Source organism: Pongo pygmaeus, chromosome 4 (assembly GCF_028885625.2).
Source record: "Pongo pygmaeus isolate AG05252 chromosome 4, NHGRI_mPonPyg2-v2.0_pri, whole genome shotgun sequence".
Classification (NCBI taxonomy): domain Eukaryota; kingdom Metazoa; phylum Chordata; class Mammalia; order Primates; family Hominidae; genus Pongo; species Pongo pygmaeus.
The window spans coordinates 163,516,260-164,041,836 of NC_072377.2; the positions used below are offsets into that span (position 1 = coordinate 163,516,260).

A 525,577-nucleotide genomic window follows, 5' to 3' on the forward strand; every position below is an offset into this window, starting at 1 on the left:
GATGTACAAGACGTTTTTGGCCCCATCTCAGAGGGAGAGTCCTGAAAATATTTCTGGAACAATTGTCAGAAGTAGTGTGAAACAATGGGATATTATGTGTGTTGGCGATTTTTATTCTGCATGAGTGATTAAACAGTTGTATAAGCTCTATGTTTGTTAGCTTGTCCAAAATTTTAGCATGTATAAAATGAAACTAGATTCAAGTGAGAATTTCCAAACATATGGAAAAAATATTTTTCTTAGTATGACTATTGATATAATTTCATTATGTATATATTCTGACACAAGTGAACAGCCTGAAGAAACCAATAGGGGATACCTGTTTAAATGACTTTAGGATGAATCAAAATGGGAAAAGATGAGAGAATTTTAAATGCATTTGAAACACAGGTTATTTTGGAGAAACATCAGGTTATTTAATTTTGAAAAGGTAGGGAATCCTCTTAGTTTGAAGGGCTGCATCACAAGTTTGGGTACCCTTTCTATTGAGAGAGGAAGTGAGAAATTTGATTGAGTGGCTTCATTGTGACAGACACATTTGTAAAAGGTAGGTCTAGCCCATCAGTTTTGTACCATATTACCCTTCCTCCCTTACAAATGGTTAGAACAGGGGTAGATTCAGGACTTAGGGGGAGGTAGGCCAAAGACTAGATGATGACGCATTCAGTTTTTTCTCTTGAAAATCTGAACTAAGAGACCCATCACCTGGAATCAGACAATGGCAGGCGTCTTAATGAAAGGTTACATTGAGATGAGAATGAGGTGGCCTTTTTCAGCCAATTGTGAGTTGAGAGAGTAGCAGAGAAAGGCAATCTGCCCTGACAAGTGGGAACTTTGATCAGTGGCACAGAGAAAAGAATATAAGAGGTGTGTTCCCAGAAAGAGAAAGATGGTAAGCGTAGATGTCTCGAGGACGGATGGTTTTCCATTTCCTGTCCACGTAAGGCTCTAAAATGGATCATTCCCTGATTCAGAGCTAGCTATATGGATCTCTCTTACACAGATGCCAACTGCCAAAACACCTCTGCTGGTGGTAGAAAGTTCTAGCACCATCAAACTCAAGACTAGAAAAAATAACCAACCATTTCACTTTCTCAAGTTATACAAATGTAACATTTAAATTTTGCATTACAGATATAGAAATTTTACAAAACTTGTTGTTTACTTGGTTGGTTTTTTACAAAAATCTCTCACACCTTTGGGTGACACTGGGGTGTAGCAAAACCAGTGTAAGAAACATGTTTGCTGGGGAAAACATAGTGACTGTGCTTGGCATAAAGCTGTGTTTAATAATTTGGTATTGAATGGAATTTACAGCATTATGCAAGATAGGTGAGACCAGGGTGGGTTTGCAAATAAAACTGCTAAAAGCTACATTCCAAGTCTACCATAGATGGTTGATTTCAATTCTTTTTATCCAGCTGTGTTGCAGTAAGTGAAATTGGAAGTGTTAATAGTGAATTAAATGAAATAGATACTGTACATGTGCATTGTGGGAACCATAAACTCCATAACCTTACCAGAAGATTCTAGAGGAGGAGAAAAAGATCCCCATGGTGTGCTAGTGGATAATTTGAAAGAAACTACCTTACTTTCAAGTCCCACTCTGATTAATAGAGGCTCTGATGACAAAAGATCAAGCTGCCACTTTAGGAGGTCAAGATTCTAGTTTCAAATTGCAATTAAAATGGATTTCTGCATCCATTGCCAACCCCTCCCACCCTCCATCCAGCACTTCCTTTCCCACCCCAGTCCCTGGATTTCTCATTTATGGTGTGGCTTTCCCAAACACTGAGCTGAGAAGAGAGTCTTTTTGCAAATTAACACACATATTAATGATGAATACTATTGACTGACACTATGTGCTGGGCACCTTGCTTTCATATAACTTGTCTCCTTAAGGGTTATGTGTGATAGACATTTTTCTGATCTCTCTTTTACAGGTGCAGACAGCTATGCTCTCAGAGGTCAGGTTACTTGCCCAAAGTTACACAGCTCTTAGTGACAGAGCTGGGATTTCCCCACTGATCTGACTGCACAGCCTGTGTTATAAACAACTAAAGCCTTCAAATTACAGAGTTGTATGCTTAATTCTTGAAAAGGCCCAGTCCCAGGGTTATTTCACATCTTAGATACGTTTTCATAAATGACCAGGAACCTAGACCAGAAAGCTATAGATTCTCTAGTTAAGAAAATACTAGTTGCCAGTTTAAACAGTATGATTTTTCATATGCCCACTAGCATAAAGTGATCTTGACATTTTTTTCTATATGGAAATAAAAATCACCACCTGTTGTATTATCAATGGCAACACATTGAGTTGACATATAATAAATGTTTTCTAAATTTTAACTACAAAGGTCATTTAACTTCACATAAATTAATATACATATATTTAAAACTCATATTCTGAGATGTCTTTCTTCACTCGTATTTCAAGGAACCTAGGGCAGGCCTACCTCCTGCATAATTCTATATAGAAACAATGCTCACAAATAAGAATTTTCCTAAACAAATGCAAAATTCTTTGGATTTACCTGCTTTGTGTTAGGCATCAGGAGAGATTGTTGATCTACTTTGTGTTAGGAATTGGGAGAGATAATTGAGAGATCGACAAATTGAGGCTAAAAGATCAATAAATTGGGGCTATTTTTGCAGACCCGTTTTCCTGGAAAATGAAAGTTCTCACATTCTGGCTTGCAGTTCATTTTTTAACTTTATACAATATAGTTTCAATATAATATCAGATTAAATTTTATCTATAAAACATGTTAAGATATTCCCTGAGGTAATAAGGTCAGGGGCAGTGGTATAGTAGGGAAAATTCCTAACTTGCTATTGGACATGGGCCTTAGAAGGTGAGGTCTGTTGTTGTTTAGTCCCCTGGCTATTCCCCAGTGAGATACAAGGTCTTGTATACCATGTCTTGACCTTCTGAATTGAATATTGTTAGTTTTGCTGCTGTGCTAATATAGAAATGAGGGTGACAATTATGCAAATAAATATTTGCTTAATATAATAAATTGTTCTATTTTGGCTCCTTTAGCTGTGCTGTCTGATTTTTTTTTTAAATAAGCTGACATTAGAAATAAAAGAAATGTAATAATTACCATGGGAAATATAGTTTAAAGATGGGAAAGGAGCTAAAATAGCAGTTGTAGAAAAGGGATTCAAAATCATTTGATGTTACCAACTGTACAATTAATGGGGCTCCAAGGAGAGGAAGGAGTGAGTGAGTTCCCAGAGCTATTAAGATTCCATCAGCCTCTCTCTTGCTTTTAGCAGTCCTGTTGTATACCTTTGACAGTTGGCATGGATTCAAATGCAGAGGGTGCTTTGCTTGGAAATTCTCTCACCCATGCAAAGAAGGATGGGGACAAATTAATGTGATTCATAGAAATGGAAGCCACAACATACCACCAAGCAAGTATCCATAACTAACTCATCCCTATAATTCCTCATATATGCTTAACCCCCTTGATCTCTTCTCTCCCCACATCTTCTTCCCCTTCAGTTTCTTGTCTTTTTTTTTTCTTTTTTAAAGAAAAAACTTCATCTGATCTAGCAGAGAATGATAAACCTCCAAAGCAGGCATTTTTTGTTTTAATGACAAATGTTATCCTAGGGCAGCAAGGGAGGCCTGGATGTACACACACAGAGAGTTATCTAGTTATAACTGTGACAATGGCTGGTAAGGGGAGAGCTTGGGAAAACTCTTCCATCAATGGCTGGGTGCATTTTCTCTTCTGTGGAGAATCTGAGTCAGCATGAGGGATCCTCTCATTGCCCACTACGAAGGCTTGGGGGGGGGATTAGTTAAGATTGTAGACCTTGCCCTTATCAGAGTGGTCAGAATACAAGTAACATTAGCCCCTTCTTTGTCTTTGTCCCAAAGAAGGCAATAGGAAACCCTTTGTGATTTCCGGGCTTGATTGAGTTTAAGATGCTTCTCTGAATTGACGGTACACTCCAGGTGGAGCTACCTCATTCTCTAGGCAGTCTTGTGTCCAGGTGGAATTTGGGCAGTGAGGGGTGGGGGTGGGAAGGGAGATTTAAGGTTCTGGCTAAGGCTATTGGAAAGAAAAATGTTTGCTATTTGTTTTCGTTTAACTGGCCCATCATTCTCCTAAATAGCTTTAGGGAGAGAGCAAAAAAAGAATAGGGTTTGTTTGTCTAACTTTAAGATATTAAAATAGTGTGATAGAATGGGCCATTAAAAATGATTCTAGAGAGCACCACAAATGCTAACATAGAAACACATGCATAATATATCGTAGAGGAAATAAAAACAGGTCATGAACTAATATGTATGATATCACTTTCTTTTTTAAAAAAAAAATTATGTGTGTATTTGGGGGAAAAAAAGTGTCCAGGAAAAAATAAACAAATGTTAATAGAGGCTGCCTTGGAAGGAGGATTTGGACAACTTTGCATTTTTTCTCTTTGCTTATCTATATTTCCCCCTTTTTTCCTACAATGTTCAAGCTTCATTTCCATAAATTTTTATTTTAAATGAAAAGTTTCAAAAGTAAGATACCAAGGAAGGGAAGAAAATAAAAACGGGGGTTCGAAAGTCAGATCTAGCTGAGGCCCTAGCTGTGGGAATGTAATAATTTAACATGCATGGCCGTGCTTTGTAAAAGCACACACCTCCTGTGGATATGGAGTTGTGTTTACTAGTATTTACCTCCTTCCGTTTTGGGAGAGCTGAGCCTTTCCTTAAGAATTATCTGTGGCTGACGGGGTGGTGGCTGTGTACTCCCCCACAGGAACACCCGCCGTCCTCCATAGCCCCCACAGAGCCCCACCAGCTTCCAGCTGGCCTCACTGTGGTGGTGGCGGTGGCATGTATGTATGTGTGAAGGAAAGGCACTCCTGGACATTAGTCAGAGGAAAATGAGACATATGTAGAAACAGCTCCTAGATAGAATTGTGGCAAAAGGGGTTCAAACAGCTTGGAATTAAAACCCTAGCCTCCCGTATACTATGTATGAGACAAGCCACATGCCTGGACTAATCGCAGCTTCCTCATTCAGGAAAGACAATAATCCTGATGGCTCACTTGCTGGGCTATCATGACATAGCAGAGAATGAGTGTGTAGCATTCGGCAGGCAGCCTGGCATGAACCAAGTGCCCAATGCATGTCAGCTGCTGCTCATCCATCCAACAGTCCTTGCAGATGACATTCAGTGCTGATCAGTAGTTACTGTTACAAACTATTTGGTAATGGGAAAAATAGTTATCGCATGACCCATTAATAACTGGATGGTAGGAGGAAGTAGCACCCAATGTACTACATTCTTTTGATACCAACTTTCTCATCTTGGTGTTCGCAATGCAACAGGCTTGGTCCTCCAAATGGTTTCAGGGCTTTATTATATTGTGCCCAAGAGGATTTTCTTTGCCTAACTCAAGAAACAGGGCAAAAGATCAGAAAGAGAATGGCCATTGCAATGGTGAATAAATAAGGCTGTAATCTGACCACTCTTCCCACACAGTGCTGCAAGCCTTGTGACTCATTTTACAGCTTTGCCCTGACTGGTAGATCAGGGGCCCTGTCATTTCTTGGACATTCACTGGGTATAGTGCAACAGCATGGAGGATGACAAGTGGTCCCCTCTAATGCCTGCAGACCTGTTTGAATCCTGGATCCTCTATCCCTTAGTGATCTCCTGTGCAAGCACCTTTACCTATCTCACTCAACTGTTTTAAGAATGGGAAATGATGTATTTAAAGAGTCTAGCATAATATCTACATAGAATAGGCACTTAACATATTTTTATTATTACTCCTCTTACTACCAAACTGAATTGAAAACAAAAGGGATGATAATCCGTTTCTATCCTGTGCGGGACAAACAGCCCCTAGTGTTAGGCTCTGTTCTGAACACCATGATAACAAGGATCTAATACACTGGAGGTGTGTACTGGAAAAGATCAAGGAGATGAGAACAGCCAGTGCTGGGTGATGTCATGTTTGGCTGACACAAGGATGCTTACTTGGACATTGACAAGAGAAGATACCTTTTTGCAAAGAATAGTAATAAAAGTAACAACAATTAATATTAATTACTGGTCATTATATGCCAGACCCTGTTCTAATTTCATTGCATGTGATAAATTTGTTAATCCTCACAACAATTATTTAAGGCATATTGTCCCCATTTTAGAGATGAGAAACTGGGTCATAGGAAGGTTAACTAACTGACATATTTGGGAAATGGGATTTGAAGCTGGGGCATCCAGCTTCTGTGTCCGTGCTCTGCCCCACTGTGTCATACCCACCTCCCTTATCTAATGAGGCTGCCCTGAGGAAGGGAAATTAAACATGCTCCATTACTGAAGGAGGGCAAAATAGGTTCTATAGAAGAAACTTCAAGGAGAGAGATCTCTATATAAGAAAGGTTATCAGTGGTGATTCAAAGATTGGCTACCATTGGAGTTAGCAAGTCTTCTTTACTAGAACTGTTTAAGTAGTTGTTGGCCATCTGGGCTGGAAAAGTTTTGAGAGGATTCTAGTATCTGGAAAATGGTTACAGTAAAGAAACTCTAAGTCTCCTTGCAACTTTAAGATTCTCCTGTGCCTAGCCTAAACAGACTGGCATTTTAAATAAGAATTTGAATGAATAACTGAATTCAATGAATCCATGAACATATCAGATCAGAGATTCACCTGATATGTGCAGAGCAATGATGATCTTTTCTTCCAGAAGCCTACAATGCTTAGTGACTTTAGATATGTCCATCAACAGAAAAGGTTATCCTTATATTGTAATTTTATATTTGACTATTTTCTTTGGTATAATTGGATGTAAAAATCTTTGCCCACAAGAGATAATGCCTACCTACTATAATGTAGAACACATATTAGAAGCCCTGATAAATGATGATGTCCATAGAAATATGATTCAGTTCCAGGTTAATATCCCAGATGCTGCCAAGGTGTCCCAGGTCAGAGATCTGAGATCTGTCCTGAACCAGTCATTCATTTATTTACCAAGCACTGATTTTATTTAACTTAACCCTTACTATGTTCCAACTCTTGCACCAAGAAGAATGAGGAAGACCCTATTATCAAGGGAGGGCATTTGCCACGCAAGGTAATAGATACATGGGGTAGAGAAAGCATGGGTGATGCCTCAGGGACCAGATAAACTAAGCCTTGTGGGGCAGGGAAGGCTCGAGAAGAACTCTAAGCTGAAGAAACTGGATATTCAAGGACCTAGAGGCAGGTACAGGGCCAGGCACAGAAGAGGAACTTGATAAATAGTTTATTCACTGAATACAAAGGACCTGTGGGCTGCATCACATAGACCAGTGGTTCTCAAAATATGGTCCCCAGACCAACAGCTTCAGCATCATCTGGGAACTCATTAGAAACGCAAATTCTGAGGCCCAACCCCAGATCTGACTTAGATGAGGCCCAGCACTCTGTATTTTAACAAGTCCTCCAAGGGATTCTGATGCATGTTCAAGTTCTTTGCCCCACCCCTAAACCAGGCACTCAAGTCGAATTAAGCCAAATAAACCTTCCCCCAAAATACACACAGATACACATACACCCCAAATGACATGCTTAGTTCATAGTGGTAGAGTATCATTTCTTAGAAAAGGGAAAGCTCTTCTGCAGGTAGATTATGTACAGCATTCTCTCAGTTTCAGAAGGGCAGATGGTCCAAGGGGTTAGAATCTAGAATAACACATAAGAGGCTGGTAACCTGCTAGCCCTGGCAGGCAGCCCATACACCCTCTCTGTTGATGGGAACAACATCAAGAATTCCCTTTTGTTCTTGTAGGGGTGAATGGAAATCTGCCACTGATTTCCCTGGGACATTCCAAAGTGGGGATGCAGGTCTGCTTACTGGGTCTCCAAGGACAGCCCTGAGATTGGGGCTGTGCGTCTCTAAACAAACCAAGGAAATAGAAAGTGAAAACAAACATGGACATTTATTTTCCTAACTTGCCAATTGCAAACAGAATTTTGTTTAATAAACCATGAAATGATTCACAGAGGTCTGTGTATTATTCTGAAGTACAGCTGGCTAATGTAAAAGAATCTTTTTTTTCTTAGTCTTTCAGGCCATATATACAATTCCCAGGCATGCCAATTTGTATTTATTTATTGGTAAGGCCTGAATCTGCTTTCTGAGTAGGTGATTGGGAATCTCATTGTTGATTGGGCATTGTAAACAAGAACCTGCAGCAGGGAATGAGCCTATATTAATCTCAGACACATCCTCTCAGCTCCACGGCCCCCACTCCAGCCCAGGTCTTAATCCACACCAATAGGTAACTTCAATCATCTCCAAAATAGTCTTCCCAGATAATGCCACTAGTTCTTTCCAGTTTTACTTCTATGTTCAGCTAGAGTGAATTTTTTAATGCATATCTGATTATGTCAACCACTTGTTTACAAGAATACCTTCAAAAAGCTCCCAGTGTAATTACAATATATGCTTCTTACTATGGCCTCTGTCTGGCATGTGGCCCTTTCTACCTCTCATCTGTCTTTCACAGTGTGGCTCATTTCACTCCAGTCATACCCTTCCTCCTGGTTTTCAATTCATGGAAATTGCTTTCTTCTTCTCTGCCTCAGGGCCTTTGTACTGGCTGTTGACTCTGCTGTAAGTGCTCTCACTTTTCCTCTTCAGCTATGTTAGACGCATGCTTGTGGTCTTTCCTATCTGAGTTAACACTTCCTCAGGGAGCTCTTTACCTCAACTCCACAAGACCCCAAAGACTGGCTCAAGTTCTTCTGTTATATACTTGCAACATTTCTTGGATGACTTCCACATAAGCATTATCAAAATTGTAAGAAAATAATTGTTAACTTGCCTGTATAATATCTTCTTTCCTGGTAGAATGCAAGTTTCTTAAGAGCAAGGACAATGACTGTTCTGTTCACTACTACATTCCCAGCACCTGGTCCAGTATGTAGCATAGAGTGCGTTTCCATCAATATCCTCTGAATGACCCAATGAATAAATCAAGTCTTTATAAGGATTTGGGATTTCTAGAGCAGTTTAAAGGAAGTGAGAGAGACATGTTAGATCTGGGGTGAAGACCATTTCAAGGATAGGAAATCATTTTGGAAAAAGTCAAATTCAGAAAAATTTTTAGGTAGGGGACTTTAAAACAGAAGCCACAGAATAAAAACTTGTCATTTATGGGTTTTCATACATAAGGCTCTACTGTCGCTACAGCCCATGAGTCATTTTCCAAGTAGAAGGGAAAAGCAGATAACCCTAGCACTGTAACACGGAATGCTTCTTTTTACTTCCAGTTGGATGCGTTGTTAACTGTACTACAGGGCTATAGTAACCCACACAGCATGGTACCGGTACAAAAACAGGCACATAGATTAATGGAACAGAATAGAGAGCCCAGAAATAAGGCAGCACACCTACAAACATCTAATCTTTGACAAAGCTGATGAATGCAAGCAATGGAGAAAGGACTCCCTGTTCAATAAATGATGCTAGGATAACTGGCTAGCCATATGCAGAATATTGAAACAGGACCCCTTCCCTATACCATCTAAAAAAATCAACTCAAGATGGATTAAAGACCTTAATGTAAAACGCAAATCTATAAAAACCCAGGGAGACATCCTAGGCAATACCATCCTGGACATAGGAAAGGGCAAAGATTTTATGACAAGGACACCAAAAGCACTCACAATGAAAGCAAAAATTGACAAGTGGGATCTAATTAAAGAGCTTCTACATAGCAAAAGAAACTATCAGAGTAAACAGACAACCTACAGAATGGGAGAAAACATTTGCAAACTATGTATCTGCCAACAGTCTAATATCCAGAACTACAAGGAACTTAAATTCACAAAAGAAAAAAAAGCTATTAAAAAGTGGGCATAGGATTTGAACAGACACTTTTCAAAAGAAGATATAGATGCAGCCAACAATCTTATGAAAAAAATCTCTATCACTTGATCATTAGAGAAATGCAAATCAAAACAACAATGGGACCATCTCACATCAGCCAGAATGGCTATTAATAAAAAGTCAAAAAGTAACAGATGGGGAGAGATGATGGAGAAAAGGGAACGCTTATGCACTGTTGATGGGGGTGTAAATTAGTTCAACCATTGTGGAAAGCAAGGTGGTGATTCCTCAAACAGTTGAAAACAGAACTAACATTCAAACCAGCAATTCCATTACTGGGAATATACCTAAAGGAATATAAATCATTCTATCTTAAAGACGTATGTGAGTGTTCATTGCAACACTATTTACAATAGCAAAAACGTGGAATCAACCTAAATGCCCATCAATGGTAGATTAGACAAAGAAAATGTGGCACGTATACACCATGGAATACTAAACAGCCATAAAAATAACAAGATCATGTCCTTTGCAGAAACATGGATGGAGCTGGAGGCCATTATCCTAAGCAAACTAATGCAGGAACAGAAAACCAAATACTGCATGTTCTCACTTATAAGCGCGTAAGCTGAACAATGAGACACATAGAGGGAAACAATAGACACTGGGGCCTACCTGAGGGTGGAGGGTGGTAAGAAGATGAACAGAAAAAATAACTATTGGGTACTAGGTTTAGTAACTGGGCAATGAAATAATCTGTACAACAAACTCCTGTGACATGAGTTTACCTATGTAACGAACCTGCACATGTACCCCTAAAACTAAAATAAAAGTTAAAATAAAACCTCTTTATGGTTTATTAAATTAATTTGTTTTCAGAGTTCAGAAGCAAGAGCAATTTCCTCTTGCCATTAGCATCTAAAGGCCTTGATTCCCATAACATTGGCTTTCTAGAAATTTTCCCCATAGACAAACCCAAAAATGGAGGCTCTAAGGACCTGGGCAGCTGGATTTGGGGTTAAGGAGTAGGCAATTAATACAATCTATAGAGTGGTTTCTCTTGAGCCTTTCTGAGTGTTTTATCGGGAAGGGTCAGCTGTCTTAGCTATTATTGCAGAGTTGTGCTGACCAGGAGAAATATATAAAGGAAGTCTTCTACTTTCAAAGAAAGTTAGTGTCTTGAGCTAAACAAAGTGTCAAAACCACATCTTCTCTCAACACACATGCATACACGTGTGCGCGCACACACAGTACATTGGACCTTGTGTTGCCTGGGACACCAAGACAGCTTCTATCCCACATTCACTGCTCACAACATGCCACCATCACACGGTTAGATCTCGGCTTGACTTGCAGATATTCTGAATCCCCTAAGGGATGCCAGGAAGACCTCTTTTTTTTTCCCTCTCCTCTCAAATATTTGCTACTAATGCCTTGGCTGTCTGAAACTACAATCATATCAAATGAAGTATAAACTAGCCTGCATATGTTCCTAGCAGAGAGCCTAGTATGTAGTGGTCACTCAGTAAATGGTAGAAAGAGCACTAGGGCAGTGGTTTTCAAACTTGGCTGTACTTTAGAATCAATGGGGAAGCTTTTCTAGAATACAGATGTCTGGATCCCTTCTGAGATTCTGATTTAATTGTTCTGTAGTGGGGCCTATACATCAGCATTTTTAGAGTTTCACCCCAGGTGAACCTTCAAGCAGACAGCACTAGGAGCCATTGTCATTCAGACATGAAGTGGAGTGGTTGAACACATCGTTTCCTACAGCTGACTTGAAGGGCACACTTTGCTCAGGATTGGGCCCATAGCCTCCATAGTTTAAAGGAGGAAAGAGTTCCTCTAATGACCAAGGCCCTAGAGAAAACTAAGACCTCTTACTGGGTATAAATCAAGACTTCTGCCCTTTCCCACTACCCTGTCCATGGCTTCCCTGTTTATGACCCAAGGAGAATGAAAATGGTAAAATTATATAAATTATAAAGAGCTCTTTTGTCAAGGTAAATGGCTAAAATTACCCTTAGCAGTTTTAACTTTGAAAAACAGATATAATAGCATCCGTGAAGGGGAAAATCTTCTTTTCTGTTAACTTTTATTCACCTTCATTTAATTTTTAAATATGTAGTAAACATGATTGTAGGGCTTCTCATTAACTGGGGTATCTTACAGTCATAATTTTTGATACACAACATTACTTACCAATTAGCCTGTCTTGTTCGTTTAAATTTCGTTGCTCATATTTTAATGGGAGCTAATGATGCCTTTGTTGACTTATTTAATGTTATGTAAATGTGGCTATAAACTGTGAAGGGTTTAAGCAGAAGCACTATTTTTGCTTAGTCTTCAGATTTTGGAGTGTGTAGAATCCCCAGGAAACACACATATCAACACAATGTGTGTAAGCTACTGACGAGACAAAATAACAATAATTTCTAAAACAAGCAGTGAAGGATATTTAGAATATGAAGTTTTTATTTTCCTCTGGGTTAATTGTTTATTTGGGTTTCAAAGGAGTTTCAAAGTTAGCTTCACAGAAGTTGTTTTTCGTTTTCTACTCCCATAATTACCCAGCAATAGGCCAGCCTAAGACCATCTTCTAAGCTTGGCTAGGGACAGCTGGGCTTAGCAGTGGCTCTCCTGTTGGGTTTCATGATCCTTGTTCTTAACAGGGTTCTATTCTCCTTCATGGCTGACAGATGTATAATTGAATGAATGAATGAATGAAAACTTTATAATTTCAGTGGGTACATAGATGTTCCTTCTGAGACACTGGCTTCTCAATAATGTCACCTCTGCTCCTCCAACGACCTTGTCCACTTCCCCAGCTCAGCCACTCACTCCCTTGCCATACCTTGGACCTCATAATCGGCAAAAATCAAACACCATTTTATTTCAGTTTTGTGCACCTCCCTTTCTGCTTATCTCCTGATATTCCAACTTCCCCAAGTGCCCCAACTTCAATCATCTTCACCTCCACCAGGAACTCCAATCCATTGATCCTAAATTAAACTTTTCTCTGTCCCTTAACAACTTAAATCACATCTTTCCTCCCTACCTCACTTCATTTCTTTGGTAAATTATAATAATCACTTAATGATGTATATCCTTGAATCCCTTGCTGCAGTTATCAGGTAAAACCACAAGCTTAGTTAAATCCAATTTTCTTTCTCCTTTATACTCGCACCATTCAACTGAACGTTGGTGGAGAAAATGGTCTCCCATGCTGAATGGACTGACTTTGGAATTATGACCACAAATGTCACATGGCTCTTGGTGCTTCCGGGCAAACACACTAAACTTCTAGACTATTCTGCTCTCTGTAGCCACTTGTGATAGGTTTGAACTGTGTACCCCACCAAAATCCATATGTTGAAGTCCTTAACCCCAATACCTCAGAATATGACCTTATTTGGGAATAGGGTCCTCGCAGTTGTAATTAATTAAATTAAGGTCAGTAGGGTGAGCCTTAATCTATGATAGCTGTGTCCTTATAAAAAAGGGGAAATTCAGACACAAAGACACACACACCGAAAACACCATGTGAAGATGAAGACAGATAGAGGTGATGCTTCTACAAGCCAAGGAGCACCAAAGGTTGCCAGCAAGCCACCAGCAACTGGGGGAGAGGTCTGGAAAAGATTCTTCCTCACAGCTCCCAGAAGGAACCAGTACTGCCAACCTCTTGATATCAGACTTCTAGATTCCAAAACTGTGAGACAATAAATTACAGTTAAGCCACCCAGTTTGTGGTATTTTGCTGTGCAAACAAATATATTACTCTATCATACCTTCTCTAGTTCCAACCCTCAACATCCCTTCTCCAGCTTCACTCTCAGCTGTTGACCCTGCTTCTTCATCCTTCACTGAGAAAAATAGAAACAAGCAGAAGCCCCTAGCCCTACCTCAACCCAGCTACACAGGCGCATGGACTAACTGCCCTCCTTTCTACTGAAAGCCTATCAGGACCATGAGATGCCATCCTCACTCCCTCCTCAGATAACCCCAGCTATTCTATCCTCTTCCTCTTTATCAGTCTCCCCCTCTCTACTGGATTATTCTGATGGAAATACGAACATTCTGTTATTTCTCCCATTTTCTTATAAGGAAAGACATTTTTCCAGAAAATGTTGAATCTTCACTTAACTTGCCCACCAATACAGTCTCATTTTCTTGCTCCTCTTCGCATCAAGGCTCCTTGAAGAATTACTTTTTTCCTTTTTTTTGAAATGGAGTCTTGCTCTGCCACCCAGGCTGGAGTGCAGTGGCATGATCTTGGCTCACTGCAATCTCTGCCTCCTGGGCTCATGCCATTCACCTGCTTCAGCCTCCCAAGTAGCTGGGACTACAGGTGCCTGCCACCACGCCCAGCTAATTTTTTGTTGTTGTTGTTGTTTTTGTACTTTTAGTAGAGATGGGGTTTCACCGTGTTAGCCAGGATGGTCTTTTATCTCCTGACCTCGTGATCTGCCCACCTTGGCCTCCCAAAGTGCTGGGATTACAGGTGTGAGCCACCACACCCAGCCGAAGAGTTACTTCTCTTCACTGTCCTTAATTCCTTTCTTTTCCCTCTCACAAACCTACCCCAGTCAAGCTATCTCCCTTACAAGCCCACAGACATTTCTTTTTCTGGGTCACCAGTGACTTCCATGCTAAATCCAAAGGTCAATTCTTAGTACTCATCTTCCTTGACTTATTGGCAGTATCTGACACAGTTGATCAAACCGTTTATCCTAAAAACAATCTCTTCACTCAGCTTCTAGGAAACAGGAGACACCAACACCAGTGTTCCTTCTCAGTCTCTTTTGCTGATTCTTCTACTTCTCCCTGATTTCTCTCTGATGGGTTCCCCAGGGCTCAGTCTTTGTTTTCATCCTGTCTCCAATCAGGCTTAGTCTCTTATATCCCTGGTACAGTGCACAGTGCTCTCTTCCCAGCATCAGACACCAACATGAGGCTGCTTACCTGACATCTCCATTTGAATGTCTGATATTATAAACTCAATACATCTAAAATTAAATTGTTGATCCTCCTCTTTAAATCACTTCTACCTGTGGCTTTCTCCGTCTTAGATGATTGCAATGATACCCTCTCCTTTGCTCAGGCCAAAAACCTGGGAGTCATCCTTGACGTTACTCTTTCTCTCATCTCCCATTGTCCAATCTATCAAGAAATGCTGTTGGCTTCACCTTCACAGCAGATCCAGAATCTAACCATTTATCACCACTTCCGTGCCTAGTACTCTAGTTTGAACTTGCTGTCATCTCTTGCCTGAATTACTGCAACAGCCTATGTCTATTCTTAACACAGAAGCCAAAGTGATCCTTTTAAAATATGTCGGGTCATATCACTTCGTTCAGAACCCAGCAACAGTTCTTCATTTCATGCAGAGAAGAAATCAAAGCTCTTTCAGTGGCCTGCAAGGCTTTCCTGACCTGGCCCTCCCTTTGCTTTGCCTCTCTGACTTCCCCTGCACACCCCTGCTCGTTCTTCTCCAGCCACATTCTTCTCCACAGTGGTTCCTTACCATGTCTGCACACTCCCACCTCAGGACCTTTGTACTAACTGTTCCCTCTACTGGGAAGCCCTTCTCCAAGGATCTTCATAGCAAATTCCTTTACTGTCTTCAAGTCTTTGCTCAGATTTTCTCTTGCCATTGAAACCTATGCCAACCCCCGGTTGAATATTGCAACGCGTTCCCACAACACTCCTGATCATCCTTAGTGTTCACTTCCTCGCCTGTTTTCCACACTATTAACTTCTTTTACAAGATGGATTTGTCTGCTAGGATGAACATAATGAAATACCAGACCAGGGAGCTTAAATAACAGAAATGTGTTTTCTTGCTGTGCTGGAGGCTGGAAGTCTAAGATGAAGGCTTCTTCCGAAGTTTCTCTTTCCTGGAGTGCAGATGGCTGCCTTCTCGCTGTATCTTCTCATGCTCTTTTTTTCTGCACTCTTGCCCCTGGTGTCCTGTGTCCAGATTTCCTCTTATAAGGGCATCAGTCAGATTGGATTAAAGCCTACCCCAATGTATCTCCAAATACAGTCACATTCTACATTACTGGGGTTAGGGTCTTTATATATGAATAGGGTGGGAGGGGGCCACAATTCAGTCCTTAACACTAGATCTCTTATTACATTAATTATACTGTCTCAACCATCTAGTCCAAAACTCCCACAGAAAAGTAAGCTCATGACCACAAGAATGTCATCTGTCTTCTTCTTTGCTGAGGCCTCTGTGTAAGGAGTAGTATCTGATATAAGGTAAGCTCTTAATAAATATATATTGAATAAATGAATGGATAGTTGCAAGACCAGGTTATTGGGAGGAACAATAAAGAGAGGCTATGTGGGTCACTAGGATTTAGAAAATCCAGGCTATAATTCTAGCTACAACACCTTGAACAAGTAGCTTATTCTTGTGGAGTATCACCTTCCCCATCTGGAAGAATGAGTGTTCTTGCTGACCCATCACACTAGAATAGGTGGTTTTAAGGTTCAAATGTAATAATGTACATGCATGAGCTTTAGAGTCCTGGATTCTCATTCAAATAACAGAAATAACAGAATCATTGTGTTCACCTTGCAGCAAATAATAGCAATAATAATGACTGCTGTCCTCTATAATATTAAGTCCTCACTGCATGGCAAGCACTGTATTAAGTGCTTGACATTCACTACTTAATTTAATCCTCATAGACATTTGTGAGGAATTTACTACCTTCTCCGTTTTTCTAACCAAGAGAACTGGATAGTAGCCATTGAACATTAAAAATATTTCTGCCACATATTATAGAGCAAATATATTTGACCTTTAACACTCAAAGAAACATGTGTTTGTAGGTGTGTGTGTATGTATATATAGGTTAGTAACAGAAGTCTATCCTTTAGATGATTAACTAGTAAAAATAAAAGATCTATAGGATGGTGCTGTTTCTCATGATATTGTAGTCTGTGAGGTATTGTAGTGTCCAGGGCATTTCAGAAATGGCAAAATCTCCTTTACTTTTTTAAGCTTTAAGGAAGGCAGTCACTAAACCCAGTGAACTTAGAAGCAGAGCATTCTTCTCTGCCCTTGATAAATAATAACCTACTGGTTTTCCTAAGTATATATTTCTTATTTCTAAATGCTCCATTCTTTTTTGTTTTTCTAGCATTGTAGCAATTGCTAAAGCTCTACCAAGGGGGATTATTGCTAAGCCTTGTCAGTGCAAGAACCAGAGTAATTTGTGTACAGTACAGTTAAAATTACACCATTACACTTGAAGCTAACATTATCCTAATGAGTTGAAATGGAGGGAAGGAGCTTGCTTAGAAAAGAATGTAAGTGACTTAGCACTGGTTTCTCACTTCCAGTGATAACGTTCTTCAGAACTGTGTTTTGAACACATTATTATAGATTTAAATATTTTAATATTCATTTATTCTAATTTCCCTCTTGATAGGTACCATCTCTGTGCTCGCATTTCATCAACTCTGACTAGTGACACCACTCTATTTAATATCTTCCTTGGCCAAATTTCTTGTGAAGGTGAGAACTAGATTTTAGCTGCTTATGGAGGTTTCAACAACTCCTTTCTGGTTCAGCATTTAAAGCTCAGATTCTAATCTAAAATCCTTTAACAAGGAATTATTCAACCTAGGGCTTATATATAAGTGTATTGGGATAAAATCTATTGGAGATATTGTCAATATTTGCCCTAAATTACAGCCTAGCTCCATTTTCAGTAGTGTTTTGCAATTGAAATACAGATCTTTTATTCTTCTCAAGTGTGTCAATTTGAAGTATATTCCAGGCAGTCAGTAACTTCTCTACGCTGGAGAAGCCAGCCCAGACAGGGGAAATATAACCACCTATGCTGGATACTTTGAGTGCCATTAGAGAGATTGGTTTGCTTCAAAATACCTGCTCAGTGGCCACCATGATTCTTGAATTCCCATCATCGCTGCCATTCATCTGGAATCAAGTTGCCTCTGGTGTGTCCCTGTGCAATGCTGACATTATCTGGGAAGAATAACTCACATCCCTTAGATATATTAGCAGGTATCCGTTGTGGAGGAAATGGGACACAGGAAAAGCAAGTTTTGATGAAGAAAGAAATGTAAGAAAATCCCAAGCCCAGATGGCTTTGGGAGAAGGATAGGATCATGTAGATAGTCCCAAAGGGGCAGAGGTACTGGTTAAAAACACTAGGTTCCTGGGCATGAAGCATTACTGGTGGACACTGGTGGGAGAGAAAGGGAGGAGAGAGAAATTGGTGCCCAATTTTGATTGTGCCATAATTTTACAAACGGGAAGCCTTCCTTACACACCCCTCTTACTCAAAAGCTTATTCCTTCATCCCAGATCTTCACTTGACTGCCTTTTTCTCAACATGTGGGTCTTAGCTCAAATATCAGCCTTTCAGATAGTCCTTCCCACACCATCCAATCTAAAATAGCAGGCCCATGTGTTTCTATCAGTTCAGGCTGCCACAACAAAATGTCACAGACTGGATAGCTTAAACAACAGAAAAGTGTTTTCTCACAGATCAGGAGACTGAAAGCCTGAGATCAGGGTTCTGGTGGGAACCCTCTCTTTTCCTTCTTTGCAAATGGCCATGGCAGTATCTTCAAATGATGGAGAGAGAAAGCAAGCTCTGTCTTTTCTTGTAAGGTCACTAGTCCCATGGTAAGGGCCCCACCCTCATGACCTCATCTAAATCTCATTACCTCCCAAAGGCCCCACCTCCAAATGCCATCACATTGTGGGTTAGGGCTTCAACATGTGAATTTGGGGAGTACACAATTCAGTTCATAGCATCATGTTTTATTGCACTCTACTCAGCTTCAGTTTCTTCATAGAACTTACTTTAACCGGAGAGAATCTTGTTTTGTTGATTTGTCTGACTTCTCCAATCAGAATATAAGCTACATGAGAACTTAAGTTAAATCTATCTTCTTCACTGCTATAAGACTCCTTGAACAACACCCAACAGAGAAGGCACTTTATAAATGTATGTAGGATGAATACACAAATGCTAACTATTTTCAGTCCCTCTTGTGCAATTAAGTTGGAGATTGTAGAAGCTGATACCAGAATTGTTCTACTTTACACTGTGGTCTGTGGACAGCCTGTCACAAGTCCCTACTTAACTCAATATTGTTTATCCATGCATTTATTCACTCAAAATCTGTTAAACTTCTACTGTATGCCAGGCAATGTGCTAGACTTACAGGTTTAGGTAAGAATAAAAGACACACAGAGAATTCTCAGGCAGAAGAAACTGTGCTCTAGAAATAGCACAACAAAATGCTATGGTAGCACAAAGGAGAAGGCAGATGGCTGTCTCCAGGTGAGTTATGCAAGTGTGCATTCCAGGCAGAGGGAACAGTATGTGCAAAGGCCTTCAAAGTTGAGGTCATGTTCAGAGACTTCCCAGCAACTTTGTATAAAAAGATGACCCATGCATGGGAAAAAGGAGATAGGGAAGAGAAGGTGGTGAGGCTCAAATAGACAGTGGGTCAAATATTGAAGGCCTAATGTGTTTTGTTAACACATTAACAAAACACTCACCTTTGTTCCCTTGGGCAATAGGGAGCCACTGAAAGTTTGATAGGAAAGAAACATAGTCTGCTTTGCCCAGTTTGTTAAGACATCAGTCCTTCTGATTCTGAGAGTATAGGTTTTCTCTGCAAATTCTCACATGCCTCCCATTTCTGGTGGTACATCTCCCATGTGTTGCCTGTGTTTCTGGGAGCCTTTGGAATGAGAATGCTTTGATAGCTTCACCCATGCTATCTCTACTGACTAAAAATAACAGCATCCAATTCAAGAATACATTTGAGGCTATGGCATGCCAACAAAATGAAAATTTGTGCTAAAAAGACAGGCAGCAATAGTTAGAAGAGACATCCTGGATGGTTTTCATGATTTATGATGCTCTTCACCTTTCAATTCAGAGGTGGGTTTGAGAACATATGGGGACTATGGCCACGCCACACCACACAAATGTACACATGTGCATCAGTGACCCTTTATTCTCTGAATCCCAGGTCTAGCACCAGAAAGCCATGTGACTGTGGACAAGTCCTTTGAGAATCGTTTTTCTCATTTCTACAGTGAGTAGTAAAAATTTGTGTCATAAGATGGGGGTAATAAGAGTTAAATGTGCCAATGATTGTTGAGCACTTAATGCAGAACCTGCATAAGACAAGTGTTCAATATATAATGACTAGTTGTCATTGTGTTATTGTGGCTGTTTTGGTCACAATGACAATTATACATTCCTCTCTCTTTTTTAGCCCCCCAAACTCACTTATCTTTTATCATCTTTAAAATGTGGATGATGATACTTCTAAATTTCCTTTGAATATTAAAGAACATTTATGTAGCACTATTCTTGATCGACAGTAGGTGTTCACTAAATGTAGTTTCTTCTTTGTCCCTGTGGATCTTTTAGGGACATTAATATATATCAAAAACACCTGTACCTTCCTAAAGAGCTGGAGAAGCCAACAAAAATAAGAAAATAGTAAAGGTCAAGCTTTGTTAATGATAGATTCCAAGAAACATCTATTTCTTGGTCTCTGTCTTCCTCTTTTATCTTGAAGCCACAAATTGTCATACTAATAATGAGGCTGTTTATTACTTAACAAAATTTCAATAAGAATAATAGAAAATTATACTTCACTTAATTCACTTTTAGTTCTGTTTTGACATGTTTTCATGGATCTTTGCATTAAAGTACTATGGTCTTATAGCTAGAAAATGAACCAGCCAGTGACCAGAATGATCTCCTTGAATTCCTTTGTGATCTTAGGTATATCTATCATTTCTTCCCTTACTCAGCCCCTCCTTGCTCCCCAGCAAGGTCTAAAACTTATGGGCAGGTTATAGAAGTAGCAGAAATATTGAGTATAAAAATTCCTCTGAAAAATTATTCTATGCAACCATATGTTGGACAAGAACTCAAATAGCATCAGATCACTACTCACATTTGGAAAATGGGTTTGTCATTGTGCCTCTGTCAGAGATGCAGGGGTGTGAGAAGGGAGGCAGAAAAATTAGACTTATGAGGGAGAGGAAAGGAGAGGCAGCTTTTGAGATCAATGAGCCTCATAACCAAGGGAGAACTCATGATCACTAAACCTTACTCATTTATTTTCCCTATTCCAATATCAGATGGCCTTCCCAAGTCCTTCTAACTTGATTGATACATGAGCCAGAAACTTGAATCCAGCATGCCCTACCTCCAGTCATAGGATGCTACTCTTGCTTTTCATGGAAGATGTGAATCCAGCTCTATGACCCCCTAAAGTTATAAGTAAAATCAAATGTGTGCATGCCCATGGGTACTTTCCTGGGGTGCAAGTCAATCTTTTACTTCATATTCTTTGAGAAGTATATGACTCCAAGAAAATAGTTTTTTCTAGAATGGGAAGTATGCTTCCATTTCCAGCTAGAATGTTTTGAACCCTATACCACTATGTTGAGATGCCATTTTTACTTATTTAGATTTTGCTTTTTGTTTAATTAAAGATTGGAATAAGATGACCCTTTAAAACAGTCCCATATCTATTATATTACAAAAAATGTATAGCATTTGCTAAGTATGATTTAAATGTTTAAATTTTGTTGTAAAAAAAAAGTATATGACTCCAAAATATCAAGAACTCTAATTTCCTACATATTTCCATTGAGAGATCTTTCACTCACACAGTTTTAACCATTATCCTTAGATTCATTCTGATATTTACAAGATGTCTCTATCTGCACCTCAAACTCAATGAAGCATCTTCTCCATACTACATCAAGTGTTCCTTATCCCATATAGTATCATCTCAGTTCAGGTTCCACATTTGTCCATCCTTTCTCCACCATCTCCCTCATTGCAACATCTGGCCAACCACAAAGTCCTAGCAATTCTTTCTCAGAAAATTTCCCTGAGGTCTTTTTCTCTCTGCCCTAAAAACCATTTCCCCAGTGCAGGCCTTTAGGACTTCTCGCCCTACTGCTTCTACTTCTGCCTTAAATATGTCCCCCTTGCTGCAGCCAGAGTTTACCATCCAAAACACAGCCTGCTCAAATCACTACCGAGTGCACACAGTTTCCCACAGCTTCTTGGAAAAGGCATATTTCCCAGATAGGCAAATAAGACCATCTGTGGTCCAGCCACCCTGATAACCTCTTCAGTCCCATTCTAACCCTGTCTCCCTAGTTACGTATCAAACCCCAGTCAAACTGCACAACTCGCAGTGACCCTTACATACCTCACTGCTTTGTGCCTTTGGAAATCCTGTTCTTTATCCTTAGAATGCTTGACACGCTATTCTTCCTTCTATAGCCGGAGCCTTCATATCTTCCCAAGGGCTTCCCCTGACTCCTCCCCTACCACCTTCCTCACTCACACTCTGCCCAGATGAACCATGCACCTCTGTCTGTGCTACCAGAGCCCTACTGTGTATTACTATTACCGAGACCAAACCTAGTACTATATAAGGTTACCTGTTGGCTTCTTATGAGACTGTAAGCTCTTAAAGGATCTCAACCACCTTGCAGTCCAGTGCTGATCACATGGTCTGCTCCTCAACTGATATTAACAGTGCCTATTGAACTGAAGACAGTTAAAGAAGATAACTATACTTGTAAGCAATCCTTGTGTTTCTATATTTGGCAGTGCAAAAAAGCAACTAAAAATATTGCTGTCTTATAACTTTATTTTACTCACACTTAAAATGACCTGCAAGTTGCTTTTCTTTTTTCCTGTTTCCTAATTCCTGTATTAATATTTTATATATCTATTTTTTAAAAACTCTTTGAGAACAGCAATCACACACATATCTAAGAATCAACGTGATTCCATGACATTGCTGGAGTCACAGTTTGGTCCATATACTTTACACTCTCCAAAGGAATCTGCTTCCATGATTGATGACGGTCTTCCAGAAATGATGTTCCAGGTTCATCTTTACATGCCAAATTCTGGAGCCAAAGCAGAATTGGAAATTGGTAGGTGGAGAGTTCCAGTCACTCAGTGAGATGTACTGTGTGAGATGGCCAAGACTTTAGTCGCACTAGATCAAAGACCCACCATAGCAAGTTCCTCAGTAATGTATGAGCTTTTAGAGAGATCAGAAGCCCCGAGATAAAAATAGTTTTATCAGGAGGACCATTTCACAAGAGCCCGTAGCTCTCATCATATGCTCAAAAGGGTCTCTGATACCCCAAAGCTTATGAAGTATTTAGGGAAGCTCTGGATTCCTTTTCACATGATATCATTCTTGTTTGAGTATGAATCCTGGGTGGTGGTGGTGGTAAGTGGGTGGAGGAGTTTCTTCAGAAAACAAGTTGTAGCAATCTGTTCTTCATTGACCAACTTACGTATGGCTCATAAGTGAGTAATCAACATAATCTAAATCATCTAAAATAAAATTTTCTTTTGGGCTCAAGAAAATGGTTGTTAGGTTGAAACCAATCAGTAGGAAATGACTTGTGTTTGTTAGTGTTTGAGAGGAGAGACCAGACTCATTGCGCATTAGCATTCCAATTAGTGCCAACATAAACCTCCAGACCTCCAAGTTACAGAGTGTGTTATTGTTTTCATATGAGGGAATCTGGGACCACTTGTTAGTCCTTTTTTCATTGCTCACTTGAAAAATGGAGCTCCATGTGTCCACAGACTCTGGTGACAAAAGTAACAAAACAATCCTTCTGGGGATTGAGCACTCAAGAAAGGATATTCTTTCTCAAATTGGTATAGTCCCAGCTATTGTTTTTATATGATCATGGAGTTGGAAGAGAGTGAATGGCACAAACATTTATTTGACAGTCTTGTAAGCTAAAAAGGCTTACTCATGGAATTCAGCTCACACAGCAGGGGGCCCTTCCTGCTGTGAAGAAATCTCCTCTAGGAAGGACACAGTAGTTTAGGCCTTTTTGGCATCTTTCTAAGAGTGCCGTAAGATATTATTTTCTAGTATACTGTCTCTTATATGACACCAATTTTTCAGGGTCTCAGAACATGTTATTTCTGTAGGCAGAATCTTTGGATTTCTGGGCTTTAAGAAGAGAAGTGGTAATATAATCTCTTTTTTATATTTAAATTAATGCCAGTGACTCTTTAAACCTTACTGTACTGCCTGAAGTGCCAGATCCCTGGAGAAAAAGGCAAAAGTTTGAAACGTTTGTTTGCTGTCGCCTTCCTTTGCTAGTGAGTGTCATGTTGGATTCAGGCTGTTAAGTTCAATAAACAAGAGTTTGAACCCCAGCCCTTCCATTTACTAACTGTACGCCATGCAGATTACTTAATCTCCTAAATCTTAGCTTCATAATTTGTAAACTCAACTAATTACTATATTGCTTCATAGGATTGTGAAGAGGAATTAAATTTAAAAAGACATATTGAATGGCATTGGTCAAAATGGTAGGGTAAAGGCTTCCAAGACTTTTTCCTTCACAAAAGTAATGGAAAAATGGGCAAAACTTGTCAGGGTCAATTTTTTAGAAAGGTAGAAATTAAGCAAAGGCTTACAGGAATCCAAAGAGCTCTTAAAAAAAAAAAAAAAAAAAAAAAAAGACTGCATCTCAGTAAGAACAATGAGCTTTGTGGCACTTTAGGTTGCCCTACTCCCATATCCCACCCATCTACCCAGCTCTGTGGTAGCCTTGAAAACTAACAGCCCACAATGGGCTGGCAGTCACTGAAGGAAGAATAATAGGGTTGTAGCTCTTTCAAAGCCTCATTCCCAGAGAATTATTATTATTTGCTCTATCTGGTGATTCTATGGAAGATCCCACTTGGAAGTCTGTCTTTGTTTAACCTGATTGGGTGCTTGGCCATGCGAAAAGTCTTTTACCTGGGGGGCATTTGTCAAAAACAAATAGAGGCAACTGATTAACATCATGACTGCCTGAAGAGTTGAATAAAGCTGGGGTAAACAATAGGCTAACTGAAAAGCTTAAAAGGAAGATCTAGATAATGAGATGTCCATAAGAGCTTTCAAAAGATCTGACATATTCCTGGGAATCTGAAAGCCTATATGCATGCATAGGGCTTTGTATGTGTTCAGGAAAGATCTAAGAAGACTCTAATTTCTAATCTCAGACTGACCTTGAGGTTCTGTGCAAGTAGAAAGTGAAAACTAAGGCAGAGTTGTCAACTGCTTGCTGAGTGCTGAAGGCATGCTGAACACATACAGAGTTACCTTTCTCTATTTAAGAAAATCTAATTGTTAGCTTATCACCATGCTACCTGAGCAGAGACTTCAGTGTTCATGTACAATAAAGAATAGAGACTTCACAGAATTAGTTCAGAAAATTCATTTAAATAAACAATAATAAACACTAAGCAGGTGAAAGAATATGATTTCCAGAGTTGTTACATTGTATTACTTAAAATGTTTACTTTTCAACCAAAAACTATGAGACATGCAAAGAAATCAGAGTATGGTCCATTCATAGGAAAAAGGGAATCAATATATATAAACTATCTCTTAAAAAAAAGCCCAGATATTACACTTATTAGACAAGAACTTTTTTTTCTTTTTTTTTTTTGCGATAGGGTCTTGCTCTGTCACCCAGGTTGGAATGCAGTGGCATGATGATAGCTCACTTCAACCTCACCTCCTGGGCTCAAGTGATCCTCCCACCTTAGCCCCCCAAGTAGCTGGGACCACAGATGCATGCCACCATGCTGAGCTAATTTTTAAACTATTTACAGAGATGGGATCTTGTCACGTTGCCCAGGCTGGTCTCAAACTCCCAGGCTCAAGCAATCCTATTACCACCTCAGCCTCCTGAAATGCTGAGATTACAGTCATGAGTCAGCATGCCCAACCTTAGACAGATATTAAATCAGCTATTTCAAATACATTTAAGAAAGAAAGCCACATCTAAATAACTAAAGAAAAGTATGAAAACAATGTCTTACCAAATAGCATCAGTAAAGAAAAATTATAGTAAAAACACAATATAAATTCTAGAGTTGAAAAACACAATAATCAAAATGAAAATTTTACTAAAGGGCTCAACCACTGATTTGAGCAGGTGAAAGAAAGAATTGGGAAATTTGAACACGGATCAACTCAGATTATCTAGTCTGAAGAACAGAAAGAAAAAATAATAAGAAAAAATAAGTAAAGTGTCAGAAGCCTGAGGGATACCATCTAGTATACCAGCAAATACATACTGGGAATCCCAGAAAGAGAGGAAGCAGAAGAAATATTTAAAGAAATAATGGTCAAAATCTTCTCAATTTGGATGACAAATATTAATGTATACATCCAAGTGGCTCAGCAGACTCCTGCAGGATAAATTCAAAGAGATCCACACCAAGACCAAGACACCATAATCAAACTGTAGAAAGCCCAAGACAATGAGAGAATCTTAAAAGCAGCAAGATAGATATGACTTGTCATGTACAAAGAATTCTAGGTAAGATTAATAATAGCTTTCTTGTCAGAAACTTTGGATGTCAGAAGACAGTGGGATGATGTATTCAAAGTACTGAAAGAAAAGAAATGTCAACTAAGAATTATATATCCAGCAAAACTTCTTTCAAAATTGAAGGAGAAATAAAGATATTCCAAGATAAACAAAATCTAGTACAATTCATCACTAGCAGACACACTTTACAAGGGCAGTCCTTCAGGCTAAAATAAAAGAACATTAGACAGTAACCTTTATCCACATGAAGAAATAAAGTTCACTGGTAAAGATAATTACATAAGTAAATATAAAAGAAAATATATTTTTGTAACTCCCTTTTTTCTTCTATATGACTTAACAACTCTATCAAGCATAGCTAAAAATTTATATTTACAGATACATAATATACAAACATAAAATTTATATAACAGTAAATGCATAAAGGAGTAGTGTAACAGCTATATAGAAGCAAAGTTTTTATATAACATTGAAATAAGTTGCTATTAAAACTAGACTGTTATCAGTTAAGTTATTAACTGTAAATCCCAGGGCAACTACTAAGAAAATAACTTTAAAAAAAGTAAACAGCAAAGGAATTTAAAAGATGAATAAGAAAATATCTTTTTAACACAAAAATGGCAATAACTGAGGAATGGAATAACCAAAAAAGGCATATAGAAAGCAAACAGCAAAATTTCAGACATAAATCTTTTCAAAAAATATTTTGAATGTATATTAGTTTATAGCTAAAATGTAAATACGCTTTAATCAGGAGTAAATGAGGAGGATAGCTATTAAATAAGTTCAGCAACATTGCAATGATACAAGATTAATACACAAAAATCAACTGTATTTCTATTCACTGACAACAGTGAATAGAAAACAATTTTATTTACAGTAGCATAAAAAATAAAATACTTAGGCATACATTTAATGTAAGAGAAACAAGTCTTGTATGCTGAAAACTATTAAACATTGTTAAAAGAAGTTAAAGATCTAAATAGATGGAAATATATGTTCACGTTTTGGAAAAGTGACTATTTTTAAGATAGCAATAGCACATAAATTGATCAGTTCAGTACAATCATTAAAATCTCAGCTACTTTGCAAAAATTGACAAGCTGATCTAAAATTCATGTGGAAATGCAAATAATCCAGAATAGTCAAAACTATCCAGAAAAAGAACAAATTTGGAGGATTCACATTTCCCAATTTCAAAACTTACTACAAATCAACAGTTACTGAGATCACGTGGTACCAGTTTAAGGACAGACATGTAGAACAGTGGAATGAAACTTCAAATACAGAAATTAATCCTCACATCCATGGTCAATTGATTTTTGACATGGATAACAAAACAATTTAATGGGGAAATAATAGAATAGTCTTTTCAATAAATGGATGTGTCCTGAGATATAATCATTCATATACAAAATAATAAATATGGATTCGTACCTTACACTATATTCAAAAATTACTCATAACAGATCATAGACCTAAAAGTAAGCATTAAAAGTACAAAACTCTCAGAAGAAAACAAAGGTATAAATCTTTTTGACCACAGATTAGGCAATGGTGCCTCATATATGACACTTAAAACGCAAGTAACAAAACAATAGCTAAATTGGACTTTGTCAAAATTTAAAACTTTTGTACAGATGCTTCTTAAAATGAGATTATATCCTGATAAGACTGTCATAAGTTGAATATATCTTAAATCAAAAATGCCTTTAATGCTTCAATAAACTCACTGTAAAATTGAAAAATTGTAAGTTGAACCATCGTATGTTCAGATTCTCCTTAACTTACAATGGGATTACATCTTGATAAATCTACTGTAAAGTAAAAAAATTATAATCAAACCATCATAAGTCAGAGATTATCTGTACTTCAAAGGAAACTATCAAGAATTTTAAGACGACTCACAGAACTGGAGAAAATATTTGCAAATCCTGTATCTGATAATTGCCTACTATTCATAATATTTAAAAAGCTTTTGCAACTCAACAATAAAAAGACTAAAATTAGGCAAAGAATCTGCATAGACATTTCTCCAAAGAATATATACAAATCAGCCAGGTGCAGTGGCTCATGCCTGTAGTCCCAGCATTTTGGGAGCCTGAGACAGGCAGATCTCTTGAGCTCAAGAGTTCAAGACCAGCCTGGGCAAGGTGGCAAAACCCCATCTCTACAAAAAATACAAAAATTAGCACTGGGTGTGGTGGCGCATTTCTGTAGTCATAGCTATTCGGGAGGCTGAAGTGGGAGGATCGCTTGAACCTGGAAAGTCAAGGTTGCAGTGAGCTATGATTGCACCACTGCACCCCAGCCCAGGCAACACGGTGAGATCCTGTCTCCAACAACAGAAAAGAATATATACAAATTGCCAATAAGCACATAAAAAGATATTCAATATCATTAGCCATTGGGGAAATGCAAATCGAAGCCAAAAACTGTGATCAAAACCAAACCACAGTAAAATAACAAAAATGAGATACCGCCTTGATCCCACTAGGATGACTATGATCAAAAAGACAATAGCAAGTGTTATTGAGGATACAGAGAAATTGGAACTGTCACACATTGATGGTGGGAATGTTAAATGGTGCAGAGTTGGAAAACAATTTGGCAGTTCTCAAAAAAACATAGAATTACTGCATGACATAGCAATTTCACTCCTAGATTTATACCCAAGAGAATTGAAAACATGTCCACACAAAAACTGGTACACTAATGTTCATAGCAGCATTATTTATAATAGTCAAAAATGGAAATAATGCAAAAAACCATCAACTGATGAGTAGATTAGCAAAATTTGGCATATCCACACGATGGAATATTCAGTCATAAAAAGAAACAAAATACTTATACATGGATGAATCTTTAATTTTACTTATGCCAAGTAAAATAATTCAGACATAAAAGGCTGCATATTGTACCATTTCATTTATATAAAATGTTCAGAATAGTCAAGTTCATAGACAGAAAGTACATTAGTAGTTGCCAGGGGTAAAGAGAGAGGAAGATACGAGGGTCTGCTAATAGATGTGTGTGTATGTGTAATTACACATAAAATTATATATAACATACATATAATTACATAACGTAATATATGTACACAAATATGTTATATATTTATAGGGAAATTTATAATTTTAGATATTTATATTTAGAAAAAATACATTTGAGACAAATGTTCTAAATTTCTATCCTAATAAGCTAGAGTAAAGATCAAATTAAATCCAATGTATATAGAAGGAAGTAAATATTAATGATAAAACCAGAAATCAATGAAATAGTAAACAAGTACTATAGAAAATTTCAAAAAGCCAAAAGTTGGTTGCTTGAAAAGATTACTGAAATTTATAAAACCCTAGAAAGACTGATCACAAAATAACACAAATTACCAAAACCACAAATGAAAGAGGAGACATCACTACAGGTTATATAGGCATTAAAATAATAATTTGAAAAATTATCGTATACCAATAAATTTGATGATTTAGATTAAATGGACAACTTCTTAGAAATACACAAATAATGAAAAAAGACACCAGAGGAAACAGGCAATTGGAATATCCCGATGTCTTTAAAAGATATTGAATTCATGTCTCTCAACCAAAAGCAAAGTAACAACAAAAAACACATGTTGGTCCAGAGCATTTACCTGGTGTATTCTAGCAAGTCGCAAATCTTACACAAAATTTTTGGGAAAATAGAGACAGAAGGATTTTATTTATTTTTGGGAAAATACAGAATAAAGGAATATTTTCAACCTTATTTTGTAAGGCTAGCATAACCCTGATATTAAAGCCTTACAAAAGTATTATAAGGAAAGAAAATTAAAGGTTATGTCATAAATACGGACAGAAAAATAACACATCAGCAAATAGAGTCCAACAATATATAAAATGAGGAATATATCATAATAAAGCAGGGTTTATTACAGGAATGGAAGGTTGATTTAACATTTGAAAAACAATCTGTATAGTTAGCCACAATTACAGAAATAAAGGAGAAGAAACCATAATGATTTCAATAAATGTATAAAAAGCATTTGATTTGAATTTAGCAATTTAGTCAGACTCTCCTCACCTAAGGGTATATTCTTCTGGAGAGTCTTCAGTCTTCATTCTTTTTAGGGTATCTGGAATAAGGGATTTCATTATGGCTTAGAGACTGTCACATAGTAAGCATGGTGTTCTACATGACCACAGATCCACTTCCTCCAAAATAAGTCAATTACTTTAGTTCTTAGTCTGTGCACTCAACAAATACACGTGGGGATAAATTCTATGAAGAAAATAAAAGAGTCCGGAGGAGCCAAGATGGCCGAATAGGAACAGCTCCGGTCTACAGCTCCCAGCGCGAGCGACGCAGAAGACGGGTGATTTCTGCATTTCCATCTGAGGTACCGTGCTCATCTCACTAGGGAGTGCCAGACAGTGGGCGCAGGTCAGTGGGTGAGCGCACCATGCGCCAGCCGAAGCAGGGGCGAGGCATTGCCTCACTCGGGAAGCGCAAGGGGTCAGGGAGTTCCCCTTCCAGAGGTGACAGACGGCACCTGGAAAATCGGGCCACTCCCACCCGAATACTGTGCTTTTCCGACGGGCTTAGGAAACGGTGCCCCAGGAGAGTATAGCCCACACCTGGCTCAGAGGGTCCTACGCCCACGGAGTCTCGCTGATTGCTAGCACAGCAGTCTGAGATCAAGCAGCAAGTCGGCAGCGAGGCTAGGGGAGGGGCGCCCGCCATTGCCCAGGCTCGCTTAGGTAAACAAAGCAGCCTGGAAGCTTGAACTGGGTGGAGCCCACCACAGCTCAAGGTGGCCTGCCTGCCTCTGTAGGCTCCACCTCTGGGGGCAGGGCACAGACAAACAAAAAGACAGCAGTAACCTCTGCAGACTTAAATGTCCCTGTCTGACAGCTGTGAGGAGAGCAGTGGTTCTCCCAGCACGCAGCTGGAGATCTGAGAACGGGCTGACTGCCTCCTCAAGTGGGTCCCTGACCCCTGACCCCCGAGCAGCCTAACTGGGAGGCACCCCCCAGCAGGGGCAGACTGACACCTCACACGGCCGGCCAGGTACTCCAACAGACCTGCAGCTGAGGGTTCTGTCTGTTAGAAGGAAAACTAACAGAAAGGACATCCACACCAAAAACCCATCTGTACATCACCATCATCAAAGACCAAAAGTAGATAAAACCACAAAGATGGGGAAAAAACAGAGCAGAAAAACTGGAAACTCTAAAAACCAGAGTACCTCTCCTCCTCCAAAGGAACGCAGTTCCTCACCAGCAACGGAACAAAGCTGGACGGAGAATGACTTTGACGAGCTGAGAGAAGAAGGCTTCAGGCGATCAAATTACTCCGAGCTACGGGAGGATATTCAATCCAAAGGCAAAGAAGTTGAAAACTTTGAAAAAAATTTAGAAGAATGTATAACTAGAATAACCAATACAGAGAAGTGCTTAAAGGAGCTGATGGAGCTGAAAACCAAGGCTCGAGAACTACGTGAAGAATGCAGAAGCCTCAGGAGCCGATGCGATCAAATGGAAGAAAGGGTATCAGCCCTGGAAGATGAAATGAATGAAATGAAGCGAGAAGGGAAGTTTAGAGAAAAAAGAATAAAAAGAAACGAGCAAAGCCTCCAAGAAATGTGGGACTATGTGAAAAGACCAAATCTACGTCTGATTGGTGTACCTGAAAGTGACAGGGAGAATGGAAACAAGTTGGAAAACACTCTGCAGGATATTATCCAGGAGAACTTCCCCAATCTAGCAAGGCAGGCCAACATTCAGATTCAGGAAATACAGAGAACGCCACAAAGATACTCTTCAAGAAGAGCAACTCCAAGACACATAATTGTCAGATTCACCAAAGTTGAAATGAAGGAAAAAATGTTAAGGGCAGCCAGAGAGAAAGGACGGGTTACCATCAAAGGGAAGCCCATCAGACTAACAGCGGATCTCTCGGCAGAAACCCTACAAGCCAGAAGAGAGTGGGGGCCAATATTCAACATTCTTAAAGAGAAGAATTTTCAACCCAGAATTTCATATCCTGCCAAACTAAGCTTCATAAGTGAAGGAGAAATAAAATACTTTACAGACAAGCAAATGCTGAGAGATTTTGTCACCACCAGGCCTGCCCTAAAAGAGCTCTTGAAGGAAGCGCTAAACATGGAAAGGCACAACCGGTACCAGCCACTGCAAAATCATACCGAAATGTAAAGACCATTGAGACTAGGAAGAGACTGCATCAACTAACGAGCAAAACATCGAGCTAACATCATAATGACAGGATCAAATTCACACATAACAATATTAACTTTAAATGTAAATGGACTAAATGGTCCAATTAAAAGACACAGACTGGCAAATTGGATAAAGACTCAAGACCCATCAGTGTGCTGTATTCAGGAAACCCATCTCACGTGCAGAGACACACATAGGCTCAAAATAAAAGGATGGAGGAAGATCTACCAAGCAAATGGAAAACAAAAAAAGGCAGGGGTTGCAATCCTAGTCTCTGATAAAACAGACTTTAAACCAACAAAGATCAAAAGAGACAAAGAAGGCCATTACATAATGGTAAAGGGATTAATTCAACAAGAAGAGCTAACTATCCTAAATATATATGCACCCAATACAGGAGCACCCAGATTCATAAAGCAAGTCCTGAGTGACCTACAAAGAGACTTAGACTCCCACACATTAATAATGGGAGACTTTAACACCCCACTGTCAACATTAGACAGATCAACGAGACAGAAAGTCAGCAAGGATACCCAGGAATTGAACTCAGCTCTTCACCAAGCAGACCTAATAGACATCTACAGAACTCTCCACCCCAAATCAACAGAATATACATTTTTTTCAGCACCACACCACACCTATTCCAAAATTGACCATATCCTTGGAAGTAAAGCTCTCCTCAATAAATGTAAAAGAACAGAAATTGTAACAAACTGTCTCTCAGATCACAGTGCAATCAAGCTAGAACTCAGGATTAAGAATCTCACTCAAAACCGCTCAACTACGTGGAAACTGAACAACCTGCTCCTGAATGACTACTGGGTACATAACGAAATGAAGGCAGAAATAAAGATGTTCTTTGAAACCAACGAGAACCAAGACACAACATACCAGAATCTCTGGGATGCATTCAAAGCAGTGTGTAGAGGGAAATTTATAGCACTAAATGCCCACAAGAGAAAGCAGGAAAGATCCAAAATTGACACCCTAACATCACAATTAAAAGAACTAGAAAAGCAAGAGCAAACACATTCAAAAGCTAGCAGAAGGCAAGAAATAACTAAAATCAGAGCAGAACTGAAGGAAATAGAGACACAAAAAACCCTTCAAAAAATCAATGAATCCAGGAGCTGGTTTTTTGAAAGGATCAACAAAATTGATAGACCACTAGCAAGATTAATAAAGAAAAAAAGAGAGAAGAATCAAATAGATGCAATAAAAAATGATAAAGGGGATATCACCACCGATCCCACAGAAATACAAACTACCATCAGAGAATATTACAAACACCTCTATGCAAATAAACTAGAAAATCTAGAAGAAATGGATAAATTCCTCAACACATACACCCTCCCAAGACTAAACCAAGAAGAAGTTCAATCTCTGAATAGACCAATAACAGGAGCTGAAATTGTGGCAATAATCAATAGCTTACCAACCAAAAAAAGTCCAGGACCAGATGGGTTCACAGCCGAATTCTACCAGAGGTACAAGGAGGAACTGGTATCATTCCTTCTGAAACTATTCCAATCAATAGAAAAAGAGGGAATCCTCCCTAACTCATTTTATGAGGCCAGCATCATCCTGATACCAAAGCCTGGCAGAGACACAACAAAAAAAGAGAATTTTAGACCAATATCCTTGATGAACATTGATGCAAAAATCCTCAATAAAATACTGGCAAACAGAATCCAGCAGCACATCAAAAAGCTTATCCACCATGATCAAGTGGGCTTCATCCCTGGGATGCAAGGCTGGTTCAATATACGCAAATCAATAAATGTAATCCAGCATATAAACAGAACCAAAGACAGAAACCACATGATTATCTCAATAGATGCAGAAAAGGCCTTTGACAAAATTCAACAACCCTTCATGCTAAAAACTCTCAATAAATTAGGAATTGATGGGACGTATCTCAAAATAATAAGAGCTATTTATGACAAACCCACAGCCAATATCATACTGAATGGGCAAAAACTGAAAGCATTCCCTTTGAAAACTGGCACAAGACAGGGATGCCCTCTCTCGCCACTTCTATTCAACATAGTGTTGGAAGTTCTGGCCAGGGCAATTAGGCAGGAGAAGGAAATCAAGGGTATTCAATTAGGAAAAGAGGAAGTCAAATTGTCCCTGTTTGCAGATGACATGATAGTATATCTAGAAAACCCCATTGTCTCAGCCCAAAATCTCCTTAAGCTGATAAGCAACTTCAGCAAAGTCTCAGGATACAAAATCAATGTGCAAAAATCACAAGCATTCTTATACATCAATAACAGACAAACAGAGAGCCAAATCATGAGTGAACTCCCATTCACAATTGCTTCAAAGAGAATAAAATACCTAGGAATCCAACTTACAAGGGATGTGAAAGACCTCTTCAAGGAGAACTACAAACCACTGCTCAAGGAAATAAAAGAGGATACAAACAAATGGAAGAACATTCCATGCTCATGGGTAGGAAGAATCAATATCATGAAAATGGCCATCCTTCCCAAGGTAATTTACAGATTCAATGCCATCCCCATCAAGCTACCAATGACTTTCTTCACAGAATTGGAAAAAACTACTTTAAAGTTCATATGGAACCAAAAAAGAGCCCGCATCGCCAAGTCAATCCTAAGCCAAAAGAACAAAGCTGGAGGCATCACGCTACCTGACTTCAAACTATACTACAAGGCTACAGTAACCAAAACAGCATGGTACTGGTACCAAAACAGAGATATAGATCAATGGAACAGAACAGAGCCGTCAGAAATAATGCCACATATCTACAACCATCTGATCTTTGACAAACCTGAGAAAAACAAGAAATGGGGAAAGGATTCCCTATTCAATAAATGGTGCTGGGAAAACTGGCTAGCCATATGTAGAAAGCTGAAACTGGATCCCTTCCTTACACCTTATACAAAAATCAATTCAAGATGGATTAAAGACTTAAATGTTAGACCTAAAACCATAAAAACCCTAGAAGAAAACCTAGGCAATACCATTCAGGACATAGGCATGGGCAAGGACTTCATGTCTAAAACACCAAAAGCAATGGCAACAAAAGCCAAAATTGACAAATGGGATCTAATTAAACTAAAGAGCTTCTGCACAGCAAAGGAAACTACCATCAGAGTGAACAGGCAACCTACAAAATGGGAGAAAATTTTCGCAACCTACTCATCTGACAAAGGGCTAATATCCAGAATCTACAATGAACTCCAACAAATTTACAAGAAAAAAACAAACAACCCCATCAAAAAGTGGGCGAAGGACATGAACAGACACTTCTCAAAAGAAGACATTTATGCAGCCAAAAGACACATGAAAAAATGCTCACCATCACTGGCCATCAGAGAAATGCAAATCAAAACCACAATGAGATACCATCTCACACCAGTTAGAATGGCGATCATTAAAAAGTCAGGAAACAACAGGTGCTGGAGAGGATGTGGAGAAATAGGAACACTTTTACACTGTTGGTGGGACTGTAAACTAGTTCAACCATTGTGGAAGTCAGTGTGGCGATTCCTCAGGGATCTAGAACTAGAAATTCCATTCGACCCAGCCATCCCATTACTGGGTATATACCCAAAGGACTATAAATCATGCTGCTATAAAGACACATGCACACGTATGTTTATTGCGGCATTATTCACAATAGCAAAGACTTGGAACCAACCCAAATGTCCAACAATGATAGACTGGATTAAGAAAATGTGGCACATCTACACCATGGAATACTATGCAGCCATAAGAAATGATGAGTTCATGTCCTTTGTAGGGACATGGATGAAATTGGAAATCATCATTCTCAGTAAACTATCGCAAGAACAAAAAACCAAACACCGCATATTCTCACTCATAGGTGGGAATTGAACAATGAGAACACATGGACACAGGAAGGGGAACATCACACTTCAGGGACTGTTGTGGGTTGGGGGGAGGGGGGAGGGATAACATTGGGAGATATACCTAATGCTAGATGACGAGTTGGTGGGTGCAGTGCACCAACATGGCACATGTATACATATGTAACTTACTGCACATTGGGCACATGTACCATAAAACCTAAAGTATAATAATAATAATAATAATAATTACAATAAAAGAAAAAAAAAATAAAAATAAAAATAAAAAAAAAATAAAAGAGTGACGAGAGGAGTTAATAACAGGAGAAAGTTATTTTGAGAGCAATAGGAATTCACTGAAGACTTTATTATGCAGAATGTTATGATGTGATTTGTATTTTTAAATGTTTACTATGACCACTGGTGGAGAATAAATTGAAGGTGGTGTCAGGGTGGGTGGGTAAGCATACAATGTAGCAGCAGGAAGACCACTTTGGAGGCTTTTTTGGTTGTCCAAGCAAGAGGTGATGGTGACTTGAATTAGAATTGTGCCAGTGAAATACAAAAAGGGTGGGCTGATCCAATATTTAGTTTCTAAGAAACAATAGATACTGGTGATAAATTGGAGTGGATCAGAAAATAAATGGAGAAATCAACAATGACTTTGGTTTCAGCTTGAGCATTTCAGAGACTCATAATGCCATTTGCTGTGATTGGGATGATTGAGGAGCCAATTGGCAGGGGGAGGGGGCCATGCATTTTAATTTCTTAGGACCTGTTACTTTTTTTTTTTAATTTAAAACTTCTGTTTGCTAAAAGACACATTAAAAGAAAATTAATGGACAAGCCATAGACTGGAGGTAATATTTATGAAACATTTGTCTGACAGAGGACTTGAATCCAAAATATACAAAGAACTCCTACAACTCAATAACAAACAAAACAAACTATTGTAATTTTAAATAGGCAAAAAGTCTTAATCTGTAATAATTCTCTGCTTCACTGATTCAAATAGTTTCAATTAGTTTCAATTTAGTGGAGTAAATAGCTTTTTTTTAAAAATTTTTTTTATTGTTATACTTTAAGTTCTAGGGTACATGTGCACAACGTGCAGGTTTGTTTCATATGTATACATGTGCCTTGTTGGTGTGCTGCACCCATTAACTCATCATTTACATTAGGTATATTTCCTAATGCTATCCCTCCCCTCTCCCCATGACAGGCCCCAGTGTGTGATGTTCCCCTTCCTGTGTAGGACATGTTACTTTTTAAATGTCTATGAGATATCCAAGTGGACGTACTAAACAGGTAGTTTTTACAAATGTCTAAAATCAGAGACAGAATTTTTGTAGTCACCATAACTTAGATGGTACTTAAACAATTTAAAATGGATGTGATCACTATGGAGGAGATTGATAGAGGACAAAAGAAAACCCTGGACCAAAGGACGCTAACATTTAGAGTATCAAGTAGAGGAAGCCAGTGAAGTTGAAAGAAAACTAGGAAAATACAGAGAAATAGAAGTTAAGAGGCATATTCAAAAAAAGGCCTAGTCAACTAAGATAAATACTTACTTCTAAGAAGTTTTCCTCTTCATGATCCACAATTTCACAAGATTGCAAAATATAATGGTATTTAGCAAATCATGAGTGTGAGGAACCTAATACATATTGAGTGACTACTCTGTGCTTTGCATCAATCATTCCTATAGTAATTCCATAGGAAGTGGTTTGAGAATGAGAAACAGACTCCAAGGAGCTATGTAATTTGCTTAGGATCCTACTCTGCTAAGTTTCAGAGAATTCCAACCAAATCCTATCAAGCTAATCCTTTTCTTTAAGACAAAGCATACTGCCCTTCTAAATTGTATTTTACAATGCACTACTGTCAATTCATTGGTCAATTGTTTCTAGAGAAAGGAATACAGGGATAGCTTTTAATGTACAAAATAGTTCATTATTTTAATTACAAATTAATGCATACTAGTCACAGAGAAATGCAAATTACAATCACATTGTAATACCACTACACATTAACTAGAAGAGCTAAAATGAAAACAATAGAGAAGATCAAGTGTTGATAGAGATATAGAGCAACTGGAACTCTCTTAGGCTGATGGTAGAAAGGTACATTGTTATAACCACTTAAGAGAACTATTTCCAGTGTATATTATAGCTGAATGTCCACATGGTTTATGGCACAGCAATTCCATTCCTACCTATATAACCAACAAATATGAGTACATATATTCACAAAGAAGGGTTCTATAATATTTATAACTACAGTATAACATAATATATTGGATATAATAAACACAATGTTACATAAAAGAAGCTAGGCCCCAAAAATATATACTATATGACATCATTTATTAAATATATTAAAAACAAGCAAAAGCATTCTATACTTTCAGAAATCATAGTAGTGACAGCTCTTGGAAGAATTCGTGTCTGGAAGGAGGAAAAAGAGAAATTCTGGGGTACTGATAATTCTGTTTCTTGACCTGGTGCTGGTTACATAGATTTGATTAATTTCTGAAAATGCATCATGCTGTACACATGTGATATGTGTGCTTTTCTGTATATATGTTATGTATACATATTTCATTCAAAATCTTTAAATATAAAAAAGGCAAAGAAAATATGTAATCCCCCTAAGCTGTTAACTCAAATTTATTATGGTCAATATATTACACTATGCTCTTTTATTCAATATTTATATATATTTGAATACACATATTTTTTCTACAGAAATTGTATTGCACTATAGTCTCCACTTAATCTGATTCTTTCTTAGCAATATGAAATCTTCCCATGTCTATGACTATGACTATCTTCCCATGTCTGTATACAATGCTCTATTACTTATCATTGGAACAATTCAATCTTGTGAATATAATTTACTTAACTAAACCCCTATTGTTGGGCATGAAGGTTGGCTCTAATTTGACCTTTTCTGTGAATTGTTATAATATGAATCATAGTACTCATCTCTACTTTTTTTAAACCTAGGAGTGGAATTGCTGGTCAGGAAAAATGCAATTGTAAGCTTTTAAAAATCATCCTCCAAAAATAAAATTGTACCAAAACTGTACTCCCATCAAATTTGATGGAAGGACCCATTACCCTTGCCAAGATTGGGGATTATGATTCTTGTTCATATTTTCCATTTGACTGGGACAAATACATTATATATTTATTTTGTGTTTTTTATTACTGCAAGAGTTAAACATTGTTTTCATATGTGCATCAGCCATTTATAGTTCTTCTTTTGTGAATTTGATGTTCATATGCTTTATATACATTTAGAATATCAACTCTTTGTCCATTTTATATTTCAGCTATGATTTCCCAGTTTGTTGTTTGCTTGTTGGTTTCTTCATACCATTTTGAGGATACAGTCAAATCTATCACAATTTTCCTGTAAATCATTTATTTAACTATATTTTCTTAAGTGTTTTTTTTTTCATTTAAAATGTTGTCTAGAATTTAACTTGGTATGTAAAGTAAGATTCTTTTTATTTTTCGTTAACCATTTTTCTTCATTTGTGGAATAATACCTTCTAAGATGAGTGTACTATAAAAAGCATTTGCTTTTTTCAAGGATCAAGGAACAGAAGTTTTAATACAAGATTTTAGCAAATCCTAAAATTCAAAGAAGTGGTATGAAGATTTAATATTTTATTCAACATACTTGAAACAAAATTTTGCTTATCAGCATTCTAAGTTGCTTATACAATTCTTAGTCCCTTTAAAGTTTTTATCTGTTTAGAATGTTAACTCTTTGTCTTCCAAGATATGCATCAAACTGTTTCAGCTGATCTCTGTTTTCCTGTTTGAGGAATAGTAAATGATTGACAACATTGGTTGGATCTGAGTGTAGCTAAATTTGAACATGCCAAAAGCAAATATAAGAAGTCCTGTTTTTCATTTCCTTCACAAGTGGAATATCAGCCATGTGCCAAGTATGGTGCTGGATGTTGGGAATACAGTGCTAAAGAAGGTGTGTTTCATCCTGCCCTCCCTGAGTTTGCACTTAGATAGGCATACTGATATAATGATTGAGTTTTATTTGTAGCTATTGTTATTATGTGAGATCAGGTATATGATGTCCGTATATATACACATATATCTATGAAGTACTTAGAACAAAGTATACAAACTGAATTTATAATGAATTACTTTGTAACATAATTAATATGTTGCCCATCAAACATTCATTGGACTTAGGAATATGTTTGTTTGAGTGTAGCCTTAAAAGTGGTTATTACATGCAAAGCTTTTTAATTTGTGGCTTATGAACTGTGGTCACCAGCCCTCTCCTCTTATCGATCAACATAACCACTGTTCTAGGCTTGGCTTCTTTATTGTTAGGTTGGTAATGGAGAAGAGGAAGAGGAGGAAGAGGAAAAGGGGAGACCTCATACTGGATGAGCATAAAAGAAGTTTTATTAACTGCTGTAGATGAAAAGTTCATCATGGTCAAACTCATATACTCAAATAATGCCAGGAACCTATCTCTGTAGTTTTTAATCCCTGTTTTCTTTGCTCTTAGCTTTTCTTTCAGAGAAAACCTTACTACATGGTAGCAAAGGTGGCTACCAGCTGCTCCAGGATTGTAGCTTTCTAGTTTAGCCATCTTGCCAGGAAGTAACAGCACCTCTCTCCTGCTTGCTCTGGGAAATGCCCAGTAGTTTCCCCATCCATCTCCCCGAACTAATCACAATGGCTAGAGAAAAGGGGAATGTTACCCATGGGCAGGTCTGTGTCACATGTCCTTGACAAGGACTGAGAGTGGAAGTGATGATGTTTCTGTTGTCAGTTTCTGTTCCCAGAATGAGGAAGATGTGTGCAAGCAAAACAGATACCCTAGAAAATTCTGAATAGCTGACTTGCGCAATCTTGCTCCCCTGTCTCCCAACAAAAGAATGCTGCCTATGGTCAAAAATAAGAGCTCTCCTATAAAGGAATTTTAGAAAGGGACTTATTTTTAAGTGCTTCTTTTTAAAGAGGAGAGTCATGCCTTCTACTTCCTCCTTAGCTACTAACATTGGAAAACTTGTAACACAGTTTTCTTGCATTCATTTTGTTTTGCCATCTGCCATTGACTGTCACATTTCACAAGTTAAGAAACATGTTATTTCTTTGTTTATTTTGTCAGTCTTTGGTAGTCTCTGGAGAGAAATTATATATCTGTGTTTCAGTGGAATAGATTTAATCTGTTTGTTTTATCTCCAGACTCACCTAACTCCTTGTCTTTCAGTCAAAGGTTTTCTTTTTTCTCACTTGGTGAACAGGTAAATTTATCTCAGATTCTGGAAAATACAGATTTCTAAGCATATCATGGTGAGGGCTGGAAAATACAGATTCCTAAATATACCATCTTGAGGACTTTCCCATGTAGAAAGAAGTTGGCTTAAAACTTTGTCTCTTGCTCCAATATTTTTTGGAAATTGCTGTCAATACAATTATTCAACAACTCTAAAGGAGCCAAGACTTTACACTTTAGACTTTTCAATCATTCCCATTATCCCTTTTCTGCGGCTCCCTTTGTTAACTCTCCCATACATCAAACATACACAGTCTTATAAATTATGTCATATATGTATATGTTGTACATCTGAGCTTGAGATTTGAGGCAAATCCTTAAAATGTTTGCCTTCCCTAGTAATTTGCCTAATGTTATGGGTTGCCTTCTGCTCAATAATGGGGATTGATTGGGGTATCCTGGTTATATTACAAAAGAGAAAAGCAGTTGACCAACTGGAAGCTTTACTAGATGTGTCAGTGATGTGTTTTCCCTGAAAACATTTGATTCCTATCATTTAAAGTCTAAGAAATATTTAGTTGCTGTTCATTAGGCTTAAGTTATTCTTATCTTCAAGTTGTCTAATTATTTATTTGCAGGTTATACCCTATGTATTGGACATCCTTCTCAGCCAACTACATATAAACATATTATATGGGTATATATTATGTTTAATATATAGCACATCATTAGAGAAATTAGCACATATATTTCTTATCACTAATAATTAAATGCAGTAGCACTTTTCACTAGCTGTCTTCAAATTATCTGGCTTCTTTCCCCTTTTTTCTTGTCTTCCAAAGCATCATTCTCCAAGCACATTCCATGGAGCACTAGTTCTGGAGGATGCTAATGAGTGTCACCAAAAAGAAGTTGGGGTTTCTCATTCAGTTATATTTGGAAAAGACTGGATGACACACATTAAGCCTTTATTATGTCAAGCACACATTGTTATCCTCCAGACAGGTGACTCTGTTTCTCACACCAATGCGAGAGTAGTGAGGCAGGTCTGACAATCTCCTGAGACTAATAATCCACCAAATACAAATGGGAAGGTGCATTTTTGAAGCTACATAACCAATGTCAACGTTCCCTTGATTTAATGTTTACATTCTTATCTCTCCTTCTTCTGGAAGGGCTAGGAGCTGCCCCTTCAGGATTCACCAAAGGACATCATGCAGGCTAGCAGTGGAGCAAACATTGAGTCCCCTGATTCATAACCTCATAGCTTCTTACCACGAAATTGCCTGTTTGGCTCCTATTAAATTTTCCTGGAATTCATCTAAAAGTACAAAATGATGAGGGCATACTCTAATGGGAAAGAATTTATGGGATCTTTAAACCTCACTACCTATACAATTAGATCTAACACTAAATTGGAGCACTCTGGAGAAATCCAATTCTTCTTTGTTTCACTTGTAAGTCATGGTCAAATGGAGTAACAAAATCATTTATGATGTCTGCCACAAATATGTGGTTATTAATCTCGTATTATGGTAAGAGGTGCTTAGAATATTGGATAGGTGCTCATATGCTCTGAGTTAAGACAGGTGTTGGAAAAAAGACAAAAATATATGAGACATGATTCCTGTCCTCAGGGGAAGATAAGACTAACACAAAAGATTGCTTGATACATAAGATAGTATATTGTTAACAACAAAACTGAATACGGAGTAGGCTGTTGACATTCAAAAGGGACAAGTTCAGAGACCACTTGATCCCCCAGTATGTACAATTTTATTACCAAATGCATGGGATGAAAACAACACCAACACTGAGTTGAAATGTGAATGCTGATGAGAAGGTTCAGCTCATTCATCAGGTAAAATACTCATTCACAGGAGCCCTGCTGATCTCCAGCTCAAAGTTTCTGCCTTGGTCAAATGGCCAGTACTTCTGAGTTAGACATTTTGGAAAACTAGCAAGTGGTTAAACCAGAATGTAAAATACATGAATGCTGTTGAAACGGGAAAAGTTCCCTTGTCCCACTTGCAGGGCATGTGATGACAGTGTGGCTCGCTTCTTCAGTGCCCCGCTCCTGGAACCTCTAGGGGAGCATAGAGATGGCCAGGCTGTAGGGCTCCAATCCCACAGCAGTGTCTAGGGGTGAATGTTTACAGCTCCTGAAGCCCCAGTGGGCGTGTGTTACAGGGTGCTCTTTTGGTTTGCGGTCTATAGGCGACTTGTGTTAGTCAGCTCCATTAGACCCTCTATCTTGTCGCAAGAACATAGGGCTTTCTATATCCTGGGTTCTTGCCTTGGTGTTCTGGAAGAATCGGATCACGTGTGGGCTTGGAGAATGAGTGCAAGGTTTTATTGAGTGGAAGTAGCTCTCAGCCAATGGCAGAGCCAGAAGGGAGATGGTCTTCCCCTGAAGTTGGACCGCTCGCCAGCCCCGGCTTTCCCCTGATGGCCTTGGCCAAACTCCGCTTTGTCCCACCTGTCAATGACCTGCCGGTGTGACAGTGCCTGTTGGTGTGCTCTTCTGCCAGCGTGCCCCTCTGGACTACCAAGCACTTGTGTCTTCTTCCACCTATGTGTTTGTTCCTCACGATGTCCAGCCACTTGTGTGTTTGCCTGCTAGGGTGTCGGGTTTTTACAGGCACAGGGTGGGGGTGTGGCAGGCCAGGGTGGTCTTGGGAAATGCAATATTTGGGCAGGAAATGCCTGTCCTCACGTAGGTCCATTGGGGTGGAACCCTAGCCAGGGACCATGCCCTTTTCTGCCTAGCACTTCCCTTCCCTGCTTCTGTATTATCTGAAGGGACCACACTCTTCCCTTCCCAGCCACTTCCATATCACCAGCAGTCCACTGCAATCATAGCAATGTGTATCTTATGTACAAAAAATATTTTGAATAGCTCAGAATGGGAGATGGTCATTTGAGGGCAGAAGTATCTGGCTTAAATCATGAAGAATTGAAGTCAAAATGGACAATGAAATATTAGTAGAATTAAGAAATCAGAAGAAAGGTATTCCAGAATAGGATTGAAAGAAAATGGGGCAGGTCTGAGCTCTACCTTAGGCTACAGGCAGTACTTAGGAATACACTTATAGTATTACAGTTAATCCATGTCCTCTTAAGCTGGAGCCCCTCCTCTGACCTCAGGCCAATTGTATATAGTCTTCTCCCCCATGACAGCTAATCTCCGTATCTTTGTGTCCCATTCATATTCTTCCCCTGGGTACAACGCCACCATATTGTGCAGACTGCATACTGCACAAGTATGTCCTATCTAAGGGAAGACAGTTCCCATAATAGATGTCATAGATTGGTTAAATTATGACAACTTTTCTGCAGGTGGCAGTAAAGCATCCACTCCAAACCAAATCAATGTGTTATAGTCATTTTCTGATCTATGGAAATAAAGTGTCTTGAAAGAAGAGGTGTAATTTTCCAATTTGCACATGGTTACCATAAGGGCAACTGGTAGTCTTCATTATGTTCTTGAATAGTAAGAATGGACATGTTAGGGAGGGAAAAGTAGCCTAGACTCTCCAGGCTTGTCAAAGAATATGAAGAAAAGGGAGAATAGCCCTTTGCTTTTATGGATGAGTTAAGACTATTTCCTAATTTTGTGTTTTTAGCAAAAGGGTTAAGAAGGTCAAGCAGCCTGTGTAATCATCTGTGCATAAATTTGTTTTTATATCATAGATAAATATCATGTATTATCTGATCCACTAACATTTTATGTTGTATAAATTGTATCCAAATGTGCATCTTTTTCTTTTAAATTTAGTACAACTTTGGAATTCTTCTATTCTTTGCTTAGATGGTATGAAACTTCATAGTGAGACTGGCTTCTAAAGCTCAGCCTCATTTTCTTGCTTGCACACCTTTAAATGAACTGTTACTGGTTACCTTTACCTTATGCTAGTCAACTGTGTTCAGCATGGTACACAGACGCATTACATGTCCACTGAGCAGGGTCTAGGTCAGTTTTTGAAAAGATTTACTCAATGACCAATCTGACCAGTTATCAAGTCACTAAAAACTGCCAGTCAAATACCTTAGCCCAGGTTTACAAGAGCCACAGGCGTTTGGCAAAGCCAGCCAAAGGTCAATGTAGTCTATGTTGTCCTGTTCTTTGGGGCCTCTGAATTTTCAGAAGAAAACTCCTTTTCCATTCTAAATTAAAGGCAGTGTGTATGTTGTTAGTCTAGGTTTTATAAATATTAGGGTGGTATTCTCTTCCAAAACTTCTTTTGTGTGTAGTTTACTGAGTTTCCAACATCTCTTAGTTTGATAATTTGTCAAGGTAGCTTGATTAAATGTGTATTTTGTGGAGTATCCAAACTTCAAAAGTCTCAACTATTCATGTAAAAAATGATACATATGCCTTTTTTTTTTTTTTACAGGTGTTATTTATTTATTTATTTATTTATTTTTATATGTATATTTTTTTTCTTTTATTATTATTATTATTATTATTATTATACTTTAGGTTTTATGGTACATGTGCCCAATGTGCAGGTAAGTTACATATGTAGACATGTGCCATGCTGGTGCGCTGCACCCACCAACTCGTCATCTAGCATTAGGTATATCTCCCAATGCTATCCCTCCCCCCTCCCCCCAACCCACAACAGTCCCCGAAGTGTGATGTTCCCCTTCCTGTGTCCATGTGTTCTCATTGTTCAATTCCCACCTATGAGTGAGAATATGCGGTGTTTATGTGCAGATCTATGCTAATTTGCATCTATTTTTAAAATTTTCATGGCCTTGATTTCCAAATGGTGAGTGTATATGCATGCCAATTTCACCCATCTAGGACTTTCCCTAATTGTTGAAACTAAAACTTTGAAAAAACAAATCCTCAAAGGCTGTGGAAATCATCTCATGCAATATGAATTCTGTAAACTTTATAATTTGACAAATTGGTTATTCCAAATTGCTCACTTAGCAAATTAGGTTTTTTTTTTCCCATGAAGAACTTCCCAGAGATTTTTCCAGCCTCTGTGTCTCTATCCCAGAACACACATCCTAGTGCCTTCATATGAAAACAAGGCCCTTACTGGTAAGAGCACTGTGATGTGAGATTGGAGGTGACAGCCACAACATGGGTCACTTGGTGTTTACTCTGTGGCTCACCACTCATGTGCCCAACGTCCTTGACACAATTCTAGTTTCTTTCCTGTGCTTTCCTTACGTCCCTTCTAGTATCAGCTACTTCCCAGGTGTTTCTCAGTTCTTGACAGTTTGAGGGATCCCTGCAGCGAGTTGCAGCTCCTCTAATTCACTTCATAATGAAACAGCTTGTTGGGGTGCTTTGTGTCCATTACAATCCTTTATTGCCGGGTGTGTAAGGGCTGAGTTTTCTTTTGACTTTCTTTGTCTACATTGGAGTTTGCAACTGTAACAAAGTAACAAAGGAGTCCCAGCAAGCTTGTCTCAACACGAGCTAAAGAATTAATATGCAATAAAGCCTCTGACGTCTGGTGGTACTGGAGTCATGCTCACTAATCTAGGATTCTGGCTATTTCAGAGTCACCATAACTATTACCAATGGATTATCACTCTTCCAAGGCAGAGGCAACATGTAATTTCTGGTAAAATTAGATTAAATAATTGCACCTTTTATAGTCCAGAACATGCTTCAAGAGTTTATGAGGCTTCAAAGTCCTTTTTGCCTCCATCAATTTTGAGTTTACCACAGATGTACAGAAATTGTCAAGAGAGAGTTTTTACTAGTAGGATATTGAGTGATAGAGATATGCAATATGCAATTTTTCTAAAGGTATCTGATTCTTTAAAATCACTGGTCCATTTTGTTTGAGGGAAGGGCAATGATTAAGATAGAAATGGAGTGAAAAGACAGAATTTCTGATTTTTCACAAGAGTATAAACATGATTACAGTTTCAAGGCCTTTGCTTTGCCTTATTGGGTCACGTTCATAAAGGTAGTTATTTTACCTGATAAATTTGGAGGTACTCCTATCTTCTGAAAGTAAAAAAAAAAAAAAAAAAACCAATGCAGTCAACTTTCTGGAAGAAGAGTACATGTTTAAGGAAATACCTGAGATACTCTGGAAGAAGCCCACACTGGGCAGCTCTTAAAAGTTAGATCTTAGCTGACTTGACTCTTTCTAGAAACTGTACTTTCTCAACCATTGACAGAAACCCGGAGACCCTTTCCCCACTCTTTGGGTGCAACTCCAGCAAAGCTCACTTCACTGTGCCTGGGTCTCTCAACGCGCATTCTAGGCTGTGCTGTTGTCAGAAACGGCTCACAGGAAGTGGGGGGCGTGATTAGCTTTAAATGAAGTTCTAAGCCACTGGTACATGAAATGAAACTATTTTTTTTCCTCTCTCTCTCTCTCTTCTTCCCCTTCTTTAACCTGAGCTGCTGATGTAAGTGGCTCTAATTTACTTTCCCCGAGAAAACAAAGCAAAATAAAACGGGGAAAGGCAAAGAAGATTCGTTTGCAAAGTGTAGTGCTTCTGCTCCTGATAAAAGGGAGCCATTTGCTGCTTTCATGGTGTCAGTATTAATTTCCAAGCAGTCAAAGCCACCGCTAATTTATTTACAGAACAATCTTCTTGCCCAGGAGCTGGGCTGGTGAGGCAGTGGTTTCCAGCCTCCAGCTTTGTTTGTTGACAGGCTGATTTCCCACAAGGCCGTTTCCACCTGTGTTTCTGTTGTTTTTAGTGCGTGTCTCCCTTTCTTCTCCCCCGCCACCGCCTCCCCAATGGCTGTTGAAGGCCCTTCTCATCTCCGGTCTCTCTCATCCACTTCCTCCCTCCTGCCCCAAGGACTCCTGGCAGGCCTTTGCAGTCAGGCTGCACTTAAGAGTCTCTGCCGGTAAAGTCCCAGGGGGCACTGCATTTCTTTCTTTCTTTTTTTCCCCCCTTTTTTTGTTTCAAGGACAAGATTCAAAAGAGCCTGCTCCACACAGGTTGTAAGGTGCACCTTCAGATGTGCCTTCAAATAGGGGCTGAGCAATTTGAATATTTGTGCTCCTGGAAATCAGTCTGTAAAATCGTCCCCGAATGCCCATTAAATTCTGCAAAATTGCTCAGCTTTGAGGGCTTCATGGTGGGGTCCAATTTGGGGCCCTGGCACCTCACTGCCAAAGCACTCATCCCCAAAGACACTTATAATGGAAATGACGGAGTGGCTGATTTGGCCCTAGTTCCTTGCATATCAAAGGCAGGAGGGCGGGGGGGAAGCATCCGTAGAGCAGTCGGAATGCACCCCGCGTGCCAGGTAATATATTGAGATGTTTAAAGCACACTGCTCGGCATGCACATGTGCCTGTCTCTCTGCTATTTTATACATTATCTGCAGGGCGGCAAGTACAAGGATAAGGCATGCTTTGAAGTCAGTGGCAGTGCCACTCGGGCATGGAGTGGGAAATAGGCATTATACAGCCTTTTTTCATATTACATATTTGCTATCTCCATAAGGAATACTTTGAGACCAGAAAAGAGATCACTGCAGCTATATAACCCACACCAAATCTTGCCACATTGGACCTATGATGTATTTACTGATTTTAAAAATACCAGAGGTATAATCTTGCCCAGAAGATGTGCCTTGACCCTAACTCCTCAGCCTCTTCATAGTATGTACAAATTGTTTTTCTGCATGCTTTTTAACAAATGTTGTCTGTCTGGATTCAGAGATTTTTATTAGTGTGTTTGTGTTTAAAAGTGCTGGGTTAAAAATACCCCCTCATCTCCAAAGGAAAGTGAAGGGGGAAAAAAAAGCACAGAGCTTTGTCCACTTGGAATTGGAGGGTAATCTGGAAAATTTTAAAGAACCACAAGCCTGGCAAAGAGAATTTTGTTCTTTTCAGTGGTTGAAAAGAAGAGTAAAAAGGGTAAGACATGGCCTGTGGTTTCCATCCGTCAGTAATGATACAATTAAACTGAAATAAGTTAACTTGGTTAATAGAATCTGCTTTACCTCTCTTCCTGTCCACAGACTCCTACATCTTCTCTCTTCTCCCAGTCTCTGACATTTGTTTGCTACCAAGGATGTGGGACTCCCGGAGTCTAAAGGTTCAACCATTCTTTAGTTCTTGTTCCTGATCTCCCTGTGACCAAAAACTCCTATTTATTTTGAAAGCAGAAACAATGTTATTTCATTGCCTGCATGCGTAACTCCAAGATGCCTGAAATAATTCTGCTCAAACTTCCTACCAACTCACCTTTGGGCTGAGACAAAACAGGGAAAGTTTGGGCCCCAAAGGACAATTTTTCAGAGAAGTTGGGAGCAGGTAGAGGCAAAGCCGAGTGATGAAACTCATCTGACAATTGTCATCTGCCCTCTTTGCATCTCTGGCCTCATTCTTCCCTGTCTCTTGGGGATGCCTTACTTTCCTTTCTTCTCTGTAATGTTAGCAGTCCCCCATTCCTTTCCCCTAGCCTGCTTGTCTTCTGGGATGAAGAAAAGGCTTTAAACCTGTAAATTGTATACATTTTCTCCAAAATCAGCTTGAAACTCAGTCTGAATTGGATGGAGAGGATTCGCTTATGGAAGGAGCAGCTGTGTACCCACGCACTGATAGAGACATCCCTGCTCTCAGAAGTGTTATGATTATGTGGGCTAAAAAGCTCAGATGTCTGAAGACTAGAGTTTCTTGTGTATGTTTATATGAAGACTGTTCCCCTACAGAACCATGAGGATGTGGAATGAGGCTGTTTTTCATTCCCCACCCAGTGGCTAATGCAGCTCAGAGACTGTATTTGGGAGCTGAGCCTGCATGTAGTGAATCATCAGGAGCCCTGCGGAAATGAACAAAGCAGGTGCAGTTTTAAGACTACATTCTCAGAGGTGCAAGAAGCTGAGCTTTCCCTTTCTCTAAGCTCAGTTTTGGTTTCAAGACTGATCCCCACTGATGAGGCAGAAACCTAATCTCTGTCAAAATGAGTTGTTTTTCCAATTCCTTTTCCCCAAGGGTGAGCTTTAATTCCAGCAATCCACATGGTTCCCAGACCTTTGGAAGATCAGCTCTCTGATCCTCCAGACAACCTTTCCTGAGCCGGATGTGGCCTGGCGATCCTTAGTTGCAATCCATGCTGGCTACTGCTGAGAGATTTCTGATTTCATCTTATCCCTCCAGAGCTGGCAATTGACTTGTCTGCTTCTGTACCACCTGAGGGCAGGAGTGCTATTCTGTGACCAGGTTTCTCCCTTAGATATGGATCTCCTGGCTGTCTGTATGCATGATCTTCCCTCATTCCCTGCTGGCCTTGGGGTACTCCGAGGCTCTGCCCCAGAAAGCAGAGAACAGAGCCCTTCTCTGGGACCCTTGGTATTCCTGCCTCACCACCTCTTCTCCACTCTTTCCTCCTCGAGTCCAGAAGATCTGACTTCCATAGGAAGCCCAACTCTTCCTAAGCCTCCTTGTTCTCATCCTGATTCCTTTCCCAAACATTTTGTTATTGCCCACAATCCTCTCTGTTCCCCTAAGGACACACAAGCCTGAAAGGAACTCCTTTTTTCTCAACTTTGCATCCTCTTGCAGCCGTTTTTAAAATATGTGACATGAACCACTGTGGGAAATGTTTTGCAGAAAAGAAAATCTGGAAGAAAAAGCATGTACAGATACCATTGAACCAACTATCCATGCTTTTTTGGATTAGTTGCAAAATCCCAGCTTACTTAACTTTTCTTTTGCCTAGAGACTGTTTAAATAACTTTTCTAAAATAGCCAGTGAGAACAGTGTACATAGTTAATGCTGGCAATTAGTATTTTTTTTACTAAGCAATTCCTTTTAACAGTCTTTTAGATCATGTACACGGGCAGTTATGGTCTGTGAATTAGCACTGTGATTAAAAACACGAGCTTTGGAATCAGACCCAGTTCTGCTCTCACCTAACAGCTCAGTGGCCTTAGACAAATTAAAGAACTTTTCTAAGCTTCCGGGCCCTCATGTGTGAACGGCTTTAGTGTTGTTAGAAAGTGTAGATGAACTAATGTGTGCAAAACACCTAGCACCTAGTAAATATTGTGTTTCCTTTACTTGTCTCTTTGACTTTAGCATTCAGCTTGTATTTCCATGAACTGCCACTAGCACATGTTTCTTCTTATAAGAAGTCTGTAACCTTACTGCTCTGAAAATGAAGTAGAATGGACTGAAGTGACAGTTGACAGCCAAAATTAAAAGATGGCAGAGAGAGAAATTCTTCCAGTCATCTCACTGGGGAAGCAGTACAATTGAGAGGAGAAACAGTAGATACATTTTTTCTTTAAGTTAATTATTATTATTATTATTATTATTATTATTATTATTATTATTTTTGAGATGCAGTCTCGCTCTGTCACCAGGCTGGAGTGCAGTGGTGTGATCTCAGCTCACTGTAACCTCCGCCTCCCAGGTACAAGCAATTCTCTTGCCTCAGCCTCCTGAGTAGCTGGGACTACAGGCACGCACCACCACACCAAGCTAATTTTTGTATTTTTAGTAGAGAAGGGGTTTCACAATGTTGGCCAGGATGGTCTCGATCTCTTGACCTCCTGACCTGCCCGCCTTGGCCTCCCAAAGTGCTGGGATTACAGGCATGAGCCACCATGCCCTACCTTTTAAGTTAAGTTTTCTTTAACTTATATATTTTTAAAATTTAAGACAGTTCCCAGTATAGCATATTAATATGTGTAGGAAGATAAATAAAATAAAGTTTGGAATTATGAGAATTGACATTGAAGAGGGGATGTTATTTGGTCAAATTTTGTGGTTGAACTTCAGACTTTCTCCTGAGCTCCCTAGAGGCCAAAGTAAAAAGGAAAACACAATGTATAGTTTGCATTATTGAAAGGGAGTGGCACATCAAAGAAGGTCAGAATGATATCAGGGAAATGAGAACTTCTTCCTCTTCTTCTTGACCTTATTATTATGTTGTCAATCTGTGGACTGGAGAGACTAAAAGAAATCAGATAGCAAGTGGCATAGAAGACAGACTAGAGAATTAAGTTTCTCTCTCTAAATGAACAAAGACTCGCTCAGAAAAAACTCTCCCTAGATCTTTTAAAAGGAAAAGAAAAGAAAAGGAAGTTGCCAGCTTGACAGAGCCTCAGAATATCCCCTGAAAGCTCTGGAAGCCCTATCTGGCATCGTGACCTCCATAGCAGCCCTTGCCACTGCCTTTGCATTAGAGGTGCAGCCTCTGGGAAAACCCTGCCAATCACCTTGCTGTACCAGCCAGTCCTGGGAAATTAAATTATAGCTCTTGATTCACTGGGCAAAGGGCAAGTGGTAAGTCTCAGTTCCTCTGTGTAACATAATAATCACAGTCCCTGCTCTTCTCTACTCCTAGAGTAGGTCCTCACACATAGGATCCAGAAGCTTAGAGAAGTCCTTTAATTTGCATAAGGCCACTGAGCCATCAGATGGGAGCAGAAGTGTGTCTGATTCCAAAGCTCATGGTTTTTGTTTGTTTGTTTGTTTGTTGAGACAGGATCTCACTCCATCACCAAGGCTGGAGGGCAGTGGCGTGATCTTGGTTCACTGCAACCTCCATCTCCCAAGTTCAAGTGATTCTCTTGCCTCAGCCTCCCATGAAACTGAGATTACAGGCATTCACCACCACGCCTGTCTAATTTTTTTGTGTGTGTGTTTTTAGTAGAGATGGGGTCTTACAATATTGGCCAGGCTGGTCTTGAACTCCTGGCCTCAAGTGATCCACTCATCTCGGCCTCTCAGAGTGCTGGGATTACAGGCGTGAGCCACGGTGCCCAGCCCAAAGCTCATGTTTTTAATCACAGTGCTAAATTACAGACTATAACTGGCCATGTAAATGATCTAAAAGACTGTTAAAAGGAACTGTTTAGTATGAAAGTACTAATCATCAGCATCACTATTCCCCCCCAAATACTTCCTAAATGTCTGTGTCATACCAGGCACTGTACTATGCATTGAGGATATAACTGTGAACAGTACAGACATTGTTTCTGCCTTTATCAGTACCTGAATTCTAGTGGGAAGTACAAGTAAACAAGTAAACAGAAAAATAAAATTATCAGAGCTAGAGATAAGTACTGGAAGAAAGAAACACAGGGCTTAGGGTAGAGAATATGTGGATCAGGAAAGGATTCCTGTTTGGGAGATTCAGGGATTGTTCATTTGAGAAACTGACATGTGAGCCAAGTCCTGACAGAGAAATTACCAGACATACAAAGAAAAAGAATAGACCCTTCCAGACGAGGAAAGAGCATGTGCAAAGGTCCTGAAGTGGGAAAGAGCAGGGCATACAGAGGGGACATGAGCAGGTGGGAGAGGGGTATAAGATGTGCTTGGAGAGATAAGCAGGGCTCTCATCATGTAAGGCTTTGAGGCTATGAGAAGCGGCAGGGGCTTCATTCTAAGTGTTATGGGAAGCTATTGAAGGAGATGGAGCATTACATAATCTTATTCGTGATTTAGGAAGACCACGCTTACTGGTAATGGAAAACAGAACAAGAAGAGATGCAAAGAGGCAGTTAGCAAATGCATCACCGTTTGTGTTTGCTGAGATGGAGGTATTTCCCAGCTTCCAAATTCCTCCAGGACATCTCATTTCATCAGATGGGCAGAATGCTAAAAAGAAGGAGCCTAGGTTTGACTGTTTTCTGGTTATTTTCTCCTAATTCCTCCAGAAAATTCCATACATATATTACTAGGTGAATCATTAAGTTGACTTCACAAATGAGGAATTACATGAGCTTTCTTAAAATGACATTTGCTAATATTTCTTTGCTATTATTGTAGGTGTACCACTCAATGAGAAAAGGACATTTGCCTTTTTATTCCACTTCTCAACTTTAAAAATTGCCTTTACAGATCTTTATTTTCACTGACCCAGAAACTAGAGAAGTACAGGGAGAGAGAAACAGTCAACTCTTGTGCTGGGAATGGGGATGCTGAGGCTTGTGCAAGCTCTGCTCTTGCTGCGTGATGATAGGCAAGATGCTTCCCCTCCCTGAGTCTGCCTTTTCATCCTGTAAGTGAGGGCATTCGAAAAATAATCTCTAAACTTATACCTTTATCTTCTAAGAGTCTATAAGTCTTTAGTGTTGGGTTAGAGCAACACAGAAGAGGTGGATCATTAGCTGCTGATTTTTCTGAGTGACAGCCTCGTAGGAAATAGCATTGTGATCCTTTTACTATGTTTCATGGTTCCTTTACCTGTAAACGTATTTTTCAGTTTAACGTGGAAAACTCCATTTGGAAGCAGGCAGTTTTCATCCCTTTCCTCTCTACCCCCAGATGGACCAAGCTAAGGTGTCAGAGGGTGATGGCACAGGCCACAGTCACTGCTTGGGTTGCTGCATGGCCTGGCTTTCTGAGGCCAAGCATGTGCTGGCTCTCCCCAACACCACATTAGAGTACAGATATCTCTTCAATATACTGATTTCCTTTCTTTTGAGTATTTGCCCAGTAGGCGGATTGCTGGGATCATATGGGAGCTCAATTTTTAGATTTTTGAAGAACCTCCAAACTGTTCTCCATAGTGATTGAACTAATTTACATTCCCACCATTCTGTGTGGATTGCTGGTTTCTCCGTTCTGCTGGATACCTCGTGGATAATGTGATCAATGGCATGGATTCTCTTGCTGTTCCCACTGCCCACAAATCAAGCTCTTAATAGCCCAATAAAATCATGAGATTCAGGCTAAAAAAGTGATTGCATTGCTCAGATGCTAATGACACACATATATCTGAAACAACTGATTAAAGACTGTGGAAAGGAGGTCCCGGCACAACATGTGGGGTGGTTAATTTACAAAGGTGAGGAGCATTCCAGATAACAGAATGTCAGGCACCTTTACTTCCAAGGAGGTGTATTTAAAATAGGCTGATTTTTCTTATATATTTTCCCATGAATGATTGGGACACCAATGCGGTGAGTAAAAGCAAGATGGCTGAGTGGTTCTCCCATCAGGGTCCTTCTGTCTGCCAGGCTGTAGCCAACAAACGTTCCAACTTGGCAGGTCAAATGTCTCCAATACATTTCTAGAATGTGTTGTGCAGTTGATAATAAATAAATGCTAAGATATGTGATTACATAATGATAGCCACATTCATTGACCTGTCTATCAAAGGAGCCATATTTGAGTTTGAGTTCCCTTCCCCTGGGCCCGTGGAGTGAAGATGGAGGGTTAGCTTGTCGTCTTTAACATTCCTAGCAACCCTGGGCTAAGTGCACTGGGGTGGAAGGCAGTCCCTTTTGCTTAGTAATCCATTAGCTAATGGATGTGAGCCCGTCAATTTTCTATTTATTCCTTAAACCATTAAGGTTTACCTGCTGTGTGTGAGACTACACTTGACAAAAAAGAGTGATAGTTGAAATAAAATAAATATCAAGCCTTACGAGGTCTGATGAGTATTGCTTACACCATAGCAGGCTTCATGGAAAGGTAAAGGTGAACCAACTCTTACAAGTTGACACATGGCATTCTGGGCAAGAGGAGGCAAACAACTCTGCTGTGTTTCAGTCCAGAGGCATTCACCAGTGGAGGGGTGTTGTTTGAGAACTGTCATCCAAGTGCCCTCGATATTTGTCAACAATGCCTTCCTGAGTCTCTTGGAAGCTGGCAGTTTTACTCTCTAGATAAAACTCAAACTCCTGACTGGCCTACACAAGGCTCTGCATAGTCTGGGCCTTGCTGCATGTCTAGCTTTATCTTTCACCTCTCTTTCCCTTGCTCCACCCACACGATCTTTTTCAGGTCCTTTGCGTATGATATTCAATCTCCCATTAGTGTTTTTCTTGCCTAACTCATCCTTCAGATCTCAGCTTGAACTCCATTTTCTTCGAGAAAAACATCCTTGATCGCCCAAGCAGGGTCAGTCTCTAACTCGATGCTCTCTTGGTTTCCTGTCCTCCAAACTAGCCCTCAAAACACCTTAATATACTGTATTGAGTTACATAAATATCTGATCAATGTTTGGCTCTTTCACTAGGTGGAAAGTTCCTTGAGGGCAAAAACCACCTCTGGCTTTGCTTGCCATGGTTTTCCCAGCACTTGCCATAATACCTGTTGAGTGAAGAAAGAATCAATCCAATCTTGAGAGAGCTTCATGTTGAGAACAAATGTAGAGGGACAATGAGGGGTCCTGAGAACTAAACCTTGGCATTTCTTGGGTTTTGTTCCTTATAGGTGAGGTTTATTGTGTCGTATTTCCATGATTATTTACAATAATTTTTATTTTGCCTGATATAGACAGCCTTATCAACAATGAAAACATATAAGATAGGTATACTGGAAATAACACTCCTAGTACTCCTGCGCCTCAAAACTCAGGCAAAAAGTATTTTATGTCTCCTGGATTACTTGGTTATTTAGAGTTACTTAGTTACTCCAAGTTACTCAGAGATGGTTCCACTTGCTGATCTTATTCAGATATAATTAATTAGAGCACATATAGGTTTCCCAATGAGTTGTAACTATCCCAGGTCAAGATGCGCTTTACGCAAATTATAATCAGTGTTTTGAGGCACTATTGAACGTGAAAACCAAACATCTTCATAATATCCCCAGTACAACCTGTGCTTACAAAAATTATAGAATCCTTGAAGGGAAATCAAAGGACATCTATTCAGTATTACTATGTGCAAGAAACAGTTCTAGGTGCTCAGATATGGCAATAAATAAGAATGCTTGCAAATAAGCAAATATGCACATGAGATAATTCCAGAGAGGGAAAAGGGCTATGAAGAATATAGAAAATGGTGATGTTAGAGAAGGTGACATGAAAGGGGTTGTTTTAATTGGGTGTTCAGAGTCAATTATGTTCAGATGGTCCAAATTCTGTCTGAGAGCAAGAATCAGTATGTCAGCTATTACCACAATAATGCTGCTAGACCAAAGCCATATTGAGCAAGCCACATGGCTTCCATTCACAGTATATCCATTTTCATTCCATTGGTCCAAGCAAGTCACGTGGCTAGCCCGACATCAGTGGAGTGGGGAACTACATGCTTCACCCTAATTCCGCTTCCTTGAAGTGGGTCCTTACACAATTGTTTTCCACAGGTCTTGGCTCTGCCCTCTGGGGACCCGTTCTTTTTTATTTTACCCTTAAGTGAAATAAAATTTTAATTTAGGTACCTCAGGCTTCTACGTGATCTTTCTAGGATCCCCTTTGTCCATTTGGAAGAATCGACTAGGTTCCACTTCAGTCCTTTCGGAGGTCTTAACAAAGGGTGTGATGGCCACACTTTTTATTTGGAATATGCTCCTAGGCTATATCTGAAAGGCCATGTCCTTGTTTTGGTCTTTGCCCTCAGGCTGTATTTTCTTTGAGGATATTTCACTGGATGAAAATTCTGGAGATGAGAAACAGTATCATTTTCCAGTGTAGTATGTCCCAGATTTTCTGAGTTCTCTGTGTACTCTCTCAAGTGTATTTGTAAACTAGACAGCTCTTTTCTGAGCTCATCTCTTTCATGTAGTACCTTATCAAGTGTGGCTACCTACAGCCAGTTCAGGCTTTTAGTATTCCATTTCTAAGTTCAACAGGTACATGTCTTCCTTTCCAGATGATCACAGGTACTACTTTTACTAAATGTTTCACTGTTGCACGACACAGGTCACAATTTTTCTAAACTACTAAACTACTATTGTTGTTTCCTCAACACCCACCACTGAGTTTGAAAACATCTTTTCAGGTTTTTCTTAACAACCATGCCTACTTCTAGGTTTCTATTTCAGTCTCAGTCAGCTATTGCCACAATCATGGCATTCAACAAGTCACCTCGAAGCTCAAGAATTAACAGCAAGTGTTAATTCTCAAGCTTGCAAATTTGCAGGGCAGTAGGTCTGAGGAACGGCTGATATTGCAGTCATGGCTGGGTGATTGCTCCCAGTTGAGGGGCAGCAGAGCTTAGCTCCAGGATGTCACTGTGCTCATACCTGTTTTATGTGTGGACATTTCAGAACTCAGGTTGGAGTTCCAACAGCTTCCATGGGGAAGCCCTTCTTGTGGCCAATCTCTGGAGTGTAAGAACCAGGACAGACTTCACAGTCACATCTAAGACCTTTGTCAATATCTTACCACCTATTCCCCCAGGCTATAGCAAGTGCATGGCCAATCCCAGCCATCAGTAGGATGAAATGTCCAATATCTTGCCAGTTTCTCTCACAGGACTCTTCCCAATGTGTAATTACATGTGAACTTACTAATTTGCTTTTGGTTTTATACTGGGTTGTTGTCTACATCCAGTGGCTCTCACACCAGCTTCTAGGTCAGCAACTGGCAGATAGTAACCACCTAACTAGCTGGGTAAGTAAGTTATTTCATGAGATTTCTCATTCTGAATGAAAATGGTGACTCCCAGCAGTCCAACTTGTAAATGAATTCATCATATCTAAATTACACCTAATCTCATTTCTCTGAAACCTGTTACATTTATACTTTTTAACTCTGGAAGGGGCTTAGTAGGATCTTACTACTAAGTGATGTTGGTGCATAGGAAATATTTCTTTTTTTCTCCTTCCCTGTGCCCCTACATCACCCACCTGTCATCTTTATCCTCTTCCCCAACAGCAGTGCTAAGCCTTTGCCCTGCGGATTTATTGCCTAGAATCTGCTTCCTTCAGCACATGACAATATTCTGACTGATTATTTTATCTTATTTTTTGTCTGGAGTTCCCTGATACCTTCCCTGGTACTATATAATATAGAAATATAATAAAAATAAATGATTTGAAGGAGAACTGTTGTTTTGCTTGTGCTTATGACAACCATCAGCCACAGACCATCTTTTGGATCCATATGGAAACTACTGGGCAAGTCTCCCATATTAAAGGAGGAGTCTAATCTAATCTTCAGGGTGGCATTGTGAATGCTAGTGATACTATACAGCTAGCTTTCAAGAAGAATTTGCAAGAGTTTTATTTTTTTTTAAATCAAGGAGTCCATCATAATGAGTGCAGTATCAAGAAATAAGAGACAACCTAATGTCTATTGGTTTGAGATCAGTTAAATGTGTTATGACACACACACACACAACTTGGAATTGTGGAACCGAATAACAATATCTGATATTGACAGAGTGGCTAATATGTCCTGGACACTGAATCACTCCATATGTGACTTATTTAACATCATCTTCTTAGACACCTTTTAACATAAATACTTATTGTCACTTAATAAGATGAGTAACTGAGGGTTATAGAATTTGAGTGTTTTAAGTCATTTCCATAGATACGAATTATTGAAGCAATGCATTCCGTAGACATACTAACTACTGTGTTTACAGGCATTAAATAAATGGCCTTCAAGTTCCATTGGGGATCCTTTGTTCTTATATAGGGTTGGTGAGCAATTCTATTTCAGCAGGAGATAATTGCTCCCATATCACATGGCTACTGTGAGAAATTAATAAACGTGTTTCTATAGCTAATAGTATATCAGCTCATCTAAAAGTAGGCCCGCAGCTGGGTGTGGTGGCTCATGCCTGTAATCCCAGCACTTTGGGAAGCTGAAGTAGGAAGATCACTTGAGCCCAGGAGTTTGGGACTAGCCTGGCAATATAGTGAGACTCCATCTCCACAAAAATTTTTTAAAAATTACCCAGATGTGGTGGTGCATGCCTGCAATCCCAGCTACTTGGGGAGCTAAGGTGGGAGGATTGATTGAGCCTGAGAGGTTGAGGCTGAAGTGAGACATGATTGTATCATTGCCACTTCAGCCTGAGAGACAGAGTAAGACCCTGTCTCAAAAAATAAAATAAACTAACATGAATAATAATACATAAAAGTAAGCCCTCAACAAGGGATGCCAATTGCCGTTAGTATTGATTTCCTACTTATTTTTACTCTCTTCTTCTGGGCTCCTTAAGTTTGATGAAGTAAATTGGCATTGTACTGGACACAAAAATGTTCTATAATATTCTGTGCTTGTGAAGAATAGGCTCATCGTTGCTCTTTTCAGTTGGGCACTTTGAGCTGTAGTGGTTTGTAGGGCGTGTGATTGGGGGGTAGGAATGTTTTCTTTGGATTCTAAAGAAGCACATTGGGAGCCCCAAACTTTCCTCTGATTATGGCTGTCTAAAGTGTTGAAGAGAAGATGACTATGTCTCTAAAATTCCATGCAATAGATTTATGGGTCAGGTAGGCATGGGGAGAAACGGAAGGAGAGGGGCATTGGAAGAACTAGGATGCTGGCTCTTCTTTAAGAGCTACCAGTGAGCATAGTACTCTTCAGCACTGATGCAGAGACAAAGGTGGAGGAAGTCATGATTGAAAGCAGAAAAAGAAGAAATGAGAGAAGGAAGAAGGAGATGAACTGAGGAGAAGAATTCCCCAGGGGAGAATAGATGGTACCAACCCTCTAGCCTTCTTTCTGTTCTTCCACTGTGCCATGACCTGTCGTCTCTATCTGGAATATTTTTCCTCTTCACTCCCAACTGCTGACTTGCCTCACCTTCTCCAGGTCTTCTCTCAAACATAACCAAATCAATTTATTTGCTATATGTGCTCATGGTTCCCTATGCTTGCCTCTCAAATTAGAACAGATCCGGGATTATTAGTATTATTTATTTTTAGAGACAGGATCTCATTCTGTTGCCCAGGCTGGAGTGCAGTGGCATGATCATAGCTCACTGCAGCCTCAAACTCCTGGGCTCAAGTGATCCTCCCGCCTCTGCCTCCTGAGTATCAACAAGGGAATGTTTATGGACTTTCCCTCCCACAGCCTGCCAAAAGGAATCACAGTTAACCAGCACCATATCTCCCTTTTTTCCCCTGCTCTGCTAAGAAGGAAAGATGTTCTTGCTGGAAAAGAGGCTTGCTAATGTTGGAGCATAGACAGCGATCCCCCAAAGTATGGTGCTTTGGCATGCTGAGCAGGATTTTTAAAACTTGGAAGGCCTTAGAAGTTGCCTCAGAAGCCAAAACTTACTAACCTTATCTATTTGTTCCCCTCCCACCCCGCATCCCCTACAAGCACAGGGAAAGATTTTCTCTAGAATTTTCTTATCTGACTAAGGAAACTTCTTTCTGAAAGAATTGCAATTGTCTTAAGACCCACCTCCTTAGGAATCTCATCAAATAACCAGGAAAGATTAACAACCGAGAAGAGAAGAGGCTAAAAGTCATCACCATGCTCAGGCAGACCTTTATCTCCTCTTCTGAGAGCAGCTCAGAGAGATTACCTGGAAGACCTTATCTGCACAGTAAGACAACCTTTGTTCACAATGCAGTTTTGCCCCTCACCTTCCTGTAAATTGCAGTTTTATAAGACAGTCAGTTACAAGATAATGTCTGCCTCCCCAGTCTATTCATTTTCCCTAAAAAATATGTACTATCCTTGTAAGATTACCTATAGTCCTTCGTTTCCCTCTCCCCTATGAAGAGGGTATTTAAGCTATAGCCATCTGGCCCTTCTTTGAGTCTCATATTTGCAGGGCTCCAGGGTCCTTGTGTAAGTAAATAAGTTTGTATGCCTTTTTCTCCTATTTATCTGTTTATGGTGAGTCATTTCAATGAACCCTCAGAGAGGGTGGAAGAGAAGCCTTCTCTCTGCCCCTACAGTATAAAATAAAACAATAAGAGAGATGGATGAAGAGGGAGAAGGCAGAAAGCAAAATCATGGAAACTTAGAATACGGCAGGGGGTTTTTGGTCAGATGGATTGGAAAAAGTAGTACCTGAATAAGATGAGAAGTGAGGGAAAAGATAATAGAAGAAAGATCGCTTTACTAGATATTGCTGTGGGCTTTATATTTAGCTTATTTTAATAGCTTTTGATGGGTCTAAATAAGGAATTTGGTTCCCCTTTAATTAATTTTGGCTGTTGAGCTAGGCTCGACTTTATGCAGAGATAGAACCACATGCTCACTCAGATATATTAGGGTTACAGAGCATTTTATCACAGTATGTAATTATATGTTTGTGTGATTGTTTGAGTCATGTCTCTGTCCTCCTTAGGCAGTAAACAATGAAGGAAATAGGTCTATTTAAGACATAAATCATATTCCCAGCCCTTAGCACAGCACTTGACACAAAGATGTTCAGTAAGGAGATATTGTGTAAATAAATGCTTCAGAGAAGGCCATGGGTAATGCCTGTTTCTCATTCATTTCTCCTTGCTTTCCTGGCAGAATCCCATCCATATCAATGTTATTGAATGAATCGCCCTCAATGGGTCTCCTTCCTTTGTGTTGACATTTCATCAGCGTCTTTGTGGAGTACTAAATTTTCCTTATAAGATAATTCCCAGTGCAGGATATTTCCTACAGAAGGCCAACCATCAGGCCTGTGGTTAACGCCAGGGCCCAGAATGTTTGTTCTTAATATAGAATGTGAAAATTCTACAATCAGTGGGAAAAATGTATGCTAAGTAGATAAAAATCAGTCACACTGTAGCATAACTCTCCAGAGAGAAGAGATAAACTGCTTGATGCTTAAGTTAAAAAAAAAAAAAAAAACAAAAGTAACAAAGTGTTTCCAGCTCCGGAAACTGAATTTCATTCCTAATGTAAATACAGAAGCCTCTGGAGAAGAGGATCATATTTGGAAGAGGGAAGGAAAGCAAAGGCAATTCGAGGAAGGGACTTCTTTATTGCGCTCCAGAGCAAGGAAACAGCGCAAACAGAGACATCAACCATTTCTTTACCAGCAGTCACAAAACTGAGCTTTATCTTGACTTTTTCATCTCCCTCAATCTCGACATTGAATCAGTCACCAAATCCTGATGGTTCTATTGCCTAAATATTTTTTAATCCTCTCTATTTTCCTCCTTTTTCTTCTCCTAGTCCAAGCTGTTCATTCCTTGCTTGGATGACTGCAATGGCCTCCTAATGTCCTCTATTTTCCCTCTGTCTCCCTCCAATTTGTTCTTTTTGTAGCAACCAAGATGGTACTTCTAAAATATAACTTGAGATTGCTTGTTTACAACATGGAAGACTCTTCACTCTTCATCATTACAATAAACATATATTGTAATATGAATAATGAGAAAGTATAAATGAAGAAGAGAAGATAGCAGACATAGACAACTCTTTTGAGATTTGCTACTAACAGGAGCAGAAGGACTGTGGCTAGCTTACAAGCAAAGTGAGGTTAAATCTTTTTTTCCTCAATGAGATCACATTTGTAAGCTGGTCTGAATGTAACATTGAGGAAAGAGAATGTGATAGTGCTGGAGAGGGAGGAGATAATCTCAGGAGCAAAATTCTTGATGATATGATGATTTTGGAGCATGCTAGGGCAGGTGTGGCTTTGAGCATGGTGTGTTGGAAAGGGTCTACTTCACTGAAAGTGTACTTAGAAATGGATTCATTCATAAGGGTCTTTCTGCAAGGCAAACAGAGTTGTTGTTGTTGTTGTTTTTAAAAGCTGACCTACACTTGTGCATTGAATACGGCTACTGCAGAAGACGGGATTTTTTTTCACAAGCACATGATTCCAATTTTCCATATTCCTATTTGGATTTATGGTAATAATGTTTTTTTCTCATAAAGTCAGCTGCCAGGGCATTGACCAGTGCCTTCCATTACCTACTTTCCCTTATATGTTTGGAGAACTCTTATCCTATAGAACACCACTGGAGTATCCTCTTCTTTGCAGTCTTCCTTGATCTCCACGGAGAGAACATATCATTATGACTTTCAAATCAGGCTGTGTGAACATCACCATTCGTAACTTATCTTTTGGTCAGAAGTCTCAAACTGACACTCTAGGGGATTCTGGACTTTGTTTGGCCAAGACAGTGTTTTTAAAACACTGTTTTTAGATAAGTTGCCAACATTTTAAAAATGAAAATTTTATGCCAAATTTTTAAATAATCTAGTAACATATCTGGCATTCTTGAGAAATGAAAGATGGGCAACACTGGGTTCACATTCTCACATGGGAGCAATTGCCTGGAGCAAGTGGGATTCTCACTTTGGACAGAGCATGCACTTGCCAGTGTCCCCAGCCCTCCCACTCCCTGTCTGGTTGTTTTTATCCCTAGTTTACCCCTCATTTTTTTGTTTTTTGTTTTTTGTTTTTGATTATTTTTTTTTGAGATGGAGTCTCGCTCTGTCGCCCAGGCTGGAATGCAGTGGCGCCATCTCGGCTCACTGCAAGTTCCGCCTCCCAGTTCACGCCATTCTCCTGCCTCAGCCTCCCCAGTAGCTGGGACTACAGGCGCCCACCACCATGCGCAGCTAATTATTTTTGTATTTTTAGTAGAGACGAGGTTTCACCATGTTAGCCAAGATGGTCCCGATCTCCTGACCTCATGATCCGCCCTCCTTGGCCTCCCTAAGTGCTGGGATTACAGGCGTGAGCCACCATGGGTGGCCCACCCCCTGATTTTTTAACCAGCATAGCCCCTGTGAACAAATATGGGGCTGTGAGCTTATGAGCCTCGCCACAGGCCCTACAGGCAGGAACTATGGCCCATTTGTTTAGTGTACCTGGCAGCTAGTACAGTACCAGGCACGTGGTAGGTGCTCAGGACATGTTCTGAATTGAACTCCCAAGCCCCACAGTCTCATTGTACACATCTGCACACTCCACTCACATAGTTTTTCTGTTCCTAAATGTACCTTATGTGCTCCAAAGCTCAGTATTTTTACACCTCCCTCCTTTCCTCTGCCTAAGGTGCCAGGCCCACCTGGTTAGCTCCTGCTGAGCTTTTATACCTCAGCTCAAATGTTACTTTCTCTGGAGCCTTTCCCAGCACTTCAGGTTAAATCAGATCCTGCTGCAATGTACTTTCAGAGCATTCGAGACATTTTCTTCATTACCATGATTAGTTTGTTACAGGCACTTGAGTGGTTGCTTAACATTCATTTGCCCCACTCAAGTATGAGCTGCAAGTGGGTATAACGTCACCATGGCCCACCGATGTATCCACCATGTCTCGCCTAGTACCAGAGGAATAGGAAATGCACAAAGTTTACAGGCATGAATGAATAAATGAACGATTGAGTGAATGAGCACTTTCAAGAGGTAGCCCTTAAAGATCATAGAGGCCAGCGTGTCAGAGGTTTCGGACGTCAGCTGTGCTCTGTGGAGCATTGTGGCACACCTGTCTCAGCCTGGCCAACCATTCTAGCATAATTTGAATATAATTGTGTCTTTTCTGAGATGGTGTGCATCCTGAGGAAAGGGGCCTCTTGTTCAATCTTTATCTTCTGCATCTAATACAGGAAACTATATCAAACACAGAATTCAAAAGAAACATATATTGAATGGCCACACTTTTCAGCAAGAGTTCTGTTTCTTTAAAAAGGATGGCGGCTTCTCTAAGTTATATATCACACTCTTTCATTACTCAAATCGGGCTATATTCCAAAGCCGAAACAGTGCCCACCACATGTGACTGTGTTGCAGCCATCCTATCACCTCTGGCCATCAAGTTTCTGTTGGTCTACAGCCTATTTGCTGAGTTTTTGAGGCATTTTACAAGTATCATTAACCTCATCATATTCAATAACTGTAAAAGTAGGAAAATCATTGAGTGTGCATTTAGAAAGACTCATGATTTTGATGGAATTTAAAGTGAAACAATTTTACATGAGTAGGTACCCATCTGGTATTTGTGGCATGTTTCACTCCTGTCCAACAGGAAAAGTATCTTATTCATGTGGGGTTAAAGAATATTGATCACAGAAGGCAAAGTTCACAAATGCCTCCTCATCAATGAGCCAGGGCACATAATTAGTTGACCAGAAGGCTCGCTGGGATTAATTAGCAGCTGTGTGTGAAAAGCTTGGTTCAGACTTGTAGCACGAAGGATAGGGGTTCTAGAATGGCCACTTCCTGGATTCACAATTCAATCACGCAGGAGGATCTCAGGGCTTGGCTGCTGAAGTTGTTGGGGGCTCTTGGCTCCTCTGTGGACCCGTGTGGGCATGTGCACGTCCAGCTACCGCCGGCAGAGGGCAGCAGTACGCTGCGCGTGTTCAATTTGCATCCCAGATTAGCAAATCCCCAAGGACCTACATAAGAAAGAGGGTGTCCCAGCACTACCCTAATTCCTTTTCACTGGGTATCAAGACTGATCTGAGTCATTGCAAACACAGACCTTTTACATTATGTTGGACTTTGGCTCATCTGAAATAGAGAAATGAATACACAACTAGGAGCTGCCATCACAGACAGGAAGTAACTTTAATTAAATATTGTGAAAGTTGAAAAGTTTTTACAGCTTGAATTTTTGCAAAAAAAAAAAAATTATAACAATCTCTACAGTAGTTAGGTTCTCTAACAATTGAACTGTACAGTGTGTGTCTATTCAAAAAGTTTTGATAAGAAGGTGAAAGGTTAGTAGATTTAGAGATGACTTCATTTAAGCTGCATCCTAGTACAATGTGAGGCCAGGGCAATGTTATGCAATCCAGTCATCCAGAAGCTGTATTTTTCCCCCAACACTGAAATCTTAATTTAATTCTTCATTTCATTTTCTTCTTAAAGCCATATTCTGTATTTAAGGGGAACATCTTTTATTTGTAAAACTTTTGTGGAGAAGAAAGAGGATCAGAGGGCCAGAATGTCTTTTCATCTAATCAATAGAAATAGAAGCAACAAAACACAAATTATACACATTTTAAAGGCTCTTTGGACTTTCAAGAAGAGTTGTAACCACTGCACATGGCTGACAGATGGGTAGTGTCTGTTGTCAAGGTCTAAGCCAGACACCTTCCTGGCTGACCGTTCATTCCTTCAGAAACAGTTAAGGGGCTCACCAGACAAAATATGGCTTTAACTTGTGTACATCTTCAGGCCGGCGCTTACCACGCAAATTCAGATAACCTTTCTGAGTACCGAGAAGCAATGCGTCCACCTTGCTTACATTTTCCAGTTTTTTTATTATTATTAGTCATCATTATTATTTCTCACCATGAAAAACAGCTTTCCTCCCTCCCTTACCCTCCCACAACTCCCCTCCCCCACCCACCCCAACCCATAAAAATCGCACTCTTGACAGTCTAGTGAAAACCATTGCAAAATCCATATGGGGGCATGCACAGTTGCAGCATTGTTGTAAATGATTTCTTGCTCTACTAGAAAAAGTTACATTGTCTTAAGGTAACAAAACAGTTCTTTTGTGCTTTTCGATTTCTTTGTTTTTTTTTTTTTCTTTTTTTCTTTTTCTTTTTCTTTTTTCTTAGAATGTTAGTGATGACTGACAGTTCTGGTGCACAGTTACAATGTACAAGTGAAATGAATATGATTTGCATTGTTAAGGCATCCAATCTGCTGGTTTATATTTATGTGAAAGACAGAGGAAATATACAAGCAGACTTAAGAAAGAAAGTATGTTCATTGATTTCTATGAAGTTTCTCCCTAGAATTTAATGCACAAAATGCGTCACTCCAAAGGGAGAGATTCCATGCATATTAATAGAGTAAAACAGCATTAGGGTTGTTTTGTAAGCTTCCAAAGCAAAGGATACATTTTTTTTTTAATCTACTGAACTAAATACTACAAGAATAATATGCTACTATTTTTTTTTTTTTGCCATATATTGGAAAAAAAACTTCTTAACTTACAAATAATACAAAAATAGACAATGACTTTTGGGTGGAAATTAAAAAAACTGAAGCATGGTTTATAACAATACTAAAAATGACTATAAATGAAATGTTTAAAAATCACATTGAAACAGCTAATACAAGTGTAGGTGACCAAACAAATACGCACTTTCCACATAGCAAACATACACAATAAAATAAATTGGGGGTGGAAGGAAGAGGAAGAAGGGAAAAGCAATGTACAAATTCGAAAGATAAATACATTATTTATATGGATATTTTACAAAATCCCCTTTAAAACAAAAAGCCTTTTAATTAACTTTGCAAGTATGTGCAAGCTAAAGGTAGTGAGCTTTTTTTCTTTGCAAAATATGCAGTAAAATCTTTTTGTGATATTGAAAAAATGTCTTAAGACATTAAAATGTATAAATAGAACAACAACTTTGGCAAAAAAATCACAAAAAAAATCTACAGTATTTATAACTACATACAAAAACACAAGAGCAAAGAAAAAAATATCAGGCAAATGCATCCTCAGAGCTTTGCTGCATCTTTGCTATTAATTCTTATTTTTAAGAACACTTCCCAGATAACGAGAGCAAAAATTCCCATAGAACAGAAAACTATGTTTTGGAGGTCTCAACCTTCTTTTCCTTTCCCCACCCCCGGTTCCCTTTAACTCTTAATTCCAAAGCACTTAACCTGTTGTTTTAATCTATTATGTTACAAATGGTAAGGGTCGACTGATAGAGGCAGTATCTTGAATGGGAAAATCGAAAATACCTGCCACATTGCTTTTATCAACTTTTGGAAGATAGGTATGAAGTCGGCATTTAGGACGAGTAAACTTTAAACTTGCAAATGGGGGAGCGTACGTGAGGTTTTGGCTTGTTAACTGGAGGGCAGAGTGTGGAATCTGTGCCTGGACCCTGTTCCACGAAGTCTCAAAGGAGATTCTCACACAGTATGTGTGCCACCAAGCTCTCGAGAGGCCATCGGCTTCAGAAGAAACTGACTTAAGTAAAAGGAGAGAATGAGATCAGATTTAAATATGCAGTTTTAACAATCTGTCTAGAGGCACTGGATTTTCGAGTACAGGGAAAAATGTGATCACTTACATCGCGTTTTAACTTTCCAGGCTGCATTTATTTACACAGTTACTTAAGACAACAATACAAAAGAGATAAATAAGCTTGCACTGCTAAGGGGTGGCATGTTAAGTTAGATATTGAAAATGCACTGTCTGAGCTAACTACCATTTGATATGCTTTAAGGCGCAAAAGCCGACCCTTAGTTTTTCTAAAAAATCTAACTGGCATTCCTATTCTGTCCCATACAAGCTTTTTTTTTTCTTTTTTTCCTTTTTTTTTTTTACTTTTTTGTAAATATCACCACTTCATTCTTCCTTTACACAGCTTTAAAAACATCATAAATTAAAACATGGAGTCTTATTTATAGTGTCCCTTGTATAGAGCTTTACGGTTTATAAAAGACAAATGATTGCAGAATTAAGCTTAAAAAGAAAAAGAAAAAGTGGATTTGCTTTTGTCAATACAGAATAAATATATCCCACAAATACTTGGGAGGTACAACTTTTACCAACACCCTGCACTTGCAGATCCCTCTTCCAATTTCAGTATTTGCAAGGTCGGTGATTTTGTTTGTTTAAAAATCTGCAGTTATTGTGATTCCTCTTAAAAAGGCCTGAGTTAAAAGTTCCACTCTGGGACTTGTATCAGATTACTCTCTGTAGCAGAATCCAACCTCTTCATTAATACAATTCTTCAAGGCAATTCTTTCACATAGGAGGAACAATCATGCCAGATATCGCTATGAAAGAGAAGACAGAAGTCAATGGTTTTTTTGCATTCAAACTTCTCACTGAGAAAAATAATAAAGATTAAAAAAAAAAACAAACACCCACACACAACTATGTTGTTTGACTATTAGCCACAAATTTGCTCTCATCTTCTCTGGAATGAGTTTTTGTTATAAAATATACATGTGCTTTATTAAAAATTATAATAAATCAGCATGGGTATGTGTCTTTAACAGAACAAAATATCCTAAACATCCCTCCAAATCTGATTTCAATTTTAAGGCATAACTGGAAAGTTGCATAGTTTGAATACCACTGGGAAAGTTGCAGCTTCGAACCTTGCAAAATAGTGAGAATTTTCACTTTGTCACTCTTTTTTCCCTCCTCTTCAAATCCAAAATATAAAGAAGTGGTCCATCCGAAGTGCAAGCAATTTCTAAAAAAACGTGGCTCTCCCTATCCTCTGTATTAGCACAAAAACTGAGCCACAGAGCAGAAATCTTGAGTGCCTTTGCTTAGGTCCTTAAGCTGGGAGAAGGAAATGCCAGCTACAAAAGGCCTTGTTCACTGGGAACATAAAGTTGGGAGAAAGCATAGCTGGGAGGAGAAGACAGGTTTGCATGAAACTGCAGAATGTCTTCCATATCACGGCTTCACTCAACGTTTCAGGAATGATCTGACCATATTTCCTAGAAAACTGTAGCCTGGGGAAGCTAGAGTGAGATCCTGGGAAAAAAGAAGACTGTTTGAGGTAACCAAAAATTGTTGAAAGCGTTCAAAGCTAGGAGGTCGCAGATAGTGGTATTTAGAGAACACAGAATCAGATAGGCCTGAGTCCCACCTCTGGCTTTTCTGCTGTGAAGCTCAGCTTCTGTAGCTAGAATCACAGCAACACTTAGGGTTATTGGAGAGGTGAATAAAATGACATAGGCAAAGTGCTTAGCCTGGGTTCAGCTCCTACTGAGGACCTGATAGAGGTTAGCTGCTGGGATTTTTAACCCATCACTTCTGCTACTAAACTAGCTGTGTGACCTTATGTTAATCGCTTAACTTCTCTGAGTTGTATTTGCTCTTATGTCAAATAGGCACCATCCCATGTGGCACACTTTGTATGATTGCTGGGAAGAATAAAAGGACAACTAAGAAAATTAAAACAGGGTGGAACCTTTGAAACATGTCAAGGTGAGAGAGATGCTGACATTACAAGCAAGGGGCAGCTGTCTTTGGCTCCCAATGACGGTTGAGTGTCTTGTCAGGCAGAGAGAGTCATTGCTTTCTTTTTATGGCAAATCCAAATGTAAATTAATGTTCTTGTCAGTGATGACTGCGTCTAGGAAGTGGCCCTCTTCGTTTACTATTCTGGAAGAATGTGCCTTTAAAAAAAAAAGCGAACCCCAGTACCACAAATCCTGCGAGTGGACACAGGGAGGCCACCCTGGGCTCTTAGCCCCAAGACCTCCACGTTCCTCCGGCTTCCCCACCCCCACCCCTGGCATTTTAGATTCAATTAAAACGAAACCCAAAAAGTATTTTGCCAAACACTTTTTCCGTTAATTTTTAAACCCATCTGTATTCACAAGGAAATTCAATCCACATGTGTCTGATTCATTTACACGTAAATCATCCAAATGTTGTTTTGCAAGAGCCTTTTTGCAGCCCAAAAGCTCCTGGAGTCCTTTCCATAAGCCCTCATAAGCCTTTTTTTCTTAGAAAAAGGAAGTTGTCTTTTGCCAAATGCAGACCAACTTAAACCCCCAAAGACTTGGGATCAGTTGGAAATGCAGTCCCCCTAAGATTCAAGTGAGCCCTAGGTTTGACTGAAACCAGGAGCTCAGTATTTCAGTCCAAGCCTTAACTGGAGAATTCGAGATGCTATCACTCCAAAGGCAAGGAGGCGCAGGGGGGTCTTTGCTGTGTGACAGCCCAGCATGGCTCTGCCTCCCCAAGGATCTTTTCATCCGGGCTGGAGGTGGGTCCAGGCACCTTTATTAAAGGCGGCGGGAGTTTTAAGCCTGTGGCAAAAGGTGCAAGTCTACTTTTGCTTTCCACCAAAATCTATTCTGTGTGCCTGGCATTAAAGAGCAGTTCCCTATAGTATAGTCACACAACTCAGGCAGTATCAATATGATTCAAAGCAAAGGAAAAAGCTAATTTGTTGGTGGGTGCAGCCAACATTTATTAGCTGGGCTGTGAAAACATCCCATTTGAATGGCCAGAATTAAAAAAAAAATCTAAGGCTTTTGGTACCCAAATAGTGTGTTAGATCAACTAGATTAAGCCTCCACTTAGGGCCACATTAAAAGTTCTAAAGCAAAGCTAATTGATGTGCCAGTTCATAGCTAACAGCGCTTTTTATTTTGGACCATTGGGGCTGCAAACTCCAGCATCCCAAGTGCCCAGGCTGCGAACAGGAGTGAGCGAATCCCCTGGGTGGGTAAGTGAGGATGGAGGTGATGATGCCAAGGGCATGCCTGGGCAGTGACTCAGCTCCCACCAAGTGCCACTGGGCAGGAATGCCTGCTCACAGCCACTGATCTTCTGAAATATTTCAAGAGAAGCTGGAGATGTAGATTTTGTTTTTTTAAAAAAGTGAAATAGCCAAGTTTATACATGATAGCACAAAATTGAAATTAAAAGCAAATATATGGATCTAGGGGGTGGGTTTGGCCCACTCCTTTCCTACCTCACCTTCATCAGCCCACAGACTTCTCTGAGAGTCTCGTGGGAGCTATGGAACCTCTCTTCAAAAGAGGTGATGTCTTGGCACACAGTGCTGAGTATCCTTATGGGGAATCTTCATGTACCCCACTTGGACAAGACAGCATGCCATAGCATTTCTGGAACATTCTAAGGCCCATGTTGCCTACACCCAGAATTTTGCATGTAACATCAAAGCATTACTGTTCTCCAAATCCCAATCATGACTTCCTAAACTCCAAGGGCAGAACCCTTGCTGTTGAGTAAATTATGGGAAAAGATCCCTGCCTGTGGCCTCTGAGCCTAGATACCTCCAAAGAGGCCCTTTTAATAGAGAAACTCCACTGTACAACTGCCTGAAGATCTTGAGTTTTAGGAGTTGTTTTTCTTATATCTGTGCTGCAATCTGAAGATTATGTGGGTGAGAGGGATGGGTGTCTGGAGCTTGGAATGTTCCAGAAATGCCGTTGGCATGCTAACTTGCCCAAGTGGAGTGCATAAAGATTCCCATGAGGACACCACACTCAGCACCATGTGCCAAGACATCACAAGACTGTGGTGGCTCTGCCATTTTCCCCAGCAGCTGGATGATCATGTTCTCTGACAGAAGCTCAGAAAACTATTGCTTTGAGAGGCAATGCATTTTTCATTACCGTTTCCACATTTTTGATAAAAACAAAGACAAAACAAAGTTCTGCAGAGCTGGAAGGGTTTGGAGTGAGAGGGTGGAATGTGGTCGTCCCCAAACCACCACATGTGTGAGAATTATGAGCTAATCACTCGGGAGGCTGAGGCAGGAGAATGGCATGAACCTGGGAGGCGGAGCTTGCAGTGAGCCAAGATCGTGCCACTGCACTCCAGCCTGGGCTAGAGAGGGAGACTCCTTCTCAAAAAAAAATAAATAAAAAAGAATTATGAGCTAATCAGGAATAGGGGGGTAAGTGAGTGGGTAAATCTTGCACTGACTGAATATGTGCATGGAAAAAATGACAATTCCATAGGATTTGGTCCTGGGCTGCATGATATCTAGGGTTGAGAAGAGCCAGCCTGAGCTTCAGCAAGGTGGAAAAGAAAAAAACATCAGTATATGGATACCATTTTTGTGAAATTACTCTGGCCTTTTTGTTTTTAATTTTTTCATGCATAGACTGTCCAGGACATGGCTAAGGTCTGGAATCACTACATCAGCTGGGGTTCCAATGGCATGTAACAGCCTTCTTGGGGATGCCTCTGTCTTGAATAAATGAAGTCCTCAGAGGCCTAAATTGCGTGAAACCCAAGCTCTAAGCAGCATAAGCTTCAGGAGAAGGGAGAGGACATCTCCATGGACAAAGACTGAGCATAGTTGGTGAATCAAGTCTTTGGCTCTGGAAAACAGACACACTTAGGTAGTCTGGGACCAGGATTTATCAATTACTTCACCTGCATAAGAGTAGAAAGCAGTATCTTTGCGTTTTTCTCCTTAAATCCAGAATACAGTTGCATTTTCCAAAGTTTTTCATATGACGTTGTGTTCTTAACACGCAGAAAAGGACTCTGTAGGCAAACAAGTTTGCCAAACTAAATGAAATAGTCATTTTTATTTAACTGCAGGATGCCCCAGAGACTTTAATTGTGGATCTCCAAGATAGTGATCCAGGGAGCACCACATTCTAAATTTTTTTGACTACCATATTTTTATTTTTTAACAGGACATTTTGTGAGGCTCCAGAAGTTGAGACTAGAGTTGCTTTTTCAAAAAAAAAAAAAAAACCCTCAGATATATGGTAACTTTTTCAAACGTTTTATCTACCTGGGAGAGAAAGCCAGCTGGAATCATGATAGAATCTGTGACTCCTACTGGTCACCGCATGTTATCCAGGACATGTCTGCCTCTGCTTCTTGGCTAAGGTTGTCCTCATTCTTTCTGCTGAAAGCGCCCCTTGCCCCCATCTCCCTGGGCCTGAATCCCACTTGTTCCTCCTTGAGCCTGTTCTGAATTCTCCTTCATCTTTCCTTCCTCTGTACTTCCACAGCTGGGTGCCCAGCCTCTCCCAGACAGATCTTCCTTATTTACTTGGGTGTCATGTCTCCCCTAATACAGGGAAAGATTTTGAGGGCAGGATTTTGTAGCCCTCATGGGCCTAATCTAGTGACTTGAATATAGAAACGTAATATAGCATAGGGGCTTAACATAGTCCAGTCAGTCTGTCTGGGCTTAAAGCCCAGGCTTCCTTGTTTGCTAGTTGTGTAAATGGCGACAAGCCAACTTAGCTTCAGTCTCAGTTTCCTCATCTGTATAACAGGGCCAATAGACAAGCTACCTTAAGGGTGGTTGGGAGCCAGGCTGGGAATAAGCCCTCTTAGTCAGTGGCTGTGTTCACCATTATCACCACCATGTGACATGGCCGTGCTTGGTTCTTGGGGAATAAACATGTGTATAGTAACCAGAGGAGACTAAGGGAGTGCTGCTGGGGAAGAGGTCTTTTAGGAGTCGGCTTTAAAAAACAGAACCATGTACAGTTAACAGAGTGGTAGTTGGAAGTAAATAGGCCTTGAAAACACTTAAATGGCCTAAATGTGGCACCTCTAAATTTGTTTACATGGACAATTTGCTTAACCAAGTCTTTGTAGTCACTTAACCTGTCTTAATGATCACAATTCTGAACTCGGTGGGTCCCAGTGAAATAGGTGCTACTGTAACATTGAAAAGGAAAAAGGTGGAATAGAACACTTCAGGGATCCTTACACCAATTCCATAACCTGCCTACATCCATTTTTTTTTTTAATGGTAGAAATAGTTTGGAAAGTTAAAGATGAAGTAATTCTCTGAATGTCACCTTTCTCAGGGAAAACTTCTGTGGCTCGAGCAAGAGTGCCCTGAAAAACTGGTGCCCACCTAAGGCTGGGTACTCTTTGCCCTGCTGGAGATTGTGTGCAGAGGGTAAAGAGGCAAGTCCCAGAGTGTGGGCCCCACCTGCCAGCACAGCACCTGGGGGTGCAGTGGGCAGAAAGAAGAGCTTAAAGTGAGATGTTTACATTAATTTGACTTTAATTTCTCCATTCATATGTCCATCACTGACATCTCAAAAGTAGGGATATTTGGTATATGACAGTACGAGCAAAACAAAACCATTTTCTCTCTTTCTGTCTTTCTTTTTGAAATAGTCTTGCTCTGGAGTGCAGTGGCACATTCTCGGCTCACTGCAACCTGTCTCCCAAGTTCAAGTTATTCTCCTCCCTCGGTCACCCTAGTAGCTGGAACTACAGGTCGCACCACCAGGCCTGGCTAATTTTTGTATTTTTAGTAGAGACAAGGTTTCGCCATGTTGGCCAGGCTGGTCTCAAAGACCTGACCTCAGGTGATCCGCCTGCCTCGGCCTCCCAAAGTTCTGAGACTACAGGTGTGAGCCACCGCACCCAGTCCATTCTTTTTATAGTTGTTGTTTCATCATGTTCAATAGTCAGGGCATGGGATAGGGGAAAATCCAAAAAAGTCTCCTTGACATTTGTTCAATCAGAAAGAAAGGGCAGTGTCGTCCACAAAAGTGAATCCAGCACAAGGGGTGTCCCTGAGTCAGACCTCAAACCTCCCACACTGTGGCCCTGTGTTAGGAAAGGTGACAGAGAGGCACAGACTCAGCGGTTATTCAGAGAAATGGGGACAGTCTCTGTACTTTTGGGATCTGTAATTGGGTAAGAATTGAGTTAGAAAATCCCTGGGAGGACAAATGCACAAACTTTGTATATATCCCCATCCTGAAGCCATTTCATCATTACTTAAACACGCACATACCCTTATCCAGATCCTGGCTTTCAGGTGATAACCAGATCTCCTGAAACCCAGGAAGTCATAAGATCTGGGCCCAGCCCCTGTTTGCAACCACTTCTTCCTCCTTCCTAGGACCACAGGGCATGAGAAGACATCGGGCCTCCTGGGAGCTGCCCACTTCTGTCACTGTTGGCCTGTGATAGAGCCACTGACCTTCCAATAGCGGGGGCCTTTTCTTCTCCAGTGCTTCCCCTCAACTGCTGATTATAAACCCCATCATATCTTGTTTCTGATGTCAAATCTATGTTTAGCAAGGGCTGAGATTGGCAGCTCAAGAATGGTAAATTTCTGCTTTCCATATGTATGATCATTATTTAAACCTATTATAAGTTATGTTCGCTCAAGCATTATATCCCTAGTTTGCCAGCTGGAGGTGTACTGAGGGTGACAAAGCATTATTTTTAGCTGAAAGAGAATGAGATTTGCAGGAATGGGTGGCTCTACTTTGTGGAGGTGGGCATTTTCTATCATGAGTAATATTGCCTGAAATGTAGTTGCACAGGCACACTTTTTTTTTTCTTTCCTCTAAGAAGATGGATTTGCCACTGTATGTTAGAGTGCGGAAGAGCGGCGTGCTCTGTGGGGCGCTGAGTCTGGCTGTGCTGGGCAGATTTGCAAGCAGGGTTCTGAGGAGTATTTTGAAGAGTCCTTCTGGAGGCAGAAAGACAATGTGATCGGGTGCTCAGCCTCTGGGGTCACATGGCTTGGATTCCAGTTTAGCTGTCCTATTTACTAGCCATGTGACCTGGATCATATTGACCCTCAAGTTTCCCATCTGTACAATGGGACTAGTGCTGACATCATATGGTCTTCAGGAGAATCACTATATGCTCATCACAATGTAAAGCATCCAGCACACAGTATGTGTAGACAAGTATAAATATGCATGTACTTCTACATAAGAAACAGGGCTGAGACATCCCAGACATGTGCACCGCCTTCCTCACCCCTCCCTGACTTCCTGGCTGACCTCCATCAGTGAGGTGCCAGCCACCAAGGGAAGACACTGTGGAAACCTTTGTATGGCTGGGCTTAAGGGCACAGACTCTGATGGCACTTACATTCATCTCCACCGTTTAACCGACTATGTCTGTGGTCAGGTATTTACCCTCTTTAAGTTTCCATTTTATCATTTGCACAATGAAGACCATAATGGCCCTCATACTTTAGGAAGATGTGAGGATTAAATGGTATAAAATCTGCTCCATGCATAGGACAGCTCCAGGTACACTGTTCCGTGCTCCATAAATGGTGGTTGACTAGTTTATTAATCTTATCTCCCTACCAGCTGCCTTAGGAACCCTGGCTATGTCTCTTTTAGCACCTCTGAGTAATATTTAGGAGATGAATGTTTGAGTCTGAGTTTGAAGTCAGCTTCTGCCATGTACCAGCTATTAAAAGTCAGGCAGTTTCATAACCTCTCTAACCTTTAGTTTTCTCATCTGTCATGTAGGAGATATGAATACCTACCACACAATCCTGCTGGGGGCAATGAATGAGGTTGTGCAGGTCTCAACACATGACACACAACACAGTGCTGAGCTCATAAGAAAAATGTAAGAAATGGTGTGCTCAGTTTTAAAAGGTGGGTAACATTTTATTCTGAATGGAAAGGTCATTTCAACTCTTAGCAACTATTTTATTTTCCACATGCAATGGTGGGAAAGCGACTGAACAATTTTAGTATGAATCAGAATACTCTAGTGGTGTTCTGGGGTTTCTTAATCCCAGAAGGAAGTCTTTGGCCTTTGGTCTATGATGATCTAACTTTAGGGCTCTGATCAAGTTATGGCTCACCCCCTCCCTGTTATCAGCCCCACACACGTTCACTCTGACACAGGCAACAGGAAGGGAAGGTTGAGTGACCTACTTCAGGAGAAGGCCAGTCCTGGGAGAGACCCTGCACTGGAGAACTTGCTAGAGTCCACAAAAGACTGATCTGATAATGGCGACCACAGGGAGTGAAAGAGGAGAAAAGAGAAATGATGCTGTTAGTCAGTAGAAACAGTATTCTCAAGCAAATCCCGGGCCTGAGCAGAATTGCTGAAGTTGGAGAGAGGACTTCTTGAGCACCTCCAGCAGAAGAGAGATGAGTATGGCCAAGGGCCAAGGGCCACGGCTGAGGAGAGCAAATACAAAGGAACAGAAGAGATAAGGGCAGAGAGAATCAGGCAGGGCCCAAGGCTGATCCCCTCAGCAATGGCGATGCATCTGCTTCAGGCCCTGGGAGGGTGAAGTCAGGGCACTGAATCTGGATTGGCAGGTGGGGCCTGGGGCTTACCTTGCAGGCTGTTCCCGTTGGTGCTGGTGCAGGTGGGAGGTGGGGAGGTCTGGGGTCTGACGACTGGTGCGAAAGCACTCTTCTGTTTCACGGCTGAGACCATGTTGGCTGGTGAGAAGGAGAAGATGCCCGAGGAGCTGCTGCAGTTGGAGGGGAGGCTTGTGGAGGAGGCCATGGTGGGGCTGGATGGCACTACTGAGAGGGGCAATGAGAAAGAAGAAATCAGTGCCTCTCATGGCATCCTGAAGCAAAGAAGCTCAGATCCACCCCTCACCCAGCCACTTTGCTCTGCCCTGCTCAGATGATGCTTCCAGCACAAACCTTCCCTGAATTCGCAGGCTGTCATCCACTTTCACTATACAGAACTTAGCATGTGCTACCTTTCATTACTGGGGATCTTTTATGTGTTTATTGTGGGGCCACTGTGTGCCAGGCAGAGTGCTAGGCACTGGGGTCATCAGCAGCAATTTCCATTAAGGGAAAATGACCCCTGGTCATCAGCCCAAGGCACTAACCAATCCAAATGCACTGAGTGCCTTTATGGGGCAGAACACAGAGCCACCATCCTCAGAGTATTCCAGGCCAGGAAACAAAAGTGCAACACCCTCTTATGAGGGAGAGAGTAGCACAAAACAGTGACAAAGGTGAACATAGCCATCTCAGTGGAGGCAGGGATGGGAAATCAGAGAAGACTTCATAGAAGAGGTATCAGGGGATGCATCCCAGGTAGAGCCTAAACTAAAGTTCTAGGAGAGGGGCTGGGGTAGGGGGAACCAGGAAGAAGCCAGCTTGAGAGGATGGCCACCAGACTGCCACATGCAGCATTTGTGAAAAATGCAGAACTCTACAAGTTCCAAATTCTTTATATCTGCCATGGGATATACTTGAATGTTTGGGAATTAATAAGCAGTAGGATCAGAGCCTTACATAAATGCTCACACTTTGGTAGTGGTGGGGATGCAGATAACCGATAATGGGAAAACTCTGGCAACTCAGAGAAAACCTAGCAGCTTGGGGATATGAAAGAACTCGGTAGATGTACATTCTCTACCTACCATGATCCTCTTGGCCTGGCCTCTCATCTTTTGTTCCAGGCTAATAATCTCTCGGTTATTTTAGGAGACAGAGTTTTCACATACACTAAGTCAAGACTAATATTTTCATACACTCGCTTTCTATTTCCTCCATTTCCTGCAGGAAAGTGTGTATCCTAGATATTTCTTCTATTTTATTATTTTTTCACACAACTTAATAAAACATCAGATATTGTTTTATCATTCACAAGAATCTTCACGTCTTTTTCATCTTGTCATGGGCAATGCAACCTTAAGTCGGGGCCTATCACATATTTTTTTTTTACAACCGAGGAAGTGAAGCAAGCTGGGACTCAGAAAGTAGTGTAGCAGCTAGCCCAACGGCCATAGCTAGAATGCACTGAAGCAAGGAATCACGCCCAAATTTGGAGCTCTTTCTGCTAAGCTACCCTGCAAAGGAAACAGATCTCCAGGGGGAAAAGCCTCGTTCCCATGAGCCCACCAGAGTCCAAGGAGCTGTTTGGGTGGCCTTATCCTTTGGAAAGTGGGAATCCAATTGGTCATAGGCAACAATTGCCATCAGGGGAAAATGGCCCCTTCTAATCAGTCCGAGGCACTACCTAATCCACACTCACTGAGTGCTTTTTGGGGCAGAATGCAGAGCCACCATCCTCAGAGTTTTCACAAACATTTTCTAAACTGTACTTTTTCTTTTAATGAGGCCAGCATTTTTATACATCTCTTAGGATTTGTAAATGTGAAAATATGCTCAATAATAACACCCATTTAAATTGCAAAACTCCTGCACTGGAGGTTTGATTTTTAAATATTCGTAGACTTGAAATCCTGCTGGTTCACTGAGGAAGGCAATTAATCTCATTGGCAAATGCGATCATTATGTGTATTTAGAGGTGGGGAGTTGTGGGGCGGGGGGCCAGTTAACAGAGGTAGGGGTAAAATATAGTCAAGCAGCTCCATTTGTTATAACATTATTAGTTATCAGCCACCACACCAGAAAGTGTGTTCACCAGTGGAATGTCTTATTTTTTTATTCCATCGGAATTTTTTAACATGAGTGCTTTATGAATAATTAAATATTACAGAGGCAAAAATTCAAATCAACTGGGCTTTGTGTTTATTGTTTTATTTGCATTTGTGCAGATAAAACCGTCCCATCTGAGAGCCTATTTGAGAATTTAATACTATATTTGTGAGCACTGAGAAAATCAATTAATGGAAATTAAATGTTCAAAGTTTCACAGTCTGACAGATGCATTCTCAGGCTGAAGCGGCTGAGCGTCTGCACAGGCTTGGGGAGGAGAGCATTCCAAGCCCCTAAATTGAATTGCTACCATACAGCAATTAGTTTATTGATTTAATTAAGAATGCCAACTTTTAATTTTCAGGTCATGATCGAAACATTTTCTGATTCAATAAATGGGAGAACACTGAAATTACAGATTTCTATGAGAAACAATCTTTTGATAAATCAAAATCTAATGTGAAACTGATCCTAAACATTGACTTGTGAGTAGACAGACAAAATATATGCAGATTATTTGGGGAGTTATAAATGTTCAACAAACTGCAGATTCCAAACTAAGTAGAAACGTGTAATTTTGTGGACCTTGAGCAGAAAAATTCACCCAGAAAGTAAAAGTCTGTAAGTACATTTTCAGAAATAACTTCTCTTACATGGCAAGAATGATCTTTCCTCTTTCAAAGAACTAGAACAATCCATACTTTCACTATGAGAGAGGGCATCATTTGTAGTATTTTTAGCCAAGACTCCTTAAGAAATCATGAATATTCTTTTATTTAATGGCACATCTATCTATCCTTCTACAAATATCTAAGAGTTTGGCCACATTTTACACATCAGAAGAGTCACTCGCAACGTCCAAGATGAACTTCAAAGTCAGAGCGAGATCAAGAGATTGTGAGGACATGGGTTATGACATTTTATAGATAAGGAGGCCGGTTCTCTGAGGTTCTTTAGAAGCAATATAAATGTGCCAAAATTTTTTTGTAGGCAAACTTCTTTAAGGCAGAGACAAGGCACCAAAGAACATTTTTTGTATGTGTATGTGGTTTTCTTTTTCTTTTTTTTTAATCTTGCCAGATTTCTGGAAAAAAGTGTGTTTTGATTTGTTGTTGTTTTAAATATACACCAAACACAAACAAAGGGGAAAAATCCAAGCATTAAAAAATAAAGGAGTCATATGTGTGTTCACTAGTGGAATGTCTGTTTTTTATTCCATCGGAATTTTTCAACATGAGTGCTCTATGAATAATTATGAAGGGAGAGAAGTTAAGTTTTAGACTATCGTTACTATGTTATACCACCACCACCACGTTATTATCTTTGCATCACTATGATTATTAGATTTACTAAATGTTCCTCCATGTGTCCGCCATCAGGACAAGCTCACTGTATGCGTTATCTTCTCTATGTCTCACAACACTGGATGGGGTGGGTGCTAGTTGCTTCCCAATTTTACAGATGAGAAAATTGAGGCTTGGAGAGGAAATGAACTTGCTTCCTTTTATGTCTAAAATAATCAGATGAAACAAGACAAAACTAGTAGATGTTTTGGGATTAAGTAGATGACAAATATGGTGTCCTCACTGTTTATGGGGTTTTTTTGTTTGCTTTTTTTTTTTCTTTGAGACGGAGTCTTGCTCTGTCACCCAGGCACTGGAGTGCAGTGGCACAATCATGGCTCACTGTAACCTTGAACTCCTGGGCTCAAGCAAACCTCCTGCCTCAGTTTCCTGAGTAGCTGGTGGTAACTGGTAGAAGTGGGAGTTAGTAACTGGGAGAAGCGGGAGTCAACCCATCTTCATCTAACTCCGAGCATGGGTTCCTGAAGCGACCTCGTACAGCTGCTTTGGACGGTAGCAACATTCTGACTGTTACGGAGACTTTGTAGGAAGGAAGGTGAGCACTGGAGAGCAGAGATTCCTGCTGGAGATGACGGTGCCTTTAGCACCATCACCCAGGGGAGTGCCTTGCAGGAGGGAAAGATGGGGGCCCTCAGACCGAGAAGCCCTGCCCACTGGGCCACATGGCACGATGCCAAGTTCTTCTAGCGAAACGTGCAGGAACGCAGGACACACATCTCTACTTACTGGCATAGGGGGAGTTGGCAGCTGAGCCGTTGAGGAAGGTGGGGGAGCCGCCCAAATTGGACATGGCGGCAGAGCCATATCCGTTCATGCTCGTGGTGACGGAGTTATAGTTGGTCTGCTGGGGAGTGGTGCTCGGCACGTACCCGTGTGGTGATACGCTGCTTGAGTTGCGGGTGAAACCTGAGGGGTGGGGGCAAAACCGGAGGTGAGGGTGGCATTCAGATGGTGGCAATCCTGGAAGACTCGGGGAAAGGAAGGTCTCTGTTTCTGGCCCCGCCGCCGCAACCCAGAGGGAAGGGATTGGGTGATTCATGTGCGTGGGTTGGTGGTGCTAGCTCTGTGATTAAAATGGGAAGTGAGCAAAAGACACGTTTCTTAGGAGATCATAAATACTTAGCAGGGCCGTGAGAAATGGCAATACTGGGCCTATAAATTAACATTTTAGAGCAGAAATAAATCCCGATCTAAGAGATGTACCTTGGAGTTAACAGGTTCCTATTCCCTGAGCAAGAATGATGTGCTTTGGGCCCTCAAAACTTTAATTCCATCCCTCTTTGCGATCTGTCATTCATGGTTTATGGTGAAAAGTCAAATGTAGAGAGATAGCTAAATGCATGCATCCTTTCTAGCCCTTTATATTAGATTACCAGAATGATAGCTAGGACCAACATTGTACAATAATATCTTATACACACAAACTAAGAATCTCCCTTTTGGGATGAAAATAATTTTTTAATGTAAAAATTGTTCATGACCAATAAATGAGGAGATGGGGTGCTTAAGGTTGGGGAGGGAGAGGGAAAAGGGGAGGGAAGAGAAAAGCAAGCTTCTGACCCTGATTGGTGGCTTGTGATGCCTCGGAGACATTCACGGCCAGTTGTCCACTGAACGAATTCACGCCCATCATCCCTGCGTGGACCGAGGTGTTAGCAAGGGCAGGGAGTTGGTTGTGGTTGCGGGGAACACTGTATAGGGCCTCGGCAATGTCGGCCGCTCTCTTCAGAATGATTTCCTGAAAAGTCAAAGGAATATCCCCTTTAGCTGCCCCCAATCATATTCCCAATAATACCATTTTTTCAGTGCCAGGTACCGTGCTCAGGGTTTTCAATGGTCAGCTGCATTAACTTCTGTGACCCTCATGACAAACCTGTTAAATTAGTCTCACCATCATCATGCCCGTATCCCAAATGGGGAAACTGAGGCTCAGAAAGTAAAAAACCTCACCTAAGGACGCTCACCTACGTAAGAACAGAGCTGAGATTCATAAGCCCATTTGTCTGACTTTGAAAGTCCATTATCTTAACTATGCCTTCATACTACCCTACAGTCCATACAGGACAGCACCATGGGGTTCTCCATCCTTCCCAATAACATGTAGGAAGTCTAAGGTTACCCAGGGGGAAAGGAAGAGAGGCTGCAATTCATCTCCCCTGTTGATGTTAAGGGAAGGCTGTAGATGACTACCTGCATTCCTGAGTATTAATGGTACTGTGTCCCCCAGACATTGACTCAGGTTACATGAAAAAGGAGTGAATGGTTTGTTAGACTCAGTTTCCTAAGCTATGTGAATCTTATACATGCAGTTCTATGAAACAGAAGCAGACAATACTATTCAGGCCTTATTATACTTTTTGGAGAAAAAATTAAACCCTCTTTCTCTTCCTAAATTTGCTTGAAAACCTGAGAGAAATAAAATAAAGCACCAGTAACTCTCCTCTTCAATTACAAAGTATGTTCCCACTAAAGATTAGTTTTAAATGGAGTACCTTTTCCAATACAGAAAATGATTCAGTGGAAAGGGCAATAAAAGGTTTACAAAAGAGAGTATTGAATCATCTTGCAACATGTTATATCTGAATTACTTATACTCTTAACTCATGCACATGGCTTTTATATTGTTTGTGCTTTCTCATTACGATGGGGAATCTGAGATCTTTAATTGCATGTGGCAGTCCACACAGGCTAGAAACCCACAGCGCTCACCTGGTTGTTGTGTGGCATCCCATACAGTGCTTCTACCAGATCTGCAGCCCTTTTGAGTATTACTTCCTGTCAAGAGAAAAGCAGATAACAATCCTTTGAGTGAAGGCAGGTTGTCGTTATCTTTTGACATGATCACGTTCCAGTCCCTCTGGCCATACTTTGCCAAGGCACTGCTATAAAGGCCGTAGCTTGAGGAACCCCAGAAGGGCGTTAAATCACCAATTTATCCCTGTTCACATACACACTTAATTGAGTCAAAAGGTGAGCATCATTGGTACTGCAAGATAAAATACATCACTCAATAGTCTGCCATAGGCATGATAAAGCACTCATATGTTTATTGCTGAATACAATTCCTAGGTCATTTACTAGATTACTACAATCGATGTCATTCAGTGCGTGGTATGAATCCCTAAGATGTGTTTATTTTGCACTTAATTGCTTATTCCAGGAACCATGACCTTATCAGACAGGTCATTTTCGAGGAATTTCCAATCAATCTTCAGCTACTAGAAGCATGTAGTATTAAACTTCTTTTGTTTATCTCTCTTGGATGGCAGAGCCATAATATAAGAGGGTGATGTAGGAAACCCACATACTGAGGCAATGCACTGTTTGTCAAAAACTCTTATGAAAGGACTCCACTGTCTCAGAAGCCCCTTCTGCACCAATTTTCATTACTGGCAGTATCTATTTCTTTTATAGCAATTATTTGCTATTTCAGTATCATTTGTGATTTCCCCCATTTGCTCATTCATCCTCATCCTAGATAGATGCTTGGCTACTCATTCCAGTTGAAGAAAAAATATCTCCCTCTTTTTACTTAGGTGGACTTCCGTATTTAGCCTGCATGCTTGGTTCTAATAATAGGGAGTACTCTACAAAGTGAGTGTGGTGCTAATATTTTTGGTTCTAACTAAAAGAAATCACTCTTTTCATTTTTCCCTAATTTTCTTCAGATTCATTTCCACTAGAATGTGAAAAGAAAAGCAAAGTTAAGCTTGATGCATGTAAAAGGTAGGGGCTTGTCAGAGAACCAAACGTAAGGGTGTGGTAGGATCATCAGAGGTGATTTGCATGAAGATATGTTTACCATTTTTGGCTGTAGGTAAAGTTTCAAACAGAAGTGTAACTTTAAATATTTTACACAATAGATTTCTACATGGAGAAGCAGTGCTGTTCAATTTTCACAGACTGCAGTCACTGATCAGAAAATAGGGAGATAATCGCATTCATTTTGCTGTCACCATAGCCTCTTCAAAAATCCTTGAACAACTCTTGAAATGACAAGCTTTTAGATACATATTAGCATTTTTCAATTTTAAATTCTCTATAATATAAGATAAAGTAGTTGTCATACTACAGTAACTACTTATGACATATCTAATGTCCTAAATTCAAAAATAAGATAGTGGAGTTTTCAGTTCTCAATAAACATTTATGCTTGCCTTAAGCTGATAGACCCCCTTTATAAAACAGTTTAGTTATTTTTCGTGTAGGGAGTAAAGAACATTATATAATCAAAGGGGTTTGAACCAATACATCTGAAATCATTTCTTTATTTTTTAATGTAAGCTACAAGCTAATTTACCACTTTTTGTTTGCCGTAGTGTCTGACCACAGCAGTTAATAATTTACTATTGTACGGGCACACTAAACCCTATCCCCAGATCAAATTCAGCCTGTGTTGCCTTCACTAAAACCTCTTGGCTTTATCTGGCTCTTAGGAAAGATGAAAACAAAAAACAGGATCAAGTGAGTTTATTTACTAAGATTAGACTTCTCTAGGCCTATGTTCATTTATTTCTCCAAATAAATATTTATGCCAGTGTTGGGGCTTGGCAGGGAAGGTATTTTCCTTTCTTTCCATTTTAGGGGGGAGAAAAGCAAGTCTTCTGTTTGTCAAAAGCATGATGAGGCACAGAAAGAAACTGTACTTGTGAACTTCACTCTTGTAACACTATAATTGAGGACTTAGAGCAGTGTACCTTATTTTAATTAATTTCACAGAAGCAGAGAGGAGGGAAGTTCAAAATTAAACTCCAAGATCTTTGAAGTTTTCATAAGCCTGAAAACATACCATCTATCAGTATATATGATATATCCTTGGTGATAGAGTTTTTCAATGACATAATCTACTTTTTTTTTCTCCTTATATCGATATCCAGAGCTCTCATCCCCATTTAATTGTTTGAGAATAAAACACGTGGAACTTGTTTCCTAAAGGAGCATCCTTCTTTGATCCATGATGCTGCCTTCTTTGATCCACCATGCTGGGGCATGTTTTCCCATTGAGTACACTGCCATAGGTAGGTCATCAGCACAGCATCACTTCAGGCCAGCAGTCTTGGATTTGAGGAGTGTGAACCTGGATTTCTTGTCCTGAAAGGGACATGCTTAAATAATATCTTACCCATTAAAAAATATCCTTCACTGTAGAATCAACTTGTAAGGATTTAAGAAAGACTTGGTTCAGCTTTGCCCATGTGATTCGGCTTCTATTAGTTATTTCTGAAAATGGGAAGGAGAAAGGAAATTTCTGGGTCCTCTATGAGTTAGTGCAATGGACCTGCAAGGTGCTTGGATTTCAGTGACCAGAAAATTGCTCTCACCTCCATGTCATTATGCTCCCAGTGAACTAGCCCCCAAGCGTGTTTGTGTTGGGGATCTAATATATTGCCTTTCAATCAGAGCTGAGAGCCACTGAACACACAGACAGAACATGACGAGCAGGTCAGGAAAGCAATAAAGATTTTACAGAGCTGTCCAAGGTGCTAAATTTACTCAATAATGGGTTTGGCACCATAGTGTTAACCTCTCATTTACTACCAGTTTGAGGGACTAAATTGAAGTAGCTGACTTCATTTACCTTGAAATGTATATTTTATGACATTATGTAAGTAGATTGAAAGGGCACTGCAGTTTTAACAATTTAAAGGCTAAAGCATGTTTAAGATGAAACTTGAATATTTATTGTATATTGCACTTAAAGTATATAGAATGTTAAAATGTATTGATTAAATTTGTAAAAGGCATTATAAAAATGACAGGTAGTATAAAAGATGTATGCCTTTTAAAATCAAATTGATAGTGTATGCCATCTCTTCTGTGGTCACAAGTGTAATTTTTTTGCAGTTTTATATGGTAATTTGAAAAATCTGTAATTTCACATTAGGAAATGATTGAGCCTTGGATGTTAAAAAAAGAAATTTCCCATAAGGGGAAGAGCTGGATGTTTCATATAATCTTTTGTCTCTAAAATTGTTCTTAAATTCTTATTTTTTGTGGCATTAGGCAGGAGCACAGTCTAAGGATCTTTCATTTTAATATGCAATTTTAATATTTCTGAAAAGAAAGAGCACTTGACTAGTACTAATATCTAATGTTTCAAGGCATTTATTTGTCAGGGGAGATTTTCTCTTCTTTTCCTAATGTTTAAAACGTCTCCCTGCTTGCAATTTCAAACATAAGAGTGGATATTAGACAATTCCAAGATAATTAATCCTATCCTTGGATTTTTTTTTTTAAAAAAAATCCCTTTTGGGAATTAAAAAGACAAATACTAGCATCCTAAATATTGAAAAGCCCCAGAGTCTCCTTGGAGGTAATGTTTGTTCTCCAATCTATATCCTGAGTCAGACAATTTTTCTGTTCATGGCCTTGGATTTATTCTCTCTTAAAGATACAAAAAAGCTTTACTCCTTAAAAACAACAATTACTTTTCACTGATTGATTTCATCTCACTGAGATGAAATATCAAAACGTGGCTTCACCTGTCTTGCTATGACCATAGGTTGATGGTTATGTGGGGGTCTATGGAGAAAAATGTTGGATACATTATTCTTACTCTATTTAGAGTCTACAGAAATGTTAGGGAGACCGAAGGAGGAATGGGGTTCCAAGAAACAGTTCACATGTAGCTGGCATGGGTTTTACTTATATTTTGGAAGCTTTATAATAAAAATGCTGAATGGGTTACAAATATAAAGGGAAGATTCAGCTTTACTTTCTGCTTTGCAACCCAAACAATTAGCAAATATTGTTTGAGCTTCTTGTTGCCCTTGTCTGTCATCATATGTGGATCTTATTCTCCAGCAACTTTCAGGGCACATTATCTTCCCAGCACCGACCTACAAAGTTTGATGAGAGTCACAAAAGATTGTTGCCATCATTTGGTCCTACCAACTTTATCCAGTCATTTCTCCCTATGTATTTGAAGAACTGCTCTCTATGCTTGTCCTCCCCAGACTAGAAGTAAAACATTTGGCTCCTTTCTATCTCCATACCTTCACTCCTTTTGCCTTCCCCTTTTTTTGGAGGGAATGCTGGCTTCAATCTGTGCCCATTGACAATGCCTCTCTCCATCCTCTGAAGCCTCGTACTGAAGGGGATCGTGATGGTATGGTAATAAAGGAGATTGCTCTCATTTATTGAAAGTGGAACAAGATTCATAGAAAGCCTCTTAAGGTATTCTTTCTATTACCATCTGGCAGATGAGGAAACTGACACTCAGAGAGGTCAGCTAACTTTCCCAAAGTTTCCACCGCTGACTAGTGGCTGAGCATGGATTCAACCCCAGGCCTGTTAGACATCAGAGCCTGGCTCTTGAAAATCACACTGTTCTGTCAGAAATAATTCCACCTTCACTGATACCTCAGCTCCTAATATCTCTATTTCCTCTGAAAAAGAGTGCTGACCATCTGTGTCACCCAGCATAGCACAGAAGTACATACTGAGAGGTCATTCTGCTCTGATCTGAAGTGTGTTAGTCTTCATTCATTCTCCATAGCTAGACTGCAGACTTTTTGAGGCCAGTGATAGGTTCTTAATCTCCTTATCTAAGCTTCTACCATAATGTTTAGCAAACCACAAGTCTTGAGAAATTCATGTTGATGTGTTATTCTAAGATACAGTTACTGATTTTTAAAAGTACACACTTAATTTGTACGATGAAATGACAAAGTCATATTTGGCATGGTTTATAAAAGTAGAAGACTTAAATTTGGTGTTCCATTTAGCTACAGACTCTTAAATCCAATATATAAATTCCCAAAGGTCAAGTTTTGATCACTGTGAGTTTTTTTATGTCACTTTTTTATGAATTTGCTCTTTCATTCCTGCTGGCTTGGACTTACATTTTAATTTCATGATTAATACAATGAATCATGTCTAGTACAGACATTATCTCAAGTTATAGGCTGCTAGCAACATGAGGTTGGTCTTTATGGTCCTCAGCCTTTTATTAGCTGTACTCTTAGGCCCTTGGAAGTAGTTAGGTATTTGCACATTCATAGAAAGACACATTGGGAACCAGGCGTATCATGACAAATATGCAGACATAGTTAACTCATCTTCTATTTTATGAGTTAAAAATCTTAGGATTATTCACCATCTGTGGGAGTCTTCTCTTTAGCCTTTGACCTGAAATCTATAGCTAATAAGCTCAAGTTCACTGGCCACATCTAGCCTCCTGGAGTGAAGGGAAAGGTTGTCTAACTGGCCAATACTAGGCCCATTTATAAACCCAGTTCAATGTTTTGGGCAGCTCAACCCCAGATAAGCAGGGAAGATAGTCTGAACTTTCTTTTGTTCATAGCACGTGTAGGTCAGCTCATAAAGCTGATAGATACCCATACACGAACACAACATTAATTTTCATGTTTCAGCATTAGATTTTGAGACTCTGGGAACTCCGCCCATAAAATTAAAGCCCAGGGATGCTTCAGTAATTTGAGAGGATAATCTGTGCCTGGCTTTATGCTTACCCAAATAGGAAATGTTTTCAGGAATGTAGATGGAAACAGGAAAAAAAAAAAAAAACTACAAGCATCAATAATCAAAGTCGAGTTGGGTGATTTCTGAGAAAGAAGCACAATACTTCTCTGTCACTGCACATTTCCCTGATACCCATTTATCACCAATCTGCTTTGCTTTATCAGGATTCAAAATGTAGTGGCCAAATATCAGCAACATACAATGAAGTGAAATGAGAATATCACTCTTGATGTAGAGATGATAAGCACCTATCAATGAAATCAGCATTGATTTCACTGCCTTCCTTCATATAGGGTTTACTGCAGGACCCAGATTTTGATGTGTGCATTCAGCTCCTAGACTTTAAGTCCTGGATCTTTCCCCACTGACTTCTGAAAGCCTGGGTGACATTACTGATTGGAAAGGCCGAATGCTGAGAAATTGGAAGTTTCTTGCAGCCCATTTCCTGCAGAGCTGGATGTACAATGCAATAAATACTAGTTGTCCTGAGATGTATTTCTTTGGAGGGTAGTTTTATATCCCAACTTCCTTTGTGTTTATTCAGCCAAATGGAAAATTCCACAATGGTAGACTTTGCATTCTAAAAAATCAGTATAATGAGGGCAGTGAGGGAAGGAGTAAAACAAACCAAAATAACACTTGGGCACCGTTTAGTTTCCCATCCTCTGAGACATTCCTCAAATTTTTCATTTTTCTTGTAATATAAACTTCTTGAAATAGAGCTTAGTGCAGATCATTAGAAGCCTTTAGTGTCACACTTTAAACACTCTTTACTTAGAAGCCCTATGACTGAGAAGAGTCACTTACATTTAGCATGGATATAATTAAACATGTTTCTGTTGAAAGGGGCATTCTCATTATAGCTAAGGACCACTTTAGAGTAAATTGAAATGGAAAGGAGGAACATAAATGAGGTATAGGTAGCAAGTAGTTATTTCCAGAGAGGCATAAAATGCCAAATGTATAACAATTATATTTTACAACCCCACATTCTAAAGACTTCATAGTATTTTAGTATATAAGAAGATTCAGCTGAAGCTTCGACTGCCCTACAGAACATTTTGGCACATACTTTTTGCCCAGAGTCTTTTTAAAAAATGAAATTCAAACCACAGTAAAAATCTCTAGACATTTCCAGAACAAAGGAATTAAATATTTTGAAAGAGTCTACTGCTATTAATACCAAAGGCCAAGGCACCAAAAGCATTCTAGTCTAGAGAAAATGCGGCAGGAGGACCTCTTCTGAACCTCCTCTAATTTTAAAGTTGATTTTGTGTTCAGATTAGATGACAACCCTCTTACTTCTCAAACATATTATTATGAACCAGCGTGCGGCGTGGTTGGAGGTAAACCAGAAAGCCTTGCCTTTGTTAAAAACATGGTGTAGGAGACTCTGAATCATATGAAATTAAACTAGGTTGTAAGCTAACACAGCTATATCAACGTAAGACATACTAACTTACGTGATTGACTTTTACAGTGGAAAGAAAAAGGCTGTTTTCAAGCAACTGTTATTGCCTCAATGGAAAAAAAAAAAAATCAATGAAAGTGAAATGAACAAGAGATTTTGTCTGAGTTGCAGTTAATACCACTGAAGAGCTATGGATATTAAAAGGTCAACAAATAAATTAGCCAGAGTGTTATGAAATGAATGATTTGGCTCATAATTTTATTGAGTGAAAATTGTTCGCTGCCTATTAGACCAGGTAATTTTTATCTGGTGCCTCAATTACTGTCCCGTAAGCAATAATATAGTTGTAAGAGCTGTTGGTTCGATCGCGTGACCTCTGAGAAGCTGGCTAGGACAGCTGACTTTACTATGATGGATAACTAAGCTTGGGCTCCATGAGGTGCCAAGCTTCCCTTTCCTGCAAGGGGATCTCATAAAAGAAACATTACAGCTTGATTCATTTTACCAAAATGTTCGACTTTTCAAGTGTCAGCAGTTAAGTATAAATTGTGAAACCAGGTATTTCTGAGAAGAGTTATGACAATGGTTTCTCCCCCCCCTTTTTTTTTATTTGGTCTCCTGGCATTTTCTTCTAAATGGTGTCATGGTAATTGGTGAATGGGAGCCTGGGGTGCTTCCCGCCACAAATACAGTGAAAAATGGTGTCTGCACCCTTGTTGACTATGACCTGCTTGGAGGTACAGAGCTGAACTTGGTAACCTCTGGCGGGATCTTCTTATTCCAATTCACTGTACTGGTTTAAGACCAACGCTGTGGGTTAGGTCCTGCTGAGTGCCTTGGAAATCGACTTTCTGATCAGGATAAAAGTCTCTGCTTAAAGAGAAAGCTCTGGACAGAGATGCCTTTTTCAGCGGTAGGTTGTGAAGTCAGCACATGAAACAAAAACGGCCTAGAGTCAAAATTACCCTTGAAAATCTTTTAAGTCACCTTTAAGTCACCAAGGCCTGGGCCTTTAGAAAACACAAAAAGCCAAAAATTAACTACTTCTGTTTCTCTTTGTCTTTTGGCTGTGGCTTCTTTCCCTCAGCCAAGGCTGAATAAATACCGAGCTTAAAAGTAGAAGGACTGCTCAGTAAACAAAGAGATGTATTTGTCATGTACACATACATGGATGTGTTTGTATGTTTGGTGTGTGTGTATACAAATGCACGTGCATATTTATCTTTTTGGACGTATACTATAGGGAAACTTGAGTGATACGTTCCCATACTATACTTTATAGATACATAAGGGAGGCAAAAATATAATTTGCTTTTGCTTCTTAAACTGTTGAGCATGAACATCATTGGTTATTATATGTATCTCCAGACAAACAATATCTGTAAATGATAATTCTCAAGGCTTTACAGATGGTCCTGAGTATAACCGCAATTAAAATCCACTGTTTCAAGACTGTTGGGGCTTGGTACTTATTACTCTAATGCTCCACTGAAGTGTTACTCAGGGCTGAAAATAGTGAGCAAGACTTAAGACCTCCAAGCATCTCTGTTCCTAAGGGCTTCAGTCTTTAAGGGGAGGATGTTGGGTGGCTGGAGGTAGAAACGAGTTCGCCCCTTGGTTCTCCTGTCACCTACCCTTGAACTAATGAGTAATTATGTTCAACGCCCCTGTATGCAGGGTGTGATATGAAGTAAGTTACACTTAATCCTCCTCATCAAGAACTCAGTGCTAAAAAGGAACTTGAAAGAGTTCCAGCACTGAGCTATTGGATAACGGTTACTGCAAGTCCCTCCCACAATGACTCTGCAGCTAAAGAGGGAAAGCATGGTACCCAGGGTTTGTCTGCATTTACATGTGAATTCTTCCTGCCACTTCCACCTAGCTCAGCCCTTTGTGAACTAACCTCAGGCCTAGGCCACCACTTGCCTCCTTCCCTAACCAGGCTGGAAGGGTTTTAAGACTGATTTTGTAAATTGGCTTTTTTTCTTAAAATTTCTTAATTCTGGGAGGCACTGCTTAGGGGATATAGGCTCTGGATCTGGAGACCAATAGACTTGGCTCAAATCCATGTTCTGCGATGTATTAGCAGTGTAAACACATGCCTCTGTGTCCTCATCTTTAAAACAGAGTTAATACCAACACCTGGTTTAGTAGATTATATTTAGTTATGCTTATCAGGCAATAACCAGCAATATTATTAATAATCCCCATTTATTTTCCAAGGAACTCTGGCAAAATATACGCATTCTTACAGTCAATGTGTATTGCGTGCCTTGAGTGCTATGTTTGAGATGTAATCCTATTTTCAAAACTCTATAAAAGACTCTAAATGGACTACTGGTTAGGAAGTATGGGAAGTTAGGAAACCTCCACTTACTAGCTGCATAAGCTTGAGAAGGTTACTTGTCCTGCATAAACCTCAGTTTCCTCATCTCTAAAATGGGAAGGAAACAATAATGACAAGCAGAAGAATTTGCCACAAAATAAGTCAGCTAAAGATAAATAACTTAAAGAGGTGAGAATTACAACTTTCATGGGGGCCATCGGCCTTTTTAGTGAAGCTACAACTTCTTTCCCCAGATAAATTACATGTGCAGGCATTTGTGTGTGCTTATTCATAATGCACACATGCACGCACACACACACAGGAATTCTAAATGCAATTTCATGGGTACACAGATCCAGGCTAAACTCCCTGGATAAAAGAAATTTAAGTAGTAGTGGATACCACGCCCCTAAACTGAGCATATTATCAAATGGGGAAATGGAATCTGCCTGTAAGTTTTCCGGTAGATACAGGAGAGGGTGGGGGAAATGGACAGCATTCCATAGCTTGTGTTTTTGACAAGAGAATGCAGAGACAAAATGTTTCCTGGAATCAAACTCAGGCATGTTTTTTCTAAGAGCTGAATATACTATAAGATTTGCCATTTGTTTCTGTGTTTTTGTCTGAAGAGAGTCACTTTCATTTCAGGATAAAATGTTAATCGAGTTTCCTCAAATTAAAAAAGTAAATACACGAGAAAGAGAAAGAGAGATAGCGAGAAGCGGGAGAGAGGCTAGTGTCAGTGTGGAAGATGAAGACGTTAAGTTTTTCTTTATCCTTTGCTGAAACCCTTAGTCATCTCCCTTTCTGCTAGGAGGCAATGTGGTTATGCAAAGATTTCTTATTTGTATTTTCACTGATGCAACTGCAGGTTTTGAATTACTGATAGTCTTTGCATAAAGACTAAAACAATAAAAGCATAATTAGAATACATTGTATACGGCCAACTCCAGTTTTATTTTGCCCCAGCTCTGTATTTATGATAAATCACTAAACACGAACGCTCTTTAGGGAGGGTGATTTTAGGTCTCGTCTCTCCGCTGAGCAAAAACAGTGCCTGTGACTAGAGTCTGAATTTCAATTTTGCAAGTGTACAGTTGAAGTGAATAATATTTGGCACAATGCAGTGCACAACTGAGCCACTAAATGGCTGATTTACTAAATTATTATTAGATGAGCCCTTGCTGTTCCAAATGAAAGTGCAGTCACTGTCTTCCTTCATGGTGTGTTCAAATTGTTCTGTGTTTAAATATTCAGCATGAGGCTAATGTGAACTGATGAACTGAGACTATAAACATTCACTTTCAATACAGATAGAGCGACAGAGATGCAACATATCATGTGGCCCGCAGAGGTGAAAATGATTTATATTTAAGGATGTTGCTGCCTGCTTCCATTACTTTAAGGTACTCTTAATTAGCCTGGTGTTTGAAATGACTAATTCACATGTACGGGGAGAGCCGCTTCATAGAGACTGAGATTTTCGAATGCCAATGAAGGAGAAACTACCATGAGGATTTGCTACCTCTCTATTTCCAAGGAAGCCTTGAGTTCCTTCACGGCAGGCTGGCCACACAGCACCACCAGAGTAGCATGTCTGCCAGAGATACTATGGCGCTTGACATTCAATGTGCTTTTAGAGACCCACCAAAAGGGTCCACAACTCCTCCTTCCCACCATCCACCCCACTGGTGTTCACTTCTCTTATAATCCCAACCTACTGCACAGCCAGCCACACTGGTACTTCAATCCCCTTGTCACTGACTTCTTTAGTGACACCTGCTGGAATGAACAACAACTTTTTGCTCCTTGGACAAAGAGAATCCTCCTCTGTCTTCCCCTTTGAGGGTGGTTGTAGGCAAGCACTTAAAATACTGTGATCACTTACAGTAGATTAGAATTTTTTATTGGTGCTGTGTTGCCATAACAACATGAAGACAGCAGATGACTTAAGCTAAGCTTGCAAAGCAAAAGGCTGCTCATCTGGCAGTTAAAATGAATACAGTTCATTTCACAAGTTTCCCATATGGACTCTTAGTGTATGGTAATGAGGAGACCATATGGTGAGAGAAAATGCACTGAGAACAATCGGGTTCCACTGGCTGAGTGGGAAGTTGGGAAAGAAAACCCGGGTGAGAGATTCTGGTGTGCTCTCTGGGTTCAAGGTTTGGCGGAGGTTTGTTTGGGATGGTTGTTTTCCATAGGGGTTTCGCGTTTCTTAATCCGTTCCTTAATATGTCGGCTGTGTGAAATGACAAACATCTTGCAAATTTTGCAATATCATTCATCACAAACTGTCAGCAGTGTTTGCAAATCTGACTTGCAAGATCTTTTAAATGTGTTGTTCTTAAAAGGCAACAGTACTAAGTTTTTAGACAAAGTGCAGGAAAATTTAAGCACTTCTGACAAGCAGAAACATTAACAGTAATCATTTTAAAAACACTCGCATCTTTTGCCTGCATGTTTAGCTGTAAATAATGCTCGAATGTATAAAAGCTTTAAAGTAACAATGTAATAAATACTTTTTTATGTTTCATAAAGGATAAAAAATGCTTTGAGCCATGTCTACGTGTTATCTATACATACAAATGTATAGAGATGGATAGCTCCCATTCTCCTTACTACTAACCAGATTGGGGACCTAAGAGGACAGCTTGAAAAAGGCTCTGAAGTCAATTCTGTGCTATACATGCTTCATAAAAGATGAATATAAATGCATTAAAAGATGAATATAAATGCATTAAAAGATGAATATAAATGCATTAGTTAGACACGGTGAGCTAAATTAGAAGGTCAGGCAGGGCTGGGAGGGCTGAAAAAATCACACAACCAATGAGTGTAATTACTCTTTTTTAAGTCTATTAAGTGGTGTTGTTCTATAAAGGCTCAGGGGTATAGGACGTGAAGAACAAGATAAAGTAATGTGTATTTATTACTCCCACTGGATCGATTTACCAGATATTTTCAGCTCCATAAAGCAAAATACACAAATGCAGCCTTTGTTACTTTTCCCAAACTGCTTTATTTTCTCTAAAAGAGGGGCTGGCTCTTGGAGAAAAGACACATTGGCCCTGAGACGGTCCCCAGGCTAAGCCTTCTCCATAGGGAAATGAGAGAATGCTGGTAAAAATCTACATAAGGATGGGGGCCAGATGTCTGCAGAGGAGACACCTCAAGGCAGGAGAAGTAGGAACTCAACATAGTGAAGACAGTGAGGTTACCGACACTGAGGGCCTGAGTGCGAATCGTAGTTTTCCCACTTGCTAGCTGTGATGTCATAGCAAGTCACTCAGACCTCTGGGGACTCTAACTTCTCATCTGTAAAATGGGGAACACCCACGGTGCAGGGATTAGTGGCTCCCATTTACTGGAGTCTCACTAGATGCCACGGATGCCTCTTGGCATAAATTATCTCATTAACACCTGACAACAATGCTGTGAGGCAGCTGCTTTACAGAGGAGAAACCTGAAGCATGGGAGGTTGAATCATGTGCACCAAGTAGGGGATCGCGTTTCCAAAACGCACATCTTTCTGACTTGAGAGCCCACTCTCTTGGCCTCTATGCTCTTTGAAAACCTTAATAATGCAGTGCTGGGCTCACAGTAGGCACGAAGTAAACATTCCTTGCTTCCTAGGATTCACAGCTGACACGCCTGATGCCAGCTAAGCTCAGGGCACACTCTCACTGCCTTGGGGCTAAGGCTCACTGACCACTCCCGAAGGCAACTAAAACTGCAAGGGGGCGGAGACATTTCTGACCTTGAACACAGAGAGTGCTCCTTGCTCAATGTCTGGATTGCATCACTGCGGCCTTCAGCATCTCAGAATTTCTGATCGATCATGTTCCCCATCCCTTCCACCTCTAAATTATAAGAAAGGTCAACCTTGACCCCAAAGTTGCTCATATGTTCCTCCCCTTCCTGCCAGGATCCAGAGAGAAAGGCGAAAACTGTATGAAACAGAACAGAATGCTGTGATTTAAAAACCTTAGCCTGCCCTTTTCTCCCTGTGTATATGAAAAAGGAAACCAAAAAACATCTGGGGTTAGCATAATCACAGTATTTTAAATTTGTGTGTACAGCAACTATCACGATGGTGACTTTCAGGAACAAAATAATTTACAGAGCAGGATTCCGCTTGCTCCCGTTTTCCTATTTGGTAAATGGTAAAGATGTCTGCTGCCCCAGCCTCTCTTGCAGGAAGGACTCCAATAAAACAAAGCAGGTCCAAGTTTTTTTGAAAAAGCACATGCCTGTATACAAAGGCATATTATTATGGAAAGCTGTCTGCTTGGTCTTTGGAGCAGTTTCATTTGACAGAATATGTGGGTGGTTGTATGAATCTAGCTTTGTCTATTCACAAACACATGGGTTTAATAAAGAGGAGTTTGTTTTTTAAGGTGTGTGGTCCATAGCTCACGGAAATACTCCTGTTTGACAAACAGTGACCATGATCCTAAGAAAGGCGCAGCCCATTTTTATCCCCCTAACAATGGACAGCAGGAGTATAAATCTCCCAAGTCCACGGGAATACCTTGTGCTGGCTCCATCCGCCACTTCCTGACCCTGCCCTTGAACTCTCGCTCCACTTTAACATTCAAAGCCAGGAGGACAGCCACTCGGCTCTGAGTCACACTGAGAGCTTCCTGGGGTGGGCTCCGGCCAGGCCTTGCACGATCAAGTGGCTAGATGCAAGCCGTGGAGTGTTTCCTTAACACACAAATCCATTGTGTCCTTGATTACTCTGTCCAAACTCAGGAAAAAAGGGTTGGGAATTTTACCATCAGGGACAAAGTGACACGTGCCTATGCTATTTGTTCAACATTTCTGAACATAACATGCAACCATAAAAGTGTTTTCAAAAGTAAGTACACAAAACTCAACCCTAGATTCCCATTTCTCTCCTTTCTTTTCTAATAAGAAAAAGGACTGTCTGGTTTCCGTAGACCTCAACCATTAAACCAGATTTGTCTTCTATTTTTCTTTGAGACAGGGTCTTCTGGCTCTGTCACCCAGGCTGTAGTGCAATGGTGGGTATACCTCACTGCAGCCTTGACCTCCTAGGCTTAAGCAGTCCTTCCACCTCAGCCTCCCAAGTAGCTGGGACTACATGCACACACCACCATGCCTGGCTAACTTTTTTTTTAGTTTGTAGAGATAGGGTCTTGTGATGGTGCCCAGGCTAGTATCGAATTCCTGGCCTTAAGCAATTCTCCCACCTCTGCTTCCCAAATTGCTGGGATTACCAGCATGAGCCACTGCTCGATAAGTATTTTTAAAGTGGCAACTATGGGCCAGATGCTATGCCAAGGGCACCCATGAGATGACCTCTCTTTATCCTTACATGATCCCCTATGAGTTAGCATGATTAATTATCCCCGTTTTATTGAAGAAACTGAGGCACAGAGGAGAAATCACATGTTCAACTGCTCACCAGTATTAGGATTTCCTGCTCTGCAGAGATTGGGTGGGAGAGCTCTCAGAAGCAAGGGTCCCAGTCTCACTCAAATGACAAATCATCATAGCTACCTTTCGTTGGCTGCTAAATAAGTCATTGTAATAAAACTCGAAAAGGTACAACCTAGCACCATCCCCATTTACCAGATGAGGACATTGAGGCACAGAGAGGTAAACAATTTTGACCTGGGTTGCATAGCTAGCAAGTGGCCAATGTCTGAATTCCACCTTGTTCAACCTGACTCTCCTCAATACCTCCAGTGGACTCTAGAGATCAAACGGTAAAGCAAGTGCTAAATATAAAGTGAATACAGTGCCCAAATGTTCCTCACTGGGAACAATGGGAAGAATCTGGCATTGTACCCCTGCCTTTGTTCTAGCACGAAGACAGCTAAGGCACCTACCATTAGTCAGACCCACATCATTTATATCATCATGCTATAAAATTACCAGTTGTCCCATAGGAAATGCACGGGACCATGTTCTTGCTAGACAGAGGAACCTAATGGTAAATCTCTCCACAGACCATCTACGCCATGGGTGGAGACTGCTGTTTATTATTATAGTTAGATTATTTAATCTACTAAATAATATTAAATAACCTGTAGATGATTTAATTGCTTACCAAGAATAAATTGGGGTGGAAAAGGAAAGGGAAGGACAGCACTTCAGTGGAAGTGAGGTTGTTCTTGGAAATTGAAGGTTGAAACTGAAGGCCTCATCTCTGAAAACTGAAGGTGTTTTTCCCCCAAAGTCAAGATGCAGGACACAGACCCTTGCTCATCACAGTCCTTCCTCTCTGGAGCAGTTAGCACCCCTCCTCCCCAGGCGCCTCACAGCTGTGTAGTGGCCTGAGGGGTGGATTTCTCCCAGACAGGGCCAGTTCTGACAGGTGGCCCTCCCTACAAGGGCATCCAGCACACAGGTAGGATTTGATGACGAACTGATCCCCTAAGGAGGTTCGCTGAGCTAAGAAGGATGGCAACTTCATTTTCACAAGTGTTTTACAAGGATACATAAAGCTAGAAATGGCGTATCTCTAGACTTACTGTGGCAAGAAAGAGTCCTTGAAACTACTAATTCAATTTAATGTTAATAGTTTTCACTTGTGTAGTAAATGAAGCTTTTTGCTGTCAGTAAACAGTGAATGCAAGCTCAACGAATTCTGTACTTTGAACTTCCTTCACATTTAACTGCCCTCTCCTCTGAGTCCTCACAGAACGTTGGTTGCACTTTTCTTTAATGTGCTACTATTATTTTTGGTTATGATTAGTTGTGTTTGGGACTCTCTCCCACATAAAGCCCAAGTTCCTCAGGTACAGGGATGGGGATATCCCAAACATTCACAACAGGTATGCAATAGTCAATAAAGGTCAGTTTTCTTCTTTCTGTACTGGTAATTAATGATGTATTGGTGACATATATGACTCTGTCTTGAATTTTTGTTTAATTTCTCTCATATTTGTGCCTATTTTCCCAACCAGGTAGAATGCCTTAGGAGAAGAGAGGTTGTCTTTGCCCAATCTCAAGATCTACCAATACATTTTGAGCTCTAACTATTCTGCTCTTGCCAGGACTAAGTACGGATCCTTGTAGACAGAAATTTGGTGCTGTTTTTTCTTTTGAGAATTGGTAAGATGTAGCGATTAAGTAGCCCAGACTCTAGGGCCATGCTGCATAGGTTCAAATCTTGGTTTAGCAATTTACATGCTATGTGACCTTGGGCAAATTATTATTTAATCTCTCTTTGCTTACTTTCTCTTCTAAAATAGGAATGGTAATAGTACCAACTTCAGAGCATTGTTGAGAGGATAAAATGGCATAACAGATATAAAAGTAAGCACAGTGTTGCCTGGCACATAAGTGCTTGCTACTTTTATTATTGCTTACCTTATAGCACCAAACACACAAAACACAAAAATATGAGTTGTTTACCTATGAACTAATTTTTGTCAGCAGCAGAGTTTTCTGCAAATCACTCAAGTCCAAATTTTCAGAAATTACAAAAAGGCAGTATCCTCACCTTTGGCAAACGCTCAGGGTCACCAGGGTGCCGAGGAATGACCTTCTGTAACCTCTGGAAACCATAATCGATGGTGGGTTCATTGAGCGCTGCAATAAAGAAGTCACACAATTAGTACATTTTCAAGAAATAAAGGAGAACATGGCTTGCAACACTAATGGTGTGGAAATAACTAGGAAGTCCAAAGTTTAATTGATACTTTTGAATTGGATCACAAGATGATTGTGTGAATGATCTCTTTGCTGAACTTTCCACCATCTGCTTTATGCCACGGTGGGGAGTGACCTGCCCAAAAGAACATTAGGAGTAGGTCTTGAACAGTGTTCCTTTGGCCAAATTCTGCACTCCTTACATGATCATAAATAGAAAGTAAAATGGTATTTGGCCTGAGGTTTTTAGTATCCACTTTAATTCAGTTGCTCAGGTAAAAACACTCAAGGGCTTGCCTGGTGGTATCTATACATTGTAAACAGCAGGAGAATTAAAAGTATCTGCTTAACTGCAAAATCCCTAGCGGACCTCAGCTGATACAATATCTCAGCACAATTAAGCATGCAAGAGGCTGGTGAGAGCAGAGGAGAGTGAGTAGAAGTGAATCTTCGAGGTATGCAAAACCAGTGCCACCCTTGAGAGAGTCTGCAAAGGGATGGGTATTGAAAATGCCCTGATTCAAAACCCTTACATCTGAAATGATAGATCCTTTCACCAACATTGATATTATTTGGGACCAGCGTCTGTGAAGTACTAGCTTAGAGCAGCTGAGTCTCCAAGAATAATCCTTGAAAACACCAAAGAACAGCAAACCTGGAATAACATTTGGAGACAATGGACCTTGCTGTGTGCACATTGACTACACACCCTTCAAAGCATCCTTAAATCAGCTTAGAGCAGCCGAGTCTCCAAGAATAATCCTTGAAAAGACCAAAAGAAGAGCAAACCTGGAATAACATTTGGAGACAATGGACCTTGCTGTGTGCACATTGACTACACACTCTTCAAAGCATCCTTAAATTAAACACAATATTAAGTGGACTCTGGTCTATCATTTTCAAAATTTCTCCCTGGTATGTGAAATATCTTCAGGCTGTCTCATGTGAAACAGCGGAAATGGAAAACATGGCAGCTCCAGCTCCTATCCATAGCCTCCACATCCCTATATTCTCTAAGTAAGGGGTAGGTGGGTTTTTTTTTTATTTCTTTTCTTTTTTAGTGTAATCAAAGTGTTCAACTATGTATTTTCTCACATGCTGAATAAAAAAGACAGTATGTGTAGTTCTGACATTTAGCTATATATTAAAAAACAAGTTGCCACACGCTTTACTTAAAATGCATCTCCATTAACCTAAATTTTAAAAGTAAGATTCATACTAGTACTAACTTTAAAAAACTGTATTAAATTCAAATAGGTCCCAAGGCTAATGGAAGCAATTTGTATACCAACCCAAACTGACTGGCCCACTTTTCAAAATACAGGTATGATAATCTTGTGGTTTTAAAAGGACATTTAAATTGAAAGACTGTGAATTTAGTACATAATTATACCAATAGAACCCTTTAACTTGTCAACTTGTAAATCTAAAAGGCTATCAATCATTTCTAAAGAGGAAATAAACCTTAAAATTCCTTGACTGACAGTGCTTACTTTTTATGTAAGGAAAAAAAAGGCTGCATAAAGTGGCCAGAAATCCATTTACAAAAGTACATTGTTTTACATAGGTGAGTAAAAAGCCAATAATTGCACCTCCAAAAGACACATAAATCAGAGTAAGTACTTTTTCTTCACTTGTATATTTTAAGTTAGAGTGAACTTTAGGTAACTTTTTATTAGAAAGATTTTTTCTCCAAATGCAATGCTTATTGAAGTCATTAATAGAATGGCATTTTCATTTAAGATAATGTAATCATTTTTGCAAATATGAGATTTAGTCAACCCTCCCCCCATTTCCAAACAGTAAACTTTCAACCTGTCTCTTGTGGAAATTAACTAAAATTACACCCAGGTGTACCAAATCTTTCTATCTATACTAGTATATGAGTTAAGGCACAATATTTATTATTCCTTCCATTTTATGAATTACTTTCTAAACCCTTGAGAAGAATTCTTTTTTCAAATTAGACTTGTAGAGAAAATGCCATAGAATTCTTTAGGCGGGGAAGCTGTAACTCATAAAATCCACAGTATTTAATCAAGAAATGCATGAGAGAGACAGGAATGAGCACCAAGGTTTAAGTTATTTATAATATCCACCCCCACCCATAATGCTAATTGCCAACAAAAATGTTTAACCATAAATAGTAGCTTTAGACAATTAAATGCATCATTTTAATATCGGAAAACATAATTCAGCATCCTGAAAATTCTAATTCTTGGTTTTACTTTTCAGTCTAAGATACCAATAAAATTTGAATTGTTGCCCCACTTCTTCAATCATTAGCATAATGAATTCCTATTGTGTCTAGAAATTCATGGTTGTTAATTGAATGACTGTCTGATGTATGGCGGGGAGAGAGATGTTTTTCCGGCTATATGGCCAGCTCACAGAGGAATGACCGACAATATCAGCAATTAAAAGAACCAATTCAAATATCATATGGAACTAATAGCAAAAGAGCTGAGGAGAAGCCATTCTGCTGTCACAGAGTAATTGAATTAGACATATTAAACTCATTATTCAAAGAAAAATAAGGATTTACTCCATGGACATGTACTATGAGAGAGGAAATATTTAAATAGTAAGGCAAGGGCTTTTAACTTATGTCCCATGCCTTTATGATTTGCTGTCTGTTCATAGTTTTAAACAAGTTAACCTGCCCTCAATACAGGTATTGAATATTACAATGGAATTGTCCAGTGCTGCAGACAAAGCTAACATTAAAGATGCTAGACAAAGCTCACTGTCCTGAATCCAAAGGAACCTGATGATTTATCTGATTGCATTGACTAGAGAAAAAAATTAAACCAATTACTGAGTGTGGGGGAGCCATCTGACAAAGATTGTTATTTTAACTGCCCCCACAAAAAAATATATTAAATATCTGGGAAGTGGGGGATGGTTAATTTAAGGCACCCGCATGGAATAGAATATGATGCCATCCTCAAAAGCAATGTCATAGGAAAAATATTTACTGATATATTGCTTGGTTGAAGAGTAGGTTACAGGATCATGTGTACAATATAGTTACTTTTTTTAAACAAACATATATAGAATAAAGAAAATTTGTCTGTGTATCAACTGCCAAATAGTAGTTGTTTCTAAGTAGTGGGTCTTAAAGTGCTTTTCTTCCTGTTCTTTTTGCTGTGAATTTTCTAAATTTTCCACAATGAACATATATTACTTATATAATCAGAGAAAAAGGTTAAGAGCAAGAGATTGTTGCTGAGATGGAATTTGACCTGCTTGTATAAAGTAATGACATACGAAACTGTGCTTTAAGAGGGGTCTGTATACCCTTTAATAACCTTGCATAGGTTATTACAGACCATAAGAAAAATAAGTAGTATGCTTTTGGCCAGTTGTATAAATATGTGACTATTCATAAACTCTCTGAAAATCAACAGAGAGGGTAACAGGGAGGAATCATAAAGAATGGTATATTTATTTCATCAGTGGGGGTAGTCATACCTTAGGGACATACATCTACTCTGCAAGAATGTAATATAAAGTTAATCCTTCAACAAAGTGACCTCATTGTACTCAAGTGCAGGGCTCAGGAAGCACCAGAAGAAATGGGACTAACCAATTTTTTTTACCCTCAAACTTGGGACAATTCCGAGAATCTGGTAGAGCAAGAAAAAAAAAAACTTAATTGGACACAATTAACCACAAATAAAGAAGCATGAGCATCTTAGATTGAAAAAAGAAAAACAGATGAAGCTGTAAACTGCAAGAGGAATGGAATGATGAGAACAGCTTGTGTGGCCCTGCTTCCAAATACCCAGTCCGCACACTCTGAAAAGGGTCTGAGGGGATGTCACCCTAAACCAGTTAGGTTTAGAAGAATCCATTATCCCAAATAGAAAAGCCTCAATGTTTATACCATGAGAATAAAATGGGGCCAATGTATGCATTTTAAAAATTCCAAAAGACATTAAATTATGCATTTATTCAGTAATCATTTGTAGTGCTTACCATATGCTCAAGGAGAGGGGGTGGCATTCGTAGGAATGAACTGTTTAGTGTCACAACACCATAAACCCTTAAAAACAAACTTTCTGAAAGGTACACATAATCCAACCCCCAAAGACATATGAAACCCTCTACTTGCAGAGCTGGGCTGCAGCTCAGCATCTCAGCATCTCACAGCCAGGTCCTCCTCATAGTCACCACCTCTGCTCCTCTTTCTGACAAAGTCTAGGGTCATAATACACGTAATGGGGATATATTAATTAAAAGAACAATCAGGCTATTGAGGGGCCACAGCAATTGAATTCAAGCTGTCTTCCACTGACCCCTTCAAGCTCATTTACTGGTAGAAAGATATTTACTGAACCCGCATAGTAGGACTTTGTGGAGTTGTGTACAGCTTATGGAGGGGTACATCTGAAACGTTCCTGCAAATGCATAAAAAGCAAGACCAAATGCTCCCAAACAGGAGAGCAAGCTTGCAGGGCAAATGTCTCAGCTGAGATTTGAGAAGGATCCCCTCACCCACAGCTATGATGTGATACTGGGGAATGGATATTGGTGGGATATATCTGTTGTATGTACCAGGATGCCATTTGAACTGTATCAACATTACTACTTTTGAAAAAAAAGTTTATGAAATGGTTAAAAAAATCAAACCGTTTTATTCTGGCTTTATGTTGGGACTGCTTACAGAGGGCTTTGGGTTCCTTCCGGATCTCATCATCTCAGACTCCCCTAAAGGAAACCAGCAACTTTCTATTCCAACCCATCTCTCAGCCTTTCTCTTTATGGGCTTCAACCCAGGTGGTGGTCAAGACAGACAGACAGACAGTCTAAATGTGCATGCAGCATGAAATGCTACATGCAAAGAAAATCAAGACAACACAACTAGTTTTTATGTACTCATATTAATCACAAGCTTCTAAAATTCAATTGAAAACTCTTAATAATGAGTGAATTCTAACCAAATATATATGTGGCCTTTTCATGCCTATAGTCTCTTATTCTTTTTTAAAGAAATCCACTTCACAAACACATCAAATAAAGGAAATTCTCTGTAAGGGGGTTTATTTGCAAATTAAAATCATATAGTCAAGCCAGATGCATTTTCATTTATGAAAATTGATTTTTCTCTTTTTGGAGTTTCCTTTTGAAGAAGTCACTCCTCTATCCCCTTTAACTTCTTGAATACTTATTCCTTGAAACAATGGAAATGAGAGGCTGCAGAGTTCTGTTCAGAAACACCAGGGGAAAAGTGCTTTGGGTGCCATTCCAACATTGGCTCACAGAGTTCCCTGCTTTTATAGCTCAGCGACTCACTGCTGTGCTTTCACATATTTCTGGGGTTTTAATTTCCTTTTTTTAATGGTTGTGTGACATGATGTCATTTTGACTGGAAATAAAAAGAAATGCAGATATTAGGAAGGCAATATTAATATTCTATTGCCATTTAATGTCCAAACAAATATCTAGACTCTATGCCAAGTAATAAATAAAACCTCATAGCAAAGGCAATGATAAAACTAGCACCTGGGTCTCCAAGCTTCCCTGGTGACTACTCTGTATTTGAACTAAAGGAGTAACAGCAGAGCATTTCCCTCCAAGGCAGATCCATTCTGGGCATGAGAGTTATTACATATGTGTTAGGCAGAGCCTTTTTGTTCCATAATGGCCCCATTTTTCCCTCAGTCACTAAATTAACAACCAGAGGTAAACAATAAAACAGCAAGTTATCTTCACGAATCTATCTTTAAGACTGAGTTTAAAATACATAAACCGAAAAATCAACCAGAAACCTAAACAAGGCCAGAAATATTGTTCACGAAGAAATGTGTTGCATTTCCAGCCATTTGGATATTTCATTACCTGCCTAGATGTTTGATGCACAAACGGCACACCAGGTCACCTCTTCCGTGGGAGCGATACACTTCCTAAGAAACCTAACACCAAATTCCTTGCAAGTGGAGCTCCTGCTTTCCCGTGAAATGCTTTTACAGCCTGGTGCCCCTGCCTCGAAGAGAGTGAGGCTCAGGAGGGCTTCAGGGGAGGACTCCTGGAACCATAGAAAGCTGTAACTTTCTGCAACAAGAAGGGTGTCAAGACGAAGCCAACATAGGCAGAATTAACCAATAAAGAAGCCAGAGGAAAATTTCCAAACTAACTTTGAACACGCCCTGATGTCTCTCTTTTTTTTTTTTTTTTTTTTTTTTTTTTTTTTTTTTTTTGAGACGGAGTCTCGCTCCGTCGCCCAGGCTGGAGTGCAGTGGCACGATCTCGGCTCGCTGCAAACTCCACCTCCCGGGTTCATGCCATTCTTCTGCCTCAGCCTCCTGAGTAGCTGGGACTACAGGCACCCACCACCACGCCCGGCTAATTTTTTTGTATTTTTAATAGAGACGGGATTTCACCGTGTTAGCCAGGATGGTCTCGATCTCCTGACCTCGTGATCCGCCCACCTCAGCCTCCCAAAGTGCTGGGATTACAAGCGTGAGCCACCGCGCCCGGCCACCCTGATGTCTTATTTGTAGTCTTCAGGTCTCTTGATGTGTGACAACACCTTTGAGATTCAAAAATCAAGCAAAGGAAGCAATGCCTCTCTCTACCACAGGCACAATAAGAGGTATTAGGTGCCTTGAGTGGCTACGTCCTTTTTACAAAGAGTGCAGCCAGGGCAACATACAAAGCAAAGGCTGAAGACAGAAGGTCAACTGAAAAGCAAAGAGCCTAGGAGGATGAAACAAAGCAGGGGCACTCGGAGGAAGACTGATGAGGGAAGATCCTCAGGACTGTAGCTTGGAATGCAAAGAACTTGCCTATGTTTGGAAATTAACAATTCTTGGAGAAGTAAAAGCAATCAAGAGGAACAAAGAATTAAGAGACTTGCTTTTGTTTTTCAAAATGAAATCACCTTACTGTTTTTCTAAATCTAAAAGTAATGTTAACATAATTATTATATAAAAAAAAGTTTAAAGGCGGGAAACCCATAATATCCCCATTCATGTAGAAGCATGATTGATATTTTAGTATGTATGCTTTCAAACATTTTCACAGTACTATTTTATAAAAATATACATTATATACAGGCTTATACCTATCTCTTTTTGATGTTTGTAGCTTATCGTATTATACAGATAGACATAATTTATGTAACAAATCCTCTACTAACTGGAATGTAGGGTTTTTTCCCCAAAATTTTCACTGACTTAAGAAGCATTTATAATGAGCACTTCTCAGGATAAAAGAATATGCACATTTCAAGTCTTTCAGTATACATATTTCCTAACTATCCTTCATAAAATTTATGCCAATTTACATTTTGACAGGTTACTTTCAAAGGCATCTGCAAAAGAAAACTAATTTTTAAGATTTTGCATCTTGAACTCAATTATTCTCTAAGTTATAAGGACCTCTGAAGATTGCAGGTGTTAACAGTCACAATGATTCCTTGTAGAGGTGCCATTTTAAACATACCCTGAGGTCATATAAGACTCTTTTTCCAGTAATAACAAAGTGCTTTCTAGAAATTATCTCCTTGGTTCCTACAATATGCCCTTGACGTAAATGTTAAAAATTACTCCTAATTCAAAGGTGGGAAACTGAGGCACAGAAAGAGTTGGTTGCATAAATTAGCACAGAAGCCTCATAGTTTATATTTTTGCAGTCCTTTATTATTCCAAGATGACTATTTTATGTTAATATTGATGAACCTCAATTTGCAGCATGTTAACAAGTCCTGATACCAAATCAATTAAACTGCTGTTTTTTGTTTTTGTTTTTACCAAATATCTGTGAAACAAAATCCCAGCACTAACAGGAATCTCTGTGCCTAGGCTCCTGACATTTTACACATGAACAAGCCATTTGGTGGCCTGATTTTTATTATGTAAGGCTCACCATGTCAACTAACACAAACCTTTCGGGAAGGCCACCCTAGTATTTTAAATTTGCCCCCAAATGCTCAAGAAACTGTTTTCTGTCACATCAAGTTCTTATTGGTCTAAGCCTACAAGGAGCTTTCAAATGCTGATTTGACTTTAGAGAGAAAGAGACACAAATGCTGTCTCTGAGATACATTAAACCAATTTATACTACAACCGGTTGGCATTTTCTAGACGTGTGGTGAGAAGTTACTGGCAGAAGTGGAGCATCTCTTCATGAACAGACCCCTTTCTTGCCCTGGAGGGCTATACTCTGTCTAAAATGGGAAGTAGGTGAATCTCCAATAATTAGGAAAAACTGTATTGCTCTCTAAGTGTACTACAGTTGATGAGAAAACCTGCCCCTGTTACTGTGTATGATGTGCTCTGAACAGTATGGCCTTCCAGGAGCCTTAATTTAGATTCCCAAATTTGATCCAACTTTAAAATTAAATCCCTCGAGCAAACAGAAGTTGAATGTACACAATTTTTTTTTTTTGGCCTTTCAATCTTTTCCATTTTGGGTGTTTTTTTAATTTGGATCATTTATGATTAGGTTTCAAAGCCAAATTTGCTCCTTTAAATGAGAAGAGAAGAATAATTTCCACTGTGTAATGGATGATGGTGTTTAAATATTGCAGACCAACATATTCCATCTTTCTTAACATTTAAGGATACGTCCATAATTCTCTTCCCTACTGGCGTAGTTTCTGATATAACAAGAGTAATATTACTTCTATAATTGTTCTTCAGATTTCTTCCCAGAGAGTTTTGACATTAGCTGTTATCAAGGGGGTAAAATCACCCAGCCTGTCTGATAAACATGTTTTCTTATATCTCCACCCCAGCAAGTGCTGTGACACTATACTTTCATCATCCCGTGTGTGTTCAGAATGAGCTTAGAACAGCAATTGCTGGGAATAGGCAGGCGATAAACCGCATTGATTTAACACATCTTGTTTTCAATCATGCTTGGATTTTCTGAGCACGCATTTTTCCTGTACTCTGGCTTGTAGCTTTTATCTGACGAGCTGATCCCTTTTCACTGGAAAATGAAAAGGTCGCACAATAAGACACGGTTTACTGGAACTTGAACACGCACCAGGGAAAGTATTTTAGATAAATACTGTCAGACATAGTGGAGCTGAATTTCAACAACACAATTGCTAAACAACAATACTTATTACTCTCCTAGAACAAGCCTACCAGCGACTTATGGCTCTCAGCAGGGGACAGCACCGAGTCAGGCTCCAAGGCGAAGAAACCCTTCCCTGAGCCTTGTGCTAACCAAACGCGGAGTTCTGGGCTGAAGTCCTACTTGTGATTGTTAATATCATGGTTTTATGAGACAACTCAGAAAATGACTCCCACTGTTCACAGAGTCGTTTCCTCCAAACCAGTGGACAGGTTTCAGAAGAGTTGTAATGAAGTCATAACAGAGCTCTGCAGACGGTCAGACTGGAAAGGAAAAAACAAATCCCAAGAATGGTGATAAAAAAGTGACTCCAAATCATCCACTAATTCTACTAATAAGACAGGAAAGTACTTGTAACTGGAAGATATTAGAAGATTAAGCGATTATTTGGTAACATTTTAATGGAATTACAGAGAACTTATAACAAGTATGCCATGCAGCGAGCTACAATGGCCTTGCAGATAAGCCTGGAAGTTTTTATCAGCCAAAGCTCCAACTTAAATAGCATCTTGATTTAAAAATAAATGAAGTCAGCTTTCTTCAGTATTGACCTAACCTAAGTGATTATTTTTGCTGAGCATCTTGATCCTAAGAAGTCTCCTCCCCCTGACTATTATACTCTAGAACACTTTTCTTTTAACACATTTTGCTTATACATTTATTGTCTACTTCAGAGCTCCTCAAACTTTCTCTGTTCACAGTACCCTGAGTATGTCAGCAATCCCTTCAAAGCATCCCTAAGCCAAAAGCAATGCCCAACAATTCTGTTTATTAACTACTTAGATGCGAACAGCTTAAACTTTATGTTCTAGTAACTTAGTAGGACATACATATTTGACAAAAACTATATAAAGAAATGGACAGAAAAATATAACATTTTATTTCATTTTAAAATAATCACAATTTACTAGTGAAACGTGTGTTCCTGGTGGGCACCAGACAACTTTGCACACCTCAGAATCAGACTAAACACAGCCACCCTCATTTTTGATTCCATATTGGTTTTCACGTGGCACTTTTTTTTTTTTTAACCACAGTAAATGCTGAAAACCAGCTTTGCAAAGATATGACGCCATCAAAAGGATGCACTGTAAGGCTGGGCACAGTGGCTCACACCTGTAATCCTAGCACATTGGGAGGCTGAGGCAGAAGGATAGCTGCAGCCCAGGAGTTTGAAACCAGCCTGGTCAATATAGTAAGACCTCGTCTCTACAAAGGATTAAAAAATTAGCCAAGCATGGTGGTATATGACTGTGGTTCCAGCTACTCGGGAGGCTGAAGTGGGAGAACAGCTTGAGCTGGGGAGTTTGAAGCCACACTGAGCCATGATTTCACTACTGCACTCCAGCCTGGGTGACAGAGCAAGACCCTGCCTTTAAAAAAAAAAAAAAAAAAAAAAAAGGCAGTATAATGTAATATTGAGTTTTGAACTACCTTAAACTGGTAGTTTATACAGTATCTGATGTACTTGAAGTATCAGTGTTTCTCTCAAGTTTAAAATATCTCATAGCATCCCATTAAGTTTGTAGGGACACCTTGGTCGATAAGTTTAGAAAACATGGATTCACTCAGAAGCATAATATTAATTAAATGCTAAGTGCCACAGTGAATTATATTCATTCATGTGTATCTTGTCTTCTTTTAATAATTACAACAGCAGCAACAGCAGCTCACACTTCCTAAGGATTTACTGTGTGCCAAGCACTTTATATGGATTAACCTATCCTTCACAACAACCCTACAAGGAGGTCCTATCATTATTCCCATTAGACACAGAAGAAAACAGAGGCTTGGAGAGTTAAGACTTTGCCTAAATCCACTGAGCTAATGAAAGTAGGGGCTGGGATTCAAACCCAGGCAGTCTGCCTCGAGAGCCCCACTCTGAACCTGTTCATTAGAGCAGCAAGTTAGGCCAACCAAGGGCTCTTCAGAGCAGATCTCTAATAATTTTGGCTTCCAGGATTTTTGTGATACTGTTTTTGCTCTTCATGTATCCTTCTATCTACAATCTGTTTTAGTCCTTTCCTTTGTCTCAATTTATATTCCATGAAAACTCTCCAGAACCCATTTGACTTCCATTTTCCTAATAACACACTCTTCTTCCCTTTGTCCCAACCATCTTGGAGTAAGACTCAGCTAGATTGCAGCCAGGCTACATAATTGACCAGATATATGTTCCTTTTGGAAAAGTCACTTACATTCTTTAAGTCTTCCTCAACTGTAAAGTGAAGATTTAATGTGCTATTACTTGTACAGTGATTAGTACATAAATAATAGGCAGTTGTTATTACTATTAATAGAATATAGGCCATGTGCTAGAAACAGGGGCAGGTGCAATGAATACAGGACTAATTAGACATATTTACATATTCCCCACTCTCAAGGAACTCCAGAGTCTAGAGGGGCAGAAAGACACAAACAGAATTCTGAAACAGTGTGGCAAATACAACAGCAGGAAGATGCGGAGTTCTAGAACAGTGGGTGTGTTACACTTGTCCCTGGGACTCAACCTTCCCCCTCTCCTTTACGCTAACTTGGAATTACAGTTCAAAGAATTCTACCACCTCTGGTTCTCAAATATTACCCCGAAAATGAGCTCCATCTGGAGTAGGACACAACCATTTTAAAACAATGTAAGTTCTGTGAACAAAGGAGAAGAAAATAGGTAGGAGACACCTAATTAAGACGGGATTCGCTTCCAGACTTGGGGTGTTTTATACTGTTTAATTAATTAAATTGCAGGCTTGCTGTATACAAGGCCCCATGCTTAAGAAGATGAAAAAGATGTACAACACGCAAGTCCAGTGCCCTGTGAGTCCCCAGCTGGAAATGATTCCATTTGAAAAACTCTTCTAGGTACTGTGCCATACCCTTGAGAAGAACATGGTCCAGTGGGGAGACAGACCTGTAATTTGCTACCCAAAAATATACAAAACTGTAGCATTATTACTGTACACTGCACAAAAGGAGGAAAAAGTTAATTCTCTGTAGTAGAGTCAGAGAAATACTTAGCTCAAATATCTGAGTTGGGTATGGAAATATAAATAGGATTTTTCTACGGAAAAGGACAGGAAAAGCATTCCAGGCAATAGGAACAGAAAGAGCAAAGGCAAAGAGTTATACAAAAGATGTGTTCAAGTAGGGTTGGATGTTCCAGTCTGGGGAGAGTACAGCTTAACATGTTGAGAGTGAGGTGTTAAATGTTAACCCTAAGTAACAGTACTGGCCTTGGTGCCTTGCTAAGAGCAGGTAGACAGCAAGGAGTCATTTAAGATTTTCCAGATCGTAGGAGCAACATGATGTGATCAACATTTTAAAGAGCCATAGAAGTAAAATGAAGCCTGGCTCTTAAAGGCAGCATTATTGTAATAATCCAAATGGAAAAGAAAAGACCAACTAATGATGGGGTGGTCATGGAGGAAAAAGTAGATTTCAGAGATATTTTAGAATAAAATCTACATGAATTCAGTAATATGCCAGATGTAAGGGGATACAAAGAATGGGGGATGGCTGACATTTCTAATTTATCTGACTGAGTGGAAACAGTGGCCATTTAGCAGAAAGAAAACGATATACAGAAGGAAAAAAAATCATGAGTTCAATTTCAGACATGCTGGAATTTAGGTGCCAGAAGAACATCTAGGTAAAAATATTTAGTAGACAGTCGAGAATAAAGAACAGAAGCTCAGACTGGGCATGGTGGCTCATGCCTGCAATCCCAGCCCTTTGGGAGGCTAAGGCGGGTGGATCACTTGAGGCCAGGAGTTCAAGACCAGCCTGGCTAACATGGTGAAACCCCGTCTCTACTAAAAATACAAAAATCAGCCAGGTGTGGTAGTGCATACTTGTAGTCCCAGCTACTTGGGAGGGTGAGGCAGGAGAATTGCTTGAATCTGGGAGGTGGAGGTTGCAGTGAGCACTCCAGCCTGGGCGACAAAGTGAGACACTGTTTTTTAAAAAAAAAAAAAAAAAACAAAAAACAGAAGCTCAAGAAAAAGATCAGTGATGGAGTTAATTCTATCAGGAACACCAATATACAGGTAATAGCAAAAACCACATGTGAAAAGAGAACCCAGGACAGACACTACGGGGAACACAAGCAGGTAAGGAATGGTTAGAGAGAGACTGAGAGACAAAACAGGACAAATGCAGGTCAAAAAGGTAGAAAGAATACCAGGAGAGAATAGTATCACTGAAACGAGGAACTCAAAATATAAGGTGTTATCAACACCATCTAGTGCAGTCAAGTAATCAACCAGGAGAGGTCTGAGGAGAGGTTGTAAATGTAAGCAAATTTGTAAATTAGTATATTAGGAAGTTGTAAATGTTATACTAAGATCATTAGCATAAATGGCACACACAGTTTCAGACAACTTGTGGATGCTTTAACCCTAAAGTTCTGGTTTTCTTCAGTCTCACTCTATAACTCCCAGTAAAAAGATATGAACCTAAATGAGTAAGTGAGTTTAGCAAACTTGTTTGCCCAATTGTAGTTTAGCTTATCATAAGAGCCATACAAGAAAGTGTGGAGGACACTCAGTGCCAGATCAGTCCCCAGTCCTAAAGAAAACTGTAGAACTTCAGGTGCCTCAAGACAAAAGCTGTGACATTCACCGGAAACAACTATGATGATAAACCTTGAGTTGACTTTTAGATTTGGTTAATTCCTGTTAGTATATTTGGAGGAGTGAAGGGGATTTCCATGGTTCTTGATGTTTTCTGCTCACACTCTTAATGCCTGTCTTTTAAGAAGTGGATGGAACTAAGTTAATGACTTAAGGTACCCAATGAAGTTCTACTTCTTCTAGTCTACCCTAGATTTGGACTTGTGATCTGTCTCCTCGCCACAAAATATTGACAAAATACAGTGTATAATAACTAGAATTTAATCTTCCCCTTTGGATGTTGGTGGTCTTAATATTGGTCCCCAGCATCTTACAATCAATAGATGTTTAGTTAAGCATTTCACTTGTTTTGGAGTAACAGTTTTTGTGTGGGCAATGGGTATGTGGCCACTTCCGCAATAACCCCAGGTCTCCTGACAGAGTGAACATTACAATCATATATTTGTTGCTATTAGCTCGTGAGATGGTGGAAACCAATTTTGAAAAGCAAGTAATAAAGCACCACATAAAAAATAATGGTGTAATTACTTCTTGGTCAGGTAATACCTACTGTGACGATAAAAACCAAAGGGAACACCAAGCATCATAAGTGAGTTTGCTGTAAATTTGACACTGGTTCTGACCTTCAGCAAGGAAAAGGTTTGAACCCACCCACCTAAGCCAGGTACACAGAAGACTCTTTGTGTCATGTATCTTTACCAAGTCTCCGTGTAAAAGCATTTTAGTGAATTTATCTCATTAGTGCCTACATCAATTCTCAAGAGCTGAAGAGACTGGACCAGTCGCTACATTACTGACCCAAAGGCTTTCATAATCTCATTTGAATTTAGGCCCCAAAGAAAGGGGTCTGGTAACTGCATTAGAAAGAAATTGCCACGTGGATATAATTTGTTGTCTAAATGTAGAGGATAAAGAGGGAGGGTGGGGGTTCTAATTGGAATATGGACCACACTGTCCAGGAGAAAGTGAAAATAATGTTGGCTGTTGCTGTTGATCTATAAGCAAACACCCTGGTAATCCACTAACCTAAGCGGAAGAAACCAATCAGCCTCCACCTTCAGGCTCTGATTCTTTCTTTCGCGTGCCATCCCAAGTGCTAGAGAGGCTTTCCTAATTCCCATGGAATAATGTGGGTGAGTGTAGGGAGTGAAAGAGAGGCTTAGCCAAAGTTATGCCCTGAACTTTTAAGGATAGGATAGCACAGTCCATGTTTCAGGACATCATGATTAAGTTTTTATTACTACTGCTTTGGGGAAGACTCATGGTTAATATTTCTGTTTAGCTTGTCTGAGAGCTGCAAATGGTTCTCCTAAGGTACATGCATCATTAGAAGACTTCATGACAGGATGCTGTTAGAGCATAGCATTTGTCATAGCACAAGATGAAGCAAAAGTAGGTTAGCTTTTACTAATAAAAGTAACAATTGGTTAAATTCTTAATAACAGCAACTTTAATGGAGATAATGAGAACTCTTATACCCAGAAGGTTGGTTAGAAATTGGTACAAGCTTTCTGGAGGGCAAACTGGCTATTTTGGGTGGGAGGATGAAAGAATTTTAAGCTTAGAGACTGGATCTGTATTAAGTTCAGAGGCATCCCCAAAAGTAGGCCCAGTGGCCACATAAACTATTTTTCCAAGTGGGCAAAGGCCTTTAGAAATGCCATCTAGTGTTACCAGAAGCCCTTGTTCTTGCTAAGATTCCTCCGGACCTCTTTTTCCTTCTAACTGGAATTAAGAGACTGAAGTTCCCCAAACTGCATTTCTCTCTATATTGATGGGTAGAATGGACCTGCTTAAAACCAACAAGGAAAAAAAAAGTGACCTTCCTTCTATACTCTCTCTATAATCTTCCTGCTCCTATTGAAGCCTGGTGAATTTAGAGGAAATAAAAATACATATTTAGCTCCATCTGCAGAATTCACTTTGCCTGAGACCAATATGTGAGATATTGTTGCTGGCTTTTTCAGAGGGCTGGGACATATCTACAGGAGCAGAGATCGGCTTGATAAACTGCTGACCTATTCTCAAATGGAAAATTTTTGTGATTATATTGGGACAATAGGCATTGTGACCCTTTAAGGACAAAATCAAATATACTGGATTGCATTTTTCAAAAGCTACCAAAACAACTTTTAGATACAAATACATTCTTCTAAGTCTCCCTTCTAACTAGATTTAACAGTGTGATCTTGATGTGGTCAGGTAGAGAGGGGCAAAGGCACATCTACTCAATCAACTTCAGAACCTTATTACTGCAAAAATCTTCCTTCAGCAAATACAACCAGGCTTGGAAAGCCTAAGTTACCAGTGTAAGATCAACAGCTAGTCAACAGCAATCAACAGCTGAATCACAACTAAAACTCAAATGTTGGAGCCAAACCAACCCCAGGTCCTCTGCATCATTCCTCCATGTAAGCCTGACTTAAAATAAATAGGATCACTTGTTGAAAAGTGGTTCTGAGCATTTCACTTTTGCGAACTTATTTTTTTCCTTTGGACACCCCAAAAGGTAGGTATTCCTATTTCACAGATGAGAAAACTGTGGCTGCTAGTCTTGGGTGAAGGATTGGTAGGCAAAGAAATGGAATGTGATCGAATTGCACCTATGGAAAAAGACAACATCAAATCTGTCATTCAGATGACATCTTCGTATACATGATCTATCTCCTATTACTGCTGGCCATTTCAAAGCCAAATGGACCTGCCATTTTGTAAAACAAACACCAACTAAACGGAAGACAATAAATGTTCCCAGGACCCTGAAAGTACCATGGACGATGTCTACAAAGCATCCACATGTTTTAAAGCCATTGCCAAGCTGTCCTTTAAAGGCTGTTTTGCAAAAACCTCCAAGACTAAAAACAACGTGCTATGACTTTACCTACATTCTTGTAATGGAAATGAGATAAGAATAGTAGTTCATAGTAATTGATGCACAATGACCATGTGCCAGCGACTGTGCTAAGCACTATCTTACAAATCATCAACTCTATGCTGTCTCTGTGAAGTCTGTACTGTTATCATCACCATTTTACAAGAGAAAGACCCTTAGGACGACAGAGGGGTGACGGATCTTGCCCAAGTCGCACAGCAGTAAGAGCTGAACCAGGGCAGGCTGTCACTATTGTTCACTGGCTTCTCTGTGATGGACTGCCCCTGTGGAAGCATTTAGCTAATACACTGGAAGCAATGGTGTTATCTTTCCCTTCAGGACAACACAGGAGAAAACAAATAGTAAAAGCTGCCTACAGTAAAAATATCTGTCTTAGACTTGAAAAATATAAATGTATATCCACATATGCTACATAAAGACTTGACTTGGTTAAGACATACGTTTTAAAAGGGAAAGTTGCAGAATGGATCACACTTAAATACAAAACCGGTTTCTGTGAGGTGTGTGGTGGTGATGTCACCCACAAAAAAGATGGGAAATGACACACACTTCTCCATGACCATCGTCCAGCTTGTTTAATCTCAACTGGCAAGTTTCCCCTCATCAAGTAAGTTGAAAATTGTTATGGAATCCAGAGGTAGGTCCGGATAACACGGGTGGAATTCTGGTATGCCTTCTTTATTAACTGCTCATACCCCAGAAATGAGAATAAAGCTGCTCTTCCTGGGGAGTCTTTTAACTGAAAAACTAATCTTAATTGAATGCACGTATCAGTTAACTATCTTCGGATTCACAAACCATTAATGCCCCATTTTCACAGAGTGTCTTCTTTCTGGCTTGTCTGAAGGCTGGCATTCTCAGGGTTGTGCTTAGAGGAATGTGAAATTCAGCAGGAATATGGAAGGGACAGGAGAGAAAAGAAGAGAGCATATTAAGTGCTCATCTTCACAACCAAATGAGCGTTCTGGGGCTGAGCAGCAAGAGCGTCAAATAATGCTGCCCTTGCAAAATTGACGTCCTCCCATCACTGCTCCGAGTCAGTGGCAAAGGAATCACAAATAATGCCATTCTGCCCTCTGAATACCAGTTAAGCAGGCTTCAAATGTGCCTACTGAGGGAAGATGAGGCTTGCAAATAGAGCCTGGCAGATGTAAAAGGATGGTATAATGATCAAAGGAGGGGGGAAGAAAACTAATTGCAGATTTCTGTCTTTAAATATTTGGCCTGTTTGAAAGTTCCACTTTGTCTCTCCAGAGCAGAAAAACCTAAGCAGGAGTTTGAGGTGTGTCCCCAAAGCAATCTTGTCAAGTTGTGGCCCACAGCATGGCAATTCCCTGTGGAAGAGGGCCTAGATTGACTGCCCTTCTATGCCAGGAGAAGCAAGCTCCTTGAGGAAGCACATACTTCTTCCTGAGTATGTGGCCTCTTAAAGTCACAAGGGTGCAAGAGTATGTATCTCTGCTAATAAAGACATCATTTACAATTGGACTTTGTGAAAGATAGAAGCATATTTAAGTTATTTCTGAATTTGGAACTACTTGGGTCCTATCAAAAAGAATTTTCTAATTGTCATTAAAATACTGGAAACCATGAAGAAGATCCACCTCCCAAAATATGCAATGCCATCTCTTTAGATTCCCTGCTTTTGCTTTGGAAATAAACCCAGAATCTAATAGTCTTCCCCTTGGCCAAAATTCTAAAACCAACAGTGACTATAATCCTGTAAACACAGAAAGAGATTCCTAACTCACTATATTCCTGGCCTTAAAACTTTGGTGTGGAAGGCACCACCAAATCAGGTCACTTGAGTCTAGGATCAACCACGCTACAGTGAAGTCAACACTTGGTAGAAAACTGTGAAAGTAGGCTCTAGTATACCTCCTAGCAATGCCATTAGTTGTGACATAAGTCAATAAGCTCCTATAGAGTTTAGGATTTGGGGAAAACAGGTAATACTTTTATATTACATGAGGGAGGTGAATATACACTGAATAATAGCAGTGATGAGTTTCTTTTACATGGCAAGAATATTTTCTCGGCTGTGGGATTTAGCATATCAACAAGGGAGGCTGGGCATGCCTTTTCTCAGAGTTTCATTAGCCTGCTAGAATATTTAGAGGTCTGGGCAAGGTAAACTAACTCTCCCATGTTTGTGCTGAAGTAGTAGTACAGGTCCCATTCTGAGTATTGAATTATCTTTTCTCATGATGACATCAACATTGAAACTACAGAGAGCCTCTTTTGTAGTCAACAATATGGGACACTGGATTTTTATGTCCCTTTGGACAATGAGATTGTGGTTAGCATAACACTGGTAAATCTAACATTAATGCTCTGTCAAAAATTGTTTTATGAAGGCTAGAAAGAGGTTGGAGAGAAAGGAGGTGCACCCAGTAATAGATACAAAAACATTGAAAGAGAAACTGAAATCAATTCTGTAAACAGCAGAAGTCAAAGCATCGTAGTTGTCATTAAGCACCTACCATTATAATATTCAAACAATAAGATATTTCCTGAAATATCAGATCAATTCTTAAAGGAGAGCTGTTCCCAATGGGGTTTACTTGTGGTCCTCTGTCCGACATCCATTATACAGGGTCCCTGTCTTTAGTAGCGTGGGTTCAAACAAATGGTAAGAGAGGAAATAGATTCCATTCTCTCTGTTTACTTTATTACTATTGATTTATGAATTCCCTCCGATCTATTTCCTAACTGGGCAGATAATATACATTTAGTACCAAAGGTAATTATCCAAAATGAATCTAGTTTGCAACTGGGTGATAAAAAAGAGAGAGGACACTGATAGATTAAATACTTATCATTAAAAAGTATGGCTGATTGTATTAATATAGATACGAGAGCTTTAATATTCTCGCTTTATGGCTAGATATAATTTCCTAGACTAATCGTGAGTTCCTGTGTATACTCGGGCATATTTTATTTCTACTCTATATTTTATAGCATCATTTTATAGTGCAAATAATAAAAGCATTATATGAAAAAATTATTTCAAAAGTTTTTTTAAAAATCTACCACTTGCAAAAAAAAAATCATTTAGGGCATTTAAAAAAATTCTTCATAAACGGATAGAACATTTAGTTACCACAAATCACTATGGTTTTTAAAGCATCAAAGTTAGAGAAAAGAGCAAAGATTGTATCATTGTACAAGTATAAATAAAACAACTTAAATTTCTAGCAATAGTGAATGGATAAATAAATATTGTAAATCCACACTGTGGGGAGATGATGCAGCCTTTTAACGTTATGTTTATGAAGAAATTTTAATGTGTGGGAAAATGCTTATTAGGCTATGTGAAAAAAACAGGATATAAAACTGTGTGTGTGTAAACACATATACAGTATAACCATAAATGTGAAGAAAATGTTCATATATATTTGTTATGTATAGAAAAATATGAAAGAAATATACAAAAATCTTTTTAGTGGTTACCTCTGGGTGATGGGTATTGGATGATTTTAACTCCTTAAATTTCTATCCTGTTTTTCTCTAAATTTTCTAAATTAGTACATATTATTTTTATATTTAAGCAAGTATTAGAGACATGGGCAAAAGAACAGCTTAGAATGAATGGAAGGTAGGACACATGTTTCATTTGCCCCTGGCTCATAATGACCTGAGGGCCATCACATGCCAGGGACTCCTTTACTGATGCCTCTTTGGAACCTCCCCACTTACAGGCAGAGTAAACTGTCTGCAGAATCCTACCAGATATGTCCAAGCGTCATACACTCAGGGATCATCACACTTTTAAAAGACATACGTAGTTATAGAAATATCAAAGTACTGAGGAAAGAGTACAGTGGAGCAGTTAAAAGGATGAATTCTGGAGTCAGACGGTCTGGCTAGGTTCCTCCACTTGAGTAACTCTGGCAAATGGCTTAATCTATGTTTCAGTTTCCTTGCCTGTTCAATCAGGACAGTCAAGTGCCTTCCCTATAGAGATGTTCGGGGATTCAATGGGCTAAATATTTGTAAAACACTTAGAAGACTGTGTTATACAATAAGTACTTATCCATTAAATGATACATTTTTAAAATTCTGATAATATTGATCAGAATCAACTTACAAATAAAGAAATGGACATGGCCAAAATATTTATAAAACATTTGAGCGTTTGTAAGTTGCTGAGGCAAGGGTACAATTTCAGTTGAGCTTAAGTCGAGACTCAGGATTGTAGTGGTTTTAGACGGTTTTTTTGTACTGCCAAAGATCTGTCCATCCATACATTTTTATCCAGAATGATGTTGATGATGCTAAGGTTCAAGGGAATAATTACTATGTGCAGTACTATTTGTAGTGTTTTGTTCCCCACTCTATATTTAGATTCTAACAGGAGATGTGAAACTAAATAGATATTCAATAAATGTTTACTGAATGAAAACACAAATGAATGACTTCACCACAGCTGCATCAAGTTGTCTAAATATGAGTATATTTCCACAAAGGAGCCATTGTTAAATGAACTTTCCCTCTATTGAGAACTAGGATTGAAGTATCAAATTTCTTAGAATCTAAAACTTTTTACTATTATAACTTAGAAACAATTAGATGGCAAGACTAAAAGGGGAAAAAGTATTTATTCCAAAAAAAAAAAAAAGCACAGCTTAGGACTTGAATATCTTCAAGGATCCATTTCTTAGGAAATCTATAAAGATGCAGAAAGCTTTAGAAGTGGAGATACCAAGACAGCAATGGCAGCGCCAATAAACAGAAATAGACGGTTCATCTTGCTAGTTCTGTGGTTTTCTCCTACCCAGTAGGGCGTGACAAGAGAATGTTAAAGTAACTGAAATCAAGAACAATACTGGAAATAAGAACAGTCTACAATGGCAAATTTTTACTGTAATACATTTCATTACTGAGTGAGAGAGGAAAACAACTGTTTTTAGATACTGTCCATTGTTTTCTATACATTTCGAATCTCCTCTTCACACATGTAACTTTCAAACTGACAGTGGTAACTTTCAGCATTTTGTGGAGATCTTGGCTCCAATGCAGCAAATAAGAAGTGAAATGTCCCACGGTTGTAAAATCTTGATAAGTTATTCGTGTCACATTTTTCAAATGTGGAACTGCTCACACCACACAGATAATTATAGATGACCAGATTGTAACTGTTTTATTGCTTCTTTTTCCCCATAAATTTTAATTTTGGAAAGTTAAGTGAAAAATGTGGTTTCAATTTCCTACAAATTGCACACAATTTGGTTTTAACAAGAAAATAGAAAGAAAGGGTATGTTCTTTAAAGTGAATTATGAACTAGAGTTTGTTTTCGCTCGCTCAACACCGCAAAAATAATAAAGCACAAAATTTAGAAAAGATGCCTTACAAAATGGAAATCATGAACTATAGTAAGAAAGCAGAAAGTAATTTTTTTTAATCTAAACATGATTTAAGCAATCTAACAGGATAATACAATTGAGCTAGTCTTTCTCCCTCTGGTGAAGCAAGCTAAAGTTAAAAAAAAAAAAAAAAAAAAAAGAGAGAAAGAAAGAAGGAAAGGAAACAGGACTAGAAGTCGACAATCTTAATACATGTATAACAGGAAATCTGTTAATAAGAAAAGGCTGTGTGTATCTCCATCTTACGCTCTCCACAACTGTCAGCAACAACAAAAGAACTATTAAAAGCAATCAATTTTGAAACCCTTTAAACATATACCTAGAAACACGACAAAACACAAGAATTTATAAAGGAACTTTTAGTGGAAAGAAATTCTAGCCCTCTGATGGGTTCTGGCTATAATCTTAGAGTTAGACCAACATGCTTTCTTGATTCAAGGTAGTGGTCTGCTACAACTAGCATAACTAAAGGCAGGAACCCCATGAAGTGTCTCGACCACACCAAAACCACCAGCTGGAAAGCAAATAAGGAAATCAATCAACCAGATATTTTTTTCTCCTTTCTGCCAAAAACTTTGAGTGAATGCACTTTTCTTCATTAAATTGACCACTGCTTTCACCTTTTTAGCAATGTACACTGTTAGGCAAAATAAATTATTCATTATTCAGGTAAAAACTATTTCATCAAAGTTGTTGACGTTCATTGATCAAATTCTCCATGGCCTGTGTTACTAAATAGCACCACCATAGCTTTCTCAAATTTCTACTTCCAAAAATGTTTACTTTCAGACATATTATGACGACCACAAAGCTTACCTGCATGAGTATCCTATAAACAATTTGTTGTAGACCAAATGTTAACATGAGTCCCTGGTAAAATATTGTAACCCTAAATTTTCTTTTCTGGCCAAAATATAGTACTTGCTAATTTTTTTTCTAACTAGGGTTTAAAGTTGCAAGTCTAGAGTGCTTCTGACTGTTAGAACATGAGGCTGGCTTATGAAGGTCCAGTTATAAGCTGGGACTTGGCAAACTTGAAGTATTACTCATTGACTAATACTTCTATTAGTCAAAACTGTAAACTTCTGGTCAACGACATATTTTACATATTACTGCATGAAGCTCTAGCAGAAGTTCACCATCCTAAATAGCCTTTGAAGGCTTCATAATTAACAATAGATGATTTACTCTCTTGAAATATAAAAGCTGACTTTTCCCACCCAAAAGTCAATAAATCTTTGGTGTTGGTGAAAGGCCATTCCCTACCTGTAGCAATCAAGTTATGCAACCCTCAGGCAATGACTTTTCACTGAGCTCAGACCTGACTGACCACAGCATTCACACACATCTCAGTCCCCAGTGCTCAACTGACAGTGCAGCCTGATCGCCACAATGTTGCAATAGAAGGAAAGGATTTCCTAGCAAAATGCTCCAAATCTTCAATAATCTAAGAATCCACACGAGGCCATCTTGAGAAGGAAGCAAGTGATATGGTTTACTCTTAAATCCAGGCTGGAGTATTCTTCATTCATTCATTTATTTATTCTTTCAATAACTTTTCCAGAAGAGCCTCCTCAACCTATGCCACTCACCAGCCTTGATTCCAAATCTGTGATACCAGATTGGATTTTTTTCTAGTTAGAAAAAGTATTAGCAAATACTACATTTTGGCCAGATCAAAAACACCATCCTGACCTGAAAAAGACCCCCCCCCTTAATATTTGACTCATTGTAATAAGCACCTTATTTTGCTCTAAACACAAGTGTTTAGATGACAATGGATGAATATTGGAAACTCTACTCAATTCAATGCAAACAATTATAATTGCAAGGAATTTTTCTTACTCAAAATTGAATTCAAGCGAGTGCTCAGGCTTTTCCATAGCATGATAAAGAAAATGAAAATACCCTAAGTAACCTCAAATCTCTCATGAGAGGTCGGGGAGATAAGGAATTAAGAGGACAGAGTGGGACAATGCCAACAATGAGTTTGGGAAATCATTTGTATAAGGTCCTAGACTATTGTAGAACCTATTATGGCTGAGAAGTAAAATTAAAAGGGGATAGATGATGATGGTGTAGAGTTTTTCTTATAATTTCTTATAAACTAATTTTTTTTCCACATATAAAGACTGCCCATTGCCCATTTTTAAGAAGATGGAGCTCAGTAATTAGGAAAAAAGTAGAAAACACACATTTAAAGTAATCTTTCCTACCCTGAGCCCCCTGGACATATCCCCTCCCCACTTCTCTAGTTCCCTGGATTCCCAGGTTGGGCTGTCTTCTCCCTAGCCATTTACCCAGATTTCTACCAGAGCATTTTGTCACTTTGATTTGCATCATATGCCAGCACAGCCTGCCTCCTGTTCATCCTTGCTCTGCACCTGTCTCCTATTTTATCTTAGCTCTTTGTACCACACTTTACACATAGTTGACATTCAATAAAAGGCAGAGAATGAAATTCAAGAGACCAACAGACTTCTACTTTAGGAAGTTCATTTTATTTTCAAGATCCTAAATCTTTATTGGGATTAACTAGCTGAAGGCCTAAAAGTGGAAAGAAAGACAGGGATTGGGAAGGCATTTTGAGATATTTGATGGACTTGGAAACTCCCACAGAATTTTAAAAAAGAAAACAAAGACTGAGGACTGCAAGGGCCTTGGTACAATGCCCTTGGAAGGAGAGGGGCTTCGTGGAAAATGGTTGCCATGACAGGATTTGGGGAGAACTTCTATGTTTGAGGGAGTTTTGGTCAGGGCCTATCCGTGGAAGCAAAAACTAGTGCCCAAATACTCAAAACATAGTTTGGTGAAAGGTCACCTATGATTCTGAATGAAATAGTGTAGATAAAGACATCTGGAAGTTTTCCTATTGAAAAAAGGCAAGTGTGAAATCAGATATTTTTGTTTTTAAGGCTCTCTTTCTAAAATTTCCTAACTTGGCCAAAATGTCAGTGGTACTTTAGCAGCTTAAAGAGCTCAGCAGCAAACCTTAGTAAGTTCTGTAGTTGGCCCTGGCTGCTAACTTGCTGAATGTGTTGGGCTCTTGAGGTGAGTTCTACTGGCGTCTTTGTTGAACCCCCCAGATTCCAGGCTCTCATTCTGGCAGGCTCTTTCCCTCTGGCCAAATCTCAACCACAGATCAACTTTCCCAGCCTCTGGAGATGAAGCGTTTGGGCTGCCTTCTGACCAAGTGTGAGATTTTTTTTTTTTTTTTCCTGTTTATGAGATAGTCTATAGTGCGTTTCCCAGGGTAATCAGTCATCTTGACCCGTAATCACAGGAAGAGGCAGACAAAACTGGGAGAGTCTAGATCAATGGATTTATTTTGTAAAATCACTGAACTCTGTTGGGACAAATTTGATTTTTTCTTTTGCCCCGTTTATTTTTTTAAATTGAGTAACTTACTCATTCTTCAAAAATTACTTAGAATATTTTACTTGAATCCATTCCTGATTAAAAATAACCTCTTGAAGTATAAATGTAATGGTTTTCGAATTCCTTTTTTATTCCTTCATCAATCCACTTATCTGACAACCATTACAGGACTTTAACTCTCTGCCAGTCATTGTGCTTGTGGTGCCTAACATGCAAACTCTATCCTTGCAGCTGCCTTTTTTTTTTAATTCCTCAGTAAACATTTAATAAAGAAATAGATGAATGAATGAAAGAACGAATAAATGAATTAACTAAATAATGAAGAGGGCAAATTCAAACTGGAGAGACAAGCAGAGCAGTGTGAAATTTATGCATGTGCCATGGTTTGTGTGTGCCTATAGATTTAGGACATTCTACCACAGATTTAAAATGTGGACACATGGGCACTAATTCCTGTAGCCTTGAAGTTGAGGCACTGAACATAAAAGACAAAGTTAGTGGAGCCTAACATGACTTCTGACCCTCATGCTGAAAAAAAAAGAAAGTGGGCTCATTCCAAATACCCCATCACCCTTCACAGGCTGAGCCAGGAGCTTTGGACCCAGATGTCAGTGTGGTGGTACAGATGGCAAGACCACACATCTACTTACAAAATTTGAGAGGAGAAAAGGGCTTCAGTGGCATCCAGGGCTTCAAAAGGCATGCTACCTGCATACATCCTAAAGGGAAGGTGGGCTGTCTGCTGGGTAACCCATAATGATCAGTACAATACCACCCTAACTGTCTCCCTTGTAGGCTTACCCCTGCACTCTCCTTCCTGCAAATGTTTATAGCCTCCCTTCTACTGCATCAAGTCAGACTTTAACTGTCTCTCATTACAAGAGTCACTGAGGAAAGTATGGAACAAATTGAAACTTGAGGAAATCAGACTTGTTAGACTATAATTTCTATGAGGGCAGGGATTATGCACATCTTTGCACGTTATGCACATTATGTACATGGTATCTCCAGTAACTAACATACTGAGGATGATTAATAAATATTTGTTGAATGAATAAATGGGGCACAGTGCAACATTTCCATTACCTTTGTGCCTAAATACTGAAGATCATGTTACACGCACAAGAGCCTGGACTCTGAAGCCAGTCTGCCTGTGTAAAAGTCCTGCCTTTGCCACTTTCTAGTTGCATAACCTTGAGCAAATGCTGAACACCTCTTTGACTCAGTTTCTTCGTTTGTAATATGGCGATAATAATAGTACCTGTCTTGTAGTGTTGTTTTTAAGATTAGATGTCTAAAAATATGTTGAATGCTTAAAACAGTGTGTGGTAGAGTAAGTGCTTTGTGAGTGTTAGCAGCAGTAGCTGTTTGTTATTTATTAATAAGAATCGGGGGCTTTGTTCATTCAGCAAGCACTTTTTGAGCATCTTCTAGACCAGGCATAGTACAAGGCACTGGAAATACACTTGTAAACCAAGTGGAAGTAAATTCTGAGATAATCACAGATTGAGAACTATTTAAAGTCTTTAATAATAACTACCAGTTTTTTGAGTTCTTCATGTGCACCATTTATAATGTGCCAAGTACTTTACTCGTATTGTTTCAATTGTCACAAAAAACTAGTGAAGAAGATATGCTTATTTATTTTCTCCATTATTGAGGTAAGAAAATAGAGGTTTAAATGATAATGTAATCTCTCTATGGCCAGAGGGCAAGGTCTTGACTCTTGATCCATTCATTTACTCAACATCTACTGGGTACTGCTGAATACAAAGTTCTGGGCTGATGAGAGAGGACTTAATACACGTAAGAAAATCACAGTGACAGTCACAAGTTTGTATTTCAATAATCAGCCTGTCTCAAATTAAAAGAAGCACACAACAGAGAAGGATTACAGTAGATTCGCTAGGATATGACATTTATCTTCCTGAATTTGAGACTACACTATGAAACAGAATGGCCAACCGTTGATTTTTGAAAATCTGTTCACCCACAAGGGAAAAACTAGTATTTTAGGACAATTCAAACATACCTGCCCTTTATAAAACATCAATGACTTTTTTAAAAAAAACATATGAGCTATTAGAAAAGTAATCTTAATGTTCTTTTTAATTCAGGCACTAAGAAGCTAAGTAATCATTGTTGCAATTAATTGCTTTCATGTTGCTTGCCACTTTCTTTTCATTATGAGAAATTAAAAGACAGAAGCAAATTACGCAATATATATTTATTCAAACTGAGATGACATCATTTATTGTATTTGTACTTCCCAAACATGGCATGGTTATTCTTTTAAAACTAAAATTCCTCTAGCTCCAAACTGATTTAGCATACTCCCTGCAGTGATACACTTGATAATCATGACTCAAAAATGTGGAGCTAGAAAAGGCTGAGATAATATGTTGTCACTCCCATATTTATCACCACATTTCCTGAATCATCCAGCTTCATAATGATGATTTCTTTTCATTCTTTGCGCTGTTTGGCAACTACATGTTTTGTGAATACCTAAAACACTTATAAATATTCTCTTCCCTTGGAACCAATAAATCTTGAAAATTAAAAGACAAAGTTAAAATGACTTGTGCACTTCACCAACGTCTCCACTAAACGTACCATACATCTCACAATTTCAATATTCACAGTTTAAGACTCAGTGATGACTTTCAATCTTACTATGTGGATAAAGAAGGAGGGGTGTGCTTTGCAGTTTATTGAAAGCTATTTTGGGAGTTAGTCTTGATAGTCAGATGTCTTATTCTTTCTGCTTCTCCATCCTTCCCCCTCTATTCACCTTTATTGACACCAGGCATAAGCCTCTTGTTCCATGGACCTATTTTTTTTCTTTTAGAATCAGAAAGGGAGAGACAGATATTACAGAAACAACAATTTCAAGGATCTGCTACAATGACATGAATCAATGCTTATTGAAATTTCAGGAAGCTTGATCTGCTGAGAACATAGTCAGCTGGTACAGCTCATATTTCTAGATAATGATCACAGAGTGGCTAGGGGATGGGATGGGGATGGGATAGGGAGGGTGAATCTTCTGGGCAAATGATAGCATAGTGTGAGCACTGGGGAAAGTCCACAGATGCTTGGAAATAAAAACAAGTGTACCCTGGGTGATGCTGTGAGGGCTTACAGTGCTATCCATTTGTATACTGTACAAATTCTAAGGTACACATGGCTGTCTAAAGAAGTCCTTAGCTCCCCTCATTGCACTGTACCAGATCATCCTCCCTATTTCTTTCTTAACACTTTTGCCAACCTCATTATTATCTTCTCTGCCTCCTTGTGTATTGCCTTCCTTCTCTCACTGGAATACAGGTGTCTTGGGGGCAAGAACCTCACCTTTCTGAGTCACAGAACATAGAAAATGCCTGGAACATAATAGCTATTCAAAATGTTTTAATTAAATTGGAATTTGAATATTATTGCACCCTCCCCTCCAAAAAAACAATAACGTTAGAGCAAAATATTCATGTTTCCTCAATACTACTTGTAAGATCATCTTAAAGTCTGAAAAGAACTGAGAATTCTTCGGGAATGAAATACAGTCTGCCATTTTAAGGCCTCACTGTGATGATAGTACATCGCCAAGTAGATTTGTCCTTTAAGACTTTAAAAATTATAGGTGAATTAATAAATTCACGGTTATCACAAATCAGAAATTCATGACTCGTGAACTTGAATTTCAAAGTTTCAGGCCAAATTTATTTAAAGATTTTGCTCAGGAACCATCATAGTCCTGCTGAGTCCAAAAATTGTCTTAAAATGTAAAGCAATGACCCATTAAAGCAAAAGCCAACATTTTCCATGGCCCAACGTGGCATAAATGTATTGTTTTCAATTTAGTGACTTAACAAGAAATACAACAGCCAAGACGGGAATTCCTTCCAAACATGAGAACCCATTATATAAGATGAAGATCTGTTCGGCCCCTAAATGAACCACACAACATAGGAATTGTCATTAGCTACTATAAGGCAATGAAGAACTTATAAAACCAGAGCCAATGTGTTATTAAGACCAGGCATGGTGGCTTTAAGGCAATATAGATTTCTGAGCTATTTATTTATTTATTATTATTATTGCAGGTCCCACTCTCCCAGCCACAACTATTCCAACTCTGCAGGACCCATGTAACAAGGCGATAGTATCTAAGAAATAATGAGCGAAGGAATGCTGTTCTTTCTTTCAGAGCAATCTCAGGTGCGATCTTATACCGTAAAGGACTGGATCAATACTCCCAGCAGCAAGCCGCTCGATACCCCCTGAATTATTGCTTCATTTTTCTTCTTATTATAGATGAGTTGTGTTATTATTTTCCTCAAATCGATATTTTACAACCTTTTTTATCCGTTTCTCCATAAATTTTGTGATTACTTTAAACTGGGAATTCCGGTACACTAAATAAGATGCAGTATCTGAAAGGGACAGAATGTACTGACATGTTTTTTGTTTTTGTTTTTGTTTTACTCTTTTAGACACAATGCCTTGTTTAAAGCACGTCATAATCAATAGCCAAAGAAAAGTTTAACATAACCCTGTGCTTGCAAAATAAAAGTGCAAGTCCTTTAAAATAGCAACAGCCCAAACAGCACAAAGCTGAAAAACACAAAAGGAGGCAGGATTGATCAGCACTTTGCATCTGAAATTTCATTCCTAATGCTTTTTCTCCCCTCAGTTAAAGGGCCAATGCAATTCCCTTAAATTGTTTCTCACAAAGGAGATAACTCTATGCACCTTGGAGAGATTTAATTGGCTTCTATAGCTGTCTCCTGCTAAGTGTTTAAAACATCAGCAAATCAAATCATGGAAACTCATATCCTGTTCTGCTGTCGGTTTGCTCCAAGCTTGATTATTTAGATGTTAACATTAGCAGCGCCTACACTCAACGAAAGAGATCAGGAATATACTCTCTCCCCGAGTTCCGGGATGACTTGAGTTAATTCTATGCTTCCTATGAAATAATGTGTGTTATTTGGCAGAGAATGCTCAGTGGTAACTAAATAATCATTACAGTGCAGCCAGTGGTAATTACATGGTAATTCACATTAACTTCATAATAAGCACTGTATTTTTCACTATATCCATCTGAGAATGAGGCAGAATCATAGTCTTTCATTTCTTTTTAATGCCACCCAAAATAAAAATAAAGTAAAATCATTTTAAGGGCAGGAGGACAAGGAATATAATCCTGGTAAGTGAAGCTAGAGATTTCATTAAAAAAATACTTAAATCCATTAAGTCTAATTAGACATGACATCCCAGGATGCACAAACAGTAGTTCTAATAAACTCATTAAAAATTTTTGGTGATTTCTTTAGAAAATGGGAGAATATTGTATTATAGGCTGTTTTATTACATTAAGGTTTTATAATTTTATATGAGCTCTTCTCTTTTTATGTAAAAGCCTGTGGAACTTTATAAGAATAGTTCTACTTAAATCAATGAGTCTTAAACAACAATGTGTTTCTTGTAACATGTACTTAATAATGCAATAAACTATTCTAAGTAGTATAGAATAAAATGGGGCATACTTTATTCTGGTTGGCTGAAAGATAGCAGGATATAGGGGCTCAATTCCTTATAGCATTGCAGTGCACAATTTATACCCCAATCCCCATTTACATACATATTATTTAATTTGGGCAATTATGAAGTCCTGAAAGCACTTTTCTGTTACCACCTGGATCCTTAGAAGGATTCACACCATAAGTGCATCATATATAAATGTATAAAGCAGCCTTCTGAGAAGAAAGCAGTGGGAACAGCTTTAATTGAATACTTATATTAGAGATTAAATTAGGTCTGTTCTTAAATGAGCTACCCTTAATTAGCTGCAGTTGGAAAAGGGGAATAGATATATTTTACTTTTTACTCTACTCATTACCTGTAGCATCAATGGACAACTGGCCCTTTTTGGCTTTTCACCAATAATTGAGTGCCTTTTTAGGAAGGCCTGAAAACAAAATCTTTTCTCTGAATCCTAACACAAGCCCCAAATAAGGTTTAGAACAGAAATCCCTTATATAATACAATGTTGATTTTTTTTTTTTGGGGGGGGGGGGATGGAGTCTTGCTCTGTTGCCCAGGCTGGAGTGCAGTGGCGCAATCTCGGCTCACTGCAAGCTCCGCCTCGTGGGTTCACACCATTCTCCTGCCTCAGCCTCCCAAGTAGCTGGGACTACAGGCGCCCGCCACTGCGCCCGGCTACTTTTTTGTATTTTTAGTAGAGACAGGGTTTCACTGTGTTAGCCAGGATGGTCTCAATCTCCTGACCTTGTGATCCACCCACCTCAGCCTCCCAAAGTGCTGGGATTACAACCGTGAGCCACCGCACACGGCTAATTTTTTTATGAATTGGGATATGCCACGGAAAATTTGAATGATACCCTCCTCACCTCTAACTGCAGTATAATCCTAACAACACTTTCTGGACTCATTCATCGCAAGCCAGTCAATCTGTCTGTCGGGTATCAAACAAACAGTAACTTTACTGGGCCAGGCACACAGCACAGATCTCTTCTCAGGCAAGTTTTAATCTTATCCCTGATGACCATCATCTTGCAAGTATTTCTCTCTCATTGGCCCTTGATGATTTGCCTCTAAACCCACTAAGCAGAAGATCACCGAATAAAGGCTTTTACATCTTATCTCCTCAAGGACCACCAGGGGACTGAGGCACAAAGGAGGGTCCACAGACGTTTTGTGGCCAAGAGGGAATTTCACCAAAAGTCTCCACTGGGCATTAGATTACAAGAGTGCAGCAGGGGACAGTATATTTGGGGGGACCCCACTAAGTCCCTCCCCAAATGGACCCAGGGAATATGATCACCAGTTCCAATGAGGTCTTCCAACAATGTGCTGGTGTCTGACATGCCCTGCTCTTACACTGGGCTCCCACAAGAAGATGAGATAAACGACATGCCCTTAAATTGCGTAACTCCACTTCACCCATGGTGAAAATGGCACTTGGCTTTTCTGTGGGGCTTTGATTTACGCAGAGGTCAAGAAAACCCCCTTCTTTTTTGTCAACAGACAGAAAAGCATGTAAACAAATCAGAATAATGGTGTCCATGACACCCTTTTTGTAAACATATCACATATTGGAAGGTCCAAGGAATTAAGCATTAAGCATCTATACCACCTCACCCTTTCCTTGAGAGTTTACTGAAAGATTCATGAAATTAGAGAATTAAAGAGAGTTTATCAAATGACCATGGTGATGTTTGTTGATTGATTTTCATATACATTCAAAAATTTTATGTTTTTATATATTTGCATACTTGGGAATCTATTCACAAAGTAATTAGTAAATCCATTTATCTGTGATCTGCTCTGGTTTTGTAAGCAAATTCATCCTGTGTTGGTTTGGGAAAGACCCTTCCCTCATCTGAGCCTCAGCTGACTCCTCTACAAAATGTTAGGATTGGTCCAGGCTATCTCTGAGGACCTTTCCATCTCTAAAACTCAAAATTACAGGCAACTGTTCTCTTGGATGCTCTTTTGATAAGATCCACTAATCAGGCACTTACCATATGCCATGCACTGTACTAAGCTTTTTATATGCATGACCTTATCAAATCCTCATAGCAGTCCATTTTGCAGATGAGAAAATGGAGTCTCAGAGTGGTTAAGAAACTAGCAAGAATTTGGGCCAGGATTCAAACTGGGATCTGTCATGATTCTAGAGATCTATAGTCATACAGTTTCTTTATAACTAGGTGAGCCTAAGGAGAAGATACGTAGTGTGGAGACAAGCTCTTGGCTGATAGGTGGAAGAAATGGAATCTGGTGTAAATATCTACCACTAACTGAGGGACTTTAGCCAAGTCTTTAAAACTCTGTAAGCCTTGTTTTCACCATCTATAAAGACATCAACAACTTGGACAACTAGATTATCTTGAAGACTCACATCCCATATATTTAAGGTCACATTTGTCAGTCATTCCTTCACACATTTTTTAATGCATTGATTTGACTAATATTTATTGCGTCTCACTCCGTGCTGGGCACTGTGAATACACTGGTTGAGAAAGACAAGGACACAGTCTTCAGGAAGCTTATATTCTAGTGAGAGACACAGGCTACACACAAGGAAGCAAAGAAATAATTCAGATTGTATCAGCTGGTGATAGTGCTGTCAATAAAATAAAAGAACTACATGTACTCAAAGTGTCAATCCTGGGAAGGCAGCTTGAGGTTCTAGAAGCCCCCAGTCTAACTAGTGAATTATGTTCATAGAAAACTAAAAAGTGGAGTAAAACTGGGATAAGTCCATTTGGTAGGTATAAAAATCTAAGATATTGAAAGGTATAATCAACTAGTTAGAGGAATACAGATCTGATATCAGACCCATCACTAGATGGCTTAAATGACCATAAGTGAACCACTTCTTTCTACACCTCATTTTTACACCTGAAAATGGGGCTAAAAATACCTGTCTTTCCTCATAAAGAACAAAAAGGAATTGATGAATGAGAAAGGTTTTGTCAACTATAAAAATGCATTTAAGTAAATTTACTTTTTTCTACAAACATTAAGATGAAGAAGAGACACATAGTGTCAGTAGTCAGGCCTGTACTTTGACCCCTGATATAGAACATTCCAGTAAGTCACAACAATTTTTTTGCTCTGATGCTAGTAATTTTATTAAGGAAAATTTCTAAACCTTTAGATAACCCTCCTGTGTCTTCTGAGCTAACCAGTGCAAATGTTTCATTTTTCTAGTCTTAAAAAAGTAGAGAATTATGAGAATTACAAGCTTGCTGAAAACAGATTATTCAGAGACACTCCTTCATCTAAACCTCCCTACAAGCGCAAAGAGTCATCCTGGCCTCATTGACTATTTAAAAAATCAATTAAAACTAAAAGGAAATGATGAACGTGTGTAGAATGACTGGGAAGGCCATATTTTGTGCAGATATTTAAATGTGAATATATTTTTGGCATTAAACAAAGATCTAAATTAACTCCATATTGACTGGGAGTTGGTGCTTCCTGCAGCTAACCACCGAGGCTGATCCCAGGTGGCTATGCCTAGCAAGTCAGGCCTTCCACCTGTGATGTAAAGAAGTTAACCACAGTTGATGTTAACAGGAAAAAGATGAACAATTACATGTGCCAGGTTGAACAGCAGTGGGTATGAGGGGAAGTCTGCTCTTCTGTTGTTGTTTCTGCTCATGATTTAGGGAGTGCCAGTTTCTGTCTACCTCTCACCATTGAGAGATACTGCAGAAAAACTCAGGCCTGATATTAATGGGATGGTTTCCACCTGCACTTTCAGTACCTTGAATAATATGAGGTCCACATAAAAGGGTAAGCCTACTTTATTCAAGTCAAAAATATCTGACTTGTGGTATAGATAATTCAACTCATACCAAGGATTGCACAGGGCGGAGGACCCAGCAACGGGAAATAAATATCAGCGTGCTGAACTATATATGCGCAGATCCCCTGCCCTCCAAAAAAAGTTCTCTCATTAAATATTTGAGTATTTTTAAAGCAAGACGCTTTCTCAATTATGTTACTTTACATTGGTAGGGGCATGAAATAATCATAATCAATGGTGGTTTATTAATGCTTACAGAGGTGCAGAAGTCAGTTAAGACAAAAAGGATTAGAAAGTTAATATAAATATAGTAGCTTTTTAAGGAGCTCAACCTCTTATCACTACAAATATTCCTCAAAACAAGCCTTTTAAATATCGGTTTTTAAAATATTGCTAATGGTTACTTACGGCTTAGAAAAAAAACTTCCAGTGAAAGCACTATGCATAGATTTAAAAAGAGGTGTATCACAAACAACTTAGAAGAGACTATAATGGGAGAAAAATGGCTCTGGCTTTGATTTTTTTCAAAAAACTGATAGAAAAAATGACTAGAAAAAGTTTGATTAATGGTGGAAACCCAAAATGCAGAAGTTGTATTTGTAAATGTTGTAAATTATGTATGTGATATTAGATATGTACAAGTAACAAAATTTATATGTGAAATATTGTAAGTAGACATTTGATAATGTATTGGTATCTATAAATATGTATATGGTTAACTTGCCCTGGAAGCCCAAAACTTCACTAGAAAAAAGGGAGAACACCATATATTTAGAATTACACTATATTCTGGCATAGCTGATGTTAAAAATTCTTAAAAAAAGACAAGATATGGCTGTCCAATGACAAAGGAATGATGAAGCAAATTATGGTGCAGCCATCAGATGGACTATTATACACCCACCAAAATGCGTTCAGGGAGAATTTGAACTAAAAGAGGAAATATGTAGTGTATAATATAAACAACAAAGCAGGATGCAAAACTATATAAACCTATTGTGACTCGCTGATAAAAATATAGAAGTATTTTTTAGTACCTTCTTTGAATACCCTTGAACACTTCCAAATAGTTTATTGGCTTTGAAAACCAAATCATGTTATATCATACTAAAAAGATTAGAGGTTCAAAACTTTGCAGTGTTGCATTACATTGGCAAGAATACATATACAGCTCAGTTCCTACCTTTATTGTTAATAGCTTTCTAATCCCTTACCAGAATTTATAATTTAGAAATGGCAACACATCTTAAAGATTAAAGCCATGTGATAAATAGTTCATGTCCCTTAATAAGCAAATCTCATACCTTAGATTGTGAGAGCTTATCTGTCTCTTCCTTCTATATGGTTTCTATATTAGAAGTAAGTACTCAAAAACATTAACAGTGATTATCCCTGAGGGATGGAATAACGGATAATCATTATTTCATACTTTTTTGTAGTTTAAAAATCTTCCATATAAGTATGGATTATGTTCACAATTATATAATTTGGTTAAAATATTTAAGGCTCCAGTTCCTGTCAGAACTCACGTGTCCTAGAAATACCTGCCACTCTCCCATCACCAACAACCTCATTTCAGGGAATCAGGTAGTTCCATAAATTGACAAGGTAAAGTAGCATGCCAGGAGGCTTACTCAGTGCAGGCTCTGGTACCCTTCACCAGGGTCCAAGTAAGTCCTGGCTCCTCCACTTACTAAATAACCCAGGAAGTCACTTCACCTGAGTTTTTTGGTGTTAAAAATAGGCTAATAATAGAGCTTGTCTTACACAGATTCTCAGGGGTGGCGCCGGGGGGTGGGGGTGGCGATTGCTTTACATTTAGTAATTGTAGAGAACAAGAAGACTGAGAGAAAAAGAGAGAGTTAGTGTGAAAAAAGGTGTGGAATAGGAGAGAACAACAGGAGAAAAGTCAACAAATGTTAAAAGCCCACTGAAGTGGAAAACCAGAAGAGAGGGGAGAGAAAGGAGGAGCTCAAAGCTCTAGCAAGAAATGCTGCTGGCCTACGGAGGATCAGAGAGGGACCTACATTTACCCATTTTTTGTTACAATTTTGGATTTGATTACATTTTAGATATCGTTAGGGTTTTAGATGAGTTCCATTTTAACTAACTTATAAAAAGCACAGCACGTGGTGCGTCCCGGGAAGCAGGGGAGCATGATTATGGAATTCATTTACCTTGGAGGTTGTTCAGCTTGAAAACAGAAGCAGTGCCACACTATATAGCTAAATGCTTTTGGGAGCCGCTCCCAAGCTCTCAGGACACTGGGTCCTTGGAGCAACACACACCCACTCAGTTGGTGATGGCTGATAAATTTCAGATACTGGCCCCAAATAATCCTGGTGTAGGACTTACTGACCCTGTGCTGTGGGTTTTTCAGAAAGAAAAAGAGAGGAGAAACCAAATTCCAGGGGGCTATGCTTTAACATGAAGATAATGATATATCTCAGTATAAGGTTCTGCTGGGGCATAAGATGATTATCAATGACGAAAAATTGTTTTAAATTCATAACTCCCTGATATTTATGTATTTTCAAATGAAAAAAGATAATATGATGTAAGATATAACTATTACGGTAATAAGTCAGATATATGCATAGGAAAAATACTGCAAAATATATATCATTAAACAATATTAATAGCTCACATTTATTGAGTGTTTATGTTATAAGAAACTGGTAGGAATGTAAGCAATTTCAATATTATTTTAATTATGTTTTATTGGTGCTTCCTAAATGATCTGAAATCAATATGCATAACTTTGCAATAAAGAATGAAAAACAAAAGTGAATGCCCTAGCGGGACCCACGTCTCTTCGTTAACTTTAACAATGAACAGACTGGCATCCACATCACTGCAAACACAGATAAGTAAAACGAATAATCCTCCATCAAACATTTGGAATACATCTTAGGAAAAGAGGAAAAGAAATTTAGAGTTCCGCTTCCTCCTCCTATTCCACAATATTTGAGAAAATTTCAAGATATACAGTCAAAAGCTGAAGGGTTAATTTATCATGATGCTCGGTTTAAAAAAAAAATAAAAACTTGAACACTACCAAATAGTTTATTGGCTTTGAAAACCAAATCATGTTATATCATACTAAAAAGATTAGAGGTTCAAAACTTTACAGTGTTGCATTACATTGGCAAGAATACATATACAGCACAATTCCTACCTTTATTGTTAATAGCTTTCTAATCCCTTACCAGAAATTTATAGTTTAGAAATGGCAAGACATCTTAAGATTAAAGCCATGTGACAAATAGTTCATGTTCCTTAATAACCAAATCTCATGCCTTAGATTGGGCCAGCTTATCTGCCTCTTCCTACTGTACGGTTTCATTGGTAGGAAATACTTTATATCCCTATTACATGAATGATGAATGGGACCGTTGGTTATGGTCTGTTATTTGCTTGGCTGTAGTCAATATGTTTTCTTTGGACAGGGATTTCTGTGATTTATCTCTCTCCTGGCCTTATCACTTATTAACTCTGGGTAGACAGGAAAAAGCCAAGGTTGTATATAAGGCCTCGTGGCCATTCAGACCTCTAATGTCAGTGAAAATATCCCTTTTAATGATCCTGTTACACTAGCTACTCAAGTCCTGATTACACTCCACTCCAAATAGGAAACAAAGGTCACATTTCTTGGAAAGTATATACGTAAAATATGCAAAATAATATGCTTCCTTCAGATCAGCTTTATTCTTTGCAGAAATGGCTCTCATTTTATAGCTGTCACGGAAGTACAATGGTTACTTTCAGTGACTTTTGTTGTTGTTGTTGTTCTCATTATGACACCAACAGTATTTAACTGTACAAATGCCAGCAGATCCAGAATCACTGATCACATCAGCGTACATCTGATCAGGGAAAAATCATATTTTGTGAACAAAAAAAAAAGGAGAGGCTTGGGACCTACCCTTTGTATCACAAAAGCAAAAAGAATACACACTCCCTCTGCCTTGAATTCTTTTCTTTGTGTGTAAATGGTTCACTTGGAGTAATATTTAAGACATGTGGACAGGAGCAGCCTGTGAATTTTTCTTTCTTGTTGGGTCTATTCCAATTAGGACATGGCTAAGGCAGAGCTGCTAGTCAAGTATTCATTACCCAGGCCTCTTTCGGCTGAATCCTAAGTGAAAACAATCTGACAAAAAAGAAAACACATTCTTGCCTTCCTTTCTCCAATTCTTTCTGAGTTTGCTTAGGCTTGTCTTTATAACAATTAACATATGTATAGAATATTACGCTATGCAAAATATTTTCATGGCCATTTTTTCCATTGATACTCACAAGATCCTTGGGATGCACAGAAAAGTGATGGCCCTACCATCTCTTAAGTTGAGGGAGACAAAAATCTAGCAGCTTTAACCCCTCTGTCTCCCTCATCCCCACATCTAACCCATCAAGTCCTTTCCATTTTTCCTGTTAAATTCCTCGATTCCTCTCACTCCATTCCGTCTCCACTGATTAGCACCCAAATCAAAGTCACCAAATCTCTTTCCCAGACTACTGCAATGACCTCCCAAGAGGCCTTCCAAGATACATTCTGGTCTTCTATGCTTCTTGAAGCCAGAGTTAGTTTGTTCCCAAAATGTAAACCTGGTCACGTCCACCTGTTGTTTCAGACACTTCAAAACTGTCCATTGTTCTTAAGATAACAACCAAACTCCTCCCCATGGCTTATAAAGTTTTGCATACCCTTGTCCCTGCCTACTTCTCGCAGCCTTCTGTCTCACTGAAGGCTCCTCCTCCCTCTTGATTTTCCAGCCTCACTGCAATACAGCTGTCCAAGGTACCGTGTTTCCTCCTACCTAGGGCCTTCTCATTTGCTCCCTCTGCTGGAAGGCTCATTCCCTAACCCCATGCTACCCCCACCCTTCACTGGTTGTTGGGTTAGCTCTTTGTCATCCTTCAAACTTCAGCTCGTGCAATTTTTCCTGTAGAGAAATATCTCTAACTGACTGGTCAGGGCTCCTTTATTATGTGCTGATCAAAAGAACTGTTTCTTTCTGGACACGTACCAGGTTTGAAATAGTAAACTTATGAACACCCATTTTCCCTCTTAGTCTTTAGAATAAAGAAAACAGGGATTGTGTCTGGTTTTGCTTAACACTGTTTTAGGACTTGGCCTAGAACTGGTTTAGAACATTGCCTAGAATAGGACAGGCAATCCACAAACATTTGTGAGGTGAACGAATGAAGTAACAAAAGGAAGTGGTAAAATCAGAACAGAACACAGGTATTTTTATTCCTATTCTAATGCCTAGAAAGAAACAATGTCTTTACTCATAATCAAAGCTGACACATATATAACATCAAACTCTAATGACAAATTCTTTGGATTTTCAAAAATATATATACCCACTATCTGCTTTTCTCACTTACTTTTGGGGAGCACTCATACAGGACCAGGTACTCTCAGGATTGCATTACATACATTAACCCTTTTACTCCTTAGAAGAAGGTACTATTAAAATAGCCCCATTTTACAGATAAGAAAATGAAATTCATAATATAAGCCAAGTCTCATTTTTTCATTTAAAGAAACTATGTTCTATGCATGTAAAACTTCAAGTAGAAAGGGACAGATTCTTAATTAACAGCTCTTATTTACATTCCATGTTATCCAGAGGAAAAAATCAATGAAGACCCATTGATTCTGGGCAATATGTCAATTATTAGCACCTATTGCAAGTAAAATGCTGAGCCAAATCGCTTCAACATAGTGTATAAAATAAGATTGAGGAAGAGTTTCTTTTTCTTCATGAAGCTTGTGGACTTTTTATGATTTGTCTACCTATGAACAGAACAAGAGAGCTAAGGACAAAAGGAAGTGAATGATGAATGGGATGGTTTTAGCACATGGGACAAAAGAGATTCAAGGACAGAGACTCTCCCAGCCAATCAAGATGAGTTACAGGGAGCACCAAAGTCAGTCTAACTGACTCATTTCACAATGAAGAGACTGGAGTCCGGAGCACGTAAGCAACTTGTCTCATAGCTAGTGAGTAGCAAGGCTGGCATACGATGCAAGCCTCATTGCTATCAGCCCAGGGCTCTGTCCACTATACCACAGTGATCAGAGAACACTTCAGAGAGGTAAGAGTTTGAACTGGATCCTTCAGGTGAATCACCATGTCCAAAGTAGCTAAAGTGAGCTGGAGGCACAGCAAGGAAACTGGTTTGACTGAAGCATCATAAGCCCTAGCCCGAGAGCACAGTGAGCCAAACATCGGGACTTGGGCTACATCTTACATACAGTGCGCAAAGAGGGAAGGTTTCTCTGCAGGGTAATGACATGAAAGTGGCTTTTCAGAAGCGTGCTGTGACAAATAATTCATGTAAGAAAAGGCTAAAGTGCAGGAGATCCATTAGGTGCAAACTCTCCACTTCCTCCCTAAAACCGATGACTTTGTTCAAGCCCAAGGTGGCAGCCTTCATTTTGTGGAGGAGGTTTCCAAGAATGAGAAACAAAGCTTTCTGGTGAAAACTCTTGAAGCTGGAGTTGAAGCTGATTATAACCTAAATACTTTTGAAGAGAGTTGGTGACAGGCAGTACTCCTGTTGCTAGGACCTCCAGAGGAGGAGCTGAGATGGAAATAAGAGAACAAGCATGTGTTGTTCCCTAAAAAAGTTGACACCAGAGAACTTTACAAATCAGGAGTATCTGATTAAAATATTAGCTGTGTGATGCATTCCTGCGAAAATATTTGTTTTAAGCAAATTATTACATTTACACTTATGCATTTCTTTTTCTTGCTACTTTATTTACACTTTGCTCCTTTTATTTGGGGTTGACAGGTGTTACTTGCTTCTTTAAACTGATGCCTATAGTTGTGATACTAAAAATCCCAAAAGACGTTTCTTAGATTTCTAGGAAGATGGTGAGGATCATAAACAATCCATGGAAAATAGTTATTCCTGGTAGGGACTCAGAAACAAAGGAATGTATCATAATGGCCACCATTTATTAATGGAAACTACTAGTATCTAGCCTCATGCTAAATACAGTTCCATGATCCTAAAATTTTACATATGTTTCCCTGATCCTAAAAACAACCCCAGCAAGGTATTATCATTATTTCCTTATAAAGATAAGGTGACTGTGGTTTAGAGGCATCATATGATGTCCCAAGGATAACCTCTCTAGTAAATGGTAGATCTGAGAATTCAATCTATATCCATCATCTTGAACCTAAGCAGTCAATCAGTATGCAAGGTACTATCCCCTTAGGAGGGAGGGAGGAACGGATGAGGGGAGTAAAGAAAAGAGAGAGGAAGGCGAAAGGGAGATAGGAGAGATGGGAGAGCAAGAAGAAAATAAGAGGGATAGGGAGAAAAAACGGAAAACTTAAAAGTCATAGTAAAAGCTGTCAAGTTCCACAGAGCATATGCAGACAAAATAGCCCCTCCTATGTGCAAAGCAATGTGTTATGCACTGGCAAAGGATGTGGAGTTATTTTGGGCACAAGGTACAAACAGGAAGTATTTCCACGAAGAATTCTCATTTCGAAGTTAGTTCACAGGCTAATACACAGGAATGTGGGTTAGTCCTTCCACAGGAACAGGAAATTGGGTGAAAAATGTTTGGAATTGGAAAAGTTAGTGGTAGAAAAGATCTGATAAGTGACCTAACCAGACAGCTGAGTTGTTAGATGATCATTCATCAGGGTTTTCACCAACTTTTGGGGGGTCAAGTTGTGTACAGCTTTCAGGGTACCCCTAGGCTGCTCAAACCTGGTCCTGGTGTCCCATTCTTTCAGTCATATATTCCCTGAGAATATATGAAAATTCTTACAGAAAATATAACTAGAATGAAGGCAAACATGCATTTGGAATTGGATGCTTCTTATCAGGAAAACCAACTACAAAAACTTTGAGGAAGCAGCTAAAGGTGCCTAAGAGTCTTTTATTAGCTTCCAAGGCTACTTAGGGCTTAGCAGGAGAGATCACGATTCTAAAAGATCCAAGTCACTTAAAGATGTAACACCTGCAAGAAAACAAGCTGTGAGAATAATAAAGGTATTAGGGAGAGCCCTTACATGGCAGTGAGGTTATAGTGGATTTAATTCCCACTGGACTGACCAGAAATGATAATAGGGCTTTGAAATCAATCCTGTGATTAGACAGTGTTTTTGTTTCCTTCTCTTAGAAAATATTTATTGAAAATTAAAGTCAGCCTTGCCCTACATTTACATAACAATAACTGGACACAATAAAGTAAGATCTAGAAAGTGCTATTGAGCTTTTCTGCTTCTAATCCAGTCAGGATTCACTTTCCAGAGTCTGTGACTCTGATTGGACAAACACAAGGGCATGGCGCATTAGCAGCTATGGATTCCTCATGCGTCTCTTGTCTGAAGAACCAATGAGGGAGAGATGTATGCTTGCTTACCATCCTTACAAGGGGAGCCAGCTTGCAGGCAATCTGTGCTTGGTCAGATTCTTCCCTCCCCAAAAGGTCTGCCTTTATTAGTATAGATTAAGCTATGCTGTTCCTGCCTTTTTTCTTCTTTTTAATGCTATGGACTTTTAGAGACATTTACATCTACAAATGCCAACTCTCTCTTGCATACTTTAAAAACAGCAATAAGGCCTTAGTTTGGGGTGTTACTTTTCAGCTCAATAATATTTTTCAAGGGAAAAATTCCAAGTGATATTTCACTAACAAATAAGAGGGTTAGCTCACCCAATCCAGGAAACCAAGCCTCACATCTTGAAATACTATAGATGTTAAAGAAAATGAAGTGTGAACTTCTGTGGGTGGACAAAGGAGGGGTGCTGTACATTTGCAATGATCTGAGCAGTTGTTTGGATACAAAGAACAGAGAGGTTTTATGAGCCATCTCTATACCCTTACTATTAAGTGGTGACAGCAGAGGTAAACTGAGTAAATCACAGAGGCCAGTAGCCCCAGCCATGAACAAGCAACGCATGGTAGAGGCATTTAATGCTAATGATCAAAAGGTCCATGTGTAGGTCACCAATGAACACAGATTCCCTTTCGTCAGAAATGATGTGATGTCACAATAACTGTTAACAGCCAAGTAACTATACCAGAGGGGAAATCATTGTGCCAATTTCTTCAGATTTTTATTTTTCCAATATGGGGAGAGGTTAGAACTCTCTCCTAGAATACTCAAAAAAAAAAAAAAAAAAAAAAAAAAAACAAGGCTTCTTGTCTGGTGCCCACAGTTTGAGGCCAGATTACCAGAAGCATTTTTTTATACCTTAAATTTCCCACAGATGTACACATGTGCATATGCGCCAACTTATTGCTCTTACCCTTAACTACTTTTCTAGACTTGAAAATCCAACACTTTTTTCTTAATTCCAGTGTGATATAGATTTTCTAAGATGTGATTTCTTAAACTGATGGCAATTTTTTTTTTAGTGTTTAAAAAAACTCCAAATAATGATGGATCCCTAGCTCTTTTCTTTTGAGAACTTAAGTCATTTAATGAGGGTGATTTTTTTTTCTAACTTTTATGGCCAGGTGGCTCTAGGGGATATTTTGTTGAAGACTGATTAAAAATAATTTCTTCTAAATGAGACCTGACCACAAAATGGAACCATTAATGGGCAGGGACGTTGTCACCAAAGCGGAAACCATGCCTGATTGCCTCCTGTACCTCCCACCACACAAGCATTTTCTTCTTTTTCTTCTCCTTTTCTTGTTCTTAATAGCTGAGTAAATAAGCAGCCAGCGAGGGCTAATGTTTTCGGCCAAAAACAGAGTCCAAACTTCTCAGAGAAAACATTTGGCCTCTGTGGTTTTGAAATATGTTCCAGAACACCGAGTTCAGTGGGGAACATTGTGAAAAACTCCCATCCATTGGAATGATGCTGGGGAATGTTACAGTATCAGAAGTTTCAATTGGTCCTTTTCCTGCAGCCCCATAAGGAGACTTGTAAAACACACACACACACACACATACACACACACACACACACACACACTGCTATGTGGAAGTTCTCATGGGAAAAATGAATGGCAAGAAATCCTAGCTTTAAAAGAAACAGCTAATCTGCTAGTTTGATTGTTCTTCAAAACTTACGCTGAATCAATGAGCCTAATTAAAAACACTTGGCCTACTTCTATAAAGCATCATAGCTTTCCCTATGCTTCGTTTGTATACACCACAAAACTCCAGATAGACTATTATTTTTTCAAGTGCTCACTAACAAAGTGCTGACTTTGTTGGGATGGCTGAGCTAATTTCTTGAACTCAGTGTGAAACCTTAGCTAAACAAAATTGTGCTAATTTTCCTTAATTTGTAAAAGTGATTGGAGTGCAAACAAAATTTTCCTCTTGGGTCAATCCTATAATTTTCAATTAACTAAAACTAATCGTCAGGCAGGCACCAAACCTGCATTTTGTTTAAAGGGCTGGGAGGCATTTCCAAGGGTCAGGATGCATTAATTGTTTTTACAATTTCAAGAGAGAGACAGACAGAGAGAAACTGGGTGACTAAGAAGTATGTTTGGTTTTACTCCTAATATTGAAATACAAGGGAAAGATGCTCTGAAGTAAAATGTCACAGAAAAATAAAATTCGTCCACTTAATTGTATGGTTATAATTACAATTTGTTAACTGTTATCCCTTCACTGCTCTGTTATCTCTTTGTGTGAAAGCAACTTCCGCTCTGTACTTAGTCTGGCCTTGTGGTCTTTTACTGAATGGAAAAGGAAACCTGGGACCAGTTCGTGGAGACAGCTACCACTATCCAAGGGTGACTGACACTAAGCAGAGGGCTCAGAACCGCACTCCACCTGTGGTTCTTTGACCAGCAGCATCAGCCTCACCTGAGGGCTCTTAAGAAACAGAGGATCTCAGGTTCTACCTAGACCTACTGTAACAGAATGTGAATTGTAAAAGATCCGTGGGTGTTCGGTTTGCACTTCACAATCTAGGGATCTCTTAGCGTACACGTTGGGCACTCAGCCTTTATACTTGATGTCATTCCACAGAGATGCTGCCTGGTTCTGTCTGATGGGAGGGAATTCATATTCACTCTGAAACCCTAGCTTCTTGCCGCAAGGCAGATCCATGTGCCAAGGCTGTTTTGGGAGGACAAAAATGCAGCATACTTGGAAAGAAGGCACCAACCCAGAATTAAATATGAAAATTACCAACTGTATGTAATACAAGTGCCGTGAACAGGCTAGAGGAAAGACGTACTGTTCATGAAAGCACAAACCTACTCCATAAAGCAAACAAGCCCTAAGAAGGTGGCTTAACATCCAGAAACTCAGGATTAGCTACACCTCTTTCCCCTTCTCTTATTTTTCATGTGGCGTCTTTAGGTATCCAACCAGTTATTTCAACAGAGCCTGCCATTCAACATGGACACCTAGATGAATTCTTAATACAATAATAAAAGCACCATGTTTGGTCATACATATGGTAAAATGAAGAAACAAAACAGGCTTTAACTAGATTTTAAAATAAAATACATGCTTTTATACAGACAAGATAAGGGGAAAGACCCCACAAGACCAAGGCAGTTCTGTGCTCACCATGTGCAGTGGTTCTTACCTGTGTAAATGAATCTGCCTGGTGTTCCTTTGCAGAACTGCTTAGATTTGTAGGACAGTGTGACTTCCACAACACCAGGGATGTGCCGAGGAGGGGTCTGCACACGGATGGCGTGAGGAGTGATCAACTGGAGGAGACATTTGGGGGGAAAAATTGTCATTGCAATATTTAAAACTTCACAGTCTTCCTAACAGCTCTCCATAAACAAAGCTTTAAAACACATAATTAACCTGTCTATGTTTAAATCCAATCTTGATGAAACCTGCATGAAAGACACCGACAACAATATTTACAAATGCTCTGAGTACAGCCATAACAACATTATCTGGGTTTTCCTACATGGCAGGCCCTCAGCTTCCTGGTTTGAACAGGGAACCTGGCCTAATGAAATGATTTATCTACTACAGGATATCCTTTGGAAAATCTCTGAAGCAGACACCCAAATCAGAGCCGAGCTTTGCCATGCCTCTCCAGAAGTTGATGGGCCTGGTGTTTGAACTGAGCCCGTCAACATGTGGAAAACACAGAGGTAGGGAAACAGCAGGCCAAGGCACTGTGATTAGCTGCAGAGTGCACGTATGAAGTACCCCTGAAGACCATTTGGTGTATTAACTACCAGAGGCACAATCAAAGAGCTTTACAGGGGAAAGCAAAGAATCTGCCTCCCTGGAATAGCTTATGGATCTGGCAGAACTAAGGACTCTCCATAAAAGGGAAAGGGAAGGCTGGGGAGGCTGCGGAATGATCACTGATCCATTATGCAATGCCACGTGCACAATGAGAAAGTTCATTTCTGAACTCTGTTGGCAATCAGATTACACCATGAAGCAGAATTTATTTTGTATTACTCTTATCTTTGTTTACATAACTAAAATGTTATTAATGGCCATAAAACTGGCATTATCTGGTTCTTTGAAAAATCCAGCCCTGGTATTTGACTGGTTGACCTCTGATGGTGCTGGATTCTACATGTTCTCTTTCTATGGGATTCTGCAATTGTCTACTCTTTGACTCCTTTCAGATGCAGTTAGCTCAATATTTGTGGTATTGAGTCCACTGCATACAGTGGATAATTTATACAGTACACATGAGTTTAAACTAACATGCTTGTGCTGTTCTCATGGGGATAACTTAGAAAGGGCTCTTATTTCAATGTGCAAACCAGGCCCAGTTCGAGTGTTTTGCCCAGAGAATCACAGATAACACCATGAGAGGCTGGATGCAGCCAATGGGTCCCTGACTGGATAAACTGTTCTAACACCAAGTCCTAGGGAAAATAATTTGAGAAAGTTGTTATTGCTAAAGCCCACAAGTAATTTATATCAAATGTTCCTTCTTGAAACAAAGAAAAAGTCATATCTGCATAAAAACCATTTTAACTTAGCAATTACAAATGCCTTATCCTCGTCCATAGAATATATGGAACCTTGGCTTATTTGCTGAAGATGCACAAAAGATATTTCAGTAAGACCATGCTTATGTGGAACCCATGAAGACCGAGTTCATCTCCATGGCTTAGTGTTTTCAAAGGCTAAGGTTTTACCCAGCAAAACACACACAGAAAAGTTTCTTAAAATTTTATTCTACACAGGAACAGAAAACCAAATACCACATGTTCTCACTTATAAGTAGGAGCTAAGCAGGGCGTACTCATGGACATAAACATGGCAACTATAGACACTATAGACACTAGGGACTCCTAGAGTGGGGAGGGAAGGAAAGGAACAAAGATTGAAAAATTATCTGTACACTGCTCACTACCTGGTTGACAGGATCATTCGTATCCCAAACCTCAACATCAATATACCCATGTTGCAAACCTGCACTTGTACCCCCAAATCTAAAATAAAAGTTAAAATTATAAAAAAAGTTCTATTCATATTGTTAATTCTTCCAAAATGCATTGTATGCTTTTAAAATAAGCAAAGTGTGTATAATTTAACTTACCCTTGGTAAATCAAGATCATCATTTAGAATACCCTGTATTATATCTTGCTGTAATATAAAAAAGCCCTAAATGACTATTGAGGTATGAAGAGCTATTTATCCCTGTACTAAATGGCTCCAGGTTTCTAAGATTTTGAAATTATTTCTCTTTTATTCCGCTTCTTTGTCTTTTTTTTTTTTTTGCTGTTGTTCTTAGCACCTTCTAATTTGCTCTTGTAATCTGTAAGCATGGAAATCAGGAAATCGAGTTTAATAATGTAGAGAGAATAAGAAGAAACAGGCTCTGAAGGGCAGTGAAAGATGATCTTCCCCAAATCAAGAGCATGTTAATTGTTGAGACACTGTTACTGCAATGTTGGGAACTAAAACTTGTGGAGTACCCAGGAGGTATCTACCACATTGCTGGATATTTTACATACAAACACTAATTTGGTCAGAACAATGACTGTATTTTTACCCTTTCTTTTCAGGTGAGAAAACAGAATCTTATTAAGTTGCTTGCATAAGCAACTTTACCCTTGTCATAGCAAGTTAGAGCAAAAGGCAACACTGATGCAGTTCAAAAAAGTCACGGGACAAACACTTCCTTTGTAATCATAGAGAAAAAATTGTTCATATAGAAACTTTTTAAAGGTAGTAACAAACTCAGTTTTTTTCTGATCCAAAGACTTTGTGTGTGTGTTTTCTGTACCCATGCTGTCTCCATTTTTCATTTATTGCCTGGAGCTTTGCCATGCTTTTGGTGGTGAAGGATGTTCCATGTTGTTATATTTCAAATAGAAGGTATGCTTCTAATTTTAACACGTACTTGGGATATAGAGTACCATTAACTCACAATAATACTGATAAGAACTTTCAGCCAGTTAGAAAACACTTCACCTGCTCTCCTTGTTCTCAGGGGAAATAAATTTTAAAAGATGGAAAGATATTAGTAAATAGATGGATGAAGATTCTTTTTAAGTATAGGGACTTAATATGTATGAGTTTCTATACCGAGGAACAAAATTCATGGGCTTTATAAATTGATTAGATATGACTGCAATAAAACTACAGACTGAGAGTGAGGCTTTAGCATAAAGCATTAGGCTCAGGAAATGCAAACAAATTTTCATTTACAATTTCATTTTCAATTTTAATTAATTGCCCTAAGTAAAGCAGAGATTCCTTCTAAACAACAATCCTTCACAGATGAGGTAGAATCTGAATCATAATTAGAGAATACATTTGTTGATGTTTTCCTAGCTGTGAATATTAGTCTGGGAAGAATCTCTAGCATTGACACATGATACTGATGCTTATGGAGGAAAAACATTTTAGCTAACTTTGATCAATTTGAAAGCACAGGCTTATTTACTAATCACTCAAAGAACTGTAGAATTTATTGCTGGAAGGAATGTTAGTGATAGTTTAAAGCTAATCTTCTTATTTTGACAGCTAAGGACACAAAAATCTAGAAATGTCTGGTGGTTCTGAAAATTGACCCAACATCCTAAAGGAGGGACAGGGTCTAGATCTAGGGTGTAGAACTCCGGACCCACAAATCACAAAATAAATTTCACACATTGTTCCAGCCTGGTTGAACCCAAGGCAGCCACTCAAAGCAACAGAAGGAGGGAGGGCTAGTCTAAATTTTTCAAACTTTCATCATTGGAATATCACTTTGTTAGTTTTGTCATATCTATATACCACCTATACAATTACATACTTAATAATTTAAAAAGTGATTATCTTTTTATTTAAAAAACTTATTTTAAAAGAAAACTTTATGTCACCACCATAATTGGAAAACTGACATCAACTGCAAAATAAGAGGGTATTATAGATATTAATCTTGAAGTTAATATAAATTATAGCTAGATATTGTTGACAACCTGAAGGAATTTATTGAAAAGGGTGATTAGCTAGTGTTAAATGTTAAAGACTTTTTTGCCCTGAGACTTTATCCCTTTAATAAAAATCATAATTATGGAATAAAACAAGGATTAAAAGAGAAACAAAAGGAGTGATTAAAAGAGAAACCAAAAGGAGACTAACTTTCTCACAGTGTGATTCAGTTCTATTTCATGTCCGTGTCAAATCTAAAAATGTCTCCTGTACTACCAAGGGGCCTATGCCCCATTACTTTGGTAAATACTGTTCTAAGTGATTAGAGAACAGATTCATTCTTTGACTTAACTTCCTTAAATTACAAGCCAAACAATTTGGGCTAGAAATAAATATTCTTCTGAAACTCTGTAGCATCTGACACTACTCTTTCCCTTCCTTGGAACTCCCCATTTTCTTATGTGACAATAATCATAAGACGTAAGACTTGCAAAGTGTCTGATGGTTTACCAAAGCACTTTCATGTTCACTAATTTTTTAAAATCATGTTTGTGGTTTATGTATTTCAGATGAGAAAAGTTGATGGTCAGGCAAGTTAATATTATTTGAAACACTTGGATGAAAACCAATCTCTTATACCTGTAAAGAAGTATTTTCCAGAGATCTTCTCTTATTCATTGATTCCTGATTATTTTGGTTTTCTTCATTTGCTCCACTTTTCTGTCAACTTGTTAATTGTAGAAATATCACAAGTTTTGTCTTCTTTTTTTTCTCTATTTGCCTAGCACTTCTTGATTTCACTCATTAGCTCAATCACCTCAGCTAAACTGATTTCCAAATCTACACCTGTAGACTTGATCTCTTTGGCCAAGCATCAAACTTTTATTAGCAACAGAGTAACAGAATCTCCCCAAATAAGTGTTCTTGCCATCTCAATCTCAACATGACCCAAGCTAAATTTATCGTCTTACTACCTCCAAATATATTTCTTGTTCCTATGTCTCCTGTCTCAGTTAAAGGAATGTTAGCCTTTGAATTACCCAAAACAGAAAATTGAGGTTATCATTATTTCTTTTTCTTCCTTTATTTTTCTTAAGTCATATTGATTCTGCCCCAAACTGGGCCCCACTGGCTCTTCTCTGCTTCTTCTCTTTCTCCTGTTCAGGCTGTCACTGTTTCTTACACTATTACAACAGTAGGAAAAATTGCCTTCTAAATGGTCTCCCTCTACTTCTACTTTTTCCACCATAATTATCTTCTTCAAATACAATCTCATCATATTATGCCCTGCCTCAAACCAAACCCTCAGCTGCCCCCTTTGCCTATTACATAGTTCAAACTCCTTGACAGAATAATATTTAGGGTTCGCCAAGGCCTGACAGGCCAGCTTCCCTTCCTAGGCACACTTCCCACTTTGCTTTACCACATATTGGAGTAAAGGGCATGTGGATACATGAAAACACCATCCTGTTGCCCAACAGTTTTGGTTTCTCCATGCCATTCTTTCCTAAACATTCTTCTACTGACATTCTACTTATTATTGAAGACCCCAATCATATGCTCCCTCTTCCAGTAAATTTTACCTGATCCTAAGGGTGAAAGTTGCCTGCATTTTTGAGGAATTTATACTATTATGATATTGATACTATAATACTTAGCAGCCTATTTTGCTTTGTGCCATAAATACTGTCCTATATATCTTTCTCTCATTAGATATTTCCTGAGATCAGGAACACAGTCTAATTCACATTTGCAACCTCTAAAGTAGTCAACTTGGCCTGGTGTGGTGGCTCACATCTGTAATCTCAACACTTTGGGAGGCCGAGGCATGAGGATCACTTGAGCCCAGGAATTTGAGAGCAGCCTGAGAAACAAAGTAAGACCCTGCCTCTACAAAAAAAAAATTTTAATTAGCCAGGCATGGCAGCATGCACCTGTAGTCCCAGCTACTTGGGAGGCTGAAGTGGGAGGATTGCTTGAGCCCAGGAAGTCGAGGTTGCAGTGAGTTGTGATTGTGCCACTGCTGTCCAGCCTGGGCAACAGAGCAAGACTGTCTCAGAAAAAATAATAAAATAAAATAAAAAACAAATTAAGTAGTTAATGACTTACATACAGAATATTTTCAAAATATTTCTGGAATAAATATTTACATAAATTAGGCCAGAATTCTACTAAATCATTGACTCCACTGGGTATCATAATCATTATCCATGAGTCCAGGTGAGTCTACTGTTCTTAACCTGATAATACTCAACTCTCGTTTTCTACCTAAGTTACTTTTAATATTAGTTATCTGACTAGCTCAGCACTCAGATCTCAATATGAGCATGAGACCACTGCTTGTATATCATGTAAGTGGTAAAAAAGAAAAGGATGTCTGAATGTCTGTAACTCCAGTGAGAAATGATAAGATGAAATGGAAAAAAAAAGGTTTAAAAATTAATATTTAAAAAGTATGCCACAAAAGATCTTTGCTAAATGGTAAGAGTGTTTATTTCTGGACTGATAACATTTGATGTGATTTGTCTTCTCTGTCTGCCTCTTCCTCCTATGTGTATGTATTTCCGTGTGTGTAAATTCCCCAAACTTGTACTGGATCATGTAAATAATTATGGAATAAACCTATTTGTACATATAAAGCCATTATTTTTATTATGAGAAAAATGTTATTTAAAAAGTAGAATAACATCAGTTTGGGGCAATATGTATTACTTGTGATTATATAAGAATTAGATGTGTATTTGCACAGAAGAAAGGAAAAACATCAAAATGTTAATGGAAGTTACCTCTAGATGGTAGAGGTATGGGTAATTTTACTTCCTTCTGTATGCCCCTCTGAATTCTCCAACTGCTCAACAATAAAAATGCATTAATACTATATTCATAAGAAATAATGTTTCCATGTGGCATTAAGATGAAACATTCATAATCTCTGCAGGCCTCCAGGTGAGGCTGTCAGCATGCCAGGGACCTGCCGGCAGCAACACTTCTGCTCCTTCTAAGCTGCCTGTGTGAGTATTTTCTCTTCTCCAGACTCAGACCACAGAACCTGAAGAATCCTGTGGGGGTTAGCCAGGTGAGATATGCGCACTGTGGCCTCTGGGTACAAAGTAAAGCTGCTGTGGCCATGACAGAGATGGAGCCAGACATGAAGGTGGTTGAATGGGGCCTCTCCTTGACAGAAGAGCTGAAATCAGGAGAGAGAATGCATGGTAGATCATGCAGCTGTGCACGTAGAACTCCAAAGAGGCAGCTTGCAAAGTCTGGAAGCCCAGAAGACAGGCAGAGAAGAGGACAATCTTCTACATGGGTTTTAGACAGCCTCCCATCATATCAAAAGTATGGCCCACATGGTAGGTAAATGAGAGTACCTAGTGTTTAAAAACATGAGTGGAAGCATGTTGTAGAATTCTGCAGCTTTTATTATCTGTATTGTTCTAGTTCTCACTAAACTGATGATGGTAATGACCTTGATAATGACTTCAACTATAATGACCTTTTGTTGTCTTTTTCCCATGTGTCAAGCGCTATGTTAAACTCTTTCCGTGATTTACATCCTGTAGTATTATGGGGTAGGTATGATTATTAGCTGGTTCATAGATGAGAAAAATAAGTTTCAGGAAAGTTAAGAAATATGATCAAGAAACCAACTGGAAGTGGCCAGTCGGCCTGACTAATGACCATCATTAAACAACCATGACTATCTGTTCATATGACTGTTCATTGTTTTTCCATAATTCCTGGTACATGTACTTTGCATCTGACCTCTGCCTTTGAAAGCATGGATTGTATCCGCAGCTTTTCCCATACCTTGAAATGAACTGGTAACATAGTGGCCACTCAAAACAACTTTCCTCACTGGTGAAAGGCAAGCTGAGAATGATTCCCCAGGAAAACAAAAAAGCAATTCCAAGATAAGCCTTTATCCATGTTTTCCAACCAATAGGAGTAGGTAAAATAAATGCAATTTGAAGTTCCAAGCCACAAAGCCAAAAAATAACTGGGGTTACTAGAAAGCACACCAGCGATTGCTCATTACTAGGTTTAGGACGTAATATTTTAACCTTAATCACCTTCAACACTTAAAAGTAAAGAAAAAAAGTCCAAAACAAGCAAAGACTCAAAGAGAAGGGATAAAAGGAAGGAAATGTTTCTTCTCTGGAAAAATAATGAGCATTTGTGGCTAGAAAAAGCTTAAGTGGGCACTGGCGAGGTGGTTTTTAGATGTTACCATTGAAGGGTCTGCGTTCTAAGGCATGCTAGCCCATTCACTCATTGACACCCTCTGTGCCTCAGTTTACTAATCTTATACTGCACCAGCTCCTATCTGCTCTGTGGAGGTGCTGATAATAATATTATATATGCTTTATGTTTGGGTAGAGCTTCTCTGGGGACCCTAAAGCACTTTCCAGATTAATTTTTTAATTTATATATTAATAATTCTCACAGCATTCTCCCTTCTCCTCAGTTAGGATAATAATATCCATCTCTTTTGAGACAGGCAGGGGGTACTGAGTGATAGACATGAAGCAGACACTTAAATAAGAAAACTGTAACATAAAAGCATAATTAAAGCTCTAGAACCAAATCAAACTACGAATTTTTAAAGAGATACCAAGGTGTTAGGGACCAAACAGGCAAACTTGTTTTCCCTCCACCACTCTGAAACATGCATCTTTTTGGAGTTAGACACGGCATTTAAAATATATTATTTTCAGGAGTTCCTAAAGGAAGCTGAAATATGAAAAGTATATATTCTTGGCAACTGTGCTGGCTGAACCTCCATATTATATCTCTATTTCACTGAAGTGGCTACCACATAAATCAGGGGATGCCAGCTCTTCTTCTGAGTTCCTTGGTGTGTTTTGGTTTGTTCCCTAATCAGAGTTCTCTGGGTTTCATAACACAGATTCTTTCATTCCCAAGAATTGCCTGTCTCAAAAGCAGTGTATGATTTCTCAGGGAACGTGAGAAAAAGCCAGAGGAGGCATTTACTGTTTCACAAACATTCTGGTTTCCTTTTGTCCTTTCAAGAAAATAGCTTTAAACCGATGTTTACCAAAATATGCTGAGACACATGAATCCTTAAAGATAAACTTTATGTATGAATGTCAAAGGAGACTTTTGAAATTAAAGTCTCAGGAATTGAGTTAAATGGGGGACTTAAAATCTAGCTTTTGAATAGTCAGTCATGTTACTTAACACTGAAATTTCTCTCAACATAGATATCAACATAGACCCAGATGGATGGTAGAGAGATGTAGATGTGCTTTCCTATTCATTGTCCATATCCCCCTAAGTAGAATATCAGCTCCATAAGGATATGACCTCGGCCTTCTTTGTTTTTGCAGTTCCCAGTGTTTAACAAGGCCCTGGAACTAGTAGGCATTCAATAAATACTTGTTGAACATTGAATGAATAAATATCGTGATGCCATTAGCCACCATTAATAATTAAGATAAAGATTCACTAAAGTTTCTTATGAATCTACAAAAAGAAAATAATCAACACCACTCCATTCAGAATTCTTTTTACTAAAAAATTCCCAAACAACAACAACAAAAAAACTTTTTACTTTGCCACCACAAACTTCCTGGTATCCTCATCAAGCATTCACAGAAATATACTGCCCAGTTCTTCTGACCAGGAATCTAACCAGGTCCCGAAATCAATGCAGTTAATTGTACAAAACAAAATGGCAACAAGATCATCTTTCAAAATAACAGATTTGGGAGAAAAAAGACTGAAGTAAATACATTATGCTTCCACTACCTCTGGTTTTGTGGGTTATTTATTTATTTATTTTGTAATTTATTTTTTAAATAAACTTTCTCCAGCTCTCTTCCCAGGATGTAGATCTTATGCCAGTTGGGCCCCATTAAAGACTGGATCCCATCCTGACCATCTGGGAGCTGGAAAAGCAAGGGTGAGTTCCTGAGGCCCAGGGTATTCCAGAAGGAGAGCATCAGACACCAGCAACGCCAGCCCCTGTGGTTTGAGGCTGCACAATGAGCTCTTTCTCAAGGCTTGTTTTTCTAAATTCAGTCAAGAAGGAACATCATTCTTTACTCAGACCTGGCTCAGTGTCCTATGTTCCTTGCTTGTTTGTTTGAAAATTAAAATATAAAAGGAAAAGGAAATCAGAATGCATTTATGGAAGGGGATGAATGCTTGTTATCAACATTGGCAATTCACAAGGCAGAATCTTTGCCTATGGAATTAGTAAAGAAAAATGTAAAAGCCAAAAGACTGATAAAGTAGTCAGGGAATAAATTCACCTTTCACCAAAAGACTTGTAGAGTCTCTCCAAGCTTGAAAACAAACAAAAAAGATGTCAAAGCTTTACGATACAGAGACTCACTCTAACATTTTTTGTGGTATTGGTCATATCTAGATATAGTATACATTGATACTAGTACATACAACCAGTAATTCCTCACTTAACATGTTCATTCAGGAACTCAGAGATGTAATAAAAGTAAACACTACAAAAAACTGAAGCCAAACCCCTTTTAATAATGTGGCTGTACAACTGCTTCTGCTGAAAGTCTTTCAAGGTTGCATTATATATATCCTGCTGTTTTAAATAGAATATACTAAATATAATTGCCTGCTCTTTTTTGATGACTCAGGGCCACCGTCATTAATGAGCTGCACAGTAATATAGTTCTGTGTCTGCTTTTTAGGCTTTCCATTTCTTCCCTAGACAACAGGCCATCAGCTGTCACTGAGCCTGTATCCAATAGCCTGCCTCCACACATGATCTGCCTCTAGTTTGGGCCTCCTAATTTGCTGTGACCTAGGAAAACAGATAACATAGTTTGTTAAGAAGTATTGTTCTCATTAACCGAAAGCTTTTTATTTTATTTATTTTTTTGGCTTGCTTCTGGTTTCATGCTGAATTTTAGAGAGTTGAGATTATTATAACACATCTCTGGATAAATGAATTTTATTACATTCATATTAGATAGTTAAGAGATGGCTATGGAGTCAGGTGGACTTTGATTCAAATCCAAGCCTTGTCAATAATCAGCTGTGGGACCTTTGGAAAGTCACTCAACCTCTGTGACCTTCAGTTTCCTTATTGGGGAAAGGGGGAGAGAGTAGGATGGGACTTGTTATCTGATAGTTTATTACAAGGACTAATTGACACAATTCCTGTAACAAGTGTAGGAAAAGGCATCACTTGTATCAATCAATCAGTCAACACGTGTTACTTCTATTACTACTCAATCTTCACCATCACCAATAGATTTACATTAAGACATTTATGTGCATACTTATTACACAACAATTATATCTAAATATAAACTACCTACCCATACATGCATTAGCAAAACCTGGACCACAATCTGTCTAGTACTGACACTTTCAAGCATTGTCAACTACAACAGTTGCTATTAGGGAGCATTTGTTTGAATGAATGAATGAATGAATGAATGAAAGGGGAAATAGTGTCATTCAACAAATTTTCACTAATGCCTCAAATGTGCAAAGCTCTGTGCTGGGCATCACAGAAAATTAAGCTGAATTTATCCTGGATCCTGTCTTCAAGGAAGAGGGAATGCCCTTAAATCAGGATAATTAAAGATGGAAAGGTATAAGGAACACAGTATGGTAGAAATAAGGCAACATAAGAATTTAGACAGAAGAGAAAATATTCTATACCTGGAGTCATATGGGAAGATTCCAGAGAAAAAAGTAGTATTTTACAGGATCTTAAAGGGCAGAGGGATATGGTCACAGAAAGGAGGGAAAAGGATCCCATGGGGAGCAATGGCACCAGCAAGACAGGGAGAAAAGTTACTGCAGGTACAAGGAGCAGCTAACGAGTCAATGGAATAGAACATAAATTAAAATGAATGTTGGTTGAGGATGTTGAAAAGAAAGGTTGGAGTCAAGGTGGTGTGCTTGAATCCCAAACTAAGAAGTTGTGGCTTTAGAAAAGAGAAAGCCAGTAAAAGTTGTATAAGGTAGAAGGCTTTATTTAGTTCAGGGTATCAGGGAGCCATCCTAGCCATCAGCGATCAGCAAGAAAGGAATACAGCACTATCTAGATATCCATAAATATTCATTTTCTTCATAAAAGTCACATGACTGCAGTCAGGTGTGAATTCTGTCATTGATTCATATGAAAATTAGAAATTCATCACACTTCTGTGGTTCCTATTTTCAAGTTACAGACACATGTACCTCCTGAACACACTGTAAATAATGAGCTGAAAGTGTCATCTTAAAGTGCTTTTTAACTATTTCATAATTATCAACATAGAAAATAGATTTCAAGTGCCTCAGTCATCAAAAATAAAAATATAGACTAAGGCATCTTAGGAATAAAGTGAGCATGGCTGTCACTATGTAAAGGCCATTAGACCATTTTTATCTTTTTTTTTTTAATATGCTGGCTCATTTAGAAATGATTTCTCATAAAATTACTTGGGCTTGAAAGTTGTTCTTCAAAGTCATATTCAAAGTTTAATGCAACTAATCCAGACTGCTTTTAAATTTGTTAACAAAGTTTATAATTTTGCACAAAGCAACTTCTATATAATAGATGGTCAATAAGCACAGGCTAAATATAAGACATGAAACATATTTAGAAAAAAATAGGCAACTATGAGTTATTTTAAATCCACACACTTAATCAACTTTGAATTAAATTTATACATGTAAGCCTCAATATATGTAAAATAAATGGACACAACTATTTACATTGTATTACATTTCCATCATGACATCTTGAAAGAGGTAATATTTGACATAATGTCTTTCTCCATGTTAATTTTCTTTTTTATTTTAGTGGAGCTGTATCTCACATAAAAGGTGGTACAGATAAGTCTTCAGAGTGCTAGGGCAATTATGTATAAAATTTAGGAAGGTTTGGTAAATTTCTGGAAGTATGTTAAAAGCCCATGGAAATTTCATGAGAAAATCTGGTATAACCAAAAGCTGAATGGGGGTGAAGCTGGATGTCAAGAGAACTGGGCTCTGAGCCCAGCATTAAGTAGATAATATGCTCCCAGGACAAGCCACCCTACCACTGTGAAGTCTCTTTTTCCTCACAAAATAAGAAACTATACTTGACTGAAAAAAGGTTTCTCAAGGCCCTTAAAATGTGGTGACTCTACATGTGGTTCAGTAAGAGTCAAGGCCGGGCAAAAAGGCCTGGGAAACTTCCGGTGGAATACATGTATGCATCTTAGTCATCCACTCTTGAATATCATAGAGAAGCCAATCCTCTTGTTTATTGACAATCATTCCTCTGAGCTATGTGTACAAAGGAGAACAGAAAGTAGAGATAGATAGGAAGAAAGAAAGAAATCAAGGACTGCATTTACCACTTGGTTTTCCAATTTTTTGACTTGAGTGGCAAAATTGCTTCTCAGCCCCTAAACCACCATTTGCCCAACTATATTCACCCACAGGTCTCCCCCAGAGGTTTCTTTTGACTTCATTCCGTATGTCTGGGAATGTAGCTGAAGAAAGCATGCATCTGGATAAAGACAACGAGGAGAACCTGTGTGAGACTAATTGCTTTATACACGTGGAAACTTTGGCTTCTCCCATCTGAGCTAAGTGGTACTGGAAATCTTTAAATATAGCTGCCCTAGAAAATCATATAGCATCTAATGCCAAGTGTGTACTGACTAAAACCAGATGCAAAATATGAGGGAAATTTTGTTCAAAGCCTTGCAGCATTGAAGAATAATGGCTCTAAACATTCCTGGTCTAATCTGAATGATATTCTGCAAATATTTCAGATGGTTTTCTCACATCCATCCCAGTCCATCCACTTTGTGATTGAATTTCATGACTTGGCTCCATTAACATGAAATCAAAATGCACTTCAGCCATCATCAATATATCTCCCTGTAAGGTGATCCTTGAGGGAAAAAAAAAAGTTCTGCCTTCACAAAAGTTTGGGACATGCTGAATACTGCATGTAAGTATTTGCAGTACATGCTAGTACCCCAAACGTTGTGCAAAGCCCTAGAAGAAAGACCAGTAGAATTTGTTTGACTCAACATTTCCCAAACTTACCAGGAAAAATCTCCCTCTCTCATCTCCCAGTGGGTATCTATTAATATCCTGAAGAACTAGTCTTCCATAGCATTATCTAGAAGATGAATTAGGCCAACACTCTGGCGTAAGTCTCAGATTTATATCAGATACCGGAATCTGAAGCATAGAGAGTAAAAATATTGACTAAAGACCTATCAATAGGGAGATCCAGTTTTGTGGCCAATTAAATTGTTTTGATGAAGTTCAAAGAATCCTTTTGCAAATAAACATCACATCTGTGTATTGCAAGTGTGCTCTGAAAGAAAAGAACAATAGTGGAAGAAAAGAAGCAATTTCCACCTGCCACCACTGTCCCCTTCTGACTGTGGGAGGATTCTCAGGGGAATAAACTCTAAAAGGAATCACTAGGCTGGGTGCGGTCGCTCATGCCTGTGATCCCAGCACTTCAGGAGGCCGAGTTGGGTGGATCACGATGTCAGGAGTTTGAGACCAGCCTGGTCAACATGGCAAAACCCCGTCTCTACTAAAAATGCAAAGATTAGGCGGGTGTGGTGGCACACGCCTGTAGTCCCAGCTACTTGGGAGGCTGAGGCAGGAGAATCGCTTGAACCTGGGAAGTGGAGGTTGCAGTGGGCTGAGACCATGCCACTGCACTCCAGCCTGAGCAACAGAGCAAGATTCCGTCTCAAAAAAAAAAAAAAAAAAAAAAAAAGGAATTGCTAGAATTGTAGCACTGATTTCAAAGAGGATATAGACTAAGCCCTTCATTTTCAGATGAGAAACTGAGGTCCGGCGACCAACAATGACTAAATCTATATCCTCTGATTGGGCAATGGAAGGACAATCAATACCCAAGTCTCTCAATTGGTTCCTTATCCACTGCTACCCCATGCAATCTCAACCCTTGCCTGGAGTATTATTCTCTGCTCCCCACCAAACCCACCATTGTACTTTTTTTTAATTGACAGCTTAAATACTTTAAGTTGTATAAATTCTGTGATAAAATAAAAGGGTCATGAGAGCCTAACGGACCTAGCACAGAGCTACATCCATACATAAGAGGAACTTGGTCATTCAAACAATCTACTTCTGATTACACCACTCTCTCTGCCTTCCAGAACTTAGTGTGAATTGTAAACTACCAATTTAATACTAGATTATATAAATATATTATGTAACTCTCTAATTTGCTTCATGGAAGCAAGTTGTCTTTCCAAATAAAACATCAGATCCCACAAAGCCCAACTTTAATTACCCATGGTACCTATCCCAGTGCTAGACACCCAGCAGGCAAGCCAATCAGTGCTCACTGTTTAGAAATTGGAGGAATTCAGAGGAGATATTAAAATAACAATTAGTTCTGCAAACCAGAAGCAGGAGCCCCTCCCTGCTCCAAATCACATGTTGGTAGAAAAGCAAAACAACCAAGTGCGGCTCTGGTTAAGAAAAGAATCTCACCCCACATTAAACATTATCACACATCAACCCTGCTAGTTTTCCTAGATTTGTATATAAAATACTAAAACAATTTTTTAAAAGACTTTTAGAGTAGGACAGGGTAAGGAGCACCAGAATAAGAGTAAAATAATTTACTTTCTAAAAAGAGGGAGAGGAAAAACACAAGAAACAATAAAGAAAGAGGAAGGGGGCAAATCAAATTCACAAGAAAGCCATGTGAACTTGGGAGCTCGCAGAAGGCAGAGCTGAGTTAGAAGCAATAAAGTGCCCCTTTCTTCTTCCCACCCCTCAGGGGGCGATCCATGAGCTAAACTGAACTACTCATTTGCAGAAGATTGGGTTGGTAGGGAAAGAGCATAGATTAGAGTCAGTTAAGCCAGTCTGATTTTCTCTGGCTCTTTAAAAAATTCTTTAGCTAAAAAAAGACTCTAAATAATGGCATTAGTTGCTAATCTAAAATGTTATCTACTTGTCCTAGCCCACCAGCCTGCTTCCTGGGTGTGTTGGGTATAGAGTAAGGAAATGCAGAAGTGATAAAAGTCTACTTAAAATTAGAAGGCCTGGATCTTAGAGATGGCATAAACCTCAAGATCATGTGGTCTGGGGCAAAGACTTTGGATGGACAGGGATCCAGCTCTAGAGATGAGGCTAAACAGGTGAACTGTCTTGCCCTAGCACAGGCATGTATCCTTTACTTCATAAAGATAAATTCTACCTAGAATCCAGTGGCGCCGATCACAAACATATACAACTGGAAGATGAAGGGAAGCCCTCTTACCTCTCTGAGTCTGTACATGCCAATTCTACGTGACCTTGGAAGGTAACAGCAACTGTTAAGGCACCCCCAGCACAAGACATCATGGCAATGTGAGCCTATCACCCTGATCTGATAACACCCTATGATAAAAATGGTGGCATAGGCTAAATTATGGAAGGTTAAGGTAAGCCCTGGGGTTGGACTATTTGGGTTCAAGTCCCATCTCTCTACCACTTGGTAACTGAACCACTTATTTAACTTCCCCAAGCTTCAATTTCCTCGTCAGTAAAATGAGAACAACATCATACACAGTGGTGAGAATCCCACAAGGGCGCTACCAAACATTTGGTAGGAACTAAGTGCTCAGTGAATGAATGTTAGCTAATATTAGTCACACTCTGCATTTCCTGTAGCTTTTTCTTAGATGTCTTCTGATCCAATTCTGATTCTGTACAATGCAAGCCTTGACAAATGGCCTCAAACTTGGTTAATATTTTTCTGCTTCTACAAAAATAAAAGGTACTCATGTAATTTTATTCGATTAAAGACAACCATCATCACTACTACAATTACTATTACTACTTTCTACTACTATACCACCTGGCTTATAAAACCTCTCCGTTTTTTTTCTTTCTTTCCTCTTTCTGTCATTCTTCCCTCTCTCAAGATTGCATGTGCTCTCTTATTAACTAGGACTTTTCCTTCCATTATAAAAAACATACAGTATAGTTCAAATCCAATCTCTAGTCCTATCTGGCTGTGTAACCTTGGGCAAGCTTTTTAACCTCTCTGAAACTCAGTTTACTCATATGTAAAATTAGAATAACAGGAGTATTGCATACAAGGCTATTGTTAGGCTTAAAGTAATACCCATAAATTGCCTACATATGATGAACCCTTAGCAAGTCTGAGCTATTTCTCCATTCTCACCATTATACAATGGATTTCTTTATTTGGGGCAGTATCAAATTCTTTCCCTGCATGAAAAGGCAGAGAAAATTGTGTGTGCCAAGTAGTCTGTACAAAAACCTAAATACAGAAATAGTTTAGAATATTACAAAAAAAGGTTCACTTCTACAAGGCTCATTCTTCTGAACATCAGGACAATCATAATGATAACAGCCCAATTTAAAGTCCTACATCCAGGTACCCAACTGCTAATGCAGTTGGATTTGCTTGTTTTAAAAGAAGATCTGCACAAATATTTTGGGAAACAGTTTGCACCAGGACACGGTCATAGTTGATTTATGACATAGTTGGTCATAGTTGATTTATGACATAGCTACAACCAAGAGCAGTCCGAAAGCAGGGGCTGGACAATGAAGGAGGATGCATCCTCCACCCTCAGCTCCTGGCTGGAACCCACTCCTGGGACAGAGTGAAGAGGGGCTCCTGGCACACACAAGGCAGTGGCACTGGAGGGACAGAGGAGGGAGGAGGACAAAGGTATTGCATTAATGGGTTTTCCTTCCCATGACTTTCATCAATTTTGTTATATAGAAACAGATCCTTTAAAGCAATTGGATAAATCCAAGTTACTTGCTAACCTCCCTTTGCTGTTCCCAAAACAGGTCAAGAAAGTAGGAAAGTGAGAAAAAATGGAGGGACCTTGATTAAGCGTAAGGCAGAGGTGCAAATGAATGATTTCCTGATGTGTCCTTATTCCATATTCAATGGAGTCCACTTGGGTTAAGAAGGCACAAGGTTTTACAGGAAGCTTCAGACTAACCCACCTCCTTCTCACAGGGTCAGTAATTTTTAATGCCAATTTTGAGCTCCACTTTGACTGCAATGACATGAAGCAAGGAGTCCATATTATATTCACTCTTCCCATCTCTCAACTTCCGAGATAAGCAACAGAAAGAAAGATGGAAAAGGTGGAAGACACAGCCCACAAGACCTGGGACAGGCTGTCCTCGTGAGGACTGCTGTCTCCAGCAGGATGAAGACAGCAGGCTGGCAGCAAAACATGCCATGAATTTGATGCTTCTAATTTACAACCCAGTAGTTTCAACAAAAAATAGAGTACAGTTGGCAAGGGGAAGTTACTCCACCTTTCATACCTGGAATGTTCCAACTTGCCTAACAATTAGTTGGGTGGGCTGGGAAGCTCATCTCTGATTTGGCTTTATGAGAACTCTGCTTCTATGACCAAATGCATACCGCTTGTTTGCTGAGTAGAAAATACCAAGGCAGCAGCAGCACGAGCTAGCAAGGGGCTTGCCTGAGTGGGTTACTGGCGGTAAGCAGTATACACAGAAGGCTTACAAAGAACAGCCTCTGTCTGGAAAGACAAACATACCCAAGTATCACAGTCTTAACTTTCTGCTCATCTGTATGGCCCCTCTAGAGAGAAAACAACACAAAGAAAATATCTAGATGGGCTAAACCAGTGTCATAGGAGCACAGCTAGAAATGGAAATCTTTGTGTGGCCATGTACAAATCACTTACATTCTATAGGCTTTGGGAAGCTGCTGACTGGCTATATAACTATTTGTCTCGAAGCTTCAGTATCCTTATCAAGAAAAGAAATATGCTACGAGTATCTACCTCGTAGTGTAGAAAGAAGGGTGAGATGATCTATCTCAAGGTCTAGCACATTGCCTAGCATATGGTAAGTCTCAGTAAGTTAGGATGACTACATGCTTACAAAACAAATGGGATGAATGAACCCTATGGTACCTTGTAGGCCTAACATTGTTTTTATTCTAAACTTTGGTGAAGTGAAAGAGAGGGTGCTCAGAGCATGCTGGCTAAGAAACTGGGGCTCAGAACTGAGAACACAATGGCAGATTTGCCATGGCATCTATATAACAGGATGCATGTTTTGTAATCTTGAACTGATGCTGATGGTTGCCAGAAAAGTCAACTGGTAGGTTAAAAAACAATCACATTGCTTGGACAGCACTGCACAATTAGAACATAGTCATTTTCAAGGGGTTGCAGTCACACACTGAGATGCTTGAGAGCTGTAAATTCCTAGAGCTAGAAAAAGCCCTTGGTGGTTATAGGGTCTCCCAGCAAATCACTCTCTCTGATGAATAGTCATCGAATAAGTCAAGAACCACCTACACCTGGATTATGCTGCCATTAAATGATGTTCCTTGAAGATCAGGCTACAGTAGACTCTTTCTACAAAATAGCCACAGATTACACCCTTGCTAAAACCTGAATGGGCTTTTTCTATACATCTTGTGACTTTGCATCTCCTCTTCAATTCCCAGCATACAATAGGACCTCCACACCATGGCAAGCCCAAGAAGACAAACTGCAAAACAGAAGCTCTCCCATTGCTTATGGGCCAAAGAATGGAAGTCATTCCAGTAGTAACTGTTGCCTCTTGGTAAACCCAAACCAACTCTTCTAGTTTCCCCAAATTCTGTAGACTGAAGCTGGCCCACCCAGAGCGGCACCACTAAAGTCTACACATTCTATTAGAAATTCAAGTATAGACAGTATCTTCAACTAGATCAAGCTATTAGATATTAATGTTCAGACAACACCTACCTCACTCCAGACCAGCATGGTACCGAATATGACCTGTAACCCATCAAAGAAATTGTCCCCTATGATGATCACAGTCGCGCCTCCCGTCGTCCATCCTTCACTCGGGCTGATGGCTTTGATACAGGGAGTAGCTGCTTTTCAACACACATGAAAAAGAGAAGGAGTCTGCTGTTAGAACCAAACTTTAATGATGAAGACTTGAGAAAAAGGAAAAAAAAAATCTTTTATCTTTTCACTAACAGAAAGTCCCTCAAGATCTCAGCATTTCCTAGCCACATTAGGACCTGAAACTTCAGGGTGCAACTTCAGTTTTTAAAAGCATTCTTTTCATTGTTTCTATTAAGATACATATATTTTACCCAAATCTTTATCAAACCTGAAACTTTATGAAATAAAACACAAAGCAAATTTTAATTTGTGAAATGCTAAGGATTTTTTTTCTTATTAAATATGGGTGACTTTCTGGAATATATTGGAAACCTTACAGAATTGCTTCATAGTTAAATATATCTCCTGAAAAGAAAACACGTTTTTTTAGATAAACATTACCATCCAATAGGAAGCTAAGAAAGAGAGGAGACTGGAGCGGGAAATGATTCTTGCTCCATGCCTTCTGTCTGAAACACTAACATTGCAACATGTCTCATTAAAAATCATTAAGATTTTTTTTTTCAAATAAATGTCATAGATCCCATTTTACAGATGTGAAGAATGCAGGTCACTCGGGGTGAATTATGTAACCTAACAGCTGAGTCAGGGCTCAACCACAGAGTTTTCCATGACCTTTGCTTTGCTGTCTTTCCCAGGCATAAAACCCTAGAATTGACTTTTTCAAAATTTCATATTTCTTTTCTTTCCATTATAAATGGCCCTTGGAGATGGGAAATAATTTGCAAATACCGTGATTCCAAATAGACTGGAGGTGGTTTGTTTAACGAGCATGGCATACTTTCAACAGAACTGCTGGGCATAAATGTAATTGTTGGATTGTTCTTAAAATCTCTCAGAGGGCACCTTCGTGCCACTGAGGATTTTTAACTCTACAGTGTCATGCTTCTGGTCTCATGATTATTTTTATGAACAACAAGAAAGCAAAATCCTAAAAGGAGATATTATTCAAGGAGAGAAAATGGGACCCTCATCTTTAATAAAAAGTTTATTAAGTATCCGAGACTGACTTTCCGAGCATTGAAGCCAATGAGAGCACTAGTTAATTTTAACGGGAAAAAACTGGCAAAAAAATATTTGGACTTTGTCAAATTTGGCAAAATGTCATGCTTTAACTTTTGCAAGAAGGAAAGAAAATATTAAGTCCAGCCCGGTGGGACCATTGCTCACGTGCCACCACACAAACAAATAAAATGGGTTTGATTTTGATTCAAATTAATCTTAAAAATTTGCACAGAGAATTTGGAAATATCCAAACTAAACATTTCATGTTGGCTGAACTCATAGCAATGCATTTACAACTAAAATTGGGCAGTTCAGATAACTTTTCTCTCCTCTACTTTCTCCCAAAAAGAAAATAATTAATCAAGAAGATGTAAATAATTCGTGACTTGACATTTCTTGTCTGATTTTTTAACATACATAGAGGTTGTGATCAGTGTTCCACAACCATAGGGCTTTTTCTGAAACAAAAGTGACCTTTAAAAGTAAAAAATGTTTAAATGCATGATTAAGTACTCCCAAACCAGTGGTAGAATATGATGTATGATTTGAAGCAAGTTATAAGAGAAATAAACTATATTTAACAACTACATAAAGTTCTAAAAATATATGCAGTTTGGAAACATTTTGTTAATGTCCCCAAATATCAATTCTTAATTTATAAGTCAGTCTACTTAGTTGCTAGAATGGAGTACAAAAGGTGTTATGATATCCCTAGTACTTCTGAGAAAAACAGGATATTGGTTTAACTGAATTGGTCTTGAGAGTGCTGACTGAGTCAAACTATGGAATCCAATGGGGTCATTAATTGCTGACCCTGAGATTACCCACACAGATCACAAAATGGTCTTGGTGTTTATTATCAGTTTTAGCTTTGGAATTTCTGTTTTTATTTTTTTAATCACACACACGTATTTCTTTAACTAAATATGATCTCCTACAGGCTTTCTCATCATTGCCCAAAGGGAGGTGAAAGTGGGTGTTTCTGTGTCTTTGAGAAACCCTCCTACAGGAAAGGCCTTAAAATAGCATGGCCAAGACCTGCTGGTTTTGAACTTGACCCCTTCCCTGTTTTTTCCACTTGTTATACGTAGGATACAGAAATCACGTGGGTGTACATGCATGTGTGTGTATGTGCTTTCAAACACTTGCCAAGGAAAGTTGCAATGTTTTCAAATACTGTGAGCAATTTTCCAGAAACAAAGCTATATGTCAATGCCTCAGAGGCAAGAAAGAGCATCAAGCTTCCAGAGATAACCAGGTGAGGAAACAATATTTGACACCATCGTCTTAGTTTTAGAGAAATAAAGCCTTAAGGGAAGTACCCCAGGAAGAATGACACAATCCTCAGTCCATCCTACCTCTACACTCAGCACCATCCACCACCCCTGCTTTGAGACTATATGCCATTCTTAGAGCAGGTAAGTCATTCAGACTTTTCTAAGTTTAGACCTCTAAGGGTTCCAAAGCTCCTCCTATACATCTGTTATAACACATTAGTCTTGAGGGGAAGCTCTGTGGCACCTCCCCACTGGCAAATTTGAAAAATATGTAAAGGAATCATGAGCTATCCCAGGGAGAGAGGATGAGGAGGGGAAGCTAGTAGCATTTAGTAATTGGAGGTCAAACCGGGTGTAGTGGCTCGCACCTGTAAACCCAGCACTTTGGGAGGCCAAGGTGAGAGGATCTCTTGTGGCCAAGAGTTCAAGACTGGCCCAGTCAACACAGTAAGACTCTGGCTCTATGAAAGGTTTTTTAAAAACTGGCCAGGTGCAAGCCTGTCATACTAGCTACTGGGGAGGCTGAGGCAGAAGGATTGCTTGAGCCCAGGAGTTCAAGGCTGCAGTGAGCTATGACTGCACCACTGTACTCCAGACAGAACGAGACTCTGGCTCTTAAAATTAATTAATTAATTAATTAATTAATTAAAGAATTCTAAGTATCCAACAACGCATGAATGCATGGAATAGTCCCCATAAATGAAGAACCCTAAAATGTCAATAATGCAACGTAGAAAACCCTGTGACCAGCAAAAGAGAATCAGGCCCAAGAGCTACTGTTAAGAATTCACAGACCCATGTAGACCAAGGCAAGACATACAAATGAATACAGCAGCTCAGGCTCTCAGAACAAGCATGAGATGAATGGCCACTGATTCTCAACATCTGTAATGCAACGGGAAGGTGCTGGTGAATTGCACGTGCCCCAGGGAAAGGTGGCAGCACTGCTCAGCTTCAGCCTTTGGTGACCCCATAAAAATGCAGGCCTAGCATCGTCTGGGTTTCTGGTGATCTCTCCAAAGAAGCCAGGAAGCCACATTTTTATATCAAATTTTTCAATCTTTAAATGTTGGAAACGAATTCAGTATTTTTTTAATGCATAGGCCAAACAAAATGTTTGTGGGCTGGCTTTAACTCACAGGCTGCTATTTTACATTTTAACCCTACTCACGACACACCTGCCAGGCTAAAAGCAGACCTGGAAATACTTGCAATTGTGGCTAAAACTATAGGTACCCAAATGTTCATTGCGGTATTGACAGCAAAAAATTCAGATGTCTAGGTGCCCCCAGTAGGGAGTGGTTAAAGAAATTATGGTATATTCATACTATAGAATAGTAGGAATGTCATTAAAATACACAAAACAATTCTATAAACTGATACGGAAAGATTTCAAAATAGGTTAGCAAGTGAAAAAAACAATTTGCAAACTAAAGAACAGTGTAATTAAGTTTATTTTTAAATGATGTATATGAACCTGTATAGGCACTAGTATGTGTATGCATGCAGTTATATGTGAACAGGTATGATGGACAAAGGCCTGGAAGGAAGGATATGCATAACTGTCCCCAGCGGGTCCTTATAAAAAGGACTAGACTGGGGTTGACAGAAAAGGAGGACTATTAACATTTATTCCCTATATATCTGTATGATTTAAATTTTTTCAATGTGTACAAATAAGGTACTATGTAACAATAATAAAAAAATTAAGTAGCAGCAGAACATTTAATTCTATGAGATCGAACAGTTGTACTTTTTAGAGCAAAATTACATTTTAAAAAAGCAAAATAAAACAAACAAAACAGCTGCGCTGACCCTGAGCCTCCCCTTCTCTCCTCGTTTTGGATATGTTTTCTCTGAGAAAGCTCAGACAACATCCAAAGCAGCCAAGGACTTGTTTCTTACTTTGGGATACCCAGAGAGAAACAGAGGGAAGACAGGGAAAAATCACTTTTAATAGTCACAGTGGATGGATTCAGTGGAATTTGACTGTAAAAAGATTTATGAAAGAGTTCAATTCAGCACAGGGATGTGATAATCAATACAAGTCTATCTCCAAGAAAATATTATGGAATGTGGGGGCTGTATTTGAATACAAAACCACTTTTACCAGGAAAATTTTTATTTAATTAATACAAGATTCTTTCTTCCTCTCCAATGAATTTTCACACTCATAAGTATCTGCAAGGCCAGTGACCCAATTTCTGGTTTTAAATCTCATTAAAATAAAAGTTTAGGGTTGGGGGGCGGGGTTTGCCTCTTTTTTTAAATCCCTTCCCCCACCCCTCACCAGCCACGAAAGTAGAGGAGATTTTCCTCCCTTCAAACTATGACAATAACATGATTACCCTACCACAGTTTAGCATAATGGCTCTGAAATGCTCATGGCACATTGCAGAGTTAAAGTGGAAATTATTAGGTAGCTCTTCTTTGTTATAATAATGATCACTCCACAAATAAAAGCTCTTCTCCCAAAGGTACTGCAAGGCACAAAATGCTAATTCTGAAGATTATGTGTGTGCTTTTATTAAATATTACTATGCCCTGCCCGTTTGAGGGCTTCTCTGCTCTGATTGTTTTATGAGTACCATGTTAATGTCATTCCCATCTTGCTAGCAGCAGGCACACATTTTAGCGTTTGTATGAGAGTTGATCAAAGGCCACGTGCTGGGGGAATTGCTGAGAAAACACGGACAAGCGATAAAAATCTAACAGATTAATTGGTTTAAATTTCATTTCAGGGTGTTGAACTTTGGCTCAGGACTCTAATACTACACCGTGAGTCAGGGCCTAATTACCAGATTTCCAATTTGCTTCTTGAACAATGGTCATGGTGAGAAGGAAAAGAGAGGGAAGAATAAAAAAAAAAGAAAGAAAGAAATCGTTCAGCTCCAGTACGTATTTAACAACTAATGTTCTGTGTGCAGACAATTGCACCAGGGGACATTTGCTATCACCTACTCTATCTCCCGAGCATTTATATTTCCTTCGAACAGCCACAGAAGGCAGAAGAAATCACAGATGCCCTCAGTAGTTTAAAATTTTCTGATTTACAGAATAAGTGTTACATGATTCAAGTGCCTGCACACTCACACTGGGAGCATCAGTCTCTTTATTAGCAAGGTGAATTTATAAGCTGGAATCGCACTTCAGCCTCCAATAGAAATGATCTATTTCATTGATAGAAAGCAAGGGCCAGGAGAGCCATGTTTACCTCGGGGTTTATGGGTGGCCTTGGGAATAAGGGTTAATTGAGCTCAGAGGTGCCTGCCCATTGAGGTGAATTAGTGGTGTGTGCAGCTATCAGCAGGGCCCTAGGGCTGCTCTTATTTTTCCTTCTGAAATCTCTCTGTGCTGTGATCAATACCTCACTTGTTTGGGGTAGCCATATAGATGACCCAGGTTCAGCATTTATCATATCTTATCCCCAAAATGAGGCTTTTGTGACAATCAATATGACATTATGAAAGCCTAATTAGATATATTGTTTGGCTTTTTTCTCCATTCCTGTATCTAAATACACTGGAGAAACAACACTCTGTGAGTTGATAAAATGTACAAATTTAGAAATTTTCTAATCTAAATCTAAATCTCAATCTCAAGGTGATATAAGGTTCTTTTCCATTCCAATTACATATGGCGTAGGAAAACACGCACACTCTCCTTTTCCAGAATTCTATTAACCAGAACTCTCTATTAGTGAGCATTTCTACAAAGCAGACCACTGATGCTTACAATGGAGGTGAAAATGCTGGCACTAGCCTTTACTGGCTTCTGAGTAAAGACAGAATTATGAAATTATGTTAAGTTGATTTTAACATTTGGAGTATGACTGTATTTGAAAATGGGCAAGAGCTCCAGTTGTTCAAATTCCACATCGAGCACTTAGTGCAACCTCGAAACAGTCTCTTACCTTCTTTAAGTTGTAGTTTCCATATGGGCACTCATCTCACAGAGTTCCAGCAAAATACACAGAAAACGCCTACTTGTGTTTTGTTGTTTTACTATGCACCACGTAGTACGCTAGTTGCTGCTATAATAATTATCATCAGCTCCCCATTAACCAGTTTATTTATGAGAATACCCTATACTCTCATCAGTTCAGATTATGTAGTTTATTGTAAGACTTTCCTAAGAACTCCCAGTTCAGCTGCTTGCTAACATATCCAGCTAAATGTACTGAGTAGGTGGAACTGGCAACAGTCCCTCCAAAGTAGAATGTTTTTTTAAGGATCTCATTTGCCTGGAATGAATATTAATGGGAAACTTTTCAGAAATGAGGAATTGACTTTAATGTTATTGTCCCAAATTTTTGAGACTTGGCAGAAAACATAAAACCCATGAGCTCAGCTCATTTCTACGGGATACTTGTGACCTCGTAAAACTCATGCTTTTCTCCCTTTTATCTCCTTAATTTTGGTGATGTTGTACTTGGGAGAAACGGAGAGACTATTGAGGGCAAAAAATATTCCACTTGGACTCAGCGCACAGATATCTCTTCCTCCTGCTCAATCTGAATGCTTGTTTTTGCTGGTGTTTTTTTTTTTTTTTTTTTTTCAGTGAATGATGACCTTCCTGCTCACAGCTCCTTAGCACTACAACCTGCCTTCTTTGATCCTGAAACTAGCAGCTACTGGACAGGCAAGAGGACAAACAGAAGGTTTTCCTACAGCTGGAAGACTGGACCTCTGTATTTTCACCATGCACAGGAGGCAAATCTATTCTTTGTTTATCCATTCTCTAACTGGATGCTTTAGAAACCAGAAGCAGTTAGAATGCCTGACCTGAACTCTGGTACCAGAGTATACAAACTTCACTTTCAGAATGCTAACTCCAAATAAACAAATAAACTCAGCCAATAAACAAACAAACAAATTTGACAGTTTCCTCATGCAAGGTGTAGCAGCCTTTATAACACTTATGCTGTTGCTTTAATTTGTGTTACTAGGGATTTGTTTCTGCCTTACTTTCTTTTCTTCAGTAATTGCATTATGCAGTTAAGCATTTTATTGTTTATTAGGGTTTTTATTTCATTTTGTTATTTGTCTGCATTTATTGCTCTGTCCACTAGCACATCCAGATAATACTTGGCAAGGATTCATGTATTATATATAAAAAAGAATCGTGTGTGTGTCTGTGTGTGTGTGTGTGTGATGTTTGTCACTTTAAGGAGAAATGTAACCCATGATACAGAGATTTCTCCATACTAGATGCAATTAAACCTATTAAATATTAAATGAGGAGATTGAGAATTTCAAGTGTTTTTCATCCTTTATTCCAAAGTGACTTCATTTGGCAAGAATGCCCTTTGCTTTGACAGCATTAATGGCTCTCACAGAAAAGAAGAAAAGGAAAAATTCACAGGCACTATTTGGAAATGTAGCTCCAATGTCCATCTACATTAAGGCAGTGTTAGCTTAGTGGTGAATATCTAGATGTACCTAAACTTAGCAAAATAGTGTCTAAGTTCCAATTTATGCCATTTGCTAATTATAGACTAAGCCCAAATTATATTCTTTTCCTATGTTGCAGCTTTCTTATTTTATTCTGAATTAGCAAAATTTCTCAACAATCAATGGACATAGCACCTGAGCAAGGGAAGGACAAAAATGCTGGTGCAACAACTGTAATCCAAAACATTCCAGGACAAGCGCTTTTGGATTCCTGAGTTTGTGTGTCAGAGATCCGGAACTGTGTGCAGGTTCATTACACGGGGTTATTTGACAATTTAGCAGTAAGAAATCTTGACATTTTGATGTACCTGTAACTTCTAAATTGCACATGAAAGACTTGTTGAAGGCTTTTTGATTTAATGACACACAACATAGCATTGTTTCATAATATGCAAAAATTGTTTGTTAACTACACTGCAGCTCAGAATTTTATAACTCAAGGTGTGACTACACTGTTTTCCACCTCACGTTTGATCTACCAAATCCAAAATTAAAATGTAGAAAATATTAATCCTAGAGCAGCCAAAGGCAAATATTGTCATCAGTTCTTTGGGTTTCTTTCCCGCCTCTTATTCTATGACTGTCAGTCACTCCGTTGCGAAGCAATGGGGAAAAATTGTCACGGAGGGTAAGAGAATTTTCAAAATGAATTATTCATGGATCCAATTGTGATATTTGTTGCAACAATAGTACATTCACGTGCCTCTGATTATACAATAAGTAAATAACTCTCTTCTTCCTGACAAGGAGAACTTTCATGCACAAAATTATTTTTAGTCCAATTCTCCTTATTGTCCTGTTGTAAGAAAAGTTTGGGAAATGAAAGCCAAGGGGAAAAAAGGAAATGAAAATAACCTTCCAAAAATGGACACCCAATATTGTGAAAAGGGGAAACAATTTTCAGGTTAAAAAAATATGCAACTGCTTCTTCAAGGACTATTTAAGTCTTTATTCACAAGCAGTCTTCCTGGGCCTGGAAAATCATAAAGTCAAATATGAGCAAGTCTAGTGGAAAATCTGTGACGCTAATCTTGGCTGGAGTCATATTTTTAACAGGCCTTGAATGTGTGTGCCGGATTATCCAGATGGCCATACAGGAATCGGCCTGATAGGATTAAACCTTTATGCTGAACTCTGCTCCATCTGTTCGCCAAGGTTTGCCTTTCCTTATCTGAATATGAATTTTTAGCCTCCTTATGTCTGGAGGCAGGACCAAATTCAGCAATAAAAACATAGATGCATGCAGATAATTTAGCATTTCATTAGTTACTCTCAGTTCATATTACCTTGGTCTTTTTCTAGGAAATGTTTTTGCTATGAATTTTGCTAAGAAGAAATTTTAAAACATGTAGAATCTGCATTTTTGTTAGAGGGTTTTGTCTTTCTCTTCCTATTGAATTCTAGGAATCATTCAATTCACTACTATAATAGGGGTTTACATTGATGTTTGCCCACAAAGATAAAAAAGACATGGTATCCTCTTAGCAGAATTTGACTGTAAGATTAGATGATGTATAATTCCAATTGGATGAATGATCCAAGCAGAAGATATTCATGTGTGTTTTCTTCTTTTTTTCTATTACAAGAGGATCAGTATTAGTCATCACTTAACAAAATTAGCTACAACACTGTTTCTATCATTTTCATTAAGATTTCTATGTTTTTAAGGAGGCATGTGTTTTTTTTGCTGGGGCAGGGATATGGACGTGGGAGCAGAAGCTATAATTCGAGCTTCAACTGGAGTGCAAAAAGCAGACATTTGTTTTGTCCTCCATGCATATATCCCTAGAAGCAGTGAAGTCACTTATTGATCAACTGGAAAAGTTGGCTTATGGCAGGCAGGTTTCAGGAAAAAGGCCAGTGGGTTGCCAATAAGCCAGAGCTTGGTAGATGGCTCTGGGTTTCAACTCTATGACAAAGACAAAGGGAGGGCTCTGACTACCGGGCATGGTGGAGGGCCAGTGACAAGTTTCCCAGGCAAACAAGGTGTGAACAAAAGAAAAATTGCATGAGAGAGGGATCTTTTAGAATCCTACTTGTAGGCTGGTTTATAGCAACATGATCATTAGGTGTGCTCAGTGTGTTCACGATGGAAATCTCAAGAGATGGCAGCCTGTGTGCCCTTGGCCCTAAGAAGAGAGGCTCCCTCCAGCAGTCTAGCAGGATTCCATAGGCTTCCTTCTCACAGTACCCTCACTCACCCTGGCTCTTGGCTCTATGCTGTCGTGAATGTGGGAGTCAAGCAGCTCATCAAATAATGTAGGCTTTTCCACTCACAAGTACAGTTATTATACTTAAGTATTACCCTTAACTGAACATTTAGGGGACAGAGAACAGTCAGACTTCCCATTTAAGCTTAAGATGACTTACGCTTATTGCTATGAATGTGCACATAAACATTTTGTAAAACACATGTCTTAGGCTCCTGAAATTGACAAGAATTCTAGCCAGGTAGTGGTTCCCTCTTTGGAAGTAGATGCCCCTAGGCGATGAAGCCTACTATAAGTCATCTCTTGTAAGATGGGCAAGTTCACACACACAACCCTAATGTCTGTCTTCCACATTCTATCCTAAATGAAGACAGCTGACTGCATGTTTGATCCCATTACTCAATCTGCTTTTGCTTTGCCCATTACAGTAGCCGCTAGATACGTGCAGCTATTTACATTTAATTTTCAATTAATAAATATGAAATACAAATTATTTCCTCAGTCACACCAGCCACATTTCAAGCAGTCAATAGTTATAGTGGCTAGTAGCTATCATATTGGACAGCACAGAGACAGGACACTTCCATCATCACAGGAAGTTCAATTGGATACCACTGATCTCAAGATCAAGTTTTCATAACTCAGCCTATAACTGATAAAGACTAATCAGAGCTACAACATAGGTGGTGCCCTCCATAGACTAGGAACTGTGCTAGGAACAACAATTAATCTCTATTCCCTCCAACGAGGATCACAAAATCAAATGCTCACAGGGCTAGGCAGGAAGGTAAGTCAATGAAATGGGATGAGGCGATGCAATGGGATTGGTGGGGATTGTGGCTAAATGTAGAGTATGTGCTTCATCCAAAAGGAAGATGATTTCTGAGTTTTCCCTACCCGTTGCCATTTGAGAATGTGGATCCAGCACTACCAGCTCTTCTGATTATAGAAGACATTTGTAAATCCAGGTTTTCATATAATCTCTCTATCTTTAATGGCTAGCAACTAATACATAATTTCTTAAGGTGCCATGCAACCCAAACATAAATATGGCTGAAGGCGGGATTCAGTTCATGATCTACCACTGTGCAACTTATATAAATCCTCAGAGGGCTCAGAGTCATCTTTTACTGATTATTAATTTCTGCAATCATAGAACTAATACTGTCACTGACTTACCAAACAATAAACATAATCATGGCCAATTTTGCTCCTGATCTTTACGTCTTCTCCCAAAACACATGGAAGTCCCCCAGTTGGCCTTTCTTTGCTATGTAGAAGATTTTCTATATGCAGTTTGGGAGAAGAGCTCCCTGTTCCTGAAGGATTTTTAATGTCATCATGCAAGACAGCATAGATAGTGACTTTTTAAGAAAACCATGTTTTGAATGTGAGCAGCATTTTGAAACCAACTTTGCCCAACCTTTAATAATGCACAAGTCCTGCTTTGTGCTTTTTGGAATAGTTCTGCTTATATTTCTCTCCACAACCGAGGCTGCCATTGCTAACATATTTCAGTGAACTTTCATTATTCAGAGCCTTATCATTTTGAGCCAGTTTCCTCTCCTCCCTGACACATTCAGTGACACTGCAATCCAGCATTTGTTTCAGCACAGATGTTTCCGTGGTGATGATCTGTGATGTCATAAGCACAGGAATATGTATCATTGACTTTGCCCACATAAGCCATGCAAAGAAGAGTGGGAAGTCCACTTTCATCTCAACTCCATGATGTACTGACTCAACTTCCTCAAAAATTACTCTTTGAGGTCTGGGCTGTTCTGTCTGGACATCAAAGAACAAATACACTTGCCTGTTTGTGATTCATTTCTACTACATAATTATTAGTTATATGCAAAGTCCAGTCTACCTATCAAAACCCAGAATAACCTTCCTCAAATACCAGCTTTCAAAACTTAGCCAGTGGGATCAAGTCCACCCTCATGAGTCTGGCCCATTCTCCCTTTCCAGCCTCATTTTCAGCCTCAGCAGCAGTTAAGAGCACCAGCTCTGGATTCAGGGGGCCTCAGCTAGCCCACATTTCAGCTTCACCATTTACCAGCTTGGGCAAATTACTTCACTTTTTGAAAGCCTCAGTTTCTACCACTTTAATTGAGGATAATAATTATAAGACAGCCCACCTCATAGGATTGTTGTAAGGTTTGAATGAGTTAATCTATGTGAAGAGTTCAGTACAGAGTGGGCAAAAATTGTGAGATGATGATGAAGAGGAGGAGGAAGAAGAGAAGTTGCTGTAGGAGGAGAAGGAAAATAGGGAAGAAGAAAAGAAAGATGGTAATGACCAGCTTCCCAAATCCGCTGTCTCCAAACATCCTTTGCATGTTCCCAGCATATATTTTTATAAAAGATATACCACTTACTTCCATCACCCAGTTACTTGCCAAAAAGATCCATCTTTTGCATGAAGGTGTCTCTTTCTATCCCAGTCTACAAAACACTAACCTTTTAGCGAACTCTTCCTATCTTTCCCGTTTATTATTTACTGCACTTTTTCTTGAACTCATCTTGATATATGCATGTGTTTATATATATATAGCTGGGCATGTATATACATAGGCAAATCACCCCAACTAGTGAATGCATCCCTTGCAGACAGGGACCTCATTCATTTACAAACTAGGTAGACAGTACTCTGCACTCAACCCATACCTGACAATTAACTAGCACTGTTAAGTTTTTAAAGGGCTTTACCATACATTATCTTAATTATTCTTAATATCAACCTTGAGCAGTAGGCAAGCAGACCATATTCCTCATTCCACTTTACAAATGACATAGCTGAATCTCAGGGATTCAACTGGACTTGAGACTTTGAGAATCCATGTTGATTGATATAGTCAAATACTTAAAACACCCAAACTATGCTTCAACTTTGGTGTTTATCTGAAATTTCTGTTCAGTTTGGCTAAAATATTCACTTCAATCATACAAATACAGCCAAAGTCCCATAAAATCTTAAGTTGTGCAATTTCTTATCCCCAAGATAGAGGGTGGATATTTATTAACTTTACAGAATATTACTACTCTATTTCCAAGTAAAGTTATTTTCCCCCTAAGACTTAGACCCGCATATGAATTACAGTAAAATCTCTCTCCACCTTCTTCTATTTCCAAGTTCAGAAAATGGCATCCTAATATAATAGCACAGGTGCCAATTTAAATACAGGAACATTGAAAATACTGCCAAACTTCCAGGCTTAGAAGCTTTTCTATTGTTACATGTTGGGCTGCTAAACACACACTGAGTCTGAACATCTAACACAAACGACAGCAACACTATGAGAAACATTTTTAAAGTATTAGGCAGTTCCTTTTAACTTTCATTTTTAATCTGGACATTTTCCATTCCAATGGTCTTCACTATAGAATGTTGCACATATCATGAAAATAATAACAATTTACTGACTAACAAATAGACTATTCTAAAATAGTACCTTAATAACACTTTCCCCCAACTTTCTTTTTCTTTTAAACAGCAAAGATTGGATTCCACAGGCCTTTAGCTAACCAAATCAAGGAGAGTTTCTAGGATTCTGCCAAAGTTGAAAGGTAGAGGAATATGAGGTTTGACTTTATAGATTTGTTGCACATAATAGTTACTGGAAAAGCACAGCTGGTTTGATGATTCCGCCAGAAGATTTTGGCAAAGAAAGACCAAAGATATATTTTTCTTCCTCTCTCAAGAAATGATCCAATACATTGGAACTGGCTGGGATATATCCCCCTCACCCACCAGCCCACGGATAATACACCCAACAGCATTTGCCTCAGGCCCAGCACATAGTAGGTGCTCAGTATCTGTTGGCTTCTTCAGCTAAGTTCAAAAGAGAAATAGATAAAAAATAATGAAGAATTAAAGATCTCAATTTGTACCAACTATGTTCATTTTAATTATCATTCTTCTAAATAGCAGCCCAAGTACATTTCTCTCTGTTCATATTCAACATATGCACTATCTTGAAATTTTTATTACTTTGCCCCAAGGTCGATGAAAGAAACTGAAGGGTTGAGAAGAGGTCTCAAATCTGACACTGTCTGTGTCCCTGTTCCCTGGGTCCCCTGCTGCATTTCTCCCCAGAACTGTGGATGAAAAATGTGGGTTTGAACAACTGGTGTCCTGCTGATTGCAACTGTCAATTAAATAAGCCAGCAACACAGGAGCATATGTTCGCATATAAAATATTGATTAATTTCACAGATTGGGATAAAAATATATTAGTACTTGGGTTCTGCTTTCATGCTTAGTGTTCAGATATGCACTCAGTCCATTCAGATCTATTTCTGCACCCTGTGGGCTCAAGAGTGTTACTTTTGTGTTTCGCTTTTCTTTTCTTTCTCTGGTTACCCATGTTAGTGCTGCTGTTATAACTGACCAGCAGCAGACGTTTAAGCAGGATTTTAATTACTAGGTCATTTCCCAGCCGACTTGCCCATGGCAGGCCGGCAGAAAAGCCACAGTCCTGCAATCCATCCCTCAGATTTTCTCTGTGTCCCTCCAGGTAAATCTCTTTTTTTTGAAGATGCTAAAATCATGCTGATGGCAACATAGTCATCTGATAAGAATGATGACCACCTAATTTCTACAAAGTATCATTTCTGTCCACTGAGTATTTCAAGTTGCAGGGCTGGCACAGGGAGTTTGAGATGGGGTGCCTGATAGTGTGACGTGATACCAGGACTTTTTATCTTAACCCAGAAAAGCACCTTCCCATATATCACTGCACATGCCAACTAACTTACCCTTGGGATTTAGCATAGATCTGGCTTTTCAATTTGCCTTTGAGTAATGTCGTCAATTTGTTTCAATTGAAGCAGGTATTATATTACGTGCTCAAATAGCAGGAGAATTTCTCTCCACGTCTGAAGTCCAATGTGGAGGGGAGATTAGCACTGACTAAACGATAAGAGAAAACAGTGGTGAGGACCTCTGTGTCAGCTACTTGGAGATCCAAAAGCTGCAGATAAAAACCTAACTTTGGCCACGACCAAATCCTTAAAGGATGGCCTCAGTTTCCCAAATGTGTTAAGTAAAACTAATAATACTAGTGCCCTCCCATGGCTGTTAAGAGCATTAAAAGAGATCATACAAAGTGTTCAGCACTGAACTTGATGCAGAGAAAGTACTTAACAACCGCTATCATAACAGAAAGGCCATGATCACCCAAAACACTGCTCTAAATGCTACCATTTTATGGACAATGAGTTCTGTTAGCTCATGATTGAGAAACTGCAACGGAACCACATCTCAAAGTCAAAGAGTAAACAACCTATGGAAATTTTCCAAGTTTAGTTTCTCAAAAATGGATCTCAGACCTAACCTACCTTCCCTATTTGCCCTCCCTACAGCTTCTAATGTTTTATCCCCACGTGGAATTTTGAATATGCTTTCCCCTCTCCTGTTCATTCTCATTTAAAATTTTAAAAGTTTCCCTGATTCTTCAGACTTGGCTGAGTCCCCCAGTTTTAAGCTCTCTTAGGAGTCTGTATTTGTACCTTATAGCACTTAACCATCATTGCAGTTTAAATCACTCCGTGTGCCATTATTTGTCTAATATCGGCACATAAATACTTACACTCACGTGACAGTCTACGTCATAACGTTAACAACTGTCCCTGCCTTATCACCTCTGTAGCCCTATTGTCTGATATAATTGGCAGTCAGTCAATAAACACGTGTTAGTGTTAAATAGATGAATGATGGAATAAGCAAATGAACTAAAGAGGAATCACTGGTGTTATTAAGATGTTAAGGAACTAAACAGAGTAGCTGAAAAGTTAAGAATTCTTCCAAAAGTTATGAACAATTGCCACTACACCCACGATGGGCTTCTTAGGTTGATAACTGGTGGCTACCTGGAGTCCCATTTCCTGGGTCGACCCAGCCCCCATTTCAGCAGCAGGCACTCCATTCTCTTGGGGGTTAAAATTAGCACCAGTAAGCTCCCCCTTTAGTGGGCTCTAATCATGCAAGGACCCAGGTGGATCTTGCTGACAGATGTTAAGGTTAGAAGGAAGGGTAGCAGCCAGATGAGAAAACAGAGCCACCCCCTTCCGGAGGTACCAGGACTTCCTGCCTTTAGGCCCGGTGGTTCCTGCCTGCCTGCCCCTCCCCCATGCATCAGTTTCAACACAGTTGCTGCTCTTTCTGTCACTTGAACTCAAATTCTATCTCAGAAATTGATGGGCGATCCTGCCCTTGACAACACAATGTCAGCCTTGCTCAGTGTCCAGCTGGTTCCGTATATATTATCATAATGCGCTGCCTGGGTGGACCCTGGCTGATTTTCTCTCTTGATGCAAGTCCTCTTTCCAAACTAATTTCTGCTCTCTGACATGCAGACCCTACTTGTTTAAAAATAAAAAAACCGCAGCTTGGGAGTTTTATTTTTTTAAATCCTGTTAGGATATTTAAGTCTATTCTAATGGTAAACTGAGCCTAAAGGACTTTCTTTTAAAAATGATTTGACTCAAAAAAAGAATGTTTCCCAGGGTCCTACACTGTTTCCTGGTGACTTGAAAGAATTATTACTTCCCCCAACCCTTACAGCCCTCTCTAACAGCATTTCCCAAACTTCAGTCCTGATTTTCCTCTATCCCTGTACCACTTACACTATTATTTACTTAATAATATTTAGCTGATATGTTTGTTTAGATCAACTTTTTCTTTAACTTTAGTCTTGCCCTAAGCAATAATAGCTGTGAGATCATGATTTTGAAGTTGGAGTTATTGTTTTGTTTATGCATTAACATAAACACACAACCATTAAAAATGTTTTAATGTTTTTCCTCCATTTTCTAAAATTATCTCACCTACTGCATGGGAAATAGTGGTCTGAAAGCTCACTGCAAACCATCAAGCCACTTGTACACAACACCCTCCCAGCTGAAGAAATCCAGGGAGAAGAATGCAGGGTGAGAGCTACCTAAGGCACAATGGCTATGTATGCCACATTTCTATGGCTTTTCCAGGCCCCCTAGAACCAACTGTTAACCTCCTGCAGAGATGGCCAAGGTGGAGGGAAATTGGGTCCGTTCACCTGGGCATTTTGGTAGCCACTTTTCCAAGGCTGCAGGTGTGTAGCCCCTCAAGAGATAGAAGAACCTCTCACAGAATTAGCTGGGTTCAAAAAACAAATCATCAGAGCTTGAAGGGCTCTTCCAAGACCCACCTTAATTGATGAGGAAACAGAGGCCCAGAGAAATCAAAGTACATACTCAAAGTCATGTAGTAAGGTAGTGGCAGAGCTTGGTTTTAATTTATTTCTGCATCTATAACTGAAAATGGTCAAACAAAAATATTTCAAAATCAACCCCTGGCCACTGCTTCTAAATATCTCATCTTAAGAAGGGTTTATGAACACACATCAAAGCTTTCACTTGCCCATAAACATCATTTGAAGCCTCTGAAATTCTCAAGTGAGGGAAGCTCCTGTGACAGACAAGTATAGAGACAGCTTGGTTTGAAACAATCAATTAGGCAAATCAATGCAATTGGAATTATGATGCTTTTATAACCAAATATAAGACAAAAAAATTAGGCTTAAAAAAGTTCTGACCAGGCTGGCTCATACCTGTAATGCCAGCACTTTGGGAGACCAAGGGGATGTAATTGCTTAAGCCCGGGCATTCAAGACCAGCCTGGGCAACATAGTGACCCGTGTCTCTACAAAATCAAAATAATTAGCCTGATGTGGTGGAGTGCACCTGTAATCCCATCTACTTGGGAAGCTAAGGTGAGAGGATAGCTTGAGTGCAGGAGTTTGAGGCTAAAGTGAGCTATGATTGCACCACTGTACTTCATAGCCTGGGCAACAGGGCAAGACCCTGTCTCATAAAAAAAAAAAAAGTTTTTAAATAAAGTCCTGTCATTTCTGGCCAAAATATAAGTAGAAAGCAATAATCTTTCCCCCCCAAATCTCCCCTACAACACACAACACACCACACTTTGTGCTTATTAAAATAACTAAGGCGTGACTCACTCATTTATTAGCTCAACCAACCAAATACCAGAAATTTCCCACAGTTTACAGGTTTGTCAAGAAATTCATATAAGAAACTAGCCTCCCTATATCCAAATCGGTTTCCCATGTTATTTCTAGCATGAGGTTTACAAACTCTTCAGTATCCTAACGGTTGCTTAACTCATCATCTCATCATTTTCTCATGGACTCCTTCCTCCACACCTTGTACACGTGCCAGAGAGCCCATATGGTCAACAAATGATTTCTAAGGAGATGAGTTAGAACATGCTTGCAAATAAATAAAATATTACCAGCATCCTTATTATCTTGCCAGCCCCATAGAAAATATACTAGTCATCGAATAAAATCAGCATTTTTAAAAATTTGACTAGCAGAATGTGTCCCAGCCATGGAAAAAATTTCCTTCAGGTTTCTGAAGGAAAATAAACTATAAAGTAAATACACATGATGTGCCCCATTTTTTTAAAAAAAGATATGTTCTGGGCTAACTTTTGAAAAGTCTATTTAAGATACCAGCACAATTGCCTTGCTTGTGTTAAGAAAGAAATAAGAACAATAGGATAGGAGATGGAAGGAATTTCTCATACTGTAATGTACCAGAGCAGTAGATGAGAGTGCAGACTTCAGCATCAAGCTTCCTGGGTTTGAACCCTGGGTCTACTACTTAACTGCTGTGTGATTTTAGGCTAGTTATTGACCCCTCTCTTTAGCCTTGGTTTTCTCCTCTTTACAACAGGGTACCTATAGTACTCTGTGCCTGTCATAGTAGGGCTCAGGGAATGTTTATTGTTATTATTCTTAGCACTGTTATTAGGCAGACCTAAGGTCAAATTCCAGGTCCAATTCTAATTAGTTCTGCAGCTTTGAGTAAGTTACTGACTCTTTCTAAACTGCAGATTTCTCATCTGTAAAATGGGGATAATAATTATTATATATCATGAGATTTGTTGGAAGACTTGATGAGATGATAAGTAAAATAGTTACCATGGTGCTGGCATATATAGTAAATGATCCATAAATGCTAATAGTTTAAAAAAACAACAGTAGTGGTAGTAAATAATAATAGAATAATAAATATTATTACCTGGCCTGGTTACTGTCAAGCATGGCAAAAAAGTCTGAGCACTATTTCTCCTTTGTTATCAGTGCTATTGGTGGTGCCATGGTCAAATGAGCAGAACATAGATCACCTGCTCATGAACTCTTCAATCTGTCTGATGCTGAGATCCTGCTGGCTACCATATCCCCAGTGTTAGGATTTCTGGTGTTACCAGCTTTATGAATTACTCAGGAAATACACTGGAAATCAGTCTTCACTAACATCCTTATGCATTATCTTGACCACTTACCACATCCTTTCTATTTCAAGGAAAGATAAAAGGCATCTTCTCAACTGCTCAAAGTAAAAGCCCTGATTTGATACCTGAAAATCTGGGGTCTCAGTGCTCTGTTTTATGACACAGCTGGATATTCTTAGCCCTAATGTTCTGCTCTTGCACCTGTCTTCTTTTTTCAAGTAGGAAAATCAATTGGTAAGTTGTAACATGCCACCCTCAGTCACAAAAGATGACACCAATATTTTTCTACTTAGCCTGGGCCCTTCACCAAGATGATCTTGTCTTAGTGGGCTTGGCTGGGATTCTGCACCAAAACTAGCCACAGAAGGGCTGTTGGCTGTGTGGGAAGCTATGCATCATCCATCATCTGCCCTTGAATGTACATGTCCATCAGGAAGCTGGATTTATTTTACAGACATTCTTCTCAGCATCCTGGGAATCCCAGAAAGACTGGAGGCAAGGCTAGGCCAATATGAAATGTACAGGCATTGGGGTGGACCCCAAATCCTCTGGCATGTTTATCCAGCGACCAGGAAGCTATGCAAACCCTGAAATGCACATAGACAAGTACAAAGAGTGCTGAATGGGTTTTGACAGAAACAAGCTATGTTTAAGCTTGAGCAGATTATATCTACTCTCTGGGTCTCTGTAAAATGAGGAAGAGTGAAAGAAATGACATTCCATCCTTCACTGACTTCACTTAGTGTGAGCTGTGGCTCAGGCATTGCCCCTGGTGGGAGGGGAGAGAGAAATTTGGGAGGGTATATTTTTCTCTGTTGTTTTAGTTTATTTTCACTCACTAAGTTTTGGTGGGTTAATATACATTTTAATGGGTCATATAATGCAGCAGTCCTCTACTCTAAAGACCATGAAAAGGTGAGGGTCTCCACAAATTTAAAAAGATGTCAAAAGGTACACTCTTTCTAAGCCACTTATGAAAAACTAAATCAATAATACAAAGCCATCTGAAAAAAAAAGAGGAGAAAGGACTCTTAAACTGTTTGACTTTCTATAAAGAACACATGCACTATTGATACAATAAGGAGTAATTAGGGGGACAGCTCCAAAGCACAGCCAACTCCCTGGTGAGTTTCCAAAGTCCAGCAGCGAAGAGCAAAGTTATAAGCAGGTCTAAGCAACCTTGCCCTGGGCTTTCATGGGATCTGAGGAGCCCATGTAATTGAAACTGAGTTCATCAAAGCCCTGCTTGACCTCCTCCCCACTTCGCAATTGCCACCGAGACTATGGCCTGACCAGCCCACTTTGGCCTGCATGATGTAGCCCTCACAGCCACCCTAGTCTCATCTCCTGCCACTCCTCCCTTGCCTGGGAGCAACAGGAGCCCTCTCAGTCTCCTTTTGTTCCTGGAATTCACCTAAGCAAAATAACCCTTGCACACAGTTTCCTATACCTGGCAATTTTTTTTTTGTCCCCTTTGCCTAGTGCTATGGTTTGAATAGATGAATGGTTCAATGTCCCTACCAAAATTCATGTTGAAATGTAATTCCAGTTTCAACAGTATTCAGAGGTAGGACCTTTAAGAAGTGATTAGGTCATGGGGGCTCTACCTTCCTTAACAGACTAATTCCATTATTGTGGGAGTGGGTTAGTTATAAAAGTGAGCTCTCTTCACCCACACTTGCTTGCCTTTCCACCTTTCCACAATAGGATGATGCAGCCTGGAAGCCCTCACCAGTGCTGGCATCATGCCCTTGGACTTCCCAGCCTCCAGAACCATAAGACATAAACTCCTTTTCCTCAAAAATTACCCAGTCTGTTAAAGCAACAGAAAACAGACTAAGACACCTAGTAAAAACCTACTCATCTCTTTGGTTTTGGCATAAATGAGATTTCCTCAAACAAGGCTTCCCTGACACTTCATTACTCTCCTCCACTTTTGTGGTCCCCCTTTGATGCACCACTCTAATTTTGCTTAGTACCTCTCCTCTCTATTTACATTGTCATACACTTTGCTTAGTACCTCTCCTCTCTATTCACATCATATATTCTGTGAATACAAAGACTGAGTCTGCATTATCCTACTACACCTAGCTTAATGTCTGGCATGTAGTGCATGCTTAGTATGAATGAACGATTTCAAGTCCACCTTATTGACACCTTATCCCTTGGCTGGAGATCCAGAGAAAGGGTTCTATTAGAAAATGCCAGTGGATTTCTCTGTTCCCAGGAAGCCCTATTTTCTCCAAAGTCACCTCCTGCAGAAAGTCATGTGCCAATAGCTTCAGTTCAGAGCACCATAAAATAGTGCATGCTAAAAGGAAGCCTAGAGAGGACCCCACCTGGCTCTCACCTGACATACAAAACTGAGGCCCACAGAAGCAAAGTGACCTTCCCAGGGCCACTTCAGCCAGAGAGCCTGATCCTCCTTCTGTCCTCTTGTTAGGACCATATTATACAGAAGGGAAAAGAGACAGGATCAATTTGGGGTAGTCTCTCCAAGCTCAAACCATCTTTCTCCACATTTCCGTAAAAACATGAAAACAAACAAACAAAAAAATCAAACAAACGAAAAACACATTTAAATGCAGCTGGTCACAGGAAGTCAATGGTGCTGGACACCCAGGGGCAAGTGACAGAAGAAAAAACTGCCTCTGTCTGGATCAAAAGGATTATAGAAGGTCATATGCTAAAGATCAAGAACACCACCATATTGTCAGGGACAGTTGTAATGTGACACTACAACCAAAAGGTCAGAATTCACTGGTGGTGGTGAACACCTGACTCTATTTCTCCAAAGTATAATTACAGCCAGGAGATGGGCCCAGTGAGTCTATCATCAGTATTTATTCTTCAAAATATTTTGAGTGTGACCAAACTCCACTATTGTTTTTATTTATCTTGAGATCTTGGCACATTTATGTTTTATGTTGCAGTCTTTATTATAACTTTGAAGGGAAATTTAATTGATTTGTATCTGATGCCCACAAAAGCTAAATTTCAATCATTTTCCATTTTTAAAAAGTGAGTATGTTTTAAAGAATCTATCTTCAATCTAAAAAACTAAGTAGGACCCCAGGTCAGAGCTCATGAACACTAACATGTTTATATTCTAAAAACTCTTGACTAATAGTTCCATTGATTTTTTTTTTCCAAATAAATATGAAGGATGTACATATTCAAAACAATAAAAAAAGAAACTAGATCTAAAGAATACCCTATTGGGGACTTAATCCTACTCCTGGAAAGGGCTCCTACTGGTAGGTGAGCTCTAGAACGTGCTCACATTTCTCTAGTCACCATGGAGGAGGCAAGTCCTCCAAAAGCCCAAAAAGGGGAGAAGGGAAAGAAAAAGAAAAGAGGAAAGGAGAAAAACACATGCACACCAAAATAAAAAAATACATATATCCCCTTTAAAAAATGAGCATTTAAACTGCTTGTCAGACGGTTTCCTGACAAAGCCACTAGAGTGTATTCACAGGCATTTGCATAAATGCTGCCGGTGAGTTCACCATAGCTGCAAGCGCTAATGGTACATAAAGTAATTTAGTCACTTCTCCCGGCATTCTATGTCAGAATGATGAGCACGGGCACTTTGCCTTGTTGCATATTAGATCATTAGATAATAAAGTGTTAGCGCATGCAAGCTGACAGGGGCTCTGCACCACAGCGTTGTGAGGGCACCGCATTTTGCCACAGGGGGAAGAAACAGAGAAACTGATGCCACAGTTGGCCTTGAATTCAAGTAAACACAACCTGGAACAGGGGAACAACAATGCCAATAGCAACACTCCTCAGGCCCCTCAATGATTCCCCAGAACACAGTCTTCATGAAGTTGCCCAAATGACTGGAAGACAAGGCAAGTACACAGGGTAGCGCTGAACATAGCCTTGCGGCAGCCACTCAGCTCCTTTCATCCCGAGCTCATGCTTTTTCAAAAATTGGAACTGAGAGAGCAGTTACATTTTGAGGCTGCCTCTCTCCACAACTGTACATCTTCCATAAAGCTATTGCTTAAAGAAGAAACCTCACTAGGCTAAATGGTCCCATAAATATCCAGCCAAAGAAAATCTTGGTATTTATGAATGAAGAGAAAGTACGGGGGAAGACCATTTTCCACGATCTATAGCATGCCAAGATTCACTATCTTTGGACCATGCAAGAGTCTATAAAATAAATTTGCCTTTGTCAACTCTCATACTTGAATTACAGGGTCATTTATCAGAGCACAGGGGTTTGCAAGTCCATGGGTCACATAAGAAAGCCCATGCATGAATGTAAAGCACGATCTCTGTCTCTACTTATACGCAGAAAGGTGAGCCACAAAAGGAAACTTCCTTCAACGGTCTGACAAGCAGGATATAAATAGAGATTTGCAGAATAGCCCAAAATAATTCAGGCTACCTGTAAATTAGATGGTAAAAAGTCCAGAATGGGGGAGAACGTAGGTTCCCACAGGTCACAAGAGGAGAACATGCTTTGCGGTCTCACCATGCGGTAGCTGTTTGAAGGCGGTGGGGGATGGGAGCGGAGAGACAGAGGGATGAGGCGAGAGACAGAGGGATGGGAGCAGAGAGAGAGAGGGATGTGTGATTCTCGAAGTCTTTTAAACAGAGCATTTTGAAATAGGACTTTTCAACAGCAAAATAAAGTATTACCCTCACATCAACATGAATTAGCATCTAGGTCCACTCCCACACATTACCAGTGAAAGAGTTCAATAGTCATCCTTTGCTGAGTAGATATTTATGTGTCAGCCTGAAGTGTCTAAACGAGTGGGTGGTTTTGTGTGGTTGGTTGACTCACTCTGCAGAGAAGCAGATTTCTGTGTTATTGTCATTACTAAGAATTTGAACATGTCTACCCTTTCTTTCCACTGGAGAGAAATGAAATAAGGCTTAGGTGAAGGCAAAGCCCCTTGCTGAAGGAAATAGGACATACCTATGTCCCCAAGGATGGCCAACCACTTACACAAAGAGAAATGTCACCATTTTTTGAATAATATCTTATAGGAATATGGCCATCTGTGGACTCATAAACTGAAGCAGGTGAATAAAATGCTGACTTTAAAACTTAGAATAATATGATATCCCAACTGAAATATTAATACTCTTAGAAGAGGGAATATCTGAGCTGGGAGGAAGCTTAGAGCTGTGTTGATCCAGAGGTCTCAAACTGTTGGCCTGTGGCTGCATTCTTCCTAAGTGGTTTTTTTTCCCCCTCTTCTCCCTTCAGTGTCCAAAAATTTTGTAATTAGTTACCAACAATTAAAAATTCATTGTTGCCAAACTGGAACATCTGGCCCCACTTGGGCTCTCATTCCTCTTAGCAACAACTGGCTGGGGCCGAGGGGCATCAGAGCGTGTACTTGCCTGTCTTCTCAGCCTCCACCCAGCCCACTTCCCTATGTACATTACCGGCCCCCACCCAAAGCACAGATTTTTTTTTTTTTAACTCTCCTACAGATCATCACCTTCATTTTAACAAGGAGGAAATCAAGGATCCCAAAAGCTAAAGCGACTTGTCCAAGGTCAAATAGAGGCCAGAGTGAAACTAAGGATTGAATTTGGGGTTCCTGGTACCTATTTCAAGACCCAGTCCTTTATCATGATGCAAAATAATGTTACTGATCCTCATTGCCTAGAGGGATCCTTTAGAGCAGGCTATATTCTATGTTTGCTTTGGGTTTTTGTTGGAGGGATGATTTGCGTGGTGTCAGGAGCTTTCTCACTGGCTTCCCAAGAGCAGAAATAGGATCTGGGTGTGGCCTAAGCATATTTTGAAAGTGTGAACCCAGATTTCAAACTGACAGTCAAGTCTGTCACCAGACTGGGCAGTACCTATTGCAACTAACCACCCACAGTCAAAAACATAACTTCACTCCCTAAGCAGCACTCTCCAAATCATGCCCACTGAGTATTTCCCTAATTTTTTCCTCCTCCTTTCACCTAAACACTTCTAGTCACACAATGCCTTAAGTGACTCCAAGGGTATTATAAAGACAACATTACTGTAAAGTGAGGATCAGAATAATTTTAAGTACAGAAATGGAACCAGGAATGTAATCATGAGCAGGTGTTTGAAATGGCCTCCTGCAAAATGTAATATCCATCCATCTCAGCACTAATGAAACCATAAAGAAGCAGCTTTTGAAAGATGATGGTTTACTTTAAAAAGACTGTATAACTGGATGTGGTGAAGAATCCCTTCTAAGAGCATTACATCTGGCTAATTAATAAAAAGTACAGTTTGTGTGTTCCATAAGCACAGGGGAAAAAGCCAGGCAAAAATGATGAGAGTGGTGTGTTTATTAAATTGGAATGCTGGCAGAGAAGGGAGTTTTCTATCTTGTGAATTATGGTCAACTCCTGGCCCATGGAAAAAAACAGGCAATCAGGTGATAATTTGTGTGGTAGTGTTCTGAAAAGAATCTTGCTGACCCTAGGAAACTGGAAAGGGAAGTGAGGGACATGGGTGGAGAGTTTGAGGCAATTGAAGAAAGTCTAATACGGTGACTGGTATCCAGCAGAGCCTCAGTCACTCATTCTTGGATGGATGGATGGATGGATGGATGGATAGATGGATGGATGCATAGATAGAAGAATGGATGGATGGATGAGTGGAGAGGGAGAGGATACATTACACACACATGCAGCACTGAAAAATTCAGGCGTGCCCCTAACCCAACCCATGGTTCTTCTGAGTGGCATTCACTTTTCTTGATGCAAATGTTTATCTGGTTTCCTTAAGTCCTCTCAAAGACACCACTGATTAGCCATAATTCTCAAGACAAATGAGATTTCTCCCTACCAAAGTCTACTTACAGACAGCAAGTTCTACCACATGGTGAAGAGGTGAGAGTTAGGTACAGGGCACAGGAGGGACATTTGGTCTGGGCTTCATATTCAGAAAGCAACTCCAACCTCGACATTGAACCTGATCTCCAAATGAAGTTCAACAGGTAGTCACTGAGATACACCAGGAGGATGGTAAAGAGGATGGGTTCATTATAAAACCTCAATGGTCAATTACAAACATGTCAAATATATCACAATTTTAGTGATACCAAATTGTGTGGCCTTTCCTTATTTTTCCCTTGGATTGGCCTTTCCTTATTTTGTAATCCAGTGGGAGCTTAGAATAAAGCAATGGTCCAGGCCTCCTTCTTTCTCTCAACCGGAAAGGAGGCAATATCAGCCATTTCCAGAGTAGAGAGTGGTCCCACAAGAAAGGTGGGTCTCAGAGATATTTTCCTGTCTTTAAATATTTGGCATCATATGTTGAAGAGAAAAAACCCTAGAGGACCAATCTTATTCAAAAAGATTTTTGAAATTTGAAACAGAATAGAACACGTGGTAGAGTGGAAGAAAGAAACCAAATATATTCACAGTTAAAGCAGCAATGCCAACCAATGAAAATGATTCGCCTACCATGTTCCAGATAAGAGGGCGTACCTTCCGAGGGGTCAAGCCTCCGAGCCCTCCGCCCATGCTTGGAATTATTATGGACAAACATGTTATCAGAGACTGCCAGGACATGGCCATCCACATTGACTGTCGTAGACACCACGACCTGGAGACATAAGAAAGAAATGAATGAACATTTTAATATAAAAGTGTGGTGGGTAATAAACTCAAGTTAAATAAATAACAGCTGGGAGCTGAAGAAAATTGCATAGCTATTTCACATAATAACTGGTGCTTATGCTGTACAAGTCTAACAAGAGGAGCTATTGATGAGTGGGTCTTTGGCATGGAACGCTTTTGATGCAGTTTTAAGTAAAATTGCACAGTTTATAGTTATACAGCAGAAGGTACACTGTTAACCATAATTTTAACAAGAGGATCTTTATTAGCATATTTTTTTTACACAAGGGTGGTTGTGTTTCACCTAAATTACCCTTCAGTTTAGACACTGAAGCAGATATCACAGTTGATCATGCAAATAAAAATCTTTTGAATCTTTAAAATATTTCTCCCCACTGTGTCAGGGTTAAGAGGATAGAGAAATGAAAAAGATTTCAGTAAGAGCTGGGATGCATTTTTCTCTCCTGGGTGTCTTTTTGAGATTTCTTGTACTTTTTTCTTTCCACATTAGTTTGGTTCATCAGACCAGAGTCCCCCTCACTACTATCACCATCACCCCACCCCCAAAAATTCCTGCTAATTAAGGGTCTTAGATCTGTTTCAAATTAAAAAAAAAAAAAATGGTGGGACTGGCCCAAGGCATAATTTAGGCACTGAAACCATCTCATAAAGTGACCGTGAACCCAGTTTGCCAGAAGAGACACAGGCAAAGATGTTGTCTCAGAGAACTTTGACTAAAACAATGAGAAGAAATGACCTACACTTCTCCTTATATTAAATGGGGAAAGGGATTAAAACTGAAACCCACAGAGATATGTTTATTCATGCGACCTCTTACAACCAAATATAATAATTGTCTGTAATTGCAGCTTCAGCTCCCACCTCATGCTTTGACACGGGAAACAGCAATCAGCCCGCTCCCGTTTAATCCATCTATTATGTTGACTAATTAACTTTGCTCGACAGTTTATTTCTTCCTCCATTATCAGCCCCTGTCAGCCACAAGCACCCTGCAGCATAGGGGAAACCTCAGGCTCTTTGATTGATCACCGATAGATTGACATGCAGATTAATTTAATTAGAATCACCTCACTTGAGAAATGAAAGACAATGGCAAGAGGGCTAATAGATCTGCTCTCATAATGAGGCGAGCCTCCAGAGCGAAGGCTGAGGATTTCTGATTTATTTTGCTCAATTCCCCAGTTGCTTGGAAAGACTCTCGCTTTAATTGTTCTTGGTTTTGAGAGGCATTAGCCTCTGAAGAGGTGAACCACTTTACAAGGGTTGGCACAGACGGAGGCCTCAGTTTCTGAGGAAGCCTTTTCTCCGAGTTGGCTGAAGGGGGCATCGACTTCTGAAGAGTCTTGTGCAACACTGTTTCATCAGCTAAGTTGGGCAGAGGGGAAAACGCCGGGCTCTGGCCTATGCCTGTGAATTGTCAGCTTAGATGCCAGTCCCCACCAGTCTTTCCATACTTAAAAGTTCCACTGTCCTCCTTGTTGACCTAAGTGCATCCTGGCAAAATACGATGAATTTCCTTTCCCAGAGCCTCAAAGATGCCCACGAATTGCAGGCTATGAACACATCACCCATGCTAGTAGCATAAGGTTGATTTTGTTTTCTAAATCTACTTTATTAAAATGCATAGGAAACAGTTGAGAGTTCAATCAGGGAATCAGAGTATTCTCCTTACCCACTGTGAAACCCCAAATTCCATCTACAACAAATCATTTGGGGGATGACATGTAAGTTTGATGCAGAAGTTTGCAGAGTGGTTCTTCTTTATTCATGATTGACCAACCAGATCTGACACAGCCTTATGTGTAAACACAGCTTGTATGTTTACAGGTTAATTCAAAAGAAAGAAGAAGAGAAGAAAACGTTCTACTATTTTGCCTTGAAAAACTATCATATGCAGTGGCAAAGTCAATATTATTTAAGGCAACAGAAATTCACTTTTCTTTTTAAAGAGATGACTTCTTAGGACTTACAATTACATAACAGAGCTGGGTCTTTCAAAGAAATTTTGATTTACTATGAGACCACAATTGAGCGGTCACTGGAGTCGTTAGCTGAAGAAACTATAAAAGGAATCCCAAACCGTATCTGTTTTCAGTGTCAGGAAATACAGAAAGTGGTTATTCTAGATGTCTGTCTTAGCAGGAAAAAAAAAAAAAACAATGACAATTCACCATGCACCTGTAAGACACAAGCTCTACAAACTTAAGGCTTAAAATATTCAGTATCTTTCAAAGACACTGTCATCTAATCCTACATTGAACAAAAATGTCAAAAACGGTTAAGGAAAAAAAAACTATACCCCATATGTTTTTCTTTTCTTGGCAAGAGAAGAACCACCAGGTCCACATGTGTGATAGAATCATTTGGCTGAAATGCCAATCAAAATTGGAAAAAAGATAATACAGAGAATCTTCATACTTTTAATTTCTAGAAAATGAGCAGCTAATATGTTCCTCAAAAACTCACAGCACTACTTCCCTACCACAAAACAATTTCTCCCATTTCAATTTGGAAATATTCAGGATATATTTAAATAAAACATATGCTAAAATTAATCCACAGAGCGACTTGTAAATTAAAAAAAAAAGGGGTACTGACTGAAGTGTCCTTTAAAAATAGGCCCATGGTAGGAGGGAAAAGGGCCTTTATAGTTTACACATGATTAATGAGGTGCTGATACATTCACACAGGCAAGGGGACAGACAGGCCTGCCAAATCTTCAACCTTCCTAAATTTTGTCAATAAAACACAGCCTAAATTTGAGACAGACAAACATTTAAAATGATTTTACCTTTGGACACAACCACCCTTTCCTTCTTTCTCCCCTTCTCCACTCCCCTGCCCAGAGAAACAGATGATGAGAATATGAAGGAAAAGATATGTTTAGAATTTCATGATATCTGTTATAATTACACCTTTACTTTCTAGAACTGCACTGTCCAATACAGAAGCCAAATGCCTGGCTATTTAAATTTAAACTAAATGACATTTTAGATTCCCTTTCTGAGCCTCAATAGCCACACTGAGAGTTTCATAGCCATAGGCGACTATTGCCTACTGCATTGGACATGGTGAACAGGGAATTTTTTAATCATTGCAGAATGTTCTATAGGATGACACTGCTCTAGAATGGTTTTGAAATAAATTGTGCACTTGATTCTTGAAGATGCCCAAGTTTTATCTCCTGAAATAAATATCAGCCTATGTAAACAGGTTTAGATTTATACATATATACTTTATCACTATATTTTTGGAATGAAATTTCTATTAGGGGGCTTTGCTTCTTAATGTGGCAATCTAGAGATATGCTGATTAACACTCAGCATGTTCCAAGGTACTTTTCATCTGGGCCTTCCTTTCCAGTTGAGAGTGTTCGTTGTAAGAGAACGAGAAGGGCGAAAAGAAGTTTCTATCTACCCATGGACTTTGGATATTTTACACTGATGTTTTCAATTTCTTGGCTCATATCAGTGGTTCAGAATCTCCTCTGTTATATCCTTTTCTGGATAGATATCCCTAAAAGGTATTATTCCTATGCCCCTCTATCTAGAATTTGAAAGAACTAGACACAAAATTTCATCCTTGGCTCTCAAGCTTTCCTGGTTGATGTGACTTTGGCCAAGTTAACTTCTCTGAGTCCCAGTGTCCCTGACTCTCAATGGGAATAATCACCATACTTAACTCATAAGGTAACTGTGAGGCTTAAATTAATTAAAGTGGCCAGCATGGTTCCTGGTTCACATGGAGCACTCAATAAACATTAGTAGCAGTAATAGAGTAGTAGTTGTCACTTTGTGGGTGATGTTAAACAAGAAGTTCAAAAGAATGTGTCGGGTTGATAACCTGAAGCATCTTAATGACCATAAACAAGACCCAGAATACACTGTAATTTTAAATAAAAGGATACAGAAAGTGTTTCTTCTATGTCCACTGCTCAATACAAACGTACAATTTTAAAGACCTTTGTGCTAGTAACACATTATTATACATTTAGGACTTGCATGAATTGCGGTTTTCATTGATTTATATAATGTCGCTTTCTAGACCCTATCTGTATCTTAGCCTGTTACAGTTGAGGCTTTATTATAACTAAATGAAACCTTACTATTCTGAAAATAGTCTGTAAATGAGATGTCTCATCGGTTCAGTCTAGTTTTCCCAATATTTCCCATCAATGAGGGTTTCTCAGGAGTTTTGTTATTGGTGAGTACTTCCTCACCATCACTTCTCGGGCAGCCCCTCTTCCCTTCATGTCAGGCAGGAGACCTTGTATGTCCTAACTCTATTATCTAAGATTCATGAAGCATAACCTCTGTCTTATGAGCAGATTTTCAAAAAGACACAAGCAGCTAAATTCAATCATGAGTGGAAGATCACATTAACAAAAGTAGCAGTTTGTGGGGAAGAAGGGGTTATGACAAAAGCAACCAAACGTTGAAATTTGTATCTTTAAGCATTTCTCCAACAAACACAGAATCAGGGCAAAGATTAGACCATAAATATATTTTTGAAATTTAAATTTAGAATATTGTGACAATTAAGTACTTCCTTCCAAAAAATAAACACTTCCTCACGTTAATTTTGAATGATTATTTAAAAATTCCAAATCTTGGTTTTCAATGCTGATACATGGTAACTCAGTAAAAGGAAATTAGTGTTAAAGTTAGTCTGTTCTATGCTTCCTAACCTCTGTTTTTTGCTTGTTGTACTTTTGCATTAATTTAGGGCCCCTAATCACAAGGCTTTAAAAATATTAACTTGAAGTACACTAAATGAAAAGCACTGGGCAGCATTTCATGGAATAATACACAGCAATAAAAAGGAACAAATATTGATATCCCAGGGAATTATGTTGAGGGTAAAAAGCCAGTAACCAGGGGACACATACTGCATGTTAAGGGCTGAATTGTTCCTCCCCCAGAAATTCACACATTGAAGGCCTGATCTCCAGTACCTTAGAATGTGACTATATTTTCAGATAGGGCTTTGATTACTTTAAAATGAGGCCATTAGAGAGGTCCCTAATCCAATCCTTACAGGAGGAAATTTGGACACACAGAGAAGGTGAGTATGATTACTAAAAAAGGACAAGACGAGGGATCCTTGTGGTGATAAAAATTCCCTATATATAGACTGTGGTGTTAGACAAAGCTAGACACATGATACAATTTTAAGAACTAAAAATACACCCACACAAGCAAGTACTAGTAAAACAAGGGAAACCTGAATAAGATGGTAGATTACATGAATGTCCATATTCTGGTTGTCATATTGTAAAATAACTTTGCAAAATGTTACTGAGGAAGACTGGGTAATGGGTACATGGGATCTTTCTGTATTACTTCTATAACTGCATGTAAATCTAAAATTATGTGAATAAAAATCTCAACTAAATAAAAGGCGTTGGCAACCAAGATGTCCTTCAATGGACGAATAGATAAACAAACTGGTAATTCATATAATAGAATATCATTTTGCAATTTAAGAAAATGAGCTATCAAGCCACAGACAGTCATAGAGGGGTCTTAAATGCATATTACTAAATAAGAAAAAGTGAATCTCAAGAGTCTATATACTGTATGATTCCAACTATATGACATTCTGGAAAAGGCAAAACTATGAAGACAGTGAAAAGATCAGTGGTTGCCAGGAGTCTGGGAGAAGAGAGGAAGGAATGGGTGAAGGATAGGGGATTTTTACAGCAGTGAAACCATTCTGTATAATACTGTAATGATGCATATGTCCATGCTTTTGTCCAAAACTACGTAGAATGTACACACAAACAGTGAACTCTAGTGTAAACTTTAAATTGATTGATGTTGATTTTTGAGACAGGGTCCTGCTCTGTCACCCAGACTGGAGTGCAGTGGTGTGATCTCAGCTTACTGCAACCTCTGCCTCCGGGACTCAACTGGTTCTCCCACCTCAGCTCCTGAGTAGCTGGAACTAGAGGCACGCACCACCACACTCAGCCTTTTTTTTTTTTTTTTGTATTTTTGTATTTTTTTGTGAAAACAGGGTTTCACCATGTTGCCCAGACTGGTCTCAAACTCCTGGGCTCATGTGATCTACCCATGTCAGTCTCCCAAAGTGCTGGGATTATAGGCATGAGCCACCACACCCGGCCCACAAAACTATGGATTTTAATACTATATTAATATTGGCACATCAATTGTAACAAATGTATCACACTAATGCAAGATGTTAATAATAGGGGAAACTGGGGGTTAGGGGATGGGGATGCGGTTGAGAGGGTATTATATTTCTGTAAACCTAAAACTGCTCTATAAAATAAACTGTCTATATTTTTTAAAAGGTATTGATCACACTTCTACCCTCAAACCCCTATAGTCTACATTCTACATTCCACCTGTCAGCTGAACTACTCTGCAGACTTGTCAAACGTTAGAGTCACAAGAGACCCCAGAGATCAGCTAATCTAGTGGCTCCTAACTAAGAGTTTTTGACTGTAATAATGGGTGACATTATTGCACAGAGGGAATCATAAAAGCATCCACAGTAAGACTGCATACTGAAATACTCAGTTAACTTTCCCTTGTCTGGGACCCTATCAACTCCATATGGAAACTCTAGTTATCTCATCTACATAAGAAGCTCTCAACTAGCAGTTTTACATGGCTTTAAAGAACTCTAAAGAGAACATGATTCTTAATAAATGCAATTTGATTGAAAAATATGTCATCATAGGAGGTTCATAGGAGAAAATGATAAAAGGAGTCCTCAATATAAGTTATGACAGTCCAGATTTGTCCAACACCTCCTTTTACAGCTTGGAAAACTAATGCCTAGGAGTTTAAAAAAACAACTTCAAGATCATAGGACAAATTAAGAGAGGCAAGCCTGAAGGAAAACCTGTAGACTCACAGTGCAGTTCTCACCCACCACCAGTTCTGGCCTTTCATTTTTTTTTTCTGAGATGGAGTCTCGCTCTGTCACCAGGCCGGACTGCAGGGCGTAATCTTGGCTCACTGCAACCTCTGCCTCCCAGATTCAAGCAATTCTCCTGCCTCAGCCTCCTGACTAGCTGGGACTAGAGGGGCGCACCACCACGCCCAGCTAATTTTTATATTTTTAGTAGAGACGGTGTTTCACCATGTTGGCTAGGATGGTCTCGATCTCTTGACCTCTTGATCCGTCCATCTCGGCCTCCCAAAAGTGCTGGGATTACAGGTGTGAGCCAACACACTTGGCCTCTGGCCTTTCAATACACAGTCCTGGCTTACATCCTCTCTCTGGACTCTCCTCATACTTCCAGTACAAATCTATGGTGCCTGTGTGACTGACTACAGTTTAAGTATTATTTACATAAAAATAGTTTGCAGCAGTTAGGTCTTCATTAACTTTGTCCTTTAAAATATCCTTGGCTGATACGAATGCGATATTTTCAGAAATGTTCCTGATTGCTAGCTTCTATCTGGTTGAAAGATTCCAAATAACTCATTAAAAATTATGGAGGACGCGTGAACCTACAGGATGTCATGGAGCGGAACTGCTGGAGTAAAGGAGTGGTTAATGGAATTACATTCACACTTTAAGGCTTGAGGCAAAACTAGCTCTTAACAGGAAGACAAGAACAGACACTTATAAGTCCTCAGATACATGTGCTAAACTAATCTAGACCTTTGGAAACTAGAATTAGCTTCCGTCTCCTGAACAGTGACACATGATAAACATGAAAAGCTCACAAGTCATCTGAACCTCATTCCTCCCTCTGTGGATCAGGATACTTTTGACTACTCTTGAGGGTGTCATTGGTGTTTAACTGGTGCTCTCTGTGTGTGTGTGTCCTCATTGGCCATTTTAGGTAGGAATGAGACAAACAGGATTGTCATGTGTGCTCTCTAACAATGGAGCTATGGCATACGGACATGGAAATCAGGAGCAAGAAAATGGCATATTGGTCAATGGCTCAGATTCCAGAGTCAGATGATCCTGAATTTGATCCCCAGTCCCATCACTTACTTGCTTGTAATCTTAGATGAGTCACTTAGTCATAGGAATAAGTGGTGAGCCCATTATGTGCCTACCATGTGCCAAACATTATTCTATGCACTGAAGAAGCAACAATGAACAAAACCAATAAAGCATTTACCAAGCAGGAGTTTAGTTCTTACTGGGGACAGAAAGGGAGTCAGACAATAAGTAAGCAATACAAGCAAATTTCAGATTGTGATAAGTTCTAAGAAAAAATAAAATATCTTCCACCTAGATGATTCCTAGGTAGGAGATATTTTTAATTGGGTGATTAGGAAAGGCTTCTTTAAGGAAGTGACAAAAAAAAGGAAATTTTATTTTTTGTATTTTTAGAAGAAATGGGGTTGCACCATGTTGGCCAGGCTGGTCTCAAACTCCTGGCCTCAAGTGATCCATCTGCCTCATACTCCCAAAGTGCTGGACTTACAGGTATGAGCCACCGTGCCCAGCCTGAAATCTGAATAAAAAATATCCAGCCATTCAATGTGTTAGAAGAGTTTTACAGGGAGACAGAGTAGAAAGTGCAAAGATCCTGAGGCAGGAATGAGTTTGGTGTATGTGGGGAAGAAAAATGAAGGAAGGCCAATGTGCTTGACAGGACCAAAGCAAACAAGAGAAAAAGTGGTAGAAAAATAAGTAAGATTATACATGTATAACACTTAGTACACTGTCTGACATATAACTAGAGCTCTACAAGTTACAACTTAAAAAGTGGAAGAATATAAGGATACCTTCTGCTGGTAAATCCCAATAACTATAGGCATCTTCAGAGCCAGCATCCATTGGCAATCACTGATCAAACCAAACACTTTTACATTCATCCTTTAATGTATTTTACATTGCCTTTAAAGGCAGCTGTGCTTAATGTGGAAATACATGTTCTTTAAGTGCAGAGCGACCACTCATCAAATGCTGTTCATAAAGATTCCTTCTCAGTGATGCACACTTTCTGCCAAGGCTCAGCATAAGGCTCATGCCAAGATACATATTTGCTCAATAAGCCATAATGGTTTAATATATCAGGTTGAAAATCCACCATTTGTATTTACCATGTTATGTGAATTAATCCTGTATTCTGAAACTATATTAGAGCTGCTTTCAGTATAATTAATCAGCATGGAGCCTCTTGAAATTATTCTGTATGAAGAGAATGATCACAGCTCGGGCCCCTAGCATTCTGTTGGTAGAGAATTTAATTGCAAGATGTGCTATTTGTCAAAACAATATAACAATATAAGTACATCCAAGACAGGGGGTGGGAGTTGGTGGAGGAGAAATAAAGAAGGACATATTCTTATCCCTTTTATGTAAGTGTATTTAAAGCAGATGGAAACTGCAGAGGTCAGGCATGTATTTTAAGAATCCTCTAATCATTCCCTATAACATATGGATCCAGAGATACCATGGCTTGTTAAACAAACAGCAAAGATTCTCCAAAATTTCTAGAATTTATTTGAAAAGGCAGGGAGTTGCCTTTTAATGTCATAACTCATGTCATCATTTTAAAAAGCAAAACACATTTTTGGTGGGAATTTGGGATGAATAACCCAGTGGTTTCTCCTCTTCTTTACTATCCAAATGACTAAGACGTGAAGCATGATTGTTTGCCTCCTTAGATAAACATGAGGTAAACGTGAGTTTTGTGTTTGCTATTCCCTTTGCTCAGAACCCTCTCTGGCTCTTCCCAGGATGGTTTATCCTTATTCTTGATCTCTGAACTTGAGTGTCCTCACCTCAGAATGCTTTCCTGGTCACCTACTTTAAGAGAGGTTTTCCCCCTTCTCTACTAAAAAAAAAATATATAAAAATTAGCCAGGGGTGCTGGTGCGTGCCTGTAGTCCCAGCTACTCGGAAGGCTGAGGCAGGAGAATCGCTTGAACCCAGAGGTTGCAGTGAGCCAAGATGGCACCACCACACTCCAGCCTGGCAACAGAGCCAGACTCCATCTCAAAAAAAAAAAAAAAAGAGAGAGGTTTTCATCTCCCCCCCCCACACTGTTTTTCTCTCTCATAATATCCTGTTTAATTTTCTTTATAGCAGCAGTTACAATTTCTAATATTTGTAATTGTTAATTTGTACACATCTTCACTGCGGCAGCTAATGGCAATTATTCCGCATACATCCATTTTCTTGTCTTCATGGGCTGCATAGCTAGACCATGCAAGCCTCCCCATGGTTGTATATGACCATGTGACTGACTTCTAGCCAATGGAAGTGAGCAAATTTGTAAGCCAAGGCTTTTAAAAAGCACATGGCACCCTTCATGTGTCCTTCTCCCATCAGAGGACTGGATAAAGAGAGCAGGGTTCTGTAGAATAGGGGAGGCATAAAATAAAAGGAGTCCAGGTCCCCAGATAACCTCAAGGACAATACCTGCTCGTCAACCAGGAACACCTGCCTTGTACCATTATGTGAGCAAGAAATAACCTTCTGCTGCAGGTGAGCCATTCAATATTATATGGTCTATTTGTTACAAGAGCTAGTATCATCCCAAGAAGAATATAAGTTTCATTAGGGCAAAGACCTTATCTTTCTTGTTCATCATGATAGACTCACCACTTGGCACTTCAATAAATATTACTGAATGCATGCATGCATGCATGTATGCATAACTATGCCTTCTATCTACATTCATATATAGTTATAGATCTAATATTTACATGTGAATATAGATTTATAGCCAATGGAAAAACTTTATTGAAGAGATAAGATGAATATGGAAATTTATACTTTACTTCAGTCTCCAGGTATTATGGTATCTATTGCAATGACAGCTTGAACCCGATTCTTGTTCTTCCCTTACCACCCTCATTCTGCCAGTCCCCAAAAGGAAAGCTATTAATAAAAATTTAAATCTTAAGGTTGAATTGTCTGGCTCCTGTCAGTTAAAAACCAGACCGAGGCATGGTTTTAACATAGTCCTTTGACATTAGCATCTTTTTAGTGTCAAGATGAAGAAATAGGCTTGTTTAGTCATAAGTGAATTTCTCCCTGTGTCGTGAGCTATTTCCATCCCCAGCTTGCTCCCTTCTCTTTCCTCCAGCCTTCCTCATACCCACCAGTCCTTAAACAAAGCCTGTATCCACTGTCATATTTAAGCAAATTTCTTACCCTAACCACAGCCTAGGGATTTCAAAAGAAAGCATCCATTGTAAATTAAAAAAAAAAAAAAAAAAAGATTGTGCCAGATTTTCTACAAGGTTTATTCCATACTGCCTTAAAGTATGAACACAGCCCAGCTCTGCAGAAAGTGATTAATTCTTGAAAACACTAAGGTCACACTAATTGACACGACCTGTGTAATTAAGCAATCTCTGTTTACACAGCAGAAGCCCAGCCGCTGTGAAGCTGAGTTTGCTTGACAGAATGTCTTTCCATGTCAAGAGATCAACAACCTTTCTTATGTCCTCCTCAGTCACCTACGCAGGCCCCTGATTGCTGTTCAGAGGAGACACACTCCGGCGTTGCTATATGAAGATCAGGCTGGCCGGCAAGCATACAAAGTGAGATGGAGGAAAGCAACAGCAGTGACCACTGCACAGACCCTGCTTAGTAGGCAAGAGAGGGTGTCTTCAGTCAGATGTGCCAGGACTCAGGTTTTCAATATAACTGGTAAAAGCCACATTGACGTGTAAGGAAGAGACCAGAGTTTTTTTGTGCCAGAAAGACACTGTTTCACTCACCCTCAGAGGCAACAGAGACATAAAAATATTTGAAACCAGCCTCCCAGTTAGTGTGCTATGAGAAAAATGCCAAAAAGTATAGGTCTTATTCATAAGCAATCTTCAACCAATATCATTATGACACACACCTCTGTAGCCAGGACAGCTACAGCAAAGACTAATCCTCCCTGTCTTGGTTTGGTCCTAAGACTTGGGAAATTTAGTAGGATTTCTTAGCAGACTACTCTGAGATGTCTTCGGGGAGCTTTATTCATGCCCCATCTAGGTGAGGCACTCTCTTGCCTTGGAGAACTGACCAAACCCTTTACAGGTTAAGTGAAGCTCAGGTTGCCTGCTAAATAATAGCTTGTTTTTCTAAAGTCTCTGCAAGTAAAAATTGATCAACACTGTAGCTGTACTCTGGAAAAATGTTCATGTTTCCTCACTTCCACACAACTCTACCCTATGCATGATGAACTTTGCTTGTGTGTCAATGTTCTTCATGCAGATGGCACGTTTAGGCTCTACTAGGACAAGTATCTCTTTTGAAGACCTCTCTCAGGCTTTCCTGAGATTCCAGTACATATTTGTTGGGGGTCATTAGGGCTCTCAGATGTTACGAGATCTCCTTATAGCCTCACTAAATATCTGCTCACAGACTACGGACAATTTTTTTTTTTTGTTCCAAAACATCAGAAAATATCTGAGTCAGACTGCTTGGATTATACCACTGCCTCACCATTTAGTAGATGTGTGACTTTGGGTAAATTGCTTAACTGTTCTAAAATGTTTTCTCATTTTAAAAATGGGAATAATCCACATTTCCATATTATTAATATGGGTATTTTGAAGATAAACATGATAACTCATGTAAAATACTTTGTACAATGTCTCTCACTAAAGAAGCACCAAATAAATGTTAGCTTTATCATCATCATCGCTACCAATGTCCATAGAAGCACATAAAGGTAAACACATGGACACACGCATTTATACACGTGAACATGGAACATGCTGAATATAGACACAGCTATCTTCCCAGCATTTAATGCAGTCAGGAATGAACCAAGACAGAGAACCTAAGAAGCTTGGGGTGGAGGCAAAACAAACAAACAGAAAAACACCTGAGGATGACAGTGAGTTCAGTTTGGGGCTGACTGAGTTGAAGTTCCTGGAAATATCCAGCAGACATCTGGACAGTTAGATCTAAACCTGGGTGTCAGGTCTCAGAGATTCTGATACCAGAGTCCTCAATGCGTAAATAGCGGTTAAGATGCTGTGACTGGAGAAGATACTGGAGAGAGCCTATAAAATGGGAAAAGATCTGGACTTCAGAAGGAGACGTGGAGAAAACCAGTATTTACAGAAGACAAACAAACAGCATCCCTTGTAGTGAGTTCAGAATGAGTGACTGTTGTTATATAATTCAAGAAAAAAAAAATGGATTCAAAAAGGGTGTAATGGCTGCCAGCATGAAATAATACAGAGAGAGGTAGGAGTAAATAGTCATGAAAGAGAAAAAGACTGAAGAAGAACAAATAAAAGGTTGGGTTAGAGAGATTTGAGGTTTTGCTTTAACTCTTGAGGCAATTCATCCATCCTCTAATTACACAAATGTCCATGCACCTGCATGCATGAAACCCCATGTTGATTGTGTGAAAATAATAAAGAAATGTATTAATGTATAGGGATACAAAATAAAATGTGTCAGTGTTCATTCCGCCATGGGTTCCTCCATCCTCTTCTAGGCAGCAAAGAGTGGGTGATGGGAACAAAGCAGGTTAAACCTGAGACCCGATAAGGAATTTGTCATTGTTAATAAAGAAAGACACGGCTCATCCTTAACTCAAAAACTGACTCTATGGTAGCCAAGGTAGCTGCCCCTATTGATCTATTTTGGGACCCATTTGAGAATCACAGGCTAGAGCATTGTCAGTGTCAGAGTTCAGATAAATCATATTTATTTGAAAGACAGTATGGACTTTGTGCTGGGCAGCTCTCACGCTTAATCAAAGTGTGCAATTTTTGGGACAGTGGCACTGTCACCAGTAAGAGCTTGTCAGCGGTTATCAGATATAGGACTAAATCAGTAGTTCTCAGTCAGGGGCCATTTTGCCTCTCCTCTCTCCACCAGGGGACATTTGATAATGTCTGCAGACATTTTTGGGTGTCATGATTGGGAGGCAGATGTTCTCTACTAGCATCTGGAGGGTAGGGGCCAGTGACACTGCTAAACATCCTACAATGCACGGGGGCACCCCCCATGATTGCCCCCAAAAAGGATTATCCAGTCTAAAATGTTAACTGTGCCCAGGTTGAGAAACCCTAGGCCGAACTCATGATCCATCTTCAGTTTATCACATGGATTTTCTCCAAAGGCTTGCATCTGTATTTTATCACTTACAAATTAGCTATACATGCAAAATATTGCTTTCTTTCATATGTAGTGATATAAGCAGAATTGTCCATTTTACTCCATTTTACAGTTGAGGAAACTGAAGCTCCAAAGGATTATAAGACTTTCCAGATATCTATGTTGTGCCTCCTCATCTCAGTAGCCTTTCTACTAAACAAAGAATAACTATTTTGTTTGCAAAATAGAAGATTTGTAGATGTTCTCAAAAATAATAGACTAAATTGGTTTCTTATCTTGTATAAGAGGTATATTTCTATAATTCAACCTTTTCAGACATTTTACTAGTAGGTTCCACAAAGAAAAGAGAGCCCCTGGAAGTTCTACATGGATGCGACGCTCTTTTAGGTTCCCAGTGTCATCAAAGTCCATCCCAAACTCTGCTGCCCTAAGAGGTACAGCAGAGTTAATCCTGGTATACATTAGGCATTAGACATGTTTATTAGACATACATTGTTTCACACCCAGCTATACTTTGCTCCTAACTCAAGCTTTGGTCAAAAGAAATATAAGGCTCATGTCAACACCAAAGCAAGCTACAAAACAGTTTATTCCAAAATTCAGCCTCATGTTGCAAGACCCTAAGCAACACGCACTTAGTAGCACCACATGTGTGGTTTTGCCAGCTTAATTGCAAAGCTGACTCAAACATAACACAAAAAATCCTCTATGGGAATGAGAACACCAAGTTTGAAGTCAGAAGATGACCAGAGGAAACATTTTGCAAGAAACTAGAAACCTCCCCATTCCTGGCCAGGCGCAGTGGCTCACGCCTGTAATTCCAGCACTTTGGGAGGCCGAGACAAGCAGATCACAAGGTCAGGAGATCAAAACCATCCTGGCTAACACAGTGAAACCCCGTCTCTACTAAAAATACAAAAAAATTAGCCGGGCATGGTGGCGGGCGCCTGTAGTCCCAGCTACTCCGGAGACTGAGGCAGGAGAATGGCATGAACCCGGGAGGGAGAGCTTGCAGTGAGCCGAGATCATGCCACTGCACTCCAGCCTGGGCAACAGAGCAAGACTCTATCTGAAAAAAAAAAAAAAAAGAAAAAAAAAGAAAGAAAATAAAAAAAGAAACCTCCCCATTCCTGTGTGTCAAGACAAAAGGTGGTGAGGCCAAGACGATTTTAGAGAAATACCTCAGAATCTCAGGAGAGATTACTTTTTTCTACCACATTTGTTCTTTAATGAGACTAATAAGTCTCACCTCCTTAAAAGAAATCATCTTGGAGACTAAGAGATATTGACATCTCCAATCAATGCTCAAGATCATCTTTCCTTTTTCCCATCAGAGAATGAAGGTGCAGCTAAAATTTTTCAAGATTCTCTCAGAGATCATACATTTCAATCTACACTTAAAGCTGACTAAATATACTTAAGAGCATACTTTAAACACCATGCTGTTTCCTTGATGGACCATATGAGCATACATAAAGGGATCGTTGCTCTGACAGGGAAACTAACATTGACCATGCAAATAACTTAGCCATGCCATTAGGTGGAGAGCAGCACAAGGGTCTAAAACTTTGCAACTCAAAGTGTGGGCTGTGGCCTATCATACAGGAGCTTGTTAGGAATGCAGAATTCCAGTCCCACCCCAGACCTCTATTAGCATTTTAATAAGATCCTCAGGGGATTTTCAGCACTTTTAAGTAAGAGAAGCACCACATCTAGACTCAACAACCTTTCCTAAAATCCAAGTACCATTTTGTGTCTTAGAAGTAAATGAATTTGTTTGTGAGTCCTCTTCCTTTAGTAAATGTATAATTAAGGACATTTCTGAAACAGAATTGTTATCCATATCATTTTACAGATGTTATGCTTCTTAACAGGGCCATTTATAATAGGCAGCTACCACTAACAATTTCCAAAATTGGAAGAGGTGAGCAGAGAGAAGCAAAGGAAAAGAAAGCCATTACTGTAAAGCAGAGCAGTTTTACCAGTTGTACTCTTTACTGTTTTTTGTTTGTTTGTTTGTTTTTGTTTTGTTTTGGTGGGGGGTATAGGATCTTACTCCGTTATCCAGGCTGGAGTGCAGTGGCATGATCTCAGCTGCAACCTCCAACTCCTGGGTTCAAGTGATCTTCCTACCTCAGCCTCCCGAGTAGCTGGGACAACAGGCAAATTCACCACATCCAGCTAATTTTTATATTATTCTGTAGGGTTGAAGTTTTACCATGTTGGCCAGGCTGGTCTTGAACTCTTAACCTCAAACAATCTGCCTACCTCAGCCTCCCAAAGTGCTGGGATTACAGGCATGAGCCACTGCGCTCTGCCTCTTTACTCTTATTTACTGGTTTTCTACATACAAAATTTTAGACAAAGGATTCATCATTTCTATGTACTTTACTTAATCTGTGGGGGTTTAGGCAAGTGAGTCCATTCAGGCAGCCAAAACTAGAGTCAAAGAACACCATTGTCTCCACCAGTGAGCACAGGTGGTACAGTTCCCACTCTTCTCTAATCTAAACAACTGCTAGATTGCAGATACCTGGGGGACCAAGGGCCGCAGCTGCTCTTCACCTCTGGGAAAACAACTAAGTATCTTCTGCCTAAGACTTTTTTATCCTCTCCTGATATTCATGCCATTATTGAGATTCAAGAAAGATAAGTCAGACCCACCTGGAATCTCCGCATGTCACGTGGGTTTCCCGCATTCTTTAGGCAATTTTGGTTACATTTGAGGAAAAATTTCAAGAAGAACCTGTGAAGAAACAAATCATCATGGTTAGCATTTCGGTTTCTGACACAGGAGGGAAAAAAGAGGTAAGTCACTCCTGGGTTGTGCATTCGATTCTCTTTACGCGTTTTCTGAAATATTCAGCGTGGTGTTAGAGCCAATATCTCATCTGTGGCCTTAGCCTTTGTTTTGTATCCACGCTGGACCTTCCTTATGACACAAACACTCTTGGCACTGCCAACAGCTCTCACAGAAGAATTAAGCCCCAAGGAAGTATTTTCACTCATACAGAGGGACGGCTTTCATCATAATTTAAGATAGGTTCCAATTGGATATAATTGTCTGAGAATTACTCATGGTCCCCAACAACAATATGCAATTTAAGCCCTATAAACTCACAGATGATGAACTGGCAAATACATGCTGGATGAATACAAGGATTTGGTAAACACTTTTTATCTTAGCCTCTCAAGTAAAATGTTTTAATTAGTAGTACCCATAAGAAATAAGTAAAATTCACAAACTAAACTCCTTTGACTTCTCAAATACCTCCTGAATGTTTTTCTTAAACTGTCTGCTATAGACAAGAGCTAGCTGTGATTGAATAAAGATTTTCCTGCCTCACTGCCAACTTGGTTTCCGAATTGGTTCTATAGTGAGATTCATGGGTTTTACTTGCTAAGGTGACCAAAGGTCCCAATTTGCCAAGAAAAATCCCAGTTTATACCAGCTGTACTGGTGTATGTATTAATAGTACCTACTTTAACTCTCAAAAATGTCTTGGTATGGGTAATAAATTATATGGTCACCCTGTAACTTTCTGAGTTATTTCTTATGTAACCATCACAGTTGTTAATGTCTATCATGGAAAAGCAGTAGCTACTAAAAGTGTCATATTCGGGCATTCATGTCGACCACCTGTAATTAAACCCTTTACCTTCCCAGGTTTGGGAAAAGAAGTATTTCCAAAGATACCTAAGTTTTGCAGTCTCTTTTACTATTAGGCCTAGATGTGATGTGCCTGTGGATTTCAGGCCCAAATGTTTCCTAAAAATATCAAAATGCTTTAAAATTCTGGTCAACTGAATTCTTGTTGTAATTCAATTCTCTTCCCCTTTCTTCCACTTCAAGTCCATACTGGAGTCAAATCCCCACCTCAACACAAATAGATCATGAAGAACTATCACCCTATGATGCCTCAGTCTGAATTTGGCTCTGACTGCAATGTCTGTCAATCATGTAACACTGTGATTCTCTATAACAACAGCACTGCACGAAGACATAGAGAGTTCAGCCAGTTTCTGAATATGAAACTGAGAGAAGTCCCAGATGAATCCCTCTCCTCCTTGGTCTCTTAGAATCTGCCAAGATGGGAGTATGTTGTGGAAATCATTCTTTAGAGACAAACAATGGCCTTTTCAATCAAAAGAGTAACATTTAAAAATGCAAACATCGTCCTAAAATGACTTTTTAACACCACACAACATTTGACTGCCCATCAATGAAAGCAGGCCTCTAAATAATCACTTGCTGCTACTTCCAGATTCTCTCCACAGAAGCCAAAGTTGATCAACCTTTCGTCCAAGACAAATGGCTTACAGAACACCACTGAAGCCCAGCTGTGTGAAACAAAATCCAATTTTGAGCTCCCCTTTCCCAGTACCAAGACCCACACTGTCCTTGCACAGGACAATCAGCCAGTCACTGACTCTTGCCCACTTTCAATATGATAGATTTGGTAAAGGAAGGGGGTTTAAGGGAGTGGCCCAAATCCTAAGTGTCTTTGCACTGTCTTGTTGGTCTGAGCTCCCAGAAGGCAAGTGCTGGGTAGCCCTGCTGATCACACATGGCTTTCAGAAACCATTTGATACAGTGGAGCTGATAGTTGTGATCCTCAAATCTTGCTAGGGTTCAATCCTATATCCGTTGACACTGAAGACGTGAAAACCGGCTGCTGCTTTCAAGAACAGTCAGTTAGAAGGGCATATTTCAAAGCTACTTCAAGCCCCAGGAGAGGGCTGATTATCACTAAACTGACAATAAGAGTGGGTGTGATATGGTGAAAGGCCACAGCCATTAGAAACACCCAGAATAATGAGATTCATATCCTGACTCTGACAGGTACTACCTGTGTGACTTTGGATAAGGAGCTGAACTTCTCTGCACCACACTGTCCTCATCTATAAACTGGTATAATAAAAGGCCTTACTGTACAGGGAAACTGTGAAAATTGAGATAAGGCAGAGTAACAGATACATGGTAGGTATGCTGATGGTGGCAGTCATAAGAATGGCTTCTGTGTATTGGGTGCTTACCTTGTGCTCAGTTCAATGCTAAGAACAAATCTGTTTTCTCATACAATCCTCCTAAGTAACCTCTGCTATTAATCCCATTTTATAAATGAGGAAACTGAGATTCAGAGAAGTGAAATAACTTGTCCAAAGCTAGGAAGTGTGAATCTAGAATTCAAATTCAGACAGTGTAGCTCCAGAGACTGTACTCTTAACCACCATGATGTAGTAGTTTTAGTAATGACAGAAGTAGTGCAGTAATGATGTTAATACTAATTGTACTATTGATAGCAATTGTACTGTAACAGCAATTTTGCTAATAAGAGTAAATAAGACTAATCGAACTACTAAGAATAATTATTAGTATCATGATTTCCACAACAGCAACATGAACATTATGGAGGTAGACGTCATTGCCATTCTCCCTTAAGAGGGCCCCGTTTGCTTCCCCAGGGTTGGTAATATTTGCCGCCTGTGTGTGTTTAAGCCATTTGAGCCCAGACCCGACGGCCAGATTCAGGTTGTGCTAGAAGGAGCTGTCAGCACACCCTCTGGCTTCTTCAAGTCAGACAACTGCTAGCCACCATGAGGGGGTCCATCTGGTGCCAAAATGAATTTTGAAAGACAGGCAAACAGGACACCAGCTATGCCAGGGAGAAACAGAATCAAGGGAGCAGGGGATCTTCTGCCTCAAAGATGAGCTGGGGCAGGGTGCCTGTCAGCAGCCCATCGTTAGCACAAAAGCTATGCCGGGCACACACCAGATCCCTGTTACCCTAAGCTGGCCTGTCACTTGGCATGCTGGCAGAGTCCCCCGCCTGCCCCCTCAACAGTGGATCACTTGCTGAAATTGAAAGCTTGACCATCTGTCGTGGGGAAGACACAGCCGTCAACTGGTGCCTGAGGCCTCACACAAGCCCTTATGTGGCAAAGACGCTCTGAAGGGCCAGTTCTTTTGGGGAAAGCCAGCCCTACCCCAGAGGGAGCCTCAGAAATTCTTTCAAAGTTTTCACCTAAGTAAAAGCCAAGTGCCTGACCCTTTCGGATTACACTTCCTTAAAGGAACTGAGAGGAGTTAGAAGGAGGAGTTAAAAATATCCCCACTGAGAGACAGACATGGCACACGAATTTGGGGGATGACTTATCAAGCTAAGTTTATAAGGCCTTTGTAAACCGGGGGACACGTGCATGTCTGCTGGCCTACGGAGAAGATCTCAGATTCCGAGGGGGCTTTTAACAAAGCAGAAGTTATTGTAACTCAAAACCTCACTTTTGTCTAATGAATTGCTGCATTTTGTGAGGCGGGTGTGTTTGATAAAGTGTTGTCAGGAGAAAAATTGTGGCAGCCTTACCCCAACTGTGGGAAACTGACCCACAGCAGGACAAAGCCCCTATTGACCCTGTAGAGTTCCAAGGAGTTCCATAAACTCCAGGAAACAGCCTGACCAGGATCAAACTCCTTTTTAACTCAAGTCTTTTTTTTTTTTTTTTTTTTTTTGAGAGGGGAGGGAAGGAGGTAACGAGAAACTCGACATCTTTCTGTTAACTTTCAGTACAAATAATATCATCTTGTGTTCTTGTAATGCATTAATTATTCAGAGCACTTATATTCCCAATATCTCACTAAATCCTCCTGGAATTTCTATAAATTAGGTGCACCAGGAATTATCAAAGCCATTTGAAAGGCAAGAAAACAAAAAAAAACAAAATTAAGGGATTTATCTACAGTCAACAACCAATCTCATAAATTGACCAAAAGGACTAGTCATGGTATGTGTTTTCCATGAACTCTAGGATTTTATAAGTGATCTTAACCATCACTTAGTCTAACCTCCTCATTTTGCCTATGAGAAAAATGAGGTATCAGAAGACATGACAATATTCACATAGTTAATAATGAATATCAGAGCTGGAACAATAATCCACATGTCCTGATGTCTAGTTATATGATTTTCCCAACATAATATTAGCTTCTCAAGCCAATCCTGTAAGAGCTGAATGCCTGCACTCTTAAACTGTTTAGTCTACTACCTCAAACGGGAAAGTGACAGTCATAAAACCAAAAGTGACATCCTATTAAAAGTTGTATTTGGGTTCATCAATCAGGCCAGTGTAGGACATTAGCCCATCACGGAACTAACTGAACCCAACACAAACATTTGTAGAACAAAACTGCTTATTCAATGACATACCTGTATCACCTTTTACCAACCAACAGATATTAGTATCTAGCTTGAGTAGCTTCCATGTGACCAGCACAGTACACAAGACCAAAAGTCACCTCTGGACTCCCCCAAAAGGAAAATTAATTCAATTAGTCAGCAGGATCTGACTTACCTAAATGAGGATATAAAATTTTTAAAAAATCATCCCTGCATGCATAGTGCCTGGCAGAAGACCTAGAACCCAGTGGGTTTTCAGTAAATACTTGCTCAACTAAATGGAGTCTAGGGTCTCCAAGGGATAGAAATGAGGGCGTTTTTACAGTAAAGACAGCAGTAGAGCATGCTGGGCAAGAGCTTGCATTGGAGCTAAGACAAGCCTGGGTGAATTTCAACAATTCCCTGAACCTCAGTGGCCTCATTAAAACATAAGAATAATAGTACCTCTCTCCTAGGATCACTGTGCAGCTTTCACCATAATTTTAGCTTTACTTCTTAATTAATTGGGTGACTTCAGATAAGTTATTTAACCTCTCTGTGCCTCAATTTTCTCATCTGTAAAATGGGAGGAACATCAGAACCTACTTTAAAGAGTTAAGAGAATTAAATGAGTTAACATACGTGGAGTGTTGAAATAGTACCTGCCATAAAGGAAGTGATAATTCTTTTCTTCATCATTTATCCCTGGCAACTGCTCACTGCCTAGCACTCAGAGATGTTGAGATTTTCAGATACAAAAAGTATTCTTCACTCTTTAAATGTTAAGGTCAAGAAAAGAAGCAAAGACTTATGTACCCAATGAGAACTATAGGTTTCATTGAATGACCTACAAAAAGAAAAAAAAAAAAAAAAAGAAGAAATAACCACCAAAGAAAGATAATAATGACTACAGCAGCTTTACCCAAAGGCTAAGACACATAAAGGAAAGGGGTAGTGTCTTAAATCGTGGAGAACTCCAGTTAGTCAGAACTGAAGGGCACACACAGTAAAACTGCCCATTAGGCAACAGCTTGTACATCATTAATTATTATGCAAAGCATTGCAGTCGATCTGGGCAGAGCAGGTTGAGTTTTTACCTCCCCCAATCCAAATTCTGAAAAATCACGTTTGGATTTTTTCAGCTGCTCTCATAATGTCCATGCTGGACAGGAAAAGCATCAAGGCACACCTAAACTGAGACGTAAAACCTCCATTTGCAATCTTAAGGCTCCTCGAAAGTTCCTCTTGACTTATGCCTGCAGATGGTTATGTGGCAGATCATCCTTTCCGAAGATATTCAGGACACGGAGACTTGCTCTGGCCCAATGCAGGAAACAACTGTAGGGTCCCTTCTGTGTGAAGTTCAAGCTGCTCCCACCCCACACACACTGGTGGGTAAACAGCAAAATGCCTCATGATTAAAAGGAACTCTTTGGAAAAGTTGTTTCCATAGATGGCACCATCACCTTTGCTTTGAAAAAGAAATGCAGAACCTCCTGCCTCCATGACCAAGCCTACTGCCCAGGAATAGCCAAGGAAGTCTTTCTAAGAGTCTAAGGATTCTCTCCTAAACTGAAAATATTGAACCAAAAAGCACCTATCCCTACCCAGCCCACCTGAGCTGCCAGGGGCTTTATCCAAAATGTCGTCACTACCTCCTGGTAGCCTTCAAAGACACAGAGCTCTGTGAAGAGGTAAACAAGAGTCTTATGGCCCTGAAAAACGGATCTTCCTTGCAACAGGGCAGGCCAAAACAGTGAGGAGAAAACTCTATTTTCAATGTCAAAGAAAGCATTTTGGTTCCTAGCACACAGAAGTAGTTGTAGAGTACAGTTCATCCATGTGAAAATCTGATACCCATAAGGCTGCCAAAACCCCAGGATGCCACAAGGGCAGGCTGAGGAGGCCGAACCCATGTAAGGGTAAAGTTTGCTCACTGCCGGGCTGACTTCCTCTCCTTTTCTGACATTAACATGCATTCCTGAGACCCTCTTTGACTTAAGCACCAATCATTCTGTTTGAGAGGTGGGGTGGGCAGAAAGGGGAGGAATAAGATCCTGTAGGGAATTATGCACAGATGAAGCAAATTCTCTCCTCTCTCCCCACAGTGGAGGGTGGAATGGTACCGAGTTGTGGCACTATCTTGGGGATCCCAGGGGGAGAGCATGTGGCTGCCCCTATTCTTGGCCACTGACTTCAAGAAGTTTACCTTTTCCGCTGGCCAAGGTCCTTTAGATCTTGGGCATTTCTGGAAAGTGTTCTCAGCCTGAAGGGATGAACATGATCAACCTGAAAAGCATTCATTACCTCAGAGCTCAGAGTATGCCCTTGAGGGAAGGGCATCATTAGTGGCAAGAATTTAAAAAAACAAAATGGTGTTGTCATAGCACAGCAGCCAATGAAAGAATTTAAAAATAGTTTTAAGGAAAAGGACCCACTCCACATAGGTCTCTTCATACTAGAAGTCAAATCTGAAAGGCAGGAAAAAGGCTTGAGACAGTGAATAGGTAGAGGACAGGACAACTAACCAGTGGCCAATGGGGAAAGAAAAAATTACAATTTCTTAGAAATGACACAGAGAAGGGAGGTTAGAGCAAGGGGGCTGTAGCTTAACACTGACTTCTGGCTATCTGGCCCAACTTACTCCCCTAGCAAGGTCTGACTGGAAATTTAAGAAAGAAAGAATTCTAAGTTCATGTATGGTAGAGAAGATGTTTATCCTCAGGGATGCTCTTTTACACAGATTACTCAAATGCCAAGTGTCTCTTGCCAAAACATATTAAGGTACAAACTCTGGCCCTGGGCGAACACTTGAAGTCATCCTAATGATTTGAAATGTGGCAGGAATGAGGCAGATCACAAAACCAAGTGTCCGTCTGTCCTTCTTGGAACTGGGGACAGACTGAGGACACATTGGTTTTAAACTGTTTCCATTACAAGGAACCCAATTTCTACTGGGAATCATGGCCACAGAGTTCCTGCAGACCTAGGGACAGGTTTTGAGCAAAGGTATCAGGTCTTGCACTTCTGGGTTACTGGTGCAAATCTTTCCCCAGGCTGTAAAGGATGCACAGGCAGGTGGCAACTTTGCTTCAGTAACAGCGACCCACCCCACAAAGCCAAGCATAAAAAATGAGGCAGGAGGAGCCTCAGCTCCTCAACTTAGCAGTTACTACAGCAAACACAAGCACTACACCATGTGTAAGGCCCTGTCCTGAGTACTTTGTATGTATTAATCTATTTACTCTGTACAACAGTCCTTTGAAATTCTACTTTTCTTCTCATTTTACAGATAATGCTACCGAGAGGTAAGGTAATTTGCCCAAGGTTTCCCATCTAGTAACAAGTGGAGCTGAGATTTGAATGTAGGCAGTTTGACTCCAAAGCCCACATCCATTAAACTATATTCTTTACATGTTATATATATATATCGTGGGATCATTGACCATATCTGGTTATATTCTTATTATCATCACCAGATTCATTCAAAATTACAACTGAAACCAGCATAATCATTTCACTAGAAATGCCAACACTTTCACCAGATTATAGCCAATTATAAATTTTAATATCTTTTGAGTTTGCTCCCAACCACTCTCACCCTATTTGTGATCCCTCAAATGCATTTTAACCATAATGAAAGACCAGTGGGTGATCTGGTAACAGAACCAACCCAAATATGGAGAACAGTGGCCAAAACAAAACCAATGTAATCTGGGTCTCTTGGGAAGAGTCAGTGAACATCATCATAAGGATTAAGTTATACTATATGTAGTTATGATTGTCACGAGTCACTACTTTTGTATGTCTTTCATGCAGACAGAAAGCCAGGGGTTGAAAATGAAAGGCTGTTAATATCTCCTTGTTCATTACATATGTGTTTAGCATTTTAAAGCAGATTAATTTAGAATCTCATGTTAGAATTTCACTTTTCCCTTCTAAGGACTCAGAGGGTTTCGATATTAACTTCCCCTGTGGAGGTGACAGATGTCAGAGAGAGATCAAGAAGTTCAAGTCCACAGTAACTGAGGCATACAGTTCTGCCTGGATGCTCAACTTATGATTCTTTTCAAGACTTCAAAAAGTACAAATGTTCGTTGTCACACATTCATTCACTTACTCAACCAACAGACCATTCCAAAGAGTCCAATATGTAGTGATTCTTCTCATTTAATACCAATTTTACTAAGAGCACCATGACTTTGGTTCAAGTTTTTCTCCAAAAGAAAAATAAAAAAGAAGACGACTCTTTACATTCAAATTCCCAGGAAAACTTTTGACTCTTAGGATGATAGAGTATTCGAGTAATTGCCAAGGAAGATTGAATACTTTTAAAATATTAATCAGTTGTGGGTATTCTGGCAGGGGCTAGATCAGTGAATATTTCAAAGTCCCTAACAATGCCAATAATGTGCTCTCCTACTCTTCACTTTTCAGCATTCTTTGCTAAGTCACACCGAGATACATCCTGTGCCCTGAACATGAAATCTCCTTCCTGCCTTCACCATAGGCTGCCTCCCTGGATCTGAAATGCCTCCCTCACTCCCACACCATCTCAGCTTCCCATCATCCCACTTATCCCTCCAGGTGCAGTATAAATGTACTGAGCTCATGAAACCTTCCCAGATACCCGGAGCTAGAATTAATCCCTGCCACCTACACTCTGTTACAGCACTTGTCACACTTGGTCTTCACTGCAAGGCCTGCAGTTACTTGTATAATGGTCTGCCCCTCCATGACACCACGGACTTCTGATAGTGCCTTTCTATTCCCGACAGCTCCTTGCACAGCTGTACATGCAAAACACTGAATACACAGCTGACTTAAACTAGCTGCAAATATTAATGGCAGTTAGCTTTGAATTATAGCACAAAGATTATTTCTTTCTTCTATATTTTCTGAATTTTCTATGAATAGGCACTACTTTAATGAAATAAACAACTGCGTTGTAAAACTTGAAGTGAATATCTTTCAGCACAGAACCTAGGGATGTTGGCCCCATTCTACAAGGAACAAATTAGGAACTAAAGATTACAAGTGGCTTTCTCAAAGTCTCTATGCTCTAAGATTTACCATTTAACTCAAATGTGAACAGTTAAGAGCTATCCATCTCACACTCTGTAAAATGTACATCATTTATTAATTTCATATTGCATAATTCATACATGAGTATCAACTGGGAAGGCTCCACACCATTGGTGTCCTCAACTTCCTACTTAATATTTTAAACTTTGCTGTTGAGAAATTTTTATCTCCAAGTTAAACCTGCCATTGTTTTCCCATCATTCAAGTGTAACCCAAAGGAGTAAAAAGCCATGTAACTAAAGCCTGTTTAGTTCCTTCTCCAAAATTCTACAGACCATTCTGTTGGCTTCTGTTGAAACCCTTAGTTAAAACTCTTAATGATTTACTATTTCTTCATTCAGCCTATTTTCTTAGGTTATCTATTTATTCATTCAGTCTGTCCTTATTCAATAAGTATTTACTAAGCACCTACTTTGCACCAAACAGAAGGCATACAACAGACAACCCAGTCCCTTCCCTTGTGAAAGTTCACCGAAGTATAGTTCTCAGGCTGTCTTCATCAGAATTACCTGGGAAACTTGCCCTGGCAGAGAGAAAGTAGGAACTGTATGCAAAATTCTGTGCATACTCTTTCCTGTGGCATGAGTCCACTTGGACCAGAGGGGCATTTGAAGAATTTTGATGCACACTAAAGCTTTAGAATTGATAGCTAGTTGATTCTTAAAATTAATAATACCAATACTATGTGATAAGTGAAATGATGGAGCTATATACCAGAAATTGTGAACTGCCTGGGCATCTCATCATGTGCAATTGAAATTCAGCATAAAAACTTAAGTAGGGCCAGGCACGGTGACTCACACCTGTAATCTCAGCACTTTGTGAAGCCAAGGCGCATGGATTGCTTGAGGTCAAGAGTTTGAGACCAGCCTGACCAACACGGTGAAACCCCGTCTCCACTAAAAATTTAAAAATTAGCCAGGTGTGGTGGTGGGTGCCTGAAATCCCAGCTATTCTGGAGGCTGAGGCAAGAGAATCACTTGAACCTGGGAGGCAGAAGTTGCAGTGAGCTGAGATGGTGCCAGCCTGGGTGACAGAGCAAGACTCCATCTCAAAAAAACAAGTCAAAACACTGCTGAGTAGAAATAAAAATAAAATTTCCCCACCCATCCTCTCTTATCTCAGCACAAGCTGCAGGGAAAGAAAAAGGTTCCTAGCCAGACATGATGGCTCATGCCCATAATCCCAGCAATTTGGGAGGCAGGCGGATCACCTGAGGTCAGGAGTTTGAGACCAGCCTGGCCAACATAGTGAAACCTCGTCTCTACTAAAAATACAAAAATTAGCCAGGCGTGGTGGTGCACACCTGTAATTTCAGCTACTCAGGAGACTGAGGCAGGAGAATCACTTGAACCTAGGTGGAGGAAGTTGCAATGAGCTGAGACTGGGTGACAGAGTGAGACTGTCAAGAAAGGGAAGAAGGAAAGGGAAGGGAAGAGGAATGGGAGGGGGAGGGGGAGGGGGAGGGGGAGGGGGAGGGGGAAGGGAGGGGGAGGGGAGGGGGAAGGGAAGAGAAGAAGGAAAGAGAAGAAGGGAAGGGGAGAAGGGAAGGGGAGAAGGGAAGGGGAGAAGGAAAGGAGAGGAAAGAGGAGGGAGGAGAAGGGAAGGGGAGGAAAGAGGAGGGGGGAGAAGGGAAGGGGAGGAAAGAGGAGGGGGGAGAAGGGAAGGGGAGGAAAGAGGAGAGGCGAGAAAGGAGGGGGGGAGGGGAGAGGGGAGGGGAGAAGGGAAGGGAAGGAAAGGGAAGGGAGAAGGGAAGGGAAGGAAAGGGAAGGGAAGAAAGGAAGGGAAGGAAAGGGAGGCGAAGGGGAGGGGAGGAAGGGAAGGGAAGCGGGGAGGAGAAGTAAAGGGAAGGGAAGGGTGGAAGGGAAGGGTAGAAGGGAAGGGAAGAAGGGAAGGAAAGAGAAAGGAAGGGAAGGGAAGAAGGGAAGGGAAGAAAATGGAAGGGAAGGGAAGAAGAGAAGGGAAGAGAAAGGAAAGGAAGGAAAGGGAAGGAGGGAAGGGAAGGGAATAGAAAGGAAGGGATGGGAAGGGAAGGGAAGGGAAGAAGGGAAAGGGAGAAGAGGGGAGGTGAAGGGTGTGGAGGGGTGGGGAGGGGAGGCGGGGGGGAGGAGGGGAGGAGAGGGGAAGGGAAGGGGAAGGAGGGGAAGGGTGGGGAGGGGAAGGGTGGAGAGGGGAGGGGAGGGAAAGGGTGGGGAGGAGAGGGGAGGGGAGGGAAAGGGAGGAGAGGGGAGGGGAGGGAAAGGGTGGGGAGGGGAGGAAAAGTGTGGGGAGGGGAAGGGGTTCCTGTTTGCATTAGAAAGCTGATATTTGGAAACTTTGTGCTTCAAGGAAAATAAATAAACTCACTTTTCAACCAAAAAAAAAAAAGGTACATATAGACAAAAGGGATCAGTTGAAAAAGCTATTCCCCAAGGTGGCGGGGGCGATGGGGGGGACACAGAATTTTGCTAAGGATGAAAAGTATTTTGAAACTATTTTAAATAATCATTACCCTTTTAATATTCACTGCATCTGTCTGTTCACTTTTCCCATCATACCCTCCCTTGTCCCAATCTTAGCATCTTCATGTGTTGCCTGCCGTCCCCCGGCCTCACACATCATTGGGGATAATGAATTTAATTTGAGCAATGGATTTCATTGAAAAAAAATCTCTGCATCCCAACATGCCACACAAGCTGAGCTCAGATAAAAACAAGTGACTCCTTAATTTGGATTTAAAGCTCAGGACCAGTCTACAAATAAAAATGACCAGTGAGCATCATGCCCACAGAGCACTGACAATAATCTCCTGTGCTCCAAATTATTCTAGTCTATATTATAGACGATCCAATAAGCCTGTGTGTTCTAGTCCATAAAAATATAAGAAGAAATTTATCATTTTGAAATCATAATGCAAAATAGAGTCTGACACTTTATTAAGCACTATTTCTCATGATATCATAAGGATGCTGATGGAAAATGAAACTAAAGTAGTATCAGAGACGAAGAATGACAGCATTTAGACTTTCTGAGGGTGCTTTGTAGCTCACAGGTCACTCGCTTGCCCTCCCCACGTGTCACTTTTGAACAGCTTCAGTTTAAACCTGAAACACTGGAAACATAATTCTGAAAAAAGCTTCCATTTTATCACAAAATTGGTGGATCATTTACTAAAAAATGCTGGAATGGGATAAGAAATGATCTAATCCAGATATTCTTAACCTGTAGTTAGTGGGTGGTCTACATGGCATCCATGATCACCCCAACATTGTATGCAAACTTTTGTACACTTGTTTTCCTGTGGAATGGGTCCAGAGGCTTCAGACGATGGAAGGAGTCCGAATTGACTGCCAGAATCCTTTTTATTCTGTTTTGATAATAGACTGCTATTCTCTTTTTAGAGAACATCTTCGCCCTCACTCAAGAGTCTTTACATTTCAGCAGCATAAACTCATTCCACACTTGGACCAAAGGGGAACTTGTGATCTAGGCCTGGCCAGTCAGAGTATCATAATCCCCAACTATATAACTGCTTTAGAGACGGGCGTGTGACCCAAGTCAAGCCAATCAGGCTCTATCTGAGCTAGTCTAAGGACTTTTGTTTGGGTGGCTGTGAAAAAAGAGATAGAATTCCCATTTATGAGAGTTGAACCCAAAAAGATGTGCAGCTGGGGTTGCTGGAAAATTCAATACATTTGGGATGAATCTACAATAGAGTATAATCCATTCATATTCCACCTTGTAGAGATCACTGGAAAAGTGAGCTTTCATAGGTGGGGAGGAGAGGAGGTAGGAAGAGCTTACATCATACAATGCCCTCTAAGAAAGATAAGGAGAAGTGGAGAGGGAGATGTGCTTAGAGGGTGGCAGGAGACAAGACAGTCTCAAAAATGTAAGAGAGAGAATATTCCATAGAGTGCTGGTAACTTTTAGGCTCCAGAACTTCAATATTCTTGAGTCTATCACATGCACACACGCACACACACTCACATACACATACATTTATGTATATATTTTTTATTTCTCATACAGAATTGCTATTAACTTTCAAAATGATAGAAGCTTTTGTATTCAGAGTTTCAAACTCAGACCCTACAGAGCCCAGGAAGGTCAATCAATGAGTGAACTAGGCTGCATGTAAAACCACGTAGAGTACTGGGAATTATCAGAACTCAAGAGTCAATGTCTTGTCTTCAGGGACAGCTTGACTCTTCTCCAGCCGACTGACTCCACAGGGCAATATGGGTACAGTGTTGTCAGACCCTCCTATTTGAAGAGAAGCTGGAAATACATATTGTTAAGTGTGAAATTTGCCAATCTTCCAAACCACAGAAGGGCCAGACAAAACAAATCTGGTAGAGGGATGCAGTTTGCATCTCCTGCCCTAAACTGTAATAACCAAAGTGGCAGCAAGTCATTTGTCTGCAAGACTAGGGCAGGGTCACTTTGTGCCCATTTTAAAATAAAAACAATAACAAAACAAGGACCCCTGTGGCTACACTAAATGGGACTCCTCTCATTAAAAAACAAACATAGTTCTTGCTTTTGAAGCAATGGCATGTTTTGTTTGTTTTGTTATTTTTAAGGATCACGTCACTTGAAATTCAGATATAGTCAAGCTTGATTTTCTCCCAGACCTTTGGCAGCTGACAGGTTGGGTGAAGGGAGAAGTTGGGAAAAGCATCTGGTCCCAGAAGCAAAAGTGAAGGCAGTGCATATTTACCAGCATGAGGCTGTCCACAGACAGTGAATAGAGACACAGGGAAAACCTCCAATACCCACCTGTTCACAGCTGGATTTCCCAGGGCACTTAATTTAATCAGAAACAGTAAGTTTTAGTAGCATTTTACAACCAATTAACCATGCAGGAAACAAAATAACTGACTCGGTGCCTTCCTCCCTGCTTCTAAAGAGCCTGTGGCCTCAAAAGTCAGCAATTTGGAACTCTCTGTATGAAAGAAGACGCCATCAAACCCAGCACAAACAAGTTTTTTCCCTTCCTACATTTAATGGGAGGACCCTTGAATCTGGCCAGGCCTTGTTGGCATGGGAATCACTCCCATCTTCACATAAAGAGCTCCCATTTTGGTCAGCACGTGCCAGGCACTGGGCATTTACACATTCATTCCAATGAATTTTTACCACCACCCCTTAATGTTAGGGCCTACTATATTCCCATCTACAGATGAATGTACTGAGGCGAGGGGAATTAGTAAAAGAACCCAACGTCACATATAAATGAAAGAACCAGGATCTGGGCCCAGAATATATTGTTCATAACAGAGAGCAAAATCTTAGCGTGGAACTCACTGATTTCCCCCGCACCGAGTTAAAAGTAAAACCACATGATAAGAGCCAGCTTCTGGTATTAATGGGGATAAACTTCCTTGTATCAAAAACAGGTATTCAAACTTATGCTAAATTCTATAGGCAATAATTTTCCACTAAATCAATAACTAAAACACCAAAAGCAATGGCAACAAAAGCCAAAATTGACAAATGGGATCTAATTAAACTCAAGAGCTTCTGCACAGCAAAAGAAACTACCATCAGAGTGAACAGGCAACCTACAAAATGGGAGAAAATTTTCGCAACCTACTCATCTGACAAAGGGCTAATATCCAGAATCTACAATGAACTCCAACAAATTTACAAGAAAAAAACAAACAACCCCATCAAAAAGTGGGCGAAGGACATGAACAGACACTTCTCAAAAGAAGACATTTATGCAGCCAAAAAACACATGAAAAAATGCTCACCATCACTGGCCATCAGAGAAATGCAAATCAAAACCACAATGAGATACCATCTCACACCAGTTAGAATGGCAATCATTAAAAAGTCAGGAAACAACAGGTGCTGGAGAGGATGTGGAGAAATAGGAACACTTTTACACTGTTGGTGGGACTATAAACTAGTTCAACCCTTGTGGAAGTCAGTGTGGTGATTCCTCAGGGATCTAGAACTAGAAATTCCATTTGACCCAGCCATCCCATTACTGGGTATATACCCAAAGGACTATAAATCATGCTGCTATAAAGACACATGCACACGTATGTTTATTGCGGCATTATTCACAATAGCAAAGACTTGGAACCAACCCAAATGTCCAACAATGATAGACTGGATTAAGAAAATGTGGCACATATACACCATGGAATACTATGCAGCCATAAAAAATGATGAGTTCACGTCCTTTGTAGGGACATGGATGAAATTGGAAATCATCATTCTCAGTAAACTATCGCAAGAACAAAAAACCAAACACCGCATATTCTCACTCATAGGTGGGAATTGAACAATGAGAACACATGGACACAGGAAGGGGAACATCACACTCTGGGGACTGTTGTGGGGTGGGGGGAGGGGGGAGGGATAGCATTGGGAGATATACCTAATGCTAGATGACGAGTTGGTGGGTGCAGCGCACCAGCATGGCACATGTATACATATGTAACTTACCTGCACATTGCGCACATGTACCATAAAACCTAAAGTATAATAATAATAATAATAATAATAATAATAAAAGAAAAAAAAAAAAGAAAAAAAAAAACAGGCTACACCTTTTAAACTGTGCATCATTTTAAAAAATCACTTCTAACTTTTCTTTAATTGATCCTCACAAAAAGTCTTGAAGTATATGACAGGGAGTGGATAAAGTCACTTCCATTTGACAGATGAGTCTACTGAAGCTTCAAGAAGTCAGGTGGCATGGCCAGGGTCACCCAGCTGATTAGTGGCAGCCTCTAGTTCCCATTCGTGAGCACCCCAGCCATGGGGGCTACTTTTCACATCCACAGAATGTCAAGCTCTTCCCCACCCCGGGTCCTGGAGGGATCTGGCCCTAGTTCTCTCCCATCCTTCAGGTCTCTGAGATGTCATCTCCCCAGGAATGTCTTCCTGTATCCTACCTCAGTGGTCCCCCTCTCATTCCCCATCACCGTCATACCCAGATCCTATTACAGTGCTTGGCATCTGGCAGTCAAATATTTGCTAAGTGAATAAGTAAGTAAATGAACACCTGACGAATTCTCAACTTTCTGAATTTTCTAACTCATAATAGTGACTATGCATCGGACTTTCTCCCCAGCACCTCTGGTCATCTGCAGCGTAACACATGAAAACAAATCCCGCCCCAGCAATACTCAAGGACCCACCTGCTGAAATGAGACCATGGTGGGACACCCCCTGCCCTGCTCCAAACACACACACTTGTTCTTCAATGTCTTTCTCAGTTGACTCCAGGCTAGATTCTTAATTATGGCAGGAAGAGCCACACAAAGTGGAGGATATAAATAAAAATGGTCATAGAACAATAGTTTATTAAAACAAAGTAGAGAGTCTTCAAAGTTAAGAAGAGAAGAAGCTACAGGCAGGTACAGCAGGCTACAAGAGAGATCCTTAATTCTTCTCTGAGTTTTCATCCCTCTCTCTGGGGTTCTTCTGCTGATGGCTACCAGATGTCAGAGAGGGGCCTCTGAGAGAAACCTGACACAATCCCGTGTGGTGAGAGAGCACTGGGTCTGCTTGAACCTAGTATGTGTTCCCTCTCAGTAAGTCTACTTCCAAAACCATTCCCTGAACCCTGATAGTGTTTTGAGTGTTATTTTTGATATGGAAGGCTCTTCTCTTACAAAGATAATGATGATAAATTGTTCTCAAAGTGAACAGCCTGGGAAAATATGGGATTTTATGTATGTTTCCTTGAATTATGGAAGCAAGTTTGCCTGCACACTCTTGTAGTGTGGTGATTCTTAGCCACGATGACTCAGAATACCAATTTCCTTTTGATGATGGTTGATTCTTTTAGAGGGCAAGACTGCTCCAAAGTAGCCTAACTGAATACCAAGTGCTAGGCTTTAGAAAAATAATAATGAGGTAAGCATAGCTAATGTTTATACTACATTTAGTACATTTTTTTGGTCCTCACAGCAACCGTACGCTCCCCCATCCACTCACCCTGCCTCCATTCCTGTCCCAGGGCACCAGGTAAGAAACCAGCTGAATCACAGGGAGATTAAGTAACTTGCCTGCCAACAGATAGCTCATGGCAGGTATAGACAAGATTTGAATGCAGAGTCTCACTAGACAGCTTGTGCTCATAAGAACTGCAACTGGGCTAAGAACCTGGGTTCCCTTTACCACTGTAAGGTACAGCAGTATGCCCGCACTGGCAGCTACCATATTTCCCTCAGTCCTTAGATACTGCACGGTAAAATCTGGCAACATGCCTATTTTTAAAAAATAGGAAAAAACAAAACAAAACAAAACAAACCTTTCTTCTGCCCTTGAAGCAATCACTTCCTTCCTTTGTGATCTGGAACAAAACTATCTTTGCCATCTTCTGCCTCCTACTCTCTGCCACAGAGATTATGTTGATGTGAAGACCAACAGTGTTGGTTAGATCTAACACTGTTAGATCCTTCTGCATTCCCTCAGCACCCCTTCTGCTTGGCCAACTCAGTAGTTTTGCAAATGCTATGGCTCTCTCCTGGCAAACTTTCTCTTCACCTCTCCCATACCTTCTCACCTGAACAACACATAATCCTATCCATCAAATATCACATGCACTGGGACACTCCCCTGGATGTCTCCCAAAATCTCCCCAAAGTCTCTCCTCTGTGCTTCTGCTACAATTATTATGTTGCAAAATATCAAGTTTCATATCTCTGTTGCCCCTAAAAACAAGTTCCTACCCATTCACAATGACATAAATGTTTGTAAGATTGAAGTCCCGAAGACCAAATTTCACTCACATCCCAAGTATAATCTTTTTGATGCTGTTAATCATTGGACTAGAATCCTGCACTGGGCTATTTATACTCTTTGAATTGCTCACATTTCTTCCCTCAGGAACTAAGCAAAAAAAAAAAAGTAAGTGTAAGTGCTTTCGTGCCTCAAGTAAGACAGTCCTTTCACCAAGAGTTTCTTGGTGGTGTTGGGTAGCAGTTTTCCATACTAAAAATGGAGAGAGGGGAAAAAATCCATTTAACTTTGATTTCTTGCTTTTTGGTTGGAAAGCTTTATAAGTTGCTTCTTGGTCTCACCTAGTAGAAGGGTCACTGCCTCAGCTGGGATTGTGACAAGGCTTTCCAGAATTAGAGTACTTTATTATCACATTAGTACTGGAAAAAGTCACATAATTAACAGAATTTATCCTCATTTGCTCTGTAAAAGCACTAATATTCAATCTCTCTGCCTCTGTTTAATTACTTTCCTTAACACAACTTTTTTTTTCCAAGTTGACCCTTCGTGGGCTCATCTGCAGAAATGTGTTAAAACTTTTTCTCCCTCTCCTCCATTTAAGTGGCTAGACTTTATTCATTTGAATAAGCATAAAAGGTGCACTATAAGGTCTGTCATAGTTCACACAATGCCTTTGAATTAGCAGCCGTGATGGTATCATGCTTTTGCTGGAGATCCTCTGTTCAGAGTAAGTGATGACAGCCACCAGAATTACTGTTAATTGTAATATGACACTGGCATTTCACCGGCTGCATCTAGTGGTAAACTTGCATTAGTTCAGGTTCCTAAGAAATTTAGAAGCTGAGACATGGCAATTCTTCAAAGAGAACAGCAGACCCGCCTGACACATGCTGCCTTCTCAGGTACTGCTTCTTCATACCTGCTTGCTCAAAAGAACGGGAAACACACACACACGCACACACACACTTCAAAATAAAGCCACCTCTGGATAACAATGTCATCATTAGATAACAAATCTGGAAGGCACTGGCTTGCTCTGAAGACTGCATTCTCCTCCTTTTAAGTAGCAAAGTATAAAGTAAAGAAACCAAGGCTTAAGGGACAAACATTTAGTAGAAGCTGAATAATCCCATCCATCAAATATCACATGCACTGGGACACTCCCCTGGCTGTCCCCCAAAATCTCCCCAAACTCTCTCCTCTGTGCTTCTGCTACAATTATTATGTTGCAAAATATCAAGTTTCATATCTCTGTTGCCCCTAAAAACAAGCTCCCCTTTTTCTGAAACATACATTTTTAAAACATGCCTCTATATTTCACATCAAAGCAGCCTGCTCCAGAAGATGGGGGCTCAGAGGAAAGGAAGAGGGGCTTGGCTTGAACAGATCTTTTGGTGTGGAAGTAGTTGGTTCACTTTTCAGGGAAGGTAAAGCCCTCCTAATGAGGTCAGGGGTGGGGTTCAGTGAGTGACAGGGAGACAGTGAACAAAATGGGCAGCTGTCTTGGCTCCTTGGACAGTGAGCTTTAGGAGTAAAGGACTCAGGCAGTCTGCTTCTGCCCGACATCCATGGGTGGTCTAAAAGACTTTCACCGCAATCATTGCCACCCAACAACGTGTTTATCTACCAAAAGAAAAATCAGCCCCTCTCCATTTTCCATACAAGAGACGCATCTCAATGTTAATGTGAAGAAAGGGCCAGTAAGAGTTCTTATCTGCCCTCCATTTGAGTCAAGTGATATGCATTTATATTGGTCTTTAACTCAAATTAGAATCACTTTGTGGACTTCATATATAATATGGCCCATGTTCACTGGAAAATCAGAGCTCTCTCTGACCTCCAAGCTTTAGCTCAACCATTCCTTTTGCCTGTAATGCCTTTCTCTCCCTTCTAAAGACCCCCTATCCTTCCAGGTCTGGTTAAGATTCTCCCTCTCCCTGTAAGACTTCCCAGATTTTCCCATTCGGAGTTGATATCGCTTCTCCATACAACTGAGGTGTCCAAAGTCTGTGAGTGTCTTTCTTACAATCCTGAGGTCATTTTATACTTTGGGTATCTGCATGAATCTGATGGCTTCATTTGGCTGTGAACACCTAGAAGGGGTCAAGGGGGTTGAGGCTTTGCTGAACCTCACTGACTACACTTGGGACTATTTCTGGCTGAAACTAATTCACCTGTACCTCCAAAGCTGCCCCTCACTTAACCTGTAGTCAAACACTTCATCATTTTGGCCCCGGAAGTTGGCCACTTCCCAACTTCAAGCCTCTATGCATACTGTTCCCTCTGTCTGGAAAGCTGTCTGTCTACTGCAAGGTAATCGAGCCCACTCCTCAAGCCAACTCCAAATCCACCTTGATCACACTGGCCAGAACAGCATTATCTAAATTCCCAAGGCTTTTGTTGATATCTCATTGGTCACTTAGTACCTTGTACTTTGCCTATCTGCATTTACATTTCATATCTGGCCAACCAGACTATAACCATCTATGTGAAAGGAACATATTTTATACAATCCTGTTTCCTCCACAATGTTTACTAAAATCTTGTTTGTATATCACCATTTGGTGAATAAATGAACATTAGTCTAATATTTCACTTTGGGATCTCCAGAAAAATAAGACAAGTGTTGATGGATACACTTCCACAGTACTGCCAATAAACTTCTAGTTCCACACCTACTAATGATGCTATCAACATGATTACAATTATTCTTATTTTTAAAGTTACCATTATTTGAGTGCTTACTATGTGCAAGGTCATTTGCTAAGCACTTTACTAACATCATCTTATTGAATGCTCACAACAACCCTAAGATAGTAATTACTAAGGTAGACACTATCAATAGTCCATCTGCCTGAGGTCACAAATCGAGTACTTGCAGGACCCTGGATTCAAATCCAGGTATGACTAAGGCCATATCTGTGTTCTTGTTCACGACACTATTTGTAGCCACCTGATCATGATTTGGAAGGTATTCACATATGTGTGAAGAACGCCTACTCACCCTGGCTTCTGACATAGGAATGCAGATCTGGGGTATAAGTGACCCCACTCAGAGTGCAGAGACAAGCTACCACCATGTGGACAGGAGCCACCTCTCACGATTTCCACTGAGAAAGGACTTGGCTGCCATCTTGGCATGGTTCTTTTCAGTGCCACTGAGCCCTTCTCACTTTCAGAAAGACAAGAAAACCCTCACTGCCTGCTTTTCTGAGCCAACGTGGTCAGCTTGAATTTTAAGAATTGTTGCTTAAGGTTTTGTAAGACAAACAAGTGACATTTTCTGATGGCTCAGACCCTTTTGCTCCTTCTCCCCTTCAGTCCGAGCCCATGGCACATCCTGTGTCTCTGTTGCATGTGTGTCTCGGTGCATAAATCCCTTTTGCCTCAGAACTCTGATATCGCCATCATGACATCCACCTCCAGCACCCTGCACAAGGGTGAGCATGGGCCTCTAACCATCAGCTGTTTCACCATGTCAGTATCACAGGGAGCAGGACACTCATTCCAGAGCTGGGTAGATTAACCTCCAAGATGACACTCAGTTTTAGCTTTAGCCTCCCTAAATCCTCAACAAAAGCTTTAACAGCCAGAACTGATTTAGGACCTTAACTGTAAATCTCCTCTCTTCTCATGCACTCACTAAAGGGTGATGAGTAAAATCAACTGGGACCTTTTCTGGTCACTTGTCCCCTGTGTCCCCTGGAGGATTCAAGGTGATGGCTAAGAACTCTCATTATCAAGAATCTTACTCAAAGGCAGGCTAAAAAAAATAAAGGAACTGGAAGGTGAAGAGAAACATTATTAATGCCGTCTATCAAATGGGGATTTGTGAAAATATCTGAAGAAAAATCATTCATTTATAGAAATGAAGCCAACCTAGTAGAATGTTAAAAACAGCAGTAACCGAATGTACACTCAATTTTTAGAGACTTGCTGATCAGCAATGGAGCCCTGCCAGGAAAACACATCTCCTTTTCACTCAAGCGAGGATCTGCAGGGGCATTTTCAAAAGTAAATAAATGTCCACAAAGAACAAAAAAAGATCAGTAGAGAATTGAGTCTCTCAAGAACATCCCTGACAAAATAAACCCCATGTTTATGTATACTCCCTCCATTGGCCTGAGCCAGAAATGTTCCCTGCAACTTGAAACCAATGGCACAGGAGTTGAGAGAAATGTCCGGAATTAGCTTAGTCAAATGCTGCCTTCAATTAATGCTCCTCTGCTGCTTAACAAGATCCCAGGGCCAAAGCAGTTTAGTTTGACTTTAGCAATTCCCACTTGTTTTGGCGATGATGCGTCACCTTGCCTTTTCTCTGGTTATGTGGCATCTTACATAGAGACACCTCTTTAAAATTCCAAGTGGCATATTTTGAAATAGTGTCTAGATTTTTTTTCTTATAAAGGTTGATTTATTGTAAAAAAAAAATGTTTAAAATCCAAAATTCATAGATAAATAAAAGCCACCTGTATCCCATTTTGTCTCAATCTCTTCAAGTACATACAAATTTAATAACCATATACAGATACTATATCCTTTTTTATGTTATTTCATATCTTCAAAATACTGTTTTACTCCATAACATTCCATCATATACAGTAGACATTCAAATGATCTCCTAATGTTTGATTACTTTCAAACTTTTTTGCTATGATAAATAATCCCTTGGTGAACATCCTTGTATGTAAAATTTTATCTGAATATCCAAGGATTGCCTTAAAGTAATTAACTAGGACAAGAATTTCTGAGTCAAAGGTGGCAGATTGCTGGAGATGGAGGGTAAAATCATTTCATCTGAAAAAAAATGTTGGCATAGGTCAAGGTAACTTGAGATTCAGCCAAAGTAGGCTGGGAAAACTTCAAAAAGTGGCCCAATGGTGTAAATGGTTTTGATAAGTTGGGTTCCAGGGACATCCAATGTTTATTTAAAAAAACAACAACACACCAAACAAACAAAAACTGCAGTGAAGCAAGCAGCACATATTGCATATCCATGATCCAACCTGTCTTCACCTGCCATTCTAGAATGCATTGAAACCCATGACAGTGTAGTCACCATCTTGGACTAGAAGTAACTACAAATGAAGGCTGTCTCAGAGAAGCCCCCTACGTGCCACTATGCTTGTCCCACTGTGCCTGCTACAGGGCTGAGAAAAGGACTCAACTACAGCAAAGCAAGTTAATATTGGATACAGTCAGGTTTTCTACTTGGCCCATGCTACCACCAAGATACCATGTCCAAGAGTAGGGTGAGAGAAAGCTCATTTTTTAAGCGATCTCTGCTTAAAGTCTGAATGAAGTTATATCCTCCCTGAGAAGCTGCATCCTTTGCAAAGTGGACACCATATTGTGAACTTAGGCTTTAAGGAAAATTCAAAACAAGTGACCTACAATATGATTATCATTTTCTTAAAATTATACCTGGAAATTGTTCAACAAGAACATCTGCTCAGGAACAGCAGTCCTTCATTAGACTCACATTCTTGAATGATTGAATTCTACAGACCCTGACTCTGATTTTGAAGACTTTTTGTTTTCCTAAGAGGTCAGCCTCAAATACAACCGCTATTGACTCAAATTATATGTGATCTCTTCTCACTGTCACATGGCATAAAGTCCACCATTTACAATTTGGCACCAAAAACCCAGTCAGCTAAATCTCTTGCCCCCTATCCCATATCCTTTACGTTCCTTTATGCTAAAGGTTTGGAACCTTCATGCTTATGGTTTGGAACTCTAACTCACTTGATGTTTCCTAAAATCTCTGAGCTCTCTTAAGCCTCCCCCCATATAAGTCCTCACCCCTGCCCCCTCCTGGTCTAAAAAATCTCCTATATTTCAAGAATGATCACAACTCCTACCTCTCCTTCTAGGAAGCCTTCCCAAGTTCCTCCAGGCAAGCATAGAACATCCCACCTCAGTTTTCCATGGCACATTCCTCCAGAACCACATCTGTCACATTGCTCCATGACTGCCACTTACCAATCTCCCCGCAACGAGAGAGTAAGATCCTTGAAGATAACAACCAGGTATGTTCATCTCTGCATCCTCAGAACCTGAGATAGAGCTTATAAATATCTGCTTGATTCTGAAACAACAAATGATAAAATGCTACCTACGATTAAGAAATACTTGAGAATCCAAAATAAAGTAACAAAGACCAAGAGCCTGAAGACACTCTAGCTCTAAACCATGTGTGTGTGTGCAGAGTATCATGCCTTATTATAAAAAAAAAATATGCTGGAATGTTTGCAAAACTAAATTGTATTAATAAAAAACATCTGCAGCTTTATACTGTGTGACCATAATCTTGATTTTTTTCATAAAATGCAGAATATCATTTATAACAATAAATACAAGCTATGTAGTCTCTTTAGTATAACTCAAACCTTTTCTTTGGTGTGCTCTAAACATATTTTACGTGAATGATGCCAAAGTCTCATGAAAATATACGGAAACCGGAAGCTCAATGGCAGCAGATGCAGAGACTTCTCACAGAGTTACTGAGGGGGTAAATAGAATCTAACTCAGGACCCAGGTGTGGTGGCTCATGCCTGTAATTCCAGCATTTTGGGAGACTGAGGCAGATGGATCACCTGAGGTCAGGAGTTTGAGACCAGCCTGGCCAACATGGCGGAACCCCATCTCTACTAAAAATACAAAAAATTAGCTGGTTGTGGTGGTACACACAGCTACTAGGGAGGCTGAAGCAGGAGAATCACTTGAACCCGGGAGGCGGAGGTTGCAGTGAGCCGAGATCACGCCACTGCACTCCAGCCTGGGTGAAAGAGCAAGACTCTGTCTCAAAAAAAAAAAAAAAAAAATCTAACTCAGGGGTCACCTTAGATATGAAGAGAGTACTGGTTTTTAAACTAACCAAGATCTGGCACTGGATTTATTTAAAATCTCAAATAGTCTTGTCTTTCTTACCTTTCAGCCAAGCCAAAGGGGCAAGGGAAACTGCTGTAAAAATGAGGTGCTCACAGACTACAAGAACGAGGAAGAAAAATTGGAGTTGTCTAGAGTAGCTTTTCACCCAAAGAAGGGATCCATTCCCCAGTGTCCCTGACAAATGGTTGCCCCAGTAGTTCTATGCCTGTTCTGGTTGCTGGAGTGGAGAAGATAGGAGAGCACTCTCCCTCCAATGACTGACTTTCTAGTGGGGGAAAAAAGACAAAAAACAAGTGAAAGACTCACAAGTTAAAAAAGATAATGTCAGTTACTGATTCCAGCTATTAGAAAAGAATGGATGGCAGATGGAAAGAGATGGTTGCTAGAAAGGGGAGAAGAGAAGATCTTGGAAATTATGATATACTGGCTGAGACTTGAAGGGCAAGAAGGAGCCCAGCCATGCCAAAACCCAGAAAAGCATTCCAGTTAGTGCAAAGGCCAGTGTGGCTACAGCGCAGTGAGCGAGGAGAGAGGTGATGCGACGGCAGTTCCAGTAGAGGCAGGATCATTCCATCTCTAACAGAGAGCAACCCGTCACTGGGAGGTGGTCCTTCCCATATGAGCTGGACAGCTCTGCCAGGAGGTGCCCTCTTCCTGAGAACTGAATTCTTCCCTCCTATCATTTACCTTCAGAAACTTCCGTTTTGAGCTCAGGTTCAGATAGCATTACATCTCCTTCTTCCCTGAGACAACCTAAAAATAATTTAAATCAGAGAAACTGGCCACCTTCTCTTCCCAGGACTCTTTTCCAGGATAAACCTACTTTAGTCATCCACCCCTTCAAGATAGGATTCACAAACCCTTCCCATCCTGTTCACTCTTTTCCAAATACTCTCTAATTAGCCAACACCCCTACTCAATTACGCCAGAACTGAGAGAGCCTCCAAAATGTTAGAGGCAGCACAGCAGGTTGGTTATGACATGAACTTGGTTAAAAAACGTTCCAGTCTGGGCCCTACCACTTATCAGTTGTGTGACCATAACCAAGACACTTAACCTTTCTAAGCCTCTGCCTCCTTATCTGTAAAATGAGAACTATAATATCTACCTTGAAGGATTATTGTGAGAAATAAGTAAGAATATATATAAAGTTCCAAGGGCTATGGATGGCATATAGTAAATGCTCAGTAAGGTTAAGCTAGTACTAATTTGATGATGATGATAATGATGATAATGGGATCACAATCATTTCCCATCTTGAGCTAAAATCTGTATTTGTTCAAATTCAAGTTTAAGATATATTTGTTGTGCTGTGTTGTGTTGTGTTTGCTGTAGTAGGGTAGGGGAATAGCAGCCATTTACATTTCTACTGAAACTTTTCCCCCAGATTTTTTGCATATAATACAATCACTCTAATCTGATCACAGTAACAGAGAAAGATCAATAAAGAACTAAACCATAAAATTGGATACATCTAGGCTCCAATTACTGCAGGAATATAACCATGTCCATATCACAGAGATAATGCTGCAAATACTTAAACAATGTCTGCAGATTACCTTCCTGGAGGCAAAAGAAAGGTCTTATTCACCCTCGTTGGAGCAAATACGTTAGTCCTCAATAAATACTAGTAAGAGTGGAGAAAGGAGGAAGTGAGTTAGAGGTTGCTCTAGGCTAATGGTATCACATTTGATGATCAAACTCACACAATGTTAGATCTCAAAGGGACCCAAATGAAACACATTATAGGCATGGAAATGGAAGCTCAGAAAGGTGAAGGCACTTGCCCAAGGCCACAAAGCTAACTCGGGTCAAAGCTGGGTCTCTTAATCTCTTCCCAGAGGCCATCCTAGGCAAACCAGTTGCAGACCTGAGTCCCTCTGGACAGGGCCTCTTGATCTCCTTCAAAGCCTTCTTGCAGAAATGTCCTCTGAGACAGGAGAGAGTCAGGTTTCCCCATTTCCATGGTTTGTAACCCTAACTCATCTGAACTCAGAGATCCTTAGGGAGTAGGAAGTCAAGGCTGGCATCTCCAAAGCTGCATAAATCTCTCACCTAAGGAACATCATCATTTTTCTCTTGTCACAACCCTTCCAGCCTAATATTTGACAGCTCTGATCGGGTACTGTCCAAACATTTATTAAAACATTTTAAATGATGAATATATCCAATTATTACTATTAATGTAGCTAATACTGACTAATGAGGGGGAAATGCAGGAGCCGGTGTCCCGCAATTCATTACCCCTGCCTTGTCAACAATTCAAAGCCCGAAACCTAATCATCCATACAGGGCCCTGTTATATTTCACACGTCACTTTTAATAAGTCACTCAGTGCCTATAAATTAATGTAACATGTCGGCGTTTATGAGTGCGGCTTTGTCGCCGTTAACAAATGATGTTCTGGCCCAGTCTACAACAGCTAGGCAGTGACGAATGATGGAAGATGATTTCTTTCCAAACTATAAACTATACACTGGGGACTCCAGTAATATATATATATATATAGCCACATAGTGCATACGTCTAAGCACATACAGACATACCACACAAACTAACAAAGAATGCCAACATACACAGAGGCACAAACATGGAATAAATATGATGCACAATTTTTCACAAAGAGCTGTGCAATATCCCCTGTACTTTCTTCTCTAAAAGGTTAAACATGCAGCACTAGGAACCATGACAGTCTCATAAACGTGGTCAATGTCAATTTCAAATTTGTTGTAAGCTCTGGTCTATTGTACCTGGCCAGGTTTCAGGATAGCCTGACATCCCAGCTAATAATGGTGTCAGTGAAAGGGGAGGGTTCACATTACGCCGAGAATACCAGTAATTAGAGGAAGGACCTGAGTTTTTATGACAAAATTGGTGGTTGTTGGGTGTTGGGTTGGAAGAGGTTACTTATTTGCTTCTAAACAGACCTGAATAATTTATATCTTCTTCTAAGCCATGATTTCATATTTCAAAAAATCATTAGTATGTAATTTGGGTGTAACTCTACCTCCATATTTTCATCTAACTCAAGGTTCAAGATGGGATATAGTGTTTCTTTAACTGGCGACCCTTTTTTTGTTTCTTTGCCCCTGTCAGAGGCAGCTCTGGAACTACAGAGATACTTTGGGTCTTTGCACACCTGGATTGAACACCATACACAGTGACAAAACTCTACGGGCAAAGAAGGCCTGAGATTTCCTTGGAAATCAATCTGCATACAAGGTCACAGCTCTGTGGGCTGAGTTCTTGGTGCAGACAATTCTCCTCACCTGCCTTAGTTTGGGGGAAAAAAAACACCTCTCCATTTACTGGAGTGTACCAAGACTTCCATATGGTTAGATATTTTATTATTAATATTTTCTTTCTCCCTGTAATCCTATTTTATCTTCAGAGCTAATTATTACAATGGACATAAAAATGATCAACATTTGAAAAACTAGGTACTTGAAAAGTTTGAAGTGGATTCTCCAGGGTTACTATTATGGCTCCTCTTTGATGAGCATTCAACCATTTCAGACTCTGCCTTCACTTGTTTTTTCTACTTGCCTACAAAACTCAGAAGATAGCATTACCATGTGACTATACAAATCCTACAAAAGCTTAAATTGTTTTTTCTCTAAAGACTGTATATCTACATCTGGAAATTCTTTATGTAGTTCTGACATAAGGATTTCGCTCAAATATCAGGGACAGGATTCAAATCAGAGTTCCCCAAGAAACAAACAACATAAAAAATGGCTCGTATTCATTTTTTTTGCCATATTCTTCATTCTGTCATTGAATTATCATTAAGAAATAATAGCCTTAAGATTTAAATGTCTAGACAAAGATTCCTGTTTTATAAATCCAGAGTTTATAGAGTTTAATTTTGTGTGTATATGGCTGAGAGTTTAATTCTTTCAACCTATGTGTTAGAAATGTTAGAGAGCTAAACATGCTGCTTAAAAAAAAAATCACTCAAAAATTTAAAGGAAATTAAGACGAGAGTTCCAAACATGTTTTTATTACATGTTTATTAGGAAAGTACTTGCATTGCACTTTGTCTGGCGGGGAACATACTGCCCAGTTCAGTTTTTTGGGTTTGTTTGTTTTTTTTTTGGGAACTGTGAATGTCTAGTTCAAGGACTAACACCCTTCACGTCCCCTAATATATTAGAGAGCAATTCACAGTAGAGAAAGGGCACTGCTTTTTTGTTATGTGAAAACTGAGCAACGTCTGATGCTCAAGAAAATGGCTTCAAAGTACGGTCCGGAGTCACACGTCACACAGTCACACATGGTGTGCAACAGTACAGACTAGCAGACCAATAAGTCAAGTGATTACATGGTGCCCCTGTCTCTGGGTGTTTGCACAATTTTCATGCAGTGAAGATGCTGAAAATGCTGCACAGTGGTCAAGAGCCATGGCAATGTTTTGTTGGGGACAGAAGGGTGGGAATGGCATAAGCAAAACTTGAAATGATTTCAACATGGTTGATGTTGAAAGCATTAACTTTTAACCTACTCTTGAAAAGATTCAAAATGACTTCATAGAATCAACTAACAGCAATCGAAGGAGGTTTCATGTTCTCTTGACAAAGCGGGACCAGGAAGGAAAAGAAAGATGATATGTACTTTTCCTTTGGAATCATGAAATGTGGCATTCAACTTTTTCTCCGTCCAGGACTGGTGTTTTCTGCAGTGTGTCAGAGGAAAAAGGCACTTGGTTTGCGGTGTGTACATGTGTGTGTATGTGTGTAAAAGTAAGGCAAAAATGGAAGACACCAGAACTCTGGCCGCTGTAGGGAAGAAAATGCAGAATGCTGTCTGCTCTGGTTGCTCTATAAAGATATCAACCCAGGAGGAGACAGCTGAAAAGTGCTTTTCCCAGCAGAGAGGGCTTCACAAGGCGCAGTGAGATCCCACTGGGAATAGGAACAATTTGCATAACAATGTGCTGTTGCTTATCCGGGAGGACCCAAAGGATCTGGATACCCTGAGAGAATACGCCGCATTTTTCAGTCCAGCCCACTAGAGAGAAAGGCACTGCCATTCAGTTTGTGGGGTCACAGGAGGGAAGACCGCCCCCCACCTTTTACCATCATTTCATTGCATGAAATCATTGAGACCCTCCTATTTCCTCTTCTCCAAACATTCTGTTTTGCTATATTAGTAGTGTTCTCTTTTTTTCCCCTAATTGGCCCAGGTCCTAATAAACACACACACACACACACACACACACACACACACACACACGTTTTGTTGTTTGTTGTTTGTTTTGTTTTGAGCTTTTGGGACCCACCCAAATCCAAGGTCTCCCTATCCCCTTTTCACTTCACTCTGCCTTTTCATCCAGGCCAGTGACTTGGAATCATGCATGACATATTCACTACTTGATCTTGTGAACACTGGAAAGACTGTCTTTATTCTTTCATGAAGATAATTGGAGAGTCTATTCTCTGTGCTCTAGGGGATACCTATTTTGTTTGCCTTTCTTTTGAATGAGAAAGAGGCATGTCTGAGGGTGATATTTATTCCTGCTGTTTTGTTTTGGGGACCAGGTAGGGAGGCTGTTGAAGAAAGCCAAGAAAACCCAGAGAAGGCAAAACTCTAATTCCACAATATGCCAAATACTCATAAAGAGCAAGATTTCATGCTCCAAAGCTGCCACTGTGTATCAACAAGCAGTACACTTCATGCCAAAACAAAGTTTTTTTGCCAAAGCACATTGGCAAGGACTAGATTTAGAAAGCCCGCAACAGAAGTGTGCATGCCCTCCACTTCAACCAAAGGCAAAATAGCATTTGGCCATGTTATTAAAAATACACTGTTCACAACTGAGGTGATGTGAACATTCTGCTCCCCTCCTCCAGAAAGGACTGGGCATTTCTGGAGTTCCACCATTACTAGATGTCATAATTTAGGACAAGAAAATAAAGTTAGTAATAGGAAGCAATAAAATTTCATTTAGCATCTACTATAGACTATGGATGACATTAAGCATTTTCAAATATCATCACCATCTTAAGAATAAGAAATCTGACCAGGTGCAGTGGCTCAAGCTTGTATTACCAGCACTTTAGGAGGTCAAGGCAGGAAGATCCCTGGAGCTCAAGAGTTCGAGAGCAGCCTAGGCAACATGGCAAAACCCCATCTCTACAAAAAATTAGCTGGGCACAGTGGTACTCACCCATAGTCCCAGCTATTTGGGAGGCTAAGGTAAGAGAATCACCTGAGCCCAAGAGGTCAAGGCTTCAGTGAGCCATGATTGCACCACTGTACTCCAGCCTGGGCAATAGAGTGAGACCCTGTCTCAAAAAAAAAAGAAAGAAAAAAGAACGAGAAATCTGAGGCTTGCCCACTAGCCCACAGCCACATAGCAAGGTCTGGAACCTGAAGCAACATCTGGTTGACCTAATGCCCTGGCTCTTTGTACTTGTTTATATTTAACATAGAGTGGACAGGGCATCAGAGGACTCTGCAAGATCATGAGGAGAACATTTGAAGAAATATTTAGTCTGATAGAGAGAAGACTTGATGAAACCAGATAGCTGTTTCCAAATATTTGAACTATTTACTCTTTGTACGAAGCAGCAAACCTACAATTAAAAAGTCTATAGGACAGACTGGGACCAAAGCGTGAAAATTCAGTCAAGAAGGAACACTGTAATACGACAGAGGGAAAAAAATACTCTCTAATAGTGAAGGGGTTGCCTTACAAGATGAATTTCCTATCACAGCACACATTCTAGAAAAGACCAGGCACTACTTGGAAGAAATATCAGATAAGTGAGGTGCTCATCTAGCTGCTACTACTTTCCCTTCAAGCCTTAGGGTCTAAGACCAGCATAAACTTGGAGAGGTTCAACTTCTGACGTGCAGATTGCTGCAGAAGACAAATTAAGACATTAAAACCAAATGCCAGACAGTTAGAAAAAACAAAGTTCTGCATGAGAACAAATCTGCATGACCATCCCCTCCTGACTTAAAAAATAATGATTAAATAATGTTCTAGACACATTTGGGCTCCCTTGGAAAAAAAACACCATACGATTGCATTAATACAACCGTTGCTATTAGGAATATTTACCTAATAATAATAATATGTAGAACAATCAACATAGGGAGGAAACAGCCAGAGAGTCATTCTTGCAGATGGTCCCATGTCTAGGGAGGCAGAAATAAGAAATGTTTAACAAGCAGTCTTCTTTAAGTTATGACAAATGATGCTCTGACTTTATAAAACCCCCTGGCCAAGGATCTGAAGTCCATCCCCACATGTGGAAACAGGAATGATAGAACCATAAAATGTTACAATGGAGAACCTCTAATTCAGTCATGTCTTTCCACAGATGGGGAGATAGAAGCTCAGATAGCTTAGTGGATTTGCTCAATGACACACAGTTCATTCATTGCAGAGTTGGGGCCACAACCTTCCTCAGACCTAGCCTTATGATCCAGGATCTCTTTCTACAGCAATGCACCAAATTCATTTTTCTAGAATTGAACTAAAAACAAAACAAAACAAAAACCCAGACAGCACCAGCTTGGAACAGTCAGGTCCAATGGGATCAAAGCCTAAAAGAAGGCAGGTAGGTACCACAGCAGGTGCAGAGCACTTGGTGGAATTGTAGCCATGGCTTTTCTAAATATATGGAAAGTCAGTGGAAAGAATTTTACAAAAAATACTTCACAACCTAATTCTGTTGCCAAAACAGACAGTAATAAGTAGTCAGGAGAGATGCAGTCATCCCAACCCCATGATGGTCTTAAGGGTCTTAAGCTTCCCTCTGCCTTTAGACAGGACTTTCCTATCTACCCAAGTAGAAAAGTTTTGGTCTTTTCTTTTCTTTTTTTTTTTTGAGATGGAGCCTCACTCTGTCACCCAGGCTGGAGTCTAGCGGCATGATCTCAGCTCACTGCAACCTCCGCCTCCTGGGTTCCATCGATTCTCTTGTCTCAGCCTCCCAAGTAGCTGGAACTACAGGTATGCACCACTATGCCCAGCTAATTTGTGTATTTTTAGTAGAGACAGGGTTTTATCATGTTGTCCAGGCTGGTCTTGAACTCCTGACCCCTCGAACTGATCCGCCAGCTTTGGCATCCTGAAGTGCTGGGATTACAGGCGTGAGCCACTGCACCCGGCCCTGTTTTTGGTCTTCTGATTTTGGTGATAGAATGGAAGGAAATGAGAATGCAAGACATTCATATCTGAATTTTAATTTTAAAACCTGCTTAGCACACAATTCACTCTTGTCAAGTGAACTGTCAAAAGCTGCTAAGAACTACATAATTTATTCCTGGGCCACCACCCAGTGTACAAACATAGGCATTTACGCTGTGGGATACACTGGTAGATGAAACAATGATCTTATTTCATCTTCAATCATGCTTCGCTTTTCTTTTCTGTGTGTACATTGTTTTAGGAACTATTAGTTAATCAGAGCCCTGCTACATACCATTAATTCAGTTCAATACAATGGGTATGTGCTAAGCTCTTACAATATGCCAAGCGCTGTCCCTGGGTGTAGACCAGAAATCTCCCAGAGCACATTCCCTTTGAATAACAAAACAAGCTAATATTTTGGCTTTGTCCAGGGCTCTTCAGTCAAGAATGATACTAATTTTTTTTTTTTTTTTTTTTTTTTTTTTTTTTTTTTTTACTGCTAATCAACATTACAAGATCCACTATGGCTTAAAACAACCTGAAAACCTTCATTCATTAATGATAGTCAATTTCCCCCTCGACTCTGACTTACTGTAGTGGAAATGGGACTCCTGTGCCATTAGAAATGATTTTCGTCAATACAAGTAAACCTTCAATTAGAAAAGCCGACTGACCAGAACCCCATTTAGTTAGTGGAGATTTTACTGTCTAAAGACAAAGATAAGTGAATTGCCCAGAAGTGCACATCTTTACCCCCACTAGCATCTTAGATTCCACATCCTCTTTTTACCCATCACTCAACCCTTTCATTCCCTTTGACTCTATAGAATACACAGCTCTCTAGAGTGATTTGCCACATTTTGGCATTGCCACAGTGTTCCCTGAACTTCAATCACTCATAACAGCACCTTCGGAGTTTTTGCCATTTTTACCTATAATAATATTCACTTAATATTTTATGTATACTGACTCATTTCCTTTTATCCCTAATAAACTTATTTTTGAATGACACTTTCCGTTCCTACTATGAATGAAAACCCATACTCCTTGTCTGAGATAAAAGACAGCAACATAATTAAAAGTGAATGTAAACAAAATTTTAAAAATTTACTAAATTTTGGCTAGATACTGTTGCCTACCACAGGGTATTCACTGAAAAGCGAGATGAAGCAAATGTGAGGGAGGTGTTAAAGACAGATTCCCACCAAACAAGGACTTTGGCCTAATCAGAAAAACTAACAGAAATTTTAAATAAGATGATTTCCTTATCACCTAATTCAGTGCTATTTAAAGTCACCTACAGGTACCACTTAAAAGCATCCAGCAGTATGTAGGTATACAGTGAGAAGTACCACCACCAGCAGTATGCAGGTCAACAGTGAGAAGCCATGAGTTGGCTAATATAGGTATGGGAAAGCTCACATCACACACACAAGGGAACGCAACCTGTATGATGGAAAGAAGGCTAGAGAGAAAATATTGATCAGCCTAAAGAGAGAAGATAGAGGATTGTTTGTTAGTGACGTATAGAGTTGGAAGTTCCTAGGCCAGAGGAAACTTCATGAGTTTCCACTGGTAGAGGAGAAAACTAGAATATATCAGCAGATTATGAGCTGCCATGAATTTTTCTATTTTTCCTCTTTAAACATGGATACTGATAATGAAATACCAGAAAAGTATACTCTGTGGTGAATCTGGCTTTTGATATTTATTAACATTAAATGGACTTTTGAAACTAAATAACACCAAAAAAAAAGAGAGGAGATACAACTATAGTATGTTCCTATAGCATGTTCCTACCCTCAAATAAGTATCAAGAGTATAATCTGTGTGGAAGAAAGATCAAGTTGGCAGAAAAGCGAAAGGAGAATTAGGAAAGCAAAATAAATAGGTGCAGAGAAACTGTCGCACAAGTGAATTGAGACCCAGTATTTAATTAGGGACAGCAAGCTTGCAAGGCTCTTGGTAAATGTCTACCGAAACCAACCACGTGTTGGTTAACACTGAGACATACAAATTGATCAATAGTACAAAACAAAAGGGCTCAGGTATGCATGTAAAGTCATACATCATTTCAATAAATTATGCTGTGTGTAGACAGGTTTTTTTTAGAACGATCATTCTGAGATCAAGAGCTAAATCATCTCAGCCACATCTTGATTTCTGCAAAACTCAGCAGGAATTATGAGGCTTAACAGCATTCTGACAATTAGCATATTATAAATACAAAAATGATATATTAAAGGGAGAGGAGGCAAAAAAGGCCAGCGTTTTACACCTACAGTAATATAATTCCACTACTTAATGCAAAGTAACAGGCCTCAGAGTGTTTGGGATCCTCTTGTATGGTGTTATCTTCTCTATCAGTAAATGAGACTATGTGAACAGTACAACCTATAAATAATTCAAGGCCTGAGATGGCAATTATAGAACCATGCACAACTAGCATGAATATTTTATGAAGGCTAAAACAGCTCTCAGAATGAATCATGGAGAGATGAACACACACAAGCGCACACACACACACAAGCGCACACACACACACACACCAGGCACAGTTTTGGCCAAATTGTATTTCCAAGACAAGGCCTCTCTTTGATCTCTAGAACACCTTTATTTTATGGAAACAGTGCTGATAGTTACATATTTTTCTTTTCTTGAATTTATTTCCTAAAATCCAAACAGAGGAATGAAGGTATGAATTTGTCAATAGGGTAGAGGAGCTTGAAACCGAGGAAGAAGGACAAACCATTTTTAACCTGAACTTCTGCAGATAATTCCAAGTGATTTCTTTTAACCTTTCCAAATGGACTCTACAAAAAGTACCAAGTTCCAATGTATCAAAATTGAAACTGAAACCAGTGTTGCTTCTTCATGACTCAAGCAAGAGCACTTCCTATCCAAAAACTTCCCTTATATACATAAACTTTTATTTCTAATTACTCCTTGAGGAATACCTGTAATCCCTGCTTTCACTACATTCATAAGACAAAACAAATATTACCGAGCCATAACCCTGAGCAAACAAGCTACTATATTTAAAAATAGCAGCCCAGATGTCATACTGTATTAGGAAATGAGCAATGCCTAAGTCCTGAACTGTTTCTGTAACCAAAGGATGTGCCCAGCTGAAAAAATTGAAATCATATGAATTCACGTCTTGATTTCCCTGTGCAATGTACTTGCGCTATTTGAATAAGAGTTAATATTCATTTGAATTTTACAGAGATTAGCATTCATCATTTTTACCTGCCTCCTATTTACATATACCCAGACGATACCCATGTGGTTACACAAAACACCATTGTTTTCCTAAAGTCAATTTTAGCATAATTCACTTTCTTAATTACAACCTAAAACTGTAAAGACTTTTCCCAGTCCCTCCACAAAAGAATCTTAAATTTATGACCATTTTGGTATGAATATGTGTGCTTTTCACTTCATTACAACAACAAGAATGGAACTTTAGGACTCTAGGATCTTAGTACAGGAAGGAACCTTAGATATCTTCTGATCCAACCATTTCATTTTGTGGATGAGAAAAGTTTAGAGGCCAAAAAACTGTTCCATGGCATATTCGGTATCACATGACTAGTTGAAACACTGCGGCCAATAATATAAAATATAATCATATTAGCAGGCATAAAAATCAGTAACAACTTCAAGTATTTACAGTGAGCTTGCAATAAGGCAGGCACTGCACTTTGCAGGCACTGTCTCCTTTAGCCTCCCAATACCTCTAATAGGTAGTATTATGATTGTCTCCATTTAAGGATATGACAACTGAGGCTTAGAGAGATTCACGTATCTCCTACCCTCAATCCCACGACCCCTTTTCCCTCTAGTGTACTCCTCAGGAAGTTACATCAGAATTCTCTATTTGAGTCTTGGCTAGAAGACACTTTTATTACATGGACCCGTTATTACTGGAGACTTCCTAGATGGGAGACACACTGATGTTTTTGGTCTCACTGTGCCTGCTGCTTTATGAGACCTCCGAGGGCATAGAGAGAAAAGGAAGCTCCTACAACCTGTACTGCAAGAACTTCAGGAAAAACAATATCTTTCCATAAAAAGTTTCACGTTGCCCTATTATTCAGTTTAAGAAGTTCAGAGCCACTGTTCCATGGGCCTGCCTTTTGTGTTCGATTTGGAGGCATGAAAATACCTTTAGAATTTGTAAATCTCAAGGCAACCAAGTGAAACGCCACCTACCGCAGCAGCTGGAGGGCAGGCCAGTGTTATGCTTTGATAGCCCCCTTTCAATTGTATTAATACAAAGGAAATTAAAAAATAGCATGATTCTCTCCCTTTCTTCTGCTCATGCCCCGCTTTGGATTTTCATAATAGGAGGGTAACATTTAGAGGTCTTTTTTACATTCGTGCACTAGCCTGGTACAAATAGAAGTACGCTGTTTGCTGTTTTCTTTTAGGTGCTCCAAAATATGCATGGCTTTAGACCACAAAGTCAGAGAAATACCCTGTTTTATTGTAAAAGTGTAAAGAACTGAGCAAGTGAACTGGCTTTTGGTATGTATTTTCTTGAGGCCTCTACCTCCACCAACTCCTTTTCCTATTGCACCCAGATTCACTTCAGAACTTCATCCCACAGTTCCAAGCCCAACTCTGAGAAGGTGCTGAGAAGAGGAAATCCAATAAATGAATAAAAGCCACTCTCTGGACTCTTGCCCCTATTCTTTTTTTATCCTCTAGGGAGCTACAGTGTCACTTACTAGGTGCATGCCCCTGAATGGGTTAATCTTTTCTTTTCTTTATTTCGACAGCCATGTTTACCTTTTGAAAAGGCGAGCAGAGGCACAGTGTGGCACTGGAGTGCTAACCGCTAACACATGGGCTATGCTACATCTCGGCAAAAATTTCTCTCATACTTGTACCAGCGTCCCAGCCAAGATCAACACCATGAGTTTGATTTTCTTCATCATGAATTGACAGCTTATTTATCTCCATGGAAGAACTTTCTAAGCCCTTTAGGCACCCAGGCAACTTAGAAGGCATTCAGCTGACTGTTCAAAAATATTATTGCTTCATCAAAAATAGAGACTAAATTATTTCATTCCTGTTAGGCTGTTCTCTTTCTAGAGAGACATTTTAGTGACCCTGAGTTATGATAATAGTTTATAACCAAATACTACAAACACACACACACACCCTTTCCAATTGGTATTATATTTTGAAAACCTTTTTAGACCTAATGTTATGCTGACAGTACTAAGTTTTGTGAGGATGCACAATTTCCATGGCTTCCCTTTCCAATAATGCTTGGGAAGCCTCATTAGAATAATTAGGAATGAAGTCATTTCTGGTCGCCATATATTGCTCTGGAAATAATAGCTTCCAGTGCCTGCAAAACCAGCAAGGAATAGAATGCATATGCCAACTCCTGAGTCACAATGGAAAGTAACATAACTCCATGTTGCTGTATGGAACCTAAACCAACTGCAACTCTGTCAGGTGCTCACATCCAAAGAAAACTTGTCACTGCTCATGGGAGAAGTTTAAATCAATTCGCAAGCAGAAGACAACCCACAAAACACTAATTGAGTATGCAAATGCAGAGTCCAAAAAGTATTTTCCCTAGTAATAAATCACCTATGACTTTGCAACAAACAGCAATGAGAATATTGACCTGCTTTGGAGTGAGGACAGATCTGTATATATAACTATCAGCAGGAAAAAAATGTATATGAGCATGAGAAAGTGGCATGGGAAGAGAGGGAGGAAAGAGAAAGCTTTACTGGTTAGATTGGAGGGACTTGTGACCACAGAGCCTCCCAAATCAAAGCTAGTGCCCATTTCTCTAAAAGTATCTCTTCAATTAAGGCCCTGGTTTCTGGTGTTATGACTTCCACATAACAGTAACAACAAGAGGAAATATTTACTGAATCCTTATTGTGGGCCAGGTGCCCTGCTAAATGCTGTGTCTCATTTAATCTCATTATCTCATTTAACCCCCACAACAACACTATGATGTGGGTATATACTGGTACTGCCTTCATTTTTCAACAAGGAAACTGACACTCAGATGAGTAATTTGAGTAATTTCCCAAAGATCACACATTTCTACTTTTAGCCAGCCTTTTTTTTTTTTTCCTGAGACAGAGTCTTGATCTGTCACCCAGGCTGGAGTGCAGTGGAATGATCTCAGCTCACTGCAACCTCCACCTCCCGGGTTCAGGTGAGTCTCTTTCCTCAGCCTCCCGAGTAGCTGGGATTACAGGGATGTGCCACGATGACCAGCTAATTTTTTTATTTTTAGTAGAGATGGAGTTTCACCATGTTGGCCAGGGTGGTTTCAAACTCCTGACCTCAAGTGTTCCGCCTGCCTTAGCTTCCCAAAGTGCTTGCTGGGAGTACAAGAGTGAGCCACCACGCCTGGCCTAGCCAGCCTAAATTTGTTTGCATAGTCCTAAAGCCCAATAAACAGAAAAAGAGAATAGATTCTCTTCATTCCAAATTTGCAACCAAAACTTCGAGATTTTTTTTCTCCTTTGGTCTAGTCTACATCCCTATTATTCACTCTGCTGATTCCTGCCATCCACTCTTCCTTATTATCATCCTCTATGCCCCATCTGTTGTCTGAATGTTTTGTTTGTAAATGTCTGGCATAGGATGGTTGGTTCGGTACAGTATGTAACTGGGCACAAGTATGTGATCAATGATCACAATGGTGAACATAGAAACTGGAGGCATCTTATGTGTCTTCAATGTGGCAACATATGGTTCTACCATACATAGTGTTTGCAGGCATGTATGCTCAAGGAAGAGAGTACATGCGTCAAGATGGGTTTGGCAAAGAGGCTATCCTGAGAAAGAGGAAAGTTCAAGTGGAAACACTCTTGGGTGTTTCTACCTGAAAGATAATGAATGTGAGAAACGAAAGGCACAGAGCAAATATTACAGAACCTCACAGGAAGAAGTTATATAGAAAAGAGCATTGTGTGGAAGGCAATGCTTAGAAGAATAAAATCATGTTGAAAAGTTGTAGGCATTGATGGACATTTGGGATGGTTCCAAGTCTTTGCTATTGTGAATAGTGCCGCAATAAACATATGTGTGCATGTCAGCACACCAACATGGCACATGTATACATATGTAAGAAACCTGCACATTGTGCACATGTACCCTAGAACTTAAAGTATAATAATAATAATAATAATAAAAAGAAAAGTTGTAGGCAATTTGAGTTTATTAGTGAGGAGAAAAGAAACAGACAGGAGGGCACCCCAGCCCTGGAGTAGCCCCGATTTTGAATCTGTGTGGTGAATATTAATCACTCCTATGGTTGAAATACTTGAGAGCAGAGATTGGGCAACACGCCTTTCTGTGTCTGTCTCTCTCTCTCCTGAACCAGGCTTTCTGGAACATCAGGGCAGGAAGGGTGTTTAGAGATCGCCCGGTACAATCACCTCATTTTACACACACAGAGATGGAAGTGCAGATGGGTTAAAGGACTGGCCCCAAATCACACAACAAATTAATGGCAAGAAGCCCAGCCAGCACAAGAAACCAGGCTATTGACTTTTTGCCTTGTGCACTTCACAAACTGCCCCACAGCCTCTTTTGGGAGGCTCTTGATAAACACTCACAAAGCGCTGTCAAACTCTGGGTGCTCTGAGAAAGGGAGGAAGAGAAGATCCCACAAGTTTCCCACACTCAGCCCCCAGTCTCATGCAGATACTCCATCACGCTTCCTCCACCATCCATGACTTGCTCACAAGGGTTATAAACTCGATAACCTGAGAAACTGCAGCTTTAGAAACATGGATAAGGATACCATGAGAGAGCTCAACATTAATGACTTTTAAATAAGGGTCAGTTGGAAATGTGGAGGAAAGAAAATTTTGAAAAATTTATTCTCAATCTGGCCATAAAGATTATTAGGTAAGATGCACACTGTCTTATATACACGCTGGTACATTCCCACACTCCTCTGCCCAGCACGGCACTAAACATATGTACATATTTGTTCGATAGAATCCTTCAAAGTCCTCTCCCTTAGAGTCATTTGCAGATATTTCTCAAACATGATGCAGATCAAAATGCAATATACAAAGTCAGGTAATGTCCCTAGCATCAAATTAAAATAGCTAACCGGCCAACAGATGGCAGCTGAAGCAAATTGCTTGCCGATTTAAATAAGAACGGTGTTCGGTTCAGTTGTGCACATTTTTCTAGACAGAAGTTGACTGCTAAATGAAATCAACTTCAGAGCCCAGTTGTTTGTAGTGTGAAGGGGAAATTACAAAAAACAAAAATGCCTTCTTTGTTCCTGGAACCCGGGGTGATTCACAAGCACGGACATCCCCTGGTCTTCTGATTTTAAATCACTAAGGTGGAAATGTCATTCACCCAGGAGGTTATTGATTAAAATAAAGAGCAGGAATGTTTTCTGCATGAACCTCACTTCTGCTGGCAATGTTACATCACTTAGAGACTGCAAAGAAGAGGAAGAGGGGGACAAAAAAACAGTAAAGAGAGGAAGGTTCAGAACAGTCACAGACTGGGAATAAATAACACAAAGAAATTCTCAGGCCTGAGGACAGAAGCAGAGGTTGGCATTATTTTACATTAGAAACACTTCGTATTCAAAACGGTAATTGATAGCAGAGAAGTGTTGGGGGAAAGAGCCACTCGCGTTCAGGCAGGCTGCCCTGCCAATCAAACTCAACCTTTCTTTGAATGAATAAAAGCTTCATTGCCCTGTTATGCTGATACAGTCAGACGGGACTAAAGTAGCCTGTTTGTCAAGTTCATGTGAACTGCCCCAAGCTACTTAGATTCTGACGCTTAAATAATCCCCTCAAAATCACCCGTGATTTTGGATACAGTTCTCTTTTTTAGCAACGCAGTGTAAATTTTACCCTGGAGTTGCCTGCCCCTGGCTACAGATGGGCAAAAGGGGGCCATACCTCGTCCTCTGTGTTAGTACAAGGAGGGCATTTGGCTGTCTTTTGTTTACGATTTGCTGCGGTGCTGAAGTGCTCTGCACACAGGTCTGTATGTGCTGCGGGCCATCTGAAGCCTGCAGACATTCACCAGATTCTATATTCCCAGCTCTACAGGAAGTCAGCATAGAGAAGTCTCCACATCACCTCTCTTGTCATCAGGGATTTGGGCTAAATAGCACCAAACCTTGCTAGCAACCAAGTGATCAATGAAAACTGAAGAGCCTGGGGGATGTTTGCTTCCTTGGTCCCAATCCTTGTCTGCTTCCAGCAGCAAATCAGTGATTTGGGCTCAGGGAGGACTGGAAGGTTACACTGCACCCCAACCAGCAATGCAGGGATTCTCAGGAGTGACTTCAGGCCCTGGGGGCAGGAGGGGCTCAGAAGAGCTGAAAATGAATCTGTCCCCCACCTCCCTTCACGGGGCTATGTGTCTTTGACTTCCTTAGTTGCTTCTGCTTAAAAATACATGTGACAAAACTGCTTTGTATTTGCAAAGAAGGAGTTGTGGGTAACAATGAACATGCAATTGGGCTGGAAATAGATTTATCAGGCTTCAAGGATTATTGTTTGCTGAGAGATGGTACACACATTACTATTTCACAGTTCAGCTATGACATTATTAACCTACTGTGCAAGGATTTTATTGCCAGGTTGGTCCATTTATCAAAAATAAGAGAAACTCAAAACCCCATAAGGAAGTTAACATTTCAAGCAGGCTTGGCTTTCACTTAACACCATTAATCTATCTATTTACACAAGAGCAAGAAATGTTCATTTAGTAACGTCTCTCCATTTGGTATAAAAGCTGCAAGTCAGTACTGGATGCAAGCATGTGAATGTCATGCTTATTGTCACAGGAAAAATTAGCGTTTTCTCCTTAAAATGAGTTGGTGTCCCCAGAGCCTGCCACATATTCTGGGCTGCAATGTGCTAGATGCCAGGTACTCAACCAGCAAAGGGATAATCCAAGTCCTGGAACATTTACAGACCCAAGCTGGAAAGAGAGGTGTTGGAGAGAGGTGTTGGAGAAAGGTATGGAGAAATTAGGAGACTTTCCTAATTATTTTGTGACAATACAAGATAAAATTATGCAAAGTTTCTCGAAGGAAAAATAACTGTATCCAACCTTATCACAACAATGAGTCCTTAAAATAAAAAAGGATAGGAAAGTAATGGCCAACAACTCAGTAATTCCAAGATGCAAGTGATTTGGGACTAGAAAGATAGTAGTCTTTTAACATATCTTCTCCAATAGGAGGTTTCGATAGCATAGGGATATTCATGGAGCAATACACATTGCTGTGTTACACACCATTGAGCACCTCGCACTGCAGGTGCACCCCAAGATGGTGCAGAGCCCCGCTGTTCATGTGTGAATCTGCATGACTGTGTCAGGAATTTATTTATCTGTGGGTAAAGACACAGGCCTTGAAAGAAAGAAAAAGGGGGCGAATCATTCCATTTCTATTTGTCAAACTCTCTTGTGTTTCTTCCTTCATTCCTTTTGTTTTACTATTTCTTTATGGAAGAGGAGACAATCCCCAAGCCCATAAAATGTCTGCAGCCATTTTGATCCTATCAGTCTTTTTTCTTCAAAATATGTATGTAACATTAATAAAAAAAAAGTGAAGGGAGGCTGTCACCACAAAGAAGTACATTCATTTTTGAAATGTATGTATCTGTGTCTGTGTGTATATACATGTATGCATAGATACAAATGTATGTGTATATACACACATAATACATATAAAACATGAATGTCCCTTTTTCTGGTGACAGCTTTTCTTCACTTTACAGCAACATATATATATATATGCACATATCAGTATAAAGAAATGCATACCCAGGTGATGCAGAGAGATAATAACACATTCAGCATACCCCACCATGCACTCCCTACTAAAAGGCACTGTGCTCGCTTGAGTGCTAAGTGCTCCAGAGATGGTAGCCTTGCATCAGCACCAGGAACTATGCTGAGGATATTACAAACATTACCGTCTCCAAGTCTCACAATCCTATGAGAGTAGTTAGCCCCATTTTACAAGTAGGGAAGTTGAGGCTTTGGCAGGTTACGCAGCTTACTCAATTCACAGCTGATAAGCCACTGAGCCTGGGTTCCACCAAATGCCAAAGCCTGTGTGTCTCCTTCCCTACTGTTCATAGCATTGTGCTCTGGCACTGTGTGAAGAACCAAGGAAGATACGAAGATAAAGAAGCGGTCCCTGCCCTGGAGGAGCTCACAGTCTAGTATAAGAGCCATATATACTACTAACAAGGCAGAAACTAACAAACCTCCCAGCACAGCAAAAAGTTAGGAAGCACATAGCAAACTCAGCACCGCCTTGGGAACTGAGATGTCTTCAGGGAAGCTGTGCACTCCAACACACACAGCATCTTTTCTCTAGTATGAACCTGTTACAGCAGGTACACAAACACCCTGCACCCCGTAAAGTTTCTGGCACAATACTATTATTTGCTAACATTTTTCTATCCTGACAGCTTAAGTCACTGTTGTCATATTTTCAGAGACTTATTTTGGTTCAAAGAACAGAATAGCTGCTGTGACACTAAATCAAGTGTCATCCATTTCAATTTGATCAGAATCATCTTAGCAAAATACAGTAAGTGAGGCATAGTGGAATAAATGAGGTGTTGAAAGTCAGAGAGATCTCAGTTTATTCCTGACTCTAACAAGTACTTGATTATACTCTCTTTTGTAGATGAGAAATATGAATCTAGGGAGTTCTATGAACACTTTAATACACCTCTCAAATTCTTTTAATCTCAATTTTCTCATCTGTAAAATGAGAATAATACATTCAATAAGCATCTATTTAGCACTAATTACTTGCCAAGCACCATGCTCACTGCTGAAGATACAAAAATGAAAAAAGGTAAGCAAGGTAGCCCTCAGGACAGGGGAAAGTTGAACAGACAGCTGGAATGCTGTGTGAGAGTGCTTTTAGGTGGAACACGGGGCACAACGGGAGGGTGCAAGAGACACATCCAACTCAGTCTTCGAGGGGGATGTCAGAAAAATCATCATGACAGAGTTTAATCCTGAGTGCAATTCTGAAACAGCAGAAAGAACAATACTGATCATCATTATTAGACTACTATTAAATTAATTGCTTACTCTATGATAGAAAATATCTATGTCTCTTTGTCCATTTGTACTTATTGACAGGAAAAGTAGGTAGTATTATCCATAATTTAAAATGAGGAATTGAGACACAGAGAAATTAAAATTCACCCAAAGTCACCCAGCTACTGAGAGGGAGATCCAGGATTCAAATGCAGGTGGCCTAACTCTACACTCGTATGCCGAACTTCGGTGCTATTCGTCTCACAAATAGAGAGAAGGAGTGCTCCAGGCAGCAGATGCAGCATGTGCAAAAGCACACCTGCCTGAGGTTAAAGGCCCACTCCTGCAACTGCAGGGAGCTCAGTGTGGTAGGAGGCCAGGTCTATGACTGTTTGGGGATGCAGAGGAAGGAGACATAAGCCCAGGCTGACCACTAAAGACACAGGCAATTTGCTCATGCATCTAAAGTTCATCCAGATGACAATGGAAAGACATGGAAAGGTTTCAGCCAGAAGATGATGTTTTAGAAGCAGCCCTCTGGCTGTCACGTGGAAGACAAATTAAAATGGAGCCACATAAAAGGAAAGGGGAACAGTGAGAAGACAGTCACAGTTGTCAGAGTGGAAAATAAAGAGGACACAAGAGAAAGAGAAGTGGACTCAGGCAAGACATGTTAAGTTAGTAATGCGGTCAGGAGTTGATGACAGACTAAATAAGGGTGACACCCTTGCTTTGGGCTGATGGAGCTGCCTGGGTTGTGGTACTATTGGTTCAGTGATATTCAGAGGATCAGCTAATCATGCACACATTGCAGGGGTATTACAAAGAGCAGAAGCAGCCCACACAATCATCATCATATCATCAGAGTTTATTGAGCACCTGCTATGGGCCAGGCACTCCACTACCACTTTGTCCACCTCTGCTCATCAAATCCTCAACAATGACTCTTCAGGAAAGATACTGGCTCCATTACAGTTGTGGAAACAAGGTCCACAATGTCTGGGCAAGTCATTTAAATGTCACCTTACCAAGTGTCAGAATTAGGACTCAAACCTAGGTCTGCCAAGCACCGAAGGCTATGTCAACCATTATTTGAAAGGTGTATTATTCTCTGCCATGATGTTCTCTGTTGTTTGCAGGTTTCTCTTCCTAGCACAGAAAAATGTCAGAAAATATGTGATCAAATGTAGCAGGTCTGTTCTGCAAAGTACCTGTTGAAATTGCTTCTCTGCCTCTGCCCTCCCTACAACTTCCCCCAAGTCTCACTCCAAGTACAGTTTGAAGGAGGTTGTTCTAAGGCAGGAGGAGGAAAGGAGCCTGGCTTTGCTGGCAGCGCTCGGTGTGAATGGGAAGGTGTGCCACTCCCTTTGCCCAACTCTTCTGTCCTAATCCTTAGAGGAACCCTTCAATGCCTACCTTCCAGATTAACTACAAGGATACAGCTATTGTCTATGCAGCCTGTTAAAAGCAAAGTCATAATTCAAGGCACGCCTGTCATCAAAATGTTGCATTGGAAAAGCTGTGTGGACCAGTGGCTAAACCACAAGTTTTACAAACCCAACAGACGTTCCTTGCATTGGCAAATCAAAAGCTGGTCTGAAGCCAAATGCTCAGTGTCTTCCAGCAATCCTCATCAATAACTGACACATTCCATGCTATTTCTGAAGTATAACATTCCAAGTTAGATAGATAGGCATTTGCTCTGCACTGGTGTTTTCGAGTCCAAAGGATTCACAAATGCATTCTTTAGATTAAAGCATTTCTGTACAGATTTGGGGGTAAAAGAGGGTTTTCACCACATGGAACTCCAATCCCAAACCCTCTGTCTATCTTAAACCAATATAAAGTAAGTCATGTTTATGTTTCTCTTTCAAAGATTTACTTCTAGCCAGACATTTACGTAAGGTAATGCTGCCTACATACTAGGAGATTAACAACATGTAGAGCCACTTTGAGAAAATGCATACTTATTTTAAATTCAAAACACAGATAGTATGATTATTTTCTTTACAAAAGGAGACAGGCTGGGCACGGTGGCTCATGCCTGTAATCCCAACACTTAGGGAGGCCGAGGCAGGCAGACCACCTAAGGTAAGGAGTTTGAGACCAGCTTGGCCAACATGGTCTCTACTACCAATAGAAAAACTAACTGGGTGTGGCAGCGGGCACCTGTAATCCCAGCTACTCAGGAAGCTGAGGCAGAAGAATTGCTTGAACCCAGGAGGCGGAGGTTGCAATGAGCCGAGATCATGCCATTGCACTCCAGCCTGGGCAACAAGAGCGAAACTCCGTCTCAAAAAAAAAAAAGAGAGACTTTATATTAACAGAAGAGGACACCACAGATGTAGAAACCTAGATTTTTCAAAGGCCCCAATTTCAAGTATTCAGTCTTTTTTGGGCACACCAATTGGCAAAAACAAATTGGTACTTAACATTTCTTTTCAATGACTCAGCAAATGAATGGCTTCTGTTCTGTTGTCATAACTTTCTTAGACATATAAGACCATATGTCTCTATTTTCATTTGAAAAATATGGCCAATAAAACCTAACAGGTACAGAGACATCTCCTGAATTATAACAGCCAAGCTGAAGATACATCTTTTCCTTGTCAATAACTTAGAAATTCTTTGATCCTAAAAATAAACCACAAAGTTTACCATCAACCACCCTAGATTTTAAAAATAGGCTTCAATGTATATGTCGTTTCTTCAGAAACAGTCATTGTAAAAAACAACTGTAATGTTGTCGCAAAATTCCTGGGCCTAGAATTAGTGAGCTTCACGCTAAGGCTCATCTCTGAAATATCCTGTTTCTCAGAAGCAGTTTTAACTATATTTCATATTTAATAAATATTAATAATACATATTATTAAATAAAATGTATACATTTTGCCAGACAATTCTTAAGAAAAGCATATGGGCAAGGTACCATTTTGAATGACAACCTTCACGGTCAGGTTCCACCTGCATCCTCAACAAGCTTTTCTGTGATTGGAAGCGTCTTTTATACTCCTCTACTTATTTTCACTTTAACCCAGTATTCTAGAACTGATTTCTACTCCATTTTCTATTGCCCAGTAAGATTCACTTCAGTGGGAGACTGGGTTATGAAAAAATATATTTAAAGCATTCATGTTTATGATTCAAAGGGGGGGGGGAGCCTAACCTTGAGCTCTGAAAAGTTTGCCAACACATTTCGAGGGTTTAAGGTGAAGAATGATTTCTGTTTTGCCTCAATATGAATTGCAAAATTCAAATGATTAACCTCACCATGGGGCTCTCTGTTTCCAGGGGAAACAGGAGAAAGGACTGTTTCTCTGCTTAAACCTCTAAATCAGTCTGCTTGGAGTAAAGCTGGCAAGTGAGGGCTCAGTAGAAGTCACATCCTTTTGTCATCAAAACCTTACAAATTATTTATTTGATTAGGAAAGAGACCCCACAAAAGGCAACATATATTGACAGTTACCACCACTAAGTTCTTTTTCCGTTTTTCCTAGTTGGTGAAGAAATGAAAGAGGCTCTTAAAATTCACTCCTCATTTTTTATTCGTGTGTGTGTGTGTGTGCGCGCACGCGCGCGCGCGCGTGTGTGTGTGTGTTTATTGTGTGTATATTGTGGAATCAATGTCTGACTTAAAAATCAAAATATCAGAAAGAATATTGACTATGGCTAGCATGTATTAAAAATCAAAATATCGGAAAGAATATTGACTATGGCTAGCATGTATTATGGCTAATAAAATGTAACTGGGCCAAATTGTTCTCAGAGGAAGTTGTGTACATTCCTAAGAGGCAAGAATGTGAACCTAGTATAGAGTCATAAAAGTAATAAATCTACATAGCTACAGAAAGCTTTCACACCCAATGTGCTAAATTTGTTCAGTGAGTTGTCAAGAAAACTTTTTCTATGACTATATCTTTTCAATTTAAAATAAATACCTCCACCAGATCCCAACAAAAATTGACAAATTATATTAAAGACCATGGAACTGGTACTGATACATTTTGAATAGAGGAGAAGTCTGCAGTGGGAAAAACAATAACCAAAAAGGTTTAATTTGTGTCTCGATATGAATTTACTCCTTCAAATCCCCACTACTGCCCTATCATCCCTCCCATAATGCAATTCTCCTCCGGCCTCTGCCACTCCAGGAACACTCACCACTACCTCCATCTATGAACCTAGGGTTCTCTTCCTCCTCTTCCTCTTCATCTTCCCACCAGATTTTCCTCCTGCTCTCCTCCCTGTCATAGATGCGTCCTCTCCCAATCAACACAAGCAGAATTTTCTTCCCTTTACTTCTTCCACCAATATGTTGAATAATTCTCTTCCTTTCCTGCTCCCATCCCATCCATGTATTTAGGCATGAAGTTCCCACTGATTGCTTTAGGGTTTTTTCCCCACGCATGTTCCCCACTGAGAAACACCTGCTTGTAACACTACCAAAACTACCCTGATTTCCTACAACTTCAAACTCCACCATTTAGAAAGTGGCCAGGATGCTATAATGCTAATTTAAACACCTAATACTGTATGCCTGGCCCATGGTAAGCATTCAACAAGTACTTGTGGAATAAACCCCATCTAAATCAACAGATGGGGATGGCAAGTGGTGAGGATGGGGGGACAGTACTTGCAAGTAGGATACGGCAAGAAGGACCCTGGAAAATTCTGCTGAGGACAGTATTTAGCCAGCTTTTCAGTTGGAGCAGCTAAAGGATCCATTTTGTCATTCTACTTAGGTTTCTTGAGGTTAAAATTTTAAAAATAAATTTGTACAAGTCCTAGCAATTCCTCTACTGCTTAATGTTATATACAGGAAAAATTAAGGAAAAAACCCTCAAAGATGATTGCAAAGCTGAGCAGAAGGCTTGAGAATAAGTACATCTAAGGTATTTATGATGCTGAGCTAAGAGAATGGGATTCTAGCCTCTGTTAATCCCTAATTCATTAGTGAAACTGGACAACTAAAGGTTTCTAGAATCTAGAGCAGAAAAGCTTCACAAATTATTTGCTCAGATGTTCCATTTTACAGATTAGACCCAGAGGGATTAAGGCAATATGTGTGAAGTCATGGAATGAGCTACCAGCAGAGTCAAAGCCAACATCCAGGTCTTCTCTACTCCTCTTCTGCAGTTGGTCCTCCGTATCTATGTGTTTCACATCCACAGATTCAACCAACCACAAATCAAAGATATTCAAACAATAAACAATGATACAAAAATAAAACAAATGTTTAAAAATACAGTATGGCAACAATTCACATAGCATTTACATTGATTTGGGTATTATAAGTAATGTAGAGATTATTTAAAGTATACGGGAGAATATGCCCAGGTTATATGCAAATATTATGACATTTTACATAAAGGATTTGAGCATCTGCAGATTTTGGTATCCAAGGGGGCATGCTGGATCCAATCCCCCACAGATACGGAAGGACAACTATAATAATATCCTCCTGTCTAATCCCCTAGGTTGTTGTGAGAATGCATAAAATGAAAATATATATGCTAAATATAAAAAATTTTTGCAAAGCTAAAACTGTCACACAGGGATATTTTAAGAGTTTTTCCCTAAATGTTACACTTCTTTAATTTTTTAAAAATGTTTAATTCCTGCTGTTTGGCCACAAGGCCTTTATTCAATGTGGTAATTATGCTTTCCTACAAGGAATGTCAAAGATGATCTGTATTTGCTTATTTATTTAACAGCCCTTATCCTCATATATTTAATTCCAAAACAAATAGCCACCAGCCACTTCTACATGCCTCTCAGAACCATGCAAACTTCTCAACGAGCTCCATTAATCTTTTAATTTTCTTTTCTAAAGACATAGACCTTTTTCCTGTCTGAACCATGGGACTCCTATAGCATTATCTTACATACCTCAGTCATTTCTTTCTCATTGTTACAAATGGAGACAAGAACTGAGAGCAGCATTAGAGTAATTTCCTCCAGGTTACTGTATATTCAATACTTCTATTTATACTTTTCATTTTGTCTGCTGCCTTTGTTTTTGGTCCTTCCCCGAAGCCCCCGCCACCCTGCTGCTAAGCCTGGTATCAAATATACAAGAGTTTTATATACTGAAGCTGAGATGATGCCATTTTCCCTTTACTTGGGAATGGATCACTTTTGAAAGTGTAGGTTTTCTATTTAACATTTTAAAATAAAACAAAAATCAGCTTTGATGGCATTAGTTCTACCCTCCTTTTAGCCAAGTCCTCATGAAATGCTTTACTGCATCCTGGGCTAGTGTCTACCTTATTATGGGCACCATTTGTTTTCTTCCCCTTGCCTGAAACATCAAAGATAAATAAAACAACTTGACTGTTGAGCATAAGACAGATTTTCTGTCCACTCAGGAAGTTAATCCACAAGTGAAACTGGTATGTTACTCTCTTTTCCACAAAAGAATCACAGGTTATCCTGAAGTGAGGAGGTATTGAAGTTCACGATTTCCCACTGCACATAATTTAGTTTTGTGTGTGTTTGTTTGTTTTAGTTTGAGCACAACAATGCTTTCTGATTTGGGAGGCTGGCATTTTTAAAACCCTATGTCTCTCTTGCCACTGCCTTCTTTTGGCTTCAAGACATCATTTCTGTATGTAGCCAATTTCTGCAGTTAGAAAACTAAGTGCAGTGGTCTCTGAGCAATGAAAATTGATTTCAATGGGAACTGTGTCCCTGTAACTGCAGGAAGGAGCTCATCCTTCTCTTACGGTAACAAAATCCTCTTCCCTTTTTATTGATATATATGTGTATTTTTCCCCTAATGCTCACTTCCCTGCAAGCAAAAAATAAATCTCTCCAGCAGCTCTCCCCTGTTATTTCCTTTGGATTCGAAGTAGACCCAGTGTTAAAGTCTGGCCATTTCCAGAGCCATCACTTTCCCAGGTCTCAACTTTGGGCTAATCTTCATTTCTCTGATATTTTTCCTTCTTAGAGCCAGCTAGTGTATATGCATATATATATATATATATGGGTGTTTGTATGTGTGTGTGTGTCTATGTGTATATATGTGTGTAAATTGTAAATTACATAGGTATATTTATGCATATGTATGTGTGTGCTGTAGACACACACAATAATTAGCCATTTCTTGGCTCAGTAAATTCTCCTTGGCAAGGTTTTGAATGTTCAACTCTCTCTTACTCTATAGTTTTCCAATTCCTATGAACTAGAAATTTCTTTTGGTATTTCAGTTTTTATTCTTCTGGTCTCACTGACAAACAAATGATGCAAAGCTCAATATTGTCTTTATGTTTAAAAAATATTTATTTATTTATTTATTTATTTATTTATTTTTGCCAATGAGTTACCATTCACCCAAGAGCTCCCCTTGTTCTGTATGCAGAGTCAACATAGCCTTTATGGATTTCATCCACAATTGCTGTGATTGTGTACCATACCAGGGAATATTATCTTCCAGAGATATTTCCCTTCATTTTATTCCTATATGTACACACACACACACACACACACACACACACATTTATAGTCCTTCCTAAGTTTAATATTCTATTCAACAGGATTTCACTCTTCCACCTATATACAGATTAAGCATCCCTAACCCAAAAATCTGAGGCCGGGCACTGTGGCTCATGCCTGTAATCCCAGCACTTTAGGAGGCCAAGGCAGGCTGATCACTTGAGATCAGGAGTTTGAGACCAGCCTGACCAACATGGTGAAACCCCATCTCTACTGAAAATACAAAAAGTAGCCGGTCGTGGTGGTGCACGCCTGTAACCCCAGCTACTCGGGAAGCTGAGGGAGGAGAACTGTTGAACCCGGGAGGCGGAGGCTTCAGGGAGCCAAGATTGCACCACTGCATTCCAGCCTGGGTGACAAAAAAAACCAAAAATCTAAAATCCAAAATGCTCCAAAATATGAGCTTTTTAAGTGCCGACATGACACAAGTGGAAAATTCCACTCCTGGCCTCATGTGATGGGTTGCAGTCAAAACTTTGTTTCATGCACAAAATTATTTAATATATTGTATAAAATTACCTTTAGGTTATATGTTTAAGACAAATATACATAAAATATATTTTGAACTTAGACATGGGTAAAATCCCCAAGATATCTTTGATGCATAAACAAGCTCTTAAAATTCTCCATCCTGAGCAGACCTCATGATATGACTTTTCCTGATAAGACATTTTTCAAAAAAAGAAAGAAGTGGTGCACTCAATTTCTATTCTTATTTTTTATTATTTTTAATTTCAAGCCATAATGATTTTGCTCACTCAACACCTACTCCAAGCGCCCCTTTTACTTTGATTTTTTTTCTAACCCTTACTTTATACATAAGGTTATTCCTTTGGCTTTATTTCTGCTAGCCTGACACGTTTCTTCTTTGCTGATCTTTTCTAAACAGTTTATGTCCCACAATATTTATCCTTCTCCCTCACACGCCATTCATTTCCATTACTCCTCTCTGATTTGGCTATACCCATCATTTTTGAAATAGAGAATGCCTGAACTTCTTTGAAAATCCACATGTCAAAATGTAATAAAAATGTTTTCATTGTTACATTGTTTTAAGAGAAATGAATGGCTTGCTCAACCACCAGTTCCAAATTTATATTCAATTTTGGGAATATATATTATTAAGCCTTTTTTCTCTTCCCCTGGTTATAAAATACTCAACTTGACTCTGTAGTCTTGCATGGCTGGGATTAGGAGTTAAGGCATTCCTTATAAATCAGTGTAATCTTCACAACAGGACATTGCTGTATTGAGAATTCCTCTCTGTATTGTGCATTTTCAATTATGTTACATGTTTCTACTTAGTAAGCCAGCTTAATTCTACGCTATGTCACAATATTAGAACATGTCCAGGTTAGAAAAAGGGGCAATCTTACTTCTCTTGTAAGTTGTTTAGCCTTTGGCACTTATAAATCCCCCCAAAACACAGGGGAAATCCCTTTTCCTTGCTTTTAATATGTCTTTAGATTTATTACATGAAGAATCTGCTCACTTAATCTTTTGCTGAGACCAAGGCTCGTCAGTCTTCTAATAAAGGTTCCACGAAGAAAAAGGAAGAAAACAAAATCACAAAATAGGTGTTTAAGGGATGCTTCAAACTTAAAACACATTTCCAAGTATATTCTCCACAAGACAGACAAGAAGAGGCAGGAGACTTTAAATTACTCTGCATAAATCCAGCCCCGTTTATCTTGGGCTTTCTTTCTAGACAGTCCAGTCAGGGCAAGCAAGCAGGGAAGAGGCTGAAGGGCTCTTCGGGGACCAAATTACCGTTTCAAAATGGTTCTTGTGTTCCAGGTGTAGGACAATGTTATCTGAGAAATCTTACAAAGATTTGGTGTTCTTTAAAGAGCTCTGTTAAAACATTTAAAATGATCAAAGATTACATCATTAAAAAAGGAGGGAAGTGAGGTTGAGAAGCTTTATTTAAAATATGTTTTAAGCAGTTCTGGCCCAAATACTAAAACTCCTGCAAATGAATGAAGGAAAAAAAGGGTCACTAAAATTAAAAATTAACATACCCTTTAAAATGCCACTTCCAAGTTCCCAGCAAACATGGCAGAGTCCACAGAGTACTGATTGCATCATGAAATAATCATTAAATTTCTCTATTCATTTCTGATACCAAAATTTAATACTGGGACAATATTATTCTTTGAATCAAATCTATTTTGGATCTTTTTTCAAGCTTGAGTTAGGGAAGAGGCCATTGAATTTTTTTTCTTTGGTTCTTAAAAATCCTCTCTATGCACAAACATAAGAAAATAAAAAATAGAAGGCAGATAAATAAAAAGTAAAATCTTTTAATGCCTAAATATGTCTTTATCTTTTTCAGGTTTATTTTTCTCCCCCTTTTTTACTCATACTCCTGAAACTACCCTGGGTTAAGTTCCATCAAGAGGCAGATTATCTTCCATGATGCTAAAAAGGTCCCAATTACTTGCAGCATGTAGTGACCCATCCTTCAAAACTCAAACCAGATATCACCTCCTTGTGGTTTTACAGGCAAGATAAGTTGCTCTTTCAACATCACAGAGAAGAGCAGGAAGTGTGGCAGAAGAAATATAGGAACTTGGCCATTTACTGTGTCACCTGGACAGGTCATCCAACGTCCCTGTGTTTCCATTTCCTTATCTGTAAAATGGGACTCATGCTTGTCCTGCTGATTTCAATGGGCTTTTACAACAATCAGATGGGCCAGTGCACAGAAAAGCTTTCTAAAGTATCAATTCGCCCACATCTCTAAGCCAACAGTCCCTTATCTGGTTTCCTTTAAGAAGCCAGGTATGTTTCAGAATGCAGAACCCTTTAGATTTCAGAAAGTTAATGTTACATATACTATATATACTGTATATTATGTAACAACCCATCAGTGAAATATATAAATATGAACATTAAATAGGATAAAGATTATAATGAATGCCAAAATCAATTTCAGTCTATAAGAATCTTGTCCAAATTTATTTACCATTGTCCAAATTTATTTACCAGTTGAGGAGAACAGATGATCATTTTCCCTTTTAGGACTATGAACATCAATAATAAGTCAGATGCCAGGTAGGAAATCTTGGACATCAACACTATTCCTTGAGCATTCATCATAAGCAGAGTACTCAGTACGGCACTTTGAAAAAGAATAAAAACGCAGTAAAAAAATAATATTTAGCCAGGTTCAACAGCAGATGGATTGCTTGAGCCTAGGAATTTGAGGCCAGCCTGGCAACATAGCGAGGCCCTGTCTCAAAATAAAATTGTAACAATAATATTTGTTTGGCTATTTTATAATAATAATGGTGATGAAAATAAAGTTAATACTAACATCAGTGGACATTTACAGAGTACTTACTGTACATCCTAAGCATTCTACATGTATTATCTCATTTAGTGGTGGCAATAATTGATTCCAAATACTATGCATAATCTACAGACAAGAGGCTGGGCCAGAAAGAAGGAAAGTCATCTGCCCTGCCCAGGTCAGTGACTAAAGACAATGCTATCATTCTCCTAAGGCACCATCAATAAACAAGATACTTCCCGAGAGAAGAATGGTAAGCAATTCAGATCAGGAGGAGTGACCTGGCCAAAGGAGATTCTGAAGCCTGGTAGCCTGAACTACCTAACCAGTGATCCCTTGAGGCACAAGTGGAAACTGCTCCCAGCCTGTAAACATATCTGAAGCTTGTTTTCCAACCAGCTGCTGAAATGCAACTCAACTTCCAAGTTCTAAAAATAAAACTCCTGAGATCAGCCAAATCATACTTTTGGAACTATTGACATATACAAACATTTCTTCTCCTGAAATGCATTCTTGATTCAGCACAAAGAGAGAGGCAAAGAAGAGGAGTGGTTAAAAGATGGAAAGGAAAGGAATTCCAAATTACTGTACACAACAGATAACAAGGAAGAGAAATAAAGGCAAAGGCAGGTTGAACAAGGAAAGGTTCTTTAGTTACAAAGACAATAAAAGAAAGAAATAATAATATGGATTGTTAACCCTTCACAGAAGGCAAGTTTCAAATCACTTTCAATCAAAATAAAATATTCCTTAATCACTTGAGGATAAAGAGCTTTCAAGGACTATGGTACCATTCAGTGTGGAGACCGGATCACAGAATTTCCATTTAATTATCCACTGTTGAATACGATTTGCTATATTGATGGGAAGTTGAGTTTTTTTTCCTCAACTATTACCGATTAAATTGTAATCTCCAGAGGGCACAAGCTTTGCCCATTTTTTTCTTGTATCTCCTTTATACACGTTTCTGAAAGATTAAACACTCAATAAATGGTTCATTCAATAATAGGAATCACTACCATTTCTGAAGACCTGTAATGTACTACATGCTGATTGTTTTTCATAATTCTCTAATTTAATCTTGTTTTAGGGGAATATTATTACCCACAACTTCCTGATGAAAAAAATCAAAGCTTAAGTAACTTGCTCAAGACCACACAGCTAAGTGGCAAAGGCTGGGACTCAAATTGTATGATTTCAAAGTTCTTATTTCGCTGATGTTGTACATATGTGTTGTGCATATTTACACACATAGGATAAAGTCACATGGGTGGTTGCTTTATTCTCCAGGATCTCACCATCTTCTTTCATTACTCCATTAAAATTGTCTCATAGACCAAATGACTCCAATAGCTCTTTAAAACCTTTTGTAAAATAAATACCCAAAGAATTTCCACTTTTGATATTTCATTTTTCTCCTTGGAAGATCAGAAAAAAAAACTGGTTGCCCTTACCCCTGCCCACCCACCTATCCTATCCCAGTGGCACAAACAGAGTTTCAGAGATGTGCCCAGTTCTTATAGCTAAATAGTAATGGAGGTAGAATTTGGGTCCCTTGATTTCAACCCAAGACACACTGAACACAGAGGCATTTTGAGCAGCCAGTTCATATTTGTTAAGGATCTGTTAGACCCTTAGTATTACTGCAGGACAACTAAAATCATTCTTGCTTTCATTCTATTATAAAGACACATATGCACATGTATGTTCATGCAGCACTATTCGCAATAGCAAAGACACGGATTCAACCCAAATGCCCATCAATGATAGACTGGATAAAGAAAATGTGGTACACACACCATGGAATACTATGCAGCTATAAAAAGAAAGAGATCATGTCCTTTGCAGGGACATGGATGAAGCTGGAGGCCATTATCCTTAGCAAACTAACGCAAAACAGAAAACCAAATACTGCATGTTCTCACTTATAAGTAGAAGCTAAATGATGAGAACACATGGACACATAGAGGGAAACAACACACACTAGGGCCTTCTAGAGGGTGGAGGGTTGGAGGAGGGAGAGGATGAGGAAGAATAACTAATGGGTATTAGGCTTAATACCTGGATGATGAAATAATCTGTATGACAAACCCCCATGACACACGTTTACCTATATAACAAACCTGCACATCCTGCACATGTGGCCCTGAATTTAAACGTTAAAAACAAAAAAATCCTTGCTCTCATCTAGTTGAAAGGGACAGCTAATATGCATATGCGACTAAGAAATGAACTGTGCAAGTTGAGGATGCTAATTAACCACAAGCAACAGAATTTCATAGAAGCCACCATCCAATGGCAAAAAGAGCCACAAGACTCAGCTTCAAGTTCAAGTTGTGCCACTGCCCCCACAGCTGTTTTGGTGAAGTCACTTTCTCTTCCTCTTACAAGATGATTAGTTTGGAAATGGAGAATTATGTCTTGACTCCAACAGTGAAGAGTGGTGTGAGCTTTGACAGTGGAAAATGGGGATATTAATAGTACCTCCACTGGACTGCTGTGAGGAGGAAACGAGACAATGCACAAAAGGTGCTGGGCAAGGCATCTAGAGGGCTCAACAAACGCTGGCCATCACTATTTGCCATTGAAAGGTCATTGCTGATTCCAAAACTGTGTAGAAAGGAATCTTTTGTTGGAGTTTTGTTCCCCAGAAGACCCTAATCTCTTGCTATTTAAGAACCATGACTTTTAAGTTTACCCTTTGTCTTTAAAATATTTTTTTAAATATCAAAAGCAGCACTGTTATTATAGTGTATATACTTAGCTACTGAGGACCAGAGACATCTATCTTGGGTCTGAATAGCCCCTGGTCTTTTTTGATATCTCCAGGTGCTCTCCTTTTACCAATATTTGCATTGGCAACTGTTCCACATCATTACTAATCATTTGACATCAGACTGAAGAATTTCTGACACTGGCAGAAAAGTTCTTGTCCCTCACTATCCTTTCTCAGAAATTATTCATTGTAGTCAAATGTGCCCAAATCCCTGAAGCATATGTAATAAACCACCAACCAGAATCGGAAGTTCTTTCCACCTTCAAGCATTTGCCCTAACCTTAGAATGGGATCTTTCTTTTTATTTTTGCAAAGCAACTTTTATTTTTCCAAACTACCCAGTACCAGAGGTTTTTCTAACTGGGACATTTGTTAGCCTAAGAAATATAGAAAACAATTGTTGAGTATAAATTCACATCACATTTTCATTTCCCTCACTTCTGCTATTTTCAAAATCTCAGACTTTCCACTGGTAGTACTGCACTCAGTGTGGCTATCATCCACGCACTAAGCAGGGGATTATCTTTTTTGTCTCTCAGGAACCTTGCTTTTTTATTGCAGATGCAACTCTAATAGGCAGGAGTTGCAACACAATCCAACAGTGAAGATTTAGGAAGGATCCACGTTACAGGGCAGTGAAAGACTGCCTGAGGTGGTGGTCCTACCAGCCCTGCAAAAAGAAATGTGGAAATGAAGCTTAAAACAGCCCTCCCTCCCCACGGTGACAACACAACCTGCTTACAAAGAGCAGTGATAACAAGGTTTCAGCCCAAGATGCCCCAGTCATTCCTCTAATGAATGCAGAGGAACTATCAGCAGCCGAAGATTTTAGACACACAATATACTGTTCCCAATATTGTTGAATACAAGATGCGTAAGCTATTCAATAATGTATCTGAATAATTGCGTGAAAATGAAAATTACATATTAAACTATTCCAACAGGTGCCATTTTAAAATAAAACAGTTTCTGCCTCGCATATGCCTAGAAAATATTGCAATTACTTGTGAGTTAAAGCACGTACACTAGTACAAAAATATGCCACCACTGGTACTGAAAACAGGCCATGGCTAAAACCATCCTAGATGTCTAATGATTTAGCATAAAACATATATGATAGTGTAAGAGATAATCCTACTATGTTTACATCTTGCTTGTGTAAGTCTGTCAGTGGGCAATCACGAAGCAGAAAGACATTCCTGAATGGTGGGAATCACATGAAGCAGTAATCTCATCTGGAATTTAATAGTCCTTTTTGTGTGTGTGGTTTTGATCATTTTCCTTTTATGAGTGCTGTATGCACAGACTCTTGATTGTTTCTGCAATGGAAAAAGAAGAGGATGTTCCTCTGAATCCCAGTGATCTGCTTTGGCCAAAATCAGACACCAAAGCTGTTAATAGGAAGAACACTTGCAATGTAGGAAATCCTATAATGTAACGACCAATGCAATTGGTTAGAAACTCTTAATACACTCCCAAGTTGACAGAAGATGGCAGCCCCCACTGAAAACTACACAGCCAAGCCTCTTCATCCATTCTATTTAGACCAAAGGAAAATAAAGAGATATTGAATGGAATATTCTAAAAGTTCGGGGTGGTCAGAGCCATGTGTTTTAGGATGGCCGTTTCCAAGAGAAAGGTGCGGTTTTGTGGGCAAGCTTTTTAACCCTCTTCTCTTCCTCCCACCCTCTACATCACACAATTAAGAACCGTGGGTGGGAGAAGATGGATTGCTCATTGCCCTCCCACTCTGTGGCCCTCTTTTGGATGGCATCATCGAACCCAGATGACAAGCTGGGAGGCAAGAGGCTTCCAGCAGCAGCATCTGGCCCTCTGGCAGATGGTCAGGCCCTCAGGTTCCCGGCTTGGGCTCCCTCCAGATGTGTCTCATGCTTGTCCTGTGTGTGAGCTTCCTCCTACCGCTGCAGGAAATTTTTCACACGAAGACATTTTGAACCACAAGAATTGGCACGTTCTTATCTAAGAAGATGTTCTTGTGTTTTTCCCTCTGGGGTTATATTTTACAAAGATGCCTGGATCCAAGAGGCATATGTGAATGTATTTTCAAGGCCATCTCCCTGGAGACCTGGGGTGCTGGGTGGTGGGAGAGGGGAGTGGAGGGTGCAAAACAAATTATACTGTGTCTCCATTCCTCTATCACTTTTTACTACTTTTTCCTTCCTAATGAAATCAAATTTTGATTAACACTAAAGGTAGCTCAGAAGAGGGAAAAATGATAAAAGAACTGTCATCTGAGATGGAGGAGGGCTCTTTCTCTCTAGGCAGTTCTGATTTGGTAATGACATGGGCATGAGGCCCGGAAATTGATAGCATTTGTACAACTCTTGTTTTTTTCAACAAGGCAACTACCACCTGTTTCCCACTGACCCCTAACTACTTCCTTGACTTGCTCCCTAGTCACTGCCTCAGCAGGGAGGATCCCCTGAAGCAGAGAACTAAGGCAGCTATTCCCAAATTTTGATGCTAGTAACAATGATCATAAAAATATTAACTGCAACAGCAACTGCCATTTATTGGGCACCAGGTGTTACACTAGGTACCTTACAAGCCTCAGTTAATGTAATCCTTACCCCATTCCAAATAAGTCTACCCATTCTACAGAGGAGGAAAGTAAAGTGGAAATAAGTTAAGTAAGGTCCCGTAGATAGTATTAATAATTAGACTTGAACCATGGTCTCTCTGATCCCAAAGCCTAAGAGATCTCTTCATTAGTCAGTTGGAGAACAGCAAATCCTAGAATCTTTATCTAGAAAAAACCTTAGAGATTATCCAAAGCAACCTTACATATTACTCAAGAATGTCCCTCAGATTCTGTTTATGCTCTTCTTTTGATAATGAACTCACTACCCTCAAAGCAGTCTACTCCTGGACTATTGAACCAGAAGTATCTTCATTAGCCAGAGTCAAAATCATCTTCCTTGTTAACTTCTACCACATGGATGTTATTCTTGCTCTTTGGAATAACATAGAATAATTCTTTCTCTCTCTCATACATCTTATCAGACATTTGAACCTACTTTATGGTCTCCATTGGGTTGACTGTAGGATAAATACCATTAGTTCTCTGTAATTGTCCTCATGTTCACCTAGCACCGCTAAAGCTTGCTGTCTGAAAAATTGCCTTAATTATTTATTTAATTTTCTTATTATTTGTCTGCCTCCTCTGGGCTTGAAGTCCATGACAGCAGGGATAGTATTTGTCTTGCTCTTGGCTACATCCTCAGCTGCCACTCAATGGGCAGTCAACAATAAATGAATGAATATATCTGTGCCTTCTGGTTCATTCATTCCCTCATTCAATCATTTTTTTCATTCCTTCATTCAACATCCAACACTATGTGAGCACTATTTTGCAACAGCAAAAGTATTTGGCGATAAGTTCAGTTAGTCAACAAGCATTTTCCATAATAATAATTACAGCTAACATTTATTAAGAGCTTACCAAGAAATATTTGGGGTATATGCTAGGCATATGTTAGTTATATGAAGTAGGTATTCTTTTAACCCCCTTTTTAGAGATATGAAAAGGGAGGTATAGAGAATGCAGTAACTTCCCCCGGTTTACACAGAGAGTGAGTAGTGAAGAGAAGACTCAAAACCAAGTTTTCGGCCTGGTGTGGTGGCTCACGCCTGTAATACCAGCACTTTGGGAAGCCAAGGCAGGTGGATCACTTGAGGCCAGGAGTTCAAGACCAGCCTGACCAACATGGTGCAACCCTGTCTCTACTAAAAATACAAAAATTAGCTGGGTGTGGTGGCATGCACCTGTAGTCCCAGCTACTCAGGAGGCTGAGGCAGGAGAATCACTTGAACCAGGGAGGCGGAGGTTGCAGTGAGCCGAGATTGCACCACTGCACTCCAGCCTGGGTATGACAGAGCAAGACTCCATCTCAAAAAAACAAACAAACAAACGAACAAAAAAACATACACACACAAGTTTTCTGATGCTCCTAACTTGACAGTATACTGCTTCCCATCTACTGAGAGTAAGGAGTGCTTGTTTATGTATTTTTTTACAGCTGTCGAGAAGGAGAGGAAATTCTTAGGAAGCTAATAAGAATGTCTCCCATGAGGCTGTAGAGACACAACCACACAATGCAATCAAAACTCCACCCTCAAAGTAATTACCTATCAATTACTGAGCAAGAGCATTGATGAAACTCCATGCCCAAGTCACAAGCTGACTTGATTCATGGCTTAATCAAAGTAGGGTGAGGCCCAAAAGCCTGCTTCTTTTTTTTTTTTTTTTTTTTTTCTTCTAGAAACAGGATCTTGCTCTGTGTCCCAGGCTGCAATGCAGTTGCAGTGGTGCAATCATAGCTCACTGCAGCCTTGAACTCATAGATCAAGCAATCTTCCTGCCTCAGCCTCCCAAGTAGCTAGGACTACAGGCATGCACCACCACACCTGAATAATTTTATTATTATTATTATCATTATTATTATTATTATTAGAGACAAGGTCTCTCTATGTTGCCCAAGCTGGTCCAAACTCCTTGTCTCAAGGGATCCTCCCATATCAGCCTCTCAAAGTGCTGAGATTATAGGTGTGAGCCACAGAGCCCAGCCCAAAAGCCTTCTCATATGGGGACAACAGATTTCAGCATGGTGGCCAAGGACACAAAGCTGTGGATAGAAAAGAGCAGGCAAGGGTTCTAACTGGGGGTATCCAATCCAACCCCAGAGACAGGAAAGGTTCTTTGACAGGTGCGGATAGAGACTTTGCTGGGTAGAGCTAAAGGACGGCTCTGGGGAAAGAGGAGAAGGGAAAGCTGGAAAGTTAAGAACAACATCTAGCAGGCACAAAAGATTTTCCTTAAAGTAGATCTTGTAAACTAAAATAACTAGGACCTTCAGTTCACGAAACTTTGGAGGACAAATTAGCACTGCTATTAGGTTGAGACTCCAGTATAAAGGGGGAAAAATTCTGCAAGGTTTTGGCTGTCAGTGAAGGGAGAGCTCTTCAGCGAAGAAGCCTGTCGCATTGGATTGTGATTATAATCCACAAAGCTCCCCTTCCCCAGGTCAGCTCATTTATAAATAAGAAGATTACTCACTGCCTACATGCATAAACAGCTTTCTACATCATCCTTGGGGTATTTTCCATAAATGTTTTCTGCATGCCCCTTTTTGTCTTTTTCTCTTCAAATGCTCACCATGTCTGGGTCAGGAAGTTTCCCTTATCAGCCACCTTCAATTAATAGCTCCAAATCAGGTCAGCAATGGCCTCTCTCTCTGGCTTCTCCTAAGGGAAGTCCCTTGATTAGGGGTTACAGAAGGCACCAGCAGTGGGGTGACCTCATGCTCTGTCCTCCTGTCAAGAGCCTGGCAGACAATGGGCAGGTCTTTAGGCTGTTAACTTCTGTTTGGAAGGTAGATTTCTTTATCTGCTGTGTTCTTTTTCACTTAAAAAAAAACGCAGTCTGCTAATCCAGCCATTGGTGGTGGCTGATTAATTTTCAAAATGAGTTCAGTTTTAGCCACTTCTACAAATAGACACTTTATTGAGTTGAAGAGTCAAGAAGGGATTGCTATTTAATTGTATTTGATCCAAAGACAATCAGTGGCTTTACTATCTCACCTCTCTGTATTCTCTAATTATGAGCAATATTCCTTCTCCTTGTGTTGACAGAGCACTTCACAATTTTCCACACTCTTCTGCTCATATTCCTGAGGTAGTCCTCCCCCACCCCGTGAGGTAAAACAGGCAGGTAGTATCATGTCCACTTGATACAAGGAGAAGTAGAGGCTCAGAGTAAAAGACCCAGTATTCTAGGGGGTGGAGGGTACAAAACACTTGATCCAGGGAGAAGTAGAGGCTCAGGGTAAAAGACAAGAAGCAGTGGGGAGCTGCAAAACCCAAACCCAAGGCCCTGACTCCAATTCACATTACTTCCTGTGGTGCCACACCACCAAAGGAAGGGGAAAGAATGGTTGAGTGGCGCCTCAGAGCTCACAGAGCCAATCTGAGTTCAAATTCTGCCTGTGCCTCCTGGAGCTTCAGTTTCCACATCTATAAAACAGAAAAGAAATAGTACCTACTCACAGTGCCTGCTTGAGAGGGGGACCTGAAGACCCAATGAGGTGATGCACCTGGAGCTTAGGACAGAGCCCAGCACACAACAAGTTCCCAGCCACGTGAGCTGCCACCTTCGCCTCTGCCTCAGGACTAAATGCCATTCATTACAGTCTACTTGTTTTCTCCTGTTGCAAGCCCAAAACTTCAAAGCACAATTCACAAACTCTAAGCCCATGGCCTTTGTTTTATTTGGGATACAGAGCCTTTCTGGTTTTATTGTCAGCATTTACTAACTGGGAGCATTCACTGAAACATCAAGATATCCCACATTTTGTGAAAATAAAACATCCAGCAATACTGGGTCCACATTCCTGCATAGCAGCTATTAGTTGGGAACCGAAATTAGAAAGGAACTGAATTTGACTTTTTTCGAAAGGTAATATCCATTTATGGGCCCATTTCTAAAGGCCCACTGAGTCTACATTTACCCCTCTCTCCCTACAGAACCACCTTCCTCTTATGGTAAAGCTGGGACCTGGTATATTGGTGACTTCCCCTTTATACAAGGCACATGCTCGCCAGTTTGCCCCAGTCCCCACCACTCCCTAATGCATTTCTCAAATCTCGCCTCCTGGGTTCATTTATATTACTGCCTGCTCAGGTGGCATTTCAATTTGTTATTCTCCAGCATTAAGACAACAACGTGCCCTAGTACAGGAAGTGTGTTGTAACATCTTCTAGAACCAGCTGAATGACTTTAAAGAAGGCACTTGCTGGCACTGTGAATTCTCATATTATTCACATCTCATTGCATTCTGTTTATCACCCCAGCTTCTCACAGGCAAATCTGCACCCAGGGAAGAAATACATTCAGCACATTTTGCTAGCAGAAAACTTTAACTGAAATCAAACTGGAACAAGCTCAAGCGAAATGAGGATTATAGAGTTAGGCTAAGAGTGATAGCTTTAACTTTCTGCAAAAACCTCCCCATTTGCACCTATTCACATAAACATTGCTGCCGTGTAACTCCCAACCATCCTCAAAATGTATTTTGTTACTTGGTAATCAAATTTGCTTATGCCATAAAATGCCCTAGCTCCTATGTGAATGTATTTTTTTTAAGCCGGAATTGAGGAATATTGACCATTATTGGGAAATTAAAGGGCCTTGCACTCTCCTGATCATGAGATGAGTTTATTAAAGAGGCAGTTTGTTCTCGAGTCCGGACAGTGGCGTTTTGGCATTGCGATAGCACTGGGTGAGGATTCAGTCATTTCTCAGCTTTCCTTGGCAGAGTCTTTTATCATTTACAGTATTTACTTCAGGGAAATCTTGGCATGTGTCATATTTATCTTACTGAAAAATGGGCCCATAAATGCATATTACCTTTCGAACAAAGCCAAATGTTTTGGTACTAATTTGGTTCATGAAGTATGTAATTCAGTTCCTTTGCACAGGGGCAACATTCGTCTTCTGCTTTTATTAAACTACCATAAACCATTTTTTCTTGCTCATTATTGAAATATGCGTCACCGAAGCTGGGGCAAAGGAGATTTAATGACTCAAGTTCTAAAGGCAACCCAGTGACACCACTCTGTTCTGCTGCTTGCCACCAGAAAAAAATTAGAAAATAGGGGACCTGTAAGGAAAGCCTTGCCCTGGCCCCACTTAGTGGGTAGCAGGAGGGATACAAGGGAATGGAGGAGGGAGCAAAATAAAGCAGTCATTTGTATGAGATTATTTCCATGAAACACATGCCTTCGTTAACAGGAGTTATTTATAAATAGCTGCTCATTTATTTTTCATTTCACTCACGTATGCTTTTAGTCTCTTTGAGGTCAGCAGCAGAGAAATGTTGCCACCAATATACCCAGGTCCCAGCTTTACCATGAGGGGAAGGTGGTTCGATAGGGAGAGAGGGATAAAGGTAGACTCAATATATCACACACCTCCCCTCAAAGCTTCTCTCTTTGCCAGTGTGAGTGTTGTCTTGTGTTCATTCTCTACCAGAATGTTGTAAGTGAGAGTTTCACTTTCCCACCTGTAACAGATCACTTGCTTGGAAGTAGGCTGCCTGTCTTTCCTTACCCTGGCAATGCAGGGAAAAAAAAAAAAAAAAAAAAAAAAAAGCAAAGAGACTCCAGGTAAAATGAATGAGACATTTCAGAACCAATCATACATACAAAAAAGCATCCTTTTTCCAGGCAAACCATTCTATACAAAAACAACTCAAAATTCAGTTTAACAAGATGTACCAACAAAAAGCTGCTGTCACTTACCCGAACATGCTCAGTGTTTATTATGTGTGGAGAAGGAACAGGCAGGTACAGGGGAGGAGGAGGAATAGCTTACGCACGTCTCATACTCACCATGAAGCAGAGGCTGTGCTCTGCACTTGGTCTTACTGAATTTTGACACCACCTCTGTGAGGCAGGTACTATTATTATTCCCATTTTACACATGATGATAATGGAAAAAGATGACAGAGACATCGAGTAACTTGCCCAACCTCACACAGCCAGGAAGGAGTAGAGTCTGGGTTTATACTACAGAACAGCTTGCTCTTTGGTTCTACTTCATTTAGCTCTTGATTGAATCCTATCTTGAAAGGTTTACTAGGGCACTGTGAAAAATTCACAGAAATAGAGGAGACACAGTCCCTGCTCTCATATATCCTTTAGTGTTGACCAGGGAGATAAGATGTGCACATATGATGCTGACTAATTTTAAATAGAAGTTGAGTTCACTTTTCTCCCACATAACTCTGTAACCTCCTTACGATGAGGGGTTCATTTATTCAGAAAATATTGATGAGCACCTATGTGCCCAGATAGTCTGGGACTGGGGGACATCCTGGGGTTGGAACTCAGTTCTAAAGCCCCCAGGCAAATCAGGGCAGTTGGTCAGACTAAAAGTAATTATGGCTAGATACTGGGAGTATGATAGTTTCCGAAACAGACATCATCTCTGCCTTCACGCAGCAGTCACTCTAACGAGGACCCAGACAGAAAACAGTGGAGCGAAGATGACAAGGAGGGAAGTATCGTGCACAGCAATGCCACGTACTCACAGGGTGCTATGAGTATGGTGCTCTTAGCTCTAAAAAGCCACCAAAACAAATAAAGTCAGAAACAAAGTTTTTTCAAATAATTGAAAACCTACATTTATGAATGAGGTGGAAAAATGATAAGGCCAAAATTACACCCATGGCTTGCAAATATGAGAAAATAGGTATGTATCTTAGCATATTGCTAAATACCCAATTAACATCTAGGGTAATTCTTTAACACGTTAACTCATCACTGAGATGCCCCATATAAAACCACGTTAAGTTTAAAAAGCAAAACTTTCAGTTTGGGTTGTTAATATGTTACCAAAACCTTCCTATTCTCATGGGTGTCCTGGTCCCATGAAATGAATTCCTGAGTTATCAGTTTTATTTGCTATTTTAAATGAATAAGAACAGAATCAGTTCTCCTCTTTCACTACTATCACTACCCAAAACATGAATCTTTGAAGCAATTATTACATTACAGTAGCAATTAATGTCAACAGTATAAAAAAATAACAAATGCTCAAAGGTGTAACCAACCAAAACCAGCACAATCATTCCCCGCATTAGTGTTCTCTTTTGTTCTCAGCGCATTTATCAAGTATGCAGTAGCTTCTAGAAATCACTTCAATGAAAACTGCTCCCGACACCACTACAATGAGTTAAGTAATCGAGAAATTAGAAGCTGTGTTGACTTTTCAAAAGTGTAACTAATAGCTGTAGAAAAAGGAGTCCAAAAAAAATTAACCAAATGAGATGCTAATCTTCTCCCCAACACCCCACCACCGAGTTTTGGCAGACAAAAATTACTGAGCTGGAGTTTGGCAACTGATGAGCAAGGCATAAATCCTGAAAAGCCTTGTCAGTAGAAAGAAACTTTGTGGCTCCTCTCACTATATCCTCATCTTTACTTAAAATACACATTACCTGCTGTGCTTAACAATTATTTCCCAAACTGTTGGAGAGGGTGTACACACCCATACATGCATCTTTTATCTTTGTGCACAAAGTAAATATCTTTGTATACCTTGTCCACATCATCTCTATGTATGTCTACATAGATTTGCACATATCTTTGTTCACAAAAGGTATTGCCACAAATAAATTATCTTAACATGATATCTTGGCTGAGGGGTGTCAATAAGTTGTTGTAATTTTTGTTTGTGCTAACAAATCCCTAGGTAAACCCTCATCTCTTTCCTTTCCCATCTTAGCAAGCTCCTTTGCAAGCAAGGCTCCCATTAACTCCAATCAAGCTTTTTTTCCAGGCCCCTTAAATTAACCACTCTAGGTTTTAGAATAAGGAAACAGCCTCATCACAATGCATCATGCATTCCCATCAGGTGTGTGTTGTTAATTCCACCCTGACAATTCCCAACTTCATTTTAAATATGGCCAAGAGGCCTCAAGAAATGCAGATTTATAATGGAGGAGATGCGTTTGCACCTCCAAACACAAATTATGTTAATTGGGTGTTCCAACCGGAGCCAGGAAGAGGTGGCGTGATTATTCTCTGGAAACCTCAGTGATTGGCAGCCAACTCATACTGAGAACCAGAACGGGTTGGCTCTTTGGAGCCATGCAGAGCACATGCCTTCCTCCCCTTAAATAAAGGCTGCTCCACACTCTACCTGTCCAGCCAGGCTGTGGTCAAGCTGCTCCGCTTGCCATGCATCAATGCCACTTTGTTCAGACCGACTGGCTCTCAACAGTGCCCCTCCTGCCGTCTGTATTATTTAAAGGAGATTTATGGTTGGGTGTCTTGTGTTGTGAAACACGAGCTGTGACCCCCGGGCTGGGAAGCCAGCAGGGGAAAACATTAATATTATGGCACATGGGAAAATGAAACTCATGGGCAGCAGAGGAAAAAAAAAAAAAGAAAAGAAAAAAGAAAGAAAGAACAGAAACGTGAGATGTGAAATGCACAGAGGTGTTACAAACTGCACCGAGTGTTTGCATTCCTTCTCTGGTGGAACTGCAATGTACACTCAGGTTAGGATGGTGGTGCCGGTGGTTTTTGTTGGTTTATTTGAATTTTGGTGGGGGTTTTTTGGAGAGGGGCACTGTTTGGTTGGTTTGGTTTGGTTTGGTTTAGAAGACACAGAAACAAATGCCAAACCATAAGGGCTTATGTTTAAAAATAACCCACGTTAACCAGAGGACCAAGAACCCTGGTCGCATATTAAAGAGGACCAGATAATTTTGTCACCATTAGGATCATTTGAAGTTATACATACTTAATTAAGGGGAATCAAAACTCATGCTGCCAGGCATGACTGATCATTGGTTGGCTCAGGAAGAATTCACCCCTCTTCTAACACAACACTCTCCAAGACAGGGGCACTGGCCATGATGAGAGTTCTTACAGTTACAGATCAGGTCAAGAAGGAGGGGAGTCCGGGCGCAGTGGCTGACACCTGTAATCCCAGCACTTTGGGAGGCCGAGGTGGGAGGATCACGAGGTCAGGAGATCGAGACCATCCTGGCCAACATGGTGAAACCCTGTCTACTAAACATACAAAAATTAGCTGGACGTGGTGGCACAGGCCTTTAATCCCAGCTATTCAGGAGGCTGAGGCAGGAGAATCACTCAAACCAGGGAGGCAGAGGTTGAACCAGGGAAGTGGAGGTTACAGTGAGCCGAGATCGCAATGCACTCCAGCCTGGTGACAGAGCGAGACTCTGTCTCAAAAAAAAAAAAAAAAAAAAAAAATGCAGGGGAAAGAATAGAGCTGGAACTAGAAGAGCAGATTTTAGCATTTTTAATACAATCAGATGTATTATTTCCTAATTTCCCAACTGCATACATTTGAAATGAAGAGACATTGTCATCCTCATTGAGCTATGGAATTTGTCTGACATTTTTGTTACTGACTCCAATGCTAGCCAAAAATGATTTATTTGTCCTCTGGTCCTCAGTGTCCCCAATCTGTAAAATGGAAACTCACTGTTCCTATCAGAAACAGGGTGACCACCCACCAAGCTGTGGTTCTTCCAAGGATGAAAAAGATGATACCAGAATCAAATTATTAAAATGCCCTTCTCACAAAAGCATAACTTTCTGTTAATATTTCTCTTAGAGAAAGGCACATTTAATTTCCATTAATGGTACTTAGAAATTTGTGGAAGTAAACCAGCATACGGATATGCTGAGGAAGGTGGGTCACCATTAAATCCTAAACACACCTCTATCTTTGAAAATGTTTCAGAGAACTGTGAGATTCAATTACTTTGGTGAAATTAGATCCTACACTAAAGAACCAGTATGTTGAATCTCTGTAGCAAGGATGATTTTTTTAAAACTACATATTTTATGTAGATGTGATTTTCTTTGCTCAATAAAAAATTAATTGATGTATGCCCTCAGACTAATCTCAGAAATACCTACTAATTTTTTCCCCAATCTTTAAGTATTTCTCAGAACAAATAGATTTTATGGTTTATGGAAAAACCTGGAGATTGTGAGCCCTGTCTTCTCCAGATGCACACAATAATTGGTGCAGGATCTTGGAAATTATTAGGACACCCCTAAAACAAAGGCTGGCTGAAGCCTGTTGCAGTGATTCAATAGGAAATTATAAAATCCAATTTGTGGCCCCAAAGGGAAACACTGCTGTCCTGGAGTAGTCCACAAAACTCTATTTCCAATTAGCACCTGCTGATTCAGTGTTTCCCATTCACAAGAAAAATAAATCCCCTGTATTTTAAAGCAGTGTGTGTATGCCTTGCAGGGGAGAAAGGCAGTCAGGGGAGAGTACCGAGAGCCCAGCAGAGAGAATTTCCTTCCCCATGTACCATAGTCTCCTTTCTATCTCTTCAGTCATGGAACGCACATTCTGAAATTGCAGCAGCTACTAGAAAACTTCCCTCAACGAGTCGCCTATCTGAACAGGGAACCTCTGCAAATCTTCCTTTCATGAAATCGCTGAATGCTAAAACTAAATGTAACACCTATTTTGTACAAAATGCTTAGACCTTCTTCAATGTACTCTTTCAACATTCAAGGCTTGCTCATTTACCTCTGTGAGCTTTATGCCTAACTCAGTACCACTAAAGCTGTCAGCTCTCAGAGGTCAGAGACATGACCGTTTACTTCTGTCTCTAACCAGCCTGGCAGTCCACTAGCTACAAAGAGACAATTAACCAAAAATATTTCACGAGGATAGAGGGGTTTTTTTTAGTTTCGTTTTGTTTTTAATTATCTATCATCCTCAGGGTGGAGAGGGGAAGAAATGAAGACCCATTTTTTTTTCCATCTCATCTAAAACCAAGCTATAATCCATTACCACTGCAAACTGAGACAACAGGGCATTTTCTGCTATGACATCATACAGTAGGAACAAATCATAACATAATCATCATCATCTCTTAAAAGCCTTACTCACCCCATTTCACCTTGCCCTGGAATGGGATTCCTTGAGTAGGAGAGTATACCCACCACTCCTGTTATGAACCTTGGCTGGAATCACTGTGAGCTGAGAATCTCAGCACCCACTCCACATGCCCTACTTGGCAGCTAAAATGTAACCATTAAGCAACACTAACATTAGATTAGATGATGCTGTCATCCCATTGTTATCCAATTTATTCTTCTCTGACATGGTATGAAGTGGTTCTGCATCAATAATGGTTCATAAATACAGCCATACCTGATCTCTATCACCATTTCCATGTGCTTTCACAGACAAGAAACTGCTCTCTCTTCCATTTCTCCAAGTTCATTTCTTTAGTGGGTGAGTAATGACAGTTTCACCTCCAGAGTCTAACTATAAAGAACATTCACAGAATGACCTAGATATTTGGTTGAAAAGCACCTGCTGTTGACTCAGGGCTCATCTAAGTAGTGTGGGCTGCACATGTCTTAGGAGAGTAAGGGCCCTTCCTCATGGATCCTCCCGGTGGACACAAAGATTCCCATTTCTGCACAAACATTGCAAATTTCACATAGCCATTAGTTTCACCTACGGATCCCAGGGACTTACCCACCAAAGTTCAATTTCCAGAATGTAGTGGATGCTTAGAATTCCTATAATCCAGAGCTTCGCCCAATTTAAAATGGAGTGATATGCATAGGTGCAGTCTTGAACTACTTTCTAATTACTTCTTGTGCAAGCCTCTTACTTCCTAAGAGTACTGTATCTTGGAGAGCACTTAACATACAGTGTACCCATCCCTTCTAAATTTGCTGGATCATAAAAATCACCTGAGAATATTTAAGAATACAGATTCTCAAGCCTCACCCCAAGCCTACTGAACTAGAATCCCTTGGTAGAAGGGCCTGGAGATGTGTATTTTAACTACTCTCAGGTGATTCTGACGAACAGAGGAATTTGGAAAACAGATAGGTCTCAGGGGATCTTCACAACAGCCCCATGAAGAAGATAGGGCAAATGTTAGCTCCACTTTGCAGATATAATAAATGGGGCTCAGAGAGGTTAGTTCCCTCCACTATGCCTAATTCCACCTCATTAGCTCTGTGCCATGTTTTATACATCACTTGTATTCCTGTCCTTCCTACTCTCTATCAGCCTCAAGAAAAAAAAAAAAAATGTAGCACATGAAAAAGGTTCTAGTAGTTATTCTTGCAGGTAGTATAGATGCTGACCGCAAAGGCAATTCCTGAGATATCGTCCTCAACATTTCCAGAGGATGCCTGTATATCCAGGACCACCTTCTATTCCTGGCATCACTTTTGGTGCACATTCTGATAGAATCAACATCCGTTCAAGAGGGCCTTTTTCTGCTGAGGAATTCATCACCAGAAATACTGCACATGAGGATATAATATACAAAATATCTGTACAATACAGCTTCTTAAGCAATTATCCTGTACCGCTGGGTCACATTATGCAACTTAATATTTCCCATAACAAAAATAGAGTTCTGGGATTTTTAAAATGCGTATGTTGTTAAGTTTTACTTTAATCATTTGTGGCATTCTTTTATATTTTACTATTGCATGTCAAAGTAATCAGTGACAATTAAATTTTTTAAAACTTGCATTGAAAATTAACTCACATCAGAAATAGGATTAAGACCAGGGCTTCATGGTTCTAAAGCTGAACTAAGTGGAGGAAAAGACATTCCACAGGGGGACATTTCGCTTCACTTAACACACGTCAGTGGGCTTGAATGATTTCTGAGAATTTTCCATCAGTGTTTTCAGAAATAGCCTTTGGTGGTCTGTTTTCTTGATCCTACTGATTCCAGCAGAAATGGCTGTACCCCAAAAAGGAGAAAGCTAGGTACTGCATGCTCCCACTGAGATTTGGGGAGAGGTTGTGTAAACAACTGAAGCATTAACTGGACTCCATACCAGTTGTGTGATTTACGTATTGCTTGGAAGGAGGGAGGGCAGTGGAAAGGGCCCTCGGTATGGGTTTGGCAAGGCAGGGAGCAGGCCCTCCGTCTCTGCCTCTCGGACACCTACCAAGGAAACAGTGCCTATTCAGAATTCGAGTTCATGGAGGCTTTTCAATCAATAACATATGGCCACAAGAGTGCGAGTATTATACCAACAGACTGAAATAAATATGCTCCACAAATAAAATATCTGTACGTAAAACAACAAAGCCTTAAGTTTAACTGCAGAAAATGAAAAACAAGTCTACTTGAAACCAAGTTAAATGGGCAACCAGTTATTCAGTGTGAGTTTTTGGAGATGAATGAGCTGGCAGATGCTTTCTTCAGATCATTAAGACCAGATATCAATAATTTCTGAGAAGTAGAGGCAAAAGTCATCAGAAACAACTTGATGTGGTGGGGGCCACACCCTGTCTTTCTCCACTCAGCCTGGTGTAGGGAGGGCTGGGACACAACAGCTGTTTAAAAAGCCAAGTGGCTCCTACCACACCAGCTTGTTAACCTTCATCTTACATGCATTTTTTTTCCTCCCAGATTCATGATCTCAGATTAGGTAGGTGGTGGGGGCAGTGCTAAATATACCTTCCTGTTACCCGAGACCTGGATCAGGGAAGGTGCTTATTAATATCATGGAGATATGATTTTTAATGATCTCTGAAAACAGCCTATATGGGTGTGAATAATGGCACTGTCTCATTGCATGCGTGGTTTGTGCTTTTGTCTCAGACAGGTTCATTTTTCACTGGAGGGGAAAGGTTCATGCCGCACGAGGGGGTAACCAGTTGATGTTACAAGGCTGACTATTAGGCCCCTTGCTGTTCCACATGTCACAGGGAAGGACTCCAGCCGGCAACCTTAATGCCTACTTCAGCATCTTGAAGAAATTAATGAACACAGCTTCTATGGCAAAACATTTCAATCAACCCTTACCAGCTGTGCCTACATTTAAGAAAAAGAAAAGGAGGGGGGGAAATGCCCAGGTTTATCAAAAAAGTTTCTTCGAAAGATCAACCACGGTTTTGGCTGTGTGTGGGGCGGTAGGAGGCGGGGAAAGGAAAGGCAGAAGGAATAAAGGTAGAAGGATGCCAGTACCGAGTGCCAAAAGACGTGCTCTGGCCCCTGTGTTTGTTGAACAAATTAAGCACGTTCTGGTTTTTCACCTGCTGAAGTAGCAGCAGTGCATATGGCCTAGAAGTTAAAAATCAGGAAATATGCATACATTACCATACTTAATGGACGACCCTCTCCATTTAATATGCAAATTTCCTGAAATATTACTGAATGCCGTCTGTTCTAAATGAATAAATTTGAATTGCAATTAGAATAATCCTTTATAATTAATGAAAACTGTCAATTTTAGTTCATAAGTAATTTGATTAACAGGATGATGGGACACTTATCAAGTTCACTGGACTGCTAGGCTATGAGAAAACTGACAGTGAAAATGGGGCGGGCCAGGCACTCAGGCTCCACCGGAGTATTATCCTAAATTATTGATAACACAAGCTAATGAACTTCAGAAAGTGAACTCTGGGGGCCTCATTTAAAGGGACAGCCTTGGAGGGCGATGGGCAGCCACCGGGATGATGATCTTTCCAAAAGCGTTCTTTGCTGGTACTTTTGGCTTGTAGGAAAATAAACGTTTAGAAATGCCAGGGCAAAGGAAAACATTGTCTCAAAACACAAATTTACCATTTCCAGCTGTTGCTGGAACAAAAGGAAACAATAGTCAGAGGATAAATGTAAGAAGAAACAATGCAAAAACATGTGGAAAGAAGTTGCTGGTAATGCATCACAGAAGTAGGACATGGCCACAGCAGCAGGGCCATCTCCACTTCCCTTCTTTGTCTCTCCCTTCAGACAGATCATGAACAAGAACTTTTAACTGGCATTAATTGGACATTTATGTAAAGCAATCAGGGGTGGGGGGAATTCCATGGAGACACACAAGCAACTCTTAGTTATGGCACAAACAGTAAGGAGATCTGTGGTCCTTAAAGAAACAGATGCCTGTTGCCTTTTCACGGAGGAAGACGAGGCAGAGAAGGGGGTTAGTGCTACAGGAGAATTTTGGCACTCTGGGTCGTTGTGGTTAATGAAGATGAAGACAGAGTAAGTAAAAACAAGAAAAGAAGTTATAAAATAAGTTTGCTTTATCTTTTCTAGAAAAAGATGACAAAACTCCATGCAACAATGCCAGGCATATCAAGAGGGGTCCACATTTAAGGCTTTCACACTTTCTGGCAGGTGAGAAAGTTTGTTAAGAACCTTCACATGTGGGAGTCTCTGAAGAGCAAAGGTCTGGTTTTCCTGATTCACAATGTCCTGACAGACCTTGCCTTTTCATGCCTTCAACACCTGTAGCTCCTGACAAGTGACCTCCTGACTGACAAAGCAGGGGGTCCAAATTTGGCTGATGTTGGCTGAGTAGACTGCAGTCAGGTCATAGTTCTTTACTTCTTCTTAATCCTCCTGTACCTACTGAGAAGTGCCTTTATGCCAAGGATGGAAATTATCTGTCCAAAGACTTCTTGTCCTTGAAACCTTAGTGAGGATTCATGTGGCATGATAAAGGACAAGTGACCCTGTCATGGATATCTCAAGATCATTAAGTAATGATCTTTCAAGATTAATATTAGTCATAAGAATGCAGCATTACAGAGGCACACAATGGGCACTTCTAGGAAAATGGCAGAGTCTTAGCAATCTTTCCATCTCTACGGGCGACCTATATACTACTTATCTCCTTGGATTTGATAGAACGAAATAAAACCATCATGTAAAAATAGCACATACAATTTACTAAAATATTATTCTATATGCCAAACATTGTACAAAGTTCTTTAAGTCATGAAATACTTAAGGTGGCCTTGGAAGTATATATTAGATCCATTTGGTAGGTGAATAAACTAAGGCTCAGAAAGATTAAGTACTTAGTCCAAGCAATCACATCCAGGAAGTGGCAGAGATGGGATTTGAACCCAGGTCTGTCTATCCCTGAAGCCAAAGCTGTTAACCTAATATGTACTCTGGGCTGACTTCCATGTTATAACTGTGTGCTTCAATGCTGGCCAAATTTAATCATACTATAGTTTCCCTCACTTTTCAATTACATTTTTTATTTCCTTGCTCTGGACCACCATGACTGCTAGATTGTCTGCGTGCATTTTCCAAGCCAGCTCAGCGGGTATACATTTGGAGCCATTGTCTCTCCTTCCATGCAATAAGCAGGTCATAAACATTGTCTTTCCTTCTGCAGTGTGTGCCGCAAGCAAGACTTCAGCATCCTCTGCCTCCCACAACGTGTCTCTTGAAAACCATTTATTTAGAGCTCAGTTTTCGAAATATACCAAGGACAGGGTAAGGCTCTTTCCTGGCACTCTTCACTAGTGTCCTGCCTTGCCACTGTCCTAACTAGCCAACTTCAGCCCTGGGAGATCTATAATAAAAACTGTTAGCTCTTTGACACTCAATAAAAGAAACAAACAAGAAACCAATGATGTTCTTGGTTATTAAGCTCCCTATTATACCTAAATAAAATCAAGCAGCTGGTGGCCCTATGTCTCTACAAAATTAATATTGAAAGCTCTCTTTGAACCATTTAGATCCTTCATACATACTCTCCAAGCCTCCAGTTCCCTCATTCTTTCCAGCAATACAAGCAATTCTTGTCCTCCTTACTCCTTTCATTTGCTTATAACACTCAGAGGATTTCTTTGTTTTTCCCTATAACCTACCCCCATCTGTAAACCTCCAAAGTAATAACAACACAGACCTACCTGGATACCAGCTCCACTGAATGGAGCAGGAGGTCTTTAGAGACCATCCGGCTTGATGTTTCTCAAGGGTCATGTGCAAACCACTGATTTTAGGTATACACACTTGTTAGTGGTTATGTATTTATCTTCATGTGTGTTAGGAAAGAAAAACCGTAAGTGGCACATCAAACTTTTAATTTTAGAGAGCATTGCTTAGCTCAAACCCTAAGTGAATATTTAGCTAAGAAATAGTGAATAGACTTCTTCTATTATAAAGACAAATATGGAGTAAATATTCCAGGTGGTACTCATCTATAGCAAAAGTCACAGTGAGTCTGTGAATGATGGGACATGCAGAAAAACTATCTAGCCCAAACTCCCTCTTTTTCCTCAAGGGATGCGCTGAAGGTCAGGGAAGTTAAATAAGTTTCCTGAGGCCATGCAGCAAAGAAGAAAGGCTGGAGCTAGAACTCAGATATCCTATGAGGTCGTCTTTCCTGTCACAGGGACCCAGGCCTTCATCGTGGGTCCCTTTGGGAAGAAAGGGGGATGGGGACTCCAGCAACACTGCCCAGAACACTGAGGCCATTGAAGATAGAAGAGACAGAGAAAGCAAGTGGCAGGGCTCCCTAGGCCTCCCTCTCCTTCAGCCAGGGCAGCTTTACTTGGGAGAGGTTTTATTTGCAGGCTTTCTCTATTTCATTTGAAGGAAGAATTTTATGGAGATTTTGTTTAAAGAATTCCACTGATATTAGCAATGATTAAAAAGCCGTCAAACTACTGGAAACTCTTTCAGTCTTCTTGTATTTTGCAGCCTTGCTTATGGTGAAGCACGTTGGTCTCCATCAGCATCATATAGCTTCTCCCAAAACATGGCTTAAGGGCCATTTATACTAGCATCTCCTGGGTTGGGGAGGACGGTTCTGTTAAAACGCAGAATTCTCAGGCCCACCCAACTTTATAGAAACAGACTCTTGATGTCAACTCCAATGAGTTGCACTTTTAACTAGTTTCTTAGGTGATTTCTCTGTGAGCTAAGGCTTGAGAACCGATACTGGGGAAGAATGGATTACCATTAGTGTTACGAGACAGAGACAGAGAATTAGTAAGAGATAAAGAGATTGAGACTAAGACAGAAAGACTGAGAAACTGAGATTTAATAATTTACTGATCCCTCAGTGGAATACTGTGTGTATAGTTAAGCCACTTTATGATAAGGTTATCTGAGTGCTCATGTAACTAAACCCCCCTCTCACCCATCTCTCTCTACTCCCCACACTTACCCTTACTTTACATTGGTTCATCTCTGGAGAGAATGGACTTAACAATGAAGTTATTATTTATTTACCAAATACTCAGAGCAGCATCCTGTGTGCTGGGCAAGGCATACCAAAATTAGGGCAAGTTACTGTCCAATAGGAAGTTCCGTTCTGGTACAAAGTCAGCCCATGCATTCAGAAATGCATGCTTGCTTTCTTGAAATTTAAGTTAAGGGAGCGCTTGTATATGGAAATTAGCTGCTGACAGAGTTTGAATGGGCTTTCAACTAAGGCATTCATTATCCATGAAGCCAACCCTCCCAATATTCCATGGCCTAGAGTTCTTTGCAAATGGCTGTTAAAAATCACATTTGGTGAAAGAACAGAATTTTCTCCTTGGTAATTCAGCTCTGAACTCACTCCATCTGTTCAGCACTTGTTGGGCCTGCGAGGATGTGCAGACACTCTCCAGTGCTGACATGGGTGGCCACCTCCCAAAGAGCAAGAAACAAACCTGCTTTCATCAGCTGCTGGCGTGTATGAGAGTCGTAGGATGAAATTAAGATTTTTTTTTTTGAAATGGCAGTTTTGAATAATAACAACCTTGTAGGGGGAACATGGTACTCATGTTGCTTGGGTAACATGTGGTCTAAGTAGCCAGTGGAGAAAATCCCTGGAGAGGGTTATCTCATAGATAACACCAATCGTATCTGAGAGGCCAGTGAGAACAATCTTGATGCCTGCGATATTTTGATCTGTAACATGGGATGTCACCAAATAATGTGCTGGAAAACAACAGAGAAACAAAAAGACACCAAATGAAAAAGCAAATCTCCCTTCAACTTTGAGAATGAGAAGTTACAAATCATCAATGTCTAGCAAAGATGTATTGCAACAACGGTGCTCATTTTTTTGAATAAATAAACACCAGGGAACTAGCCTGGGAAACCTGAAACAGAGCTACATCTTCTCTCAACTAAAGGCTTATTAACAGCATATGTGGGGACAAAGGATAGGAATATTCTGATGGCAAAGTTGCATTCACTGATCAAACTCCTAGCAAATGCCAAGCACCATATGCATCCATTATCTCATTTAATCCTCTCAAAAAACACGACGGTACGTATTATTATCCCAATTTACAGATAGCAATCTGAAATGTATCAAGATTAAGCAACTTTCCAACTGAACAGGGCTTTAAAGACAGGACTCTAATTTCTAAGCTGTGTTTTTCTGCTATATGCATTGCACATAGCCCCACAAAAGGACAGAAAGAAAAATCTAGAGGAAAAAAATCAGATATCTGAAAACTGTCTATAAATTCTCCATAATAAAAATAACAATAGCCAAGATATCCTAGCACCTCTTTAGGTATATGTGTACATAACTTGCAACATATATATATGAGAAATTGCAAATCATCAATATTTAGAAAGATGTATTCCAAAAAAGGTGCTCATTATATATATATGTGTGTGTGTGTGTGTGTGTATACACATATACTTAACGTAATCTTCTTAACAATCCCATCAGGTGTTATGATTGAGGTGAGGACACTGAAGCTGAGTTAGGGACATGCTCAGGTTTACACAGCAACTAAATAACCAAACTGAGATCCAAACCCAGATTTGTCTAGTCCCCAATCCCCTGGACTTCCTACCATATTGTTCTACCTTTTCCATCCCTTTCAACTGGACGTGAAGGTGAACCAGAATCTGAAACTTCAGCTCTAAAGAGGCTGAAAAGAATATGTCGTTCCCCGCCCTCCAACACCTCTGCTTTCTACTGGACACATGGCAGGCCTTGGTGGTCAGTGTCCACAGTAAAAGTTGGTGACTTGAAAGGCATGTGCAGCAGGCAATGCCAAGGGAACTTTTCTTTCTTTCTTTCTTTTTTTTTTTTTTAAGAAACATGGTCTTGCTCTGTTACCCAGCCTGGTGTGCAGTGGTGCAATCATAGCTCACTGCAGCCTGCAACTCCTGGGCTCAAATGATCCTCCCCTCATTATAGGCATGAGCCACTGCATCTAGCTCCATTGTTTTAACAGGAACTCTTGTGAATCAATCACACCTCATAGATATGCTTGCCCCTTTTCCTTTTAGTGCAGGCTCTGGCACCAGCGTGACTCCCTGAAACCCACCTGGAGGAAGGGATGATGGCACTGGAGAGGACATCATGAATATGGAGGTCCTTGTGTTTTAATTTGCCTAAAAATCTGCATGTTGTTAAAACAAATGTAGAAATTAGCCATATGGGCACCTAGCTTGGGTACATATCTTCATCTGTCACCACATTTGGGGGTGGAAATAGTACAGGATCATTTGCAGTGCTTAGACTTGTAGAGAGGAAGAAAAGTCCACTTGGAAGCAAGCTAATACTGCACACGTTTATGCATTTGACCTCACAATATGGTAACTAATGATGGTTCTGCAAACAGACTTAGGAAAATAGATGAATGATTACAGAGGGAAGAACCCAGCAAGGGTGATGAGCTTCGTTTCACCTATGTTAGCCCTTAATCCTTAACAGGACAGCCAGCACAAATTCTATACAGCTTGCCTAAACAGATGAAATCTACACCTTATTCTGAATTCAAATCTTAGACCCAGTGCATATAATACACTGCCTTAATAGCTTTCCAAACTCTCATTTGGCCTCAGTTATACAACCAGCTGACACTGAAAATAATTAATGCCCTTTAGGACTCGCATCTGCTCCTATGGTTCCAAGTCAAGGTTTTTAATTGGGCTATTTTGGCATTTGGAGACAATGGCAAGGTGAAATAACCTTTCTTTAATATTTTTGAGGTCAGCAGATAGTCCTGCCAAAGGTCATCCTTCAGGTTCACAAATGAGTCATTTGTATCACCTAATGCAATCTGTGACTCACAAATTGCACTGGGATGTGTTAGCGTGCATTAATTAGTCCATGTGATGAATACTGAATTCATCATTACTAGCCGGAGCTTGTAGAGATGTACCAATACTTGTTTTGGCGGTTTGTGGTTGCTTATTTTTACTTTGCACTCCACTTCCAACCCTGGTCTGAGATCTTCAACACCCCAAGCCCAATAATTGGCACAGCAGAGTTAACCCTCTCCCTTATGACATGACCAGAACCTGGGGAAAGATTCCCTGGCAAAAACATATTGCAAAGCAGGAAGCAACCACAGTTGCTCTATCTTTGGTTTCTTGAACCTGTAAAACTCAGCATCAAAAGATGATTCCCTTTTGCCTCATGATCCATAGCATTCCTAACCTTCTAAAAGAGAGAGAGAGAGACAGAGAGAGACCGGGACAGAGAGCGAAAACTCCTGTTTCAAACACCTTGCTCAGAGCAGTGCTCTTAGTTGTGCTGGGTTCTCTCAGCTGCTTGGCAGCTACTGCCTATAATGAAGGCATTATTAATTTCAGTTTCAGGGGATAGAAAATCAGGATGTGGACACTGTATGGCTATACCATCTGTGCCGTTGACATATATTGATTCACACCTTCTTCCCATCTGTCCTTGACATTGTGCAGTAACAGAGGTCAGAGTCTTCTCTTTCCTAGAATTCTCCCCAAAAGCAACTTTCTACCCAGTATCCTCTCAGTGATTTGATTTGGTTGCTATTGTGCACTTCTAAGGAAGCTGGTGGCAGAGTGTCTGCATCTGTCATCCCCCAGGTAAGTCCCTTTGACCCAGCATAACAATAACCGACCACATCAAAAGGGTGTAGGAAAACAATAGTTCTTCCACTTTGCTAGAAGAGTCAGCAAGGGGCAGACATTTAAAATAGATCTTCCATTTCTCCAGAATTTTGTGGATAACAAAGAGAATTAATGCATCATTCTAGAAATTAGCACATTCATTTTATACAGAAAGGTACAGTAGCCAATTAAATTATACACAGCAGATCTAAGGGTTGGAAAAGTAGATTTACGGAAAGAAGCTGAAAAACAGCAGGTGGGTATGTCTGGCTCTACATTAAGGACACTAAGAGAAAAATTAAGTCTCCAGTTACTGGGACATATGTGTGTGTTATGTTTAATATGCATTTTTTGAAAAAAGAACTAACTGTTCAGGTTATTGTCACTTCAGAACTGAGAAAGCCTGAGCCAGATTTCAAAGGGATTTTATTTCATGGACTATCATTTATTTTATTTTACTCTTTTTTCTAACCACTCTCTGTCCAGGTGGAATGAGACACACAAATAACTGAATTCACAATGGACTTTTTGAGAATTCAAGTGGCCACTTGTATCTGCAAAGTAAGAAGTAAGTGGCTAATTGCAGCCCAAGTGAATGGCTGAGCCTACAATTAGCCAATTAGGTGGTCTATTAGCAGGAGGGGCGATTTGAATGCAGAAAGCCCCTCCATGAAGCCCGAAGGCCTTGGGGCTTTCCAGCAAAACCCAGGAAGAGTGTTAGCCTCTTCATCAAAGCAAAGCTAGACTGCTCAGAATCAGAGAACTGTCAGTTTATTCCTAAAGCTCTAAAATTCTCCAGGTCCAGGTGATAAGTAACAGCCTTCCAATGGGGGTAAAATTTTTTTAAAGATTTTAGCAGCTGCCTGAAAAGCTTCCTTTTCAAAGTATATGCCCAACCTTACTTTATCCATAAAAATCATCTCCTCCTCTCTCCTTCTCTTAAAATTACAGATTAAAACTTCTCTGGCATTCTCATCCCATATTTAATGATGAAAATGAATCCATCTTTCAGTTATTCCTTAGAGAAAATATTGCCACTTTCAAAATATTTTAAGAAATTTTCTCTTATTATGGAGGGTGGGTCTCAGATCGCTCCATCAATTTTATATCAAAACAGGAAATTTAGTTTTGTTGAAGCCATGTAGCTCTGCTGAGCTTCTGCAATGCCGGGCAAAGAATGAAAGTGCTGGGTGGCGGGAGGTGGGATTTGAAAAAAGCCACATTATACCAAAGGGATATACTATTAGCTTCCTTAAGTCTGCTCTAGAGGAAATAGCTTAAATCAAGAAACTGGACAAGTCACGCCTCTTCTGGGTCTCAAATTGTACCCATGTGTAAAACCAGGGCCCAGCCCATTTCACTGTAAGGTCCCTTTCAGATCCAAGTCTCAATGATTCTGAATCAGCAAATCTCAAATTTCGTGAACTAGTGATGGACCAGTCAAAAGGAAGATTCAAAAGCAATTACCTCTGAGCTCAAAAGCCAAACCTGGGCATTGTTTACTGCCTCTTTCTTTTAGCCTTTTTTGGCTACAGCAACATTTTAATGATCTTACTTGAAACTACATTCACACAGAGTTGTACTGTTTTGATTACTAGTTTTAAGCCCTTGAGACCTTCTCCGCAGCTCAGACGTGTTATTCACAAAACATTGTCCCTTGTGAGAATGACAAGACAAAGTTTTTAGTCATCTAACTTTTTATCCCCTAGCACTCCACTCCTGGGTTCACCCTGGGGCTCAGGCAGCCCATCTACATCAGCTCTGCCCCATGATGGGTAAACAAACAATTTGCCGAGAAGGCAAATTACTTGGTGGGCTGTTGGTCCATTTCACCTGCAGTCTTTCTGCCTTTTCACCGTGAAAGCTCACTACCTTCCTCATGCCAGATGCTGCAGAGTGGAAGGAGGTTTTCCATGCAATTCCCTCATGTCTCTGTAACATGCAAGACTTTCAGTGTGTTGCAAAAGCCACATTGTAAGGTCCTAGCAGAACACAAATCCCTGGATGCCACTGGACAAAGAAAATCTCCTTCATTTGTTCAACATAGACCATAGATGCAGAGGGCAAATCCCTCTCTGCCTACACAAGCCACAGCTGAGTGAGGCAGCATCATAGGTCTGTTTCCTACACCTTTCTCCATGTGGCATTCAGAACGATCTTTTAAAAATGATAAACTGGGCCGGGTGCGGTGGTTCACGCCTATAATCCCAGCAGTTTGGGAGGCCAAGGCGGGCGGATCACGAGGTCAGGAGATCGAGACCATCCTGGCCAACATGGTGAAACCCCGTCTCTACTAAAAATACGAAAAAAATTAGCCGGGCCTGGTGGCGGGCACCTGTAGTCCCAGCTACTGGGGAGGCTGAGGCAGGAGAATGGCGTGAACCCGGGAGGCAGAGCTTGCAGTGAGCCGAGATCGTGCCACTGCACTCCAGCCTGGGCAACAGAGCGAGACACTGTCTCAAAAAAAAAAAGATAAACTGAATCATGTGCCCATCCTTCCTTGCTGTAGTTTAGCCTCCCCTCTAAATGGTTTTTGCTGCTTTTAGAAGGAAATCCAATCTCTAGCATGGCCCCACTCCTGACTGCTCCTCTACAGCCATCTCTTGCCACTTGTGTGCAGCTTTCTTTCTGTTCCTCAAATAAACTAAACTCATCCCAATCTCAGGGCCTTTGCACATGCTGTTCCCACTGCCTGAAATAGTTCTCCTCACACCCAAAATCAATGCATTCACCAGCTGGGTCACCTTTCTGGAAAGGGAATCTCTCACTGCCCAATCTAAAGTAATCCCTTATCGGTGGCCATGAATCACCTCTTTATGAAATCAACCTGCTTTGTTTTCCTCACAGCACATATCACTTTTATCTTATTGTCTAGCTCCCTGCTAGGATGCAAGAGCTATCAGAATAGGGGCCTTGTCTGCCTGTTCACCTCTTTATTGCCAGGAATAAAGCAAACACACAGTGAATATACAATAAATATTTGTTAAGTAAATGAATGGTGCATAACTGGATAGATAAATGGAAGATTTCCTGGCCTTCCTTGTGGCCATGTGACTAATTCTGACCAATGGATGCGTGGAGAAGTGATAAGTGTAACTTCCCCAAGGATCTCCAAAGGGAAAGGACTCCCTCCTCTTCTCTCCTTCCTCCTTCCACTGGCCACGATGTGCAGGTAAAGGCTGAAGCTCCAGCAACTATCTCCGATGGTTAGGTGACCGTGGGAATTGTAGCCATGCACAACAGAAGAACAAAATAGAAACCAGGGCCCCAACATCACAGAGCCACACCCCACACTGCACCATCTCCAGATTTCCTAAACAGGAAAACAAACAAATAAGCAAGCTTATGTTACTTAAGCTACTGTTATTTGGTAGGCGTGTGGTGGGTGGAGATGAGCAGGAATTAATTACAACTTAACTTAATTCTAATTAATATATCAACTGTTTTTAAACTGAGAAGATCGTGCTCTTGGAAGAGAATCAGTGTGCAAATACATAGGAACAGAAACAGTCCACAGTATTATTCCCACTACCCATGTGTCCAGGAACAAAGTTTGGTGGGCTCTAAAAAGAAAACGAATCAAAATGGTACAAGAGGAATTTCTTTCAATAGCTTCAAAGTTGGAGGTTTACTGCAAGGCAAAATTGTAAAAGCAAATAGTGCCTGCTTAACACATTTTATTTATACTTCCACCATTGAAATGTGCCTTTAATATAAGGGTTATATTTCTAACCCCCCAAAAAATCCTTTCCATAACTATTTTTCTATAAAAATAATAAAGCCTAACTATTCATATCTATGTGTATTTCAACAAGTATACCAAGCACCCTAGCTCATTTCTATTTAGGTCTACTTATAAGCAAATGATAGTGCATTTGTTATATCTTAATAAATGCATCCCCTGTGATGTCAAAATTTAATATTAACTTTTGCATATTGATTCTGAAGGTAACAATAAGAAACAATGACATCAACATACACATTAGGATTATTAGACATCAAAATGTTCCAATCCAGTATATTATTAGAAATAACTATCTTATTGGCTGGGCACGGTGGATCACGCCTGTAATCCCAGCACTTTGGGAGGCCAAAGTGGGTGGATCATGAGGTCAGGAGTTCAAGACCAGCCTGGCCAATATGGTGAAACCCTGTCTCTACTAAAAATACAAAAATTAGCCAGGCATGGTGGTGCACGCCTGTAATCCCAGCTACTTCGGAGGCTGAGGCAGAAGAATCGCTTGAACCCGGGAGGCAGAGGTGGCAGTGAGCCAAGATTGAGCCACTGCACTCCAGCCTGGGTGACAGAGAGAGAGAGACTACGTCTCAAAAAAAAAAGAAGAAAGAAAGAACTGAACTATCTTATTTAAATTATTGGTCCATAGCAATGAAAACGCCCAGGATTTATTGTACAAATAATAGCCCTCTTAATAAGTTGTCTATACAGACTTTAGTAATGTATTAATTGCAACTCAATCAATACAACCACAAATAAAGGATGTTATTTACAAAGTAACGAGCCAGTGGAAAAGCAAGCCTTCCTTGTTGATGCAATGAATGCCAAGAAATAAAAGTAATCCAGGCCTCTTGACCCTACCTGCCTTCACCCATAACTCAAGGCAAATTTAAGGTGGCTTCACCCCATCTATGCAATGTGGATCAGTAACTGAGGTGAGAAGATGCATAAAAAGATTTGCAGCTCTATTACTGTGGACAAATTACTTCTTTGATGTTCATTTCCCTCAACTATAATTAGGGATAACACTAGTTCTTATCTGTAGAAATATCGTGAGTGTTGAATGTGATAACTTTGCAGAATGGTGAATAGTAAGCACTCACTACATGCCAGTTACCATCATAATCATCATTGATGTTGTCATCATTTTTCTCCGTGCTCTTTCCTTAACTAGATCTTCTATCACGAACGCAAGAGGTGTCCTGAGTTTTGTTTCAGTTCATGAACCACTGCTTTGTTTGTTCTTCTTCTTGTGTCCTGGAGCCCCAAACAGTGCCTGAAATTCAGTGCTTTCCTCATATCTATGAGCAGAGCTTGGGCTGACAGGTAATGCTATATACACCAACAAGTACACAGCTTATCATTTTCCAAGTTAGCATCATTATTCATTCTAATAATACAGGAATTAAAATGGCTTCAAAAAAGAAAGGCCTTTTCACATCAATGCCAGCAGGCACAGCCCATATTATGCTAAATGCCATTCTGGGTACTTCCCAGAAAATATTGGCAGCCAAGTTCCCAGAGGCAGTCTGCACCCAATAGATAAGATGAGGCAAAGAAAACTGTACTGGAAGAGATCAATGACCTTGCTGGCTTGTGTTTGGCTATCAATTATCTCGGCTATCACTTACTATGTTCCAGGCACTGTTCTGAACACTTTGCACAGATTCTCTCATTTAATCTTTGTAACAAATCATATGAAGAAGCCATCATTAGTATACCCTCTTTACAGTTGAGGGAGCTCAGGCTCAGGGTGTTTAAATAGATTGCCTAAAATCAAACACAGCTAGAAATCTGCAGATCTAGGCTTCACACCCAGGCAGCCTGCCTAAAACCTATTTCTCACAACACCACTCTATAATGTTCTAAAAAGTTGGTTTAACCATTTAAACATTTATGGATCCTACTATCTCCAGCCAGAGGCCTCTGAGGACAACTTGGAGAGAAACCATATGATGGTTAATTATGATCTCAGGGTGTCAGATACATAAGGGTTCAAATCCTTCCCAGGCCTGCCTCTACTAGCTTGATCTCTCTTTGACTCATTTTTCTCATCTGTGAAATGGGGATGACAATGGGACCTGCTCCATAGGCTTGCAAAGATCAAATGATATGTTAGAGTAAAATGCTTAGCACAGTGCCAGGGCACATAGTAAGTGCCCAATAAATAAATATGTTAATTCATTGTTCTCCCCTTTCTCAGAAATATATTATTAAAAAAACAAAAATAGGAGCCCTGTTACTTATCACATTTAGCTTTAAAAAGCACCTCTCTGCCCACATCTGGATGATAAAATGTGATTCTTATGAAAAAAAATAATTTTTCGGCACCATGCTCCCTATCTGCAATTACATCAAAATCACATTAATTGAGCTATAACACTGTCAGGCTCAGCAGCTGGAAAGCACATCCATACATTCTAAAGAGAAGGCCATTAATTCAGCTCTCTACAGCGCAGCAATGAAATTGGGATGTCCGTTCTTCAGTGTGATTTACTGTCTTTCAAGCCGCTTAAGTGGGAACCTCTACAAAAAGATTTAAGTTAAGTGACTCTTGTGCTGCTCTGAAGCTCATTTATTATTGAATTAAGTTTTCATTTCGTTTAAAGGGAATAAAGAAATATAGTTTTATTTGAAACAAGGTAAAACATTTTAAAGAAATCAGCTATTATGATCCAGGAAGCCAGTTTATATATCTGCAAATGATCTCACTCTGCTTATGCTCTGCTGAAAAGCCAGATTTAAACTCATAAATATTGCTAATATGCATATAATTTGAGATTTTTGCATGACAGCTCACCCTTACTTTTCATATTTTATCATTCCTCTCTTTAAAAATTTTTAAATCTTTTTTAAAAATCAAGACAGTTAGACAACGGGCTAGAGAAGAAACCAGGCAGAAATAAACATCCATTTTCGAAAAGTCTAGATTTTCTTTATGACATGAAGGGAAAAGTAGGAGGGAGAGACAGAGGCAGAGAGATACATGTTATAGGTTATCAGTGTGTGGCAGAAAAATCAAGGTATGGCAGACATATAATATTAAAAGATTTAGAGCGTCCTGGTCCACGGATGAATCGCGTGTGGCAAGCAAACAGAGTAATTCTCTACTAGTAGAGTATGTACAACTTCAGTGCCTGAATTATCAGCCTTTGTATCAGGCATCAGGTGACAAAGCTTCTTTAGAATTAGTGACTCTGTCTGTCCACAGTACAGATAAAAGAAATGGTATATTTCAACATAATGTTTCCTCTTCTAAGCCTCATGCAAAACAGCCAAGAGTAATATTCCCTATACGAAGAAGTCCCTAAAGAACTAAGCACTTCTGAACAAACTATATTTTTTAAAAATCTGCTAGGACCCCTATAATGGTGTCATTTACACTCCAGTCACATGTGTCTACAGCACAAGACCCTTCATAATTAGGTATATACACTATACCAGCTCACTGCCTAATTAGCAAATTATGTTGAAAATAGCATCCTGCTAATTAACGGTTATTATGGCATTTCTGAAGCTGAGGCTTTAATTATCACCAACCTAATGCTTGTGTACAGAGAAAAAAAAGCCCCTCCCCTTTTTAAATGATCAATAAGTGCAAAAGATTATTATAAGGCACATCTGCTGACAGCTGATTAATTTGTTTGACGCAAGGTTGCTGCATGTTTCAGATTATTTTATGGGAGTTGCAGGAAAAAGGTACATAATTTGGTTTCATTAGCAACCTCTGCGATTTATCACTAGAAAATGCACCCCCTACACCTTTTTTGTTGTTTGTTCAATTCCCTTTGTGTTTTTGCCTGCACCAGCATCAAAGTCAAGAGCAGGAAGTTTTAATTAAGTGACACTAATGAGGTCGTTGAAAATGATACTTCAGCAATTCAGCATGCTGTTAAATGTGTTTATTCTATAATGTCATCAAAGGTGATTGTTTTCCCTCGTAATAGATAAAATTCATTACCATAAGCATTGTACTTTTGAGTGTTAGAAATACAAAATGCAAGTTAGTCAGGTGTATCTGTTACTTTTTTTTTTTCCTTTGGCTGCCAATTCAAATTACTGGACCTAAAACAAAACTTGAGCAAAAAAGGCTCGAGCTGTTTTCTAGTTTTTTTTTTTTTTTTTTTGGTTGTTAAGTCTCCCATGTTTAGTAATTAACAGACCCCGCTAGAGAGGAACAGAACAAAAATGAGCATGCAAATGACTAATCAAGGAAAGCTGGAATCAACAAGATATGGATAAAAAGATGCTCCTCTGAGCCTGGCCATTGTGCGGCAGGTTCTGCGCCTCTGATCACACAGAGCTGCCCACCTTCCCATGCCCTGGAGGTAAAGCTATGTAGTCCTACCCTGGTAGCACAGGCTGTGCCACTACACAATTCAGCATTTGACTTGAACAAGAATGGGATACTTTGGATACTTTTTTCTTTAAAATGGTTCCAGTCTCCCAAACACAAGTATGGTTGTATGATGCATTTTAGGAATTTATTTATCACATTGTGAATTTCCACACTGCCTTCTTCATAAGAATTCAAAATGCTTGTTCACATTTCTAAGGCATCTACTGGCGGTCAAGTATTAAAATGCCTCCATTTTACAGATAAGGTAAACTGAGCAAAGTAATTTATCCCAGGTCAGAGGCAAAGCAAGTATAAGCCCTGTTCCAATCTCACCAAGTCATACCACCTCTGCAATTCAAAATGGTCTCCTTTAATTTTCTCAGGTTACCCAAAACAAAAAAACACATTTTCATATATATGCACAAACTAAAAAGCTCTGCAGTGTTTCTATGGCAGCCTGTTTCTTTGCAAAAGGGGGGCCAATGTTAGACATTTACGTTTTTAATTTTTCATTTTTATAACCAATGATTTGATGAGCATCTCTGATTTTCTCATGATGGAAATGACGGTGCTGTGCACAGCAAACTCTTCATCAAAGCAGCAGGTCCAGTCTCATATGTCACCTGCTTTAGCCAACAGTAATTATTTCCCACTAAGCTGCCCATTTCTAGTTTACTTTTTTTTTTAATGCCAAAGAAAAGCCATCTGACCCATCACATTTTATAACTTAAAGTGGTCACTATTTTTCCTATAGCGATGTTGCTGATTCAGAGTAAGCTCAACGTACTCCACACTTATTTACTAACTACCCAGCCACAGGTCAGGAAAAAACAAATGTTCAGGGGATTTTGTCAATACACTTAACTACTGTGAATGAAAAATGAAAATTGTTTTCCTTCCTCATGGTATTCATGTTTTGGGCTGGTTTGATCCTAGAGCAAGGGGTTGAATTAGATGACCTCGTGGAGTTTTTTGGAACACTCTCAAAGACTGTCTCCATCAAAATTGTTAGTCAATTCCCTGAAACATCTCAGGAAATGCAAACATCAGTATCATGGAGCAAATCAAACTTGGACTTAATTTGTCATTTTTAAACTAGTTAGCTGCAGAGGAACCTCAAAGTGCTCTAATACTATATAAACAGTCACTTTCTTTTTATTGGAGGGTTCAGCATAGGAAAGACATTAGAAATGGCTCAGAAGTTCTAAGAAGGTGGTAAACGTTCCAAATCCCTATCTAATGTGCCTTAATGCCAGATGAGAATATACAGAGAGAGGCTTAGGGACAGCTAATACTCTAGGAGGCTGTGAAATGTTGATACATCCTCCTAGAAATAGGAGATACTCATCTACAAATTAATGGAAGGATGTTTCTAGAAGAACCAGATGCCTTTACCAATTTTCATTTATTGTCTGGAATTTAAACTTCTGCTTCTCTTCACAGTTTTTTTTTGTTTGCCACCTTACCTTTAGCAACCAGCCATATGCTTTTTAATAAAATGGCAAAGATGTCAAGTAATGATAGCACTCAGCACCAGTATGGATACAGCGGATGAGCACTCTCACCCGTGGGAGGGGAGGGGAGGGAGCACACACTGGCACAGCCTCTCTGGGAAGCACTTTGGTATTGCATCAAGAATTTGAAAGCATTCATATCCTTTGAGCCTGTAATTGCATTTCTAGGAATCTATCTTAAGGAAATCAGGGATGCTTATCAAAGCATTATTTGTAAAAATGAAAAATTAAAAACTTAAATGTCTAACAATGGCAGATTGCTTAGATAAACGATGATATATCCACATGATACAATATTACACAGTCATTAAAAAACATGTGTTCTCGGAATGCATATTAATAAAAATAGCAAAAAAGGAGAGGGCTAAAGACATAACATCAGGTATAACACATATGTCCTCGTATTCATAAATTTCAATGCATCTATTTATGTAAGCATTAAAATAAAAGAGTAGAAAACATACCAAAGTGTGAACAGTGGTTATTGAGGGAAGATAAAGTGAAAGGCAATTTTAATGTTTATCTTTATACTTTGTAAAAAGTATTCATTTTAAATATGAAAATTATAAAATAATTCAATAATATGTCTTTTTTAGAATATACCCAGATGTTATTAGAACTTTTACATTATGGTATAATTTATATCATTACATAATTTATAATATAATCAGTCCAAACATAATTCCTCTATGAACTTCATAACTATTTAGCCACATTCAAGCCCAGAGATTACTGAAATGCTGGAACTGCTATTATGAGATTCTCAGTAGGGCACTCCCAGAACACTCCTTTAAAAGTATCTCTGTACATCAAACCCATAATAGTTACCTCAGTTTGTAGAAAGTTTCCCGTAGATTCACATGAGACAAGAGTGTAACATTTGGAGCCCCAGATCATTTCTTAGCATGGTCCAAAGTAGATAGTTTCCTTGAATGATTTATTTACTCACTTTAAAGAGTGATAGACACCCTGGTCTCTGATCCCTCAGAACTTCTGAAGCCACTTTTCCTTTCACTGGGCTTAGGATAATTGTAGCCAAGGCTCAGTTCGTTTACTCTTTTGTTTTTTTAATTTTTTTCTTCCTAATAAGTGAGAAACTGTCAATACATACATACAGGGTATCACTTAAATTTTGAAACCTAAAAATTCAAAGCAAACTGGAAAAATATTTTGACCTGTAAACTTTTCCCAGAGACTGTTTTCCAAAAAAAAAAAGTTTGATATTGCTTTTTGCTAAAGGAAGCGGGGATAGTTCAGCCTAACCACTATAGGCAACCATCATTCTTACTAAGGATAACATAATTACAACTAAAATGAAGACACCGAAAGAGTTGCACAAAACAAGCCACCTTGTCAGCTGGAGATGAGGGGATCAATAAATTGTTTGCTTAACATTTTCCCAATCAAATTCTTAATACAACAGGATTTATGTGGGCTTTGGAGACGGTCAGAAAAATAATATAGATTTTTCCCTACTGGAGAGTAAATAAAATTCAACTACTCATTAAAGGGTTCACTGATTGTTTGAATCTTTTCAAAGCTATGAGTAGGAAGAAAGACAGCTGAGAACAGAGAGACCAGGACTTGCATCTTTGTCCTGTTGCTCAGTAGTTCTGCCACTTCAGGCAAGTGACTTAACCTCTCTGAGCCAATGGTCACTCACCTTATTTCTCAAAGGGTGTGTAAAAGCTAAGTAACCTAACACAGAGCTGGAGAAATAGTAGGCGTTCAATATAGGTTTCTTTTTCACTTTAAAGTAAGCATACAAAAACAAATAAATTAGATCTGCTCACACCCCAAAACAAAAGAACCCAAATGAATAAATTGAAAGCACAGACCTTTCAGTAAACACAGCACCTCCTCTGCTTTGCTCTTCCACAAAGGACAGTCTGTGTTGATGTCACAATGCTTTAATTACTCTTTTTTGTATTTTGCTCTTTTATTGAATTACACAAAAACAAAACTTGCCCTCATTCAGTATCTATCATATTATTGAAAATAGAATCTCAAAACCATGATATGGAGCCACAGGTAGATTTCACCATGCCCATTACACACAGGCAAATGAGAATGGTGTGTGTGTGTTGGGTGTAGGAGTGTGTACGTGGTATGATTACCAGGTTAAAGGGATGACACAGACTCTCCTGAATGACTTATGGGAGCCAAATCTCACTTTCGAACCATGTGTCATTTATATGCATATTAGTTCCTTCCTTCTTTCATTCATTCAACAACCTCTGCAATGCCAGTGTGGTATAGTGCACTTCATACACATACACACACACACATACACACTGGTACAAGAGCAATCCCACCATCGCCATGCTGGATTGTCTCCTTAAAGTTATGTGGAAGACTGCATGCCATACCACTCTGTAGAGATATGAGGGGAGGTCATTTGAAAGAGAGAGAAATAGAAGCTTCCAGAGTGAAAGATCTTGGGACTGACTTTTTCTTCCTCTTTCTCCATCTCTCAAGTTCAAAGGTTTTTCATAGTTCAAATAAGCCATTCAAAATTCAACTCTCAGACAGACCTTGCAATGGGCAGTGTTGAATATTTGGAAAGAGTACAGACTCTGGCACTGTAGAACTTATAATCAGTCCAAACATTTTTCCTCTGTTAACTTCATAACTATTTGAGTTAGAATTCCCACAAGTTATTTAGTCAAATAACTTCAATGTCCTTAGTAGGTTGTTATGAAGATCAAAGGAGACAACATATGTAAAATGTTTAGCACAGTGCCTGGCACATAGTATTCACTAAATGTCCTTGCCAGAAGAAGCAGTAAGTAAAAATTATTGCCTGACCCTGAGCTAAACGTTTTATGTACATGATTGCACTCATTGCAAGTCTACAAGGCAGACATTATCATTATCCCCATTTTACACAAAAGGAAACAGACTCATTGAGATTAATTTGCCCAAGATTCAACAAAAATGTGTTAGAGCCAGGGTGCAACCCAGGCAGGCTGGCTCCAGAGCCTAAGATGTAACTGACTACACTACATTTTTTAATCTATTAGATTGAAATACATTTAAGAAAAATTGGCACTAGTGTTTATTCTTGTGAAATGGTGGACCCAGTTTTTGTTTGGCCTCAATGGAGGTGCTCGGGAAGGCAAGTGTCCTTCATCCAGCTCCCTGCCCTTCATCCTATTCCCCTGCCCAAGAGAAGATGAGAACAAGGGGTTTGCCAGAGGCATCTTGGAGGCAGCAGCCAGTCAGAGGCTGTGTTCCGAGGGCACAGTTAAGGTGAACTCAGAGAGCACAGCCCAGAGGCACCAAGGAGCTGAGGACACATTCCGGAGACGCAAATGTGCTGCTGCAGCACAGCCACCCTGCTTGCCCAGCAAGCCTCTGGGGAGCCATGGGCACAGGTGCTGCTGTCCCACTCCCAGATTAGCATAAGTGAACTGGGACAGGCCAGCTGGTAGAACACCCTATATCCACTGCTGCAGACTCACTGCATGTGCACGTGCGCACACACAGATACATACAAATGATTAGAAAACATATGCAGAAGAAAAACTAGACCCATCTCCCAAAAAAGGCATTTATCAAAAGGATAGCACATACAAAAAGACAAACTAACATGATTATTTTCTTCCCTTTAGTGACTCTATTTAAAATGATCACAATTCCCATCGCTATAATGAGCCACTTCTTGGCTGGAGCACATTTATGCAACTCTCACCCAAAAAAGTGCAAAATGTATCTGAAGTAGGGACCGTGTATTCATTTAAACAAATTCATGACAAACACCTACTCTATGCCGGGTATATGCCAGAAAAAGCCAATATATACGATTCCAAAAATCTGCCAAGAACCCAGAGGTTTTTCAAATAAGTAGATGATTCATATTCCATTTTTATTCAGCTATCTTTGCACTGGGTGGTCATTTTCTGAGACAGATCCCTCTGCTCCTTAATAGTCCAAGGTAGACTGGTTGAATTATGTGATGCTACTGGGTTAGAAAATATTTTTTTAAAAAGGAGAGGCTTGGTTTCCCATCCTCTCTCCAACACAACCAATGAAATGATAAATAAATACCTGTGCATGTTCCCTAGGTGTCTGACAACACAAAATGCCTTGCTACTTCCATTTTTGCTTTTTGCCAAGACCAGCAAAGGGGAGGTGACATGGGATAACACATGAAAATGGTCTTTGATTAGCTACCTTGTGAACCATATTTCCTGCCTCAGTTTCCCATCTCAGCTGATCATGAATGGATGACCCACATATATATAGCACAGAGCACAGGAGAACAGACACTGCAGGCAAAGGGTCTCAGTTCAAATTCAGCTGCCACCTGCCACCTCTGTGACTTCAGGTTCAGGTTTGTTACTTTGTATCCTAGAGACTTGGTTTCCTCCTTCCTATGTAAAGGTAATAATAGTACCTAAAGTTTAAAGACTAAATGACATACACATACAAAGTGCTTAGCACATTGCCTGGTACATATAAGTGCACCATACTAACATCAGCATGTGGATGGCACATGGTAGGCTTTGTAGGCAATACCCAGATAAATCAGTGACCCTTCCCACATTTGTGAGCTCACAATCCACAACAAGTATGAGAATCTATTGCAAGTCACTCCTATTTCACAGTCACGCAGTTTTCCAGCACATTTCCACTCCAGCATCTGTCTACAGCTATGCACTGGCTTCCTCCTCTGGATGGGAAACTCCTTGAGGGCAAGAATTTTGCCCTGTAACCTTAATCTTGTTGATCTTCCACTTCCCCCAGTATGAGCCATAGTATCATGAACAGAGTAGGCAGGAGATAAATGTTTGCTGGATGGGTAAATGAATAAAATGGAGAATAGGAAGTACCAACAAAGCAAGCCCTGCAAAAGTACTGTGGCAAGTCATAGGAAGGAAGGATTGTTTTTATCTGCTTATACCAAAGTGGAGGTTAGGGGAGATCAAAGACAGGGTCGTGGAGGAGGGCAACCGAAAGCTTGGCTTGGAGAATAGGCTGTACTTAGTGCGACTGACTGGGGAGGGTCATTTCAGTCTCTCCATGGCCTAAATTCATGTTTCCTCTGCCCTCAATAGTACAATGAAGTACAGGTGCATGAATATCAGAAGACTGGGTGGGGGTACTTTTCCTTGCATTCAAACTCATTTTTTTCTGAAGTGTCCAGAGTCCTTATCACAGGGACTTCACATCAGCTCCGTCTTTCAAAGAGATTTTTATTTTCCACCCAACCTGGTTTAGCATCATTGAGAAGGTCTTCCATATAAAAGATTAATAAATAATATAGTTAGGAAGCCTCGGATTCATTCTGGGCCCTACAGTACCCCTGAAAGAAATAGGCAAATTGGACAGAAATCAAAGAAGGGAAGCCACGAGGATTAAAGAGAACAGCAGCAGGAGCTACTTATAAGGGTTCCCGCAGCACCAGCCGGGAATAAGCAAAGCTCAGGGATGACAAAAAGAACCGAGGATCAAATACTCTCCCTGAGCAAGGGTGTAGGCACACCGATGAAGGGAAAGAATTGCTCAGGGTCACGCAAAGGGGTAGAGCAGAGCAGAATGGGATGTAATTACAGAAAGGAAAACTTGGGCTGAATATCAGGGCAACCTTCTTAAGAGCGGGCTCTATTCCAGTGCGGAATGGCTTCCCAAGGGAGGCGGTGGAAGCCCCATCGCTTGAGGTGCATAAAGCCACTGGACAAAGAGCTGAGAAAGAGAGTGTGAGGAATAATCTGCCTGGGCAGGGGGTGGGACAGGTGACCTCACGGGGCCGCATGGCTCCACACTTCAATGACACGTCAAGATGTATTTCATCAGGCACCCACTGGCCAGAGCCTGAAGCATTGTTCCCCACACCCACCCCTTGGCCATTGTGCTTTCTCAATAAACCACTCAAGCAATATTCCCATTCACTTCAAGAGCTCCTCCACGGCTCCTGGCTGCCAGTCAGAGCCATGAGAATAATGTCTCGCCGTGGACCTGGCATGTTCACACTGTAAGGCAAAATGTACCTTTCTTTGAAGGAGGAATTTTCACTCCGGCTCAAGTGCCTTGGTCTTTGCTCCTGGAATCTTGATATTTTTGTTTTGGTTTTGTTCTTGTTTTGTTTGAGGCCCTTTTCAATTCAAAAGAAACTCATTATCCTTACTGCGGGATCCTGAATAACCAACATAAAATTGTGATACTTTAACATAGCCTCTGAATTAATCAATCACCTCCTTTTTGCTCCCAGGGGAGAGTCCAGCATTTCTGACATGAACCCTAGTGCCTTCCAGGCCCTGACCCGGGACAGCCTGTGCAGCTTCACCTTTCACCCCCCTCCTCCCCTCCTCTGCTCCAGCATTATAAGCTATTTAGGATTTTCCAAACAAGCTATGTTCCCTTCTCCTCTGGGAATTGTCCCAGCTGTTCCCTCTGTCCCAAACACTCTCATGCTCTTCCCATCTTTATTACTGTCTTAGTTGGCTGGGGCTGCCATAACAAAATACCATAGACTGTGTGGCTGATAAACAAAGGAAATGTATTTCTCACAGTTCTGAAGGCTGAGAAGTCCAAGATGAGGGTGCTGCAGATTCAATATCTGCTGAGGGCTCTCTTCCCAGTCTGCAGAGGGCTGCCTTCTTGCTGCAACCTCACATGGCACAAAGAACGAGAGAGAAAGCGCTTGTCTCTTTTCCTCTTCTTATGAAGACGGTAATGTTATCATGGCAGGGGAGGGCTATACCTTCCTAACTTTCTTTAAACCTAATTACCTCCCAAAAACCTTACCTCCTAATAATATCACATCAGGGACTGAAGCTTTGAAATATGAATATTGGAAAGACACAAACATTCAGTCTATAACATTCCAAAGATCAAAGCTCTTCTTTTTTTAGGACCTAACCTTAAATGTTAGCTTAGGGCCCCTCCAAGAGGCATCTATGACATCCTGGATTTAAGTATGGAATCACTGAACATAACATGTGCTTACTGGTCTAACTTCCCCACCAGTTTCCAGGAGAGCAAGAGCTGTGTCCATATTATTTTCTGCTGTAATTTCAAGACCTGGCACGCATGTTGTGCTTTTATGCATCTAAATAAATCAAGAGGAGCAGCACATTAAACAGAGCCCGTGGGCACTTGGTGCTACTCATTGGCCTCACATGTACCTCAGGGCTTATTATGTGTGGGACAAGGGCTGAGTCTTCTGAAAAACACAAAGATAAACTAGAAACTAACCCTCAAGGACTTATGGCCTAGACAGAGAAAAGATGCACATAGAAATAACCTGTGCTCCAAAGTACAAAGCTGAAAGTGCCAGAAGACATGGACACATGCTATGGAAATTCAGAGGCAAGATGGGTACTTCCAGCTGGCTTAGAGGGAGTTGGAAAGCCTCCTAGAAGAGGCTGGTAGTCAGCGTGAAGATGATGACCAGAAAATGGGTATACCAGATTGGCAGACCAGAATAAGCAAGGGCAAGAAAACTGAACATCTCCAGCACACCTGGCTCAGAACTGGATTTAATTGAAATTTAGTTAAAAGGGAAGCTATTTGGTATCTTGAATGTCAAGTTTGGGCTTTATTATGCACACAGGGGAATGACATAATCAGACTTTGCTCTGTGGTATGATTTGGTGGAATGTGGACATCTGCACTACAATTGTAGGAAAACCTTTAGTCTGCCACTTTTTAAGCACTCAATCAGTGAATATCAGTAGTCATGGAGGATTAACCGTGTCTGCTTTCCGGGCAGGGGTGGGGGAGGCTGTGAGGTAGCTCCTACCTCAGAAATCATCTAAGAAACTGTCATCATGGAAATCTGTCCTTCTTGGACCCACAGAGCCCAGGATCCCATAGAGGCACACAACTACCAAGCTAACAAACACCATGGATTATGGAGTCTGAATATTCCAATTTGGAATTCTGAAACAGTTCTCAAGGAATACACTTATACCCTCTTACCACTCTCCTCATTAAAGGCTTCACCCAGGGGCTTTCCTGCTCTCTTTCCAACTGCAGCACCCAGTACCTATGTACCTGGCAGGTAGCTGTAGTGCCTTGCCTCACCCTGGTGCGTTCTGGGAGAGTTTTCTTGTTCTCACTTCAATTTAGCAGAATCACCAGCTGCAGCCTTTGCTAGTAAGAGAACCACAAAGCAACTAGCCAAGCAGCTGGGTGTGATGGATCCTGCAAACTGCTTCAGCTGGAAGAGGACTGAACAACTTGGAGATTGTTTGCAGGACGGTTTCTCAGTCCACACACCTGCTGAAACCAAAGGGCAGGATTTGCCCAAGAATTGGAGGTCCCACATCAGATGGCGATGAGTCCAGGGAGTAGTAATAACTGTGACAACCTCTACTACTGTGTCCAGAACTGTGGTATCCTAGGCCACTTAAATACATCCTCTTTTCTAATGTTCTGAAGGTGAAGTGATTCGTCTGATGGGAAGGATCAGTAAACAAAAGCTTAGAGAGGTAAAATAACTTCCCCAAGGCCAGACAGCCAGCAAGTGGTGAAGCTGGGATTTGAACCTAGGTTTGTCTGACTCTAGAGCCCAGGATCTTAAGCATTTTGCTATGCTATTTGGCTGCTGTAGTTCTTGGAACGTTCTTGGAACATTCTCAGGGAGACATCAAAGACAGGAAGTTCATACAAGCCACCTTATCCAGCCTTTTACAAGGAGAGAAGATAAAACAGGCTCTTTCCACACAATTAGCCTTCTGACTGCACCCCCTCCACCCCACCGCCCCCACGCGGGTCAAATGGAGGATGGACTCCAATGGAAAGTGAATCCCCACCAGAGGACACTTCCCGGTGGACTATCTCTGGAATAAAACCACTCCAGATGAAAGGATGGCCTGTGTATGAATTGAAACCAATTATGATTATAATCATTATCTGTGTAACATTTGGGTAGGAGACAGCTCCTGACAGCTTTTTGTGAGAAGTTATGTCTGTCTGACTGAGCAGACTTTAATTGAAAATGTCAACCACCTTGAAGATCATTAGGGCATAGCTCTTAGCCTCAAGAAAAGACAAAACTGAAAACAATCATCTGTTGCTGACTACCACCAGCTGTATTGGGGTGGACAGAAAATAAAAAAGATGAACATATGGCACCTGGGGCTTTTCTGTAAGCCATTCACGCACCTCAAGTTTGCTGTGAGTGAAAAAGACACTCATTCCAGACACACACATTTGAGGAAGAATGATAACGTGAGGGGTTAGACCCAAACAATGCAGACTGGAGAGGTTGAATCAGGAACATGTACAAATACAGCAAACCTCTCAAGCATAAATTCTTGTAGCAAGAACCCAGCTTTTCCGAGGCAAAGGAACCAATACAACGGAACCATCTATAGTCAGAGCCTAATAACACTGCAAGTTTTGAAGGAAGATATTCATTCATCCTGTCTCTGTCCTGCTCCTAAACACACTCTATAGGGGCACACGCACACACACTTGTGCACACATTTATCATCAGGATTTCCACTGAATTATCCAAACTTAACTACTTCTTCCAAGGATCCAAAGATCCTTGATCCTAGATTTTAAGATCTAGATGCTAGAGCCCAAGATCTTAACCATTTTGTTATGCTATTTGGTTGCTATATATCTTGGAACAAAGCCTTGGTATAGTGGGGTGTGATAGCACCTGCAAACTGCTTCACCTGTGTGCAGGATGCTTTCTCAGTCCACGCCCCTGCTGAAATCAAAGGGCAGGATTTGCCCAAGGATTAGGGGTCCCACATCAGATGGTGATAAGTCCAAGGAGTAATAATAACTGCAACAACCTCTACTACTGTATCCAGAACTGTGGTATCCTAGGCCACTTAAATACATCCTCTTTTCTAATGCTCTGAAGGTGAAAAGATTCGTCGGATGGGAAGGATCAGTAAACAAAAGCCTTGATATAGTTGTGAATAGTTTCCCAGCTGATATGTCTTTAGTATTTTTCTGTGGAAACAAAAGGCATATGACTATTAGAGAAAGATGCATTTTATAAATATGCAATGTTCTTTTCACTACAAACACTGAAAACGAGAAAGAAAAGAGTGGGTAAAAATTCAGATATTAATACATATATCATATAGGGGATTTCTCTGAGAAACTGTGCTATATAAAACAAAATATATACACAGTACTTATTTTAAATACTTTTATCTCATTGTGAAGCAGTGTCCTAAGATATCATCACATTTAGCATTGTGTCCCTGTATATATGAAACCCCTATCTGGTAATATACAAAGAACATCAAATATAATATCATTAATTTTCAAGGGCCCTAGCTCTAAAATCAGACCACCTGCATTCAATCCTAGTTCTATCACTGACTCATCATGTAACCTTGGGCAAGTTACTTCAGCTATTTTAGCTTTAGAAAGTTTATTTATAAGTTGGGAATAATAATAGTAGCTGGAACCCCATAGGAAAAAAACATTTAGCACAGTGTTTGACATGTGGTAAGCCCTCAACAAATGAGAGTTCTTATTAATATTGTATGTTGTTTTGCTTCACTGGACATTAGAATTGGATAAGTGGGACTGGATTACTAGTTATCATGAATTCCAAATAGAGACTTTAATTTCATATACAAGGAAATAGGGATCCAGTGAAGGTTTTTGAAGGAGGAATAGGTCTACTAAAGTGGTCTTTAAGAAAGTTCCAGCCCGTGGGGTTTAATACACTGTAAGGAGAAATGCTGGAATAGAGTGGTCATCTAGAAAGGCTCTACAATGACCCAGGGCTGGCGCCATACATCTCCAGAAGAGAATAGTAGAAATGGCAAAAGCAAGGCAAGTGTTGTTGCAAGAATGTGGTCAAAGGAGGAGGAGGGGGAAGAAGGGAGGGGAGAGGAGAGAAAGAGAAAAGATAGTAGAAGAGGGAGGGGGAAGGAGGGAAGGAGGAAGAGAGGAAGGGAGGAAGGGAGGAAAGGTGGAAGGGAGGGAAAGAAAGAGAAAAGACCGTTGCAGGTGACTAGAAAGACTGATCATGAGTCACAAATGAATTCAGGGCAGTCATCTGACAAATTGAATTTTCTGTCTTTCAGGAGGTCACATTAATGCAAACAGTGGCCAGAATGACACATAGGCTAGTCATCATTCTAACTAGACAGTCTTTAGGGAATCTTTAGGGCTGACTTCCAGAGTCTAAAAGTGTACTGATAACCATTCATTCGCTTCATTTAGCAAGTGTTTATTGGATACACACACACACACACACACACACACACACACACACATATTCTGGAGGCACTGTGCTAGGCTCTGAGGACACAATAGAGAAAAAAGCAGTGCTCTTTTGGATCTTAAAATCTAGCAAGGTGAAAGGCTATATAATAATTACAGAAAGAAGTAATTAATTCCAGTTGTGATATATATTATATGTGGCATCCATAACTGGATCCAAATCTCCCCAGAAAAGCTTCTAAACAGAACAGGTCTCTCATGACATATGCATACAAGACCTCTGACATAACTTCCAGAATCAATCTGGGTTCTAGAATCAGGGAGGCAAGCTGAGCAGATTTTACCTAAGAGCGTGGCAGTGCCTCTTCTAAGCAGAAGTCTGAATTCCTGGGAAAACTGTGAACCATCTCTGAAGTCTCAACTGAAATGGGAAACAGAATAGTGGGGAGGGCAGGGGGCGGCAGGGACCCTGGAATGGGAAAGAAGGCATTGAAATATTCTATGCAGCACAACTGCTCCATGTTTGGGTCAATCAAGTGACTTATAATCATTTCTCTCATAATCTATAGAAAATAGGATTATGCAAAATCAGCAGTGGGAAATACCAGACCCTCTTGTGCAGGGAAAGCTTTATCATCACACTCATTTCCACTGAGCCCAGACTGCGCCTTCCTAGACTTCCCATCAAAGCACCCCAAGCAGCCACAAGCAATTGATTTGTGTAAGCAGGAGAGACAAAACTTATTTGAAATTCATCAGTTATTCTTTATTTTTTTATTATTATACTTTAAGTTCTGGGATACATGTGCAGAACATGCAGGTTTGTTACATAGGTATACGTGTGCCATGGTGGTTTGCTGCACCCATCAACCTGTCATCTACATTAGTTTCTTCTAGTGCTATCCCTCCCCTTGCCCTCCACCCCCCTACAGGCCCCAGCATGTGATGTTCCCCTCCCTGTGCCCATATATTCTCATTGTTCAACTCCCAAGTATGAATGAGAACATGCAGTGTTTGCTTTTCTGTTCCTGTGTTAGTTTGCTGAGAATGATGGTTTCCAGCTTTATCCATGTCCCTGCAAAGGACATGAACTCATTCTTTTATATGGCCACATAGTATTCCATGGTGTATATGTGCCACATTTTCTTTATCCAGTCTATCATTGATGGGCATTTGGACTGGTTCCAAGTCTTTGCTATTGTGAATAGTGCTTCAATAAACATACGTGTGCATGTGTCTTTATAGTAGAATGATTTATGATCCTTTGGGTATATACCCAGTAACGGGATTGCTGGGTCAAATTATATTTCTGGTTCTAGATCCTTGAGGAATCACCACACTATCTTCCACAATGGTTGAACTAATTTACACTCCCACCAACAGTGTAAAAGTGTTCCTATTTCTCCACACCCTCTCCACCATCTGTTGTTTCCTGACTTTTGAATGATCACCATTCTAACTGGCGTGAGATGGGATCTCGTTGTGGTTTTGATTTGCATTTCTCTAATGACCAGTGATGATGAGCTTTTATTCATGTTTGCTGGCCACATAAAAGTCTTCTTTAGAAAAATGACTGTTCATTTCCTTCACCCACTTTTTGATGGGGTTGTTGGTTTTTTTCTCTTGTAAATTTGTTTAAGTTCCGTGTAGATTCTGGATATTAGCCCTTTGTCAGATGGACAGATTGCAAAAATTTTCTCCCATTCTGTAGGTTGCCTGTTCACTCTGATAATAGTTTATTTTGCTGTGCAGAAGCTCTTTAGTTGAATTAGATCCCATTTGTCAATGCTGGCTTTTGTTGCAATTGCTTTTAGTATTTTAGTCATGAAGTCTTTGCCCATGCCTATGTCCTAAATGGTATTGCCTAGGTTTTCTTCTAGGGTTTTTATGGTTTTAGGTTTTATGTTTAAATCTTTAATCCACCTTGAGTTAATTTTTGTATAAGGTGTAAGGAAGGGGTCCAGTTTCAGTTTTCTGCATACGGCTGGACAGTTTTCCCAACACCATTTATTAAATAGGGAACTCTTTCCCTATTACTTGTTTTTGTCAGGTTTGTCAAAGATCAGATGGTTGTAGATGTGTGGTATTATTTCTGAGGCCTCTGTTCTGTTCCAATGGTCTGTATATCTGTTTTGGTACCAGTACCATGAAATTCTGAGTTGAAAATTCTTTAAGAATGTTGAGTATTGGCCCCACTCTCTTCTGGCTTGTAGGGTTTCTGCAGAGAGATCTGCTGTTAGTCTGATGGGCTTCCCTTTGTGGGTAACCCAACCTTTCTCTCTGGCTGTCCTTAACATTTTTTCCTTCATTTCAACCTTGGTGAATCTGACAATTATGTGTCTTGGGGGCTGCTCTTCTCAAGGAGTATCTTTGTGGTGTTCTCTGTATTTCCTGAATTTGAATGTTGGCCTGCCTTGCTAGGTCGGGTAAGTTCTCCTGGATGATATTCTGAAGTGTTTTCTAACTTGGTTCCATCCTCCCCGTCACTTTCAGGTACACCAATCAGACACAGATTTGGTTTTTTCACATAGTCCCATATTTCTTGGAGGCTTTGTTCATTCCGTTTCATTCTTTTTTCTCTAATCTTGTCTTCATGCTTTATTTCATTAAGTTGATCTTCAATCTCTGATATCCTTTCTTCCACTTGATCAATTCGGCTATCGATACTTCTGTATGTTTCGGGAAGTTCTCGTGCTGTGTTTTTCAGCTCCATCAGGTCATTTATGTTCTTCTCTAAACCGGTTATTCTAGTTAGCAATCCCTCTAACCTTTTATCAAGGTTCTTAGCTTCCTTGCATTGGGTTAGAACATGCTCCTTTAGCTCAAAGGAGTTTGTTATTACCCACCTTCTGAAGCCTACTTCTGTCAATTCGCCAAACTAATTCTCCGTCCAGTTTTGTTCCCTTGCTGGCGAGCAGTTGTGATCCTTTGGAGGAGAAGAGGCATTCTGGTTTTTGGCATTTTCAGCCTTTTTCACTGGTTTTTCCTCATCTTCATGGATTTATATACCTTTGGTCTTTGCTATTGGTGACCTTCAGATGGAGTTTTGCTTGGTCGTCCTTCTTTTTGATGTTGACACTATTGCTTTCTGTTTGTTAGTTTTCATTCTAACAGTCAGGCCCCTCTTCTGCAGGTCTGCTGGAGTTTGCTGGGGGTCCACTCCAGACCCTGTTTGCCTAGGTATCACCAGGGAAGCTGCAGAACAGCCAAGACTGCTGCCTGTTCCTTCCTCTGCAAGCTTCATCCCAGAGGGGCACCCACCAAATGCCAGCCAGAGCTCTCCTGTATGAGGTGTCTGTCGACCACTGCTGGGAGGTGTCTCTCCATCAGGAGGCATGGGGGTCAGGGACCCACTTGAGGAGTCAGTCTGTCCCTTATTAAAGCTCCAACACTGTGCTGGGAGATCCGTTGCTCTCTTCAGAGCCAGCAGGCAGGAGCGTTTAAGTCTGCTGAAGCTGCACCCACAGCTGCCCCTTCACCAAGGTGCTCTGTCCCAGGGAGATGGGAGTTTTATCTATAAGCCCCTGACTGGGGCTGCTGCCTTTCTTTCAGAGATGCCCTGCCCAGAGAGGAGGAATCTAGAAAGGCAGTCTGGCTACAGCGGCTTTGTGGCACTGCAGTGAGCTCCCCCTAGTTGGAATTTCCCAGCGGCTTTGTTTACACTGTGAAGGGAAAAACATCTACTCAAGCCTCCCTAATGGCAAACGCCCCTCCCCCTCACCAACTTCAAGCATCCCGGGTCGACTTCAGACTGCTGTGCTGGCAGCAAGAATTTCAGGCCGGTGGATCTTAGCTTGCTGGGCTCCATAGGGGTGGGATCCACTGAGCAAAACCACTTGGCTCCCTGGCTTCAGCCTCCTTTCCAGGGGAGTGAGCGGTTCTGTCTCACTGGCATTCCAGGCGCCACCAGGGTATGGAAAAAAAAAACTCCTGCAGCTAGCTCATTGTCTGCCCAAAGGGCTGCCCAGTTTTGTGCTTGAAACCCAGGGCCGTTGTGGTGTTGGCAACCGAGGGAATCTCCTGGTCTGTGGGTTGCGAAGAGCATGGGAAAAGCATAGTATCTGGGCCAGATAGCACCATCCCTCACAGCAGGGTCCCTCACGGCTTCCCTTGGCTAGGGGAGGGAGTTTCCTGACTGCTTGTGCTTTCCAGGTGAGGCAGCGCCCCATCCTGCTTCTGCTCGCCCTCCCTGGGATGCACCCACTGTCTAACCAATCCCAATGAGATGAACTGGGTATCTCAGTTGGAAATGCAGAAATCACCTGCCTTCTGCGTTGGTCTCACTGGGAGCTGCAGACAGGAGCTGTTCCTATTTGGCCATCTTGCCTGGGAACTTCCTTAAGTTTTTCTCTAATCTATGCCATGACAATCTATAATTCTAGATTCAGGAGGTACACAGAGGGATAGCAGCCAACAGAAATCATAAAGGAGAAGTAATCATGTCCGAGCAAAGCTAAATACGAAAGTAAAGAGTTGGGATGAAAATCATTTACCTCCTGTGTAGAAACGGAGGTTGAAGGAGAACAGTAGAAATGTGGAGCTCCCTTTTAAAAGTTCCCTCCCTAAATTGCTGAAGCATCCTTACTCCATTAACAACCAGCTTTTGCTTTTAAAGAACTAGCTCTCTTGGTATTCACCTCCAGCACTGCAACAGAAAAAAATTTCAGCATATACTGAAGAACTTGTAATGATCTTTTAAGACATGAATCCCCCATTCCTAGAGAGTGAGTGTGCTTCCTGAGAACTATTCTGGAAGCAGAATTGACAGACTGTCACAGGAACAGAGAGATTCCAGTTTTTCCTGCATCGGGGTGGAGAGTACGGGTGGGTGTGTCAAAACATCACTACATTCTCCCAGGTTGGAGTCCTCATTCCGTTCTTTGCTGGGGGAGATCTGGGTTCTTCTGACACACATGCTTGTCCCTGTGATGTAGGGGAGGCCCGAGGGCAGGCCAATGGCAGTTGCTGCCCAGCCAAAGAAGAGGAAGCTAGTTTACTACAGGATATAAATAGAGTGACAGAGCCCCTCGCAGACGGATGTACACTGGAATGCTTTAAAAAAAAATCTTTGTAACAGGGGCATTATTCAAGTGTACTGTATAAGGGCCAAAACTGCTTAAAATGGCTTTCAAAAACATAAGTCTGAGATTGCTTCTTGGGTGTGTTATTTTTATCTATTCCACTGGGATTAAGCATGGCCTAGAATCCCAGCTTGAAAGGGGAGAGCCAAATTTGCACTACTTGCTATCTCTCCGTATCATCAGGACTCATCACCAGAAATCTGGACGTGGACACCACTGACACAAAGGAAGCACAATTAAAGCCTGAGAGGAGGCCAGTCTGCACTCTCCCAGAGCCAAATGAACCCTCCCTTGCTTCCTCCAGTCTCCAGCCCTGCTCAGCGACTCTGCCTTTGACTGACATGTGGCATTCTTGTCTTCATGGACAGAGAAGCCGAGCTCTCGACGGTTATCGACATTAGAAAATGTCATGTCTGAATATGCTTCAGCCGGACCTTCCTCCCCCACTTCATTCCCTGCCTCCTGCCCCTCAGTTTATTTTAATTATACAATGAAAACTCTCGAGTATGGAATGGCTGCCTGCTGTATCACACAAGCCCTTAATTGTACTCTGGAGTTGGATCGTGGCATTTTATCACCCTGCAATGGTAAAAGGCACATTTGCAACAGGAGTAGGTCATGGAATATTTTCTGGAAATGCCAATGGATTTCAAGGCCCTTCCTTTTTTATACTAGACATTTGTGATTTTTGTCTGTGCATATAGGAGAATAGTAATTTATATCCCCTCTTATACCTTTTCCTGTTCTCCTTACAATTCTATATAATTCCCCAACTTATTCTTTACATTGATGAATATTAATGACTTGATCCATAATCACTTGTCTCTTATCAATCCACAAAAGCATTTGAGCAGATTTAATTTTTGAATTATCATAGTTTCCACACCTTGATGGCATACCCATTTATCATTCTTCTAGTTCCTTTAAAACGTTTTCATTATGGGCAAGGTGCAGTGGCTCACATCTGTAATCCCAAGCACTTTGGGAGGTAAAGATGGGAGGATTGCTTGAGGCCAGGAGTTGGAGACCAGCCTGGGCAACATAGTGAGACCCCCATCTCTACAAAAACAACTTTTTAAACTTCTTAAAATTAAAAACTGAAAAGAAAATATTTTCATCAGGAAAAAGAACAGATCACAATAGACAAACTATGTTCAGGCTTTTTCCAAAAGAGGCCACTTCAACAAGTAAGATAATTTCCTAGAAGATAAAAAGGTGACCCACACCCAATCTAGACACGGCTGGCCAATGTGGTACTTCGGTTTAGATGTCTATATCTGCCCCTTTCAACAAATACAGGCTTTACCATTGTATCTATTCAATAAATGTTCACAAAGTAAATCTTCTCAGTCATGAACTTCAAATGTGCGCTACACCATACACACCCTACCCATATTTATCCAAGAATTCCCCTGATCTAGTTGTCTCATGTTAGATATTCACTCCCTAATTCACACTAGGATAACAAATTCTCTCCTGGTAACCACCACTCCCTAGCTCAATCCAAACTTCCAGGAAGAACTGTGTTCACACCGTTTATAAGTCATGCTCCCACAGCAGTATTTGTCACTTGACAGATTCACATTGTATCACTTTTAAGCAATTCCCAGTGGTGTACAGTGGTGCCTGTTCACAGATGTTTCTCTAATATTGCTAAGTAACATCAAAAGTTTCAGGCTGGCTTCCACAGAGGCAGTGGGCTAAGGAGACATGGATTACCCATGCTCTTCTATTTCCTGGCCCAAAGGTCTCTAATTAACACTGATGAAATTGGCTTCTCTTGGCACTCCTGCCTACTTCCCTTAGATGTTATTCACTTCAGGACTTGGGCAGAAACAAGGTTTTATGTAACAACATCATTCATTAATCCTGAGTGAATGTACCCAAGAAAAGGTACTCAAGGTAGGCTAAAGTCCCAGAATCAGTAGCCGATGAAGAATAGTAACCTGTTCTTCACACTGCCATTTATTTCCCAGCGAAACTTCAGTCCAGGCAGAGGTTCCACTATAACATTCCAAAGCTTTCCACTGACTACTGCTGGAGTCCAGCACACACAGGACCAGAAAGAAGGGGATTTGTGTGAGAAGTGCCCCGCCCAGTGTCTAGCACAGAAGAGGGCCTTAATAAAACAAAGTCTGAGATCTAATAAAGAAATACAAGAAGTCCTATGGGTAAAATTGGCCCCATTCTGAGGACCACACAGAAAGCCAAAGAAGTATTTCCTCAGTGGCCTGGGAGACAACCTTCTTTATCTGTGACATTTTACTCTGAGAAAGGAAAAGGCTATAAATGAGTGGCGGGAACCATCTGAAATCTCATCATGACTGAATACCACCGGCATGTGGAAAGTGTATTTGGTGGAGTTTGTCCAAAAGTCATCCTTCCCTGTTCACTCTAACCCATAGTCACTTCTACCTCAAATCTCTATTTCAAGGTAGGAAACTTCCAGGCAGGTGAGGTATTCAAATGGAAAATGCAAGCCCAAGCTGCTTAGCTCTGGCCAATTGTTGCCATGTGGGATGGCTGGCAGCCCATGTTGGTAGACCTTCTGACTTTTCAAGAAAAGATGGAAAGTCAGATTTCTATATAAATCTCCCAATTTTTAAATATTAACTCCAACTTAGAACGAAAAAAGTCCAAGCCCAATAAAATGCATCTGACTCTGGGTTGGTCTGAACACATGGTTTGCCACTTTGCAATCCCTGAACTCTCTAATTCATGTGGCACTAAATCATACACTACTTTTGCATTATTTCACTTTTCACTTTGCAAGCTGTGACTTCCAAATTGACTATAAACACTTTTGACCCTGACACACTTTTGGCTGGGTGGGCCTGTGATGCCATGCGTTTACTAAACAGTGGCTCTATTATATATTGCCATGTTGAACAATGGCTACAGGCAGATGTAGCATTTCCCAAATGAGAGAAGGCAATGGCAAAAGAGGGAACTTGGCGTCAACTTGAGTGAATGCCCCTCCTTCTCTACTCCATTCTTTTTTTCCTGGCAGGTGCACGTTCACAATGGTGATTTCTCATTTAATTGCTAAGTATTTCCACAGCACAGTAAAATCCATCATGAAGCAGACACGGAGTATGCTAATTCCCCAATCTCTGATAATGCACAGATTCAATGGGGTCTTCTTCCCGCCAATGTGCATTGGTAAATGCCATTAATAGTAATGGCAGTCAAATGCAAAATATGACTAAGTAGGCCCCAGTGCATGAAATATATTCTCAACCACAAGGACAAGCTGCCACACAGCTCACTGCCTTGTACTAAATTAGGGGCTGGTGATTCTCTGATTGGGACCAAGATGGTGATAATGACAAATAAAAAGAAAAAAAGCCAGTCCTCTTCTCTGCTTATTCACTACGAAGAGTATCCCTGACTTACAGGTCAGAGACAATGAGGAGCTTTCAGGCTTGGAAACAGAGACAGGGCACAGAAAGATGCAAACTCGCTGTCTTGCAGGGAATTAGTGAAACACAGCTAAGCCAGTTCAACACTGTGCCCTTTAGTCATCCCACCCACTAAAAGACACTGTTAAAAACCCGCCAGCTTTTATTAGCAGAAACAAATGAAGTCGACTACCGAGCACTCAGGAGTTTTTCATCCTGAAAGTCCAGGATGGCTTTGGCATAATAAAGGTCATATCTCCTAACCACGGTAATGTTCACACAGCAACCTGAGCTCCAGGCAGGGCCAGGCCGGCCTCTCAGTATTCCCCCTGTAGAAGGTGTTGCCGATTAAACTATCACATTTCAAAGAGCTCCTTACAGTAAATAGGAAAGAAAGGAAAAAAGAGATCCAGGGCCTTTTGTTAGTCAAAAAGCTAGGGAAAGGCGATAATTAACCCATTTTTGTAGAGAAATCATTTGGACAAAAGTCAAGGGATTTACCACCCTGTCAATTGTTAAGTCTAGATAAGGACATTATATTCCACGGCACAAAGGGTGACTGAGATGGTGAATGGAAAGTAGGCCACTACTACTACTTTACCTCGCATCTGAAAAAGGACTTTTTTTTTTTGTCCTCCTGGTACAGCGATGGACTAAAGAATCTTCTCCCCCTTGCACTAAAAACATAACTTCAGAGCCTGGTTTTTGCATTTTGTTAAATATTCAAAGGTATTGTGCAATTAGCATGTCATTAATGAATAATTAATTACAGCTAAAGCAGCCTTCAGAATTTTGCAGCTAAATTATTTAAACAGCAAATATAACAATACAATGCAATGCTCTCATTTGGTGTTTTGTTATTGCATTATTTGAAGGGAACAGCAATATTACTTTTCATTAGTTGCAAGAATTACGTGCAACAAAAGCTGTTTTCATTTTTTTTCTTACCTAAAAGTTGCTTCGTGTGCCCTAAAAGGGAAAATTAATTCAATTCAGATTAGATTTCCTAAGAATTAATTAGCTGCAAATATCTGAAAACTGTGGCTAGGGACATAAGGCTTAGGTATCGGAACTTAAAAGAAAAAAGTAAGCCTATTTAAACCTGTCCTTTAAAACAACTTCTGCACTAAAGTACCTTTTTTTTAGATGTTTGGTTACCACTTTTGAAAGAGGAAACTTGTTTAAAAATCCTTTTTTTTTTTTTAAGCAAGTGAGTATTACGAAGCTCCCCCTAGCAAACAGTCAAGAGTTAAATAGAAAGTAATTTGTTGCTACTTGCAGACATACATCACTAGTAAGACATGAGTTTATATTTATAAGCTGCACATCTGGGATCAGTTGACTTATCCATCTGCTAACTACACCAGTAAACAGTATGTCTGGGACCGTCAAACCCTTGCATCCATCACAAATTCCTGCTTTAATTGTGTGTTTACGTGGCAAACCTCTGCTTAAGTATATTTGAAGACTGTTTTAAGCAGTTGTAATTGCTCCTTTCTTCTTCATATTAACTTTAACACATTTTATTTACCATTATGACAGGCCGTGCTTTTGCAAGCCTCATAGATAGATAAATGCCAGAGATCATCATGCTGCCCAGGAAAAGGCAGCAGAGGGACAGAAACCGGAGCTGTAACCTGTCCAGTCCAGAGAGTTTGGGCCTCTTTCACAAAATCCAACGCCTTGAGTCACAAGTACAAATCTCAGTAAGACCAGTTTAATCCTCCACTGTCTTGAACTCAGAAAGTTGACAATCATACACTTTCTTTTTGAGAAGGGGGCAGACGAGAGGGAAGGGAAGATTTGGGGGAAGAGGCAAATCACAGTTTGGAAAGATAAAATGGTGCCAGGAGTTTTCCATCTTTTTCCTTAATTAATCTGCTGTGTAGGAGAGGTGCATGAAAGCTTGAGAGATTTGTAAGGGTAGAGATTTTTCAAGCCAGTGGCAGAGGGTTGGAAGTTCTCGGGAGCCCCAGAATCAAAGAGGAGTATAGCCTGTGACTTGACTTAATTTTTAACCCTTGGTTTTATAATTGAGTTTCATAAGCAAGCTGAAAACACAGGCTCAGAAATGAATGAATTCATAAGAAATAAAAGGCCACCTTCCATAATTAGGGGAAAAATATGCACCGTTCTCTGCACAAAAGCGGGGATTTTACTGTATTTTTCCCAATCTGCCTTTTACATTTATATGAATAGCAAGATGTCAGATTTCACATAATGTTGTTAAACCTTTTCTCAGGTTTAGGGAACTGAAAGTCGTATGTGCCTGTGTAATATTGTGCTGATGCAAATAGTTAAACTTTTCTACACGATTAACCATCATTTTCTCAGAGTATTCTGTTCACAGCTTTCTTCCAGTTTCCTGATACATGTTGAGATCTATGCCCGTGCAGCTGATAGGGGTGGTGTGGAGGTTGTAAACTGAAGACCCACCGCAAAGCTAAAGAGTCACTCTGACGCAATCTAGTCAAATGACAGTATGGCAGTAGGCCGTTTACCCAGGCCAAGGAAGCTGTGGCTTGTCAAAGACATTAAAATCCAAATGTGCCAGCAACGGTGCCAAATGTACTCTAGGCCTTGCAAACACATAATCCAGACAAACTGAATTAAATTGCAACCAGTTTATAATTAATTTGCTTTTGAAAGTTGTGCCATGAGAATAAATGTGCCAACAATTATTTGCAATGAATTGTTCTTAGGGTGTCCCCAACTTAATAATGCCCCTGTAAGCAAGAGAGGGTTTGGTATTGGTTACTTGTATTGGCATTGGCTTCTAACCTAATGAGGGGGTAAGGAGAATTTAGAGACGGATTCCAGGAACCTTAACCTTTCTGTCAACCTAATGGAGTCTGCTACCAATGCGGTCAGTAGTGTGGCCCTGTGGCCTCCCCAACCTCAGATGCCAGCCTCACGCTGCCCAAGTTGCTAAGATTAGAAACATATTTATCTCGCTGAGGCACTGTCTTTCTGGACACCATTTTGTAAGCACAAATATTCATGGGAAAGGTAAAAACAGTAAGAGACTAAGGCACTAATGCTTCAAGTGAATTCATTTCTCATACCATTCTTCTCTAGGACTTACGGAGTCAAGCAAAGTGTGAGCCCTGAGTACATACAAACAAAAAACTAAAATAATGTAAAAAGAAGAAATAATCCTGAAACTTAACATGGAGTGTTATGTGCCAAGCATTTTTTTTCCCCACCAATCCTCAGGGGAAAAAATTACAGAGAAGTAATTGGGCTGGGCGCAGTGGCTCACGCCTGTAATCCCAGCACTTTGGGAGGCCGAGGCGGGCGGATCACGAGGTCAGGAGTTCAAGACCAGCCTGGCCAACATGGTGAAACCCCACCTCTATTAAAAATACAAAAATCAGCCGGGCGTGGTGGTGGGCACCTGTAATCCCAGCTACTTGGGAGTCTGAGGCAAGAGAATCGCTTGAATCCGGGAGGCAGAGGTTGTAGTGAGCCGAGACTGCACCACTGCACTCCAGAATGGGCAACAAGAGCAAAACTCCGTCTTAAAAAAAAGAGAGAGAGAAGTAATTGCAGAGTAGATGTATATTAGAGGACTCAGGACTTAGAGCTAAAAAACAGCAGAGGCAGGATTCAAACTGAGGGCTAACTCAGCAGCCTGGGACCTCCACCTTCTGCTTTTCATATCAACAACAGCCATATCTCACTGCTCCTCTCTTTCCAGAGCACAGTGGCCAGAGTGAGACCTGGAATGTGACTGACTTTTAGACCAGAGCTGGACATCAAAATGAATTCCATCCCATTCTTAATTGTAACTTTGGAAGACTGCTCGAGAGCATTTGCAGCTCTTCTTTAAAATCCAGGCAGAATGCTATGAGTTCGTCTCAATATAGTAGTTCCCTTACAGGGACGCAACATTTCTGATCTAAAATTATCTTTAATCGACTGATGTTTTACACTAGCCTTGGTATCAAATTACTGCTGGCTGTTTCCAAAACTCAGATCAACCCTCAAAGAGTAGAAGTGTGCTACCATTGAGGGGAGTCACAAAAAGATGCTGCAGGTTCAGCCAGCAGCTGAAAGGAAGAGGAGCAAAGAGATGCTTAGCAATGGCTTACCAAAGGAGGAGTACCTGCAGGCCATTGCTTTGTTTATGCAACAAATACTTATTTCTTACGGTTGTTACTTATTCGTTACAAGCTCCTGCTTGAATATGCCAGATACTGCATTAATTAAATAAATACAAATGTGCGTGTGTGTGTGTGTCTTTCAGATTTAGAAATTTGCCCAAGGTCACAAAGCTAATAAATGGCAAAGGCAAGATTTGAACCCATGTCAAACTCCAGCAACACACTCCAGTCCACAGTCTTGTAGTACCAAGGAGGCTTCTACTTTGGAGTGACACGGTATGTCACAGGCTTTTCAGATCAAGTTCTATGCTGCAGTTTCCTTTCACTGAGATGCAGCCTAATGGTCTCTGAATGTTTTTCACCAGGAGGAGAGTGAGAGCTGATAGTAAGTTTCTCTGAAAGGACATTTGTAACCATTAAAAGAAAGAGAACTCAAAAAGAAGTTCAAGAGGCTTTTCAAAACTGGACTTTTAACTGGAAGCTTAATTGCAGGATGTACCTTAGAATGCACGCACACATAGACACACACGCACACACACACACACGCACACACACACACGCACGCACACTTTCAGATATTCCTTCTAAAATAGCTCTTGACAATTTGTTTCAAATCATGAAATCATGACCTTAAGGTCTTCCAAGTTATCTTCAACCATCCAAACAATTAATTCTTTGAGAAAGACATACTTACTAAAAGAAAAAAGAAGTTGAAAATATTATAGAAAGGTTCCAATGGAATTAATCAGAAGAGAAGATTCTAGATGTTAAGCATGTACTGCCACTACCACTATACCTCTTCCACCAACACTTCTTTTTTTTTTTTTTTTTTTTTTGAGACAGAGTCTCGCTCTGTCACCCAGGTTGGAGTGCAGTGGCACGATCTCGGCTTACTGCAAGCTCCACGTCCCGGGTTCACACCATTCTCCTGCCTCAGCCTCCGGAGTAGCTGGGACTACAGGCACCTGCCACCACACCCAGCTAATTTTCTGTATTTTCAGTAGAGACCAGGTTTCACCGTGTTAGTGTTAGCCAGGATGGTCTCAATCTCCTGACCCTGTGATCCACCTGTCTAGGCCTCCCAAAGTGCTGGGATTATAGGCGTGAGCCACACTTCTAATGAAAAATGCTAGCAGCTCCCAATTACTAAGTACCCTGTGCCAAGCTCTCTGCTGAGTGCTTTCTATACATTATACTGTTCACTCTTCACAAGCGCCCTGTGAGATAGACATTATTATCCCCATTTTACAGATGAGAAAACTGAGGCTTCATAAATTTAAACACTACTTGAACAGCCAATAAAATGATAGATATTTACCAAACTTTTCTGTAAGGTATTATTAATACACTGCTAAGCACTGTCACGGATGCAAGAAAATACTGGAATTTAAATGACAAAGATCAAATCACATAAGAAATGAAAATTGATGAGGCAGGTCTAAGCAGGAAGTCCCAAGAGGGCAGGAACCAAATCTGTTTTGTTGCAAATTAGGTCTGGCATAATATCTGGCCTATAGGAGATGCTGAATCAACAGTTGTAGATAAATGTAGAAAACAACACGTAGCAAGTGAGTATATTAGAACTCTCTGAACATTTTAGCTCCAGAGCACTTGGTTAATCAAGGTTCAAGAAAAAAATGGTCCCAACTCTGCCACTACCATTTCAAAGCTCCTTGACCCAGGGTGTTTCAGGTAAGCCATAGTTCCATGGCATGTGCCTCTTCTTTTTATTTGGGTCTGGCACCAGAGGCTGAATCAGAAAATCTCCATTTCCCTTTGTCCCTATTCTGCCATGGACGCTTCCTCTGCCAAACATTTCATGGTTCCTTTATGGCCGCATGATATTTTTCAAGGGAAATGATTGGCAAACAGCCAATACCCCTAATGCAGAAAAGATGCCAACATCACTCCCAGGTTTAAATGCCTTCAAGGAGACCCTCAAATGAAGTAGTCCTTACAACCAATCTGATTTTTTTCACTCCTTTTTTGTGGGAATATCTTTTACACGAGGCTTAGAGGGAAAAAGGAAAAAATAATAAGAAGAAAACGTAAAGAAAAAGAAAACCTGCCTGAAATGAAAAATTCCAATCTTGCCTTTGTAAAAATCCTTCAAGCCCAGTCAGCTGCCCCTCCCCCTTGATCCAAGCCTCTGTGCTTCCCGGCAAAGAGGTTAGAAAGCTGTTGAAAAACATTCTCCTGCTGAATTGAGACTGACATCTGACAGAGCTCGGTGGTGTCCTAACTTGAGTGAATTTAAATGACAAGCTTGGCTTTATAAGTAAGGGATCCTCTTTTACAATAGAACAGCATGATTGCTTCATGGCAGAGGGGGAAAAGAGGGAGAATCAAAGTTTTCTTCAAGTCCCCAGTGGTGCCATTGACCTGTCAGAAGGTTGTGACCCACTCCTGTTAATCCATGCAAATCAGATGCCTCCAATTTGCGGTGCTGATTGGAGTACCACACCTTTAAATTCAGGAAGCGGCCTTAGAGTGAGGTTCCGATCACAGAGTTCAGTTCACCTCTCATTTTTTTCTTCTTCAAAAACATGATGACAGCTGACTTCCTTCCCGCCCTGCCCTTACTCAGTCAGGGAAGACTGTCTGATGGTTTCCTGATTAGCATCAAGGCAAAAGCAGCATGTTTTTCATAGGCTATCGCTATTACCTAAATTATAGGCCTGTTGCTCTCAGCATTTTCCCCCCACAGACAGGTTAATATACACATCCCACTGGTATTATTGCTTTGCTAAGTCACCCAGTCATTTTTATAACATAGAGGGGTGAAGGCCTGGAATTCCCTGGAAGAGGCTTCAGATCCAGATGAGAGACTCTTACACAACCAGAAACTCCATTTTCTAACCATCCCATTCAAAACTTAACAACACTTCCCATGTTCAATGCCATGTGCCATGCATATTTTAAACCGTGGGTAATTTCAAGCAGAAACATTCAGAAAAAGAAAATGAAAAGGCTGGTATTTTGGATATCAACAACATGTGATTGCCCACATGATTCACACATTACTCAAGTTGTCCCCAAGTCATCTTGAACTGGCTACTTAAACAATGTAAGTGACCAGAATTTTTGTGCATCATATCAAGGTAATTCAAAATTCTAGTGACAGGAGGGATTATTTAAAGGACTTCAGTGAATTTGCATTTTCCGAAGCTTGGAAAATAACTTTCTTAAAGAACCCCTGAACCATTAACATATCTGAGGAATAAATAATTGTAATAACCATTTGCCCATATTTTAGAAAATATACTATTCCTAACACCAAAACAAGATGCCAAACATAAAATAAATCGAAATAAACTAAAACAAAAATATAAAGAAAAACTCTAGCTCTACTTAAGAATTTTTTTTTTTTTTTTTTTTTTTTTTTTGAGACGGAGTCTCACTCTGTCACCCTAGCTGGAGTGCAGTAGCTAGATCTCAGCTCACTGAAACTTCTGTCTCCAGGGTTCAAGAGATTCTTCTGCCTCAGCCTCCCGAGTAGCTGGGATTGCAGGAGTGTGCCACCACACCTGGCAGGTTTTTGTATTTTTAGTACAGACGGGGTTTCACCATGTTGACCAAGCTGGTCTGAATCTCCTGACCTCAGGCAATCTGTCTGCCTCGGCCTCCCAAAGTGCTGGGATTACAGGCCTGAGCCACCAGGCCTGGTCAAGAATTTTAAAGACATAAATAATATATAATTCTTTCAAAATAGGAAGACTTTTAAAACATAAGAATATACATGTGTATATATATACATATATATGTATATATATATATATACTTTCAAGACAGAAAGACTCAATATAGTAGAGATGTCAACTTCCCCAGTCTTTAATACATTACTCAACTTACTAAAGACATTATTTTAACCAAAAATATGATTCATTCATTCATATACAAGAATAAATAAGCAATAATAGTCATGAAAATGGGAGATGATTATGTAATTAAAACACATTATACAGCCATAGCAATTAAAATCACGCAGTAAAAGAATCAAACTAGATCAACCAATCAATGGAACAGAACAGAAAGCCATGTGCCTATATATCCTTAGTTAGGGTGGCTATTCAAAATAGCAGAATTGACACCTACATTGTCCCTGGAGCTCCAGTCTGGAAGACACAATACCACACTCACTCCTTTAAATGCACAAGAGAAGCCCCTTTAAATTGATAGAGAAGGGTCTGAACTGAGGGGGAAGGAAAGGATGGGACACTTAGAGCAGCAGATATTTACCAATCAGCATGGAAGCATTTTAAGATTTTAATAAGGGCTATAGTCATATTGTAAGTATCAGTGGAATATCTACCCTATATTTACTGATAATAAATGAGGCAGGCATTCTAAATCATTAAGAGAAAGTGAGCTTATTTAAAAATTGCCACTTAAATAAATGTTATTCAGAAAAAAATTGCTGTATCTAATTTATTTCTAAAAATAAATTATAGAAACATTAAAGACGTTACATGTAAAAAGTGAAATCAACAAAGAACTGAAAGAAAATATAGGTGAAGATTTACCTGACCCTAGAGTAGAGAAGACATTGTTAAGCACAAAGCAAAAGAAAGACTCTAAAAATGGAAATGATTAATAGACTTAAGTACATTAAAATTGTACATCCCTGTAGAAAAAATTTAAATTGAAGGGCAAACTGGAGGAAAATGTTTGAAAAATGTTTTAAAAAAATAGGTTCTCTAATGGTTTTTAAATATATCCACAAATTCTTCAAGAGGTGGAACTTAGTTTCCCTCTCCTGAATGTGGGCTAGAGTTAGTGACTTGCTCTTAACAAATAGAAGAAGACAAAAGTGCAATGTGCGACTTCCAAGACTAGGTCAAAAAGGCCTGTCAGTTTCCTGTTTGCTCTCTGTAGGCTCACTCAGTGTGGGAGAAGCTGGCTGCCATGTCATCAGGATACCCAATCAGCCCTGGAAAGGCCATGTATCAAGAAACTGAGGCCTCAGGCCAATAGCCCTGTGAACGAGCTACCTTGGAAACAGATCTCCCACCCCAGTCGAGCCTTCAGATTGCTACATCTGACCTGAAATTCTTGTGAGACAATAAATGTTTATTTTTTGAAACCTAAATAAAAGCCCATAAGGGAAAAAAATAAGGGAGAAAATGAACAGGTAATTCACCAAAATATGCAAATAAATGGCCAAAAACACAAAGAAAAATATTCGAGCTCAGTATTCAACCTCAGCAATAATCACAAAATATAAATACTATATTTCGGTTTACCAAGTTGGTACAAGTTTTTAAATGAGGTCCTTTGAGGATGCCAGTGAACTGCACTGTCTTAACACATAGTGAAAGTGTAAATAGTATAACCTTTTTGGAGGGCAATTTAGCCACATATACCAGAAGGCTTAAAAATAATCATCTCCTTCAATTCAAAGATTACACTTTGAGGAATTAAGCCTAAAGGAAAAAAAAAAATCATATTCAACCCAAAGATACACAAGGTGGCTCATTGCTGATTTTAACAATTGCAAAAAATTGAAAACTGACTACAGACTCTACAACAGAGTAAATAACTTATAGCCATAGGATGTAACGCCGTGCAACTGTGTTTAAAAAATTATGAGATACACTAAAATATTCACAATAAAAGAAAAAAGCAAGTCACAAAACAGTATAATCCAGTTTTGTAAATACACAGTTCTGATATATACAGAGAAAATATTCTGAAAAAAATACAGATGTTAAAAAGATGATTTTTCCAAATTTTTGGATAAAAGATAATTTTTTCTTTCCAGTCTGTATTCTTTTAAATTCTCTATAGAGAACGTAAGTTACTCTTTTAATTTATTTTCTAAAAAATAAAAATCATTTTAGGAACAAGAGATAAATTATATGCTTACCACCTACCACTCAGTAAAACTCCCACCAGTGGAGGTCGTTTCTATTTTCTCAATAATTATTTCTTTATCTAAGCTTCTGAGGGAAAGAGAGCGAATTTTTTTAGGAAGAGAGAAAAATGAAATTTTGAAATCCTAGAAAGTCTTATTCCAGATGAAACAGGGAAAGCTTGATACTTTTTGTATAAACCTGAGTGGTTAGTGGCACAAATGCAACAACCCCATTTGTTTACACCTTGCATCTGTGCCGACGCACAGGCAGATCAACCATCTTTCCATACAAATGCTGAAGGTTACCAGTTGTCACAGATTTGGACTGCTATCAATGGCAGCACAGGACTGTGTTTAAGTGATCTGATAAAGCTGGTGGCAGCTTGAGGGGCGGTATGCTTCCAAAATATGTAAACAACATTGCCAACAACTAGCCCATCCCATAAATGTAGCCCCCTTCTCAGATGTTTTGAAAATAAAATAGGCATCTCTTGCTTACCTTCCTGTAGGCCCCAAACAAAACAAACAATCACATTAAACTCAGAGCTTCCAATTCAAAAGCCTTGGAAACCAAGCCAATAACATATTGAAGTGAAGCTGCCAAGAGGCTGGGGACCGAGGCAAGCAGAGGACCATATACCCCATCTACAAGGCAACAACACCACACTGGTCAAACTAAATGCTTCCCCAAGCTCAATATGATCACAGCTGCCAGTTTGCAACCTTTGACTCTGCACATTCCCTAGGAAGAGTTTCTAGAATCATGAAGTTTCTCAGTGCTATAAACCAGAGTGTCATTATAGAAAGCTTTGTTTTATCAGAGTACAACTTCTTACGTTCTATTCACTTTCCTCAGTTAACTAGCATTGCTTTCTGTACTGGGCTTATAAGAGAAAGAAAGTAAATACTTTTTAAAGCCCACAAAGCCCATATAGGTATTTACAGTTTAGGGTGAAGAACAGTAAATTAGAAGTCTGAGAGCAAGGTATAAATCTCGCCTGTGGGACTAAAAAGGTATAGGACTTCGAGCCATCTCTGCAGCCTCCCTTTCCACTTCTTTAAGGATGGGGTTTTATCAGATCATGGGTAAGTTTCATACTGACTCAAAAGGCCCACAATTCTAAAATTTAGGAAAACAACTCAGTGACACCCCAGAGTGAGTTCACATCTAGCCCAACCTCCTATACCTCTTATAACACTGCCCTATAGCCAGACCACTATTTGCCAAAAAAGATGATGAAATCCTTTTCCACCAGCAAAGCTGAAAAAGCATAACAGATCACTCCATTCCCCTGGCATTCTGGTCAGTCAAGGTTTTACTACAATCATGTATCTCCTTAACTTCTTCGGTGGCTTATAGCTTATATTTTCACTTACAGACTGTGGAGGTCCAGGAGTTAATGATATTCACTAAAGAATACTATCCTCAAAGGTCTGTTCCACCACTAGACAATTATGGTATCCCACCAGATCTGAATTTCTAAAGAAAGTTTCTCTACACACTAGAGTCTTAAAAATGTTCAGAGGTTTACCACAAAAAACAAACATTTTCCAACAGATTTACAATGATACTTTGCTATTAACTTTTATGGAATGACAGTATAGGTTCTTTGAAGGTTTCATCTCCTACATCAGATGACAGAAAGAACATCTTCAGAACTGACCCCTACGACATGCCACAACTCAAGCTTAGAGAATACTCCGAAGTCCATGACAAAGGCTTCTCTCTCCAACTGAAAAAACAACTTTCTTACCTCTTCTACCAATTATAGGCCTCTGCCTACACACAAAACATATCACAAAGCATGCAATGTAGAATCACAAATAGAACGACCCCAGGGATCCTGTGCTTTTAAAGGTGCTACTAGGGAAGCTGGCGGTCACCTGATCCCTATTGTAACTTGGGTAGGAAAAAAACAAAGATATTAAATAGAAACATTTAAACATGACATAAAAAGGCACCCACCCAGCTATTAATGAATGGCAGTATATAATGGAATATCTAACGAAAGAGTGTTGGAACATTTTCTCTGCACAACTTCTAGTGTAAATTCTTGTTGGGGTTTATTGCTTTCTTTCCTTCCTCCCACATTTATTGATTTCATTCTTGGAATCAGACATAGTACTTGGAAACAAAAATAGGGAAACAATAATATCCTGCATCCTGCCCTCAAGGAGCTCGTTGCTGGGGATGCGGGGAGTTACATGGTGAACTGTTACCAGGCAGTGTGAAAAATGCTATGATGGAGAGAGAGTGCACACTTGTACCCTAAGTTGGTGGGTCCAAGAAGGCCCCTTTGAGAAGCTAATGCTGAATTTAATCCTAAGGATAAGTCAGACCAGCCAGATGAAAGCTGAGGCAAGGAGAAAGCTAAGAAGAGTATACCAGTTATAGGGGAAAACAGGTGCAAAGACAAAAGCAAGCTCAGAGTTCACGGTGAGTGTGCATCAGTGCAAAGTGGTCCAATGTAAGGAGGGGAGTAGCAAGAAATGAAGCCAGGAAGGACACTGTACATAACTCTTAAAAGCTTGCACTTTCATCTCTGGGACAGTGAGGAGCCAGGCTGTCCAAGTGGGAGCCACTTTAAAGCAGAAGAGTGATGTCAGAAGCATCAGAAAGATCATTCTAGCTGCCGTGTAGACAGCAAACCGAGTAGGGTTAAGACTGGAGGCCAGGAGATAGGTAGGAAGTTACTCTAGTAATCTGGGTGAGAGATAATGGTGAATTCAACTCAGTCAGACAAGCAGAATAAAATGGAGAGGAGAGAACAAACATGGGAGCTGGTTAGAAGGACCCACAGGTATGGAGAAGCTCGAATTGATAATGACAGTCTGTTAGGGTCTCTTTAAGCGCAGTATTCTCTACCTAAGGCTTCCCCAATCCCAGAAATACTATATGATCACCAAAGCCCAGGGAAGTTCTCTGAGCTTGGAAGGACCTAAAACACCAATATGTAATCCTTTGAGTTCCTTAAACAGGTAGAGGCCCACGTATAATCAAGTGCTCTAATTTTCATTTCTCTTGGTAGAGTGTTTACTCCAGAGGAGCAACTTTCCATTTTTTACTTGACACATGATCTGACATCTGCCTACAAGTAAAAAAATAATATGAATTTTCAAGTAGTGGAAATGCAACAAATCATCAAGATGTGTAAGAATATATTTCATATTTGTCAAACAGGTCTGACTTCAGTAAACAGAGATAGCTTAACGTGTGATGCGTCAAACAAATAATCCAACATGTCGAGATATTTGGTAACCAGACTAGAGATATCATGTTGTTTGTTGAAAATGGCCCTAAACTATGAGTCAAAAACTTTACTTTTTAGCTCTGGCTTGTCACTAACTTGTTATGTAAGTTTTGTTCTCCCTTGCCTGGGAATGAGGGAGATAGAATAAAAGAGCTTCAAGGTTCTTTTCAACCCGGATTCTAGGATCCACCTCCATATTATACGGTGGTTTTCTAACTCTGTGGCCACAGCATCCATGTGGCATAAGAGCTCTTAAGTGGAGATTCAAATCTCCCATCCCCTTTGCTTTGAGCAGTCCCCTTACATCTTTTATACATATTGTTTGTTTAAAGAAAGGTTACTTGGAAAAAAAAATGCTTGTAAATTTGTGCTCAGTGGATTTGCCTATTTTCTGAAAGATCCCAATTGTACTTTCATTCCTAGGAAGATTAATATCATGCAGAAGTTTAAGGTTTAACGGACAGTAGAGACTGCTCTGCAGCTTTGGATCTTTGCAATTGTTTCTGAAAATCCATACAGTTAAATCACGGTGATTCACTTACGCAAATTCTGCATTTATCCCAACCTCTAAGCCTTCTGTGGCATTTGAGTTTATAACAGCTTTTGTAAATGTTGATTTAAGATTTGGGATTAAAGAAGGAACACACCACCTGTCTTAAAGTTGACATAAATGTTATAAAATGGGATGCTACACTTTTTCTAATCCTTGTCTCTAACCAGACCCATATGTAAATTTCACACAGTAGTATTTAGTAGCATAATTAATCCCTACTTTATGTTATGAGTAATATTTCCTATTCCCGACCCTGTAACGTCCTTTAAGAAGATCCATGTTCCAATTAGACTAGCCCATCGGCACTCTTTTAATGAGCAGATTAATCATTCAGATGGGTACAACGGTGTCATCACAGGTTTTAAATATGATAATCTACATCCTAATGGTGCTGCAAAACCTTGGCTTAGAGCAAAAAAGGTAGAAAAAATTGGTGAGGGTTTCATTTTGTTCTCTATCTGGGACAAGGCAGGACACAGGAAACCTTGAGTAGGCAGAGGATCTGATTTGGGAAAGTAATCTTAATTCAGTTACACCAATTATTTCTAGAAGAAGTAACATTGGTTGCTTCCCTAAAACACACACTGGTATTTGTGACTCTTGGGAAAATGTTTTATATTTTCTTGCCCAAAGAGCTTTTCTTTTAGAACTTCACACCCAACCTTCCCTTCTAAGAAAGAGTATAGAAAGGGAACTTCCAAGTAACAGTGGTTTTAAAATAAAGTTAATTTTGATTAAGCCTGACCCATATTGACCAAAAGGTTCTGCCACACAGGTATGGAAGGAGAAAAAGAAAAAGTCCTTCCAATTTGATGATCACCTTTTCACATAGGGTTATAAAAAGCTATTTATTTTTCTATGCCTTCATTTCCCCTCTCTACAAAAGCAGCATTACAGTCAAATCTCAGACAGCATCAATTCTCTGGGCAATAGATGGCAAAACCACTGAAAAATAGGCTCACAGAGAGAAATATCAGTAAACTGGAATTGGCGATAAATGATTCACCCTGACCAAAAGTACACTCTTAGAAGGCAATTAATAGACCCAAGAAACTCAAACCAAACACATATTCTTTTTCCTGTACTTCCTAGGGCTTTATCGTAACTACCCTGAAAGCAAGTTCCTTTTTGAATTCTTACACTGCTATCCAGCTTCCCCCATCTCGGTTAAACTTGTCTCCCCGAAAGACAGCCACCTGGCTTGGTACTGAAAACCAGTTCCAAATCACCTTTTTAGACAAGCAAGTCCTGATTATATTTTTAATACAAATAGCTGAAGGCCAATTCATCTGTATCTACAGCCAAGGGTTAGCTGCCAAGAAATCTCCAAAGAGAACATAGGCTTACTTAAGCAGATAGTGAAGGATAGTAATTTAGGGCAGATGTCAAGTATATGATAAAGGAACATAATGGGATGGTGCTGTTAATATGCTCAGGGTAACCCCAGGTTCATCAGAGGCATCTGTAATAACAACCCAAGTTTCTGGATCTACACAGATAAAAAAGCCTTTTCAGGAAATAAGAGATTTGGGGGAAAGTACTTAAAAGGGGGGTGGGGAAGGCTGCTCCATAGTGATAACTTCATCCCTTCCATTTAACAAATGCACAGGGAGCCCCCAAGAGTGCTGGGCACTGTACATGCAGTAGTGCAGAAGAGATACAAATCCCTCTCAGATTATTTCATACAGCTCTGTTTCCGTTTTGAATTATAGGTGAAAAATATTCTTATTTTGGAAAGGCTAAACTAAAATACAAGTTTCATTCTGGAACTACGAACCAGAATCAATACATATCTTTACTGTAAAATGGAGCCCTTTTCTATAGAACACAAAAGACGTCTTTATTACCATCAAGATGCTTGTTGTAGGATAAATTTCCTCTTTAGTGCTACTCCCATACCCACCTTCTAGCCTTTCAATGCTTTCCCTATCAAAACTGGCTCTTGAGATAATCTAAAACTCATCCATATACGTATTGAGTATATGTTTGGAAGAGGGCAGAGAGTTATGTAGTTGCTCAGAAGCCAAAGAATCAATATGGTAGGATTTCAGACAGCAGCAGGATTAGGAAGAAAATTTTAGAGAGGGAAAGAACTGCGTGAGGTGGTTTTGGGGAATGGGGAAGTGGGGAGGGATTTCCTGTTTCAATATTCTAGATTTATCACTTTGGAAGTTTCTTTAAGGCACATGTTAGCCCTGCTTCTGAACGCCAATGAAGTCACCACTGTGAGTAAACATGAATTCAACTAGTTTCCCCCTAGGGCAATGATTCAGCCAAAACTACAAAAGGGCTGAAATTTCCCAAACTCAGAAATTTCAAAAAGTTGTGAACGAATTAGACATAGATGCTGTTGAGAACGATGGCTTAGTATCTGTCCACAGGAAACATTTTGTAAATCTAGAAGACCTGTCTTGAAATGTGTATTAAAATATGCAACTCAAACATGCTTGTCTCCAGTAGGTTTAACTCATTCCCGTTAAGTACCACATCATGGAAAAACACATGTCAACAACTACAAATAATTGCAAAAAAATAATTATAAATTAGTTCTAGATGTCTAAGTCAGTGCGATTCATTTAATGCTTCCACTGAGATCCCAGTCCAAGAAGAGTTAATCAAGCATAGCGGCTTCCTAATCAGAACAGTGAACTAATGATCCTATTTCTGAGTAATACCAGTCAGATAAAGCTCTCAAAAGGTAGTTAACATCACTTTGGTGGAAAGGAATGACAAGTGCAAGTCCTGGTAGGGGTAATGCATCATTCATGCCCCCTCTCATTCTGACATTTTAACGTTATCTTGTTTTACTGTGTCGGCCTAACACTGCCACTGCTGGCAAATTAAACTGTGAACTTACAAAGTGGGTGGCAATAAATACAAATTATGAGAGTTCAAAAGATGTCCCTGGAGGTGCACTGCTAGACACAGAATGTCTCTGGTTTTTCTGTCACATAGCAATAGATGAGAGACAAAGTGGAACAGGCATTTTTGGAGGCAGGAAAAAAAGAGAAAGAATTAACTTGCTGCTGATGAAATATCAGATAAAAATGAAGAGAAAACACATACTTAAAAAATTGATTTGGGAAGAACACACCACTGAAAAAGAGAAGGGCCTGTAAATGCTGTGTAAACATCAAAGGGCTTATGATCAACTGTCTTTTGTGAAAACAACTTCAAAAATCATTTTCGAAATTGAACAGGGTATTTGTAAATTATCAACACTAATAGCTGTGTATTCCAAGTAAAATTTACAATGAGAAAATACACCTTGATGCCACAAAAATCTTGTTCATTGTATAAAGTTGTGAAATGACATCTGAACCCGTGTCCCCACCACCCCTCCCAGCCCAGAAAAAGTAAGAAAAAAAGAAAGGAAATTTGTTTCTTGTAAGTAATTCTGGATGTACCAACCTAGCCTGGATACCATTGAAAATACAAATATCAAGAGTTTCTCAGGATTGGCCAAGCGTGGTGGCTCACGCCTGTAATCCCAGCACTTTGGGAGGTTGAGGCAGGCAGATCACTTGAGGTCAGGAGTTTGAGACCAGCCTGGACAACATGGTGAAACCCCGTCTCTACTAAAAATACAAAAATTAGCCCAGCATGGTGGTATGCACCTGTAATCCCAGCTACACAGGAGGTTGAGGCATGAGACTCACTTGAACCTGGGGGGCAGAGGTTTCAGTAAGCCAAAATTGCACCACTGTGCTCCAGCCTTGGGCAACAGAGCAAGACTCTGTCCCCCCAACCCAAAAGAAGAGCTCCTCAGGAAGCATTTGTAGGCTAAGAAAAGAGACTTTCAGGAATCTTAATTTCTGCAGCAATCCCATGTGCCTTCCTGGTCACAGCATCCTCAAGGGTCAATGGACAAAGTCAAGGAGAAGAGAATAAAAATTAAAATGTCCCTAGAAAGACTGCTAAGGGCCGGGGGCCATGGCTCACGCCTATAATCCGAGCACTCTGGGAGGCCGAGGCAGGAGGATCACTTGAGCCCAGGAGTTTGAGATCAGCCTAGGCAACATGGTGAAACCCCATCTCTACAAAAAAAAGAAATGCAAAAATTAGTTGAACATGGTGGCAGGCACCTGTAGTCCCAGCTACTCCAGTGGCTGAGGTGGGAGGATCACTTGAGCCCTGGAGGTTGAGCCTGCAGTGAGCTGTAATCGTGCCACTGCATTCAAGCTTGGGTGATAGAGTGAGACTCTGGTAAGAAAGAGAGAGAGAGAGAAAGAGAGAAGAAAGAAAGAGAGAGAGAGGGAGAGAAAGAAAAAAGAAAGAAAGAGAGAGAGAAAGAGAGAGAGGAAAAAAAAAGGCTGCTATAAGCTTTGCAAACTTCAAATGCCTATAATGAAAATTGGAAACACACCCCAAACAAAAGAAATCTGCCCCTTTTTAGGCACATGAAAAATGACAAACCTAACCAGTACTACAGCCAGGCATCAGATTTTTTAATATCGCCTAACACTGAGACTTTTTTTTGCTCTCAATTTGGTCAAGTTCCACTAATGAATCTTATAAAATATTTTATCTGCCTATTCCATGCCCACAAACCACTCACAGGAGACTTGGAAATCATCATTTCTTCCAGAGTGCAGATATCAGTTGGGCCATATGCAACAACGGTCTGTTTATTTTTCCCATAAACCACCGGTTTCATAGAAACTCATTAGCATCACCTGTGTTAATTACACTAGCAAACCAATCAACAGCTCCTTCTTAATTAGGTTTTCTTTATTAAAGCCGGAAATTGCCAAGGAGACAAAAGTCACCTGGGGAAATTATGTGAAAAGGAGTGTTTATGCCAAATTACACACTAAAATAATAATAAAATAACCCAGTTTGTTTACAGGAAAAGGAAACAATATTAATATTCAAGGTCACTGGCACACTCCTTATTAATTATTCTCATTATATTACATTGTGATCATTTGTGCTTCAAGAGGGTTGGCTTATAGAAAGTCTTTGTACTCAAAGTTGACTCACACCAGATTTTAATGGCTGCGGTCAGCGATTATGACTTTCTTATTCCATAAACACGAGCACCTACAGGTTAAAGCAGTTAAGACTAATTTCATGAGCTCATGTCCCAACTGTAACTCAAAATCCTGTATGTCTGTTAGTAAACCTAGAAAGACGTATAAAAATCTACTATAAAAGGAAAAGATACACATGTGACTCTTGGAATTTGTAATTCTCCTAAAAGAGAAATGAAAAAAGACTTCCAACCATATTCCTCTCACTTCCAAGTGCCTTTCAGCTGTAGGGAGGAGGAGTCGTAGCACTGAGACCACAAAAGTAGCTTTTAGAAGGAGATTCTTTCTCCAAGGTTAGCCTTACAGGGAGGTTCCCCTGGGACATTTAAATCAAGACTGGTCAAAGCACTAGAAAGTAGATTGCAGGAGCTTCTGGTAGCATGTAGGTGAAGAGGGAGGGGCAATACCGGGTAACCTATTAGGCCTTTTCATCTTCAATTTACTATAATGCTAAGTACATTTATCATGGACTCAAAATCTATCTTCGGAATAATGAAATCTGGGCACGCCCATCTGTAAAGTGGGGATAACAATGCTTAACCTGATTTTTGCAAGAAGAATGAGTTCATATTTAGAAAGCACGTGGATGATGAAAGTCACAGAGCCAGCGAGCATTGATCTGATTTCCATGGGTCTCGGAAAATAGCCTGTCCAGGGAGGCCCATGAATTCCGGAACTGTGTGGCCAGCCCAGTGAGTGATGGTAAAAAGTCAACTAGACTTGGAAGCTGGACCTTGAAGAAAAGCAAATGGGGATTTTAAACAAGCAAACATAAACGAAATAACTTCCCGGCATCAAGGCCCTGGACCCAGCAGTACAGGCTGTCAGGGGACTGCCTTCTCGGAGTCGTGGTTGCTTTTGCTTCGGTCGCAGGACACCTCCCACCCAGGTCAAGGCTGAAGAGGTTCCATGACTTTTCACTAAAAATCAGAGTGTTTGCCCCAAGACACTGAGAACCTCTGTTTTCTAGAATAAATGCCATAGGAGGGAATTGTCAAGGAGATGACCAAAAGACCACGGGAAAAACATCACAAGCAGTCCCAAAGCGTGAAGAGGTCTAAATATAAGAAGATTTTTACTGTGGCCTCTAAAAAGCCCACAGAACCAACACGCCCATCCAGCACTGTCTTCAAGAGCTAAGCCTAGGGAGTGCTCTCCCTCACCTCCGCCCTGGAAAAGTGCCGAGGACCTAAAGTCCATAACACTGAAATTGCTTCTTAGTGTTCAGAGATTAATATTAAAGATTCATACCAAAGACTATAGCCCTAATGCTAGAAAGGGAACCAGAAGAAGGACCCTCATGTATGGGTAACAAAGCATTTGAATGTGAATAATAAACTATTTCTTCCTCTTCATCATTTTGCAAATTGCCACAATGAATTTTAACCCTCCTTTTGGAGAACACACTGGCTTCTCTAGAGAATGAAACTTCAGCTTACACAGAAGCCAAGGTGTCCATGCTGATTGTCCATGAAGGGCTGATGACCTTTGTGGGAAGGTGCTCATCCTGACAGGCCATTGTCTTGCCTGCCCACCTCAATCTGTGTCCCCAGCTGCTCTTTTTCCCTCCCTGCTCTTCCATCTACCCAGCTGGATACCCTGTCACTCAGCCCTCAGCTGACTTTATTTCAGTCACCTGCCCATATTACCCATGTGCTGTCTCGTATATTTAGGTACACAGTTGTCACATAAACATAGATGGTTTCGTGGAAACTGAGTTTTGCAATAGGGTTGTCAAAGCAGATAGATGTTTAATAAGTACAATGGATCTGTTCCCAAAATGCATCTTTATAAATCATGATCAGCTTAGCCATCCTCTTAGTGGAACTGACCCAGAAGCCATTCTAAAAACATCAAATCTCTAGTTGTAGTGGTCTTAAGGTTTCACTCAGGAAATGTCAGATGACCTGGAATACCCAAAGCCTGTTGTTGGTAATGCTTCCCTTTAGTTTAAGACTTCTTGGATTAACGCTAATGACTGGGTGGATATCTTCTTCATTGCTTGGAAACCTTCTCATCTATTTGTCCTCCACTTTCAATGGCTTCCGATCTCACTCAAGAGTAAAAGTCCAGGACCTCCATAGCGCCCACGGGGCCCAAGAAATGGCCCCAGGATGCCTTGGGCAGCACCACCTGCTACTTTCTTGCATGCACGTTCTGCTCCTCCCCACTGGCCTCCATAGCCTTCCTCAAACCTGTCAGGCACACTCCCTGAAGGGCCTGGCCTCACACTGCCTTTCCTGCCCTGTGTTTGCTTCCCCTAGCTATCTGCAAGGCTCTGTCCCTCTGCTCCTTCAGGTCTTGGCTCAAAAGCCAACCTATCAGTGAGGCTTTTTCTGGTTACTGTATTTAAAATAACAACTTCAGCCCCTCCCCAAATATTTCTTCATCCTATTTCCCAAACTATTTTCCTTGCAGAATTCATCACCATTTGACTTACTGGATATTTTACTGGTTTGTGTGTTGATTGTCTGTCTCCCTGCCCTAGAATGTAAGCTCCATGAGGGCAGGGATTTTTTTCACTCTTTTATTTGTGCTAATCCCCATTGCTAAGATCGGTGCCTGGATCTTGAAAGGTACTCAATAAATACTTGTTGAAAGAAGGGAAGGGGAGAAGAGGGAAGGATATTTCCACCCTCTTGATGCATCTTTTTATTTCTCCTCCTTCTAGCCTTTTCTATCTTCATCCCCTATTTCCCTCTCTAGAACATTCTTCACACTCTCCCACCCCAATCCCACTCCTTCACCTACATGACTTCCATTCTTCTTTCACCACTTTCTCAGAGGTCTCCCTGACCTTCCTAACCAGCTCAAACCAACACACACACACACACACACACACACACACACACACACACATACACCTGCTGCGTTCATTAGATAGGACCAGCAAATCAGCCAGATATTTGGCGTCCTCCCTTTTGTAAACTAATCACATTACAGATTTCACATTCAGGTATGTGAATTTTAAATTTAATGTCTGAGCTCCAGAACCCCCAACCTCAGTAACTATAAGTTCCATGGGAGCAGGACCCTATTATCATTATACTCCCAAGTAACTAGCACACAGAAGGCATGCAATAAATATTTCTTGGTTGCATGAGGCAAACATTTATCTTCCAAGGTAAAAATTAATTCATATTCTATTCTTAGCTAAATGTCCCATAAAATCCTCAATAATTCCTAGTAATAGTAGTGGTAGTAGCAGCTGTGGTCATTGTCATTGTTGTTATCACCTGAATGCCATCTTTTGGTTCTCACCACCTCTCCCCACCTGGTCCAGCTCCCTCAGTCTTTTGCCACCACCTTGTACCCTGAGGAAATCCACAGACACCTAGATCTTCTGAACAGCAGTTCTGTTCTTATTCCTAAATCATTTTGCTGGTGTTTTGATTCATTCATGCCTCCATTGTAGATTTGCCACAGTGAACATGTTTGTAGGTCTGCATGCTCCCCAGGGGCATAGATGCAGGCTCATCTTCTTAATATCTCTAATTCCTAGCACAATGATACAGTCAGTACGTTTGAATAAACCAACAAGTAGTTGCCCTATTCAGACTGATTTCTAGCCCTCCATGATTGGATGGCAATCTGTGGTTCAGAGAACCCAATATAATCAGAGCCTTCTCTTTTTAAAAACTGCAGGCTTGAGGCAGAAAGTCTGGCAAATTACCTAAACCTTTGGTAACCTATGTTCACAGCCTCAAGGAAGGTAGCCAGCGTTTCTGAGCTTTCAATCCTGCAATTTCTCAATTGCCACTTGAGAGGCATTGCAAAAATCCTCAACTCTGAACTGTCTCACTTAGATGATCTGTCTAAATTTCAATTGTTTTGCATAATTTTTTCAAGTTTATTGGTAAGAAAAAAATCCTCATTGGAAACATACACAGCTTCGAGATGGAGTTTTCTTTTTGTAGACAATTTCTTGAATACACACACATTATCTCCCTGATAGGCAATAATGGCTCTTTAAGGTGCTGTCATGATCAATCGTAAAAATACATATTTAGAACATTTTTTAAAATGTGTGTATTATAAAAATGTTTTAAAATGAAAACTATTTACCCAAAAGACTATAATGGTTCCAAAGAGTATTTTGTAAATCCATATTTGAGACTTTAAGGAGAAAAAACAACAACAATTTCTGACCTGGGAGATTATAAAGACTTCACTGAAGCTATTAACATTTATTGTCTTTCAAAAGCTAAAAACATTGCTGGGGACATGCTTCCAGGTTGAAGAAAAAACACAGCCCATCTTCTAACAAAGGGTCTTCGATGCACCTCTCTGTCCTGCCCCAAAGGCTGACAGACACCAGTCCATTATACTAACTAATGGCACACTTAGAAGAAAATGCCATCCAGAGATGTTAGCCCAGGGACCTTGACTAATGGGTACTGTCTAATGTTCAAAGACCCCATCAGCTCTGGTCACTGATGAGACATTCTAAGAGTAGTGCATTAAGAACCTTGGTAGAGAAAGTCACTGTGGGAAATCTGATAGGATAAATTGAATATTTGAGGGGAAAACCCTCTTTATCCCTTTTGTCCCAAGCCTGATTCAGGAAAAAAGAAAAGATTAATGATCTCACATTAAAACCCAGTCTCCTACACCTCCTGTATCTCTTTCCATAGTCCTGACCCCACTCCCTCCAAAAAATATTTGAATAAGACCCCTGAGTCCTAATACTTAGTACGTACCATATGCTGTGTTTACTGAGACAAGAAAACGAAAGACTTTCTGGTTCATAGGGAAAAAATCCAGGTCTGTTGAATAGCAGAAAAATAGATCAGATCAGTGCTAAAGGTGTGAATGCTGTGTGGTGTCTTCATATATTTTCCAACTTTTTTAAACAAAAGAGTTTTGGGTGTTGTAAGAAAAAAAGGAGTTGGGAGTGAAATGAAAGAGAGAGAGAGGCAGGAAAAAAAGAGTGAGAGTGAAAGGAAGAAAAGAAGAGAAGAAAAAGAAAGGCTGAAAGATTTCAGGCATCTGTAATATTATATGCTAAGTGCTGGCCTGAAGCAAAATGTCACAGGCAACCTACAAACGGAAGTTTAAAATGGAAAGAGGGAGAAACTTAACCACAGCCACATGAGAAACACTGTTGGACATAAACAACTGGGGGGTCAGAGCTGGAAGGGGCTCACATTGACACATTTTTCACATTTTTATATTGTAGAATTCACAAATCTCTACTGAGCTTCCACAAAAACTTTACCTGTTGGGACCGAATGACCAGCTGGGTTTGATTAGGACAGCAAGCACGCCCCCATCCTCTCATTGGAGATCTGGGATGATTGGACTCAGCTTTACACCAAAGGAAGTTAAGTCCCTAATAGTTAATGAAACGAGGCGATTTCCTTTCTTACACCTGAAATAACCTGCCTCCCAGAGCCTGTCCAATAGACTGTCTCCAAAAGCAAATAGACCCGGCAAAGAGTACCTTCAAAGCCAAGCTTTCATTTATTGTCAAGACAGAATGAAATTGGTCCTTTTTATGTAACACATGAGTTAGGCTGACCTAGCCATTCATACATAGCAAAGTAGTGGTTCATTGTGTTGGCTTTTTTCCCCTCTCCTGTAATGTTACAAAAAGAATCTAAATACTCAAGGGCTCCCAAGCCTCTTGATGAGAGTACTTAGCTCACATCAATGGTAATGGGACTTAAACCTAGGCATTTTAGGCAGAATGGATTTCTTTGTTGGGTACTTTTCCTCCTCCCCTCAACCCCCCTCCAGCTTGATTTCACACCAGTTATGTGTGCAAACCCACAATAAATCACTAGGAATGTAAAATACACTACACTTCCCCACCACCTCCCCAAGTTGGCCTAGGTCATTTATCATTCTGTGGATTTCAAAAAGATGGTAGTGTTTTTATTGCAAAGGCCTTGTCATTACAGAAACTAGAAAAGAAAGTATTGATCACAATTAGATCATATATTAGCAGCCCTGATGCTGGGACTGCTAAGGATTTCAACCTAGATCATTCTGCTCTCTGTTAAAATTCTGGGCAGCAATTTCTTTTATGTTAGAATAACTAGTATAAACCCATAAAATGTAACCTAAAAATGTAATTATAATTGCCGTGCCAAAAGCAAGCCAGTCAATATCTTTGAGATTCTAATAGTTTCAAGCAGTATTACCTTAACGGTCTCACATCACAGTACTGATTAAAGAAACATTTTGTCTTTTTATCTGTATGGAATGGCCAGTGTAATCACTGAGGCATAGAGAGCTAAAATATTTATTAGTGAGTATACATCTTGGTTCAGGCAGTGAATGTCAATTTAGGGTGGAAAGTTACAGCACAGCTCTCAGTTCAATTCATTTTCAGGTTCTTCTAATGCTCCTGGGGTAGTCATCCCATGCACAGAAGGAAATCTCAGAATCTGCCCCTACACCCAAATGAACTCCTCCTGCAGATTTTCCAGTAAGAAGCTCTTGTTGGGAAATTTCAAACTGGTCTTAAATGGACAGCGACTATCATGGAACCAGAGTGAACCAACACACCTGAAAGGAGGCAGAGCTGAGTAGAAGCAAACCACAAAGTGAGGCCCGCCTGACAGCAGTTCCCCAATCCACCCTTCTTATCCCTCAAAACAGACAAGCAAGCAAAACTATTCATGTGAAACTTATTGATTTAAAAATAATGTAATCTAAAATATATTAATAAAAACCTATCATTCTCTCACAGAATACATAATCTATGATTTATAGCTTGGAAACTAAATACTAAACTCATAATTAGAAAGTACATGTAAAGGGTTTCTTTAAGTTAGACACTTAATACAGTTTCTTTCAACAAACTATGCAATCTCATGATATGGATTTGGAATGTAAGAAATATAAAAAGGTGTTTCAAAATGCACAGAATATTCCCGATCATTTCTCTGAGAACTAAAAATATATGTTCTCCCAATTAGTGGCACAGGAAGAAAATTTAGTGTCCTATCAGTTCAGAAACATCAGCACTGTAGCCAAATAAAATTTCTACCATGGGATGTGCACTATTAATTTCACAATTAAATTTATCTGTGTCATGTGCGTTTCCACAGCAAGATATGAAAGGGGTGGTTAAAAATCTGTTTCATTTAGGGAAATATACTCTGTGACTTAGTAAGAATGCCATGGCCCTGACCTCCCAGTGGGCTGCCTGGGAATGCATCCACTTTGACTTTTCGCTGGTTCTTAAATAAACACGGTACCAGGCCTCAACTCGCCCTGCCTTAGGGGGAGGGAGGAGAGAGAAAGAGACATACACACACACAAAGGCTAAAGGAAGGGAAAATGGGTGATTCTGACTCAAAAATTAAGTGAAAACGCCAACCCTGTCATCCCGGGATGGCCAGACAAAGGGAAGAGGCTGCCTCACACCCACACGGTCTACCTGTGGGTAAACTGGCATTTCTAATACTTTTCACCTAGTCTGACTTGACAGATGCCTAACCTTAGCTACTGAGTGGAGACAGGCTGATGGGCCTTGGCCATACAGGGGGAAAATTTTTGATGCTTCTCACTTATGACATGATTGATTTTCTTTCAGCGGCCCTTCACTTTGGGAAGTGGCGAGGGCTGGCTCACTGCGCCCCGGTGCGCCCTGACCCCCGACATGCGGCTGCTGTGAGGCTGGAAACCGATGACGGCAGAAACCTAAAAAATCAATAGGCCCTGTCAGTCAGGGGCCAGGCGGACGTCTTTTAAAAACCCAATCACGACATGTATTTGCTGCATGGTGTGGATCTACTGCACACTTGAGAACACACTGAATTTCCCCCTTCCCTTATTTATTTATTTTTTTGGCTTTGCTTTACATTTCATTTTGCCTCTGCTTTACACTTCATTTTGCCTCTTTTTAAGGTTGGAAGGGGCAGAAGCCTTAACTTTAAGGCAGCAAGGGAAAGGGGCAAGCCATGTGGTAAGGTCCGTTCTTCATGATTTTTACAGGAAAAATTCCCTGGAAACTATTTGAATAGTATGAAATAAATAGAGCACCTTGCCACTGCCAACATAAACAGTGACATCATTTTTTTTTTTACATTATCTGGAAAGAATTTAGATATAAGACTTTTAAGTCTAAAAACATATGAGGGCAAAGCCGCTTAATAGGCTTGATTAAGGAAAGACTATTGTTTGATTTTTCTTTGGGGGTTTCTTGAAGGTAAAAGAATTGAAGATACACACACACACACACACACACACACACACACACACACATACAGAGTCTATAGTTCTCTTTTGGGAAAGAACAAGCACTAGGAGAATCACTCACTTTCCAAGCAGGGTCAGTGTAATATTCTCTATTCTGTGTGGAAGAAAAATCAAATATGCATCCTTTCTTTGAGAGACAGACAATGCAAAAGATGGCATTTAGCTTCTTCCTGATCTGAGGTGGGAAGGATAAATATCAACTATGACAAGCCAAAAAGATAAGAGAAATACCATCAGCTGGAATGTTTCAGCATAAAGAAATCCACACTCACACAAAGAGAAAAAAGAAGAAAGTGAAAAAGGTTTGGAGACTATAGAAAAACAGAAGAATGCTATTAGAGACTATTAAAATGTATAAGATCTATATGAAAGTGGATGTCAGAATTTCTGTGACATGCTTTTCTCCTTTCTTTTCAGAGAAATAGATAGGTATATTATGCATTATCTTAAAATTCACTAAGGTAAATATCATACATTAAAAATAAAACAAATAAACAAAATCTGTGCCTGAATTCCCAAACTAAGCCCAATTAAAGGTTTCTTTATGGCTGTAAACCTGACAAGCTACAATTTCCCCCTGTTGCAGTGGGTGTGTGTGTTTTAATGTAATATTAATGAGCCAGGATGGAGGGTCATAAAAAGTGATAGGTTTTTGCGATGGTAAATTATAAATCGGTATTGATTTTTCCCGGCACTAATGCAGCCAGCTTATTGTAAGACACCACAGGCAAAGTGCACTTTATCAGATTAGACTGGGGCCGGTATCAAATATACATGAGAATAAGGATGCATTTGTGAGTTAGACTAGACTTTTCTTCCCTAACAATGCATGAAATTTTTAAGAAAAAAAAAAAAAAGCAGACAAGGATACTGGGAAATTCAACTTTTTTTTTTTCTTTTTCTAAAGCAAAAATTTCCAGAATTGTTGCTCTTGAGATAATTTGATTCTAAATGAATAGAAGGCAGTAATAACGCTAATCAAATTATAAATAGTTTTCTTTAAGGCTGTTCTAAGTTTCTCTTATTCGTTTGTACTTTAGGTTGGTGCCCAAAATGAAAAGGTCATGCTCTGGCCCCTTCCCTGCATTCACTCTCTGCTTGCAGTATCATTGCTTTCCTCTACCCACAAGTCACTGGGAGTGTTTTTTTGTTTTGTTTTTTGCTTTTTGTTTCCAAATGATCGAGGTTCTTCTCCATTGGTATTTTATAGTCAGAAGGACTTCATTAGACACTTGAGTGGAGATGTTCAGCCATAGAGAGAAAAAGAGAAGGCAAAGAAAGAATAATAACAGGAGGAAGAAAAGAAAATGACTAGACCCCATTTCCTTCAACAAAGATATTATTATTTGTCCTCTCTCCAAACCTGGGTCAGCCTCTGACTCACTTCAGGTCTCATATGTCAGCAGAGAAGAAAGTCCTCACCCTGAATGTGTGCTTGCCTTTTGTTCTTTGGAGAGACTTCTCCAGCTTTGTTGGGAATGCTAGCAGCCCTGTTTCCAAACACTTCCCGATTTCTTCCTAATAGCTGCTGGCACGCTCTCTATCAAAATCTGCCACTTTCCTCCCTGCACAAAAGCTGTGCTTCCACCACGTGACCGCAAGCCGTGCCCAGCTCTGAGGCCAGATCCGCAGCCAAGACTCCTCTCTCTGTCTCCATGGCGTGAACAGGAATTGGAAACCAGCACATTCACCCCCAAAATAGTCTTTTTTTAAGAAGTCGAGAGAACATGTGTTTATTGACAGTTCATTAACAAACATCAACCCCCCGCAAGCTGTTTACTAAGGAATGTAGTGAAGTGAAGATGTGTGAATATAAATAACTAACAAAGGAAGAATGCAGAGAAAATATCTCATTGCATTCCCCCTTTTAATGTATTTTGAATCTGTTTTATTTTCTGCTAGAAACATGTTGCTGCTGAAGGTGTCTCTATGACACCCAGAACAGTAAAAACAGCAGGTGTTTGTGTACTGGTATCTAGAACACTTAAACTCTGAAAAACTGGAGTATGACATTCCTTCTCATTTTTTTCCCCTTGCCTATATCAAGGGATTTAAACAATTATTTTAAAAAGGAAAAAGAAACTAGTAAGTTTCATAGTAAGGTTAAGGCTATAATATAATTGCTAATTTCTAAAACATGATGAATATTTAAAACCACTGCAAAAGTTTGCAAAAACCAAGCCCAAATCTTGAGGAACATAAAATCTTAGTTGGGGATAAGAGAAACCAGCAAAGAATACATACTATTCAATAAGGTGTTTCTCATTTGTTACACCAATACTCAAAATGGGCCATATTCAGCAAGGGTAGCTAACCATTTCCAAATGTTAAAAAAAAAAACTGACTATAATATACTTGCATCAAAATGACTCCGACAATTACAGAAACAAGGGAAAATGTTTTGAGACAAGAACAAATCAGGTAAAACCTAATAAAGTCAAAAGGAAATTAGAAAAATAGAAGGTTGTTTTCATGGGAGTTTAATCTTTTCACTGAAAAGTGATCTTCATTATATGTCAAATCAACATTTTAAGGTTCTTTTTTATAAAGTTATGAAAGTAGAAGCACACGTTTTTACCTATTCTAATTTAACTGCATTAGTGGTGCCAAAACCCTCATTTACATTTTTCATAAAATTGTGAAGAGGTTCTCTCTGCTTTAGGGATAGAGCTAATAAACAAACACATAAATTAGTGTATTTTAATTAAACATTATCCCATGAAGTAATATTGTACACCACTGCCTAATACAAGAACAACTTTCTTACTTAAAATCCAGTATAATATTAAAATATTAAAACTCATTAAAAATTAATTTTAAAATACTTTATAAACATTCAAGTACTCTGAGTTCTGTATTTTTAAAGGTTTTATGTTGTTGGTTGTGCATATGATATAATCCACAAGTTCCTAACAAAATGGTGCAAGAAGCTACAGTTACTTTGCAGAACTGCACTGACTGATGTAGAACAATTACTATTGTTTTATTTTAAACATTTCATCAAAACAGTGCTGATAGAATCTTACTAAAAAAAAAAAAAAAATTAAAGGTCCGGTGGACACATATAGCAAAACTGCATTGACTAATGACTTCAAATCATTATCGTACAGATCTGAGACTTGACTCATGATCTAGCTAGATAAGCCTCCTGATAACATCATTTTAAAATTGCATCCAGTTTACTCAATCAGAACTTGTTTGAGTTACCACTGTGCGCTTAAAATGGGATTTCATTGTCAAATTATGGTTTGGGGAAAAGGATTCAAAATAAGTTACAATGGCCTAGACCAAACTACACACTAATTGAAACTCTGTAAAAAAGGTAGATAGGTTTTAAACATGCCTAAAAATATCTTTAGAAATCCTAGGTCAAATAGATAAATGCCCTGAGACAATGAGCTAATGAATGTAAATCATTTGACATTTATTAAATAAACATTAGCTGCTACAGTTGTTACTAATAGTATTATTTGCACAGTAAGGCTCAATCAAAGGTGCAGATTGACCTACGCTTAAAAACACAGATGAAAAGGATGCACTTGGGCATACTTCACATTCAAGTTAACAGTCATTTATTGAGGGACTATTGCATGTCAGCCACTGTGTCAGGCAACGAGGATATAAAGATTAACAAGACTAAATGACCTGAGGGCCATAACTTTTTAGTCTGCCTTACTTAGTGTTATACATCCAGCTCCTAGCACAGTGCTTGGCACCTTGAAGATACTTGATAAAAATTTGTTGAATAGATGAATTAATAACAAAATAAAAATCCCTGTTGACAAGGCATTCACAGTCTAATTCTTTTTGCTTTACACGGTATTTGAATTTTTCCATCACAAGTCCAGCTTGCTTTTTTTTGGAAAACTCCCTAGCTAAATATAATTTAATAAAGTATCCATGATCCCTTGATTCCGAGAATATAATCCCGTTGGTATTTAAAGCAAAAGATATATATATATTGTGGTCTAAAAAGGGTCAAATTCCCATTCAGCATCCTACGTATGAAACTCTTGATTTAACCAGAATTACCTTGGGAGGAAATCCAGCATAATGAATGGTTAGAAACTATGAATCCTTCTGGTCTGCTCCCCTATGAGGAACTGCTTTGTTACCTCATAGGGCAAAGCTATCCCAGGATCCACCGCCCCTGGCGCCAGGCTCCACCTGCCACACTTTATCTAAGAGGCCCTGGATATCCATCTTGGGGGCTCCTGACTCCCTCAGCCCTTACCCTTTCAGCTCTAGTAGATCTCTCGTCAGAATAATACCAGCTTTTCATTTCAATCAAATTACGGTGATGGCCTAGAAGGTGGTAAAATAGTATAAGGGTTCTCTTTGTCAGGAACCTTGAAAAAGCTGTATCTTTTATTCAGTTGAAATTTTTACTAACCTGAAGACATGAAAGAAGAAAGGAACAATAAGTCCCAAGGAAGCATGTAGGGTTTTTTTTTTTTCTGTATATAAAGTGTGTTTTGAAGCAGTATATTCACTTATTAAGTTCTCTGAAAGTATGACTGACTTGATGTTTCCCATACGACTAATTTACAACACAATTTGAACTCTGCTGCATCCGCTCGTGGAGGCAGGAGGCATCTTTTCCCAGTATTGGTGGAATGTTGTCTAGAGTAGTATTGATTGCACAGTGATGGGAAGCTATAGGACAAACCTGAACTAATTAAGCAATAAGCTCAAAGACTACCTACCTTCAATCGTGTTTGAAGGTACATTTAATTATTGCATGGATGCAACGACATGAAGAAGAACATGCCATTTAGGGAAATGTATCAAAGAGTATTGTCCGGGTGACTAAGACTCCCTATTGGCTCTAATGTCTTTGGAAAAATCAAAAGGAATATGAAGCAAGTGTTTCAATTTGGAAAATGAATGCTACCACATGGGTGGGAGTGAGATATGGAGGGAGGGAGAAGGTATGACCAAATCTGAGATAATGTGCTCAACCAAAACCTAGAATAGATTCCAGGCCTAGGATAGTAATTTTTATAAGTACCTGAGAGTATGTTAGTACTTTATCTGGGCAGATTCTCATCCTGCAACTGTAAGTGTGTGTGTGTGTGTGTCTGTGTGTGTGTGTAACCAAATAAAGAACATAGAACTACGTCTCTTCCAGTGGAAATTCAATCATAAAAAATAGAATTAAAATGCTGGTTACTGTTATAATATTTGAGTCCTTTAGTTACGAGCTTATTTGCCATGAATCTTCCAAATCATACCTGGAATCTCAAAAGAAAGAGTAAAACAGAATCTCAAGAAACCTTTCTTAAAGTTTCCAGCTCCTCTAAATTCAACTTACTGCTTTAGCTGAGAGCACTACCTACAAGTCTGCTAACAACGATTTATCAATGATGGCCAAAACCATAAATGTTAAGATTCTCACCTGATTTGAAAATTGATTTCCATGGTGCTGTTCATGATTAGTTCATGTTTCTAACTTCTATTCTCTAAGTTTCTCAAGTCTCTTGTTCAACGACCTGAGTTTATACTTCATTTTTCCATTTTGTAGATACTGACCTTTTTTTAGACTACTTTGCTTATTATATAAGCACTACCATCACTTGTTAAGGGAAATAAAACTGTACCAGTAATGTGCTCAGGACAATTCTAATGGTACAAGGACATGAGCATTAAATAATATGGAACCACATAATAAGAGTGTCGTTTTCAATTTTCTCTTAATTGTTCTGATTACATCAATGAGGGAGTCTCAGTTTGGTGCTAGTATCTGGAACACCTACCACTTGCCAATCTCCATGTTTAGCAGAGTTATTGGCAGGCAACAGCGTCCAGCTACAATCTAATGACGCCGTTTTCTTTCCCTTTTTTTTTTTTTTTTTTTTTTTTTTTTTTTTGAGATGGAGTCTCACTCTGTCACCCAGGCTGGAGTACAGTGGTTCGATCTTAGCTCACTGCAGCCTCCGCCTCCTGGGTTCAAGCGATTCTCCTGCCTCAGCTTCTCGAGTAGCTGGGACTACAGGAGCGTGCTACCAAGCCTGGCTAATTTTTTGTATTTTTAGTAGAGATGGGTTTTCACCATGTTAGCCAAGATGGTCTCGATCTCCTGACCTCGTGATCCACCCACCTCAGCCTCCCAAAGTGCTGGGATTACAGGCATGAGCCACTAAACCTGGCCCAATGCTGCTTTCTTTTCATTGAATTTATTTTCATTGAATTTATCTTGTGGTTACCTTCCATCTACGGCAGGTGAGGCTGAACTGCTACTTACTGCGGCACTATAGTTTCTTTTCAAATAAATTCAAGTTTAAAGAGTAAATTGATGTAAATACATTTGTTTTTTAAAACAGTACAGATGATATAAAGATAGGCAATAGTCATGAAAATGATACGAGAATAGCGTTTGCAAGGAAATCTGTTGTAAAATAAACACCTGGGCTGAAAACTGGCAACCTGGATTTCTGGTGGTAGTTCTGCCTAACCAGCTTTGGGACCGTGTGAAAGCCACTGAACATCACCTATCTTGACCATAAGGTGAAAAAGTTAGATTAGTATTTTCAACCTGACTGCACACTACACTCACCTGAGGAACTTTTAGAAAATGCCAGTGTTGGTCTCTACCCCATACCAATTATTTCAGAATCTCTGGAGGCAAAGGCTAGACATCAGTATTTGCTTTAAAGATGCCCAGGAAATTCTAATATAAGTCCAGGACAGAGAACCATTGGGAGAAATGATCTCTAAAATCTTCTGAGGCTTAATATTGCACTCAAAATACTTTTAAAATGCAAAGATCTCTTTTCTCCCTGCATCTACTTTTTTGTTTGTTTTCAACCTTCCCCTCCTTTTCTTTCAAAGTTCTGGATCCACATATCCTTTTTGAATTTTGCTGATGTGACATCTCCCAAATCACTATTATCCACAAAAGCCATTAATGTGCTATTTGCCTACTTCTCAGATCAGTAATAAAGCCATTAAAGCAGAGGCATCAGAGTCTAAAGTCAGAAAACCTGGACAGACAGTCCAGCTTCCTAACTCCTAGCTCAGTGTGTGTGAGAAGGGCAGGAGGAAGAAGGTATGATTCCTTGACTTGGGTGCCAAGAGGACCCATGGAGGTCAGCACTGTGCAACAAAGCTCCTGGAGATGGGGTACACTGCAGAGGCTGGGAGTGAGCTCTGGGGCACATACCACTTAAGCCCCTTCATCAATAACCACTTACCCCAGCAATGGCACATCAGCAAAGTCATTCCGAGCAGCTTGGCTCTCCTGTCCGGCACAGGCCCCAGGTGGAGGGGGGGAGTTGCGTGATAAATGCTGAGCCACAAGCCATACCGCTCCCAGCCCCTGTCTCCTTCCCAGCTTAATTAAGAAACACCATGATTCCCATCCTTCTCTCTCTGGTTTTCCCTTTTATCTCCCCCTTCCTTGGTGTGCAACAATGGGTGCTGCTCTCTACTTCTTAGTATAATAGGTGGAAGTAAATGCTGATGAAAAGTCCTGGACGAAATTGGGAACAGGTACTAGACCTTTTTTAAGATTAAAAAGAGTCGCTTCTATCTCCTCCCCTAGGTTTCCTGGGCTGACTATGGTGGTTCTCAGGCAGGGACCTCAAACTCAAATGCCTACAGGAACACACAGAAGTGCTGCATCCCCAGGTAAAGAGAGCAGCTATACTCAGCAACAGCTGGGGGTTGCCGGGAAGGCGTGTAAGCCCATAATTATACATTCTCCAATTTTATAAAAGCAGCCAGATATACGGATTTGAATGTGAAGTCTGATTTCATGATGTTGGCATCAAATTCAAATTCTTAAAAAATATTCTGCCGATCAAGCCAAATGCATCTGAGGACCAAATTAAGTTAGGAAGCTATCTATTTGTGGACTTTTCTCAGTTGTGAGGTTGGGGGAAGGGGAGAGAAAATTCCTAAGAATTTAATATCTCTCATTTCACTGGGCTTGCCAGATTTATATAATCTTTGCCCGGACCCCAGTTTAGAAATTTAATCACTCATTCAACCAAATCCTAGTAATTATTATTACTATTTCTATAACTTTGCATGTGCACTTCCGCTAAACACACCTATGAATAAGGAACAACTATTGCCACCATTTCACATAAGGAATCTGAGGCTCAGAGAGACTGAATAACTCAACTTCAATCACACAGCTAGGAGGTGTCAGAGACAAATGTGAAGTTGAGGTTGTCTAATTTCAGCTTCCACATTTTTAACCCTACATCTACTGTGGAGCTTCCAACCCTAGCACTAAGAGATCTGAGAAATATAAGGGAGTTAGACAGGGACAGCATTCATTCATCTAGTTGGAGAGATAAAGTAGGCAGGTATTCATTAAAATCCAGGCTTACGCATATACCAAACCATAAGCCCCTGGGCAAACTATTTTACTTTTCTGAGTCTCAGTTTCTTCATCTGTAAAATGGAGATAGCATCAGTATCTCCTACAGCCACTAGTGGGTGGGCATTACAAGCATAGTGCCTGGAGTACAATAAACCACAGATAAGTTGCACTACTATTGTTATTTTTCTATTATCTTTACTATGGAATCATCCTTCCTCATGTTAAGCCCTCTAGCCTTCAGCCATAGAATCTTAAGCCCTTGGGGTTTAAGAACACTTATAATTTTTCAAAGCCTTTTAATACCCATTATTTCATTTGATCCTCCCAACAATACAAGGAGGTAAGCAGGGCAGGGATTACCTTGTATGACAGATGAGAGAATGAAGGCAGGAAAAGGTTCAGAGGATGTCCAAATTCACACAGACATAGGCTCCATAACCCTGTGTTTTCTTGTAGTTACTAGACACTCCGAGGAGGAAGTGGGGGATAGGGAAGACCACTAAAAGTAGAAGCATTACATGTGTCCGTGGGTGCCTAGACATTTCACAGGGATCATAACACAACTAACTGCCCAGGAAAAAGATATAAGAACTCTTCTGAAGTAACATAAATGAACTGGAAGTAATATACTGCAAATTATGTAGATAAATACTTATAGGAAAAAATTACTAGAAGCAATCGCAACCAAGACTAGATAGTAAAATATGGAGAACTTTCTGAAGGAGGAAAGTCAAAGGCCTAGATCCCCTTCTATGTGTATCCCTCACTTACTAGCATTGGGAAGGGCATCCCCCCGGGGCTCACTGGAGCAGCACTGTGGAGAAAACAGGCCACTCTCCCCAGCTCCTCTGTTTCTGAAGCACCGTTTACAACACAGACAACTGGATTATTAAATACTGTATTTTCAGCATCTAGCACATTATCTGGAACATAGTAGGTGCTTAAAATAGGTGGAATGGATGAACGAATGAATGAATACCTCTGGTCACAAAGACGGAAGAAACTATGAGCCAGCTCTCTGCAGTGGACCTGGCCCATTCTGGTGGATGTCTGTTATTTTTCCTGCCCAATGCCCCCTCCTTCTCTTCAAAATTGTACTTTTCCTTTCGTAAACTGCCCCTGGTCCATTCTTCATGGTCTTAGGAAAACTGATAACCATGTCAGGCCATTCTCACTCTTTCCCTAGACACTGACACTTGAGAAGAGTGGGATCTAGCAGAGGAAAAAGGAGGAGTCCAGGCCTCTGCCAGACAGCATCCTGAGCAACTACACCACAGCCCCAGAACTGCCTCACATCCTCATCTTCCCAACACCTCCTTATTCAACTCCTCTCACTTCTAAGCTCTCCAATAAATCCCTTTCCCTTTGTTTAAGTTGTCAAGAGTCAGTTTCTATTGCTTGTAAACCAAAGGACTCTGCCTAATACACCCACCACCCTATCTTTGAAGGGAGGAGTTGAGGGGATAGGGTTGCTATTGTATCAGCTGATGTGATTCCAAGAGGATTTAAATAGGCCCATTGTTCTTCTGAGTCTGCCTCCCAGAACTTATCAATAATAATATAAATATGACAAGAAGTGCATAGCCTGTTCAAGTTGCCCCTAGATGATGCGAAGGAGAGATAACTACTTCAAATATTTTGCTCCTTTTCTCTCCTTCTGGCTTAGACTTTGCAAAGTGTAGCCAGTGAAACAACACAGAGAGGAGGGAAAAGAATTTTTTAAACCCTCAAAGGGGTCTTCCCTCTTTGCCTCATTCAGCAGCTGGTATCTCCAGTTGAATTAGTTTCTGCATAATTCCAACAGAAAACCCTCTGGCAGCCACTGGTCTTGCCCACCACAGGCTTAGGCCCTCTTCTCTGCCCCACAGGAACATCGTTGACGTGTCCTTCCATGTCATGCATGTTTCCAGGCCTCTGGGGCACACCAGGAGATGTGTGTTGACTTCCTGGCTGTCTGATACCCAGCAAATCCTCCCACCCACCTCCAACACCTAATTGAACGACAACCTCCATATCACAGCAGCTGGACAGCTACAGTCTGTACCTCTCTTGTTCCAGCACGAAACAGGAAAGAACAAATTGGAGAAGAAAGGCTTTCTGCAAAGCCTCCTCTTCAATCCCCAGGTCAGAGAGCTGTGCTTGGTTTTTAATAAAATGCACAATTGGGCCTGAATGCAGGCTGCTAGGGTGGGAGATTGCTGCTCCTGAGCCAAATGATGGACAATTTCTTGTCAGACTGGAGAGCAAACACAAACCTCTTCATGTCAAATGATGGATACAAGTGATGGTGAGGCTCTTGGAAAACCTCACACAAGTGCTTAGTCACAGACATCAGTGTAATCCACCACTATTTAAAACCAATTGCAGGCATCCCTGTGATCAAGGCAGACAGAAACCTGGCGGGGACACAGCCTTTCTTACTAAAGCCTTCCTCTGTTTGTGTGCAGCTCCAAACCCAGCTCATGGTCAGAAGAGCAGAGCGGCCATGAGGAGAGAGGATCAGCAGTAACAACTTCAAAACTTTCACTCTTACTTCCCTTTCTAAAATCTGTAAGAGGTCAAGTGCCTATCACAGCCATTCATTCATGTGTTCATTCATTCAAGACATATTAACTTATTATAACAGCATGTCTGACATGCTATAACTCACTCCTTCCCTTATTCCAGACAGTATCCGTTGACTGCCTGACCTCCCCTGCTAAGTGCTACGGAGTGCATTATTTCTATGCAAAACTCTAGATGGTACGGCCCTTCAGGAACTTGCAGTCTTAGCAGGGGGAATAAAACATGGAAAAGGCAACTAGAATACAAGATGGAAAATATGAGTGTTATGAGACATGCAAACAAAACACAACAACACTTCAGAGAAACCACTGGAGGGGGTGATTAAGAGATGGATCAGGAAGCTTCAAAGAGGGAGCAAAACATGAACCTCCTGCGGCAGGGTGAAAATGATTCTAGACATGGGATTGGGGCACCAAGGGGTTCAGTCAAAGTGCAGGTGGCGTAGCATAAAGAATGCAGAGAAACACCACCCTGATACCAGGATAGCACTCTTCTGCTGGTGATGGAGAACACTGTGGGGACATCCCAGGGAAACCAACCTCTGGGTTCCTACCAGGAAGGCCTTGGGTCAACATTCAGCATCCTGGCTCCATGAAGCCAGCTCAAGCTTCTTCACTGGAGAAAGGCATAACAGAAGAGGCACTTTAAAGAAGGTCTCCCTAGCTGCAGTGTGGAGGAATGGATTAGAGGAGACTATTTCAAGCAGAAAGTCAAGTTAGAAGGCAACTGCAATAAGACAGGCCTTGAACAAAGGTTGTGATGCCAAAGAGTAATGACACAAAGACCAGCTCTCATTGTGATGTCACTCATACAGTCCCAGAAAATAAGCACCAGGCTTGGCTTTGAGAACTAATGTGATTCCATACAGAACTGGGCTCCAAGTCAGAAAGTCTTGTTTCCAGCCCCAATTCAAGTAAAAACCAGCTGTGTGACCAAGCAAGTCCCTTAGTCTCCCTTGCCTTGTTGTCCTTGTCTGTCCGTATCCACAGTAACTCTTAATGGGAATTGCATAAATGTGTTTTCACTTTTTTATAAGAACTATAAAGACAAAGGCTCATAACAGAATTCTACTATTCCTATAATGTAATCTGTCAAGGCTTTTTACACTCATAGTTTCTATGTCAGAGATAATCTCACTCAAGACATGAGCTAATCTCAATTAAACCCATCAATTTCCATTTTTCTCAGCACCAATGGGCCAATTGATGACAAAAGCCGGTATATAAGAACTACACTAATGGATCCCAACACTGAGCTTTAGTCATAGGACCTGCTCAATGTCTCAATGTCCAGTAACTGCAGAAAGAGTAACAGACATCGTAGGGAAGGGAGGGAATCATAAATCCCTGCTCTGCTATGTACTATCTGTGTGATCTTGAGCAATAAATACACTACTGAACTTTAATTTCTATGTTTGTAAAATAGAGTTAATAATCCCTACCCCTGGCACTAATGAGAGAATTAAAGAAATATGTTCCACAGAGCACAATGCCTGGCACATAGAAAGCACTTGATAAATGGAAGCTATCATTCATTGTTATTTTTATTATTGATGACATCATAGGCCATTGTTTCATGAATTTCAGACTGCAATATTTTTCATATTCATTCTAGCATACCAGATGGTTGCTTAAAAATATCTGAATCACAAAACAGCTTTAGACATTCCATTGAATAAAGCAAATTTATTTTTTAAATTAAAAAGTCTCATATTTTATGCAAGAGATGCCTTTGTAGAGATAGTCTCTTTAAAAACACTACCACATGTTTTGCCACTACTTCTTGACAAAATGTTTCTCAAGAAAAGAAAAAGCGCACACACACAATTGTTCACTGTCAAGAAAATATATCAAGCCTGAGATGTTAACATTGCCAAAAGATGACAGTATTTGGCAGACCTAAAAGTATTTGTCATCTTAAAAGTATTTATGCAAAAGCAAAAAATAAACAATTCAATATTTTAGTCACTTTAGGTGATTACGGCAAGTCATTAGGTTTTTGTTTAAAATGTTCTTGGAGAAAATGCACCCTTCTCAACCAAGCTAGTTTTATCCTTTTGCATATAAAATTCAAACCATTTCTTACGTTGTGTCTGTGTTACCTGTGGAGTGTTGGCATTTGCACAACTCAAGGGCTGAACAAAGCCCCTCCCTGCCTGCCCATTTCACCCCCTCCAATGTTTTTGCAACACATTTTAAATTAAAAGCATTTATTAGCTGTAAGACCTTCAGCAACTCACCAACTTCCCAAGACTCAGTCTCCTCCTCTATTAAAAAGTTGAGATGGTGGTAGGGTTGAGGGGAGACAGACTACTAAATCCTGCTTGGCTCACCACACGGGGCTAAGAGAGAATGGATCTGAAAAATGTTTTTGTTAATGGTAAAGCCATTTAAAGGAAAAAAGGAGGTTGGGGAACGTTTAAACTATGAAGCAACAGCTTATTCAACTAAGACTTTCCTCAACATTTGCCTTCCAGAATCCTTAAATAAATCCTTGTAAGGAGAAAAAAAAAGTATTCCTTTTACCTAAATGCAAGTCACTGTACTGTGCTCATGTAGCGGTGGAGGCCAAAATGCTCTCAATGGCTTTCCCTAATGATTTTTTTTCATCAGAATTAAAGAAATGTTTGCCCTTTTGAAACTATGAATGTATATCTTGTGAAGTTATAAATACATTTAGATCCATTTCTCTTCCCTTCTTATAAAGACATTGATGTGTTTTTTCTGACATGCCTCATGAACTCAGTCAATCACAAGTCTTTCTTAATGGAAACCACATGTCTGCCCAGAACTGTGTAATTATAATGCTAGGATTCTTGGCACTGCCAGGAAAAGGGGCATTGTCAAACCAATTAAAGTTTATTTACTTACATACCATTTCTGGATCAGAATGTTCTTTCTTTTATGCTGATGCTGAGAAAATATATATCTCATCAAGTTGTTGCAATTGTTTTTTTTGGACAGATTTACGTTTCTTACCAATTATATTCCTGGTTTTCAGTTCCTTTGCATGTAACTAAAAATTTCTTTAAAAAGACATCTGGGAACAGCATCATGAGATGTTCTGTAAATAAGACTTTGCACATTTCACACCAAAATTACTGTGCTTGTCTATTTTGCTGCTGAAGTGTAATTTTATAGGATTTATCTCCACTAAGGGGTATATTAAGAGCCCTGCTGTTTCTTTCTTTCTTTTTTTTTTTTTTTTTTTTGAGACGGAGTCTTGCTCTGTTGCCCAGGCTAGAGTGCAATGGAGCAATCTCAGCTCACTGCAACCTCTGCCTCCTGGGCTCAAGCGATTCTCCTGCCTTAGCCTCCCAAGTAGCTGGGATTACAGGTGCACGCTGCCACACCTGGCTAATTTTTTTGTATTTTAGTAGAGATGAGGTTTCACTGTGCTGCCCAGGCTGGTCTCAAATTCCTGAGCTCAGGCAATCCACCCACCTCGGCCTCCCAAAGTGTTAGGATTACAGGCATGAGCCACCATGCCTGGGCCTGTTTCTTTTAGACTTGTTAGGGATTGAGTGTGACCTACAAGGAGGTCTCTGGTTGGTATCTGGCACAACTACTGAGTCGATGGATTATCAAGGGGGAAAAGTTTCTTAAAATCCTAGTGTTTTCCCTCTGAAAACAGGGATAAAAATTCTACTCACAGGCATAGCAATGGTGATGAGAAATACCATGATTAGTAGAGAAAATAGTGGAATAAATATTTGGAGGCAGACATCAACTACTCAAAGGGCAAGTCCTTTCACTACTCTGAGCCTTCTTTTCTTGTCTGTAAAATGGAACTAACAATACTCATCCTATGATCTCAAGGGATTGCTCCGAATGTAAAATGAAATAAGGAGAAAGCATGTGTAAAGATTACCACTGCCACACTCTCTGGCTATGTCCAGCCTTCCAAGTCTAAGTCGAGAACCAAGATCGCAAACCAGCAAAAGCAAAACCAAGGAACAAACTTCATCTCAGATCATGGTCAGACCTAAAGGATTAAACAAACTAGATGGAACATCTCAAATCCCAGTCCAACTGGGAGGAAAGGGCAAGTCAAAATGTAAGTCTGTCCTAGGTAAATAGGCAGTCAGACAAGGAATTTGCAAATGCCTATGGCTGTCTCCGTCACTTTCAGCATTGTGGATAAATGACTCCAGTTTTCATCACAGCAGGTGGGAAGATGGGTGAGTTACTTGGGTTCTCCTATCTCATTCTATGCTGGTTCCTGCACCTCAGCCAAACCCCCTCATGTGGTGGGTTAATCATTCCCCTTCCTGCAGGTGGGTGTGTCTCAGAAGGAGAACAACATGAGCTACATCTCAATCCCACCAACTTAAATAACTGTGAGATTCCTCTTTAACTTCCCCACCCAGGAAAGACAAATGGGAAACTCCAACAATATGAATAGACCAAAGAACACTCTAATTTTCTATAAGTACAATGAGCGATCTGATTCCAGATATTATTTGGGTATTGTGTAGAGTGGCTTTGCCCAAACCCAGCAAGCAAGCCAACCTCAGCCTCTTTTAACTCTTGATCTTAGAGTCAAGGGGCCTTTCAACTTACAAAATCCACTAAATCTAAATGTGTCTTGTTAAAGGGAGCTGTGAAAACACAACATAAGCAAGAGTGACACAACCTGCGGAGCTGTCATCTGACATCATAATCTACTAATGACAACTCTGGAACATCCCTTGTATGCCTTTTGAGTAAAGTATAATATTTCTTGGAACTCTACACCTAAGATTTTGCCTGGCTTTAACACTTATAATCATATTAGCCAGAGGCCTTATAACGAGAGTGACTGATCTTGCATTACCATTTTACATTTTATCATTGGAATGGTTATTTTATCAGAAATTCATTTCAACCTCAAAATCCCAAACATGCCATTACATTAAGAGATCCAGTAGGGCAAAAAACACAGTTTTGCTCAAACTAATATGGTAGAAAATTCATGGATGACTTTTTGCATTAGGCAAGAATTCTTCACTCTAGACAACGCTAAACAACAAGGTTCTCCAAGTTCATTTTGATTATCAAAAATGTATTCTGAATTTAACACTTCAGAAATGAATCAATGACATGAGAGTCACACTTTCAGACTCCAGCAATACACAGAGAAAGCACTGATCCCTCTGATGGGTTCTCAGCTATCAATCAAGAGAAGCCAGGGCCTTCTAATTGGTTACCCTCTGCTTTGCCCAAGAAGGCATCCACTTATATCCTGGCCAAGCTTTGAGGAAAACTCATCTTCTGCCTCAGAGTTCATTTCCTCCTTGATGGGAGAATTTGGGGAATGGGAGTAAGTAGTAGAAAACTGGAGAGAGAGCATGCCAGGTGCTGCCCCAGATTTTCCTTTTTCTACTTCTCCCCAATAACACATTGTCCTTGGATTCTTACTAGTGGCATAAAATCATCTGAACCTAACTATTGGTGGTGTCTTCATGATACAGTCATATTTTATTTAACAAGAGACAATGGTTTCATGTGGAATAGTCACTGCAGGGGAAACTTTCAGGCACAGTAGCAGATCAATGCTAGGGGGACGCTCATATGCTTGGCTTAGAACTGCTGTGAATTCAGCAGCAAATGCACAGGTGTCAGGATTCTGTGACTGTATAATCTCCAAGGCCTTCTGAGTCCTGAGTCTAAAAAGCTAAATAATCTTCCAGTGCAAGAGAGGCTCTTGACACCCCTCAGTGTGGTGTTTAGGAAAAAGCCCCGAACAGGGCATCCTGTGGAGAGCAGAATGACTCCAGGATCTGCCATTTGTTAAGCTCTGTGAGCTTGGATATATGCCTTACCCTCTCCGACCTTCTTACAGGGTCATTGTAAGGATTAACTGGATGATTTAAGAAAGAACCCAGCACCCTGCCTGGCACAGGATCACTGCACGATAAAAATCTCAGTTCCTTCTTTCTTCATATCACAGCGCACTCTGTGCTACTCCACCTATGGGTAGGGTGGCCCTTGCCTGAAACGATGAGCTAAGAAAGATGATCTCATCTTCGGTCACAGACTCGCAATGCAATTTTATCACATGACGTGCAGAGCCCCCCAAAACGTATTAGTGAAACCTACTAGATTCCAGAGGTACAATAACAGTGTCAAGTGCTGCATGAAGAGGATTTAGACTCTGAGGATCTCGGCCCTGTTTCTAGCTGTCTGGCCTCCAGCCTTGGAGAATACAAACAGCTATAACAGATTCTGGGCCCCAAATCCAACTTTAATTTACTGGTGACCTCATGGTTTTCAGGAGCATTACACAGGACTTATCTGGAATTCACTCTTTCCAACACCCTTTCTTTTATTAGAGAAATCTGATGATCATGCTGATTTATCGGATCTTTTTATCTAGAAAGGAATTTTTCTGGAAGTACTTAGTGTTGTTTTAATCAGATCAACAAACATGTCCGGGACTTTATAAATAACTTGTAAGCATGTAATTTCTTAATATACTTCCTGGGTAAATTAGTGATGGCTTTGCTACAATTTTCTCTAATTTTTATGAAATTTTTAACTAACTCTCACTTTATAAGTTAACCATAAAGATTGTTGTCTAGATTTGGACAGTTGTGATTTCTGTCTTTTACCCAGAAGTAAGGGGCGAAGGATGTTGTTTCACTTTCTTCAAATTTGGTTTCTAAAAGTAACTTTAAAATGTGAGCTTATTCTAAATTACTTAATTCAGTTCTGGGTGTACATTTTTAAGGTTGTGGGGAGGCCAAAGACATGTAGTATTGGTGGAAAGTGAGGCGAATCTTAACACAATTTCTTGAAAACACTTTATATTTAGTAAAAATCCACTTAAGCAGCCTTACAGGAACTGGACACTTCTACCAATTATTACTGAGTTTCTAGTTTAAAGACAACAAATGCAAAGAATTATGATACTTAAGCCCATTCCTAATAAAAGAAGGCTCACATCTTACATGTCTAAATATTTAAAAGCTATAAAACAAGCTAGCAAACTTTTAAATGAAATACATTATACCTCCTATCTTGACAAATACTTCTTTATAACAACCTGGAAGGCCAACTTCGATTGTAGAATTTTCAGGTTCTTCAATGTTCCTCTCAAGTAGTTGGTGGCATAGGGAGGCCAGCCGCAACTACACCTCATCCTCTTCTCTTTCCACCTCTGGCTCTGATCCAAATCTCAAGGACCAGAACACGGCACACATACGAACACAGCAGTGCTCACATCCAATCTCCCTCCTCGTCCTCCACAAAAGCCCTTTTGTCTACTCCTCAAGACTCAGGGTGCACACATGAGTACACCCTGCAGAACCAAGCCTTGAAAGTGAACTCAGGGCCTTTGGACCAGTCAAGAACTCTGAGCAACATCTTACAAGAGTGGGCAGTTTCCAGGTGGCCCCAAGGGTCTCTCACTCCCTGAGGAGAGCCAGACTGGGACCCTCTAAAGAGCAGAGTCCAGGCGGAGGACCCTTGAACTGGGTCTGTGAGCAGTGCTGGACATTCAGTCCCATTCCGAATAAATACTTCACATTCTATATAGCTAAGTATTAAATATTTTGCAGTTTCCAATTATCTAAAAATTGCTAATCCACATACGTAGAGTTGCTTATCCTCCATCTACTCCTCAATTCCCCAAAATCCAGATTCTACCCTCAATGCATAAATTAAGCTGCTTTAAATTCACCAATGATGCCCATTCTGCCAAATTCAGCTGACTCCCTATAGCTCTTTTCTTCCCATTACTTCTTTCTGGGTCTTGTTGAACCCATTCCTGATTTTCACTGGTGCTTCTCCTTACACCATGTAAATTTATTCTCCAAACTAACACAATAGTAGTTAATGAATGAAGCACATGTAACACGTCACCCCTCTCGTAAAACCCTCCAGTGGATCCCTGTAGACCAAAGGAAGAAGTCCAAGCCTCCCAGACACAGGCCTTTGCTAGCTCTACAGCAGGCTCTCCCTCTACTCCTTACCTCAACGCTCATGTTCCTGCAACATCAAAGCACTCCTCACATCATTTCTGCATTCAACAGGAATTTACCAGATGCCCACTATGTGCCCCCGACAAGGAATGTTTTATACCTTTGCATATGCTGTTCTCTCTGCTGTAAATGGCCCTGCCCGGCCACCATTTCCTTCCCCTCACCTGCTACCTCCTCCTCATTCTGAAAGGCTCAATTCAGGACACTGACCTCCTCTAGGAAATCTTCCATGATATTACCTCCCATCAATTAGGACAGCCATTCCCTTCTTCCATGTTCCCAATGTCTCCTCCTTGCATCGCTTTCACTATACTCTATCTTATTAAATTTTAATGAAGTCCTCCACCCCCAAATTATGAGCTTCTTCTGGCCAGTCTTTTCTGTATTTGTTTTCCAGAGCCAAACACCCCATGTGTGACTGCAGAATGAACTAAACCCAATCTGTGTTGCTTTCTGGTCAGATGCAACCTCCTCAACAAGGCTTTCCTCGACCCTTCTCTAAAACTGCCCCCACTCCGCAAGCTCTAGCCCCTAACCCTGCCTTATTTTCCTTTACGACACTAACTACCTGACATTACAGCATATATTTATCTCTCTTCCACATCGAGGGTGAGAGTTCCACAAGGCCAGGGACTTTGTTTCCACTATTGACTGCCTGAACCCACAGTATCTGGAATAGACAGGTATTCAATACATAACGTTGAATAACCAAATGAACGCACTAAATGTCTGAACTACTTCAGCTTCCGAAAATTTCAATCATTTGTCTATCATTTTACCAACCCACCTACCGCCCTTATTGTCATTTACTTAATAACTTTTCTTTAAATTGACTAGCTATTTTCAGCAAAATTATTCTAAAAGGAAACTATATGTAGAAAACCAATCAACTGAAGGGAAGCACAAAAGTAGGCATATAATTATTAAATTCAAAATGCCTGTGTATCTCCTGAAATCATCTCACAGGCCAGCACCGGTGCTTTTACTGGTAGCTTACCACATTTTGGGAAGTGCGGTTGACTTGATCAAACAGATCTTTGATTCCCCAACTGTGCTGGATCGCGATGTATATTATGTATGCTTTTCACCTAGTACTGAAAAATACCCACAACCTGAAAAGTTTAGTGCCTACACCCGAAGCATTTCTCTGTCATGGAAGCTTCAAAGGCTCAGTCCGAATACCACACTTCTCAAATTGCAGTGAATGAACCTCAAGCACACACAAGAGTTTTTGTGTTTCATTTTCTCTTTGAAAGAAAAAAAAAATTCTGACAGAAAAAGAAACAGAATGAAAGCCATATTGATGGCTCTTACCCAGAGACTCCACTCTGGGATGAAGCTATGCTGCAGCCTGAAACACCGGCAATTCCTAAGAGTGTATGATGCCCCAAAAACAGAAAATGTGACCAATAGTCATTCCAAGCAACGGAGACATAACTTCAAAAGCATTAGTACTTATAATTAGTTTCCATTAAAATCCCAAATTTTCTTCACTTCAACCAAGACAGGTTTCTTCTTTAAGACGAACTACTTTCGAATAAGTTGTTAAGTTTTTTAGAGAACTCCTTACATCCAGTTAAAGGATCTGTCTTCAAATCTTTCTCTCTCTCTTGGCTAAGCGGGAATATGTGATGTTTTCAGTTAGAGAACAGAAAGCTTTCCAAGCATTCGTGAGAAATTGGTGGGTTTTGCCTCTTAAAATGCTGTAACTATACACAAATATTTTAAATCTATTCCAAGTGGCAAGTTTTCAGGTTTATAAACAGAGAATTGATCAGTATGTTCCAAAGTTGACATGGTAAAAATGAAAACTAAGTTCAGCAGTTGCTGATGGTCTCAAAATTATGCTATCCACTGATCCGTAGTGTATTTTTTTCTTTCTTCTTTGAAATGAAGCACAAAGATTCAATAAGAAATAAAAACCTACTGACATTTTAACAAAGGCTCTATCCACCATTACAGACAGACATACATATATAAAAATAAGCATTAAAACTTTATTGTAAGAGTAACAGTATCCAACTCTTTTCCTACTGTTCACTTTTTCTGCTGTTTTGCTACAGAAAGCTGTTGGTACATCCATCACTGGCATTTTTGAGAGACAGTATTGTGTGGAGCAGCAGTTCTCAAATGTGCTCCTGCAGAAATCTGAATGTCTCTGAGTCTCTTTTATGGGCCATGGGGTCAAAATTATTTTCCTTATAATACTACTGACCTGACATTTGTGCTGAAGGTGCAAAAGCAATGATAGATAAAGCAACTCATGCCTTGTGAGAATCATGGCAATCATGCCAAACCGTACTCACTAATCATTGTATTCTTCTTCATCATACACTTGCAGTAAAAACACACACACACACAAACACAAAGCATCAAAGCCACTTCATTTAAGAATGTTGTTGAAGTAATAAAACCACTAATTTTATTAAACTTTTTTAAATATTAAATTTTATTAAATCTTGACCCTCCTTACATCTTCGTACTATTCTTTGAGATAAAATGATAAAATGAGTAATACAGATAAACCTTTTCGCTGCATACCAAAAAGTACAATGGTCACGTCCAGATAAAGCATTTATGCAACTGTCTGAGTTGCAAGCTGAAGTAGTTGTTTTCTGTTGTGTTTTGCTTTTTCCATAGAACAGCATTTTTACTTGAAAATACAACTGACAAACTATGGCTTTTCAAACTTGTGTATTGCAAATATTTTCTCAAAAAGTAAGACTGTCACTTCAAAGAAAACTATTGACAGCAAGTGTTGCCAATAATAAAATTCAAGCTTTCAAGTAAAAATTAGAATTTTGGAAAACCTGGGTCCACCCCTATGAGATTGGCAGCTCTCCAATACCTTTTCTGATGAGATCAATGGTGATATTAATGAACATAAATCATTGATATTGTCTAACAAAGTATGTCACATAACTCAATGGACATAACTCAGTGAACCAATATTTTTCAAATGACCAATGAGTGATGTTACAAAATGATGATAGGTAAAAGACTTATTCATAGTGAAAGATATACCAATGTATTTTAATGTAAGGAGTTAAAAAATTCATTGATATTGTTTCAGGTATCACACAACTAACTTTTAAGAAACATTAAGTTTTGGTGTAGTATCAAAGAAGAATAATCACAGCTATCTGAAAAATAACAATTAAAATACTCCTCTTTTTTTTCCAACTATCTATATTTATGAAGCTGGGTTTCCTTCATATACTTTAATCAAAATGACATCCAGGAACAGAATGTAGAAGCAAATATTAGAATACTGTATTCTATTAAAAGTCAGACAATGTAAAAATGTAAAACCATGCCATTCTTCTAACTAAATGTTTTTGTTTCAGAACATGGAGTTATTTTATCATTATAAACTGTGTTTATGTTAACATGTGATGGGGTTGCTATTGTTATTTTTAAATGAGTAAGAAAGAAATTTTTTAAAATTTCTCATTTTAATTTATAAGACAGTAAATATGGATAGACATAAGCCACATCCACAAAATTTTTTTGGATCTTCAACAATTTTTAAAAGTGTAAAGGAGTCTGAGGCCAAAAGGTTTGAAAAGCACTGGTCTAGCATTGAAGAGACTGGAATCTGTAGTTAAGAAAGATCCACAAATTATAACTCAGCCATTCACTGACTGTGTGACCCCTGGTGCAAATCATTTCATCCCTCTGAGCCTCAGTTTGCTTATCTGTAAAAGAAACGCATTCCCCCACCTCACAAGTCTGTTATGAGTCCTTAACACATACTAACCCCCTCTAATAATTACTAGCTTCTGATATTACCTTCATCTTGTCCTTTTTGGCCAACTTATTAAGTTGACACTAAAGTTGTTTAGATTTTTAAGGAGAGGATAAAGTGCCCTCCCCAAAACAGATGAAGGCTCCTCCTCTCAGCGGTTATAGGACCACATAGCTGTTAAGCCTGAGTCACAGCTCACCACAATATTATTTGACACAGTGATTTCACCAGGGCTTAGCTAATCTCCTTACCAACCTGTTCCTCAGGAGAGTGGGAGCTAAACATGGGAGAAAATTCTATCATTTCCTGAGGCCACCAAAGTATTTTTCATTATCACCCGTGTGTGTGTGTGTGCGCGCCTGCATGCATGCATGTGTGTATGTGTTTAAGCTACGGTGGGTGCTCAGAGTAGCATAGAACCAATTACTTCTAATTCAATTTTGTAATGGTTGCAGGGTTCCAATACAGTTGTTGTACATAATCTCTGAAACTTTTTGCCATGATCTTAGGGAAAGACAACAGCCCAGCAGAATAAGGTGAGAAATAAAAGAAACCACCCTCCCCCTAGCCTTTTTTTTTTTTTTTTTTCATTTTCCATTTACTCTTCAAGTCCTGTGGGATAGGTACACAAAGTACAAAAATAATTATTTCTCAATTTTCCCCTATTACTTTTTCCGTAATTTGAAAACATAAAGCTCTTTCCACTTGCTGCCTTTCTAATTCTCCTTTCTATTCCTATTCCAGTGCAAAAGTATTTTGCCAATGAAAGTGCTATAAACAGCCATGCCCTCACTGAAAAAGGCAATATGCCGTTAGCCTGACATATACCTCGCTTTTCCGCTCATTGTCAACACAGTGATTGATGGTGTAGTTCATTAATGTGGGACGATTGTCAGCTTTTCCTGAATAAATATAAAAAGAAACAAAGAAATCTCCACCCTTTTCAAGCCAGAGTGAATTATTTCCTATTTTCCAGGCTTAGGTTTAAAAATCCATAGGGCATTCATCTTACAGTAAATAATGAACATACCCTTTAATGGAAGAAATTTTAGTTTGAGTTCAAGGCTGACACAGTTTTTATATATATAGAAAAGGAGGAAGGAGTGCTTTTCAGAGGATGAAGCCATATAGGCACCTAAAATTGTACTTGAAAGCAATACTTCATCTTTAGTATACATAGTCATGTAAAATGTAAGAAATTATCACCTTTGGAAATCTGTAAAGTAAAAAGGATCTGTCATGTGCTAAACTAAAATGTAACAAGAATCATAAGGAAAGAAAGCAATAGAGTGGATGGAGAGCTAGAAGACTAATTTGCAGCTGTGTAGGAAAGTTGATTAAAATCAGTGCACATCAAAAGGAAGTTTTGTGAAAATAATCAAAACAGATTTTCCTTTCGATCACTCTTTACTCATGATGCAAGTTTGGGATGCTTCTACTGCCAGATACATTTACATATATAAGCTCAAGAAAGGTAAGATCTTGGTTCCATTTGCCCTTTTATCAGGGTTATTGCTGCTGTGACTTTTCTCTGCACTGGCATCTTTATCTTTCTGTCTGTTTGAACTGCTTTAATTGGCTCTTTGCTAACTCTGTTAGTCACAAGATCAACAAACATCATTGGGTGTGTCTTGCTTTTAGCTTTGGTGTACAAAAAGCAACAGCCGAAACAAAAACATCCCCATACATATGGCACCCACAAGCTGATGAACACGCAGTATCTCACTCTGGGCATTCTGTTCCTGTACAGATTTTCTTGGGTGGTAATGTGCTAATGACAATAATAATTTATTCTGAAGATGTGCTAAATTTCTTGAGTTGAATTGTGAAGTATTTTGAATACCACTAGAAGGCACAGGAAACTGAGAACTGCAGGAAAAAAAAAAAAAAAACTGGCATTCTGCCACCACTTGAAGATTTAATCTGACTGTAATAGAAGGTGATTATTGAGGACTAACCAGAAGACCTTGGATGATTTCCTCTTAAAATGACAGCTTGCCTGTGTATTGTGCATTCTTAGAGCACATATGCATGGATCTGTTTTCAGGATGTTCTCATTCTTAGCAATATAGGCAGAGGGACTCAAAGCGTGACAACAGCTTACATTCATTGAGCACTGAGCACATGCCCGCAAGCCATGTGCTCAAACTTCATGTATCTCACCTGGTTCAATCCACACTCCAGCTCTAGTAGGTGTGATCTATCACTGCTCCCATTCTAAAGATGAGGAAGATGGAGCTAAAATTACACAAGTGGCTCCTTTGAGATCATAGATGAGTAAGTGGTGTAGTCAGGGTTCTCACCCAGCCCTGTCTGACTCCAAAGCCAGAACTGTGAGCCACTAAAATGTTGGGAGAGTTTCTATCAAGGAAAAAGGCAACCATCATTTGGCTTTAAAATGCTTCTCAGTGGGCTGGGCATGGTGCCTCACAGCTGAAATCCCAGCACATTGAGAGGCCAAGGTGGGCGGATCACTTGAAGTTGGGAGTTTGAGACCAGCCTGAGCAACATGGTGAAACCCTGTCTCTACTAAAAATACAAAAATTAGCCAGGCATGGTGGCGGGCACCTGTAATCCCAGCTACTTAGGAGGCTGAGGCAGGAGAATCGCTTGAACCCGGAGGCAGAGGTTGCAGTGATCCGAGATCACACCACCGCACTCCCGCCTCGGCGACAAGAGCGAGACTCCATCTCCAAAAAAAAAAAAAAAAACCTGCTTCTCAGTGATATCACATTTGATGTCTCATTTCCTCCTCACTCTGACTATATTAAGTCAGCAAAGCACATAATATTATGTTCCTTTTACAGATAAGAAAAACAAAGTCCAGGGAGGCTACAGGACTATCTTAAGGTTCAACAGCTCTGACTTACAAGACCTGGGACCAGAATTCGGGTCTTTCCAGAACACTATCATTTTGCTATAAAGTAGCAAACCAAAAAGACAGAGAGGCAGTACGTAGGTAGGTAGATAGGTAGGTAGATAATCAAAGTTTTTCAGAGTCACTCAGTAGAAAGGTAGTTATTGCTGCCATATTTCAATTTACAACTGCTTAGCTTGTTCTATAATGAATTCCATGTTTCCCTACTAGCTGCCAAGTAGGGAACTGTGCTCTGGAAGTCTCTAGATCCAGTGAATGTCACATTATCTCAATAGCTTCAGGTGATGAGATCCTGGATTCTTCATGGTGAAGGAAGGCTAAGAGTCTTAATAAGCTTGAGGTGGACGTGGCAATGCTGCTTGAAATTTACAACCAGACTTACCATCATGGGAAACTCTTCCTGTAAGAAGCCAGCCAGCAATATATCTGCCCATACTTCTCAAACAGTCATAGCAACACTCCCAGCATGTCACGGAATAATAAAAACCAGTTGTGAGGAATGGAGAATTTTAGAGAGAGAAAAGTGCCCTTCAACAAACTCTAGGCTTTACACGTTACCATGACCCAAAGACTGCAATAGAAAAGTTCCCATGGCTTCACAGCAAATTAAGATGGACAAGCTTCCTGGAATCTGCCGGGGCCAGACCTTGACATTCATCCAGAACATCCCACAAGGGAGGAAACAACCCACAAGAGCAGCAAATTTCTTAATCAAATCTCAAAAGTGCCCCCAATTAATAACACTACTCACTTTTAGGATTTTAATACCAGAGAATGAAGCTCCACCTACTACTGCTTTGACTACAAGAACTCAACTCACAGTAGTTCACAAAGTATGTGGCCTTCCCCTAAATATTGTCAGTAGGGAGAGTGTATGCACTTTTGCTTCTTAAAGATGTGTTGAGTTGTGGGCCAATGAGAACATAATGAAGCAACACTGATAATGTACATACAATGAATTTATTCTGTATTCCAAGGGACTCTTCCTATCTTCTCCCCAACAAATTGAAAATGATATTTGTAACCTGATTTTAAAGCACTCTGAGTGTGCATTTTCTCAGAGCTATTAACCGAGTTTGGATAGCGTTTTATATTTCTTTCCTCTACATTTATTATAGGACATCCAGGAGGGGGAAGAAATTAAAGATCATGAAATATCAGAGTTGTACATGCTTTTGTCTTTTCTGCATAAAAAAACCAGAATATCAACTTTTGAAAGAAGACAAAAAATTATGATGATAGAATGCAGTGGTTCCTTAATCTTTTATGGGAGTGGACTGTTCTGAAAATTTGATAAAAGCCTCTCCCTAGGAAACTGCCTATGACTTAATAAAAAATGTTACAGCAATTTTAGAAGTTTCACTGCCCTACCCCTGAAATCTAGTCTTAAATTGCCTATAGGTTAAGCTATAGGTTAAGAATCCCTGAATTATAATATTCCCAACACCATAAAAAAAATCAGTTCATCTAATTGACTTTTCCTGTTTACTAACAGAATCATAGCTCATGTTTTGCTATGGCAAATGCAGTGGCTATTTAAATTTTACTGGAATCTAAACTTTCTGACCTCTCTCATCCTCTCTTCTTCCTTGGATGCGTTACTTAGTTTATGCATAACGGTATAGAGGAGAATTCAATTAGAAACACTGTCTAGAAAGCTGTTTTTACATCTCTGCCACTTAAAATGCAGACCTTCAGAGAGGGGTTTCCCCATCAAGAGAAAACTGTGTGTGTTCCCAGGACAAACAAACTGAAAGAGTTACACTTCCAAAAGATAACTGGGGCTGAAAAGGAAGGCCAGCTCTTTGGGGAGCTGGGTGATATCACAAATAATTTAGTGATAATTTCCACTGGAGTATTTAGTGGGGATGACACCATGAGTCCTTCACCCTTATCCCAGAGTGGTGGCCACTCTGTCCATTTTTACAATCTAATTTTACAATAGGTTAACTCTGGAAAGGCTAGATGGTAAAGAGGCTATAGGGGGCATATGAGTGGAATTGACCAATTTGGTCATTAGTGAGGGTGGCATTTTTATTCCTCTCTTAGAGAAGTCAAGAACCATAATCACCAAATCACAAAGCAACGTGGGAATCCTTTTCAGGTAATTCCATCTGTGACACTGCCCACAAATTAGGTTTGCAATTTCACAAACTCATATAACCAATCATAGCCATGTTAAAAAAAAAAAAAAAAAGCCTGGGAATCTCTTGGGTTCTCACTAATGATGAAATTTAAACACAGAATTGATTGGTCAGATCACACTTAATTATACCCAACTATACCCAAAAATACTCAAAACATAAAAAAGTTTGGTCCATAAATAAAGCAGGAAAACAACTCCAATTTCTATTCTCTGTTAACAGAAGGTTTCTGTCTAACTTGTTCTGTTCCTTATGAAGCTGTAGAAATGAGTCTGGCTTGAAGAATTCTATTTTTAAAAACTCCTCCTATTTACATATGCTTTACTTCTCAAAAGAATGTCACCTTCCTATTAATGCAACGCTTAACAAAGGCAATGTCAGAAATGTACCATTGGTGGGGGCTTTGTTTCTCACTTGCCATTTTTTGATTGGAATCTGTGATAATTCATGTGTCCTCATTGTGAGACAACTAAAAATTATCATTGTCAATACAGTTTTCTAACAATCCCAGAACCCAGGCAATTAGTTATAAATAAGTCATTGTTGGAAAAATAAAGAATGTCATCTAATGTCTCAGACGAATTAAAGGAACAGCTGGAAAAGGAAAGGAAGAAGCACAGAGAGAGAAAAAGGGGACACAGACTTCTTTATGGGGTCCCAGTAAAAGGAAGAACTTTATATGCTTTATATGCCTAAATAAAGACACCAAAAAAAATAAACATGCTTGAGAAGTCATTATCCAATACACTTTTAAGCCAACTCCTAAAAACAGCTTTTCTGAAATGCTTTTGGATGACTGTTTATATGTTAAAATCAACATTTAAATTGTGCTACAAAGCTTATTGTGTACTACATAAGCAGTTCTAAGACCTGTAGAACAACATAGCTTTGGGTCTAATCCACTGAAAACACACTCTGTGCACATGAAAATTTGGTTCGATTTGGTTGGGAAAAAGTGAGGAATGTGCTTGCCTCCAAATTAGAAGAGGGTCAAGAAAGCATTTAAAAAATATATTCCTCCATGAATGACCAAGTAGCCAGGGCCCCTTCGTGCACCTGAGAGATTTGCCAGCCAAGATGCAGATCAATTCCTGAAAGAAGCATTCATACCTTAAATATGCATTTATTCTCTCCCCCTCCACCAAAACGCACAGTTCCAATTTTTTTTTCAAAAATAGGAGTTCAGAAATGAGGGGTGTTAGAAACACATAAGTTCTGTTTGTTTAAACCAACGTTAAGCATCATGAGATACTAAGGAAAGAAAAATCTTAGCAACCAGATAGATCCCAGTTACCCGACAAATGTTAAAATTGATTTTACAAGTTATTTTCTCCAAATTGGAAAGCAGCTTTCTACCATAGCATACAAAGTGAACAATGATCCATTTAATCATGATGTGGGAGATAGATTTTATTTGCTAGCATGTAAGAGCTGCTTCACGTTCACTACTCTTCAATACTATTTCACCTAACAGTCTGAACAACTCATCATGGTTCCATGTGTAAGAATAAGAGATTATTTCTATTGAAACAAGTGGTACCAAACAATGAGATCACTAGAAGTTTAATAAGTCAAACTTTTGACCCAGGAATTCCATGTCTAGAAATCTATTCTAAGATTGTAATCAGAGCAACAGTTGAAGATTTATATTCAAAGGTGTTCATCACGGTGATATTTATAACCATGAAAAACTGGAAATAACTAAAATATCCAATAGCGAGGATCTTTTTAAAAATCACACACACACACTTTAGTTAACAAACAGATGAGGAGACTGATATGAAAGAAAATAAAAGAAAAAGAGAAAACACACCTCAAATGCATTTATCTGGGAATTGGTGTGAATAAATTATTTTGGTCTCCTTTTTAAACGTTTTCTTTTCTCTTTTTTTCTTTTCTTTTTTTTTTTAAGACAGAGTCTTGCTCTGTTATGAAGGCAGGCTGGACAGCAGTGGCACAATCTGGACTCACTGCAGCCTCAGCCTCCTGGGCTTCAACGATTCTCCCGCCTCAGCCTCCCAAGTAGCTGGGATTACAGGCATGCACCACCATGCCTGGCTAATTTTTTTTTTTTTGTATTTTTAGTAGAGACAAGGTTTCACCATGTTGACCAGGTTGGTCTCAAACTCCTGACCTCACATGATTCGCCCACCTTGGCCTCCCAAAGTGCTGGGATTACAGGTGTGAGCCACTGCGCCCAGCCTAAACATTTTCATATTTTCCAAGTCCTCTATAACAAGTAATATTAGCAAAGGGACACTTTAAAAATGTCAAAATGGCTTTTATCAGTTTAAATTCTAATTAACGTCATCTCTTTTAGACTCAAGGAATGTAAGATGCTGGCAGTAGGAGGTGATTTTGACCTTGGCCAAGGGGAAGCTCAGCCAGTGGAAAGCTCTCCCAGCTTCATGCTCTCCTCAACCACAGGAGCTCTGCTTTTATTTACTTTAATCATATTTTTAACTTGAGGTCAAGCCAAGCCCTTTTCAATTTATGGAGGAGAAAACCCCCCAGAAAAGTTAAAAGTCTTGCCTAAAGTTACACAGCTTGTTAGTTGAAGCTCTCTTATTAAAACTCAGATGTCTTCATTCAGATAATCCTGTGTCCACTTTGTGGTTCTGTCTGTCCAACAAAGAGCACATGTTTTCTGTTAATTGTTTTATAGTGTTAAGAGACCCACACAGAACTATCCAAATTGTCTTGCACAGTATTTCCTCCTTCAAAATCTACCCTCAACCTTGTGATTATGTGGAACTTGACAAAAGAGCCTCATTTAAGAAATGCCACTAGAAGCCAGTTAACAATAAAATATCACACTTTCTTTACTATGCCAGCCCTGGTCTTAAAATATCTTTGTAAATGATCACATCTCCTTAAACTTTAGAGTGAGAATTCATACTATGAATATGAAAAAGATGGCTGACCTACTGAGGACAACTTCCTGTTATCCAGGAGATAACTATTTTAGACATCACATAAAAAACAAGCAAAAAAAATTAGCTGGGCATGGTGGTGCACACCTGTAGTCCCAGCTACTCAGGAGGCTGAGGCAGGAGAATCCCCTGAGCCAAGGAAGTCCAGGCTGCAGTGAGCTGAGATCTGCACTCCAGCCTGGGCAACAGAGAAAGACCCCGTCTCAAAAAATAAAGAAAGTCAAAAATAAATTAAAGATGAAACAGTATGTGATATTAGCATAGCTGACACTTGCTTTTCCATGCAAAAGAAACATGTGGAAAACCTCAAAATTATTTCACTTTATCTCTGCATAATTTGTGGTTAGATTTTGAAAGTGCATCAGAACTTACTCCTGTTGCAATTATGTATGACTTACTCAAAATCTGAAATTCAGGCAATCCTCAAAATATTAACCATTGTACCAAAATACCAAATACAGGCTTGACACTTAAGTACTAAATTAATGCCGAAATCATATTTGAATGATGGTGCCGGGTGAGCATGAAAGTATACAGACCAAAAGAGTAAAGTCTAATTTTTGAAACAAAAGATTGAAGTTATGCCAAGTCATGGACAAATTTTCAATAAGGTATCTGACCAAAAAAAGTCACGATATCCTCACAGATGAGATGGAGATGAGTAGGAGGGTGGATAGACACAGACAGAGGAATGTAGTTTGCAGAATTCAGATCTGGATAAATAACCTTACCTACAGAGGTTACCAAAAGCTCTATGGGCAAATGCAAAACCAATTTCTGCTCTTGCAACACCTTCAGTATATTACCTGTCCACTACTCACACAATTGCTTCTTCTGTGTTCTATTGTTCCAAAAATTATTTATCTTTTTGCAAACAAAGAGGAAATGGTCTATGCTAGGTTTAAAACCCCGGAAAATACTCCCCCCAGAAGCATGACTAGTTTGCATCTTTTGGACAGCTAAGATCAAAGTGATTTAAAATGTTTATTTTTAAAGTAAACCATTTATACTGATCTTTGAAAAAGCTCTTTCACCCTTTAAGAACTGTATTTGTCTCCACGACTCTTTTAGAGACGTACTAAAGTCACATTACATTCAAGATGGCACTATCAGAATTGTCCTGCCTGATTTATCTGACACCATCTCAATGCCAGCTCCACAGGGAGTAGATCCAAAGGAGGGCAGGGAAACGCATAAGGCTGGACCTGTACAGCAAGAGGCTCCATGAGCCCCGTAACGAGATGATGTACGCCACAGGGCTCTTTAATTGAAAAAAGCTGCAAAGAAACAATACCAAAGGGAAATCATAAACAGTGTTTTTTGGGATCACTTAAGAAAGTAACCTTCGTGAATCTCCAACTTCTGTTTACAGAGAAGGAAGTTACAACTTAAAGTCCAGTTCCCTGCAAATTATAGACACACACCATAAAACAGTAGATACAAAATGCCACAAAGACTTTGTGGGGAGGGTGAGCCCTGCTCCCTTTCCTTTTCAAATCTGGAGTGTGATTTGAATTGCATCAGGCTCACTGTATCTGGAGGAGTTTTCCCAGCCGCCTAACTTTATTTCACATCTCAAGCACAACGCTTCTTTTATGAAAACCCAGCTTAAATATTAATGCGTGTTTTCTTAAGGAAGTTGAAGGCAAATCAACTTCCTGGTACCCAGGGTATCTGATTTCTAAAATGGTCTAACACTGATTGTCACAGCTCCGCCAGATGTGAGGGGTGAAGCTCTGTAAAAAACGGAAAGGCCAGCTTTCAGGCTCTCTGCTGTGCGGGTCCCACGCCTCCCCGAGCTGCATCCTCTGAGAGTATATTTTTGTTAGCTGGCTGCCGGAAGCCCTCAACTGCCCGAGTTGTTTTGCGATCCTATAAGGACCTTCCCAGCCCTGCTGTCAGCCCTGAAATTAAGAGTGTGTTTGTGTTGGTAAGTTTGGGGGGCTGGTTAAAATAATAAGTATTTTCATCAACATCGCTGTTTCAGCAGAATGGAAGCGGGTGGGGTACCGGAGCAGGGCTCCAAAGTTTGCTAAAGAGCCTATTTTGAGAAAACCTTTGTTCTAAATACTCTCGTTACCTCCTGCATCAAGAAACAATGTCTTTTGTTGGAACCCCCCCTTCTCTGACTGCTGCGTTTGTTTACTGACATTTTCAATACTGGGCAATACAAAGAGCATTTCCTCATATTAACTCCAAATGTCACAAAGAACAAAATCTGGTTCTAAAGAAGCCTGTCTAACCAGATAAGATGGGCTCTGCTAAGAAAAAATATAATGAAAATAAATCTTGCGCTTTAATGTGGCCCACATAGCCTTTGTGGAGCCTTTTCTTTGGCTTTCTTGCTGTGTCATTCGGAAGCCACTTGGCTTTGCATCACTCTAACCAAGAGAGACCTTACTGCAATGACCCTGGTCTCTGCTTAGAAAATGCTGACATGTGGCCGGGTGCGGTGGCTCACGCCTGTAATCCCAGCACTTTGGGAGGCCGAGGCAGGCGGATCATGAAGTCCGGAATTCAAGACCAACCTGGCCAACATGGTGAAACCCCATCTCTACTAAAAATACAAAAATCAGCTGGGTGTGGTGGCACGCACCTGTAATCCCAGCTACTCAGGAGGCTGAGGCAGGAAAATGGATTGAACCCAGGAGGCGGAGATTGCAGTGAGCTGAGATCGCACCACTGCATTCTCGCCTGGCAACAGAGAGAGATTCCGTCTCAAAAAAAAAGAAAAAAGAAAAGAAAAGAAAAGGAAACGCTGACATGTGATTTGAAGAACATTTCGCTTCCATATTAGTTAAGAGTCTAATGATGGCCACTGCCATGGGCTGAATTGTGTCCCATTCCACCCCAAAATTCATATGTTGAAGTCCTAACCCCCAGTACCTCAGAATGTGACTGTATTTGGAGATAAGTTCTTTTTTTTTTTTTTCTTTTTTTGGAAAGGGTCTCACTTCATCACCCAGGCTGGATGGAATGCAGTGGTGAGATCTTGGCTCACTGCATCCTCAACCTCCCAGGCTCAAGCAATCCTCTCACTTCAGCATCCTGAGTAGCTGAGACTACAGGCAAGCCACTATGCTCTGCTAATTTTTGTACTTTTTTTTTTTTTTGTAGAGTTTTGTAGAGACAGGGTTTCGCCATGTTGGCCAGGTTGGTCTCAAACTCCTAGCCTCAAGCAATCCTCCCAACTTGGCAACCCAAAGTGCTGGAATTATAAGCATAAGCCACTGCACCCAGCCTTGGAGACAGGGTGTTTAAAGAGGTCATTAAAATTAAATAAGGTCATTGGGGTAGGCCTTAATCCAATATGACTGGTGTCCTTATAAGAGGAAGACATTAGAACACAGACATGCCCAGGGGAAGACCATGCAAAGGCCCTGGAAGAAGACGGCGTCTACGAGCCAAGGAAAGAGGCCCTCAGAAGAAACCAACCCTAACAGCACTTTGATCTCAGACCTCTGGCCTCCAAAGTGTGAGGAAATAGATTTCTGCTGTTTAGGCCATCTAGTCTGTGGTACTTTGTAATGGCAGCCCTGGCAAACCAGTGCACCCATCATGCAACTGCTAAGCTTTAAATATATGTTTATATTAAAGTCCTTTTTCAGCACCCCTTCTAAGTTACCAGAGGATGATCCATAAATAATATATGAATTTCCAAATTGGTTTATTCTGCGGATATTTGTGAAGCACCATGCCAAGCAGAGGGAACAAGAAGGTCAGCAAAAGCAGACACAGGCCCTGCCCTCAGTGAGCTTACAGACTAAAGGAGGAGGCAGGCATGAATCAAATAGTCTCCTAAGAGGACTCTAGGCATGTCTCTGAAGGACACAGGCCCAGTGTCATAAGAGTGAAAACAAAGAAGCCTGACAACTCAGGAACTCAGAGAGGTTTTCCTGGAAATAGCATCTGAAGGACGAGGAATACTTCAAGAGGCAGAGAGGCAAGGAAGGCACTCCAGGTAGAAGGGTCCAATTGCAGAAGGACCCCAAGGTACAGGGAGCATGAATGAGGCTGGAGGGCCCAGAATGCTGTGCCTGAGATCCAGGCTGAGGCTGGTGAGGCAGAAGATCAGACCACTGGAGCCCTATGGTGGTGCAGTGGGGACTGATCCAGATGGGTTTATCCAGTGGGAAACCAATAAGGACTTTAGCTTAACACCCCCACCCATCCCTATCGGCTGTACTAACACCTTGAGACTGATCCAAACTGAAGGCATAACATTCTCTGTCCCATGCACACCTATCTTGCCAGCTCACACTCCTCCCAAGCAAAGGTGTTCAATTTTAACAGCAGTCTTCAGCACTCCAAAGAAGAGTTCCAACTTCTGGCTGAAAAAGTATGCCTCTCTCCTAAGCCAATCTAAAACAGTGGTAACCTGGATAGATATAAATATAGATCCAGATGTGGAATTTCCCAATTAGCCCACTCCTTTAAAGGGTAAGTTCCAAATTATTTTAAATTATAGTTACATCAACATTGGGCTTCCTAAGCACGCAACATAAAATTGAGTTCTACAGAGAAAGGAACCATCTGTGAGAGTATCAACAGAAAGAGAAAGAAAGTCAACATTATCTTTTATTATTTCCTCTTCAAACTTTTTAAAATTCACGATCAGGGAATCTTAACCACCTCAGCCTGACAGAAAAATAGATATTAAACTAAAGTTACATGGTAGGCAGAAGATTCCAAAGTATTATTTAATAGTGAAAACAGATCACGAAGGAGAAAATATAGAAAGCAAGCATCTTTCTCTAGTGACTATGTTACCATGTACCCAAAATTAACAGAAATACGGAAGGATTTGCCATGTTCTAATTAAAAAGAGCTATGTTTTGAATGATGCCAACTATAGGACATTATGCTAAATGCTTTCCAAAGTCTCACTTACTCCTCATGACACCCCTAACTAGAGTTATCCTAACTCTAGGAGTGTTATGAGGCACAAGTGAGAACAAGTAATCATCATTTTCATTTTATAGATGAAAAAGCAAGAGGAATCTAAGTGACTTGCACTATGGTGACCAAAGTCTATTGCTGACCCCAAATATCTCTTTGCTCTTTCATATGAAGTTATAACATCTTCAGTGTTTATTTGAGTACATGGCTGCCCATAATAAAAACTGTATTTCTCAAACTTCCTTAAAGCTAGGTAACCATGTGACCAATTTCTGGCCAATGAGATGAAAGCAGGGTGCTATCTGTAATACGCAAGCAGTATCATTAAGAGGAAGGGTCTGCCCTGCCCCTTTCCTTCCTCCATTCTGCTGCTAGGAATATTGCTGTAATGGCTACAGCTCCATCTTGGAGAACAGGGATGAGATCACCCTCTAGGGATGGCAGAAGAATATGCTAGAGGGAACCTGGCTGGAGGGCTTCGAGGGAAAGAGCTTCCACCTCAGGTCTAGGCTGCTTACTTCCAGGCTTAATTTATATGAGAGTAATAAACTTCTGCCTTATTTAGGCCACTCTTGTTTTGTTTTGGGTCAGGCCAGAGGCTCCCTCACTTGCAGCTGAATCTAACTATGGCTGATGCAGTCACCTAAAGAAAGGCATGAAACACTGAGCAAATGATTTAATCTCTCTCAATTTTCTAATCTGGGAAAGAGGATGAGTAAAACCTACCTCAGAGTATTGCGTGAATTAAATGTAATAGGATGTAACTTTAATATGTAGCACAGTCCCTGGCATATCATAAACCCTCAATGTCAGCTACTGCCACTGAGTTTCTCACACAACAGAACTCACAGTCAACTCCCACAAAATGGATGAATTTCACTGTATTCCCTGTAACAACCAGGAAGCTCCAACATCCAGCTATACTTAAGGTTGAGGGCCTCATAACTGACACTCTTGGAAGCTGCAGAAACTCAGCTTGGAGCTGATCTTGAAGCAACTTCTAGAGATAAGGTGAGCATGGCTGAAGTGAAGCCAAATACCTGGAGGACCTGAACCTCTGGCCGGGAAGTCGCCTTGGGCCGGGCTGTTCTCCTCTTCAGGATGCCTGTCTGCTGCCACCTCCATTTCCAAAGAATGCCTCCCCATGCCGGGCCAGACCTCTGCTCCTTAACTTCAGGAACACTGAGACTATTTAAACTTCAGTGGGTTTTCTCCCCACCCCACCAAAGCCCACATGAAGAACACACATTATTCTGTAAGCACTGGGGACGGTGGCTATACGGTCCACATCTTTGTGTCCAACCACCTGGAGTTGTGCTCTAAGAACTTTTACACATTTAAAGGAGTTCCATTTAGCCAAGAAGTCGGGTCCTAGACTTAGCCTGAAAAGCAAAAATCACATGTAGTCAAAACTACCCTTGAAAATCACTTAGATTACCCATAAAATACCACACATGTGGATTTGCATTTACAGCCTACTAAAATTTGAGCGCCACTGAGCTGGACCAAAGAAAGGAACAAAAGGAAAATCCATATGCCTGTATCTGGGCACTCTAACTATCCTGTCTTTAAGAAAATTATTAAATCCTTAGCATGTCTGGAGGTGGGTAGAGACTGTCAAGTGTTCCTCCTTGCCTCTCTTAAGATTAAGCACATAAAACCTCAGTAGAGGTTACTAGATGTGTTTCATGAGGTGAGAATTAAAAGAGGTGACGTCTGTGCAAACATTCCATACAGAACCTAGTCCCTAAAAAGTAAAGCAATAACATTTCCTGGACTTGAATCTGGAGCTTGCTTGATGAGATCTACAAACACACTGTGTTCTCTGAAAAGCTGGAGAGAAGAACTTGGCCAGTGGCTTCCCATATTTCCAAGTTGTTTTTTTCAGCTATGGCCACTCTGACTGGTTACCACCCTCTTGCCTTTGGGAATTGCTCTCTCATAAATTAAACTTCTTGAGGTGAGGCTTGAAAGACTTGAATCAAATAAAATGTGGGCCTCAATTTAACTCAAAATGTGAGTTAAAATGTGACTCCAATGATAACGATGATAGGAAATTTTAAGTGCTTGCTCTTTTTTATCTAATAGAAAATAAGATTTTAAGCAAAATGATGGCAAACAAAAGAAGTGTGATTCCCAGGAATTTACCATGCCTTCTGAAGAACCTAGGCACCAAGGACTCCATGCCTATGACTGCAATGCCAGGTGTCAGGGTCATCATTACCGGGACTTGGGGGAGGACAGCTGGGCACACACTGACTAGCCAATTGAAACCTGAGCTCAAAGCATGAGATCCATCTTTAGCTCTATCCTTGGATCAAAACTGACCCGGCTGGAGGGCCCCCCAAAAGACAGATCTTTCTTGACCTTAGGTTGGTCTAAGAAGGAAGAAAGGACAAGTAGATAAGTTCATGGTCCTTCACCCACAGAAAATCACAAATACACTTTGAGAGATGACCTTAGAGGAAAAACCCAGCTCAAATTCTCTAGAGCAGTGAGTCTACTAGAAATATAATGCAAGCCACATATGTAATTCAAAATGTTCTGATAGCCACATTTTAAAAAGAGAAAATAACCAAGTAAAATTAATTTCAGCAATGTTTTCTTTAACCCCTGATATCCGAAATATTTTTTTGACATGTAAGCAATATTAATGATTATTGATGCATTTCATAATATTCCAAAATCAATGTGTATTTTATACCTAATGCATATCTCAATCTGTGCTGGCTACTTCTCCAATGCTCAATAACCACATCTAGGTACCCTGCAGCTATAAAAGAAAGTTACAAACCGGCAACTCACAGACTAATTTTGTTTTGTTTTGCTTTCATAGTGATTTAAATTTTTGAAAATTAGTTGCCATCACTTAAAATCCGATTTCACAATAAAATACCTTCTGGCTTTTATCAAAAAATCATATCTGATAACCCTGGATTCAAATTTTCCAACAGCAACAAGCAAAGAGAACTGAGAATGAACCTCAGCTCTTCCCATTAGAAGGCACACTCGCTTCCAGCTTGCCATCTCTGTCAACCCCCATTCCTTCAGTACCTTACATTTCCTGCCTGGACATATCCCAGTAGGTCTAATAAATAGCAAAGTCTCAACCTTATGGAGATAACATCAAAACTATTGGCTTGTTTAATGTGGTAAATTTTGAAAAAGAAATGTATTTATGCATTTGTACTTTATTTGTTTTCCTACCAGTTACCATTTATGTTACCATGAACTCTGAATTTAAATAGGGTCATGCACACAAAGAAGAAACAAATCCTTGCTTACTGATTCAGGAAAAGACGGAAATCAGCCTAGGGAAGGAAGCGATGCTATTTACTTTGTTTTTCAAATAACTGAAGACATAAGACTGAGAAGGCTAAGGAGTATTAGGACACCTTGTTATTCAAATGCATCACTGGAAGGACAGTCTCTAAAAATACTAGCGCCCGTATAAACTTCTTTCTCCCTGTGTTGCTTATTTCCCACATGGGGCTAAGCACCCAGTCAGTCTCTCTGTGGCTCCCATTACTCAGAGGCCCATTTCCTGTCTCCCCTGTCCCTGCCCCAGCCTTCTGGGCAAGGAGCCATGGCCCCTCCCAACACCTCCCATCGCTAACCCCACCCCCTCTTCTCTCTCTCCCTCACACTGGACATTTAAGGATCTTTCACCACTTCTCCCCACTAACTGTTTTCTCTCCTTATCAAAATCATCCAAGGACATCTAGATCTAATCCAAGGTCTCAACTGTAGCTTCCAGTCATTCCATCAGCTACCCTATTTGTTCTTTCACATCAAGCCAGTAGTAACACTATCAACACACCAACAACAGTGGCTTCAACTTTGATGTGGGAGTTAGTGTCTCAAGTCAGGGTATAAGATAAAAACTTCAGAAAGTCTAAAAAATCTTTGCAAATCCCTGAAACTACACATAGAGTGCAGTATGCATGCGTTTGCAACCTTGAGCATTAACATCTATATACAAAGGTCTGATCAGCAGCCTGTTTACATTTTGGGCTCACTAGGAGGCAGATACACAGTGAGTGTATGAAGAATATTATTTAAACTATTCTTAGCATTCTTTTCTCTTTTTTAATTTTTTGTTCCAGCACACATAGTTGAAATCAGAAGGATAATTGCATGCACAGTGAGAATCGACTATGATGATAATTTTATAACACATAACACTGGCTAAGCACTTTATAATGTACTGGGACTGGAACCAAATGCTTAATATTCTATCATTTAATCTTTACAAAAACTCTATGATGTAAGAATTATTCTTTTTGCCTCCATTTTACAGGAACAGGATTGGAGTGACCAAATAATTTGCCCCAAATCACGTAGCTAGTAAGTAACAGCACTAAGAGTTGAACCCAGGTCTGTCACAGAGTACCCCTTTTCAACAACAAAGCCAAAGTTCACAGCTTCACTCCTCCTGTCTTCTGTCTATAAACTGAAAATATGTCTATAATTGCCATCTACTGAGTCTGAGCACTCACTCACCTCCTCTGCAAAGACTATAAACCGCCCCAGATCTTGGAGCTGTCCTATATTCCCTTTGCTACAAACATGCCTGTATCTTCTCCAATCATTGTAAGTCCAGTAAGTGTTTACAGATGGCAAATGTTTAGTACCAAAAGTTCAGAAGACACCCAAACCAACCATAATTCCCACGACCAGAGAAAAGTTTTTAAATGTTTATTAAAGTCTACTGGAGGTAAATCTCCTCCCCTTCTCTCCCAAGACTCCATGAGAAAGCCCTTTAGTAAGCCACCACATAATTTACATTTTCTTCTGTAAAAATTCTCAATCTCTGTATAATTTCCCACAACATTTAACAGGAGAATATTTAAACTAAGAAATGTCTTGTGGATATAAATGTCGGGCTCATATAACTAAGTGTGTCACATTATATAACTAAATAATATCCTAGACTTTCTGTGTATACCTGCATAACAGTAAATATAAATGAAAAATAAGTAATAATTTATGAAAACTGATTTGCATTTCCAAATATAAAATGTGTAAAATCCAACTAATTAGCACTAGTGAGGGCTGAGGTGTTTCTATAGCAACTATAAAAATACTAAATTATTTTTTCTCCAAAGTGTTTTATATCTGCCTCATTAATGTTTGTTTTTCCCATTTGTTTTGTGGATATTTCCAAAGTGAAAGGTTTCAAAGATTGCAAAGATTCTCTGCTTTATTGCAAAATTCAAGAAGAGGTTTCTCACTAAGAAGTGTCTCATGTGCCCACAGCGATGTGCATTAAAACTGGATTTGATAGAGTTTCTTTCATGCCAGTGGCTCCATCCTTTGTTCTTAGCTTCTTCCTATATTCTCCTTTTCTCTTACTGCTCCAATTGTTCTCAGTGCATCTCTGATAAGGAGACATTAACGTAGGTCAGTTTTTCATCTTGCACCCTTTGCTGCCACGCTAATAATTCCTGAGAAAGTCAGATCCAAGCAAGAAGTTTCCATTAAGCTAAGGATAAAAAAGAACGCCTAGGAACAACTTGGGGAGCTTGGGCAGTGACCTCAGCCCTTGGATCTCAGTTTCCCCACCTAAGAATGAGGTGGATGGACAATGGCCCATCTCTAACGTTCTCTATAGGTCTTTTCAAAGGCCCCCTCTTGCCTCCTATGTCAGTCAAACTCCTTTGCCAGGATTCTAAGTGTCTTTACCTCACCCCTGCAAACCAGCCCACCTTAAACTTATGGCCCACATTCCCATGAGGCAGCAGTTCTTAACCTTGAGCCAAGGGATCAATTGATAGGCTTCAAAGGGCCTGAGTTCCTTGAATTCGGTGCAAACAAATTTTTATTCCGGTGGAAAGGCACATAGATTGAGAATGGCCGCAAGAGGCTCTAAGTCCCCTGAGGGTAGGACAATGTCTTACCCATTTGTGTCCCCAGAGCCTAACACAGGACTTGGCAGAAACAAGGCTCTGCCTCAACCCAGCAGGCCTTTGCAGTACCCGCCAAAGCCCACTGCTCAGTCCTCTCTGGGCCTTCACCCTCAATCGAGCGATGCGGACTCCTCTGCTCTCTTTACCACCTCCTCCTACCTCCTCCTTCCTGCAGTTCTGTGTCCAGCTCAAGTCCCATTTCCTGCACACTCTGTGGCCAAAATACCTCACCTACTTTGTGTCTTCTTTAAACTTTTATTATACTCATGACTAGTACCATGTAATCTAGCTCTGAACAAGTTTCTCTTTTCTGTTAAACTTGCCTATTCTTCCCAGCTGGATTGTAAACTCCCTGAGGCAAGAGTCATGTCTGATATGATTCTTCCCCCTCTCCAAAGTGCCTAGTACAGTGGAAGTCATAAAGCAAGTAGATGCTCAGAAAATATATCTGATCTAGGCAAACTATGGGGATAAGTAATAACAATTAATTAGCTACAATTATTTAATTTATATAATAAAGAGGAGACATATATAGTATAATAGTTATGAATAATATATGTGAATATACTTAATATGGCAACCTACCTGTTCTTATTTGCAATGAACACCTTCTGACCCTTGACCTCTTCCCAAGAAGACTGGCTCCGGGGTGTGCTTCAGTCTTCTTTCTCTTGCACCCGTGACAATACTGGAGTTATTAATTCATGCCATGTTCATTATTCGAGCTCAGTAGCAACTTTGAATTTATTCTCAAATTTCTCTCTGCAACTTCCTTACTTTAGTAAATTGAAATTGAAGACCCTAGTGCTTAATTATTCCCTAAAGCAGTATCCTGTTGTTTGGGCATCGAGGGAGCTAAAATAACTTAACAATGCTACCAACCTTGGAGGAAGTTCTGGGAATCTCCCACCAAAAAAAAGGGCAACCGCACTCATAGGAGGAAAAAAATAGGAGACTAATGCCTGCTGAGGATTATGAATCACTCTTCTTTCTTAAAAACGTGGTTTCCAAACAGAATTCTCTTTGGCATTCTAACACTAATGCCCTAAATTCTGCCAAGTTCCAAACAGAACAATCACCTCGAACAATCCAAGCAACTCTAATTAACTTACGGGTCCACCTGTGCCTGTGAGGTCAGGCAAAATTACACAGCCACATGCAGCACATGAACACAGGCAATCCCATGTGTGAGCACATGTGCGTGTGTGTATAAAGACAAGGAGGATTTGCCCAAGAACTACTCAGCTCCACTTAACTCTAAGCCAAGTTTAATCAAACCCTAATTCCCAGTCTTTTTGTCGTATGTTATTTACACCTTCAGTAAAGCTCACGGCAGCACGTCTAAACGATCGTGAACAATAAGGATATCCTTAAAGGACTGTGCTGTTGACAAAGAGCATATACAACCAACCCAGCTGGAAGGGATTCACTTATAATGCCCTTTTAGCAACAGCCGTAATAATTTAATACCATTAGTCTCAGTCTCAACTGTAAATGGCCTTAATGGACCCTGTGGTGTTCCTCCAGATTATATACTGATATTGGGGCACAGCTTTTATGCCTGCATTACCGCTGCTAATTGTGAAACGCTGTGTTGGATACACTCGAGTGTTGCAATAAGTGTCTTCAGTTAACTTCTTAAGGGCACAGCTTTAAAAGGAACATTTGTCAGCACGATTAAAAAAAAAAAAAAAAAAAAAAAAAGGCAAGAGAACATTTCATCTGGTTTCAACATCCAGGGGGATCCTGCAAAATCTGATTGTCTCGCTCCTGACTTCTTTGCAACAAGCACTGTTGCTTCAAAACTTGTTAGCAGCCATCTCCTCAAAGGATTTATTTTGATAGTTCATGAATGTGTTGTCACACAGCATAATTAAAGCTTACAGAACTATTATCAAAACACAGAGGAAATGTGCTCGGGGAGGCTGATGGCTACCCGGCCGCCTGTGTCTGCCGCTTCCCACAGGATGTGCGCTGACTGACCAGCTGGCTTCCAAGTTCTGACACTAGGCATATGGAGGAAAGTCAGGCCTCGGGGTAAAGTGCGCGGGCAGGCTTCAGTGAGCAATCAATTACAAGTAACAGCCAACTCCTCTCAGTGACTGTATATATTCCCACCATCACACGCTGCCAGCTTGCCTCTATTTTGAATGCAATAAAACTTGTGGGGAGCCAATGCATGTGCAACTCTTAAAGATATATGGTAGGGATTAACCGTAAAAACACTAATTAAGGATGGGCTAAGGAATTAGGGGACAGGCAAAACGGCTTTCTGCCTTGCAGTTTGTATATAATGAAGAAGAAAAGGGACTGAAAAAGGAGTCTTTTTTTTGAAAACCAGCCACTGGGATAAGAACACAAGCTATTTAGGCAATGCAACGCCACTTGTTTCTCAAAGTCACTCCTCAACGCAGACATATTCAAAGAGAGACAAACGGACAGATGGACAGAGAGGAAAAAAAAAGAAAAAATGCAAGAAGAGCCTTCAGTGCAAGAAAATGCAAGAAGAAGTACTCAAAGTTTTCTCTTTGTTAGCATTTGACTTTTAAAAAAATATTGTAAAGTCATCGAGCCAAATGCTAAAAGAAATTATGAAATTAAATGATTATATTAATATTTCCAAATGGCCCTGAATTCAGACCTTGCCTTCCCAGTTCTCCCTTCAACATAGCGAAGATCTTGCGCTTGTTTTTTTGGTTTGGGAATCGTGAAAGCTTCGGGCCATTAACAGTAATAACAGCTGTGCTTCATTGCAGAAAAGAGAACTCTTAAGCAGATATTAATTTATTTTCTACATCAGATGCCAGAATTTTCTCACTAAAAAAATAAAATAAAATGCTAAGTTTGTGAGACTCATTTTATGCAAATGGCTTCAGAAAAAAGAAAGAGAATCAAGAGGCTATATCAGATTCTATGATCATTACATGATAGATATAGCACTAAAAACCTTATGAAAAAGGAATTGTGCCCATTGAACAGATAGGGAAATGAAGTTCAGACTGAACCAAGCAACGCCTTTTGACTGGTAAGGAAAATACAGAAATTTAAACTCAACTCTGTCTGATGCCCACATTATGCTTTTTAAATTAGTCTCCCCATTGTCCCTGTGCCTCATACTGATAGACTTGACCCCACTGTGTTCCACGTTCTGAAAACACATCTCCAAGGAGTGAAGCCCTTGGAACAGAGGCACCCTTCCTCCACCATAGTGTATTGGCAAAGTTACAAATCTATATGGTTTGTAACATGCAGATAGTGATTGGAAAGGAAGATGTTTGTTTAATTTTTATGTTACTTTGCCTTTTACTCGCAAAAACAAAATTCTAGCAGCTAGTTTTCCATACCACTCACTCTGTTCAGATTTATAGGGAAAGTCTGATGCATCCTAAACGAATAGTCATAAATGTATTGCTTACCATTAAATGGCATGATATATGACAAAGAAAGCCCCAAAACAATCAGACCTCACTGTGTAAATAAAGCTATCCTAAGTTGAATGTGGAGTTGGAGGAAAGGGTAGGAAACAGGAGGAGTGGAAGGTAGGCATATGAGAAACTTACATGTTCTCTTTAACAACTCACAGCTTTATGAGTATGTTTCTTTGGAATAAAAGTTCTTTCTTTAGATTGCTAGCGGGATTATTCAAGCAAGGAAAGACAAATTGTCAGTGAAAATGGTGGTTGAAGGCCAGAACCTTCTCTCCTAAGAAAGGGAAAGTCCATAGTATTCTGATAAAATCTCCATGACTTGGGCCACCCCAGACGCTGACATCCTGGAACCCTTTCACACTTCACAAACCAGTTTCTAGAGTTCCAGGAGCTCAACAGATCCAAGCAAAGAAGGCAGCAAGGTCACTTTTCGTAGACTACTAATTCCCTGCTGGAAGACTCTTCCTGAGAATAGAAACTGCACCTTCAAAAACTCATTACCTGCATGACAGTTGACAAGCTAGGACTATAAAGTGATAGTCAACACATCTACCAGAACTTAAGTCTTGGAGAAACTACGTAATTTTTCCAATTTTATGGCCCTTGCTTGATATATTTTGGAAAGCGCTTGACAGTCCTATCAAAAACCAAACCAAACAAAAAAAATCAGTACTTACACTTTATAATCTAATGCAACAAAGAAAAAAATTACCCAACGTGATCACCTGTTTGACTCCTAATGTTAGGCTCTTTCCAAACACAGACCCCAAGGTTGGAGACTTGTCCCTACCAAGGATAGTCAAAGTAATATGCCACAGGCTGGGAGTCAAAATAGGTTTGAAGCAATGGAATAAGCCCTCAACTTCTCAAAAGAGTAATATTGACTTAAAGGTGTAAGTGGGGTGTCCTTCTTTAAAAAATAAATACATCATATGATTCTTTGTACTCATGCTTTATAGAATTGTCTCTAAGTAAGAGTGACCACTAACCAGAAGCATTCTCCATAGCCATTGAGTCTGGAAGTAGACAAGAAACAATAAAAGTGAGGTCCACAAGTCAGCTGGAATGGCCAGCCATCAACCAGTTAAAACTGAGCTGGAGCCTGGCACTTACACAGCAACATAGGTGCACAGAGCCACCTTGCCTGCAAGATTTCCATCTAGGGCACAACAGCAAGTGTCTATGGCTGTGAAGGCATTTCAGCTGAAAGGTCATCAAGGCTTTCCATTACTTACAGGAAATATACAAATGTACAGAATAATCTACAAAATACTTTGGCCACCAAAGCCCTGAATTTTCCTGGTCAGCTGGGCAAATACAGCCCACACAAAAGATATCTATCTGACCTCCCTTTCCAGGGTAGAGGTCAAAGGGGACTGAAAGTGAATCACCTCCTTGGTGTGGTGGTTTATAACTGCCTTTCTTTGACATCAGGTGCTAAGCTACCCTGGCTCTGCTCTTCTTATATTTTACACCGTCTGATAGATGTTAGAAAATTCTCCTAAAAGGGGAGAGAGTAAATGACTTCCAGAGAGAAGAGGAGGCTGTTGATGTGTCCAAGTAAGCATGTAAGATGCCCAACGAAAGCATCTGGGATGTCCTACTGAAGAATTCCTGCAACTACTGCCTGAGTACATGAGTTATGATTTTTGTTTTTCCCGCACTGTGTATACATGACATGACATGCTTTATTTATTGAAGCTGATTTATCCGCACCGCTTTATTGTTGACCAGCTTTTATTTCTTCTTTAACCTTATTAACCCTTGCTGGTATTTGACAGCTTAACACCCTCCATCACTCTGCAACATTCACTCTGAGAACTGATGTGGAACTAATAGCAGCCTTTTTATTTCCAATCTTTGAGGTCACAAGCAGTTGCCCTAGCCTGAACCCTGTAAGATTTTTCTATAGGTAGCTCTCTTTCAATGGGTCATCTCCTTAATGTATCTCTACAGGTCTGCCTGGATGTTTGAAATGAGATGTGATTCCTGCTAACTACTGTCACCACCAACATACACCTCTGAATAGGAGGAATGTTTTACCTTTGGAAAAAAGCCCTGGGCAATTCAAGTGAAGCAACAACTTGGTGATTTTCTTCTTGGGCATTTTGTCACCTTTCAAGTTACATCCAAGGAGCATCTATTTGGGGACATGTTTGATTGTCTCAAAAAAATACAACAACAAAACAAAACTCACAAATGTCTATTACGTGAAGGAAGTGTGAATGAAATAGAGCATGGTGGGAGAGATTTCCTAGCTCCGTTTTTCAGCCTGGATTGATTAACTCTAATAAATTCAGGAAGGTGATTTCAGATGATGCCCATCAAGCTGGATCTTACGGCCCAGTTGTTTATTATTTCACACTGCCCCAGGCTCAGTCTTTGACATTCACAACCCTAAAAGGTCATGAAGTGAAATTCTACAGCCAGACTTAGTCAGTATTTTGGTGAGTAGGCTCTTGTGTTAATGAAGACTGTTTTTTTTTTTATACAAGTTGGACTTAGGGAAGAAAAATTCCGGGTTAAATACAAATAGCCCCAAATCAGGAAATTCATGCTTTTAAATAGCCAGGTCAGTGTAAGAACATTTGAGACTACAGGAGAAGGAAGAGCATACAGAGGGAAGCCAGTCAGGGCTAACAAACCAAGCAAACATAGGAGTTAAGAACTGTGGGGGCAAAAATAACATTTCCCATTAGCAATGCTGGGAAAACTAGAGCTGACGCCAACAGAGTCCTAGGCCGGCCACCATTGCTCTTACCATCCCAATGAAGTCCAGGCCTTTATTCCCCAGCACAGAAAAAAATCCACCCCACATGCTGGACTCATAGTTCTCCAGAACTACAGGCCTTAGAAGGCATGCATATTCTCAAATCAAATTTTTATTTCCCTAAGCTAAATGCAGCCCTAGATATTGAAATCTACTACATCAGATCAGCAGATAGTTGATCTGGGAAGGACATGGCCCAATACACAGCATAGGACCAATGCCGCTTTATTTTCTAATAATCAAACCTTCCTTTTTCTGCTCCTTGCCCTCCCTGTGTCTCTAAGCTAAGAGAAAAAAGTAGGCCTCTGCCTGCAGCACAAACAAATTCCCACTTGGGGGGAATCAAACAAACTGAAAAATGAAGAGAAGAAGAGATACAATCTATTTCGTTTAGTTTGGGCCCTGTCTAATTTCCATTAGCCCCACCCAGTTGGCTTTTCTGGCCTCAGGCATCTATCTGGACCATTAGCGCATATTTTCATGACTGTCCTGGATCCATTCGTCCCTCCATTAGAAAACAGGAAGAGGGTATGTCCAGCATTTCAGCAGGGGCAGTGCCACTATGTAGCCTGATTTTTTTCATGAGTAAGAAATTCCTACTTGTACACTCCTCCCATTCCTGATGTTGTAGACACATGGACATTGTGCTAGTTTACACTGATGACTTGAACACTTTTCAGAGAGCTACTAAATTCCTCCTCCTGTTAATCTGTCATTTATCCAAGACCAGGCCTCGACCCCATCCCCTCCTAGCTAACTCTTACTCCTCCAAGTCACTAATACAATGTCGCTTCTTCCAGGAGCCTTCTCAGACCACTGTTCATCCCCAGACCAGGTTAGGCTGCCCTAACACACCCTCTCCTAGCACCTTGCTTAACATTCAGCGCTCAATCATTATTTTCTGTCCTTCTTTCTCACACTACCACACCAGTGTTCTTCAAACCTTAGAATGCAAAAGAATTTAAGAGGAGCTTGCTGAAAATGCAAATCCCCAGTCACCTGTCCCTAGGTATTCTGATTCTGGCTGAGGCTTGGGAATCTTCATTTGACCAACTGATCTTCAGATCACACTATCTCAAAATGTTAGTTCTTTATCATAGTCACTGCCTGACTTCTCAGCACTGTGTAGCAGCTGGCATCTGAAAAACACTTACTGGATTGAAACAAGGACATGCTGATTCTGGTTCCTACCCCTCTAGCCTGAATTTTCCAGCCTTCCAACAACTGTCACTCAGCAGAGTAGGCCACAGCTGAATTTTGAGTAGATCTTTGCAGCTCCTGAGTTGTACAAAGTACATGCAAGTTTGTCACGCCCAGGGTTCCCCCAGCTCATATGGATCTTTCATTTACTCTCTTTTGGAAAAATGAACTTTAGCCCATTTATCTTCCCAATAAAGCTTGCAAGGGAAAAAATGACATGGACTTGGTAAATAAGAGTTTCTATTATTAAGAGCAGGTTGAAGTTGGGGCTTTGTGCAACTGCTTCCTACTTTCTGAAGTGTCTCTATTTTAAGTATGTAGACAGTGCTTGAACAATCCCAGCAGGCTCTAGATGAAAGAGCATCCTCCTCATTAACCCTAATGGGAGCTGGGCTTATGCACTAAAGGAAAAATACATCCTTTGGATCAAACCTCATGAGTGGCATGATGGCAATAGGAGGACTTGGGGTAAGGATAGAGGAGAGAGTATATTCCCTCATTTCATTCTATCCAGGAACTTGGTGACAAGGAAGAGAGAGAAAACCCAATAAATATACTGCTGGACTAAGAAAATCTAAGCTTCTGAAAAGATGCTATCAACATACCAAGCAATTATAATGGTACCATACTAGAAGAGGAGATTGCAGAAGGGGTGGGCTTGAAACATTTTTCATCCAGCAAATATTTATTTAGAAAGTATTGGGCTGGAATGTAATGGTGAGCAAGAAGGATAAGGTACCCATTCACATAGAATTGCCATTCTACGGGTGGGGATGAAGGAGTCACACAATTAAAGAAAGAAACAAACAAGAGTAAGATATTCAACATGAAAACAGAGAGACTTCATCTGTTTTGTTCACAGCTGTATCCCCTACACCAAGCACAGTGCTAGCACAGAGCATGGATTCAACAAACATTTGTTAAAGGATAAATGGAGGACTGGGTGACTGGGTGGCTTGATGGTTGGATGGAAGGTTGGAAGGAAAGGAGAAGCTTCTCTGAGAAGGTGATATTTGAGCTAAAAGACAAGAAAGAGCCAGTCATGGTTATTCTGCAGGAAAAGTTCTAGAAAGAAGGAACAGCAAGTTCCCAAGGGATGAACAGGTTTGGCATTTCAGCAGAAGGCCAGTGAGGCTGGAGTGTGGCAGAGTGGGTACTGGGAATAAAATCACAGTTGTTTGCTTTGCAAACAAAATGAAGAATCAATCATATGTGTTTCACAACCCTAAAATATATACATTATTTTTGATAGCTATTATCTTTATTCTGTAAAGCCTTAAACCAATTGATAAGCAAAATAAGATCTCCATAAAGAATGAATCAATGGGAATGAAATAGAGAAGTCACCAAAAAAGACATATAAATAAAAAATGCACATATGGAAAAATGCCCAACCATACTCATAAGAGAAATACTCATGTAAGTAAAGCCCAATTTGAATCTATTAAGTTAGGTAAAAGTAAATTTAATGATAGATACACGATGTTGGCAAAGATTTGAATAAATGGTACTCTCACAAATAACCAATAGAATCGAGCACTGGGGACTCAAGTTGTTGGAAAACAATTTGACATTATGCATTGAGAGCCACGAAAATGTTGAAATGTCTGAAGGAGTAATTCTTCTGAGATTTATCCCAAGGCTTTCAAAGTATTTTCTGCAAAGCCCTAGGATTCTGCAGAGGGGCTTCAAGATTTCTGACAGCAAAGTCCAGGGAATGATTATGAAAGGGGAAGAATGCGTGGGGCTCCAGGAATTCTACCTCCTGACAACCAGCACAGTTCTGTTGTAGAAATTCAGATTCTGTTTCAAGTTTACTTGAAAAAGAAGTTCTAATAATTAAAAAAAAATCACCCTACTATCTTAAAGAAATGATCCAAATTATAAAAAATAACTAGGCCGGGCACCATGGCTCACGCCTGTAATCCTAACACTTTGGAAGGCCAAGGCAGGTGGATCACTTGAGGTCAGGAATTCGAGACGAGCCTGGCCAACATGAGAAACCCCTTCTCTACTAAAAATACAAAAATTAGCTGAGTATGGTAGCGTGTGCCTGCAGTCCCAGCTACTCAGGAGGCTGAGGCGAGAGTATCATCACTTGAATCTGGGAGGCGGAGGTTGCAGTGAGCCAAGATCACACCATTGCATTCCAGCCTGGGCAACAAAGAGCAAAACTCCTTCTAAAAAAAAAAAAAAAAAAAAAAAAAAAAAAAAACAAACAAAAAAAAACTATAAGTATGAATATGCTCATCAGTATTATTTGTAAATAATAGTTGAAAATGAAAAAACCTCAATTTTCAACAATAAGAAGGTAATTTATTACCCATTAAACCTAGGCTATGTAGAGACACAGAAAAATATATATATATATATACTTTGTTTTACATATATATATGAATGTAAAACAAAGAACACAAAATTGTAGTTGTAATATCATAATTTTTTTAAAATGTAAAAGTGCACATGAATTAAAAGTGCAATAAGATGAGTATAATTGGATTATGGGGTCTTTCCTTTTTTATTTCTTTTCCAATTTTTCTGTAATGCAATTAAATTACCTTTCTAACCTTTTTTTAATGTTTAAAAATAACCTTTGATGGCCAAGGGATGGTATATTATTATTCATCTCTACATCCCAGAATTAAGAAAAGGAGCTGGCATAAAAGAGATACTCCACAAATATTTGTTGAGTAAATAGATACACTTTTAATTAAAATCTGATCATGAATGAAGCACTAGAGAGAGGCAGGAGAGATTCCCTTCAGAGGAGCTGGAGAAAGCCTCCTGCAGAGGCGAGGCTTTGTGTGGATCCTTACAGGGACAACAGGATCCGATCTGAGCGGAGGGCCAGGTGGGAAAGGCAGCCCTGCAGAAGGAGCAAGGGGAGCCAGAAATTGGAGATGGGCAAGTACTGAATGTGTCTGGGAAAGAGGAAGAAGTCTGGGTCGCAGAAGCATGGACACTCCTGAGGACATTAAAGGAATATAAGGCTGAAAAGGTGAATTTAAGCCCACAGGACAAATAAGTCAAGGGAAGAGGGTTCCAATGGATGTGAGCCACGGTGACATGTTCAGAACGGGACTTTATGGAGACTAGCATGGCTGTAGTGTGCATGATGGGCTGGATGTGGGGCTGTGAACTATGAAAAGAGTAGCCAGGCACGGTGGTTCATGCCTGTAATCCCAGGACCTTCGGAGCCCGAGGCGGGCGGATTACCTGAGGTTGGGAGTTCAAGACCAGCCTGGCCAATATGGTGAAACCCCATATCTACTAAAAATACAAAAAGTTAGCCAGATGCAGTGGTGCGTGCCTGTAATCCCAGCTACTCTGGACCAGGCCGAGGCAGGAGAATCGCTTGAACCCGCAAGGCGGAGGTTGTGGTGAGCTGAGATCATGCCACTGCACTCCAACCTGGGCTACAGAGCGAGACTTCGGTCAAAAAAAAAAAAAAAGAAAAGAAAAGAGTAGAGCCCAGGGACAGGCTGGGAGGTGGAGAAGAGGTCAGGGGCCAAGCTGTAGGAATTTATAAAAAAGGATCACCAACTAGAAAGGGATCCTGTATGTGGAATTCTTTAACAACATGCCCAGAATCCACTAAGACAGATAATCTGTCCTGAAGAAATCTGGACATCTGGGGGAAGCAGTAACCCCCTCCTCACCACCCATCTCCACCAGGCTTTCATTAACGCCTAGCATATGCATATGCACCTCCAATAATGAAAGCCTCCTCCTTTCTTACACGTATTTACTAGCAGTCCCAAATGTTTCCTGTGCTATATAAAGTCTACCTTTGACTTCAACTAGGGAAGTGAAGGGTGGAGCTGGGAGAAGGGGAGGAGGCAAAGTCTGTGGTACAGTCACTAGCACATCTCCAGTTTTAAAATCATGCATTCAGTCTGAAGCCCAAACCAAAAGGTCGCAAACTCACATAAAGCACCGGTGATTTAGAGCTTGCTCCTATACACAGTTCAGCAATGCGTGGAATGTAGAAATACATGGAAACCACAACACAGCAGGGCTCTCGCTGCGCTGCTGGCAGAAGTCTCTGTTTCCCACACAGGCCCTAAATCTAACCCAGCGATGAAACTTTTAAAATTTGTAAAAATAGAACAGTTGGAAAATCTTGGCCACTTTTAGTTAAAATATAAAACAAAACCCGCCATCTTTTGTGGGTGCAGTTGCAAATCAGCCACACTCCTCCCATCTTCGAAGGAATTTTAATGATAAAAAAATAATAATTTTCAAATGTTGAACTATGTATTTCTTCTAGGTTACCTGGTGAATACATTCTTGGATGCTCTGGTATGTGTAGATTGTTTTCAGTTTAGCATCTCCACCAAGAAGAGTCTCAAAATGTCCAGTCAATATCAACAGGTGTAATAAATGCCCTGTTTAATTTTCTGAAGAATAACAATAGAACAACTACCACTTATTTATATATTAATTTGTGCCGGAATCATCTCCTGTAATCCTGATTCCTAAATCCTCAGTCCAAAATCCTGTGAGTATAGGTACGATTATCTCCATTGTACAAATGTAAAAAACAGAATAATTTACTTAACTTTTCCAGGTACAAGTGGTAGCCAGGATTCAAACCCAGGGCCATCTGATTTCAAAGACTAGGCCCTTTCCATTATATTTATTGCATAGGAAGGGATTTCGCTTACCCACTCAAAATGGTTATATTTAGAAATCAAGACACGCCACTGGCTCCTTGATCAGCTCTTAGTTTCCTTGGACTATTACATAAAGCTGCATAAAACAGAGTGATTATTTCTAGCCTCTTCAACAGATCTCTTTTCTATACATTATTATTCTTAAACATAGGTAAATCCTGTGCCTTATGGCAGATTCCAGGTTACATTATAGAAGAATTCTATGGAAACATAAACCAGAGTCTGTCTGTCTCCCTATCTCTCCGAAACCACCCTCTCCCTTCAAAGCATCTCACTAATATTTATTTTGGAATTGCCATGAACAGTATTATGACATTGGCTTCCTTAAAAATTTAACATTCACGATTAGCACTTGAAATGAGTATATCCAAAGAATGTATTTTGCTCAGTGCTTACAACCAAATTATCTCAAGAGGCTATCAAGAGCTCTCAAGTCATTTTGTTAACTGTGTTCTCTATTTAAAGGAGCCCCACACAGACAGAAGGGAGGGGAAGGAAAGCAAGACTTAAAACCTTGCTTAAAAAAAAAATTCAAGTATTCTATTCTCTCTCTCTTTCCCTCCTCTACCTTCTCCACCCTCCTACATCTGCCCCCACCCCCAAACTAAATATAGAGACCAAACATCAAAACCCAAACTTGAAAATTTCCAAAATGGTAATCAACAAATCATGGTAACATGGAACACAGAAGTTGAATGTAACGCCCAAATTCACAGGAGCAGCCTCCTGGAAGCGGGAAGTGGGGTGCACCTGAGCATGCTTTAGGAAGTTCTGCACACGTTTACCCACTTTGCAGCCATCTCTTCCTTCCACTCCACAGCACAGGAAAGGCAGATTCTGAGCATAACTCCAGAGCCCCAGCTTTTCCTACCATTAATCGTAAGATTAGATCCTGGATACAGAAATGCTAAATGATCAACAAACATAGTTAGCTCTGAACTCAAATGAATGTTTTTTTCCTTTCCCTTTCATTGAAGAGAGGGGAAAAAAAGCTTCACATGGCTTCCTTTCCTTGACCTACAACAAATTCCATTAAACCTCAAAAACAATGCTTTGAGATGCTAGAGGATGCAGACAGGAAACTGAAGAAAGACTTTACACAAAAGTTAAAACGTCTTTTTCGGAGGGAGTTAAGGAAGGGTTGTATCTTGACAGTGAGAGCTCATGGCAACTGAGAACATAATTAGATTTGAATGCCATGTAGTTGTGCCTGGGATGCATAGCACATCAAAACAGATTTACTGCTCAGAGTAACAGAAATGTGCAAATGCCATTGGCCGGTAAATAATTAATGATTGCCCCAAAGTTTACAAATGCATAAAATGCCCTACAGATAAAATTCCATCATATTTTCAAGTTACTGAAAATTAGCTTTTTTTCTGGAATAAATATCAGTTTTCTGTCCAGGATTGATTCCTCTTTAAGACCAAAAAAGTCTTCATTCTACCCAACCAACTCCTACACCCCTTTGTCTCCTGGGACATCTAATTTATGGGTGTTTAATGTAATAGGGTAAGCTTTCCAAAAATGGTGTAATAAAAATGGGCTTAGATGTCATCACTATTATTACGTCTGTTATTATAAAATGTAGTGTTTACAGTGAAAACCAGGCTTGCATCTATATTTCATTGGCATCCATACATTGAGGCCATCTTGAAATTTGACTCAAAGGACTAAAATTCAACATCAAAAAAACTGCTTCAAAGGGATATTCAGCATTGATTTTATTGGGCTTATTTTGGGGAGCACTCAAACCATGCTTTTTTTGACTTGTTAGCCCTAAAATGCAAGAAGGGTTAATCTTGATTGCAAAATCAAGAAACAAAGATACAGGCCTATTGTGCAATAATCAGCCCACATTTCAATGAATAAGTAATATTTCTCACAAACCCAAGTTAGATAGTGGATTTATTTAACCTCTTGGGGTCAGGTAATAAATACTAAGTGAATTATTCAGCCCAATGGCTAATCAATACAATTCCATGATATATTTTTTGTGTTTCATAAAAGGTTGTACACTAAAGGCAGTGAGCAATTATGGAAATTGGGCCAGAGCGCCTCTCAATTCCTCTCTGGCTTGAAACCCCAGCAGGCCACCTTGACAGCAAATCGATTAGTGCTCCAGTGAAGCGGCTCAGTGACCCCTGACCCGCTTCCAGCGAGGCCTGACAGAGGAGAGAGTATTTTATATTTATTTTATTGAATTAACTCCATCTTGCCTGTACCATCGCTTTACACATATTAGACAGCAAGCTACAAGCTACTTCATTGTCGTTGTTTTCCATTGCTCTTGCTAACCAAGCCCCGCCCCTTGCCCTGCAGATTTCTTTGTCCTGGTTTTCCTTTCACTTTTGGCCCCAGTGCAAGATTTCAATCCACCCTGAGACTCATGATGGAGCTCCAGGTAATAAAAACCAAGAGCAAGGCACAAGATCCTGCTGCCTGATGGTTCCTGCTTACCTGGTCCAACCAGGACAGTGCCCTATCCCCATTTTTTCCCCTCATGTTGAGAAACAAAGACCAGTCAATTAAAATCTGGCTTAACATGGTGCTCTTTGGAAAATATATGCAAGAGAACATCAAGGATTAGGGGTATTTCCTACTAGAAAATCAAAAAATAAACCAGAAGCCACTGGTTTTCTCTATTTTTGTGGCCTAATTACATTATTGATCCATTGAAGCCATCAGAAACAGGGGGAAAGAAAGAGAAAGAAAGAGAGAGAGAGAGAATGAGAACCAAGGCAGCTGAGTTTAGATCACCATTTCATCAGGGGAGCAATAAATCCAAAGGCCCATCAGCCATCAGTGACTGAAAGCTTACGAGAAGGGAAACATCTCTAAATCACCAAAAATTTTCTGTTTTACTTCTGCTAAATGGAACATTGGTAAAAAACAAAAATAAAAATAAATTTAAAAAAACACCAAAATAAGTGAAAAGTAAATGCCAGGAAGAAACCAAGAGTTTTAAAGTCAGAAAATCTATTTGGCAGCTCTAGATATTAAATGATACCAAATGTTAAGTTATCAGCAGAAATTTGACATTATAAATCACAGGATTGAAGGGTCTTGGACCATATTTGAAGGAGGCAGTATAGAGTAATGGTTTCATACATAGAGGCTGAAATTAAACTACCTGGATTCAAATCCCAGTTTTTCTACAAACTAGCTGTAGACTTTGTACAATTCATCCAACCTCGCTAAGCTTCAGCTTTCCTCATCTATACATAAGGATGACAACAGTTGTTGTCACATAAGTAATGTTGACTGACATTATCATTTTTATCAGATCCCAAATTATTTTATATGGGTAGGCAATAAATCACTTTTCAGACTTGTTTTATGAATGGAGAGGCTGAAGAATGTGAGGAAACAGAATTTGCCTTCCAAATTATTGCCCTTCCCTGGGTCATGCATGCACAAAAGTATTGTGATAATCACTCACTCCCTTAAAATCTCCTTTTGGAGTTCGGAGGACCTTGAACTTTACCATTAAAAGATTCAGTCCTTGGGTTGATCTCCCCAAAGATTTAAAATGGAAGTTCTCCTTTCCTGACCCCCAGTGGTGGGGGACATGAAACTATTTCACTCTATTCATATCACCTTGCCTTTCTCAGGAGAGACTTGGTTCTCAGGGAATATTGGCTTCATGGGTGCAGAGTAAGGGATAAAGTTTGTGATGCAGGATAAAAGACTGAAGACAGTGATTAAGAGATCAGAAGAGAAGAATTTCAGAGTTGCACTTCAACTGCTCAATTGTCGCATCAGGGATGGGTTGGCACTTTTAGATACCTTGCTTCTGATAAGAAGATCAGCTCCTCTCTCAACCCCTCCAAGCTTCCTTATCAATAAGGACCACTGCCACCATCACATTTGCCACATCAGCCACCCTCTGATCTCCTAGGGAAAGAGGAATGGGGTTCAAGTCAATTTGCAGGGACTGTTTCTGCACAAATACCCATACCTAGGTTTGTGGGCAGTGCCAGAGTGGCAAGGGAGGCTGGATGCCAAGGCTATTTTTGAAGAACTCACCACACTTCTCTGGGATACTGTGAAGGAAATGTCTTGATTTTGCCCCATGTCTTTCCTTGTCCTTTGCAATCCCGGGGATTCAAGACCATTTCATTTCTTATCTCGGCAGTCCTTTCTCCCTAAACTCACGGCCCACCATCACCATGACAGACAGCAAAGCAATCTCACCTTTCTCTTTAACCTATAAGCTTTATGGCAAAAAGATAAAACACCATGGGAAACAGTGGAGGGAAATGAGGGGGGAAACCCACCCTACTCTGACCTTGCCCTGCCTTCTCCATTCTGCATTTAGGTAACAGCCCAGATATTTTAAACTTTTAGAACCAATGAAAGAGACTTTTTGTGTATACACTCTCCAGTCGAGATGGACCTACCTACTCATATCAAAGGGAGACATTAAGACTCAGGGTCAAAACAACTTAAAAAAAATCAAATGCAGGGTGACGCTAGTATTTCCATACAGGAGTTGAGTATGGGGTGAAAGGAATTAGCAAAGAGGCCATGCCTCACAGCAAGCAAACACATATTAACTTAGACTGTATTTAAGAAGGCCAGTGGGTAGCTGATAGAGACTGTGGAGAGTGGGGATCAGACCTGATTCCTAACCCATTCCTTGGTGTAGTGCTGATGACCTCATGATATTTGCGCTGTTTTGGGCTGCCTGACCTATCAGCAAGACTATCAACAACACTTTGAAAGTCCCCCTTGATCTAGTGTCTGAGCACCTAATTGCTTGTGGAAGTCTCAGAAATTCCACCCTAACTCTTCCCAGGAGGGCTAATGGGATGGAGTAGAAAGAGATCCTGGTTCAGATGCCCACTAGCTGTAGGATCTTGGACAAGTAGCCTCTTTCCTGGGCCCCCATCTACAAAATGGAGAGGCGATTTCCTTCCAGGATAAACATATGATTCAAAGTGGTGTTTATCTGAATGTGTGAGAAGCCTGAGATGGAATGTTTACTTCCTTTAGAAAACTGGAATTTAACAGCCAAAAGAGTCCTTTTTCCTCTGAAGGAATAAAAAAGAAATCCATTTACTCAATCTGCTAACCCCAAAACCAAAACAAAGAGTCTGTGGTATAAATGAGTTGGCCAAGACGCCTGCACGTGCTGGCTCACAAGTCAGCCCTCTTCCCTGAGTCATTCTGCAAAATGGCATGGCAGATTCCTCCAGGTCCATCAGAAAAGAAAATCTTTTACACTTTTATATAACTCTATGCATTAAACCATAAATTATTATTCCCCTCTCCTCTACTTTCAGAATCTATACAAAAGTGATTACCTCAGTCATTTTTCAACATTACTTTCATACTTGGAAAATGCATTTTCAAAAAGTTATTTATTTTTCACAGCATGTCAGGTTGTTATATTGTACTAGTTAAAATAAAACTACTATATAAACTACTGTCTACTTTTGCATGCATTACATTTCCCTACAAATGTTGTGAAGCAGGATTTTCACAGAGCCTAAATATATTTATCTGAAATATTACATTATACTTTATTTTAGCACCATTCCAGATTTTAAGAAAGAAATAGGAAAGCCAGTTGTTAAAGTAACTTCGCTATTAAATAACTTTTCTATTTGGAGTTCCCCATTTCAGAAGAAAAATTATTTAAATATTAAAAGCTGTTTTGTCATGAAACTTAAAACCAAACACATACTATTATTCCTTCTCAAGGGCCCTGGGAATAGCTAAAAATGTCCCATTGGATTTGATTCATGCTCACCTAAAAGCAAGACTTGGGCAGGGAGTAAAACAAGTAAGGAATAAAATATTGAATGAGTACAGCCCAGCATTTCTAATAATGAGGTCCCCAGACCCTTGATATATACAGCTAGGTTTAAAATATTTTCTGGAGTACCTCCAAAAGGTGACAAAACTAAACAAAAGCTTTGCTTGAGGTAATCCTAAATTTTATGCGTAAAATTGTTTTTTGTTCAAATGTAATATTAACCATTCTCTAAAGCACTGTAAATTTCTTTAAAATGCCACCTCAATTAAAGACTCCACAAACACAAAAGGACGTAGATCCAAGTATTTTCATTAGCATTTGTAATTGTAATGGTGAGGGTCCTGCAGCTGTGAGTGAGGGGTGCTTGCTTGAGAATCAACCAAAACAAAGCTGATCCTGGCCAGTAAACCTAAGGAAGGTGCCACACACCAGCACTGCACTGGGCTTAGAAAATGCTGCTCTCAGGCTCTCTCTGTCGCTGAGTGAGTGGCAGAAAGAGGAAGCGCTTAAATATTTAATAAATGATTCTACAAAGGCTTTTGAGCCTTGGCATGAAGGGTTTGAAAGCATTATCTACTTTACATCCATTGAGGCCACCACCAAAATGGCTACGATCCAGATTACAAGCAACTCAAGAAACTAGTTTTCCTTCCCTTTTTCTTCTTCTGAAGCTGAGTTGGCAGTGGCCTATCTTGAAATCCTTCAGAATTGCTTTAATCTTTCATTATAGTTTCGTCTCAAGCCACACTCATGTCCACCCTCAGTGCCCTTGGGGTTGCCAGGCCTTGAGTCCTGGAAACAGGGAAAGCATCCTTGGAGAAATACAGAGAACAAGAATGGAGAAAAGAAAACAAAGAATTTTTACATGTGTTTTTAACACAGCCAAATTTAACCAAAGTGTGCTCCCTGGTAGTGCTTTTAACTAACAAGCAGGCAATATATTGCACTGTAAAATGTTTTATTTTAACGCCTTACAGGTTTAGCTCTGTGGCTGTTGCAGGTATATCCATTAAAAGCAACACAGACTGTAAATCAGAATTCCATACCTTTTCACAGCATATGAATCTATTCTCCTGCTGGTAAGCACATAGCTTTCATTGATGCCGATGCGGGTGACATATACTTAGGTAGGGAGAATAGACCACTCTCTACATGTGAATTTATGCTTTTAGACAGGTGGCTGTATGTAGACAAGAGACACCAATAAACAGATTTTATCGTAGCTGTTTAGAAACAGATTCTGTGCTACATATCTACAGAGGAACAGTCATCTTTTCCAAAGGGAAATACAGAGGCAAACCCTTGGCAGACTTAACAATCCACAGTTCACTACACCACAATTTGGTACCCATCGTCACACACATCGATGGTCATTTGAACTGAACTTGACCAATCCCCAATGCCTTAATAAACTAACAGTATTTCTGAAATTCCAGTTATGCTGAATCTAACTCATCCCTGCTATGAAAACATAACAACAAATACTGCATGGAAAAGGCAAACGTTAACTTTTTAATGTTCTGTGTCATATACATACCTACCTGAACACAGGGTGCAGATTCTCAGGGGAATAGGTTTTTCATGAAGTAGAAATCTTTTAGATCACTGCTAAAGGGACTCATACATTGGCTTTAAGGGAATATATATACTTCTTATGTTTAAAAAAATAAATACTAAAACAGCCTGTCACGTATGGATTCTGTGTGGTTATTTTATATATTTCATTTCTTTGAATGATATTTACTTTGATTTTCTTTCTGCATTTTAGTCACTTCTAGAAAGGGATCCCAGGAATAATGCAAATTACAAAAGCAGATGTAGAAAATATTTTTTAAAAGCAGCCTAAATTTCCATAATTTACAATAGATATTCACACCTGCACAGAGGTTGACATTCAGCATATGCATCTAGCTGTGTGTGATGAACACAGAGCTTTTACCAGGATAAAATGTCTATTTCTAGAGAAATCCATAAACTAGAAAGAGACCAGCTCCTATATTTAGTTCCTTCCTGTACTTCATTTTAAAGACGCCTCCTAGAAGATATTGGAAGGGTCAGCTCACTGTTATTTACTGCACCAAATATTGCTTATGATTGACACTGTCATGTCCGTGTGTTGCAGACACTTAAAGGCCATGACGACATTTAACTACTCACTTTTGCTGCATGGCTGTGGTGGAGGAAACCACAGAATACTGATCTATCCAAAAGAGAAAAAAATTAGAGAGAGTGTCACAGTGGAATTTATGAATGAGAGTGCTTTGGCTGCAAAGCATTCCCATTATAGCCCTCAGCCACCACAAAACTGCTGTGTAATTGGAAGGAAACTTTTTCCCATGCAAAAAAGCTTGCTGTCGGCGCCAACCCGTCAGAGCCATGGCATGGAGGGATGCACACCTGCAGGTAGCCTCCCTCATTCATGGGGACCCTCGTCCCTGCCTGCATCTTCTGCTCACAAAGGGATCTGGATCTGAGAAGACCAGATCACAGAGGCAGGGGCTGAGGATGTGGCAAACCTTGACGGTCATTTCATCCACTCAATTCAGAGGTGAAGAAACTGAAGCTCCAAAAAAAGCAAAATAAACAAGTCCCAGGTACATAGCCCATCAAAGGCAAAGCCTGGACCCGAAGCCAGCCTTTCTCTTGCATCCCAGCCCATCCATATGTCGAAAAGCTGACCCTATTTCAGTGTTTATTTACCTAAAACTATGATCAATGAATTCAAATATCTTAAATGTCATTCTGGCTGGGAAACAATAAACTTCCTCCAAACCAGTTTAGACATATTACTGTTTTCCCAAAGGAAAAAAAAAATTCTTTGCCTGTGTGTGTGTGTGTGTGTGTGCATGTGTATGTTTTGGCTCCCCAGCAACAAAAACTATATTAAAGCTTAAAATAATTACCTACTTTTTCAGTTACTTAAAAAAATCCATCTTCTAAAGAGAAGTGTATCATAGCCCTCCTACTTATTAATATCTTAAATTTTTAAAAGTCTAAGTTGTTAAGTTCTGTAGAGTGTTCACAAGTTTAGATGACTTTATAGCATGTGTTACATATATTTTACTTTTATTTACCAAATATTCACAGTAAAAAAAAATAAAAAGTTAAATAGGATGTCATGACAGGGAGCTACTAGGTAGCTGCTTAAGGTTACGCTTCAGGAAAGCCCTCTTAAAAAATATCTCTGGAAAGGATAAGGCCTGATTCACATACCTTATATTTTATCATAGGTGGAATAATAATAGTAGCTGATATTTATGAAGCACCTACTATCTAATTGAATCAGGTGCCTATAGAATGTATTGTTTCAACAACACCAAGCAATCCAGCAGGATGGATGTTGCTTTCTCTATTTTGCAGATAAAAATTCTAAGTTCCAAAGAGATGAGGTTACTTTTCCAAGGTCATATGGCTAGTTAGGAACATTGGAGCCTTGGAACCCTTGTCCATCTGACCCCAGCATGTATGTTTGGACTCTAAGGGGAAAATGCAGGCATAAGAGATTTGCTCAGTTTGATCATCACTTCACTGGGGACACATTTCCAGAACCCTCAATAAGCCAGTTCTTCTCCCTGGCATATCATATCATCCTCCTGCCCTTTCCTTCATAGCACCTAAAACAATTGTAATTTTACCTTTATTTATGTGATTCTTTGAATAACTGTCTCTCCCGTTAGACTGTAAAGTCTATGCAAAGTCTACAACAGTCTTCACTTGGTACATAGTAGGTGTTCACTGAATAAATAAATGACCCACTACTCCAAACTTCAAGCCAGGAGAATTGGTATCACTGTCTTATTATTCTAGCCAGATCTGATAACAACCACAATTTAGATTCAAATTATGTCTTTTATTTAAACATCTCAAAGCCAGATAAAAATAAACAGCTGGAAATAGCTTGCAATAAAAGAGAGAGAGACCAAAATAAGTTTAGGACTCTGCCAAAGGTCTTAATGGTAGCAACAAAACCATAAATGTCTCACGGCACTTCATACGTCATGAGGGCTTGCAGATGGAAATAATATCAGTATCCATTCTCTGCTTCTGCTTCGGCTCACCAAGACACTACTCCAGAAAAAGGTGATGTGATTTATTCTGCATTCTATCATTCTGAATCTTCTATTAACTGGCACTTGCGCAGTCACAGTACAATGATAAATGATAGTCATAATTATGACCCTAATTCACAGCAAGTCACCAAGGTATCTCTGAATCACAGAAAAATGTCATTAGGTGAGAAGTTCTTTGAGAGAAGAGAACACTTTATACAATTCCCCCAGGGACCTTATACAACACCTAATTGTTGAATAAAACTGTATTGATCATAGCTATGTTATTATATCTAAAAATGATGTTCTGTGTATATCTTATGAAGAAATTGTCTATTAACCAGAATGTTTAACTACATAGAATACCCATTAATGTTTGTTAAGAGAAATTTAATTCATCTTAAGTGAAAGTGACGACAACCTTAGCAGAGGATATTGGGCCCAACCTCCTATTTATTAAGCAACAAATTACGTTATTGGAAACACTGGGCTTCTGAAGGACCCCAAGTTAATGCAGGTGTTGTGGTGGTTGTTGCTATTGTTGTTGTTTTAATCTACCAAAAACTATTGTCTGAATACTTAAATTTTGATATAATTAAATAAACCAAAACTATGAAGTGTGTTCTGTCTCACAAGAGTAGCTGGTGTGTAGGAGTGGAGGAAGTGGACTCAGGACAAATAAAAATTCACTGCATTTTTAACATATAAACTAATCATTCCTCTCTCTTCCAGTGTAAGTCATGAGGCAGAAAATACAAGTGGAGTATGTACATTGCCACAGAGTATTCATATAACATAAAAATTAAAAGTAAAATTATGTTCTTCTAAAGTGCAGGTCCCCAAGATTTTTATCTATGAGTCAAATAAGTAGCCTATTACTCACTGTTTTTGTCATTTATTCAATTATACCCAGTGTTAACTAAGTACTGTAATATAAAGAGTGTAGTTATTATGACAATAGTTCCTTATCTCATCTATTTCATATCCCCTTTCTCTCATTCATGTATATTTGTATATTTCTAAAGTAACTTCTTAAGGATCATAAGGGAATTTGTTAATTTCTATAAACAAAGCCACAGGAAAAAGAAAATCTTCAATGTACCAGAGCTAAAAACAAAGATTCAAAAGAAGGGGAAAATATTAAATAACCTTAAGACCTTACCAAATACATTTAATCCTTTGAATAACTGTATAAATATTTGAGTGTCTTTTATTTATGTTTTCCTCCTTTTATTATAAAGTAAGATAGGCTTTATGAAGTAGTCCTTTAAGAAAAAAAAGGAAAAAAAGAAACTTCGGTTCATTATTTAACTTCCGAAAAGCCAACTTCAAAGGTTAGATTTTTGGCATTCAAGATCAGATCATTTGTAATTTCTTCTTTTTTTAATGTTTTTTAAATTTTCATGTGGAGAAGAGTCAGAGATCTCAGGAATTCTTATCTGGAGGCCTCTCTTAGCCAAGCTGAGCTGATGGGAACAACTTTTTTGTGCCAAAACCCAGAAGAGAAGTTGTACACAGTTCCTCCCTCCCTCCTTTTTTCTCCCCCATGTACACCCACTTTCTGACTCAAAATGAAAATTTTTTTTTCTCCTTGTATTTAAAAGAAGAAGAAGAAAAAAAGAATCCTTGTTGTATTGGAAGTGTGACGTTACAATTCATTGCATTAAAAAAAAGATCTGAAACTCCCAAATTTATTTAACAAATCCACAATGTTTATTTAGGACCAGGGTGAGGGGTGCTTCTTATTTGCATATGGTATCCTGTGAATTTACTATATGCATAATTTTTAGGTACTTAATGAATGATTCAAATAGAAACAGAATTAGAATGCAGACAATGACAGTCATGACACTCAGGGACAATGAAGTAGGATGGAAGTCCAAAGCTGTTTGGCTAAATCAAATTGTGCATCCTAAAATCCAATTTCTATTGAAACTGCAGGAGCTCGAGATAAAGTTGTCATAAAGTCTTATCAAGATTAGTCAAGATAACATGAATATTAGGAAGCCATATTTAGATCGTTTCAATTCTCCCATCTTCCCACCACAAAAAGGACTGGAGGAGAAAATGATCCAGACAATTCACCTTGATTCTCTTCTCCCTCACCTCCCCATAGCCTATCTGAGCTTTGTTCCCTGCCCACTCCCTTCTAGCTCTGCCACCAGTAATGACCAAGACTTCATTATCTCTGGGCCATTACTATCCCAATAACTTCCCAAATTGATCTCCTTGTCCCTGGGATCTGTTCCCTACAGCTCTCCGTATATTCCTCCAAGTCTAACTCAAATATCCCTTCTCTCTAGCTTTCCATGACCCCCATACAGAATTAATCAATTCCGATGCAGGTGCCCCTGACACTCTGTCCCACCATTTAACCATCTTATCAGTTACTCTTGGTTTGCATATGACTGTGCCTCTCAGTGCACAGACCCTCAAGGGCAGAAAATGTCTGTTTCACTAGCATATGAGCAATAGCATCTCCCACAAAACAGGCTCTCAATAATCTTGTTGAATTGAACCCACTAGGTCTGCTGGTGAATTTTAGCTATTCCCATAATTGTGTTGACTTGTGCAATGACAAAAATCCTACTTATTAAAACATTCTACTGTAACATAAGTGGAATGTGTAAGAGCCATGGGCCTAAGTGGAGTGGTGGAAGGGAAGAGACCTCAAATAGGCCAAATCATCATTTCAAAATCCTTTTCTCAAAGAGCACATTAAGTAGAAGAGACAGCATGCCAGGACTGGAGACTCAAGCTACTAGTGAGCATCTTTCTTTTTTTTGAACAGATGCTTATTGAGTTGTACACTCTGCTACAGATTAATGATTCAGAGACTAATAAGATGTGATCTCTGCCCTCCGGAAAACTAGTGACAAAGACATATCATGGAGGGTAAATCTGAGAAACCTAAGATTGGATAAGATTCATGACTGGCAGGATCAACAGTGTTCTGAGTAAAGTGGGTGGAGGGAGCCCGGCTCTGTAGTGTTTGCCAATTTCTATGGTGTAAATATCCCCACTATGAATGACTTCAAGCTACCAATGTGATATCACTGAACAGAGCTGGGAAAAGATTCACTCAATTGGTTCTCATGAGTCCACATAAGCCAGCTACAGCACACCACTGGACAGAATCCATACCCTCCACAGCCACAAGCCACATTGCTTTTCATCCAATAACTCATTCAGTAGATATTATTGTGTACCGAGTGTCTGGCACTGTGTTTATTATTGAGTACTGAGTGTCAGGAGGAATAGAATAGTAAACAGACAACCACAGCTCCTGGCTGCATGGGGCTTAGAGCATCCTATGCTGGGAACTGACCCAGCTGGGGAGTGAAGGTGTCTCTGAGAACTGAAGGGAAAGGGGCTAGAATCTGATGGATGAATTGAACTTCTCAGAGAGGAAGGAATGTCCGTGACAGAAGCAATGGGAAGAGCAGATGAGTAAGAAAGTTGGCTTTTATCCTAAGAACAATAAGGAGCCACTGATGTGTTGAAGGCTACGGAATGTCGTGATCAGCTTTGAATTCTCAAAAGCTTACTTTGGCTCCTATAAGGAGAGAAGGGTCTCTAGAGAAACCAAAGGATTGCAGAGACACCAATCTGGAGTTAAGGCAGGAGTCAGGTGGCAGAGTGGGGGTGGCGCAAAGGGGACAGAGCTGAGAGATAACTAGTATGGCTGACAGAGATGGGGGTGGGGCAACAGCAAGGATCATCCCTCGGTTCCTATAACTGAAGGGACAGAGAAATCCATCAATAATAAGGAGGAAGATGAATTCATGTTTTGACATTGAGTTTTCATCCACATGAATTTTATGTTCCCCTTGGTGTAAAAAGACTCCCTACAAAAGAAAACCCATACCTCTTCTCATGCCCTTCAAGGCCCTTCATACATCAGCCCCAACCCTTTTGTACCCATTGCCACATACCCCATTACTGCTATTTCCCTCCCACGGGGGTATAACCTTTCCAAAACTTTTAGTAAATTCATAGAAGCCTATCTGAACTTTTTCTCTCGCATCCCCCATCAAAGTCTGCTTTCTGATCCTTGCTTCTTGGAAGGACACGTGTTCAGCATCTTACAGAGCTGCCCAACCCAGAACTGTCTGCATTTCAGACAGAAGACAAACCTCCAATCACGTCTCATTCATCTTTGCATCACCTGGACCTTTCAGGAGATAGGCACTATATTTTCCACATGCTCCATGTGGAAATACCATATTCTCCAGAGCAAAATCATAACACCTGGTCCGACAGCGTGAACACTCTTAGGGAAGAAGACAGAATGGTCTCCAGACATACAATGAGCACTCAACAAACATTTGTGGTATATGAATTTGTGCACTTCTTGATGGACTCGATGAAGAATCACCAGATACCTCTACACCCAAGTATGCAGAAGGTACTCAATAAAGAACAAAGGATGGACTATCAAGCTTCCCTCCCCATAGGAATTTTACACTCAGCTTCTATAACAGATGCGTCTGGTGCCTACCTAACATCCCTGTGTCCCACCTCTGACTTCAGCCACATGTCTGACCCTGACCACATCCTGCCATACCGTGGCTTCCTTCCACGTCATGCCAACTCTGAAGGAGATGCCCAGCCTGCACACCAGCACCCTGGGACAGCCCTCAACCAAGAGGGGACAGGAGCCAGGAGATAATGCTCTAGCCTCTTGTACTTCTGGAGCCTGGCTCTAGGAGGCACATTCTACTCTGTCCCTTAGAAGATTCCAGTGGGACCATGTACCAGCCACAGTAGTGACTCTGATAATACATCACTGCCTTACTTTTTGTTCCTTGCCTTTTTTCCCTCTTCTGTCTCCCTCATTTCCTGCTTCCTAAGATCATGCCCACATAAACTACCTGCATCCAAATCCCTGCTGAAGGTCTAATTTCTGGAGAACTGCAAACTAAGAGAGCCTCTGATCTAAGCCAGCCATTTCAGGATCCACAAGAGACTCTTTCACTCTGGCTGATGAATTCCACACCAAAAACAGGATAAGGGCTGTTCAGCAACTTTTCAGTTCTGTTGTTCTCTGAGGACATCTGTGGATGTTTTCAGTGGAAACAGTACACAGTAACTGCTAAATACACATGTCTTCCAAATTAAATCCAGGTAAAAATCCAGCTTCTTCACAGGTAGTAAAAAGGAGGTAATGTACACGGCATCCCAAATTATTCATTTTGTCACACCATTCCCCTGCATTCGTCGGGATTTCATTTGGCTCCTTTTTCCAACCTTAGCCCAGCATGCTAGAAGGTATTTATCAACATATTAAATGCTACTTAAACTTCCTAAAATGATCCTAGAACAGTAAAGGGGAAAAAAGCTTCTGATTTAAAGCTAAACATACTCAGCTATCCATTAGCATGACAAAGTCTGCATTTTATTTAGACATTGCCATTAATAATGAAATGATGTATGATTTCCACTCCAGCAGCTCTTCCTTCCTTGCACAATCAATTATACATTTAAGAAAATACTTAGTGGATAGAAAGCTCCTCTAATTAAGCATCACTTGAGGGAGCTTGTGAGATTCTTAAAACTAGAAAAGATATCTCAGAGAGGTAGGATGGTGGAGGGAAAAAAATCCACTCAAAATGTTTGAGTCTTGATTAGACAAACTCTCAGGCATTCTGAACCACTATGTAAGGAAAAACTCACACACACATATATTTTAACCCAATAGACTTTGAGGTGAACTAAATATTCTGCAAAATGTAAAAACTCTCTCTTTGTTCCAGCTAAGAAGCCAGGACTAAATTGAAATTAGATATTTTGGTTGAGACCCAGCCCCAGAATTGCTGTCCCTTTTTTGTCTTCCCTTTCAAAATCATTGAGGAGTTAAGATAGTTGGTTCTTCACAACTCTGGAAATTGTCCAACGTTAGAATCAAATAGAAATAGCATAAGATTTCCCAGAAGGCAAAACAAGGATGGTTTTCCTCACTAAAATTATTACATATCACATCGTGTTCTTGGGAGGGGTGCTTATCTGGGGATAATCTCCAGAATGATTTTACATCCTGGTTGTCCTACAAAACTAACTCTCTCCGACACAGCACAGCAAATTCATTCAATTTGGTGGGTCCTAACGCTTTCTCTTTCTCTCCCTCTAGAGGCAGAAAATGAAGTACTAAACAAGGTTTAATTTCAAGGCATTAAAAATAAAACCAAGGATAAGTCACTCTGACAGGAACAGAAAGCAGGCCTTGGAAGAAGGCAAGGAGTATGTCAAGAAAGTGGATACAGGAGAACCAGGGGACAGCGGGGAGAGAAGTAAACAAGAGGTTCGTTTCTCTCTCTCTTCTCTCTTCTCTTTTCTCTCTTCTCTCTCTCTCCTCTTCTCCCTCTCCCTCTCTGCATTGCTCTTCCTCTGCCCCTGTATCTATGACTCTGTATCCCTGTCTGTCTCTTCCTCTTGTTCTCTCTTGACTTCTACCCCTCCATGCTTCCCCACCCAGGACCATCAGTCCTCCCACAAGGGACTGTCTCCCCTCCTGCCCAGGTGGCTTCTCCTACAACAGGAGACAACAATAAATTTCCAAGACAATGTACGTGGTGTGGGTGTGATAAACATGTCACCAGAGACAGCAGATGTCCCTTGACTTTAGTGACTTGGCCTTCAGAAGCCCCTCCTTTCTTCAGCTCCCCTGGGCCCCTGAGTCTCAGTCATAGCTCTCAGAACTTTGGTCAACTGTGCTAGGCCACCAGTTACTTTCTGCACACAGGCCATAAGCTTGTTTGTAACATACTTGTGCATGAACTCACTTCTAAGGGTTGACTGACTCCTGCCTCCGTTCGTCCTGCTAGCCAGTCTGGCCGGGTTCAGCCAGGAGCCCTCCTTCCCCGCCAAGGCTTAGAAGCAAACTCAGAAGAAACCCAGCGGCAAGCAAGAATCGCTCCCAGAGGGAGTAGCGGGGACAAAGCTGGGTGCCTGTGCTCTTTTTAATTCCCCATTCTGGCAAAAAGAAAACCTCAGGTCTGACTTTAGAGCCTTTGACACATAATTGGTAGCCAATTTTCCTAAGTGGTGAGTCAATTTTCTGCTTGTGAAATGTAACTTTACCCTGGTGAACACCAGGCCCCAGGGTTTTCAGTGTGGCTTAACAGCAATTATACGAATGTTAGGAAGGGGGGAAGTGTTAAAGTCCCTACATTTACAATTTTTTTTATGTTTTTACCTCTTAAAGGGATAGGAGAAGTCTCCTAACCAAGTAACCCATGAAAAACTCACCCAAAGACAGGCACAGGATATCCTGGGAGGGAAAACCATTTTGAAGCCGCACCACAAAGGGTTCCTTTATTTTTATTTTAATTCTCTCAAATATTCAGACAAGTAGTGAGATGTCATGGGGAGGGCACAACATTTAGAGGTCAAGGCATCCTTTTCCTGGTTCCCCTTGGGCTATTTTCTTTGCTCCCCCCCCCCGTCCCCTCCCTCCCCTCCCCAGCCCCCCAAACAAATCCCCCAGTGAGCGCTAGGCCCCGCCTCGGGCCGCACTCCCTCCCCCTCCCCCCTGCTCCCGCAGCCACCCACCCCCGCCGGGCGGCTGACGGCTCCCGCTCCACATGTGCGACTCGTGTTTCGGCTTTCGCTGGCGACAAACTGGAGCCGGGGCCTTTCCGCTTAGGAGGAACTCGCTACGTGTCGCTAACAACAACACAAACACCGCCGGCCAGGCTCGGTGCTCCGCTGCCCACAGTGCGCTCGGCACCAGGGCTGGATTTATAGCAAGGAGCCCCGACTGTAAGAAGTAATTCATGAGTCCCCACAATGCCACTACTGAGAGGCATTCAGAGGCGGGGGCAAGACACGGGGTGTTCCTGCTCCGTGGCCTCCATCCCGGCCGATCCCGCTTTGCAGTTGTGCATAATCACAATCGCAGCCAGCACATGCAGTTTGTCCTCATTCATTTTGCACTTTTTTTTAATAGAGTGGGAGAAAGTCATCTCGGCCACCACCACCCTTTTATCACAATTTGTTGAAACCCCAAGAGGCTTAAAATACGTTCTTTTGCCATTTATAGTTATAACAGTATTACATACAAATGTGTACACAAATCTGCGTGGTGCACACATACACACAGGCTCATAAGACACATGCAAAAAAATTATTATTATTATGGGCTCTTCTGGAAGATTTAGTATATTTGTTTCAGAAAGACATAAGAATTTTAATAAAACTAAACCTTATTTGGGAAGTATCTACCATGAACGCAATTTTGGAAAGGTGTAATAGGAACCAAATAACTGCTGTTAAAAATCATTTAGCTGAGAAAAATATGCATGCTAAGAATTCCACCAAAAAAAATAAGACATTGTATGCCACGTAGGTATATGTATATTGCTTTGCAGCCACAGAAAACCTCCTATCTCAAATCAAAGAGAAAAACACTACACGTGAAAACTATCCTTTGGACGATTAGACTCCATTTCAAAAGATATAGAAAAAAAAAAGCCCCACAGCAAAAATACACACATGGATCTTTGTACCAGATTCTGTATTAAAAGATTGCTTGTCGGGTCCTATGACTACCTCCCCGAAGCCTGCTCTGTGGTTACAAGTTTTGGTGTTCAGTCCTCTGCAAATCAGTTTGGGGTTTCTCTAAATCTGAGCCACAGCCTGTCAAGATGATCCTTTGCAATACCAGCCTTTTAAATCCCACACCTTTTGTTTTTTCTCCCTCACTCTCAGAGGAATTGTCTTCAAGTTCCTGCCTAGGTCAGCCATTCTAAGCTGGAATTCAGAGACTGGACGGATCCTTTACCATGAGAATTTGGAGCTGCAAACCTTCGGCAGAGCCCTGGGGAGGGATAATTGTTTTAGTGAAGCTCACTGCCTCCTCAGTGGTCTGTGAGACCCTGCTGAGCGTGGCTGCTTACCTTTGGCAGGAACCTAGGGCGGGTTCAGGAAACGGTTCCGTGTTCCTGCCCTTAGCTTTGTGTCAATGAAGCCTGGCACATCTTTTTTGTGGTTGTAATTTAAATGAGACAACCAACTGCACAGCTGTATCGGTCAAATTATGCAGGGCCATGTGGCCTTTCTTCCATCTTTAAAAAGTCCGGGGCACCTCTGACCATGTTTGAGGGAAGCCCAGGGGAGCAATGACCAACAAAAGGAATAGCGATTATGCCAGCAAAGGATGGAAATTTGCCTAAATGAATATATTAAGGGCTGCGCTTAGAAAATGGAAATGTTAGTTTTTAAATAGAGGCAGAATAGTGTTATGATTAAAACCCTGATCTTTGGGGTCAGACACTGCAAGGTTGGCATCCCAACTCCACCACTTAATATCTATGTTGACGTTGGGCAAGTTATTTAACCAACCGAAGCCCCAGTTTCCTCATCTGTAAAATGGGAGAAATAAGAATACTCACCACATACAATTGCTGGAAGGATTAAATGAGAGAATATCCAGAATTCAGCTAATATGTGGCTTCATAAATGGTTAGTTATCATCAGTAATTACAGTAATGACAATAACACAAAGAACATGCAAAACGCCAGTGCCAGTCACTGCCACACCAGTCATCTGTAACCAAGAAAAGACTAATTTTACTCTGCCTCTGGCCCCTTATTTTACATATTACAGGAATTTATTCTTGCAGGTAAAACTAATGTGACTGAAGTTTCTGTCATTCAAGTTTTAATTTATTCTGTTGATCTGGCATTGGGTATTTTAACCTCTCTCTCTCTCTCTCTCTCTCTCTCTCTCACACACACACACACACACACACACACCACACACACACACACACATCCCAGACACAGGAATGTGAGTATAAGCATCTGCATAGATGCACACTACACCAATACAAGCCAGCAGATATATAGACACAAAATGAGTATATGTACCCCAGAAAAAAAGGAACATAATTATCAACTTTATTTTGACAACTCTTTTCAATGATACCCAATTAGGCATTGCATGGCAAAAATAAACTCTTTAAAATACTGAAAGCACAACCCATTGTATCTTTGCTCCTAAGGGCCCTTTAAAAGCTGAGGTTAAATTACAATCAGATGGCAAGAGGATAAGGACCTCGCCTTAGGGCACTTCCTTGGGATAAATGGCTAGTTCTTGTCCCCGTTGGAAGGGGTTGCTGGCCCAAAGCACCATGGGGCCAGTGACCCCTTGCTGGTCATTAATCGTTACCGAATTCCCTAGAACCAAGGTCATTATTGCTAATATAAACTTAAATAAAAATTCCAGAGACATATGGATTTCTTTTAATAGTCTTATTTCTTTGCTTTTTATAGGGCATTTCTATAGAATTAATGTTCTATACATTAGCTCTGTAGTTGGTTTGTCTTAACACTTGATCCTGCTTAAAGTAAAGGTTTATTGGACCTAAAATAAGAAGTGAAAGAAAGCAAACAAAAAACAGGAAATCCTGAAAGGGCCTATTCTGTACCTGGAATTCTCAGAAAAATCATTATCCATGGGACTCACAATTTTATTTCTTTGGAAACCTGTCAAAATATTATAATGTTTATATTTAATGGTTGGATAATTTAAAATTTAAAAAATAGAGAGAGAGATCTGGTTCCCATCCTGGACAAAGTTTTCTGTTTCTCAGTCTCTCTCTCATCTCCTCTGCACATAGAAAAAATTTCTTTTCAAGATTTTATGAAATTCTAATTTCTTCAAGCTTAAGGAATATATACTGTATTGTCACTCACAAGCAAAGGATATTAGCAGATCATATAATTTCATAGCTTCATTCCAAAGATACTCAGCATTATTTGCCTTAAAAGGAATTATCCACCCTAAAAGTACAGAAACAAAGTGGATATGCAGAAAATGAACAATTATTTAATGAGCATGTACTATGTGCAACTCAGTGTAGACTCTCTGTATATCAACACCAGGCTGCTTCATCTGGAAGACAAGTTTCAACCAGATTAAGAGACAACTTGAGGATGTTGCATAGGTAACCTCTGCCCACAGCCTTTTGGGGTTACTATCTCACAGAGACAAATGTGTTGGTCCACGTGCCTCACATTTTACAAGCCTACAATTTTCTTTTTACTAGATCCCTTCCCCATCTTGCCCAAGTTATGCTACCAATAAATTTAAATATAACAACTCAATTAGCCTTGTAAGGTGCATCATCTAAAGATCTCACCCACTAGCTTCCTGCCTTAAGGTAGATTTTAGCAATAGACATGGGCTGTACCTGCTGCCTTATCTTCTTATTACCTGGCTGATCCCTTGGATGAGGTAAGGAAGAAGAACTGAAAGTTGATTGAGAATATTGTTGGTTGTTCAGTTCTGACTGTGAGGTTGCTATTTACCTTATAGTACATGCTACTTAAGTGCATGTTTAATAACAGGTACTGTCCAATGTCAGATATGAAAGGTAACCAGATTTATAAGGGTAGAGAGGATTAAAGTCATTGAGAGAGGTAACCTTAAAGATCCTAGGTGTTTACTTCTCTCGTTTTATAAATGAGAAAGCTGAAGTCCAGAGAAGTTAAGAGACACACAGATACAAAGGCTCACACATCTAAATAACGGCAGGGGCAGTACTCAAAACCAGGTCTCCTGTGTCCCAGTTCAGCATTCTACATGAGGTTCTTTCTCATTTCATAATGAATGAGAAGTCCCATATCAGAACGAGCAATTTAACATGTCGAGCCTTTAACAGAACCAAAGCATGCTTTCTCCTTAACAGAAGAATATGCACAAATTTGGGTTCATATTAGAACAATTAGTACCTTGAAGATGAAAATTATTAGCATAGTAGGGAATTAACCTACACTAAATCTGATGAGTAATGAGTTAACTTTAAATCTCTTTTTGGAGGTGGGACCTTACCCTGGGAATGGCAGGAGAAAGATGAATGGCAATGGATTTGGTGGTGATTTGGAAAAGAAAAAGAGATTCTACACCAAATCCAATTCCCTTAATAGGTGAGTGCCCTGGGAGGACCACAAAGTGCTTCTGGGGCAGTCCCCAATCTGGGATTGGGGGTTCAACTTATTTTATATAGTAGATGCTTCATGAACATGTATTGAATAAATTAACATGCTGGGTCCTTTGTTTCTCCTGTCTGAGGTCAATGAACTCAACAGCTGCTTGTCCTAACCACCTCTGTGAATGTAAACAATGGTTTCTAAAAGAGACACTAGCCCTTCATGAAACCATTTTTTAATAGGTTTAGCATGATTATCCTTTCTGGCTTCTGGTATCAAAATATTTGGGAGCAGAAAGGAATCCAGCCTGTTGAATGATTTATGACAATTTGGGAAGGGAAAAGGAGAAGAAAAGAGTATACATAAATTCAAAATTCCACCTTTTAAAATTAATTTTAGTGGATTGATACTGGGAAGAAAGATTTAGTTGGTTGACTACATTCAGTCACATCTTTCAATGGAGATGGAAAAAATTAAATTTTTCCAAATCAGCTCAATCTTTTCAGCCAGACCAGGTAGTCAAATAATTCAGAGGTGAAATAATTGTCACTTCCTCCTTTGCCCCATACTCTGAAACAGTACAGAAGCTGCCAACTCCCCACCTCTCCCTCCAGCTTACCAGGCGAATGCCCCTTTGCCTTCTGGAATTATTCTCCTGCAGTTCAGCATGAGACTATGCCAGGGGCTAATAATTTCTCTCAGCACCATAGCCATGACTTCTGCCCTTCCTTGGCAATTCCAAATGTGTGACAAACCTCTTCATGCTTAGGCAAAACTGTACACAAAAGTGGTTTGAGTAGGAAGAAATACAGTGTACTTTTTTCCCCTTTCACTACAATTTTTTCAGAATTATATTCTGTAACAATGCCTCACTTCCTTTATTATTATTTTTGGAAAGAGTACTTTCAATTTGTTTAGGTTTAAATATAAGAAAAATTTTATTAAGACTTACTTTGAAAATTGCTAACATCAATATTTATGTATGTCAGTACCTTCCAGAGAAAGATAATAGTCAGAGACAACTGCTCATGATAAGACATCTGGAATAGAAAGACCTTTTGTAAAATTCCTGCTGAAAGATGACTATTGATGAAATACCTCTGGCAAACAAAAACAGAAATTGCAATTTGTCGCACAGTGTTATATGACATAGTATGAACAAGCACAATTGCAAATAAATGAAATATGTGGGCTTTTAAAAATAAAGTAATATTTTATGATGGGATATTCTGTAGCTTCCTCCTCCCCGTGACTGTTATAATTTCTTTCTTTTCTTTTCTTTTTTTTTTTTTTTTTTTTGAGATAGAGTCTCACTCTGTCACCCAGGCTGAAGTGCAATGGCACCATCTCGGCTCACTGCAACCTCCGCCTCCTGGGTTCAAGTGATTCTCCTGCCTCAGCCTCCTGAGTAGCTGGGATTACAGGCATGTGCCATCATACCAAGCTCATTTTTGTATTTTTAGTAGAGACAGGGTTTTGCCATTTTGGCCAGGCTGGTCTCGAACTCCTGATCTCAGGTGATCCACCTGCCTCAGCCTCCCAAAGTGCTGGGATTACTAAGCGTGAGCCACTGCGCCCGATGGACTGTTATAATTTCTGAGAAACAATTTAACTTGTGCTCTGTGCACAATGCTAGGCCTTGTTAGAGATACAGGACTCAGGGGTTTCCTTGGACCCAAACCCAGAAAAGACACGTTGTACCCTTCCCTAAGGCTGATGGCACACAAGGTGAAATGGAGAGCCGAGCAGGACCCAGATGGCCCAGAGTAGTAGTAGAAAAGCCACTGGAACCAGAGCCAGGGACTTGGCTTATGATCCTGGCTCTGAGACTAATTAGATCTTTGGGCAACGTTGCTGTGCTTCTCTTGGCCTCAGCTTTCTCATCTTTAAAATGAAGGGGCTGAATTGTAATCTCTGAGAGTCCATTCAGCTTAAATGGAATCGTGGTCTCTTCCTTCAGGAATCTAGATTTTTTGGAAAACCTGCCTTTGGGATCTAGCTAGGCTATGTATTAGCGTTCTTAAGCTATTCATTCTCCATATTTGTGAAATGGTACAAAAAAATCCTGCTTACCTCACTGCATTGTCATGAAAACTAAAAAGAGCTGAACCCATGTGAGATCTTTATGTCATTCCCTCGAAGAGGTATGTGAATGATAGAATTAAAGTGCTAGCCTTCCCTAAGTTTTGTATGTCTTGGTATACATTGAAGGTTCTTAGCTAAAGGGATGAGATTCTGACAGTGGAATTCCAAGCATCAGCCAGAATTAGGTGGGAAAACCTTTCCTGCATTCTCGAGCTCTGCAGATAGTCTTTATTGTTTTTAAACCCAGCCATTTAATCAAACCTCAAGGAGACTTTTCTATTGGAGCTTACAGACTTGTCCAAACTAAAACGAATATCTAAACCTGGGGGAGGGGGACGTAGGAGGGAGAATGAGTAAGTAAATATTTTGTTAATGAATAAAGATCCCATATTTCATTCCTGAAAGCTCTCACTTTGCTTTAGGACCATCAGCAGAAGCACAGACCTAGCTTAATAAGCTGTAGGATGTGAAAAAGTCACTGATAGGTCCAGGGAAGTTCTCAGCTGAAGGGGACCCTGGGGAAGTGTGCAGTCCACCCCCAGCCCTACCTTGCAACCAGACAAATGAAGCTGTCTGCTAGGAAATCTGGAGATACCCTTTCACATTTCCACAATGACAAAGTTGTGTGTGGGAGTCCCCAGGAATCATTTATAACTGAAAGAAAAGGAAAAGCCACCTTCAAACTCAAGTTTCAATAGACCTGAGATCCTTCCGGAAACTCAAAGGAACTGCCTCATTTGGTTTTCCCAGAGAATATGAACAACAGATCAAACTAATCCAACCTAGTGGAAGAAGGATCTGTAGAGTTTGGGCTAATTTCTTAGTAATATTCAGCTGCAGCCACTTCCCTTCTGTTTAATTTCCACGTATCTTAGTGCTTGAATTCGTAATTCATACCCTTGTTTTGAATTCCCACTACCAACGGATTCCATAAGGCCATTCATGTCAAACACCCTCCAAACAGTTCCAAGAAAAGGACTGAGCTAGAATTCTTTTCCAAACAGTCAGAGGAGCTATGGACCTGGTTTATATGAGTAGCATGTTCTCATAACCCCCAAATCCTTGACAGACATTCCAGGGACATGGCCACTTCTGCCATGTAGCCACCATTTCAATCAGGCCTCCTCAAACAACTTACTCCTAATTTCTACAATATGTAGGTGGCAACTGTAGCCCAACGGGTGTCCGTAGATACAAACCAAAGCTGGCTAAAACCATGTCTGGAAAGCTGACAAATTTCCAGGCAATCTACCCTGAGCAACAGACAGAAATAAAAGAGCTGGTAAGAAGAGAAACAGACATATAATATAACAGAGTTTCCTGAAATTCATTATACCAAACTTCCAGGATAGATCAAGGAATTGGACTTAATTCTGCCCTGATTATTTTGGGTATGTCATTATCACTGTTGCAGAAACATTTTTAAGCCACTGTCTGTCAACAATTCGATGAAAAAAAAAACTAACATTTCACAAGTAATGTTGAGTGCACAGTGATTTTGAAAGAATCACTATTAGTAAACTAAACAGCACTCTAAATAAAGAAAATGACTGCTGTTAAGACATACTGTCTGAGAATTCTCAGGAAGAACACCACAATGCTAACTCTGCTGTATATAAGAAATTATTCAAGTATGCATTTGAGTAATTCTGCATTTTAATTTAACCCTTTGAAACATTAATCAAACCATGGCTAATTATAGGAATTAAGGAATTAAACGATGGAATCTTCTAAAAGATATTATTTAAAAGGCAGTTTATACAATTACTTGTATAGATGTTCGCTTTAAAGAGGAAAACAGTTCTACTGTAATGAAAAGGGTCTTAGAAAATTAAATTAACAAGGGGGGACCAGGCTGATATGAAACTAAATTAGCATCAAATGCAAATTACAGGGTACTTAATGGTAGAAACAGGTGCAGAGAAGAACCCTAAATGAGATAAATGAATAAAACATCCCTCTCCACAAATGTGGAAGCTGACACAAAGTCAATGATATGAATAATTCAGCAACCTCCACACTGCTGTTGAGGTCAGCCTGCCTTGACCTTTGAAACAGGAAGTAAAATTCACTTCAAATTTGAGTGACTAGAAATATAACAGTCATTTGTTTTTTATATTAAAAAATCAACAGAATTTTTTAAAAATACAAATAAAGAAAATATAAAATAGAATTACAGTTTGAACTAAAGAGACATTATATAATCAAAGTAGTTGGTAAACAAACAAAATAATTAGATAAGATTTTACCCAAACCATATTTCAATATGGAAATCCTAAAAATAAAAATAATTAAAAACATATATACCAGTGCTCAGCTTGATGAAACTCCCTGTGAGAATCAATTTTCAAATCATTATCCTTTCTTCAAAGTATTTTGTTGTGTTGCTATCAATGTAAAAAAGCATGTCATAATTTTTAAAAACCACATATTCTTATTAGTAATGCAAAATAATTTCTCATATTTGTAAGATAAAATTTGGTTAAACTAGATTTTTAAAAATCTATGTAAAGTTGCTATTTTTTAATCCTTCAATTCCTGATTGAATAAATATTGCATCCTCCAAAACTATTCACCTTAGAAAAATGCAACCTAGGTTCTAAAAAGAAACTATTCTCATAACTGAATATCTATTGTGGTTTTATGTGTCTTTTATCCTTTTTTTTTCTTTTTGCATGCTTCAAAAGTATTTTGTACAGTCAAATAGTGAAAGTAATTCTCCTCATTTCAAATTGAATTTGGTGCTGTTAGAGATTAACAGGGTATGACAACAAACCAATTTCTACAAGCTAGAAAGACAGCAAAATATATATGGTATATCACCCTCATCCTTATTTTACAGGATGGCATAAAAGATGTTTGATAATAGCAGTTATCTCTGCCCTCCAATTGGTTCTATTAAGGGGACCCACAACTTGGCTATCTACCTTTCATCTATCTACTGTGCTTGTCAGATAAAAGATTATGTTGAAAGATGAGCTTAATTTTATTTTCTAGATTTAGAGAGGGTTAAAGCCACACACACACACACACACACACACACACACACACACACCCCTCAGCCATCTATGAGAGAGCAGTGGTAAACTAGGTCTATGATTGTAATCACTGTAAGAAGAAGTTTGAGAAATGTTCCTTCCAAACCGGAGTGTTTAGTTGAGGCAAAATTAAAGATGCAGGGTGTGCTGGGTATTTCTTAATTATTATTATTATTATTATTATTATTATTATTATCATATCTGCTAAATCACTCCTCGCTCGACATTTAATACAGGGTGATAGACCAAACACTGCTGATTTGGGGTTTGCCATAATGACTGACCTGAGCAAAGGCTTTGTGTATAAAGTGGCTCCCCATTAAATAAGGGCTCTGTGGAACCAGCTGGTTCTCATTTTGAAACAACCGGTTTCTCTATCCCCAAGTGCTAAAGAAAATAATCCCTGCCATCTATGACTGCACACTTTCACAGAGGCAGCAACGAGAATTTGATTGTGGAGATAATTAAAGTCATTCCTGGAACTTCCAAGAAAAAAAAAAAAAGGTGGAAAGAGGTGGGGTAGAAAGAAAGAATAGTCAATGATAGTGTTTAAAATTAAACTATGACAAATCATTTTGAGTGGAGAAGAGGGAGGAGGAGCCCCCGCCCTTTATGGAATTCAGTTGAAACAGCTCCGTTTTCTTCCTGCTCCAGAGGGAGGTCCGAGATGCGATTAGTCAGGGCGACAGCCCCCAGTGTCCGGCTCGGAAGCCGAAGAATCGAAACATGGCTCAAGAAGCTACTTGTCACTGATGACACATCACAATGAGATTTTTTTTTTTTTTTTTTACGTTTCAATCTTAAGTAAAATAGCCGCGGAGGAATCTAACTGGACTCTTCAACATTCTTTCCTAGTTGATCTGAAATGCTGAGGTTAGTTTAATATAATATTAAGAAAAAAAAAAATATTAAGAAAAAAAAAAGAGTGTATCAGACACTCAGAGACATCTTTCAATCTTGAGGAGAGCTTATTCTTTTATTATTTTTTGAATGCTACATTGTTCTACAATAAGAATCCATGCTCAAATAGCCTGAATGACATTCAGCTGAACCTACGTTCCCTGCCTGCCCACATTATTTCATAAGCTTTTGGGAAAAAACTAAAATATGTGTAATCTGTCTGTCTGTGCTATCTGCCTTTAACAGGAAGAAGAGATGGGCTCAGTGAGGACGACTCACGGCCTCTCAATTAACCTGATCAGTTCAGCACATTGCTCTCATGAATGACACCTTATCTTAAAATAAGGGAGGACTTCCTTCCTCGAGTAGACACAGGAGCCCCCTAAAGCCACAAAGATGCAGCCTATCAAATATGAGGGCCTCTGCTTCTCCTCCCTCTTCCCAGCTCGCAGGTCAGAGAGACTGGCAGGCCAGGCGCCTGATTGGATTTTGTGTCCTAAGGACAGAAGGCAAGCTCCCGTCTGCCCAGGTGGCCTTGGAGAAGGCTGGGGAAAGGGATGCCCTGTGGGCAACTTCAAGCCCCTTCTTTCAGAGTCAACCAGGCACATGATGGGATTGGGGGTGGGGGACAGGAAGATTGGGGAGGGGGGAGGGAGAGAAAGACAATTCATTAACCCTTCAATCTCCAGAGTACCATGTCAATGCTATACCTGCCTGAAAGAAAAACTGGTGAATTCTGAAGTCTTCTAATAGTATATAAAACAAAGGCGCTGCTTGCACAGGGGTCCTTCTAACACTGATTTCACGTTTGACATAATAGAGGATGGCTGAATTTTTGCCCTGCAAAAATCAAGCCTTTTCCCAAACTCTCTGAAATCTGCTGGTTTGCAAAGGATGCCACATATATGTGTTTTTACAAAATAAAAAATTCCCATTATCATGTGTAATACACATAGTTAATAGAATACATTATTGAAAATATGCTTTGTGAGAATGTCAACAGCAGAGATTTTCACTTGTCTGCTCTGTGATTTACTTGATCAATTAAACAGTTAGGCAATGAGGAGATTTGCATGGTAATTGTGTGAAGATTAACATTTTTAAGTGTAACAAATTTAATATTTTATCTTACATTTTCTGTTCCTCATCATTCTTTAATGGCAGTGCCATTTCACTTTATTGTGTAGTTATAACAAGCCTGTCTTTAGACAGAGAGATGAGACCACCAGATTCAACAACTGCATTTCTAGTTCCTGTCATTCTTTCTTTTCACAAAAACAAACCTAAGCATCTAGTACACAGGAGGGAGGCACTGTGCTGAGCATAGTCACTGCCCTCTTAGGCTTACAACCTACCCTCCAAAGAGCTCATCTACCTGCCTGTGCTCAGCAATACCACAGACAGCTAAAATTAGAATTCCATAGTTGGAAAGGGTCTTAGAGATCTCTTCCTTCAGTCTTAACCAACATGTAGACTGCCTCAAAAGAGTGCAATAAAGCCGTGGAATTTGCCCAAGTTCGATACCTCTGGGTATGAGCTAAAAGGCGACTTTAACCTGGGGATATTTTTCTTCTACATTATGATCCCAGTCTAAAATGGCATTCTTCTATTTTTAAAACATATATATCAATATATTCTTTGTTTATACTTGCTATTACTATTCCAACTATTTTGCGGGGACTGGGGGCAGAGATCAACCCTGAGACACTGAGAAAGCTGCATGAAGCCAGGAACTATGTTTGTCTTTTTCACTGTTATACCCCCAACCCTGAAAACAGTGCATGACATATAATAGAGGCTTAATAAATATTTGTGGAAACAAAACAATGAGTGAGTCTTCATCTAAGGAGACTTAGCTACCATAATTAACTTCAGTAAGGTAATTGTGCTCAAAAGAAAGTCCCATGGCAATGATCACATTAAGAATGAAAATCCACATGGAATATATGATGCTCAAATTGCAAAAGCTACCTGATTTTAAGCCCCTGATATGTGTCAAGCCCAGTGCTAGGTGTTTTAATCCTCACAACGCTTCAAAATAGAAGTGACTTTTCCCATTTTGAAGATGAGAAAACTGAGCCCCCTGAGGCTCAGCTACTAATAAGTAGCTGTGGAGGAACTGGATCCCTTAGCCAATGCACTCCAAAATCTATGCCTTTGCCATCATACTGTGCCTTCTCCCAGATTTCTCTATGGATTACTGATGTTTTTATCAAGCAAATATACAATCAAATTAAATGAGGACATAAGAACTCAAACATTGCTCCAGCAATGAGTACAATAAACAGTGTCATATATGTATATATGTATATATATGTGTGTGTATATATGTATGTGTTTATACATATGTGTGTGTATATATATATATAAAATCCTGAAAGTTAATTGTGACATCAACTAAGAAAGCTGGCTTGGTAAATAGGTTTAGAGTAATACATGAAAATGAGCTGTGGATAGCAAGAAAAATGAAATAAAAGAGACTTTATGAAATACTGAAAACTGTTTTTAGCTGAGCAATTGAGAAAAGGGAAAAAAATCAGTCTGGGAGGTAGGAGATGTGGAGTTTCTAATCACTTGCATTGTCACCAATAAAGTGGATAGTTCCTTAGGCTGTGTGCCTCAGTTTACAGATCTGTCAAATGGAGTCAATTTGTGCAAAGAGAATTTTCTGAAATGGTATACCCTGACGTGCTCTAAAACGCTGGAAGTGCCATTTAGATGTAAGCTACTATTAAACTCACAGTGATCAGGGGTTTTGCTTGCTTTGTTTTAAGGTGCTCATAGACCAGGATTCAGATGCTGGTCTTTATGAGCCAGATCAGGGCACTCTCATTTCTACAGCTACAGGAAGAACAACTCAGTGTTTAAAACCATATTCTGAGACATATCCCATACATCTGACATTAGAATCTGGCTTTAGGAAAACAACAAGACTGCGTAGAGAAACATGGGTTTTCAACTGTTGGTAACGGCTTCAAAGACAACCAGGTGAACTCTTAACCAACTTTCTTTTCTAAAGAACTTTTTAAAAAATGAAAAACAGACTGCTCTCTTTTCATCTTTTTTTTTTTTTTTTTTTTTGGTCTCTGTAGTGTATGTGCGTGTGTGTGTGTGTGTGTGTGTATGTGGTGTGTAGCTAAACCTGATGCAGGTCCATAGTTCTTCAAACTAACTTTCCATCCTGTGAGGGGGCTTCAGCCAATAGTGCACCCAAGACTATTAAAAGTGATATTTTCAGATATTACTAACAGATCAGGATACTTATGAATGAGAAGCACATTAAAAACAGGTGGGGAAAATCTCATTCGTTTACCTCTGGAAAACAATAAATAAATTGCAAGCAGCATGACTGTCTGATATTCAGGTGGAGTAATAAAGAGCTTTAGTCAAATCATGGTTGCTTCAGGAAGGTGGAGGAGGGAACAACCTTTTGACCATTAGAAAAGTTACCCAGCTGGGCTCCTGACTCCTCGGCATGCATCAGCAGAGTCTAAGTCGCGTGCACCACCCGGCACAGGCGGAGAATTCACGGCACTGGCGGGGAGCAGCACCACATGAAAAAGCAGCAGCTGATGTCATGAAACAAAATATCCTATCATTTTACTTTGATAATTTTCAATTCATCAATTAAAAAAGAAAAGAAAAAAAGTTATTTCAGCCTTGAAGACGTCATGTCCTGAGCCCCAGTGTTCACACCCTACAGAAGGGCTCTTCCTACCCACACATGGTATCCATATTAAGTTAATTGAGCAGCAAATGAGCAAAAAAGTTCTTGAGGGATTCTTGATATTGATTAAAAGGACATTTAAAAAAATAAACCCACCACAACCTTTACATGAACCAAAATTTGAGAATGTTGCCAAAGTCCCATAAAATATGTATAATAGTGACAGTGTCCAGATTAAAAATGTACATGGGCAGCTTGATTACTATTTTCTGTTTTTTTCCCGCCCTGGCTCTGAAAGTGTTAAAGAAAACAATAAAAGAACAACTGAGTGTACAGCGTAGGATTTACTGGCATTTACTTTTAATCTATGGCCCTTCACTCTGTAGCTTATGGGGCCTCTGTCAGTCCTTTTTCCCCCTTTATATTTCATGAGGAGCCCCCCATGCTGCTACTGAGAGACAGAGCCCAAGTGTCTATGAGCTTTTTGTCAGGTAAAAAGAGAAGAAAAAGGAAAGGAACAAGAGGAAAAGCAAAGCTAAGAGGCATCTATTAGATGTCACTAGGCTTTTGTATTCATGTCAATGATTCAGGATTAGAGTATTTGAAATAATCTTATTGAGAGGAATCAAAAGGCCCACCGAGTGAGAGGCTGCTCTGTAGCATATGGCAAAGGCACGAACAATATCTTATTAAAGATGTGTTGGCTAACACCATTACTTTATATTATATTACAAAACTATTGTGCCTCAAACAGTTAGCAGGATGGTATAGTTACCGAGTGCCATTTTGGAGGTTATTGTGTAGGATCAAGCTATATAATTTGCCAGCTTGTCTAGTTCAGTCATGACAAGTAGGGTTTAGGCCATGTTTGCAACTGGAACCAAGCACTTCACTTTCAAAAACAGAAATTCCCAAAGCACACAGAAGACCACTCTGTTCCCACTGAAAGTGGAGTACTCATTTCATAGATGGAACGCCAATGGCCTGTTCTTCCCCAGAATCAGTTTAATTAAGTTTGCATCATTTAACATATGTGACACCCCCTGCCCCACCCATGAAAAATGTAACAAAGATTTTTTTTTTTTGCATGACTCCCCTCCCTATTAGGAATATATGCACAGACACACACACACACACACACACACACACACACACACACACACTCAGCTTCACACTTTAGCAGGATTAGGGCAATTAAAATTCTATTATAATAAGTACTGTAACGTTAAAACCTTCTTTTGCTTCTGGACAAAGACTTGTAACTGGAGAAACAGTTTGTGAGGGAGATTTTTCTTCCTCTACCCACACCTTTCAAGGCAGGGAGGAATGAAAGACAAACCTGTACTGTTCACCATATTTCATTGATTGCAATAGGAGTATTGAGGTCACTTTTATATTGTCCTGGATAGTATGTAGTTACATGGTTTGTAAAGAGAGGAATGGGATGGGGGGCTGTGAGAAGGAAGAATTAGTGGTCGATTTCAGATAACATCTCATGCAAATTAAAGTGACCAAAATACCATCTCTTCATGCAGGAACCACTAAATGGAGTTTTTTAAATCTGGTCAATTTTTATTAGAGAGTTAACTGGGTGCTGGCAGGAGAGGGAAATGAGGAAATGAGGGGAATTTATCAATGGAGAGTTACACTTGGAGAGAGTTTTTCCCCCCATTCTAAGCAACTTCTTTTAGGAAAGTAAAAGCATGTTTAATATACTCATATATTCTCATTACAAAATGATTGCGCATAGTTGCTAATGGGACACACAGGGGACTTCATACTGCTTTTCTGTATTTTTCAAGAACTGTTACAAAAGCAAAGTTACGATGACATGGGATTAAAAACCTACACCACGGGCTGACACCCGGGCCATGCTACACATACACACTACTGATTCTCTGAAGCTCCGTTAAATACATTTCTTGGAAGTTGCTGCCATTATTTCCTTTACAGGGAAACCACTGTTGTTCATTATACAGTGTCTGCAATAGTATTATACCATGTAAAAGTACTTTGCATTATGATACATTGTCAGCATATTTGAAATGCATTTTAATGTATCCTGGTTGTGTATTTGGGAATAGCTGATAGCAAATGTAATATAGACTGCTATTAGCTTATTGTATTAGTTATTTTCTTATCATGGTAGCAAACTGCACATAAATGTATGGGGCTCATCTCATATTCAGAATGGTATTATCTGATATGTGATAAAATTTAGAATGATACTCATTCACATAAGTCTCATCGCTAATAATCACATATGAATTCCCACTGAGAAGACAAATGTTTAAACACACTAGGGTTAATAAACAGTCTTAAATTCATGCTCAGCGTCAATGCTGGCTTTTCACTTTTGAAAAAAATGCAAACCTCTCAAACCAACCAAAAACACAATAATTATCCTGCTAGGGCAATTTTAGAGAGTGAATTCCTGCTCCTTTTATTTTAACCAAGCAGTCAAGGTTACAAATCAGGTGGTATAAAATGTTTATCAGAACGCTGAGAAAATGCATTTATACCTCTGGTTCTTCATGCCCCCAGACAGCCATTTGTGTATAGTGCAGAATGATTATGCATCGGTTGTGGTTGGTCCTTCTAAAAACTGGATGAAGACCAAAATAATAAGAGTTGAAAGGGCATTGAAATGAAATCACAAAACTAACTAAAAGCCTCATTTGCAACTTTAATAAAATTATATATTTATGTTCGTGTTAATTGAGGACTTTGTGTGGATGACAAAAAATAAATAAATATTGGAATTTACCTCTGATTATAAAAGACAGAAGAAAGCCATTGTTGAATGGCCCAGATGCCTTTACAATCCTTGGCAAATACATACCACACCCGACCCAATGGTAAAAAGTATGTGGGTGGATGAATGGATGGATGGATGGATGGATGGATGGATGGATGGATGGTTAGATAGATAGATCTCTCCTAACTCTAAAGTTTTTATATTGTTCTACTATTATACATATGGGCATATATGTTATATAAATACATTGGGGTCAATTTAATGAAGAAAATTAGCTTGGTGATAAGACAACACTGCACTTTTCTGAAAAGTCTTACCACAGAACTTACACCTCATAGAAAAAGAATGAGTCTTCAATAAACTTGTTTATCTGAGCAACCATAACATGGTTAAGTTTTTCTGTTCATATGATGTACATCATATAAAATCAACAGGCAAATGGGCATTCTAATATTTTCATTACTGAACATTCTATTTCAGATAATCATAAAACAAACCCAATTCGTGTTATCTAAATGGAAGTGATCTAGATGTGGAAGATCTTTAGACAAATCTGGAAAAAAGAAATATAGGCATTTTTTTTTCCTTTATAGGAGACGCTTGGGTAAGTGTGACCTGAAGTAATTCCAAACAGACTGGGTTTTTCATTTTACAAAATTTGTGTATTTTTTTATGTCACGTGTCAAGGCCTACATCCCATATCTATACATATAGATACAGGAATTCTTAAAAATGGGGGAAAAAGGCATGGTAATTCTGTTAAGATTACAAAAACAAACTCAAAATTCTTAGAAGTACATAAGTTGACAGGCTTTTAACATCCACGTTTTAAATATCGGCTTTGAGGAACCCAAAACTTTTAGGTTACTGGAGCTATATTATATCCTTAAAAAACTAGGTCTAACTTCACACCAATAGGAGAACATAATTTGAGATGGAATTTCATCCTTTTGTATGTCTATCTACTAAAAAAAAAAAAATTCACTTGTTAACAGGTAAGGATTCATTACATAAGGAATGACGCTCACATTGTCACCCTTACTTAATGGTTTATTTCATCAATCGCACTAATTCTAAATTGAAAAAAACAAACAAACATTAAGCTGCCCCCTATCCCGCCCCACTGCAAATAAGCAACAGAAATCTAGCCAGAAACTTCAGGAGTCTATGTGAAAAGAAGCCTCCAGCATACTTTGGAGAAAGAAATGTTTTTATAAGACCATCTGTATTCATCCATGTCATTGCTCAAAGATAGTTTAGGAAAATAAAGAGTTTGGGGAAGCAAATCAAGAATGAATGGTCATCCTAACTAGATATGGAATAACAGTCTGCATACTTAATATATTCAGTTCCAACATTTATTAAAAAGTTTCCATATAGAAAGTGAAAGATTTTTTAATAGATGCAGAAAAACTGGGTTCCCAATTCAGACTACCCTATGTGACTTTTGTCATTATCATCTTTTCTGATTCTTACAAAGTAAACCTAATTAAGAACCTCCCTCATTAGTCTTCCAGAAAAATTAGCACAGCTTATGCTAATTACTCCTGCAAAATTTAATAAACTCGTTGAAATGGGAATAGTCTAATGAGGTTTTATTTATTGAACTAAGATAACTCCAAGGAAAAAGGTTAGGACACAAGGATATCCAATGTGGTAATAAAACTCCTATTTATTCAATTTCTAAACATGAAGTTTATTGCAAACCTTTTAAATTCAAATATTAGTTACTGTGTGAATATGTTAAATCAATCTCCACCTTAATCCAATAACTGGAAGTCATTTTTTGCTTTTTACTTTAACAATAATTACCACACATAGCCCTTTACCTCAAAAATAATGAAATCTGCTGTTATTAGTTCCTGGTTATTTGCTATTAAACATAACACATTTGACTTTTCCCATGTCTATGCAGCTCAAATATCTGGATCACTGAGTGCAGGCTGGGTTATGTGTTTCTTAATCAAGCTATTTGGCACCACACAGAAACTTAACCTGGCATTCAACTCCAGATGTGCACTTCCTACATTTACAGCAATTTTTCTATAAACTTTTTTGAAGTGACTTGACAAATTGTCATGATTGTAAAAAGAATTGGGGTCATATTTTTCTCAGTCTGTACATGCCATAAGGATGAAGTATAATAGAAGCCCCTTTTCTAAATCACAGTTTGCAACTGCTGATTTTGTTAATTCTACTTTTTTGGTAGAATACGCCAGGCTGATGTCCCAAAGTCAGTGGCAGCAAATAATACAGCCAAAATTTAACACAGAAATAGCTTGCCCTGCACAATTGCACTATGACCAGAAAGCCTCTTCTCTCTACCCTATAAATAGTTTTCCTGAATAACCACTGCTAAAAGTCTTTTGACTGATAAAAATAGCAGTGTTCTCCCAAATTCCGAAGGACAAGCAAAGAGAGCTAAAAATTATTGGTGCTCAAAACTTGACTGCGTGTTAAAACTATGCTAAATCCTAACACAAGGATTGCCTGTACCCTCAGCTCTGTAATTGCATATTGTATGCATCTTTTGAAAACAGTTACTATTGCTACTGAATGCAGGCCTCATAGCCTATTTTTACAAAATATTCAGGGATTCGCATCCATAGATCTAAAAGCAAATCAAACCCTAAGCATGTAACACACATATTATGCAATCAGTAATATAGAATCAAATTGGAAACTATGAAATTCAAACACGGTTGCCATCATTTTTTCCCCTTTGCAGCAATTTTATGGAATTGAAAAATCTTTTCTATTTTGCCCTTTCTTGCATAAGTTATTTTCTTGTTGTTATTCTCTTCTCTCGTTGTTAAGAATGGAAGTTTCACATATCAGCACAGACAGGACTGGAGCTTTTAAAACCTTTGGCAACCTGAAGGACAAATAAATTCTGAAAACTCAGATGCAAATAAAAATAGCTAAATGGGGTTTTGCATATCAACTGGCATCACTGCATGAAAAGATAGTTCATCAGAGACAATGGCAACAGCCAGCGAATAAACATATGTTGTGGGGCTTGTGCACATACACTGAGTTTCAGCTGTTTTTAAAGTACTCCTATCTAAAGAGACCAAGATTGGCTAAACACTGTTTTCTACTTTGTCAAACCAAAAGGGAAAAAAAATGAAAAGGATAAATGTCATGAGTAATATCTCCAAAGCCACCAACAGCATAAAGTGCATACTTATTTTGCCTAAATTGTTTGAACTACCCCAGCCAAGAAAAGGTTTTAAGTACCCTTCTGGGACAGATGCAAAGCGGCAACAATAGAAGCCACACTAATGCAATCCAGGTAACACAATCCTGTTTCAAAAACAGGGGCCGGGCTAATTACAGTGCTGCTGAGTCAAGTTTCTTATGCCATCGCAACCCACAGGAACAGGTCAAAATCAAATGTTATTCAAACCACAGTCATATCAGCCTTCTATATCAGAGTCACAGCTTCAAACCAAAAGAAGAACTTAAAAGCTTAACCCATTCACAAGCGAAAAAAAAAAAAAAAAGTCTTTTCATTGAGGGTGGCAAGGTAAGGTTCTTGTCATCATCCAAACCAAAAGGAACTACATGGCAGAACAAAATGCTTATAGTTTCAAAGTTCTGGGGACTATTTGGGCTGGTCCTTTGATCAGTACACTTTCTTTTCAACAGAGGAGGAAGAAAAATGCTTAAAATAACAAATGATATTTTGGAGAGGTAAATTTAAATAAAACAAACCAGCATAAAGGTTAAATTTACTTGTGACTTCATTAATTTGGAGACTTATGTTCAATCACAGAAAAAGCAATTATATGAACAGTATATCTGCTTTTGTAGATAAATATGTTATCCTAATTCTATAGGTAGCACACACATCACCATATCTCAAACTTTCTCATATTTTAACTTTGAATCAAATATACTAATACTCTTATATGGAGCAAAAATGTATATATTTTAGTGAATACTGGTGAGGAATATTTAGTTAAAATATCTGATTGAAATGTAACCTTTATAAAGCTTTTTGGCAATCAATTGGGTTTACGCCTGAAGACTCACATAAGTCAAAATCAACAATCAATCTTTTGGCATAAATTATGATGAAGCAAAGTAAACATCTTGTTTTTTGTTGTTGTTGTTGTTAACTGAAAAGTGATAAAACAAGCCCAAAAAAGGTAGAAAGAAAGATGGGTATTTTTTTCTTTTGTTGTTGTTGTCAAAAATCAATATTGCCGAAACCCAAAAACGGACTTGTGTTCAACCGTTGGTTTCCTCAATGAGGGATCGGTCAGTCTTATTGGCAAGACTCTTTTTCCAGCTAGTACAAGATGCTAGCTCTTTTCCTAGCTGACAATTGACAGTATCTATAAACCTTCCAGGCCATTTAACTCTCAATGAGTAATGCTATGTAACAAATGGTTTATCATACATGTTTCCATATAATGAATTTCAATAATTAAAATGTAAAATGAATATTTGGAATGCGACTTTGCATAATGTGTGCACACTGACTCGAAATTACACCGAACAACTAAAACAGATTTATTGTTCTACAGTGATTTACTTGGTCATGTCAGATTAGCAATATGGATCTGTTTAAAAACACAATAATTAAGACAAGCAGGATAAATTAATCAACTTACAATATGGTCTCATACTGCAATCAAACCCGGCAAAAAACAGTAGAAAATCTTGGTTCACAGATCTCTTTAAGCTACTTTTATGCATAAATAAAACCTTAAAATTTAGATGGATTACGTCCAACAGAACTACTGTAGCTAAAAGTGATAATGATTCAAACATTTTTCAAATAAAAGTTAAATATTTATAAGCACCCAACCACATTTCATAAATCACAAACTCTTATTATTTTATTTCTGAAGCTTCCTGGCACAGCATGAGGATTGAGCCACAGAAAGTCAGGAAAGAAAAAATATATTCCTTTAGGAGCATGAATCAGACAAAAACCGGAGCAATCCAAGGAACAGGCCTCTAAAAGAACATTCCATATGGCTTTCCCAGGAATCAAAATCGCTCAGCACAGCGTAAGTCATGACCAACAGGCAAATTTCAGCCACATGCATTCCTAACCCTTGCCCATGAGCAACACAAGGGCAGGTGTTTCATTATAATGAGGAATAAGAATCCAGTGAAAGAAGAGTGGTCCCTACCTGTCAATTATCACTGGATCTGAGGGAGTCTCATTTCGGTTGCCACAGCTTTTCTTGTCACAACAGCGGCTATGGAGCAAAAGCAAAAGGATTTAGTACAACCATTACAATGTAAAATCATCATTTAGGCAGACAGAAGGCTCAAATTGCTGGGTTGCAAATGCTAGAATTACCACAAAGCCATACCTGGCAATCAACGGATCCCTGGGACAGAAAATTCTATTTGGGTCACCTATGGGTTAATGGCCAGGCTTAACCTCTCCCTGCTCAAAGAAGGAGGTGGGGGAGAGGGGCTCTCCCAGAGCCAAGACTCAGAGCCCCAAGATGGGGTCTCCCCATCACTGCCCGCAGTGCTGGCAGAGTTCACTGTGAAGTGCACTGTTATTACATCTACCCAATGAGAATATTCGAGGTTGTGGGTGGCTCAAACGTTCTTCCCTCAAGATCACACTAATTGTGTGGAACGCATCAATAATGAGGTATGAGTGATTTCTCCCCCTCCAGTCATTTTGTATTAAATGGATTCCTTTTTCTTCTCTTTTCTCCTTTATGGGTAGCATTTCCTTCAACCACAGCCTTTCCAAAAATCCTACAGCTAGAACTGTTTGCTTTTGAACCATTTTCATGAGAATAAATGTAAAACACAATAATTAAGACAACGAAGAGGCAAGATAAAATAAAGTGGAGATTCACATTCCTCTGGCTATAAAAGCCTGCTCTGGCCCCCACTTAAGTTTTCTGGGGGCATTATGGACATTGGAAGTGAAGGTTAGCATAGCTCTGTGAGAGGATGCTCTTTATGTTAGAGAAGGAACAGCCTATGGGCTCAAAAAGTACCCATTACTAAAATCTCCCCTGCCAGTTGTGGCTGCCAGTTTTTTAAAAACTGAGATGCCTTCTAAAGGGTGAACATTTTATGTTTTCGAAAAGTACAATGGTCAACAGAAAACGATCCATCTGAAACTTGTTTGCAAATAAAAACAAGATCTGCACCAGGGGCACACTTACAAAAGCAGTCAAGTAGATGGGGAGGGAAGTCCTCCAAAAGTTATATTTCACCAGGCACCACAAGCAAATATGCACTTCTTGCTCTTACACACACACGTGTACACGGAGAGAGATACACACATACGCGTACACTTACAACTTAGTGAATCATACAGCCTAAATTTAGAGGGCTGCTGGAGAGAACCAAATATTGAACTTCATCTTCAGGACCCAGAAATATACTCCTGGGTAGGGAGTCCTTCACCAAAATTGGAAAGTCTCTTTTCTTGCCATAACTATGCCTCTGAGAAGAGAATTAGTCTCCACTCTTAGGTGTCTTCTGCTTTTCTTTCATATCTTCAGAGAGTAAGAGTAAGAACTGTATCTCCTTTGTCAAAGTCTCGGGTAAAACCGCTCTGTCTACGTTATAGCCTTTCACCTTCTGATTCAGAGGGAACTATTTCCTCCAGGCCTGAGTTCTGCTATATACTGCTACTTTTGGGATGGAAAACCCAAAGTATCTCGATATCTAAGAGACAGATAAAGTAACAAGTAGTTGAAGCAGTGGAAAGTACAAGCAGTTGAAATGCATGCCAGAAAATACATAAAAATGTAACTCCTTCATCCCTGAACTCTCATCCCCTATACCTACATTTCATGGGCTTCTCAGAATAGTATAGTGGTTAAGAACACTGGTTCTGAAATCTGACAGAGCTACCTATGTCAACTTGAGCAAGGTAATCCACCTCACAGGATCTCAGTTTCCTCATCTGTAAAATGGAGCAATTGCAATATCCACCTCTAAGTGCCAGGGAACAGGCTTGAGGCAATAAGGGTATAAAGACTTGGCTTCATGACTGGCCTCACTTAAGCCACAATGAAGCATCATTATCACCCCCTGCACCTACCCTCTTCAGTCCCTTCCTCCTTCAAGTCCAAGCAAATCTGCCCTGTGCTCTGCAGAAGCAGCAGGTCTCTAAAAACAGCCCATCGACAGAGCCTACGTCTCCTTTACCCATGGAGGAAAACTGCCGGGTGAGAAAACCTATTTCTCCTTCATTTTCCTTTTCAAAACAGCAAGTAGGCAATGCAACCTGCCCACAGACCTTCCTGGGAGAAATGTCCTCCAGGAACTCCTCCAACCTGCTTGCTGATAACCATGCACAAGGGTCTGTTTTTCAAGCCTATCTGATTTTCTCCTTCCCCACTACACCATCTCCATCCAAGTCCTTGGACTGTGCAGTGGCTGCCTACTTTTCTGTCTCCACTCTGACCCCCTGTAAGAGCCAGAGTGAGCTTTTCCACATGTCAGTGCTACTGCGCCACCTCACTGCCCAAGACCTTTTAATGGCTTCCCACTGCACTTAGAACAAATCCATGATATGACATGATACCAGACCACCTCCCAACCTCCTGCCCCCTTCCTCCAACTTGCCAAGCTCCTACCTCACTGGCCCATTTCAATCCCTCTCAGTTGTGCCCTGTTCAATCTGACCTCAGGCCGAGACCCTGGCCGACTCTTGCCTGGCGGGCCTCTCCTCTAACCCTTCCCTAGTTAGCCGACATTTTCTCACCCTCAGAGCTCAGCCTATAGCTCCTTCCCCAAAGAGGTTTGGCCTGACACCCCACCTTTAATCTAAATTAGGTTTTTCCTGTTTTTTTTTTCTTTTAAGGCACTTAACTCAATGCAAATTATATTTTTACATATATGTGTGTGTATTTTTTGTTACTGTCTTTCTCCCTCTTCCTATTCTTTTCCTTGAACTCATAGACATTGTAGAGGAAGAAACTATCAATTTTACTTACCTAATGAGTGGCATAAGGCCTGGGGTAGAATAGAAAAGCTCAAATATTAATTGATTGAATAAATGAATAATTTTATGAATGAATGTTATGTATTGGGGGGCAAATACAATCCAGAAGAATAAAAGAGTGACAGATAAATCCAAGGCATTGTTGATGGAAAGAAGGTGCACCTCATCCCACCCCATAGAACAAACCACCTCCCCCAAGCATGCCACACCAGGCCTGAGATTTTTCCTTTTGACTTAAGCACGGTCGTCATCTAAAAATAAAAATGCCCCTGAGAGCAGCCAGATGAATTGAAGCATTCCTTTCTAAGGGACCCAGGGAAATAGGCAGATGCAAAGAGCAGAAGTGTAGAAGGAAATATAGAAATGAAATGGGGAGAATGAAGAAAGGTAGAGAAAAAAGAATAAAGGGCTGGAGGTCACTCAGCACTTACAAAAAAAACTTTAGGCCAAGTATGAAAAATAAGCCCGACATGTCTCCTGTTTCTTGGGTCACATCACTGCATCACATAGTCATTATTCCTGAAATGGGCTACTCCAGCTTCTGTTCTGCACCTCAAAATAGTGCCTGCTACAAAATAATGTCTACAGTATGATCCTGTTAAATATATATATATACACACACACACATATATAAGTCTGGACATACATACATATGTGTGTGTATATATGGATGTGTGTGTACACATACACGTGTATATGGAATTCTGTGCAGCATTAAAAAGAATGAAGGTAGGGTTAGAAGCACTGGCATGGAAAGAAATCTACAGCATATTGTGAATTGAGAAAACCAAGTTGCAGAATACTATTCAGAGTATGGCCCCATTTCTGGGAGAAAAATGAAAGCATGAAAGAGTGAAAGGGAGAGAGGGAGGGGAAGAGATGGTTTTTACAAGTATGGTTCACTCCCTCACTTCATTCAAGTCACTGCATAATGTCACGGCTTTAGAAATGCCTTCCCTGCCAGGCATGGTGGATTACACCTATAATCCCAGCACTTTGGGAGGCCAAGGTGGGTAGATCACCTGAGGTCAGGAGTTTGAGACCATCCTGGCCAACATGGTGAAACCCCCATCTCTAATAAAAATTAAAAAAAAAAAATTAGCTGGGTGTGGTGGTGGGTGCCTGTGATCCCAGCTACTCAGGAGGCTGAGGCAGGAGAATCAGCTGAACCTGGGAGACGGAAGTTGAAGTGAGCTGATATCGTGCCATTCCAGCCTGGATGACAAGAGCAAAACTCCATCTCAAAAAGAAAAAAGAAAGAAATGACTGCCCTAGAGCACTCCAGCTCCTTATCCTGCTTCACTTTTCTTCATAGTACTCACCATGTTGTATTTTATATTCATTTGTCTTTTATTTTCTCTCTCACCTGAATATAAGCCCCACAAAGACAATCATAGACTGTTTTGTTCACCCCTGTATCCCCAGCAACTAGAACTGAGCCTGGCACACAGTATGCCATCAGGAAATATTTTTTAAATGTAGGAACTTCAAAGAGTTAACCTATAGAGAGTGGAACAGGCAGTGGGGAAGAATGGAAGACATGCATTTTATTTTTATATGTTTGCAGTGGTTTGCTTTTTTATTTTTTATTTTTTTTGCACTCCCAGGCTGGAGTGCAGTGGTGTGATCTCAGCTCAGCTCACAGCTGCCTCGACCTCCTGGGGCTCAAGTGATCCTCCCACCTCAGGCCCTTAAGTAGTTGGGACTACAGGCACATGTCAACACGCCTGGCTAATTTTGTGTATTTTTTGTGGAGACTGAGTCTCACCATGCTGCCCAGGCTGGTCTCAAATTCCCGGGCTCAAGCAATCCACCCAGCTCGGCCTCCCAAAGTGCTGGGATTATAGGTGCAAGCCACCACGCCCAGGCTAGTGTTCTGCTTTATATGGCAATATGCTTTTATATTAAAAATTAAAAATCAACCACAAGTGGTGGAAGGAAAGACTTCTTGTAGACTGAGCTGATATCAAGCCCCCTGTGGCTTCCTAGAGCCGAGCAGAGTGAGGACCTCTCCTTTGTTGCCACGATGCTCTTTCCTGCCCATGTGTGTTCTCCCTTTTCAGGTAGAACTGCCCATAGTTCTTTCTGCTAAGCTCAGAAGGACCAAGAGTGAGCACCAACCTCCACTATACACAGGAGGAAACCAGGAAGGAAAAGCTGAAAAGAGAATGAATTCACTTATGTTTAAGGCAGAAGAGGGCTCATACTGAAACAATTCCATAGATGAAACAGATGCAAAAGCACTTAACCGAAAAAGTGACAGTGTTAACAAAAGAAATCACAACGATAATTAGGTCCTCATTACTGTGTGACTGATGGACCTTCATCCATTCAAAGCACTATTTTTTAGGCTCCTACTATGTGTATTGAGCACTGTATCAGGCACAGACTTGGGATTTGCTCTCTCATGCTGGCATCTTGCAAGGCTTGGAGTTTCCTAATTTGCTTTGTTGCCAGGGTAAGATTTTAAAAGCAGGCCACTGTTTACATCCCTTCCAAACCTGCAACCCCAGTGACAGGAGAACAATGTGGCCAGTCTCAGGCGTAAGTAGCCAGCACCTGGTGTGGTACCTACACTGCGGAACGAAATCGGCAGCCCTTTCCTCAGCAGGATCGTGTGTCTCCCAAACAATTCTGCACATCCAGAGAAAAGCAAACTTATGAGTCTCTTTCTTACCAGCCTAACACAGGTGGCGTATTTCTAGAGCTTCATAAACTAGAGCAAGAAACACCTAAATATTCCCAGTCATGGGATCGGCAGATCCTCATCTTAGGGACATGGAACTTTTTCCTACGAATAGTGTCTTTCTCAACAGGAGGAAAGCATCATTTCAAACTTGTAAAAAACAAGATGCCTTACCTATTTCCCTAAAGTGGCTAGAGACTGAGATCTATGATTTATCTGAATAGTCTTATTAATAGTTATAAAGATGATTTGATTTTAAAGAATCCATTACATAAATAGGCTCTTCTATCCTCTCCCTTCCTCCCAAGTCTTAAAGTAAGTGATCCGTCCTCGTCACACTAACTCAAGTACCTGAGCTCACAGGTCCGTCTCATTCTGCCTTACCTGGGACCAGCCCCACCAAGGACTCCTCTTCTGTTTTGCATTTGCCATTCCTCCCTCCCTGGTTAATTCTTTCCTTCAGTTTGCAAACATTACCAAGTTTTCCCATTGTCTAAAATTTTAAAAGGACACTCCTTCTTTTCTCTGAGTTAGTTTCTTCACTGCTGACATCCTTCTTATGAGTCCCTGTCACTACTTGCCACTTCAACCACATAATACAAGCATCCAGGCCCTCAGCACGTACTTGAATCTCCTCTTAAAGTTTACCAGTGACCGTCTGGTGTTTTCTCAGCCTTCATGTCCATCTGGATCTCCCTAGCACTTGTTATATGACTCCCCCTCTTTGAAACACCCTCCTTTTATCTTTTTTTTTTTTTTGAGATGGAGTGGAGTCTCGCTCTGTCACCCAGGCTGGAGTGCAGTGGCGCAATCTCTGCTCACTGCAACCTCCACCTCCTGGGTTCAAGTGATTCTCGTGCCTCAGCCTCCCAAGTAGCTTGGACCACAGGTTCACACACCACCACACCCAGCTGATTTTTGTATTTTTTGGTAGAGATGGGGTTTCACCATGTTGGCCAGACTGGTCTTGAACTCTTGGCCTCAAGAGTTGGGTGATCTGCCCACCTCGGCCTCCCAAAATCCTGGGATTACAGACACGAGCCACCGTACCTGACCTCCTCCTTTTATTTCTATGCTCTGTATGCTCAAGCTTCTTTTTCTGAACTCTCTAACACACCCTGCCTTCTTGCTAAGCGTGATTATTCCGCCAAGAATATAGCCATGACTTCTCTTTCTATTCTCCCTCCCTTGTCAACCCCATCTAAGCCCATAGCTTCAACTCTCACCCTTGGGAAACGACTCTGAAGTCAGTTATCTTTGACCACAACTTTATTTCCAGATCCAGAACTCAGGACCATCCACCTGCAGGACTCTCCACAGAGAAATTTTGGCTAGACTGAAACAGACGTGCCCAAACACTTTGTGCACCCTCTAAAATCCCTCTCCCTATTTCTGCTACCCACCTACAAGTATTTCCTCCCTTCTCTGAATAGACATAGCCCTTTGCCTCAACCTCTCATCACATTCAACTCTTTCTAGAGTGCAGTCTCGTTATCTGCCAACCAATATCATCTCCCAGGCCACACCACAAGCTCCCCTACTGCAGAACGAAGTCTTTCCTGGCTCCCCGTTTTTGAGTGTTTTGCACATTGTAGGTGCTAAAAGAATAAATGAAAACATCCTTAACCCCCACAACTAGAATGAACAAAGTACATGAATGTTTCAGTAGACATTTCACTTTGATTCAAAGTTCTTTTATCCTCATTCACACTGAACAACTGTGCACCAGGTAGTTAGCCCCACACTGCAAATATTGCTGTTGCTGCTTCTATTAATACAAATACTCCTACTATTAATAATAACAATAGATATTCAGTACTTACTGTGTGTCAAGGCACTGTGATAAGCATTTGTGGGGATTATTGCATTTAATCTTAATCACCACCCTATGAGATAAGTAATCTTATCCTCCATTTCACAAATAGGAAAACTGAAGACAGAGGAACACCTAGTAACTTCCTTGCCTTCAAAAAGCAATCAGTCCAGCAAAGGAAGACATATTGTGGGCAAAAAGTTACAAGTGTGCTGAGTGCTATGAAAGAAAAGCACAGCAGACAGTAGTCCCCTTTATCCATGGTTTTGCTTTCCACGGTTTCAGTTATCTGTGGTCCAGTACATTTTTTTTTGTTTTGAGATGGGGTCTCGTTCTGTCACCCAAGCTGGAGTGCAGTGGTGCAATCATGTCTCACTGCAGGCTGCATCTCCTGGGCTCAAGCGATCCTCCCACCTCAGTCCCCTGAGTAGCTGGGAATACAGGCACACACCACACTTGGCTAATGTTTCTTTTAGTTTTTATAGAGATGGGGGGGGGGTCTCACTATGTTGCTCAGGCCAGTCTTGAACTCCTGGCCTCCCAAAGGGCTGGGATTCTGTACGATATTTGGAGAGAGAGACCACATCCACATAGCTTTTAATACAGTTTGTTTTTATGATTGTTCTATTTTATTACCAATGGTTGTTCATCTCTTCTTATGTCTAATTTATAAATTAAACATTATCGTAGGCATGCACATATAGGAAAAATACAGCATATATAAGGTTCAGTACTATCTGCAGTTTCAGGTGTCCACTGTGGGTCACGCAACACATCCTTCGTGGATAAAAGAGGACCACTGTTTACAGGACAATGTAACAATGGGACTTGACTCAGGCTGAGAGCCAGAGGTGCTTCCCTGAAGAAGCCATGCTTAAGTGGGAATCTGAAGGATGGAATCAGAATAAGTCAGTAACAGAGAAGGAAGAAAAGGGAACTCAAGGGAGCCCTGAGAACTCATGGTTCTATAAGAAACCATACACTGATGAGAGAAAGAGGTCTTTCTTAAACAGAGCTCTGGGAACTAAGTTCACTGACCAAGCATATTTCCTATTTTCCATCCATATTTAAACACAGGATGTCAGGATGCCCTTTAATCAAATCCCGTCTAGAATCATGCTTTAGAAAATCATGTGTGGGGCCGTATTATTTTAAGAGCATAGCCACCAGGTATAGCAAAATGTAATGATGATTGATATGATAGATTCCAATTTACCAAACAGGCAGAGACTCTCTCAGAATTTCACAGAAAGAGCTCCATGTCAAGTCAAAGAGGTTTTGTCTCTGAGTGGTAATAATAATTATAATATAATCCAATTGTGGCCAGTCCCTTAGCCAGCCCACGCAGTGGGGTCACCTTTTAGACAGAACACAATGGATTTTTAAAATTTGCAACCACCTGAGACACAATTCTCTGGTGTTCCTCATTTTTTCTTTTTTTTCCCCTTTGCCTGCAACAAAACAGAATCATACCAAGCCTTGTCTTGTCGATCTAAATTCTCTGTGTCCCTTCACCATAGCCGACATACTATAAATATACAGCTTTCACGACATCAACGCAAAGTTTTATTGTGCCGTTAGCTTTGATAGAAAGCACTGCAGAAAGTTGTTTAGAAATTAAATATCTAAAACAAGCTATTTTAAAATCCAGGGCCCTCACTATTTCATGTCTGCAATGAAGAAATTTCATCTTGGGGAGAGCAAGCTGTCTTTCACACCATATGGCTAATGGTGGTGCATAGCAATTAGCCAGCCTGATTAATGGGGAACAGACTCTAATTTTATGCTTATAATTGAGCCTGCATTTGCACCCCTGGTGCAAATTCAGCACATCCTAACTTCCACTTAAAACACGCAAGAAATCAAGAGAAATAGGATGGTGCGGAAAGTGAGAATTTTTTTCCTAAAGCCCCCTAAAGAGCATCAGATTTGCAATTTAAAAGACTGTTAGCCACACAATAGATGACAGGTTTGTATAATAGGGTCATGGTGGCCTGGTAAACAAACAGTACCCCTTATACATCTATAGGCAGCCAGGAAAACCCATAATCTGTAACATTAGCAGGATGACATTTTGAATACGGCTTTTCCCTCTTAGCCACGCAGTACAAACATCATCATTTGCCTTCAGTGGCTTCAGAATTTTATTTTTGCTATTTTTATGTTTCTGAAAAATAGAAAGAACATCAGCAGTAAAGCACACCAACTAGCATAATAAAGTACTTTGGACCAATGAATTTTAAAAACAAGAAAAATATAAACTGCATTAATAGAGGGTAGGCCTGTGTGTAAAAGGCATAATATATCTTTAAGTGTTTCAAGAATAGAATGATTTCTAGCATAGTCTAAACATGTGCAGATATGAGACGCAAATCTATGATATATAGATGTTATTTGGCCTATTGGTTGAGATCCATCTTCCTGTCTGTTTCCTATTTTGCTAGAATCACATGTAGTACAACATGGAAAATTCATTCTAATGACATGCTAATTGTAAGAACCAGAACAGAGATACGGTCAAAAAGATAGTAAGAAGAAAGAGGTCATGTTTTAACATTTTCTAAAATGAATTTTACTCACAATTCTGAAAGGTGCAACTCAGCTTTATTGTAGAATTGTTATGTACAATATAACATTAATTTTTGCCTAATAATATCTTATAAAGAAATCTATTGCCATATTTTGGGGGTTCTGCTACTGTTTTAAAATTAGAGAAAAACAACCTGTTTTCATAATAGTTAACAAGTTTTACAAATCACTGAAATGAAAACTTGTGAAACTCCTATATATTTTAGAATAATATGTTAGAAATATTTTTAAAAGGGAAAAAATGAAAATTGTATATCCATACGTAACTATAGACATAGAAGAAGTTGGGATTTAGGATTTCACTCAGAAAGCACATTAAGCCCTTTTTCTTCCCACCTGTAGAGTTTTAAGGCTGCTTTCCCCAACAAGTCCATGAGCAGCAAATAAAGCCCACCCATGCTGAGGCAGCAGCTGAAGCCCTAAAAGGATTGGTCAGTAATAGTCAGCAGCCAGGCCAGCATTGTGCCAGGAAGAGCCTGCATGGTTAACAAAGCAATTAGTAGCCTTTCTCTGATGCATAGTGGCATCTTCATGCTTTATCCAATTATTCAGAATATATTGGGAGCAAAGTGCTGGTGTTACTTTATGCAGAATAAGAATGCAAGTTAAAGGGCTGTTCCCTGGCCTACTCCCTCACATGTGGAAAGCCTGGCTGAGGCCATGGAAGTTAATTTGGTCTACTTGCCTGTTTTCAAATGTAGCTTCAGTCTGATTACAGGCAAAAATAAAGACACTCATCTATAGGTCACATGAATTTTATACCTTTTAGGGACTCATCTTTGCCTTCCTTCCAAAAGCTCACTACCTCTGAGAAGTATTGGCTGCATTATCAGAGTTATATATAGGGTAACTAAGAGGTGAGATGCAAGGGGAAGAAAAAAAAACCCCACATTCAATTTAAGAAGAAATGATGCCTAAGTGTGGACGTCATATTTTCAAGTGGGAGAATTAGAAAGGGGAACTATAACTTTCAAGTCTTACCCAAACAGAAGACTCTGCTGACATCAATAGAACTCTTACTCATTTTACTAGCAATGCAGTTGAGCGCATATATTAACACTAAAAGGGTTATATTGTTTTATTTGATTTTAAGAGAGTAGGGGAAGGCAGTGCTTTGTGCCTATTAACAGTGTGATATCAAAATGGAAATGTATGTCTTTCGGGATGAAATCTAATAAATAATTAAGAACTACTGTGATGCCTGACACTTTACTACCAAATACTCACATCTAACAGTTCCTTTTAGATTGTCTATAGAAGCAAGATAAATGTGTACCAAAAAAAAAAAAAAAAAGATGAAAGTTCACCAAGATTTGAAATGCAAATTCATCTTCTCTTTGCTAATTAATGGGAGAGACCAAGATATTTCTTACCTGCACATGATCTCATGTGTGAGCAAGACTCGGCACATTTCTGGGTTCTTGTCTTGGCCTTCATACACTATGGCCTAAAAGCAAAAGCACAGTTTTAGCTAAGAATGGAAACAAGTAGCAGGAAAAAAAAAAAAAGATCACAATTGAGTTCTTAACCACTTCACCACTACTGAAGGCCAAATTAGCTTTGAGGAGCCAAAGACATCACTGGGTTGATTGTCTGAAGGCATGATATTCAGGATTAACCCGAAAGGCATGGAATGAGGTATGTTCCTCTCTGCTCCTTCAACCACCTTGCCATGATGCACATCTTTGGATCAGAGTGTGAGACGGGCAAGACAGCCACAATTCTCCTTTTAATACAGAATACAAATGAATCTCATCAATAAGGAGGGAAACCCCAGAAGGCTTAGTAGATTGAGATACTATTTAGCAAAAATACAGAAAAGCATTTGGATTTGATTTTTAAGTGATATGTATTTGCCTCCTCACTTTACTACTTCCAGGCTCAACATTTAGTCTTCTAGGGGTGGGTAACAGAAAACAAGCGTAGGTGAACTAAGGAGTCCATTCACTAACTGTGTCATGTTTGCAATGATTCATCAATCAGGGAAAATCCCTCTTCCCATCAACAGGCTGAGAACATGTGCTCTCACAGGGTGTACACCCACCCAAACAGGAATACTCGCTGGCATATGCTGTGTGTGTGGATTTAAGCCATAGAGTTATCTCCCTAAACTAAGAAGAGTTACAACTGACTCTCAAAATCTGGAGTCCCAAATCACCTCACCAGTCCAAATAGTTTTTTCTATTTTTTGTAATGTGTTTGTAAAGCAAACATTTTACTCAAGGACACCAAGAAGATTCCCTGGGACCTCAGCTTTCATGGATCTACATGTTAATACCTGGACAAAAGCAACACACACAGCTATTAGCAGAACAGGGCTCTGCACTGGGCTACATTTAGCTAATTTAACACTGTATCACTGCATAATACTAATATCACACGGCTTCAAATTGTTAATAAAATTACTTTCACACATTCCTATAGCCCTCAATTTCTTGATGACAAAACTACTTAAATTAGCCAGAGACTATCTTTATATAGTACATAGAGATGCTACAAGACTAACTTGTAGTTGGCTCTAATGTGCTTTGTTTTTGAACCTGGGACTTTCAGAACCTGTAAATGATTAATATAACTTACGACCCAGTGTGTATAGATCCTCAGAGAGAACTGTGGTTATGGTATCTGATCCCATTACAAAATGAACATTGCAGTAAAATAAAAAATGAGAAAATGTACTTGCATGAGGAGAAAATACTTCACCATTGGCCCATCGAAACCACTTTTTATGGCTAACCTATAATACCTTGTATTTTAAAAATGTTTTTACTTTGACATACATGTACACCTACAAAAAACTTTCCAGAATATGTAAAGAATTTCAAGATACTCTCCATCCAGATTTTACCAGATGACTAAAATATTTATATTTTATTAAATTTGCTTTATTCTTTTCTCTGTAGTTTTTTGTGAATCATTTATTAAGTAAATTGCAGACATGCCCTAAATACTTCAGCCTGTATGTCTTCAAAACAAGGAATTCTCTTACATAACCACAGTACAGTTATCTAAATCAGAAAATTAACACTGATACAATAATCTAATCTACAGACCCTACTGAGATTCACCAGTTACCCAATAATGTCCTTTACAGCAAAAGAAAATCCAATGCTGCATCCGTTATCACGTCTCCTTTAATATGGAACATTTCTGAGTCTTTATATTTCATGACATTGATATTTTTAAAGAATGCAAGCCAGTTATTTTGTAGAACATCCCTCAATTTGGGTTTGCCTGCGTTTCCTCAGGCTTGGATTAAAGTTACGTACTTCAGGGCAGGGATACCACAGAGGTGATTTTGAGTTCTTCTTAGTGTATCAAATCATGTTGTTGACTAGTTCCACCATTGGCAACATAAATTCTGACCATTTGGTTAAGGTAGTGCTTGCTATCAGAGATCATCAGCCAGGTTTCCCCAGGGTAAAGTTATTACTTTAACCTATGCAATTCATAAATATCTTCTGTGGACGTAATCCAGATTGTGTTAATATCTTACTATGTGTCAAATTTTCATCCACTAGTTTCAGCATGCATTGATGATTCTTTCCTGTATTCTTAAAAGACCTTTTCAAAATCCTAAGCAGTTGCATTACTCAAGAAAATGCGTTAACTAAAAATGTTTTGAAAACCAAAAATTATATCTGCCTGCTTTATTTCCTGCAATCACTCCTGAAAACATTTTAAAAAACAGAGTAAATCACTTATTAGATCTCATACATGATGCTAAAAAACCCTAATGAAGCATTTCTTCTAAATCCTATTAGTACTACATGGTTTGTATGTTCTCTAAATACTCGTAATAATCTCTGTTTCAGCTTTAATATTTGTCATGTTTTGGTTCCACCACTCTTTAAAAAATAATATATTTGTCATGCTAAGCTAAAAGAAGTAAGCTGGTAAATAAAAGTAACAGATACTGGTGGGGCTATATTTCCCTAATACACACACACACACACACACACACACACACACACACACATATATACACACACATACACATATATATATACACACATATATATATAGAGAAAAGCTTGGTTTTTGGAGGCAGGGGGAATTATCAGTTACATCAGATCTTTTTATTTCAATTCTTTCTAGATGATGCAAATATTAGTTTTACTAGGACTGCTGGTTCCATTGAAATTAGTGGACCCATGATGATATTCAATGGATGCAATGCTGCAATGCAAATACATTCATGGCTTCCCCAAACAGCAGATGATACAGACTTCCAGAAATCCCATGTCACTTCTTTGGTGACTGAATATCACTTGTTTAAGGCCCTGCGCCTCCATGATACATCTCTTCACCAAATACCACACTGCCACTATGCTTCCAGCAGCAGAGTCAAAACAGAATCTTTCTCCAAATCAAGCATAGAAAAATGAAACCATCAGTTTGGATTTGCTCAGAAATAGTTAGGAACTCTAGGGAGGAGTGCAAGCATGAAGTTTCTTCTCTCCCTCTCCTTGGGGCCTCTATAGAACAATATTTTTCAGCACATAAAGGCAGAGAAAGAAGTGCTGTCTCTGTGACTTCTGAAATAAAAGCAAGTGAAACTCCACCATGGAGTAGGACTAAAATCCTGTAACTAAAGTAAACTAGAAACTCAGTGTAATGAGGTTAGCTCTAGAGTGGAATTCAGTCAAAGACAGATCCACCTCTAACCTCACCAAAGCAGTTTTTGTTACTGAAAAGTATTGTTAAACACACATACACACATGTACCCATATCATACAGAAGGTATGGGCACGGAAATCGACATCTTGATTGGATCCACTATAGGAATATATAATAAATTCATTTTGATGAATGTCTCTGATGCCGAGTGGCAACAATAAGAATTTTCAAAATGCCGTAAAGTTCTCCCTGCAGCTTGCACACCCAACTGATAGCCCTACATCAATTTTACCATCTACATTTAGCATACACATCAACACTGGTCCACAGTTCAGCAAACCCAGACTTTAAGCCCTAAAGGACAGGGATCCTGCTAACACCAACTTCGGGAGAAGTTTCTGTGTTTCTTCCTAATTTAAATATGTGCCTCTGTAGTGTATGAGTAAAGCTGGTTGGGGTTGGATCAGCTGGGAGATCACAGAAGTGTATAAACAGCATTGGCTATTTTAAGTGAAACCATTTTAATAGACAGCTGGTTTAGGGCCCAGACAATGAAACACCAAGAAGAAGGTTTATTTTCATCCTCCATAGTAAATCATGAGTCTGCTCACTATGAGGAAGGTTGTCTGTTATGAGAGGGACAAAGACAACACTGGTTTAAATAAATCATTGTGTTTATCTGAAGTGAAGATGGGATGCCTGCTATATAGATGGGTGGGAGGGGGAGAAAAAATCATATAAAATATATTATTTAAGTAAATCAATTGATAGTGAATCAAGTTGAGTTTTGTAACCTAAGAAACAAAAATGCAATATCAAGTGGAAAACAATGTTTAAACTAATGCTGCCAATGGCAAATAAATCCCTTAAGGTGATAGGAATGCTTGTATAAGAGGAAGAGTTAAATAGTAAACAACATTAACCTCATCTCAACTTTAAAAATCTGGTGAAATTGACAAACAAGCTGTCAAAAGTGGATATATTTGGAACAGATTTATTTTTGTGATATACTAGCCTACCTTTTCTACTGTCATACTCTAATAAGTAGAAAGAAAATATCTCATATTATTTTTTGATACTCTTCACTTCAGATTAAGGGGCTTTTAAAGGATATTTAAAATAATTAACTAAAAGAAGAAGAAAACATAGAAATTGTTGAACTTTCATATTCTTATGCAAAAACAGCTCTGGAAATTTTACTGTTATGAATAAAATATCATCAATTCTAAACACTCAATTATAAAGTAACCTGTAATATCTTTGAAAATCAACCAATCAATCAATATACAAAAACCTGCGTGAGTTGCCACTGTTTTGAAAGACATACTGTGAAGCATAGTTCATTCTAGCTTTTCTTAAATACTGCTAGGTCTTAAAAGTTAATTGAAACTTACTATGGGTAAAGACCACACAGTAAAATGAAAAAATACACAGTGAATGTACACCAGGATCACACTTCAATAGGATGCCAAAGGAAATACAGAGAATTGAACATGGTTTTTCTGTGTTTACTTTTCTAATAGTTTTAACTCTTTGTGTTCCACAGCAAAATAAAGGTGGTGAAGAGAATAATTTTGACTTTGTTTCAGCAAAATCCAAAGGATTTTTAGAAACAAAATATTTTCATTCGGAGCCTTTCTTGATTTATAACCAAACAAAAGGAAACTTATCATCATTAGTTGAAGAAGAGGAAGAGGAAAAAGAAAACAGAAAAGAAGAAAGAAAGAAAGAAAGAAAGGAAGGAAGAAAGAAAGAAAAGAAAAAGGAAGGAAGGAAAGGAAGGAAAAGAAATTAAGAAAAAGAGAGCAAGGTAAGAAGAAAGGATTGGAGGGAGGGAAAAGAAAGGTTATCAGTAACTAACAAAGACTCCTAATTTTCTATTTAAATCAAAACAGTACCTTGAAAATATGTTACTCCTTTTTCCCCTTACAAAATAAAAAGCCAAACCTACTTTGTCACCTAAGAGAATAAGTTCATGAATGTACAAAGTACCTGCTTTAACCAAAAGTGAAATGTCTTCTGAATGCAAACTGTCAACAAGCCTTTGGCAGCAAATTACGAAGAATTGAGCTAATCAAAAAATGATATTCACAAAAGGCGCTAGCTAATCTGGTCTTAGAAATTTCCAGTAGGTGAAGGCACACTAGTTAAAAATTAAACCATGCCAAAGGAAACACTACAAATCTGACATTTCATAAATAACATGTCAAACAGCAATCCAACATTAGTAGTGGAATAAAATAAAAAAATAATTTTGCTTCAATTAGCAGCTTGGCTACTGGTGAACAAATTACAAAGATGTAATTTCAGCTCAGCAGCTAAGCAGGCCCATTTTCAGAAGTGAATTAGGAAAGTTGCGAAGGAATGATATCAGATTCAGTATGCTGTTCAGTTACATCAGAGCCCTGAATAAAAAGAGAATGTGTACCAAAAGCAGTTAGCTTTAGAATGCATCTTTTATGTCTCAAAGAGCTTAAACCCCTTATATTATTCAAACACCATAAAAAAACTAAATCACTCTAACAATCCCATATTGTATTTCTTTTTCTAGCACAAATAAAAGATATTTCACTCCTATGGTAACTACATTTACACCTATATTAGTAAATACAATTGGCTTTGTCAACCCAATGGGGCAATAATAATAATAATAATAATAATAATAATAATACTAAAAGCATCTAATTTATTAAGCACTTAATTTGTACCAGTCACTGTTCTAAGTTCTTAACATGTATGAAGTTATTTAATTCTCACAACAGAGCTTCAAGGTAGGTGATAACATTATTTCCATTAGTCTGATTCCAAACATTGATGTATTTTCATTGCTCACTAAAACCAGATCATTCTTGCTCAACAACTATGTAGACAATTCACCAATGTCCAAACACTCCTTCATCGCTCTCAGCAATATAAGACAGAGAGAACAGACTATCTGTACAGTCATATGAGTTCAATAAATGCATCTCTACTAATATGTTCGTTTTTAATGCTGTTCAAACATTCACATGGAAACAGCTCTAGCGTAAATATCCCCGAACAAATGGCTGTATATTATCCAGGAGGGAGCAGTTGGCCCGCCAGACTGGGGAAGTACTAGGCCATCTGGCTCCGGCAATCTCTCCAAAACCATCAGCTTTGTTTTCACCCCCAGACTCCAAACAACACATTTTCCACTGTGATGAGTTTACATTTTCCCAAACACAGGTCCTGATCATGCATAAAAATTCCAAACTTCTTCATTCCTCTATGTGCAAGGAAATTTAAATCACCTGCATTTTTGACATGTTACCATAGGAGAGAGAAAGCTGCTGAAATATGGCCTCTGACTATAAACTTGCTGTGTCCTTTTTTGTTTGTTTATTTCCCCAAATATATGAAAGAACCTCTCTGCTGGCCTAGTGAATTCCTTGGGAACTTACTGATATACTGAAAATGTGTTTATCTACCAATGAAGAACCATGAACTGAAAGGGTTGTTAATCAAATCTACATAGCCATGGCAGGATATAATGAAACAATCAATCGGAAAAAAATACACTTGCATCAATAACTTAAAGTACGGGGAAGATCAAAACAAATATATAAAGAAGTCTAGCTGGGAAGAGAAACCTGATAGCATTTCTGATGATTGTACCTTGGACCCCCCACTGTCCTGGGACCCTTTTCACAGTCTCCTCACTATATCACCTACTTTCAAACCCATACATACAAGGATTATGTGACTACGATTTTCTGCTTCTCAAACAGGCTTTTGTTTAGGGGAAGAGTGTTTTGTTTTGATAACTTAATACAATTTGGTATCTTTTCTTTGAATTATAAAATATCACTCTTTTAAAGCAAGATGGTAAGAGGGGAGATAAGCTAAACTTTTAAAAAAACTATTTAAAGATAAATAACTCACTATAGCAATCACAGAATGTAATCATATTTCAAATACTACATGAAAATCTGAAAGGATGCCCACTAAACCTCAGACCTCCCCCACTGGATTCATTTGAGCTTCTGCAGTAGATACTGTTTCTGGATGCAACAGCCATAAACTTCTGGGTCCTACAGGGCGTTCTGCATGCTCACTAATGGAATACCAAAAACAGTAATGACACGAAAACAAACTATTTTTAGTCCAGCTAAACTTGGTTTTGAACAACCCTTCCCAAAAGCAAGCCTCTTATTTTCTAGTTGGTGGATGAATTTTTAAAATATTATATCCTGTGTGCTTTACAATGAAGGCATAGGGATAAGGGATCTCAGATTCTTATATATTCATTTCTAATGAAGCTTCACCTTTCCTGATAGAGTCCAAAAATTAAGAGTCATTACCCAAAATAGTCTAATGAGACACTTTGAAAAGGTGTGAAATACTGTGTCATACCAATACATCTTGGTTGATTGAATACATTTCTTTTTTATCTCCATGCTGCTAATTCCATCCAAGATCAAGAACAGTTTATGGAAATGTAGAATGCACAAGTAGTTTTAAATTTTGCTTGCCCAAAATTCCTTTTGAGTTTTAACCCCACTTTCTAGTCAAGAATATGACATCACTCACATAAAGCTGCATCTCTGATAGGAAAAATGTTATAATAAACAGGCAGCTAAGAAAAGACGCTTGAACAGTAGCTAGGTATTCCTTCCACAATTGATTATGTTATCAGAACTTATCAGACCAGAAGTGTTTCATTCTGTACTCTAAATAATTATCAAAATCCATAGTGTATCAGGAAGAATTTCACAGGAAAAAAAATGTAATCATTTAATCCATCAGTTTATATCAAGACTTACATCTGATTTAAGGAGCCACTGTATATTAAACTAAAATCAAAGATTCAAGAAATTTTAAATCAGACTTGGTATTTAATTAGATAGAATAATTTCAAGCTAGATGAAGATTCACTGTTTTACTCATTAAGGCTAAATATAAATTATTTTTACGTCACACCTAGGGAAAGTTAAGCTTCTTCACGCTCATCTATCTGCTTTTTGGAGGCCATTGTATTAACCCTGTAGACAAGAAGCTAACCTACTTCCAAAACTCTTGCAGCACATAATCAAAGAACAAGCAATTGGATAATGAGTAGGAACTGCCTTTCAAAGTGAAAGCTACAGAGAGGTGGTTATTTAAACAATTATTATGAAAGCACACAGGTATGCTTTGAAATATTCCTTTTCCTGATTTTTTTTAGACTTAGATAATTATTAAACCTTTTCTCAGGCCACTCCCCACCAAAATATATCATTGCATGCATTTATAATTTTGACTTTTACTGATACGTCATATTATGGCAAATGACTTTCTCATAAGTGCTATTATCGAAAATAAAACTAATCTTGTTCTTATTCCTCTCTCTCTCTCTTTCTCTCTCTCTTCCTCCCTCTTTCCTGATAGAATTTATGACACCAAGTGGTCAAAGAATGCCTTAAGCTCCAGTTTTTCTTAAGCTCTATGACCTTGTTAGTAAAATGATATTTGATATATTGCTTTAAAAATATCAAAAGATGATTCTCCCCCCATTTTTATATGAGTATAAAGTCAGTTCATCCCGTAATGGGAAAATCAATTAGTAGTGGCACTTTTTGACTAGAGAGACTTAAAATAAAATTTTGAGGTTTAATTCAGAGAGCAATTAATCACTTCAAACATGTCTTAATTCTGTGCTTCTTACAATTGTTCATTTCATAGTGCTACCTATAATTTAATATTTCATTGGTCAATGTTGCACAAGCAGACAGGCCTTATGTACTGATTTGTGTATGTGTGCCTTTTATCTTTTAGAAAGTAAATCCTAATAAATACATATAGAGTATGTCTTAGAGTTCCTACTTTCCCCCTCTCCCTCCCAACTTTTTTTTTTTTTTTTCCTGTAATGAGAATGGCAGGAAAGGATATCCAGGGTATCAAAGGCAATTTTTGAAAACAAACTCCACTTAAGACACTTTTATTTTCACATCACAAAAGAAAAAAAAAGTTATTAAAAATCAGGCTTTTGTGTTTCTGCCTTGGAAGGCAAAAAAAAAAAAAAATGCAGTGTCCAAATGAAAGGGAATTATCCTATGTAATGATTCAATCCATTAAAGAGAATAAAACCAAGACAAAAATTATAAATGGTGATTTACTCTGAGCAATCAACTGAGAAGTAAACAGATTTTTAAGAAAGCTAAATATTTTAGGCAAATAACGTGAAATAGATTTCAATCAATATTTATTTTTATTTAAAAAAATAGATTTCATACTCTTGTTTTCTACTTGTGTCACATTGAAATATGAAATTGATCATCAAAAATAGCTGTTAATAAATTGGTTCTTGAAGATTAGATTTTTAAAATGCCCAACAGCTTATTAATGTGACATTTCTACCACATATTTAAGCCGTGGTGTATCTAAAAACAATTTTTAAATATGCATATATACCCTAATTTGAAATGTTCTCAGCCAATATCTATGAAAGAAAATCATTTCTCTTATTTTAAAGGAAACATTCTAAGATCACAATCAAGTAAATAAATTTTAATTCTCTTGCTAAATTGCTGGTTAGTACACAATGGATAACTTTTTTCTTTGTTCTGATTTCTTTCCCCCACCCAATAAAGCTGTCTTCTTTTTTCTGCTACTAACTCCTCCAACTACCTAACCAGCTACTTAATTCTGAAACTAAACTTTTTCTTAAAATTAAGAAGAAGGGGAAAAAGCTCCTGTGCCTCATTAAAACGTCAGGCCTCTTTTCTGACTCGGCTCATAATTGTATCTTTTTAACCATAACTCAACCTTAATGTATACTGCTTGACACCCGCGTGTTGGGAGCTTAAGAAAATGCCGTCCATGTACCTTTAAGACCACAAGCTCACTCATGCTGCCTGGCTTCCTGCCAAACTTGGAGGCAAAAGCAGGAGGGTTTTTGCAAAATATCCTCTAACAATTGTCGCTCCCTCTTTCAATACCACCTTCACCATCATTCCCTTTGAAAACAAATCTGCAGAATGGTCATCTGCGCTCTCAGCCCATCTCATTCCTGGGGAAGCCGCCTCTGCCACCCCTCCTCCGCCCCCGCAGCCCCTCGCCCCTCTGCCTCCCGGGGAGGCCTGGCTAGCTTGGGTTTCAGAGGTTCAGCCCACTCCACACCAGGGTCCCTGGGCACCTTTTGCGCCCTTCGGGGCTCCCTGGCCGGGTCAGAGGAAATTCAGTCATTCTCTCCACTCAGCACCCCGCAGTCTTAATTCACAAGGCCCGAGTTCCCTTGGAGGGACTGCGCCGTCGAGCCCTCATCCCCACGCGGCGGTGCAAGCGCATGAATGGATACTGGAAGGCGGTGCAAGTGTGGTCTGAGCCGCCCCCACTGGCTTTTAGAGTTAGAGTCCCAGCCCATCTGCGGTGGAGCAACTAGCTTCTTGACTGCTCTGAATTTTGTGACATAGAGACTCCCGTGGCCCGAAATCAAGAAACTTACTTGTTTGGTCATGGAGTCAATGAGGCGCACGTAGAAATCCTGCTCCGTCCTTATCCCTAGGGTTGGAAATGGGGGAAGGGAGGAGAATTAAGTGAGAGGCGATGGAGGGTGGGTGGACAATAACTAAACAATAACAAAAAATAACAACAAAACCCCCACACACATATCACGAAAGGGGCTCCAAGGCTGATTGGAACTCTCACTGTCCTGGAAAATACAGCCAGGATCTCCCTTCCCCAGTGTCCAGAGAGGTGCTGCTGGCCTTGTCTTAGCGCTCCTGGAAGCCAGACGCCAAGTTCTGCAGCTGGAACTGGGATGGGGGTACCACGACTTGTCTGTTCTCACGGCAAGAGTCCCTCTGCTCTCGCACGCAGCCTTAAAGGCCATGACCCTTCAGCCCCTAAGCCCAAGGGGCCTTGGGCCTGGAGCCTGGGCCAAGCCAAAGGAACAGGCCTCAGGAAGGGGAGGAAGAATGAAAGTGGCTCAGGGAGGGATGAGGCACTACACCTGGCCCCAGGTAAACTCGAGACCGATAAGGCTCTTGGGCCACTCGGAAACTCCTCAGGTGAAACCTCCTGGGGCGAAATTTAGGAGAGGCTGGTTCACCTCGAATAAAGCGGATGACTGACCTTCGCTGGAGGATTTCGTTCACCTGGAGCTCCCTGCGCCCCCTGCCCAGACCCGGAGCCCCAGGGTGAGGGCATAGACCCGACCCGGGCCTCACCATTGCTGTAGAGAAGCTGAAGCCGGTAGTGAATTCCGTTATTGGTCTTTTCGCTGTTGGCTTCCTGGGTTGCATCAGGACGCAAAGACACAAGAGATGCAGGAGAGAGGTCTGAGTGAGCGAGTGGACCAACTTTCGAGGCAACTTTCCCCAAGCCGGGACCCCCGCTGGCGAGCCAGGCAGCCACGGTAGCAGCAGAAATTGCGGCCAATTGTGATCCCTCCTCCGCCCCCCCGTTCCTGACTGCTCCGTCTCTCCCAAAAGAAAATTCTGTTGGGCGCACACAGGCGATCCTTTTTCCAGGGCCTAGGGGCTCGTGCCCCGGCCACCAGAGGCAGGCGGTGCGTAATCTGGTAGTGGAGGGCGGGTTCATCCCGGGTGCCCATGGCTGTGGATTGTAGAGCCAGGCTTGCCTCTCTCTAGCTCTGGGGGCTCCGTGCGAACTGTTTTGGAGAAGGAACCAGTGGACCAGGACCCTGGGTTCGTCTGGGATGGGAAATGGCTTGGGGGACCCCCACACAGAAGTGTGTTATGGATGCTTTGCACTCAAGGAAGGGCGCGCTGCCCAAGGCTCCTGGGCCTGCTCCCGAGCGGAGCCGGGGACGAGGGGCGACAGCGCTGCGCCCACTTACTTTTTCCTTCTCCACGAACCCCACAAACGCTGTCCTCTCGATCTCCACGGGCTGGCCCTGTCTGTCGTAGAGGGCCAGGACGAAGTGGAAGAAGTTGGATTTCCGCAGATTGGAAGGCGGCTGCTTCTCAAAGTGAGCCCGGGCCAGACCCACCCCGCTGCGGCCAAAGACGCAGAGTTAGATGGCTAAACCGGACGCCGACCCGCGCCCCTTGTCACCCTGTACACACACTCGAACCCTCAAACACCCACCTCCTCTTCCCCCAAAACATCCAGTGGGCGCTCTTCACGCCCCTTCAGGCGACATAGACCCAGCTGACAACAGGATACACATGTCCCCTCATGTCCTCGTCCTCTCCGCCAAGGACGGGTGCGTCCTCAGAACTCGCTGAAGAGGTGTGAAAGTTTTTTGGGGGTTTTGCGCGCGAGATGAAACGCTATAAGCATTTACTCCTACCTGACACGCACTGCGTGGGGAGGAAGAAAAGTGGCGGTGGATGAAGTGAACCCACCTTCGCGGAATAGAACCCACAGTTCTATTCTGGCACCCCTCGAATCTCACGTCTCAGCTAGCAGGGCAGGTGGGAATAGATGGAAAACACGCTCGGCGTCTCGCCGCAGCAGCCACCCTCCAGGATCCCCTCAAGCTCCGGCCAACTGCGAGTGCCCGGCCTTGGGAAGCCACATCCCCCCACCACCAAAAAGCATGTGGAGAAGGGTCCGAGGGCGGGGCTCAGAACTGTCGCGGGTGGTCGCTGTGAAAAAGGGAAGAGGAGTGTTTTCTTAAAGACCTGTCCTAACAAAGTTTCGCTGTTCCTCAGAAATCCTCACACTCATTCCAGAAATCCTAAAGGCCGGGGCTGCTGGCTCAGTGCGCCGGCCGGCGACGGGAGGCTGGAGCGCCTGGGGCGCCAGGCGGCCACTGACAGCCGGACCTGCCCAACACAAGCGCGCACAGGCACACACATACACATATACGAACACACACGAGCGCCCCGCGCACACACTTTCACTTCCAGCCCAGTTACCCAATTCACTCTCACTACCACCCACCCCCATCCTAATACTCAGTGGGGATGGAAACGGTGTTGGGGACACTTGTCCCCAGCCCAGGGAAGCTGGAGATGATGTAATTAGTCATCTTCCTTCTTCCCCTTCCGCACTCTGAGTCCGATAGGGCCTGAGGCCACCAGATCTCCCACCGTCCCAAGCTCAGCTGATGGCTTAATGGGGGGAAAAAGGCCATTTCTCACTTGGGACCAGGAGCCTGGGAAAGGGCCCTGAGTGTGCCCAGGAAAGTTCCCTCAGGTCAACCTCCAAGGGCAATGCCTCCAGGCCACACAGTCTAGTGTCTAGGGAGCTGCGAGTGAGAGAGGGGCTGGAAGGGGCCATGGTGACAGCGGGTGGAGAAGACTTTGGGGAGATGTCAGAATTAAAGTTGGGAGTTGCTATTCTACCGGTAGACTAAGAAAAACTGAAAGACAGAGAGGGAGGGAAGGAGAACCAGATAGCAGAAATAAGAGAAGACTCAGGGGAGAAATGGGACGAAAAAACAGGAGAGCCAGAGAGGTAAGGAAAGGAGAAAGAGGAGAAAGGAGGGAAGCTGAAGAAAGAAGAGAAAGAAAATGGAGAGAGGAAGGGAGGGAGGAAAAGAGTGAGGGAGGAATTAAGGGAAGGTGGGGGAAAGAAATGAGAGAAGGAAATGAAAGAAGAAAGAAAAGAAGGCAGGAAGAGAGACAGGAGAGAAGGAAGAACGAAAGAAACGGAAGGAGGGAAGAAGGGAAGAAAGGAAGAGGAAGGAGAAGAGAAGAAAATAAAGGAGGGAAGAAAGGAAAGAAAGAAGAAAGAAAAAAGAAAGGCAGGAAGAGGAAAGGGAAAGAAAAAGGAAAAAGAAAAGAAGGAAAGAAAAAAAGAAAAGAAAAAGAAAGAAAGAAAAAGAAAAAAGAAAGAAAGAAAAAAAAGAAAAGAGGGAAAGGAAGAGCGAAGGGAAGGAAGAAAAGACAGCCGGCCGGAAAAGAAAGAGCAATCACATAAAAACATAAAACACAGATATCCAACATGCTGTGTTGAGACGCCTCTTCTGGGTTAAAACAAAATGAAAACAGTCACAGACGAGGCAGGGGAAAGTGCTGGCAAAGCGTGGGCTCCTCGCAGACAGCTCCAGGTCCTCCGGCCGCAGGCGACGAAGGCAGAGCGGCTGGGGAGCGCGGAGCCCCGGCGGAGAGCGCAGCGCAGCGGCTGCGGACGCACCCCGCGGCCCGGCCCCGCGGCAGCAGCTGCCGCTGCCGCCGCCGACTCCCGGCTCTCCGGCTCGCCGCTCACCTCGGCCGCGGTCCCCGCGCGGTACCCACCTCTGCGCCGCCGTGTTGGCGTCCAGCACCCCGGCGCCCTGCATCCACGTCCGCACCGCGTTCATGCCGCTGCCCAGCGGCTCTTCCTTCATGCTGCTTCCACTCCGTTGGATGCTTTCCTGAATCCCAAACATGAAAACAACCTTTTCTTGTGGAAAATCTCCTCCCCCTTGAAAAAAATTAAAAAAAAAAAAAAAAAGGAAAGAAAAGAAAGAAAAAGAAAAGAAACAAAAACGCCAACCAGAGATTTTTTTTTTTTCTCGGACGATGAACTCGCACTTAGAAGATCAAGGCGGGCTGGAAAGCAAATTTTTAAAAAATGTAAACCTCTGCTCAAAACTGAGCGATAACCCGAAAAAAAGAAGAAAGGGAAAATCCAACGAAAAGACCAAAATAATAAAATTAGAGATGTATGCTTGGCTGTTGGGGGTTGTTTGGTTGGTTGATTTTTGGTTTGGGTGCTTTTTTTTTTTTTGCTTTTTTTTTTTTTTGTAATGATCACAGGCCGGTGGAGGACAGGAGGGGCTGGAGTTTCCTTTTGTAGAGGTACCCTTCACTTGAAGAAGCAGGAAGAAAAAAAAAAAAAAAAAAAAAAAAAAAAAAAAAAAAAAAACCCTGATGGCAATTTAAGAAACAATAGACTCAACTCGCGCTGCCGGCTTTGCTACTTCAAGTGTCATTTTCCACAACCAGGCAAGTTTTTTCCTCTCTCTCTCTTTTTTTTTCCTCCTTCTCTCCCAACCAAAGATGTTTCTTTCCTTTGCGTGTAGATGAGGAGGACGCTGGTTGCCGTAGACAGATACACCAGAGAGGGTGGGGGGAAGGGGATAGAGGGAGAGAGGAAAGGGGGGGAGGGAAAGAGAGATAGAGAGAGAGGACAGGGAGAAAGAGAGAGGGGTGGACCCTGCTGGATGGAGATTCTGTTTTCTCCTTGCTAAAATAGAAGTGATTTGCAGGCTTTCCCTATGGAATCCAGTTTGACTCTCCCCAGAGCTAAACACAGGCACACTAACCCCAAAGGGAGGAGGCGGGGCCCGAGCCTCGAGGCCCCGCCCCTTCATTTGCATAACGTCATCTTTCCGCCCGCCGCAGCCAATCGCGGCCCGAAAGCCTGCTCGCTGGCGGCGCCAGGCCACGCTCTCTCATTAACATCCCGCTCCCGGTGGCGCAGGGGAGCCGGCCAAAGTTCCTCGCAAAGTGGCGAACGAGGGAGCGCTGAGCACTGGCGCCTGGGCTGGGGAGGAGCGGGTCCGAGCGAGGACGCAGAGGGGACAGAGGGAAAGGGAGGCGGGTGTCTTCCTCAGGAATTTGAGCTGGGGATCTGCATCCTGGCCATTGCAGTCCTTTAGCATCCTCGCCGAGCCCTGAGCGCGCTGGAGGCTCGCAGGCTGCGCCCTCCCAGGGCTGATGCCGCGTCCTGCTCCGCTGTTCTGGGACGTCGGGGACAAAAGTGGAGGAGACGGGAGAGCCCGGGCAGAAAAAGCAGGACGCGCGTCCCAGGTGCCCACCTCTTCGCTTTGAGGCGGGGGCGGTGGGATGGAATACGGGTGCGCGAGGTCGGGGCCGGTAACTCGCGGAGGGGCACGGCCTCCACGCTGGGAGGGATGAATGGACGCTGGGCCCCGGCAAATGAGGCGCTGTGGGTCCCCAGGAAGTGGGGTACCAGGCTCTGCTCCCACCCCGGCCTCTGAAACGCTTCTCTCTCAGCCGCTAGCCTAGAGGCTGCCAGGGTTGGGCGCTGTTCTCACTCGCACGCTCACCTCTCTCGCGCAGTCCTCGAGATATGTGAATGGTGGAATGAATGCTCTCACTGGGGCTGTGTCAGGATGCGTTTTTAAATTTTCTCAAATTAAATGCCAACCCCTCATTCCCCACCCCAAGTAGTTGGTTGGTTTGTTTTTAGAGTAACTACCAAAGCAACAGCAATGTTAACCGTCCTTGATTAGCTGGTTATTTGGTGCAGGATTTTTCTCATCCTCTTTTATTCTTCCTGTTAAAAAGGAGGGCTTGAACAAATCCTTCCTAACTCTGTCTTTGCCATATGAAAAGGGTGGGGGGAGAAGAGAAGGAAGGTGGGGAGGAAGGGAAAAAAGGAAGAAGGGGAAGAGAAAATGGGAAGGAAGGAGGGAGAGAGAAAGAAGGAGAGAGGGAGAAGGAACAAATGGAAATGGGAGAGATGGACGGAAAAAGGGAAAGGAAAAAGGACGAAATTGTCTCCTTCCTCAGGCTTTTCAGCATGTATCTTTGTGACTGGCAAAGGAAATAACTAGAAGTTTCTGGGTAATGTGCCCCCATCATTTTTTAGCAGGTTGTAACCTCTAATAAGCACGTGGTGAACTTCTGTTTCATTGCCCTCAAAGGAACTCCCTGACTGCAGCCAAATCTGCTAAGGACTCCTTCAGGGAAATTATCTGCCAGAAATCCAGGTCCCCTTTCTGCTGGCCTTCCTTGGTCCTTTGATTTAGGAAGCTCATGGGGTCAGTGATGGAAAAGTACACATGCCCATGTTGAATAGAGACAGGCAAGAGTTATGCTTTGTGCTCTTGGCAGAGCAGTGGAGCCACTTCCTGATTCCTAAACTGGATGAAAGAGTGTGGTCCTGGCCTGCAGTGCATGGCCACTGTCCTCAAACACTGCTTTATCTCCTGTGCACAAGGCCTACCCAGCTCTCACACATGTAATCTAGACCTCTTGTGTGCTGAGCACTTTCCCCTGGTACCATAATTAATGCCATGTCTTCCAGGACTTCCCTGAAGAGATTGGTCTGCTCTTTCGGGATCCCCATAGCATTTACAAGGTTCCTAACATAGCGTTCATGTTGAAGAAGGGTACAATGGTGGAGAGACTTGAAGGGCTGTAGGTTTGTGGGGATAGGTATGTGAACATTTTCAGTCTCTATAGTATTTAAATGCACAATTGAAACTTGGCCTGCTAAAAACTTTCTAAAGCTCCAAACTTAACCTGATGCTCCAGGTCCAAGGGGGTCCCCAGAGTCAATCCCTCCCCCTGCCTGGGCCATATTCTCCAGCTCAGAGAGGATCCTTGAAGGTAAGGAGATGAGGAAGCAAAGCCCACCCATCCTATCAATGGGTCCCATATAGCCCTGGCAAAAGGCCCAGGCCTCCTTCTCTTTATCTGCCTGAACCTCCATTTTACTCTCCAGTAAACAGTCCTCAACTGCAGGACTCCCAGCTGAGTCTGGTGGGGTGTCTCCAGTGGTGAGGGACACAAAATAAGGGAGCAGATCACTGCCAAACGAAGGTGACAAAAGTGCCAGGGAAAGGAAAAGCATAGACACCCTCAGGTCCAGGATCAGCAAGAGACAAACAGCAGAAAGATTTCTGGGGTTGAGCAGAATCTAGAAGCATCTGCAAAGGATGCGTTTGTTTAGAGCCTGAAGCTGACTCACCCAAATGAGAAAGTGGCACAAAGCAAGAAGTCTTGAGCAGCTCAATTTCTACCCCAGAGCCAGTCTCTCCAGGACCTAAATACGAGGGAGGCAATTTCCATACCTGCCAGGCTAGAGAAGGAAGAAAAATAAAAGGGGGCAGGAATATTTTGATAAGACTAATTTCCTTTGGCTGTGCAGAGGCAGCATCTACCTCACCTGGGGTGGTGAGTGTGCTTTATTTTAATCAAGCAGAGTGTATTCATAGCTTTTCTTCTGGGTGTCCTTGTGCTTTCAACCTGGCTTTCTCATCCTGTAATAAATGTTTAAGTAGGAAGGAGGCTAAAGAGAAGGTTGGAAGAGAGACAGAGTGAGTGACAGAAAACTGGAAATGACACACAGGCCAGCAGAGCAGTAGTTTTTTTGTGGATTTTCTCCGGTGAATATTGAGCCAGCAATTGTAATTTTAAACTTTGAAGAAGAGCCTCTTAAATACTTCTAAATCTTCATGTGAGGGTAGCACTACCTCCAGAGACAAAGCATGTGTGTAGAGGGTGATTGCCATCATACCTGAAAGCAGATACTTCAAGCACTATCCATCACAATTACCTTAGGTATGTACTTTATGGTAAAGGTATCCTGTAATGAGATATTCTAGTATGTACAGCATTGCCTAGGCTTTATGGCATATGAGTGATTTGACTTTAGGGTAGTTTATAATAGTAATCCCCAAACTGGGTTAATCAGGCTAATCACATGGGCAAGGGTGCAGGCACTTGTTAGAAATGCAGATTTCCAGGCCTTATTCTGACCCACAGAATCAGAACCTCCTGTGTTGGTGCCTGGGATCTGTATTTAAAGTTATTTGGAAACTCTTGATTTTTGAATATATATCATCTCTGAGAGAAAGAAGGAAGGGAAGGAAGGCATGAGGAAAAAAGACTTGCATGGGGAAAAAATACAGCAGAATGAGTTTACACCTGGAAGGAAAAACTAGAGAGGTTTGGGGTTTCCCCTGGAGCCTAGTTTCCCTGCTGAGCTCCTCAAAATTTCTGCAGCTGTGGGAGTTCAGGATACACAGCTCCTCAGATGCTCCCAGCGGTAGGCAGGGCTGTCCAGCTCTCGGGATCTCTTGACCTGGGCCTGGAGGAAGCCCAGGGCAGTGTGCAAGCCCTCCCTACCCACCCACTCCCAGCCTGACCTTCTGCTCCTTGGCTATCCCAACCCTCTTGAGGCACAGGGAAATCAATTCTCCTTCCTGAAAGGTAACATCTACCAGTAATTTCTGGGGACTCCAGTAGAAACACACCGGTCTCCCCAAAGAGAAGAGACTAGATAAATACAGCCAAACTAAGACCCGTGGAAAGGTCCCAGCGAAAGAGGGAATCGTCTCTGTTCGTCCGCCCCCAGGAGGCCAGACTTGGGACCTGTCACTTGGAAAATTCTCTTGATCTGCATTCCCCTTGTAAGGGCGCGTCCCCAGAAGGGCAAACCGTCCCGGGACGTGCCCCCTTCCCTCGCCACCTGCCAGGGACAGCTTCGAACAAGGCGGGAGGACAGATGCCTACTTCAGTGTTGGGAAGGGAAAGGGGAAAAGAAAGATGGAAGGACCTAAGCCAAGGCGCAAAGTCCCTCAGATTGCGGCCGCTCCAGAGGAGCCGACCAGCAGCCTGGAGTCGGGGTTGAGGTGGAGAGGAGCAGGGGCCGCAGCGCTGCCCGGTGGAGGAGAATAGGAGTGGGTGGCGGCCCGGGGCCCTGGGAAAGCCGGGACCTGCGCGAAGGCGCGGCTCTGCGGGGCCCCTGAACTGCACCCGAAAGATGGCGCGAGCGGCCGAACACCGTGACACACCGCCAGCCCTCAAAACCGTGGCTCTTTTCCTCGGTGATCTCCATGCGCAGTCCTCGGGGAACGCGTGGGAGTAGCAGGCCAGGGGTCCACTGGAAATCCAGAATCTGATTTCTGTTTCCGACTCCCTGCGCTCCAGAGAAGGCCTCCTCTGCTGGCCCAGTATGACCGACACTTCCCGGCCCTGGGAGCGCACATCCACCTCCCACCCCCCATGGTACATACAGGGAAACTGAGGCCTAGAGAAGGACAAAGACACCCACAGACGGCTAGGAGATAGAGACCAAGCAAACACCACCGCGGGGCTCCGTCCCAGGTTGGGAGCGCTTAGTCTGATAGGGCCAGAAGCCTGGGGCAAGGGGTTCCTACAGGTCTTTCTGGGGCGAGCATGCCAACTCTCTTGGGTTTCCCCCCGGGCGGCCCCAGATAATTATAGATCCCATTTGTTGAAGGCTTTACGGGCAGGAACTCACTGAATATCCGCCACAGACCACGGCAGATAAGACCACTCTGGCGTTTTACAGGTGAGCAAACGGAGACCCCGTGAGCGAAGTTGAAAAACTTGTCCACGGCCAACAGCTAATAAAGTCGTCAAGTCAGAATATCGCCAGAGCCTGTCCCCTTAAATATAGAGCCAAACCGTCCACCCAGCTGTGGCGCGAATCTCTTGCCCCCAAACGCTCAAGTGTCCTTTGGCTCTGGATCTCCTGGGCCCGGGTTCCGCATCCGGGAAGAAAAAGGAGCGAGCGCGCACGGTGCCTCCTGAGGGCAGGGAGCAGAGGAGGGAGATGAAAGGGGAAGATTATGAAACGTCCTAATGCGCGTACTGAATGCGCATTCACGTGGTCAGTTACCGATATGCTTCTCTCTCTCCTGTCCCTCAGGGACAGAGCGCGCCAGGGACGTGCCAGCCCCGGCCCCGGCTCTGCCACATTTACTATGTGACCTCCTGTCAGTCACTTCTCTCTCCCAGTCCTAGATGAGATCTTAGAGCTCACGCAAGCTCGCCTGTTGGAACAGACTAAGTATCTGACTTTGCGGGGATGTTCCTGACGCCCATCGAAGGACAGAAATCTGGACACTTGCGGATGTGCTTTAATGGGGGAGATGCTGATTCCGCCCTGGCGTGACCATAGATAGCTAAAAGCTGAAGTCATTCTGAGTCGGCAGAATACAGTTGGGGGCACTGCCGGAAAGGATCTTTAAGTCCGAGGATGCCCTAGGGCGCGATCATATCCCACCCGGTGGCCCTTGCACACAGTCCCCTAGTCCACGAGATTGGAGTCCGATCTGGGAAAGTCCCTGCTCCCTCGGTAGAAGGAGGCTCTGGGATGGGAGAAGGGAGCTTCTTAGCGATTTGAAAATTAGCGTCCCTTCAGTAGCACAAACCTTATGGAAGAAACCTTGGCCTTAAAACATTCTCAGAGGGGAGACTGGGAGGAACAGGCCTGTTTATTCCGGGGAAAGTTGGAGGAGGGAGGGCGAGTTTAGCAGAAAAGTTCCAGATGCCTGGATAACAAAAAGTTTGCGCGCATACTTCCTTCGAGGGACAATTTGCTGAATATTTACACACCTTTGCGTGCTGCGAGGTCTTTGTTGGCTACTGGGACGCGAGATGTGTATGATGTGAATGTGCAAATATGTTTGCATGTGCGAAAAGTGGCTGCACATTTGTGGGCCGGTGCAGTAAGTGTGTGTTTGTGCCGGTGACGGCGAGCACTTGGCTGAATGTGTGCGTGGGTGCGTAAGGCATTGGTGCACACGGGCGTGAGTGCGCATGTGTATAGTGTGTGCACGTGTCATGTGTAGACGTGTCTAAGTGAGTGGGGTGTGCATTTGCAAAAGTCCGTGTGTATTGTGCAAGAGCATCGTAAACGTGTGTGAGCCTGAACTCACACGTGGTTTTGTGTGCACGTGTACGTATGAAATTCAGCAAAAAAAAAAAAAAAAAATCCAAAAAAATCCAAAAAAATCTAGGTCCAGGCAGAGTGCGGACCGAGGGCCCAAGGGCAGGCGTGCAGACTGCTACGACTTTGGCTTTAGGGAGACGCCTGCGGGGCGCAGGGCCCGCCCGAAGACGCGGGTTAGCATACAGCTCAGCTGCCGGCATGCGATGCGGGTTCCCGCTGCGGGCCTACAGATTACGCGGACTGAGCTGGGAACGGTCCCTGCTGGACAGTTCCGTGCTCTTAATCCTTCCTCGCCGACGGTCTCTGATTATTGATGCTTGCCGTGTGTCCTAAAAGGGAAGGCTTCCGGTTTATTTGCTTATGTATTTATTATCTTTATCAACGTCATTTTTTGGCAGCTGCCGTGAAGATGCCAAACCCACCAAGACTGCGCTGCCCCACCTCTCCGAGGCTGCCTTGGGAGTGCGGGTGACCCGCGAGCGCCAGAATCTTCCCTTAAGGTGGAGCCACAGCGCCACCTCGCGATCCTCCAGCTTCCCTCCCTCATGGCCACGGAAGGCTGGCCCTTTCTGGTCCAAGCCCCCAAGGTCCCACACTTACTGGTTTTCCATGCACTTTCATTATTTCCCTTTCTCTCTCTCCAATGTTCCCTTATCCTGAGTATTGAGGTCCCCAAACACGCCTTTCCACCCCACGTTTGGACATAGCCGGAATGTCTACCTCCTTCTCCATCCGGTGAAGCACTGCTCCCCCTAAAATCACCAGCTCAAAAGTCACCTCTATGAAACCTTTTTAGACTTTTCCAAGGCAGTCATTCGTGCCTTTCCCTGGTTTCCCTACTGCTCACATCACATTGGACAGGAAATGCTATTTAAACGTTTTTCTCCTCTCCCTAATCAGGGAGCTTCTCTGAGAGGAGCCATGGCTATCCTTGCTTATTCAACAATAAAATCTAGTATATATCAAGTGCATACTATGGAGCGTTTAATGCACTGTACTGTGCAAAAACATATTGTCTTATTTCATTTTCCTAGCAAAACCATGAGGAAAGCACGAATATTGTTTCCCATTTTGCAGATGAAGAAACTGAGGTTAGAGAAAATAAGTACCCATCCAAGGTAGCATTGCAGAGCCTCATCCAAGTCAGCTTGTCTGATGCCAGAGCCAACTTTTCTTAACCTCTGTCTTGCAGACTTATTCAGCTCTATATCCGTAGGCTTTGTGATAGGAAAAGACACAGAATGAGTACTTGTGTGTTTATGAATAAATGTATCATTTAAATTATTTCTTCTCCTAGAGAGTTGGGTGTGGGAAGGCACTGCAATTATTAGATACTTTGATTGAAATGTCACTACAATTATTTATCTCTAAAGAGTATTCCTCTGCTAAGTAGCTAGGAGACCTTGGTCAAGTCACTTCATCCTCAGTTTCCTAAGTTCTAAAACTAGGTTTACTGTGGAGGATTAAATGAGAAAAAAATGTGAATTACATGATATATAGCATTCTAGTCATTATTCAGTAATTATAATAACTCGAAACTACTGAAACACACACAAAAAAAACTAAAACACAAAATTGACTTCCCCTAGTCACACAGAATTCACTGCACCTCTGTATGAAATCATCTTACTGTTGTATCTTCATTTTCATCTTAGACATGAATTATATAATAAATATTTTTAGTTTATGGTGGTTAGGGTGTTAATGTTAACCCTGCTCTCTTACAAAAATTTAAGGGGTAGTGGGGAGAGATATAATTAAACAGTAAACCAGCAGACTTTGCCTCTCATAATTTCCTCCTGCTTTGTAGATCTTTACCAAGAAAGATTTAAAGAAAGGCTATAAAAGCACTTATTGGCCAGGCACGGTGTCTCACTCCTGCAATCCCAGAACTCTGGGAGTCCAAGGCAGGTGGATAACCTGAGGTCAGGAGTTCAAGACCAGCCTGGCCAATATGGCAAAACCCTGTCTCTACTAAAAATACAAAAAATTAGCCGGGTGTGGTGACGGGTGCCTGTAATCCTAGCTACTTGGGAGGCTGAGGCAGGAGAATCGCTTGAACCCAGGAGGCAGAGGTTGCAGTGAGCCGAGATCGCACCATTGCACTCCACCTGGGCAACAAGAACAAAACTCTGCCTCAAAAAAAAAAGAAAAAGAAAATGCTTATTATTCTGGAAAGTACAAAACTCTATTTTTTAATTTAGGGGAGATTCTGAGCTAGTTTAAGTGTTTCCCTACTTGAAAACATCGTTGCTACCAACACATTAAAAGTTTAAAAATATGTGTCTAAGCAAATGATTGTATCCAAATAAAAGAAAACTCAAATAAAATAATGTATTACTACTAATATATTAAAAGTTTAAAAATACATGTCTAAGCAAATGATTGTATCCAAATAAAATAAACAAATGAAGGTTGTCTGAACATATTCTAGACCTTAAGACATTTCCCAAAAAGGTTAAGTTTTAAAGATTTAACATCTCTTTCTAGAGTGACCCATTAAACAAACATTCCTATTGGCAATTAGGTGAAAATGAACTTTTTCCCCTGTTACGGCTATAACTTTCCCACTGTCCAATTATTTTGGAAAGATTGTTGACTAGTATTGTCATGTCATAAACACATGATTTCTTCTCTGAGAAATGAGGCTAATAAAATCCACAAAAGGTATAAACGTGCCTCCACATTTTGCTGGCCCACAATCCATTTCTAGAAACTTCACTCCAGCCCCAGTTTAATTTACTTTATTGTACTTGCTTCACATTCTATGCAATTCTCTTGTATAGAGATGAAGAAATGGATTCAGGAAACTCTATAATGTGTTAAGATATTTTATTGTATAGCTGATGGATATTTGGGAATTTGATTCATATTGATAGTGTGAGACACTGGCGTTTTGACAAAGTTGGGGTGTGTTCTGTTTTCCTTTTTTATTCCTATTATGGTGGCCATTAGAGACGTTCACCAAAATTTTGGGTTTTCTTCTTCCAGGTGCATAGAAGGATGGAAGTATTCTGACTCTTCTGCATTTAGCTGTGATCTTGTGATTTGCTCTGACAAATAACGAATTAGCAGAAGTTACATGTGTCACTTACAGGCAGAAGCATGAAGAGCCATTGTGCAATTTACCAAATCCCCTTCCCGGTGGCACAGCTGTTGCTGCCCCCTCAGATGTAGTTTCCATCAGCATCCCACCCCTGGCACAGACATGTGGAGTGGAGACCTCTCCTACACCCACAGACATTTAGCAAGAACGAGAAATAATCCTTTGTTACTGTAAATCCCAGAGATTTTTCTGTACTGCAGTATAACCTAGCCTCTCCGGAATAATACACTTAGAAAGGAAACTTATCTTTTCTTTTCTTTTTGGGGACAATTTGAAAATTCTTCTCCTAGAGTGAAAAGTAGACTGCCATGTCTAATTAAATAAAATAATCAGAAAATGAAATCATTCAACTAGAAATCTGAATCTCATTTTCTTAGTCTATTCATACATTTCCCCAGGGTCAAAACATCTGGAACCCTCTGAAATAAGGAGAACAACTAAATTTTACAAATACTTAAAAGGAATCTCAAAATTATTGCTAGACCTCGACAAGAATATTCAGTGGGTCCTTAGTCCACTTGCAGATACATCATGAAGTGAGTTACATAGGTTTTGATTAGAAAATACTTTATTAGCAATTGGCCAGGCATGGTGGCTCATGCCTGTAATCCCAGCACTTTGGGAGGCTGAGGTGGGAGGATCATCTGAGGCCAGGAGTTTGAGACCAGCCTAGCCAACATGACGAAACCCTGTCCCTACTAAAAATACAAAAATTAGCTAGGCGTGGTGGCACACGCCTGTAGTCCCAGCTACTCAGGAGGCTGAGGCAGGAGAATCGCTTGAACCCAGGAGGCGGAGGTTGCAGTGAGTCAAGATCAAACCACTGCACTCCAGCCTGGGTGACAGAGAGAGACCCCTCTCAAAAACAAAAAAGAAAAAAGAAAAAAAGAAAAGGCTTTATTATCAACTGTATGCAGACGTAAAGGAACTTTTCTCTCTGCTTCATGTTCAATTCTATAATATCAGATTGGCGAAAAGGAAAAATATTTGACTAATCAACTTGAATTTAATAACGTGATCTAGGGCAAGTCATTTAAATTTTCCAGACCTTCTTGTCCTCATGTGGTGTGATGGACTGAATGTTTCTGTCTTGCCCAGCTCCTCTGCCCTGCCAAATTCATATATTGAAACCCAAATGCACAATGTGATGGTATTACTTCCCAAAGATAATTAGGAGATAATTAGGTTAAGATGAGGCCATGAGGGTGCGATTAGTGTCCTTAAAAGAAGAGGTAGAGACTAAAGCTAGCGTGCACTCTCCATCTGTCTCTCTCCCTCTCTGTCTCTCCCGGTCATATGAGGATACAACAAGAAGGTAGCTTTCTGCAAGCCAGGAAGAGAACCCTCACCAGAACCTCATCATGTTGGCATCCTGATCTCACACTTCCCAACTTCCAGAATGGTGAGAAATAAATGTTAGTTGCTTAAGCCACCTAGTTTGTGGTATTTTGTTATAGCTGTCTGAGCTAAGACAACTAGAAAATAAGAGTAGACAACATGAACTTCAGGGTACCACTCAGTTCTACTAAGCTAGAATTTTGACGTATCTGGGTGATAGCAGTTTCAGAGTTGATGCTACAGTATAAAAATCTTCCTGTGTCTCCATCCCCAACACTATTTTGTGAATCTTTTTTCATTTTTTCATACTGATCTCAACTTAAAACAACTGCTTCTTAGGCAAAATAGTACTTCTTTCCTTAAACCTCAAATCTTTTAAACGTGGGTATCTGCTAGAAAAGTGTGCTGTATAGATTTGGGGCCATGTAAAATGCTTTGTCATTTTCTAGCCAAGAGGAGAAATTTGCTTCTATATTCAAGAGCTATTCTCTATAGGTTTCATTATCTGATAACCTAAAGAGTTTTTCTGTGGATTTTCAGGAAACTTTTGTGAGAAAATATTGATTGTGTGATGAGTGCTATAGGGTGAAATCATTACTGGCATGATTGACTGCCAAGTATTGGTGTGGCATGATTGACTGCCAAGAATAATATTGTTGTAATATTTTCATTTGGATAATAATTTAAATTTGACAAAGAAGTTTCACATGAGTTACTGCCTTGACTTCTCGCAACACACCATGCAACTGACATTTATGCCTCGCTTCACAGAGGAGGAACAGGTTTAGATCTGCCCATACCGTGTGGTTAAGAAGCACCAGATTTGGGGTGTAACTCAAAAGCCACAGCTGCCTATGAAATTTAGAAAGCTGTCTGAAGCTTTAGTAGGGAATAGAAAGTGTCGGAACAATGCCTTGGAGCACTTTTTTATAAAAAGATGCAGGATGCTTTCTGTTGCAGACATGATCGCTGGTAACAGATGCCTGGTTCACTCTCATCCTGGCTGTACCTGAGGACTATGCTCCTCTTCTAGAAGTTCGGTGCGGTCGTCTGACTTAGTTGATTCAGCGCATTTATCTGCAGGTGAGAGAACCCCCAGAGCGCAGGTTCTCCTCAACCAGAAATATTACTGAGGGTAGATCCATCAGTTTGGGTCCTGCTATGATGATCAGTTTGGGTCCTGATATCCATACAGATATCCAGCCCTGGAAAGTAAAAACAAGCTTCTTTTCTGAGCAGTTCATCATGCACTGTTTTCTTTCCATGAACAGAAGATTTTAACACTAAGATGATTTTATAGGCAGACATGTAGAAGCAGCTAGCAGAGGTTTCTTAAACCCATTTGTGCCTATAGAGCCATACAGTTACCCAGGCGTGAAAGATATTAACAACCTTTTTTTTTCTGAACACTTCATCATGTACTGTTTTTGCTCAGTGAATGGAAGATTTTATCACAAAGAGAAGTTTATAGGCAGACATTTAGAAGAAACTGGCAGAAGAAGTTTCTTGGACCATATACGCCTATAGGGCCATACAGATGTCCATCCCTGAAAAGCAAAAACAAGTTTCTTTTCTGAACAGTTTATCATGTGCTGTTTTTGTTCAGTAAATGGAATATTTTAACACCAAGAGGAGTTTGTAGGCAGACAGAAGAAGCACCATGAGCTCTTTACCAATATGCAATGGATTTAACGTAAGCAAGTGGTTTAAGCCACTCGGATTTCTGGCTTGCTTGTTACTGCAGCTGAACTTAGCTTGTCTTCAGTGGCACAGTTTCCTAATTCAAATTTAAATCTTTTGTAAAAGAGAACTATCTCTGTAGGGTAGACACTCTTATACTTCAGCCATAGACACATACCTTTCAAGGAGAAAGTATTTGAAACCTCTCATGTTTTTATTTAAACTAATTTTATTATGTAACTTAAATATGCACAAGCATAAAACTAGAGATCAATTCTTCATGCATAACAATGCTTAAACAACGGTGAAACTACATTGCAAACTAAATGAAAAAGAAAAACCCCACAAAACCAAAGATTTGTAAGTAAACAATAATAAAATATACTGGATGACATTGTTTTGTGGAAACTGAATTGCCTCTCAAATATCAACATTGTTTTGAATTCAGTGGAGTAGATTCTTTTGGATATGGCATACCTTTATAGTTATGTCATTTGTAATGACTTAATTCTTCCACCACTTTTCTCTTTTTATGATCTACCACAAAACATTCCTTAGTTCACAGTATGTAGGAAAAGCATAAAGGAATAATTTCAGTATCGAATCCATTTCAGCCCCTTCTTACCAGCCTATGGCAATTCAGAATTACCGTTGGCACCAATAAACATAAACTAAAATTTAAGCTCAGAAATTTCATGTCAGTCTTCAGTTTAAAGGTATTGCCCAGATGAATCTGTTTAACTTTTTAAGATTATCATTGAAATGAAAACCCTAAGTTTTAAATTTCTTATTAACAACTAGGAAACTTCCCACTCTCAAGAACACATTTCAGATGCCACTGAAGTGCACACTTTAAAAATAGTTAGAGGAGTACATATCATGTTAAGTATTAATATATTTTACCACAATTAAAAAAGATTTTTCAGAAAGAATAGCACAAGTATGATGAGAATCTTATCGCTACTACAACTACAAATATTTTGATGCTGGGTGACCTTGAGGCAAGTTGCTTAACCTCTCTGAACCTCAGATAACTCATTTCATTTGCAAAGCAGTTCTGTCTTTGGTTTTTGTTTGCTTGATTGTTTTTTAGAGACAAGGTCTATGTTGTCCAAGCTGGAGTGCAGTGGCTGTTAACAGGTGTGATCAAAGATCATAGTAGCCTCAAACTCCTGGGCTCAAGTGATCCTCCTGCCTCAGCCTCCCAAGTTGCTAGGACTATAGGCTCAGGCCACCATGCCCAGCTTAAAGGGTTGTTTTGATGAACAAAAAGGAGAGAGTGAATGGAAGAGTCTAGCACAGTACCAGTCTGTGGAGAACTGCTTTGCATTTTCCTTCCAGGCAATAGCAAGGCTGCATTTCCTGGCTTCTGTTGAAGTCAGGCTGAGGTGGGACTGAAGAAAGCCATTTCCATAGTCTATTAATCCTCCTGCATAATCTTCCACTCTTTTTCTCCCCCTTCTGTGGGCTGAATCAGAGAATCTAACACTGGACTCCGATGCCCTCTGGCAAGACTTAGCAAATTTTCTCTATAACAGGACAGATGGTAAATATTTTAACCTTCATGGGCCATACAGTCTCTGTCACAACTGCTTCACTCTATCATTGCAATGTGAGAGCAGCTACAAAGCACAGATGAAAGGGAAGTGAATAGGTGTCACTGTGTTCCAATAAAACTTTATTTACAAAAAATAATGTTTAAAAACAGTAGGTTTGCCGAGGCAGGTGGATCATGAGGTCAGGAGTTCAAGACCAGCCTGACCAACATGGTGAAATCCCATCTCTACTAAAAATACAAAAATTAGCCGGGTGTGGTGGCATGCACCTCTAATCCCAGCTACTCAGGAGGTTGAGGCAGGAGAATTGCTTGAACCTGGGAGGCGGAGGTTGCAGTAAGCTGAGATCGCGCTACTGCAGTACAGCCTGGGAGACTCTGTCTCAAAAAAACAAAAAAAAAAACAAAAAACAAAAAAAAAAACAATAAACAAAAAAAAAAAAACAGTAGGTAGGTTGGAATTGACCCATGAACCAGTTTGCTGACTCCCACTCTAGGGTATCTCAGAGTCACAGAATGTAAGGAATCTGTGTCCATAAACTACTACATGAGGAAATAGACTTTGTATGAGCAAGACATGAACATCTATTTTGTCAAGTCATTGAAATTTTAGAGCTGTTTGACAATAGCCTGCTCTGATATAATACTCAAACACATAGATGGCTTTCTGTAAATACTATACTTCCCTTTTCTCCCTACAGTTCCTTTAAAGACAGGGACTGTGGATTATTCATCTGTTTACCCTCTCCAGAGCCTTCCCAATACCCATTAATGAAATAATACAATTCCCATCAGAAAAATAATGATGTGTATGAAGAGATTAATGGATACAGCATCTACAACATTCTAAGTTGTCACTGCCTCCGCCTCCTTCATTCCACTGCTCTATTCCTAGACACATATTTGAGATGTTTTGTGCCCCATCCCAGATAATAAGATACATGTATCTGTGAGATGATTTTCTTTCTTTCTTTCTCTCTCTTTTTTTTTTTTCTTATCACCCAGGCAGGAGTGCAATAGCACGACATCGACTCACTGCAACATCTGCCTCCCGGGTTCAAGCGATTCTCCTGCTTCAGCCTCCCGAGTTGCTGGGATTACAGGCGCCTGCCACCATGCCCAGCTAATTTTTGTATTTTTAGTAGAGATGGGGTTTCACCACGTTGGTCAGGCTGGTCTTGAACTCCTGACCTCAGGTGATCCGCTTGCCTCGGCCTCCCAAAGTGCTGGGATTACAGGTGTGAGCCGCCGCACCTGGCCTGTGAGATGGTTTTCTTGGGTAGAATGAAAGAAGCTTGGCTACTGGGTCCATTTTATGTGAACATGTTGCTCCCTATTTTAGTCAGTCCCTGGAACCCATTGTAAAGTCAGTTCTGGGTTTTTGCTTAGCTACCATGTAGTAACAACGACAGCCTGTCTCCTGTCACCCTAACACCATCACCATTGCCAGTGGATATTTTTACCCCTAGTTTATAGTTAGAAAGCCTGAGACCCAGAGGGATTAAAGAGCTTTTCCAAAATCATATGGCTGGCAACACTAGTAATCTGGGCTGCCTGAGTCTTAAACATCATTCTACTCCAGCATTGAATTCCGAGGCCTCTAGAATTTTACCTACCTTCCCTGTCTGAAATGTATTTGTTGGGGAACAATTGACCTCAGAATGAGTAATTTGTCGCTACTCTGAGAAAGTTTCACCAAGTTTTACATTTTCCCATTACAAAAGGAAAATGAGAAAATATGTCCTAGATACTACAGAGAAAAATACTTCATTGTCTTAATTGCCTTTCTATTTCAATCAAGGAAGGCATTTAATTATTTCTGAACTACATTCAAAAGTCTCTCTCAAGAATATTACTCTCCCCAGGTGAGTTAACCAAAGCTGTGCACAACATTTCTCAAGTCTGAATAATAACATCAAAAAATTTATTGAGCACTTTTTATATGCCAAACTAGTCTAAATTCTTTCTCTTTATGACCTCATTGATTCCTCATGGCAAGTCTATGAAGTAGAAGCAATCATTATCTCTTCTAACAAATGAGGAAACTGAGGCACAGAGGGATGAGATAGTTTGTCTAAGATCGTAAGGCATTAGGTGTTGAAGTCAGCATTGGATCCCAGGCTAAGCCCGAGGCCATCACTCCACCATGCTGCCTCTCAAGAGAAAGATTCGGTTTCCCCTTTGAGATACCCATTTATAAGTACATGTGCCAAAGCAATGTGGAGAAACCAACCCAGATGACTTGATTAAGCTACAGAAGGGATATCTGGGGTCTCAAGCCTCTGGAAATCAAGGTGGAGTATGTAGAGGTTATGGGGTCAGGAGAGACAGGGTTTGACTTCTTTGTTTTTTTCTTTGAGACCAAGTCTTCCTCTGTTGCCCAGGCTGGAGTGCAGTGGCGTGATCGTGGCTCAACACAACCTCCACCTCCTGGGTTCAAGCGATTCTCCTGCCTCAGGCTACTGAGTAGCTGGGATTACAGGCGCACGCCACCAGGCTGGCTAATTTTTGTATTTTTAGTAGAGACGGGGTTTCACCGTGTTGGTCAGGCTGGTCTCGAAGTCCTGACCTCGTGATCCGCCTGCCTCGGCCTCCCAGAGTGCTTGGATTACAGGCATGAGCCACCGCGCCCGGCCTGGGTTTGACTTCTTAAGCAACCTGAGAAATGATGTCCTTGCTGCTGAGCACGGCTGCCCTGGGCCCTGGAAAACCCACATGACACTCACTCAGAACCCAATGCTGGCTTCATCGTGGCTGTTGGAAACCACATGGAAAAGAAATAACTTTTTTTGTGATCTGTACGTTATGGCTATTATTTTTTTTACCTCGCTTAGCTTTTCAAGAGAATGAAGACCAGTCGACTTAGTATTTGTACTCTGAAATTGAATGGCATGAACACATGTTTTGTATAAGTAAGAAGAAGTATTTTCTTGTGTGATGGACTATAGCCTTCAGAAAGCACCTACTATTAAACAGAATAGAGATTGGATATTGAAATATGTAGGCCACATGAGTAGGAAAGCTGACACTTCAAATTGCTCACAATGACTTTAAACTTTACAATAGGTAAAATGTGGAGTACCTTATGTTTTCAGACCAAATGATTTTATAATTTGAATTCAAAATTTTTTTTGTCTTCACAGTAGTCTTAGCATTAAAAGCATAGTTATTTTTAATATTTTGATAAAATATTCTGTTTCATTAATTTTGTATAAGGGCATATGTGAGAAGCATTGATATTTTTTAAATATAAAAATACGGCCTCTTTCTAATAAGCAAGAGCAATTGTTGATTTTTAAATTTTGTGGTTTTGGAGGCTTCCATTCACAAATCTGATTGTTTAAATAAATCTATCTCCAGTAAATATGTTGGCACTTAGACTACAACTTCAGTTTCTTATGTTAAGATTTGTGGACTTCATACTGTCTTGAGATGTGCAAATGGTTGTTGTTAAATAAGGACTTGGATAATATTCTTAAATAACTAGAATTAGATAAGAAATCTAAGCAAAGTTAATTTCCCCTTCCTTTTCCTTGATGCTAGTCCATAATCACATGCATAGTACTTCACATGCAGTTAAGCACTCAAATTCCATTATGTTGTGGGGATATCATGCCAACTTGGATATACTCAAGAATGTGAAAGACCAAAAATAGTATCATTGAGCTTCTGGTTTCCAGCCATGGCAGCTAGGTCATTCAAATCAACCCTCTACTACCAACACACACACACACACACACACACACACACACACACAGGTCAAAATAATTTTGAACTCTCCTGAAAAGGACTGAAAAGAAAAAAACAGCAGTTGGAAGTTCCCAGGACAATTTGAGGGGACAGACTTATAACCAGAAAAAGGACTGGAATATCAGACACGAAAGCACTTAGGCCTGAAAGCATTTCTGGTTATCGTTCACTTGGGCTCTGCTCAGGGGCTGTATGGGGAGAGGCAGCAAAGGTCAGGGCTCAAAGCCATCCAAGCTGGGAAATTTTTAGGAGACCTCCTCAAATTAAGCTAGGATTTCAATGAGAATCCACAGAATCAACAGAAAGCAGAAACATCTGCACTCCCCTCCTGTTTTGAAAGTATCATACAGACTAAAATATCACCATAGTTAACCATGTGTAAAGAAGTAAATGACAAACTCTACAATATCTGCAGGAAACAGAAAAACTATAAAATTTGTCATACCAGATTTGAAAAAAACAATTTTTATAAATAAAGACTAAAATAATGTTAAGAACTCAGTGAATGGATTCAACAGCAGATTGGCTAAGAGAGAATTAATGAATGGAAAGATAAATTAAACTATTCAACGGAAACATGGAGCAGGAAAAATAAAAACAAGAGTAAGACACAAGGAGGATATAGTGAGAAATCTAACATTGTGTCCTTGGGAGGAGAGGAAAGAGAAGATGAGGTGCAGGAAATGTTTGGAGAGAAAATGGCTGAGAATTTTCCAGAATCGAAGGAATATGTTAATCTATAAATTGAGGAGATCCAGAGAACCCCAAGCAAGTAAAATAAAATCTGCAACTAGATGCACCATAGTAAAATTGCAGAAAAACGAAAGTAAAGAGAAAAATATTTAAAACAGCCAGAGGAAAAAAAGATAAGCTACTTTTGTGTGTATGTGTGTGAGACTGAATCTCGCTCTGTCAGGCAGGCTGGAGTGCAGTGGCGTGATCTCGGATCACTGCGAGCTCCGCCTCCCAGGTTCACGCCATTCTCCCTCGGAGTAGCTGGGACTGCAGGCGCCCGCTACCATGCCCGGCTAATTTTTTTGTATTTTTAGTAGAGACGGGGCTTCACCCTGTTAGCCAGGATGGCCTTGATCTCCTGACCTTGTGATCCTCCCGCCTCCGCCTCCCAAAGTGCTGGTGAGAGGTGACAGCGTGCTGGCAGCTCTTGCAGCCCTCGCTCGCTCTCGGCGCCGCCTCAGCCTTGGTGCCCACTCTGGCCCGTGCTTGAGGAGCCCTTCAGCCCGCCGCTGCACTGTGGGAGCCCCTTTCTGGGCTGGCCAACGCCGGAGCCGGCTCCCTCAGCTTGTGGGGAGGTGTGGAGGGAGAGGCGCAGACGGGGAACCGGCGCTGCGCACTGCACTTGCGGGCCAGCGAGTTCCAGGTGGGCGCGGACTCAGCGGGCCCACACTCGGAGCTGCGGCCGGCCCATAAGCCCCGGGCAGTGAGGGGTTTAGCACCTGGGCCAGCAGCTGCTGTGCTTGATTTCTCACCCGGCCTTAGCTGCCCCCGCAAGGCAGGGCTCGGGACCTGCAGCCTGCCATGCCTGAGCCTCCCCCGACATGCCATGGGCTCCTGCACAGCCCCAGCCTCCCCGAGGAGGGAGGAGCAGGGCTCCCTGCTCCACAGCGCCCAGTCCCATCCACCGCCTAAGGGCTGAGAGGAGTGTGGGCACAGGGCATGTGGGACTGGCAGGCAGCTCCACCTGTGGCCCCGGTGCAGGATCCACTGAGTGAAGCCAGCTGGGCTCCTGAGTCTGGTGGGGACTTGGAGAACCTTTATGTCTAGCTAAGGGATTGTAAATACACCCATCAGCACTCTGTATCTAGCTCAAGGTTTGTAAACACACTAATCAACACCCTGTGTCTAGCTCAGGGTTTGTGACTGCACCAATCGGCACTCTGTATCTAGTTAATCTGGTGGGGACTTGGAGAAAATCTTTATGTCTAGCTAAGGGATTGTGAATGCACCAATCGGCACTCTGTATCTAGCTCAAGGTTTGTAAATGCACCAATCAGCACACTGTGTCTAGCTCAGGGTTTGTAAATACACCAATCGACACTCTGTATCTAGCTAATCTAGTGGGGACATTAATTATGGAGGTTGGAATTTCTAGGATTAGTTTCCTACCCCTGCCATAACAGAGTACCACAAACTGGGGGACTTAAATAACAGAAATATATTCTTTTATAGTATCAGAGGCTAGAGGTCCAAAATCAAGGTGTTGGCAGGGCCATGTTCTCTCTGAAGGCTCTTGGGAAGAAGCCCTCTTTGCTTTTTCTAGCCTCTAGTAGTCTCAGGCATTCCTTGGCTTGTGGCAGTATCACTCCAATCTCTGACTCTGTCTTCACTGGGCTATCATCCCCGTATGTCACTGCCATCTCCTCTTACTAGGATGCCAGCCATACTGGATTAGGTTGCACCCTGATGACCTCATCTTAATTTGATTACATCTGCAAGACCCTATTTCAAAATCAGGTTACAGAGTGCAGGCGGGAGGTTAAGGCTTCAGTGTATCTTTTGGAGGAGAACAATTCAATCCATAATATAAGGTAACAACTACAATTATAGAACTAGCATGTGTTACTTCCAAACGAGTAGGGGAAATTTCAGTAGTCCCTCCTTATCCCAGGTTTCACTTTCCTGCGTTTCAATTACCCAGGGTCAACCATGATCTGAAAAGAGGCAAGTATATGTCTCTAAAAGAACCATTGAGTTAAAAAAAATTAAAGAAAATAGATGAGTATAGTACAATAAGATATTTTGAGAGAGACCACACTCACATAACTTTCATTACTGTATGTTATAATTGTTCTATTTTATTATTAGCTATTGTTGTTCATCTCTTATTGTGCCTAATTTATAAAGTAAACTCTATCACAGGTAAGCCTATATAGGAAAAAACATAGTATTGATAGGGTTTGGCACTATTAGCAGTTCCAGTCATCCACTGGGTGTCTTCAAAAGTATGTCCTGTGAATAAGGTGGAACTACTGTAATGGAATAATGATAAATACTCAGGATTAAAAATAATATTGATGCCAGGAGCGGTGGCTTACACCTGTAATCCCAGCACTTTGGGAGGCAAAGCAGGCGGATCACTTGAGGTCAGGAGTTCGAGACCAGTCTGGCCAATATGGCAAAACCCTGTCTCTACTGAAAATACAAAAATAAACTGGGCTTGGTGGTGGGCACCTGTAATCCCAGCTACTCGGGAGGCTGAGACGGGAGAATCGCTTGAACCTGGAGGCAGAGGTTGCAGTGAGCCAACATCGCACTACCACTGTACTCCAGCTTGGACTATCAAGTGCGACTCTGCCTCAAAAACAACAACAACAATAATAATAATAATACCAAAACCTAACAAAAACAGTGTAAAAGAAGAATATAGGTTAATCCTATTCATTAACCTAGATTTTTAAAAATTTAAACAAAATATTAACAAATTGAATTCATAATATACAAGAAGGACAATAGCTCATGAACAAGTAGAATTTATCCTTTGATTTTAAGGTTGATGTAACATAATGAAAAGCAAGTAATTCACCACATTAATAGATTAAAAGAGGAAAATCATATTGTCGTCATCACAATAGAAGCAGAAAAAAGTTGTTAATGTAGATAATAATAGTACGTACTACTTAGCTTTATTGTGATGATAAAATGAATCTTTATCTAGTAATTAGTGCCTGGCATGTAGTAAACACTCAGTAAAATCTTACATATTATCACTATTTATAAACTCTAACAGGCATTTTACACACATGTACAGAAGATATCCAAATGGCTAACCACACATAAGAAGGTGCTCAACTGTATTACAATTCAGGAACATACAAAATAAAACCAGAGTAAGATAGTCTTATACCTATCAAATAGGCAAAAGTTAGGCGGGGTGCGATGGCTCATGCCTGTAATCCCAGCAATTTGGGAGTATGAGGTGGGAGGATTGCTTGAGCCCAGGAGTTAAAGACTAGCCTGGGCAACACGGGGAGACCCCATCTTTACAAAAAAAATTTTTTTAAAATTAGCTGGATGTGGTGGCACATACCTGTGGTCCCAGATCTTCAGGAGACTGAGGCAGGAGGATCACTTGAGCCCAGGAGGTTGAGGCTGCAGTGAGTCTGTCTGGGTCACAGAACAAGACCCTGTTTCAAAAAAAAAAAATAGTCAAAAGTTTAAAAGTCTGACAATGCAAGTGTTACTTAATACATGTGAGAACTCTCATACACTGTTAATAAGTACAACCACTTTGGAACCAAGTCTGACATTATTTACAAAATATTTTACCCTATAATCTAGAAATTTCACCTCTAGGTATATACTCTACAGAAATGCCATTAAATCACCTAACATGTCAGGGATATATCTTACTTAGTCATAGTGTATAATCCTATTTATATATTGCTAAATTCAAATTTCTAATATTTTGTTGAGAATGATTATATCTATGTTCATGAAGGAAATTGGTCTGTAGTTTTCTTTTCCAGTGAGGTCATTTTCTGGTTTTGGTAACAGGGTAATAGTGACTTCATCGAGTGAGTTCAGAAGTGTTCCCTCCCCCCTCTATTTTTGGAAAAAGTTTGTGAAGGATTGGTATTATTTCTTTAAATATTTGATTGAATTTACCAGTAAAATCATCTGGTTCTGGACTATTCTCTCTGGAAATATTTTTTAATTGCTAATTCAATTTCTTTTAAATTCAAATATTTGAGGTTTACTCAGACTTTTTAAATTTCTAATTCTTCTTTTTATAATGTTTTGGAATGCATTGAGTTTATACAGGTGTAATGATGTGTTGAAGTCTTGTGCTCTCCAAGGAAGCTTCTTTTTTAAAAAATTGTGGTAAAACTGCATAACATAAACTTTACCATCTGAGTCGTTTTTAAGTGTACAGTTCAGTAGTGTTAAGTACAGTCAAACTTGTGCAACCAACCTCCAGAACTATTTTCATCAAACTGAAACTCTATACCACTAAACATCTCCCCATTCTCCCCTCCTCCCGCAACCACCATTCTACTTTCTGTGTCTATAAATTTGACTAATCTAGGCACCTCATACAAGTGGAATCATATAGCGTTTGTCTTTTGTTTTTGAGGCAGAGTACCCCTCTGTCATGCAGGCTGGAGTGCAATGGCACAATCTTGACTCACTGCAACCTCCGCCTTCTGCGTTCAAGTGATTCTTGTGCCTCTGCCACCCAAATAGCTGGAATTACATGTACACACCACCACATCCAGCTAATTTTTTTGTAGAGACAGAGTTTCATCATGTTGACCAGGCTGGTCTTGAACCCCTGACCTCAAGTTATCCATCTTCCTCGGCCTCCCCAAATGCTGGGATTATAGGTGCAAGCCACTGCACCCAGCTGTGTTTGTCTTTTTGTGACTGAAGTAAGTTCAAAGTTTATTTATGTGGTAGCATGTGTCAGAATTTCCTTCTTTTTCAAGGTTGAATAATATTCCATTACATGTGTACACCACATTTGTTATTTCATTTGCTTGTCAATGAATGCTTGGGTTGCTTTTACCTTATGGCTATTGGGAATAATGCTGCTATGAACATGAGTGTTTAATTTCTTCACTTCTAATCTATCCATATTTTCTATTTCTTAGTGTTTGTAATTTACATTTTTCAAGGAATGTTCTCATTTCATCTAAGTTGTCTAATTTGTTGTATAAAGTTATTCATAATATTTTCATATAATTCTTTTAATTCCCATAGTGTTGGTAATAACGTCCATTCTTTAATTTCTGATTTTTAACAATGTGTCTCTTCTATTTTCTTTTCTTTGTCAGACTTGCTAAGAATTTGCCAATTTTCTTAATATTTTCAAAGAACCAACTTTTGGTTTCACTGATTCTCTTTATGGGATCCACTGATTTCTGCTCTAATATTTTTTATTTCTCTCCTTTTGCTTATAGTTTCTTAAGGAGGAAGTTTAGATTACTGATTACCTTTAGATTACTTTTGTTCTTTTCTGATATAGACATTTAGAGCTAAAATTTTCCTTCTAAGTGCTTATTTAATGCAATCCATACATTTTCTATGCTGTGTTTTCATTATCATTTAGTTCAAAGTGTATTTCAATTTCCCTTGTGATTTCTTCTTTGACTCATGGGCTATTTAAAAGTGTGTTGTATAATTTCCAAATATTTGAGTTTTACTCAGAATTCTTACTGTTGTGGATCCCTAAACCTAATTTAATTCTGTTGTGATCAGAGAACAAACTTTAGATGATTTCAAACTTGGAAAATTTGTTGAGATTTGTTTATTGATACATTATATGATTTATCCTGGAGAATGTTCCATGTGCACTTGAAAATAATATGTATTCTGCATTTATTGAGTTGTTTGTTCTGCAAATGTTAGTTAAATTGATTGATAGTATTGTTTAGGTCTTAGTGTTGTTCAGGTCTTCCATATGTTCTTGTTTTTCTCTCTAGTTGTATCAATTATTGAGTGTGAAATCTACAACTATTATTGTTAAATTGTTTACATCTCCTTTTAATTCTGTCAAATTTTGCTTTATGTGTTTTGAAGGTCTATTATTTGGTGCATAGAGATTTATAATTGTTATATTTTCTGAATGTATTACCATTTTATTATTATAACTTGCCCTTTTGTCTCTGATAACATTTCTTATTTTAAAGATTATTTTGTCTGATAAAAGCCATTCCAACCCTCTTATGGTTAATGTTTACATGGTATATTATTTCCATCCTTTTCTTTTAACCTATTTGTGCCTTTGAACCTAAAACAGATCTCTTATAGATAGCATATTATTGGCTCTTGCTTTTTCATTCAGTCTGACAATCTCTGCCTTTTGAGTGGAGTATTTAGTGAGTGTTTAGTCCAATCATGCTTAATGTAACGGTTGATAATCTTTGCATTATGTCTGCCATTTTGCTGTGTGTTGTTTGTCTCATGTATTTCCTCTGTTCCTGCTTTACTGCCTCCTTTTGTGTTAAATAAATATTTTTAATGTGTCATTTTTAATTCCTCTGTGTACATTTTACTATATGTTGTTTAGGTATTTTCTTAGTGGTTGTATTAGGGTTTACAATATGCATTTCAAATTATCACAATCTACTTCAGAATAATACTAAGTCATTTCTGGTAAAATATAGAAACATTGCTCTAATACAGGGGTTTCCAATTTTTTGACTTCCGTGGGCCACATTGGAAGACAAAGTGTCTTGGGCCACACATAAAATCCAATAACACTAATGATAGCTAATGAGCTTTAAAAAAATTCCATGCATAAATCTCATCATGTTTTAAGAAAGCTTACAAATTTGTGTTGGGCCACATTTAAAGCCATCCTGGGCTGCATGTGGCCCACAGGCCATGGGTTGGACAAGCTTGCTCTAATATATCTCTTTTTTCCTCCTGCATTAGTGCTATTATGTTGTATAGATTATGTCTCTATATTAACTCTATACAACTAGATTGTTATAAGTATTGCCTTATATAGTCTTGTATCATTTAAAGAAATTAAAAGAAAAGTGAGAAAAACTTATTTCTAGAGACTTTTACATTTTCCCACATATTTGTCATTTCTGACATTCTTCATTTATTCTTTAGGATTACAGGTATTTTCTGTTGTCACTTTTTTTCAGCCTAACAGACCTTTTCTGTATTTTTGTAATGCAGCTCTGCTAGTGAGGAATTCTTTCAATATTCGTTTATTTCCGGAACATCTTTATTTTTGTATTCACTTTTGAAGGATAATTTTGTTTGATGTAGAATTCTAAGTTTGCAGGCTTTTAAAAAATTTTCCTATCAGCACTTTGAATATAGCTTTCTACTGCTTTTCTGGCCTCCATTCTTTCTGATAGGAAATCAGATGTTACTAGGATTCTTGTGCCTCTGTGTTGTGGGGTTTTTTTATGTTTTTGAGATTTTCTCTTTGTATTTATTTTTCAACAAGTTAATTCTGAGGTGTCTAAGGAGGATCTTTTTGTGTATATCCTACTTGAAATTCTTTGAAGTTCTTGGATCTGTACATTAATATATTTTCATCAAATTTGAAATGTTTTTGGCCATTATTTTTAGGTGTTTTTCTACCTCATTTTCCTTTCCATCTCTTTCTGAGACTCCCATTACACCTAGGTTGGTACATTTAATATTATTCCACAGGTCTATAAGGATTGTCTATTGCTCTTTCATCTTTTTTCTCCCTATTTTTCAGATTGGGTAATTTTCACTGGTCTCTTTTCAAATTCCTGGTTCTTTCTTCTTTTTTCTTTTCCTTCTTTTTTTTTTTTTTTTTTTTTAAGGTCTCACTCGCTCTGTCACCCTGGCTGGTGTGCAGTGGTATTACCTCAGCTCACTGCAACCTCTGTCTCTCAGGTTCAAGCAATTCTCCTGCCTCAGCCTCCCGAGTAGCTGAGATTACAGGCGCATGCCACCATGCCCGGCCACTTTTTTTTTGTATTTTTAGTAGAGATGGAGTTTCACCATGTTGGCCAGGCTGGTCTTGAACTCCTGGCCTGAAGTGATCTGCCTGCCTCAGCATCCCAAAGTGTTGGCATTACAGGCGTGAACCACCACACTCAGCCCTAGTTCTTTCTTTTGCTAGCTCAGAATTACAGTTAAGCTTCTGTAGTAAACTTTTCATTTCAGTTATTAGAATTTTTAACTTCAGAATTTTCATTTGTTTTAAATAATTTTTATCTCTTTATTGAGATTATTTATTCAGTCATTGTTGTCATGTTTTGCTTTAATCTTTAAAAATTGTTTTCTTCAGCTCTTTGAACACATTTATAACAGCTACTTTGAAATTTTTGTCTTCTAAATTCGTTATCTGGAAACACTCAGTTTCAGTAGACTCAGTTTGGTCATCCTTTTGGTTTCTTTATATGCCTTGTAATATTATACTGAATATTGAACATCTTAGGTAATACTGCAGCCACTCTGGATTGTGATTTTTTTCCTCCTAGAGTTGTTTTATTTGTTTGTTTGTTTGTTTTTTAACTTAGTAACTTGCCTGGGCTAAATCTATAAAGCGTGTGGCCACTGTTGACTTTGATCAGTTTTTATCTTTGTTCACATTTTAAAGCCTGGATGCCTAGGAATTGCCCTTGATAGCTTAGAGTTCAGGTTAAGAATGGTCAGGAATAACACTCAAACATCTCAAGCCAGTGAGGCTTTCACTCTTTGCCAATGGGTTATGTGTGGAGTGGGGACTACATTCAAAACTTAGGAAGTTTTTAAGTCGGGCTTGACTTTTATTTTCTGATGGGCTTTCTTATTTCTCTTCTGTTCATGTATGCAGGTTCTATTGGCCAGGCATGTGTGAATGGCCTGGGTTCAAGCTTATCTCTGTAGCACATGAGCACAGCCTCCAGTCAACCTAGGACTAGGATATGTGGGGAGATTATCAAGCCCCTGGGGCTATCTCACATCTGTGCATCCCTGTTAAATCCCTGGAAGCCTCTCAGTCCACCGCTTGTCCCAAATAGGGCCATAATCTCAGACTAGTAGAGCTGCTGGCTCTCCCTATCCACTTGTTACTAAGATTGCCACTTTAACTGACAACATTCCAAATCAAGGAGCACCTTCTGGCAGCAGCAACAAGGCTGTGGGTCTCCATGACCTGGCCCCCGCTGGTTGAACTACCACCACAGAACTGGCAGGCGGGGAGGGGATGGGAGCAGCCTGGGCAACACCACCACAGACTCATGCTGTTCTTGCCCAAACTTCAGGACATTTCATCAGTTTGTGGTATGCTTTTGGTCAACTTCCAGAGCACTGAAATTGTTGGTTTTGAAGTTTTGACCAACTTAATAGTTGCTTTTTGAGGACAGAATTTCTCTGCCTTCTCATTCCATCATGCTAGAAGTTGAAAGTTTAAAATCATTATTTCTATGTGCTTCTCTGCACAATAATTAGCGAAATAATTATGCTAATTATTATTACAATAATTATTTCACTAATTATTGTAAAAATAATTATTTATAAACATTTATTTATAAAATAATCATATGTATAATTATATGTACACTTATACTAATTATATGTATAATTAGTATAATTTTTTATAAATAATTATTTATAAATAGTTGTTTTATAGATAATTATATATAATTATTTTCACCAATAATTAGTAAAATAATTATTGTGCAGATAAGTACATATAGTATACTAAATATATGTGAAATAATTATTGGTATAATTATTGCAATAATTATTGTAATCAGTATTTCCACTAATAATATGAATAAATATATATTTATATAATAGATATAATATTATATAATAATATAATAATACTTAATATACTAATCATATAATATAATAATTACATAATAGATTATTTTAAATAATTATATGAAGTAATTATTAGTGAAATAATTATTGTGCAGATAAGTGCATATAATATAATTCCATTTATATCTAGTTCTAAGTGCAGACAAAATTAAACTATATGGTTTAGGGATGAGTGTATACGTGATAATACTATAAAGAAAAGCAAGTAAATGCTTATCACATAAGTGAAGATAGTAGTCACCTCTAGGGGAAGAAGGGGTTTTGATTGGAAATGGATACATGAAGTGTAAAGATCGTTTCTTGGATTCCAGTACTATTCTGTTTCTTGTCTTGGGTAGTGGTTAACAAATCCTCACTTTAGAACCATCTCTTCAACCATGCATATAGTCTTATGCATGTTTCTCCATGCATATTATATATTACACTAAAAAGTTGCATAAAACATGTTAATTTGTTAATTTATTTAATTAATAAATATTTATTGGGCAACTTTAGTCTAAAAGGCACAATTCTAGGCAACAAGTATATACAGTAATACAAAGACAGGGAAGGTCTCTGTTCTCATGGAACTTAAAGCTTAGTTTCATGGGAAAGATGGACAAAAAGTAAACCCCAAAAAAGTAATTTCATATTGCAATAAAGAGTATGCAGGGTGGCAGACAGAGAGAAGCATTGAGTACGAGGGCCTCGAGCTTGATTTGTCCGATTAGGTCTCATCTAGAAGATAAAATTTGAGCTGAGAACTGAAGGATGAGATAGAGTCAGGCATGTAAGGATTTGGGGCAAGTGCATCCCAGCAAAATAAAATAGCTAGTTCAGAGCTCCCAAAAATATCTAGGGAAGGAGAGAGCAACTTGCAAAGAGAGTTTGACTTGCAAGCTGACATCAAACATCTGAAAGATGTGCTTTCGATGAGCTCAAGAATGTGTAGCCAGGATCAGTAGAGGAAAGCCATGGAGGGTGTGGGGGGCTGAGCTCTCTTCAAGGAAAGGCAGGATTTGCAGCCATCAGAACTTCTCAAGAGGCTACTTGAAGAGTCAGCACAGCCAATATCACTGAAAGTGATTCTCGCTCTCTTGGTAAGGTAGTGACCATATGTTTTTTGGCCATTCTCTCTCCCTTGGGGAACAGCCCCCAACTTTCCTTGCGGAGAATTACCTCTCCTCTATTGTGGCAGCCTTGACTTAAACAATGACACTGGCCAAAGGGTGGTCACACACCTAAGATTGTCCAGATGGACTTTCTTCCCCAGGACTCTCTTCTCTGCAGTGGTTAAGTATGGGGTTGGGAAGACTATGCAAAGCTGATCCCCCCCGTGGTTGTTTCAGTGGCAGCCTTATAATTTCTATGTAGAAGGGATGGGGCTGGCAGTCTGTTGAGGGCAGGATTTGGGGGACCACTTTAACCTATCTTCATATAGCATTTTGCATAAAGGTAAGAAAGCTCAACTTCTCACACAAAGAATTAGGGTAGGATGGAGGGGTTTAAAGTTCCTCCAAATATCCTCAAATATCTCCTTGGAGTCACCACTGGGTGACACCACTGGTCAGTGCCTGTCACCTAGATCCTCAGAATCTTCATGGTTCCTGAGTCATCCTAGCCTGGTTCTTCAGCTGCCTTTTTATTTCTGGAGACCCCCTTTCAATAACACAAATACCCTTTCTGGTTTAACTTGCCCAGAGTTGGTTTCTATTACTTGTACCACAGAAGGCTGATGGGGGATGGGGACGGACCCAGGCCCTAGATGAGATGAAGGAATTTTTAAAGCCTCTTTGATTGCTGTGGTTTTAAGATAAGCACAAATATAATTAGGTCTCTCTCATAGGAATCAATAGTTATAGATGTGCTGGAAAGACAATACTTGGCTCAGTATCTTAAACAGACATGTTGGCTCTACACACTTGCAAACAATGAAATCAAGTATAATTTGCAGCCCTGGGGATATAGTTCCAGAAAGAGGCTCAAAGTACACTTACCAGTGGTATTCAGAAAGCCACGGAAGGGGACTCTGCCAGAACACCATCGTCCGCAGGCTGATGTCAACACATAATAAAACAATAGAGTGAATGTTGGGGGAGGGAGGAATCTGTAACATAAAGAAGATAATGGAATCATAAACACTGATCAGCATCAGGAACAAATGGGGCTGGAGGAAACCTGAAGAATTCTTCAGAAAATCTCAAGTAAGTCTCCCACCAGAAACTAACCATGCCTCACATTTGATTTCCACTGGTATATTTAGTATATTTCATGAAGTTGTGTAATATCTGCCCACCCTGCTTTGAATTTCAGCATAGTTACAGTGATGAAAACTAACAAAAAACAAACAAAAAACCCCCAAGAGATTCTTACTCTGATTTGGGGGTGGGGCCTGGGGGGTACAGTATAGTTCAACACAATTTGTTATAGAAAAAAAAGTTTCTATTGATTCATAATCAACCTTTTCAATGATAATTTTTTGGGGGATGTGATCTCTTTGGACAGTTTTTTGGGAAAATATTGTTTCCTGCTAGACAAAGAGCAGTCTGTTTTGAACAGTGAAACTGACCTCTCAGCTTTTGAGTTTCTAAAAGCAAATTAAATCTACCTCACCAAGAAAAGAAAATTATGAAAAGGTAACTTTTATAATGCAGGAAATAATTGGTATATTGATCTTTATGAATTTCCTGATTTGTTTACCTTATAATGGTTTTCCTTAATGGCAACACAGGCATTATGAAAACAAAGCACATTTGATGGAAATTTGTTGTCTTCCCCTTTTTAAATTATTTAGTAACATTGGGCAGCTAAGAAATTGTTTCTGCTTCTATAAAACCCCCTATGCTAATTGTGGCCAGCAAATTAGTAATTATAATAGATTATACAAAGCAGGAAAGGGCTAAACTAATGTTAGGGAGTAAAGAGTGCAATTAGATGGCTCAGCTTAACGCATCTTCACTCTGAATCTCTGTGAAGAAGGAGGAAAAAAGCTCTGCACCAAAATTAAAGGGGACTCGTTTTCTGATTGTGTCCTAGGGGATTTGGAGAAAGCTCAAGCAATTTGAAGAATACCCTCAGGTTGTACTCAGCAGATTTCCTGACCTCTGCCACATCCTATCTATCATGAGCCTTTATCAGGAGGAGATAGCACATCACAAGCCATTTGGTGGCACATAATTGCTTCGACATTGACAGCAGAGGGGTATATATCATCTCCTCTGTTAAAAACAGAGTGAGTGTTTTAAGTGGAAGAAGACTGAATATAAAGGCAAATTTAAATAAACATTAAAGGGAAGTTAAACCAATACAAAACTGAAGTGGATACCAAAATAAAATGAAAGCTTAAATATATATTGAAGAAAACATTTAATAATATATGATTTCTAATCATGCCCTTTAGACATATTGAAGAATCAAGAATAAGAAAAAAAAGAAGAAAAAGAATCCTGTAGCTTAGAACAGCTTATGAAAGCATGAGACTGGTTTTGGACGGTACATGAAGTATTGTGGTTGGTTTTGTAAACTGCGCGGAGAGAAAGGTCTTCTCAGTCTCAATTCTTCTGCTGACATTGAAAGGAAAGTCTCAGGGCTGGTCTGTCTTCAACTCCTCTTCAACACTTCCAAATCTCCCTTTTGAAAAAAGGAGGAAAAAGGAGTAGACTCACGCTCTGAGCCTTTGGCAAACAATCGCTTGAATTTAATTATATTACGTCGTTTTTATTACATTTATTTTTGTGGTTACCTTTATTTATGGCAAGTGAACTGGTTTCCACTTGTGATGGGCCTATGACATTTTTTCTTTATTTACATTTTAAAAAGATGTGTCAACTTAAAGACAAGTACTATATAAATAAAAGCTCTGAGTGAAAAAACAAAACAAAACAAAACAGAAAAATCAGTAGTGGGTTCAATGTCGTTGGACCAAAATCTTGTAAGGGTCACTGAAATAATTTTAGTTGAAAAAACATCAGCTTAAAGTCATAGACTATGAGAGCTTGAAGAGACAAGGGCAGGCAATCCAAGTCTCCTCCACGTGTGGAAACCAAGTCCAGAGACAGAGCAGTAACTGCCCCGCTCCCACGGCTTGTAATGGCAGAAACAAGCTTTTAGCCGGCTGCCTCCTTTCTCGTTGCTTTCACCATTATTTAATTTGTAGGCTTCACAAAGGCTATATGTGTTGAAATTGCCTAAATGTGCCCAGTCTAGAAACGAGTCAAAGTCAAGAGGCAGGCCACCAAGGAATTTATAGTCTTTACTGATAAAATTTGTGCAACCTGCAAAACCACAGTGACATCTAGTGGTATTCCTTGAAAATACAATTTTAAAAATATTTTTACATATTTAGAGGGTACAAGCGCAGGTTTCTTACATGCTTAGTAGTGAAGTCTAGGCTTTTAGCGTGCCCATCACCCAGATAGTGAACATTGTACACAACAGGTAGTTCTTCAACCCTCACGACCCTCCCACCCTTTCACCGTTTGTAGTCTCCAATGTCTATTCCACTCTGTATGTTCCTGTGTATCCATTGATTAGTTCCCAATTATAAGGGAGAACATGGGGTATTTGACTTTCTGTTTCTGAATTATTTCACTGAGGATAATGGCCTCCAGTTCCATCCATGTTGCTGCAAAAGACATGATTTTATTCTTTTTTTATGGCTAAGTAGTATTCCGTGGTATATCTTTACTTCATTTTCTTTATCCAATCCTCCATTGATGGAGACAGTCAGGTTAACTCCATGTCTTTGCTATTGTGCATAGTGCTCCGATAAGCATATTAGTGCAAATATCTTTTTTATGTAATTGTTTCTTTCCCTTTGGGTTTATACCCAGTAGCAGGATTGCTGGATCAAATGGTAGTCCTATTTTTAGTTCTTTGAGAAATCATACTGTTTTCCATAAAGGTTGTATTAATATGCATTCCCACCAACAGTGTATAAGCATTCTCTTTACTTCACATCCTTGCCAACATCTATTGTTTTTAGACTTTTTAATAATTGCTATTCTGTCTGACTGTTGTAAGATAATATCTCGTGGTTTACTTTGTGAAAATGCAACTCTTGATACAACCCTTGACTTAAGCAGGCTTGTCATTAAAAAGGAAACATTGTTTTGTAGAATATCTCTTAGTGTGGGTTTGTCTATTTCCTCATGATTAGATTATTCTTAACAAGAATATCTCATAGGTGAAGTGGTGTCTTCCTTAGTGCATTATGTCAAGAGGTACATAATGAAGGCTTGTTCTATCATTGGCGATGCTAACTTCAGTCACTTGGTTACCGTGTTATCTCCCAGGTTTATCTCCTGTAGAGTTACTGTTCTTCCTTTCTTAATCAATGATTTGAGGGACAATATTTTGAGGCTATATAGGCATCATTTTCCTTTTCAAACTTTCATCCACTAGTTTTAGTATCCATGGATAATTCTTGCCTAAATCAATTATTACTATAATAGTTGCAAAATGATAATTTTCTAATTCTGTCATTCCTTTCTCCATTTTATTAGTTAACATTTTACTGAAAGAGGGGCTTTCCTGATTTGCTTATGCATGTTTGTATTTATTTATTAGAATAAACTCATGAATGCTTACACAATCTACAGTCTATGGATCTAGCATGAGTCTATCATGAATAGGTTATATAGTAGATATTATGTATCTTTAGATATATTATAGAGTACATATGCATGTATAGATTATGTCTAAATCTATAATCTATTGCTATTGTTAGGTATTTCTTTTTAAAAATATAAATGTAGAACATCACACACCAGGGCCTGTCGGAGGTTGGGGGGCTAGGGGAGGGAAAGCATTAGGAGAAATACCTAATGTAGATGACGGGTTGATGGGTACAGCAAACCACCATGGCACATGTATACCTATGTAACAAACCTGCACGTTCTGCATATGTATCCCAGAACTTAAAGTATGATAAAATAAATAAATAAAAATATAAACGTTTTGAAAGTCAAAATAGCATGAAGAATTGTTTCGGATTAAGGAGACCAAAGAGACATGACAACTGAAAACAATGCATAATCCCGGGGTCAATTCTGCAAGGGACCTCAGGGGAGGCGCTGCAAACAACTATGAAGGACATTATTGCGATAATGCGTGAAAGCTAAATAATTCTGTGAAGTAGATACTGCAGATTAAATAATAATACTGTATCTGTGTTACATTTTTTGGTTTTGATCATTTTACTGTAGTTATGTAAGAAAATATCTTGCCTTAGGAAATACACACTGAAATATTTAGGATTAAAAGGGCATTACGTCTGTGGCTTATGCTCAAGTGGTTCAAAAATAATACTGTGAGTGTGTGTGTGTGTGTGTTGTGAAGAAATACAATCAAATACATCCTATTGTAATAGGATAATCAAATGTTGCAAAATGTTAACAACTGGTGAATCTGGGTGAAGGGTACATAAAAGTTCTAGCAACTTCTGTAAATTTGAAATTAAATCAAAATAAAAGTTACAAAAAAAGGTAAAATAAGATTTTAAAGAATTTTAAATTGTCTTAAAAAAAAAAAAGAGAAAAATAAACATGTAAACTTGCACCTAGAAGTTTGAGAATGTCAAAGTACTGTTAAGTTTCTTTCCACTACTGCATACAGTTTGAGATAAAGCTCCGCTCTTTTCATTAGGGAATTATCTTGCTAGTCAAGGAAATCTATTATAAATTACTAGTTCAAATTCCCTAGATGCCTGAAAAATTCCTGAAAGGTACATACAATTTTATAAAAGCTCACACATTTAATGTCATCACATACGGAAAACTGGCTATCCAGGTTGGGTCCTGGCGTTGAACCCAACCAACCAACCATCTATGTTTGGACTAGAGGAAGCTAGCAATGAACAAATAAAAGCTGCTCTGAAATATAATTATCCTCATCTTAAAAGGAAAAGAAACTGGAGTGCTGGCGATGATGCAGTTTGGAGAGTGAGTCACTGGATCTGGAGTCGCTTCTTAAGGTGGTGCACCAGCCCTACCCATGACCTCATGGTTGTGAGTAAGTGTCTAGCCTCCTCTCTCATGATTTCCCCCTCTCTGCCCTCTTTCCTTAGCCTCCTCCATCCTCTAAAGAAAGTGGAGTGCTGGCCAGGATGCATTTAAGAGAGTGAGTCACTGGATCGGGGGGGGGGGATTTTGATGCAAAGGGGGATGAATTTGTCACCAGCAAAATGTCAATTGACAGATAATGTGTATTGCATATCCTTAGGTTGTTCTCCTTCATAATAAGCCTGCTGTATGTATTAATAGGCACATTGCTACATATGCCTTGAAAATAAAGGAAACGGAACAGAACTTGGCACCAGGTGTGAACTGAGTGACATAGCATCCTCCCAGACATGACATTTAGGGTGGTGTGGGGTTAGTTTTCCTCAGATCACATGACTGTGATGCAGAGACTCTTTTCTGCCCTCCGGGAGCTGCCCTGCCCAGTTCCACTTCGCTCTGCCAGGCCTAGAGCTCCTGCTCCTCTGTCTCTGTGTTCCCTGCTGTCTCTTCTAGGAAGCAAACATTGTATAGAGAAGAAAAGCAACAATAAAAAATATCTGGGCTGGGCTCAGTGGCTCACACCTGTAATCCAGCACTTCGGGAGGCTGAGGCAGGTGGATCATTTGAGGTCAGGAGTTTGAGACCAGCCTGGCCAACATCGTGAAACCCTGTCTCTACTAAAAAATACAAAAATTAGCGGGTATGGTGTCGTGTGCCTGTAATCCCAGCTACTTGGGAGGCTGAGGCAGGAGAATTGCTTGAACCCAGGAGGCGGAAGTTGCAGTGGGCTGAGATCACACCACTGAACTCCAGCCAGGGCGACAGAGTAAAACTCCATCTCAAAAAAATAAAATAAAATAAAATAAAATTATGTATGTATATATATATCTTAGGCTTTGGAGTTACATAGCTGTGTGTTACAATCACAGTTCTGGAACTTACTAGTTGTGTGGTCTATGGAGTTAATGTATTTAACCATGCAAACTTCAATTTCCTCGCCTGTAGGATGAGGGCTATTTTGAGTAAATATTCTAGACCTGGCACTTATAAGGGATGACTGTACAGTAGGTCCTGGGCGAAGCATTGTGGATCATGGAGGATGTCTGGTCCCTGAGCATCCTCCTCTCTTACCTTGACTGCCACAGTCTCTTGACTGATCTCTGGCATCCACTCTCATCCTCCTTCCTGTCCGTTGTCCACCCAATAGCAGTGTGAGTTTACTGAAAGGCAAATCTTCAGCACCAAATCCAAACTTCTTAAGGTGGTGTACCAACCCACCCATGACCTCATGGTTGTGAGTATGTGTCTAGCCTCTCTCATGATGCCCCCTCTCTGCTCTCTTTCCTTAGCCTCCTCCAGCCTCTAAGCTCTAGTGCTGCCCAATAGACTTTCCTGCAATGGACATATTCTCTATCTGTAAACTCCAAGGTCATCACTGATCACGTGTGGCCATTGGGCATGTGAAATGTGGCTAATGGGACTGAAGGACTGAATTTTTAATTTTTGAAACATTTTTAATTCAAATGTAAAAAGCCATATGAGGAGTGGCTGCCATAGCGAACAGAGCAAACACATAAAACTTCTTCAAGTCTCCAACCAGCTATGTTCTTTCTTGCCTCTGGGTCCTTGCATCACTGTTCTCACTCATGTAAATACTTCTTCATCCTTTATGTCTCAGCCTACATGTCACATGCTATGTGCGTTCATAGGATAGGATGAGATGTATATAAGCTCTGCCACTGACAAATTTTCAACCAATAAACATTCATTGGTGCAAGTAAGGCTATGCCTCAGGGAAATAACCCATTAATTGTACCTTTTGCTTTCTACCAGCAGATGTGCAAGGTATTTTTCCCTCTGCCCTTGTTTGTTCACTAATCCATGGTAGGGGACACCAATGGATGGTCACAGGTTATGATTCCTCCCATCAATGTGTTTTGCTTGGTTTTCATAGCATTTTTTATTATTTATTTTTGGAGACAGAGTCTCATTCTGTCACCCAGGCTGGAGTACAGTGGCGTGATCTCAGCTCACTGCAACCTCCACCTCCCAGGTTTAAGTGATTCTCCTGCCTTAGTCTCCTGAGTAGCAGGGATTACAGGTGCCCACCACCACACCCAGCCAATTTTTGTATTTTTAGTAGAGACGGGGTTTCACCATGTTGGCCAGGCTGGTCTCGAACTCTTGATCTCAAGTGATCCACCTGTCTCAGCCTCCCAAAGTGATGGGATTACAGGCGTGAGCCAATGCGCCTGGCTGGCTTTCATAACATTTCTTTTAATGGAGCCAACATTTTAAATGGAAAAGACTTCACTAAACATATGGATTGGGTTCCTGGATGATCTGAAAAAAAAAAATCAGTACATCTAACCACACTGGACCCATATCCATTTCTGTTCAGTGATAAGCAGCTGACTCATTCCAATATGGCAGCCACTAGGCACACATAGCTACTTAAATTTAAGTTAATAAAAATGAACTAAATTGTAAAATTCTTCAGTCTCACTAGCCACACTCAACTGCTTGATAGCCACATGTGGCTAATGGCTACTGTATTGGACAGGATAGATGCAAAACATTTTCTTTTTTTTTTTTTTGAGATGGAGTTTCACTCTATTGCCCAGGCTGGAGTACAGTGGCACGATCCATGATCTCGGCTTACTGCAACCTCTGCCTCCTGGGTTCAAGTGATTCTCCTGCCTCAACCTCCTGAGTAGCTGGGATTACAGGCACCCACGACCACACCCGGCTAGTTTCATATTTTTAGTAGAGATGTGCTTTTACCATGTTGGCCAGGTTGGTCTTGAACTCCTGGCCTCAGGCAATCAACCTGCCTCTGCCTCCCAAAGTGCCGGGATTACAGGCATAAGCCACCGTGCCCAGCTGCAAAACATTTTTGTCACAGCAGAGTTTCTGTTGATCCATACTCCTGGAGGGTAGTTGGGGAGGGCTGCTTCCTACAAGTGGAGCAAGTGCCAGTCTCTGTGGTCCTCAGCTGGCCTCCTTTACCCCCTTATGTCATCTACCTGATCCCGGTAGGCATTTGAATTCTAGAACTTGGTCTGCTACATGCTTTGGGGTTTCTGCTTAGTTTTGTGATGTTTGAAAAATACCACTAACCCTGTGCCATCTGGAAGCTACAAAAAAAGCACTGGAAGTTATCTGAAAAAATGAACATGAAAGTAAGGGTACCAAACCTGGAAAGTGGTGTGTGTGTGTGCATGTGTGTGTGTGCGCACATAAATGAGATTGGTGGTTTTATAGTAGAAATTGTTTTGAAACAAACCATGGTAGGAAAGCACTGTGCATATACAGTCAATATTCAACAAAAGATAAACAAAAGCAACTACCAGTCCATTCCAAGATGGATGAATAGGAAAAGTTCCGGTCTGCAGCTCCCAGCATGATCAATGCAGAAGACGGGTGATTTCTACATTTCCAACTGAGGTACCTGATTCATCTCACTGGGACTGGTTGGACAGTGGGTGTAGCCCATGGAGGGTAAGCTGAAGCAGGGCGGGGCATTGCCTCACCTGGGAAGCACAAGGAGTTTGGGGATTTCCCTTTCCTAGCCAAGGGAAGCCATGACACACTGTACCTGGAAAAACAGGACACTTCCACCCAAATACTGCGCTTTTCCCATGGGGAAAGACCAGGAGATTCTCTCCCGTGCCTGGCCCGGCGGGTCCTACGCCCACAGAGTCTTGCTCACTGCTAGTGTAGCCGTCTGAAATCAACCTCCAAGGCTGCAGACTGGCATGGGGAGGGGCATCGGACATTGCTGAGGCTTGAGTACGTAAACAAAGTGGCTGGGAAGCTCAAACTGGGTGGAGCCCACCGCAGCTCGGCAAGGCCTACAGCCTCTATAGACTCCACCTCTGTAGGCAGGGCATAGCTGAACAAAAGGCAGCAGAAACTGCTGCAGACTTAAACATCCTTGTTTGACAGCTCTGAAGAGAGCAGTGGTTCTTCCAGCATGGTGTTTGAGCTCTGAGAATGGACAGACTGCCTCCTCAAGTGGGTCCCTGACCCCCATGTAGCCTAACTGGGAGACACCTCCCAGTAGGGGCCAACAGACACCTCATATAGCCAGGTTCCCCTCTGGGATGAAGCTTCCAGAGGAAGGATCAGGCAGCAATATTTGCTGTTCTGCAATATTTGCTGTTCTGCAGCCTCTGCTGGTGATACCCAGGCAAACAGGGTCTGGAGTGGAACTCCAGCAAACTCCAACAGACCTGCAGCTGAGGGACCTGACTGTTAGAAGGAAAACTAACAAACAGAAAGGAATAGCATCAACATCAACAAAAAAGACATTTACACCAAAACCCCATCTGTAGGTCACAAACATCAAAGACCAAAGGTAGATAAAACCACAATGATGGGGAGAAACCAGAGCAGAAAAGCTGAAAATTCTAAAAACCAGAGTGCCTCTTCTCCTCCAAAGGATCACAGCTCCTCGTCAGCAATGGAACAAAGCTGGATGGAGAATGACTTTGACGAGCTGACAGAAGTAGGCTTCAGAAGGTCGGTAATAACAAACTTCTCTGAGCTAAAAGGAGCATGTTCTAACCCATCGCAAGGAAGCTAAAAACCTTGAAAAAAGGTTAGACGAATGGCTAACTAGAATAAACAGTGTAGAGAAGAACTTAAATGACCTGATGGAGCTGAAAACCATGGCACAAGAACTTTGTGACATATGCACAAGCTTCAATAGCTGATTCGATCAAGTGGAAGAAAGAATACCAGTGATTGAAGATCAAATTAATGAAATAAAGTGAGAAGACAAGATTAGAGAAAAAAGAGTAAAAAGAAATGAACAAAGCCTCCAAGAAATACGGGACTATGTGAAAAGGCCACGTATATGTTTCATTGGTGTACCTGAAAGTGACGACGAGAATGGAAAGAAGTTGGAAAATGCTCTTCAGGGTATTATCCAGGAGAATGTCCCCAACCTAGCAAGCAGGCCAACATTCAAATTCAGGAAATATAGAGAACACCACAAAGATACTCCTCCAGAAGAGCAACCCCAAGACACATAATTGTCAGATTCACCAAGGTTGAAATAAAGGAAAAACTGTTAAGGGCAGCCAGAGAGAAAGGTCGGGTTACCCACAAAGGGAAGCCCATCAGACTAACAGCACATCTCTCTGCAGAAACCCTACAAGCCAGAAGAGAGTGGGGGCCAATATTCAACATTCTTAAAGAAAAGAATTTTCAACCCAGAATTTCATATCCAGCCAAACTAAGCTTCATAAGTGAAGGAGAAATAAAATCCTTTACAGACAAGCAAATGCTGAGAGATTTTGTCACCACCAGGCCTGCCTTACAAGAGCTCCTGAAGGAAGCACTAAAGGAACAACCAGTACCAGCCACTTCAAAAACATGCCCAATTGTAAAGACCATCGAAGCTAGGAAGAAACTGCATCAACTAATGGGCAAAATAACCAACTAACATCATAATGACAGGATAAAATTCACACATAACAATATTAACCTTAAATGTAAATGTAAATGGGCTAAATGCCCAAATTAAAAGACACAGACTGGCAAATTGGATAGAGTCAAGGCCCATCAGTGTGCTGTATTTGTAATCAGGAGACCCATCTCACGTGCAGAGACATACATAGGCTCAAAATAAAGGAATGGAGGAAGATCTACCAAGCAAATGGAAAGCAAAACAAGCAGGAGTTGCAATCCTAGTCTCTGATAAAACAGACTTTAAACCAACAAAGAACAAAAGAGACAAAGAAGGCCATTACATAATGGTAAAGGGATCAATTCAACAAGAAGAGCTAACTATCCTAAATATATATGCACCCCATACATGAGCACCCAGATTCATAAAGCAAGTGCTTAGAGACCTACAAAGAGACTGAGACTGCCACACGATAAATAATAATGGGAGACTTTAACATCCCACTGTCAATATTAGATCAACGAGACGGAAGGTTAACGAGGATATCCAGAACTTGAACTCAGCTCTGCACCAAGCAGACCTAATAGACATCTACAGAACTCTCCACCTCAAATCAACAGAATATACATTCTTCTCAGCACCACATCACACTTATTCTAAAATTGACCACATAATTGGAAGTAAAGCACTCCTCAGCAAATGTAAAATAACAGAAATCACAACAAACTGTCTCTCAGACCACAGTGCAATCAAATTAGAACTCAGGATTAAGAAACTCGCTCAAAACTACCCAACTACCTGGAAACTGAACAAACTGCTCCTGAATGACTGCTGGTTAAATAATGAAATGAAAGCAGAAATATAGATGTTCTTTGAAACCAATGAGAACAAAGACACAACATACCAGAATCGCTGGAACACATTTAAAGCAGTGTGTAGAGGGAAATTTAAATGTCCACAAGAGAAAGCAGGAAAGATCTAAAATCGACACCCTAACATCACAATTAAAAGAACTAGAGAAGCAAGAGCAAACAAATTCAAAAGCTAGCAGAAGGCAAGAAATAACTAAGATCAGAGAAGAACTGAAGGAGATAGAGACACAAAAAACCCTTCAAAAAATCAATGAATCCAGGAGCTGGTTTTTTGAAAAGATCAACAAAATTGAGAGTCTGCTAGCAAGATTAATAAAGAATAAAAGAGAGAAGAACCAAATAGATGCAATGAAAAATGATAAAGGGGATATCACCACCGATCCCACAAAAATACAAACCACCATCAGAGAATACTATAAACACCTCTATGCAAACAAACTAGAAAATCTAGAAGAAATGAATAAATTCCTGGACACACACACCCTCCCAAAACTAAACCAGGAAAAAGTTGAATCTCTGAATAGACCAATAACAGGCTCTGAAATTGAGGCAATAATTAATAACCTACCAACCAAAAAAAGCTCAGGACCAGACAGATTCACAGCCGAATTCTACCAGAGGTACAAAGAGGAGCTGGTACCATTCCTTCTGAAAGTATTCCAATCAATAGAAAAAGAGGGAATCCTCCCTAACTCATTTTATGAGGTCAGCATCATCCTGATACCAAACCCTGGCAGAGACACAACAAAAAAAGAGAATTTTATCCCTGATGAACATCGATGCAAAAATCCTCAATAAAATACTGGCAAACTGAATCCAGCAGCACATCAAAAAGCTTATCCACCATGATCAAGTCGGCTTCATCCCTGGGATGCAAGGCTGGTTCAACATATGCAAATCAATAAACGTAATCCATCACATAAACAGAACCAAGGACAAAAACCACATGGTTATCTCAATAGATGCAGGAAAGACCTTCAAAAAAATTCAACAGCCCTTCATGCTAAAAACTCTCAATAAACTAGGTATTGATGGAAGTTATCTCAAAATAATAAGAGCTATTTATGACAAACCCACAGCCAATATCATACTGAATGGGCAAAAACTGGAAGCATTCTCTTTGAAAACTGGCACAAGACAAGGATGCCCTCTCTCACCACTCCTATTCAACATAGTATTGGAAGTTCTGGCCAGGGCAATCAGGCAAGAGGAAGAAATAAAGGGTATTCAATTAGGAAAAGAGGAAGTCAAATTGTCCCTGTTTGCAGATGAAATGATTGTCTATTTAGAAAACCCCATCGTCTCAGTCCAAAATCTCCTTAAGCTGATAAGAAACTTCAGCAAAGTCTTAGGATACAAAATCAATGTGCAAAAATCACAAGCATTCCTATACACCATTAACAGACAAACAGAGAGCCAAATCATGAGTGAACTCCCATTCACAATTGCTTCAAAGAGAATAAAATACCTAGGAATACAACTTACAAGGGATGTGAAGGACCTCTTCAAGGAGAACTACAAACCACTGCTCAACGAAATAAAAGAGGACACAAACAAATGGAAGAACATTCCATGCTCATGGATAGGAAGAATCAATATTGTGAAAATGGCCATACTGCCCAAGGTAATTTATAGATTCAATGCCATCCCCATCAAGCTACCAACGACTTTCTTCACAGAATTGGAAAAAACTACTTTTAAATTCATATGGAACCAAAAAAGAGCCCACATTGCCAAGTCAATCCTAAGCAAAAAGGACAAACCTGGAGGCATCACGCTACCCGACTTCAAACTATACTACAAGGCCGCAGTAACCATAACAGCATAATACTGGTACCAAAACAGAGATATAGACCAATGGAACAGAACAGAGGCCTCAGAAATAACACCACACATCTACAACTATCTGATCTTTGACAAACCTGACAAAAACAAGAAATAAGGAAAGGATTCCCTATTTAATAAATGATGCTGGGAAAACTGGCTAGCCATGTGTAGAAAGCTGAAACTGGATCCCTTCCTTACACCTTATACAAAAATTAGTTCAAGATGGACTAAAGACTTAAACGTTAGACCTAAAACCATAAAAACCCTAGAAGAAAACCTAGGCAATACCATTCAGGACATAGGCATGGGCAAAGACTTCATGACTAAAACACTAAAAGCAATGGCAACAAAAGCCAAAATTGACAAATGTGATCTAATTAAACTAAAGAGCTTCAGCACAGCAAAAGAAACTACCATCAAAGTAAACAGGCAACCTACAGAATCGGGGAAAATTTTTGCCATCTTCCCATCTGACAAAGGGATAATATCCAGAATCTACAAAGAACTTAAACAAATTTACAACAACAACAACAAAAAAACCCCATCAAAAAGTGGGTGAAGGATATGAACAGACACTTCTCAAAAGAAGACATTTATGCAGCCAACAGACACATGAAAAAATGTTCATCATCACTGGTCATCAGAGAAATGCAAATCAAAACAACAGTGAGATGCCATCTCACACCAGTTAGAATGGTGATCATTAAAAAGTCAGGAAACAACAGATGCTGGAGAGGATGTGGAGAAATAGGAACATTTTTACACTGCTGGTGGGAGGGTAAATTAGTTCAACCATTGTGGAAGACAGTGTGGCGATTCCTCAAGGATCTAGAACTAGAAATACCATTTGACTCAGCCATCCCATTACTGGGTATATACCCAAAGGATTATAAATCATGCTACTATAAAGACACACGCTCATGTATGTTTATTGCAGCACTATTCACAATAGCAAAGACTTGGAACCAACCTAAATGTCCATCAATGATAGACTGGGTTAAGAAAATGTGGCACATACACACCATGGAATACTATGCAGCCATAAAAAAGGATGACTTCATGTCCTTTGCAGGGACATGGGTGAAGCTGGAAACCATCATTCTCAGCAAACTATCACAAGGACAGAAAACCAAACAGCGCATGTTCTCACTCATAGGTGGGAATTGAACAATGAGAACACTTGGACACAGGGTGGGGGACATCAAATGCCAGGGCCTGTCAGGGGGTGGGTGGCTGGGGAGGGATAGCATTAGAAATACTTAATGTAAATGACGAGTTGATGGGTGCAGCAAACCAATGTGGCACATGTATACCTATGTATCAAACCTGCACATTGGGAACATATACCCTAAAACTTAAAGTATAATAATAATTTAAAAAAGCAACTACCAAAAAGGAATAATGATCTTCAGGGGTCACAGATAACATAAATGATGGGATCTGGGTAGGACCTAGTGAACTGGGTGGGTGGGAGGGAGTAAGCGCCTGTTAAAGGGCAGAAGCCCCTGAGCTCCTGCTGAATATTATAGTGGAAATGGGCTGAGACCTTCTAATTTTTCCAGAGAATTCAGGAATCCATACTTTTCGTGTGAAATCTCACCTTTTTTATTTTTTCGAGACAGTGTCTCACTGTGTCACCCAGGCTGGAGTGCAGTGGTGTGATCACAGCTCACTGCAGCCTCCCTCAACCTCTTGGGCTCAAGCAATTCCCTCAGCCTCCCGAGTAGATGGGACCACAGGTGTGCACCACCACACCAGGTAATTTTTGCATTTTTTACAGAGACCAGGTCTCCCTGTGTGGCCCAGCCTGGTCTTGAACTTCTGGCCTCAAGTGATACTTCCACCTCGGCCTCCCAAAGTGCTGAGATTACAATAATGTATGAAGTACCATACCCGGCCTGATTTTTAAATGTTCAGTTTTTTTAGAATCACCATCCAAGCAAAACAAAAGAAGTTTGCCAGTCAGATTCAGCTCACAGATGCCAGTTCGCCAGGTCTGAGCCCCAAAATTAGCAGCAGCATGAAAGTCAATGAACTTGCCTGATGCTGATTTAAGAGAAGATGGGTTGTTGAGAATACCAAGGTTCAGAGTGGAGGAAATCATGCTACAAACCAGGGACACTGTCGCGAGGAGATCTATCTCAGGTGTCAACAGCAACAGAACAGCAAAGTGCTGATCTCTTGGGACACTGTGATTCCCAAGCTTTGGTGCACACTGGAATTACTAAGGGAGCTTCTAAGAATGCCGGTCCCTAGCCCAACAAAATTAGAATGTCTGGGTGTAGGACCCCAGGTGATCTCAATGTGCAGCAAAGTTTGAGAACCACTATGTTAAGGGACTCTCTCTTGAGTCTGAGAACCTGTCTCCACAGTGTTGATAAAGCTGGTTTTGGGGGAGCGGGGGGTATGCCTCACAGAAGGCAAGGAAGTATACTCAGTTGTAAAGATTTGAAGGTTTTCCCACATCTGGTGAAAAGGAATCTGGGAGCGACAAGCTTAAATCCATCTTTAGTGACTGAACTTACGAGCAGTGGACTTTGCCAACAGCCATGGATAGGTAGAAAAGTTTGGTGCTCCCTTAAAAAAAAATAACACTTTATTGTTATCATTTAACTGTGAGTCTTCCAAGTGCCCCATGAGAGCTCTGTGAAGGCAGGGGTGATGTCTGGTGTTAGTCTGCATCTGGTTCCTAAGGGCTACTTACAAATATGTATTGGTGAGATGCCATGGAGACGTAGGGAAAGCAAGCTACTAGCTGGGGACAGGGAGGGCTTGGAGGTGGGACTCTGGAGAAAATGTCAGGTGTCCATATCAAAGAACAGGGATGGGAGGTCTTCGGGGTGGGGGTCATCTTGTGGCAGCTACTGAATGAATGAAACCGGTGAAGTCCCCAGCACATAAAAACATCCAGGAGTTACTTCCTAAGATGCTTTCCCTACTACCTCCTCCAATTTTAAGTGCAAGAATGAAAAATCCAACAAATACGTGTCTGTTAATAAACACTGTAATGTATTGGTTAAGTGGATTCTGAAGCCAGACTGCGTAGGTGCAAGAACTTACTACTGTGGACTTTGAGCAAGACATCGAACTCTGCCTCAGCTTCCTCATCTGGATATGTAGATGATAATGCCTGCAGGTGGTTCTAAGGAGTTCATGAGTTATTCATAAAGGGATTAGAAGGCCACAGAGTGTGAGCTATTGTTTTCTTGGAGAATATCAGTAAAAAGGATATAGTTTACTAATTATCAGATAAATGAAAATCAAAACCACAATGAGATATCATCTCACACCTGTTATAATAGAATCTCTATTATCAAAAAGTCAGAGGCTGGGCATGGTGGCTCATGTCTGTAATTCCAGCACTTTGGGAGGCCGAGGCGGACAGATTACCTGAAGTCAGGAGTTCGAAACCAGCCTGGCCAACATGGTGAAACCCCGTCTCTACTAAAAATACAAATGTTAGCCTGGTGTGGTGGCTAGTGTCTGTAATCCCAGCTACCGGGGAAGCTTAGGGGAGAGAATCGCTTGAACCTGGGAGGCAGAGGTTGCAGTGAGCCGCGATCACGCCACTGCACTCCAGCCTAGGCAACAAGAATGAGACTCCATCTCAAAAAAAAAAAAAAAAAAAAAAGTGAGAAGATAACAAGAGTTAGCAAGAATATGGAGAAAAAGGAGCCCTTGTAATCCGTTGATGGGAATGTAAACTTGCACAGCCATATGAAAAACAGTATGGAGATTCCTCAAAAAATTAAAAATAGAACTACCATATCATCCAGCAATCCTATCTGGGTGTATATCCAAAGGAAATGAAATCAGTAGCCCAAAGAGGTATCTGCGTATCTGTGTTCATTGCAGCATTATTCACAATAGCTAAGATATGGAAATAACCTGTCTGTTGATAGATGATTTGATTTAAAAAATGTGGTATGTGTGCATACACATATACACATGATGGAATATTATTCAGCATAAAAAGGAAGGAAATCCTGCCATTTGCAACAACATGGAGGAACCTGAAGGACATTATGCTAAGTGAAATAAGATGCATAAAGACAAATACCACATGATCTCACTTATACATAAAATGCAAAAAAGTCAAACTCATAGAAACAGAAGAGATTGGGGCTAGGGAAAATGGGGAGATGTTGGTCAAAGGTACAGACTTTCAGTTATGAGATGAATAAGTTCTGGAGACCCAATGTACAGCATGGTGACTGTAGTTAATAATACCGTATAGTATACTTGATATTTGCTTAGAGTGGACCTTGAGTGTTCTCACTACATAAGGGAAAAAAAGGGAAACTATGTGAGGTGATGGATATGTAAATTAGCTTGACTGTGGTGATATTTTACAGTATATATGCATATCAAACATCATGTACACCTTAAATATATACAATTGTCATTCATCAATTATACCTCAATAAAACTAGAATAAATAACTAACTAAATAAATATAAATAGTATGATTTTAAAAAAGAAAGTAAAAAGGACATAGTGTTTCTTTTGGATGTATGTGTCAGATGTTTGGATAACATGGACCATTAGCTCAGTTGACCAGAACGGAGGGTAAATAAGGCCTGGGGGGTCAAAGCCTAAGGAGGAGAGGAAAGAGAAATAGTTCTCTAGTTTTCAGACTATTTCTCTCTTTAAGTACATGGTAGTAGTCACTGCAAGAATTGGTTAATTCAGTGAGAATGACTAGGCACACACTGATCTCCTCATCCCCATGCTGGTGGGGGGCAGTTAGTGGGGGACCCTCCAAGTTCATGTCATACAATGATGTGTTACTAATTGTCCTTTTTTTTTTTTTTGCAAGACAGGGTCTTACTTCATCACCCAGTCTGCAGTGCAGTAATGCAATCACGGCTCACTGCAGTTCTGACCTCCCAGGCTCAGGCGATCCTCCGGCCTCAGCTTCCCAAGAAGCTGGGACCACAGCTGGGAGTACAACTGTGCCTCCACACCCAGCTAATTTTTCATATTTTTTATAGAGACAGAATTTCGTCATGTTGCCCAGGCTGGTCTCAAATTTCTCAAGAGATCTGCCCGCCTCTCACAGTGCTGGGTTTACAGGCGTGAGCCACCGCGCCTGGCCAAATGGTACTTTCACACTAGATTCTGAATGTATCACATTGCATCTGAGTTTATTGAATTCCATCCAACCATCTTTTTATAATTTTTATTTTATTTCAATGGTTTTTGGGATACAGGTGGTTTTTAGTTACATGGATAAGTTCTTCAGTGGTGACTTCTGATATTTCAGGGCACCCATCACCTGAGCACCGTACACTGTGTTCAATATGTAGTCTTTTATTTCTCATCCCCTTCCACCCTTTCCCCCAAGTCCCCAACATGCATCGTATTGTTCTTACGCCTTTGCATGCTCACAGATTAGCCCTCACTTATAAGGGAGAAAAGATGATATTTGGTTTTCCATTCCTGAGTTACTTTACTTAGAATAATGGCCTCCAGCTCCATCCAAGTTGCTGCAAAGGCCATTATTTTGTTCCATTTTATGGCTGAGTAGTATTCCTTAATATATATATCCTATATATGATATATATCATATATAATCTATAGATATATGATATATATCAATATATCATATATAATATATACGTATATATCATATATACGTATATATGTATATATCATGTATACTTATATACATATACACATATATACATATATCATATATACATATATGCATCTATGTATCTATGCATAGATACATAGATGTATCTATACATATATACATATATATGCATCTATACGTATATATGTATAGATACATCTATGTATATATGTATACATACATAGATACATCTATGTATATATACATGTATACCTATATGTATATATACATGTATACATGTATACATATAGGTATACATGTATACATACGTGTATACATATATGTATGCATATATACATATGTGTATACACATATACATATGTATGCATATATACATATGTGTATACACATATACATGTGTATACATATATACATATGTGTATACATATATACATGTGTATACATATATACATATGTGTATACATATATACATGTGTATACATATATACATATGTGTATACATATATACATGTGTATACATATATACATATGTGTATACGTATATACATATGTGTATGCATATATGCATATATATCATATGTATATATCATATATATCATATATATGGTGTATATATATATGGTATCTACCCAAAGGAAAAGAAGTCTTTATATGAAAATGACACATGTACACTCATGTTTATAGCAGCATAACTCACAATTGCAAAAATATGGAACCAATCCAAAAGCCCATTAGCCAATGAATGGATAAAGAAAGTGTGGCATATCTATATATATATCTATATATATCTATATATCGTATATATATAACATATATATCATACATATCTCTATATATCATATATATCATATATATCTCTATATATCATATATGTATGTATATATAGATATATATACATACATATATGATATATAGATCTATATATATGTGGCATATATATATGTGGCACATATATGTGGCATATATATATGTGGCACATATATGTGGCATATATATATGTGGCATATATATATATGTGGCATGTATATATATATATGTGGCATATATATATATAGATATATATATGCCACACTTTCTTTATCCATTCGTTGGCTAATGGGCTTTTGGGTTGGTTCCATATTTTTGCAATTGTGAATTGTGCTGCTATAAACATGAGTGTACATGTGTCATTTTCATATAACGACTTCTTTTCCTCTGGGTAGATACCCAGTAGTGGGATTGCTGGATCTACCAGCAATGATAGTTCTACCTTTAGTTATTTAAGGAGTCTCCATACTGTTTTCCACAGTGATTGTATTAGTTTACTTTCCCTAATATTTTCTCCCATTCTATGGGTTGTCTGTTTACTCTGCTAATTATTTCTTTTGCTGTGCAGAAGCTTTTTAGCTTAATTAGGTCTGATTTATTTATCTTTGTTTTTGTTGCATTTGCTTTTGGGTTCTTGGTCATGAACTCTTTGTCTAGGCCAATGTCTAGAAGAGTTCTTCCAATATTATCTTCTAGAATTTTCATGGTTTCAGGTCTTAGATTTAAGTCTTTAATCCATCTTGAGTTGATTTTTGTATAAGGTGAGAGATAAGAATCCAGTTTCACTCTTCTGCATGTGGTTTGCCAGTTTTCCCAGCATCATTTGTTGAATAGGGTGTCTTTTCCCCAGTTGATATTTTTGTACGTTTTGTTAAAGATCAGTTGGCTGTATTCGGCTTTATTTCTGGATTTTCTGTTCTGTTCCATTGGTCTACACACCTATTTTTATACCAGTACCATGCTATTTGGGTAACTATAGCAGTGTAGTATAATTTGAAGTTAGGTAATGTGATGCCTCCAGATTTGTTCTTTTTTCTTAGTACTGCTTTGGCTATGTGGGCTCTTTTTTGGTTCCACATGAATTTTAGGATTGTTTTTTTCTAGTTCTGTGAAGAATGATGATGGCATTTAGATGGGAATTGCACTGAATCTGTAGATTTCTTTGGGTAGTATGGTCATTTTCACAACATTGATTCTACCCATCCATGAGCATGGGATGTGTTTCCATTTGTTTGTGTTCTGTCTGATTTCTCTCAGTAGTGTTTTGTAGTTTTCTTTGTAGAGATCTTTCACTTCTTTGGTTATGTATATTCCTAAGTATTTTTTTTTTTGTAACTGTTGTAAAAGGGATTGAATTCTTGATTTTATTCTCAGCTTGGTTGTTGTTGATGTATAGTGGTGCCCCTGATTTTTGTACATTGATTTTGTATCCTGAGACCTTTACTGAATTCATTTACCAGATCTAGGAGCTTTTCAGATGAGTCTTTAGGGTTATCTAGGTATATGACCATATCATTTGTGAACAGTTGACAGTTTGAATTCCTCTTTTCCAATTTCGATGCTCTTTATTTCTTTCTCGTGCCTGATTGCCTTGGCTGGAATTTCCAGTACTACATTGAATAGAAGTGGTAAAAATGGGCATCCTTGTCTTGTTCCAGTTCTCAGGGAAAATGCTTTCAACTTTTCCCAATTCAGTATGATGTTGGCTTTGGGTTTGACGTAGATGGCTTTTATTACTTTGAGGTATGTCCTTTTTCTGCCAACTTTGTTGAGGGCTTTTATCATAAAAGGATGCTGGATTTTATAAAATGTTCTTTCTGCATCTATTGAGATGATCATATGATTTTTGTTTTTAATTCTGTTTATGTATCACATTTATTGACTTGTATATGTTAAACTATCCCTGCATCCCAGGTGTGAAACCTACTTGATCATAATGTATTATCTTTTTGATAGGCTGTTGGATTGGGTTAACTAGTATTTTGTTGAGGATTTTTGCATCTATGTTTATCATGGATATTGGGCTGCAGTTTTCTTTTTTTGTTGCATCCACACATCTCCTAAGTGGAATGTAATCTATATATGCACATACATTTGACTAAGCAAAATGTTTGTTTTTATTTGCATGTGTGATTTAAGAAGTATATTTCGGCCCCATATTACATTAAAAATATTCAAGTTCTGGCTGGGCACGGTGGCTCGCCTGTAAGTGAGGTGGGATTACGCCTGTAATCCCAACACTTTGGGAGGCTGAGGTGGGCAGATCAGTCCCAGCTACTAGGGAGGCTGAGTCAGGAGACTCACTTAAACCCACGAGGCGGAGGTTACAGTGAGCCAAGATCACACCAATGCACTACAGCCTGGGCAACAGAGCAAGACTCAGTCTTAAAAATAAATTAATTAATTAAATTAAATATTCAAGTTCTTTTTCTAAGTAGTTAATATTGCGTCTCATCTTTTTAAAAAGGAAGTTGTTTTTTCCTTTCCCTTGAAATAACAAGTACACTTTGGTGGCAAGCATTTCTTTTCCTTTTTTTATTATTATTATTTTATTATTATTATTATTATTATTATTATTATTATTATTATTATTATTATTTTGAGACAGGGTCTCGCTCTGTCACCCTGGCTGGAGTGCGATGGCATGATCACAGCCACTGCAGCCTTGACCTCCCCAGCTTGGCAATCCTCCCGCCTCAGCCTCCCGAGCAGCTGGGATTACAGGCACATGCCACCATGCCTGGCTAATTTTTAATTTTTTGTAGAGACAGGTTCTCCCCATGTTGCCCAGGCTGATCTCAATCTCCCAGGCTCAAAACATCTTCCCTCCTCAGCCTCCCAAAGTGCTGGGATTACAGGTGTGAACCACCTCACTCAGCTGAGCATATTCATTTATCAGGTATCATTTGTTCAAGCTATATTTGCTTTTTTTCTTCTTAAATGTAGAAGAAACTAAAAAACCTAAATCCATAACAAAAGATAAATGGCAATGGCATGGAGGCAGGCTGTAAGCCTGTGAGATACAGGTTGAAAGTCTAAAATGTTATGATACAAGTTAGCTCAGCGAATTGGCTTCCTTCTCTTGTGAACATACTTTTCTAACACAAATGGCCTTTCCGATATCAGTCTCCCACCAGCAACAGCACCAGCACCAAAACACATACAGAGGTGACCATCTCGCGAGTTTATTCGTTTGAGTTGCACAATGTAGCTCATAATTACAGAAATAAACATAATTGCCCCCTTAAAACTTGGGCTTTCTTTTTAGGGGTAGGGGATGAGTTTGAAGGTAATTTTGGGAAGACGACTTCAGAAAAGATTTATTAATCAACTAGAGAAAAAAATGGGAATTTACAATGTTTATGACTATCTATCCCTCACATGTGTTTCTTAGGACGATTTAATACTTATCTTGGGAAGGAAGCAGTTTTATATTTTAAAATTCTCTAAACTAAGGCTTGACTCCTGTTTTAAACACAGCCCATCTGTTCCTGCAAATAGTGTGATTACACAGTCTGCATGGATCTGTGGCTTTAACTAATATGCAGAAGGCATTTTTATATTAAATGATATGAGGGTATTTTGTAGCCAACAGTTTCCAACTCCAAATCTTGATGGGTTGTGGCTTGCCATATACTAAGATTTATTCTATATTCCATATTTTTTTTTACTGTTTGTTTTCCCTTTTTACATAATTTGCCAGATGTTTGATCTCAAATTGATAATTTTAAATATTATAATATCTCAGAAATTGCTTCAGATTTTCACATCTCCCGTGTAACATCTTTGAAGTTAATATAAGTTTTATTGAATGCAACAAAATACACATGGGTGTTTGAATCTTTTTTGAGGTGAGAAGGTGTAACGGAAAGAGCATTGGACTGGATTCAGGAGACCTGAGCATCCTTCCCCGCTTTGCCATCAATTGTGTGGCCTTGGGCACATCGATAATTGGCTCTCTTGTAAAGTAGGACCACTGATCTAGATCTCTGAAGGCTGGTTTGCTTCCAAAATTCTGTGATTCTTTAATTCTATACGCTTGGGAAAGGGGAGGTGGAGGGGGTGCTAACAGCGTTTTACCTTCAAATATAAATAGCTTGAGACACTTTTGGGTGGTCAACCAACCAAAAAAGGTTGGTAGATTAGGCCAGATGGCACATGCACACCTGCATAATGTGTCGGCCAGGCTTTGCTGCTTCACTGCAGAAACCCCATCGGTTGTAATGTTTGCTGAAATCCTTAACCACCAATGTTTCCCAGAGGCAAACCTCATGTGTATTTCTTCTCTAAGAATCTTCTTCCATAAAAACAGTAGATCCAAGAACAAGGAGCCCCCTCTCACTGAAATAGTAGGAATATTTAAATGAAAGGTACTCACATTTCCATAGAATCAGAATCATCTGAAAAATTGGAAAAGGTAAGATACCGGGCTCCATCCCAAACCTACCCAGTCAGAATCTATGGGACTGGGTCTAGGCATCGTATTTTTCTTGAGATGGAGTCTCACTCTGTTGCCCAGGCTGGAGTGCAGTGGCACGATCTTGGCTCACTGCAACCTCCGCCTCCCAGGTTCGAGTGATTCTCCTGCCTCAGCCTCCCAAGCAGCTGGGATTACAAGCATGTGCCACCACGCCTGGCTAATTTTTGTATTTTTAGTAGAGACAGGGTTTCACCATGTTGGTCAGGCTGGTCTTGAACTCCTGACCTCAGGTGATCCACTTGCCTCAGCCTCCCTAAGTGCTAGGATTACAGGTGTGAGGCACTGTGCCCAGCCGGCATTGTATTTTTCACAAGCTTCCCAACCTCCTTCCAACGCCCATCAAAGGTTGAGAAACACTGGTCATGGAACAACTTGGTGATATCAAAATGCAAAATTCTAGCATAGATCCAAATTGAAAATATCTTCAAATAGAACACTTGCTCATTGATTTTTTCTTTTTTTTTCTTTTACTGCACTCCTGTCATTAAAGAAAAACAAACAGGTTCTATACTTCCATAAATGAATGTCAAATTTATACACATTGCTTCTGGTTTTTAATCTTTTCACTTTAATCAATACCGAATATCTGCACTATACATATTCATATAGGATTTGACTGTGATTAAATGAGATGTCAAATTTGCCTAGTGTTCACCTACGACATCTTCTAAGCAAACAGAAGAGTCTGATGACAGCAATCTAATTTGCTAGAGCAAGCTGTGGTGGAGAGAACAGGGGTGAATTAGAAACTCAGCCCACCCCAGCTTATGCTGTTGCCAAGCAAGGATGAGTGGCCTATGCAGCCAGCACTTCCAATTTTTCACAAGAAGATAGAAATTGAGTTTGTCATATACAATCTTGCATTTTTTAAATGGTTGGCAACTGATTCAAATATTTTTTAAAATATCATTTAAAAATGTACCATTGAGGCTGGGCATGGTGGCTCATGCCTGTAATTCCAACACTTTGGGAAGCAGAGGTGGGTGGATCACTTGAGGCCAGGAGTTCGAGACCAGTCTGGCCAACCTGGTGAAACCCTGTCTCTACTAAAATACAAAAATTAGCTGGGTGTGGTGGCACGTCTGTAATCCCAGCTACTCGGGAGACTGAGGCAGGAGAATCACTTGAACCTGGGAAATGGAGGTTGCAGTGAGCTGAGATTGTGACACTGCACTCCAGCCTCAGTGACAGAGCAAGACTCCATCTCAAAAAAATAAATAAAATAAAATAAATGTATCACTGAGGCCAAACAACAAAACAAAGCAAAATTTATCAGCCCAGATTTCCCCCAGAAGGCCCCAAGTTTGTAATTTCTGCTCTAGAAACTGAGTTCAGGATCTGATCAGTTAACACGATCAAAACCCACTCACAGAAATGACTTCATTTAGTTGCCATGCAATATTATACTCTCTGCCTCTGGAAAGAATAGAATTCTCTGCCATTTTTAAACTGCAGGGTGGATATGAGGAGCCACTTGATAAGTTCATTTGTTCATTCTGTAGATGTTTAGAGTGCTCCTGCCCTATACCAGACACTGGGAACACAGTGGTGAACCGAATCTT

The 525,577-nt window shown here is 40.0% G+C and overlaps 2 protein-coding genes and 2 long non-coding RNA genes across 8 annotated transcripts; 3 read left to right on the forward strand and 1 right to left on the reverse strand.

The window, feature by feature from the left end:
- Positions 1-66,659: 66,659 nt before the first annotated feature.
- EBF1 (EBF transcription factor 1) lies at positions 66,660-469,146 on the reverse strand. 5 transcript variants are annotated; one of them, XM_063665324.1, is made up of 16 exons: positions 467,094-469,146; positions 466,843-466,999; positions 466,211-466,274; positions 465,487-465,542; positions 454,796-454,869; positions 443,534-443,602; positions 211,428-211,509; positions 194,556-194,697; positions 167,714-167,847; positions 148,197-148,323; positions 101,805-101,893; positions 84,813-84,878; positions 83,664-83,841; positions 82,830-83,009; positions 78,664-78,858; positions 66,660-69,885 (listed from the first exon to the last, which is right to left on the reverse strand). In XM_063665324.1, exons 1-16 carry the CDS (start codon positions 467,111-467,113, stop codon positions 69,854-69,856), a joined length of 1,665 nt encoding a protein of 554 aa, XP_063521394.1. In that variant the 5' UTR covers positions 467,114-469,146; the 3' UTR covers positions 66,660-69,853. The 5 variants fall into 5 exon arrangements, with proteins under 5 accessions (XP_063521394.1, XP_054345672.2, XP_054345684.1 ...); XM_054489697.2 differs by having other exon boundaries at positions 468,872-468,912; XM_054489709.2 differs by having other exon boundaries at positions 167,714-167,844; positions 467,094-468,565.
- Positions 165,479-167,565, forward strand: LOC134739617 (uncharacterized). The gene is made up of 2 exons (XR_010126455.1): positions 165,479-165,651; positions 165,777-167,565. It is a non-coding gene; the product is annotated as an uncharacterized LOC134739617 (long non-coding RNA).
- LOC134739616 (uncharacterized) lies at positions 468,937-469,605 on the forward strand. Its single transcript, XM_063665326.1, has one exon. It carries the CDS (start codon positions 468,937-468,939, stop codon positions 469,540-469,542), a length of 606 nt encoding a protein of 201 aa, XP_063521396.1. The 3' UTR covers positions 469,543-469,605.
- A 731-nt stretch (positions 469,606-470,336) lies between these two features.
- Positions 470,337-477,302, forward strand: LOC134739618 (uncharacterized). Its single transcript, XR_010126456.1, has 2 exons — positions 470,337-470,692; positions 476,735-477,302. It is a non-coding gene; the product is annotated as an uncharacterized LOC134739618 (long non-coding RNA).
- The last annotated feature ends 48,275 nt before the right edge of the window (positions 477,303-525,577 follow it).

Excerpts from the sequence above, each read along its gene's own strand:
- EBF1 (XM_054489708.2), bottom strand. The coding sequence starts at position 467,113 with ATGTTTTGGGGGAAGAGGAG. Across the intron at positions 211,510-443,533 it reads GATCCAGTGATAATTGACAG|GTTCTTCTTGAAATTTTTCC; the intron begins GTAGGGACCACT and ends GTTTCTTCACAG. Across the intron at positions 194,698-211,427 it reads GTGACATGCGGAGATTCCAG|GTCGTGGTGTCTACGACAGT; the intron begins GTGGGTCTGACT and ends TTATGTCTCCAG.
- LOC134739616 (XM_063665326.1), top strand. The coding sequence starts at position 468,937 with ATGAAAACAGTCACAGACGAGGCAGGGGAAAGTGCTGGCAAAGCGTGG.